The following is a 576716-nucleotide window of genomic DNA, read 5'->3' on the forward strand; positions in this document are numbered from 1 at the left end:
CAGTCACTATGGAAAACAGTATGGAGATTACTCAAAAAATTAAGAATAGAAGTACCATATGATCCAGCTATTCCATTTCTAGGTATTTATCCAAAGAACACAAAAACATGAATGCATAAAGATGTATGCACCCCTATGTTCATTGCAGCATTATTCACAATAACCAAGACTTGGAAACAACCTAGGTGCCCATCAAGGGACAAATGGATAAAGAAGATGTGGTATATATACACAATGGAATACTACTCAGTCATATAAAAAGATGAAATATTGCCATTTGTGACAACATGGATGGACCTTGAGAGCATTATGCTAAGTGAAATAAGTCAGAGACAGCCAAATGAATATATGATTTCACTCACACATGGAAGATAAAAAAACAACAACAAACACATAGATATAGAGAACAGACTGGTGGTTACCAGAGGGGAAGGGGGGAGGGCAAAAGGGGTAAAAGGACACATGTGTGTGGCGACCAATGATAATTAGACTTGGGTGGTGAACACGAAGTAGTCTACACAGAAATAAAAAATAAAATAAAATAAAATTTGTTAAGAGGGTTGATCACATATTAAGTGTTCTTACCACAATAAAAAAAAATTACATATGATAAAACATGTCACACAGAATAGACAAATAGTTAATCTCAAATATGCAAAAAAAGTTCTTAAGTATCAATAAGAATGAACAGTCAATAGAAAAATAGTCAAAGAACATGAAATAGAAGGCACACATACATGCTCCTCCACAAAGGACTAGTAAAGGGATGAAAGCCTAATCAACATTAAGCAGTAAGGACATGCTTTTTTACACTGTTGACAAAGGTACGAAAAAACTGTCATGCACTGTGAAGGGGAGAGTAACCAGTACAGACTTTCTGCAAAGCAGTTCAGCAACTGCCATGAAAATGTTTAGTCATGTTTTTACACAGCTATTCCACTTACAGGTTTTTATCCAAAGGAGAAATTAACCACATGCTGAACATATGCACCAGAGCATTCACCCCTGTTATTTATAATGTTAAAAACGTAGACACCAAATGTCAATAATGCAAAACTGGGTTATGTAAAATGATGGCACATACATTCTCTTGTGTGTGCAGCCATTAAAAATGATGTAGGGGCCAGCCCGGTGGCGTAGCAGTTAAGCGCACATGCTCTGCTTTGGTGACCCCGGGTTCGAAGGTTCAGATCCCAGGCACGCACCAATGCACCACTTGTCAAGGCACGCTGTGGCGGCGTCCCATATAAAGTAGAGGGAGATGGGCACGGATGTTAGCCCAGGGCCAATCTTCCTCAGAAAAAAAAAAAAAAGAGGAGGATTGGCATTGGATGTTAGTTCAGGGCTAATCTTCCTCATTAAAAAAATAAATAAATAATTTTAAAAAAATGATGTAGACCTACATTGAATGCCATGGAAAGAGGCCTACATGTTTACTGAAGAAAAGCATATTGTAGAACATTATATATAATTTGATCCTATTTATATAAAAGTATATTCATATATCTCTGCACATATGCTCATATGTAAAGACCAGAAGTATGTTTACCAAACTGCTAAACAGTAGTCATCTCTGGTGTTGCAGCTGATTTTTACTTGTCTTTGCACTTTCTGTATCGTTGGAGTTTTTTATTTGTTTTTACAATGAGTGTGTATCATTTTCACTAAAACAAATGTCTCTTTTTCTAAAATGATGCCAGTTCCATCCAACACATATATCAAAAACAGAATAAAAAGATGCCTTTCTGCTTTTAGAACTGATCATAGGAATGATCATGAATTATTCAAGGTTTGTCTCCGGTTTCTATCAGATGAAATGTCCATCCCATCACCCTGGAACTGTCACCCTGAACTGCCTGACTGCAAGGTCTCAACTGGTGGTCAGTTAACTCCTACCAAAGACACCAACGATGTTAGTGTTCAATTAGCAACAGACAACCCAGACATGAAGCTCAGGCCGCCCCGGCCCTTTCACTGCATCCCCCAACTTGCTAAATCGATTGATTTCTGTGTTAGCGCTGACAAGACTCTAGTGCACACAGCAGTCGTGTGGCTTTTTTTTAATTAACAGCAATTGCTCCACAAATTTACAAAGCTGTAAGTACCATAACGTGACTAGAAACTATTCATTGCTGAGTCTCTCAACCCTAGATGTTTGCTTACATCCTGCTTCCAATTTGTGTGTTTACATCTTCACAAATTGGATGTGATGGGGCTTTTCTCAGTCGTACCCAAAATGTGTTCTGTGGATGGACGCTGATCCACAGACAGTTCACAAACCTGCAACAGATAAGCAGATATTTAAGAGTAAGCATTGAGACACTTTTATAGCAGCGTGAAGGAGTTTTATGCTGTTGAATCAAAAAAATAAAAGAATTGAGGCTTATATTTTATATGCTTTTTAAAAATTTCACTTTCTAGTAATTGTTTTTATTGTATTTTATAAAGAATCACTACATTACAAAATTTTTTTTTCTTTTTTTTGTGAGGAAGATCAGCCGTGAGCTAACATCCATGTCAATCCTCCTCTTTTTGCTGAGGAAGACTGGCCCTGGGCTAACATCCATGCCCATCTTCCTCCACTTTATATGGGACGCCACCACAGCACGGCCTGACAAGCGGTGTGTCAGCACGCACCCGGGATCCAAACCTGGGCTGCCAGCAGCGGAGTGCGTGCACTTAACCGCTACACCACGGGGCCGGCCCTGACATGACAAATTTTTAAATTTCTAATTTTTAAAAAATAGCCCTTCACCTCAGTTTCAGAGGAGTGGCTTATATAACTAATATATAGCAATGTTAGTGTATTAAGTTTCCAATTGTTGCCATAACAAATTACCACCAATTTAGCAGCTTAAAGCAACACAAATTTATCACCCAGTTCTGTAGGTCAGAGGTCTGGGTGGGTTTGTCTGGCTTCTCTGCTCAGTCTCACAAAACCAAAATCAAGGTATCAGCCAGTTATGCTTTCATCAGGAGGCTCTGGGAAGAATCTGCTTTCAAATTCATTCCAATTGTTGGCAAAATCCAGTTCCTTTCACCTGCAGGACAGAGACCCCCATTTCTTTGCTGGCTGTCAGCTGAGGGCTGCCCTCAGCTAAAGGCTTCTCTTTGGTCCTTGCACGAGGACTCCTACATCTCAGAAGCAGTAATGGTATACTGAATTCCTCTCATGCTTGGAATTTCTCAACTTCCCCTTTGCCCACATCTCTCTCGCCTCCAGCTGGAGAATGTTCTCTGCTTTTAAGGGCTCATGTGAGTAGATTGCGCCTTGCTATAGACTGTTCCTCCAAAACGCATATGTTGAAACCTAATGCCCAACGTGATGGTATTAGGAGGTGGGGCCTTTGGGATATGCTTAGATCTTGAGGGTGCAGCCCTCGTGAATGGGACTAGTGCTTTTATAAGAGACCCCACAGAGTTCCCTACTCCCTTCCACCATGTGAGGACACAGCGAGAAGGCATCCTCTATGAACCAGAAAGTGGGTTCTCACCAGACACTGAACCTGCCGGTGCCTTGATCTTAGACGTCCCAGCCTCCAGAACTGTGAGAAATAAACTTCTGTTGTTTATAAACCACCTAGTTTATGGTAATTTGTTACAGAAGCCTAAAGGGCCTAAAACAGGCCTACAGGGATAATCCAAGATAATCTTCTTATTTTAAGGTCCGCAGCCTTAATCACATCTGCAAAGTCCCTTTCCCGTGTAATGTAACACATGCAGATTCCAGGGGTGAGGGTGTGGGTGGACATCTGTGAAGGGGCCATTATTCTGCCCACGACAGATAGGGTAAGGTGAAGTCCAGGAGTCCCCACACATTTCCTCCTTCCTGTAGGAAACCTAAAGGCTCAAGCCAAAGGAATGAAGGCTGTAATGATGGAATGACAGATGGTGGAGGTGACGTGGAGGACAAATCAACTCCCACAGAAAGCTGACTGATCCTGGTGAGGCCCTTCCAGTCTCAGTGTTCCAGGATGGGTGCTTGCTGAATAAAAGTTCGCTGCTGACTGCACCAGCAGTGAGAAAGTCAAGTGAAAGAAGGCAAGTGGGGGTGGCATGTATGGCAGGGCTCCCTCCCCATGAACCATGACAGGGAGGCCATATACAGGAAAACAGCAACATACACACAAGATTGAAAGAAATGAAAAATAGAAAGAAGCTGGTTACTTGTGAAGGAATAAAAAGTTGCCCATGGTCTTATCTCCTTGTGAGGCAAAGTCATGAATAACAAAGGCCCTTAAATTTCTTCAGAGGAAAAAGAAATGGACAGAGCTAGCTTTTTGAAAAAAAGAACCAAGACTGCCATAGCCTCAATTCCGAGAACATGCAGACAGGAGGCCACATCCTGGTGCTCAAGGACACGTGGCTTTACCAGCTCAAGTTTCTTCTGCACTATCACGGGCACTCCTTCATTTCCCAGGGTTCGCCTCCTCAGGATGTAACCTGGACACCAACTTCTAAATCATTATTATTTTATCCCTTCACTTTACCTTTTCATTTTAAATCAAACAAAAATTGATTTACCAACCTTTTATCTTCTCTCATTTTATATCACTAACCTCTAAATCTTGTTTTAGTTTTTTATCACCACACGATAAATTACATAAATCTGAAAATTGATTTCTCCACAGGACTTTTCTCACCCTTTTAGGTTTCAACAGGACCAAAGAGCATGATTCTAATTACAGCTCTGCACACCCGACCCATGGCCTACTAACTTTTACTCCCATGATTTTAAAATTTCTTTAAATAGAATTCTTTGCCAGACAGAAACAACTCACCAAAATATTAACAGCTTCAACGTCCCGCTGGGGTTGAGAGTATTGGCTTCTCTTTTTTGGTTTTTGCTTGTTTTCTCCCTTAACTAGTGTGGATTTTTAAAATCCCATCTGCTACGAAGTACCAGTATGTATCAGGCCTACTGACCTAGGCTCTGCAAAGTTGGTATAACAGTCAAAATTGGTTATATTCTACATAGAAACTAGAGTAGTTTATATGCATTTACCCAAGTGTAACTTAGAGAATTCAAATGCCAAAGCAGGCTTTTTTCACACGAAGCAGATAGGGCTGTAGGGAAGGAAGGAAGTATCAAGCCTGTATAGAGTATCCGTGGGTATATGTGTGCTTGGGGGATGAGGTAGGAGGATGTATAAGTAGCTACCAGCCAGTTGTTTCAACTGTCCATCTCCACAAAACTCTGACTTCCTCCCCCACCATTACTCTATAATCATTCTTACGAAAATTAGTTACATCCTGTTTCAATTACACTGGATACTTTTCGGTCCTCATGTTACTTCTCAGCTGTAATTGATACTGTTGATCACTCTATCCTCCAAATATTCTTACCTTGCCTTGCTAATACTACGTTCTTGTGGTTTTTCCCAGTCCACCACTTAAGCAGGGTTTGAACATCAGCAGCCAAGGCACTCTCCCTCTCAGACTCCCACGCATCAGAAATCTTCCAAGCTCCTAGATTCTCGCTGCCACCTCAGTCCTGGAAGTTACTAATCTCTGAGTTAACTCAGCATCTGCTGTTTGCTCTTTCAGCTTCCCAGCACGAGCTGTGATGGTTTTAAAATACATCAACAAACTCTTCGATACTTCTCCCTTCAAGAACGCAGCTGAATTCCTCTGTTCTTGTGGGCTGTACTTAGTGACTCACTTCTAATAAAGAGGACGGCAGAAGTGACAATGAGATGAGAACACAAATATCCGAGATTAGAATACAGAAGACATTGTGGCTTCCTCCTCGTTCCCTTGGATCACTTGCTCTGGGGGAAGCCAGCCGCCACATCACAAGGACACTCTAGTAGCCTGTAGATAGGCTCACAGGGGGAGAAACTGAGCCCTTTGGCCAGCAGCCATGTGAGTGAGCCATGTTAGAAGTAGGTCCTCCAGCCCCAGTCAAACCTTCAAATGACTGTAGCACCAGAACCAACATCCACCTAAATTGCTTCCAAATTTCTGACACACAGAAACTATGAGGTGATAAATGTTGTTTGAAATCACTAAGTTTTATGCAAGATTAGATAACTAAAACACTAGTATTAGCAATAGCCTATATTATGTTCTCTCCAAAACACCAATTGTTTTTAATTCCTGACTAGACCCGAACTATCTACAAATGCCAATCTTTTCTGAGCTAATTATTGGCTGGCATTCTTTGCAATGAATTTTTTTAAATTAAAAGCTAAAGGCTTTTAAATGGTTTAATGGCTCTGATTTAGTCTTTTAATGTATAGGCAGGAAAGACAGATTGATTGATAGATAGATAATGATAAATGTATAGTTGGTTTGAATATATATTTTTATATGTTCCCTGTACATCATTTCTCTCCCCCTCTCTCCATCTCTGTCTCCCTCTCCCTCTCCCCACTATATAATTCTAGTGAGGATGAGACAGGAGCTAAAGAAACTGAGGTACACTGAAACTTAGACACTTGCCCAAACTCATACAGCTAGTAAGTAGTGGAGCTAAGATTCAAACCAGATAGTCCACTTTCAAATTCTGTGTTCATAATCACTATGCTATGCTGCCTCTCAGAGTGTATATATCTGCTCATACTTAAAGAACATCAAAATAGGTAGAAATTCTCAAATTCACCAAAATGGGTATGTAGTCTACTGGTTGGCTGATATTTTCTTCCACGGTATTTACACTGTTAATATCACATGATATTAACACCATTAATAGTTAAATATCAACTGTTCTATGCAGTGAACAAAAGATCAATATATACATACATATATACACACACATAAATATAGGGACACAAAGGATGACATGGTTTCTTTAGAGAAGGCACCAGATAGCACACACATAAACTGAATTCAAGTGAAATATCTATAGGTAGCTTTACTATATGTAATGTCATGCCCCAGTACATGATCTACCAATTAGTTCCTTAGCGGTATTTAGTGCAATGATGAACACATCATCTTCTACTGTGTTTACTTAAAAAAGAAAAAAAAAAACATTAATCCAAATCACATTGGGAGATTTTTATTAACTTAAATTGACATTGTTAATTTTGCCTGCCAAATCCTTAGTAAATATACCTTTATTTGATACAAACCTACAGTTTCTTCTCAATACCACAGGATCATGAAGACTTGCAGTTAACAGTGTTTTGTAATAATTACAACAATGTTCAAATAATTAACAAGTTACTTCACTGAAATACTTAAAACAATATTCTGGGGAGTGTTTGAAAGTTCTGTTTATAAATAGTGACTGATATATTTAGTTAGGTATTTGGTATTGAAGATGAACACTTCTTATAAAACATTGTTTTAATACCTTGCTCTACTAATGCGGCTAGTTATTAGATATATTTCTAACACTAAAGAATAAAGCTTTATATTCATATTTATTTTATTTCATAAGACTCATCAAGGAATAATGTTGTATCTACAATAATAAACTGGCATAATGCAAGTGACATTCTGTAGAAGTGAAAAAGAAGGCTGCAACAAGAGAAACTAGGTAACTGCATTATACATTCTTTATACAAACAGCCCATTCTGAACAGTAGAATTAAACACAGACCAAATGCTTCTAAAAGTTTTTCTGCCTAGATGGTAATTACAATTCCACACACTAAAGAGAAAAGGAACAATAATAATACAGAACACAGTATTTTTAACGATTATAGCACATTTAACACCTTCAGCCATCCACTGGGTTCTCAGATCAGATTGGCAACTGAAATTTCACATCCACTTGGGCTTGCTTGGCTAAGGTCACTATCTCAGAGAGCTTTACAACCTGAAAGGAAAAAACAAAGCATCTTTGTCTCTATTTTCACAAAAACATAAAATCAGAACTATTGGTCAATGTGAAATTAATGCACATTCAATTTTTTTCATTCAAAACATTAGGGCTATTCTGACATTACTTTTAAATCACTCCACACTCTTAAAAGCTTTTGCCACTCTCAAAGGATAGTCAAATCTGACACTCTTCATAACCCACACTTCAAATGAATATCTTCTGATTTTATATATATAATATATAAGAATGATATATGTATATACCTCTTTTTTATTGCCTAAATTTTATCTACCTTAAAGACAGAAACAATGAATATCTTAGTTGGATGCTACACAATGCAAAGCACATGTAAATAAAAGTTTGTTTAAAAAAAAGTATACAATCTTAACTTACAATAGTTTGGGTCTAGGAGATAGTATTTCATTTTCTATCAGTAAATTAACAATTATCAATCCGAATTCCAATGTTCTCTCTATAATCTGTCTGAGAATATTCAGCTGGTACCACACAAAATATCATACAAATTAAACATGTCCAAAACCAAAAACAAATTCAGCTTCTCTCCTCCCCAGTAGAATAGTTAAGAGAAGGTTTTAAAGTTTTAGGCAGCTTGGGTTCAAATCCCACTCTGATGCTTATGACATGTGATCTTGAACAAGTTAATTTATTTACTCTGCTTCTTCATCTATAAAAATGGAGATTATATCACCAAACTTGTATAAGATGAAATAATACTTAAAGAAAAAAGCTTAGCACTGCACATACAATAAATGCTTAATAAATGGGAGCAGCTGCTAATATCATCATCATCACATTATTAATATTGTCATGACTTCTATCATCTCCTAGTCAGTAGAAAAACACTGCAGTCACAACATGAACCAACTGTTTATTTTCATCTTCATGGTCCATTTGATCAAGGTCACACTGATTCTTCTCCTTTCTTTCCACGTCCACAAAGCTGTTCTTAATTCACGCTCTCACTGCAAACACGCATATTTTCAGAGACGAGTTACAACCTATCCATTACTTTCATCTCACCTCACATCTAATTATTGCACTAGCCAGATTCCTACTATTCCTCACTCTCTTCCTTCAACAATTTATTCCATATCTCAAAGTCAGAACAGGCTTTCTGAAACACTTTCTCTCTACCATTCCCTTGCTCAAAATCTTAATTCAAACTCAGGACTGAATATAAGTTCTTCTGTCCCTAAACTGCAGTTGAATTTTATTTACTAGTAGGTACCTTCCCAAAGTATGTCCCAAAGAAGGACATAAGTCTTCTATAATTGTTAAGAAACGATATCGCATTAACTCAGCAAATCTCAAAAGCCTACTACTGATTAAACCAAACAGTATTTCACAAAATGTCTATAAACTTAGGTGGGAAAGAATCAAACTTCTCATTGAAAAACATCTCTATGTCTACTATGGACTGTGCTCCAAGATATACTATTAAGTAAAAGAATCAAGGTAAAATACACACTACCATCATATAATATGGGAAAGTGGAGAGATATACGCATATATACACACACACACACATATACACATATACATATATATATATACACATTATTTGCTTGTGTTTTAAAAAAAGTAGAAGGATGAACCAAGAACTTCTTAAAATAAAGAAACTGGTTACATATGGGGAAGGAAGAAACAGGAATAGGTATAAAAGCTAGATTCTCTGAATATACCTTGTTTTATAGTTTTGACTTTGGAACCATGTAAATATTTATATAATATGAAACAACAATAGTTTTAAAAAAACGCAATTCCTTAAAAAATAAATGAAACTGTATATCTAGCTCAGATAAAACACACAGATACCTATTTCACATGAATTTTAAAATCTAATCAGTTGTGGAAAATACTCCAAAGGACAGAAAGAGCTGCACATACAACTCTTAAACTGCTTTCAGTAATCATACTGTTAGTATTACCGTTGTAAAACTGTCATTTCTGTACTAAGGGAAAAGGCAAATGAATATTTATGCTAGTATGGCATGGGAGAAAGGAGAAACACATATCAGATAAGAAAAAACCTGTACTCCTGGATTTGCATTGGAAATATCAGTACGTACTTATGTTTTTGTCTCTAAAAAAATACATATTTTCCTAGATTTGCCACTTAAAAAGCCTAGAAACAATGAACAACCCAGTAGCCGTAAGTACCCTTAGAGTCCAAATTGCGGTCTCTAAATAACATTTGGCTGATTCCAGGTCTGGAGCAAGAAATGTAAAGATGAGCCTGAAACATCTCACCATACCAGAGAGCACATCACAGGGCATGTGAGAAGGACTCAGCAGTCAACTTGAAGAGGTTCCCACTGACCAAAGCTGGGACAATTTGAGCATCAACAAAAATAACTGAAATGGATTGAACCACATCAAATATGTTTAAATCCATGAGTTCAAAATAGTATTTGTATGCGTGCACATACACACACCTAAAGGAAATGAGCCCTGAGTCACCTTTGCAGGACAAAATGGAACAAACTTATTATTTTGAAAACTGATCAATAAAAGCAAAGAATCAAGTAATTATCCTGCTTTTCCTATGCACAATGTACTTCATGATAACACATAGTTGATACAAGAAAGTTCCACTTTTTATAAGTATTCTATCCAATAAATAAAAGAATGACATAATTAGAATATCACTACTTTGCATAAACAAAATATTGGATCTAAGCTATGATTGTCAGTGACTACTAATATCACAAAAAGAGAAATAATCTGACATTAATTATATCCTGGAATTATATAACACCAACTATAAAATATTCTTGCTCCCTACTCCCCAAAATCAAATCCAAATCTGATCAAGCCTACAGACTGAACTACCAGTTTACAGGAAATACAGGGGAGAGAGGAACATGGTAAATGAACCCCGGATACAATCATTAAAATCTAGACTATGGGAAACACCATAAGACCACCAATCTGGTTTTTTAAATGAATAAATTTCTGAAAAGAAAAAGAAAAAGCAAGGAAGAATCTATAGATTAGGAGAAACTTAATGACATATTAACCAACTGCAATGCAGAGGCTTATTTGCATCCAAATTCTAACAAAGAACCTACACAAAAAATATTTGAGAGGATCAGGGAAATTTCAATGCTGACTAGATTCTTTTTTCATAAGATATAAACATAATACCACCATCCCACCTGAAACAACTAACAATAATTCCTTTATATCATTATCAATATCTTTATCTTTTATAGATACATGATGATATGTATGAAATGATACACAGGTATACCTAGGAGACAGTGTGAGTTCGGTTCCACATCACTGCAATAAAGCCAGTCACATGAATTTTTTGGTTTCCCAGTGCATATAAAAGTTATGTTTACACTATAGTCTATTAAGTGTGTAACAGCATTATGTCTAAAAAAAAGAATGTACATACCTTAATTAAAAAATACTGTATTGCTAAAAAATGCTAACTATCATCTGAGCTGTCAGCAAGTAGAAATCTTTCTGCTGGTGGAAGATCTTGTAAAAAATGCAGTATCTGTGTAGCGCAATAAAATGAAGCACAGGAAAACAACGTATGCCTGTAATGTCTGAGGTTTGTTTCAAAATAATCGCAGGCTTAGAAGGAAGTAGGTAAGAATACAGATGAGACAGATAGGGCATGAGTTGATAATAGGAGTAATGAACCCCTTCAATACTCCTAGTATTTGGCTGAAACACTAATTATTAGCGATATTAGCTGGTTCATTTTAGAATCTAAGTGTTTATAAATCCTTTATACAATCTGCAAATTTGTCCTTAGATCAACACAGACTGTTTACCATTTTAGCAGCTTCATCCAAGTCATCACAAGCAAGGATTTTAAGTCCACTGTCCGTTATCAGTGCCTTAGCATCATCAACTCGTGTACCTGGAAATAATTTATGCAAATATAAAGATGTTTTAAATACCTACACAAAATCATTTAAAATATTTGTCACAATACGCTACAAGCATGAAATTTCAGCATTGGAGTACTGCCATCATTTAATATAAATGCTTCTAAACCAAAGAAAATACTGTAAAAGCCTGGAATTACCTCATGAATACTCTGCCTTATCATATCAATGGTAACTGAGGCAAGTCAGAATTCAAGACAAAGCACAACAAAAAAATAATGTATCAAATTATACCAAGCAAAACTATGAACAATTTTGCCCTAATGTTAGAAAATTTTTTAAACCCATGTTTTTTAAATTTCCTATTATATAATACTGTCATTTAAAAGATACAGCTATTTGAAAATTATATTTTAAATGAACTGAACTCCTTGGAATTACGAACTTTTAAACAATTTAGAGTTTACGGAACAATTACAAGATATCTTTTACACTCACCTTGTAACCGTACCACAATAGGTATTTTAATTTCCAAATCCTTTACTGCCATGACTATACCCTGTGCAATAACATCACACCGCATGATTCCTCCAAAAATGTTGACCAGAATAGCCTGTACCTGTGAATTAAACGTTTTTGGTAGATTAAAATTTTAAAAGAATGAGTAATTAGTCCTTCCTCCCCAAGAAAATACTAGTATCTATGCCTTATGATAAAAATTAATTCCATGGAAACATTTTCAGACCAAACCACCCTACCCTCTGTAGCTCTCATCACTGAAGTTTGTGCAGTCCACCACCCACCAGAACTTATTTTCCCCTCCCTGAGTAATTTCAACACTTGGCTCATATTCTCTTCTCTCCTATCCCATATGAGTAAGACCTCCTGATTCCATTTACTTGTTTCCTCTTAAACATAGCCATTCACCAACATGACTTATTCTAGATCAGGTTTATAACATGACAATGTCACATGCAAGATCTCCAGTTTAGTGTTCATTAACTATCATCTTTTCTTCATTTATCATCTTCAACTCAACCAACTTTTCACACAAACCAGGCCCTAGATATACCTACTCCTGGCTAGGCTTCACATCCAAACCTCTGGGCCTGTCTGGGTTACCATTCTTACATCATCACACTGATAGTCTGAATCACTGTTTTTCTATCCTTTACAAAAAAATCTATTTTATTTTTAAAAAAGAGGCTTAGTTTGTTTAGCTACACTAGAGCTTCTCAACCAGTGAGATTATAGACTGCAAACTACAAATGGTTTGCAGACACACCAAGATACTATTCCCCTCAATAAAGCAGCTAGGAAGGTTCTGGAACAGCTGGTGCCTCTGGGCCAGTGGCCTCTGACTACAAGCAACCTTCTCCATCTACCTCCTATGCTCCCTTCAAGAAATGAAGGTCTAGAATTTATAATAAACTAGAATTCATAGTGGACCTTAGCACCCTCTTATCTCCCTCCCTCTCACCTCATTCTAGATAGCTTCAATATGCACCACAAGACATCATTTAACACTCGAGCCTCAAAGTTACTGGATCTCTACCATGTCACTTTTACCTTCAGTCCACTTCAACTGATTACTACCAAGGACAAATCCTTGACTTGACCAGAATGAATGTTTCTAGAATACTAAATGTGTAAATCTCTCTCAGCTCGACCTCCTCTCCTTTTACCTTTAACACCTTTCATCTCTAACTCCATTAAACCCAATCTTTTCCTCTTAAAAGCCTCTAGTTCCTCAACCTTCTTCTAATCTCCCAGTCTATGAGCTCTCAAGAAATCTGACTTTCTTCACTATAGAGCCTGGAACCTACAGCTGAGCAATTCACTGATACTGTCACCTGCATGCTAATTCTCTCATACCCATTCCTCTCTCATACCCAGCCTACCTCTGCCATTCGATTCAAATAATGCATTCTTGGGTGATTCCAGCCAATTAGTTTATCCATTCCAACTTCAAGGAAAAGTAAGAAACAAGACAAAAACCAGAAACACTAGCATAACGTAAAGAGCAGTAAAATGATTCTTCATCAGCAATTCTTTCCTTAGCAGTCTGCCTCAAATCTTTCACTCTCGTCATAAGCCTCCCCTCCCACTTCAAGCCCTCTAATTTCAGCATATGATCTTCCTTTCTCTAACGACACCTCAAGGAAGTAGTAACTTCTCCAAAGCTAACTCTATCACCCAATTACTGTATTGTATCTCCTCCAGGTCTTCACTCCTTTAGCTATACTCACTCTCTACCTTCAAATCTCTTCTCTCCTTCCACCTAGAAATAGCTCATCTTCTTGGTCTTCTAGACAAACAAGCAAGCAAACATACACTGCACAGCTCACCTCAACCCTTCCTCCATTCAACTGCTAGCCCTATATCCTTTTGTGCCTTCATTAAAAAAACCCTGAAAGAGTAATCTCTCCTGGATGTCTCTACTCCCTCAATTCCCAATCATAACTCAATTTATTTCAAATTCTAAACCACAAGCCCTGTCCTTACCTTTTTATCTGAAGTGATAAGCTTAAATGCTTCTGTTACTTGATGGACTGTGGCACCACCACCAACATCAAGAAAGTTGGCTGGAGTTCCTCCATGAAGTTTTATTATATCCATTGTGGCCATAGCCAAACCAGCACCGTTTACTATCAAGAGAGGAAAATGATTTGTATAAGCAACAAACACAAAGAAAATAAATTAAGCTTAGCCAACCCAACTCTTAACATAAAAACACATGGTACCTAGACAGCCTATATTTCCATCTAGGCCAATATAGTTGAGATCTGCTTTAGCTGCATCTTTGTCCCTTTCATCTTCCTGGGTCCAGTCCTGTAAGTCAAAGATTTTCTTCTGACGATAAGCTGAATTAGAATCAAAATTGATCTTTGCATCCATGCACAGTACTTTGAAGGAAAAAAAGAAAGTGATCTTAATTTCAAGACAGACACAATAAAATATTCAATAACCAAATGTTCTTTAGTTTAGGGGAAAAATATTGTGTTACTTATTGAAAGTATTTCAATTTATGTTCACAATGAATTCAAACTGTTTATTGAAAAAGAATATTTGGGAATTAAAACTGCCCCAGCAAAGGTACTGGTTCTACATCTATCCTAAGCAATAGTAAAGAGAAAAAGCAATCAAAAGAAACCAAACCCAAGATGACCCAGATCTGGAATTACCAGAGGACTGTGAAACAGCTATTTTATTTTATTTAATTTATTTTTTGTGTGTGTGAGATCAGCTCTGTGCTAACATCTGCCAATCCTCTTTTTTTTTTTTTTTTTGCTGAGGAAGACTGGCCCTGGGCTAACATCCACGCCCATCTTCCTCTACTTTATATGGGAGGCCGCCACAGCATGGCTTGCCAAGTAGCACATCGGTGTGCGCTCAGGATCTAAACCGGCAAACCCTGGGCCGCTGCAGCGGAGCGCACACACTTAACCACTTGTGCCACCAGGCCGGCCCCCTGAAACAGCTATTTTAAATATGTTTAAGGATTTAAAGGAAAATATGGCCTTAATAAAGAACCAGATAGGTCACCTCAGCAGAAAATACAACTATAAAGAAGAACCAAATGGAAAATCTAGAACTAAAAAGTACAATATCTGAAACGAAAAATTCACCAGATGGGCTTAATTGTATATTGAAGATGGGTCAGTAAACCTAAAGACAAATAATAGAAGTGATCCAATCTGGAAAAAAACAAAAACTGTACCTCAGTGACCTGCTGGACAATATCATGTCACCTAATATACGTGATACTGGAAGGAGAAAGGGAGAATAACGAAGTAGGAAAAAATATTTGAAGTGACAAAAAAAAATTTATCAAGCCAGATTTCTATATCCAGTGAAAATATACTTCTAAACAGAATATAAAATAAAGATATTTTCAGACAAATGGAAGCAAAATTCATTACTAGCAGACCTACACCAAGAAGAAATACTAAAGGAAGTTCTTCAGGCTCAAGGAACATAACACATGGAAACTCGGATCTACAGCAGTGGTTCTCAACCAGGGGCAGTCTATCCCACAGGGCATATTTGGCAACATCTGGAGGCATTCTTAGCTGTCACAACTGGAGGTTGCTACTGGCATCTGAGTGCTATTGGGTAAACACTCTGTTAAACATCCTACAATGCACAGGACAGCCTCCTCAAAACAAAAATGATCTGGTCCCAAAATGTCAATAGTGCCAAGGTTGAGAAACTTTGATGCACAGAAAGGGAAAGAACATTAGAAATATATGAGTAAGTGAATAAATATATTGAGGATAATGAGAGCCAGGTTTCTAAATGTTGGCTAAAAGAACTAAAAATATGGAAAGGGGTAGAACTAAAATGAATTCTGTGGTACTGGAGTGGAATTAGAGGCATCAGTATAAATTCAGAGATTTTTAAAAACAGAGATAGATACAGATATAAAGATGTGTATTTTATGTATGTGTATTCTTTCTCTCTCTCTCTTTTTTCTAGGCTCTCCTTGCTGAAAAGGCTTAGATGCAATGACACATCAATAGCAACAAGCATAGGTAGCATGCACATCTTGGTTACAAAAGACCATTTTCCACAAAAGGAACCAGGGTCCCTCAGAGAAAAAGCTGATTCCAGAACTGCGAGAAAGAAAAGATAATTCTGGAACATTCTGTTGCACAAAAATTAAAGAAATGCTCAAAGAACACTTCTCTGACACATTGAAAGGGACATACGAAAAGACAAAGGGAGAACTTATGGTCACTGGAAACCTATATACAAATGGTCACAGCAGCTTTATTAGTAACAGCAAAATACTGGAAACAACCCAATGTCCTTCAAAGGATGAATGGTTGAACGAATTCTGGTACATCCAGACAACGGAATACTATTCAGCAATAAAAATGAATGAACCATTGGTACACGCAATAACCTGGATGGAGCTCACAAGCATTATGCCTAGTAAAAGTCTATATGATTCCACTTATACACATCTTCAAAATCACAGAATGATAGAGAACAGACCAGTGGTTTCCAGGGCAAAGGGACAGGGTAGGGGAGAACAGTGTGGAGGATGTGAATACAGAGAAGTACACGAGAGAGTTCTTTTGTGGTGATGGAACACTTCTGTATCCTGATTGTGGTGGTGGTTACACAAAGCTATATATGGGATAAACTTATACATACACATACATACACATGAATGCACAAATGACTGCAGGTTTTTTTGAAAAATGGTGAAAACTGAATAAGGTATTTAGTCTGATTAACAGTAATATACCAATTTCAGTTAACTGCTTGGATATATACAGCTATATAAGATGTCACCACTGGGTGAAGCTGGGTGAAGGGGAAATGAGACTCTTTGCATGATTTTTACAACTTCCTATGATCTATATTTATTTCAAGACTAAAAGTTTAAAAAAAAAAAAGAGGCCACAGGAGCCAGTTTGAAGGGGCCTCTACTGGCCAAATGTGGGACAATCTGAGTAACAAAATGATGATAAAAATGGATTATAACTCACTGAATAAAATAAGAATCCACAAGCCCATTCCGCTACACATAAATGAATAAACAAATGAGGAAGACAGGAAAGCTCTTCTTGACAATACAATGCCAACTAGTAAATACAGAAGGAATCGAGTTAGCAAATCATCAGTAGATGCCAGAACTAATGAGCAAAAGTTTGATGAGGAACATAGTCTCAAAATATTTTCCCACAAATTTCCTAATAATTACAAAGGAAAAAACAGTGATTCTATAATCAAGAAATCTGATGGACAGTCTCAAAATATTTTCCCACAAATTTCCTAATAATTACAAAGGAAAAAACAGTGATTCTATAATCAAGAAATCTGATGGACACTACCTTAACCAAGTGATCCAAGTTAATGTGATCAACATTGAAACAAATTGACATAATGTGCCTCTTGATATGATGCACTATGAAGGAAAAAACACCATGAGGAAACTCAGACAGAGAAACCCAAACTGAAGAACATTCTACAAAATAAATGACCCCGTATCTACAAAACCAAATGTGTGTGTGTGTGTGTGTGTGTGTGTGTGTGTGTGTCAAGGGCAAGAAACAAAGCAAAAGTGAGGAACTGTTTAAAGTCCAATAGACTTGATAACTAAATTTAACGTGTGATCCTAGAGCAGAATCTTAGACTGGAAGGGGAAGCGGGAAAAGGTATAAAGGACAAAACTGGGACACATAACATACATTTGAGTATGTATTATGCAAAATAATACTTTATCAATGTTAAATTTCATGGTTTTTTTTTTTTTTGGTGAGGAAGATCGGCCCTGACCTAACATCTGTTGCCGATCTTCCTCTTTTTTTTTTTTTTTTTTTTTGCTTGAGGAAGATTGGCACTGAGCTAACATCTGTGCCAATCTTCCTCTATTTTGTATGTGGGATGCCGCCACAGCATAGCTTGATGAGAGGTGCGTAGGTCCACGCCCAGGATCCGAACCAGCAAACCCTGGACTGTTGAAGTGGCGTGCACAAACATAACTACTATGCCACAGGGCTGGCCCCAATTTCATAGTTTTAATAAATGTATTGAGTTTATATAAGAGAATATTCATGTTTTTAGACATTAAAATATTTAGGAGTAAAAAAGAACAGTGTATCCAGCTTACTCTCAAATGGTTCCAAAAATACATATTTTTACACACACACAGCACAGAGAGAATGAGAATGTTAAAGTAAATAAGGCAAAATGTAAACAACTGATGATTCTGAATAAAGGATATATGGGAGTTCCTTGTACTATTTTATTTCTGTATCAAAATAAAAAGTTAGGGGAAAAAAGCCCACACCATACCATAGTCACAGTAAGCAGTGATTTAGTTCAGCAAAACATCACCCATCATATTAATGCTATTGAAAAGAAAAAAATGTATCGGAATTCTTATCCTTTTATTTTCCATATGAATTGTACAATAATCCATTTTTCATGTTCCAAATTCTTGGATAATTACATTTAAGTTACATATTAACTAAGAAACAACTGACCACTTTTGATAATTCTTCCTCCCGAGGAGCACTACATATCTTGCAGTTTGTTCAGTTCTAAATATTTTCTCATTTCCATTATGATTTCTTCATTAAGTCATGAATTATTTTAAAGTACTTTCTTTAAATTTTAAAAAACATGACACGATGAATAATGCTTTTGCTTTGTGCTTAAAGACTACGATCTATGTTATTAATTCTTAGATATTTGTTGAGACTTTTAATTTGTGGCTCAGTACTTCATTTTTTAATTGGTATTTGAAAAAAAAAGTTTTTCTAAATGTAGGGTGCAGGGTTGCATATATATCCATTAAATTAAAAAATTTAATGTGTTGTTCAAAAAAAAATGAGAAGCACACAGCAAAGGCACTAGTCCTCAGCAGGCCTGTGATGTAAAGACTCCAGAAGATCAAGACAGGTTCACTCAGGAACTAGCTGAGGGTGATTCTCCAATGGAAATATATTTGGGGTGAATCCCTAGGAAGCAGATTTCTTAGGCATGAGCTCGATAACAGTCAGTAGAAACATCCACTGACAACACCTGCTAACAAGTAAGGGTAGGTGTAATATCAGTAAACAGAGTCCATACTCAATTCATACTGGAATGCCAAAATCATGATGCTCAAAATGGAGGAAATTTTTAAGAGATTACACGTGGGTATTTTAGAGTATCTTAATACCATAATTTAAGCTCACTGAAGAACCTCTGATACTCCAGCAGACAACATGACTGGGCATAATCTGGTGTCAGAAACAGAAAAGAATGAACTTTCAGAATTGAGCATAACACTTTCTTAGAGCTGATATTAGCGTACTATTTTGACCCATTTTAGAAGCTGCTGGGGGCAAAAATCCAAACTACCCACAGGTGCTCTAGAATATCCAAAGGAACAATGGTTGGAATTGGGATGGCAGCCTCAAAGTCAGTACAGAACTACCCAGGGGCCAGCCAGGTGGTGTAGTGGTTAAGCTCGCACACACTGCTTCAGCGGCCTGTGGTTCGCAGGTTCACATCCCGGGCGCAGACCAGTGCATTGCTCATCAGGCCATGCTGTGGCGGCAGCCCACATATAAAAAATAGAGGAGGATGGGCATGGACGTTAGGTCAGGGCCAATCTTCCTCACCAAAAAAAAAAAAAAAAAAGAACAGAACTACCCAAACAGCTAATATCTCCTCCCTCAAGAGCTTCACGTCCACCCTGATAGATAATATGCTTAATGGTTAAGCTCAATGGGTCAAGAAAACACTGAGGGATGTTGGGGAGAGAAAATCTTCCCTACTTCTGATGTTTCTTTTAACATTCAAAGGATTCATTTAGTATAATATCTGGCCTCTCACTGCCTCTTTACTCACTTCTTCCCAGAGGAAGGGAAGCAAATTATCTGTCTGGTTAATATGGATACTATAAAACCAGGCACGCATAATTCAGCACAATCTTTCTTCTTGGGAGTGAGCTTCCTGCAGGGAGCAAGCATTTCCAACCACTATTTCCAGGGCATATTCTGTCCTGAAGGGACTGCCCTGTTACAGCTAGTATTTGAACATGTATATGAAGTCTGTCTAATTCTGCAATTTATTTGTCAGATCCATTTGATTAGAACTCTGGCGGGGAAGAGGGGTAATCAGAGGACCTCTTAGAAACCCCAATGATAGCAATGATATAATAAGCTATTTAGGCAATTCTATTCAAATATATTATTTTTGTATTACCCTATGTTTTCAGAGCATTACTAGGAAAATAAGTCTAGAGTCTATAAGCCTTCACCTTACAATTATTCAAACAATTAAACCAGTACAAATTAAGAGGTATTCTATGCAGCAGATATGCTCCAAAAAAAATTGTGCACAAAGAAAATAACTCCAAATTTAGTTGTTCAAAAGGTCCTAAACTACTATTTTAAGGAATAGTATGGTAATTTCCCCAAATTTATATTCTATCTTGTCATATGGCAACTTAGTACCAAAGGAGATGAATATCTATATTTTTTGAAACTCAGTATGTATCTTAAATATGAAACCTATCAATCTGCAGATGTTTATAACTACATGGTCTACATTGGTCCAAAGCCTCCATTCAAAATATATAAAGAATTTACTGTGAGAAATGTAGATTTGCTAACAGAGCCTGAGCTTAGACTCTTCTATAAAATAAAGTCCTCTCTTCTCCATTCCCACTGCCTTTGTTCTCTTTTGCTTGGACTACTGCTACAGCTTCCTAACCTAAAAGACTACCTACTGCTTATCTCTTCCAACTCTAATACTGCCTTTTTACTACTCTCTACCAAAAATATCCCTGTCATACAACTGTATCATATTTAAGAGCACAAATTCTGCAGCTGACTGTTTGGGTACAGCTCATCTCCACCACTAGCCCTGTGTCCCTGGGCAAGTCACCTAACCTCATGGTAACTCAGTCTCCTAACCTATAAAATAAGGACAGTAGCGGTACCTACCTCACAGGACTGTTATAAACATTAAATGAACTAAAGGGGTTCATATTTGTAAAGTGCTTGCAACAACGTCTGGCACACAGTATTTGTTATATTTTTATTAAACAGTCACAGAAAAAATATATACTTTTCAAAAAAATTTACTAAAGGAAACCAAAGCATACTCAGAATGTCTCTTTTGCATGGTCAAAATTCAAAACTACGTACTATGAAAGAAGAAATGAAAATAAACCAAAACATGGAAGACAAGCTAAAATGCAGTGGAGATATTTTCAAGACTAAGGAAAACAAATACAACAATAGAATTAAAATCTGCGAATGAAGAACAAAATCAATAGTCTGTATACTAGCAATAAACAGTACGAAAATATAATGGCAGAAAAGATCCCATTCAAAATAGCAACCCAAAATATATTTCTACAAATAAATCTAAGAAGAAATATAATACCTACTTGAAAAAAAAAGTCTTACTTAAAAAGACATAAATAAAGACTTACATAAATGGAAAAATAATGTATTTCCAGTTAGAAAAACTGACTACTAGGGAGATGTTAATTTTTCCCCAGCAATTTATAGGATTAATGCAAGTCCAGTAAAATTCAAGGATGATTTGTCTTGAAATCTGACAAAAGAATTCTAAAGGTTACCTAGCAATAGGAGTTAGTAATTTGATATCCAAGTACCAACACTAGGAGCAAAGACTTCAGGGAGTTTGCGAACCTCTCAACTGCGCGATGAATAGTGCATGTGCACATGCTCCCATGGGAACACCACTGCAGTGTCCTCGGGTGAGGGTTATAACTTGCTTTCATGCAATTTTCGCTGTTATTTCTCAAAATGCCCTTGACCCACAAAGGGTTAAGTAACACAAATCTAAAAGAATAAATACGTAGGGCCGGCCCTGTGGCTTGGTGGTTAAGTGCGCGTGCTCTGATGCTGGTGGCCCGGGGTTCGGATCCCGGGCGCACACGGAGGCACCACTTCTCTGTCTATCCTGAGGCCGAGTCCCACATACAGCAACTAGAAGGATGTGCAGCTATGACATACAACTATCTACGGGGGCTTTGGGGGGAAAAAATAAATAAATAAAATCTTTAAAAAAAAAAAAAAAAAAAAAGAATAAATACGTAAGAATTGCCTCCCTGAAAAAAGTATTTTTAAATAAGTAGATGAGGGAAGACTTACCTCATCCATTATTAAAACTTACAATTACTGATACAAAAAAGAACAATCAGATCCATGGAATCAGACACTTGAATATGATAATGAGAAATATCAAAAGCACTAGGGAAGGATGTTTTATTTAATGATTTTATGAAAACTGACTATTTGGAACAAAGAAGTAAAGCTCAAGTAAAATCTTGATTGATTAAAGATTTAAAAGTAAAAAGTGAAACAAAAAAAAAATTGTAGATGAATATTTACTGATCTTACATAATGGGAGAAAAGAGCTCATTCAAAATAGCACCCAAAAATTTATTTCTACAAATAAATCTAAGAAGAACTATAATACCTATGTAAAGAAAACAGTCTTATTTTTTCTTAGGGGGAAAAAACTTTTCAGCATGAAAGTAGTGCAAGCCAAAATGACATCTGACTACACGAAAACACATAAAGCTTGGGGACAGCCCAGTGGCGTAGTGGTTAAGTTCATATGCTCCGCTTTGGTGACCCGGGGTTTGCAGGTTCAGATCCCAGGCGCAGACCTACGCACCACTTATCAAGCCATGCTGTGGCAGGCATCCCACATATAAAATAGAGGAAGATGGGCACAGATGTTAGCTCAAGGCCAATCTTCCTCAGCAAAAAGAGGAGGATTGGCAACAGACGTTAGCTCAGGGCTAATCTTCCTCACAAAAAATAAAAAATAAAGCTTCAATGTGTCCAAAAATACCAAACAAAACTAAACGACAATGGACAAACTTGGAAAAATATTCCTATCAAATGTCAGACAAGAGATTAACATCCTTAATATATAGAGTCCATGCACATGGACAGACCAGCAGGATATATTATTAGGTGAATAAAACAAAATGAAAAATGTATATAGTATGCAATCTTTTCTGTAAGGGGGTAGTAAAGAACATATTTTCTTATTTGTTTTTATTTGCAAAAGAAACACCGGAAAAAAACACAAGAAACTAAAAAATGAGGAGAGAGGGAATGGAAGTAGATAAGGATGAAGAGAAAGCAAAATTTCAGGATAAAGGGAAGCGATTGGTGGAAATATACTTTGTTATATTGTTCTGATTTTTGAACCACGTAAATAAATTTTCAAAAAGTAAACAAAGACCTCATCAAATTAATAAGAAAAACTATCCACGTTTTTTGGGTACTCTAGTGGGCTGAATAATGGCCACCCCAAAGAAAATAGGTCCTAATACATAGAACCTATGAATGTTACCTTATATGCTAAAATTTTTACAGATGTGATTAAAATAAGGATCTTGAAAGGAGGAGATTATCCTGGATTATCTGAGTGGGCCCTAAATGACACCACTTTATAAGAGAAGTGTCTTTATAAGAGAAAGGTAGAGGGAGACTGGATACACAGAAGAGGAGAAGGCAATGTGACCACAGAGGCAAGACTGGAATGAGGTGGCCACAAATCCAGGAATGCCACAAGAAGCTAGAAAAGGCAAGGAATGGATTCTTCCCTAGAGCCTCTGGAGGGTGCAGAGCTGCGGACACCTTGAATTCATATGATACTGATTTTGGACTTCTGGCTTCCAAAATTGTGAGAAAATAAATTTCTGTTGTTTTAAGCCACCTGGTTTGTAGTAATTTGTTATAGCAACCATAGGAAACTAAACACAGGTACCAAAGGACGTCAACAGAAAATTCTCAGTCTACTAAGGAAAACATATGCCCAGGAAACATGAAAAATTCTCAACATTACTAGTAATCAAAGAATTAAAAACTAAAATAAGACACCATTTCCTGGCTATCAGTTTGACAGAGATTAAACCCAATTTAACACTCACTTCTGGCAGAAATAAGCAATGAAATGGACACTTCATATATTAGAACAACTTTTCCAGACAACAATCTGGCAAAATACATCTCTAAATGTTATTTTATTCTGACCCAATAATCAAAACAAATATTAAAAATCTTACTACACTTTGACCCCAAAATTCTACTTCTGAGAATGTACGAAAGATAATCAAGGCTGTGAAGATTTATATATAAATAAAATGCGAGCCTTTAAAAGTTATATCTTTGAAAAATATTTAACAAAAATTTGTATTATATAGTTTTAAGTTAAAAAAGGGAAAGATACAAATTGAATAGAGAGTATGATTCTAATTACAGAAAAGACTGAAATGACCAACATAAAATATTAAAAGGGTATTAGGTAATGAGGTTCTAGGAGTTCCTTTTTCCTATCTATCTATAGTTCTTGGCACTTTGCAAATTTTCTATAATAAATATACAAGCCCTCAATCAGGAAAAAAATTAAAAACTCCTGCGAAATATATATAAATGCATACAAAGAAAAACTGAATACAAAAAAAGAAAAAAATTAGTTATTAAAATAAGAGAATGAAGACATTCCCTTAGCAATAGAATAGAGCTATAGTATTGTATCGTAGTTGGAAAGAATTCAGGGGTCCTGCCTTCAATGTTATTAAGTTACATAATCAAAAAATAATACAAGAAATATCTGTTTTATATAGCTAATTCTCCTTCACCGAACATTTTCTTCTTTTTTTTTTTTTTTTTTTTGCTGAGGAAGATTGGTCCAGATCTAACGTCTGTTGCCCATCTTCCTCTTTTTTCCCTTGAGGAAGATTAACCCTGAGCTAACATCTGTGCCAGTCTTCCTCTACTTCATATGTGGGTTGCCGCCACAGTGTGCCTGACAAGCAGGGTAGGTCCACGCCCAGGATCTAAACCCGTGAACCCGGGACGCCAAACTTAACCACTACCCCACGGGACCAGCCCTGAACATTTCATTTTTAAAATGTGCATCAGCCCTCACTCTTCAAAAAATTTAATTATTTTTAGTTTTATAAACTACCTCTATTATCACAAGAGAATTTACTCATTCTTCTTTATATAATCATATAAATGACCAACCAAAAATTGATTTCTATAATAAAGAATATAACTAATTACAAGTGTAAAAGTGAAAGATGATCTACAAATGCTTAAGAAGATTAGAAATGTCCAAAGAGACTTCAAACAAAATCAAATAAATTAGAGCAATAGAAGTAGTTAATATAAAATATCAAGAAAAATTTAGGCTACAATAAAGCAACTTATACTTTTTTTAAAAAACTATACATGGAAGGCATGATCATTCAGAATCTGATTTACCTCTTAAGCATATGCAAAAGAAGAGCTGTCAAAGTGACAATCTTACTTCTCTAGTGGCTCTAGCATCAGAGTATACCCTTAGTACAATCAAGATTCACGATGTTTCTAAAGTCTGAAACTTGTGGAGACTAAGACCGCTAATTCCCCAAAATCACAGCCATTTATTCACTACCCACTGGATGCTGTAATCCAGCACTTCCCAACAGAACTTTCTGCAGTGATGGAAATGTTCTATATGTGTGCTGTCCAATACAGTAACCACATGTGGCTACTGAGCACTTGAAATGTGATTAGTGCAACTGAGGAACTGAATATTTTAATCTTATATCATTTTAATTATTTTTAATTGCCACATGTGGCTGGTGGCTACCATATTAGACAGTGAAGCTTTAACCCCTCTGTGTGTACCTAAATACATATTAAGGTGTTTGTTTTAATGGGTCTCTTTAATATTTGTTCACATACATTCCATTTATTATAAAATAAGCTTCTAATAGGAATAAGTTCACTTCCTCATGAGTTCAACTTCCTTAATGAAGCATACAATAGGTGGATAAATACATAATCAATGCTTGATAAAAGAAGATACTTTACCAGCTCCATCTGAATCCTCTACCATTGGATTTATTTCTACCATGGTTGCATCATATTTCAGAAAAAGGTTGTAAAGCTTGACCATGTTTTCTGCCGCAGAATCCACAATATTAGGTGGAAATCCCATCTTCTGTGCAAGCTGAAAGCAATTTGTTTCTTTATTATGAGTATGTTGTATACGTCCCATTAACACTGAATTATTGTAAATAAAAAACCTTGTAGTTTATCATTTAAATAATAAGCATGAATCATTTGTAGTCAATCAATCATTGAAGTAGCAGCTACTATTACTAAATGGTTAAATAAAACTTTTTATTCAAAATTCTCACAAGGCAGGTAGTATGCCCGTTTTACAAACAAGAAAGAGATTCAGAGAGGTCAGGAGACTTGCCATTCGCCTAGATTCCAGTTCTAGTACTTTTTCCCTAGCCTCCACACTGCCTCTAAACCTTATCGCCAATCTAAACTCAAAGAAGAGGCTTATATTTTAAAACTACATATAAAAGGTGGACTGACAATCCCATGGTCCAAACAATGGCAAAATATTAAACCACCCTATTTTACCTTTTAGGTAATTTATAAAGAGTGTCTAGCAAGCAGTGAGGACACATCAAGTTAACAAGTATTACCCTATTCATTCAAAAATCTACTGAGCACCTAATATATGCTAGGCACTGTGCTAGGCCCAAAAGATACAGGTATTTAAGCTTCTAATCTAGTAGAGGAGTTTACAGTCTTGAGCAGAGATTCCTAACTAGCTATACCTGTAGAGTTTTTTAAAATACATATACACCAAGGTCCCAATGCAGAAGTTCTGGTACACAAGTTCCATAGTGGACCAAGCAACCATAATTTTTAAAGTTCCATAAGCAATTCTGAACCACTGGTACAGAAATGACATGTCTATGTGTGTATTCTAACTGCTGCCACTGCTCTGGAGCACTACAGAGCAGTTATTTTCCTCTTTTTCAATTGCTATCTAAGGCTGTAATACATTTGACTTTCAATAACAAAAATCTTAAATTTTTTGAGGGTGAATGTGATTTTTGCAAAGTCAAATGCTGATAAATCAAGTGGATAATTAAGCTAAGAACTGTCCTTTTTCGTTAAGACTTATTTCAAACAAAGAATAATAAGAAATAAAGTACTATTTCATTAAGAAAGATTTTCATTAGGTCACAATCCACTGTTTTAGATTTAAACATTTGAGAATTGCAACATAATTCTGATCAACCCCATATGACATTAATTTGCCAAGCACTGTGCTAGGTACTATTTCTGTTCATGGCTCAAAGAGCTATAATCTTAGATTATTCCTACAAGTAAGTACTCTTGTAAATCAAGTATTTTCTTTCTCATCTAAATTTAACTCTCCAGTCATCACTCTCACATAAGTACCTAATGAATCAAGTCTCTGTCTCTTTTAAATATTTATACCATTCACTTGCCTAAATGACTTCCTTCACGCTTTATCAGGGAAATTTCTCTATCTCCTTTAGATCTTTGTGCCAGTCAAAATTCCTGCTCTACTGGACTTCAATACCATAAGCTTACTTTGACATGGTTTCCAACTAACAGAGGTTAATTCCATTTGAAGTTTAATATTCAAACTTTTCTTTTAAGATGGGTCACTTATTTTTTATATTCAAACTAAACAATTTGATTCAATAGCAGTATTACAAACATTACCAAGCAACTCTCACAGGCTTGGTGGGTTGTTTTTTGGAGGCAGAGGCAGGTAGAAATGAAAGGAGAGGAAGAAGCACACAAGAAGGACGGTACAGAAAACTAGGGAAATTGCAGGCAAAATTTACTCTGTATGTGCACACACTGAAAGTCCATAACTTTCACCAGATCCTTAAAAGCGTCCATAAACCCCCCCAAAAAACTAAAATTACTTATCTATTATAGGAATATATAAGACAGTGTCCCTACCATTCAATATAATTTACAGGAAATAAAGGGGAGATAGGAAGATGCTAAATAGCATCACCGGGATGGAAAATTCTGACTACGAAAAACACTAATCACCTCAGTTTCTTCAACAAATTAAAAGAAAAAGGATGGAGAGTGAGGGAAAGGAAACCTATAAATTAGAAAAAGAGCCATGAGACATATTAACCAATGGTAATGAAGGACCTTATATGGATCCCAACTCAAACAAACTGTAAAAGAAAAAAACTTGAGAACATTAGGGATTTTGAATGACTGGGTAAGTAATGACATTAAGGAATTATTGTTAATATTACCAGGTATGGCAATGGTATAGTGGCTATTTTAAAAGAATCCTTATCTTTTAAAGATACATACTGAAATATTTATGGAGGATATGAAGAAATATATTGTAGATACTTCTAAAGGTTTCCATTTCAAAGAGATATTAACATGCCTTGACACTCAAAAAAAATTTTTTTTAAGTTTTATCAATCACTTTTACAAAGTTAATTCTCTTTCTTTAAGTACTATAATTCTCCAATCAAAAGCTAGAAATTTTTCAGAATACAACATACCCGGACAGCTTGTTCCTTTTTGATGCCTTCTACAATATCAATAGGTTCTTTAACTATGGCCTCGGGAGTCTCAGCAGCAACATCTTCAATGTTGACACCACCTTGAGAACTTCCTATTAACACAGGACCCTAGCATATAGGGAAACAGCCAAAACATCTAGATTTTATTTTGGACCCATCAATAAAATTTTGAAACCTATTTGTGCACACTATTAGACTTATGCATCTAGTGCTCCCCGTTCCTATTTTAAAATTTCCTCGAGAATTTATTCTTGCATCTCCTGCACAGTGCTCCCTTAAAAATGTTGAGCTGAAATAACAGAAAAGAAGTGAAAAGGAAGAGGAAGACAATGGCCCATCTGTGAAGAAAAAAGATTTAAAATATACATAAAACTTATACCAAATAAGTTAACATAAGCATATATATATACACATATATGAAATATAACCTATGCATTTTTCATAAGAACTGAAGGGACATTAAAGGATTGTTTAAAGAACCTTAGAAAAATCATAAAAACAGATTACTCATATTTAAAAGGGAAAGTCTAATGAATAAAAGCAGATTTTATAAGTTCTCACTCTACAGCAAGTCAGTAAAAAAGAAAGCTACCTACCTTGAAAGAATAGCTCTGGCTATTATCGTGAACAATGTAAGAAGGTAAGATATAAACACTAAATAATTAAGTTATTAACTTTTAAGTCCCCTAAAATCAATCAAGAAAAAAACATTAAAGCAAATTATCTAATAGATCTGCTAATTTATGCACAAACCTGGAAACAATCGTAACATGCAAAAACAAAGAAATGGTAAGACCATATTACTAAAGATTATTGAATGACATAAGAAAGCGATCTCAGTAGTGTTATGTGGGAAAACAATGATACAAAACCCTAGATTCTATTCCAAATTGTTTGTTTTTTATAAAGGATGATTAAATGTGTACCCACCCACTATTCAAACAGAAAAAAGATGGGAAATAAAACATTAAATGATAAGACTTTTGTTATTTTATGTGTCACTATTTTCCAAAAAAAATTTCTTACAATGAACATATTATTCTTAATCCAAAAAAACAGTGTGACTTTCATGGAAAAAAAAAAAAACCCAAAAGACTAATTTCACTTTTCTATCCCAGCACCTAGTGTTTCAGTAACAAACTCATTTCAAGGTATAATGTAAAGGAGTAGTATTCACTCTGTTTGCAGAACAAAAATAGTCCTTCAAATCCTCAAAATAAAGCAAAAGCCAAAGGAAAAAAAATCTATTACTTTTTAAGAGAGTTAACTGTCATTTAGGCAAAAAATGACTTAAAAAAAAAAAGCACCAACCTCCAAGGAGAAAAATTGAGTGGCTGACAAACAGGGGTAGGTGGGAGATTTATATTTCCCTGTACACATTTGTACCTTTTAAATTTTGTACTATGTGATGAGATTTTAATATGCATGTGTAATAAAGACTTTGGCTGGCCTTTGTCCCCAATGTCTGGGAGGCAACCTCTAAATCCTCCACTGCATCTAAGAGTTCAGGCTAACGAGGTGACTCATGGCTAGATAGTTAATACAAAGAAGATGACTCAGGTGGATGCCGGCCAAGCCAAAAACACCAACAATGTGAATACACATTGGGTTGGAACTTCGAGCCACGTGATATCAGCCCACTCTCTGGGAGGGAAGGCAGCCTGGAGACTAAGTTCAATCAATCACACCTATTTTATTAAAAAAAAAAAAAAAATATGGACTTCAGGGTCAGCAAGATGATGGAATAGGAAACACCTCACTCTCCCACAGAAACACTGACTAAACAAAAATATATGGTCTAAACAGCCTTTATGAGAATGCCAGAAACCAGTGAGGAAGTTGTAGGACCCCAGGCAAGCTCAACTGCAATGAAATGGGTAAAAGCTCCGCCCACAACCTGACACAGCTGGAAATCAGGAGAAATAGCCCAATGCTGAGCTTCTCTTCTGGAAGGGAAAGAAAAGAGTGGAATGTGCATCCAACATTCCAGCTGTCCAGGGGGCTGTCCAAGGAACTGTTGCTGTCTTGCCTGACTTGGAGGGTTGACTGAGAACCTGCATGCTCTGGATGCCTCGGGGGCCACTGAGAAAAAAGAGAGCTCAGCAGCATGTGACAGCACCAGAGATCTTGTAATACTACAGACAGAAGCTGACACAGCTTGCCAAGTTGGGAAAAAGCATCTAGGCTCATGGCGCTTTTTTTTTTAACATGTCAAGGAACTAGAAAAAAGAAGAACAAACTAAACCCAAAGTTAGCAGGAGGGAAATAATAAACATTAGAGCAAAAATAGATGAAATACAAAATAGAAAAACAATAGAAAAGAATTAACAAAACTACAAGTTGGTTTGTTGAAAAGAACAACAAAATCAACAAATCTTTAGCTAAACTAAGAAAAAAAGAGAAAAGACTCAAATAACACATCAGAAATGAAAGAGACATTACAACTGATGCCACAGAAATAAAAAGGATCATAAGAAACTACTATGAATAATTACACACCAACAAACTGGATACCTCCAAGAAATGGATAAATTCTAGAAACAACCTACCAAGAGTGAATCATGAAGAAATTAAATCTGAACAGACCTATAACAAGTAAGGAGACTGAATTAGTAATCCAAAACCTCCCAACAAAGAAAAGCCCAGGACGAGATGGCTTCACTGAACAATTCCACCAAATATTTAAGTAAGAACTTACACTAATCCTTCTCAAATTTTCCAAAAAATTGAAGAGGAGGGAACACTTCTAAACTCATTCTAAGAGGCCAGCATTACCCTGATACCAAAATCAGACAAAGATATTACCAGAAAACTACTGACCAATATCCCTGATTACTGATACAAAAATTCTCAACAAAATATTAGCCAATCAAATTCAACAACACATTATAAGGATTATACAACATAATCAAAAGGGATTTATTCCTAGAATGCAAGGATGGTTCAACATATAAAAATCAATTTATACACCACATTAACAGAATCAAGGTAAAAAATTACATGATCTTCTCAACTGATGCAGAAAAAGCATTTGAAAAAATTCAAAACCCTTTCATAAAAACACTCAACAAACTAGGAATAGAAGGAAACTACCACAACATGATAAAAGCCATAGATGAAAGGCCTACAACCAACAATATACTCAATGGTGAACAACTTAAAGCTTGCCTTCTAAGATCAGGAAAAAGGCAAGGAGGCTCACTCTCATCACTTTATTCAACATAGTAATGGAAGTCCTAGCCAGAGCAAGCAGACAAGAAAAAGAAATAAAAGGTATCAAAATAGGAAATGAAGAAGTAAAATTATCCCAGTTCACAGATGACATGATCTTGTATATAGAAAACCCTGAAGAATCCACAAAAACCTGTAGGAACTACTAAACAAGTTCAGCAAACTTACAGGACACAAATCAACACACAAATATGTCCTGCATTTCTATACACTAACAATGAACAATCCAAAAAGGAAATTAAGAAAATGATCCCATTTACAATAGCATCAAAAAAAATAAAATACTTAGGAATGAATTTAACCAAGGAGATGAAACACTAGGATGCTGAATACTACAAAACACTGCTGAATGAAATTAAGAACAACACAAATAAGCAGAAAGACAGCTCATTTTCATGAATTGGAAGACTTAATATTGTGAAAATGTCCAATACTATCTAAAGCAATAGATAGATTCAATGCAATCCCTTTTAAAATCTCAATCGCATTTTTTCACAATAAAATCTCTTTTTTCCAATTGTCTATTTTTTGCTGAAATAGGAAAAAAATCCTAAAACTCATATGGAATCTCAAAGGACCCTGAATAGCCAAAATAATCTTGAGAAAGCAAAACAAAGCTGGAGGCCTCATACTTCCTGGTTTCAAAAAATATTACAAAGCTATAGTAATTAAAACAGTATTGTTATGGCATAAAAACAGACACATAGACCAATGGAACAGAATAGCAAACCGAGAAACAAACGCTCATGTATATGGTCAAACGGTCTTTGACAAAGATGCCAAGGTAAACAATAGGGAAAGGATAGTCTGTCTCTTCAATAAATGGTCTTGGAGAAACTGGATATCCACATGCAGAATAATGAAGTTGGACCTTACTTTACACCATATACAAAAATTAACTCAAAATGGATTAAAGACCTAACATAAAACCTGAAACTATAAATTGCCAAAAGAAAACATACAGGAAAAGCTTCAAAACATTGGATTTGGCAATAATTTCTTGGATAAACAACAAATCACATACAACAAAAGCAAAAATAGACAAATGGGACTGTATCAAACTTAAAAACTTCTACACAACAGAAGAAACAATCAACAAAGTGAAAAGGCCACCTACAAGAGTGGAAGAAAATATTTGCAAACCATATATCTGATAAGGGATTAATTCAAAATAATATATATACACACACATATATATACACATACATATATACATACACACACATATGTGCCACATAATGACGTTTCAGCTGACAACAGACTGCATATACGATGGTGGCCCCATAAGATTAGTACCATATAGCCCAGGTATGTAGTAGGCTATATCATCTAAGTTTATGTAAGTACTCTATGATGTTCGCGCAACAATAAAATCACCTAACGACACATTTCTCAGAATGCATCCCCATTGTTAAGCAACACATGACTGTATAAATTATATATATATATATATATATATATATATATATATATAAAAAAAACTACAACTCAACAACAACAAAAACTCCAATTTAAAAATGGGCAAAGGACTTAGACATTTCTCCAAAGAAGATCTATGTCTTAGTTTTCAATGCTGTAACAAAATCCATAGACTGGATGGCTTCAACAACAGACATTTATTTCTCACCGTTCATGGTTCGCACCCATACTAATCTCCTTATCAAATGGTTGTTTGGCCATAACCTTCATATTCTTTTCCAAATAGCTTTCTTATTTTTTGCAATAGAGGCAGGCTGAGAATTTTCCAAATCTTTTAAGTTTTGATGCCTTTTTTTTTTTAATTTTATTTATTTATTTTTTCCCCCAAAGCCCCAGTAGATAGTTGTATGTTATAGCTGCACATCCTTCTAGTTGGTGTACGTGGGACCTGGCCTCAGCATGGCCAGAGAAGCGGTGCATCGGTGCGCGCCCGGGATCCGAACCCGGGTCGCCAGTAGCGGAGCGCGCGCACTTAACCGCTAAGCCACGGGGCCGGCCCTCGATTCCTTTTTGCATAACAATTCCTTCTTCAATTCATTTCTCTTTTCCAATTTTACTATACGCATTCAGGAGGAACCAAGCTGTTCCCTCAATACTTTGCTTAGAAATCTCCTCAGCTAAATATTCAATATCATCACTCGCAAGTTCTACCTTCCACAACATACTAGAACATAAACACAGTTCAGTCAAGTTCTTTGCCACTTTATAACAAAGATCACCTTTTTTTCCATCGTCCAATAACATGTTCTTTGTTTCCAACTGAGACTTCCTCAGAATGGTCTTCACTATCCATATTTCTACCAACATTCTGATCATGATTATGTATTCTCTAAGAAGATGGAAGCTTTCTCTATAGCTCTCCTTTTTTCTGAGCCCTCACCAGAATCACCTTTAAAAGCCCCTTCACAGCAATCTTGGCTTTTCTAGCATGCATATCAAAACTCTTCTAGCCTCTACCCATTACCCAGTTCTAAAGCTACTTCCCATTATGGGGGTCCAAATATCATCACATTGGGGGTCAGAGCTTCAACATATGAATTTTGGCAGGAACATTCATTCCATAACAATTTGCATTCATTCCATAACAATACGCAAATGGCCAATAAGCATTTGAAAAGGTTCTCAATATCATCAATCATTAGGGAAATGCAAATCAAAACCACAAGATATTACCTCACACTCCTTACGACAGCGTCTATTAAAAAAAAAAAAAAACAGAAAATAAAAAGCACTGCTGAGGATGTGGACAAATTGGAACTCTTATGCTCTGTTGGTAGAAATGTAAAATAGTGGAGCCACTGAGAAAACAGTATAGAGGTTCCTCAAAAAATTAAACATAGAATTACCATATGATCCAGCAATCCTACTTCTGGATATATATCCAAAAGAATTGAAAATCAGATCTCAAATAGATATTTGCACACTCATGTTAACTGCAACATTATTCACAACAGCCAAAAGGCAGAAGAAATCTGAATGTCCATTAACAGATGAAAGATAAAGAAAATGTGGTATATAAACACAAAAGAATATTATTCAGCCTTTAAAAAGAAGGAAATCCTGGGCCGGCCTGGTGGTGTGGTGGTTAAGTTCATGAGCTACACTTCGGCGGCCCAGGGTTCGCAGGTTCAGATCCGGGGCACGGACCTATGCACCACTCAACAAGCCATGCTGTGGTGGCATCTCACATACAAAAATAGCGGACGATGGGCACAGATGTTAGCTCAGGGCTAATCCTCCTCACCAAAAAAAAAGGAAAGAAATCCTGACATATGCTACAACATGAATGTCCTTGAGGACATTATGCTAAGTAAAATAAGCCAGTCACAAAAAGACAAATACTGCATGATTCCATTTATTTGAGGTATCTCAAATAGTCAAACTCTTAAAAACAGAAAGTAGAATGGTGGCTGCTAGGAGAATGAGGTAAATGAGCTGGAGAAATGAGCTGGAGAGAATGAGCTGGAGAAAGAGGTAAAAGGCAAGTTGTTCAATGGATATAGAGTTTCAATTTTGCAAGATAAGTTCTAGAGATTTGCTGCACAACAATATGCATAAAGCTAACACTATTGTACTATATGCTTAAAAATGGTTAAGATAGCAAATTTTATGTTATGTGTTTTTGACTAATTTAAAAAAAAAAAAAAAACTCTAGACCAGAAAATTGATGAGCTTCTGTGGTTGGCAATATTCTGCATATTGTCACATATCAATATGCCAGAAGGATGACATCCCTGAGGACAATGGAAACTTTATGTTTGGGACACTCCCAGACCCTGCCCTATGCATCTCTCCCATTTGGCTGGTTCTGATTTGTATCCTTTGGCTATAACAAACTGTAATCATATGTATGGTGCTTTCCTAAGTTCTGTGAGTCATTCTAGCAAATTATGAAACCTGAGGGAGAACTAGCAACACCCAAATTTGTCTCGTGGTCAGAAGTGAGGGTGGTCAGAGGTAGGGGTGACCTGGGGACTCCAAACTTGAGGCCGGTGTCTGGAGTGAGGGCAGTCATACAGAGGACTGTGCTCTTAACCTGTGAGTTTGGCCCAGTTCTGAGTACTTGGTTGCAGAACTCACTGCAACACACATACAAATTTTTTGAATAAAAAGGAACTCATTGTGCCTTTTGAGACTAAAGAAGAGAACAGTAGCAAGCCTAAGTAAAGAGAAATGTTTGAAATTATAGTCTAATTTTTAGTTCTTCTATAAACTTCAAATGAAAAGGTATTCTTCATTTCCTCTCTAGCAAGGCAGTTCATAATTATAAGCTTTTACAAAGATTTAAAGAGAGGAGAAAAACTCAGATTTAAGAAGAGCCTCTGTCATTCTACTGAATTAGAATACAGATAAATTAATCTATAGATAACCCCAAATATAATTTTATTCAACATAAGAGGTAGAAACTAACAAACTTTTAAAGTATTTAAACTTTTTATTTTAGTTTTACTTTCCTTTTCTTTTTAGATCTTCTGATAAGAGAAATGAAGAGGCACATGAAGGCAGCACTACTGGAGGGAAAAAAGATAATATTAAATTATCACCGAAGTTATGATTAAGTCTTCAAAAGTTGGCTGTAAGTTAGAGAAAAGGTTAGAAAAAATACACACGAAATAATAATACATAAAAGAAAGTGAATAGCCTCTTTTTGCACTAATTTCCTGAACAATTAGAAAGGAACCCTAAAATCTATAGCTAGCAGGTAAGAAGAAAACTTACATGAGTAAACAGAGATCAGTTAAAACAATGACTACAGTTTTGCATTTGGTCTTGACTATTGTTTCTGTTTGGTTTTAACTTTTACATTTTAGTAATAAACTTTCAGAACAACTAAGTTCCAGCAAATAGCTGTAATTTCAAATAAACTAATAATGCTATTTTCACTTTCTAAACCCAAATTCCTCTTGTCTTGTTGGTCTTGCAAAAGGTTTTTGCCTTAAAATAGATTTGAATTTAAAATTATATGACAAAGCAGCCACTTAATAAAGACCTCTTTAAAAAAAAAAAAAAGTATGGAAAATAAAATCTGGAAGTCTTACAGCACATTTTATATCTATTCCAGGCAAAGTAAAAAATTGACAGCTAAATGTACCATTCATTTACAGCAGAATGTAATGTTTTACTAGAAAAATAAATTAAAGTAGCAAATGTGATTTGTTAAATTAGATTTATCTCAGCCCAAAAGTACCCAACAGGCACTGGGCAAATGTCAAGAAATCTGATTTTTAAAAAGTGCCAAAACAGAGAGTAATACTTGAATCAATTTTCTGGCACACCAACCCTATGGTAGATATCTGCCCAGGCTTCCTGATATGATACTTACTAAAGAAGACTAGTAGAGCCTATAATTTATCTCCTAAAAGCAAGCAACAAAAGCAATTTTTAATGATCACTTAACTCCTATGCATAGGACTTTAATTCAATCAAAAATGCTCTTTTCTTTTTAGTTTAAACAGCTGACTAAATTTTTTATTGTTTAATAGGGACGTTTCCACAGGGATTCCCAAAAAAGTTCGCTATACCCCAAAAAGTAACACAGACCAACTCCACACTGGTCTAATGTAATAACATCAAAGAACATTATAATGTCTTTGGCCAAATGGTTTTACTAGTACTATAGAATTTTTCGTGTGAATTATTACAACTATGTATTACTTTTGCAAACGAAATAAAAACATTTTTTCCTTAATGAGAATCAAATAGTTCTCTGAAAATTAGAGTTCTTAAAATGAACTCAAATTTGATCCTTTTCCCTAATGCTTTGACATATCTTTAATAAAATACATTCAGTGTGTTACAGTCATATCTTTAATAACACATATCCAGTTTGTAACATTTACTCCAATCAAGATGAGCTACTCTGAATGTGCAACATTATAGGACTCATATCTCAAATCGTCCAGGCATATAAACCTTGTTTCTGGCTATAATAAAAAGTAAAAACATAATAACTAACAAAATGATAGATGCTGATATATAATATCAACGAAAAGGAAGAGAAAATGTAGTGAAAATAAATGAATTTGTAAAATATAATTTTTGCAAACTGTCATGGGATTGCTAAAGTAACCTACTGAATTCTACCATACAGACAAACCTAAAGAGGTAAAAATATCACTTATGAATAAAACAATGCTTTTTTAAACTTATATCTTGAGTGGGTTTTTACTACCATCTAGTGTTATACCTTAAGAAATACTTTCTTATAAAAATTAAAAGTTACAAAACACACTTTTTATATTATCACTCAAATATTACTAGAAGATTTAATTAACTATAGGGGAAAACAAATCACAATACAGAAAGTAGCTAATTTTTAAAAAGCTGTTTTACATAAGAAAACTATTTTCACGACCCTTAAAATTTTTGTTATATTACTAATTGTGTAATTAGTAATATTCTACATCAAATCCTTACCAGGGCTTCAAAATATGTACCCAGTTTGCTTCAAAAGAAAATCTAGTTACCACACAGGTTCAGCTCGCAAAACTTAACCAATGCACTCAAAAAGCCAGATAATTATAGTATAAAATGATTATCAACGGTTTCTCCAAGCACCAGGTCTATGAAAGATTTTCTCTTTACCTGATGCCTTTAGTCCACTGCTAGCATTTTAGGTTCCACAGAGGAGAGCAGAGCTAGGGTTACGCTCCTTAGAATCATACTGTTCGCAACAGAACGTCACCCTTCGACTTACCAAGTACCAAATTATCTAGCAAAACAAACTCCAAACTATAGAAAATACCAAGAGGTTGAAAAAGAAAAAGATGAAGCCAGGGATACAAATTCTCTTAGTGGGTTCAGAGATTTACTCTGGTTAGAATATTTTATTCTGCTAGAAATTTTTTCTCAGTCTATAGAATCTAGAGATGAATCAGAGATGATTTAAGCTGCTCTTAGCAAATTAACTATTTGGAAATCCTGTGGATTTTACTTCAGCAGGATTTTGCAGACAGTTTTTTTTTATTACAATATTATATTTCAAATTTTACGGCATTACCATGCTGTTTTTTAAAATGAAACAAAAATAACTATTGTGTTCACGACATATACAAATAGATTATGGATCACACCTTATGGATCATACCTTTTTAATCTTTCTCATACAAACAGAAATAATAATCAACTTTTGAAACTGAATGTAATAAATTCACCCTAAATGTACCATGTCTACAATTACTCACTTGAAATGACCTTTCCATTGTTATTGCAAAGTAGTATTCTCTCCTGGGATATCTTCGCTCACAAACCAATACTTGATTGCATATTCTGCCCTTTTCTCCTGTTTGCTTGGTAAACAACTTTTTCCCAATCATTTGTGAGGAAACAGCTTTTGCTTCTTCTGGACTAAAATAAAAAAAAGAACTCAAAATTCTTTTCTCCTCCAACTAAAAAAAACAAAAGCACATGATAGACAAAATCTGATCTCATCTAATATTAGTCTCAGTATCTTCATCAATAAGGGGCATCTTTTACAATATGTTTTTTTCTTTAAAAAACATGACTTACGAGAAAACTATCTTCACCCCTCCTTTGAGGCCACTTTCAAATGTTCCTTTTCCTCTACCACCAGCTAAAACCTGTGCCTTTATCACAACATCTTTCGAACCTAGAAGAAAAACACTGCTATTAGATAAGAAGCACGGAGCAGAGCAAGAAGCAAGACACAATACTTTGTTATTAAGCATACATATTAAGCAGTGTTATTCAAGTTTCATTTATCCACAATGTTAAAAAATGAAGCATTGCACGTATATAGATTTTCTAGATTAGAACACTAATAAAACACTCACCATCTAAAGATCCACAACTCAAAAAAATTAGTCACTCATATTAAACTATTTCTTAAAGTATACTAAAAATACCCTTACCTTTCCTTGACACTTTATCTAGTACTTTGGAAGGTATTAAAAGTACAAAACTGAGAGTCAAATGTTTTTCTAACACTTTCCTTCCTTTCTATTGACATGTAAACTTCCTATTCTGTGAAAATTTGTCATAAATACTACTTTGAGCAGAAACATACCGTGACTTAAGAGGAAAGTGCCAATATTGATACCAATTTACAGTGCCCCACTGACAGAAAGCCCTGTTACCATACATTGTTGAGCTGTTGTGAGGAATACTATCAGGAGTTAAGGTATGTTTATCAAAAGATTCCAGAATGTTATGCTTATAAGTCTTAAAAATAATTTTTTAATAAGGAATCTGAAATTTTCTTCTTTAACAGGAAGACTGATCTCTCTCTTCCTCCTCTTTCTAATTTGCTCCAAAAAATCAGCAAACTAGCTGTTTAGCCTAGTTACTACTCATCGTTCATGATCCAGGGCAATACCTCTTAGAGGGGCATTCTCTGTCTCCCCAGACAGGCAGAATTTCAGAGCCTCCTCCTTTTGCTTCTCATGGCATTTTGCCCATACCAGCAGTGCAATGCCAATATTACATTATGGCAAAATAATTAACCTTTGAGGTCAGGGTTAAGGGCTTCATCTTATTCGTTGTACCCCTAGCACAAAGCAGTCCATGGGATATAACAACCACTCCACAAACATGTTTGAACGGGCTGAAGATGGGCGCTCTACTATTGGGGAACAGTCATCCCCTAATGCACATACCAAGCTGAATGAGAGGGGACTCCCACCTAACGAAGGAGGTAACAGATGTAGTTTGTGATCAAACAAATAAGAAATGACCTCAAGTTTACACTTAATTACAAAGAACGTTTATAAAATTAATGATGTAAATGAGTCTACATTGGAAATGTAGACCTCCACTTAAGTCAGAAAATGGCCTTATAAGTCAGTCAAGGTCATGTTAAAAAAAACCTCTTCCTGAGGCTGGCCCAGCGGCACAAGCGGTTAAGTGCGCAAGCTCCACTGCGGCAGCCCAGGGCTCGCTGGTTCGGATCGTGGGCGTGCACCGGCCACAGCTTGTCAAGCCATGCTGTGGCGGCGTCCCATATAAAGTACGGGCTGACATTCGTGCCCAGGGCCAATCTTCCTCAGCAAAAAGAGGAGAATTGGCATCGGATGTTAGCTCAGGGCTGATCTTTCTCACCAAAAAAAAAAAAAAAAAAAAAAACTCTTCCTCATACCCCACATTCATTCAATCAGGAAATCATACTAGTTCTATCTTCGAAATTAATGCAGAAGCTTGACCGTTCCTCATCACCCCCAGTTTGGACCCTGATCCCAGCCACCATTATATCTCACCTAGATTATCCTTGCCCCTGACAGAACATTCTCAAAGCAGCAGCCAAAGTGAGCACATCACTCCTCTACTTAAAACTTTGCACTGGATGCCCATTTCACTCAGAATAAAAGCCACAGTCCTTACAATGGCCGACAAGGCCCTATATAATCCCCCCAGCACCCTTACCCTTTGTGTCTCCTAAACCCTCCTCACCGCTCACTCCACTCCAGCTACACTAGTCTCTACTGTTCCTGGGCATGCTCCTGCCTTCAGGACTTGGCTCTAATCCTCCCTCTGCCTGGAATCCTCTTCATCCAGGTATTCATTTGGGAAAGGTCTTCATTCCCTTCAAGTCTTTCTCTAAATCTCACATTGCCCATGAGGCTTACTCTGATCACCCTATTTACTGCTACAACCTGCCCACCTGTGACCAATACCCCCTTAGCCTGCTCTTTTTTTCCCATAGAAGTCAACACCTTCAAACACAATATACAATTTCTCATGTTTATCATTTATTTTGTTCCCCCACCAGAATACAGTTCCAGGAGAGCAGAATCTTTGTTGTGTTCATTGATGTTTACAAGCTCCTGGGAGGGTTCCTAGCATATATTTTCTGAAAGCTGAATAAAAGAATATTTAAAAATGGAGAGAATTCTTATAAATCTAGATTTTCTGCTGCTCTTAAAAAAACTCAGAACTGGAAATATTGGGCCCTGCAACTAGAGCTGATTAGAAGTGCCTTGTTTCCACCAGACAGACCCTTTTCAATTTGCCATAGTCCCCACCATTCCCAAGTATAACAACATTAGATGAAAATTAGGGAAAACTCAGAAATTAGAAATTTCCTTAAAACTAACAATAATTTTCTTATTAAGAATAAAACAGGTGGCCTAAGGGACTGTGGCAAACTAGAGAGTTCGTGCCCAAACTAAAATGAGCAGCCACTAGTCATTGTACCCGTTTGTGGTTACCTGCCAAGTCATGACTTTCCAGTACTTCGGAAATATTCATTTACATCTAAAGAGGGTAACTGTAATGCACACAGTGTAAATGTAATGTAAAAATGGTCAATAGTTAAACTGGTGCTTTGCAGGGCTAAATTCCAACATTTGTACTCATTAAACTGGGAATTTAACATACTGACCTAGTGAGTAAGAATAATGAAGCTCTACTTCTTCAAAAACATTTTACAAGACAGAAGGCTATCCCCCCAAAGTATCAATTTCCTTTCTTTAGGAATATAAACTCCTTAAGGGCAGAGATGATTCTTCAAAAGTTCTTTCTCATAAAAAGCCCTTCACAACAAAAGAAAAACCAAAAAAAATTAATGACATACAGGCTCATCAACTATCAAGACAGGGAGAAAGATTAGAAGATAAGTCTGAGGACAATTGATTGAAATAAAGATTTTATTCAATTCCATTAATTCATTCAACAGTTACATCTGTACACCAGATACCATGCTGCAGCTGCAGATACAACAATGAGCAAAGGACACTGAACTTGCCCTCATAGAGCTTACAGTCTTATGAGATTTGGCCCTTTGGTCTGGTCAGACAACATCTTTTATGGATCCCAAGACTGTCTTTAAAATATATTCACCATCCCTCCTAGCTCTCGTAATTCACAAATGTTTTAAGTATTCTTCACATATAGTCATCTAATAAAATATTGGGAACAAGAAAAAAGAAGGCAAAGCCCCATTGTATACCATCAGAAATCTCCCTCCAGGCTGACATTCATCAATTGGCACCCTTTGCATGTTTATTCAACCAGATAGAAATTCCACCTTAATTATACTAGAATCCAAACTATATTCCTACAATCAATAGGGAAATTACAAGAACCCTGCCAAATGCCTTACTGAAAGTATATTTCGTTGAACTAGTAACTGTAAGAAAGAGATGGCAATCTGCTCCTAGAGCTGACCCTGAATTATAACTACTTCATTTCTCTGTGCTTAACAACCAACTCTTTGATAATCCATTCCAGAAATTTCTCTGTGATCGCCAAACTCACCAACCTTCATTTTATGGATTCATATAGTCTTTAAAAATTTTAGAATTAATTATATTTCTTTCCAACCTTTCTTCCATCTCTAATTTCAGCTATTTACAAGAGATAACACTTGCGTCCAGGACAGTACTTCCCAACTTTTTTCACATCAAGACACATATAGATAATGATAGAATCTGTAGGGAATACCGGGCAAGAGGCCAGGGCCATTTCAGGAGGTCACAAGCTGTAGGGCTCAGTGGCCCCGGACCCCATGCTAACCCAGCTTCTACTACCACCCACAGGACTGAGGGGAAGCAATAGTTTGGCACACCTGTAATGCATTTATGCCCTAGTATATTGGTTGGTAAGGTAAGAGTTTTTTATAAATGGGAATTAGGATTTTGTGAATTTTGTAGTAACTCAAGAAGCAAAAATCACCCTGAGGTAGCCAAAATTAGCACTGGGAATTGCTAGCTAAATAGATAAAACCAGGTGTATTTCTCAAGCACCTCATACCACACCTTGTGCAATTAGAGCCCATAATCAATATCTTCTGATATTAATGACTTGCTGCAAAAGATAAAATTGTCCCCGTCTTCATAGTAGTTACTAAATATATCTTTTAAAGAGTAGATTTCTGCTCCGCTAGATTTAAAGGTCCTCATTAATCACTAATCCTGCTCCCATACTATAATCATCATTTGCAGTGATGCAAAAAGTGATTGCACACTTTCTAGATGAACAAGATGCCTTCTGTTCCAGTGGGCTCAAAATCAGAGCTGCCTACTTGCTCCTTACTACTTATAAGTCCTGGTCCCAGAGAACTTGCCAGAAATACCCATAGTTATAGTATACCTTGCACATAACTATTCTTTCTTCCAAAGCTAAGAATCATTAAAGATTTTTACGAAGAGTAAAGAAATCAAGAAATTGGCATCCTGATAAATTCTACTCCTTTTATGAAAGTTTCTACACAAATTATTTTTTCTGACAAAACAATAAAATTTAACTAAATGAGAAAATATATGAAAAACTAAAGAAAACCAGTTATAATAATTTGGGAATAAAAAAGAAATTATACATAAACCAGGCCCTATTAACAGTGGTATGGGAAACATTTTATATCTTCAGCATTATGACGGAAAGAATTGGTAAACAAAAGAAAAGCATCACTCGAGAGATGAGAGTAACAAAAATAAAAGAACAAAGTCAAACAGATGTCAAACAGTCAGAAGTTCATCCTTAAGGAAAGAAAGGTAGAATAAGAAAAACTTATACTTTCTCAATTACATATCCAAGTCTTCCTTCCTACTTATAGCTGGGTCTTCTTTAGAAATTAACCTTTAGGTCATATATATAAGACTGAATTTCAAGGAGGTGTTTATTAAAAAGTAGCCTCTGCAAGAAATACTACAGAAATACAAAGCACAAACATGAGTTTTCTTTAAACCTTGACCCTTAAGAGCCTCTAATATATATGGTGTTTCAAAAGTAAAAATGATGTACCTCTTTTACCATGTACAAGTTCAAACTACAGGTCACCATTAATTAACAAAAATCTCACCGAAATTAGTATGAACACACAAAAGGCTTTTGCTGAATAAAAAGAAGTTTGCTTGTGATCTGAATAAAAAGAAATTTTTTCTGATTAATTAAAAAAACTGTAAATGAAAAATCATGCTCCAAGTCAAGGAAATCATGGCCATCTCGTTCAAAAACAGAGTATATGATAATATACGACAATTTTCTGAACTTGTCCACGCCCCTACTTTTGAAAGAAAAACCCATTCTAGAAACAAATATATATAAACCAAGATGAAACCTTAAAATTTTTAAATATTTTTAAAATGTTCCACATCTTACTTGAAAAATTAGTCTTCACCAAAGCACACGTGCATTAAAATAAATGCACATATTATTCAAATGTGCATACAACATTGTGCTAACCTACATAAAATTAGTGAGATTTAAATACTGCTAAAAAGAAAATGCAGTGTATAGCTAGTACATTACTCTTTTTTTTTTTTTTTTTTGGTGAGGAAGATTGGCCCTGAGCTAGCATCTGTTGCCAATCTTCCTCTTTTTGCTTGAGGAAGACTGTCCCTGAGCTAACATCTGTGCCAATCTTCCTCTATTTTGTACGTGGGACACCACCTCAGCTTGGCTTGATAAGCATTGTGTAGGTCCACACCTGGGAGCAGAACCCTCGAACCCCGGGCCCCTGAAGCAAAACGCATGAACCCTACCACTACACCCTGGGGCCAGCCCCCATATTACTCATTTTTTTATGTTCTCATATTAAATCCTTAAAAATGTAAATTGAAGCATATTTTCTAAAGACAAAATTTATTTTTTAATTAAGAGATTAATATAAATTCACATTAACAAAAGCTATTAAGGTTTCTGTTATCAATAAAAGAACCTACAGTAAACACGGGCAACTACTTAATTCACTTAATAAATATTAATATTTATTGATTACCTAAGTGTCTAGGTACTGTTCCACAGTGCAGGCACTCTTCTAAGAGTTTGGGATATACCAGCAAAACAAAAGAAGACAAAGAAACCCTGCTCACATGGAGCTTACAGTCTAGCACTCAATTCTTTTTTCCCCTTTTGGTTCCATATTTTTCATGTCAAAAAAAAAAAAAAAAAACGGAGATACTAGACCTCTCTTTACAACCACATAAACAGCTAAGATTTTCCTTCACCAGCTCCCTGAAGAATCATCACAGTCACCACCCTTTTAAGCTACAGAATAGTAAAACATAACTTCCTTCCTCATTATTATATTCCAACAAAATATAGGACTTCAGCTTCCTAATGCCAATAAGTGATTCTTAAGTTACTAGCACTATAATAATTTTAGAAAGTCAACAACAATAAAGTTCCACCTTCTCCTTTAAGTAAAATTTATTTTTTAAAAAATAAAATAAAATAGCTAAAAGTTGTTATTAACCCAAAAGTAAAGTTCACATCTCATCAGAGTTCCTGTGTCAAGGTGGCACAAGTTTTTTTTAATTTAGTACCTAATTTTTTGGCAATTGCATAAGCTTCATCTGGTGACTTAGCCACGTGTCCTTTGGGAATGGAGACGCCAGCTTCTTGCAACAATTCCATACTCATGTATTCATGTAGTGAAAGACTTCTTTGCTGTTGCTGCTGTGCTTGGAGTCCATGGTTGTTAAACAATCCAGAACTTCCCAGAACCTAGAGAAATTGGGGACATATTTATACAACAGCGATTTGGCAGTTATTCTTGTTAAAAACACCTTCTCAAAATACTTTGTTTATATAGAGTACTCGGGTCTTCATAACTATAATACGTGTTATATTAAATCATCAAATATAATATTCAGAGTACCTAAATTACAACATAAAACTAAAAGTTAATCTACCAGCTAAATATTAACTGTTACCCTTGTGGTTTTAACTATTTCCTCATCATCTCTAGTCTTATCTTTCATTTGAGCTTTACTACCATGTCTGTAATGACCTATAGAGCATTTCTACCTCAGTGCCAAATTCAGCAGATCTGAAATCAATCTCATCTTTTCCAACAGACCAAAAATCCTTCCCAGCTTCCTTCTCTCCACCTTTCCTCCAGCACCTAACAAATTGCCTGGCACTAGATATGTGATAATTGAATGAGGTGGTACCATTACTATTTCATACACTCCAGACTTGAAACCCTGCTTCATCTGTAGTGGATGCTGTGCTGTCCAGATCCTCCCTTCAGGACCAAGGCAGAAATAGGCGCAGCTGCTAGGAGTGTTGGCTGCGCACAGCTCTCAGCTGTGTCCTCTCATTGGGGCTCCTTCCCCAAAGTCACACCTCCTTCCCATTGTCAGCCTGCATCCAATCACTGGTCAATAGGGGTTAAGGGAGGAATATAAAGAGCTGGCACCTTACTCCAATTTGGGACAATTCAGAAAGACCATCCTAATTGCAGATCTCCCAAAGGAATGGCAGAGGTCCTACCACAACTGCACCACAGTTGTACTTCTCCCTCTACTCAATCCTCCTTCCTTCACTCTCCCACAGGTACTGATCCAGAGATCACTTTCCAGTAAACTTCCTCCATGAAACTCTCCATCTAATAGCCTGCAAATAACATCTCAGAGAACTGATTTGCAACACCATCTTTAACACATTCCTTCTAAAAGATTCCCTTAACTGGTACCTCCTTTACTAACCCAGTTCAGCCGTTTGTCCTTCATGACTGAACTGCAAAAGCTTCCAAGAAAGCGTTGCCAACTACAAACTCCTCCCTTTTTCAATCTATGTACAATATTCATTCATTCAATTAAATATTTATTGAGCACCAAGGCAATGGAAATAGACCAGTGAACCCAATAAAATCCTTACACCTAAAGCTTACATTCTAGGGTTTGTTTGTTTGGGGGAGTGGGTGGGGGAGAGGACATAGGCAATAAAGAAACGTAACATGCCAGACTGTGGTAAGAAGAGTAAGGAGACAGAAAATAAAGGATAAGAGGAAGTGCTACTTCACACAGTGGACTTTTCTCCACTAAAACGTCCCTCAGTAGGGCTGAGTAAGAAATATTCTTTCAAAAAGAAATAAAAAGGAAACAGAAATAAGATGTCCCTCTGCCAGTTTTGAAGTCATAGCTGAAACAGAAAGGAGTATGAGATCTGGCTTTTCAGCTTCCTGCGGCAGGGCCACAACAATGAGAAGTGTTGAAGGAAAGATGTACATCAGTAAGATATCCAGCATCTATTAGTCCCAAAGCTTCACTAAGTTAGAGCCTAGTCTTAACCCACAAAACACGGAGAAACACCTCCCTCCCTTTTCCCAAACTCCTCAAAATCCTATCAACTTTATATGGCAATATGTAGAACAAATTAAGTGCTATGAAAGCCTTGGAAGATTGCATTGGAATCACACATTTAGGTGTTATCCATACATTTCCATTATCTCCACACAGAATGCAGAATACTGAAACATGGTTCATATGAAACACACAGTATCATAAGAACTGAATTTAAAGGAGTCTTATGTAAACAGTCTGTTTCTTAAAGGGGGATCCTGAACCATTCGTATCAAAATTACCTGGGATGCTTCTAAAAACGCAGATGCCAGGACCCCATCTCATCTACAAAATCAGAATCTCTGGACTGGGCCTCAGGAAATCTGCAGCATTTGTGACAAGTCATTCAGTTGATTCTTCAGCACTCTACAGTTTGAGAACCACTAGTCTAACAAGTCAATCACACATAATAGCAACTTATTTCTGACTCATCTGGTAAACTAAAATCCTGGATAACATTTCACCTGGGTAGCTCAATTCCCTGACTTAGTGTCACTTTAATATTAAAAGCCAGCAATGTCTCAAACTTCAGTAATCATCTACCTTCTGAAACCCCAACAGAAACGAGTGCTTAGTCTAGAAAAGGCAAATATAAGAATGTTCATAACAGCCTTTTCATAATAGACAACAAATGGAAATGACCCAATTGCCCATCAACAGGAGAATGGATAAATTGTAGTATACTAATATAATAGGATACTACAGAGCAATAAAAAAAAAGAATTATTGCTCACACAACAATGGATTAATCTCATATACATAACTTTAAAGAAAGGAAGCCAGCACAAGCATACTTATATGATTTTTTTTTAATATAGTTCCAAACCAGTTAAAATTAACATATGGTGACAGAAGTCAGAATTAGTAGTTATCTTCTGTTGGGGAATACTGACAAGGAGAGAGAACATGGGTTTCAGCCTTCTGAGGGCTGAAAACATTGTATATCTTGATCTGACTGGTGGCTATCCAGATGTATACATACATAAAAATTAATCTAGCTACCCACTTAAGTTGTACATAAATTGTACATAAACTGTGCACTTTAATATACATAAATTATACCTCAAAATAATAACAAAAACAAGGGGAGGGAAGTACCTAGCATAAGCTTTGCAAAAATAGTCATACACTCAAACATTTTTCAATGCCTATATACCAGACACTGTGCTAGGGACAGTAAAAGAATAAGGCCGACTTAGTCCCAGCCACAGAGTTCACAGACAGGTACAAACAGCTCCAACACATATAAGAGCAATCAGAGAGTCACTAGGTGGCACCTAATAGCTGGGTAGACCAGAAAATACAACATAGAGGCCTGATCTCAGTCTAAAAAAAAAAATCTAACAGCTATAAAGCACACTTTGGGGACAACTGGGGAAATATGAATCTGAACTATATATTAGATATTAGTGTTATAGCAATGTCAAATTTCCTAAATGTGATAACTATATTGTGGTTATTTAGGGGAATATCCTTAGTCTCAAGAGGCGTATGCTGAAATATCTAGGGGTGAAGTGCCACGATACCTGCAACTTACTCTCAAATGGTTCAGCAAAAATAAACGAATGTAATTTTATACATACATATGTATATAAAGATACATGCATATAATTTTTTAAAGATAAAGCAAATGTTGCAAAAGGTTAAATTTAGCTAAAGGTAAAACAGGTGTTCATGTACTTGTTGGAACATTTCTATCAGTTTGAAATTCTTCCAAAAAGAGTTGAGGATAAACCCATGGTGGAAAATTCTAAGTATATTTTTATGATTTCTTTCATTAGTAGTACTCATAAGGTATTGCTGATAGCTTTATACTACTTTAAAGATTTTTTAATATTCAAAGTATTTTGATAATACTTTCCTTGCACCACTAGAAGTTGTAACTTGAAATATCATCAGTTTTGACTTATGTTGGTAATACAAATTCCTGCATAATCACAAAGATTCCCACATTTAAGTATTATCTTTCTTCACATTATCACTTAGAAGTTTCCTCCAGCCAAAAGATGTGGTAAATATACAGTCATGAGCTGCATAATGACATTTAGGTCAACCATGGACCACATATACAACGGTGGTCCCATAAGATTAGTACCATATAGCCTAGGTGTGTAGTAGGCTAGACTATCTAGGTTTGTGGAAGTACACTCTATGATGTTTGAACAATCACGAAATTGCCTAATGACAAATTTCTCATACTATATCCTGGTCCTTAAGCAACACACAACTGTATACAATGGAATATTAGCCATAAAAAAGAAGGAAATCTTGCCATTCGCCACAACATGGATGGACCTAGAGGGTATTATGCTAAGTGAAATAAGTCAGTCAGAGAAAGACAAATATCGTATGATTTCACTTATATGTGGAATCTAAAAAAAGCAAAACGAACAAACAAAACAAACCAGAAACAGACTCATAGATACAGAGAATAAACTGGTTGCTACCAGAGGGGAGGAGGGGTGGAGGTTGGGCAAATTAGGTGAAGGGGGTTAAGAGCACAAACTTCCAGTTATAAAATAAGTCATGAGAATGTAATATACAGCATAGGGAATACAGTCAATAATATTGTAATAACTTTGCATGGTCACAGATGGTGATTAGATTGATTGTGGTGATAAATGTATAAATCTGCTCCTAACCTAAACTATTTTTATCAAATATACACTGGACAAAAGATACAGAGAAACTAGACGAGGGTCAGAGAACTGAACAAAACGTTTAAGAAAATTTGCTAAACTCAATATGTGACCTCAAACAAGATTCTGAAGACCCTGCAACTCTGTGTCCCCATCTACAAAAGCAAGGCATTAGACTGAGGTCCTTCCAAGGGGTTAGACTGAGGTCTTCCACCTAGGTCTTCCACCTGAGGGTGGAAGAGAAAACAGAAGATGTTTAAGAAAATACTTTTATTTTTTTATTTTTTGTGAGGAAGATCAGCCCTGTGCTAACATCTGCCAATCCTCCTCTTTTTTTTGCTGAGGAAGACTGGCCCTGGGCTAACATCCGTGCCTATCTTCCTCCACTTTATATGGGACGCCGCCACAGCATGACTTGCCAAGTGGTGCGACGGTGTGCACCCGGGATCCACACCAGTGAACCCCGGGCCACCGCAGCGGAGCGCGCACACTTAACCGCTTGTGCCACCAGGCCAGCCCCTGAGACAGAGACTTTTAAAGGAATTTCCAAAAGGATAAAGTTATGATTAGGATGAAAACATATCTGTTCACCAAATTCTCATTTTCTAAAAACTAGACAGCACCCTTTAAGACCCATAAAGAAGTTGTTCAAGGCTTGTAAACTAAACCTCTTTAACCTCTCTCATACAAAACCAAAAAAAAAAAAAAAACCAATTTAAAAAATATAATAAAAAGAGGGGAAAAAGAAGAGAGAAAAAGAGAAAAAAATAAAAACAAACTTTCACGACATGACAATTTGCTCCTATAGAAAGCAAACTCACAGAATTCACTACCTCTAGATTGAAAGCATGAATATCTTTAAAAAGATAAAGCAAGATTTAAATCAATTCATTTATGGCATACCTGAGGTTACTTAAGAACATAATCTAAAACTCTGGAATTGATTTACGAAGCCAATCACGCCATTCCAAAAGTTTCTTGGTGTCATCGTTGGAAAGAATAGGCCAATTCTTATGTTCTGGAAAAAACTGTAGAGCAGATTCAACCACACAGGCTCTGGAGCCAGACAGTTCTGGACTTAAACCTCAGCTGTGACCTTACCTGCTTCCTGACCTAGCCCAAACTACTTGTTCTCTTAGCCACATCTTCTTCACCAGTGATGCGGCTTACAGACTCCTTTACAGTGTTGCTGAAAAGCCTAATAAAAGGCTACACGTAAAACGCTTAGCACAGTACCTGGCACACAGTAAACACTCAAACAACATACAAATAAAAACGGTGGTTATTACGCTATCCAGAAATGAAGTGACCCAGGAGATGATTTTCTTACTTCCTCAATTGGTAAGCTAGTAAGTAGCATCTTATTAAGACAATTAACAAACAGAACAGTACACAAAGGCTTCGGGGAGGTGGGAAACTTCCCTGCCTCGTCCCAGAAAAGGCCGGTAAGCAAGCACTGCTGGTCCTGTGAAGTCAGTCCCACCCATGACAGCTCCTAAGGCACACAAAACTACAGCTGAAGGGCATTTTCCCCCTCCTCAAAGACGGGCCGAGGCCGCGGCGGACGAGGACATGGCAGCAGAAACTGCCCAGGGCCCCTCTCCTCCACTGAGCTCACTCCGGCTCCCCGCCGCCCCCTCGGAAACCCGGTGAGCAGCCGCACCCGGGGCGCCGGAGCTTCTCGCGGACTGAGAGCCGGAGCAGAGCGGCGCGAAGATGGGCCCGCTCACAGTCCTGGCAGACAGCACTCCTGGGCAAGCCGCCCGCGGGCCCGGCGGGGCACCCCATGTCACCCAATGTCACCGACTCCAAGTGACCCCGAGCCGGGCCTCGGGTCCCCTCACACCTCGCCCACAGGAACCAGGTCTCCCAGCTCGCCCTTTCTCCTGCCGACCCTCGAAGCGAGGGCAGGCGGGGCCGCAATACCTGGGCGGCGGCCCGCAGCGCCGTCCGGGGCTGGTGGCTCCTAAGGGTGGCGGCGGCCAACAGCCGGCTGTAAAACATGGAGGCCGCCATTTCTGAGTCCGACCCCGTCCCCTGGGCGCCGTGCGCAGGCGCAGAAGCGCTAGCCGGTCGGGGAAGCTGCTGCTCCTGGCGCCCTCACGCTCCTGGCCCCACCCACTGGGGCGGGGCCTTCGTTTAACTCTGCTGTGGCCGGACTCCCGGCACCGGACAAGGCAGAAATTGCCTGACTAAGAAGCTGGGCCTGTTGGGCGTAGAGCAAACTGAGCTTTGGAACTGGACACCGCAGCCTCAATATCCGACTTAGGGCCAGAAAGCAACCTAAACATGACCTGGGGAAATATAGTGGAAAGACGACCAGCACCGGCACCTATGTGATCTTAACTTCTCTGAACCTCAGTTGCCTGATCTGTAAAATGGGGTTCATTCAAAAACTACGTACTGAATGTCTGCTTTGTGCCAAACACTGCATTGAGCCTTTGGGATACAGCAGAGAATAAAACAGAGCGATTCCGGCGCTCAAAGAGAAGATGGCCAGCCACTAGTTACCAATCCAGACGGCACACCAGAATCACCTGAGAAGTTTTTTTAAAAAAAAAATACCTTCGCCAGACCTCATCAGAGGAATGGAGTCAGGACAACTGTATTTCTTAGAGTTCTGTAGATGAATCAGATGCATGCATTGTGCATGAAAACCCTGAGATGATACGTGCCCCATCAAGGAACTGACCACTCGACAAATGACTGGTTACCTATTCTGCTCTGGACATTAAGCTTGAAAACATGTCCAAGTAATTTCAGTGGGCAAGATCTTAACGTAGGAATAGGTGGACATTGCTGACAAGGCTTAGCCAGGCTCTGGCACCTACTTCTGATGCCCAATGACCAGATCCACCAACTAGCACCATATAAAGAAAAAGTGAATCTAAAAAAAGCAGTCTATCGACTTAGGGAATGGAAAGGGGCTTTTTGCAGCCCCCAAAATCTCTTGAGTTCTTAAAGGCAGGACTTAAGGACTTTTTCTTTCCATTGGCACTCATGGGGGACTGACCTCAAGGCTCCTTTCATCACTAAGATGTTCTGTGCAGTTAGAAAAAGGGAGGGGGAAACAGACATTGGTAGTTCAGATGTCTTGTGCTCCACCCTTCTACTGCCCATCATAGCCAATCATAAAATCTGGAGACTCTGTCCAAAAAGCTGCGCTGAGACCTATCAGATATGAATACGGTGTACTTATCTTCAAGCCAGCTCTTTTTAACTGATAGTAAACACAGTAGTTGAGCTGCCACATGCAACCAACCATCTGAGTCCAAGGCCAGTTATTTAAAGGGCACATGGGTAAACCCAGAATAAGTCAATGTGCTAAAATAAGATGTAAGGCTATAACCCTGCTAGGAGCCTAACTGGGTTAACTTTGCTTCACACGCCAAGTCCGGGTCACAGGTGATCCATTAAAGGAAACAACTCCACTGCTATGTCCTCTGCAATCCTGGCTGAAAAGCAGGCACAGCAGCAGCAGAAATGTGGAATAAGAGCACGGAGTGAGCAAGAGAACATGCAGGTCTGTGGGGCCCAGCTTCTATGGAAGCCTAAGCAAGGGGGAAGGTACACTCCTCCCACGGCGCTTCTTGATTGTGTTCAGAGCTCTGTACCTCCTGATACCACATTAAAGAACTGAGTGAGGTAAAATGAAGATGGGCCTCCTACCTGCTTAAGTGTTTCATCATTACACAATCAGCCTTTAAAAATGAAATTGGGCCGGCCCAATGGTGTAGTGGTTAAGTTTGTGCGCTCTGCTTCCGCAGCCCAGGGTTCACAGGTTCAGATCCCAGGCACGGACCTATGCACAGCTTGTCAAGCCATGCTGTGGCAGGCATCCTACATATAAAGTAGAGGAAGATGGGCATGGATGTTAGCCCAGGGCCAATCTTCCTCAGCAAAAAGAGGAGGATTGGCAACAGATGTTAGCTCAGGGCTAATCTTCCTCACCAAAAAAAATAAATAAAATAAAAAAATAAAAATGAAATTGCTTTACCAAGAAACTACTTTTTTCACAAGAAAACTTTTGCAATCCTTTGCTACAAGGATCTTAGAAACTAGCAGTGGGCAGTAAAGGACCACAGAATATGGTAAATAGAATAGGTGCTGAGGTTTGGGGACTGGGGGTAGGAGGGAGGGTACTTGAGGAAGAAGGGAAAGAAAGAATTGTTCCTCAAGTACAATTGCATTCCTGTCCTTGACCGTTAGTCTCCCACTTTGTCCATCCCTGCCTTCTACTAGGAGATTAAAGGTAGGGTTGTATGCAGGAAAAAAGGGGAAAGAAATTTCCTGAGGGGCAGAACACTTTAATTTTTTTACAATCTGTTAAAATCATTAAAGTTTTTACACTGTCCACATTTTGATGCCCCACGCAAAGCCTTAGCTAAACTGTCCAATTGTTAACTATAGAATTAATAGAATTACAAAGTGCTATAGAAACAACTTTCAATATGTCTGCTTACCCGGAACTTCCGCTGAGGGCTGAGATGAATACCATTTACTAAGCACTTTGTTTTAGTGTCAGATTCTTACATACATTTTCTTTTTTTTTCCTATCCTTTATTTTGTCATGAGATATTTTCAGAATTCTCTGGTTTTCATCTTACTCCATTTTACCCATCCAACCTCTGCGAGAGAAAGAAACAGTTAACAGATATCCCCGACTTACGATAGTTAGACTTAGAATTTTTCAACTTTACCATGGTGTGAAAGTGATACGCATTCAGTAGAAACCATACTTCAATTTTGGATTTTGATCTTTTCCTGGGCAATATGTAGTATGATACTCTTTCGTGATGCTGGGCAGAGGCAGTGAGCCACAGCTCCCAGTCAGCCATGTGATCATGAGGGTGAACAACCGGATACACTTACAACCATTGTGTATCCATACAACCATTCAGTTTTTCACTTTCAGTACAGTATTCAATAAATTACATGAAATATTCAACACTTTATTATAAAATAAGCTTTGTGTTAGATGATTTTGCCCAACTGTAAGCTAATGTAAGTGTTCTGAGCACGTTTAAGGTAGGCTAGGCTAAGCTATGATGTTAGGTAGGCTAGGTGTTTTAAATACATTTTCAACTTACAGTATTTTCAACTTACAATGGGTTTATCAGGACGTTACCCCATCATAAATCAAAGAAGATCCATAGTCTCTTGAACTAAAGTTTAGGAGTGAAGGAAGATCAGTAAGACAACATGGGACAGCTAAATGTTTACACAAGATTTCTCTTAGTTTTCTTGAAGTCTCAGAAACGGTAGAAAGAGAAACACTCATCTAAACCACCACAGAATGGCAGTGGCAACAGAGAAAGAGAAACTCATACATTTTCTTATTAATCCTCACAATAATACCTCATTTTATAGAAGAGAAAACTGAGGCTCAGAAACAATAAGTAACTTGCCCAGCGTCACTGCTTTTACTTGGTTGCTCCAGCACAATATTTGAACCCAATTCTGGGTGGCAGGATGAGAATTTAGGATAATAAATTGAGACTCATATCTTCTTATCATTTTCTCAAACCCTTTACCTTTCACTCCATTTAGTTACTAGTATTCATCACTTAAAGGAAAGAATGATGGTGCAGACCAGCAGAGGACAGGTTTTGAGTTCCAAATACAAGGGCTTCCAAATGCAAGAGACTGAATTTTGAGTTTCAAAAGCCTAAGTCCAGAAGGACTCAAGGAAAGTTTATGCCTCAGAGATAGAATTAGAATTACTTTGTCCCTAGAGAAGATGGAAAGAGGAGAATGGAAGGGAAGCAGACACTGTCTGGTGGTTTCTTGAGGAGGGTCCCTGTGCTGTGTACTCTCCAAGGCCATTGTGTCCAGGGTGAAGCACAATTCCACCTCCAAAAAGAGTTGGGAATCTAAAACGAGGAGCATTGGAGGGAGATCCAAAATCCCTTGAGCACAGGGGTAGCACAGGAGTGGAAACCTCTGGCAGGCTGGTGCACCCCTGCAGAGGGAGCAGAATCATATTCCCAGCATTAGTACCCACGCCAGCAGAGCTGTGGAAGCCTGCAAGGATTTCCAGAAGGCTTGAGAGTTATGTAGACAAGCACGGAGCCAGCAGGTGGGAACAAGGAAGGATAGACTTGTAAGGAGCAATGACTCAGAGCATATGGGAAGAGGGCCGTATCAACAGATGCCAGCTTAGTTAGATGACAACACCAAGGAATAGGTGTTCCCTGCTAATCTGTCACTGCATATTTCTCCTAGATCTAAGGAGGAGGGAGAGAGATAGATCCTGATTTAACAGAGGTTAAGTTTCTGGCATTTGATGTAATAACAGTTAATAAGAGAATTCAAATTCAGATGTAGAAAAATAGTCATATTTCTCGTACACATGTATACATGGAATGAACTTGGTATCACTACACCACTGGTTCTCAACCTTGGCTGCACTCTAGAATCACCTAGAGAGCTTTTAAAAATATCTTTGCTTGGGCCCCACCCCTGAAGAGTCTAATTCAATTGTCTGGGATGGGACCTAGAAAGGTATTTTGTAAAAGTCCCCCAAGTGTTTCTAATAAGCACCTAAGGATGACAACCACCCCCGTCTTGCTCTTGCTGCTTCTGTCTTCTCTGTCTTCTCTGCAGGGGAGGGGCTCAGTAGCGGAGGAGGCAGCCACTATGGATGAGCATTGGATTTAAAGTCAATAGACCTAGATTTGAATTCCAGCTCCGCCACCTGCCAGCTGTATGGTCTTAAGCAAGTCGCTTGTACTATCTGAGTTTCAGGTTCCACGTTTGTAATAATGAGTGTATTCATTTCCAATAGCTGCTGTAACAAATTGTCACAAACTTGGTGGCTTTAAAACAACAGAAATTTATTCTCTCTTTCAGTTCTGGAGTCCACAAGTCCAAAATCGTTAGCACTGGGCCAAATTCAAGGTGTTAGCAAGGCCATGCTCCATCTGGAAGCTTTAGAGGAAAATCTGTTCCTTGCCGTTTCCAGCTTCTAGTTGCTACTGGAGATTCTTCGCCTGGGCTGCTTCATTCCAATCTCTGCCTCCTTCTCTTCTATCTGCGTCAAATCTCTGTCTGGGGCCCCGTGGCTTAGTGGTTAAGTGCGCGCGTTCCACTACTGGCAGCCTGCGTTCGGATCCCAGGCGCACACCAACGCACCGCTTCTCCAGCCATGCTGAGGCTGCGTCCCACATACAGCAACTAGAAGGATGTGCAACTATGACATACAACTATCTACTGGGGCTTTGGGGAAAAATAAAAAATAAAAAAAATAAAAAAATAAAGAAGATAAATACCTTTAAAAAAAAATCTCTTTTTTTTTTTTTATAAAGAAAAGTCTGCTTTTCTCTTATAAGGATGCATATACATTTAGGGTCCACCATTATCCAAGATAATCTCCTCATCTTAAAATCCTTAGTTTAATCACATCTTCAAAGTACTTTTTGCCATATAAAGTGACATTCACAGGCTCCGGGGATTAGGACCTGGATATCTTTAAGAGGACCATTAATGAGGTTACCACAATAGGCTAATAATTAATGTCCTGATCATCTGACAGGGTTAGAGTTAGGAATAAGTAAAATACATATGTGAAAGTACCTTAAAATGTTATGCAAATGCAAGCTATAATCATTATTGTCACTTTCCATGACTCAGCTTTTAAAACCCCAATGACATGTGCTGTGCCCCTGGCAGCCCTGGCAGCTTTCCATCTGCTCTCCCAGAACATCTCCCTTGAGGCAGACTCAGCACCACCCCAAGTCTATACAGCCCCTTATGAGAATTAGAAAGGGAAGTGACTCCAACCTCAAGACACTTACTTCTGTCTGTTGGGAAATTGACAAAACATATTCTACCATCTCTCAAAAAGTTGTTATAAGGGGAATTGAGCAAATAAATAAATATATTAAGAATAGTGGGAGCCAAGTTTCTATCAAAGAAGGGAGTTAAAATATGGAAAGAGAGAAAGTTAGAGTTTTCTCTCAATTGGAATTAAGTAATAGTGTAAACTCATGATTTTCAATATATAGAGATAGACATAGAAAAATTATAGATATTGTATTAGTTAGGGTTCTCTAGAGAAACAGAACCAATAGGATGTGTATATGTAGAGAGAGAGGTTCATTTTAAGGAATTAGCTCATGCAACTATGGAGGGTGGCAAATCCAAAATCTGCTGGGTGAACCATCGGACTGGAAACCCAGGGAAGAGCTGATATTGCAGTTCAAATCCAAAGGCCATCAGGTGGAGACACAGGAAGAGCTGATGTTTTATTCAAGTCCAAAGTCCAGAGAATTCCCTCTTTCTTAAGGGAGGTGAGTCTTTTGTTCTAGTCAGACCTTCAATTGACAGGGTGAGGCCCACCTACATTATGGAGGGCAATCTGCATTACTCAAAGTCCACTGATTTAAATGTAAATCTTACAAAAACACTCTCATAGAAACATCCAGAATAATGTTTGACCAAATATCTGGGCACTGTGGCCCAGCCAAGCTGACGCATAAAATTAACCATCACAGATATAAATATGTGTGTTTGTGTGCTCTGTCCACTGAGAAGTCCTGGCCTGGGAGCAGCAACCCCAATAATAAGCACATCTAGTACCCATATCTAATTTCCTTTCTCCACTAAAAGAAACTCGAGTTTCTTGGAGAAATGACTGATTACAGGATTGGACAGGGAAAGTACAAGATGAGCCTGGAATACTTTGTTAATCCAGAGTAAGGATGCTTAAAGAATGATGGTAATGTGTCAAAAGTATACAGAAGCCAATTTGAGGGGGCTCCCAGTGAGACAATTTGAGCAACAAAATAAATAATAGTGGGGAATATGGAGTAGATGTACTTTTTCCTATTCTTCCCACTTACTGCAACTAAAAACTCTAGGCATTATATATAAAAGAATCATAAGAAGATTCTGATAGGAAGAGAGAAGAAGACAAACTGGTTAGGGACTTCTGAAACCAAGGAACAGCATGGTGGTGAGTTTCCTGGGTTTTCTTTTTGCCTTATAAATCCCAAATTGGGTGCTAAAGAATAGCAAGCCAGAAATGCCATTGGGTCCAGACACACAAAAAAAAGCCCACCAAAAGTCTGCTCTCCATAGCTAAAAGACTAGGAAAGGTACAGCCTAACAAGACAGAAAAGTTTCAGACAATAACCACTCTACTCTGGCCAAACACAACAGATAAAACCATGGCTCCACTTCCACCCATGGCAGCAAAGTCTGAGTGGGGCCCAAGAATTCCACCCTCACAAGGCTGTAGCTAGGTACTCCAACACCCCACTAAGGGTGGTGTCAGAGAAGGACAGTGAGAATCTTATTCCCACTAATTGACAATGAGCACCCCCCTCCTCCCACAGTGTTAGTGGAGACCGCATGGGGAGCCTGGACTTCTGCCCCAACCCAGACGTAATGAGGCAGTTCTCTCCTTCCCCACTGAGGTGGTGTCGGAAGAGGTGTAATAGAGAGTCAATACTTTCACTATAGTAGAGTAGTAACAGAACCTCCCACACTGTGGTGTCAGTAGAAACTGAAACTCTCACCCTCGCCCACTGACCCCACCTTAGTGGTCAATGAAGGCCAAGAGGAGAACCTGGACTTCTATCTCTACCTGGCAGTACCCAGGCAGCTCTCCCCCTTTTCCCTGTTAGAGCAGTGTTTAAAAAAAAAAAAAAAGCCAGCTATAACAGAAGGTTTAAATAAGATTCAGAATCTCCAAACAATACAAAAATGCCCAGGTTTCAATAGAAAATCATTCATCGTACCAAGAACCAGAAAATCTCAAACTGAATGGAAAAAGACAATCAATGCATGTCGACACAGAGATGACACAGATGTTAGATTATCTGACAAAGATTTAAAATGCTTCAGTGAGCAATTATGCACACGCTTGAAACAGATGAAAAAATTGAAAACCTCAACAAAGACATAGAAGGTATGAAGAAGAACCAAATAAAAATTTTAGAACAGAAAAATACAATAACTGAAATAAGAAACAGCAGTGATGGGCTCAACAGCAGAATGGGAACAGAGCAGGGCCGGCACCCTGGCTTAGCGGTTAAGTGCTCACGCTCCGCTACTGGTGGCCCGGGTTCGGATCCCGGGCGCGCACCGACACATCACTTCTCCAGCCATGCTGAGGCTGCGTCCCACATACAGCAACTAGAAGGATGTGCAGCTATGACATACAACTATCTACTGGGGCTTTGGGGAAAAAAAGGAGGAGGATCGGCAATAGATGTTAGCTCAGAGCTAGTCTTCCTCAGCAAAAAGAGGAGGATTAGCATGGATGTTAGCTCAGGACTGATCTTCCTCACACACACACACACACACACACACACAAAAGAATGGGAACAGAGCAAAGAAACAGTGAACTGGAGGGTAGAAGAATAGGAATTACCCATCTGAACAACAGAAAGGAAATAAACTGAAAAAATAAAATAAAATAAACAGAGCCTCAGATACATGCAGGACTATAACAAAAGATTGAATATTCATGTCATCAGAATCCCAGAAGGAGAGAAGAAAGGGGCCAGGGCTGAAAAAATACTCGAAGAAATAATGGCTGAGCCCAAATTTGGCAAGAGACATAAACCCTCAGATTCAAGAAGCTGAGCAAACTCCAAACAGGAAAAACCCAAAGAAACCCACACAAGACACATCACAATTAAACTTCTGAAAACTAAGACAAACTAAAAATCTTGATAGCAGCCAGAGAAAAATGACAATTCAAATTGGGGAAAACAATAACGACAACAGATTTCCCATCAGTGATCTTTGAGGCCAGAAGAAAGTAGTGCAATATTTTTCAAGTGCTGAAAGAAAAGTATTTTCAACCCAGAATCCTATACCCAGTGAAAATATCCTTCAGGAATGAAGGGGAAATCAAGACATTTTCAAATGAAGGAAAATTAAGAGACTTTGTCACCAGACGACTCACTGTAAAAGAAAGTCTAAAGGAAGTTCTCTAAAAAGAGAGAAAAAGATCAAAGAAGAAACCTTGGAACACCAGTAAGGAAAAAAGAACATGGTAAGCAAAAATATAGGTAAAAAGAATAGGTGTTCTTTTTCCTCCTGAGTTTTCCAAATTATGTTTGATAGTTGAAGCAAAAATTATAAGAGTGTTAGATATGGATCTAAATGTACACAGAGAAAATATTTTTTAAAATTATATATTATAAACAGAAGAGAGTAAAGGGACATAAAGGGAGGTAAGTTTTCTATACTTCACACACCAAAAAAAACAACAGTATTCTGTGGTAAGTGGTGTATGTATAAGGTAATACCTAGAGCAACAACTTAAAGCTACTAAAAGAGATACACTCAAAAACATTATAAATAAATTAAAATTGAATTTTAAAAGATATTCAAGTAACCTTCAAGAAAGCAGGAAAAGGAAAACAGAGAAAAAAATAACACAGAGAACAAATAGAAAATAAAGAATAAAATGGCAGACTTAAGCCCTAACATATCAATAATTACATTAAATGTAAATGGTCTAAAGTCAACAATTAAAATTTAGAGATTGACAGGGCTATTTAAAACACATGACTGAACTATATGCTGTCTACAAGAAACTCACTTCAAATATAATGAATAGGCAAACTGAAAGTAAAAGTATAAAAAAAGATATGTCATGGAGATATTAATCAAAAGAAAGCAAGAGTGACTATTTTAATCTCAGATAAAGTACTTCAGAGCAAAGAAAATTATCAGAGACAGAGAGGGACATTATATAATGATAAAAGAATCAATCCACCAAGACATAGGAATCCTAAATGTGTAGGCACCAAACAACAGACTATAAAACAAGTGAAGCAAAAACTTATAGAAGTGAAAGGAGAAATAAACAAACAATTATAGTTGGAGACTTCAACACTCCTCCCCCTTAATAAGTGATAGAAAAACTAGACAGAAAACCAGCAAGGAAATGAAAAACTCAACAAATCATCAACCAACATGCTCTAATCAACATTCACACAGCACTCCACCCAACAACAGCAGAATATAAATTCATTTCAAGTGGAACATATACCAAGATAGATCATATCCTGGGCCATAAAACAAATGTCAGCAAATTGAAATCATACAGAGTATGTTCTCCAACAACAGTGAAATCAAACTAGAGATCAGTAACAAGAATAATAGAAGAATCTCCAAACACTTGGAACTAAACAAACACTTCTAAATAATCCTCGATCAAAGAGAAAGTCTCAAGGGAAATTAAAAAATTAAACATTGAACTAATGAAAGTGAAAATACAATGTATCAAAATTTGAGGGACACAGCTAAAGCAGAACTGAAAGGGAAACTTATAGCACAAATGCTTACCTTAGAAAAGAAGAAAATTCTCAAATCAGTAATCTAAGATGTCACCTCAAGAACCTAGAAAAAGAAAAGCAAAGTAAACCCAAAGCAAGCAGAAGGAAGAAAACAATAAAAATAAGAGCAGGAATAAATGAAATCAAAAACAGTAAAACAGTAGAGAAAAATCAATGAAACAAGGAGCTGGTTCTTTGAAAAGATCAATAAAATTAACAAACCTCTAGCAAGATTGATAAATTAAAAATGAGAGAAGACATAAATTACCAATGTGAGGAATGTAGCAGGGGCTATCATTACAGACCTTGCAGACATCAAAAGGATAAAAAGGAAATGCCACAAATAATACCACACACACACAAATTTGACAACTTTGATGAAACGGACCAAAGTCTCAAAAAGCACAAATTACCACAACTCACTCAATATAAAAATGATACAGACGATCCTCAACTTACAATGGTTTGACTTATGATTTTTCTACTTGATGGTTCAAAGGTGATACACATTCAGTAGAAACTGTACTGTAAGTTTTGAATTTTGATCTTTTCCCAGGCTACCGGTAATCTGTATGATACTGTCTCATGATGCTGGGCAGCGGCAGTGAGCCGCAGCTCCCAGTGAGCCATGCAATCATGGGGATAACCAACTGATACTCGTTGGAGTACAGGACCCATATGACCATTTTTTTTTCACTTTGAGTACAGTATTCAATAAATTACAAGAGCTATTCAACACTTTATTATAAAATAGGCTTTGTATTAGATGATTTTGCCCAACTGTAGGCTAATGTAAATGTTCTAAGCATGTTTAAGGTAGGCTAGGATAAACAACTATGTTAGGTAGGTTAGGTGTATTAAACGCATTTTTGACTTACAATATTTTTAACTTCTGATAGGTTTATAGGGACATAACCCCATCATAAGTCAAGGAAGATCTTTAATTTGAATAGATCCCACAACTGTTAAAGAAATTGTATTTGTACTTTTAAAACTAAAAAAAGAAATCTCCAAGCTCCGAGGATTTTATTGAAGAATTCTAACACGTTTAAATAAGATTTAACACCAATTCTATACAATCTCTTCCAGAAGATAGAAGGTGGAACACTTCCCAATTAATTTTATGAAGCTAGAATTACCCTGATACCAAAACCAGAAAAATACAAAACAACAACAACAAAAAAGAATACATCCAACAACATTTTTCACAGAAATAGAACAAAGAATCCTAAAATTTATATGGAACAACAAAAGACCCCAAATAGCTAAAGGAATCCTGAGAAAAAAGAACAAAGCTGGAGGTATCACACTCCCTGATTTCAAAATATACTACAAAGCTATAGTAACCAAAACAGCATGGTACTGGCACAAAAACAGACACACAGATCAATGGAATAGAATAGAAAGCCCAGAAATAAACCCACACATCTATGGACAGCTAATCTTTGACAAAGGAGCCAAGAACATACAATGGGGAAAAGAAAGTCTCTTCAACAAATGGTGTTGGGAAAACTGGATAGCCATATGCAAAAAAATGAAAGTAGACCCTTACCTTACACCATACACAAAAATTAACTCCAAATGGATTAAAGACTTGAATGTAAGACCTGAAACTGTGAAAGTTCTAGAAGAAAACATAGGCAGTACGCTCTTCAACATTGGTCTTAGCAACATCTTTTCAAACACCACGTCTGACCGGGCAAGAGAAACAATAGAAAAAATAAGCAAATGGGAGTACATCAAACTAAAAAGCTTCTGCACAGCAAAGGAAACCATCAACAAAACGAAAAGACAACCTAACAATTGGGAGAAGATATTTGGAAACCATACTTCTGATAAGGGCTTAATCTCCAAAATATATAAAGAACTCATGCATCTCAACAACAAAAAAACTACCAACCCAATTAAAAAATGGGCAAAAGACCTGAACAGACATTTCTCCAAAGAAGATATACAGATGGCCAACAGACACATGAAAAGATGTTCAAAATCACTAACTATCAGGGAAATGCAAATCAAAACTACAATGAGATATCACCTCACGCCCATCAGAATGGCTATAATTAACAAGACAGGAAACAACATGTGTTGGAAAGGATGTGGAGAGAAGGGAACTCTCATACACTGCTGGTGGGAGTGCAAACTGGTGCAGCCACTATGGAAAACAGTATGGAGATTCCTCAAAAAATCAAGGATAGAACTACCATATGATCCAGCTATTCCACTGCTGGGTATTTATCCAAAGAACTTGAAAACACCAATTTGTAAAGGTACATGCACCCCTGTCTTCATTGCAGCGTTATTCACAATAGCCAAGACTTGGAAGCAACCTAAGTGCCCATCAAGGGACGAATGGATAAAGAAGATGTGGTATATATACACAATGGAATACTACTCAGCCATAAGAAACGATGAAATCCAGGCATTTGTGACAACATGGCTGGACATTGAGGGTATAATGCAAAGTGAAATAAGTCAGAGGGAGAAGGTCAAATACCGTATGATTTCCTTCATTAAGTAGTAGATAATAACAACAATAAACAAACACATAGGGACAGAGATTGGATTGGTGGTTACCAGAGGGGAAGGGGGGAAGGAGGAGGGTGAAAGGGATAATTCGGCACATGTGTGTGGTGATGGGTTGTAATTAGTATTTTGGTGGTGAACATGATGTAATCTATGCAGAAATAGAAGTACAATGATGTACACCTGAAATTTTTACAATGTTATAAACCAATGTTACTGCAATAAACAAAAAATTAAAAAAAAAAGCTTAAACTGTACAAAATATTTGTTTTGTTGAATTATAAAAAAAGATGTACTTAAAATACTGTAAAACCTTAAAAAAAAATTTATGTGGCACCTTATCTTGGTATCCTAAAAATAAATTCCAGTTTGGTATTATGTTACACACAGAAAAAAAAAAAAAAGAATACAGACCAATATTTCTCATGAATATAGATGCAAAAATCTGTAACAAAATATTAGCAAAATACAATTAAGCAACATACACAGAGAATTATACACCATGACCAAGTGAGATTTATTCCAGGAATTCAAGGCTGTTTTAATATTTGAAAATATGTAATCCACCATATTAACAGGATAAAGAAGAAAAATCACTGATCATATCAATCAAAGCAGAAAAAGCATTTTATAAATTTCAAAAGTCACAATAAAAACTGAGATAAATAGAAATAGAACTTCCTCGACTTGATAAAGAGTATCTACAAAAATCTCATAACTAACATTATACTTAATGGTGAAAGACTGAGTGCTTTTCCCCTAAGATTGGGGACAAGGCAAGGATATTTGCTCTTCCCACTCTTATTCAACAAAGTACTGGAAGTTCTAGTCAGTGCAATAAGTGAGAAAAGTAACTAAAAGGCAGGTTCTAGGTACTTTCACCATAAGCATCTTTGTCATAGACATCTTTGCTGCAAACGTTTTTGCCACAAACATTGTCCCCACATAACTCATTGGCTGTAAGGCAATTTTGCCATAAAAGATAAAATAACTGGTTGACAGTTTAGTTTCAACTGGTTGACAGTTTGGTTTCATTTCTCCATTGATGCAGTACTCCCAGTTTTATATTATATAAATCTTAGCCCTTATGATGGTCTATACGGTGGTGCAGAGTTGAACCCACATTTCCCATGGAACCTTGGAACATCTATCAACGGACATGTGACAATATGCCAAAAACAAACAACAGTGTAGAAGGCTTTCACAATGCAATACAAAGCTCAGTTACAAATATACATCCTAGTATTTGGAAACTGATATCTCTCTTAATGAAGGAAGAAATGCTAGCAAAAAAGAAAAAGGGCAATGCCGAAGGAGAAGACAAATCAACAAGCAAAAAATAATGTATAACACTATGAATGAAAGACGTCAAAGACAAGCTCTTAAGTACAACCCACAAAATAAAATCAGTTATTTACACGGTGTTGCCATGAATCTACACACATTTTAAATGTACTCAAATATTTTGTATTTTGCAATAAAGTCTTTTTTTATTCATTTTTCTTATTTCGTTATGTCCCGTTTAATGTCCGTTTTTTTACTTTCCATTATGTTAATCTTTTACGGCAAAATTGCCTTATGGCCAATTAGTTATGTGGCAAAGTTATACAAAGAGTTCTTAGATTTGACACCAAAAGCACAATCTATAAAAGGAAAAATTGATAAATTGAACCTCATCAAAACTAAAAATCTTTGGCTCTGCAAAAGACTGTTAAGAGGATGAAAAGACAAGCTATACACCAAGAGAAAATATTTGCAAACCACATATCCGATAAAGAGCTAATATATAGAATATATAAAGTACTCTCAAGACGCAACAGTAAAAAAGCAAACAATCTAATTAGAAAAAAGGCAAAAGACATGAGCAGACATTTCACCAAAGAGGACATACAGATGGTAAATAAGCATGCAAAAAGATGTTCAACATCATTAGTCACTAGGGAAATACAATTAAAACGACAATGAGATATCACTACACACTTGTCAGATTGGCTAAAATAAAAAATAGTGCAATACAAATGCTGGTGAGGATGTGGAGAACATATATTGCTGATGGGAATGTAAAATGATACAACCACTCTGGGAAACAGTTTGGCAGTTTCTTTAAAAAACACTAAGCATGCAACTACCATACTACCCAGCAAATGCACTCCTGGGCATTTATCCCAGTAAAATGAAGACTTATGTTCACACAGAAACCTGTACATGAATGTTTATAGTAGTTTTATTCATAATAGCCCCAAACTGGAAACCACCCAGATGTCCTTCAGTGGGTGAATGGCTAAACAAACTGTGGTACATTCAAACTATGAAATACTACTCAGCAGTAAAAAGCAACAAAGCTTTGATACACTCAGAATTATGCTGAGTTCAAAAAACCAATTTCAAAAGGTTATGTATTGCATGATTCCATTTATATAACATTCTAGAAATGACAAAATTCTAGAAATGGAGAACAGATTAGTAGTTGCCAGGGGAGAGGGTGGGGTGGGAGAGAAATGGGTGTGGCTATAAAGGGGCAACATGAGGGATCTTTGTGGTGATGGAAATGTTCTATATCTTGATTGTATCAATAGTCTGTTTGTGATGTTTCTATTGTTGGAAACTGAATAAAGGGTATAAGGCTTCTCTCTGTATTATTTCTTACAACTACATGTAAACCTACATTTATCTCAAAAGTTTAATTTAAACAGTTAAAAAAAATAATAGTAGGGCCGGCCCTGTGGCGTAGCAGTTAAGTGCATGCGCTCTGCTGCTGGCTGCCAGGGTTCAGATCCAGGCGCTCACCGATGCACCACTTGTCAGGCCATGCTGTGGCAGCATCCCACATAAAGTGGAGGAAGATGGGCACCGATATTAGCTCAGGGCCAGTCTTCCTCAGCAAAAAAAAAAAGAAGAGGATTGGCATGGATGTTAGCTCAGGGCTGATCTTCCTCACAAAAAATAAAAAAAATAAATTAACTAAAAAAAAGATAATATTGAACTATAACCCATTAATAAAATAGAAATCCATAAGCCCATAATAATCTGTTAATACTTAAATAAACAAAAGGCGTAAGTCCTTCCTTACAGCAGGATGCCAACAAATAAATGTAGGAGAAGTGGTGGAATTTGGCAACCATCATAGAAATAATTAATCAGGACAGGAAACATCACCGGATACTGAAACTACTGGGTGGTTTGACAGGGAGTGGGATGTTTATCTGGTTCAATGTTATCTCCCCACAAACTACTCATTGAATGCAAGGGGAGGGGAGTGACTTCAGTGGAGTGTCCTAGTGGACACCAACTTAATTAAGTGATCGAGGTTAGCATGACCAGTATCAGGAGAAGTAAGCCTGTGCCACTTGATAGGATTCAATGGGAAGAGTGTGGCATCGTTTCTGTGATATTCCTGCCAAAGATTCATAGCCTGAATCTAGGCATGAGGAAACAGCAGACAGACCTAGATTGGGGATATTCTGCAAAACAACCAGCCTGTTATCTGCAAAAGAGTTGAAGTCAGGATAAGACAGGAAGTGTTCTGACTGCAGGAGACTGGAAAGACATGACAACTGAATCAGATACTTTTGCTATGAAGGACATGGTTAGGACAACTGGGGAAAGTTAAATGGATTCTGCAAATTGGATGGTGCAAATGTGTCAATGTTAATTTCCTAATTTTGATTGTTGTGCTGGTATATTTATTTACTAGGCTGCCATAACAAAATGCCACCAAGTGGCTTAAACAACAGAAATTTATTTTCTCATAGTTCTGGAGGCTGGAAGTACAAGACTGAGGTGCCGGCAGAGTTGGTTTCTTCTAGCACAATGGAAGGAGTCTGTTCCAGGCATCTTCTTGCTGCTTGTCTTCACTTGGTTGTCCCTCCATGAAGGTGCAGCCCTGGTGTCTCTTCCTTTGTAATAAGCATGCCAGTCATATTTGCTTAGGGCCCCATCCTAACAGCCTAATTTTAACTTACTCACTTCTTGAAATACCTTATCTCTAAATACCATTCTGAAGTTCTGGGGGTTGGGACTTCAAAATATGAACTGGGTGGGGATGGAAGGGAAACAATTCAGCCTGTAATAGCTGTGGCTGTGTGAGAGAATGTCCTCGATTGTGGAAATGTGCACTGAAGTATTTGGGGTGGTGGGGAATCATAACTATAGCTTTCTTTGCATGAGTGGTTCAGAATAAAAATGTATTTTGTACTATTCTGACAACTTTTCTGCAAATTTGAAATTATCTCAGAAGAAACAAATTAAGTTGACCAAATCTAAAAGTTTCATGGACCAAAATAATAATAGGAACCAGTCACATCCTGGTTTTTTAGTAGATGCACCTTTTATCAGTGCACTAGTCACACATACGTAATATAATGGAAGGACACAATTATGCATGTGGATGAGAGTGCAGGATCTAGAGCTAGATGGCCTGGACTCAAATCCTGGCTCTACCACTTACTTGCTATATGACTTTGGCAAAGTTTCTTAAACTTTTCATGCCTCAGTTTCTTTACCTCTAAAATTGTTGATGTTGGGCCGGCCCCGTGGCTTAGCGGTTAAGTGCGCATGCTCTGCTGCTGGCGGCCCGGGTTCGGATCCCGGGCGCGCACCGACGCACCGCTTCTCCGGCCATGCTGAGGCCGCGTCCCACATACAGCAACTAGAAGGATGGGCAACCATGACATACAACTATCTACTGGGGCTTTGGGGGAAAAATAAATAAATAAATAAAATCTTTAAAATTGTTGATGTTAGTGGCGTCAAGCTGATTCCACCTCCTAGTGACCCTGTGTCCAGCAGAGCGGAACCCTGTCTGGTCTCTTTACGCCATCCTCTCACCCTGCCGGAATTTGAAATCCCAGTAGCACAGCTTTCAGCATCACAGCAACACACAGCCACCACAGCATGACAACCGAGGGAGGAATCTTAACCACTAGACCACCAGGGCTGGTCATCTTTAAAATAAATGTACATCAATCACAGCCTCAAGTCGTTATGCAAATGAAATAAGTTAACACATGCAAAAGTACTTGAAACAGTGACTGGAGTAAGTGCTCAACAAATGCTAGCCTGAATTGTAAAGGAATGTGAAAAAAATAAGAAGTTAGTAGTTCCGGAATCCGGATCTATTTCTGTTAGGATGGTCTCCATTGAAAAATGGATTATATTTTAGTTTCTCCCCCGAAATAAGAGAAGACTGGGACTAGGCTATGACAAGATTAAATAATGTTATACTTCTCTATGTTTAGTCATTGAACAGAGCTGCTTGTTATAAATAACTCCACTCCCAGTCTTGACTGCTCTTTGCCCTTCTCCTAGGTGATATTAAGAGCAATGTAATTTGGGGATTCACACCAATGTAGTAGAGAAATCCAAGGAGCAAGATGACCAGTAAAATCAGAAATGTGAGTAAGTGGTGAAGAGCACACAATGCAAAAAATTCCCAAGATGAAGATAAAAAGAGAATATCCTTCCTCTACAACCCTTCTGCCCTTCCCCACACATTCAGTGTAAAGGGTAGAAGTCTCAGCATGAAGGGTACCTGTCTTTCCTCCATCCCTCACCCTGATATAATGAGGGCATGCCCTTAGGAGGCACTGAAGCTAGAACAGTGTTCAGTGATGTGTTAGGGGAAGAGGTTCCTTGTGAGCTGAATGTCTTTATCAAAAATGCACACTTTTGAAACCAGCTTAGCTCACCAGAATGGCTGGTGTGGTTCTTTGACTACAGGAAAATAAAATCTTCCAAGGGACTGCTATATTGATCTTTGTCTTCTGTTAATTTATCCCAGGGCTCCAAACAACAAAAAAGTAATTTTTAAGATGTAGGAGTTGGGAGGACTGGTAATAGCAACAATTTTTTCCACTACCTAGCAATGTAACCTGAGGGAGTCAAATAACCCCTTTATGCTTCAGATTCTTATCTGTAATATGAGAGAATGGACTCAAGATCCTCTGGGGCCCTTCCAGTGCTAAAGTGCTATCATTCTGTAAAGGCCCATAAATTATTCCTTATTCCCCCAACAACCCACATCAGACAAACTAAAGTTGTTTCCTCAAATTCAAGGTTTTCCAAATTCCTTCCAGCTCTCATTTGTCTCTTTAATAAATTAAGAAAAGCTACACCAAAGTATTACATGTTACAACTGATCTTTTTTTTTCCTGACCAGCCTGCCCTGTGATCTAGCAGAGAAAAGATGTCCCTTTCCTGAGAGACATTGCCCGGGGGAGAATGGCATATTTGAGTGGAGATAGGAGACAGTTTAAACAAATGGCATATTTAAGCGGAGTGGTTGCACATAGAAAATGTGTTCTCTTTGCTAGCAAACATGATGGTGCCAACTGAAAATAGAGCATACTGTCCATCCCCTGGCCATGATACTAATCTCTATGACACTGAGGCCCTTATTAGTTGAGTTATGCATTTGCAAGATTGCTGGCCAGGTTTTGGTATACAGTTCATGACTATGCACTTGGCTAAACTAGACACTCATTCATTAATTTATTCATTCAATGCCCACCAAAGCAGTGTAATGTAGTAGTAAAGAGCATGGGCTACAAAGCCAGATAACTTACAATCCAGGCACTACAATCTCAACTCTACCACTTAAAATCCATGTGACGTTAGGCAAATTACTTAACTTCTCTGTGCCTCAGAGTCTTCATTGACAAACTGAGGATGATTGCTAAATGACCTACTTCAGAGGGTTGTTGTGAGGATCAAATAAGTTCAGAAATATTTAGCATTTAGCACAGAGCCCAGAACATAGCTCTCAAAATATTGCTTATTGTTGTCATTATTCTTATTTGCTAGATACTAAGTGTGGAAATTAATAAAGAAACCTTAACTAAATCGGAATGGGGAAGGCCTGTAGTGGGAGCTCCCATGCCCTATCACACACCATCAAGTACACCAAACAGGAAGAGACATCTGCTTGCATCTTTGTCTAGAAGTAAAACTATTTTGCTACTGAAGGAAGATTTCTCTCCCCACTCGGCAACAGCCCAGCCAATGAGAAATGCCACAGCTCAGCCAATGAGAGGTGGCTGCCACCCTGAACTGTTACTTTCCCCCAATGGGCTTTCATTTTGAACAGCCCCTTCCTACTCCCTTTTTCTCTATAAAAGGAGCTCTCCTCCTTTGTTTTCTGAATTTGCCTATGCTTTGCCACAGCGTGCATGCCCTGAATTGCAATTCTTTTGGCTATTCCCAAATAAACATTTTGAGAATAAAATAACCGGCAAATTTGCCTTTTAAGTTGATGTAAGTCTCCAGATAAATAAGCTACTTAGGAATTACACAATTATGCTTAGAATATAGAACATAAGTAGGAGGATTTTGTCTTTTTCATCACCCCAGGACCTTTAACCATCAATTACATATTTTGGACACTCATTAAATGTTCACTGAATAATTCAATGAATTAATTAATGAAATTAATCTAGAGCTAGTCAACAAGTTAACCAGGCACATAGATAATTTTAGATTGTTGATTTGAATGTAAATATCGATTTTTCACGTAAAATTTTATCTTGAAACTAATTGATAAAGGAAATGTCATTTTTATTTCTTGTCTTTTTATTATCTGAGCAAGAGTTTTATAAAGCTTATTCTGATAAATATCAGAACATTTCATTATGGCATTACAAAACCTTGGGTGTACACATTATAACCAAAGTTTATTGTGTGATCCAAGCATTGTGAAAAATTTTCAGGAAATTATTTGCAGCCATCCTAAATATTGCTCAAGAATTGTTCATAGAATTTATGCATCAAATGAAACAGAAGTATCATTTCTATAACAAAGCTATAGAGGATAGTATATGCCTGAATTAACTGGGCAACTTCTGTGTTGTCTTTCTGAAGTTGTATCAGACTTGATAAATGAATTAATTCGTTACTTGAACAGTTATATGAGTAGGCATTTGAAAATAAATCCATTCAGACTTTAAATTTAATTTTACTTATTGTAGGGTGACCTGTAGAACTCCAACACATTTAAATAATAAACTATAAATGTGCTTTATGTTGTAATTATAAATATTATAGGTAATTAATGCACCAAAAGGAAAGAAAAAGATAACTCAATTAAAAATTGGACAAAATGAGGTTTATTTAACTCTCACTGGAGTGTGGGATATCAAAATTGTGCCTAAATCCTAATTCTAAATGAGCCTTTAAATTCTTCCTCTGTTTAGAAAAGCTTATCTACAATAGCTCCATAAGACAGTTCCAACTGGTTTTATGATTTGAAATCCATCTCATTAAAGTGGAGGATGGCCTCCCTTTGGCTACAGGCCATGATCACTGGCCATTGTACTCTTTAGCCCACAGCACCTTAAGTGAAGGATACAGAATTGAAGGAAAAGGCTCCAATCTCCACTCTATCTTCTATGAATAGTAACAGTGCCAGCTGGTGTGAGCTGTCACTCCTTGGCTTGGGTCCTGGTAAACATTAAGAATTCCAAAGGAGGTAAGGTTACAATCCTTATAAGTATCTAGGCTAGATATGCAAAGCAGACTAAGCCAGCAATTCTCAAACTTTTTGATCTCAGATTGCTTTTACACCCTTAAAGTTGTTGAGGATCCCAAAGAGCTTTTGTTTATGTGGTTATATTTATCAATATTTACCATCTTAATTGTAATTTAACTGAGAAAATCTAGACTTATTTACATTAAAAATAACTATCATAACCTATTACATATTAACATGCATAATATACTATAAATAATAATTATTTATGAAAAATAGTTATTTCCAAAACAAAAAAATGTTAGTGAGAAGAGTGGTATTGTTTTACATTTTTGCAAATCTCTTTAATATCTGGCTTAATAGAAGACAGCAAGATTCTCATATCTGCTTCTGCATTCAGTCTGTTGCAATATGTGTTTTGGTTGAAGTATATGAAGAAAAATATGTACAGATACGCAGTTGGGAAAGAAGGGAGTATTTTATTAGCCTTTTTAGATAATTATGGATATTTGTCTTTGATACTATACTAAAACTCAACCAGTGGTAGTTAAAGATTTGCTGCAGTGTGGAATCTGAAACCATATCAATGAACTTTTCATCCTGTTACTTTGAAATCCATTGGTCTACCATGAATGCTGAATGAATCTTCATCCATGCATGATTTTTTACCAGCATATATTGATCATTTGAATAAAGTATTGGTTCACTGAGTTATGTAGCAATTCCAAATGTTGACATATTCCTTGAAATAGTCTTTGGAGCAATTTGTTGAAGTATTTTTACAATGACATTTGTTAATATCACCACTTATTTCACCAAAAAAGCCTTCAAGTACTGGGAAGCTGTCCAGTTCAGGGTGGTAAATAACAAATTTTCAAAATTCTAATTTTCACTTGAAAGCTTGAATTGTACCATTTTAGCAAAAAATAGTGTCATTTATTTACCTTGAAGTGACAGGCTTACTTTGTTCATTTTTTTTTTTTTTGTGAGGAAGATCGGCCCTGAGCTAACATCTGCCAATCCTCCTCTTTTTGCTGAGGAAGAGTGGCCCTGGGCTAACATCCATGCCCATCTTCCTCCACTTTATATGGGACGCCACCACAGCATGGCTTGCCAAGTGTGCGTCCGTGTGCACCCGGGATCCGAACCAGCGAACCCCAGGCCGCCGCAGCAGAGCGCTCGCACTTAACCGCTTGTGCCACCGGCCTGGCCCCTGACTTTGTTCATTTTTGAGACAATGTCTACCAAATATCCACATCTGAAAACCACAGTTTGTCTATCAGTCCTTTTTCGAAGTAAAAATGGTGATCCATGAAAAAAAGCAGCTAGTTCAGCTCACGACTTAATCACACAATTGTTCTCAAGACAAGCATCATCCTTCTATTGCTGCAAAAAGCACTTCATGAACACATCCCATTTCATCACACAAAATACGAAGAAGACCTATACTCATGTGTTGCATTTTAACGAAATAATAATTTTGCTGCTTCACCAAGAACATTCTTAAGTAAAACTGGCTTGTGCTTTTTTTTTTAATAGCATGTGCATTGTGGTGAAGAATTCAACGGTTTGGTGCCATGGCCTTGATTCTTGCTAAGTTCTAGCATTTTTTACCCACCATTGCTTTTGATCATCAGTGCAGATATCAATACAAGGTAAAAACAAACAAATAAAAAATGTCTTTATATTTTTATGAAAATAATTTTGCCTCATGGATCCCCTGAAAGGGTCTTGCAACCCCCTTGGATCAAATTTGAGAACCGCTAAACACCGAGAAAGAAAGAAACTAGTAAAGCCATAAATGATAACAACTAAGAACATAAGAATTTGTTTTTACGTAGCAACTTACAACATAATTTCTCATGTATTACCTCATTTGACCCTCACAATGCCCTCTCCAGGTGGTAGGTAAAGCTGGTAGTAGGATTTTTCACATGCATAAGGAAATATCCTTTGAGCTGACTGAAATGACAAGCTCAGCATCTTAGCTACTAAGTGATGGAGTTAGCATTCAAAACAAGACTTTCTGATCCCAAGTGCAGAATTTTTCCTGCAATACCACATTTCCTCTCTGCCCAACATGGAACAGAGATCTGCTTCTCTTTTTTCTCCCTAATATGTCTATAGCCTGTCCGCTGTTGATCCCCACCACCAACCCTCACGTTGTGCTGAATTTAACAGGAACCTTCACATACAGAGAGGATAAGCAACTGCAGAAACTGGCCCGTGAATGGGGTTGAAATTTTTGGAGATTTTCTCCAAAGGGAAGGAAGTACATAACAAAAATTGCCACCATGAAGATAGCACGTGGTAAGCAGAGGACATCTCAGCAGACTGCTTGGTGCTATTCTATATAGGCCATGACGATGCCCCAGGAGGTGACAGAACAACTGCTTGTGAGCAACCTGTGTCCCTAGATGACCCCAGCATGAGAGCTAACCCCACCAACCAAATGTTTTACAACAGGACTGTTATGTGAGAAAGAAACAAACTTCTTTGTTCTTTAAGCCACTTCATTGTTACAATAGCTTAGTTTTGCCCTCATTTTTTCAAGATTTTAGCTCCTGGTTCACTGTTCCTCTCCCCAGTACTAATCCTGTGATAATTCTTCATGATTTTAATACTCACAAAAGGGATCCTTCAAACCCTTCAACATTTCATTGACAAAGATCACCTTTGACCTCCACATTGCTAAATCAAAGGGTCACTTCTCAGTACTCTTTTTACTGGACCTACCAGAAGTATTTGATCAGTCTCTTTGAAAGGCATTCTGTAGTTGCTTTCTGGAACACTACACTCTCCTGGTTTTCCTCCCATTTTTCTAGTATTTCCTTAGTTTCCTTTGTTGGTTTCTCCACATCTCCCCAAACTCAGGTTTTGTACCATTTCCTTTTTCTAAATGCACTCACGTCCTTGGTGATCTCATTCAGTCTCCTAGTTTTAAATACAATCAGTATGCTCATGATGCCCACATCTGTCTCTCCAACTCAGCTTTCTTGCCCCGGAACTGCAAACTCATATATTCAGCACCTGTTCACCACCCATTCAGCATCTCCACTTCCATGTATAGTAGATATTTCAAACTTACCACGTCCAAAACTTAACTCCTGAATTTCCTTCCCAAACCTGAAAGTAAATGTTAACTATATTTTTCCATTGCTCACATCCCATACTTTCTTGTACATCCAATCCATCCGCAAATTCTGTTGACTCTAACTTCAAAATATATCTAGAATCCAACCACTTCTCAATCCTTCCATTAATGCCACTGTTGTCCAAGCCACAATAAGCTCTCACCTGCATTATTGCAACAGCCTCCTAACTGGCCTCCCAGCTCCACTCTTGCTCTCAAAAGCCAGTGATCCTATGAAAACACGTTAGATCGTGTCAGGGTGGAGTAAGAAGCAAAGTTCTTCAAAATGGCCTGCATAGCCATAGGTTTAGACCTGATAACCAATAAGACTTCATCTCCTGTTACTCTTTCTTACTTTTTCCACCTCAAGCACACTGGCCTCTGTGCTCTTCCTGGAACACATCAGGCATGTTTTGCCTCAGGTTTTTTACAACTGTTACTTCTGCCTAGAATATTCTTCTCCCACATGCTTCCTGACTTACTCTCTCACCTTAAAGTGAAATGTAAGAAGACAGAAAAATGAGGAGTGGAAAGATAACATGGGGTCAGAAACAGCACTGAGAGTACGTTGGCAATAATCATCCATACTAACAATGGCCACAAACCAGGTCCTTAAGCCTTTTTATAGGCAAGTGGTTAGTTACATAATTTGATATTTAGATATATAAACAGGACATTGCTCAGGGCCTTTATTCTTGATATTAAGATCAGGCAAGAATTTCTTCCAGGGATCTTTACAAGGACACTGCATGAGATATTGAAAAGCATTTTTGACAATACCCTTAGAGTAAGTATAGTATTAATACTCCCATAGAGCTGCTTCTCGTACCTCTCAATTCAAAGGTCAATTCAGTTTACAAAACAAAAACAAAACAGAAAAATAAACAAAGGTGGGGGAGGTGGTGAGAATAATACACAAATAATCCAAGTACCCAGGCCAATGCAGGGATATAATTTGGAAACTGTATTAGCAGGTGAATTGAATGTACGTCTTTTAATCTGTTAACCTGGAACATCATTTATCTCTCATTTGAGATTTTAATAAATTTTAAAGACAGCAAGCTAAAGATTTAAGAGTCCGGCCTGGAGAGAAGCTATTCTAATGTTGCCAGTTAAGGATCAACCAGACTTGTAGACCCTAAGTAGACTCTGTGCCTAAAGAGGCCATCTCGTTCCTGTTCTGGAGATGCCTAGCTTTTCATTAGCACACTGTTTCAGTCTGCTCTATAAAAGAGAGAAACAGGAAGATCATGTCTTAGATAGACAAGTGAAGATGGGGTAAAAATTCCACAAAGGCTGTGTCTATAAGACTGCAGGGCAGTAACAAGAAGGGCAGTCATCCTAGATGGGCCCCTGGTCTGACCTCTCCTCCCTCAATTCTTGGGTATTGCTCCAAGGTTGCAAAAGAAACATTCAAGTGAAAGGGGAACGCAAAGGGTTGTCCCCAGAGGCTCCCACCACCCTTCAGCCCATCCTCCACAGTGTGACCAGAGTTACCAACGTAAATGCAGCACTACAAAAGTTTCAGAGGTGCAGTTGTGTTTCCAAATATAAAGACCTTCAGCGGTTCCTTGGCATACAAAACCTCTTCATCTCCCAGCTTGCTCCACATCCTTACATGCTCTGTAGACTCACTGAACTACTTGAAGTTAAAGGCATGTTGCAATTAAAGGTTGCGGCACCGAGCCAGTGCACATGCTGTTCCCTCTTTACCCATCACTCACTGAGAAACTGCCTCCTAGTTGGCTTTTAGGACTCAATGCAATGGGCAACTCTTCTTGGGACACTTTCCCAACTGCCTCTACCTGCCTTTCATCACTCCCCACTCCCACCCAGGCTGAGGCAGAAGCTGCTGTGCTTCGTATGCTTTTTCATAGCACATACCATATTATATTGAAATCACGGGAGTGTTTGATTTCTTTTCCTCACTGGTCTTGAGCTCCTTGAAGACAAGGGCTATACTCTTGATCTTGGGTGCTAACTCAGTGCCTGGCAGCTGGTAGGAAATTAAGTGTTGAATGGATGAAGGAATTCAACAAAAATATAACTATTGATTGAATGTCAACTCCGTTCTAGGACCTGTGGGTCTAGGCACCTGGGGATACAATGGAAAGCAAAAATCAACAGAGCATCACCTCTCAAGTGGCTTACACTCTACTGGGGGAGCAGACATGAGCCAACTACCCATACTAATGAATAAATAACTAAAACTAAAATGTGTGTTTTGCAGATGAGGAGCACAATTCAATGACATCAGTTAAAAAGGACCATAACCTAGACTGTTTATTCTTTTTATTTTCTGTTTGTGTTTGTTTATTTATTTGGTTTTAGATGTAAAAGATCTGAGTATTATTTAGACTTGATGGGAACAATTCTGGTGAGAAGGAGAGGTTAAATAATATACAGGAGAGAAAAATGATTACATAACAAAGCACACTTCTGGAGAGGATAGAGAGCATCCTACAACCCTTGTGGAGGGATTGGCCTTGGGTGAGAAAAGGACCACCTCCTCTGAGGCCACAAGGGGGAAAATGAAGAAAGTAGATGCAGAAGTAGGTAGGTGGCAGATTTTGTACCAGAAAATTGAATGAGGTCCTGTCTAAAAGCCTGGATTTTCTAGTTCTCTACTAGAAATAAGGCAGCAAGTGAGAGAGTCAGAGATTTGAAAAGATTGGAAAGGGTCTGAATTTTCATTATAGAGTACAGGAAACAAGTCAGCTGAGGAATGTAGCAGGATTGTTGAGAAGAACCCACCTGAGGTTGCTGATGGTGACTATATACTGACGGCAATCTGCCTCTTGTGTGATTTTCTCCAGCAGGCTTGGAGGCTCAGGGGCAACCACAGAGAAAGCACACAGTTGGTTTCATTCAGGGTTGGGGTTTTGCCAAATTGTGATGAGGACATGCCAGTGGGTCAAAGGAGTTTAGGGTAATTGGTAAGAGTGCTATTGAAATAAAGGATTAAGGTATCCAAGAGGAGAAGCCTGATGGATTGCACAAAAGAGAGAGGTGTCAGTGGACTAGAGTTCCCAAGGAGACTGAAAAAAAACTGTAGTGAGAGTGGTTCAACAGGAGGCTGGAAGGAAAGAAAGGAGCATGGCTGGAGGATAGGAGGATGGTGGAGCTACCTCTGAACACATTTTTCAAACATAGAATCTTTTCAACAATATTCAAGATATTAAAAGTATGACGAAATGATATTAGAGGAAGCAGCATGAAAGCAAGGCAGTGAGAGTCAAGAGATAGCGATAACGTGGTCAAAGGGTGGTGTGTTTTTAGTAGCGCTGTCGCTCTTCCATCAGTCATTAGCATACGCCCCACAGTCTCTCTGGAGACTCACTGAAATTCTTGCAGCTCAAGGTATGTTGCAATTAAAGGTTGTGGCACCATGCCAGCACACATTCTGTTCCCTCTCTTACCCATTACTCCCTGGGCAACTGCTCCTGGTTAGCATTTGGCAACCCACACCCTACCCACTCCCAGGTTTCATCTTCCCAGTGTTGGAACGTAGCTAGGCCTCTGAGGTGGGGAGGACACAGTTACAGATCAAAATGCTTAAATTCGTTATTTTGGAGATGAATGGTTTCAAATGATGACAAGATCTAGGGTGTGGCTGTGGGAGTAGGTGGCAGAAGTGAAGAGGCGGCCATTAGGGATGAGGAAGTCACAGAGTTTTTGAGGGTCATCCATGGAGGGTGATGGCACACTTCATAGAGAAGGCTGTGAGCCAAGCATCAAAGTCTTTATTGAATGACGGAGTATAACCACGAGGTGGGTAAATGACAGGGAAGTGGAGAGGGATAGGACAGCTGGTCAAAAGACATGACCCTTAGTAAAGGAGAATTTTTTGCAAGAGAGTGAGGGAGTAATGGTCTGGAAGAAGTGCAGTGGAAAGCAAGAAGGTCACAAAATCTAGTGCTGGTTCCTGAGGTAAGTGGATATAAGAGCATAAACAGCCAACAGTGAACCTAGAGAAAGGGACACATTAGAAGAATCATGCCTTAAGCTGTGCCCTAATGGACTGTATCAGCCACAAAGGTATGCCTTTCAAATTTGTCAAATGCACCCTTTGGGCTAGCTGCGAACTTGGCTGGGAAAGTGCTGACCTCAGAAAGAGTCCGATTTCACTTAAGATGAGGAGATGAAGGGAGGGCGGAGAAGGGCTGATTACGGGTTAGCCAAGGGTACCATAGAGTAAATGAATATTTATTAATTTAAGAGAAAACTGAGATTAGTGGCTCTCTAAGGCTGTGTTTTATCAATAGATTGAAAGCTGCATGAAGGCAGGGACTAGATGTCTGGTTGACCATTGTATCCCCAGGGCCCCAGCAGATAGCAAGTCCTTGAAATACATTTGTTAAGAGTGGGAATAAATTTCCTCTTGCTGGGGTTGTAGTATGGAAGGGAAATGGGTAAGAAAACCAGTGATAGACACTTTAAAGGTGGATAGAGAGCACAAAGTAGACTGAAAGTCTATGCCCTCAAGAGAAGCTTTGGAAAGTGCCCTTGTCCACTGACTTCCAAAGTCATTGTTCCAGAAATGGAGTGAGTTCTCAATTACTACAGTAGAGGCTGAACAGTAGCTGAAATAGAGGAAAGAAAGAGGGAGGGAGAGAGAATGAGGAAAGGAAAAATGGAGGGAGGGGAGAGAGACAGAGTTTCTGTTAGAAAGAGGTATAACTGGTATTCACCTGAATTCAAAGGTGGAAATTCAGGCCCCAGTTAATTTTATTCTATGCTTTACATGAAGGAAGAAGGAGTAGTAGATAGATAAGATGCTTATTAATTTTCTAGTGGTGTCTTAGGAGAAGGGTTGGAAAGAAATACAACATAATGTTAACAGTAATTATCTCTGGCTGGTAGACTTGTTTTTTCTTCTTCATACATTTCTTCATGTCTGCATTTTCTGTATTGAATATATGTGACTTTGAATTTTTTTAGAAAAATGTGCCTCTTCTAAATTCCTCACAAGCCAAGAATATGTATTTTTAGCAAAATTAGTTGCAAACTAAAAGGATTATAAGGCTTCAAAAGAAATTATCTCTAGAAATTTCAGCAGTGGTGCAGTAATTGTGAAGAATCAATACACAGTAAATTTAATAAAATGAAAGTTGTGAGGAAAGCAAACAACACGCACACCACCAGCTGTGTGACTTAATGTCAATACATATCACGAAACACCCTCTACAGTTCATTAAAGGAAAATTCAAGGCTGCAAGAAAGCTTGCCCGATAATAGGAGAGAGACGCACATTTTAGGAAATCAGCATGACAAGCTACTAAAGTGGAAATAACTAAATAGCTATTGTCAAATAGTCTCAGAAAGATACTAGTTTGAAACTAGATGGGAAATTTTAAAATTAAACAGAATATTCCCTTACCTGAAGTATCTACAAGCATGTATCCTTTATTTCAATACAACTGAGAACTTGAACTGTGTATTAGTCTGTTTTAGCTAGATTATGCTACAACAACAAACAGCCCCCAAAATTTCAGTGGATTACAATATAGTCATGCGTCGTTTAATGACAGGGATACATTCTGAGGAATGCATCATTAGGTGATTTTGTGGTTGTATCAACATCATAGGGTGTACTATAGATGGTATAGCCTACTACACTCCTAGGCTATATGGTATAGCCTATTGCTCCTAGGCTACAAACCTGTACAGCATGTTACTGGACTGAATACTGTAGGCAACTGTAACACATTGGTAAGTATACGTGTATCTAAAGATATCTAAACACAGAAAAGGTACAGTAAAAATATGGTATAAAAGAGAAAAACTGGCACACCTGTATAGGGCACTTACCATGAATGGAGCTTGCAGGATGGAAGCTGCTATGGGTGAGTCAGTGAGTGAGTGGTGAGTGAATGTGAAGGCCTAGGACATTACTATACACTACCGTGGTCTTTATAAACACTGTACACTTAGGTGACTCTAAATTTAGAAAAAAATATTTTTCTTTCTCCAATAATAAATTAACCTTAGCTTACTGTAACTTTTTTGTTTATAAACTTTTTACTTTTTTAAACTTTCTGACTCTTTTGTAATAACAGCTTAAAACACAAACATATTGTACAGATGTACAAAAATATTTTCTTTCTTTATATCCTTATTCTATAAGGTTTTTTTCTATTTTTAAAATTTTTTATTTCTTTTACTTTTTAAACTTGTTTTGTTAAAAACTGAGACACAAACACATATATTAGCCTAGGCCTACACAGGGTCGGAATCATCAATATCACTGTCTTCCACCTCCACATCTTGTCCCACTAAAAGGTCTTCAGGGGCAATAACATGCATGGAGTTGTCATCTCCTACAATAACAATGCCTTCTTCTGGAGTGCCTTCTGAAGGGCCTGCCTGAGAATCTTCTGGAGGAGGTGTCACTCTTTTCAGAAATACATCCATGATGGTTTGCTTGGTTTGTTTCTTTTTTTCATCATAGGTTTTCTTGTAAGCAGATAATGCACCATGAACATTCCTCTCTATGACTGAAAACCTTTCAGTATTGGGGTCCATGTTTTCAAACTTTTTAAGGAACTTGTAAGGTCTGTAAAAACTTCTGCTAAACCCTTCACTGTAAATTTTCTTGGAGGTTCTTCTTTTTCTTCTGCAATTTCCTTTTCTCTTGCCTCTTCTTTAGCTGTGTGTTCCTGTTCCAGTTCGAACAACTCCTCAATAGTCAATTCCTCAGGAACCACTTCTAGAAGCTCCTCAATGTCATCCTCATCCACACCCAGGTTAAAGTTGTTTGCCATCTCAGCCACAGCCTTGTTGATTTTTGCGACCTCCTCATCCTTGGCAAATCCTTTGAAGTCACGGATGAACCTCCTGAGTGTCTTCTTCCAGATGCCATTCATACACTCCTTGGTGACATCACCCCAAGCCCAAGCAAGGTTCTTGATGCAGTCACAGATGTTGTAATCCTTCCAGAATTGCATCAGTGTCTTCTCAGCGGCAGCAATAGCCTAGGTAAAGGTCCTCACCAAGCAGTAGGCCTTAAAAGCTGCTATAAGTCTGAATTGACATGAGTGAAGCCATGATGGCCACTCCATGACCCTCAAAAACCATCTGCACTGAAAAAATACAAAACAGTGGCTTGTTATGAGAACTGGCCCTTCTCCTGCAACACAAACTGCAATTGTTTACATCTCAAGACTCTAGGAACATCGGGAGCAGGCACAGACTGGCCATCTGTGTTGGCTCCGGGCAATCACTGGGAGTCATGGTGCACGTACACACTAGGTAACACCTAACATCTAAAGAAAAGAAACACCAGATGTTCCCATATGGGCCCTCAATGAAATCCTAAATAAAAACCCTTGCTTAGCATTGCCTGGGCGAGAGTCTCACCTGTGGAGGGAACGCCTTGCCCAAGATCTTTTCTCTCAACCGGCACTCCCCGCCTGGCCGTGCTGTTGGGACTCCCCCGGCTAAAAGGCGTGGATGTTGTGAGTACCTGGTTTGATGTCACTTTCATTTCGCATTCTTGTATTCTCGTATTTTACTGGTTTTCTTTCGCTGTAGCTGTTTCAGCCTAATTTTGTATACCTCTATTAATAAACGATCATTGCTTACTTATTAGATATTTGCTCTGAGTGGTCCTTTGGGCAGGAAAGATGCTATTCTTTGACCGATCTGACCCCTTTTCCCTGTTTAAAACATAATTAGCGCTGTGAGCAGAATTCGGTGAAGAAATGGCTTTCCTGTTCAAATGTGCCAATGTGACAACAATGCCTGTTGAGATACCCGGATGGGAAGAGCCCCCTCTTTGTGTTTTGGCTGCTGAATAGGCTCGTAGATCGGGTCTATGTGAGTCTTGGGATGTCCGGCTTCACCGGTATGAACCTTTGGATGTGGCTAAGGCACTACAATCAGTAGAAAGAAAAGGGAAAGACAATGTTTCTTTCCTGGCACGACGGGGATGGTGTCTGTTGACTGCCTACTGGCGAGCCATGGAGGACAGAGATAAGGTCCAGAGTTCAAATGATCCACTATATAGATGATATCTTATTGCAAGGATAAGCAGAAGAAAATATACAGGAACAATTAATCAAAATAATAGAGACATTAAAGCTTGATGGATGGGAAACTAATCCTTATAAAATACAAGGACCAGCAACTACAGTGATGTTTTTAGGTATATTATGGAAGGCAGGACAACATGAAATTTTACCTAAAGCCCACCAAAAAAATATTGGATTTTGCAGCCCCCTGTAATAAAAAAGAGGCACAAAAATTTATTGGATTGTTTGGATTTTGGAGAGCACACATTCCTCATCTGAGCCCTTTGCTAGCACCTCTATATAAAGTAACCAGGAAAAAATATGATTTTGAATGAGGTTTAATGCAACAAGAGGCCTTTGAAGCTGCCAAACAGGCCATACCAATGACATTAGATTCATGGCCTGTAAAAGAAGGGCCAATAAAAATACAAGTAGATGTTACCGACTCTTATGGAATTAGAAAAGGCCAGCTACAAAGTTAAACAACCAATGGGAAGCCTATTTTAATCTTTTGAGGCTCTAAACGAAATCAGGAATGCTGTACTGCCTCTTTAAAAGAAAATAATTAAGTAATTAAACATGCCAGCAGCAGAAGCCGAATCTGCTACTCCTCTCTCCTCTCTTGCTGAGCTTCCCCACTTCAACTCCCCCAAAACTCCTCATCTAAAGTTAAACAAGTAAAAATAAGTAACTTTTGAGATAATTTGGAATTGTAATGGCCATTCTGGGGAAGCTGTATTTCAGATGAGTTCACCTTAAGGGTCACCCTTAAAAGAGAGGATTCGAAACCTCTCATGATGGGATGCAATCTTTAATTAATATACAGAAACTTCTAAAAGACAAAGTTATTTCAAAAACAGCTGTAAAAAGGCTTACAGCAAAAAGGAAAGAATATTTAGTAAATATTTTTGGCCATCTGAGCAGATCTACCTGCTAGAAAAATGGTTTGGATCTAACTATTCCTGTGAGTTTTGTACCTGAGACCTGGCTAAAATTTTGAAGAACTCTGTTTGTGTTTATCTGTCTCTATATGTATTTGTCTGCCTCTGGATGGTACAATTTCTAAAGAAGCTCTGTTTAATTGGCTTGGAATAAACACTTTTATAAGTTATTTCTAAATGTAATAGAGCTAGCCCAGATGTCTTTCAAGTTAACATGATATAAAATGATCTTTGGTAAATAAAAGCTTATTTAAGTTTGTTGGTTTACTTAAAATAAATATGTTTTCAGAGTTATCAACATTAAATATGATGCAGACATACAGCCTGGGTTTACTGGTCAAATAAGCTTATGTTATCTCGCTTGCAAAATTTGTCAACAAAAGTAATAATAGAATAATAACTGTTTCTGTCTGATGTCTCATAAGGTTTTTGTAGGCAATCTAAATATAATTATTGGAAACAAACAAAATAGATATGAAAAGGATGAAAGTTTTTGGGGGCAACCTTTATGGGAGGATATATGGACTTGGAGTCAAACTACTGTAATAACTGTTTTCCACGTTGATGTTCATAGCCCCTTGATCTCAACAGAAAAAAAATGTAACGCTCAAGTGGATCAGCTGGTACAAATATGCTCCACAGCCACCAATCCAGGATTGGTGAGATGGGTCCACAAGAAAAGTGGACATTTGGGGGAACAAACGTCATACAGGTGGGCAATACAGAGGGGAATCCTTGTCACACATGATGATATCACTTCTGCCATAAAAATTGTACTATCTGTCAACAGCTTAACAGAAGAGAAATTCCACATCCATATCGCGGGCAAATCAAACGGGGAAACTTCCCTGCTCAAATTTGGCAAATAGATTATATTGGACCTCTTTCGAGATCACGAGGCTGTACATATATTTGTACTTCTGTTGATACCTTTTCTGGATATTTAATAGCCATCCCATTCATGCAGCTACTCAACAAAATACTATAAAACTCTTAAATTTGATTCGTCAATATTACAGTACCCCCCAACAAATACAAAGTGACAATGGTTCCCACTTTACAGGTAAGTTGGTAAAAACATATGCAAAAAAAAATTATATTGATTGGATATATCATACACCCTATTACCCTCAAGCTGCTGGTCTTATTGAATGAATGAACAGGCTCCTAAGACAACAACTACATAAATTGGGCAATGGGTCCCTCTGAGATTGGCATACTCATCTTATTACAGCCTTAAATAGATTAAATAATAGGCCTATAGGGCCAAATGACACTCCCCTGTTACGATTATTATCCTCCCCCCCACCCTACCCGCACAAATAAAAGCCAGATCACAAGGAGTTGTTACCTTAAAATATTGGCCCTTTTTGGATAGGGCCATAGCCCCACCCAGGGCCATGGCCAGGGCTGCAGGATTAGATTTAACAACTATTGCTATGATTCATATACCACCAGGGGGACAAAAACTTATCTCCACTGAAATAGGGATACAATTCTGGCCCAACACGTTTGGGCTATTGCAAGGAAGATTAAGGCTTGGCTATCAAGGGGATAGATGTTCTGGGAGGAGTAACAGATCCTAATTATCAAGGAGAATTAAAATTTATCTTGTTAAATACCAGCACTACTGATATTGTCCTAAATCAAGGGGACAGAATTGGACAATTACTAGTACTCCCTTTATTGAATCCAAAAATAGAAAAGGGGAATCCCCCTACAATATTAACAAAAAGAGGATTACAGGGATTTGGATCTACAGATGAATAGAAACCTGGAGCCAAAGTTTGGGTGACATATCCCCCGAATACGTCTCCCAAAGTTGCTGAAATAACGGCACAGGGACCTACTGCCACAGTAACAATAATGTTATTATTATAACATTGGTATCCACAAGATACCAAGTTATATCATGTTCCTGAACATGCTATCTCTTTACATGAATAGATGATGTTGCTGATGCACTGTCTAATCTCCACGATGCCTATAGTCACCTCCTGCTTCCCGAGGATGCAAGCTCCAACGAACGTCACCGTGGGGGACCCTCTACATCTGCAGTGTTGGACCAACTGTTCCACACCAATTGGACCAATAACCTGGACCCCGAATGGACAAACTATTTGGTCACATAAATGGATGTTTACTTCCCTTTATCGTAACATTTCAGATCAATCTCATCGTCTCAATACTAATTATTCTATCGTGTTGCCTACTGCTACTCTACGTAGTGGAGGTACATATGCCTGTATTAAATGGAAGAAAGGAAAGCCAGGTACCCCTTATTTGAATCAATCTCAATTTGTTAGCATGTTACCAAATGCCACAAGGGCCTTAGGAAATTCCAATATATGGATGCATTTGGCTAAAAATGTGCTAAATGTTACCTCCTTTTGCTTACCTAATAGTGACGATCCCAGTAGTTTGCTCCCAAGCCAATTTATTAGGAATAAGGCTTATCTGATGCTTAATTCTAATTTATCAACAGATAAAATATTTATCCTGTTTATTAACGCATGTGATGAATGATACTGTTAAAGCTCTATTTGCCATTTCAAAAGAATTACAAGAGATAAGAAAAGAAGCCCTAGGAACCGGCCCCGTGGCATTGTGTACGCGCTCCGCTGCTGGTGGCTGGGGTTCAGATCCCGGGTGTGCACTGACACACCACTTGTCGAGCTATGCTGTGGCAGCGTCCCACATAAAGTGGAGGAAGATGGGCATGGATGTTAGCTCAGGGCCAGTCTTCCTCAGCAAAAAAAGGAGGATCGGCATAGATGTTAGCTCAGGGCTGATCTTCCTCACAAAAAAATATATAAATAAATAAAAATTTGTAAAAAAACAAAGCAGCAGCCCTAATTCAATGGGCTGCTTTAGATTATCTGTTCCTATTGCACAAATTATCCTGTACCCAAATACCCGGGATGTGTTGTTTTAATGTTTCTGATGAAATCCCAGCTATAAAATGTGTGATTAAGGATCTACAAAATCAAATAGATAATATTTCTTATTCTAAGGGTTTATTTAACTGGTTACCCTAAAATGTAGGATCATTGTTTTGAGACGGTTTACTACTTGCAGTACTTCTGGGTATACTCTTTATGGGATTTATGCTCTTAATTGTGTACGAAGTTCACTGGCTGTGCGGCTGGTTTCCTATGGGTAATGGAGAGGCCACCGCCAAACATGAATTGACATGAGTGAAGCCATGATGGCCACTCTGTGACCCTCAGAAACCATCTGCACTAAAGAAATACAAAGCAGTTGCTTGTGATGGGAACTGGCCCTTCTCCCACAATACAAACTGCAATTGTTTATGTCTCAAGACTCTAGGAACATCGGGAGCAGGCACAGACTGGCCATCGGTGTCGGCTCCAGGCAATCACCAGGAGTCACGGTGCACGTACACACTAGGTAACACCTAACACCTAAAGAAAAGAAACACCAGATGTTCCCATATGGGCCCTCAATGAAATCCTAAATAAAAACTCTTGCTTAGCATTGCCTGGGCAAGAGTCTCACCTGTGGAGGGGATGCCTTGCCCAGGATCTTTTCTCTCAACCGGCACTCCCCGCCTGGCCATGCTGTTGGGACTCCCCCGGCTAAAAGGCGTGGATGTTGTGAGTACCCGGTTTGATGTCACTTTCATTTCCCATTCTTATATTCTCATATTTTACTGATTTTCTTTCGCTGTAGCTGTCTCAGCCTAATTTTGTATACCTCTATTAATAAACAATCATTGCTTATTTATTAGATATTTGCTCTGAGTGGTCCTTTGGGCAGGAAAGACGCTATTTCTTTGACCAATCTGACCCCTTTTTCCCCAGTTAAAACAACGTCCTTGAACCATTGGTTGGATCAAAGAGGTGGTGTTTGGAGGGAGAAACACCCCTTTGATATTGGTATGAAGATCACCAATAAAAGGAGGATGGCGGGGAGCATTAACAACAATAAGCAAAATCTTGAAAGGTATGTTATTCTCCAAACACTACTTCTCCCTTTGGCTCGCATACCAATGCAGGAGGGCATCTGGGAAGAGGCGCTCCATCATCCATGACTTTTTATAGCTCCTGTGGTACACTGGCAGTGTGTGCTTATTGATATGCTTGAAGGCCCTGGGGTTCTCACCGTGCCAGATCACAAAGTGTTTCAGTTCATAGCCTGTAACATTGCCCCCAAGCAAGACTGTTATCCTGTCCTTAAAAGCCTTGAAACTTAGCATTGATTTGGCCTCTTTATGGATGAAAGTCTTTTCAGGCATCTGTTTCCAGAATAGGGAGGTCTCATCTGTATTGAATATTTACTCTTGCAAGTAATTTTTCCCTACAATCAGCTTATTTAGAGTTTCCAAAAATTTTTCAGCTGCCTTCACATCAGCACTCACAGATTCACCACTCACTTTCACCTTATGTAATGAATAACAATTCTTGAATCATTTAAACCACCCAGAGCTACCAGGAAATTCAACATGGTAGTAGGATCCAGCCTTTTCTTTCAAGACTGCAAATAAACTTTTTGCTTTGGCTATGTTTGTCCTGGTGCTGAGAGGGATATACTTCTGGTCTGGTCTTCAATCCAGGTCATTAGAAGTTTCTCCACATCTGATAGAAGCCCTTTTCAAATTTTTGTTAGTCTTATTGCCCTCAATGAAGCAGATCCTTTAATGGCTTCTGTCATTTGTCCTTGTTCTTCAAGATTGTAGCTGTGGTGGAATGGGACATGCTTGACTGGAGCAATAACCATGACTGATTTTCCGCTTTCATAATTAATCACTTTTAATTTTGTTTCCAGGTCAATCACTTGACATGGCTTCTTAGTGGCAACATTAGCTGTGGATTTTGTGTGCTTAGGGGCCACAATGAACAAAACAACACAAGATTAAATCAAGCACAAGAGAAAGGATGCAACCAAGAGACCTGGTAAACACAAGATGAGGCTGCCACCAGCGTAACATGGCATACTGTTTTGCAGTAAACTTTCTTTTAGAAATAGAAAGAGTACACTCTAAAATAATGATAAAAAGTATAGTGTAGTAAATACATAACCAGTAACATAGTGGTTTATTATCATAATACTTATGAAGTATTATGTACTGTACGTAATGGTATGTCCTATACTTTTATATGACTGGCAGTGCAGTAGGTTTGTTTACACCAGCATCACCACAAACACGTGAGTAATGTTTTGCACTATGATGTTACAATGGGTACGAGGTCACCAGGTGATAGACATTTTTCAGCTCCATTATGATCTTACGAGACCACCATCATAGATGCGGTCTGTCATTGACTGAAACGTCGTTATACCGCACATGACTGAGTTTATTTCTATTCACGTTACACATTAGGGACTGCAGATTGGCTGCAGCTCTGCTCCATATTTCTTCTCATTCTAAGAACCAGGCTGAGGGCCCGGCCCCATGGCGTAGCGGTTAAGTGCAAACGCTCTGCTGCTGGCGGTCCGGGTTCGGATGCCGGGCACGTACCGAGGCACCGCTTGTCAGGCCATGCTGTGGCGGCGTCCCATATAAAGTGGAGGAAGATAGGCACAGATGTTAGCCCAGGGCCAGTCTTCCTCAGCAAAAAGAGGAGGATTGGCATGGATGTTAGCTCAGGGCTGATCTTCCTCACACACACAAAAAAGAACCAGCCTGAAGGAACAGTCTCTATCTGGACACAAAATTCTCATGGCAGAGGAAAATACTGAGTTAGCGAGAAACAGTAATGGCTTTTAAAGCTTCTGCTACGAACTGGCATACTGTAATCTCCGTCTCTCTCTCTCTCTCTTTTTTATCGTCAAAGGAAGTGACATGGCTAAGCCTAATGATAGGGCAGGGACTTATACTCCTACCAAGGGAAACACTACAAGTCACATGGCAATGGGCAGGCATATACAGTCATTTTATATGGAAGGGGTCCAGGAATATTTGGGAATAATTATACAATCTATCACAAAATGAATTCACTTGCTGAGCAATTACTATGGTGGTAAGCACTGGAAAAATGCAATGAAGATGAAAAACATTGTATCCTTAGGAGCTTAGTAGACAGGTGTCATAGAATGCCTGCTATGAGGCATTTACTACACGAGATCCTCTACTTATGGTGCTCCATTTAAGCCTTTCGATAACCCTATAAGGTATTACAGGTATTCATCATTCTCATTTTATTTAAAAGAAAACTGAGGTTGGCTAACTGGTCCAAGGTCTCTCTGGTAGATTGTAAAAATGGCCACAAATTCTTCCTCTCCCTGCAACCATACCCCGCAATGTAACATGGCAGATCTTCCCATAAGAAGTGGAGACTATTTCTCCACTCTTAAATCTGAGTTGTCCATGTGACTTGCTTTAGCTGATGAGACATTAACAAATATGATAAGCAGAGGCTTGAGAAGTGCACTGGGGCTTGCCCTTTTGCTGCTTTTGGAATCATGCTGCTCTGAGAACAAGTCCAGGGTACCTTTCTGGATGATGAACAATATGTGGTCCATTGTCCCTTTTGTCCCAACCACCAGCCTGCAACCACCAGCCTGCAACCACCAGACAAGTGAGGGAGGCCATTCTAAATCATCTAGTCACCACACAAATGACCATCTGAAAACACATACATGAGAGAACTCAGCAGAGACCAGCTGAGATGACCATCCTGCTGAGCCTAAAAACCATAAGCTAAATAAATAGATACTGTTTCAAGTTACCAAGTTGTGGGGTGATTTGTTATGCAGCAAAAACTAATACACAGAAAGAAAGGACAGGAAAGGAATCTGAATGCAAGCCTGTCTCCAAAGCCCTTTTTCTTTCTAGTAAGCTATACTTTCTCTCTAGGATGGAGAAGGACCTTGAAAAGTCACGTACTCCCTTCATTCATGCAACATGCATTTAACAAATATTTACTGAGTGACTAGCCTAGCATATCTCAGATACTATACTATGTTTAGGTTCACTGTTTTAACAAGAAGGAAATAGCCTCTATCATCTAGGAGTTTACAGTATCATGGCTACAGGGGAAGGAACAAGTAATAAATGAACAAAGAATATATTATTTTTAATTGTGATCAGAGATATAAAGAAAACCAATATAATTATGTAGTAGAAATTTGTAGGATGGGAGAAAAAGAGGGGACTAGGGCAAGAGGCTTAGTTTATGTAGACTTGTCAGGGGAGCACGGAAGGCCTCTCTAAGGAGGTTGTGCTGGTTAGGTTCCCCAGGGAACAGATAATGAGATGGAGTTAGGAGTGCAAAAGGTTTATTGGAGAGTAATACTTGTTAAGAAAAAGTAAAAGAGAAATATTGGGTAGGAGGACCATCAAACTATAACCTGACCACAGGCCACAGAGACTGCTAGCCCAATAGGGAGCTCTGGAGCAAAGATTGGCTGTTAGACGAATTCTACATCAGGCAAAAATGGCTTGTACTGCTGACTCTAACAATGACCACATTCATTGGTAGGGAACACCATGAAAAGAGTGTGAACTCAATCCAAACACTGAAGGGGCTAACAGCTGGACAATGTTGGCTAAACACACCCCTTAATGACTGGGCAGTGAATCCTTTCTTTCTTTCTTTAATGTGTTAAAAGTATATATATATAAAATTTAGCATTTTTAAGTGTACAGTTCAGTGGCATTAAGTACATTCACATTGTTGTTCAACTATCACCACCATCCATTTCTTGAATTTTTCATCTCCCCCAACTTAAATTCTGTACCTAGTAAATGCTAACTCCCCATTATCCCCTCCCCCAGCCTCTAAAAACTACCATTCTATTTTCTGTTTCTATGAATTTGACTACTCTAGGTTCCTCATATGAATGGAATCATATAGTATTTGTCTTTTGGTGACTGGCTTATTTCACTTAGCATAATGACCTCAAGGTCCATCCATGTTGTAGCTCATGTCAAAATTTTATTCCTTTTTAAGTCTTTTTAATTTTTTTTTTTTTTTTGCAAGGAAGATTTGCCCTGAGCTAACATCTGTTGCCAATCTTCCTCTATTTTGTATGTGGGTCACCACCACAGCATGGCCACCAACAAATGGCATAGGTCCACAGCAAAGAACCAAATCCAGGCAGCCAAAGCAGAGCATGCCGAACTAACCACTGGGCCAGGGGGCAGGCCCCTCAAAAGTTTTAATTTTAATGAAATCCAATTTATCTAATTTATTTTCTTTTGTTGCCTGTGCTTTTGCTGTCATATCCAAAGAATCATTACCAAATCCAATGTCAGGAAGCTTTTCACCTATGTTTCCTTCTAAGAGTTTAATGGTTTTAGCTCTTATGTTTAGGTCTTTGATCCATTTTGAGTTAATTTTTGTTTATGGTATAAGGTAAGGGTCTAATTTCATTCTTTTGCATGTGGATATCCAGTTTTCCCAACACTATTTGTTGAAAAGACTGTTCTTTCCCCATTGAAGGGCTTGCACCCTTGTTGAAAATCTTTTGACTCTACGTGCAAGGGTTTTTCTGGATTTTCTGTTATATTCCATTGGTCTATATGTCTGTTTTTATACCAATACCATACTGTTTTGATAACTGTGGCTTTGTAATAAGTTTTGACATCAGGAAATGTAGGATCTCCAACTTTTGTTCTTCTTTTTCAAGATTGTTTTGGCTATTTGGGGTCCCTTCAGTTTCCATATGAATTTTAGCATAGATTTTTTAATTTTTTGTTTCTGCAAAACACATCATTGGGATTTTTGATAGAGATTGCGTTGAATCTATAGATCACTTTGGATAATATTGACATCTTAACAATATTAAGTCTTCCTACCCATGAACATGGGGTATCCCTCCATTTACTTGTGTCTTCCTTAATTTCCTTCAGCAGGATTTTGTAGTTTTCAGTGTACAAGTCTTTTGCCTCCTTGGTTAAGTTTATTCCTAAGTATTTTATTCTTTTTTGATGCTAATGTAAATGAAATTGTTTTTTCAATTCTTTTTCAACCTGTTCATTTTTAGTGTATAGACACACAACTGATTTTTGCATGTTGATTTTGTATCTGCAACTTTTCTGAATTCCTTTATTTTTCTAATAGTTTTTTTTTTTTTTTTACAGAATCCTTAGGGTTTTCTACATATAAGGTCACATCATCTGTGAACAGAGGTAATTTTACTTCTCTCTTCTAATTTGAACGCCTTTTATTTCTTTTTTCTTGCCTTAATGCTCTGGCTGAGACTTCCAGTACTATGATGAATAGAAGTGGCAAAAGCAGGAATCCTTGTAATAAATCCTCTCTTGAAGAGGATTTCCATCTCTACCATAGTCTACCCCTTTGTTCTGTGTGGATCCATTTCTTAGCACAAGTATGGGAACAGCTCATCCAGAACTCTGGTGGGTCTCTCTTCCCGTGGGAAACATTAAAAGAAGATGGTTAGTATAGTGAGCTTCGACCTCCATTAATGTCATTGGTCTCAGGGCCACATCTGGTTCTCCTCCTCTCTCTTCCTCAGTATCCATTTTAAATTCCCTTTGCCTTCAGGTATCACCTCAAGTGCTCTTGGTGGCGTATCTGGTAGTGTGAGCCAAACCCTCAGTCTTCAGGGGTCTGAGTACCTGGTAACCATACCCTTCTAAAGTTGAGGTTGTTGCACTTGCCCATTCACATCATAATTGCACAGAGGAGTAACAAGACACACACAAGTGAGTCATCTGAGTTCCACACATATTCCTCCCTGGCTACATTTTCTAACAGCAGCCTCAACTCCTTCTGCTGGTCAGGGTCAATCACTCCTGACAAGATGCTGTCTCATTTTCTTGCCTATTGGTCCCTGGACACAAGGACACCAAAGGTGGTAGCTGTAGTTCACTGCAACCCTTTCTGTGTCCCTAGGTGAGAGTACACCCACTTTGGGATCAGGACCTCTAATCCTACAGACCCAGAGTTTTAGGGACAGAAAGAACAGAGTCCCCCAGTCCCCCACTGGGAGTGATAGTGAGAGGATCCCTTAGTTCCTGGACCCATATATTCTTCCTACTAAAGACACAGCATCACAAAAGGTCATTGATTGAATGAATATACTATGTCATGGAGGATGCTGCCTCCATCCTTGCAGGGGCTGTGAGTGTCTCTGCTCACAAGAAGCGTGAGAGATCCATGGACAATTGTCTCCCAACATACCTCAGATCTCCTTGTCTCCAACCTTCCCGTCTTTTTCCTTTTAGAATCCTGACCAGAGAGGTAGGCTATTTACCACCGCCCATAAGGTTTAAAATATATTCTAGTTGTATACTGTACCTTTAGGTCACTTCTCCACAAAATGGATGACTGGGTAAACCATCCCAAACACTCTGCCCATTGAGATTTCCCTCACCACTGTCTTTAAGTGCCACTCCTGAGTAAAGCTGTAATGCAGCCACCACCCATTTTTGGCTTGTACGATACCAACCTAAATCATTCATAACCCAAGACCGGGCTTTCTCCTCCTCCTCCATTTGATCATTCAAGACCCCCATATAGCCATAGATGTGAGCTGATGGAGGGATACTGCATCACTTGGAGGTCTGAGCTATTTGTTCAAGCAGTTTGCTTATACCTTCTGGACCTTTTGCTCTTCAAAAGACACTACTAAGAAAATGAAAAGTGAACCAAACACTGAGACAAAATATTTGCAAAATAAACATCTGATAAAGAACTTGTTTCCAGAATATATAAAGAACACCAAAATAAGAAAAGTTTGCAAAAATGGACAGAAGAATTGAAAAGGTACTTCACTGAAGAGGATAAATGAATGGCAAACAAGAACATCATCATCAGTCACCAGGGAAATGCAAGTTAAAATCACATTGAGCTGATTTTACACACCTGTTAGAATGACTAAAATTTAAAAAACTGGTGATACCAAGTGTTGACAAGGAAGTAGAGCAAACTGGAACTCTCATATATTGCTGATGGGAACTCAGAGTGATCCAGCCACTTTGGAAATGAGTATGGAAGTTTTATATAAACTTAAAACATACTCACCATATGACCCAGCAGTTCCACCCCTAGACACATTCAAAAAAAATGAAAACGTATGAGTACCCAAAGACCTGTATATGAATGTTCATAGTAGCTTTATTCCCACTGGAGACATCCCAAGTGTCCACCAGATGGTGAATGGATACACAAATTGCGGCAGATCCACAAAAGGGAACATATTTTGATCATGGTGTTGAGTGAGAGTAAGATCAGGAGGGCTTTGTAGGGTACGTGCACCAGAGCTGATTCTTGAGTGACACTCAAATAAGCTAAGGAAAGCATGTGATCTGAACAGAAAGTAGTAGAGTTCTTGGGCAAACATATTAATGTTCATTTCTCACCTGTTAGCCCAGGCTTCATACATCTCAGCCTGATTCTTTATTTTTATTTTTGTGAGGAAGATCGGCCCTGAGCTAACATCTGCCAATCCTCCTTTTTTTTGCTGAGGAAGACTGGCCATGGGCTAACATCCACGCCCATCTTCCTCCACTTTATATGGGACGCCACCACAGCACGGCTTGCCAAGCAGTGCGTCGGTGCACGCCCGGGATCCAAACTGGCGAACCCCAGGCCGCCAGAGTGGACCACGCGCACTTAACTGCTTGCGCGACCGGGCTGGCCCCTGCCTGATATTTTTTTAATAATGGCTTTCTTAAGATATAATTCACATATCATAAATTTATTTTTAACAGTGCAATTTAATAGTGTTTAGTATATTCAGAGTTGTGCAATGATCAATTTCAGAACATTTTCATGACCCCCAAAATCAGTAAGTACCCATTAGCAGTCACGCCCCATTCCCCTGCAACCTCTCCAAACCCTAAGTAACCAGTAGCCTGTTTTCGTTTTCTATGAATTTGCCTATCATGGACATTGCATATAAATGGAGTCATACAATACATGGCTTTTTGTGTCTAGCTTCTTTCACTTAGCATAATGTTTTCAAGGGTCATCCAATGTTGTAACACAGCCTAACATTTTAATGGTTGCTACAAACTGGTTTCATTTTTTTTTGACTGAGGAACGAGAATTTAATGTTGCGGAAAGGTGGATGCTTATGGTGTGACCTCTGGCAAGGGAAGACCCTGGCCTTGGTCTTGGGCCAGCAGATGCAGAAGCAGGGAGTGTAGGGCCCGACGGACAAGTGTGTAGCCCAAGTGGCTTGGATGCAGGTAACCGCACGTGTCATGATGGCTTATGGTGCCATCTAAGTGCACAAAGCCAGGGTCGGCATCTAGAAAGTCGGCACGCGGATGGCCAACCAATGCTGCCCGTACCAGCTCATTCACCAGTCAGTTTTTCTTATAAAGTGGATTAGGATGCTGGCCCCTTGGAAGCAGGCCCAGCACCACAACCCAGGCCTGGGGCTGCCACTGGTTCACCAAGTGCACGATGGCCTTAATGCCGCCAGTCACCTGCTCTGCTGTGTGCCCGTGGTTGTTGGTACTCACCCAGACCAACTGGTTTCACAATATTTTTTATTTCATTAATTAAATACATATAAAGGTTAACATTTTGGGACAGATATTATTCTGTAATGGAATTGTATCTAATATAATGTTATGTAACAAACCACACCAAATCTCAGTGGTGTAAAACCACAACTATTTTATTATGTTAAGTTTCGTGGATCAGGAATTTGGACAGGGCACAGCAAGGACAATTCATCTCAATTTAAAATGACTAGGGTGGCTCAAAAAACTGGAGATTACTAGGATAGCTTCAAACAGGCCATATATCTGGAGCAGGTCTGGCATCACAGGTGTGAGACCTATGTTGACTCAGTAATAAAAGGGCCCTGTGCTCAGAAGGTCTTCATGCCTGATTTAATTCTCTGTTGTCGCCATCTTGAAGTTCTGAACAATTTTGAACACGGGGCCCCACACTTCCATTTAGCACTGGGTCCCTCACATGATGTAGCCCATCCCTCGGTTCTGGTTGTCAGCTGGCTTCTGCAGTTCTTCTCTGTCTCGCGTCTGCTTGGGCTGAAATGTCAAAGATGGCTTCTTCACTCACATATTTGGTTGCCTGAGTTGGGATGGCTGGAAAAGCTGGGGATGGCCAAGCATCTCTCTCCCTCTAAGGGCCCTCTCTATGTGGCTAGCTTGGGCTTCCACACACCATGGCAGCTGAAGGGAAATCAGATTTTTCACATGGTGCCCAGCTTCCTACAGAGTGAGTAGTCTAAGAGCCTGGGGAGAAAAAAGCAAGGATTCTTAAGACCTAGCTGGGAAATCACAAAACATCATTTCTATTACATTCTATTGGCCTACAAAGTCACTAAGGCTAGTCCAGATTCAAAGAAGGGAAATTAAACTCCACTTCTCAATAGAGGGAGGAGCAAAGAATTTGGCTAATATTATCTTTAATATAGAACACGCTAATATCTGTCTAACACATTCATTTTGGGGAGACAAAATTAGCATTTGATATAGAAGGAATGCAAAGAGATAGACCAATGTAATATACAGTTCCTAACATTCAAAATAGGATTATGAAGTAGGGCAATATGCTTGCAAGTCAGACCTTTACGTCTTCCTGAAGAATATGAAGGACTGGGGCTAAACCATAAATTATAGATTTTAAAGAATGGAGGGTGGCAACCTTCCTCTTTCTGTCCCTTAGGGGCAGTTGTAAATAGAGAGGAAAGAGGTGAGTGAAATGTCCGTTTTTCTTCTCTGTGATCTTCAGCCTGGAGGAGGAAGCTTCATGAGATAAGTGAGGGCAATGTTGAAGGTCCAGGAGGATTCTTCGTCCCGCCCCACCCTTGTCACACTCCCCATTGGAGGCTCTGAGAGGAGGTTGCCTTGAAGAGTCCCCTGAACCAAAACACACTTGGTAACATGGTATGGTCAGGCAGAGGGGGGCTCTGAGCCACCCTTGATTTCTATGTGTTGACTCTTCAGATTTCTTGCCTGCCTGATCCCTGACCGCCATGTTGAGTTCACATGGATTCATGGAAATTGTCTTCCAATATGGAACAAGCCACACACATCCACCTCATACATCTGGACATCTTAAGTAAAAATAAGGAGGAAAAAGGTGACTAAGAGGCCAGTCATTTAAACAAAGACAGACTGAACATGATTTAAAGAAACTCATTAAATTATTAGACTGGACTGTTTTGAGTCAGACTAAACATTTAATGCATTCTGCACACCCATATCCTAACTAGTGACAAAGAATTTGTGTGGGGGTGGGGGAGGAAGGAAGGGAGGGAAGGAAGGGAAGAAAGTCATTGTTTTGGTATATCTGAGTTGTAGTGTGAGTTAAATTTGGGATTCGGCTACAATACATACCATACCACATAAAACCACAAGGTGGGTTCTTGAGTTATATACAGCTTCAAATATCAAACACAGGGACAGGCTGGGAGGAAAGAGGAAAAAGAAACCGAGTGAGTTCAAACCCGAAGTTTTGGTGTGAGATAAGAACCAAGCACATCCAACTGGCATGGGGCTGCCCAAGGCAGGGTGAGCAAAGGAATGGATTCAGCTATAATGGGCTCTCTCTTCTAAATCAGGCTCCTGAGAAGGAGTTATGAGTGAAGGAAAGAGGAATTGGACAGCATTACCTTAACTGTATCATTTCATCTTATAATCTAACTGTATTAGTTAGATAATTTTTAGGAAAATAAAGAGGAGCCTACTTCATAATTCATTCCTAGGAATATTCTCAGCCTTAGTGTAAATTGTGAAGTAAGATCAGATAACCTTCTGGTGAAAAGCTGACTCAATCATAATAAATAAATAAAAGAGGTATGGAAAATAAATTAAACCTGTCATTAAAATAAAGATGTATTGGGGCGGGCCCCGTGGCTTAGCGGTTAAGTGCACACGCTCCGCTACTGGCGGCCTGGGTTCGGATCCCAGGCGTGCACCGACGCACCGCTTGTCCGGCCATGCTGGACCGCGTCCCACATACAGCAACTAGAAGGCTGTGCAACTATGATGTACAACTATCTACTGGGGCTTTGGGGAAAAAAAAAAAGGAGGAGGACTGGCAACAGATGTTAGCTCAGAGCCGGTCTTCCTCAGCAAAAAGAGGAGGATTAGCAGGGATGTTAGCTCAGGGCTGATCTTCTTCATAAAAAAAATAAAATAAAGATGTATTGGAGCTGAACAAAATAGCCAGTTTGGGGGGAATTCCAACATCCTCCAGGCTGAGCGTGCAATATTTCTGTGTGGATGGGAGGGAGGAGAATGGTGGTCTCCTGGCAAAGTCCTGGGCAGAGGAGGGGCCCCTGTGCTTGGGCACTCTATCCTTCAGCTGGGAATCAATAAACTAGGAAGGAGATGTGGCAATGTGAAGCTCTTTCAGGTTCTGATGCTGCAATAACTACAGGTGTACCCTGTTCAACTAGTTGGGAACCCTACAGAAGAGAATTCTGACGTGAATTCTCTAGTTTGAGTAAGTGGGTTAATTTACATTCCTTTTGTAGGATTCATAAACATCGGCTTGGTGCCTTTTTCCTTTCACAATCATTTGTATTTCAAGTGATTTGTATTATCATGCCACCTTTTCACATACAGCATAAAGATTTGGGGAAAAATTGTTTCCTAGCTTGCTTAAATACATCGAAACTATTTTGTTACACTGACTCCAGGAGTTTTCCTTCAAGTATGCATTTATAGGGCACTTAAGTGTAAGGCACTGTTCTGAACACAGGGGACACCGAGATCAAAGACACCCTCCTTGACCTCCATGCTTCTCTGGGCCAATGCTCTTCTCTTTTTCCACCTTTATGAGAGCGTAGACCCAGGCCAATTCCAACTTTTCAAAGCAAGTTAAGACCAGGCTGTAACATATAATTAGAGTTTATTGAAGGCTTCAGGATAGTAAAATGGAATTACAATGCAATAAAGGAAAACTTTAAACTGGCTGGTAAATGTGACTCCTCCTGAATGTCATAGGCAGTCCTTACCCACCCACTCCTTTTGGTCCCCGACTTCCTACCACATTTTAGAAGCAGCTTACTCTGCTTAACAGGAATGCCCATGACCAAGAACAGCATCCCCCAGAGCTCAGGCTCCCCGAATCCTCCTAGGACCAGTGAGAAGAGGAACCTGCCTCCCCCTAGCTCCAGCCTAAGGCTACTTTCCCAGGAAATATCATAATCTACAGAGAAACAACTCCACCCACAAGGATGACCTTCTGACACTGCTAAGCAGAGCAGTTTAGCTCTGCATGGTATTGCACCTCTCCACTGCTGAATTGCATCTTGACTTTTCCTTTCTGCAAAGTCCACATTGCGTTTTTTTTTGGCTTTTTTTAAGTCAGATTTATTGAGGTTTTAAACACATATTGTAAAATTCACCCATTTTAGTGTACACTTCCATGAGTTTTCACAAACACAGTCATGTTACCACCACCACAATCAAGAGGTAGAGTAGTTTCTTCACCCAAAAAATCCCTCCTGTCCTGTCATAGTCAACCCCCTCACACACTCAGCCCCAGGCAAACACTGACCTGTTTTCTGTATCTATAGTTTTGCCTGTTCCAGAATGTCATTTAAATGGAATCATTCAGCAGGTAGCCTTTCTCTCACTTGGCATAATGCAAGTGAGATTCATCTATGTTGTTGAGTATATTAAAAGTTTGTCCCTTTATTATTGCTAAGTAGTTTTCCACTGTATGAATGTACTACAGTTGATTTATCCATTCACCAGTTGAAGAACATTTGAGTCATTTTCATTTTTCATGATTATGAACACAGCCACTATAACATTTGCATACAGGTCTCTGAATGAACATAAGTTTCCACTTATCTTGGGCAAATATCTAAGAACAGGACTGCTAGGTTGTATGATAAGTGAATGCTTAACATTATACACAACAGTAAACTGTTTTTCAGAGTGGCTGTACCATTTTGCATTCCTACCAACAATGTATGAGAGTTCTAACTGGTCTATATTGTCACCAACACTTGGTGTTGCCAATTTTTGTGGGTTTTTAAAAAATTCGTATTCATTCTAATAGACATGAAATACCCCAGTGTGGCTTAAATTTTCATTTTCCTAATGACTCATGATGTTGAGCATCTTTTCATGTGCTTATCTGCCATCAATATCTCTTTTTGGCGAATTGCCTATTCAATTCTTTTTGCCCATTTATTTATTGAGTTGTTTGCTTTATTATTGGGCTTTGAGGATTCTTTACATAGTCTAGATCCAAGTCCTTTATCAGAAATGTGTTTTGCAAATATGTTCTCCCAAGTGTGTAGTTTGTCTTTTCATTTTCTTAAATAGTTTCTGTCTTAGCCAGTTTGGGCTGCTGTAACAAAATACCATAGACAGAGTGGCTTAAACAACAGGACATTTATTTTTCCCAGTTCTGGAAGCCAAAAGTCCAAGATCAAGGTGCCAGCAGATTCAGTTCCTGATGAGAGCCTCTTCCTGGCATGCAGATGGCCACCTTCTCACTTATGTCCTCACATGTTGGAGAGAGAGAGATCATGCTCTCTGGTTTCTTCTAATAAAGGCACTAATCCCATCATGAGGATCCCACCTTCATGACCTCATCTAAATTTAATTACCTCTCAAAGGCCCACCTTCAAATACACCGGGGGTTAGGGCTTCAACATGTAAATTTTGGAGGGGATACCATTCATTCCGGAGGGGATACCATTCATTCCATAGCAGTATCTGTCAAAGAGAGTAAGTTCTTAATTTTGATGAAGTCCAAATTATCAATTTTTCTTTTATGGACCATGCCTTTGGTGTCATATCTAAGAAATATATGCCCAACTCAAGATCACAAAGATTTTCTCTTATGTTTTCTTCTAGACAATTTACACATTTAATGTTTTTATTTAGGTCTACAATCCATTTTGAGTTATTATATACGGTGCTAGATATAGATCAAGCCTCTTTTATATATATATATTTGTATGCCAAATTGTTGCAGCACCATTTGTTTAAAAAGACTATCTCCTCTCCATTGAATTGCCTTTGTAAAATTTTCAAAAATTAATTAATCACAAATACATAGGTCTATTTCTGGTTTCTCTATCCTGTTTCATTGACCTATGTGTTTATGCTCTTAACAATATCACACTGTCTTGATTACTGTGGCTTTATCCTAAGCCTTGAAATCAAGTGGTAAGAATCCTCCAAATTTCTTCTTTTTAAAAATTGTTTTGATTATTCTAGTCCTTTGCATTTCCATATAAATTTTAGAATCAGTCTGTCAATTTCTACTGAAAAAAAATGCTTCTGGTATTTTGATTGGGATTTCATTAAATCTATATAAATCAATTTGAAAAGAACTGACATCTTAACAATACAGCATCTTCTGATCCATGATCATGGTATTCACCACCTTTTATTTAAATTTTCTTTAACTTCCCTCAGTAAAATTTAATAGTTTTCAGTGTACAAGTCTTGCACATCTTTTGCTAAATTTATCCCTAAGTATTTTATATTTTCCATTTTTCATGGTATTGTTTTAAAATTCAATTTCTGATTGTTCAATACTAGTATATAACTGACTTTGTATATTGACCTTGAATCCTATGAACTTGCTAAACTCACTTATTTGTTCTAATAGCTTTTTTGTGGATTCCTTAGGATTATCTGTGAATAAAGACGGCTACTTCTTCCTTTCCAATTTAACTATCTTTTACTGATTTTTCTTGATTTTATTGGTTGCATTAGATAGAACCTCCAGCAATTTTATGACTAAAAGTGCTGAGAGTGGATATCCTTGCTTCTCTCAAATTTTAGTCTTTCAGCATGGTATTAGTTTGCTAGGGCTGCCATAACAAAGTGCCACAGACTAGGTGGCTTAAACAATAGAAATCTATTTTCTCACAATGCTGGAGTCTAGAAGTCTAACATCAAGGTGTCAGCGGGTTGGTTTTTTTCTCAGGCCTCCCTTCTTGGCTTGCAGATGCCTGCCTTCTCCCCATGTCTTCACATGATCTTCCCTCTGTGTCTGTGTCCTAATCTCCTCTTCTTTAAGGACACCAGTCATATTGGATTAGGACCCACTCTAATGAACTCATTTTAAGTTAATTACTTCTCTGTAGACCCTATCTACAAAAACAGTCACATTCTGAGGTATTAGCGGTTAGGACTTTAACACACGGATTTTTTGAGGAGGGCGGGGGGGAAACAATTCAGCCCACAACAATCAAATATGATGTTGTTAGCTGTATGTCTTTGTAGATACCCTATATAAGGTTGTTAAAATTCTCTTTTATTTCTAGTTTGCTTAAACTTTTTTAAAAATCATGGATGAGTATTAAATTTTGTCAAATTTTTTCTGCACTTATTAAGATGATTACGTGTTTCCTTTTCCATCTGCCAATATGGTGAATTACACTGACTGATTTTTCAAATTTTAAGCCAACCTTGTATTTCTGGGAATAACTCAGTCATGATACATTACCCTTTTTATATGCTGCCAATTTTTATTTGGGAAAATATTATAGAATACCTTTGTGGTGCACAATACACTGAACGAGGTGTGTGTGTGGATGGAAGGAGAGACGCCATCAAAAAGCTTAATCAATCTTCACTTACTATAACATGCAGAATAAGCATATTATTTCAAAATACGTAGACAAATAGAAATAACAGTTCAAAGAATTAAATGTGACTGGAAGCAGCACTAGAGGGTAAGGTTGTTCCTGTTGCAGTTTTTGTACCACTTGACTTTTTAAACTACGTGAACATTACTTCGGTATAAGTAAAGCTTAATTTAATTTTTAAAAAAAAGTAAACCCTCCCCATCCAGAAGCTAGTATTTGTTTTTAGCTTGTTTAAATTACAACTCTTTGATTCACCTGGGTGTTTTTGTTGTTGCACAGTGTGCAAACAACTGAAAGTGTCTGTTTTTCCTCCCGAATAGGTAACTACCTCGCACCACAATTTATTGGTTAGTCCTTTTTTCCCATGATTTGTGAACACTGTGTTATCTATACTAGAATGTTTCTACACTATCTGTCCTTGCCCTGGTACCACACTGATTTGAGTTACAGTGAAAATGAGTTTACCATGGTGGAGAAGCTCATTCAAAAAGAACAGGCTGTGCAAAGGCACAGAGGTTTACGAAAGCAGGTGGCTGGTAAATACACAGTTGGGAGGAATCTGAGCGACAAATAATGAATGCCGAAAGCGCAACAGTAAATGGCATTAGTTAAACCAAACCCCATGACTCGCAGCCCTTCGGAGGAAACACGACGCCTCACACGCTGAAACTCTAGGAAAAGTAGAGACACCAAGCACGAACCTTACGCCGGGGTATGCCGATAGACTCCGCTTTGATTTCGGGCGCCCGCGCCGGCTCAGGGACAGATTGGTTGTGGCGCAGGGCGCGGGGCGAACGTCACTTCCGGCTGCGGCTCCCCGCGTCCTTCCGCGCCATGACAGCCAGCGCGGCGCCGCGGGGCCGGCGGCCCGGAGTTGGCGTAGGAGTCGTGGTGACTAGCTGCAGGCATCCTCGTTGTGTCCTCCTGGGCAAGAGGAAAGGGTCGTTTGGAGCCGGCAGCTTCCAACTTCCTGGGGGTCATTTGGAGTTCGGGTGAGCAGCCTCCTGGCGACCTACGAAAAGCGGAACATGAACGGAAAGGAGGAGCTCGCGACGTGCGTGCGTCCGTGCGTGCGCGCCGACGCTGCGTCGTTTCTCGCGCGTCGCTCTTCCTCCCTTGCGGCCCCTACGCCGCGAGGGGGCGCTGAGCAGTGTAAGGTTGGAAGCGGGTGCTCGGTCGTGAGGGCTCTGCGCCCGCTTGGCCGAGGCTGCGAGTTGGTTTCTGAGATGTTTTTTCCCTTAGTATTTACACATAAGAGATGGAAAGTGGGTGTTATAACCCTCGAGCAGTCCAGTTTTGTCAGTGAAGACGTTTGCACGGTTTGTCTGTGATTTAAACGTAGACACATATTTACTGTTTCCTGCCCGCGTAGGTTTAGTTGCACTCCACCCAAACAAATGGGCTAATGAAACTCTCTGGGCCTCAGTTTCCCCATCTTTAAAACGGGGAAGTAGGACGAAGTGCTCTTTAAGGTCCCTCTGTGCTTTGGCATTCTGTGATTTGATGATGTATCAGACCCACAAAGACAGCTGGGCCGTTGAGAGCCAGTTCTACACAAGGGTGAAGAAAGCCTGGGATTGTGCTAGAAGGTGGGTTCTGAACTAAGAATAAGAGTAAAGTCAACAGCGGATAAACAGCATCTAAAGCGTTCAGACCCAGCTCTTTTTTTCCGTTTAGTATAGAAAGTTTCAAACTTACAGCAAGGTAGAGAAAACAGTCAGTGAATCCACATGTACCCATTACTCAGCTTGTTCTTGTTTCATCTTCACTGCTCCTCCGCCCGCGACAGGCGCGCGCCTGCGCACACACCCCTTGTTTTTCTAGACTAGAAGGAAAACTCGGACGTCCTTTTATACCTCCCCTAGATAGTTCAGTATGTATCTGTAATAGGCTGTTTAAAAAACGTTAACCACAATACCATTTTCACATCTTAACGAAATAATTCTTTAATAGCATCTGATACCCAGTTTGCACCATTTTCCCCATTTGTCTTGAAAATGTCTTTTTACTGTTTTTGTACCAATCAGGACTCAAAGGAAGGGCACATATTGCATGTGGTTGATAAATTTTTTAAGTCTCTCAATCCAACAGTAACGCCTTCCCCTTTGTCCCATGCCATGTTGAAGAATATGAGTCATTTGAAGAATTTCTCACATTCTGACTTTGTTCTTCTAATCCACCTATTTCTTATAAAGTGGTAGTTAGAAGTAGAGCCTTGATCCTAGTGCCTTTTAATCAGACTTTGTCCTTTATAAGATATGGAATTCTTATGATCTTTTTAACACATGGAATTTTTTAAATGGTCTTCAGAATTTTAAAAAGCGTGAATAAGTTTATCATTTTTAGATGATTAAGATAAGCCACCTGTTAATAAATAATAAAATTTCTAGATTAGGAATCAAATTGCCCAGACAGGCACACGGTCTTACACTTTGTCAGTTGTTGGTGGGCATTAGCCAAATTTGGATCACAAACTAAGCACTAGTTAGAATGTATCATTACTAGAGCCATAGCTAGAGATAGGTATCTTAACAATAACATAAGAAAGGATGGAGTCTTGACTCAGATATCAAATGATAATAAATTGAACTTTAATGAGTATTTTTTTTTGTGAGGAAGATCAGCCCTGAGCTAACATCTGTTGCCAATCCTCTTTTTGCTGAGGAAGACTGGCGCTGGGCTGACATCCACGCCCATCTTCCTCTACTTTATATGGGACGCCACTACAGCATGGCTTGACAAGCGGTGCGTCGGTGCACGCCTGGCACCTGAACCTGCGAACCCCAGGCCACGGAAGCGGAGCGCGCGTACTTAACCGCTGCGCCACCGGGCTGGCCCCTTTAATGAACTTTTTACTAAGTGCTGGATATTATACCAAGCTCTTCACATGTATGCTTTTACTTGTGGGCTATGCTGAGTGGGCTAAATTTGATGGAAAACATACAAAATGGCTTGTATAATCTCCTTCCATTGTCTTCAATCATGATTTGTCTTTCCGTTTTCTGCTGCTCCATGACATTTCCTGCAAATTCTATCGTTTCCCTGTCGATTATAAAAATAAGTCACATTGTGGTCATTAGGGTCCACTTCCAAGCGTTTCCCTCTCCCCTGTAGTGGGGAAAGGAGGTGTGGGCCATTGTTTTGCTCTTTCTCCACCTCCCCCTCTTCTCACTGTTTCTGGTTTCCTTCCTTCTCCAGTGTGTTGGGGAAGGAGTGATAGGGCACACCTTTTCTATGACTAGTGCTGCTGTGATCCATCCGTTGGTGCCCTCTGGTTGTGGGGTTCACACATGTGCTCTCTTTCTCAGGGTATGTTTGTTGGTTGTTTGGAAGTCCTACAAGCTTTTCTACACTGCACGGTTCTCTGACAAAGGTGACTGACTTACTGTGACACTGACCCTCCTCCCCTAGCTCTTGCGTTTAGCTCACCATCCTACATTTTTTTTTCTTTGGGGTCCCCAGCAATCTCTTGTTTAATAACAACTGCCCAAAGGAAATTCACAGTGGAAATAAAGCTTTCACTGCTGCCATTTTTCCTTGCTCAACCATCGTGGCTGCTCTAGCCAGTCTCCTGCCTTCCAAATTCCCAATGTGGGAATAAGCGTCATCCTCTGTATTCACATGCATACCTAAACACCAAGAGAATGTTTCAGACTTACCCAAGAGCTCTTACCCTCCTACCACTTCTGCTCTGATGCATAGGGTAGGCCTGTGTGTTTCCGCAGCTCAGTATGTCTTTAGCAGGGGAGAAACACACCAGTATCTCCTTCGTGGAAGTCACACCTCATCTCTATGACTAATTCTCTTGGAGCACTACTTTCCTGGTTTGGGGGCAGAGTTGGCCCCTCATCAGGAGGAAGGGAAACTTTCCTACTAGGCTGAAAACTCACAACTTTCCTCCCTCCCAAAGATCTCCTGTCTTTCTTCTGTAGACTGGGTAGATGAGGGTCAAAAGTCTACTCTGGCTTTTCTTAAGCAAACCCGTGAGTTTAGATGGCATCTGTTTGCTCTTTTGCTGTACTCTTTAGAATTTAGAGGTGCTTATTGCCTATTGTCCTCAATTTGGGGGCTCAAACTAAAATTCTGAGACTACAGGAAAAGACATCATCCATTTCTTGATGCACTTACAACAACCCCAACTTGGAACTCAAACCTAGATTGAGTTGACTCCCAAGCCTGTGCTCTTAACTGATATACTTGCCTCCTGGTCACATACTGCTCCCAGGCGTGTGAACTAGTGCTGAATTGGCCAAATGTTCATTTTTTAATTCAACATGAAGTCCTTTTGGTCTTCAGATAACTGGACACAGGATAAACAGAGTGTCAAAGACAGAGTTGTTCATTTATTGTTTTAAAACATGAACCAATTATAGTTCTTTTTACTTTATACCAGAAATTTCTAGCCAAGAATTTCATGGCAAAAAAAAATTTACATAAATGGAATTGAATATAATGGTGTGTTTCTGTTTTCCAGTGAAAGCTGGGAAGAATGTGCTCAAAGGGAAACCTGGGAAGAAGCAGCTCTTCACCTGAAAAATGTCCGCTTTGCCTCGGTTGTGAATTCTTTCGTTGAGAAAGAGAATTACCATTATGTCACTATATTAATGAAAGGAGAGGTGGATGTGACTCATGATTCAGAACCAAAGAATGTAGAGCCTGAGAAAAACGAAAGTAAGAGAATTATATATAATAATGCATTCTTTGAGGAGAGCATATTGTCTGAAAGAGTATGACATTATGTCACCATATGAAGAGAATTCGAATCTCTTCCTATAGAAATGTAAATGTACTTAAATCCTGGCGACACAAGGACATAGCAGAGAGAGAACTGGCTCTGGAGCCAGACTACGTGGTTCACGTCCTGGTGCTTCCACTTAGAGGTCTGTAACCTTTAGCAAGTTAGTTAATAACGCTGGGCCTCTTTTCTCATCTGTGGTAATAGTAACTACCTCAGATGGGTTGTTGTAAGGATAAAATGAGTTAATACATATGAAGAACCCATTGAACACAGTAAGTACTCAGTGTAAATGTTAGTTTTATTGTTAGCATTTAGTTTTGTTTCAAACTGTGATTTTTAAGGAAAACGTTTACTGAGCCTTCCTCAGTTTCCTCACCTGTGTAAGAGAGGTAATAACTTCCTTTTATAGAGTGCTTAACCTGACTAAACAGTGATCTGTTACCTTCTGTGTTGAACTGAGTGCTCTGAAAGCTTTAATGACAGTAACTGATATTATTTGCTGCATGCTAAGCATTGTTCTAAGGGCTTTGCATGTATCATCTCTCTTCAAATTTCATAAAACTCCATGAGAAAAGGAACTAAAGAGAAAAATATCAAACTTATTGAATATATTATTTGCCATATGAAACCTTATCCAGGTAGTCTCATGGATTGGGCCTCCCATCTCGAAATTTAATTTCTCCTCTAATATGGAAGAATCTTTTCATTCAGCAAATACTTATTCAGTACAGTGTGTCAGACAGTGTTCTAGGCATTAAAGAAACAGGTGTATGGAACAAAGTCCCTGCCCTCCTAGACTTTACATTTTTGGGGGGAGAAAGGCAACAAATTAGCAGATATTTTACAATAGCAATGATAAGGAATAAGAAGAAAAGTAAAGCTGGGTAAGGATAGTGGTGCGTGGGTGCTGTGCTCAGGGAGGGCCTCTGACAAGGGGACTTACATGCAGAGGCCTGGAGGAAGTGATATTTCTAGAATGAATAAATCACATCTAAGGTGTTTACAGATTGATTTGATTGAATGAATAGAAGGGCATGTTTCACCTGGAGGCCTGTTGAGTCGTAGAAGATTTTTTATAAAATAGGTGACTACTTGGAATCATCTAAAATGAACTAGCAAAGCCAGAGCTGTTTTTACACACAACACTTCTGACACCAAATGTGTGGGTTTTTTCTCACACCAAATAATTCTCCACCTCTCCAGACATCAGTGGTGCCTTACAATTCAATTCAATTCTTCCAGAGTTAGCGTCAGATCCCAAAAGTTAGAAAGCTCGGTCCCGCAAGACTGCCTCCATTTCAAACACCAATCGTAAGTCCTGGCCTCCTGTACTTCTGACCGCCAGGCTATCAGGGGTTCCCACAACCCCCTCCTCAGGTTCGATAATTTGCTAGAATGGCCCATAGAACTCAGGAAAACACTTTGCTTATGTTACCAGTTTATTATAAAGGATACTCAGGAATAGCCAAATGGAAAAGATGCAGAAGGCAAGGTATGTGGAGCTGTCACGCCTTCTCCAAGCACCCCACCCTCCCAGCACCTCAGTGTGTTCAACTCTGAAGCTCTCTGAACCCAGTTGTGTAGGGTTTTTATGGAGGTTCCGTTACGTAGGAACCTGTAATTGATTAAATCATTGTCCATTGGTGATTTACTCAAACTACAGCCCCTCTCCCCTCCCCTAAGGTGGGGTGTGGGTGTGTGGGTCAGGGTGGGGCCTGAAAGTTCCAACCCTGTAATTGTGCCTTGATCTTTCTGGTGACCAGCCCCCTGAAGCTATCCTGAAGCTATCCTGAGGCTATCAATGGGCCCCCAGCAACCAGTCATCTCATTAACATAAACTCAGGTATGGTTAAAAGGGGCTTACTATGGATAACAAAAGATGCTCCTCTCATCTCTATCATTCAGGAAATTACAAAGGTTTTAGGAACTCTGTGCCAGGAAACAGAGATAAAGACCAAATATGTATTTCTTTTTTTTTTTTTCAATTCTATTTTTTTTTCTGCTGAGAAAGAGTCACCTTGAGCTAACATCTGTTGCCAATCTTCCTCTATTTTGTATGTGGGTCGCCATCACCGCATGGCTACCGACGAGTGGTGTAGGTCCGCGCCTGGGATCTGAATCCACAAACCCAGCAGCCAAAGCAGAGCACGCCGAACTTAACTGTTAGGCAGTGGGGCCAGCCCAAATATGTATTTCTTACATCACAATACCACACAAAGAGATACCCAAAAAGTATCCAAAGGCCTTCAGTTGGCCTAGGGTGCAACTAAAATTATTCATGCCTTAAGAAGTGGAAGGCAGGAGAGGTAGGTAAGAACTGTGCCAGGTTCATTGGGAGAGTTCTCTACAAGTCTCTCCTATCTCTCACATCCCTAATTATCCCAGAAAAAGTGAGGAATAGGAGAGAGGAGAGCTCCAGACAATAACTGGAAACAAAAATAATAGTCTTGACATTCTGAAGCTGGGGGGAGGAGCAGTTGATCACTTGGCTTTGTAATATTAAATTGAAGTTTAAATATGCATATTTCTATTTTAATACTTTTTGTAGGATTCAATTTATTTTTTTTCTTTACAAAGCAAAATATATTACATATAACTGAATTTTTAAAATTTAGTTTTGAGGTGTAGTTTATTCAGGCAATAAGCACAGATTGTTGTTATTTTAAAATAGAGCCCTAAACTTGAAAGGAGTGAACATTTTCTTATTTTTATCTTCTCTCTGGGCAAAAAAACCTGAGACAAGATGAGACAAACATGAGGAAATAGTTAAGTTTTTTGTACTTAGTATCCTTCACAAGAAGCACATAGAGAAAGCATTCATTTGTAGAGAAAGTGCTGAGGAGAAAACAGCAAAGTCACAGACTGTACCAAAGCCTTGATCTAACAGTCTCATTCACCGAGCCGGTTCTTTCTGTTTCTTCAGAACTCCTCCCGCCCTGTCTGGCCTCTGGAGGGATTTGAGTTGGTGAACCTGGTGCACTTCATGACGTCTCATCTTGCTCTTCTGAGCTGCAGGCCTGTATTTCTAGTTATCTTCCCCCTACTGTTCAGAAGGCACCTCAGATTCAGCTCCACAATTCAGCTTCAAATCATACTTACTGTCTTTCCTTTACTGAGCTTTGAATACGTAAGGAGCAGATATTTTGGCTCATTCATCTTTGAGTCTTCCATGCCTGACACTGTGCCTGGCTCATAATCAGTACTCAAAAGATGTTGGAGGAAGGAACCAGGGAATGAATATACAAGCAACCCTCTTGCTGTGAGGTTCTCAAATGTGGTATCTAAATCACCCTACTTTTTAATAACTTCTAAAAGATTATTCTTCTTCTTAATGAAGTTCTATATTAGAGTTTTTGTTACCATATTATTGTATGTATTGTTCTTTTCCTCCTAGAATATAGTCGTTTTGAGTAATTTTTACATACTTTGTGATTTTTTTTATTCACTTATATAACTTTTTTTGTTTGTCCACCTTCATTTTGTTGACCCTCCGACATACTAGTAATCTCAAATAAAGCAGTGTGATTTTACAAACCCCGAGGTTAAAGCCCCAAATCAGATTCGATCAGAAGCACTTATCTCTCTCTATCCCTTAGTAACAGTATAGCAGGAATTATTTTCACTTTTTTCCCAGTTGAGAGGCCTTGCTAGTAACCAGCTACAGCCTGGCCAAAGTGCAATGGCTCGGTGGGTCTTTGTTTTACTAACAATATTGAGATGCAGTCTCTGTCCCATGTTCATCAGGTCCTGGATCTGTATAGCCGGCTTCAGTTTACTAGTTACTACATCGTTCCTCCCACCATCTGATTATAATGATGAGGATCATCACGATGCTTCATATTCTAGGAGACAGGGGATAAACTCGACAGACAGCTCTTGAGATTCAGTTAATGCAGCATCTTGCAGCACACCGTTGGACGCTCTCTCTCGCTCGCTCTCTCTTGCTCTCTTTCTCTCTCTCTCTCTTAATGCCTGGCCACAGTTACTGATCAGCCCTTCCTGAACTTGTTCCAATTTCATGGATTCTTTGTCCTCTGCCTTCCCGGAGTGAAACTACACACTTGTATTTCATAGGCATAGAAACACTTATAATGGAAGAAACAGTACTTACACATAGGTATATACATGTGATCATAAAGAAACTTGTTTAGAACGTGGAGTATACATCTTAATATAATATTTATATATTCACCTGTCATGAGCATCCGTGCTTTTGTGTTATATACATTTAAATTGTCAAAGAAAATACCATTCCCTAGAACATTTTTATAGGATTTCATGTATTTTACAACTAATAGACACTGTCAAATCTTTCCTGTTTCAATGGATTTTTTTAAAAATCAGCTCCCTCCGTATTTGTCTTTCTATCTAAAATATATCACAGCACAGAGAATATTTTTTATTCTCTGCACAGCTTCCATAACTATTATGAGAGATGGAGGATAGCTTAGAAATTTTGTAATCTACCTAATTTTATAGGTGAGAAAACTGGTTTATTTTAATGTAGTGTAACCTGTAGTATATAAAGTTCTGTGCATTTTGTTTAGCCAAATATTTAAATGAAAATTGAATGGTACTGTAGGGGAGGAAGACAATTCCTCTACTCTCTAGGTCCTTCTGGCTGGTCTACGAATTAAATTGACATGAGACAGAATAACAGGAGAAAATCAAACAAAGCTTTATAACGTGTATATGTGGGAGAAATCCAGGAAAGCTGAGTCACTTACAGAATGGCCAAAGCCACCACCTTAAATACATCTTCAGCTAAAGACAAAGGAGGATGTTGGTGGTCAAGGTTTGGGACTTCAAAGGGGAGGAAGGCAATTTGCACAGGAATGGAAATTAAATGTTTGTTAAACAAGTTTGCTGGGCCTCCATAGACAATGGGACCTGAAAGAAATCTTTTGATCAAGATGGGCTTAGCAAGGACCCTCACAGTCAGAGTTATCTATGGTGATGGCCTCTCCAGGGGACAGGCCTTCTATCTTAAATTCTTTTAGGCAATTGGGGGAAGGTCAAAGTTTGGTTTCAGAGTCTTTTGTTCTTAAAAATAATCAAGCCAAAGAGAGACATTTTGGGGTGGCCAGTTCTGATCCCCCACAGTACTAAGTCTGGGTTTTACCACAATGTGGCCCTTGGAAACTTGGCTTCTTGTTCAGATAATACCATGTTTTAAATGATCACCATTCTCTTCTTAAGATCTTCATTCTATAATTTTTTTTTTAATTTATTTTTTTTTTTTCCACCAAAGCCCCAGTAGATAGTTGTAAGTCATAGCTGCACATCCTTCTAGTTGCTGTATGTGGGACGTGGCCTCAGCATGGCCAGAGAAGCAGTGCGTCGGTGCACGCCCGGATCCGAACCTGGGCCGCCAGCAGCGGAGCGCACGCACTTAACCGCTAAGCCACGGGGCCGGCCCAAGATCTTCATTCTAAACACAAATTATGTTTGTGTAGCCAAGCTAATGCATAGCATCACTATTGCACTTTATTAGTAGCAAATCATTTTTACACGTAATTAATTTTTTCTAAGCATAGGTTAACTTGCCAAAATAAACATCCTTTGTTTCCTTTCAGCTAAATAAATTGATTTGGTATTTTTCTTTTCTAGGTTGGGAGTGGGTTCCTTGGGAAGAATTTCCTCCCCTGGACCAGCTTTTCTGGGCACTGCGTTGTTTAAAGGAACAAGGCTATGATCCATTTAAAGAAGATTTGGATCACCTGGTAGGATACAAAGGAAGTCATCTCTAGGTGAACAAGAAGATTCCCTGAATTTTTTTAAAAAGACAAAATAAGGTCCGGTTAGAGAATGAAAAATATTTACATTTCAGAACAACTCCGTTTTATCTAAAAAGTTCTGTATGATTGTCAGTTTATTTGCAGTCTCTTAATGTACCCACCACCTTTTCAGCCAGTACTTGTGAAGAATTTTCAGGATTATGTAATGAATTGTATTTCAGACTCAGAAAATGTGATAAATAGTAGTATTGTGGTAATTCTGCTTTCCATATTTCTCTATGATATTGACTGTGCAGTTCATCATTATCAGCTTACATGGAGCAGAGTGCAAGAGAATCTACCCTAGTGTTTCTGTTCCAATAGAGATCCTAATTCAAATGCTACCACAGTTTGCCTGTTGCAGAATTTATCGTTTGTTGGTTTTCCTCTTCTGTTTTATTTAAAAGAGGAATTTTTTGGTAATATATTGTGACAGTCCTTGCAACTAGAGCGAACAGGACAGGTCATTAGGGTATATTTCCTAGGTTTCTGATTGAGAACCTAAACCAAGAGAAGTGAGACACACCATCCAGGGTCTGTATCCCATCATTAACAGGCCGTGTACTTGTGGATTTCTTACCTAATCTCTGTGAGATCCAGCTTCCTTACATGTAAAATAAGATTAGACTTGGGCAGTGGTTTTCAAAGTGTGGTCTGGTATTTTTCGGTATGGATTTTTGTTATTTGTAAATGAATTAATAAAATAATTCTTAAAATTTCTCAGTTTTAATTTCTAGAGTCAGAAATAGAAACAGAGGAGTTGCCCTGGCTAAAGATGTATACCAAGTCCAAAACTAGGTAAGAAGCCAAAATCCAAATACCAGTTTACTAACGGTGTGGAATAACGAGGAGGACAGTTGTTGTGTTGGAGGGGAACTCGCTACATAACGTGTATGTGACATGTACCTTAAAATGCAATCTGTCTTTACAGAGATATATAATTATGTAGTTGCGCATAATTAAGAATACTTTTTTTTAGTTATATTACTTTTATTTATTTTTTTATTGAGGTACAATTGACATGTCACACTATATTAGTTTCAGATGTACAATGTAATGATTTGACATTTGTATATATTGCAAAATGATCACGGTAAATCTAGTTAACGTCCTTCACTTTTACAAGTATTCACAAAAGAATACTTAATTTTGAGTTATGTTTTGTTAGTAGGAATAAAGTGTATCAAATCAGTAGAATTAGAAAAACTCAACTCACATAGTAAGAAGTTTCAATCAACAAGACACTGTGATGCAGAGAAAGAGGCTGTTTAGATAAGATGTTCTTGCAACACCAAGAGAGGTAAGCCAGGAGCACAGCCAGAAGAGGGAGTCGTGGTCTGGCTAGGCCTGCCCTGGGGGAGTAGCTGGGTGGACTTCGGGAGGCACTTGTACAGAGGAAAATGATGAATATTATGAGGAAGGGCTTGAATTGTCCACAAAACAGGGATGCATTAAGGCTACTAGTTTGAGAACTGCTGGGCACACACCTGCCTTTTGTTTCTCCCTCTTCTGTGGTTGCCACCAATGAAAATAAACCAAGTGCTCTCGACCACATGTTGCTTCACATTGCTGCATGTGTCTGTCTTATCAGCGTTGCTACATAGAAGGAATCCTGGGCTGGAAGAGTTTTCCTTTTCTTAATGGCTTTTGAATAGGCTGTGATTATAAGTACCTATGGCAGCCCACTGCCTTCATTATGCTCCCTGCCCACGTCACCATCAAAGAGTTGAATTCAAATGGAAGCGAAAGAATAGGTGGTCAAGAGGCTCACTAACAAAAGATGCCACAGTGGGCGAGGGCCAAAGTGAGGGAGTAAAGAGGTGGGGGATGGTGTGAGGAGTTTGGAACCAAGGAAATGGGACTGGGTCAGTAGGTCAGGATAGCGGAGTGTCGTGAGGTCCTGAGTGGTCACCCTCACGCCCCAGCTACTACTGTGCGTGGATTTGCTTCCATGGGCCATCCCAGGCGAAGTGTGTGGGAGTCTGGCTGACTGACCCAAAGGGCTAGAAGTGTGGCAGCCAGGACCATAGTTTAAGAACCAGTGGTTAGAAGCATGGTGGAAACACCGCTAGCTCAGTAGCTAATTCTCCCCCTTAAGAGCTTGTCTTTTGTGGCATCTATCAAAACAGGCAAGCAATGGAGCCAATAAGTATTTATTAAGCAACCTGCTGTGCTAAATTAGAAGCTTTTTGAGTACCCTTAATGTCTAGCATAGTACCTGGCATATTAGTAGGGCTCCATTAATATTTGAATCAATTTGAAAGATAAAATTATGGAAACAAGATGATAGCCAACTAAAGTGATAGCATGTTTTTAAAATTAGATGTATAGTATTTATGTAGTATCTCAGTGAATTATTACAAAATGAGCACGCCTATGTAACCACCTAGATCAAGAAAGAACATTTCACAGCACCCCAAAAGTGCCCCCTCCCAAAGGTAACCACTATGACCACCATCTCATCATAGATTAGTTTGTTTTTGAATTTGCTAAGTAGAAGAATCATGCGGTATGCATTTTTGTGACTGGCATCTTTCAGTCAACATTGTTTTTGAGATATTTATCATGTTGTGTAGCTGTGGTTCATCACTTTTCATTGTGTGTAGTAGTCCATTGTTTAAATATACCAAAGTTTGTCTAATCTAATGCTGATGGTCATTGGGTTGTTTCTAGTTTGGGGCTGTTAGAAATAAAGCTGCTGTGAGCACGTGCACATGCTTTTTCTTCGGTGCACGTGTGTACTTGTTTCTGTTGGATATACACCTAGGAGTGAAGAGCCTGAGTCACAGAGTATACATATCTTTGCTAAAGAAATGTTAATGTGCTTAATTTATAAGGTGCCTCTTCAGACCTTACTGGGGGTATTATATAACATATGATATATAAATCTATTAACTTTCTAGAGTATTAAAAAAAAGTCCAAATCCTGAAATACATTTATACCCAAGAGTTTTGGATGAGGGGTTATAGACCTGTATATGTAAATGCAAAGTGAGCATGTTCACAGCAATTTGATTGCTTTGAGGTACATGTGAAATTCCTATTTGTGTTTCCAATTCATTGCCCCATGAGTGCCCATAGAGAAATCTATCTATCCCTTAGTCCTGTTTTTCTGTATGGCTTTATTTGTTGTTATATTCTCCCTCTATGTTGATTTATAAGTGAAAACACCCCCTTAGAGGGAAGAGGTGCTAAGATTCTTGGATAGTGAATGGCAGTGACTGGGAAGGATCCTTAAAGGCTTTATGGCCCTGGTGCTCAAACTTGGATGTGAAGGCCTCACACAGATTCCCATTCAGCAGGTACGGAGCAGGTTCTCGAATCTGCCTTCTAACAGCCACCCTGTTGATTTTGATACTCATGGTTTGTGGCCACACTTGGAGAAATGCTGCTTTCAAGATAGTTTGAAGTATAACCAATATGGCATTGTGCTTTGCACAAGTCTAACATTCTTAATATGGGTGTGTTTTTCCTAGAAGCAACTGTAAGTTACTAAAGCACATAATTTTAAACTTTGGACATTTTGAATGGAATCCTATTATAATAAATTTGACCAAATATCAACATTACTGTTTATACTTCCTCAAAATGAAGCCCTATTGTTACACAATAGAGAGAGACACAGTACTCTCTTTGTGTACAGAAAGCCTACCCAGGTTAGGAAAAAAATGAGCAGAGGGAATTTTGAAAAAGCTCATTCTTACAGTACTAAATAGTGATGCCTAAAGATGTTTTCCTACCAAACCTGCAGCTGTGTTTTCAATGACAGAGAAATGAGTAATGTTGGGTCGTTGACTTGATGGATAATTTTGTTGTGAGAAAATAAAGGCACTTTGTGAACCATAATATTGGACACATTTTCTGTTTTTCTTTCAGATAGACTTTCTGTTCTCAGATTTGCTGCACACAATAGCATCAAAGACTGGTTAGGCACATTCATTTTAATAAGTGCACAATGTAAATGAGTCTCAGGCTTTTCCTTTCAGTACTCCAGGATCAAAGAACAAACCTTTCAGTGTGGGAAAAACAGCAATCCAAAAGCGTGCCATTTCTTGTTTTGGTTTAAAAATTTATTTAAACTTTGGATTACACTTCATGAGAGATCCATGTGTTTGACTGTAACTTTTTTTGTCATAATATCTTTAATCATAATATCTTTAACCCTCATATATGTACTTATTTGTCTTTGAATACCCTTCTGGTCCCTACCACAACTCTTGGGAGGAATTTTTTACCTTTTTTTGAGAAGCAAGGGTCTGGCAATAAGTATTGAATTTGGAACTCTGTTCCTTATATTTTATTTCTTTATACTTACCACTGTCTGGATTTGTCTTATTCATATGGTTATGTGCCTGCCCCTCTGCCTCATAAAGTCTAGGAAGACAAGCTCTCGCTATCTTATTCATTGCTGTATCCTCAACACCTAGAAGGTGCTCAAACATATAAGGAAGGAAAGGAAAAGAAAGGACAGCGGAGGAGAAGGAAGGGGAGGGGAGATAGCTATGGGGGCAGTAGACCACATCGGGAACAGCAAATATTCTTTCTCTGACTCCAGATCAGCCTAGGAAGCTTTTTCAACACAGCGGCCAGCACTCATCAATGGGAGATGAGTCGTAATTGAAACCTATTCCGTATGATCTCTGATGCTAGTATTCCTTGATTCTATATATCAGAGGGAAGGTAGCTGAGACATTTAAAAGGGAGGTTTCAGCAAAAGATTTAGGGGATAGTATGCCTTATTTAAGGAAAGAATATAAGTACCCACTCTGTGTCAACAAAATTCCTTTAAATGGCTGTAAATTCATTTGCTACAAAGAAAATTATTTTCCCATACAAACATTATAATTAGGGAGACATATCATGACCAAAAATTTGGTCTCATAAAAATTGCTGAAAAAACTGTTAAAATGAAGATACAACAAAAATACTTGTTAATTGAAACATTGATTAACCAAGTTTAGTAAAATGGTCTTAAGTGTATTATATATATTGGTTATACAAGGGACCTTAATATGCAAATATATATACCAAATTAAATCTAAAATAAAAGCAAATATCTCACTAGGATAAACATTCATTAAACATGTAGTTAATAGAGTTTATACAGGTTCTTGGGTAATGTTATGGGCTGAATTGTGGCTCCCTGCAATATTGTGATTTATAAGAAATATATATTTAGTCATTCAGATGACCAAAATATATTTCTCATATATATTTTGGTCCTTGTCCACAGCTCCTGGCTCACAGCTCCCAAAACCCTTGGAATCTCCTAATTTTGAGAGTGATAAAGGTGTCTTTTGATATGTTAATAAGGTGATTTTGGGGAAAGCACCTATGGATGGGGGCTGGTTGCCAATGGAGCTAACCATGTGATTAGAGGGTTGGAACTTTCAGTCCCATCCTCTGACCTCTGGGGAGGGGAGAGGGGTTGGAGGTTGAATCAGTCACCAATAACCAGTGATATAATCAATCCTGCCTATGTACTGAAGCCTCCCTGAAAACCCAAAAGGACGGGGTTTGGAGAGCTTCCGTACTGGTAAACAAGTGGAGATTTGGGGAGAGGGGCAAGCCTGGAGAGGGCATGGAAGCTCCACACGCTTTTCTCATACCTTGCCCTATGCATCTCTTAACATCTGGATGTTCCTGAGTTGTATCTTTTTCTAATAAATCGGTAATCTAGTGAGTAAATGGGTTTCCTGAGTTCTGTGAGCCATTCTAGCAAATTAATTGAAACCATGGAGGGGGTCGTGGGAAGCTCTGATTTATAGCCAGTCAGTCAGAAGTACAGGTAACAACCTGGACTTGTGATGGACATCCTGAGTTGGAGGGGGTCATTGGAAACTCCAATCTGTAGCTGTTCAGTCAGAAGCACAGGTAACAGCCTGGTCTTGTGATTGGTGTCTGATGTGGAGGGCGGTCTTGTGGGACCAAGCCCTTCACCTGTGGAATCTGATTCTCTCTCTGAGTGGATAGTGTCAGAATTGAGTTGAGTTCTTGGACACCCTGCTGGTATCTTGAGAACCACTTGTTGGGCGGAACTACCCTCCACATTTGAATTGGAACTTGTTTACCCCGTATGTTGAAACCCTAAACCCCCAGTACATCCGAGTGTGACTATATTTGGAGATAAGTCCTTTAAAGGGATGATTCAAGTTAAAATGAGGCCGTTAAGGTGAGCCCTAATCCAATCTACCTGGTGTCTTTACGAGAAGAGGAAATTTGGACACACAGAGACACACCAGGGCTGCAGGTGCAAAGAGAAAAGGTCACGTGAGGACACAGGGAGAAGGCAAGCCAAGGAGAGACTTGCCAAACCTCCTGACACCTTGATCTTGGACATCTGGCCTCCAGAACTGTGTCAAAACAAACTTCTGTTGTTTGAGCCATGAGTCTATTACTTTGTTATGGCAGCCCTAGCAAGCTAAACTAACAAGTGGCCTAACTCGCACAGCTTAAAGAACTGTAATAGAATCAATAAACATTTGCTATCATAGGTTCCCACATACTCTTTCCATGCCTGCCATCTTTGAATTGGAGCTTTGGCAGCATCAAAGCCATCTTTAGTCCAAACGTTCCATTCCTTGGCATTTTAAAACAGGGTGTGAGGGGATACTTTAATGTTGAAAACAAAAGAATTTTTTTTAACATTAAAATTTTCAAACATACCAGAAGTAGAAAATAGTACAATGAACTTCCATATACCTACACCTAGATTCAATAAGTGCCAAGATTTTACCTTATTTGCTTCAGCTGTCTCCTTTCTAGCCCCTTTCTTTTCCTTGGCTGTCTTATCTACTTTTTTTCTTAATTAGCCATCCAATATTTTATTATATTGACTGTGTAATACACACTATAGAATGACTGTAATTTATGTATATCAGCATGCCATTAAGTTCACATTGAGTAATACAAAGGTAAAGAAATTGAAGTGTGAGATACAATATTTATACTTCTAGAATTCCAAACTAGGATAAACATTTCGTGCCATGTATTATTCAAGATACCAATTTAAACATAATTTTGTTCCTGGGAAATTGCAAAAGTTGGAAGACAAATGTTTTTCTACAGGGATCATGTCTCATTTAAATAATCAAAAAGTTGGAAAAATTGAAGTCTCAGTTCACTGGAGGGATATAGATTACTAACAATTAAAAAATACAGCAGTATCTCAGGAAATACATTTTTTTTTTTTTTAACGTATATATGTGGAGCTTTTTGGTGTGTGTGTGATTAGCTGTGAGCTAACATCCGTTCCAATCCTCCTCTTTTTGCTGAGGAAGATTGGCCCTGGGCTAACATCTGTGCCCATCTTCCTCTACTTTATATGGGACGCCGCCACAGCATGGCCTGACAAGCGGTGCGTCGGTCTGCGCCCGGATCCAAACCTGCGAACCCCAGGCTGCCGAAGCAGAGCACGCAAACTTAACTGCTGTGCCACTGGGCCAGCCGCTATATGTGGATTTTTAAAAAAGATAAATCTACACCAAAATGCTAACTGATATGATCTCTGGGTAGAATGCTAATAATTTTACTTTCTCCTTTGTGCTTTACTATATTTGCTAAATGTTCCACAGTGGATGTGGTATTACTTTTGCAATCAGAAAAAAAAAATGTAAAAGGTACAGCATTGTCTAATGTAGCTGTATAAGCATGTTATTTAAACACAGAGGTTAACCACCAGGAGTTAAAAGTGATTCCTTCTGGGAACTACAATAAGAGGGAAGGTGAAGGCAAGAGATGGTGTTTTCCATTCTAAAACCTTTCATACAATTTGCTATTTTTACGATCATACATTATTATGCTAAGTTTTTTCAATTAAAAAAACCTACTTCATTTGTGATTACTAGTCCAGATGTATGCATTACACCATGTTCATTCATACTCCAGAATTCTACTTAAGTACGTGTAAAATGCAACTGGATTTACAGAAATAATTTCCTACCTACACTGAAGGTATATTTAAATTAAAAAAAAAAAAGGCATGGAGAGTACAAACAAAAGTGACTTTATTTACAAAAATTACAATAATTACAAATAGTACAAATTGAGACCATTTCTTCTGTTCCTATGACAGAAGCTAACAGCCTTCACTTTCAAATGAGGGTTTTTGTTATTTTGAGATATGATGTACATTCAGTGATCTGCTGCCTTTTTTTAATGCTTTTCTAAATAATTCCAGGAGGCCTATTAGTGATATGTACATGGGTCATTTCCCTCCAATCTTATTTCCAGAACTATGTACAAGTCCAACAGACCTGGAAGAGAACAGGGTAAGATGGCACTGAACTGAATAATCTTTTTTTTCCAACAGTAAATTTTGATTATTCTCTAAATATTCACCTAGTGGTCTAGAACTGAAACCATGATTTTTGGCTTTAAAAAGAAAAGTCCACTGTGATTTTTAATGGGCTGCACAATTCCACTATAGCCAATATTACCTGGCTATTTTCACAGGTTTGCTATTGTTTAAGAAACAGAATTCTACACTACTCAATTCTGTATGCTTTTTATCTTTCATGTTTTTTTAATCAGAGTCACTACTACTGCTGGAGGAGTCTGTTGACATAACCTCTACATCATCTTCATTTTCTTTATTATGCCCTGGAGGTTCCAACAAAAAGTCATTGCTGTGATTTGGTGGTAACATATTCATTGACATATCATTGGACTGCCAGGGATACTGTGGAGCAAGCACATCTGGAGAAAAGAAAGAAGCACATATAAGAACATTTCTACTAGTAATTAATTTACTTCTTAATTACTCTTCCCTTCATGCAAATAATCTGAAGTAAACATTGTTTTAAGGCTAGAAATCAAAATACACATCTGGCTAAATTAAAGAAGATCAAATTCATCAAGGAAAAGCATGATGTTTTAGTAACTAAAACCTGTGTTTTGTTTTTTAAAAAGCATACTTTCCTGTAAGTAACTATTCATATTAGTCAGTTGACATAATATTTTCTTTTGCAAGACATACATAATTACAAATCAAATGTTTCCTCTCTCTATATTATATGCATATATTAGGTCATATATATTACTCTATGTATATTATAAATAGCTAATATATACTACACTAAGTATTACAAGTTTAAACTGCACTCTTCTTCTCCCTGGACCCTGAAAACATTCTCTTTGTCGGCAGCCATACTGTTAAGCTTTGTCAGCAGAGGGCACTGGAGGGACTCTATAGGAGGAACACGCTTCTCTTCCTGGATCCAGTGTCTTCCTTGGTACTCCTGTGGCGCCTGGTTGGTGTTAGGATATCAAGCAGTGCTCACCCCCTAGCAAATTTCAAGGGCAGCCCAGAGGGTGGTTTCCCAGTAAGTTGCACCATTACCCCAAAGGTGGCCTCCCAGCAAATCTCCCTGGAACCCTAGTGGATAATTTCCTGCTTGCCAGCTCTGGCCTGTGACACCTCATCTAACTCTTCTGCCTGCCACCCAGTGGGCCACAGCTACGTCCTCTCCACCGAGGGCGGCATGATATGAACATGAGCCTTGGGAAAGGGGAGGGGAGGATCCCCGTCTCAGGCAGTCCCTTCCTTGGGTACTCCGCCTTGGTTACAGATGCAGTAGCTGCTCCGCATATCTGTTACTACTGTATTTTTAAAAAAATAGTTCTCTTTAGTAGTGTCTTGTTACTAGTCAATAATTCTTTAAATTTTCCTTGTTCACATTGCTGGTGTGGTTTCTGCCTCCTGACTGGACCGTGACTGGCATATGACAGGGCACAAGCACAATGAGAAAAATGAGGAGACATCCAGGGAAACCAACACACAGTGAGTTCCCAGTTTGTACTTTAGACAGTTACAAAAATGACACTTACAAAGCATTTTTAATAACACAGGGACATCCTTACAATAAAATGTTAAGCAAAAAAAAGCATTCTCTAGAGCATGTTTTTAACAATGTAAAAAAATATAGCGAAAAAAATAAGTAAAATATTAAAAGAGATTGCTCAAAAAAGGGTAATGTTTTTCCTTTTTTATGCCTTTTTTACTGTTTAAATGTTCTACCAAATTAAAACAAGTCACCTACAAAAGATAAAAGATAGGGAACACAAAATAAATGTAAGAATAGCGCAAACCTACATGTAAAACTTGAGGAAGGCTGAAGCTCAAAATAAACTGAGTTTCACAAAAAGGCTATTTTATTTAGTTATTAAAAAGTCCATAAAGAGCTCTGTTATATATTTTGGTAACCTGGGGGTTTTCCAGGAGTGTGCACTTTGTATTTTTAAAAACTGAACATATGTATTTCTTATTGTTTATACAGTATGTTTCACAATTTTAAAAAAGTTATGTTTGGAGCTTAATAATAAAAGAGAGGCCTAATGCCTGAAAGTGGCATGTTAACAAATGAGAAAGAGAAAAGTCAGTTTATTCTAATTTCATAACCTCCATCTAACAGTCTTTAAACTAGAGTAAGTAGAGAGCAGGATAAAGTGGCAGAGAACCTGGCTATCAAAATTACTTGGGTCTGGACCCTCAAAATCGTTCAACAGCCAGATATTCCACCATCATGTCTGTGACACCTTGGTCTGTTGGAGAGGATTCTTCTTATGAACGTTACCTGGCAATCTCCCTGCTGCAAGAGCATCTCCTGGTAAATGACCGTTCACACCGTTAGTGGAAGGATTGTTCATTTGACCCAATAATCCACTTCTCATCTCTAAATCAGTTGGGTATGGTCTCCGTGGGTCCCCTAAAAAACAGAGACTGCTTTTAATTCAATCATATACAAAATGAACCTTAATATCTTCTCTGAAGTATTGATTTTCCTTGGTTCACTCTGAAAAACTCAAGCTACATTTTCAATTTGAGAATATGAAGGTCATCTTATCAATTATTATTCAAAGCATAATAAATTTAAAAACACAGGCATTTTTATTTCTTCTCTGAATCTTCACAATAATATACTATTCTCTATATGAAAAAAAATGAGAGAAGTCTTGTCATTTTAGCAAACATTCCAAATGACAAATTAAGAAAATTCTAATGATCTTGATTCTTCTAACTTACCTACATTTTCTAGTAAGAAAATAACAATGATACATACTCTGAGGGAGAAGAGATCATGGCACACTTTTTTTAAAAGACAGAAAAGACTAGGGGCCAGCCCGGTGGCACAAGCGGTTAAGTGTGCGTGCTCCGCTGCGGCGGCCCCGGTTCGCCAGTTCGGATCCAGGGTGCGCACTTACACACCGCTTGGCAGGCCATGCTGTGGTGGTGTCCCATACAAAGTGGAGGAAGATGGGTACGGATATTCGCCCAGGGCCAGTCTTCCTCAGCATAAGAAGGAGGAGGATTGGCAGATGTTAGCACAGGGCTGATCTTCCTCACAAAAAAAAAAAGACAGAAAAGACTAGAATGCTTATTGGAAGGATTGTCTAAATTAAAACCTTTTTCTAAGCAACCTCTTTGATCTTGTCAGTTAAAGACTAATTCCTATAACTTTTCAGTAGAGTATTAGGAGCCAATAATGTTCATTTCCAATCATGAAAGCATACTATTTACTTTTGGGTTGATGAAAACTTGGCCAGATTTGAACCAACTTTTTGGTAACATTTCTTACCAACACCAGGTTACGTACTCCCAAAACTGTTACCCTGAGATAACTATCCCCCACTCCTCCCAAAAGACTGCTGCTTTACCTCAGGTCTGTCTTATAAATGTTTTATCCACTATCAATATATGTTGCAGCTTGTTACTCTCTTTGCTGTTTCTAACTACTCCAGTTCTTTCCAGCCTTGTGTGTTTCCTGTTGGGTGCTCAGTGCTTCATCACCTAACAGTTGGGACTGTCTGTTTCCCAGGCTGGAACCCTTGTGGAAATCCTAATGGTGCTAAAAGTTGGCTTCTGGCAGCTGGGTTTATAGGCATATAAATCTATAGCTTTAGAATCATCACATATTATCTTGTACTTTAAAAATTATTTATTATTTTTTAAAAAGGAAAGAAACACAGTCCTTAGTGGCAACAGCTTTGTAGAAAACCAAACTGATAAAACCCATGGCCTATATTATTAATCATAAGACATTAAAGATGTGAAATACATAGCCGATGTTTCTAAGGATAAATACATTCTATATTTTAATCTTTTTTCCTATTTTTGTATACAGTCACCTGAGAATTTTCAAAACCACATATATCTAGTACAAAGAGAAGTATTTTTACCTGGAACCCAGGTCAGTGGGGCACACACAGCATTACTTGCACTAATCCTGTGAGCATACTTAATTATTTCTTCAGAGGAGATAGCACCTGAGAGTCAAGAGAGAGTGTAACATTTTAGTCTAGTAAACATTTAAGTTTATAAAGGCAGACATGATACTTAATTTTAAATTATAGGATAATTTATTGAATTAATTTCCTATAATTCCTATAGGAAAATAATCTGAGTTACCTGCCTTCCCTAATATACCCAATAATATGTATACTGTTAAACTTAAATCATATATATTTCCAAACTAAAGAACAAGACATTCAGAAAAATCAGCTTACATAATTAAAGCATCAAATCTGGGACACTAGCATGATAATGCTCAATAATCTCAACTATTAACTACCATTAAATACTCTTACTGAATGCAACAGTGAACACAAATAAAATAGAACAGTGTTTCTTCTCCCAGTGACATCCAAGCTACTGAATCAGAGGAGCAGTTCACACTATATCATTCAACCGTTCACTTAATGTGACCCTAAGGCTATATGTAGCCCTAAGTAGAAAGAGGTCCACAATATACTCATTGGGTGAAAAAAAGTAAGCTGCTAAATAATATGTATAGCATGACCTGGTTTTTGTTTTAGAATATATATACATATACGTATTTGTATTGTTCTTGTTATATATGTATTACAGATCTAAAAAATGTCTGGAAGGACACCCAGCAAACAAACACTAACAGTAGTTATCTGAAACAGGAAAAGAAGAGGAAAATTAGACAAGTCAGAGATGACTAAATGTAAACCGTATCTACAAATCATTAAAAGCAAGTAACCAAAGTTTCTGTTATAATTCTGAGTTTTAGTATGCAAACTAAAAGATCCAAAATGGACGCCTTCTGAAGAGAGAAGCAGGACGGGACAAGAAGGCGTGCTGGGCTCCTGCACCACTAACGGTGCACACATCCCCAAGCCACGTCTAGTTGACTTCACGTCCTAGTCCCTCTCCAGCTGTCCCATGGACGTTCTCTTTCATTCTCTGTCCTATCTTTCAAGATCCAACTCAAATCCCACTGGCTTCCAGCCTATAATTCTCTTCCCTTCTCCCAACAATTTTATAAACTCACTGTCTTTATTGCACATTCCAGTACAGAGCCATAACTTGCCTATATCATTGCTTCTTATAACCTGCATAAGGATATGATACCTCCCTAACAATACCGAGCACAGTGCTAGAACACAGCAGACACTTCACAATGAAAATTTAATGGAACCTTTTCAACATCAGCAAATGCTTACCAACAATACTCGCATCATTTTCTTGAAACCAAAACTTGAATTTTTCAGAAAGTCATTCATTCAGTATTCCCACAGTACTAACCTTTTCTTGCTTTTTCTATTGATTTGAGCTTTTCTTTTGCTTGGTAAACAGCCGTTGCCTAATTTAAACAACATTAAAAAAAAGAAACATGGTTTATTCTTAACTATATCAAGCAGTTTTTGGCTTAATTCACAAAATCATTTATCCCACAGGAGCAATACGCAAAATTTGGAAAGCCCCACAATTTATCTGTAATGTTCTGAAACACCACTTGGGTATCATTTACATCAGTTATAGTTAATAAAAGAAAGAAATATTATATTCATGAATCAGTCTCCATTCACAAATTAGTTAGAAACAAAGTATAAACTGGATTGTTTACTAATACTTTTTCTTTATGTCTTCTATCATAAACATGCAGAAGAGATCCAGACCACAACACACCACCCCCAAAGCATCCTATTTTTGTATCTAGTTCAAAGATGAAATACCAAAAATCTTTTTCTAGTTTATAAGATACATTCTGGGATTGACAGTCTTATTCATTTACACATTACCATTACCTCCATGCTCAGCGACTGCTATAATGAGAACACCCTCCCCCCAACCCCCACAAAGGTACACTAAAGGGTAAAATGAAGTTAACCTAGTATACACATCCTAAACTATAACACAGTGGTTACCAGTATGGAGCCAGAGAGATCTAGGTTTAAATTCTGTCTATCTACTTTTTACCCTCCTTGGACAAGGTAGTCATTCATTTAAAATCTTTGCTTCCTCATCTGTAAAATGGAATAATGGTACTGACCTCATATAATTGTTAAGAAGACTGAGATAATACACATAAAGTACAGAACACAGGGCCTGGTGCACAAGTGCTCAATAAATGTTAGTTGCTATTATCTAAATCATAAATTTCAGTCTTTTTATGGTCCTGTGTTCACCATTTTTAACTCAATGATTACATTTTTGGAAATCTAATCTAAAGAACATAATCCAAAATGCAGAAGGAAAAACAGCTTTTGTGCAAGGATATTCATCAAAACATTATTTATAACAGAAAGTTGGAAAACTAAACAAAGATGATATAATTATATGAAAAATGCTTAAGGTTTAATAAATAGTAATAGAAAGTCAGTTAGTATCCTGCTAATTACAACAAAGTAAAAAACGAATACATCTAAGCCTGAAAGGAAATACACCAAACTGTAAATAGTGACAATCTTTCAGCGGTGGGACTAAAGGCAATTTTTTCCTCTTCTTTCTACTTTTCTTTATTTTCCGAATATCTTTTGCTAAGCAAGTATTACTTTCCTGGTAGAAAACAGATTTTATTATAAATTTTTTAAAAAGTATTTACTTGGGGTCATTTCTTCAGTAGGAGTGGTTAATTTACCCTGAAACACTCAGGCTTCTAGTTATTGGAGCCCATTTGGACACATTTCTGAAGAGACTCATCAGGGATAAGGATGCCAGCAATGTCTGGTCCATATGACAATCAAACTCAGCTGTGTCTGCAATGCCACCATATAACAATTACACATTAGTTAGTATGTAGTGAAATAACTGGGCAAATAATAGCAAATAAATTGGCTCTTTGAAATAGCAGCCAAGAACAAGAAAGGAAAAACTAGAGTCCTTGACATATATTACAATCCCATCTAGTTTAGGGTGGAATGCTAAATAAATTAATGTAAATTTTAATCAGTTTATAAAACTGGTACATATCTGCACTGATTTAAAAAATATTTTTTAAATTGAAGTAAGGATTTAGACTATTAATAACTGAAAACATATCAGGACAGGATAAAAGTAAAACTTCCCATTTCTATTAATTCAACCCTGTGAAATCTTTAAATAATAAAAATATGGTTCAAAAGTAATGCAGACTATTTGAAAACTGTAAGTCAAAAAGGGAATGACAATAGCCTTTCATTTAACCAAACTGACAAGTTGTCACTTTTAGACTTGGAAAGTCAAGTTTTCTGCCACTTCAAAATACAGACAGTCCCCAACTTACGATGGTTCGATTTAACGATTTTCTGACTTTATGATGGTGTGAAAGCGATATACATTCAGTAGAAACTGAATTTCGAATTTTGAATTTTGATCTTTCCCCAGGCTAGCAATATGTGGTATGATACTCTTTCATGCTGCTGGGCAGTGGCAGTGAGCCACAGCTCCCAGCCAGCCCCGTGATCACAAGGATAAACAACTGATACACTTACAATCATTCTGTACCCATCCAACCATCCTGTTTTTTATTTTCAGTACAGTATTCAATAAATTACATGACACATTCAACACTTTATTATAGAATAGGCTTTGTGTTGATTTTGCCCAACTGTAGGCTAATGTAGGTGTTCTGAGCACGTTTAAGGTAGGCTAGGCTAACTATGATGTTTGGTAGCTTAGGTGTATTAAATGCATTTTTGATTTACAATATTTTCAACTTATGATGGGTTTATTAGGATGTAACTCCATTGTTTTTTTTCTGACTTATGATGGGTTTATCGGGAGGTAACCTCATCGTAAGTGGAGGAAGACCTGTACTGATAATAGATTTAATTTTCAGAAATAGATTAAACAATATTCTTTTTACCTTAAGAACCAGCCTGTTAACTTACCAGTATTTGTTCTGCTTCCTTTAGCTGTTTTTGTAGTTGCTGAATATCGCTGTCTCTCTTCTCTACTTCTTTTTCTAAAACTTGCATTTCATGATGGATTTTTCCCTGATTAAGTGCCAATTTCATTAGTTCTTGAAATTCCCCATCTCTGTGAATTAACAGCTCCAGGACCTGTCAGATAATAGTTGATTAAAGCAGATAATAACAGCATACTGAAAAGCTACATTCCAATGAAACAAAGAATCCACATGTGAATTGGCTAAGCTATAAAATTTTTAACACCTTTAAAGTATTATTTCTAATCACTGCTAAGAATAAAAATAGCCTACCTATGATTATTTTGAATAACATATTAATATCAAGATTTTCTTCTTTTTCTAATTATATGCTATTCTTTCATAAAAAACAAAACAAGTCTTTCAGAACTAGCAATATGCCAAAATGAGCAGGATCATTCATTTCCCAGGGAAGATAAAATTTTCAAGTTTATCCCTAAAAATATAATGTAATAGAGGTTCCCCCAAAATTTGGTATTTGAGGTAATTTTAGTTGGCACCAAGAACTTAAAAAAACTTTTACAAAAAATCCAACTTAAAAATGAGCAGAGGAAATAAATAGACATTTTTCCAAAGATATATAAATGGTCAAAGCTACATGAAAAGATGCTCAACATCACTAGTCATCGGGGAAATGCAAATCAAAACCACAAGTGGATATCACCTCACACCTGTTAGAATGGCTATCATCAAAAAGACAGGAGATAACAGAGGCCAGCCTGGTGGCGTAGCAGTTAAGTTCGCGCACTTCGCTTCAGTAGCCTGGGGTTCGCGGGTTTGGATCCTGGGTGTAGACTTATGCACCACTTATCAAGCCATGCTCTGGCAGCATCCCACATAAAGTAGAGGAAGATGGGCATGGATGTTAGCCCAGGGCCAGTCTTCCTCAGCAAAAAGAGGAGGATTGGCAGTGGATGTTAGATCAAGGCTAATCTTCCTCACACACACAAAATAAAAGACAAAGAGATAATGTTGGCGAGGATATGGAGAAAAAGGAACCCTGTGCATTGCTGTTGGGAATATACAGTGGCGCAACCACCTCTGGAAAATAATATGGAGGTTACTTAAGAAATTAAAAATAGAACTACCATATGATCCAGCAATTCCACTTCTGGGTATTTATCCGAAGGAAAGGAAACCACTATCTTGACAAAACATCTGCACCCCCATGTTCATTGCAGCATTATCTACAATACCCAAGACATGGAAGCAACCTAAGTGTCCATCGATAGATGAATAAAGAAAATATGTTTTACATATATATTATATATATGTACATATATATTATATATAAATATACATAAATATAATGGAATATTATTCAGTCATAAAAAAGAAGGAAATCTCGCCATTTGCAACAAGGTGGATGAACCCTGAGGGAATTATGCTAAGTGAAATAAGTCAGTCAGAGAAAGACAAATACCATATGATCTCACTTATATGTGAAATCTAAAAAAGCCAAACTCAGAAAAAGAGATCAGATGGGTGGTTGCCAGAGGCAGGGAGTGTGTGTGGGCGGGGGTAGAGTGGGGTGGGCAAAATGGGTGAAAGTGGTCAAAAGGCACGAACTTCTAGTTATAAGATAAATAAGTTCTGAGGATATAATGTACAGCATGGTAACTACAGTTAACCATGCTGTATCGCATATTTGAAAGATGCTAAGAGAGTAAATCCTGGCAACTTGAAAAAAGTCCTTAAAAAATGTACACAGGAACTGAATAGACATTTTCCAAAGACACACAAATTGCCGAAAGGTACATGAAAAGGTGCCACATCCCTTGCCGTTTTCTTAAAAGTTCTTTTTTTTTTTAAGACTAAGTTTTTTTTTTTTTTTTTTTTTTGAGGGATATCAGCCCTGAGCTAACATCCGTGCTAATCCTCCTCTTTTTGCTGAGGCAGACCGGCTCTGAGCTAACATCTATTGCCAATCCTCCTCCTTTTTTTTTTCCCCCAAAGCCCCAGTAGATAGTTATATGTCATAGTTGCACAGCCTTCTAGTTACTGTATGTGGGACGCAGCCTCAGCATGGCCGGAGAAGCAGTGCGTCGGTGCGCGCCCGGGATCCGAACCCCGGGCCGCCAGTAGCGGAGCACACGCACTTAAACCGCTAAACCACCAGGCCGGCCCTTAAAAGTTCTTATCACAAGAAGAAAAAAAAGTATTTGTAACTATGTGAGCTGATGGATGTTAACTAAACTCATTGTGGTAATCATTTCACAATGTATACATATATCAAATCATTATGTTGCACATCTTAAACTACTACAATGTTATATGTCAATTATATCTCAATTAAACCAGGAAAAAAAAAAAAAACAAACAAAACCCAAAGCACTAAATAGGATGCAAAGACATTTTACTATAACAAAATGCACAATTTTTTTTTAAAAGCCACAAAATTGTATATAACCAACTATGATAGCAAATAAATGAATAAAATAAAACTATAATGTAAGGAAACTTGACAAAATACAATTATAGTAAATACTTCATTATGCCTGTCTCAGAATTGAACTGATCTAAGAAATACTATCTTTTATGATAAATATTTATACAATGCTTAAAAAAACCTTTTACACATTTGTGCTAATATGTTTTAGAAAAAATATAACTCACATTAAACCTGTGATTTCATGCATAGTATTGCTTTAGGATGAAGATGGTTTAAAAAAGAGCAATCTCAAAAAATAGTAAATAAATACGTGGTATGCAGATGTGGCAAAAACTATGAAGGTTAAAAAGCATAAAATAGAAAGTCTGGGTTCAAATCTATAGTCCTTCATTTACTAGGGATATAACAGCACCTTATCACATAAGGCTGTTGTGAGGGTTTATGATATGATGCATGTTAGGTACACACAGGAAGAGCTCAACAAAGGCTAGCTATCGTCCCCATCCCACACAGAATTAGGATGTAATCTTACCTAACTATACTGTGCTAAGTAGGGAATAATATTTCAGAAAGAAAATGGTGTCAAAATTCGAATCAATTTTAAAACTATTAATAAAAATTGGTTCACAAGTAAAAAGCATACACATGCCTCTTGTTGATATGAAGTTCCTCTTTTTTACAGGACTTCTCCTGATCTAATAGACAAAAGACTGAGCTGCATCCTCTGTCCATGAACTAAGAGTATTTATTTTAAATAATAGAAAGCTTTTTCTATAAAAGTGTATTCTATTTAATGGACCTATAATTCCCATTCTTCTCAAGTCACAGGAGGAGAAAGCTACTTTTCCATTTCTATAAAAGCTATATTTAAAAAGTTATTAGCCAAAGTGCATAGTACATGTTAGTTCCATGACAACTTTTAAGAAGTTTACACAGTTTGACCTATTTTGTGTAGGACCAGAGAGTACTAGAGATTCTTTTCAGATTTTATTGTTGAGTGAAGTCTCGGTTCTAGGCCCACCCACCCAGTAACCTTTAGCTCCCTTATGCACCCTGGAGCCCAATCTCACAAGAGGTTACACTGAAGACCATAACGGTCCTTTCTAACTCTCAAGTTCTACGTATATGAAAATATGAATATTCGAATAAAATGGTGGCTAGAAAATTTTCAAATGGGCACATCCCACGAATATTTAACAGTTTCAATGAAAACTATACAGAAATTCACACAAAGTACAAGGTTTAATTCTGTAGTGGGGTGGTGACGATGATAACTAGCCTTTATAGGGCTCTTCCTGTGTGTACTTAACATGTGTTACCATAAATCCTCACAACAACCTGGTGTGATAAGATACTGTTATTTTTAAGGACAGAATTGCTAGTCCTTAGAAAGTATAAGAAAGGTTAGTGCTGATTATACAGGTCTTAGTTATGACCTACTGAATAACCTGTGTGCCTGGCTCACAGCAAGAGTTTAATAAGTGCCTAGGAAATAATGTCAAAACTTGCATTTCACTTTTTGTAATAAATTCCTATTTAATCTCACAGCTATTTATTAATAAAATATCTGAGATTGGGATTCTTCTATTAACACATTTCTCTGTAGGCTCTCTTTTTCTAAAAAAAAAATAAATAAACAAAAACAACCCTAATATCCCTAAAATTAGCAACCTGATTTTCAACTTGTAGCCTTATCTGATTTCCTCTCTCCTCCTGAGGGGATTAATCCCTGAAGAAAACAAGTTCCCTGTCACTTCTCTATTGAGAGTCCATCAAATTTCTCTGCCCTCAAAACACATCATTACCTAAAACTTAGCTAATGATGGGGCAGAGGTAGGGAAAAGAGGTCTATTAAGACTGTCTCCTCTTCTGTCTCACACCTTTAAAAAGGTTCATCCTTCCCATCTGTTTGCTCTTTAAAAAAATTTTTTTAATTGTGGTAAAAAAAAAAACAACATAAAATTTACTCTCTCAACCTCTTTAAAAAATTTTCAGAAAATAAAAACCTGTTCCCTGTAGAAAAATTAAAAAGCACAGAAAGGTATAAAGAAAATAAAAACAACTTGTAAACTCAAACCCACAAAACAACCTCTATTAAAGTTGTATGCCCTTTTATTTCCACTCATTTTTAAGCTGCATTAGGGGAACCAAGCCTACAGTAAAGGGCTGGTTTATGACAGCATTAACTTTTTTGATTCCAAATATTGTTCTAATCTCCATTTAACAAGGCTTTGTTGGTTAATTCAAAAGATAAAAATTAATAAATGTGTAACTAGAACTATAAGAGAAAATAATAAAATACTGCTAAAATAAAAATATTGTATTGTTATCTTATGTAAATGATGCAAAGAAAATATCAATTTAAAAGTTGCAATTAATAATTTAATAGGATCCGATCTTCCTGTTCTTACACAAAGTAAATATATATAGAAAAACTGCAGAGATGATGGGGGCTTTTTGTTTTTAATTCAGAAAGAAATCAGTTACCTGGTTTTCCTCTCCAGCCTGTAACAACTTTTGGTTTCTTGAAATTGCCAGCATTTCTATAAGTTCCCTAAAAAAGAAAAACAAAAAATAAAAAACTTTGCAAAGCAAATACAATTGGGGCTTTCTTAACTGACCTCTACCTGACTGGCTGGCTAGATTCAGGGTACCTACAGCACACTGAGGACTCACAGCACCCGCCCCACAGCCCACTATGACCGTGGACTTCAGCTCTCACCAGCTGCACTGCACTCTCTCCAAGCCTCAGCTGTGCTTGTTACCAGACCCATTTATGCAAGTTTACAATTTTACAATTATAGAAATTAATATCTTTACATAAATACCAATAAAATATGATTGTGCATAGAAAGAGTTGTTTCTATAAAACCAAGCTGAATGCTTGGAAAGACTCAATAGAGGTTTACAAAGGGCAACTGTAAAAAAACCAAGGGAAAGTCATAAAAACTCAGCAAGAGTCTGCCCTCACTGCTTGATGAGCGTCTAAGTTCTCATTTCACTTTAAAGAAACCAAATTGTAGATAATGCATTATGGGTAGTTTATGCAAGAAAAACTCCTACGTTTGGGGTCTGCAGGCCAAATAAAGCACATTTGTGGTTTCTGTAAATAAGGTTTTCTTGGAAAACAGCCTCATCCCTTCATTTACATACTGCCTACAGCTGCTTTCCCACCACACTGGCAGAGCTGAGTAGCTGCAGCAGAGAACTCAGGGCCCGCAAAAACTAAAAATATTTACCAACTGGCCCTTTACGGAAAAGGGTTCCTGACCCCCGTCTTATATGAAAAGATTAGTGAAAATATAAGTTTATATGTCTTAAAGTAAAATAAAACAATTAAGGAATGGATGAATCATTTTTGAAGGATTTTCTACTTTAATTGAATTTTTAAATTAACCAAACAGGTATCAGCTAAGAGGGATTCTTACACATAAAATTCTTTCTTTCTAGAATGCTCATTTACTAGATATGCCAACTTTCCTATATGAAAATTGGTATAAATATCAGGAAAAAATGTATATCAGGTAATAGATATATATTAGTTTCAAACTTGTTGATAGATGAGACTTTTCAGAAATTATGCAGGAAGGGTCAGCTTCACAATTAGCTCCCTGATACTACTAGTCAGCCCCAGTGGTTGTACCTTCTCACTGGCTGCCAGGCTATTTTTACCTTCATTTTTCCACCTTCCTTCCTGCTAGCTTCATAGTATTTTTCTGGATGGTGCCAAATGGACCCAACCTTCCTCACTACTACTTCCCCACACCATTATGTATGAATTAATTAGCTAATTAATGAAAAAAGTGGATATAGGAATGGAAAGTCTTCATTCACTCATTCATCAAATATTTCTTGAGTGCCTATTATGTGCCAGGCACTTTCTAGATGCTTGGGCTATAAAAGTGAACAATGGCACTTAAATTCTAATACGGGAGACAAGAATAATGAAGAAAATACATAAATAAAACCAGAGTGATAAGGGATAAAAAGAAAATAAAGCAGAGTGTTTTTTTTTAATTTTTTGTTTATTGCAGTAACATTGGTTTACAACATTGTATAAATTTCAGGTGTACATCATTATACTTCTATTTCTGCATAGATTACATCATGTTCACCACCCAAATACTAATTACAACCCATCACCACACACATGTGCCGAATTATCCCTTTCACCCTCCTCCCTCCCCCCTTCCCCTCTGGTAACCACCAATCCAATCTCTGTCTTTATGTGTTTGTTTATTGTTGTTATTATCTACTACTTAATGAAGGAAATCATACGGTATTTGACCTTCTCCATCTGACTTATTTCACTTTGCATAATACCCTCAATGTCCATCCATGTTGTCACAAATGCCTGGATTTCATCGTTTCTTATGGCTGAGTAGTATTCCATTGTGTATATATACCACAGCTTCTTTATCCATTCGTCCCTTGATGGGCACTTAGGTTGCTTCCAAGTCTTGGCTATTGTGAATAACACTGCAATGAACACAGGGGTGCATGTATCTTTATGCATTGGTGTTTTCAAGTTCTTTGGATAAATACCCAGCAGTGGAATAGCTGGATCATATAGTAGTTCTATCCTTGATTTTTTGAGGAATCTCCATACCGTTTTCCATAGTGGCTGCACCAGTTTGCACTCCCACCAGCAGTGTATGAGAGTTCCCTTCTCTCCACATCCTCTCCAACACATGTTGTTTCCTGTCTTGTTAATTATAGCCATTCTGATGGGCGTGAGGTGATACCTCATTGTAGTTTTGATTTGCATTTCCCTGATAGTTAATGATTTTGAACATCTTTTCATGTGCCTGTTGGCCATCTGTATATCTTCTTTGGAGAAATGTCTGTTCAGGTCTTTTGCCCATTTTTTGATTGGGTTGTTAGTTTTTTTGTTGTTGAGATGCATCAGTTCTTTGTATATTTTGGAGATTAAGCCCTTATCAGATGTATGGTTTGCAAATATCTTCTCCCAATTGTTAGGTTGTCTTTTCGTTTTGTTGATGGTTTCCTTTGCTGTGCAGAAGCTTCTTAGTTTGATGTAGTCCCATTTGTTTATTTTTTCTATTGTTTCTCTTGCCCGGTCAGACAAGGTGCTTGAAAATACGTTGCTAAGATTGATGTCGAAGAGCATACTGCCTATGTTTTCTTCTGGAAGTTTCATAGTTTCAGGTCTTACATTCAAGTCTTTAATCCATTTGGAATTAATTTTTGTGTATGGTGTAAGGTAAGGGTCTACTTTCATTTTTTTGCATGTGGCTGTCCAATTTTCCCAACACCATTTGTTGAAGAGACTTTCTTTTCTCCATTGTATGTTCTTGGCTCCTTTGTCAAAGATTAGCTGTCCATAGATGTGTGGGTTTATTTCTGGGCTTTCGATTCTATTCCATTGATCTGTGTGTCTGTTTTTGTGCCAGTACCATGCTGTTTTGGTTACTATAGCTTTGTAGTATATTTTGAAATCAGGGAGTGTGATACCTCCAGCTTTGTTCTTTTTTCTCAGGATTCCTTTACTTATTTGGGGTCTTTTGTTGTTCCAAATAAATAAAGCAGAGTGTTATATTAGAGAGTGTCGGTGCGGTGGTCTGGCTACTCACACTGGGCGGTCAGGGAAGGCTTCTCTAAGGGAATATCTTTGAGGTAAGACATGAATTAAACGAGAGAAGCCAGTCATGGGATCTGGGAGGGAGGAACACTCAGTAAAAGACACAGCTAGTTCAGGGGCCCAAAGATGGGTGTGAGGAAGTGTGACCAGAGAGCAGCAGGGACTGGGGAGCCAGACACAAAGTGAGGACAAGGGGAGGGAGGAAGGGGGTGGGGTGGGGGACAGATGGTGGCGTAGGGCCTTGTAGGTCATGATAAAAGATCACTGTTTCATTCTGAGTGCAATGACAAGCCATTGGATCATTTTAAGCAGGGAAATGACATGACCTGGTTTATGTTCTTAAATAACTGCTGAGTGATCCGGAGAGCAGATTGTGAGAGGGCTAAAATGAGAATCAAGTTAGGTGATTTCTGTAGTGTTCCAGGCAAAAGATGATGCTGGCTTTGACTAGCTCCTAGCCACTAGGATTTAGTAACAGAAATGGGAGAAACATGGACAGATTTAGGATGTATTTTAGAGGTAGAGCTGACACAACTTGCTGATGGATTGGACATTTTCTGAAAACAGCATGTTACATTAACCTCTTTCTGTACCCACAGATGAGATATAGACAGTTGAGAACCTCTGGTGTAAATAAAAGCTGGTTTCTGGGGGGAAGGGATGGTAGCAAGGGGTTTGGGGCTATGGCAGATGTGGAATGAGACTTTTTCTGCCTTTCTTGAAAATCTGGCACAGGATTTCCTGGCCTAAAGGCACAGGAAACCTTACAAGGGCTTGCCTTAGGCACTGGAGTACGGGGAGGGAGAAGTCTGTAAGACTCAGTGCTGTCCTGTAACAGTCTAGGACAAAGTGAAAACTCTGAGAGAACCCCTGTGCCCACTCTCTGGTTACAGGTGTGGGAGATAGAGCTCTGTCACACTACAGAGGAAGAAGCTGGATTCCTGGCATACCAAATTAGAATCCATCCACATTTCCCCATAGAAATACAATTTACATAGGGGTTAATCCTATATTATTAGTGGCACTACACTTCAGGTAAATTATAGGTAAACAGAATTAATAGGCTGGCATGGAAACCTCCAGACTCCTATCAACATGGTTTCTGTAGGACAATGAGTTCTGAGTTACCAACAGGTTAAGAAAAACTTTTAGACTACAATCTATCTATATGTTTCTATTTTTAAAATTTCTCCAAAGACTACCTCATTCTATCACACTTTACAAAGTAATAAATATACTGAAAGGCTATATAATCAGGTAACAGTAAAAAAATATATCCCAAATTTCAAACCCACTATTTTCTAAAGTCAAGGGGTTACACGAGTGAGGAGTTTTTCTTTTCATTTTTCATACCAAATGCAAACAAGAGAAAAATTTCATTCACAGGATAGGGACAAACTTCACAGATCATGGAATCAGTACATGCAGCTATGTCTGAGCACATAATGGGACTTTTCTGAAAGCCTATCACTGGAGCAGCCTCATTTTGTGACGTTTCAGTGAGTCTTAAGTGACAAACCAGAAAGTGACATCTCTTCCACTATCACCACCAACCACCTCCAGGATGGTAAAACAGATAAATTTTCACTTTCAAACTGTCACCCAGTCTTTCTTCAGAGATGAACAATTAAAATGACGTGGCAGATAAGTCATGAGAAAACCAGAGAAAAGAAAAACGAACTTCTAAGACCATGGTTGTTACCGCAGGCTGCAGAGTGCCTCAAGAAGGACGCATATAGGAAGGAAAGAATCAATAGATTTAGTGAGGAGGACTACAAATAATGAGAAATCAAAGTCGTTTTGGCATTCTTGGAGAAAGGGTAACAGAAGAACTACAGTTTCTTTCAGAGGAAGCAAAAGAGAACTCAGCACCTCAACTGATCGTGTACAGCTGGAAAGCTGAAGCAGTTTCAGAAATCTTGAGGCTCTTGAGGAAAATTTAAATGATTCACCATTACTTTATGGGTAAATACATTTCATCAAACAGAAAATGCTATACTCGGTAATCAAGGAAAGAATCAAATATGGACAAGGATAAACAGGGTCAATCTAGGTACAAGAGAATTTCAACTTAGTTTCAAATTTAACGTAACTCATAGATTACTTAATTATGCTATCTCAAGTGAAGAGTACATCAATAGCAAGTATATGGACTCCTACAGGTACCAACAGCATCAGGAAAACACACCTCAGACACAACCAGTAGCCAAACGATCCAGCGGCAAGATCTCAAGATGGACCACTGGGTTGTCCAATGTCAGAAGAAATTCTGCAAGACTGTTACCCTGGATGGGTAGGCTCAGAAAAACAATTCCTGAACTTGAATATGAAATATATACAAGGGTTACTCAGCAAAACAGACAAACAAATTATGTTACAGCAAGTAGACCTCAGAAAAGAATAGAATTTACTGGGCTCCAGAGTAGACAAGTGAGAAATAATAATTCATTGAATATACTAAGGCAAAGATTTGGAATTTTAAGACTAAGACCTACTTAGAACAAAAGGCAGCAGACACTACTTCCCAAAGGAAGTAGTGGACTTCTTCACAAAGTCCACATATTTACAGAAAAATTAATCACCAGCATCCACACCATATGGTTGGTCCAAATGAACAAATAATAAGGAACATTTTACTGGTTAGGTTGAATGCACTGAGTTTTTCAAATGAAAGTTGGTCCTATTTAGAATAGCAGTGAACTATTTACAAGAGGTTAATGTGGTGTTTAATAGCTAACAAAGAATAACAACTCAACCTGAACTAAACAAAGCTTCAATTAGCTGTCCCGAAGACAGTTGTGTCAACAAAGCAGAGATGTGAATAATTTAACTGCAAAATTCATACCACGAAAACTCTTGTCTTGCTAGCGTCTTTTTACTAAGAAATCATGCTGGTATTCACTAGATAGGATTAACTAAAGAGGATACTGACAAGTTGTCCACCACAAACTACAAAGCCAACAAAGACAAAGAAGGAAATGAAATAGCACCTCCATTAATCTGCGTAAACATTTACACAGCGGCAACACATTAAGACAGCTTGCCTGTGAGTTTCTTGTTCACTGCACTGACTGCTGGCTGGCTGAAAATTCCACGTGCCCTATTTGTCGTCAGGCAGTATTTGAGTCTAATACCATCCAAACAGTGGATTAAACACATAAACTATTTAAGTTCTGGTGTCTGTGTGTTTTAGGATTTAATTATGTCATTTAATATTGTGGTAACCTAGTAATCTGGTTAAGCAATGCTTGCTATAGCAAGGACTAAATTCACAGCCAAGATAAAATTTATCAGAAGGTCAGGTAATACCATATATAAGATTTATTCTAAAGCTGTCAAAAAATGTGGTACAGAATAGGTGACATTTGAGCCGGATACTGAAGGATGAATGATTCATCAAGTTGGAGGTGGAGTGAAATGGCATTGAAGACGAGGAAATATGGCTAGCTCTAGAATGGGGAGCATTCACCCAGGCTGGAGTGAAGGGTACAGGAGGCTGGAGGGGTGTGGCAGCAAATGAGGATAATAGGATGGATTAAGACAAGAGGGAGAATGGCCTCATTGTACACTAAGCTAAAGTTTGGACTTCATTTCATTGAGTAATGAGAATCTACCAAATATTTTAAAGCAGAAAAGTGACAAGAGATGCCTAGCTCTGCCCTTGGCAATATAGAAGGATAAAGTGCAGAAGGATTAAGGCAAGTAAAACTGTTGAGAGGCTGCATTAAGAAGTAGTCATGACCATGCAGATGGGAACGGGAGGCCAAATCTGAGCAACGTTTTAGGAGAAAGAACCAAAACAATTTTAACATCCAACTGAAGGTGAGGGAGTTAAGGAAAGGCTCCAACTCCACAGACTACCATGAAAGATGACAGAATAAGGAGAATGACATCCAACTTCATCTCCTACCTCTATCACACACGTTGCACTCCAGCCATCCCAAACTTGCAATTCCACCACCAAGTCGTGCGTGCTCATGTCCAAGCCTTTGCCCATGCTGTTCCAGCCACCTGCAGCCTAGTGAGTCTGGTGAACTCGTTCTTTCCATATGGTCCTTCCTCCAGGAAGCCTGCCCTGACTACAACCGGGACAGGCGCTTAGTCCCGGGGCTCCAGGAGCCCGCAGTGCACGTCTTGATAAAAACAGTCTCCGCGCCACAGTCACTGTTTACACGTCAGTCTCTTCCCCTGACACTGGCTCCTCCACGTCGCCATCTACCCCTCACTACCGTCTCCCAGCGCTCGGAAGCCGGGGGTGTTCCTTAAATGTTTGCTGAGTGTCGTGGACGAAAAGACTCACACGGGGCTCTCCCTCTAAGGTCCGCTGCGGTTCTGACAATCTTGGGGTTCCAGAGTCACTGTCATTATTAAAATGTCCTCTAAGGGGAACATGCCATCTCGGAGTCCCAGAGGGTTGCAGACACTCGTGCCCCGTCTTTGGAGTGAGCGCCACAGTCCCCCGAGCGCGGCCGTCCCCGCCGAGCCCCGGCAACCAGAGGCAACGCAGGGCCGGCGGTCCGGAGTCAGTCCGCCCGGCCCAGCCCCAGCCAGGCCCTCAGGCCGACGGCATTACCTCGACAAGACCTCCAGATCCTCCAGCGCAGACAGCAGCCGCTCTCGCGTGCTGTTACCGCCCGCCGCTCCCGAGCCGCCTGCCGGCCGCTCCTTCTCCTTCTCGCCGCTCGAAGACGCCGCCATTCTTCGCTCGGACCAGCAGCCGGCGCCTGCGCAGCTGCGCGCTGGCGACGACAGGCGGGCTGGGGAGGCGGAAGGAAGGGCCGCGAGGCGGGGGAAGAGAGGCCCGGCCGGAGCGCCCCCTGCGCGCCTAGAGGTGCATTGCGCGCGGGCGCCATCTGCTGGGCCAGCGAGGGCTTTCTCGGGTCCCACCCTGGAGCGAGAGCCAAGCCCACAACGTGGAGACGCACCTGCGGTCAGGTTTTCCAGCGACTTCGCGTCTTCAAGCAGGTATGGGAGGCTTCTGCTCGACGGATTTTAAACATTCGAGGGAATTACATAATGGCCCACCTCTTGTGTCAGTTCTTCGTGAAATGGGCCGAGGTCTTCTCAGTATTAACCTCTCTTTAGTCTGCATTCCCCTAACGCTATTCCCACCCTCCTGTTTGGCATCTCTTGAACGCAGTAAGCACCTTAGGACCAGAACCATGATCCATCTTTTTTTTTTTTTTTTTTGTGAGGAAGATCAGTCCTGAGCTAACATCCATGCTAATCCTCCTCTTTTTGCTGAGGAAGACCGGCTCTGAGCTAACATCTATTGCCAATCCTCCCTTTTTTTGTCCCCCAAAACCCCAGTAGATAGTTGTATGTCATAGTTGCACATCCTTCTAGTTGCTGTATGTGGGACGCGGCCTCAGCATGGCCGGAGAAGAGGTGCGTCAGTGCGCCCCGTGATCTGAACCCCAGGCCGCCAGTAGCAGAGCACGTGCGCTTAACCGCTAAGCCTGGGGCCACCCCATCCATCTTTTTTTATCTTCAGTTTTTCTTTATTGTGGTAAAGTACACATAACATAAAAATGTACCTTGTTAACCATGCTTAAGTGTATAGTTCAGTGACATTAAGTACATTCATATTGTTGTGCTACCATCACTATCTCCATAACTCTTTTCATCTTGCAAAATTGAAACTGTACCATTAAACAACCCCCCATTCCTGCCTCCCCCAGCCCCTGGTAACCACCATTCTGCTTTCTGTCTGTATGGTTTTGACTGCTCTAGGTACCTCATAAAAATGGAATCATACAGCACTTGTCTTTTTGTGACTGGCTTATTTCACTTAGCATAATGCCTTCAAGGCTCACCCATGTTTTACCATGTGTCAGAATTTCGTTCCTTTTTAAGGCTGAATAATATTCCTTTGTTTGTGTAGACCACATTTTGCTTATCCATTCATCTGTTGATGGGCACTTGGGTTGCCTCCTCATTTTCATAATCCATCTTTATAATCCCATAACTCCCAACAAAATGTGTTGCTCAATGCTCCACACGACTGTTGAATTGAAGGAATCAATTTACTATGTAAGTGGTAGTTAATTAAATTGTTGTAGCACATATTCCAAATCAGAACTGGATGTTAAAGCCAAAAATGTACCTTAGCCCACTTTTCCTGAGGAGAACAATGTAGTAGGGGACTTGCAGTCTACAGGAAAACCCAAAGTTACAACAGTATTGGAAATAGCGGGTTCTATGTTGGTCCAAGTTGGGCTATAAAAAATGAGTTGAAGAGTTGTCACCTACAGACAACAGCTGGGAAGGAGGCAGGCGTACTTGTGATCCCCTTATTCCAGCGTCCTGTCCTCTGGTCTGTCCTTCTGCTGGGCACGTAGAGTTGAAGATTCCCTCAGGGACTCATGCTAAATAAATTCATTCATAGCAACTGCTGTATAATCCAGAATGCTGTTTTATTCACTTACAATGAAAAGTAATAGTGCGAAGCACAATTTTACTCATAGACAAACCTACACAAGAAGCCAAATTGTCACTAGAATGTCGTGTGGTAAACTTGGATCAGAACAAATGAAGATAGACAAAAAATCAATTAATACAATCATCAGGATTTGCATCTCCATAGTGTAGGGACATTTGTGTTAAAGAGATTGGAATATTTGTGTTCATAGGTCAGGGTGCCTTCTCCTCTAGACAGTGCAAAGGCACCAGACACCTTTTATTTTCCAACCACCCCCCACTTCTGCTCCTGGCCAACCCCTTCTATTAATACAGTCAGTTCTCAGGCAGTGGAATAAATTAGATGTATGTTTTCTCAATTACAGTTGCATTCTAAGCATGCATCCCAGTAGCTCTAGTCTGTAATCTCTTATGTTAAGTTTCCAAGGGACTAAACTCTTACACTCTCTGTGGGTTTTGTTTACTCAACTCTCACAGGTTCATCTTGGGCCATAATTCTTGGGGGGGAAGGGGGAAGTTCAGTAACACTAACTATGTTAGTGTAGCTTCCACGTAAACATTCTGGGAGGATTCTAATCAATTTAAAATGACCAATTATCAGTCCTACTTTACAGACATTGAGAGTCAATGGATGGACAGTGTATGTGTGCTGTGAACTCCAGACCTCCTCAGATTTATTGCAAATTCATATGCATGTTGAACATTGTCTATAGACTGATAAGTAATAGCATTACCCACAGATATACTCTTTCGCAAATTGTGCAGATCCAGGTGTGATAAACAAAATATGAGTTATTTTATAATATATATATTAAAATTGAATATGAATATTTTATATATCTTATAGTTATTATAATAATTGAATTCATGGTAACTTTGAGTGTAAAGTATTTTCTCAATCTACAGACTCAAAAAGGGTAAGTGCTACTTTCCTATGAAATTTTATGTATTTAACCTGCCAGGTACTGTTCTTTAAAAAAATGAAAACTCCTTTAATTCTCATAAGAGTCCCAGAGGCATATACCGTTATTATCGCTATGTTACAGATAATGAAGTCAGGAGGCAGAGAAATTCAGAGACTTGCCCAAGGTCATACAGCTGGCGAGAGGCAAAGCTGAGATCTGAACCCAGAGTCTGACTCCAAGGTCTGTGCTCTTAGCTGCTGGTTGTCTTGCCTCCCTTTTTAAAGAAAGAGGCGCCTTCATGTACTGGAAAAGGGTTACTTAGGGCTAGTCTAAAATACAAGCTCTGTCGAACGCACAGTTTGGAACTCTGAGTAAAAAGCAGCTGCAAACCTTTCGTGTGGCCCTGTGAGCATGCAGCGAGAAACCCAGCCACGCCGGTCCCCAAGAGGCAGCAGAATAGGTGGCCGCATACACTATGTGTGGTTTTTTATTCTTATTTTTTATTTTTATCAAGCAATGTTTAAAAGTAAAATAGTGCTCAAAAGCTAACAAAAACAAAAAAAGTTCTGTCACTACCTCCCCAACCCCCACATCCTGTCACATTCTTCTCTCCCTAGCGGCAATCACTCTCAACATTTTTAACTGTTTCTTCTATGCGTTGCTTCCATATTTTTAAATAATATGCATATATTCTATGTCTCTATTAAACCCTTTGAGAAATTTATTGCTTTCCTATTATAATGGAGAATTTTCTCTCTCTTACATGTAGATAGAATCCAATTTTTTTTAAATCTATCATCAGTGCTTACATTACTACACTATTATTTACACGTAACTATGTAATTATTATTTGTTTGAGATGCCTTACAGATATCTCTGTAGAGATTTTTAAAAATTGGAATAGAGCAGAAAATTTCTAAAGCATCAAATTACGTTGCACTGCTTTGTGGAAACATTTTTCAGTTACATATTTATGTATGTGTGTACTGGGTCAAAGATTAAATATGTTTTTTACTGTGGATCGAAAAAGTTTGCAAGCGTTGGAAAGTAAGGAGTAGAAAAACATGTTCTACCTGAAGTGCCTTGAAGGGAGAGTCTGTATACCTTTTGCATTCAGGGGGCAGAAAATTAAAGCAAACGTGTACAAATAAAGTGGTGTGTTGCGATAATTATCTGGGATGCGTTGCACAGATAGAGGGTGTTATAGGCTAAATTGTACACCCTCAAAATTCGTATGTTGAGGACCTAACCCCCAGTACCTCAGAGTGTGACTCTACTTGGAGGTAGGGCCTTAAAATAGATGAGTAAGTTAAAACGAAGCCATTAGGGTGGGCCCTAATCCAATCTGACTGGTATTCTTATAAGAAGAGGAAATTTGAACACACTGAGAGATGAGGGATGCATGTGCACAGAGAAGAGACCATGTGAGGACACAGCAAGAAGGTGGCCATCTGTAAGCCAAGGAGACAAGCCTCAGGGGAAACCAAACTAACACTTTGATCTTGAACTCCAGAACTGTGAGAAAATAAATGTCTGCTGTTTAAGCCATCCAGTCTGTGGTATTCTGTTATGGCAGCCCTACCAAATTAATACAGAGAGGTTGCAAGCCAGTGGGCATCTGGAGATTTCTGAACATTGACCTACATATACCTTTGACTTCCTTGCCCGTGTCTTGACTTGTCGTACTCCCTTGGCAAGACCGCACACTGGGCTAAATGCAGCCGTGCCTACTGCATGCCTGTACTGATGCAGCTGAAATGGCTGGAGAAAAACACACAAGCTAGTCAACTGGTTGTACTTGAAATTCTTGGTGCCAAACCCTAAACTCCAGTGGGCCCTTGATGCTACTGGGCAATCAGACTGTGCATCCCTGTTCAGACTCTCTCTACTGTCCTCAACATAATTTCACACCGTTTCGTCTCTCTCCAAACCTCTAACACTTCCTTCTCCCCTTTCCCACTCTCTACTTAAGACGTTGCTTTCTAATTCACTGAGAAGAGGAGAAATCGGAAGAGAGGACTTCCAGGCACTGCTGGTACCACGTTTGCCCACCCATCAGCGTTGTACCCACAGTCCCACCAGCTACTGCACGTGAACTGCCTCTGCTCCTGGACAGAATACATTCTCCCATGAGCTCTATTCCTTTCAAGGGCACTGAAGCAACAGTTCACCCAGCTCCCACCTTGTCAGTCTTTCATCCTCTGCTCATCATTCTCATTATCACACCTGCTGCTATTTTTCTTATTTTAAAACCTTCTCTCAACCCCGCTTTCCTCACTAGCAACTGCTCCACTTCTTTGCTCCCCTATGCAGCAAAACACTTCCAAAGAGTCATCTAAATATTTTGTTTCCGATTCCATTCCTTCCTTATACCGATTTCATTTGATTTTTCACCCTCACTTCCCCACTAAAACGCAGCTTGGAAAGGTCATCAAAGACCTCCATGCTGCTAAACGCAGTGGTTAGCGCTCACTGTGTTTGATCTCTCGGCAGCCCTGGACACGTCAATCACCTCCTCTCCTGGATGACACTTTCTTCACTTGGTTTCTAGGATGCCAGACTCTCTTCCTTTTTCTCTTTCCTCACTGGTCTCTCCTCTCAATCTCTCTGGCTGATTTCTCCTCTCAACCCTGACCTCTGAACAGGAGAGTGTTTTAGGGCCACTTCTTAGTCCTCTATCTATAATCACTTTTGGTGATCTCATCAAGTTTAGGGGCTTTAAATACTATCTGTAAACTGACTCCCAAATTTATATGTCCTACCCAGACCTGTCATCTGAATTCAGACTTGTAAATCCAACTCCTACTAAATACTTCCACTTGAGCATCTAAAAGATATAAGCAAAACCAAATTCCTGATCTACACCCCCCGCTCACCCACACCACACTACCTGCAGCCTCCCTCAACTCAGTTGATGGCAACTTCTTCATTTCCATTGTTCAAGCAAAACATGTGGGGCTATCCTTGACTCCTCTCCTTGTTTCTCGTACACCACATCCAATCCATCAGGAAATCAAGATAGTTCTGCCTTCAAACAGGCTCAGAACTTGTCCACTTCTCACTTTTCCATATCTAATCGCAGGTTCACATCTCCATCGTCTCTCATCATCTCTCACTGCCCTCTAACTGTTCTCTCTGCCTCCTCCCTGACATCTGCAGAGTATTGCCAACACAGCAGTCAGAGTGATCCTCTTTAAAACTCAAGTTAGATATTGTTATTCCTCTGCTCAAAGCGCTGCAGAGAGTCCCCTTTCCAGTCGGAGTAAAATCCAAACATGAGCTGTGAGGCAGGACCTGGCATGACTTCTCTGACCTTTGGTTCTTTACTTCCCTCTGTCCCCACCATTCTGGTCCTCAGGCTCACCAGAACAGTTCTGTCCTAGGGCCCTCACACTGCCCATTCCCCCTGCCTTCATCCACTGGCCCCTGACAGTCACATGGCTAACCTCTCTCTTCCTGCACAATCTCCCTTTCTCAAGGAGGCCTGCCCTGGTCACCCTATTTATTACTGCAATCTGACCACCATATTCCATCACCTTTACCCTGCGCCACTTTTTTTCCATAGCACTTATCATTTTCTAACATTCTATATAATTTAGTTGATGTGTGTTTTGCTGATTGTCTCTTCTACTAGAATGTAAGCTCCATGAAGGCAGAATTTCTTGCCTCTTTTGCTCACTGATATGGCCTCATTGCCAGAACACTGTCTGACACGGGGTGGGCACCAGTAACCCTTATTGGATTTATTGTTGACTGAAGTGCTGAAATCACCAAACACACTGAAGACAAACTGTAGTTATCTGTAGTTTTGCCTCTAAATGGTAAAACCGTATTTTCAATATTTTCTGTCCATATTCTCCTTGAGGATTCTCAAAAGCAACTCCAAATATTTATAACATCCTCAACTAAAAACAGAATATTCTGCAGCATGGTGGTGTTTACTGTCCTGAGTACTTTGCAACTCAAGAAACACTAGTTCATCCAAGACTCTTCTATTCTGAAGCTCCTTTCCCCAGCCAGTTCCCAAAGTAAGTTTGAAGGCTCATGTTCAAAGTCAAACCCACCAAGGGTAGAGCAGAAAGTCAGACCCAGGCATTTCTCTCCCAGAAATTAGGCAGTGAGAAAAGGCAAACAGGCCTACTACATTCATTAACTCTCTTCTCCAAGAAGCAAAAAACCTTGAGACTATACCTCAAAGCATGGGCCTCAGAGATCCTAATCCCAGGTAAAAATAACACTCAATTCAGGATCGAGCTCTGATGTCAACAATCACCATTTATGGTTTCTGAAACCATGAATCACCTCTCAAAAAGCTACTTGGGGGAAGAGGTGGGTTCCCAGCAAGTTGCTGGCCTTTAAGGCAGCAACTTCAATTTTTAAATCAATTACGAAGCCTCAAAATGTGCCATTTTAACTGCTTTTGATAAGCCAAGTTATCTCTGGGAAATACAGCTGGCGCTGTTCTACAGCAAGAGAAGTTTCACCATCTGAACAAGGCCGCTTATCTCCTTCACCATCCTGTCCTAGTTACACTGTGATGCCTCCATCAGAAGAGCCCTATTCTCCTTGTTCAAAAAACACAACACGCAAGAAACTCCCACTGTCCAAAATCACTCAATGTTAATTAAAGTGGAAAGTGTGGCATTTGTCTTTAACTCCCTACATTCTTGTGCCTTGAGAATAAAAAACAGTGCAGATTAAATATCTCATTCTCTTTAAATTTTGTCCTGTGGTTTCAATGGAAAGGTTTTCTAGAATTAACAGACTTTCTGAAAATAAAGCCTCATGTTCTCCCTGAAATTCTCCAGGCATCATTAAAAACTTACCACTTCTCAGTAACTCAAAAGAAAGGTGGGCATTATCATTGGCTTCCTTTGATACATTCATTTACTCTTTCATTTTTTTTTTTTTTGGTTTAATCTACTCAACAGGTTTTTTTAATTTTTAAATTTTTAATTTTTTTTTAATTGCTTTCTTGAGATCATGTTGGTTTATAACATTGTGTAATTTCAGGTATTCATTATTATATATCAGTTTCTGTACAGACTGCATCTTGCTTACCCCCAATAGTCGAGTTTTTATCTGTCACCATACATACGTGCCCCTTTACCCCTTTCACTGCACTCGCCCCCATTCTCTTTCCCTCTGGTAAGCACTAATCTATTCTCCTTATCCGTGTGTTTATCTTCCACATATGAATGAAATCATATAGTGTTTGTCTTTTTCTGTCTAACTTATTTCACTTAATATAATACCCTCAAGGTCCATCCATGTTGTTGCAAATGGGGTTATTTTTTCTTTTTTATAGCTGAGTAGTATTCCATTGTGTATATATACCACATCTTCTTTATCCATTCATCCATTAATGGGCACTTGGGTTGCTTCCATGTCTCAGCTGTTGTGAATAATGCTGCAGTGAACATAGAGGTGCATAGATCTCTTTGTATTGTTGATTTCATGTTCTTCATATCAATACCCTGTATAGGGATAGCTGGATCATAGGGTATTTCTATTTTTAATTTTTGGAGAAATCTCCATACTGTTTTCCATAGTGGCTGCACCAGTTTGCATTCCCACCAGCAGTGTGTGAGGGTTCCCTTTTCTCTACATCCTCTCCAACATTTGTTATTTCTTGTCTTGTTAATTGTAGCCATTCTGACGGGTGTAAGGTGATATCTCATTGTAGTTTTCGTTTGCATTTCCCTAATAGTGATGTTGAACATCTTTTCATGTGCCTGTTGGCCATCTGTATATCTCCTTTGGAAGAATGTCTGTATCTTTTGCCCATTTTTTGATCAGCTTTGGTTTTGTTGTTGTTGAGTTGTATGAGTTCTTTATACATTTTGGAAATTAACCCCTTATCAGATATATGATTTCCAAATATTTTCTCCCAGTTGCTGGGTTGTCTTTTTGTTTTATTGATGGTTTCCTTTGCCTTGCAGAAGCTTTTTATTTGATGTAGATCCATTTGTTTATTTTTCCTTGTTTCCCTTGCCTGAGTAGACATGGTATTCAAAAAGATGCTGCTAAGACCAGTGTCAATGAGTGTACTGCCTATATTTTCTTCTAAGAGTTTTATGGTTTCAGGTCTTACATTCAAGTCTTTAATCCATTTTGAGTTAATTTTTGTGTATGGTGAAAGATAATGGTCTACTTTCATTCTTTTGCACATGACTCTCCAGTTTTCCCAACACCATTTATTGAAGAGATTTTCCTTGCTCTGTTGTTTGTTCTTGGCTCCTTTGTTGAAGATAAGCTGTACATAGATGTGTGGTTTTATTTCTGAGCTTTCAATTCTGTTCCATTGATCTGTGTGTCTGTTTTTATACCAGTACTATGCTGTTTTGATTAAAATAGCTTTGTAGTATATTTTGAAGTCAGAGATTTTGATGCCTCCAGCTTTGTTCTTTTTTCTCAGGATTGCTTTGGCTATTTGGGGTCTTTTGTTGTTCCATGTAAGTTTTAGGATTCTTTGTTCTATTTCTGTGAAGAATGTCATTGGGATTCTGATTGGGATTGCATTGACTCTGCAGATGGCTTTAGGTAATAAGGATAATTTAACTATGCTTATTCTTCCAATCCATGAGCATGGAATATCTTTCCATTTCTTTCTGTCTTCTTCAATTTCTTTCAATAACATCTTGTAGTTTTCAGTGTATAGGTCTTTCAACTCTTTGATTAAATTTATTCCTAGATATTTTATTCTTTTTGTTGTAATTGTAAATGGGATTGTATTCTTGAGTTCTCTTTCTGCTAGTTCATTATTAGTGTATAGAAATGCAACAGATTTTTGTAAGTTGATTTTATACCCTGCAACTGTGCTGTAGTTTTGATTATTTCTAATAGTTTTCTGGTGGATTCTTTTGGGTTTTCTGTATATGGAATCCTGTCATCCACAAACAGTGAGAGCCTTACTTCTTTCTTTCCAGTTTGGATGCCTTTTATTTCTTTTTCTTGCCTAATTTCTCTGGCCAAAACCTCCAGTACTATATTGAATAAGAGTGGCGAGAGTAGGCACTCTTGTCTTGTTCCTGTACTCAGAGGGATGACTTTCAGATTTTCACTGTTAAGGATGATGTTGATCATGGTATATGATCCTTTTAATGTATTGCTGTATTTGATTTGCTAATATTTTTTCAACAAATATTTATTAAGCTCTTTTTATGTACCAGAGACCACACTAAATGCTGGGCCTATGGGGTGAACAAGGCAACGGTAATCAGGGAAGACCTCCTAGAGGAGGCGAAAAGAGACACTCCTAAGAAGGTAGCAGTTGGCTGGGCTAAGTGTTGGAGATGGGGCAGGGAGATTGACAGGGATAGAGAAAGGAAGAACTAGAATAAGGAATCAATGTCTGAAAAAGAATAATTAAAATATCTCACCAACTATTGGTGGACCTCAAAAAAGATACGTCCACATCCTAGAACCTGTGAATGTGACCTTATTTGGAGAAAGGGCCTTTGGAGAATTAATTAAGGATCTCGAGATGAGATGATCCTGGATTATCCAGGTGGGCCCTAAATCCAATGACAAGTATCCTTATATGAGACACACAGAGAAGAGGAGACAGCCGTGTGAAGACAGAGACATAGATTGGAGTTATATAGCCACAAACCAAGAATGCCTACAGTCGCCAGAAGCTGGGACAGCCAAAGAAGAATTCTTCCCTAGGGCCTTCAAGGCAGCACAGCTCTGCTGACATCTTGATTTTGGGCTTCTGGCCTCCAGAATTGTGAGAGAATTAGTTGCTTTTAGCCACTCAGTTTATGCTAATTTATTACAGCAGCCCTAGGAAACTAATACAAGATGGAAGAAGTCTAGTTTGCATGAGTAACAATTCTAAATTTAATTCTAAGGAAATAACAGGTTCATTTCATCTCAGTACATAAATTACTAAGTGTTTCTTAGGTGCCTAAATAGATTAATAAACAAAATGCATTTATATTAGCATCAATTTGTACATGATAAGCTAAAGCAATTGCAAACACTTTGTGCTCATAAGTAGAAGCCAGGTTGTAGAATAAAAGTTGGAAGAGATTTCAGAGGTCATCTGGCCTAGCCTGACCCCAGCCTGTGATTAAACTCTTTCTGGTAGAGGGAAGTTGGCCTCCTCACGTGTCAGCCAGTTCCATTTATATTGAGCTCAAATGTGCCTGTAGATAATTTTCACACATTGGGCCTAAACTCTGTTTTCTGAGGTCATAAGCAAAACATTAAATCTGTTTTTCACAGAACAGACTATCAAGTTTTTCTTTCTTTATTTTTTGTGCTCAATGTAAATTGTATTTATAGAATTCACAAGGAAAAAAACAGTTATATTTTCAAACATACATATCAAATTCTCAGTCTTAGATTTCAAAATAAAACCTGAATAATTATTTTTTTAAAAAGGGGCTAAGTATTGTGCTGGATGTTTATATATAGCTATTATTTTTTCCAGTTTTATTGTGATATAATTGACATATAGCATTGTATAAGTCTAAGGTGTATACTGATTTGATACATGTATATCTTATGAAATGATTACCATAACAAGTTTAGTTAACATCCATAACTCAAATTTTACTTTTAACTATGATTTATTAAAGTGTTCTTTCTTATTATAAAAGTAATTATAAACACACACACACACACAAAAGAAATGTATATTCATCTTTAAAAATCTAAAGAAGAAAAGTAAATCACAAAAGACCCCAAATAGCCAAAGCAATCTTGAGAAAAAATAACAAAGCTGGAGGCATCACATTCCCTGATTTCAAACTATATTACAAAGCTATAGTAATCAAAACAGTATGGTGCTGGCATAAAAACAGACAAATAGATCAATGGAACAGAATAGAGAGCCCAGAAACAAACCCACACCTATATGGTCAATTAATTTATGACAAAGGAGCCAAAAATATACAGTGAGGAAAGGACAGTCTTTTCAATAAATGGTGTTGGGAAAACTGGACAACCACATGTGTAAGAATGAAACTCAACCACTATCTTACACCACACACAAAAATTCACTCAAGATAGATTAAAGGCTTGAATGTAAGACCTGAAACCATAAAACTCCTAGAAGAAAACATAGATGGTAAGCTTCCTGACATTGGTCTTGGCAATTAGTTTTTGGATCTGGCTCCAAAAGCAAAGGTGACAAAGTAAAAATAGGCAAGTGGGACTATATCAAACTAAAAAACTTCTACACAGCAGAGGAAATCATCAACAAAATGAAAAGGCAACCTACTGAATGGGAGAAAATATTTGCAAATCATATACCATCTGAGAAGGGGTCAATATTCAAAATATGTAAAAAAACTCATACAACTCAATAGCAAAAAAACCAAACAATCCAATTAAAAAATGGCAGAGGATCTGAATAGACATTTTTTCCAGAGAAGATATACAGATGGCCAACAGGTACATGAAAAGACTCTCAACATCATGAATCATCAGGGAAATGCAAGTCAAACTACAATGAGATCTCACCTCACACCTGTTAGAATGGCTATTATCAAAAAGACAAGAGATAACAAGTACTGGCAAAGATGTGGAGAAAAGGGAATCCTTGTGTACTACTGATGGGAATGTAAATTGGTGCAGCCACTGTGGAAAACAGTATGGAGTCCTCAAAAAATTAAAAATAGAACTACCTGGGGCCAGCCTGGTGGCATAGCTGTTAAGATCGTGCACTCCATTTTAGTGGCCCAGGGTTCACAGGTTCGAATCCCGGGTGCAGACTGACACACTGCTCATCAAGCCATGCTGTGGTGGCATGCCACATACAAAATAGAGGAAGATGGGCACAGATGTTAGCTCAGAGCTAATCTTCCTCAGCAAAAAAATAAAAGTTTATAAAAAAAATAAAAATAGGACTACCATATCATCCAGCAATTCCACTTCTGGGTATTTATCCAAAGAAAATGAAGACACCAATTTGAAAAGATATATGCCTCCCCATGTTCATTGCAGCATTATTTTCAATAGTCAAGATATAGAAACACCTTAAGTGTCCATCAACAGAAGAATGGATAAAGAAGATGTGGTATATATATATATATATGTATGTATGTATATGTATATACACACAATAGAATATTATTCAGCTATTAAAAAGAATGAAATCTTGCCATCTGCGACAACATGAATGGACTTTGGGGGCATTGTGCTAAATGAAATAGGTCAAACAGAGAAAGACAAATACCATATGATCTCACTTATATGTGGAATTAAAAAACAACAACAACAAGTCAAGCTCATAGATACAGAGAACAGATTAGTGTTTGCCAGAGCCAGGGGGTGGGAGAAATGGGTGAAGGTGGTCAAAAGGTACAAACTTCCAGCAATAAAATAATTAAGTTCAGGCTATAAAGTACAGCATGGTGACTATAGTTAATATTACTGTGTTGCATATTTGAAAGTTGCTAAGAGAGTAGATCTTAAAAGTCCTCATCAAAGAAAACAAAATTTTTTTTGTAACTATGTATGGTGACAGATGCTAACTAGACTTATAGTGGTGATCATCTTGCAATATATACAAACATTGAATCACTATGTTGCACACCTGAAATTAATATAATGTTATATGTCAATTATACCTTGTAACCAAAACCAAAAACAACAAAAAGGAAATATATGTTCATCTTGAAAAATCCAGAAAATAAAGAAGAAAAGAAAATCGTCTGTCATCCCACCATTAAGAGACACACATTGTTAACATTTTGCTGTATTTCCTTCACAACTTTTTTTGGTGAGGAAGATTCGCCCTGAGCTATTATCTGTGCCAATCTTCCTCTATTTTGTATGTGGGTCATCGCCACAGCATGGCCACTGACAAGTGCTGTAGGTCTGCGCCTGGGAACTGAACCTGGGCTGCCAGAGCGGAGCTCGCCAAACTTAACCACTAGGCCACAGGGCCAGCCCCTCCTTCCCAATTTTTTGTTTTTCATACCAACCATAGGTAGCCCCTAGTTCTTTTGTAGCCCCTCATTTAAAAGGTTTTCCAGATCTTTCACCACCCTGATCATCATCTATTTCACACATTCTAGTTGGTCTTTCATAAAATATGGCAATTCAAAGTGAAGATGATGTTCCAGATACAGTTTGTCTAGGGCTGAATACAAGGGAACTTTTCTTATGCTCTCGAGAATCACTATAGTAAAGTTAAAAGATCAGAGCCTCTGTACTATGATAGACCTAGGTTCAAGTCCTGATTCCATTGATTTATGGTCTCTGCATTTCAGGGTCTCCATCTACAAAACGGGGATAATCATACTCCTTTGAAAGTTTGTTGGAAGGTATAAAAGAATGTCTATAAAGTGCTTTCTATATTATATGTGAAAATATTGTAATAAATTATAATAATAGCTAATGTCTATCAAGCCAGGTACTGCTTAATGCTCTAGGTACACTTACTATTCCTGTTTACAAACAAGGACACTGAGACCCAGGAAGTTTAGGTAATCTAGCCCAGCTCACACATCTTGGGAGGCAGCAGCACCCAGGTAGCCTGAATTCGGAGCCTATGTTCTTCACCACTACACCATGTTGTACAGCAACTAACATTATAACTGCCCTACTGCTCTCAAGCCATGCAGTGACAAGGAAGAATTTTAAATGCATACTGCTAAGTGAAAAAAGCTAGTCTGAAAAGGCTAAATACTATGATTTCATTCATATTACATTCTGAAAAAGGCAAAACTATTGAGATTGTAAACAGATCAGTGGTTGCCAAGGGCTCAGGAAGACGGAAGGGTTAAAAAGATGAAGCACAGAGGATTTTTTAGGGTGGCGAAACTATTCTGTATGATATTGTAATGGTGGATACATGACACTATGCATTTGTAAAAACCTGTAGAAATTTACATTACAAACAGTGAACCTTAATGTATGCAAACTTAAAAAATAATTTAGGAAGTTGGGAGATGCCAGGATGAAATGCAGAATGTGGCAAAAGAACCTAACTATATCATAAAACAACCTCACTGAAGGGAGTGAGTGTAAAAGGTGCTGATCTAAGTAACTTTCATCGGTAAGGCAAAAAATAATGGTGTGTAAACACTGATCACGTTGTTTCTCAAGGGAGTACAGGTTAGCAATTCTGAAGCCACTCTACACATATACTGGAATTGAACAATAAAGTAAATAGATGGCAGATGTGGGAGCCGGGTTTCTCACTGTTGGACTAGGAGGTTACAGACAAGCAAGGGGAAAAGGCTACAATGATTTATGTGGTAACAGATTAGAATTGGATACATCAATATGAACCCATGTTTACTTAATAGAGATACAAATGGTTAAAATAGAAATATGTGTGTGTGTGTGTATACACTAGTTAGTCTACACACATATATTTCCTTGGTCTGTCAGCTCAGAGGGCCTAAAAGAGATAACTCCTGCCCCCTGGTAGCAACAAGCACACTAGGGTCTAGATCTTGCTTTTTGGTTTTTAATACCATTCTTCATTAAAAGAAACTAGGGCTCCTTGGACAAACGGCTGAGTCTAGCACTGGGACAGGAAATATATATACAAGATGAGCCTAGAGCCTCTCATAGTGCCAGAAAGCAAGGAAGTGCTAAAAAGAAAATAAAATAAAAAACCCACAACGGGGGGGGGGGGGGGGGGGTATGTCAGAGTCATGGGAGCCAACTGAAAGAGTCCCAGTGGTGAGAGCTGGAATAATCCGAGTAACAAAATAAGTAACATTATGGGGTTATAACCTAAAATATAAAATAAATATCCATGACTCCTTACTGGTATAAATAAATGATTGGATCAATGAACAAATTGGGGCGAATAGACAAATCTCTCACGCAGAATTCCAAGTAATTTATAGGTACCCCACTCTCAAGGATGTGGTGCATAACTCCCCACTCCTTAAGTGTATACTGCTCATGGAAATTTGTTTTCAAAGAGTACAGTATGGAAAGGGGTGGGGGGAATAACCTACAGGTCATCAAGGTCAACATCAACAGTGATGAGTCACGCACGTTGATAGCAAGTACCCTTGATAGAATGTGATGAGAATGGCACTTTCCCTCTGTGATCTTCCTACAAACCCAAAACCTCATCAGACAAATCCCAACTGAGGGACATTCTACAAAATAGCCGACTCCTCAAAAATGTCAAGATCATCAAAATCATGGAAAGTATGAGAAAATGTCACAGTTAAGAGGAGCCTGAGGAGACATGACAATTAAATATAAGGTGGTATCCTGGATGGATCTTGGAACAGAAAAAGAACATTAGGTAAAAACTAAGGAAATCTGAAGAAAGTATGGGCTTTAGTTAATAACAATGTATCAAAATTGGTTCATTAATTGTGACAAATGTGCCATACTGATATAAGATAATAATAGAGGAAACTGATGTGGAGCATATCAGAATTCTTTCAACTATCTTCACAATTTTTTCTGTAAACCTAAAACTATTCTAAAATAAAAGTTTATTTTAAAAATTCTTGATGTTTTTCAGATGAACTACTCTTAAACCATGTTTAAGTGCTCAACAACGTTTACAATGTTGTAACTTAGGTAATTGTTGCTCAGGGCAGAACCAAGTAGATATTATGATTATAATTCCCCTACACAGTTTTTAGTTTTGCCGATAGTTTCTATTTCTTCTTGCAAACATTTATGATAATTCTCCTTTTATTTTTCCAGAAGTTCCATCATATCAGGTAGTTTTTTGTACCCCTTGGCTTCCCGGAGCCCTCTGGGGCCAATGAAGGCCATTTTGTGAGAGACTAATTTGATGCAGTCCAGGAGCCACCAGAAGACCATATACCTGGACTTCTGGTGGTCTGACCTGATTTAAGGAGAGAATTTAAGGTAACTGTAAAAGTAAATGAATTACATTCACTCTGAATGTCCTTTCCTGCTTTTCTTAGCTAGTGTTTGCTGAATGAAGTTGATATAATTCTAATCCAAAGCAAAGATATGTGGTATTTCAGTTAGCCTCAATAGCCTTGATACCTTCAAGAACTTTCTGGGATGCAGCAGGCATCAATCAATAAATCAGTGCTGCTGGGGTATGGCCAATTAACCAAATACAAATCCACCTAACTATACCATCACCCAGTCCACACTCCTTCATTTGATGCACAAGGAATCCATGTTAGACTTTGCCAAATTAATAAACTTCAGATACGATACATTTTTTATTCTTCTCCATCTAACACCCCTAAACAACAATAACAAAAGTTTTGAGGACAAAGGAACATTTTTTTGCACAGTATAATGTTCATTTTGCACGGAATAATATATGTTTAAATTTGTTCTCATGCAAGTCAGCCACACCTTTTTAATTTAGTATAACCAGTACCGACCACATAGTAAATGTTCAGCCTCTTTATTGAAGCTGTTTGGCTTACCTAACATCTTAATGTGAAGGTCGGTTTTACATTTATTTTAACTTTTGTTTTCTCCCAGATCAAAATATTTGTTTTGGCTATATGGAGGGAGATTTCCCAGAAAAAGTTTCCTTTTTGGCTGTTAGTTAGTTCACTTCCTGTCTCTAAGTCTGCAGAGACAATTCAGAAAAGATTAACTATAATCTCCATGCTGCAGGTTTGTTTTTCCTTTCCTTGGATTTCAAATTCTGTTCATTTTTGTGTGTTAGCCTTTCACATGACAGGCAGATGCTTGATAAATGTTTACTGATGTGATTTAATTTAGAAAAACACTTTATGAGCTAAAAAATATAGTTCAATTGGCAAAATTGGCCTCAAATTGCCTTAACCTTGTCTCTGAATGTTTATCACAATCCAGAAAGTACTGCATGACCCTGTGTGCAAATGAGTCACTGTATCCCCCAAAGGCACAGAGATAAACATCAAAGTGCCAGGAAATGAAGAATTGAATCCACCTCAAAACCACCAAATTCCCAGCCCACTTAGCCTTCTTGATATAGCTACATCATCATTATTTCCCATTTTTTCCATTTACTTTTAAATACATCCAAACTCATGTTATCTGATTCTGATCCTGAACAGAAGATTTTTACCATTAAAGGCATAAGGATGAGTTCATTGCTACATGTTTGAGTAAAAGCAATGAGGTTAAAGGAGGTTTCTTGGCACTCGTCTGGGCGGAACAGTGACTTCTTTGTCTTTCCAGATTCTCTGGGGCTTGGCCCTTGCCTCTTCTTGGATAACTCGTTGCTCTTTGACATGCTGGGTGTCCGCCAGGTCGGGTCCTCAAACCTCCCCACAAGTTATTCCCTTGGGGCAGCCCCAAGCCAGCCATAAGCACAGTGACTCCCTGTCCTCAGCAGTCAGGCTTCCAGAAAGTTGCCTGCTCATTTTGTGAATCTAACACCTGATATAAAATTTCTCATTACAGACACCAAATTCTCTCTCCTAGGAGATCTGAAACTGCAAGCCACTCTTTGTTAAGACCTTTTATTTTTATTGGGAAGCCCTTGCCAAATGTTGGCCACATTTCAGTCCATCTGATCCATGTTTTTTATCTCTTCTCAACCAGACAAATGCATAATGCCTCATTTGTTGGATGACCAGGCAGTCCATTTCCAAGATTGACGTGTACACAATGCTCCTGCCTGGCCAGTGTGCTGTGCAAAGTACCCCAAAGGTATTTCTCAGGTTCTGGCAGGACTACTGCGACGTTCCTCAACAAAGGCCTCAAAGGGAATTTAGATCATTTGATCTTGGCAGCGTCAGTGGTTCTCTGAGTCTTTAGACACCAAGCGCACAGTGCATTTAATGCTGGATTTAGACGTGAAGTAGTGGAATTAAGGAACGCAAACATCACTTGGCAAGTGACCATTCTGGCAGATGCATATTTAAATCTCTTTGCAAAACTGTGCCTTTTTGGCTTGTTTGCATCCAAAGATATTGGTCAGTCAACTTTACGTCCCCAACACGAGTGAAGAGACTGGCCCAGGTCTGTGCATCAAGGACAGCGAGGTGGGGAGAAGTCCAGGGATTATAAAGCTCTAATTAGCTCTCTTCCTTGTATACATGCGGTTTCTGTTTGGAGTGCACCCCAGGGACCTGGGTAGGCTAAGGGTGGCCCCAGGCAACAGGGAAAAAGAAAGGCTGCTGAGGTCCAGACAGCCCTGGGCTGTCAGGATAAAGGGTCAAGGTCGGCTGGAAGCATGGAGGAGAGATGAGGGATCCCGGAGGAGCCTGCAGGGGAGAGCAGAGGCCCCTGTGAGGGACAGTTGGAGTACATTTGGCTAGACTGTCTTCATTCAATCAATAAATTGAGCAACTACGATCCTAAGTACTGTTCTAGATTCTGATGATATAGCAGAGGATGAGCCAAAAAAGTTCCCTGCCCTCCTAGAGCTTACCTTCTGATGGGAAGGCAGAGAGTTAACAGATAAACATATCAGATAATTTTAGTTTAGATGAACGTTATGAAGGAGTGGGAGCCATTTACGTAGGGTGGTCAGGGAAGGGCTCTCTGAGGAGGCTGATGTTTTAGCTAAGAACTAAAGGATGAAAAGGAGGACCTCGGTGTGCGATGATCTAGGGAAGAGAGTTCCAAGCAGAATAAACAGCAGTGCAAATGCCCTGAGATAGGAAACACTTGGGGTGTTTGAGGACCTGAGGAGGCTGGAGCACAATGAGTGAGACACAGTGGACGAGATGAGTTGAGAGTGTCCGACAGAGGCCCCATCGTGTGATATCTTGCAGGTCATGGCAAGAAGATGGTATTTTAGTGTTGTTACAATAGGAGTAGAGAGGACAGTCAGTAGGTTGCTTTGGGTTGAGCTTCACAGGATTCCTACAACCTGATGGTTATTTAATATTCAGGGTCACAAAAGGAGATCAGATTTTGGGTAACTGTGCTAAACATTTCAATCATATTGCCTATCAGGACAATAGCCCGTACTAAGGAAAACTTCTCTTCTCACAGACCTGCTTAAGATACATCAATTAGAATTAAGGTGCATCCGTATGCCATGAACTGCCCCTACCCCCAGTATCTAATAGCATCAATGACCTATGGTAGGGCCTTTACTCTTTTATCAAATACTTATTAAGTGACCGTTATGGACTAGGGATACAGTGGTGGGCAAGACAGACACATTCCTTGCTATCATGAAGCTTACACTCTACCTGACAATTAAATAGGCAAAACATACATTGTTTTGCTATGATAGGGAGAATGCGGAGCTATGGGAGCATAGAACAGCATAGTCAAGTAACCTGGTCAGGGAAGACTTCCTGGAGGAAGTGATGTTTAAGCCGAGAGCTGAAGATTAAGTAGGAGAAGGCCAATTGTAGAAGAGGAAGAGTTTTTCAGATGGAAGGAAAAGCATATAACCAGAGGTGTGAGAAAACATGATCTATTTTAAGCAACTTAATTTCAGTATGATGGGAGGCAGAGTACAAGATTGAGAAGTGAAAAATGAGGCTACAGATGTACCTAGGAACCAGGTCATGAGACTAGATCATGAAGTCTTATAAGGATGTTAAAGTATCTGTACTTTATCATGAAGGCAATGGGAAATCTTTGAAGGGTATGGAAAATGGATTGGGAATAGGGGGAAAAGGTGGTAGGAAAAGTCATTGTGCTAATTCAGGTGAGAGATGATAGCAATTTGACCAAAATAGTAGCCATGGAGATGGAGCAAATCAGTTGACTGATTATAGACACATCTTTCCACAGCCTAAAAAGATAACATGAAGCCAGCTTTCTCGCTAAGGAAATTAAGCCAAAAAATGCAGAGAAAATCTAAAGAGGCCATGGTAGGCTGTGTAAGCCAAATTTATAAAGACATAAATCCCAAGAATACATAGACACTATGAGGAAGAGGAAAGATATGCAAAGTGTAGGGAAAGAAAAGGGTATTAGGAAGAAAGAGATCATGTGGTCCATGGAAGACGGAGGGGAGCCACTGACAGTCCCTAAGGCAGGCCCAGTTCCTGGCAACTTTCTAGGTTCGGTTCCCATAAGGTTCAGCTTTATCATGTGTTCTATGCATGGATTCCCATGATCTCTGTCTCCCTTATTGCTCCACGTAAAGGAGCCCCTCCCTCTCCGTACACTAGCCAGCTTGACTGAGTTTCATTTCTTGCAACTTAAAGAATCTGGATAAAATAGTAATTATGTTATACAAACTAATTCTTCAAGAAACTAATTAAATAAAACAGAATGCAAATTGATGCAATTATAATGAGAAATACAACTTCTGAGTGATCATAGATGTCCATGTCCTTGAATCAACTAGTTTTCAATATGGTAAGCCCCACCATGAACAAAAAGTGGCTTGGAGAGCACAGATTCAGAATAAAAAGTACTGAATGGCCATAATGTTTGATGGATCCGTTTCTCTCCAACTCCTTCTCCAGGGGGTGGTGCTGAATCACAGAAAACCACTTCTGCAGCAAGAGAGCACAAACCCAGAGGCAGTTAGTCACAGAAACAAGAGGCAAAAGAACCAGGGAGAGAAGGTGACTCTTGGTTAAGAAGCACTCCAGTGCATTCTGGAGAAGTCAGGTCAAACAGCAAGGGGGGAGTGAAGGGTTGATAGAAATGCAGGGTGATCAACCATGTTGGACATCAGGAGGATAGGGTAGAATGGGATAAGGCTCAAAGAGAGGTGGCAGTTGGAAGTTCAGTTTGATTAGGTATAGTACAAGAAAATTAAGCAACCACCATGTTTCAGGCTTTGCTTGGGGGGAGAAAAGACAAAGATCTGGTCCCTGTTCTTAAGGATTTACAGTCCAGTGAGAAACACAAACATATACACGGATGACATAATGTGGTGAGAAGACAGGTAAGCACAGGTGCTATGAGTTTACAGAGAGCATTTACATCAGTCTGGGGCTTCAAGATATAACAGTTAAGCTGCGATGTAAAGGCTGAGTATTTGCAAGGCACTGAAGTACCAGAAGCAGGCTGTATTACTAGTCTGTAAAGTGAGAGGTAGGGAATGAGCCAAAGAAAAGGCTGGAGAATTAAAGGGACGCCATACCATGAAAGGCATTTTTGTTTCCAAAATAAAAATCTTGGATTTTTTAAAATAAATAATGGTGAAAGTCTTACTCAATGAAGAGTATACCCTAGTTGCAAAAATTTGTGCATCAAACATCGTATCTTTCAACTAAAAAAAAATTATAAGTATAAGGAAACTTTGACAAAACACATTATAATGTAACTCTTGATAAGTAGCTTTTTGAATTCCAAATATCAAATTAAAAAAATAACAAACAATATAGTCAACAAACTCAATTTAGTAGAAACATGTTAGGATATGGACACCATAAACAGTGAATATAGACTTTTCTCTTCGTAAACTAGAAAGAGAAAACATACATTCTTTCCTATTTTGATTGAGCATCAACTAATGTTGATCACGTGTTTAGCTACAAAGAAATCTTAACAAAATATCCTAAAGAGAGATTTTATAGGATATAGTTTCTGATTAGACTCAAGCTATAAAACAGCAATAACATTGGGCTTGGTTTTATAAGAAGTCACTGAAAGATTTTTTAGTAAAAGAGTGACACAACCATGCAGCAAATGGGTTGGAGGGGAGTCGAGAGAGACAGGAGGGAGGAAACGAGTTAAGGAGATATTGCTCCAGTCCAAGAAAACAATAATGTGGGTCTGAACCAAAACAGCAGTAGTGGGGAATGAAAGCAGTAGACAATTTAAGAAATATTTAGTAGATGAGATAACAAGAAGTGGCTCACTGATTGAATTTAGGAGAGGAGAGAGAGAAATAGAGATGAGGGGTGGTAGAGAAGAGTTAAATGATTAGATTAGATGGTGACTTGGTGGAGGCAGTGTCATTAGCTAAGGTGAAGAATACACTAGAAGTGACAGGTCTTGGGGGAAATGGGGAGTTCAACTTTGGGCTAATTGGGTTTGAGGAACACAGCCTGTAGTCCAATTTACAGAGAGAAATAAAACTGTGTAAATTGTCATTACTAGCAAGACTCCTTTTTTGTAGAAGAAATTCAGAACTAAGGCCATGAAAGGTGAGAGAGTGTCAGGGTTCCTCTTCTATCTGGTGCCTAGTAGGGAATGGGAGTGCCTTATCAAAAGTATCTAATAGGACTTTACACCTCCCACCTCTTACACCCAGGGTTCACCTGGGAACAATTAAGACACGTTTAGGAGAATGCTTAAGATGGGGCGATAAACATCCAGTCCAGCTGGGAAGACAAGACTGGGGACAATAAGTTCCACAAATGTCCACTACTGCAACAGTAAATCAGGAAAAGGGACAGGACTGTGGTGAACCCAGGAGAGCAGCCTTGCTTTTAATGTCATGGGAAGACACGGATGTCTTTTAGGTGCTGAGAGGGATCACAAACAATGGCCCACAGACAGGAATAAGCTCCTAGGGGTGGAAGGATCAGGACCCAGAGGGGCGTGTGGGGAGGAGGAGGGAGGGAGACGGTGCTGCAGCCTGAAAAGGAGTTAGTGCTCAACAGGAGAGACAAAGGGCCATGTGGCAAGGATGGTGTCAGTAAGCTACAGTCACTTCATGGGCTCTTACGTAAATTAAAGTCATTAAAATTAAATTTGCCTTGTGAATTTTCCTGAGAGTTTTTCTACACTTCTTTGGATAATTGATATCCAAGACCAATGAGATTCAGGAGAGGTTTTTATCCAACACAGACACAAAGATAAAGCCTTGCTTTTTGCTTTCACATTTGAGGATTAAAGGACTTGGATTACTTGAGGGGGCTTAGTAAGTGTTGATTACAGTGATTTAGAAAATCCTCACGGCGTCAAATGGTGATGCAGCGCAAGCTTTCTCGGAGAGCGTATTTCACGTGTACTGCTCTGAAGGCACGGCATACAGAGGGCGTGGAAGAGAAAGGCGGACCTGCCTGGCCTCTGAGGGGTCTCAAGCAAACAACATGACCTCTTTCATCTGCGGTTTTCCAGTCTGTAGAATGGGAACTGCAATTTCTTCGTTTATTCAACAAGTGTTTTATGTGCATCTACTGTGTGTCGGGCACTGTTCTACCTACCTTATAGAGTTATCTTGAGAATTAAATGAAATAATGTAAGTGAAAGTGCTTAGCATAGTGTCTAGAATCTATCAGGTGCTAATCGTATTTGTTTTTCTATTCAAGATGATTTTTTTTCCTGGAACAAGATGGGCATTTGAGCCATTATTGGAACAGGCCAACAATGGGCCAAGACACTCAGAGAGTTTATTACAAATATCAGGGTGTCTTGCACAGGGAAGGAATTGAACGAATCAGGGATCCAAGAATGAAAAGACCTTTAATTTAATGATACATTTTTGAAGCAATAGGATGAAGGGCAAAATGTTGCCCTTGGGAAGGGGAAGCAGGTCTCAGGCCAGGCTGTTCTGGGAGGTGTGCAGAGGATGCAAGGAAGCAGCAGGGGTGTTCCAAGTTCAGACCCATTGGAAATATGAATGTCCTACTGGGTCTAGAACATGAAGAAAGAACTACAAGGTAGTTTGCTTCATCAACTTCATCAACATGTTCAGAGTTAAGGTGCATGACAAAATAATTATTCTTCTGAGCCGTCTTTAACTGTAAACACTGCAATGCACCCACTGAAGCCTGGAGAGTAAATTTGCAATTCAGAAGAAATATTTTGTATTGACTGGATAAGGGTCCTGATAATTCAGACATTAGCTCCAAGACATTTCCAGTGCTCCAAGTAATTCATTTTAAAAAGAAAAGGAAGAAAAGCTGACTCAAGCTGGAAAACATGTTTTCTCTCAGTATTGCTTTCGCTTCTGAAGTGAGTTGGTTCATTATCAAAGGGTGTGGCATTTTTCACTTCCCTTTTTTAAGCTGAACTTTAGCCCAGACCCTGAAGAGTCTAATGAGATTGGTCAGAAGTCACAGTGGAATGGGATATGCCTGATACCCAAAGAACAAGGGGCCGATCAAGGCCATTTACACATGCCCCTCAGTGCTCAGAAAGGCAATGACACTACTTGTTACAGTGTGTGATAACTATAATCGCCTATCTATTTTTCAGTCTTTTCCAGTAGACTATAAGCTCCTCAAGGGCAGAGACTGTGTATTATTAATCATTGTAACCCCAACTGCTTGAAAAGCCCCTTACAGGAGAGGCTCAGTAAATGCTTTATGGTGAGTGGATCAATGAATAGAGGGATGGATGGATGGATGGATGGATAGATGGACGGATGGATCCTGGGTTCCTGGCCTTAAAGAAAAAATGCCATAACAATACAGAAAATGGTGTTCAAGTGAAGGGAGGACAAAATAAACTAATTGACTTGGACCCAAAAAAGTCACTAAGGAGAGATCTAATTTTAGAGCCTTTGGGAGGAAGAAAACTTGCATCGGTTTTTAACATAATTTCTCTTAATCCTTCCTCCTAGGAGTCCGCTCTGTACCTCCAGCAGAGAAAGCTGCTATTGGATAAACAAGGCTACCTTGTGGGGCCCAAGATCAAGTAAGAGCTCCAGAACTTTCTGAGAAGGACAGAAGGTCTGTCTACCTCATTCCTGTGCATGGAGTAGTAACCCTGAGAGGCAAGGGCTCCATCTGCCTGAAGTAGACTGGGTTATGGGTTTCTTGGGCCACTCAACAGTCATCATGATGACAGCCTCAAAATGGTCACTTCCCATCATGGATGGACTATGGGGGAGTGAAAGGCAGAGGAGTTTTGGAAGTGGAGTCAGTATGGACTTGTTTGCAGACGTCAGAGTGGGAGTGGTGAGCTCTGGGGGACTGTATTTGATAGCAAGAGATTTTGTCAGGTCAGCAGCCGTAGGGCACCCACAACATAAATCCTTCGCCCCCAGGGCATCTCAGACTCAGCCTGACAAGATGGAGTAATAAGAGAACAGCAATGCATCAACTCCTCCAAGAAATGGTGAAATGGCCCCTAGTGAAAGCCCCGGCAGAACTGTAAGCAGCCAGGAGAGAGCAGCCTCCAGGGGCAGCTCACTGGCCTGCAGAGCAGCCAGGAACTGAAAGAGCTGGGGGGATGGAGGAGACTGCAGTTCCCTTCCCTGAGCAATGCTGACCCAAGGGACTTTGAGAGGAGGTTGTGCCACAAGAATGGTCATCAGAGAACATCTTTGCTGTTCTACTGGAATGTGTAATTTGGGACTATAGATAGGCTCTCAACTAACCGCATAGAAAACAGCCCTGGGGTTCACTTGCATAAGGGTACCCCTGGTACATGATTTACATGGATGCCTGAAATTCCAAGCTTATAATTCATACATTTGCCAAGGTGAGTATATTGGAGGGGAGGGGCCAAACACACTGTACAAAAGGAAAGCTGGATTTTGTAGAAGATTATTCCACCACAGTTGCCCCTCTTAAGGAGGTAGCAGAGCATGGTATTTAAGAGTGTGGACTTAGGAGCTAGATGCCAGGGTTTCAATCCAGGCTTAGTTTCTTTCAACTCTGCTACCTTGAGCAAGTCTTTTCACCTCTTAAGTCTCTGCTTCTTTGTCTGTACAAGGGGCTAATAAGAGCCTAGGTCACAGAGTCGTTAAGAAGACTAATGTAAATAATCCAGGTAAATGCTGACACATAATAAGTACTCAATAAATATTAGCACACATATCAAATATGAATTGAATTATAAAATTTGAGTCATATCACGTTTGGCCAAACATAGGCAAGATTCGTACTTAATTGCCCATAGATAGTGGTTTGTTATGGAGTGGGGATTAGAGAGGGTGAACTGGGACACAAATTCCATTCATTATGATACATTCTTTTTTTCCTAAGCTACTTAAAAATCCCTGTTGAACCTCTGAAGTTTTTATGAACATAGTTCAGAAACCATTGCATTATTGGACTAAAAATAAAAGTTATATGTCCTAAACCGGTTATAGTGAGGCCAGGTACTTTACATCTGGCCCACTCTGCTAGAATAACCATAGGTAACTTTTAAAGTTGGTGCCATTGAGGACATTCCTTCTAACATTTGGTGCCTATGCCAACAGATATGATCCTGATCCTGTTTGAAGGGTATATGATTGACACTGTCAAGGAAAACAGTTAACAGGAGACACTAGGTTAGAGGAAACAAAAATCTGTTATTCAGCATTACTATGAATAGACACAAAAGCTTTTAAAACATATACAATAGAACGTTGGTGAGATACTGAGTAAAAAATTTAAGTGCCTGTGAATTTCACATAAAAAATACAAATAACCAGATTTTAACAAAGGACACAAAAAGATAAAGTAATGAGCAGGTTAGAAAACAAAGACTAAGAGATTAACAACCACGTCACATTTGCACAGAGCTGTAAGAAAAACTGGCAAGTGTTTCTATCAAGTCAAGTTACTTACATCATTTAAAACAACATGAACTGTAATCTCTATTTTTGTCAAAAAAAAAAAAAAGCCTTTGAAAGGTAGATTGTCATTCAATGATGTCTAGAGCTTAAATCTGAGAATCATTGATTTTTTTTTTTTTTTTTTGGTGAGGAAGATCAGCCCTGAGCTAACATCCATGCTAATCCTCCTCTTTTTGCTGAGGAAGACCGGCTCTGAGCTAACATCTATTGCCAATCCTCCTCCTTTTTTTCCCTAAAGCCCCAGCAGATAGTTGTACGTCATAGTTGCACATCCTTCTAGTTGCTGTATGTGGGACGCCACCTCAGCATGGCCGGAGAAGCGGTACGTCCGTGCGCGCCCGGGATCCGAACCCCAGGCCGCCAGTAGCGGAGCGCGTGCACTTGACCACTAAGCCACGGGGCCGGCCCAAGAGAATCACTGATTTTTAAGCCTTGTGTTTTTAAAATATGACCTCTGGGTGGTGAAGTTAAGGGAAAGGCCCTGGGGAAAAGTAATCTCGGGCCTTTGGGAGTTCTTCATCTCACATCTACCCTCCCCTTTGGTCCCTTCCCTTCTCCATTCCTTACCCTTTGTCTCCTCCATGTAGCAAAGGGTTGGGGACTGAGTTTCATGTATTTAATTACATGAAATAATTACACGAATTACGTGTTTTGCCTGGAAGCAAAAACATGACGGACAAGGCTATAATCAAGTGATAATGCCATGACAGCAACTATTTAAGAAAGCCTGGCATACAAGCACAGAGTTTTGCTATTTCCAAATAAAAACTAATAAAGTTAATATATTATATACTTAATAATACAGACTCTATATTATTATGCTGGTTGACAATTAGGCATAATTGATAAGCACTCATATATGTAGCCTGTGTCACTTTCAAATATGCAAATTATACTTTTACAGCTTAGATTGTCTCACTTTTGGTCCACACAACAGCATCATCATGGCAAAGCAGGGTTGGGGTAAGGAGAACCTAGGCCAGAAGTAGCTGACAGAGCAGAGGCCACATGAAAATAGGCCCTGCTTTCCTGGCATTTAGAGGTCTTGGTTTAGAGTGAAAGAAGATAAAAATAACTAGGGGTGAATAATGGGAAAATTGTTTGTGTTGAGACAGGAAGTAACAGGATGGGGATACAGAAGGGCTTAAAAAAGAAGGAGGGGGGTTCTGGTTGGGTAGGTAGACCTGTTCTTCAGCAGAAGAGGAACCTTGAAAACACTTAAGCAGGTTCCTTTGGATATTTTCAAGGGTAATTGAAATTTTTCATGTTCTCATCTCCCACCCTCTCCCACTCCCTCAAAACATTTCCAGTACCCAAAATTCCTTAAACAGGGGGTAAAGTTTTTATTCCACAATTAGAGACAAAGCTTGATAAGCAAACCAGCTGGCAGAAGTAATGTGAAACGCTTTCTCACTAAAATGTTAATGGCTGGTACTGTATCCTTTGCTGTTTTGATAGGAAGAGGAAGTAAGAGAATGGGAGGGTCTGGCATGAAAAATCTTCCCAAGGAAGGAAAGGAAGCATATTAAATGATAACAACAGAAACAACTAACATTTATTGAGTACCTATGTGCCAGGTTCTATTCCAAGTGCTTTACATGAATTAACTCATTCAATCCCCACAGCATCTTGTCTGAGGTAGGCACTATTACTAATCCCCATTTTACAGATGCAGAAACTGAGTCACAGAGAGGTTAGGTAACTTGTCCAGGGTCATAGTAGTGGGGCCGAGGTTTGAATTCTGGCATTTCTGGCCCTAGAGTCCATACTTTTGGCCATAGCTGAAAGAAAATTGGCTCAGAAAGAAGATGGCCCACAAAACTTCCCTGCATGGATGATGTTGCCTAAAGTCAGCCTGTGTACTCCTGAGTGCTCGGCATTAGAAGGAGTCCCATGCAGAGATATCTCATCTTGCTGCAGCATTGTGTGTCTGCTACTTAAAGTGCCATCAGTGCTGGAGAGGTTATTACATTCAGTCCTGTGGAACATTTTGATACCTTCTGGGTCTATGTGTGTACTGCTTTGCAGCCTGAACTAGCGATCCTGTTGCAGTAATTTAAGCTCTCTGTGCCTCTGAGTCTACATTTGGAAACTGGGTTATTGCCACTTGTCAGCTCCCTGATTCAGAAGAACTCAGAGGGCTAATGGGCTGATACATGCAAAGTGCTTGGAGGACTAACTGAACTTTTAGAGAACAGTATGACTTGGCAGTGGTATTTAAATTGACAGAGTGGTAGAATATTTTCCTGGTAGCTTCTTTACATGTTCATGGTTCAGCCACTATGGCTGCCTGATTTCTTCTCTAGACTCTTAAACTGTGTAGCTCTAATGGAGTATGACTGTCTGGTAGATCTGGGAGATGCCCATATAGTCTGGGATTGTTCAAATTAGGTAGAGATAAGAATTCCTAATTCTAAATAAGAATCTTCAAGCCAGGACTTTGAAAGCTATTGCTTATCAAAAAAGATAAACAGAACAGGACCCACTCCAAGGAAACTTTTAATCTGACAGCAAACACCATACCTTAGCATTCAATTCAAATGATAGTGATCTAATTGACACCACCAAGGGCAGAATCAATTGCAAAGTTTTTAAAAAAAATAATGATTTACAAAGAGATGTGGGTAAGAAGATGCCCAAGACAAAGAGAATGGGGAGAGAAGGAGTCTTGGCTATAGCTATGATTAAGGACCAACGTACACAAAAAGAACTATGAAGCCAAGTTTGTTTTTTTTTTAATGTGTTTGATTAATCCACACTGCCTAATGGAATTTTCCTCCCATTTTTTAAAGCATAGAAATATTAGTTACCAACCTATGTCTTCAAATAAAACAAATGAAAGCAGAAGGGTGATCACAATATTTTTAATAGACGCATTTATCAACTCAATGATTTAACCTTGTATTCAGGTCTTCTAAGGGACAGAGTCATGTTTTGGGGTGGTCATGCCTCTCCAGATCTGAGAAAGGAAGCAATCATTGTGAGCTAATAAATAAACACAACCAGTAGGAGCCAAGGTGGAAATTCGGAATCAGAAATAGGGCAGATTAAAATAGTTTACAAAAAGAGTTTGTGAGCGAGGGAAGGAAATCGAATGACATAAGGCAGGCGGTAGATGGTCACAACCATACGGTAGGAAGGAACTATAAATCCAAAACAAGGAAAACGAGAGACAGTTTTTCAGAGCACTGTTGTGATTCAAGCAATTTCAAATAAAAGCTATGACAAATTTCAGGAGAATTTAGATGTGAGAGATTTGGTTTTAAGATGCTAAGCCTCCTTTTTGGCAGCATTTTCTCATATCTGCAGATTCTTCTCTTTAAGCATTCAAGGCCCTATCTGTTCCTCACCAAAGGGAAAATGCTGATGTAGACTCCCTGGCGTGAAGGTAGGGAAGGCATAATCTTTCCAAATCTTAAAATACTGGGAAGATTTTAATCTGCAAATTTAACCTTTGCAGATTCAAGTTTCATCTTTACATGGGAAGGAATTTTCAGGTTGAAGGCTGGCGGAAGAAGTATGAGAACCTTCCTGTTGTCCCTTCTCCAAAATCTCACTGAAGGCACTTTCTGCATTTGCCTCTGTCTTCCTTGGTCCCATTTACAACGGTGGTTATCTATTTTACAAACACATCTTCACATTGTCTTTGCCCAGATTGAAAAAGATTCCTTTCACTAAAGAACAATGGGATTTGTGTGAGGAAAGGGTCATTTAGGTAAGATCATGCTGTGATATTTTGCTATGTCCAATCTATGATAAGGTCATTGAAGGCTCACTATGGAGCAGGAAATCCTAAGGGAGACTGGTAGTCATTTAATAGTCCCATTTCACATAGAAACGTTTATTGCATTTGCTGAGAACTGGGGCGTAGGGGCCGGTGCTCCAAGTCTCTGTGCCAAAGCTTGTTTCCATAGAAGTAAAGGATAGCTTCCTCGCCTACATTCTGCGGGCTACCCCACCCTGCACTGGACTCAATAGAAGGAAGGGTGGAGTAGGCACAGAGAGTTTTGACAATGTTCCAGTTCTTTGCACCCCAAATATTTACTGAGACAGTCAGGTAATTCTTCAGAGAGGCTAAGCCTAATCTACAAAAGCTGGCAGAGGGACAGGAGAAGAAAGTGCTCCTTCTGTTTGGTAAAGGTGTGCTCACTGCACCTGTAACACATGTAAAAGCAGCAATACAGAAATGCGGGACTGTCCTACACCCTCTTCAAACTGATCCCGCATTGGAGACTCCGCTTCAGGACAACTAGCCTGTGCCGCTTCCACCCAGGCCTTCGTGGGTCCACAGGCAGCTGTTAGCCGCTTGGAACAGTCTCTTCTCATCTAAAGTCTACCTTTCCTTCTTGGATTCCTCTCCAGCCCTCTCCACAACCCACTTCCTGTGTTAAGCCTCTCCCAGTTGTCCCAGCCCACAGTAATCACTTTGTTCTTTGGCCTCCTACACCACTCGCCCAGCACTTGGTAATTTCTCTGGCGTTTATCTGTTTATCCATTCAGCTCCCCACCTCCCCCACCAGACTTTGCACGTAACAGTCAACCGTCACTCCCTGCCTGTAAACGAGGATGTGTCATTACAGCAGAGTTGCTTAGGCATGGCTGCCTCACGTTCATGTTTGTGTAATTTTTAAACCCAAATGAAAAATTTTCAATGGTTAACGTTTTTGAAATGCAGTAAATCCTTACTGAGTAATTGTTTTCAGACATCACGGATTTTATTAGGAGGCATAAGGAACAGCACTGGGCAGATCTGGGGTGAAAGGAAGAACAATTAAGTGAAGAGACTTAGAGGAGTAAAGAATGGATTCGCACGGTCCTAAACCCATACTGGTGTGGCCACCTGGTCCCGTTTACCTGGGACTTCGCTGGTTTTTAACACTGAAAGTCCTGTGTCCTGGGCAATCCTTAGTCGCAGGCCAACCGGAATGAGCAGTTGCCTACCAGGTGGCCAGTGAGCATTTTCAAGAAAAAGCAAATGCAATTTTTAAATAATGGACTGAATCCTCTTTCTCCTCTCTCACCTCAAATCCTGGTGCCACAAGCCTCTCCAAGGACACTCCACTTTCCAACAACAAGCGGAGGAGCAGGTACTAATGCCCAGTTCCCAAGAAGAAACCCTGGGTTTATTTGACTCTCTCCACTGCAGAAGCAATCTCAGGCCTGAGAGGACAAACAGTCAAGGGAAAAAGCTTTAAACAGAGTTCTCACAAAACAGAAACTAAAAGGAATATTCAGAACAGGAAACAGTGACCTCGATGGCATTATTCCCAAAGGGAAAGTCAAAGGCAGAGCCAGAGGAAGGCACACATCCAGGGTCCACGGGAACTCCAGCCTACACTGAACATTCCGCGCCAGGCCTGCTCAGCGCATTGCCAGAGCATCTGTTTTGATATTGTTCCCATGTAATCAACCCAAATGTGACAATCTGAGTGGACAGATTAACAAGAAAACTGGAAACTATGACTCTGAACACATCTGACTGTTGTAGCACGTAGCAGAATGTAGCCATACATTCTGAGCACCAAAAATCTCCTGTACTACAGAATAGACACAATTTGAAAATCAAAATGGGCCTGAAATAAGCATGACAATACAATCATTAATAATGGCACACACTAAAATCAATTTGAGCTCTATAGTTTGTATAATGATGGGGATTTTTTTCCATAATAAAATGATAACAAAGTTAAGAATTTTAATCTGCATAAGGTATGACACAGTAACTCAGAAAATAAAAGCATAATTGGGAAACAAGAATATTACTGCCTGCTATCACTCAACATTAAGATGGAGTTGATTTCTTTAAGTAAAGATTTCTGTGACTAAAAATGCTCGTGCGTCCCCTGGTACAAGTGCAGGTAAGGCAACTCGGCCAGGAGCTGAAATTTAGGGTACATGGTGCAGGGATCTGATCTTACCACCAGAGGGTATTCTTTTCTCTTCCGGATTGCTGGCAAGTTTATGTAACCACAAACTAACCCAAACCAGCCCCAACTAAAAATGGGCCAGGCCAGATCACAGCAAAGTGGATTAATTTATAATACTCACACAAATTCCCTCTTGCCCTCCCATTTTAGAGAGTATTCAGTTTCCTTCAGTGGAGGGACTCATGCTGGCCGCAAGCCAACCTACACAAACTGTAGAAAACAAATTACGCCTCTCCTGCCAGTCAAAACGAGAATGGTCACTTAGGAAATTAGCCCAGGTGGCTATTTTCGATTATCCCCGGTGGAGCAGGAGTTTTAAGGAAGCGAGAACGCAGAGGCTAGAAAGAGAGAGCAGAAGGGATTTCAGGGGCAACAATGCCTCCTGCTTGAATTTTGATCTAAACTGATTTACAACTGAAAAAGGTCCATGTCTCATTAGAGACCAGAAAGCCTAGGAAAGTTACCAGAAGGATTTTGGACAACTTCCAAAGTCAGCCAGGGAATCTGTCCCAGCCCATTCGGATATCAAGTTTAGAAAGCACAGCCCTGGAAGGGTGCCCCAGGGAGATGCCCAAGGGAGTCAGTTTGAATCCGGCCAACTGCTTACTCTTGAAAAAGGAAGACTTTGTCCCCTCTGGCTCGCTCAGTGCCAGGAGCTCTGTCAGGGAGAAAGGCTGTGAAGTTGGGAAATATGGGATGTTAGGTCATCTGCCCGACTGAAGGCAAGTTCAACAAATTCGAACTTAAAGTCAATAAATAGTTTCCCTTTTTTTTTTAAATGACCAAAAATTATACTTGTTCATTGCTAGAACTTCAAACAACACAGAGGTTAAAGCAAAAAGTGAAGGACTTTCCTCTCACAGCCAGCCCACTCCTCTCAGCGCCACTGCCTAGAAATACTTACTGTTGATAATTTGCTCATATTTTTCAGGGCTTCCAATTTCCATGAATTATTTAAAAATTGACCAGTCTATCTTTCTAGCTCTCCATTTACTCATCCTATGCATCTCTCAATCGCCCATTTAGTTTGGTTTTGTTTTTGCAAAAAATGAGATCCTAAAATATAAATTCTTCTATTTGCCCTGTTCATTCGCTATATCATTGAATTTTTCCAAGTCTTCCTTGTTCTTTTTAACAGTGACACAGTGTTCCATTGTACAGATGTCCCATGACTTTAGTTAGCCCATGCTCTGTTGATGGACATTCATGTTGATTCCAATTTCTTTTTCTATTACAAAAATGCTATAATAAAATTCTTAATTAAAATAAATAGTTATTGAGCCAGCCCTGATGGCCTAGTGGTTAAAGTTCAGCCCTCTCACCACTTTGGTGGCCCGGGTTCATTTCCCAGCTGTGGAACCACACCACCCATCTGTCAGTTGCCATGCTGTGGCAGTGGCTCACATAGAAGAACTAGAAGGACTTACAACTAGGATATACAACCATGCACTGGGGCTTTGGGGAGGGAAAAAAAAAAAAAGAGGAAGATTAGCAACAGATGTTAGCTCAGAGTGAAAATTTCCCTGCAAAAAAAAAAAAACCAAGAAATAGTTATTAATGAGTATGCTGTGTCAAGGATCAGGCACTGTGCTAAGCCCTCTACAGGATATTAAGATGAATAAAATATATTTTTTGCCTTCTTGGAGTTTAGTTTCTAGTGGGGGAGAACTATAAACATTTAACTGACATAAGAAAAAATGATTTAATTACTAAGTAGTTGGACAAATAACATATTCAAACAACTAACATATTCCCTGGGCAGGGAGCAGAGAGAAAGGAGCTATCCAATTCTGACAGCAGAGATTAGGGAAGGTTTCATGAATTGAGTTCATCTGTGTAGAGATTTGCTTCAGTACATTTGATGTAGGGAAGGTGAGGTGGAAGCTTGTACTCTTAAAAGTCATCCAGTTCACCATGCACTGGGATAAGGGGCCCTATGATTTTTGCTCTCTGAATCTCCTTTAACGAATATAATTTCAGCAAGGTCTGGGAATGCTTTATCCTTCTTCTAAGCTTGTTTTGCTGGGTTTGGTCTACAACTTTGATAACTGGAAAACACACTACAAATATTCAACATGGTACTGCTTTTTGCTCTATCCAAAAGTTTTCTGGATAAAGGCATGCTCTCCAAATCAAGCAGGTCATAACTGTTGAATTATTCTTGTTCCATCTGGTGTGACCATCCAGAGAAAGACATTTTGTCAGTACACTAAATCCCACAGTGTGTTTTAAAAAGAGAACATACAAAATAACTCGCCTGTGATAACAAACCTCTTTAAGTCAGAACCTTCCCGGCAATCATGTAAAGGTGCTGAAAGGAGAGTGTTTATTTTTAAGCAATCTTAATTAGCAGGTCTTTTTCTTATTAACATCTTCAAAGCGCTTTGAGCTCCTCCCCAGATGAAAGGTGCTGTGTGAGTACAAATTATTATCATGCTCACAAAATACACACAGTCAATGCAGGAAACCTGCAAACGGTTTAACTCCACAGCCTGCAATGCCCTTGAGACACTTTGATCTGCCAATATAGCTACCAATTATTCTATATCCTTTACTCTCAAAATGCATGCATCAAAGTGTTCTCATGCACACCCTTGTAAATCCAGCTGTTTATTCCAAAATAGTTCCTCTTAATTAACCCTTGTTTCCTTTCTCCTTTGCTGGTAGCTGTTGATTCAGCTTTTCTTCTGCTGGGGAGAAGTTATATGCAACCATGGCTTTGGAATGGAAAATAACTCCATTTTTTCCCTACAAAGATGGCCATGACATAAAAGATGTCTACTGACAAAGATTCTTTGATGACCTTGGAAAATGTGTATGTTGTAATAAGTGAAAAAAGCATGACACAAAAATTATAGAGCATTATCTCAGCTGTGATACTAATAATTGCTAACATGTGTTGAATACAACCATGCCAGTCACTGACCTGAGTGCTTGACCTATGTCAATATACTTTAACCTTCACTATGTGGTGAATACTATCATCTCTCTTTTAAGGCTCAGGAAGGCTAACTGATGGGGTTCTGTCTGGCACTTTCTAGCTCCAAAGCTCGTTCCCTTAGAGATGGTCATGCTGTCTTTTAACAGTGATTGTCCCTAGGTAGAGAGATTTGGGATGATTTTTTTCTCCAACATTTCTATACTTACAGATTTTTTAAAAGAAACAAAACGAACATAGTAACTACATGAATTAATCATATGGAAATAAAGAGGGCTAAGTCACTCATTTATGGGCTTGATGACTTGAGATATATATAGGTAACTTGTCATTAAGCTCAGAATTCTCTGGATCTCTGCTTCCGTATTTTTAAAATGAGGGAGTTGAACCAAGAGATCTCAGAGTCACCTTTCAGTTCTAACATTACTTTAGTCCTTTTGTTTCTGATTATGCTTCAGAGATGGCACTTTTCTTCAACAAGTACGTTCTAGTTCCCTAAATTTCCTCAAAGAGCTCTGTTAAGTACCAAAGGAAGAACCATAGAACTGAGTGTTAAATGAACCCAGTTTGTGATTCACCTTTGAACACCAGAGAAGAATAAAGACTACTTTTGCTAATAATGAATATTGAATAAGTATTAATTAATGTAAAATTATTATATAATTATTAAATTATAATTGTGAATGAAGAGTGAGCATATTTTCCTGATCAAATTCCAAAGTGAAAGACAAGTTGCACTGGAAATCAGGACCAGGTCTTTTTCTGACCAGGGTTTAGTTTGGACATGTCTGGAATGCAGGAGTAAGAAACCCTTTGAAACAACATGGGGAGTGGGTGTTTCCAGCTGAGAGGAGCATTTGATCTTTTCTTGGAAAATAAGTACCTGCACTGCAAAGGAAGGTTGCTCATCCCCACAGAAGGACGAGTCCCTCCGCAGGAAACGTATCACACCAACCATGAAGAAAGGACAGAATCATCTGTAATGCTATAAATATTAAGACATCTGGAAAGCATGAAGAATTTTTATTTCTGGCCACTGAGCATTATATTTAGTCATTATTTCTGTTTCTGAGAGTAGACTAGTCATTATTTTGAACTCTTTCATATCCAGTGTTGCAGTTTTCAACAGAGGGAAATGTAATGATTCAACACAAAGTAGGTTTTCAGTAAATATTAGCTCAATGAAGAAAGCATATTAACAATTAAGCTTTAATTAGAATAGTTTTTCAAGGTAAGGCTTAGGATCAGCACCCTTTCCTTGATGAATGTGTAGAATTCCATTTTCCACAGATCCTAGAATCTTCATATGAGCCATCATTTTTTTAAAACTTTCCATACCACGTGGATCAAAGATTCAAATATAAAAAATAAAATCCTGATAAAGTTAACAATATAATAATTTAAAATTTCAGTCTGGTAACAAGAACAACAAAAACATACACACATAATAAGAAAAAACGGGTGAAGAGGGTCAAAAGGTACAAACTTCCATTTATAAAATAAATGTCATGGGGATGTAAAGTACAGCATGGTGACTATAGTTAACAATACTGTATTGCATATTTGAAAGTCTCTGGGAGAGTAGATCTTAAAAGTCCTCATCACAAGAAAAAAAAATTTTTGTAACTATATATGGTGACAGATGTTAACTAGACTTATTGTGGTGATCATTTCACAATGTATACAAATATTGAATCATTAAGTTGTACACTTGAAACTAATATAATACTATATGTGAATTGTACCTTAATAAAAAACAATAAAGAGCCTACGAGACTAATAAATAAATAAATAAAAGATTAACAAAAAACAGATAAAAAAGGTTTGCAATTCATAAAGAGATAAAAAGCTAATCTACCAATGTATATAAGAGGTCCTAGCAATCAATAAGAAAAGGACCAACAATCCAGTAGAAAAAAGAGCAAAGAAAATGAACTGAGAATTCACAGAAAAAGAAACACATATGGCTCTTAAACCTAAGAAAAGATGCTCAACTTAATTCATAATTCAAGAAACGCAAGATACAACTATTCTAAGTCGTTTCGCCCTACGTATCAGATTGGGAAAAATCTACAAATTTGATAGCACATTCTGCAGTCAAGACCTTGGGAAGGAAAGCCTTTGCATTAGAAGTAGAAGAGTAAATTGGTGCAAACTCTGTGGAGAGCCATTTGGCAATACTTACCAAAATTACAAATGCACATGGCCCAAGGCAGATTTACCCGGAGCTAATGAAGCATAAGCTTCAGGGCCCCTCACTTGCACAGGCCCCTTTTGAGGCCCTTGGAAGAGTCCCAACAATTTTTCAACACGTTATGTTGTTTTTGAAAATTTTGCAAAATAAGGTATTTTAATCACAATTGATTAAGACCACTGTTCTCTTTCCACTTAGACTTCCTCTCCATCACACATTCCCTTGTGAAGTATAGCATTGGAATGGCATCAGGAGCTTTTGGGATCAGGCTCAAAGGAAGTTGACTTGGAGATACATTTAGTGTGGATTTAGTAGGATATATTTATGTGGTGTGCAGTCACTTCCATTATAGGCAGGTTATTGCTGGGTGTCCTGGTGCAAGAATGGTTTCCACAAATACTCCTACCACCCACCTTGCCAACCACCTGCCCTTCTGATTAGAAGTTGCAGGGCCAGAAGTCATATTGAAATATGAACATGTCTTATGGTGCCTGATACCAGAATTGTGTAGGTAGTGGGAAAGAAACAAGGCTTGAAATATGTGGAGCCAGAACCCAATCCATGGAAAATTATTTTAATAATTAGATATGTAAAATTATAAGCAGAATGTTTAGTTTTTAACAGATATCTGGTCAAAATGGATATTCTCGTCTGTCAGAATATACTTGATAATGTAGCAATTATAGACGCACCATGTATTTATAATATTTTTTTAAATGGGAATTGTAAAATGGAATTTATCAGAATTTCTGGATTATAGGGCACAAACTTACAGCAGCACTACAAATAGCAAGCATGTTTGTGTGAGAGTGAATGCTTTATGCATTCCAACCATCAAAAAAAAAAAAAAAAAGAATTTCAATCAACCATGCTAAAGAGGAGCCTGAATTATCATTCTGCTTTCTCTTTTTAAAATGATATTACAAAATCTATTGTAACTTCCTTTCATATTCATATAAATATTCATTTTTGTACCTACTTTGAATTGGATAATTTTGTATTATTTTTCTTTTTTTTTTTTTTAAAGATTTTATTTATTTATTTTTTCCCCCCAAAGCCCCAGTAGATAGTTGCGTGTCACAGCTGCACATCCTTCTAGTTGCTGCACGTGGGACGCGGCCTCAGCATGGCCGGAGAAGCAGCGCGTCGGTGCGAGCCCGGGATCCGAACCCGGGTCGCCAGCAGTGGAGCGCGCTCACTCAACCACCAAGCCACGGGGCTGGCCCTGTATTATTTTTCTTAATGAAAGCCCACAAAATTACAGTATTCAGGCCCCACACAACCTGAATCAGTCTTTGTAATTGCCCAATGTCCCAGAAAATCTCAAATATGGGAATTTACCTTAGAGTTGTCCTTGCACATATGTGAAATGATGTGTGTACAAGGTTACTCAGTCCCAAATTGTAATAGAAAAAGATTGAACTCAGTAGGTTGAACAGATTATGGGTACAGTCACACAATGGAATAGTATACAGCTCTAAAAAATGAGGACACACTCTATATTCTAATACAGAAAGGGCTACAAAATATATTGTTCAGTGAATAAATCATGATGAAGAACAATATGTACAGTATACTATTTTTTATTGTAAAAATAAGCAGGAAGGATAGGAACATATATTAATATTTATGTTTGCATAAATGGGTTCTGAAAATGGATAAAAGTGATCGCAGGGAGGGAGCATTGAGTGGGACAGACACAGGCGGCAATGAGATTGTTCACTGTACACGTTTATATAAGAGATATACATTCACTATTCAAAAGTTAAATTTAAAATTAAATCAATCAGGGGCTGGCCTGGTGGCGCAAGCGGTTAAATGCACGCGCTCCACTGCGGCGGCCCAGGGTTTGCCAGTTTGTATCCCAGGCCGCACTGACGCACTGCTTGGCAAGCCATGCTGTGGTGGCATCCCATATAAAGTGGAGGAAGATGGGCACGGATGTTAGCCCAGGGCCAGTGTTCCTCAGCAAAAAAAGAGAGGAGGATTGGCAGATGTTAGCACAGGGCTGATCTTCCTCACACACACAAAAAAATTAAATCAATCAAAAGAACTTTGAAAATAACCTGAGTGAATTTAATGTAAGGGTACAAGAAAAATTGTGTAACACCAATGAAAATACTTAATTATATGAAAATTTTAAAATTTCTACTCTTCAAAAGAAATAAAGGCAAACAAACGGGATTTATTATCTTTAATATCCCATTCTTACAGGACAAAGGGAAACTCTTAAAACTACTCAATAAATAATAACGATGGATATGAATAAGGTAGCCAAAAAAGAAAAAAAACACATAAAAATATTAAACTTGGAAGTCATCATTAGCTTCACCCTCTGCCCTAACCCAAATCCAATATATTGTAAGGTGGTGTCAATTTTGCCTCCTCAGTATCTTTGCCATCGTCACTGTCATCATCCTAATCCAAGCACCTTTTTGTCTCGTTAAGACTTGCGCAATACTGGCTAAGTGGCCTCCCTACCCTACTCTTGCTCTACCTCATGGCATTCTCTACACAGAGAGATCACTTTTAGAAGACTAATCTAATTATATCTCAAATACACACACCCTTAAGACCCTTCACTGACATTCCATTGCTTATAAGATGAAGATCAAAATCCTTTAAGTCTCCTTCCCATTTCAGGGCCTTTAAACACCTGTGTCCTGTCCCCCCACCACCCTTACACCATCCTCACCCATCCCTCCACTCCTGTGACCTAGCCAACTACTACTCACCCTTCAGATCTCACCTGAAAGCTCACTTTCTCAGGGAGACCTCCCAGATGAGGCCAGGACCCCCATTACAAATTCGTGAAGCACCCATGCAGCTCCTTCGTGGCACTTATCACAGGTATCATTCTAATTCGCTGTGTGAAAAGTGGGAGTGGATAGGGACTGCCTCTCCCAGGGACTCCATCAGGACAGGGGCTGTCCTGTGTACCTCCATATCCCCAGCACCTAGCACTGACACTGGGATGACACTTAAAAATCTGGTGAACAAATGAATGAACATTGCTAATAATAAAAGATATAGATCTTAGAACAACTAGATACCAATTTAGCTTTTAAAATTGTAAAAAATTAAAAAGGAAGGCCAGGGTCCACCTGTCATTAGCAGGTGTGCAGCACCCTTCTACCTTTAAAAAAAAAATAGTGGTAAAAAGCACATAACATAAAATTTACCATCTTAAGTAACCATTTTAAGTATATAGTTCAGTAGTGTTAAGTATATTCACATAATTGTGCAACATATCTTGAAATTTTTCATCTTACAACACTGGAACTCTACACGCATTAAACAGCTCCTCATTTCTCCCTCCCCCCAGCCTCTAGCAACCACCATTCTATTTTCTGTTTCTGTGAATTTGTCTACTTTAGATACCTCATACAGGTGGAATCATATAGTATTTGTCTTTTTGTGGCTGATTTATTTCACTTAGTATAATGTCCTCAAGATTCATCCATGTTGTAGCATGTAACAGGATTTTCTTCCTTTTTAAGACTGAATAATATTCCTCTGTATGTATATACCACATTTTGTTTATCCATTCCTCCATCAATGAATATTTGGGTTACTTCCACCTCTTGGCTATTGTGAATAATACTGCTATGAACATGGGTGTGCAAATATCTTTTTGACACCCTGATTTCAATTCTTTTGGCTATATACCCAGAAGTGGGATTACTAGATATCTTTTTTTTTTTTCAGGTGAAATTCACATACTATCAAATTAACCATTTTAAAGTGAACAATTCAGTGGCATTTAGTATGTTCACAATGTCATGCAACCACCATCTCTATTTATTTGCAAAACATTTTCATCGCTCCAAAAAGAAAGGCCATACCCATTAAGCAGTTACTCCACATTCTCTCCTCCCCCAACCTCTAACAGCCAACAGTCTGCTGTCTGTCTCTGCTGCCTGTTCTAGATGTTTCATATAAATGGAGTCACACAATGTATGCTCTTTGGCATCTGGCTTCTTTCACTTAGCATAATATTTTCAAGGTTCACCTACATTGTATCAATACTTCAATTGAAACCAATAGTATCAATTTCAAGGTTCATCCCTCTTGTATCAATACTCCATTCCTTTTAATGGAAGAATACTATTCCACTATAAGGATATGCCATATTTTGATTAATTCATTCATCTGTTGTTTTCTTTGGGTTGTTTTCAGCTTTTGGCTATTGTGAATAGTGCTGCTATGATCTCCTGTCTTTTTGATGGGCATGTAAACTGCTTGGCATGTAAACTGGGCATGAACAGTCTGACCACCAAGCCTGCTGGGCCCTCATCCAGAGATGGTATCTGGCAGGGACACTCCACCATGGCACATTGGCTGGGACTGACTAGTTAGTGCCTCTGCCATTGGTGGTTAAACATTTTGAATAATTATGAGCAGATTTCCATAAGTTCAACACATGGGGGCCATGTTCTGCTCCCTGTAAACCCACAAAGGACTGAGACAGAGATGGGCACTTAACCAAGAGCAGCCAAATATAATCTGTCCAAGTGATCAGTGATGTAGCCTGAAGTAAAAATTCAATCTAAATAGGCATGATAACAATAAGCTGAGCCAATCAGATTGCTTCTGTGGGGATAATGAACTGAAAATATGAAAAGAAATTGAGGAGGTAATAGAAGCAGAAGAGGAAACAGACCAGCTGTTAACGATGGGTCTCTAGGGCACAGCTTCCTGGGCTATGACTGCTGGTGGATGACAAGGTGGCAGGCTGGTCCACAGAGCTCTCCTGCAGCCTGAATGACCTTCAGTTGCAGCCTGTGTGGCTCAGCCAGTTTTTGTTCATTCTGTGACATTACATGGGGCCTGGCTTCATGGCCTGGATTCCTACCCTAAATATTTCTGCACTTTCCATTCCTACAAACTTCCCAATGACTGAGATAACCTGAGTGATCCCTTGCATCCAAAGGAGTTTAAGGAAAACACCTCTGACAAGAAGTTAAGTTGTAGATATTAAGAGCTTTATAATCATTCATACATTTTGATTCAGTAATTTCTCTCTGGAACCCCAGTCTAAGACAATAATCCCAAAAGTTGGGAAAGCTATACACACAAAGAAGTTAATCTCAATTTTAGTTTAATGCAAGAAATTGGAAATATGTTGCCAAATACAGGAGAATGATAAAAAAAGAAAAAAAATGAAGTTACCTAATTTAAATACTTATTTATTCAGAATTATATATATGAAGAGTTTTGTACTAGCATGACATATTATTATATTATAATCTCAATTGGAAAAAAGCAAGAACTATATATTCATGTGAAAAATATTCATAGAAAGAAACATGGCAAAATATGAAAAGCGATTATCTTTGGGTGATTTTTTTCCCTATATTTAAAATTTTTTAACAAAGTGTGCATATGTTATTTTTATAATGGAAAAATGCTTTAAAAAATAAAAGTAGAATATAACATGGCTTGTAGACAGAAATTAATCATCCTAAAGTGATATTTACTCAGAAAAGAAGGAGGGACAAGGGCTTCTGTGTGAGTAGAAAACTAAAAGAAAAAGACGATGGAGGCTTGAAGGATTCAGGCTCCACCATATCCCTGGAGGAACCAGATAGGACTCTGCCTTTCCAGAAGGTACAGGATATTGTTTTGTGTGGCAAGGACAAAAAACGGTTCGGGTAGCTGAGAATACCACTGATCTGACAAGTCTAAGCTCTTAGCAGCCAAGAAAGGCCAAGACACAGCTTATTAGAAAAAGCTCCTGCAAGACGGCAGTTCCAAAGGGCCAGACTTGTAATTTTTCCACATGGCTCGGAAACAGCAGCCCGTGATGCAGCATTGCAGCAAGACTACAAGAAGGGCAGGCTGTGGAAACTATTTGAATGTTTATTTTACATGAATGTTATGTACTTTTCAAACATGCTACTAAACAGTGTCCCTCAGCCGCTGAGCAAGCGTTTGTAGCTTATACAATGGCAGAATGGGCCAAAAGCTTAGTGTTGTGACCTGTTTTAAAAATAAAGTATCTTGAAATAGTTTAAAAAGAAAAAAAAAACCAGCAACAACAAGGGTGGCAGAGAGAGTTGGAGTGGTTAATTAATTAATTACACACATACTTATTGAGTGTTTACTATGTCCAGGGGCCATTGTGAGCTTTTAGGGAAAAAATTCCTGCCCCTGTGGTGTACACATTCTATAGCGTGAGGTTGCAAGGTGGGGATAAGGGCATACAATAAATAAAAAGAATAAGTAAATTATAGAGCATGTTAGACAGCTCTGGAGAAAATAAAACAGTGGAAGAAGTTAAGGAGAGCCAGTTGCCAGGTTCTTAGAGTTTAAATAAGGTGATTAGGAAAGATGCACAAGGATATTTGAGCAAAGATGTGAAGAAGATGAGGAACAGAGCTTGAGAAAAGCATTTCAGGCAAAGGGAACAGCAGATGCAAAAGCCCTGGGGCAGGATGGTGTCTAGTCTGTTCCAGGAATGGCAAGGAGGTCAGTGTGGCTGGGAGCAGAGTGAGGGGAAAGCAGTGAGGGAGTGGAAGAAACGGGGGAGGACCAGGTCGCATATAGTCTTGAAGGCCATTATAAGGAACAAAGGGGACAAATGTGTCAGCAGACGCTGATTAGCTGTGGAAGCTGATAAAGACAGACGTGGCAAAGATCACTCCAAGATCTCTAATCTGTAGCCCAAGTGACTGGGAGTAGGCGGTGTCATTAGCAGAGACAGAGAACACAAAAGAAGGGACAGATTCGTGCCAGGGAGGGCATGAGAGGAGAGCAAGGGGAGAAATCATGAGTTTGTTTGGAAGGTAGTTCTTTTGAGGTGCCAGTGGGGCCCCAGAAGTTAGAGCTGGTACCTCAGGAAACAGGTTGGGATGGAGATGCAATTGGTGAATTACCGGCAGAGAGAGGAGAGCTCAGGTTATGGGAGTGAATGAGGGGATGACCAATAGTAAATGCAGATAAAGGGGTGTTGAGTCAACCTGGTGAAACTGCTCAGGGACGTGTTGGGTTGGTTAGGTTCTCATGCCATGCAAGGAACAGATAAGCGACCTCGGATATTGAGGTTTCTGAGAAGCTGCACAGGAAGCCAGAAGATATTCTTAAATAGCAGCAGGACTCATGGAGCCCGAAAGGTCATCAGGATACAGTGCAGTTCTTGTGACCAGGCTACGTGTTCATCAGCCCAGCACAGACGTCCTTGTAGTCATCGAGCCACCCTCCACCCCTGCTTCTACTGCTCCTGCTGTAGCATCTCTCTCTCGTGCTCCCTCTCTCCCTCTCACTCTCTGTCCACACTCCTTAGGAGAAACAATCTAGTTTATTTGGGTAGTTATCACCCATCATAGAGAACTTCTGGTTGGAGCCCTTGAACCCAGGTAGCTCCTAGGCCAGCCCATAGATACTGCCTTTGGATCAGGTGCCCATCCCTTGTCCAGGCAGTTGTGGCCAAGAAATACATGGTACCAGGCATGGAAAGAACGATTAGGGAATTGTCAGATAGGGGTTGTGCCATGGCAGGTGCTCTGAGGCATTCCAGGGCTAACACAACTAGAAGTATAGGCCATCAAGGAGGCCAGAAGATGAGAGAGACTTAAGGAGACAATGTTCACAATGATCAAACGCAGCAGAAAGATGTAATAATTAATAGCAGCTATCGTATTTTGAGTGCTTACTATGCATCAAATGCTATACTAAGTGCTTTACATAATTATCCCCCTTAATTTTTCCAATAGTCCTGTGACAGGTATTCTAAGGCCATCTTGAAGAAAGTGAGATCCAGATAAATTAAGTAACTCACCCATTATATCTGGTAAGTAGTGAAGCTGAAATTCAAAGCAAAGTCTGTCAATATCCAGAGATCAGTTTATTGATATATTCTCCAACATTATTTATTGATCGTATATTTTGCACCATGCATTGTCCTAGGCACTCTCAAGGAGCTTACATTCACGAGAGGAAGAGGTACCATAAATAGGCAAGCAAACAAACAATATAATTTAAAATAACAATAAAGGGCACATGAAATAGAACAAGATACTAGACTATGAATTGATTGAAGATGGATGGAGTCATCATTCTAGATAGGGTGGGCAGAGGAAGCCTCCCTGAGGAGGTGATATTTGAGGTCAGACTTGAGTGATGATGAGAAGGAACCAGCCATACAAAGATCTGGGGGAAGCACTCCAGGCAGACGGCCCAGCCAGTGCAAGAGCCAGGCAGGAATGACTCTGCTGTTCAAAGAAACAAAATAAGGCAGGAGCGAGAGAGAGAAGGAGAAGACCTTAGAAAACTAGGCAAGAGTCAGATCAAGTAGGTCTTAAAGAAGTCTGGGTTCTATTCTAATCACAAAAAAAATCACTGGAGGGTTTTAATCGAGGAGGTGATATAACATGGTTTAAGTTTTTAAAGGACCAGGTTGATACTGTGTGCAAAATAGACAGAGGAGAGAATCTAGAGCAGAAGTCTAGGTAATGATGGGGATGATAGTGGCTGGGATGGGGTAGCACTGGCGTGAGTAGTTGGAGAGCCCTCGTCACTTGCTGATTGATTAGCTGTGGAGGATGACGAAAAGAGAGGAGCCAAGAATTGTTCATTTTGATAAGTGTGATAACAGTATCATAAATAGATACTTTACTTTAAAATACTTCAGCATAAAAAATAGGTGAAAAAAGCATGGTAGATGATGGATCTAAGGGTGTTCATTAGACTTTTTGCTCTACTTTTCAGTATGTTTGAGTTTTCATAACAAAAGTTTTTTTTAAATGACTTTAGGTTTTTAGTCTGAGTAATGAGAGGAAGCCACTTACTGAAATAGAGAAGGTTGGGGAGGAGCAGGTTTGAGGGTGGGGAGAATCAAGAGGTTTGTCCAAGTTTAATTTGAAATGGCCATTATAAATCCAAATGGAGATATTATGGGCATTGAGATATGTAAGTCCACAGCTCAGGGGAAAGTTCACGGCTAGTGTGGCAGAGACTGTAGATCCCTACCTGATATCCACTCTCCTCTTCTTCCTTAGTAGCAGAACCCTGATACTTAGCTAGGTATATGCTATCTGAAATAAAGACTACATTTCCCAGCCTTCCTTGCAGCTAGGTGTGGCCTTATGACTAAGTTCTGGACAATGAGATGTAAGTGGAAGTTTTGTGAAGAAACCGGAAAGGTTTCTTAAAGGAAATTGACTCAGCTGGGAAGTGAACTCTTTTGTCCTCCCTCTTTTCTTATATCTGCAGTCTGGAATGTGGATGACATGGCTGGAGCTCCAGCAGCCATCTTGAAAAAATGAGGTGCCCTTGAGGATAGAAGCCAAGAACTAGAATAATAAAACAGATAAAGAGAAGTTCCCTGGGTCTCTGATGACTATCAAGGCACCATTCAAGTCCTAGTTTGCTTTTCTCAAATTTCTCATATATTGAATAAAAATAAACTTTTGTTTAAGTGACTATTATTTGGGGGTTTTCTGATATACACAGCCTAAACTAATCTTAATGACTAAAACTGGAGATATAGATTTGAGAGTCAATATCATATAGATGGTATTTAAAACAATGGGATCAATGAGATTACCAAGTAGAGACTGTAGAGAGGAGAAGGCCTGAGATGAAGCCCTGGAATCAATCAACATTTAGAAGTCAGACATAGAAGGTGGGACCAGCAAAGAAGACTGAAAAGGAAGAGTGAAATCAGAAAATCAGGAGAGTGTGAAGTGAACAAGGCCAAGAGTAGAAATTACTTCTGGAAGGAAGGAGGAGTGAACTATGTCAAATCCTACTGGGAAGTGAAGGTGAGGACAGAGAATTGATCATTAGATTTAGCAAAATTAAAGTCATTAATGACCTTGATAGGAGTCATTTCACTAGAGTGATGCAGACAAGCCATACTGGGGCAAATGGAAGAGCGCCGGAGGTGAAAAAGGAGAAGGCAGATATAGATATCTCTTGCGAGATATTTTACTATGAAGAGAAGCAGAGAGAAGGTAATGGGGTTAAGGAAGAGTTTAAGATGAGCAATATTAAGGCAAGTTTGCAGACTGATGGGAGCGATCCAGTAACAGGGAGAAGCTGATAATTTGGGAAACGGTGAATCACTGCGGAAGTCATGTCCTTGAGAAGGAAGGCGAGATAGAACCCCGAGCACACCAGGAGGGTTGCCTCTGACAGACATTGGCCTATGGGAGAGCAGTTCCCAGGAAAAATGATGGAGGCAAAACCCCATTGTGTGAGATTCAGGAGCGAATACAGAGCTGAAAATGACACAAGTAAAATGACATTAGTGGTTGCCTCTGGGTAATATAGGATTTGGGATGATTTTTTGTGTGTGTGCTTGTTCATGCATTTCTGCGACTCGCAAATTTTCTAGGAGTATTTACTACTATCATAATTAGAAAACACTTGAAAAAAGTGAAAGAAAAGTGAAGTCAGCAAGTGCGTTCATGTCCATCTGTCTTGGAACTAGGCCCACCCCTGGGAATAGAGGAAATACAACAAGAGCAGCTAGACACAGAAGTGACTCTGCAGGAAGGCCTCGTTCATGATGAAACCATTTCTTCTTTTTTAATCTCTAGTCCGCTCTCTGTTGGGAGCTACTAACCCACTGTGCTCCAGATAAAGGAGGAAGTCCGGTCTAGCAGGCAAAGCACAATGGCTACAGTCATTGTAGTTGTTCAGGATTGTGGCTGGCCCAGGCAGATTCCTGGGTGCTCACTAGGTGGGCAGAGGCTAGGAATGGGACATCGCAAGGAGGTGAATCTTCGAAGTCTAGGTAGAAAGGCAGTGAGCATTAGAAATGTCTACCTGCAGGCAGCTACCCAACTCAAGTTCCAGAGCTAAACTGGTGAAGGTCGGAGGTGGGCTTGGAAGATCAAAGCTAAGCCCCGGTAAGGCCCATCATGGCACTCCATTTAACAGAGGCTTGACATTCATGAAGGGGCTCCAAGCTGGTTATTGTCAAGTGAAGTTTCATATACATTACAGAGATGCACTAAGGGGATTGAAGGAAGACAGTTCTCATCAGACAGCTTGGAACAAGCCTCCCACCACCACATCATTCATCTGTCATGCATTATGAATTAAGATATTTGTAATCCCACAGTTACCTTACCAGCAGCACAATTACATTGCATTATATTTTTGTTTGTTTTTAAAACACCAAGTTTTTAAATGGAGATATTTAAAATATACACATTTAAAATGAACCCTGTTTTAGTATTTTTTTTTTTAAGTAATAGACTTTACTTTTTAGAACAGTTCTAGATTTACAGGAAAATTTAACAGATAGTGGAGTTCCTATATCCTCCTCTCCCCCACGCCTACACACAGTTTCTCCTATTTTGTGTTAGTGTGGTATATTTGCACAATTTTGTTACAAATGATGAATCAATATTGATACATGATTATTAACTAAAGTTCATAATTTAGATTATATTAACAAAGTCCATGTTGTACAGATCTGTGGGTTTTGACAAATGCGTTGGTCATACATCCACCATTACAGCATCATACAGACTAGTTTTGTTGCTCTAAAAATCCCCTGTGTTTTACCTATTCACCCCTCACCCCTCTCCCTGAACCCTTGGCAACCACTGATCTTTTTACTGTCTCCATAGTTTTGCGTTTCCCAGAATATCATACAGATGGAATCACACAGTGTGTAGCCTTTCCAAATTGGCTTCTTTCACTTAGTAATACACATTTAAGGTTCCTCCATGTCTTTTTGTGGCTCGATGGCTCATTTCTTTTTATCACTGAATAATATTCCCTTGTCTGGATGTACCACAGTTTATTTCACCATTCATCTAAAGGAAGGATACCTTGGTTGCTTCTCAGTTTTGGCAGTTATAAACAAAGCTGCTGCAAACATCCATGTGCAGGTTTTTGTGTGAACACAAGTTTTCAATTCATGTAGGTAAAATCAAGGAGTGTAAATGCTGGATCATATGCTAAGAGCATGTTTAGTTTTGTAAGAAACCACCAAACTGTCTTCCACAGTGGCTGTACCATTTTGCATCCCCACCAGCAATGAATGAGAGTTCCTGTTGCTCCACATCCTCACCAGCATTTGGTGTTGCCAGTGTTTTGGATTTTAGCCATTCTAATAGGTGCGTAGTAGTATATCTTGTTTTAATTTGGGATTTCCTAATGACATATGATGTTAAGCATCTTTTCAAATGAGTGTTTGCCATGTATATCTTCTTTGATGAAGTGTCTGTTCAAATCTTTTGCGTACTTTTTGAGTTGTTTGTTTTCTTATTTTGAGTTTTAGGATTTTTTTGTATATTTTGGACACAAGTCCTTTATCAGATAGAGTTTTGCAAATATTTTCTCTTGGTCTGTGTCTGTGTTTTTTCGTTCTTTTAACATTTATTTCATATACTAAGAGCCTCAAAAATCGCAAGTGGCTCAGCCCTTTCTTGACTTCTGATGAAGTAGAGATGAGGTCAGTTATCCAGATAAGGATTTCTGGACCTGTTTGGCTATGAGACGTGTGGGACTCTTAACCACTCAGACCAGTAGTCACTGGGGAGCAAGTAAGAAAAAAAAGATAGTAATATGACCCTACCATACACCAAGCACGAGGCATTTTACACACATTATTTCACAACTATCTTATGAAGTAGATTAGATCATTTAGATGTGAAGAAACCTATCGAACCTATCAAGGATCAAACAAGTTAAGCAAACCATCCAGGGTCTCACATCTATTACGTGGCGGAATTGGGACTCAAATAACCACACAACACCACAGGGCCAGACCTGTCTCAGGGCAGGTCTCACGAGGGATGGATGACAGAGAAGACCACTGCACCCAGAGGGCACACTAGGCTGAGGCTCACACTAGGCCAGTGTTGAGATCTAAGGGGCTCCCATCTCGGGGTGAGGCACTGCTCACATTAAGATGGATCCAGAGGGTCTGTTTGATTTGAAGGAGGATCTCAATGAGCAGCTGGGGATATAGGGAGCAGGGTCTGATCCTTGAGGGAGACGAAATGCAGAAATAAGCAGAGAGTTAAGGCTCCAGACAAGCAGGCGGGGGCCCAACACACGGCTGCAAACAGAGCTGGGGGACTGGAGCCCAAATGAAGAAATCTCTGGCACACAGCTAGGCGCGGTGGTGTCGCGGGCACTCTGGACAGCCTACAGTAAAGGGGATAAGGGTGGCCGGACCATCACAGGATCAAGGAACAAGGCCACTTCTGCACCACTGGTTAATGGGTCTGAGCCTGTCTCATCAGGGACAAGAGCACGGTGTGCATGTGGCTAAGGTTTCAAGTTAAACATCCTCAGAGCCTGCCTTTGAGGGAGCAGTAAGGAAGCTCCAAGGAAGACAGAAACCCCACGCGAAGCTCAAGCTGTAGGCTAGGACATCGGGGAGAAAGCTGAGAGCTCGATTATCAGAAGTGAGGACCGCAGGGCTGTCTGATGCTTGTTCTCAGTGCTGAGCTGGGGATCCTGAAACTCCTGTGACCTCAGAACTCATCCCAGGGCTGAGTGTAGTGCTGAGCCTAAAGGTGGGGCCACATGGGCTCCACCACAGAAACAAGGGTGTGGCCGAGAAAGCACACCTGTGCGAGGCTGGCAGCTGGGACACCAGGGAAGAAGACTTGGGCAACAGACTCTACAGACCAATCAAATTCTACAAACTCCTTCAGGATTCAGGTCCTGAAAGCAAAACATAAACTGAATTTTTGTAAATTGATACTTAAAGAGACCTAGGGGGATTTGTTGTTTAAAGGAAAAAATACAGTGAATTCTTTTTGTAATGTGAATTGTTACCCCCTAATTATTACTATTATTTTTGAAAATCTATATATTTGAAAATCTAGTTTCAATCCATTGGATTTTCTTAAATAGAGCATCCTTTTAATCTGATTTCCTTCTATCAGAGAGAAATTTATATATGTTTATATAACTGACATTTCCAAAAAAGCAATAGATGCTACTAGCACATCTTGATTTTAGCAAGGTTTAAATTTTAATCCTTGCAATATATTCGGTAGACTAAAAACTATGGTCTAAACCAGTAGTTCCCAAACCTGATTATACACAGAATTAAACCGGAAGTTTTAAAGAACACAGAATTCGGGACCCCACCTGTAGCGCTCCTGATTCAGTGGAAAACACACGAAGGCAGCAGGTGCTCCTCATGGGAGCTTATGGCTTAGAATCCTTTGTGCAGACATAGAGATTGGGAGCAGATCAAGGTTACCCCAGAATGATCTTATTGCTACTGTCCCAGGTCCTCCCTCCCCCAGTGCCAATGGGAAAGAGATTCCAGTTTACATTGAACACAGTGATCCCATGATGGGGGCTACTGGCCTAATGAGGTGGTCTCCAGAGCCAAGGGGTGTGCAACTGCGCTGCAGCTGGATGTGGGAGCAGACCCTGGTCACAGCAGGTCCTTTGGTTCCTGAGTAGACCTCTAGGTATGAGGCAGGGTGTGCCACTGTGCCCAACGGGCTGTGAACTTTATCTGGAATTCTAGCAGGAGAGTTTTATATCCACTCATATCATACCTAAAAATGATTAGGGGAAAATCGAATATGCTCCTGTGGTAAACAGAATAATGCCCTCCACCCCCAATGATGTCCACGTCCTGTTCCCTGACCGTGAATATGTTGCCTTACATAGCAAAAACAAATGGTTGCTAATCAGCTGACTTTGAGATGGGGAGATTATTCTGGATTACCTGGGCGAGCCCAATGTAATCACAAGGGCCCTTAAAAATAGAAGGAGGGAGGAGAGAAAGTCAGAGAGATAACAGAGTGAAAAGGACTCCACATTGCTGGAGAAATGAAGCCACAAGCCAGCAAATGTGAGTGGCCTCTGGAAGCTGGAAAAAGCAAGAAACAGAGCCAGAAAGGAACACAGCTCTGCTGACACCTTGATTTTAGCTCGGTGAGACCCGTGTCAGACTTCTGGCCTCCAGAACTGTGCGATAATAAATTTGTGTTGTTTTAAGCCACTAAATTTGTGGTAATTTTTTTAGAGCAGGAATAGGAAACTAATACAACACTCAGGACCAAGTTCTTAAATTTTTTTTTCCTTTAGAATGCAAGAAAAGAAAAACTAGAACTTAAAATCTGACATCCTGTCACTTCTCCTTTGTATTATTGCAAGGCTCTGCAAGCCATCTCTAATATTTTACTCTTCTTCTCTTTGAAGATTCTGTATCTAAGATACAGGTAACCAGGCTCATTTATTGGGCCAAGTTTTGAACATAGTGTGATAGGATTGTTGTAAGATCCAGGATCCATATTTTTAAAATCTCCCTTGGTGTCTCCAGGTTTGCAAACTACTGGTCTAAAATTTAAATTCTAAACCACATAATTACGAATGGCTGCATGCCTAGAGAATGAGTACAGAGGATTATTATCAATCTGGGAGGACATAACAAATGTCGTGTCCACAGAGATCAGGCCTGGTGATGTAACATTTCATCAGTGACCTGAATAATGGAATGGTGAGCACGCTCATTAACTCTGAATGTGGTACCAAAATGGAAAACAAGCAGAGGAGGGCATCTTAATTAATTATGAGGGTTGTTAGGATGGAGAGAATACTGATTCAAAGGACAGGTGACAGCACGGTGAGAAAGTGCCGGAGGAGTTGCTGGGAAGTGAAGGCAAATGCAGAATAACACACATTCTGTAGAAGGGAAGGAAATAGCACAATAATGGGCAGGGTGGGGGAAGACTGTAAAATTAGAGAAGGATCCTGAGCTAAGGCTGGTCACAGAGTTGGGCCGGCGCTTGGAGGGGTGCAGGAAGGCCACTTTCACATAGGCCCTGAGATTTAGAATTCTGACATATCTGCCATCTGGTAAATGTGGTCATTTGTTCGTGTAAACATATAAAGCCTACCACAGTTTTATAATCCCATTTTTGCAACTTTTACTTTTTTAATGTGTTGAGAGCCTCAAAAACTGAACCTGGCCTAGATGTCTCAGTTCAAGAGTCCTGACCAGAGATCATGGTGGACCACAAGATTCCATCAGTGCTGCAGTTTATGAAGCAAGCATTAGTGTGCAGCCACAGAGTATTTTTGGGAGGATTCACGAGGAGCAGCAAGGGTCTCTAGCAAGCAAGGCTGGGGGAATTAGAATCCAGGGAGGAAAGGAGATTTACTTTGTTTTTTCCTGAAGAAAGTATTAACAGGTACTTTGTTGTTTTTCTCCCCACCGCCACCACCACCCCACCCAGAGTTACACAAGCACATAATCTAAGATGTCAGATAGTTCTACAAGGCTTGCTATGAAAAACAGAAGTCCCCTAACCTCTCCTCACCATTTTCCACACTCTTACCTCTTTCAGATGGTTCTTTAGGTATTTACCCCCAGGTCTCTAAGTTAACATGCTTCAAATACTATTCCTTGTTTTTCAATGTTAGCCATTATCTGATTTGTCCCCACAACAGAAGACAAGGATTTGGTGTCCTTCCTCCTGCTGCCCCCACCATACTTTCTCATTCTTCCACATCCCCCTTTCTTCCAATACACTTATGTTGTAATCTTGGTTAGGAGACTATTCAGTGTTTGTGTTATTATGACTATAAAACACCATTCACAGCTGGACTATAGTAAATTATGATAACTCTTCCTTTCCTGCATCCCTTTTTGTTGTCTTTGGAGCTAATAAGCGTCTTGTTTTTCGTTGGCTTCATTTTCTATGTATTTATATTTGCCATGTGTCTATGTCTGCTATCAAGACATTCAGAATCTTCAGATATTCTAATAGTCTCACCAATCTCCCAAACAGTCTCTCCCAAGCCTTCTAATGCGCTGAGACCTGGACCTGAGACACGACTCTCCTCTTGGGCTCTCCCTTCACTGTCGTCCCAGCGATTCTCTCGCCTCCCTCCTGGGTGAACTCTGGTACCCTCTTTCTTGATTTGCTCCACATTTTGACACATGTTCTGGAGACTTCCTGAGGTGGGGGAATGGGATGTAAAGTTTGGAGATCTTGCATGTCTGAAAATGTTCTTCATCTACCCTGACACTTGAAATAATAGCAATAGTTTGGGCTAGGTGTGGAACTCTAAATTGGAAATAATTTTCCTTGAGAAATTTGGAGGCTGTTGCTGTCTGGCTTCCAGAGTTGCTGTGGAAAAGTCTGAAACCATTCTGATTCGTCATCCTTTATATAGGACCTAGTTTCCCCTCCTATTTGGAAGCTTGTGGTATCTTTTCTTTGTCCTCTTTGTTCTGAGATTTCACACTGATGTGCCTTGAGGGGTGGGGGAAGGTCTATTTTCAATCCTTGTGCCTACATTTGGTGGCCCTTTCATTCCAGAAACACATGCTCCTCTGTTGTGGAAAATATTTTTGAATTATGTCTTTAATGATTTCCTCTCTTCTGGTTTCTCTGTTCTCTCTCTTTGGAAATCCTATTTTCATATATTAGATCTCCTGTTCTGGGCTCCTCATTTTTCTTATCTTTCCTTTCATTTGTCCATTTTTCTCTAATTTCAGGGAGATTTACTCTTCTTTATTTTGTAACCCTTTTATTGAATTTTTACTTTTATTATCATATTTCTAATTTCCAAGAGTTCTGATTTGTTCCCTGAATGCTCATTTTTCTAATTTGATGGTTACATATCTTAGTTCTGAGGACCTTAATCAGGGGGTATTTGACATTTTCTTCAACCTGCATAGTCTCTCCTTCCTCCAAGTTGCTTTTTTCTGTTCATTTCGTTCTCTGTATTTCATGTGAGAGGCTCTCCTCAATGTCTGGTAAACCTTGATTGTCTGCTCCTATTTAAGAATGGGGGCTGAGGGGCCGGCCCCATGGCTTAGCGGTTAAGTGCGCCCTCTGCTGCTGGTAGCCCGGGTTCGGATCCCAACGCACCGCTTGTCCAGCCATGCTGAGGCGGTGTCCCACATACAGCAACTAGAAAGATGTGCAACTATGACATACAACTATCTACTGGGGCTTTGGGGAGAAAAACGGGGAAAAAAAAAGGAAGAGGATTGGCAAGAGATTTTAGCTCAGGGCCAGTCTTCCTCAGCAAAAAATAGGAGGATTGGCATGGATGTTAGCTCAGGGCTGATCTTCCTCACAAAAAAAAAAAAAAACAGGATAGGGGCTGAGAAGCTGAGTGGAAGGTCTGAATCTGTAGAGACTTGTGGACCAGAGACTCCACTATATGTTCTGGCTGGGCTGTTTGGTTGGAGGACCCCCAACGTCTTGGGGAGACCAAATTCTCCAGAGAGGACTCTTTCAGGCTTATGCTTGATGGATATAATTCTTGCTGCAGGCATTGTGGGAGCCCAGTGGGGAAAGAGCTGTGGGTCTCTATCTATTCTGTTAACCTTTCTGTTTTCGGTACATCAGCCCGTCCTCAACTCTGCATGGTGTCCTCCAATCCACAGACCTTCTGTTCTAGTCTCTCTACAGTGGGGAAAGGGATACTGGCCTGGCAGTGCAGAGATGGGAGAAGATCTGGGAGTCTAATTGCTTCCTAAATAGTCCTAAATAGACTTTGAACCACTCCTTCTGGTTTTAGCATGCCCCCACCTCATTTCCACAGGTATCTGGTGCTGCCGATTCCTGAGCCTTTAGGAGATTCTGGTCGGTTTCTCAAATTTCCCCAGTGCTGGCTTAGGATTCAGTTTTCCTGTGTCTGCTATTTCATTGGCCACATTTCTTACTTTCCAGCTTTTGAAATTTTGTTGCTATGGGGAGATAAAAAAAAACTTTTTGTTGCTATTATTTCTTCCCTTTAAAAAAATTAATTTACCATTATTTTAGTGAGGTTTCAGAAAAGAGAAAAAAAGAGATGTGTGCGTGCTCAATTCTCCATCTTTACATGGAAGATTTACTTCTTACCCTTTATCTTTTTCTATTGTTTCATTTTTTAATCGATATTTGTTTACTAATTATTATTCATTGTTTTCCTTTTCAAGTTAACAATCTAGTTGCTTTTTTCAAAGCAGCCATAAGAGGATAGCACGTAGGAACCATGAAATAATGATCAGCCTTTTAAAGACTCTGCGAGCTTCCCCAGTGCTAATCTCCGTAGCAGGGGCATGAACGTGCATGTGTATTTACCAAGGAGACAGCTGCAGCCTACCTGGGGGAGAGCATATACCCACAAAGGATGACACGAGACCAGTAAATAGCAATACACCTCTAAGAAGGTAACAAAGTAGGTCAAAGTGAGTCATTGTCAGGAGTGTGAAATTTATCCAGTCGTCATCTCAGCCTGGAGAAGAATTTCCAATTTGGTTGAACACTTGAGTTATCCCACCCATAATGAATTCTCTGAAGCAGTTATCTCCAAATTTTTGTATTGACTTCCTTATAAGGAAATGTCATTTTTAACACACCCTCAAATATGTGAATGTATTTATTTGCAAATTATATGTCTTACTATATCAATATTATCTACGATATTGATACACATACAAGTAGAGATTTTTAAAGGATGCAATAGAAAATAAATAAAATTAGAAGTTCTAATATTTTCCTACTGCTCCCCAGTGAATCATTTTGCACATCATGGAATGCTCAACCAGGATGAGTGTCAGAGCACCGGGGAAGGTTTTTCAAATGAGTCCTACCCAGGCATTCTGAATCAGAACTTCTGAGGGTGGGACCCTGGCAAGGATATTTTGATCAAGTTTCCCCACTGATTCCCATGTGCACCTCTGGTTAAGAAATCCAGCTCTAAAGATTTAAAAATTAGAGTCCTTAAAAAACTGTAAATAGTAGTCAAATGACTTCCCTGAGTACAAAGAGCAGGCAAGTAGTACTGGGAAATTTGTAGCTTGATTAAATATCTAGATTATCACATACCTCAAAAAACTTTGTCTCCTTCTTTCAACTCCATATTTTTCTTCCTCTGTATCTGTCCTTTCCCTTCTCTTTTTTGGATAACTTTAACTTTTCTATTATAACCAATAGGTATTCAATGCAGAAGATATAGATAAGCCAAAAGAAGAGAATAAAAAGTCGTCTGTAATCCTACCATTGATAACACTTAAAATTTTAATTTATAGCCTTGCAGATATTTATGCCAACATATGTTTAAAAAGGGGACCATTGTGTACATGCTGTTTTTAACCATTTTCACTCGGTAATTATTTTTTTTCCATGACAATAAGAATGAAGCTCTGACAGAGCAGTGGACAGAGGTGGGACAGCTGATCCGAGTACACAGAGCAGGTAGTTAGAAGACCCCTGAGTCCAGCTGAACGGCTGGGTCCTGCAACTAATATTGTCTCCTCTCCCTCTTCTGATCCTCTCTTATTTCTTGTCTCTTGTTCTATTTGCTTTCTACATGCCCTTTCTTTTTCTCTTTTCCTTTACTTCCTACCTCATCTCTCTTCACTAAAGAACTGAGCAACGCTTTCAGGACAAGGGTTAATATTTGACAGAATTAAACTTCCTGACAATTTGACAAGGGATGTATAACCAGGAAGCTGAAGAGACAGCTGTACCCTCCACTGCAAAGGGGATTTTCTGAGCAAGCCCAGGCAAGAGCCCTCTGTTCTTGATGACTATCTGTTATTTCCACTTGGGAGTCCAAATTAAAGTTGCCTATTTGTCTTAGAAGCAAGATGTGGCCAGAGGAAGCCCGGGGTGCCCAGGTTGTCAGAGAAGAGCCATTGCAGGGAAATTGCATTTCTGAAATGGAAACCAAGGGAGGTGGAACTACGGTTGACACAAGGCAAGGACTGAGAAGGAGGCAGGCATGACAATCCAGAACAAACCAGCTACAGCGCTTCTACCTGGAGGGTAATCAGTTTCCCCAGTGATGTTAAAAAACCAGTTGCAGAAAACCAGTTCCTCTTGCTTTAGGTGGCAAGAGTCTTCCAAGAGCTGTTTACCCTCTCACGGCTCCTCAATCTGCTACCAAAGAAATTTCCATCTGTAGTTATTAATCCACCAGTAGTGAGGAAAGTTCCTGAACTTTGAAAACTTCATTGGGCTGGTATGAAAGAAAGTAAGCACTTTCCACCACAATAGAGCCAAATTGTGTTTTCTAGAGGCTGTGGAAAATTGTTTTCATTAAATGCAAATCATTGCCCCCAAACCAACAATGTTCTTGGGGATGAAATTATCATTGGCTCCATTAACTATGAGAGGCTGCATTAGCCAGCTCTCTAATGGCACTCTGCTATGGAAGGTTCTAGAAAATGAGTAGAAAGTGAATCACTTTCCACTCCCACCCCCAATATCACCACCACTGCCCCCCAGCAGCAGCTTATCCGTTATCAGTTTGAGTGGGGTGGGGGTGGGGGATGTAGCATGCTTGTACTTATGCTATGAAGATGCTTGGGGGGACAGCAATTAAGTGCTTCAACAGGGGTGTTAGTCACAGTGGGTGGGACTCTCCCTGCCATCCTGCAGAAGCAGAGCCAGGGAAGCTGATGATAGCTGAAGAGAGAGAGGGCCCCCACACACAACCTCTCCCTTTTCCCAGCAGTGCTGCTAAATAAACAGCACTTAGCATAGGTACAAGTGATAAAAAAGGTGAGAAATAGGGAAAAAATATTTTGACGTAATATGTCCAGAAAGGATCTCTTATAGGAACATCTCTGGCCTATGGCAGAGTTGAAACTGAAAAACAAAAATTTTTTTTTCCTTGAAAAAGACTGGAAAATTCTTTGCTCCCTCCAAGGAAATAAATCTTTAGTTGTAGTGGCACCTGAAGTTCCACCATTGGTGACACATTCCTTTGTGTATTGCAGGCAACCCGGCATTTAAGAGACCTATATCGAAATGCAGATATATCATATGAGGCCAGCCAGTGATTCTCAGTGGAATCAGAATCCTTCAGATGACCTTTAAATGCAGATTCCTGGCATACTCACACATACTCCATCTCAACCCCTACTACAACTGTGACCTTTAGTCAATAGGTGGTTCTCCAGTTCTCTGGTGTCTTAGTCATCTCAGGCTGATATAAAATACCATAGACTGGGTGACTTAAACAACAGACATTTATTTCTACAGTTCTGAAGGGTAGAAGTCCAAGATCCAGGCGCCAGCAGATTCAGTTTCTGGTGAGAGCTCTTCCTGGCTTTTAAATGACCACCTCCTTTCTGTATTCTTATATGACCTTTCCTTGGTGCACGCATGTGGCAAGAGCAGGATCTCTCTGCCTTCTCTTCCTATAAAGACACTTTTCGCATCATGAGGTCCCACCATCACGACCTCATCTACACCTAATTATCTCCCAAAGCCCTCTCTCCTAATACCATCACATTGGGGGTTAGGGCTACAACATATGAATTTTCGGGGGACACAAACGTTCAGCCCATAACATCTGGCTTCTGACAGGACCTTGGGGTAGTTAACTTTAGTTCTTACTTTTGCAGGTTAGAAAATGATTTTCACTGTGGATGAAGATTTAATTGCCTCAATCAGAACTGACCCTCTATAGTTAAGGATAAAAGCAATGGAAAACTGGACATAGTTGTTTTTTAAAATTTTGACACTTCAAAGGGGAATATATACAAGAGTCAACACTGTCACTTTCCTCCACTGAATCCATGGCCCCCTCCTATATCTTATCTCTTTCTTTTCTCCCTACTTTCTCTACTAGTACATTCTCTTTCTTCTCCTCCTCTGCAAGAGGCAATGTGATTCCTAATCATATTAAGAATGTGATTTGTGTTTGTGTTATTCTTACTTAATCATTTTGTACTTTCTTTACATAACATGGGCTTAATATTTTACTTGGGGATGTAGTTATTTCAGTGTTTTGGCCTTCTTTACTTGATGGGTCAGTGGCTGTGACAGGGAATAAGCTCCTTACCACTGTCTCACGACCTTGAGACTGAAAGAATCATGCATCAGGTGCTGAGGGCCACAGGACCACTTAGAGAGTGTGAGAGGGGAGTGAGGGGTGAATTGGGGGTTTGAAAAAACGAGACGAAGGACAAGATTTCCCTACCTCCCAGTTTTACAAAGAATAAGGTTCTGTTATGCTAAAGTCAGTCCTAATCAACAATCTACTGTGGGGAATCAGCAGCCAAAGATCCCACAGGTTGCTCTCTACTTATACCCTACCTAAGATTTCTTTTGTGTGGGGATGTACATGGAGCCTAGAGTCATTCTATAGAGTTGGGACAACACAATGTGTCTCTCCTCTCTGTTGGCCTCCTTTTCCCCATCTCAATACATAGAGGTGAAATCAAATTGAAATTAACACCAAGGACCTTACAAAGGGTAAAGCAGCAACTATAAGGCCATGTAGGCAAAAGAAAGAGGAAGGCCGTGCCAGGTTCTCCCGGTGTTTAGGAGTACTTAGGATGATTAAGTTACTTTTCTTTTCAAGCCTCGGCTAGCCAAGGCTTCTTCCCTATGTGGGGATGCCCCTGAACTATCCAGTAGGTTGCCTGTCGCACCCGCCAGCTCCACTCAGCAGCTCAGCCCCCCATGCTGTGGAGAAGGTGCAATGAGAATGAGCAAACTGCCTGGCCGTTCACCTGCCCAGACCAACAGGGCTCTTGTGTGCTGGTCCTAGACCATTTCCGGAGGCCAGCATATGACAAAGCCGCAACCTCCGGTCCCTTTGTCAGCTATCTGCAGTTCCTCCTTTTTTTTTCTTTCTTCTCCTAACCTCATAAACAATGACCGTTGAAGGTCCCACTATCTACAGATTCTTTTTTTTTTTTTTAAAGATTTTTCTTTTCTTTTTTTTTTTTTATAATTTTATTTATTTATTTATTTTTCCCCCAAAGCCCCAGTAGATGGTTGTATGTCATAGTTGCACATCCTTCTAGTTGCTGTATGTGGGACGCAGCCTCAGCATGGCCGGAGAAGTGGTGCATCAGTGCGTGCCCGGGGTTCCGAACCCCGGGCCGCCAGCAGCAGAGTGCGTGCACTTAACCACTAAGCCACGGGGCCGGCCCTATCTACAGATTCTGAGCCAGGATTGGTTTTGGTTGAGAGGAAATTCTCCATTCTGTAAACCAATGGTCAAAGCATTTTATTTTATGAGTAGGAGCTTTACTTTCTCTGATATAGATTATTTAATATATTATTTACCATTCCTGCTTTTATTCTCTGTAATTATAGTTCATAGTAAAATTAATGTTACCCAAGAAATGGACAAGGAACTTCTCGACAAAGGAAGTAACCAAGTAGTTGAAACCAGAGACCCAAAATGTAGCTTAGTTCTACATTCAATTCCTTCTCTCATTTGTATGACCTTCCCCTCCAAAAAAAACAACAATAGAAAAAACAAAATCAACAAATTGTGTAACTCAGTTTCCCAACTTTCCCAAGGACATTTATGTTCCCTGTCCCACCCTTGTGACACACAGAATTCTTCATGGGAAACTTAAGCAAACATAGAAATCTGTTGTTACAAGCAGGTAGCTGTAGGCCTCTGCTGTCACTTCCCAAAGACAAGAAGAGCCCTCTTTTGTCTAAACAGCAGGTCCCAATCCTTCCTGTTTTCTTTTCTATAAGTTAACGTCTAAAGGTGGCATTTCGAAACAGTGGAGGAAAAGATGGATGATCCAATACCTAATATTGAGGCAACCATATAACCACATGGAAAAAAAATAGAGCAAAACCCATAGGAAGCAGAGATTTAAATGTAAAAATGAAAACATAAAAGTACTAGAAAAAAATGAGTTAAATTTTGTAATAGTTTTTTTATAGTTTTTGGAGTGGTGAAGTATTACATAAAACCAAGAAGCCATAAAAGATTCAACTACGTAAAACTGGTAGATTTATCCATATGAAAAATTTTTTTTAAATGCATGGGAAAAACCACCAGGAACAAAGCCAAAAGACAAATGACAAATGGGAAAAAGTGTTTGCACTCTTATCACAAAAGAATAATGTCCTTCAGATAAAAAGAACTCCTAAAATTTAATAACAAAAATACCAAAAACCCAATAGAAAAAATAGAAACAGGATACAAGCAGACAGTTTACAAAAAGGGATATAGACATGGCTCAAAGTCATGTAAAAAGATGCTCAACCTCTCTCATAATAAAAGGAAAGGAAATTTAAATCACACTGATATATCATTTTTTTCCTATTGGAAAGAACAAAAAGTTTGATAACATACTTTGTGGGTGAGGCTGTGAGGAAATACTACCCATTGCTATTGAGAGTGTCACTTCATACGTCTCAACAGAAGACAATTTAACATCATTCACCTTCCAGATATAGGTAACCTTTGACCAGCAATTCTACTTGTAGGAATTGGTCCTACAGATATATCCACATATATGCAAAAGGAAGTATGTTCAAAGTCATTCACAACAGCTGTTTATGTGTAAATGGATTACCATGAGGCTGTAAAAGAGAATAAGGAAGTTCTGTATGTACTGGTATGGAACCATCTCTAAGACATTTTGTTAAATGAAGAAAAGCAAGTTCAGAGCAGCGTGCACGTGTGTGTGTTTAAAAATATTCTAAGAATTTATTTCAGAATTTTCAGAAAGTATACCAAAAAATCCATTAACATTGGTTTTGGAAGGAAATTAGATAGCTGGGGGACAGAAGTGGGAGGGAAACTTTTTACTGGATATTTTTCTGTACCTTCTGAATTTTGAACCAGGTAAACGTGTTACTGACTGAAAATAAAATATTATAATGAAAATAAATAAAGAAGAGATAATCCATGAGCTTGAATGAACTTCAAAAAAGATGAATAGGATGGTGAATTTTATGTTATGTGAATTTCTTTTTTTTTTTTTAGAAGCTACTTTCTTTTTTTTTTTTCATAATTCTACTTATTTATTTTTCCCCCCAAAGCCCCAGTAGATAGTTGTATGTCATAGTTGCACATCCTTCCAGTTGCTGTATGTGGGACGCGGCCTCAGCATGGCCGGAGAAGCGGTGCGTCGGTGCGCACCCGGGATCTGAACCCGGGCCGCCAGCAGCGGAGCGCGCACACTTAACCGCTAAGCCACCGGGCTGGCCCTGTTATGTGAATTTCATCTCAACCAAAAAAAATGAGCGTGATCCCAACAGAGAAATAAAGACCAAGTCTGTTCTTCCCCCAGCGTGCCTCGGTCTTGAGGCATGGCATACTACCTCCATGTGCTGGTAAAGGTTTAACAACTAACTCCCCAGAAAAAAAACACTGATTTGTAGCATTTGCCAATTGCTGTGGTATAAATAGATCCACTACTGAATATAGGTCAAGTATGCTCTTGTGAGCCAGCACAATCCAGCTCCAGTACACCCCTGGCATCTACCCAATAGATGAAACCAGAACCTCAGGAAACATCCTTGGTTCCTAGACCTTTCCTGTCCCCTCACCTTACTACTCACTGTATCCTCAATAACCATTCCACTCCTCCCCATTGAGTAGAAGTCTCGTAGTTTGGGAATGGACTCTATCCCCAGGGGGTGGTACCTAATTGTCTAACCTGACAAACATGTTGCTACCCATTGATGTGCAGAGATATTTATCCCTTGGGACAGCCAGGTGGACTCTGGGTGGTCTGGAGCCCCAGGGTGCTTGCTTGAGCCGTTCCAGTCTGCCAGCCATACAAGCACTCTTTGTCAAAAAGTTTGGGAGGCCTTGGCCTAAGGCAATCATAGCCATCCATTCCCCTCACTACTGACTGACTCAAGACCTCAAAACTAAGGAAGCCTATTAGTGCACAGCATTCCTCAGTCACAAGGTTAGCCCAAATATGGACTCATGACCCTATTCAGGGCAACGAGATGTGACAGGAGGTTTGCTGGAGGTATCTAAAAAGTTTCCTACTCCTCAGAGAGAGTGACAGGAAGAGATGGTCTCTCTCTTCCTCATGCAGATGCGGCCTGGAACTGCTGCAGCCATCTTGTCAAGCAGCCTTCAAAGGAGGGGGAGGGCCACGCAGACAGCCTGAGCCAAAGCACCCCACCCTCTTTCTGGTTTTCCTGTGCTGTAAACAATAAATTTATTGTTTAAGACACTTTGATTTAGATTTTCTGTTTCTTCCATTGAATGCATCTTAAGAACATATTTTTAACCCTCTTGTGCTGGTTTATTTTGAGTGTCCACACATGAGTCTATAGTACCCAGTTAGTCAATCAAACACTAGTCTGATGTGGCTGTGAAGGTATATTGTAGACGTGATTAACATCTACTTAAACTGACTACTAGGAAAGGAGATTATCTTTGGTAATCTGGGTGGGTTTCATCGAATCAGTCTTAAAAGCAAAACTGAAGTTTCCCTGAGGGAGAAGAAATTCCACCTGCAAGCAGCAAATCAGCTCTTGCCCAAGAGTTTCCACCCTGCTCTTCCTGACGGCTTGGCCTACAGATTTCATACTTGCCTAGACAGCACCACAATAGCATTAGCCAAGCCCTTGTAATAAATACCTCTCCCTCTCTTCCATATATATATATATATATATAAAATCTCCTGGTTCTGTTTCTCTGGCAGAACCCTGAATGATACACCTGTTTTTCCTTTATAGTACTTATCTTAATTTGGTATCATATACTTTGCATTTATTTAAACATTTGTCAATAGTCCTAGTTACACTGTAGGCTGAATGCACATATATGAGTAATTCCTAAAGCAGAATAGCTGGTCAAAGGTTATGCACATTCAGAAGATGAAAAATATTGTAAAATTACCTTCTTTAGAGATTGTACAAATTTACACTCTTACTAGCCTATAGGCTTTGTGTCTTTGTATTACTACGTGTTTTCAGCACATAGTAGGTGCTCAGTAAAAATGAACAGATGGAATTCTAGGGGGAGAAACATGAATTAAGGCAGAAAGACATGAAGGTATGCTAGATCCGGGAGTTCCAATCATAACAGTATGCCCATCTGGCTGTCCAAACTTAATGCCATTCAACTTTTGAATCATATAAATGGCTCTTTTTGTTCTGTTTCCATGCTGACCAAAACGTTTCTCATAGTTTGGGTTCCTCTATGGCCTGTCTACAGGGAATTGTCTCTGGTCAGGCCTGCCTGGCCAGCCAGCTCTCCTAAAACCAGTGTCCCACTCAAACATCTGTGTTCTTTTTCACTCTGGGGGCTAGGCAAGACAGTCTGACCCAGATGGAGGAGGAAAGAGCAATCACATTTGTGTCTAATTTATAGCTCTAATTAAGGAGAGAAAAGAAAAGTAGAGCATAAGAAGAAGTTGTCCAAGAGCTGGAAAAGTGTTAAAGCATTCACATCTCTATGGGGATGATACTCTGTGAACTTTGCCTGCACAGCTAAGCTGATCTCACACCAGCTCCGTTAGAAGACAGTGCAAGCACTTGTCCTGCTTGTTCCTGAAAAGACTTAAGGCAGGCATTAATGACCATCCTCCTTGACTCATGATAAAACCAAAGTAGTGAAAGGAAGAGGTTGTCCAGGATCACACAAAATTTATATAGAAGCCCGGAGGGCCAGCCCCATGGCTTAGTGGTTACGTGCGCGCGCTCCGCTACTGGCGGCCCAGGTTCGGATCCCGGGTGCGCACCGATACACCGCTTCTCTGGCCATGCAGAGGCCGCGTCCCACATACAGCAACTAGAAGGATGTGCAACTATGACATTCAACTGTCTACTGGGGCTTTGAGGAATAAAAAAAGGAGGAGGATTGGCAATAGATGTTAGCTCAGAGCTGGTCGTCCTCAGCAAAAAGAGGAGGATTAGCATGGATGTTAGCTCAGGGCTGATCTTCCTCACAAAAAAAATAAAAAATAAAATAAAAATAAATAAATAGAAGCCCAGAGACCAAACCTTGGTTTTCTCAGTCCAAGTACAAAGCTCTTGCCAAAGAACCAAACTGAAGGTGAGACAGGAAGGGCATTTGATCCAGACAGAATGCCAAGTCCCAAAGACTTGAGGATGGTCTTGGATTAGACTGGAGTGCTGCGATCTGTAACTCAGTTTTTATGCTTTTGTAATTTCCTTATTTCAGTCTCTTGACTTCCTTTAGATTTTTTATTTACAATATAGAGTGTACCAAATTGTAAAAGAGGAAAACTTTATTTTTAAGGTGATATCTTCTATTTTCTTATTTTTTAATTGATATACAATTGACATATAACATTACATTAATTTCAGGTGTACAACAGAATGATTTGATGTTTATATAAAAAAATAGGAAAACTTTTGATTCCAGCCATAACGAAGTAGCTTATATTGAACCAACTGTCCCACTGAAAACAACTGTTAACAGCTGGACAAAATACACACCACAAGTATTTGAAGGCACTGGAGAGCAACCAGTGCAAATGATCCCTCAGCGAAGGTAGGCACATCAAGGTGAGCTCCATATTCACCCTGGCCCAATTCAAAGGGCAGAGAGTAGAGTAAGTGGCAGTTAATCCATTACTCTATTGGACTAAGGAGACGGATTGGAGTTCAAAGCTGCCAAGGTGGCTGGGACTTGGGTGGTAAAATCCTGGAGAGGAGGGAATTGCGGAGAAGCGAATCCAGAAGGCTACATGCAAACTCCCCTTGAGTGTCTGCCAACTCCTGAGCTGAACAAGCACAGCAGAGACTGCAAGAAAACTAACAGGAAGCAGCAGCTGGGAGGCTAAATTGCTGTGCAAAGGTTTTACAGAAGCATGGTACTGAAGAGGTTAGTGGTTGGAGTACAAGGCCCACCAAGGTGGAGCAACAACACCCAAACTTCTGATTGAGACCCCAGAAAAACCACAGCCTGGTAATGAAAGCAAAATCAAAATAGACCAACCTTAACAAAGCCTGAAATCAACCCTTGACAGGAGCAAGGTGATTTGCCTGAACTGTTTGCCTCCCTTTTAGAAGGAACGTAAAGTAATCCAGAGCCTCTAAAAACTAATAAGTAGTGAGCTAAAATAGGAGGAAAAAATGGAATAATAAAAAATACTTGATTCTTCCCCCCCAAAAAAGGAGAAATAAAGGAATAAAGAATAGAAATAAAAACAAATAACAACATAGTAGATAGAAACATAAACATTTTAATAATTACATTAAATGTTAATAGATTATTACTCCAATTAAAAGGCCAAATTTGCTTTTGGATGAAAAAACAAAATCCATATGCTGTTTATAAGAGACTCAACTTAAATATAAGGACATAAAATTTTAAAGAAAAAAGAATGGAAAAAATATATCATGTAAACGCTAACCAAAAGAAAGCTGATATAGCTATATTAATATCAGACACTATAGACTTTAGGGGAGAAACATTTCTAGAGATAAAAAGAGACATTTCATAATGATAAAATGGTCAATTAATAGTAAGATAAAATAGTCCTAAATTTGTATGCACCTAAGAATTTATAGTGTAAAAGTAATTTGTAAAAATGCAGCATAGTTTCAATATATATTAAGCAAAGTTGACAGAACTAAAAGGTTAAATAAATAAATCCACAATTGTTATTGGAGATTTTACCACCTCTTTCAATAGCTGGTAGAACAAGCAGAGAAAAAAAATCAGGAAGGATATAGAAGATTCAAACAACACAAGTAACCAGATTGACCTAACTGACATAGATAGATGATTACACATAATAACTGCAGCAATAATGTTGTTTTCAACAGCACCTGAACACTTATCAAAATGGACCATATGCTAGGCCATAAAGAAAGTGTCAAAAATTTTGAAGGACTGAAATCATACAAAGTGTGTTCTCTGACTACAATGGAATCAAACTAGAAATCAATAACAGAAAGATAACTAGAAAACCCCCAAAGGTTTGGAAATTAAGCAATATATTTTTAAATAGCTTGTAGGTCTAAGAAAAAATTGCAGTGAAATTAGAAGATATTTTAAATGAAATAATAATGAAAATATGACATATCAAAACATTTGGGATACAGATAAAGCAGAGCTTAAAGGGAAATTCATAACTTTAAATGTATATATTTGAGAAGAAGAAAGCAAAAATCCCCATGATCTAAGCTTCTATCTTAAGAAGCTAGAAAAAGAATAGCAAATTAAATGCAAAGGAATTAGAAGGAGGGCGATAATAAAGATAAGAGTAGAAATCTTTGAAATAGGAAACAAATATGCAATAAAGAAAGTCTATAAATTCTAAAAGGGACTTGAGGTGCCTACCTTTGTTTCTCAGTAAAGGTTTGTTTTAGTTCTTCCTTCTCAATCTGTTTACCTTTTATTTCCTTTTCTTGTCTTATTGCACTAGCTAGGACTTTCAGTATGTTGTTGAGTAGGAGTGGTGACAGAGGACATCTTTATCTTTTCCGAATCTTAATGGGAAAATATAGAGTTTCTCACAAGTAAGTAGAATGTTAGATATAGGTTTATCAAGTTGAAGAAATTCCTCTCTATTTCTAGTTTGCTGAGAGTTTTTATAATAAATAGGTGTTGGATTTTGTCAAATGCTTTTTCTGCATCAATTAATATGATAATATGATTTTTATTCTCTGGTCTGTTGATGTGGTGGATTACACTGACTGATTTTCAAATGTTGAACCAGCCTTGCATGTCTGGAATAAATTCAACTTGGTCACCGTGTATAATTCTTTTTATACATTGTTGGATTTGATTTGCTAATATTTTGTTGACGATTTTTGCATCTATGTTCATGAAAATATTGGTCTGTGGTTTTCTTTCCTGTAATGTCTTTATCTGGTTTTGGTATTAAGGTAATGCTGGCCTCATAGAACAAGTTAGGAAGTAAATGTTTTGTTTTTAAAAGTTCCCTTGAGAGATGAATGGTGGTGATGGTTGTACAACATTATGAATCTATTTAATACCACTGAACTGTACACTTAAAAATGGTTAAGATGGTAAGTTTTATGTTATGTATATTTTATGGCAATAAAAAAATGTTTTTTAAGTTTCCTTGAGCTTTGGCTATACTAAGTGGTGGTCTATGTGAGACCTAGAGGGCCTCAGTTGAAAATATCCAGGAATATCTGATAGAAATGGAGCTGAAAGCCAGGTTAGGACCCTGAAGCCAAGAATGTAGGGAGTGGCTATAGTTGTTTGCTCCCCTACTAGGTTAAAATCTACTTGGCAAGGCTATAGACACAGTTATGAATATTAAATTAACAATGCAAGGTAGTACATTGGCCAAAAAACACTTTAGAGACAGTATATGATGTAGGATTTGAGAAAGGGATGTCTGGAAGTCTTTTTCTTCTTTGAGACTAGGTGTACTCTTTCTTTAACTCTTCTCCCACCTACATGGCTAAGGATGGGGTGATGGGTATGTGAAACACTGCCACACTTACATGAAAAGATTCAGCATTTTACACTCAGGGAAAAGGTAAGCACACCACATTAAAATCCTATTAATTTAAGTTCCTATAATTCAAAGGCACATTATTCTATCCAAGGTTGACAAGGCATACCTCTGTAATGTGGGGACAGAGACTGCTAATCAAGTTAATGATGTAGACAAAATTGTGTTGGAGGTAGAAATGGAGGAAGGAATGATTTGGACTTTAAAAGAACGAACACTTCAAGGCTGCTCACAATTATGGTAAAGCCTCATTAAGTCGAACTTTACTAGTTTAGTGTTTGTGCCAAAATTCAGTGCTAGTGCTGAATTTTGCTTTCACTGCATATAATCTTTCTTCAAAATAAAAGGATATTTTAAAGGCTTTCCTTCTCTGATTTTTAAAAACACCGTTAAATACAAATTAGCTACATTTTTACAGAATATTCTTATTTTACAAAATATCATCTGTTTTCAGACACTATCAATTAGAGTTCACCATTAAAACACTATTTTTTTTTTTTTTGGTGAGGAAGATTAGCTCTGAGCTAACATCCATTGTCAATCCTCCTCCTTTTTTTGAGGAAGATTGGCCCTGAGCTAACATCTGTGCCCATCCTCCTCCACTTTATATGTGAGGTGCCTGCCACAGCATGGCTTGATGAGCAGTGAGCAGCTCCACACCCGGGATCCAAACACACGAACCCCAAGCTGCCGAAGCAGAGCACACAAACTTAACCACTATGCCACCGGGCCGGCCCCTTAAAACACTATTTTTAATATACAAACTGATTTTAAGGCCCATTCTAATTCTTAGAAATAGTAAACATGAAAAAATGTACTTCTTAGAATTAAAGCAATTCTGTAGCCCATTACTCCTTCCTGAGCTTCAGACCCTTATAATCCAACTGCCTACTGGACACAACCACCTCTATTTCAACACCCCTGAAATTCAGTCCATCATCCTATCAATCCCCTCACCCAAATCTGCTTCCATTCCTATTCTCTATTTCTCTTTCCATTATCAAAACCTTGCTCAAGTCAGAAACCTTGACTCCTTCTTCCCTCCCATCCCTCACACCCAGCCAATCACCAAGTTCTATTCATTGTACCTCCTAGACATGTTTGACCCCATCCACCTCTTTATATCCCCACCACCCCCATCCTTGGTCACACCGCCAGCCTCTCTCTCCCGGAAGAGTGCAACCTCCCAACTGATCTCACCTTCTCCTCCCTGCAGCTGAAGCAGTCTTTTGAAAACCCTGCCCTCCTTCAAATCTTTTCAGTGCTTGCCCAAGACCCTTACAACAAAATACCAAATCCTTATCGTGGCATCTGAGGCCCTTTGCCATGGCAACCTGTGTTTTGTTCTCCAGCATCACCTCACTCCACTTGCCTCCTTGTTCCACAAACTCCAGCCATACTGACTTCTTTGAGTTCCTCAAGCATTCATGGCAGGCTCTGCCCCACTGTTGATCTCCCCATCTTCCCTTTTGTCTAGCTTATATATACGTATACTTCAGGCTTCAGCTAAAATGGCCCTTCCTCCAGGAGGCCTTCCCTGACCCCCAGATTAGACTAGGTCCCTCTGCTCTGCGCTTCCACAGCTTAGTGTTCCTTCATTTTCATAACACACATCACACTCATAATCATTTGTCCAAATCCATCTTTCCCACTAGAGTGCAAGCTATGTTCCTGCACTGAGCTTGATGCCTGGCACACAGTAAGTTTTCCTTAGAATTTTGATAAATGTATTAAAGAATGATGTCATTAAAGAATAAATGTTATTAAAGAATAAACATTCACATATATGCTACCTAAGAGCATGGTGTCTGGAATCAGACTGCTGGGTTCATATCCCAACTTTCCCAGTTATCAGCAAGGGACAAGTTACTTAACCTTTTTGTGTCTCAGCTTTTACTTTACAAATGGGTACAACAAGGCTATTTACTTCTCATAACCTGGGGCAGCTATGAGGACTGAATAAATTAGTGTGTGTAGAGCACTTAGGATTCTGTCTGGCACATAGTAAACACTCAGCAAACATTAGTTGTTATTATTATCTCATTTATCTGTCCCAACAATCCTAGAAGGAATATGGTCAGTAAACTGAGGGGTATATATACTAAGAGTCTCCAGAATTTGAGGAAAAGTTCACTGTCTTCAGATGGAACTACCAAAAGTCAACATAGAAAAGCATAAAGTCAAGGGCCAGCTCCGTAGCGTAGTGGTTAAGTTCAGCACACTCTGCTTCAGTGGCCCAGGGTTTGCAGGTTTGGTTCCCAGGCACGGACCTATACCACTCGTCAGACATGCTGTGGCAGTGACCCACATACAAAGTAGAGGAAGATTAACACAGATGTCAGCTCAGGGCTAATCTTCCTCAAGCAACAAAAAAAAAAAAAAAAAAAGAGGAAGATTGGCAACAGATGTTAGCTCAGTGCAAATCTTCCTCACCAAAAAACAAACAAACAAAAAAAAGCGTAAAGTCAGCCCTCAACTGGAATAGTCCTTCCTTTAGCAAAGGATCAGATATAAGCTACTGCAGATGAAGCTTTGAGAACCATTCAAATGAATCAAGGTAGCAGGATGCATCTTTAGGCCCAGACTCCAAGATTAAATGAGATAATGCACATTAAGAGCACTTAGAAAATCATAAAGTATGATATAAATGTTTCTGGTTGTGATTGCTGTTATTAGTAGTGGAGTAATTCTATTACCCAATCAATGGTATTATAATCTGACTGTCTGAAGCAACACAATTGCCTGTAATCACAAGGACCTATTAGAAGGGCAGAGGAACTGAAGAAGTGAAAATGAAGAAATTGGTAATGTCTATCCAGCACAATCCAATCAAGAGGGATGCTCCTATGAGACAAGAGAGATTTTAAAATTCATGGAACAAAGTTTCTCCCAACACCTTGCAAATGCCTTGATTCTGATTGTCCATGCTTATCAGGCAACTACTTTTCCTTTGGTCAGTTTTGCAGGTTCCAGGAAAAGAAATACTTTGGATACTATTCACTAAAAAGTGAATAAATGGGTATTCTTTCAGTCAGTCATCAAATACTCATTGAGCCTCTAGTATTTGGCAGGCACCACACGGTGGTAAGTTAGTGGTAAGTAGTTCCCGCCTTCATGTTACAGTCAGGAAGGGAGACAGACAAACAAGTAATCACACAAATAAAAACATGCCTGCCTCTTGTGCTAAGTGCTCTATTAGACTAGAGGATGAAGAAAGGCTTTTCTGATACTTTAAGTGGAGCTAGGAGCTAACCAGACAATGGAATGAAGGGAAAGCTGTCAGGGAGGAGGTAGTAAAGAGGTTGGTGTGTTTGAGGATCTGAAAGGCGGATGCAGATTGGAAGGGATCAAGGGAGAGAAGGGCCACATGAAAGGAGCTTGGAGAGGTAGCGGGGACCAATTCAAAAGGGCCTTAGAGGCCACTTGGAGGCAGTTTGGATTTATTTTGAGTAGGAAATATAAAGATAAAAATAGACTTGATGAGGGCCAGCCCCGTGGCTTAGCGGTTAAGTGCGTGCGCTCCACTGCTGGCGGCCCGGGTTCGGATCCCGGGTGCGCACAGACGCACCGCTTCTCTGGCCACGCTGAGGCTGTGTCCCACATACAGCAACTAGAAGGTTGTGCAGCTATGACATACAACTATCTACTGGGGCTTTGGGGGGAAAAAATAAATAAATAAAATCTTTAAAAAAAAAAAAAAAAAAAAAATAGACTTGATGAGATTTGTGCTTTAAAATGATCATTCTGGTTGCTATGTAAAGAATGGATTCTAGGGGGCATTAAAGTGGAAATAGAGAGACCAGGTAGGAGAATTTTGCAGTAGTCCAGTCAAGGAATTATGGTAACCTAGACTAGAGTGGTGGCACTGGACAGAAGGAGACAGATTTGTGATGTGTTTAGGAGATAGGATTACTAAGACTTGGTGATAGATTGGCTGTAGGGGCAGAGCTTGAAGGAGCAGTGCCAGGATCTGGCTTGAGCAATTGGGTTGAAGAGTTGCCATCCATTCAGTAAAATGAGCCAGGATGAAGGAGGAATAGATCAGATGTGGCTCTGGGTGGGAAGGTAGATGTTATGGAGTGAACAAGAGTTCAGTTTGAATATGTTACGTCTGAGAAGCATGTGAGATCTCCCAGGGGAAATATCAAGTGGCCGTTTTGATATATGGCAGTGATGCTTAGTAGAGAGGTCTGGACTTTCCTGGATATTTGGGGTCACTGCTGTATATAAAGCATTTGAAGCCTCGGGATTAGAGAGGTCACCTAGGGAGAAAATGCAGAAAAGAAGCAAAGAGAACTATCAGTCTCATGAGTCAGATTCTTATAACCTATCAACTCTGGATGGGTTAATAAGATTGGGTTTCTGAACCGGAACAACTTGATAACCATTTCTTCATCCGAGGTGACTCCAGGAAGGTAACCAGCCAAAACAAGCAGCAGACCACTCCATCTGTGACAACTCCATTCTAAAGCACAACAGATATTATTATTCCCATTTTATGGAGGAAAAAGTGAGACTATGAAAGTTTAAATGATTTAGTTAAAATTGCAGCATCAGTGAGTGACAGACAGGACTGAGAACTAAATTCAGGGCCTGTAATTGCAGTTAAGAACTCTTTCCACCCTTCAAGAACAGATCCCTACAGTCATCACAAGCGTGTGGAGAAATACAGAAGTTTGTGATCCTGGCGGGAAGACCATACAGAAAAGAAAGCTATTAGGCAAAATTAAATTATAAACTTATGGGAAGAAGAGATCATCGTGAACTCAGGAAGTTAATAAAGCATCTATGGGTGTGTGGACTGTGAAGCACAAAAAGGAATTAGAGTAGGTGAGAACATGGGGGAACTCTCAGATCTAAGGACAATAATGAACCAAGATGCGGAGCACAGCAGAGCTAGGAAAGAGCTGATGGCAAATGGGCTTCATTTCACATGTCAACTCTAGTAGACTGGTGGTGGCTCAGCACAGAGGGATTAGCAGGACTTGTCAAGGGCAAGGGATGAGGAAGTGGGGGTGGAGCATTAAGGTTACCTTTTCCAGACCAGAGGATCTGTGTGGGTGACTAAGAAAAAACATATTTGGATAGCTAAACCGATTATTTCAGCCTGGAAAGCCAGGCCAAAACGTTGAATTCAGTTTAATAGTCCACAAAGAGCCCTTATAGATTACTGAAGAGGGAGGAAACATCATGAAATCTTCAGGAAAATTAATATGTTGTTGGTGGTGTGCTACATAAGATAAAGAGGGAAGGGACTGGAATCCTAGAGGAAAACTAGGAAGCTGTTAGCTTGATGCAAATCAGAGGCTTTTCATACTTTCCTTACCAGGGCATCCTTTCTAAAAATTAAATCTTATGTGAAATCCCAACATAAAAAGCAGAAAAAAAAAAGTAGTATTTTTATTAGAACAATTTATTTTATAGCTTTAAATGTAGAACATATGCGTATAATAATGTCAACCAAAAAATAAAAGTTGATTAAATAAATACAAAAGTTTTTCCTCTGGGATGATGAAGGAGAGTTACATCTTGCATTACCTGTAGCATCCAAATATCTAATTTATTTCGGTTTTGCAGCAGCAAGAAAATCTTCATAGCACATTGGTTCACATAGATAAGTACTTGTATATGGTAATTTTTGTTTGTTTTGTATTTTACAATTTGCCTGCAATCACAGGGTACACTTCAATTAAACTAATCCAAAAAGTAATGCTGTAGGAATTTTTTTTTCCTTAACAAAAACATGAATAGCAAGAAGCCTCCAAAGCAAATAAGTGTGTAGCCATCTATAGTGTGAGGTGATCATGATCTGCCACGGTATAGGCTCTTTGCTACTGTACAATCACCACGGTATAAGGAGAACAAGTGCATGAAAGAAGCTCTTGAGGGCCGGCCCCGTGGCTTAGCGGTTAAGTGCGTGCGCTCCGCTGCTGGCGGCCCGGGTTCAGATCCCAGGTGCGCACTGACGCACCGCTTCTCCGGCCATGCTGAGGCCGCGTCCCACATACAGCAACTAGAAGGATGTGCAGCTATGACATACAACTATCTACTGGGGCTTTGGGGGAAAAAAAATAAATAAATAAAATTAAGAAGCTCTTGAGTCAGGCCGGGCAGACTCAAGTGACTTTCAAGACTTTAATCAGGGGCTGGCCCTGCGGCGTAGTGGTTAAGTTCGTGCTCTCCGCTTCAGTGACCGAAGTTCACAGGTTCGGATCCTGGGTGTGGACCGACGCACTGCTTGTCAAGCGCAGCTATGGTGGTGTCCCATATAAAGTAGAGGAAGATGGGCACGGATGTTAGCCCAGGGCCAATCTTTTCAACAAAAAGAGGAGGATTGGCAATAGATTAGCTCAGGACCCATCTTCCTCACAAAAAGAAAACTTGAATCAAGTACAGTGTGCCTGCGCCATAGTAGTGGATAAGTTTGCAGTCGTATGTGAGCAGATGTGCACAGTCCAGAAGTGAAAAAAGAGCAATGTATAGTTTCAGCTTTCCCAATATCAAAGATATTAGGCTTTGAATTTGCGTTTGAATCTGCTGGCGTCACAATTCTTTATTTTACTTGGATTGCCCCCAAGAAGAGAAACTAGGTGGCAAGGAAGAAAGGGAGAGGTGCCAGATCTGAGATTTTTTTCTATCTATAGAAGAATTTTTTGTAATGGGCTTGGATTAACACAGATCATCTACAAACCAAGTGAGCAAATTCCATTTTGTAATACAAACATATTGCATGTTACATGCCTGATGATTGAAAGAACTTTGTATTTAACAGGGAATTTAAAAAGTGCTAGTAATTCCCTTCCTTAAATTAAAGGCTGTTGTAGATCATTTATATTCCAGAAATTTCAGGACCATAAGGAGCAAAGAGACTCTGGGGAAAAAGTTGTCATTTACATTTAAACATATTTGGGGCCTGTCTTTTGATATTATCAGAGGTTTACTTGTTTGTTTTTATGTCTTGGACAGCAAAGGAATCTTCAGGAGGAGAAAAAACTATTTATATGTACTGGGATATCAAATTGATATTCCATTTTTTAAAGCTGCAAAATTAAAAATCTAGTTTTCGGGCCGGCCCCATGGCTTAGCGGTTAAGTGCGTGCGCTCGGCTGCTGGCGGCCCGGGTTCGGATCCCGGGCTCGCACCGACGCACCACTTCTCTGGCCATGCTGAGGCCTCGTCCCACATACAGCAACTAGAAGGATGTGCAACTATGACATTCAACTGTCTGCTGGGGCTTTGGGGAATAAAAGGAGGAGGATTGGCAATAGATGTTAGCTCAGAGCCGGTCTTCCTCAGCAAAAAGAGAAAGATTAGCATGCATGTTAGCTCAGGGCTGATCTTCCTCACAAAAAAAAAAAAAATCTAGTTTTCCTTGAGTTTAAATTAGCAATCTTGTTATGCAAATTAATTATTCTCTCACTTTTCTTTGATTAATATTTGGCTAGCTCATGTTAGAGAAACTAAATTAAATTAAACAATGAGCACAAACTTGGATAATTAAATCCCCTTAAACATTTTAAACTGTATTTATAAATTTAATAGAGTTGATTTTTATTTTAAACATTTCAAATGCCTGCAGAGCAAATTTATAACCTAATGAGTACTTCCCCAAGTACTTAAATAATCTTATAAATCTAATGCATTAAATACATAAATATGGCAAATTAAATTCTCTTAAACATTCCAATTACTTGGAAAAGAGAAGAATGTTAATACTGAAAGAAATGGGGACACTGGAAAGAGCAGGTTGGGTGATGGAGACATACTGATATGAGGCCTTAAAGACGTGCCTTCAGAAATTGGTACTAAGAGGTCTGAAACCGCGCTTCTTTGAAATCAGGATCACAGGAGTCCTTCAACACACCCATGCCTAAACCCCACCCTAGTCCTACTTAATCTCATCTGCTAATAATATTTTGAAAAGGCTCCCTTGATTCCTGACATCGCCCAAGTTTCCCCAAACTTCCCACTCCCCACGCTGACCCCATATCTTATACCCTTAGCCTGCTTGTGAATCGCTGGCTGGAGTGCAGGGAAAAGCTGCTTCGAGAGATGTTGGTTTTGAAGTTATCGCCTTGATAGTGTCTTCCTTGTAAGCAACTCCATGGAGCAAATGTGCAGAGAGTAGAGCATCAAGGCTCGGGAGGACACCCCTCGTGAGGGGACAGAAAGAAGAGAAGCCTAGGAAAGAAATTACAGAATTCTATGTCTAATTATGTCTTGGACAAAATAATGAAGTCATAAAACTTACCTTTTGCACTTTGCACATACGAGAAACCAAGGTCTGGATTTCTACTTCCCTCCTCCCCCAAATATGTATATATATTTATTATCAAATGCTTTAGAATAGAAAGCTGGTGTTAAAAATCTACATTTGAATTCTCACAAGAATGTAGTGATGGTTTAACCAATAGCCTAATATATATATAGGTTCATTGTAGGGTTCCAGTAGAGACTTTTTCAAAGGGGTCTCTGCCCTGAATGACAAAAAATTCAATGAATCTTTTTTTTCTCTTTTTCTTTTTTTTTTTAACAAGAGCTGTTGTATGCCCAGCACTGAGTGGGGCTCTGTGGAGGTTAGAGAAGAAATTCAGGTGATATTCCTTTCCTCCAGACTGTACAGTCTAGCTGAGGAGATGAGAGTAACCCATATATAACAATAGGAACAATATGAGACCATGCGCAATCAAATGGTAGGTGGAGTGTAACAATCTGTAGATTGAGTAGGAGATGAGAAAAAGAAGGTTTCTGGAGATGGTTGGAGAAGGCAGGCTGGGCTCTACAGAGATGCAAAGATATCAGCTGACTCTCACAGAGTGAGTAGGACACATAGCCCAACCCAGACACAGAGGCCTCTAGGTACCTTGAAGGAAAGGCCCATTAGAGAAATACTGAAAATTATGGGTAAGCTGACCACATTTTCCATAAAAATATCAGGACACATGGTTTGACACATGGTCTAACAACAGGAAAGAATATTATTAATTGGGGCTGTCCCAGAAAATCTAGAACATATGGTCCCCCTATTTACAGGCCAGGAAAATCCTAACTACAAGAGAGAGCTGAACTGACCAACCCCAGGTAGATAAGACACAGCCACACCATCCGAGAAGCTGCTAAACTATAATTCCCCACAGTCGTCAGTTAATGTTCTTCGTTAAGGTTTCTGTTATTCTTTTCATAGAAAAGGTCAGTGCCTGAACAATAAAAGACAAGCTGGAGAATTTATACCCAGATTTCTTAAACTACATTCCTTAATATTCTCTCAATCGCCTCAAATAATTTTTGTAGTAGGCAGGGTACAAATAATGCGTGCAAAAATGTTTCTTCCACCTGGGGTAACAAAACAAATTCCATTTTAAAGTTTCCAAAGTTTCCTTCCCTATAAGAAAAGGGGAACATCCATACCCCATTAAGTTTCCAGGCATGTTTTCAGAGCCCTCATTCATAGTGAAAAATATCTTTTCAACTACCAAGATTGTTATATGTAATTTTGCCCTTTACTTCCGTGATGTCTTGCTGTTTTAATAGCTTGCTGTCTGAAATAAAATACATGCCAGAAGCTTCCTTATCCAGTTTTGCACTTTAATAATCTTATAAATTATTGGAAAAGAAACAGTTTTAAGGGCTGTAACTCAAATCTTGGCAGGTTAAAACATCTTCCATTTTACCTTTCAGCCCACCCCAGAGCGCAGAGATCACTTGCGAATTCATTCTCAATACTATCAAGGAAATGCACATTTTCTCCTGTTATGGCCAGTGACTACATTGACCAAGATGATGTGGTAAACACTGCTGAAGCACAACAAAGCCACACATTTGAGCAGCTCTTTTCCTTTGCTTTTAAAACAAAATCTTAAATGTATCTTAAATGTAGTATTAGTATTTCTGATAAAAGCAAAAAGACATGTTTTTATGAGATTTCCTGGATACTAGACTTATCTTTCCCCCCCGCCCCCCACAATCTTCCACTATTATTTCAGGCCTTGAAAAACTTGGGTACGTTTAAAGAGAGAGCCTGACTTTCATTAGCTAGAGTTGCTAAAAAAAGGAGAAACACCTAAACACACAACAATAGAAAGGGCACGATTTACAACCATTAACATCAAAAATTGTATTCAGCCTTGAAAAGGAATGAAATTCTAACACAAACTACAACGTGGATGAAGCTTGAAGACATTATTCCAAGTGAAATACACCAGACACGAAAGGACAAATACTATATGATTCCACTTATATAATGCGGGACCTAGTGCTGCCAATTTCATAGAGACAGGAAGTAGAATGGTGGTTGCCAGGCACTGGAGTGAGAAGGGAATGAGGAGTTATCCTTTAATGAGTACAGAGTTTCAGTTTTGGAAGATGAAAAGAGTTCTGGAGATGGATAGTGGTGATGGTTGCCTGACAATGTGAATGTATTTAATGCCACTGATCTGTACACTTAAAAATGGCTAAGAAGTCAATTTTAGGTTATGTATATTTTTCCAAAAATTTTTTTAAATGAAAATTTTAATTATGAATAAAATTCTAGATATTCATATCACCAGTTATCTATCTGGATAAAAACTCTCCCTCCCAATCCCCAAAAGTTGGTCCAAAGCTGACAGGTGAATTATCCATGGCCTTTGGAGAATTTAGTCAAATCCTAAGTACTTGATAAATGTAGATGGTGACAATGGTGTGACAGCTATTTTCCTTGTCCTCTTGTATAAGTAAATGTCAATACATTTTAACATAATAATAATAGCTAAATTTCTTGAGTGTTTACTATATACTGAGTACTGGTCTAAGTATTAAACTCCTAACGGCAATCCTATGAGATATATGAGGAAACTAGTTTCAGAGAGATCATTTATCCTCCATCACCAGCTACTAAGTGGTAGGTCTGGGGTATTAATCCCATCAGTCTGGCTCTAGAGCGCATGCTTTAAAGCATTAATCTAAAGCTAGGTTTTTGGAAAACAAAGGAGCCTAGCATAAGCACTACTATTTTCATAGGTGAATCTCTTTGCTCAATCTTTCATTTCTTCAATAAGCGTTTATTAAGCACTTAATGTGTTCCAGGTAATGTGCCAAGTGCCAGAGAGTAATCAACTAATAGGACATGGTCTTATAGTCCCAGAAAGAGAGAGAGAGAAGTGAAAGGTACATAAGAAAGTGTGATAAAGAATACTGTGGGGAAGGGCTCAACTCTACCTGGAGAGGGGCACTTCACCTACTTTTTCCCTTTATATATTCTGAGAAATATTTCAATTTTTTAATTTCACTGGTATGACCGGTAAATAGATTGAGCAACAGAGAAAAGTAAAACAAATATCAGAAGGTACTTGAGGATACAAGATACAAGAGGATAGAAAATACTCGAGATGGTATACGTTAACTGTAAGGAGACCAGCTAAAAGGCTATGTTACAAGGCGGAGAGGAGTAACTGGGATTAGGGGCAAAAGTAATAAAAGGACCAAAGTAAGCACTAAACAAAGCCAGCCCTGGTGGTCCAGTGGTTACAATTTGGCATTCTCACCACCAGCGGCCCAGGTTTGTCTCCCTGTCAGAGAACCAAACCACCCGTCTATTGGTCATGATACTGTGGCAATGGCTGCATGTTCTGTGATGCTGAAAGCTATACCACGAGTATTTCAAATACCATCAGGGTCGCCCATGGTGGACAGGTTTTAGCGGAGCTCCCAAACTAGGAAGAAGGACCTAGCCACCCACTTCTGAAAAAATTGGCTGTGAAAACCCTGGGAATAGCAGCAGAGCGTTGTCTGATAGAGCACTGTTACGAGAAGACAGGGCACTAACAACAACAAAAGCAATATTTAGAGTATATAGTAGGATAAACTACAAAAGAATTCAAGGATATATGCTTTATTGCTAAGGATTCTATAATCTAACAGGGAGACAAAAGGCACACATAAGAAACACATTTTTCAAACAATAATTCATAAAGGCAAATTAACATAATGTAAAAGATATGTAGGTATTAATCAGGGACCAAGCAGAGGAATAAAAACAATAAGATCCTAGAGGTTTGGGGTCCAATTTGGAAATAAAGGAGTGATAATGTTGGTGAAGAGGAGTGAGGGCATTGCAAACTGAGACAAACAACAACAAAGCCCCAGAGATTGGAACAAAGTAAACCCCTTAAGCCTCGCATAAGAACTTGAAGAGGAAGCGAGCAGTGAGGGCAACTGTCCTATAGGGGACTATTCATAGACGACTTGGAGGAATTCAGGGAAATGAGAAGTACTTACAAGTCCATGGAAGAACACCTAAAAATATACTTCCAAAGCTGTACGAATTTTAATTTTGCTCGTCATAGAAAGGGGAATCACGGCAATTGTATGGCTCCAGCAAAGCAAAGACTGAATTTCAAATAGGTCAAGTATTTACCTTACTAAAAAGTAATCAACAGAAAGCTCAAAGCTGTCATAGAGCACTAACTCTTGACTGAGCCAGAGCCTGGGTAACTGACTAGAGCTAAGTCTGGATGCAGTGTGGGAAAGGGGTAAGAGAGCAAGATCCCACCAAAACGGAAACTCTGCTCTGCAAAGTCTAATAATAGCAGATCTCACACATTGCACACGTCACTGTGCACCAGACACTATTCTAAGGGATCTCTGAGGGTTCACTAAATTCATCCTCATGATCCTTCTGGAGGAAAGCAGTGCTGCTGCCGTCAGAGCCCAAGTCCTTAACCACTAGGCTATGCCAACTTTCTACTGTTTTTCAAATGGTTATGTAAAATTCTATCTGTTCTTGGAAAGGAGGGGCAATGAGTTGTATATATGAATACAATACAACAAACATTTTCCAACTGTGATCTATCCGGCCTCAAGAATCTGTTCTATTTTTATTTATTTATTTTTTTTGCCAAGGAAGATTCACCCTGAGCTAACATCCATTGCCAATCTTCCTCTTTCTACTTGAGGAAGGTTCGCCCTGAGCTAACATCTGTGTCAGTATTCCTCTATTTTGTATGTGGGTTGCCGCCATAGCATGGCCGCAGACGAGTGGTGTAGGTTCACACCTGGGAACCGAACCCAAGCTGCCGAAGCCAAGCACGCAGAACTTAACCACCAGGCCACAGAGCCAGCTCCTGTTTTACTTTTAATGAATTTAAAAGGAATTTACTTATAGCCTGCTACATACCATGAAGGATTTGAGACTGAAAGAAATACAGGTTTATAGGAAGTGGATTGTGAATTAGGTAGATTCTATATATGAATGAAAAAGTGTTCTGAATTTTGAAAATTATTGAAAATGAGTCACAGAGAAGTTATTGGACTGGATAGAGTTTACTCCCCAGACCTGTGTTTGTTTACAGCTCTGGAGACTTAGAACCAGCCAAGTCCTTCTTGGGAATCATGACATATGCTCATCTGGGAACTCAGCAGGTATCAATTCACAACCCAATCTGTTCCCTGAAAGATAATGAATGACTTTGTAATATCAGGCATCAAAGAATAAATCTTCATTTTCTGACACTCTGAAGAGAAGATAAATTTAAAATGTCAGTTGCATTTCATCATAACTAGATGAAAATTTGTATCATGCCTATTAATCTGTTAAAGAAGCTACAAAACATACAAACACACTGAAAAGGAAGACTAAAAGCAGCAAGTTTTGCAGGACAGTAAACACAACATTGTTCCCCAGGGATGACAAGTAGTGCTTGGAGCGCAATGATAGTGTTTAGTTTTTGAGCTCAGCTTTTCCAGTCCTTCTTCCTGATGTAATTGCTTGTTTAATTGCTATCTGTTATGGGCTGAGTTGTGTCTCCCTCAAATTCATATGTTGAAGTTCTTACCCTGGTACATGTGACCCTTCAGAAGGTGACTGTATTTGGAGATATGGTCTTTGAAGAGGTAATTAAACTGAAATGAGGTCATTAGGGTGGGCCTTAATCCAAAATGACTCGTGTCCTCATAAGAGGAGGAAATCTGAACACACACACAGTTTGACCATGTGAGGACACAGGGAGAAGATGGCAATCTACAAGCCAAGGAGAGAGACCTCATAAGACACCAATCCTGCCAACATCTTGATCTTGGACTTCTAGCCTCCAGAATTGTGAGAAAATAAAATTCCGTTCTTTTAAGCCACTGTCTGTGGTACTTTGTTATGACAGCCCTAGCAAACTAATGCACTATACCTTCCACTAGACTGTAAGCTCAGCGAGGGCTGGCCTGTGTCTGGGTGTCTTCTCTTCCCTTGTATCCCCAGTACATATCATGGGCTTGGTACACAGTAGACACTTAATAAATACTATTGAATGAATAGCTGACTGCAGCTAGATGTCTTGGCCCAGTTTACTGGAGTACAGGGATGTAACAATCACCAAAAATGATCAAAAGGAACTTTCTCCCTTTATCAAAAAATAACTTTATATTCAGATTTTAAAAATGATGCCCGTTCATTGTGAAAAATAGAGAGCAGTGTAAAGGGGTGAAAAACAATCACTTAAAACCCTGCCACTTAGAGATAACTGCTTTAACTTTTGATACTTTCCAGTCTTTTTTTCTGTACCTATACATATTTTATCACAGTAGAATAATACTGTATCACTTACTATATGTCACATTTTCCCCACATCATTAAAAATTCTTCATAAACATTTTAAATGCTTATAAAATTTATAATATCCTGTGCATCTTTCATAATTGAAATCCTCATCATTAGACACTCAGGTGTTTCTAATTTTTTCTATCATAATTAGCACTGCAAAAGCTTTTATCCACTTTTCTGAATTCTTTAAAGCATGACATCCTACCACTACAATTATTGATTCAAAAAGTATGGCCAGGGCCGGCCCTGTGGCTTGGTGGTTAAGTGCGCGCGCTGCGATGCTGGTGGCCCGGGGTCGGATCCCCGCGGCGCATCGAGGCACCACTTCTCCGTTCATCCTGAGGCCGAGTCCCGCATGCAGCAACTAGAAGGATGTGCAGCTACGACACACAACTATCCACTGGGGCTCTGGGGGGAAAAAATAAAATAAATAAAATCTTAAAAAAAAAAAAAAAAAAAAACAAAAAGTATGGCCATTTGAATCAATTGTTAAGGCTTTTGATACACACTTTTCTATTGCTTTTTGAAAAAAATAAGCCAATTTATATTCTCACAAGCAGTCCATGAGATTTCCCATAACACTCTACCCTTAAGTATATGTACAAATCTTGTTAATAAATATGGTAAGATAAAAAGGCATCTGAGTGTTATTTAAATTTTCATCCTTTGAATATTAATGAAGTTTTCCATTTTCCTCCATGCATTAGCCATTTATAATTTTGCCTTTTGAATTGTCTGTGTGCCTTTTGAAAGGGGCTTGTCTGAATGCTTTTTAGAAAGTAGTTTTCTAACTAGGCCCCTACTGCAATATTGCCTGCCCTTCAACAGAGGCCTCCATTCTGAGTTAATTAGACTGCGTGTCCTAGGGCTGTCCCAGAATCTTATCACGGGCCACTACGCGGTAATGAAGTCTTCCCTGTTCTGAACAGACAGAGAAACTTGTTCCATTTACTCACCTCCTACTAACAAAATTTTGATACATCAAGTGCATGTGGATATATTTAATTTAGCTATCTAAGTCTGAAATCAGTTTTCTTTGTGGAATGAAAAGAAAGTTCTGTCTTCAAAAAAATATATACAATGGAACTTTTGTGAGGAAGGCGGATAGCTCGCTACTTCCAACATAATTTTGGCTTAATGTGCTTATTTCTCAGCTGCATTTATTAAATTCAGGACACAGAGGAAATTAAAAATACAAGTATTTTCCAAATGATTTATTCTAAAATTCACATCTACAGTAAAACAAAATGTTGTGCCTTAAATAAACCTTGGAGGTCTTCTAATCAAATAGCTATATGCTCAGATGAGGAAAACTTCAACAGAAATGTTTGTTAAAGGAGTGGTTAGTGGCAGAGCTCATTTTAGAAAGAGAAATAGATTAGGACTAAAATTAGAATTTGCAGGGATTTGGTGATATTGAACAGGTTAAGAGGAGCCAGTGGAGTATAATGAAATAAAGACCATGCAGCTCTGAATCCTTTAATCTGATCCCTTCCTCGTCCTCACTTAGCTAATCCTCACCCATCCTTGCTCTTTGTCTCACAGTCACAGCGGAAGAGGCGTACTAGGCCTTTCAAAGGATAATCCCGGCCCTCCCTTCTTCATCCTCTCCCCTCACACCTCCGATGTCATCTGTCTCTTCCCTCTCATGTTGTCACCCTTCCCTCTCCATCTGTTCCTCAAACTAAAAATACATTTGACTTTCCTTTTCCTAAAAAAGCTTCATTCTAGGCTTTCCTAGCTAACATTACCCCGTTTGTCCCCTTTTCAAACTCCTTGACATGTACACTTTGGGGTATTTTTCCCTCCAAGTTCCTTCCCACACACCTATATTAAGGTAGCTGCTGCTCTGACTCTACCCTTACCTCCTATTAGGTTTGCCTGTTCTTGAACTTCATAAATGGACTCATACAGTGTTGTATTCTTTTGCATATGACTTCCTTTATGAATTTCTTCTTTTTTTTTATTGTGGCAAAATATACAGAACATAAAATTTACCATTTTAACCATTTTAAGTATACAGGTCGGTGGCGCTAAGTACATTCACGTTGTTGTGCAGCCATCACCGCCAACTATCTCCAGAACCTTTTCATCTTCCCAAACTGAAACTCTACACCCGTTAAACAATAACTCCTTATTTTCTCCACCCCTCCAGTCCCTGGTAACCTCTATTCTACTTTCTGTCTACTTTCTGTCTCTATGAATTTGCCTATTCTCGGTACCTTACATAAGTGGAATCATACAGTATTTGCCCTTTTGTGTCTGGCTTATTTCATTTAGCATAATATTTTCAAGATTTATCCATGTCATAGCATGTATCAGAACCTCATTCCTTTTTAAGACTGAATAATATTCCATTGCATGTATATACCACACGTTGTTTATCCATTCATCCACTGATGGACTTTTAGGTTGTTTCCACCTTTTGGCTATTGTGAATAGTACTGTATGAACATTGACATACAAGTATCTGTGTAAGTCCCTGTTTTCAATTCTTTTGAATATATACCTAGGAGTGAAATTTCTGGATCATATGGTAATTCTATGTTTAACTTATTGAGGAATCGCCAAACTGTTTTCCACATAAGCTGCACCATTTTGCATTCCCACCAGCAATGCATTTCTCCACATCCTTGCTAAATTTTTTTTTTTTTTGGTAATAGCCATCCTAATAAGTGTGAAGTGGTATCTCATTGTGGTTTTGATTTATGCATTTATTCTTAAAATGTTCTCTGTCCTTGGTTACTGCGTTTATATTGCTTCTTTGTTTATTTTTCATTCTCCTTGGCTGACTCCTTCTCTCTCTGCCTCTTTAATGTGGGTTTCTCTGAGTTCCTCCCCAGCCTCTCCTGCTTTCTTTGCACATAGTCCTTGGAGATTTTATCCACTCCCATGATGGAAGTATCACACCCATGCTGGAAACTCATGAATCTGTATTTCTCTGGTAAGGACCTATCTCTGAGCATAGTATTTGCCTTTAAATCATCACCTTTGGAAAATAAAAGAGTGTGAAGTTTGAAAATTGGTTAAAAATACAGACACCATTAACGGTTTTTGTTGCTAGTGTATGGGGTTGGGGAGTGAGGAAGAAAGAAAAGACTTTCACATTTTTAAAAAACTGTGGTAAAAAAACACATAAAATTTACCATCATAACCATTTTTTAAAAATAGACTTTATTTTTTAGAGCAGTGTTAGGTTCACAGCAAAATGAGTAGAAGGTACAGAGATTTCCCACATACCCCACACATGCACAGCCTCCCCCATATCAAAATCCCCCACCAACTGGTACATTTGTTACAATCGATGAACCCGACATATCATTATCACCCAGAGTCCATAGTTTACATTAGGATTCACTAGTAGTGTTGTACATTCTATGGGTTTGGACAAATGTATAATGACATGTATCCATCTTTATAGTATTGTTACCAATTTCACCTCATTCCAGGGGGACTCTGACCCACACTCAGAGGAGCTCTGAGGAGAGGCGCATGGGTAGGCCTCATATCTACAATCAGTCCCTTCCTAGGAGAGTTCTTTCCTATTCAATGTTGCAGACTTGAAATGAAACTGAAGCTGAGTGTTAAACAGCACAAGCTTTATTCAGTGGCCGAAGAATGGAAAAGTGGGAACTAAGTTCACAAATCGACTTCTCAGCTCTTGGGGTGATCAAGCAGCTGTTATAAGGGGTCAACATAATGAAGGGGAGGACTATTTGGGGAAATGGGCAGGCTTTTCTGGGAAGCAAGGGTGCCACATCTTCTCTTTTCTTGTTTGGTTATATCCTGCTGTTGCCATGGCAGTTGTAAACAGTCATGGCATTGGTGGGTGTGTTCTATAATATGGTAATGTATAAGTGTATAATGAGCTGTGGGATCTATGTCAGGTCAAATTGGACTGCTATTTTGCCTTCAACCGGTTTAGGCTGGTCTCGACCACATGTCTCAGCCATCTGCTCCTTCCTCTCACTGTGGTTTTCTGTAAACTGAAGATAAGCTTGGCTTGTTCTGAGCAGAGTTGTGGTTAATGTCTTATAGGGTGGGTGGGCCAGGTAACAGTATCATACCAAGTAGTATCACTGCCCTAAAAGTCCTCTGTGCTCTGCATATTCATCCCTCTTTTCCTCCTTACCCCTGACAACCACCAGTCTTTTTACTGTCTCCATAGTTTTGCCTTTTCCAGAATGTTCTATAGTTGGAGTCATACAATACGTAAGCTTTTCAGATTGGTTTCTTTCACTTAGTAACATGCATTTAAGGTTCCTCCACATATTTCATGGCTTAATAGCTCATTTCTTTTTATCACTGAATAATATTCCATTATCTGGATGTACCACAGTTTATTTGTCCATTTACCTACTGAAGGACATCTTGGTTGCTTCCAGGTTTTGGCAATTATGAATAAAGCTGCTATAATCATCTGTGTGCAGGTTTTTGTGTGAAGATAAGTTTTCAATTCAGTTGGGTAAAATCAAGGAGAAAAATTGTTGGATCATATGGTAAGAGTATGGTTAGTCTTGCAAGAAACTAACTGTCTTCCAAAGTGGCTGTACCATTTTGCATCCCCACCGTCAATGAATGAGAGTTCCTATTGCTCCACATCCTCGCCAGCATTTGGTGTTGTTAGTGAAAGAAAGAATTGATAAGTTGGATTTCATTAAAATTAAAAAACTTCTGGTCTGCAAAAGACACTATCAAGAGAATGAGAAGACAAGCCACAGACTGGGAGAAAATATTTGCAAAAGATATATCTGATAAAGGAATGTTATCCAAAATATGCAAAGAACTCTTAAAACTCAACAATAAGAAAACAACAACCCAATTAAAAAAAGGGGCAAAAAACCTGAACAGACACTTCACCAAGGAAGATATGCGGATGGCAAATAAGTATAAGAAAAGATGCTCCACATCATATGTCATGAGGGTATTGCAAATTAAAACAACAAGATACCACTATACACTTATTAAGATGGCCAAAATCCATCCTAATCATTTTTAAGTGTATAGTTCAGTAGTGTTAAGTATATTCACATTGTTGTGCAACCACTCTCCAGAACTCTTTTCATCTTGCAAAACTGAAACTACATACTCATTAAACAATAACTCTGCATTCCTCCCTCCCCTTAGCACCTGGCAACCACCATCTTACTTTCTGTTTCTATGAATTTGACTACTTTAGTTACCTCATATAAGTAGAATCATACTGTATTCGTCTTTTTGTGTCTGGCTTATTTCACGTAGCATAATGCCTTCAAGTTTCATCTGTATTATAGCATGTGACAGGATTTCCCACTTCTTAAAATTTTACTGAAGTATTAATGTTTTCTATTAGGTAATATATGCTGTGCTGGTTGTTTGCCCCCCTCCCCCCAACCATCCATTCTCCACCCTTCTTTCCCTGCTCTGAGTTGCAGGAGGCTGACCTCTGCGGATCGCTTCACCCTTGCCCTCTGGTTTCTGGTTGGGTTTGGCCAATGGGAAGCACCATCAGCAGACTTGAGGGCACGAGGTATCTACTTATTCCCCCACACAGCACACCCTTCCTGCCTCAGCATTGTTGAGGCCATGGCTGTTCTTCATTCTCTTCCTCAGCACTGGCTCACTCTGGGCTCCCTTAACACCCTTCCTCCTCCCCACCCCCCTCCTCCGGCCTCTTCAGGCCTAGGGCTAGGAACAACTTCCTGCTGTTGTTAGTCCCTGTATGCTCCACCATCCCTTTTTTTTTGTTCCTTTAACCTCACCCATACCTTGGTAAACAGTCTCTTTATTAAAGTCTCTTCATTAAACCCTTTTGAGTATGCCATCTGTTCATATGATTCCTGCTGTGATCCTGAATCAGACACATGCAGCTATAAGAAAAATTAATGGAGTAGAAGGCTAAGAAGTGAAAAGTAAAAATATGTGTCCACCTCCATAGCCCTTTACTCCCTTCCATTCCATCTACAGTTGCCATTTTGTTTGTTGTTGTTTTGCGGGGAGGGAGGGTTGGATTGACTTGACCTCACCCCTTGGGTGAGCCCTAATTGGTCTCAGACAATCATATTAAATTCTTCTTCCTTGTCAGTAACTGCTTCAGAAATCCAGGCCTAAGCCATCTGTGCTGGGTATTTCCCTGTCCTGGGGATTGGGCTGAGAATGGGCTCATGTGTCACTGCTATGATCCAGCTCCCACCAATGAGATGCAAGGGAAAATTTGTCGGGGGTCGGGGTGGGGTTCCTCTTAAGAGAACCATGCTGGGAGGTAAGGCCCAAAACTAATAGAACCAGTTTGAGGAGTCAGCAGAGGAGACTGAGCCAGGAAAACTGGGAAACAGAGTTGGGCTGCTGGACTAAGCCAGCCCTAAACCCAACTAGCCTCTACACTTCCAATTATGGGATCTGATAAATTTCATGCTTTTCTGTTTACTTGAAACAAAAGCTTCCTAACCAATACTTGTATATACTGTAAAACACACACACGCAAATGGAATCATATCATAGACACTGTACTGCAAATTGCTTTTTTCACTAAATCATATATCCTGAACATCTTTACAGGTAAGCACATTTAGGTCTGCTTCATTATTTTAAATACTGGATAGTATTTTGTTTAAGGGAAACATCATAGTTTATTTATCCTTTCCCCTACTGAGGAACATTTAGGTTGTCTGCAGTTTTTCCCTACTACAAACAGTGACACAATGATGTATATTTTGGTGTGTCTATATTAATATGTACATAATACAAATTCCTACTAGAATTGCTTGATCAATAAGTCTGAGAATTTAAAATGTTCATAAATACTGCTATATTGCCTTCCAAAAGGTTACATCAATTTACACTTCTATTAAGAATATCTGAGCATATTTATTTCTTCACACCCTTGCCAACACTGCACATTATAAAAAGTTCAAACCTTTGATGATCAGATGAAAATTACATATCATTAGTGTATTAATACTTTTATTTATGAGTGAGGTCAAAGTGTCATGTTTTTTTTTCTTTTTCTGTAAACTATTCATGTCCTTTGCCCCCTTTTCTATTTAATTTTATTTTTCTTATTGATTTGGAGTAGCTCTTTATATATATTTTTAAATGGCTATTTATTATAGGTTTTATAAATTTTGTCACCCTACTTTTGTTAATCATTTTAGTTTGTTTACGGTAAATTTTTCATGAGAAAGTTTTATGCAATCTAATGTATTGATGTTTCCCTTCATCATTTCAGGATATTGTTTTATGCTTGGAGTTCTTTCCTCATTCCAAGATTATTATTCAAATCTAACGATGTTTTCTTCCAGTCATTTTATGGGCTCATGTTTACATTCAAATCTCTGATCCAAGTGAAAAGTTTTTGCTCTATACAAATCTATACTTTTCAACTTTTTTGTTACAGTGAGCATATACTAGTATTATAATTTTTTAAAAATATGGTCACTAGGGGGCCAGCCCGGTGGCGCAAGCAGTTAAGTGCACGCCCTCTGCTGTGGCGGCCCTGGGTTCACTGGTTCGGATCCTGGGCGCACACCGATGCACTGGTTGGCAAGCCATGCTGTGGCGGCATCCCATATAAAGTGGAGGAAGATGGGCACAGATGTTAGCCCAGGGCCAGTCTTCCTCAGCAAAAAGAGGAGGATTGGCAGATGTTAGCACAGGGCTGATTTCCTCACACACACACACAAAAATATGGTCACTAGCTAGTATAGTACAGATATATCTTTCTACGAAAATCTTGACAAAAACAAAACCAATAACAGATGTAATTTGAAAAACATCAGTATGGTAAAAGAAGGAAACTAGGCTTCCCGTATTTTGCTTTGAAATTTGAAAGACGACTGTATGTGAGCCTCTCTCTGCTATGTCTAAATGCCTGTCCCATGTGTACACAGTGTTCAGCACATGAGGACTGCTGGCTTGTTATTGGTGGCCACTCCTCCTCAGGTTTGACATCCATCCAAAGAATAAAAGGAAGACGTCAAGAGAAAAGAGTAATAGAGTAAGACATAAGTAAATAGTTGGAAGCAGAATCAGCATTTACTGCCAGGCAGCAACAACTCTTCTTGAAACGTCTGGACTGCCCAATAGTATGGTTCATTTCTCAACTCCCACCCCATAAAAATTCTCCAAAGCCCCCAGGCCCTCCAGTCCAGAGTCCCAAAGTGTCTCCACTGTGCACGACGTTAAAAGCATGGGCTCTAGAGCCAGACTGTCCTATTCACTCTGGACTCTGCCACTTACCAGCTGTGAGACCTTGGCACATTGCTGAAACATCTCTGGGCCTCAGTTTTCTCACCTGTAAAATGGGGATAATAGTAATACTCCCCTTGTGTAGATGCCTTGTGGATGGATTACATGAGTTAATATATGTAAAGCACTTAGCACACTGCCTGGACTATAATAGTGCTCAATAACTATTAGCTATTATCTTTATCAGAGTCTAATTAAGTCTGAGCCACAAGTCCATTGTAGAAGTCCTAGGGAATATTAGAGAGTTAGGAATTACAGGATATTTCAATTTCCCTGTTGTCTGACAGGCTTGCAAAGATCATACAACCTCTGCCTTTCTACTTTGCTAAGCTATAATATGTGGATAATTAGTTTCTTATTATAATTAACTACTAACCATAAAGTGCAGTATACATGCAGTTTGAGGGCTACTGTTATTAAAGTGGTTCTTATTCACCTGACTTAAGACATGCTGCTTTTTCTCCACCTGACTCAGTGTTCTACTCACTACTATTGTGCAATAAAATTAGAGAAAGTTATTGAATCATTTCAAACCTGCTTACTGATGCTAAGATCCCACTGTGAAATGGCAAAAAAAAAAAACCTTAGTCACAGAGTAAGGCAATGCACTGTAATAGAGAGGAAAGGAAAAGTGTCTTACTTGGTAAAGCGTGCAACTGGGGTTCATTTTGTAGTAATAATTCTCCCAACAACTCTACGAATTAGGCACTTTATAAAGTTGTCCTATGAGGTTCCCCTTTTATAGAAAAGCAAACTAAAATTTTGCAAGATTACATTACTGGCAGGGATCATCAGGGCTTATTTTAGAAAACTACCTCCCACATCTATATGAAAGGATGTTTTTTCTTTTTTGCAAAAAAATACATTAATGCAATTAAAATGCATTACTTTATTCCTTTCTTTGTGTAGTACATTTCAATTCTGTCTGGTGAGCTCTATTATGGCTGAGCTCTTTGGCTCATTTCTTACCATTCACTAATATTTACTTTGATATATTTATTTTGCTATTTGGATTATCTACTAGGACCTTTTTTTTTTTTTTTGCGGAGGATGTTTTGCCCTGAGCTAACATCTGTTGCCAATCTTCCTCTATTTTGTATGTGAGCTGCCACCACAGCATGGCCACTGACAGACGAGTGGTGTAGGTTCGTGCCTGGGAACCAAACCCAGGCTGCCAAAGCAGGGTGCACCGAACTTAACCACTAGGCCACCAGGGCTGGCCCTACCTTCTAAGACTCTTATTTCAATGATCATACTTTTTGTTTTTAAGATCAAAATTGATTTCTTAATTAAAAAAATTCCTTGCCACTATGACTGCAGTATCCTCTCATATCTCTGAGGTTATTGATTATGGTAAATTTAAAATCTTATTTGCTCTAGTAACTGTTTCCTTGCACACCCACGCTTATATTTATTGGGTTTGGTGCCTTTCTTTCATGGTGTTGGTTTTCCTTACAAGACTGGTGATTCTTGGTTTGCCGCTTGTCTTTGTGTTTGAGCATCTTCATTTGAGCATCCCTGTCTGTGGGGGCTGGTTCTGTTCCTGGAGCTTGTCTCTGGTCATTGTGGACGAACCAGGACAGAAGTGCTGAGAGGAGCTCTCCACTCCTCCCCCATTCCTCCCACAGTTCACTACTCTCTGGAGCAATATTTCTCAACCTTTTTTGCATTATTGTCCTCCTATGAAGCCTTTTTAGACATTTTTTTCCCTAATCGCTGCCTAAGGCCAGTGAAATTTTAGTACCACAGACATGCTGTATATCTGTTTATTTACTGTGGCCCTTTGCAGTGCCACAAACTGCTGCAATATCTAAGGTTTTTTGCTTCCTCTGCCCCCATCCTCCACCCAAAAAACAATTTTTGCTCCAGTGGGAGTGATTTGCCCACCCCCAGCCAAAAACGCACGCTCTGAAGAACGTCTCTGCCTTTCTGCACTGAGTATCCTGGAGGTAAATGCTCTTACTGCTTTCTGCTTAGAAAGCAGTTGCCCAAAGAACTCTCCTGCTCCTTCATTCAACGCCTCTGAGCTTAAAACATTCCAACACTTCCTGAACCGCTCCTACCTCTAAAGTCTCTGATGCACAAGGGTTTTGTTGTTGTTCTTTTTTTAATTAATAGACTTTATTTTTTAGAGCAGTTTCAGTTTCACAGCAAAACTGAGCAGGAAGTTCAGAGAGTTCCCACATACCCCCTCCGCGCCCCCCCGCCCCCACACGCCTCCCTCAGCGTCAACATCCGCAGCAGTGTGGTGCATTGGTTACAATCCGGGCTAGGTTTTAAACTGAGGTTTGCTCTGCTAATCTAATGATATAAGCTTTCAGTATTTCTGGAATTTTTCAGAAACTCAGATCTACTGATAGCATATTTTGTTATTTTCAAGCAATTGTGTGAATTCCTCTTTAATGTCTTTATATTTTTGTAATTTTGAGGAACTGGGGCAGGTGGGGAGGGAGGCCTTTCTTCACAGTCCTCCATCTCGACAGTTCTACTCTGATTTAGAAAAAGGGGAGTGGGGTGGGAATTAACTTCCGTAGTCTATTATTTTAAGTTGTACCAGCAATCCTCCAATTTATAGCTCAATAATTTTTCTAACTTCTAAAAGGCAAGCACATTACTCAACTAAATATTCAACATTTTTAATAAATAGTATATACTAGCCTATGTATGATAAAGTAGCGTGGCTCTGTTTTTATGAGTTTTCTTTAATGTACCGTATTTATGATTGTCAGAGCTTGTGATATATTTAAATTTATATGGTATATTAAAATTATTTATCAGTACTATCCATTTAAGCAAGTTTGTAGAAAAAAGACCACAAAGCCCATTAAATTCCATTTCTATTGCTCCATATTCACTTTTAATCTGTCAGTATATATGTATACATATTGCATAGTTCTAATATTTTATGTTTACCATTTTTGTGCTCAGTGTGTGTGTGTTTACTTATATTTACAAGTCTACAAAGTTGACATTTTTATTACCCATATAATTATTAAACAGGATGGAATCATCATATTTACTGACATCTTGTTAATATTAGGAATTAAGAATATTTTTATATTTTGTCAAAGAGTATGAATACTGTCAAGTGGCTTTCCAAAAACCTTAAACCAATTTACAATGCACCTTCAGCCCTGCCAAACACTGGGTTCAAAATTTTTATATCTTTTGGAAGTTTTCAAATTGGCTTTTTTTCTTTTTTTACATTTGTGACTGCATTTTCCCACTTAATGACTTCCTATCCGTTTTCTCGCACATATAAAAGTGTTTGTGGCAGCTTGTATTTTCCTAATTTGTCTGTAACAAGCAAACCATGCCACACCTTCTTCTCCGACACTGCCGCCATCGAGAGATGAGATCTATGCTCTTTCTCTTGGTTTTGGGTGGCCTTGTGACTCTGGCGGAAGGAACACTGGGACCTCGAAGGCTAGGTTATAATATGCAATACAGCTTCTGCTTCGGTTCAAAAGAAGTGTATCAACATGCACACTTGCTCTTTGAACTGAGCCGCCTTGCTGTGAGAAAGGCCAAGCAGCTGTGAAGAGGACCACATGCAGCAGTGTGAGGGCCTCAACGCACAGTGCTGGCTGAGCTCAGTGCACCAAATTGCTAGCCATGTGAGTGAGTCATCTCCACTCACCAGTGCCCAAACTAGCCACCCCTGCTAATGCTGTGGGCCGAAGAGATAAGGCATCCCTGATGAGCTCTGTCCAAATTAAAGATTCACGAGCAAAATAAATAATTGTCGTTTTAAACCACAACATTTTGGGCTGCTTTGTTACCCAACAATAGGTAACTGATACAGTGTGCATATCTCTTTTAGTCATTTATCAAGTGCAATTTGGAATGTTGATATCTATTTGTTTAACTCTTTATTTGGAAGAGCCACTTAAAAAAATCAGAGAGAAATATAGAGAAGTGAGAGGCAGTGTAGCGTAAGGTAAAAGAGCATTCTGGAATTAGACTGCCTGGGGTCAAATCCTGGCTCTGCCAATCACTAGCAAATTACCAACAGACACTTTGTCATCTGTTAAATGGGGATGATAATGGTAACCACCTTATTAGAAGTATTATGAGGGTTAAGTGAGTTAATGTATATAAAATACTTAGCCCAGTGCCCAGCCCGCAGTAAATCCTAAGTGTTAGCCATTCCTAGCAGTTACATATTTTCACATATTCTCTATTTTGTTGCTTTCTTTTCTTATTTTATTGCATTAAGACATAGACATTTTCTTTGTTTTTATACTTGGTATCAGCCAGGATTCTTTCCAGGACAATAACAGAAAACTCAATAAGAACTGGGTTAAGAAGGAACTAGCTTAACTAACTTAATAAGAGGTCTGGGTAGGGCAAGATCTGGCAGTTGGTCAGCATGTCATTTCAACAATGTCATCAAAGACTCAGGTTCTATCCAGCTCTTAGATTTGCTAATATTGGTAACAAAGTGGCTAAGTAATCCCAAGCATTACATCCAGATATGGCAAAGTCTAGAGGAAGAAGACAGGCCATCTCCTCTTTTGATTCTCTCATAGAAGCAAGAAAGTTTTTCTTCACAAACTTAAGTTCTTTGGCAAAACTTGGGTATGCACCCCATTCAGAACTAAATCCCTTGCAATACAATTGGAGTGGAATGGGTGTTGGACCATCAACCACAATGTTCATTGAACGCTTTCAAGTGTATACAACTTGTTTCTGGTAATATATCCTGTTTCATCAATAGTTCTGATTTCTTCTCTGACCCAGGTATTCCATGATTTCCAGGTGATTGGTTACTTTTAAATTCTACTTCTGTTATTGTATTGCAGACAAAATGACATGTAGAATTATGGTCTTTTGTGTTTATTATGCATCTTTGAATCTCATTCTACTTCTCAAGGAGAAAATCTATTCATTTCTCTCCATGTTTGTTAATTCTACTTTATTTCATTGTTCAGCTATATAATTAATTAATTGTTTAATTAATCTGCCCTTTTGACAGTGGGATTTTAATATCTTCAATTACAAATATATTTCTATTTGTTTCTTTCTGTATTTCTATATTAGCTTTTGTTTTAGGTCTTTGCTTTATTTCTTGGGACATTTATGTTTAACGTTGTTAATATTTTATGTGTTAATACAGTTTTTACCATCACATAGCAATTTTATTTCTCACTTGTACTGTTTCGGTTCCAAATCTCTTTTACCTAATACCATAATAGTAACTCTGATTCTGCTTCTCCCTCTCTGTTCACTCTCTCTCATTTATTTTTGTTTTGTTTTTGGTCAAACATGTTGAAACTCAGACCATCTCTTAATAGCCCTCTTATTTCTCACTTGGATAATAATGATGGCAATAATACCTTTTAGCCAGAAAAGCACAAAAATAGCTATTGCTTCTATTTTTTATTCCTATTTTAATTTCCCGGAACTTTGAGGGCCTATGAGCCCTTGAAATTTGCATTTTTAAATAAATTTGTCTTTTTTCCTTTATTTATTTATTTTTATCTTTTGCTGGGAAAGATTCACCCTGAGCTAACATCTGTTGCCAATCTCCCTCTCTCTTTTTTTTCTCCTATCCCTAAACCCCAATACATAGTTGTATATTCTAGTTGTTAAGTCCTTCTAGTTCTTCTTTGTGAGCCACCACCACAGCATGGCTACTGACAGATGAGTGGTGTGGTTCCGCACCTGGGAACTAAACCTGGGCCACTGAAGCAATGCACACCAAACTTTAACCACTAGGCCATCAGGGCAGGCTTGAAATTCATCTTTTATAAACCAATTCATACTTATTGTGGAGTATCATCAACATAGCTATGGTTAATATCAGATTTTCTAATAATGAAGGTGACCAGCTGGATATAAGGGTGCTGCTTCAAGCTTTTGCAAAAGTCAATAATGCACTAAGGTTATTTTTTATTACCCAATTTTCTATTCAATAGTATTTTGTATATATTACAAGTAATTTTATATGGAATTCCCGAAATAGTGAAAAACGTATGGATTACCTCTGAACAACTGTAAACTTTTAAATTGCTTTTAAATTCTTTTAAGGTAAAGATCTCCCTTCTTTAAAGCTTTATAGCATTTATAATCTATACCACTTGAATATCCTCTGTCTTGTAAAGTTTCTATTTGTTTCACTTTGCTTCAGTGGCCCAGGTTTAGTTCCCAGGTGCGGAACCACACCACTCATCTGTGTATTAGTCTTATCTTCCTAACCATATTTGTCTGTTAGTCCAAGGAAGGGATTTTGTTTCATACTTCTTTTTTTTCTGCTGCCACTTTGTGTAGAGTAGGTGCTCAGTAGTAAGTAGTTGTTAGTTAGAGTTCTCCAAGAGCCCAGAGATGACTCCTAGAATGGTGTGGATATTGTGTATTATCACGTGTAGAAGAGAGAATGGAGTGTATGCCGACAGTAGGCTGAATAATGATCCCATAGATATCAGGTCCTAATCACTAGAACCTATAAATATTAGCTTATTTGGAAAAATGGTCTTTGCAGATGTGATTAAGTTAACGGTCTTGAGACACAGAGATTATCCTGGATTATCTGTTGGGCCCTAAATACCATCACAAGTGTCCTTAGAAGAGAGAGACAGAGGGAGATTTCAGAGAGAGAGAGAGAGAAAGAAGAGGGAGGAGGAGGAGGAGGAGGAGGAGAAGAAGAAGAGAAGGAGCAGAGAAAGATTTAAAGATACTAGCCTTGAAGAGCTGAGTGATGAGGCCACAAGCCAAGGAATGTCAGCAGCCACCAGAAGCAGGAAGAGGCAATGGATGGATTCTACCCTACAGCCTCTAGAGGTAGTGTGGCCGTGCCAACACCTTGATTTTGGTCTGGTAATACTGGTTTAGGACTTCTGTCCTCCAGATCTGTGAGAGAATAAATTTCTGTTGTTTTAAGCCATCAAATTTGTGATAATTTGTTTGAGCAGCCATATGAAAGGAATACAATGCCAATCAATAATACGTTTTCAGTTACTGGGAGATTTAAGAATCGTACATCTGGGGGCTCCTGGAGCCCTGTTTATCTTTCAAGTCTGACCTAATGGCACCATTACAAGTCAATCATATTGTAAACATTGTAAAGGAAACCACTCTACAACACCCTTCAATGCATATGTTATCAGCCACATTGAGTAATTTCTCAAGGAAGCTCAATAACATGTAGACCGGCAGGCATTTCCACCCACTGCCCCCACCAGTTCCATATAGGCTGATCTCTAAGGACCTGTCCACCTCTCAAATTCTCTGATCTATCAAGAGACTATAGTCTTTAGTGGTGTCCTGTGTGATGACAGCAGGGCTCCTGGATCTAGTACTAAGAGCCACCTTCGGTATCTAAGGTGAAACCAAAGGATTGTATGGAAGTGACCCAGTGGTAAGGTAGGATGCTTTCACCCCCCATGAGAAAATTCTGCTAGCTTCCTAAATAAAATTGGCTTTAATTATCTAGTTAAGAAGAATATGGAAACACTCTAATTTCAATAAAACCCGAGTTGAACAAAATGTCCTGCCTATAAAATTCCAGTTGAATGAAATCTAAAAATGGAATGCAGCTATACAGGTAAGGCATGTCATTTCTCTGCCCACAGAGATTCCTCCTTGACAGAGGGTCTTTGTGTTTCAGTTACTTTAGAACCAGCTGGGGGCCCTGTGGGCACTGGAGATAGATGCAAAGCCTTCGCTGTTTTTCAATAATTTTTTTTTTCTTTTAGGTTTCTTTGCTTTGTTTTTAAAATCAGGAAAGCAGTCTGCATTTCCAAGGTTATTAGTTCCCTCTCAGGTCTCTTCTTTTCATGACCATATTGTTTTGTTTTGTTTTTCTTTAACCCAGGAAAAAATTCAGCCACAAATGCAATGTTTATCTTTCAAAATAGCAGCTGAAAAAAGCACAGGATGTGTGAGACTAAAAACACTCTTGGTTTCCTCTCCTTTTTTTTTTTTTGACTTTCCTCAGGTTCCTCCCAGAGGGAGCCTGCTATAAGTAATATTCTTCAGTTTGGCTTAGGGGGAAAAGTTCCCCAAATGAGAGCAGCATTACTTCAGGAATATAACCTTGTCTGTTCTGTGCATTTAGGCACAGGGTTAACTTTAGTTTAGCAAAGATTCTCCACTATCCTGTCTTCTTCATTTACGTCATGACTTCAAGTGTATTAGTCTTGCCTCTCTCCTCAGTTGTTTGAAAACACCATTTGATCATGGATATCAGAGCTTCTGAAATATTGGCTTTCCTTGGGAACTCTATAAGAAAAACTCTTAGAAATCTGTCTTCAACCAACTGAGCTGTTTATTTTCTTTTTAGGTGCATTCCATTAGACAACAGGATTTATTAGTTCAAATTCTTGCCTCACAGAACTACTTGTTCTTAATGACAGGTGTCCTTTCATCTACTTCTTATACTCCACACCCTATTTGCTCAATTCTCTCTTCCTTTATTTCTGTACTTTTGCACAGTCTTCTGCAACCACCCACCTACTTGCTATTAACAAGGGACCTTTCTCACCCCCATTATCTTGGATGTGACATTTATAAAGTGTATATGTACTGTGGCAAACAGTTTTTAAAAAATTCAATTGAATTGCTTTGATTAAATGCCATTAAGACTCTTTGTCTGCAGTATATGTATGCTTGTTTCTGTTATATGCACTCTAATTCTTCATAAAATTAACTCTGGGGTCTCAGAATGATGCTATTTCTTGGTAATGACCATAACACAATGTTTTGCCACCAAAGTATCACTTTTCTCTTTGCAAAATGTAACCAGTTCACTTTCAGAAAGAAATGAGTTTCAAAGTTTAAAAAGTGGCTAACTTAGGGGGCCGGCCCGGTGGTGTAGCGGTTAAGTTTGTGCGCCCCGCTTCGACAGCCCAGGGTTCGCAGGTTCGGATCCCGGGCATGAACCAATGCACCACCCGTCAAGCCATGCTGTGGCAGCATCCCATATAAAGCAGAGGAAGATGGGCATGGATGTTAGCCCAGAACCAATCTTCCTCAGCAAAAAGAGGAGGATTGGCAATGGATATCAGCTCAGGGCTAATCTTCCTCACAAAAAAAAAAAAATTGGCTAACTCAAAGAAAGGAAAAACTAGTTATGGCGTATCTGGAGCAGCATGCTCCATAGGTGGTTTGACCCACGGCACTGAAAGACGAGGCACTGAAAGAGTCAAGAACAAATGGTCCTCTTCCAAATAGTGCATAGCCACACCGATGTATCGCCCCCCTTTTAGTGACTTAAGGGGCTTTGACTGAGACGACTACTTTAGGAAAGATCCTAAGTGTATGGGCATTTCTTGGACTACTAGCAATTTTTGTTTCTTTTCTATTGACTAGAGGTTTATTTGCAGTTCTATGCAATTTTATTCTTTCAGGGAATGTCTTGTGTTTGTTCCTTCAGTTCTCCCATGCCTAAAAAAATGGACCTGAGAGAGCACTTAGAAAGGGGAAGAAGATACTATTTTTTATTTCTCTGCCGTTTTTCACTGATGAAATCAAAGGCAGACCACTTCCTCAGTGTATCTTGTAGCATCTTATCAGATTTTCTTTTATAATATTTTTTCCCTCTGTGTGGTCTCTTAAAGGAAACGGCAGTTAAACCTGCTGTTTCTGGCTCAGGTCAGGATGGATTTTATAGGCGTTTTATGCAGTGTGATCAACCAGCCCCAAGAAGATCCTAAGGAGAAACTTCCGTGTTTAGTATACTTAACGTGTCTGAATTTCCCTTGGCCTTCAAAAGGTATATCCTGGCTCTGCTCTTATTTTATCTGTCTGAAACATCCTTTAAGGGAAATTACAAGAATAAAAAAGAGATTTTTACATAAATATTTGGGTGTTGGTTCTCTGGAGTTTTAATAAATCAACCCCCCCACCCCCTTTTCTTAAAATAAGCCAGAGGAAAACTAGATGAAAGATTATACAGAAACAATCTTTTTAGATGCTGTCTGACTCTAAGTACAAACAATTTTTCTCTTGGGTATAAGTCCTCCCTGTTATGCAATGATTCCAATCAGAAGGAATTTGATTATACCAGATTCAAAGTAAAAATCCAAGTAGATTTCTCTTGTTTTGGTGGGCTGATTTGCATCTTCCGTATTCTTTTGCAAGTTGGTTAAAGCGGTCTGGGACCCAGGCAGATTTGTCCAGTATGGATTGGGGAACAAAATAACTCCTTTTGTATCTGAGTGCTTTACAGGGAGCAATCTGCAACAGGGAGGCTCTTAAACACTTTAAGACCTCTCTTGGTCCCTGGCATGGGTCACACAGTACAATTCATTTCTTATACTTTTACCTCACCTGGAGTGCCTTTGGTTATAACCTCCCAATTTGCTTTACAGCTATCACCTCACTAAAGAGATATATATTTTTAACAGTCTCCTCTTTGGCATCAAGACAATCTTAAAAAATTTGTAAATAGTGTATTGGAGCAGAAACCAGGAGAAGAAACTGGCTCATTTCACCAGCCCAAAGATCTTGCAATTATCACCAAATTTAAGAAGCATAGCTCTCAAGTACGTGCCCTACCTCTGCATGCCCTGGGAGTGTGGTAGTTCAGAGTCTGATCTGGGCAACATAGGTTAACTGCGCCAGTCTGTTCTAAGGGTTTATTTGTCAATAACTTATTGTGAGGCCTTTCCTAGGCCTTTGTGTCTACTAAGGGCTGGGATAAGGGGGACAGTTTTAGCTAGGGATAGGTTGTCATGGTGATCTAGGAAATGATCTCTGAGTCAATGGGAAATAGCTTTCTCATCAGTATCTATGGCTGGGTTTGGGTGGCACTACCACCTAGAAGCCATGAAGACTAAGTGTGAAACAAAGCCCTTACTGTTTCTATCCCATTAATTATGCTGCTTTATGAATGTTTTTCTTGCGTAATAACTATTGCCAGATGCAATGTATCTTGGGGTTCCAGATGGAAAGGTCACTCTAGTGACTTCTCACCACAGTTCCATTGACCACAGTTCTGCAGGAGACCAAAACAGTTCAAGTTTTTCTTTGTTTTTGAATATTTTTGATTAACGATCGTAAGAAAAGTAATTTTGTTGTGGCTTTAAAAAATAAGTCTGTCTAAATAAGCATGAGCTTCTCACTAGATTGAATTGCAATCTGTTCTTGGACTAGGCAGAAAAAGAATATCAGAAGACCTCTTGAAGTCTTTTTCCAGGACTTCGATTCTATTAGCTAGAACATTGTTTGAACACAAGGCAACCTCTTCTGGCTATTAAGTCTGAGAACATGAGACTTCATATTCATAGTTTCCAAAAATTCGAGCTTCCCAAGCCAGCCAAGTTTGTTTTTTGATTTCCTGCCCAGCACTTTTTTTTTCTATTTGACTTAGATTTAAATTCCATATTATGCCTTAGATGTAATTATCAAGTATATATGAAATATAAGATCTAATATACAAAAATATTTAGAGATGTGGTAGATCAAACCACGGTTAAACTGTCACAGTCATTCTCATAAAGGTCTAAACAAACTAATTTAAAAAGTTCTTGAGCAGTTAAGTTTATGAAAATATTTCCAGGAGATAATGTATGTTCCACTAGTGAATGCATCTACACTTTAAACAATATTTTTAGAGTTAGGTGATATTCTTTTCTGTATTTCATTAAAGTGTCAGAATGTTAAATAATTAACCAGAACTCACATAAAGTTAGCCTTGTTTTTGTCCCAGCTGTGGGGAAAAGGTTAAAAAAATAAAGAAGAAAAAAAATACTTAGGGATTACATGGAGACTTTTAATTGGATCCTGAGGTAATTAATAAATTTTTAAAAATCAGTGTTAGATGGAATCTGATTCAGGTGCTCTATATGTGGCCTACTATTTGTATCAGATTTATCTCATTTTAGAAAAGTGCAAAAAGAAGATGGTACTAACTCTGTCTGGAAATTTAGTCAAGCATCTAAGAAACTCACTAAAAGAAATGTCTTGGTACTAACTTCATATTCCGCTTTTGTTATAACAAAATTGGATTTGAAATGACAAACTATCTGCTTTCTTAGAGTAATGATGTTGATAAAGATATAAGCAGGGCAAATCCCTATACTGAGGGCTGGCCAGAATAGAGTGGAGAGAGAGCACACTGGGGACACAAGGTTTGCTCGGTGATAGACAGCCTTGAAAAGTTTAGATTATACACATACACCCTCACGTACATTTTGTGTCTGGGGGGGTGGGATTCATATATGCGGTCTTGAAAGAGAATTATTAGCATCTCCTCTCACAATCCATGTTGCCAAAATAATGGTTATGACAACAGCAACATTTCTATGCCGTTTGCCTAGAAGTCCTAAGCCTTCCTGGATGAAGCCCAGTACAGCACTTGGTAAGATTTAACTGGAGTAGGGCAGACTTTTTATGATATTCGGCCAGCCTTTGTGCGCATGGCTTTTACCTTATATGACTTGTAAACACATACTTGTCTGTATTCTACATTATTAGTAACGTTGGTTTATATGGTATCCTTTCTTCTAACATAAATAAAAGAGCATCAGTGGGGCCACCCCGTGGCTTAGCGGTTAAGTGCGCAGGCTCCGCTACTGGCGGCCCGGGTTCAGATCCCGGGTGCGCACCGATGCACCGCTTCTCCGGCCATGCTGAGGCCGCATCCCACAAACAGCAACTGGAAGGATGTGCAACTATGACATACAACTATCTACTGGGGCTTTAGGGGGAAAAGGGAAAAAAAAAAGGAGGAGGATTGGCAATAGATGTTAGCTCAGAGCCGGTCTTCCTCAGCAAAAAGAGGAGGATTGGCATGGATGTTAGCTCAGGGCTGACCTTCCTCACAAAAAAAAAAAAAAGAGCATTAGAAACTTATCTCGTTATCCTCATTAAAAAAAAGAGGGAAGCTGTTTCAACAGTCTTGAAACTTCTCTGTCTTTGGCGTTTTCTTCTTTCTCATTCACCTAGAATGCCAGATTAATCTTTATAGAGCAACTTTTTTTTTTTTTAAACAAGTTATTTGCAGAAACTTTCAGCAATCCCCTCAGGAAAAATTCCACACTACTTATTCTAACTCGACATGGAGATTTATGGCTCCATCCTCCCCATCCAGCTGTGATTCCCCACAATTACTCAGCATATACCCTCCGCCGGAGGCTGCTCGTCTCCTTGCTCAGTCCTCTCTCGGGATCTTGATGTTCTTCTTCACGCTGTTTCCTCCACTCAGGCTGTTCTTCCTCTTCCTCTCTCTTCATCCAAATCTCCGTTTGTCCAACTAAAATGCTGCCTCCTCTATGATACCTTACCAGCCTACTCCAGGTCATTCTAGTATCATATTCCAGTATCATACTATGAACAGTTGGTTTATTTGTTGAGTATTACCAATAAAATATGAGCCATGGTGAGGTTTAAGCAAAACTAGGGTTCAGGTCTTCTGAGTGGATTCTGTCCACTGAATTGTCTTATGCCTTTTCTTTGTGCCTTTCTGCCATTTCTCTCACTCTCTTTTTTTTTTTATTTGTTTTTTATCATCTTTTCTCTCTTTTTCTCTCCCTCTCTTTTAAATGTGAAGAGATATATCCTAAGCATGGATGCACTGCGAAAGCCATGCTTTGGACGAGGGAAACCAATGGATGGCAACTAGAAGACTAAAGCACCCAACGTGGAGCATATCCAGTCTTTCCACAATCAAAGCAAAACAAAACAGAAATCCCAAATGCCACAATTAATCAAATCAAAAGAACTGCATTTATTATTAGGACAATTCCCAAAGGGCTGGCATATTACAGCCCAAGATCCTGAGAGGAAAAAAAAAATAATACTACCCAAAAACTCATTTAGCCAGTTCACCAAGGATAATAATGACATGGTCTGAAATAAAATAATTGAAAAACATATATGGTATTGAGGTAGGGAGGGATAAGAAATATAAACTTGGCAGATAAGAAATTTAGAAACAATAAACGATATCTAAATTTACGAGGAAGAGAGAAAAATAGTGCTTGCTTAAGTCTGAAGAGAGGCAAGTGGAAGCCTTCACCTCTTGTCTAGAAGAAACACTTCTTTTATAAAAGCTGAGACAAAGCCACAAGATGTCCAGCTCCAGCCACACATTGGTTTAAGAGGGAAGGACTCAAGAGCACATTTCAAAGGGCATATTCAGTGATGTTATTTCACCAAGGATCCCATATTTGCAAAAATGTTTTTTTCCACCATCCTGCTAAACCTCAAGAAATTTCTCTGAAGGAGAGAGAATGAACAGAAGGAATGGAGATGTAAAGAACCTGAAAAAAAAAATTCCCTCTTCAAGCATATCTCACAAATCTAAAAGATCTAAGATTCTTGAATTTAGCTCCCTGACTCCATTTTTAGTTCCCTCCTGGTTAAGCAGAAAAATAAACATGGAAATCAAGGTGAAATGTAAAGCTTAGGATCACTTTAAAAATAGAGTTGTCTTCTTCTCTCAAAATCAATGTGAAAAAGCAAAACAAAGGTCTCCTAAGATTCCCTTTACATTCAGTAGTTAAGGGTAGCTTATGACTATGTTTTTAACTTTTGTTGAGTCATGACTCTCCTCCTCCCCCACTCCTTAGTTTCCAGGGTCATGGGGCAACTTTTTATAAATCACGAGACTGGATTTGTTATGTTTGGTCTTGATCCAGCTTCTTTATGATCTCTGCTGTTGTGCACTACACAGTTTTGTAGACACACCAGATAAAATGGAGAGACAAAACCAGGAGATTATTCCTGAACTGTTTGCCAGCTGATTTTAAACTGTTGCTTGCTGCTGGTACACAAAATAATGAAGGGTCTTTTAGAATAGAAATCCTGGGGGGCAGGGGGTGGTAATTTCTGGTTCTGTCAAACTCCTTTGTCCTTCCTTTGCCTCAGTTTCCTCATCTGTTTTATTTATTTTTTTTAGCTTTTATTTATTTATTTTTAATTTTTTGTTTATTGCAGTAACATTGGTTTATAACATTGTAAAAATTTCAGGTGTACATCATTGTACTTCTATTTCTGCATAGATTACATCATGTTCACCACCAAAATACTAATTACAACCCATCACCACACATGTACCGAATTATCCCTTTCACCCTCCTCCCTCCCCCCTTCCCCTCTGGTAACCACCAATCCAATCTCTGTCCCTATGTGTTTGTTTATTGTTGTTATTATCTACTACTTAATGAAGGAAATCATACGGTATTTGACCTTCTCCCTCTGACTTATTTCACTTTGCATTATACCCTCAATGTTCATCCACGTTGTCACAAATGGCTGGATTTCATCATTTCTTATGGTTGAGTAGTATTCCATTGTGTATATATACCACATCTTCTTTATCCATTCGTCCCTTGATGGGCACTTAGGTTGCTTCCAAGTCTTGGCTATTGTGAATAACACTGCAATGAACACAGGGGTGCATGTACCTTTACAAATTGGTGTTTTCAAGTTCTTTGGATAAATACACAACAGTGGAATAGCTGGATCATATGGTAGTTCTATCCTTGATTTTTTGAGGAATCTCCATACTGTTTTCCATAGTGGCTGCACCAGTTTGCACTCCCAGCCTCATCTGTTTTATAGTGTTGTTCAGGAAGAATTTTGTTTTCTTTTCTTCCCTAATTCTATCTGGTGCAAAATGCCTTGAGTATTTTTCCACCATTCCATCATAACAAAAAGAGAAGTAGGAAGGATAGATGTATAATCATTTATATCATCTTGCTTCCAGAACTCCTTAGTCTTCAATTGCAGTGTCTCAGGAAATCTATGAAACTATGCCAGTTCACGGGGTCAACCCCACAGAGTTGACCCCTGGATAAGCGAGGCCCAGGGAGTTTAAATAAGTTGCTGGCTAGCTACAAGTCATATGGCTAGCTAGGGTCAGAATTTACCAGAACTGGAACCCAACTCTTCCTATTCTCAACTGAACACAACTCATTTTCACTGTAATTTCAGAATGCCTTAGGAGACTCAAGGTCTGGACATGGTTTCCATCTCTGCCCAAGACCACCTTTGGAAATATATGATCTGAAAGATTCTGAGATCTTTGGCTGTTTCTCAGGGATTTGTGGTCTGATTCTACCGAGAGTATAAGAGACTTAACCCCCTCCTTGAGCAGAGCCAAATCCCCAGGGACCTCAGACTCAACCTACTTTCTTCAGGATTGACTCAGGGCTGAGCTGACACAGCTGGAACATTCTAGAATACACCCACATCTCTGGTTGAACTAGGGCAGAGTGGGGCGGGAGAAGGATACAAAATCAACCATTTGTCCAAAGGGCCATCTGTTGACATAGTCATTAACCCAACAACAGTGCGGTCCAGTGTCCTCTACCCCATTAGTTGTAAGTGACATCTCTTCAAAATATGAGAATTTTACTTTATCCTTAATTTTTTTTTTTTTTGCACAAAACTACTAAGGATTTATCATCGAGTACCTTGCCTTGAAATCACAAATCAGCCTGGTGTGCATGTGGGTTTTGTCTAAATCTGCACAAGAGTGGAACATTCTGTTTTAGGAATGTCAGATGTATGAAACACAAGTCTGCCAAGAGGCTTCCTCAGAATTGCCTTGGGACTAGGTAGGGCAATAACCTTCCAAGGAAGGGTATGAAGACAAGGCGAGTCTGAGTCAGGTAACGCCCTCGGTTGTGGTCCAGGGAAGATGAAGTCAGATCACAAGGATAGAGCACATTAAACATTTCTGTGCTCCACTAAGTTGGTTCCATAACGAAGTGAGAAAATGGAGGTGTGGACGCCCCCAAATTTCAAGGCCTTTAGACTCAGTGGGGGCAGCGGGCAGGGAAGGGCCGGCCTGGTGCTGCCAGAAGTTAATCCAACGTAAGCGGAGAACCCAGGAAAGTTCACCTGATTCTGCTACAAACCTGCAACATTGAGCCCGGAGGTAAAATTGTTGGAAGCGAATTCAGAACCGGAAAATCCAGGCGGTTCACGGGCGACTGGCCCTCACCCAAAAGCGCCCCTCCCTCCCCGGTGGGACCGGCGGCGGACCTGAGGGCGAGGGCAGGGTCTAGCGCCGGGCGAGGTCCCACCCCCGGGCCCCCCTCCCCTCCCAGCCCCGCCCTCCCGCCCGCCCGCCTCCGGCCCCGCCCCTCCGCCCGCTCAGCCCCGCCCCGCCCGGCCGGCTCCGGCCCCGCCCCCGGGGTGCTCGAGCCGTCTCCGCCCTCGCCCGGGAGCTGGAAGGCTGCGAGAGCGCTGCCGCAGTCGCTGCCTCAGCCGCTGCGGAGCTGCCGGGTCCTCCTCAACCGTCGCCGAGCCTCGCCCGGAGCCCGGTCGAGGAGGTTGCCGCCGCAGCCAGGAGCCCGCAGCCCCCGCCGCCAGCTCACCGCCGCCCTCCGAGGGCGCCCCAGGCCGCGCCATGGTGAAGGTTACGTTCAACTCGGCTCTGGCCCAAAAGGAAGCCAAGAAGGACGAGCCCAACAGCGGCGAGGAGGCGCTCATCATCCCCCCCGACGCCGTCGCGGTAGACTGCAAGGTCCGAGGGCCGGGGCGGTCGGGAGTGGGCGCTCGGCCCGGCCGGGGCGGCTGCGCGGGGCGGGGCGGCTCTGCGTGCCGAGGCGGCGCGGCCGCGGGTCCCCGAGTGAGCCGAGCTCTCCTTTTCCTCGGGCTGCTCCCCTTTCTTGTCCGGCCTCAGCTGCTGCTTTGTAAGGAAGTGCGTGTGCAGGAAGCGGTGCCAGCACGGAATCGGGGGGCTTGGGAGGCCTGGAGAGAGAAGGACTGAAGAATTGTGCCGAGTTCACGGTCACTGGTGCAGTCGAGGGAATGTGCACGGGACCGAGACTGGGTTCCCCCTGGGGACCTGCGGTAACGTGCAAAACACAAAAACAACCACAGAGCTTGGCACTTCCTTCCCACTATAAATAATGTGCCTAAAATGGCTGACATCATTACAAGACTGAACCTCTGTGCTTCGTACTTTCGTTTCTAGGCTGAACAGCACTTGGACTAAGTCCAGCTACTGTAAGCCTCTTAATTTTAAAAGCATTTTCTTCTTTACGGCCCTTCGGTTTCGGCAGGTGAACTTCATGGTGGGGTCTGGAGAGAGGGGACCAGGGAGCGGGTGAGTGGAGAAAGCAAGGTGACCGTCTGCTCAGAGTAGATTCTGGCTGTTGATTTTATAATTAAAACAAATATTCCCGGTAAAAGTCAGGAATTACTATGTGGATGTTAGTGTAAAACCGACAATTGGCTTTTAATTTATATCAGCATCTTTATGAGGCCCCCTTACGCCAAGTGTAACTAACCTTAAGAAACTTGTCCTACGTCTCTTATAAAATTCTTCCTTATTTTACAAAATTCCACTTTTAGACCTAGGTAAATATCAAGATTGGAACCGTAATTGTGCTAACTTTTAGTGGCTTGCAATAATAGTCATTGGCTCAGAAGTTCCTTGCCTCACAGCCTTTTTCTACCAGATCTTCTTTAGGCTGCAAAAATTCAGTACTGTAGAAATTAACTGTAGAAGTTATTTATGTTGCTTAACTTATTTTTTCATGAGCATTTTTCAAGACCTGTTATGTAGGGTAAACTTGGTTTTAACTTTAAAAAAACCCAATAATCTGTGTGCAGGTGTGAGTAATAAGCAGTATTTTTTATGTGGTCTAATGAAAGTTACTACTGAAAAATAGGCCACTAATGTACTATAAAAATGTTCGAGAATATAATGTTAATCTGGACGTGCCTGTACTTATTTTTTGGAAATGTCCGAGTTGCCTTGAGGACATTATGCTAATTGAAATAAGTGGGGTGGAGAAAGACAAATACCATATGATTTCACTCAGATGCAGAATTAAAAAACAAAAATAAAAACAAATGAACAAATAAAGCAAAAACAAACTCATAGACACAGAAAACAGATTGGTGGTTAGCAGAGGGGAAGGAGATTGGGGGGTGGGTGAAAGGGCTGAAGGGGGGTCAATTGTATGGTGATGGATGGTGACTAGACTTTTGGTGGTAATCACTTTGTAGTGTATACAGATGTTGAATTATAATGTTGTACCCCTGAAAATTATATAATGTTGTATACCAATCCTACCTCAATTAAAAAAAATGGGAAAAAACCCCCACAAACATCAAGAGTTGAGTTTTAAATGACTGCCTTGCCTTGAAATAGAAACAGTGAACTTATTCCCTAAAAGGATTAAGAGTTTTGGTATTGGTATTGTTTTCAGAAATCCATTGCAAACAGTCTTGGTCTTAAAAGAAAATGTTTGGAATGCAGAGATAATTCCAGTAGCAAATTATTATCTTAGTTCTATGTTTAGCTAACATTCATTGTACCTAAAGTTGATAGTCAAGTGCCTGGTCACAACAGTCTAAAATACATATATATACAGAGAGAGATTTAATCCTATTAAATATCTTTGTTAAATCTTGTGAACAAATACAACTCCCGTTAAAAAAAAAAAAGAGAGAGAGAGAAAGCATTGGATGATGTCACTTCAGACAGCTTTTCTGTGTTCCACTGTAGTGAAGATTTGAAACTCTGGACAAAAATCAGAATTAATTTGCTGGGCAACTTTAAATCTGACTTTCTCCGAAATGGTCACCTGGTTTTCAGATTCTCAGAATTTCTCATATTTTCACTGTATTCAGATTTTGTGATGATAACAGCAGTAAAAAAGTAACCATTCATAGCTCTGTGCTTTGTTTTCCATTGCTATTTTCTCAGATCCCCATATCCAAAGAAAAATACTGGAACTAAGCTGTGAGGGCCAAAGTCTTCCTTTGTAACCAAGCAGCAGTTATGGATGAATTGGCAGATACAAAATGACTAAATTCTTTTTCTAGCTATAAGCTCAAAGACTTCTTTCCTTCAGTGAGTGACAAAATATTGCTCTACGTTAAAAGTAGAATCCTTATAATCAGTCACTTAATGGTAAATGAAAACCTTAATGATCAGAGACAGTTGTAAAAGAACTTCTGAGCTCTTCATCTTAGAGCTCAGGCAGTGATTACATAATGTTCTCTGTCTCCTTGGGGTGACTGTATGGTAACCGCTGAGTTTGACTGCCTGGATTCTGCACAGAATCAGCCTTCGTGTGTTTGCCTGGGGCATTTCCTTGCCTGGTTGGTTGAGAGGATCAAGTAAAGCTAGTTAATAGACCAGAACTCCAGAACAAGAATTTTTAATACCTTTAACGCTCCTAGACCACAATATCCCAAAGACCAGTGTTTTTCAAAATGTACTCTTAAGGGTCACCTGCTGTGGTATCATCTGGGATTCTGGTTTAAATGCAGATCCTACTACCTTATGCCACAAGAATTCTGATCACTCTGGTCACCTGGCTTATGTAACACGCGTTCCAGTACTTTTACACTGCTCCTGTCTCGCTGTTTCTTTAGCTCTTTTCTCACTGCAGGGTAAGAACCCTCTGGAAGCAGTTCCATTGTCCCATGTTTCAGTCTTGTCTTTTCAGTAGCTATTCATCCCAACAGCGATGTCTATTGGTTATATTATCTCCACTGGCTTGCTATTTATTACTCTCTTCCTACATTTCTCCCTTAACTATTTTCACCTTCCTCCACCTGTCCCAACTGGCACAAAGCGCTTAGAGAGATAGAAACAGCAAAGAGTATGACCTATGTTTTGTGTAACAAATTTGAAATTATATGTGCATTTTATGTTATAGGCAGCAATTCATTCACTTATGTTTGTGTCTAGAGGTTTGAACTTTGGAAGATTGTTTTATATGTGCAAATGTCAAAGAAAATCAGAAGTCCCAGTTTTTCATTATATAACTGCTTGATCTTGGGCTTAAGTTTTTAGTTTTCCTTCTCTGTAAGATGAGAGGGTAGGACCAGATGGTTTGTAAGGACTCTTCCAGTTTTAAAATTCTGTGAAGATACTAGGATTACATAATTATATTTGGCAGGAATTAAACTGTTTTGATAGTGAAAAATAATAGCTACCTTCTCAACCTAACCAGTTCTTTCCCTTTCTTCCTCCCCGTGGTTAGCATGGTACATTCCCTCCTCATATTAAGTAGCAGTAGGTCAAAGAGAAAGGAGATGGATAGAGGTATTATGTAATAAACCAAATTTTCATTTTGGGTTACCTCACTGCAGAACAACAGTTGTCAACAACTGTTTTTGTTGTAATGCCTAATTATGAAACACCTTTCCCAATCTCAGACCTTGAAAAAGCTTGTTTGCTTCATAGGTATCCCTGCAAGCCATTTAGTGATACATGGCGTTGCCTCTTCTATCCTACATTGTAGGATAGAGGTTCTTAAAAGGGAGAGAAAAGTAAGTGCTTGTGTAGGGGAGAAGATGGGGCAGGATGAAAGCCTGAGAAAGAGAAGGACTCCTAACCCAGTTTAAGTTCTGAGTTACCCATCACACAATGGCTGTTTGGACCCTAGTTCTTTACACTTGCTGGCATTTCCTGTTTGCATAAACAGAACTGAAGGGTTTGATAATCTAGCTTTTCAGTGGTGGTGGTGGTGGTGTTTTTTTTGGGGGGGTAGAGGGAAGAAGGAACATAAAATATATGATGACATTTACTGAAATGTGTTGATCTTCAGAGAAAGGATTGAGAGCTTGGTTCTCTTTAACAAAAGTGCATATCATTACCTAGTTGTGTAATGTAGTGTTTGGGAACATTGGCCAATAAAAACTTGACAGTCATTACATTTTGGTTCTCCATGAGGGTATTGATATCTGAAATGAGGGTTTAGTACTGGGAGATAAATTAATTGTGCTTGTGCATACCAGGTGACTTGGCAGGACCTCTGTGTACACATGCCCCATGGGACACTGCTGCTGCTGCAGAGGGTGGACGAGGTTACATATGTGCAGTTGGATGATAAGTTACCTGCATGGGCTCTTCCCAGTGTCATCTTTTTTTTTTTTTTTTTTTAAATTATTTATTTATTTCCCCCAAAGCCCCAGTAGATAGTTGTATGTCACAGTTGCACAGCCTTCTAGTTGCTGTATGTGGGATGCGGCCCCAGCATGGCCTGAGAAGCGGTGCGTCAGTGCGCGCCCGGGATCCGAACCCGGGCCGCCAGCAGCGGAGCGCACACACCTAACCACTAAGCCACGGGGCCGGCCCCCAGTGTCATCTTAAACATATTTTTTTTAGACTAGTTGGAAGCAGGTGTATTATCTTTGGCAAAATCATAAGCCTGTAAGATGTTATGGAATTCGACTCTGCCATATAAGAGGTTTAAGTAAATAAAAGTATTTTTTTAACCGGAAATATCTCTTAGAACACATGGTGCAGGCCTATTTAAGTTGATTTAGAATTTAACTTATGAAGTTTTCATTATGTATTGCTAAAACTTGACTTGCTTTAAATGTTCGTTGAAAAATGTGCCAAGTAGTAATTTTGAGACATTGTATTTCTCTTATGTTCTATCATACAATAATTTAAATATCTAGAGTGTCTATTTAAAAGGCATTTTCTTTTTCCTAAAGGAAATACTTTCTGAATTCATATTATAACCAAAGCTTCTTGGACTGCTTTGTTTATTATAGTGTCAGTAGAGGAAGATCCAGAAAAAAATTATCTTTTCAAATACGACATTGATGAATTCATCCTCTTAAACTTTTTGGTAAACTTGGCACTTTTTATTAGAGCTTAGACTGAAGGAGTTAAGGACTTTGCCATCAAAGGACTTTTTCAGGCCATATCTGCTGCCTGTTAAAAGATTTGACAATTCTGAATTTCTGAGTGAGGTGGTTTTTGTCTAAATGATGTAGAAAATAGTAACACTGGAGCTGCGTTTTCAAGACACTTATGTGTAAAGAGTTATTTCCTGGCTCTCTTATTTTCTTTGCACCAAACTTAACAGTGTAGACAGATGAAAGTTGAAAATTAGAAATTTTATTGCAGTATGACCCTAAGAACATAATAAAAAATCATTTAATTGTGATTACCCCCTTTAATCAGTGTTTATGATACATATTCTTACTAGCTTTAAGGAAATCTTGAAATTTAAAGATTTTATGTGTTACTAACAATTGAAGGAACAACATTATTTTAAACAGTTGAAGATTTTTTTAAGCTTGTAATTGATTAGAGAAAAAAGGGACTTCCTGAAGTATTTCTATAAATCTTCCATTTGGGGAAAAATCAAGTAAGAATGAACATAGACTTTTTGTTCTTAAGCAGAAGAATTTCATTCTTGAGTTACAAAAATGAAAAAAGTTTCTCTTGGGTTTATGATAGAGGGGTATTCTCAATTTTCATTTAATGCTTTATGTTTTAATGCTGATAAGTTTCCAGCAGTAATTATATGACTTAGAGCTATGGTAAATGTGTCAGAAGAGAAATTAATGTTGAAATAAAATTTGCACAATTCAAAATACTAAACATTTTCAAGTTAAATATCTAGGGAATTTATTTGGGAAATTGACACTAAGTATGGTGTTAGATATTTAATACTTTGAGATTTTAAAAAATTTGCATAAACCTTTTTTGACATAGTTGAATTTCATACTTTAAAAAAGAATTTTTGATGGATTTTTGTATGTTTGAATGTTTAACTTTTAATGCCAAAATTATTTTTAAAAATTTGTCTGTTTTGCAGAACAAGAATAAAGCTTAAATCTTGAATTGTTTTCTCTGCTTTAAATATGATTATAATGTTTAAAATTATTTAATATAAAAACCAAAAAGTAAGTTGCGTTGTTAAGTAAATCACTTGAATTGCTGCAACATCCAACAGAAGACCCATCTTTATGCTGAAAAAAATGATTTTAAGAGTCAGTCTATGTAGGTCTTCATTTCTTAAAATTCATCTTTTCAGCCAACCTCTCTGGTATTCCTATTCTGCTGTATATACTACTCCTATCAGTTTTTATCTTTCATTTTATAGCTTTCTCCTTCAACTCATTTTTTCCTTGCTTTCCCGTTAGTGTTAGGAAAAAAATTTCCCAAGCCCATCTGTTTTAGCTAGGGCAGCACTAGGCATGTTAAGCAGAGATGCCAAACTCACTGCCTCCTGAGCCCAAGTAGATGAATTAGCGAAGCTGGGCTTTTTGCCTATTGAACAAGTTAGAATATTCTCCATTTTCATTTTAAGAAAATGATGTTTTCTTAAAATCAAGAAAATGTTGCTTGATCCTCTAATTTTTAAAGGCAAGCTAGAATCAGGGTTTTTATTTAAAACCTGATTTTTAAGTATTAACAACTAATTCATACAAGAATTTCAAGCAGAAACACTGAAGGCCTGACAGGGGCCACTGTTTTACAGCCTTCTGTACAGTGGAGAGCAGGGCTGCAAATTACGGCTCACGTGTCCGTCCAGATGTGGCCTGCTGCCTGTTTTTGTACGGCCCATGAACTAAGAATAATTTTTACATTTTTTAATGCTTAGGGGGAAAAGTCAATCAATTTCTTCCTTTTGCCCCAGTCTTCTCACTCAGTAGAGGAGTATAATTCAGGAAGCAATATTGTCTACTTATTTAGAATTCAGACTATGCAGTTATACTTTAGGGTGTAAATCCTGTCTCTGCCATTTACTGTGACACTTCAGGTAAGTTACTTCAACTCTCTGTGTCTCAGTTTCTCCATCAGCAAAATGGGGAATATGATGATCTGTAAAAAGTTGATCGCAGTGCCTGGAACAGATAAGAGTATGACTCAATAGATACTAGCTGCCATTATATTATTAGTACTACCACTACTATTACTGCGACCACAACTCTGTCACAGCATTTGGCATACGTCAGATTGTTAAACAGTTAGATGGTGTAAGACCAAATGGAGCATCATCTGGTTTTCCTTTTTGCTTTGATTCAGCTTTGCAGATGTCACCTGTTTTAAGTAAACTTACCTTAAAAATTTCTAGAAGTAGATGATTTCAAGATAGACGTAGAAAATTAATAAAGCAGAGCAGTTATTCATTTTTGTTTTGTTTTTTATGGACTCATGCTTCAAACCTAAAGCCATTTTCAGATAGTGTTTGATCATACTGGCAAAGGATAATAGTGTAACCTAGATCCGATAACTTGGCAAGTCAGGAAACCTCCCAAGCTTCAGTTTCCTCATTTGTAAAATAGTATGGTGGTACCAACCTTATAGTGTTGGTGTGGTGAAATTAATGTGCCTACTACATAGAAACTCATAAAATGTTAGTGCTTTTCCTCTATCCTCATCTGTGATAAACTTCCAAACCCTCATCATTCTTCTTTTGGAATCTTGCTTGTGTTGTTATTATTGCTTATCCCTACCACACATGTCGATTACATAATAGTATTGTTGATAAATCACCCCCCTCTAACTTTTCTGGTGACAGTTTGTTCCTGCAACATAAAAACTTGTGCTGTCAGTAGCTGTATCCATTTTCATATAAAAGTATATATTTCTCTAATACATAATAGATGTTGCTAGAATTTTGTAAATTTAATTTTGGGTTTTACCAAAGTAATACTTAGTCTTAAAATGCAAATAGTCCTGCCTTATCTCAGAGGAACTCACTTTTTAAAAATTCCAGTATAATTATATACAGTGAAATGCACAGATTTTGAGTGTACAGATAATTTTAAATGTGTGCACCTGAACTAACTACCCAATCAAGATAGGACATTGTCATCAACTCAGCAAGTTCTCATGTCCTTTTACAGTCTGTCCTCCTCTCCCCTTAGAGGCACCCACTTATTGTAATTTCTATCCCTGTAGATTAGTTTGAGGCAATCGCATTCACTCCCTAGCTTCTTCTGGTCCTTTATTACCAGGGTGGCCACTAGGCCATACGGTGCCTTTCTGCAAGTTGGGAAAAGGTATCCTCTGTGCGGTTTTGGTGAGCAGAGCAGAGACTGGATTCTAGCCCCACTGATCCCCTTGGCCTGGCATCCTTGTACTCAGAACAACCTGCCCAAGCACACATGGTGCTCCTAGCTCCATATTTCTTTAAATCAGTGGTTCTCAAACTTTTTGGTCGCAGGACGGACCCCTTTGCACTCTTAAAAACAGTTGAGGATCCCAAAGAGCTTTTGATTTATATAGGTTATCTCTATTGATATTTACTATATTAGAAACTCAACATTTATTAATTTAAAATAACAATAATAAACCTATAACATGTTAACATAAATAACATTTTTATGAATAATAAAATTTTCCAAATAGCCAAAAATTTTTAAGAAGAGTAAGAGTAACATTGTTTTACATTTTTACAATGCTCTTTACTAAATAGCTTGATAGAAGACAGCTGGATTCTCCTATCGGCTTCTGCAGTCAGCCTGTGGTACTATAACACATTTAGCTTCTGGAAGACTCCACTGTACACTAGTAAAAGCATGAGAATGAAAGACAAATATCTTAGTTTTATTATGAGAATAGTTTTGACCTCATGGTCCCCCTGAAAGGGTGTCCCTGGACTGCATTTGAAGAACTTCTACTCTAAATACTTGCTTATACTGCTGTTTTTGTTTTTTTGCAATTTTAGATAACCTACTGGCTTCCTAATATGTGAAGTGAATGTTTAGCCTTTTCTGTATATTTACATACTACACACATAGTCTATTCTCTTGGTATAGTTGTAGTAATTTCTGGTTAAGTTGATAATCCATGCTTTTTTTTTTTCTTTTTTTTGTGAGGAAGATCACCCCTGTGCTAACATCTGCCAATCCTCCTTTTTTTTTTTTTTTTTTTTTTGCTGAGGAAGACTGGCCCTGGGCTAATATCCGTGCCCATCTTTCTCTACTTTATATGGGACGCCACCACAGCATGGCTTGCCAAGCGGTGCGTCGGTGCGTACCCGGGATCCGAACTGGTGAACCCCACGCCGCTGCAGCGGAGCGCAAGCACTTAACTGCTTGCACCACCGGGCCGGCCCTGATAATCCATGCTTTTATTATAATTGACATAAACATTATTTACATCTGAGTAATGTAGTATAACTTTATTCTACTTCCTTTCTCATACAAAAACTTTTTTATTTTCCCTGGATTTGATAATTGCTTTGTGGTCCGAGAGGGAGAGTTGCTTAATTTTCTATGTATTTATTGCTAATTCATCGTCAGACTCTCTGACAGCAGTATAATTGCCTTTCTATATCTATAAACTTACCAGATAACTTATCGAGTTTCATATTTTTCTTGGCAATATCCCACTTGTCATTCTTCAGTCTTACCATCCAGACGGGTTGTACTCGAGCCATGCTGCTGTACAGATGTCCTGAGAGTAATTACCATCCTGGAATTGAATTGCCTTTGCCTCCATCCCATAGTGGATCTGCAGTTTTATAAATATACAAAAAAGTGTCTTGAGATCAATTTTTTTAAAACCTTGTGTGTCTGAGAATCTTTACTCTATCCTCACATGTAATTGATAATTTATCTGGGTATAAAATTCTAAGTTAGCAGTAATTTTCTTTCAGCATTTTGATTGCATTGCTCCATTATCTTCCAGTCTGATGCCGTTCTTATTCCTGGCTCTTTGTACCTGACTGGTTTGTTTCATTTTATTCTTGTAGAAGCTTGAGATTTTTTACTTATGCTTTTGCTTTCAAAATTTTTATTGACATAATTTATCTGCTTTCATTCATTTACATTCTCTGACTTAAGGTTTATTTATTTGTTATCCCTTTAATGTCACTCTGTTGCACTTTCAGGAGGAAGGAAAGGCAACCACTTAACTGGAAATCAATAATAGGACTTTCAACTCAGTTATCTTGATATCTTTTTTAAAATTTATTTGAATATTTCCTTTAACATTACAAATGGACTTGATTAATAATAGATAATAATGGAAACCAGCTCCATTATTATTAGCACTAGTTTAAGGTCAGACAGTAGGGCCTAAGAAAGATATATGAGGCATCTTCTGTTCTCCTTTAAAGTTCCAAAACTCTCTTTCATGAGTAATTTTAGAGACAGCTTACTACCAACTTTGTGATTTTGCTCTGTGGCTTTATTTCTCTAACTTTACTTAGGTTTCATTTTTGTAATTACTATCTTGCCTTTTTCATTTATTTTGAAATGCTTATTTGCTGGTGTGCCTGAGTTACTTGCCTTTATTGTTTTTGCTTCATGTGCGTATGGTTTTAATACTTTTTGTTACTGTCCTTTGTAAGTTGATGAACAATAGAGAAAAATCCTATTAATTTTGTCAACGTAATAATAACACTACTGTTGTAATAGTTAACGTGTAGTGCTTATTATGAGTGTGGCTCAATTTAAGTAAACCCACTCTGATGGCAGAATTCTATAGAAACTCAGGCTGTGTCATTTCTGGTTGGATATGAATGTTATCCAATTGTGACATGGTGTCACTTCACTTACTACCAGAATTAATTTGCCTAAGCTATTTAGTCAGATGGTTGATCTAATAGCTCCATGCTTTTCTTTCCCTAAGACGCACATGGAGTCTGATGATATTCAGGCCTTATTAGTTCTTTTTTTTTTAAAATACATTGGGTCTTTTTTTTTTTTGTGAGGAAGATCAGCCCTGAGCTAACATCCATGCTAATCCTCCTCTTTTTGCTGAGGAAGACCAGCTCTGAGCTCACATCTATTGCCAATCCTCCTCCTTTTTTTCCCCCCCAAAGCCCCAGTAGATAGTTGTACATCATAGTTGCACATCCTTCTAGTTGCTGTATGTGGGACGCGGCCTCAGCATGGCCGGAGAAGTGGTGCGTTGGTGTGTGCCCAGGATCCGAACCCGGGCCGCCAGTAGCAGAGCACGCACACTTAACCGATAAGCCACGGGGCCAGCCCAGGCCTTATTAGTTCTGTGATGCTACACGCGTAATTTTACTTAACTTCTCTGGGCCCCATTATATTTATCTGTAAAATGATGTATTGGACTAAGTGGCTTTTCATGGTCCTTCCATATGAATCTGTTCTTTCTGAGAACTATATTGATCACATGTTCAGAGGCACCTACTGCATGGCCAGACACTAGGAATTTTAAAATTACTAAGCACCCCAACCTTCAAGAAGCACATAGTATAGCTGAGTGAGACCAATTATGATGTAAACCAAATTAACCACAACTTACTTAAATGTCTGTATCTGCTTTCACAAGAAAACAACACCCCTGGATCCAAGAGCTGGGAGAGTGGTGGAATAAGGGAGCAAGATCAAATGACTACTGAGTATTTATTGTACATGCATTGGTGCTAGGCATAGGTTAAAAGCACTTTTTACATGTTCACTGTAGAGCGACAAATATCTCTGATTGCAAAAACTGGAATTATTTTTTTCTAGTAATCATTTTGTATAACTTTCAAAATTCTAGAGTCGGACAGAAAATTTAATTTTCTACATTTAAATTATTTGATGCTTTTAGAAAAATATACTTGAAATTTTCTTACCAAAGTTCTGCATTTTAAATGGAATTACTCATATTTGAATATGAATGTGTAATTGTCTTATTGAATGACATTAAAATCCAAGATTTATACAAAAATTAGTCCAGAACAGGTTTGCTTTTTTTCCCCTCTAATCTTGACACTTATTTTACAATGAATTATAGAGAGTAGGGTGTTCCTGTCATACTTAAAAGTTTTAGGAAGACAGTTGGTATTCTAATTAGGAATAATATGAACTTATGATTCAACTAGTGGCAGAAGAAATCTGTATTAACCAATGGATACGTCCTTGGTAAAGGCTATTATTAACAATAAATAAGATTTGTATATAATGCTGTTGTTTACAAACCTCTGCCAGTTAGTGCCATCTAGGCTTTTCTTTTGACTGCCTAGTGCCTTTAAATCTCACCAATATGAATTTGAAAATCTGAAATTGCACTTCATAAAATATTATCACTAGTACAGTTCTCTTCAGTGTACATTGAATAAACATTGTATGGAAATGATGGTCATCTTTAAAAATACATAGAATAGAAGATTTTTGAGGTGTTCCTATAGTAATATTCTGTTTTGCACCACACACTCTGCTTGTCCCTAATGTTATAAAAGTGATTAAGTTATGATCCAGCACTAAAAGCATTTATAGCCTGATTTTTTGTTTTTTAGTTTTGATCTATTTTTTTTAACCTAGGCCTGTGCTAATTTTATATATTGCCGGTAATTCGGTTCAGATTTCATAAATTTCTTGCAACAGTTAAATTGTTATGCGCTGGCTTTAAAATTTTAATTTTTTTGTTCCTTTATTGCTGCTTGTGTATTGTTGTAGAATTTGTTAACAAAAAGACGTTCAGAAGAAGTCTGTCTTGTAGACATTATAATTTTAGATTAATTTCTCATTTTTTAAATCTCTCCTTATTCCAAGTACAAAATAATGCAATAACTTCATAATCCATCTAGTGCTAATCACTTGGAAAACTGCTTCCTTTTTGTGTGTCAGACACAACATTTCTCATGTGGACTTTCTCACCATAGTTGAGATAGTGGTAGTCTTATTTGAAAAGTCAAATGAGAAAGCAAAATTCAGATACTGATTTAAATGAACAAGAGAAAATGGAAACAAGTGTCTTTATAGATTTTAACTTCTTAGCTATAGATTTTGTGTTTTACATATAGCAGAATATATTTGGTAATCAGTGCTATTAACAATGAACAGATGGCTGGATCATGCCTTTTTGATGCTTCCATACTGGGAAAGGAAAGCTAATGTAGAAGTCCGCTGAACAGAACATGCACCAATGGTGAATGAATAGCAGTGGTATTTACATAATAATAAACAGTTGGAGCAGCCACCTACATAACTTTTGTGGTTCTAAGAATATAGTTAGGAAAGCAGCATTTTGGAAATTTTTAAAGTAGATCTTAAATGATAACCAAGGTTTTGGTTTGTTATTTTAAAATTCTTATTGGAATAGGAAGTGATTTAATTTTCCTCTCCAGTCATGTCTTTTCCGTTTGGCCTTTTCAGTATTCTGCTGTAGATTGCTTTCTGTTGGCTTCAACCCCAGCACATACTTGTTCCAGCTTACCTTTCCCAGCTAAGTCAGATGGTGGTGGGGATAATAATAGCTGTCATTTATTAAGCACTTACTATTTACTATGTACCAAGCAATGATCTAAATGCTTCACATATATTTCTTGATTTAATCCCCACAACAGCCCTATGAGATAGGTGCTATTATTAATCCACATTTATGATGAGGTAATTGAGATGGAGAAGTTAAAATACCATTTGTCCAGCTGTTTCCCATCCTCCAAAATGTTGACGTTTCTTGTCTGCTATTCGTGTTTTCATCTTTGTCTTCTCTTTCTTACAGGTTTATATCTTTTTCAGCTTCTTTAGTGTCATTTGATGGGGTCTTAGAAAAAAATCTTGTCCTTGCTCCTCATAGGTTGAGAATGGAGAGGAATTCGAGTTTACTGGAGGAATATTTACATACTGAAAAATTCAGCGTTTTTCGATATACAGCTCTGTTAATTTTGACAAATGTATATAATTGTGTAATCACCACAATCAAGATATGGAATATTTTCCTCACCCCAAAACATTCCTTCATACCACTTTGTATTCAGTCCCATCTGTCACCTCCCTCCCTGTTTTCTGTTCCTATAGTTTGCCTTTTCCAGAAAGTCGTGTAGATGGTATCGTACCGTAAGTAGCCTGTCATTCTCATTGTTTGTATCTGTTCTGGGAACTGGGAGTTGTCTGGAACAGCTCTTTGATTCCTGTAGCTCTTGGACCTTGGTTTTCTCCGGGCTTGTCCAATCCTAGCTCCTCTCTGTCACCATTTTTGGTTTGCTAATGCCATCGTGTTTGGATTTGTTCTTTGTAGAGGAATGCCTGTTCCCTCATTTAAAGGATTAAGGTGCTTTATTCACCATATTAATCCAGTCTCTAAAGCCCAGAACTCAAAATCCTTTCTATATATCCAGTTTAGACTGGTTGTTTTATAAAATTAGGTTCTCAAGAGAAAACAAAGCATATCCAGTCATAGCTGGAAATGAAGATCAAGGTTCAAAACCAAGCGGCGTTGTAGAAAAGAACTTGGTATGTTTGATCTTCAACTGGGGAGAAAAATGATGAGAGAGGAGTTGAGAAAACTGGAACGTTGATAAGAAATCCATTTGTAAAGATTCAAATCATTAGAGTTTTTTAGATGTTGGCAGCTAATTCTGTATTTTGGAAAACGGCCAAAAGCACATCCATGGGCGGGTGAACTGTGCATCCCCATGTTTATCCCTATTACCAAGTGCATTTTAAAATGTACGTATTTCTACATAACTAAATCTCCTCCTGAAGGTTCAGCAGCTCATGCTACTCTGAGTTGAATAAATTATATTGGTTCTTTCTGCATTTCTGTCTTGTTTTTATACTCAGTGTTTTTATGTCATCGCTTTGTTCCTCCTTTTTTTTGTAATATAGTTTTTAACCCCCAGAGATATTTTCCTCTTTAGAATTCTGGTTCCTAAAGTGTTGCTGTTGCATTTGCTATAAGAATGCAAAATAGTATATCTGCGGGCTGTGAAAAAATGTCTCTTCATTCATCCTAAAGAAGGCTCAAATAGAAGTACCTGAGGATGTGAGGTGATTTGTTAATATGGGAACAGAATAAAAGTTATATGAAAATCCTTGCATTTTGTCTGAGTTGAGTTTGTAATTGAAACACATTTACTGAAGCCTCTTAGGGAACTGATTGAGGTGACCTAATTCTTAACTAATTGAAGTAGCATAACAGAATTTACCCTTCATTTTGCTTAAGATATAATTGGTTAAGGAATTTTACTTTATCATATGATGATGAGATTTATTTGAACCATAAATTAGTGCAGTGCAAGAGTAAGAAAGCTTTTGAAAGCCGTGGCTTTCTACACCTACTGTTGAGGAGTGATTATAAGGCCAGTGTGTCTCAGTATCTTCATTTATAAACTGGGGTAAAAACTTGAGGTTTTTGGAAGAGTAATGAGATTATAATTGTACAGCACCTGTGGGAGTTTTCTTACTTTATCAGCATAATTTAAGGTGCACCAGTTTTATTGCAGTACAAGGGAGGAAATGTCTCGGTGACTTATTTTAAATTAGGCCAGGTAAAGTTATATACCGCAGTGAAGAAGCTCTTGTTTATGAGTGATTTTCCTTTTTCTTATTCATTTTTGTTATAGTTGTTCTTTATGAAACAATCCAAGCATACAAAAACAAAGAGAATCTGTAGTACCATTTTATATGTTTTTGAAGTCTTAAATATTATATACTATATTATCCAACTTGCTTTTTTTGGTTGTTTCTGCGCATTATATTCAGCATTATGTTTCTGAGATTTATTTCAAAATCAACAGTGCTAATTGATTTCATTTAAACTATTATATGAGCCTGTAATACTTTATTCTCCACTTGATGGACATTTAGGTTATTTCCAATTTTTTTCTTAGTGACAATTCTGCGGTAATCATTATTGGACCTGTTTCTTTATGTACGTGTTGAAAAGTTTATCTAGGGTTATATGCCTAGAATGGAATTGCTGGGTCATAAGATATATATAGCTTTAATTTTATTAGATACTACCAAATTGTTCTCCAAAGCAATTGTGGCAACTCCTGTCAACTGTATGAAAGTTCCCAATTCCCATTGTCCCCCACTTTCCCCAGCACTTGATGTTGTTAGACTTTCTTTTATTGCCTGGTATATAGGAACTCAGTTGATTTTTCCCTCAGTCTGCATACTGAAATATAATTTACATGCAATAATATTCACCCATTTTATGTGCATAATTTGATGAATTTATGGTAATTATATAAAATCATATATGCACCACCACAGCCAAGATATGAAACATTTCCATCACCATCTCCTCGTGGCTCTTCGATCTCCCTTTTGCCATCCCTTAGCCATGGCAGCCAGTAAGCTGCTTTTTGTCATTACTGTTTTTGCCTTTTCTGGAATTTCGTAAAAATGGAATCATGCAGTAAGTAGTCTTTGTGTTGGGCTTCTTTCACTAGCATATTTTGGAGATTCAGTATGAATATACCACAATTTATTTTTTCATTCATCAGTTAGTAGATGTTTGTGGTGTTTCCAGTTTGGGGCTATTATGAATAATGATGCTATGACTGTTGATGTATAAATCTTTGACTCAGCTGATTTTTAATTACTTATCTTCAGCAATCTTGCTGAACTGTAATTACTTTGAATAATTTGACTGTCTCGGATTTTCTACATAGACATTATATCATTTACAAATAATGACAAGTTCGTATTCTTTTTTCTAATCTTTATATCTGTTCTTGTTCTTGTCATTTATATACTAGCTAGGATCTCTAGTACAGTGTTGAATGGAAACAAAGAATCAATTTTAGTGGGTATCCCTCATATTCCTGACTTGAAAGGGTATAGTATAGGTCTGAAGTTTCACCATTGTGAGGTTTGCTATAGGTTTTTGATGATTAGCCTTATTCGTGTTAAAGAATTTCACCTCTTCCTAGTTTGCAAAGAAATTTTATTATGAATGGGAGATGGAGTTTGTCAAATGCATTTTCTACATATTTTGAGATGGTCATGGGGTTTTTCTTCTTAAATCTTGTATATATGGCTTTTTCCTTTAAGCTTACTCTTTGAAGTGTTAAAATTTTATCACTTAAAATACATTTTTAATAAATCGCTTAGGTTAAAAACTTTTCGGGGCTGGCCCCATGGCGTAGTGGTTAAGTGCCCACGCTCCGCTGCTGGCAGCCCGGGTTTGGATCCCAGGCACGCACCGAGGCACCACTTGTCAGGCCATGCTGTGGAGCATCCCACGTAAAGTGGAGGAAGATAGGCACAGATGTTAGCCCAGGGCCAGTCTTCTTCAGCAAAAAGAGGAGGATTGGCATGGATGTTAGCTCAGGGCTGATCTCCCTCACAAAAAAAAAACAAACCTTTAAAAAAAAAAACTTTTCTATCTTGAATATACTTTAATCCTTTCTGCATGACTCATATTGTAATGTGAAACATCATTTGTCTGGCATAATGTTATTTTGACTGTAAATTGCTTAAGATATGAGCCATGTCTTAATCATATTTGAATTTCCCACGGGATCTAGCATAGTGTATTGCAAATAACAGGCCCTTAATAAATGTTGAACTGGGATAAGTATTTAGGACTGCTGTTCTTTGCTAAATAGCCTCAATCTGTTGTGCGTCATGAATTCTTATGTTGCCCCCACCCCTCATTATCATGCTGGCTGCTGTTGTAACTTTTGTGGGTCATTAAAAAAATAAATAACCAGGCTTTTTACAAATTTATCTAAATATCATTCACCCATGAAACATTAGTCGAGTGCCAACTAAATGACAAGCTTGTCCTGGAGCTACCAGTAATGCAAAATGAATATGAATGGATACTCACAAAAACCCTATAGCCTAGTAGGGAGAGAGATCATATGTGAATTATTCTAATGCAAGGTAGAAAGTGATCACTAGGAATTTAAAGAAGAAAAGAGATTAGATGGACTTTGAAGACATGATAGCTCTTTTATGAAGTGCGTGACTGTGGTGCATGACTTTGAGTCTGTAATTTGGCGATTCAAAGACTTTTATTTCCTGATTCTTAAGCTGTAGTTCACATCGTTAAGGTGCTGAACAAATGGCCTGTAGATAAGCGAAGTATTTTATAAGTTAAATTATTTGAGAAATTTTAATTTTTTTATTTTATTGTCATAGTCCTGAAATGTGATTTTTGAATGAACATGAGAGTTCAAATTCCATAGCATGGTATACAAAGGCCCTTGGTGATCTGCCCCAGTTACCTCTCCGTTCTCATCTCTTGTACCCCACCAACCATATGGGGTACTCCAGTCAAACCACTTGTGGCCCTTGGAGTTGTCATTTATTCTGGCTCCGTGATTTTATTCAGTTTTTTTTTTTTTTTTTTATGAGGAATATCAGCCCTGAGCTAACATCCATGCTAATCCTCCTCTTTTTGCTGAGGAAGACTGGCTCTGAGCTAACATCTATTGCCAATCCTCCTTCTTTTTTTCTCCCAAAGCCCCAGTGGATAGTTAGTTGTATGTCATAGTTGCACGTCCTTCTAGTTGCTGTATGTGGGACGCGGGCTCAGCATGGCCGCAGAAGTGGTGCGTCGGTGCGCGCCCGGATCCGAACCCAGGCTGCCAGCAGCGGAGCACGTGCACTTAACCGCTAAGCCACAGGGCCGGCCCCTCTGTTTTTGCCCTACGTATAATGCCCTTTCACTCTGTCTTGTGCGTGGGTAATTAGTATTTGTCCTTCAACATTCCACTCCAGTATTTTCTCCCCTGGGACGTCTTCGCCAAATGCTGTCATCCCTTCTGTGCTTTCACCATTCTCCTATTAGAGCCCATATCATATTTATGTTCTCTTTGTATATTTATTTTCCAGGCTGATCTGAATGAGCTCTTTCTTGGCAGAGGCTGTATACTCAGTGCCTAGCACAGCTCTTGGCACATGGTAGACATTTATAATTTATTCTCAAAATTTTTGCTTGTTGAACAGTTAAAAATGATAGATCAGAAGGCCTGGAAACTTGTCCTCAATTTGACAGTTGGGGCTGCATATTCTTTTACAAGGGTCTGCCCATGCTCTTTGGCTTTTCATTTATGTGCTACTAGGGAGGAGAGCCTGCCAAACAGAGTGGGTGTTGTATGCACATTTGACTGTCTCAGCAGCTGATACCAAATGTTTAGAAATGACTATTCCATCTGTCACTTTCATCCCCCCACCCTGCCTCCACCCTAAATAATTATGCTAAGAACTATTTCTTATCTCCTTAGATATTTATGTCAGACAAAGGCTCAAACAAAACACTATATGCTTTATCATTCAAGTTTTACAATACCTTATGTCTCCATGGAATGCTTGTAACTTTCTATTCACAGATGGGATATCTTATATGTCCTGATAAATTCCTCTAGGCTTATTGTCATTACATACTACTTCCTTGCGGTACACTCCTTGTCTTAAGTATACATACAGTACATTGACAAGTACTCCTGCTACAGCAAAGTGTAACGCTCCCATTTGAACCAGTCCTTAGATTGAAAGGCATTTGTTCTGCAGTGTTCAATTCTATGTTTAAAACCTCACCCAACCTAGGCATGCACTGTCTAGCCTTAAATTGTTCTTGGTTGACTGGGACATCTAGGATTGGGCTTTTTCTCGATAGTATCAAGTTAAAATTCGTCATCTTAGAATTGAAAATATAACCTTAGCTTTCGTTCTTTCCTTACTGAATTTTTACTTCAGCCATATCCAGTATCGTTCATACAATTTTTCTTCCTTTTTATTTATATCCTATTTGTCTGTGGAGGCATAGGTCAAGTCTACTTTCTCCCTTAATCCATCATCCCATATTGAATTTTCCAAGTAAAGGATAGAGTCCTGTACTTGAGAGGCTGTACATGCATACTGCTAACTAGAACATCTTTTATTATGTTGATTTCAAGTTAACTGGAACCTTTCTTTTGTTGTACTATTTCTTGAGCCACTAGTTATATAATACCAGCAGCCAATCTCGTTTGTCTGTCGGCTCTTTGCACGTGAACCTGGGTACAAATAAGAAATTAGCTGTAATTCTGAAGTGAGAGAGTAGAGGGACTGCATTAGAAGGGCAAAGGCAGTACCCAAGGACTATGAGAATCATGGCCCCAGATGACATCTAATGCTAAATTATTTCCTTGAGTGGATCAAAATTAAAATTCTAATAATTTTATGTTAGTTGTATGTCTCTTGACTTTATAAATAAGTTTTTCTTATTAAATCTTTCTTCATATTTTTCTACTGCTTCTCTCTTAAAAATGAAGAACTTTGTCAAGCTGGGATTCTTTAAGGTGGCACAGTGGAATTACAGGAGTATTTCTGGATAAGTTTGTCCTATTTTTTGAGATTCTAATTGTTTAAAAAACTTGTTTCATATTATTTGTTCTGTCCTTTATTTTCCTGTTAATTTTTTTGTGTATATTGTTAGAAATGGCTTTATACCTGGTATGAAATATTAACTACCTGCAGCAGGCTAACATATAATTTTATAGATAATCTAATATACCCTGAAGTTGTAGTGTACAAGGCTCAGCACCATAATGTTGCATGACTAAGTTGTGTTGTAGCCTTTTCTGAATTTTTAAATGTTAGAAGGTATTTTAATCACCAAAAATTGTGCACAGAAAATAGAGATTATGGAGTATGTTATTGCTCTGGAGATACAGGTAGCAGGTGGGGTGTTGAGAGTTAAAAGGCAGAACTGTCCCAAGGGACCGATGTCTTAGCTTAAGGGGCATTGTGGTGAGTCCTGGCACCACTACTTAATCATTCCTGAGTTGATTTTCATTAGAGACCTGACTCCTTTCGTCTTCATATCTTTGTTTGTAAAATGATTATCCTTAAGGTTTCTTTCAGTCCTGACCTTTCTGTGATTCTGACTGGAGAGAAGATACTGACCATCAGCCTTTCTCATAATCTAGGACCCAGATGAAGTGGTACCAGTTGGCCAAAGAAGAGCCTGGTGTTGGTGCATGTGCTTTGGACTAGCATTTATGCTTGCAGGTGTCATTCTAGGAGGAGCATACCTGTACAAATACTTTGCACTTCAAGTAAGTGGAAAAATGCTAAGGACTTTTTTGCCTTTCCTTCGTGTGTATTAGAAAATTGGCCCAAACTTGTTCTAAGCCTGCACTTTTTGTGTGTGGTCTTTAGCCAAAGTGGTAGTCCTGTTTTAAAGCTGTGTTTAAAAATCTTCTGAATATAAGTTTACTGAGCCTATTAGACAGTCACTAAAAGCAGAATAATGTAGTTTTGGAATGGTGCTTACTTAAGGGTTTAGATTGTTGGATGGTTTTTCAAATTTGACTAACCTTCATTTTCCTACCATAATTAATGGCTAAGCTATAGTATCATCAATTGCCAATAGAATAAATACATCAGCCACAAATGTTGTCATGTTGATAGACTATAGCTCGTTAGCCAGTTTGGGCTCCCCCACAATAGCCTTTTGCTCCTGGGCCCAGAGTACACTGGCACCACTTCTCTCTGCCTCTTTCCCAGTCACTGGGTTCTCTTAAGAGTTGTATGACTTTAGCAGTAATGTTAAAGTACCTTAGGATGAGAGTTGTTTATAACTTAGAGTGTTTAATAGTAATTTCAGTGGGTTAAGGCATAGATTTTTCTTCTGATTATAATTATGATTTATGATCTCTGTTTTGTGATGTATTTCTCTTGACAATAATTCAGTATTTTTTTTTAACATTTTGAAATTTGGAGAAACTGTTGATGAATAGATTTTATTAAAATAATGAAACACTCTGCCAGAGGATGTATAAATTTTGTGCTCATTTTCTATATTTTTTGAGATAATGACATGTTGATAGACATTACTGAAAAACTAGTCATCTTTTTTGGGGGGGGGGGGCGTGGTAAGGAAGACTAGCTCTGAGCTACCATCTTTTGCCAATCCTCCTCCTTTTGCTTGAGGAAGATTGGCCCTGAGCTAACATCTGTGCCAATCTTCCTCTATTTTGTATGTGGGTCACCGCTACAGCATGGCTTGATGAGTAATGTAGGTCTGTGCCCGGGATCTGAACCCGTGAACCCCTGGCCGCCAAAGCAGAGCACACCGAACTTAATCACTACACCACCAGGCCAGCCCCTAGTCATCTTTTTTAATACAATTTTTTACAAGAAATATATTTAATATAGAAAAAATCATTGGTAGTTCCACTGTACACTGTCCAATTCCACTGTTGCCTTAACATTTTGTTCTATACTCCTAGTCTTTATTACATATGTATACTTTTTAAAAATAATTTTTATAATGATTTGCTGTAATCTCATATTTTCCACTTGGTTGTGATATATTTTAAGGAAAAATCATAACTACCTCTGTGCCTGTGGAAATTTCAGGAAAGCTATCCCTCTTTTGGCTAATAAGAGAAAAATCATTTAATCAGTGAATCATATCAAAAGTTTTGAAAGTATGTTCTTTCAGAAAAATCATTATTTGTTTATGAACGTATTCTTTTATAAAAATAATACCTACAGGTAGAAATAGGCCTGTGTGTTTCTTCACATTTACTTGTCACCAGATGGATAATTGCTTTTATATTCTATTTTTGTCGACCACAAAAGTAAAGAGGAAATCAGCTGCTTTTCTCCTTCTGAAGCCGTTTTTTTACAGTACTTCAGAACCTGATCTTAAAGAATGTGTTAACTCTGTAATTAAACTGTCTGACTTGTCATCTAAAAGTAAGAGTTTGCAAGCAAAATGCTATTTAGACAGAGGTGGCAGCCTAAGTAATGCTTACATTTAAAAACCTGTCTCCCACGGAATTGCTGAAATGGTGTTTAAACTCTCTATAGCCAGATGACGTGTACTACTGTGGAATAAAGTACATCAAGGATGATGTCATCTTAAATGAGCCTTCTGCAGATGCCCCAGCTGCTCGGTACCAGACAATTGAGGAAAATATCAAGATCTTTGAGGAAGATGAGGTTGAATTCATCAGCGTGCCTGTCCCAGAGTTTGCAGATAGTGATCCTGCCAATATCGTTCATGATTTTAACAAAGTAAGCCAGGTGTCCCAAACTGTAAAAGGAATGCAAGTTCTTTAATTTATGCTTTTTGTAGTTTTAATTTCAATATTTGCTGATTTATTCTATTTATAGTTTACTTTTTGCTTAAAACGAAATGGACTTTGGTTTCTTCTGCCCTACAGAATAAACTGTCAACATTTGATGGGCTCTTTATCTGAAGCAGACCCTCAGTGAACCTGGCCTTCTCCCATCTTACCTTTGTTCCCCTTGCCTTGTCTGTCTTAAAGCTCACCTTGCGGCTGTTCCTCCTTTGTTGCTAAATTGCTATTATTTCCTCTGTGCCCCCCATTTTCTTAGATAAGAGATGCTTTGTGTTCTCATTTATGTAGCATTTTCAGAAATTAGTAATTTTCATTCTGTATCATTTTGTTAATCTGTTTTTAAGTTCTGATTCTACTTTTCCTTCCAGCTTTTGAAAATTGTTTGCAATGCAGAAAAGTTGAAGTAAAAATACAGTGAATACTCCAAATCTTCCACTTGGTTCTAAAATTTTACATTCTTCATTTCTTTTTCTCTCATTTGACACTTGACCCCTAGGTACTTAAGCTGTTATCTCTTTAAGAATGAAGACTTTGCCCACATAACCACATCATTATCACATCTAAGAAACATGATTATATAGTATTATTTAATATCTAGTTGAGATTTAAGTTCCCCCAATAATTTTTGTCCCAAGAATGTTTTGTTTCAAACCAGGATTCAGAGATTCAGAAGTTCACATATTACCTGTGATCTGGTATCACATATTACCAGATTTTACATCTGTATATAAGTTTGCCATTTTGAACATTCAGACATATCATTGAAGTTAGCTTTGTAAAAGTTTCATGCCTGATATACATCTGATGAATGTTTATAAACCGGTTTGACAAATTACTTACTTTAAGGTAATAAACCTATCCAAAGCAAATAGTAAATAATTAATCCTCAAAACTATCCTATGAGATAGCCTTTCTCAACCAGGATTTCTCATCTGAACCACAAGAACACAGAAAATCATTTAATTGGCTATTTCAATTCTCTAAGGATGGTAGTAACTAATACTATTCTAGATGAGTAGAAGAGAAGTTAATTTTTACATACAATGGATGGATGCCTTGGAGGGCATTAGGGCTTATAAGTGAGGGAACTAAATCTCTTACTCAGATGATAGGTTATTTGCAGTTAATTTTAATAGTTTATTGTTATCATTTATTTATTATAGAAACAATCCCTGATAAGAATTTAATTTACTAGAAGAATTTAATTTACTAGTAGCAGTAATTTTCCTCTCCCATTACTAGTTCCATTCCTGTCCCACCATATTCTTGATTTGTTGAAATGCAAGTGATTTACACATTCTAAAGCCAGCCCATTTTAATGGTACAGATAATTCTTAAAAATTCGGTTGATGCCTGCATTACAAATATCAGTCTAAAGAAAATGTATCTTTTTCTTCCCAGAAACTCACAGCCTATTTAGATCTTAACCTGGATAAGTGCTACGTGATTCCTCTGAACACTTCCATTGTTATGCCACCCAGAAACCTACTGGAGTTACTTATTAACATAAAGGTATAAAATTTTCGAATGTTTCTTATTAATGATGCTATTATAGCATCTTGGAATTCCCTGTTGAGAAATTAGCCATATAGGAGCCCATCTTAAACTATATTTAAATTTTCCTAAAGGGCCAGAGAATAAATAGTAGGCTTGCAAGAAATAAGATCTATGCTGCAACTCTTCAATTCTGATGCTGTAGCCAGTATGTAAACAAATGGCATGACTGTATTCCAATAAAACTTTATTTATAAAAACAGATGGTGGGCAGTAGTTTACCACCCTCTGTTCCATACTATAATCTCTAAGAATTTTGTCTCTTTTCCTCATCTGTTTAATGTGTGTTTTGAGATATTCAGGTCTATTCTTTCCAAATGTAGGCTGGAACCTATTTGCCTCAGTCATATCTAATTCACGAACACATGGTTATCACTGATCGCATTGAAAACGTTGATCACCTGGGCTTCTTTATTTATCGACTGTGCCATGACAAGGAAACTTACAAACTGCAACGCAGAGAAACCATTAAAGGTAATACTTTTTACTGTTAAAGTGTTGGCAGAAAAGTTTGTTGTTTCACTTCATTGTGTTAAACTAGATTTAGATGTAGGCTAGTCATTAAGCATATCATACCAATATGCTTGCCATGAATGAGAAAATAAAACTGTATAGTTTGACTATATAATATTTCTAGATTTCTGAACAATCATCTAAATTCTAAATCCACTCTTTTCAGATAGAGAGAATAGGTGAATGTGAAATGTCATTGCCTGGGGATGCTATTACCTCATTTTCCGTACAGTCACCCAGTCCAACTTTCCATCCTGCCTTGCAAAGGCTCTTCTTATCCAGAGGGTCTCTAGAGAAGCCCTTCAGGTGGATGCTCAGGGATCTGGATTCTAAGCGGAGAGGTTGCCTTTAGGATCATGTTGAAGATAGTCAGAGTCAGATTACTTAGAAAGGAGTTTGGCTGAAGAATTAAGAGCATTGACACAACTAATATAGCTTTGCCAAATCACTTAACCTTTGTTTTCTTACCTGAAAAATAAGGATGACAGTATGTCTTCATTTCCTTTCCAGATCACTGTAAAAAAAAAAAAAAAAATGAAAGTACATGTAACAGAGCTGTAGAAAGTAAGAGGTGCCATTCAAATCCACTATGGTGTGATTTCTTTGGAATTGTGGCACCCAATAAAAGTGCTTTCCTGGCTTTTTGTTAGCACTTTTGATAATCCTGTTCTCTCACCTTGGGCTGATGAGTCACGTGAAACCTACTGCTTGATTTCTTACATTTTAAAATTATCTTTATTGTTCATAATTTTTAAAAAATCAAACTTATACATATAATGAAATACATCCTTTTTAGTGTGCAGTTCTGAATTTCAACAAATCACTACCACAGTTAAGATATAGAGCTTTTCTAATACTTCAAGGTCATAAATTTATATGTATAGCATTATTATAGTTAATAATATTTGTTAAGATCCTTAGTTCAGAAAAGAGGGAAATTAGTTTCTCCAGTGTTAAAAAATCAAACTGTAGTTCATGGAATATAGAGTAAAATATTTCTATATGTTTAAATAATAACTATGAAGATTAATATGAATATTTATTGCTAAAGAACCAGAAATTAAGAAATGTTTCCCTCCAAAACAGGTATTCAGAAACGTGAAGTCGGCAATTGTGTTACGATTCGGCATTTTGAAAACAAATTTGCCGTGGAAACTTTAATTTGTTCTTGAACAATCAAGGAAAACATTATGGAGAAAAATTTAATACCACAGCATAACCCTGCCCTTTGTATTTTGTGCAGTGATTGTTTTTTAAAACTTCTTTCATGTAAGTAGCAAACAGGGCTTTACTATCTTTTCATCTCATAAAGTCAATTAAAACCATTACCTTTTAAAAATCTTTTCTTCTTTCTAAGTGTGGTGTCTTTTATCTTGAATTAGTAGGAAGTCATAAATAATAGTACACTTCACCATAGATCTTAGGTGTTAGGAAGAATTTAAATTTCTTTAAATCATTTAACCAAATTTTTATGTTTTAATTATACATTTTCAAGAGGAGGGGTTATCTAAAGAATAATCATATATATGCATACGTAAAAATGGACCACAGTGACTTATTTGTAGTTGTTATTGCCCTGCTACTTAGTTTGTTAGAGCATTTGAGCACACATTTTAATTTTCCTCTAATTAAAATGTGCAGTATTTTCAGTGTCATATTTAACTATTTAGAGTATGATTTCCACCTCAATGTTTTAATAACCTTGGCATCTGCTGTAATAATATTTTAGAAAATGTTTGGAATTTAAGAAATAACTTGTGTTACTAATTTGTATAACCCATATCTGTGCAATGGAATATAAATATCACAAAGTTGTTTGACTAAAGGACTGTGTGTTGTTTTTCCCATATAATAAAACCAAAGAGTAATTTGGTTCTTCATATCTTAAGATAATCCGTGTACAAGAAGAAACAATTCTTGCAGTCCAGTTCTTTCTATACAGTGGGTAAAGGCATAGATTTTTTAAAAATAAAAGTAAGCTCTTAAAATAACAAACTATATTCTTCATGAATACTATTAAAGTACTCAACTTTGAAAGTTACTGTTTAGTACATTTTAAAATAATGCTTTTGTGTTTAATGAAAGGGCTATTATTAAACCTAAAGTTTCTAAGGAGCGTAAAATATAGTGCTTTTCTGAGAATGTCTCCATTACAAATGGAAGATTTTGAGTTATAGTGGTGATTCTTATATTTCTAAGGTTGCTTTCTTTCTGAAATAATTCAGAATCCACCACCAAAGACAAAGAAATTTCAATTCTGAATTTAGGAAGTCAGAATTTTTAAAGTTTCACAAACGTGTAAAGGATTTGGTCTAGGAACCAATTCCAGTCCAAAAGTGTATCGGATTCCTGGTTCTTGGTTTCATTTCAGTAATATTTTAAGAGCTTTAGGCTAGCTAGTCAGATATTCAGAGACAGAGGATTTATTTTAGAAGAGAATATATTCTGATAAAATGAGAATTGCTTTTCCCTACCTTCTAGGTTCTAAAATTTCATGATTTTTCAGGGGGCTATGAACATTTACTAGCACATTATTTGTTCATTCAGCAAATACTTACTGATATTTACTGAGCATCCTTTATATGCCTGGCACATAGCATTAACCGTTGAAGATACATCTGTGAAGAAGAAAGACAACTGCTGCCTTAAAGGAGCCTCACAATCTAGTGAAAGAGACTGATGAATAACCTACTAATTACAATATAATTGTGATCAGTACTGTAAAGGGGAAGAACAGCTCCAAGAGCTTTGGGAGTAATTAGGAGGGACAGTGTGATTTTTGGAATGTGAAGTACATGGGACCAGGGCATGGAGGACCTTATATGCCATCCTGAAGACTTCATTCAGTAGATCATGGGCTGCCATTGAAGGTTGGTATTTTGGAAGGAGATTTTAGTTTCTGTTTTCCCAGTGATAATAGTAATGCTGTATTAGGATAGATAAACTGCTATAACAACCCCAACATCTCAGTGGCTTCAGACAGCAGGCGTTTGTCTGATTTTATCATGCTCCAGGGTGGCAGGAAGGCTTCAGGCTCCTAGGGACCCAGACTTCTCCATCTTGTAACAGTGCCATCCTTAAACTTGCCATGGAAGGAGAGGAGCTAGACTGGGAGATACCGCAGGGGTTTTATGGCCAGGCCTAACAGGCATATAGCACTTCTCCCCATTTCCATTGGTCAGAGCCCAGCCATATAACCCCAGGCCAATGGTAAGGGAGAGGGTGAAATGTATTCGTCATGTGTGTCTAGGAAGAGTATCAAAATGATTTGCTGAACACATAGCATTGTCTTTACTACAGATGGACAACCGAATGAATGAATGAATGAATGCATGAAAAAATCACTAGAAAATAAATATCATCCACAATTCTATCACCCAGAAATAATCATAAGATTTTGAGTGTGTGTTTAAAACTTGTGTGTTTAAATGTATGTGTTTAAAACAGCAGCATGCTCTCAGCAGATTTGGAAAATATATAAAAGCACAAGGAAAATAAAAGCTGTATATTCCCTATCAAGAGCTCACTGGCTTTTTTTGTTATTTTGGTGTATACACTTGAGTTCTTCTGTGTCTTTACTGTTTTACAGTCTTTTCCTCCCCTTAATATATCATAAACACTTTCCCATATCATTGAAAATTCTGCATTTTAAAGGCTGCAATATATTTATTGTTGGACATTTTGGTAAGTTATGGCATTTTTGCCATTAAAAATGCTAAGATGTGTTCCTTTTAATAAGCTTTTATGTACATATCCATGATTATTTCCATTTGTTCTTGCAATTATTTTTCCTTTTGCATTTCTCTTCAAAAAATTATCTAAGTAATAGAGGCAAATAGTTAGAAATCAAATAGTATCAAAGGGAAATTTTCTTTAAAAAAAAAAGGCAGTCTCCTTCCCTGTGCCCAGATCTGACTCTTTTAACTGTTAATTCTGATACTTATTTTGATATTTCTCCTGCTCATACTTACAATGCTATTTTTAATATCTCTTTATGTCTTTCTTCCTAATCTACCTTTTATTTCCTTTTCTTGCGTTACAGCATTAGCAAGGACTTCCAGTACAATGTTGAGAAGCAGTGCGAGGCAGCATTCCTTGCCTTATACCTGATGTTACTGGGAAAGCTTCGAGTTTCTCACCATTAAGTATGATGTTAGCTGTGGGTTTTTTGTAGATAGTCTTTATGAAATTGAGTACGTCCCCTTCTATTTCTAGTTTACCAAGTTTTTATAGTGTGGGTGTTGGGTTTTGTCATATGTTTTTTCTCCATCTGTTGATAGATCATGTGATTTTTCTTTTTTAGTCTGTTGATATGATGGATTACATTAGTTGATTTTCAAGTGTTGAAATAACCTTGAATACCTGTGATAAATCCCACTTGATTGTGGTATATGATTCTTTCTATACTTTTTTGGATTTGATTTACTAATATTTTGTTGGGGATTTTTGCATCTATGTTCATGGGAGCTATTGGTCTGGAGTTTCCTTTTAGTATTTTTGTCTTAGAGTAATGCTGGCCTCATAGAAGGAGGTAGAAAGTATTCCCTCTGCTTCTATCCTCTGAAAGAGATTGTATAGAGAGAATTGGTGTAGTTTCTTCCTTAAATGTTTGGTAGAATTCATCAGTGAACCCATCTGGGTCTGGTGCTTTGTGTTTTAGAAGTTTATTAATTGATTCCATTTCTTTAGGCCTCTACGGATCATCTCTTTCTTCTTGTGTAAGTTTTGGCAGATTGTGTCTTTCAAGGAATTGGTCCATTTCATCTATGTTATGAAATTTGTTGGCATAGAGTTGTTCATAGTATTCTTTTTTTTTTTTTTTAAGAATCTCTTTTATTTACTTTTTTTTACTTATTTTTTTTTTTGTGAGGAAGATCAGCCCTGAGCTAACATCCATGCTAATCCTCCTCTTTTTGCTGAGGAAGACCGGCTCTGAGCTAACATCTATTGCCAATCCTCCTCCTTTTTTTTCCCCAAAGCCCCAGTAGATAGTTGTATGTCATAGTTGCACATCTTTCTAGTTGCTGTATGTGGGACGCAGCCTCAGCATGGCCGGAGAAGTGGTGCGTCGGTGCGTACCCAGGATCCGAACCCTGGGCCGCCAGTAGCGGAGCGCACCCACTTAACCGCTAAGCCACGGGGCCGGCCCCATAGTATTCTTTTATTATCCTTTAAATTTCCATGTGATCTATAGTGATGCCCCGTCTTTCATTTCTGATATTAGTAATTTGTGTCCTCTCTTTTTTTCTTAGTTAGCCCAGCTAGGCACTTAATGATTTCATTCATCTTTTTAAAGAACTAGATTTTCGTTTTGTTTTTTCTCTATTGATTTCCTGTTTTAAATTTCATTGATTTCTGCTCTAATTCTTATTGTTTCTTCTGCTTACTTTAGATTTAATGTGCTCTTTTTCTAGTTTCCATTCTAGTTTCTAAGGTAGAAACTTAGATTATTGCTTTTAGATTTTTCTTCTTTTCTAGTGTATGCATTCAGTGTATACATTTTTCTCTAAGCACTGCTTTCACTGCATCACACAAATTTTGGCAAGTTGTTTTTCCATTTAGTGCAAACTATTTTTTAATTTGTCTTGAGAGTTCTTCTTTGATCCGTGTATTATTTAGAAGTGTGTTGTTTAGTCTCCACATATTTTGAGATTTTCCAGTTATCTTTCTGTCCTTGATTTCTAGTTTAATTCCTTTGTGGTCTGAGAGAAGACATTGATTTCTATTCCTTTAAATTTGTTAAGGTGTGTTTTGCAGCCCAGAATGTGGTGTATCTTGGTGAACGTTCCATGTGAGCTTGAGAAAAATATGTGTTCTGCTGTTGTTGGATGAAGTAGCCTATAGCTGTCCATTATATCCAGTTGATTGATGGTGTTGTTGAGTTTATGTCTTTACTGATTGTCTGCCTGCTAGATCTGTCCATTTTTGAGAGAGGGGTGTTGTGATAGTGGAGTAATCTATTTGCCCTTGCAGTTCTATCAGTTTTTGCCTCATGTAAGTTTGATGTTCTGTTAGGTGCATACATGTTAAGAAATGTGTCTTAGAAAAATCACCTTTTTCATCTTGTAATGCTCTTCTTTATCCATGATAACTTTCCTTATTTTAAGGTTGGCTGTCTGAAATTAATAGAGCTACTTCTGCTTTCCTTTGATGACCGTTAGCATGGTATATTTTTCTCCATCCATTGACTTTTATTCTATGTGTGTCTTTATATTACACTGGGTTTCTTGTAGACAACATATAGTTAAGGTCCTGTTTTTTGATCAGCTGTGACAATCTCTGTCTTTTAATTGGTACATTTAGACCATTGACATTCAAAGTGATTATTGATATAGCTGGATTAATATGTACCATTTTCATTACTGCTTTCTATTTGTTGCCCTTGTTCTTTGTTTCTATTTTTGTCTTGAACTCTTTTTCTCCCTTCTGTGGTTTTAATTGACCATTTCATATGATCCCATTTTCTCTCCTTAGCATATAAGTTATACTTTTTTTCCTACATTTTTTTTGTGTGTGTGTGGTTGCCCTAGAGTTTGCAATACACATTTACATTGACTCCAAGTCCACTTTCAAATAACACTATACCACTTCATGGGTAGTGTGAGTACCTTATAATAACCAAATAATCCTAATTCCTCCCTCCTGTCCCTTGTATCATTGCTGTCACTCATTTTACTTATATAAGCTTACATAAGCATATACATAGGATATATACATAAGCATACACAATTGAATACATTGTTGCTATTATTATTTTGAACAAACATCTCTTAGGTCAATTAAAAAAAATTTTATTTTACCTTTTCTTTTTCCTTCTTTGATCCTCTTCATTTCTTTAACTCAGATCTGAGTTTGCAACCTATATTCTTTTCCTTCTGTCTAAAGATCTTTTAACATTCCTTGCAGGCAGGTCTACTGACAACAAATTCCTTCAAGTTTTTTTTGTTTTGTTTTGTTTTTTTGGGTTTTTTTTGTGAGGAAGATCAGCCCTGAGCTAACATCCATGCTAATCCTCCTCTTTTTGCTGAGGAAGACAGGCTCTGAGCTAACATCTATTGCCAATCCTCCTCCTTTTTTTTTTTTTCCCCCAAAGCCCCAGTAGATAGCTGTATGTCATAGTTGCACAGCCTTCTAGTTGCTGTATGTGGGACACAGCCTCAGCATGGCCGGAGAAGCAGTGCGTCGGCGCGCGCCCGGGATGCGAACCCGGGCTGCCAGTAGCAGAGCTCGCGCACTTAACCGCTAAGCCACGGGGCCGGCCCTCCTTCAAGTTTTGTTTGGGAAAGTATTTCTTCACTTGAAGGGCAATTTTGCAGGGTACAGAATTCTAGCTTGATGGGTTTTTTTTCTCTCTTCACTTTAAATTTCACTCCACTCTCTTGTTTGCATGGTTTCTTCAGATTTTTTTGTGTGTGTGAGGAAGATCAGCCCTGAGCTAACATCTGTGCTAATCCTCCTCTTTTTGCTGAGGAAGACTGGCTCTGAGCTAACACCTATTGCCAATCCTCCTCTTTTTTTTCTCCAAAGCCCCAGTAGATAGTTGTATGTCTTAGTTGCACATCCTTCTAGTTGCTGTATGTGGGACGCGGCCTCAGCATGGCCGGAGAAGCAGTGAGTCAGTTCGCGCCCGGGATCTGAACCCGGGTCGCCAGTAGCGGAACTTGCGCTCTTAACTGCTAAGCCATAGGGCCAGCTTTTGCATGGTTTCTGAGAAGTGGAATCTAATTCTTATCATTGTTCCTCCATAGGTAAGGTGTTTTTTACCTCTGGCTTTTTTCAAGATTTTTCCTTTTATCTTTGATTTTTTTGTAATTTGAAAATGATATGTGAAGATGTAGTTTTGTGTGTATGTGTGTGTTTTATTTATCCTACTTGGTGTCTCTGAGATTTCTAGATTTGTGGTTTGCTGTCTGACATTAATTTGGGGGAAATTCTCAGTCATTATTATTATTTCAAATACTTCTTTTGTTCCTTTTACTTCAGCTATTCATTCCCATTATGAGTATGTTATACCTTTTATAAGTGCACGTATCCATAGTCCTTGGATATTCTGGTTTTTTTTTTTTTTTTTAGTGTTTGTTCTCTTTGCTTTTCAGTTTTCCAGGGTTCTATTGATATATCCTCTGGCTCAGAGACTTTTTTCCTCAACCATGTCCAGTCTACTAATAAGCCCCTCAAAGGCATTCTGCATTTCCCTCAACAGTGTTTTTTATCTCTAGCATTTCTTTTTGGTTTTTTTGTTAGGATTTCCATCTCTGCTTATGTTGCCCATCTGTTCTTGTATGCTGTCTACTTTATCCATTAGAGCCCTTAGCATATTAATCATAGTTTTTTTTAAATTCTCAGTCTGATAATTCCAACTTCCCTGCCATGTCTGGTTCTGATGCTCACTCTGTCTCTTCAAATTGTGTTTTTTGCCTTTTAGTATGCCTTGTAATTTTTTCTTCATAGCCAGCCATGATGTACATGTTAAAAGGGTAAATAAAAGGAACTGCTATAAATAGGATAGATGTGGTGGTGAGGTGTGGAGAGGGAAGTGTTCTATAGTCCTGTGATTAGGTCTCAGTCCTAGTGAGCCTGTGCCTCTGGTCTGTGAGCTTCACAGTGTTCCTCAGGCCTTTTCTCCCCCCTTATGTGGAATAGCATGGCTAGAATGAGCTGGAGTACTTCCCTTCTCCCACATGGAAGACTAGAGCTGAGTGGAGTTGGGTATTTCCCTTCCCCCAAGTCAGTTAGGCTTTGTTAATACCCTAGCAGGTTAGGTTAACTAGTTTCTCCTGAGGGCAGGCCTTGTTAGGAAGAGCAGAGTGCTCTGGCATATTTCAAAATGGTTCCTTTTCTGTTCCCCGTGCTGAAACTTGAGAGGATTTTTCTCTGATGTTTACTGGTAGCGCTCCTGGAGATAGAATTCACAGAATTGTGGAGCCTCACCCATGACTGAGTCCCCCAGGAGTTTTTAACTCTCAGAGTTGTGCACACTGAGCCTCCAGTAATTCATCAGAGTTCAGGTTTTCCCTCCCTGGCACTGGTTTCCTCGGTGGTTTCCTCTTGTGAGTCTGCTCCAGTCAGTGGTGACTCACTGTATTCACCTGTCTGGCTCTCTGATCTTGGGGCAGCAGTTTGCCCTGGGTCCTCCTTTCTCTTATGGAGCCAGGAAGAGTTGTTAATTTTTCAGTCTGTTCAGCTTTTTACTTGTTAGGACCGAGTGGTGACTTGCAAGCTCCTTATATTCGAAACCTTGATATATCTTTAGAAACATCATCGGACCAGCCCCAGTGGCCTAGTGGTTAGGTTCAGCGTGTCCTGCTTTGGCAGCCCCGTTCAGTTCCCGGGTGGGGACCTACACCACTCTCAGCAGCCATGCTGTGATGGCAGCCCACATACTAAAAAATAGAGGAAGATTGGCACAAATGTTAGCTCAGGGCAAACCTTCCTCACCAAAAATAATCATGATCTTCTATTACAAGGTTTTACTTATACATGTACTCCTCCTTACACACGTGTATATATATGTATTTATACACAGGCCTTCATCTTCTCATACTCCCAGTGTAGTTACAGGACAAATTTTAGTTCAATTAGTAATCAGAATTTATATTGCTGTGACTTAATATTTCAGCTCAAAGCTAGGAAGTGGTTACACTTCCTTTTTTTTTTTTTCTTTTAAGATTAATTGCCTTTTCCACTTTAATAATTTCTAATAAATCTGATCATAAGAATTTCAAGCTTCTCTATCAGATTGGCTACCCATTCAGCCCTAGTTTTTATTCTTTTTCAAAATACTGCAACATCAATTATTCCCCTATTTTGTAGCCCTCCCTCAGAGCTCTCAGCTTTGCTTCACTCTGAACTGAGGGCTTTTGTAGCTTGCTGTCCAGTGTGTCATTCTGCCACTTGAGCACTTCCCCATGTGTTTGTTTTTCATTCTCTGTTTACTAGATCCAATATTTTCTCCTCTGGTATACATTTTCAATTACCTTTGTAAGAAAGAGTGGATGAGAAACACATTGCTGATGTTATTCAGACTTGCTGAATAACATCACACTGAAACTTACATAACTTCTCTACGGAACCTATTTTTTCATTCTAGAATTTTGGGGGATCTTTATGCATTGTGTTTTGATCCTTCACAATGATGTTCTTCATAGGTCTTCATCTTTTAGTTTATGAATTGTTCTTAGTTCTTCAATAATTTCTTCCACTCTTCATTCGTTCTGGAATTTCTGTTAGTCTGTTGGACCTCCTAGATTGATTCTCTATGCTTTTTTGCCTGACTATTTTTATATCTACTGTTTTTTCTGGGAGATTTCATTCATTCCATTCCTCAGAGCTCTTTATCTTCTGTTGTGATCTTTGTCTCTGAATATTGTGTGTTTTGTTGTTGAAACCCCTATTAGTATCCACAGGTGTTTGTTTCTGGAGTCCTTAGATCACCGGAAACAAGTTTTTCACTCTGCCTTTTGCCACCTTCAGCTGGAATTTTATCCTCCTACCCCAACTACCTGCCCATGTAGATATAGGCTGTGCTCTGCCCATTACCTATCTGCCAGCCATTTGGATCACTTTTCTAACTACCTGGCCAGCATGGACATCTTTCCCCTGCACCCCTGAATTATTAGGCTTTAAGGTTTATCATTGTCAGTAATTGAATTAACTACTTAAATTGAAAAAGCTTATACTTTTCTATAGCATAATGGTTTAAATAAAATTTTTACAGGTTTTGTATAATCATCTCAATAAAACACTTGACACTTCAAAACATTTACGTTGACCAGATTGGTCCACCGTGTTACCCATGATTTTGCTCCATTTCTGTCACTACTAAGAGAATAGCCTTAATTTAGAGTCAACTGAATAGAGGTCCCCTGCTAACACAAGCTTGGTCAGTCAGATGTCTCCCAGAAATTTTGGAGCTCCAATTCTGGGTTGTACCCTCTGAATTCATGTGCCATGCCTGAGACTGCAGTTTTGATGTGGCCATGGGCTTGGAAAAACCAGAGGGCGAAGGATGTGAGTGAAAAGATGGCAGAGAGGACTGCCCAGTTTCCTGGTGGTTTGCAGGAGACTCAGCTATATTCCCTGTCCTTGAGTTCCATAAAGCACTCCATCTTGTGTATGTGTGCTTACCTAAGAGACCTCTAATCTGGCTCCTTTCCAGCAACATACTATCCCTGTTGCACTGGTTGAGAGAAGAGCACAGAAATCAGAAGATTAAAATCTTGGCAAGTTGTTAGGACTTTGATCAAGATCATTCATTCGTGACACAGCAGTGAGAATCTCTGTCTCAAAAGGCAACAGAAAGTGAAATAAAATGATGTGAAATTGCTTTGTACAGCTCTGTACAGTTGGCAATTAATGCTTTTTGTGAACCCTATCGCTGCTGTAAGCGAGTAAACACTGATATTATTTCTTTCTTTTTTTTTTTTTTGTGCGGAAGCTCAGCCCTGAGCTAACATCCATGCTAATCCTCCTCTTTTTGCTGAGGAAGACCGGCTCTGAGCTAACATCTATTGCCAATCCTCCTCCTTTTTTTCCCCCCAAAGCCCCAGTAGATAGTTGTATGTCTTAGTTGCACATCCTTCTAGTTGCTGTATGTGGGACGCGGCCTCAGCATGGCCGGAGAAGCGGTGCGTCGGCGCGCGCACCCGGGATCTGAACCCGGGCCGCCAGCAGCGGAGCGCGCGCACTTAACCGCTAAGCCATGGGGCCGGCCCTGATATTATTTCTTAATGCATACTTTTTCATTTCTGCTTTTCTGGTATCCCTTTTAGATTCTCCATACCTTTGTTAGTAAGTGGAATGCAATAATAATACACAGTGTTTTAAATGGTATTTATCTCAAAGAGCAGAAGTAGAGTGTAGAATGTAAAGAAACTCAAAGGCACTTTAATAGTGCAAATGAAAAGCAAATGGATTATTGGAATGAAAAAGTCCAGATTCTGTATTTGAATGTGGTTATGAGTTAATGCTTGCTGAATCTATAAGATTCTGCTAAGTGCACATTTAATAGTTTGCTAGCCTCCCCCTTCCCCCTAGCGAAGAGTTTGTTGCCCAGAATTATAAATTCTATTCTGAGTGTTGGACACCAACACTTGCATGTTTAATTCTTTGAGATTTAGTTTCCTAGATAAGAACTTCATGTGTATCTGTTTATAAAAAGTACAACCCTCCATCTCCACAAAACTACAGAACTATCAGTTTGTTGAATATCTCTTCCAAAGTCAATGCTAGCTTTCTTCTCTCTGGGTCTTGCTCATGCATGTATTACATGAGGAAGAAGCATGGTTTAGTCTCAGCTCTCTTACTATTGATCATTGTTAGGCTTTTATCTTATTGAGAAAATAATCACAATTTTAGATTCTTTTGAAATATTCACTATAGATCCCACACTCTTAATTCTTCCAGCCTTCTATTGCAAATTAGTCCTGAGAAGCAGAAGAGGTGGGAATGGGCTCTTGAGAGCTCAAAATCCATTACTAAGTGGCATAAAAAAAGATAGTCCTAGCTCTCACTTGCGTATATTTGTAAATAATTTAATGGGATTTTTATATTTATTTTTAAACTTATATTTGTATTCACATTTTCTTTTTTTAATAAATTTATTTATTTATTTATTTGTGTGTGTGTGTGTGTGGAAGACTAGCCCTGAGCTAACATCTGCCAATCCTCCTCCTTTTGCTGAGGAAGATTGGCCCTGGGCTAACATCCATGCCCATCTTCTTATATTTTATATGGGACGCTGCCACAGCACGGCTTAACAAGCAGTGCATTGGTGCATGCCCGGGATCCGAACCTGCGAACCCTGGGCCACCAAAGTGGAGCGCATGCACTTGACCACTTGCGCCACCAGGCCAGCCCCTGTATTCACATTTTCATTGTAAACATCACATAATATAGAAATGTTGACAGTAAAAAGTGAATGCTCTCCTCTTTCTACCATCCTCCTCTCTGGTCCCATTCTCCGTGGGAAACCGTTGTTAACAGTTTAATGTATAATGTCATTTTTAGATGACCTGGTTCTTGCCCTAGTAAGAAGATGAACACGCCTTCCTCTGATCAGATGATGTAGTCTTACCTATCATGAACTGGGAGTGTGTTTAAGAAGCCCAAGCCAGAAACCCTGTATACTCTCCACAGTCCCAACATCTTCCTGGTCCTCTGCAATCAAGGCTTAACCCATTTCACCACATCCACTTCTGCACCCCTACAATCCAATCCATTCTACACACTGCAGCCACAATGATCTTTTTAAAACACGAATTTGATATTTTCTTATCACACTCCCTGTGTAAAACACTTTCAGGGCTTCCCCTGGCTCTTAGGATAAAGACCAAAATACTTAATGCTGCACGGTCCAGTCCCAACCCACCTCACCAGCCTCATCTTAATCACACTCCCCTTTGCTCTTTGCATCCTGCCACACTGGCTACCTTACAGTTACATGGTAAATGCTATTCCCCCTCCCTTAAAAATTATTCCCATCCATTTCCCACCATGCCCTTTAGTTAGCTTCTAGTTAACCTTCAGAATGCAGTTCAGAGTCCCTTCCTAAAGGGAAACCTTTCCTGAAGCATCAGGAAAGGTTCTCCTGTTTCACGATTTCATAGCATCATATATTCTCCTTTGTGGCATTGAATACGATTAAAATTTTATATTTTGTCATTGTTGCTTGTTTGATTAATGTATTTCCCTTGCTAGATTCCTCAGTGTCTTAATAGGGTGGCTGGCACATAGTTGGAGCTCTTAATTATTTATCAAGTGAATGAATCATCCCTCTCTGTACCACCCTTGTCACTCTATTCTGGATAATATCACATTTTGCAACCAGTTGTCTAGATGTCTCTTCCAAAACCTATGCTGGCTTTCTTCTCAAATCTATTCACTCTGGATCTGAGTGAGTTGCCTTAAATATAAATCTGATCATGTCTTTCTTTTATAAAATTCTGTAATGGCGTTCTGCTGCACTTAGGAAAAAAGACAAACTCTTTCCAAGCCCTAAAATTCTGCTGTCACTAGACTTCTCTCACCACCTTCCTGTTTTTATCGTAACCTCTTCTGTTCTGGCCTTCATACAAGCTGGTGGCCCTGCCTGAAACAATTTTCTCTCTCCCTAGCCCCCCCAACCTCCATCCCCTCAAACTAAACATTTAGTTAACTCCTACTAATTCTTCAAATCTTAGATTAAAAGTTTCCTCAGACAGGCCCGGCCCCGTGGCCAAGTGGTTAAGGTTCGACGGGCTTCGCTTTGGCGGCCAGGGTTTGCCGGTTTGGACCCCGGGTGCGGACTGACTTACTCCACCCACCAGCCATGCTGTAGCAGCATCCCACATACAAAATAGAGGAAGATGGGCACAGATGTTAGCTCAGGGCTAATCTTCCTCAAGCACAAAAAGAGGAAGATTGGCAACGGATGTTAGCTTAGGGTGAATCTTCCTTAGGAAAAAAAAAAGTTTCCTCAGAGAGGCCACCATAGCTCTCTATATTTCTTTTAGCTTCCATGTTACTTTATTATCTGTCTCCCTGAAACCTTCTGCTAGACTATCAACAAAGCTTATTCACCACTCTGTGCCCTCTACTTGGCACATAATACGTCTTAACATTTAATGAAGGAATAAACTAACTTCTTGATCAACTGTAGCTAGGAAAAAAGAGTTCAATATCAACTTAATTAAATCAAAGTATTTTTTGGCAGACAATCTTCAGCATTTGAATGGACAATTCAATTAATGTTTGTTAAATGAATGAACTGCATTTTGTGAATCAACTCATTCAGCTGGTGAGGGTTTTACTTGGAGGCTGTTTTATCCTGAGAGGCTCTTCCACATTCAGAAGGATACCAACATTCTCCTAAGGCCCAGTGATCATCACAGGGGGTGGTAGGAAGTTTTAAAATGTAGGAGGAATACATGGTTGTCACAAGAACTGGCGATGCTATTTGTATTTAGTGGGTAGGGCCAAGGATCCTAAATGTCTTAAAAGTACGGATTCCTGCACAACCAAGTATTGCCCTGCCTAATTTGTCAGTTATACTCCTGCTGAGAAGCACGGACAGAGACTCAGAAGTTGAGTTTCCTGAATGCCAGGGAAAGGTATCCATTAAACCCCCCAACTAAGTAGGGCCAGGCACAGGCATGGGTTTTCCCTTTGGGCATGAATATGGCAGTTTCTTAGAACATTTCTTATAACAAAATACATAATTAGCCAAATACAAGTTTAGTATTAATCTAGTTTTAATCAATTAGATGTCTAATTTTAATCAATTCCAGAGGACACTTTACATAACACCTAATTATCTGATATCCAACTCCTGTCACAAACCCAGCTGAGGCGTCCAAGGAAGATGAGCCTGCAAAATCTGGAGTGAGTCCCTAGATTCTATCCCCATAGCTAGTTGGCACTCTAGAAAACTCCTCCACCTTGAATGACTTCCTTTAGCTCCCCATAGATATGCCTTCATGGAACCATGACTTAATATTAATCTCTTGACTTCTGTTGAGGATTGATGGAAATAAAAATGAGCCTTCAACTTTTAGAAAAGAGCTAGTTTAAATGTTACATAATATCTACTGTTTCTTATCTAAATATTCTCAGATTTAGTGTTAGGAAAATTTTTTTCTCTTCTGATACATGCTGATAGTAGATAATAGGGCAAAATAACTTTTTGTTTCCCTTTTGCCTTGGTTGCCGGGAAATTTGGAGTTAAACTTTGTGCTCAGTTAGATTAATTATTTTTAGCCTAGATTTTTCTGTATATAACACTTTCAGTAGTTGGCTCATGTTTTGTTGTGTATTTTAGATGGAATTTACATGCAATAAAATGCACATGTTCAATTCAATGAATTTTGACAATTTTATACGTCCGTGTTAACAATCATCAGAATATTTTAATCACTCCAGAAAGTTCCCTTGTGCCCCTTTCCAGTCAACACCCCCTCCCTCTGCTACAACTACTTTCTGGTTTCTATGACCATAGATTAGTTTTTGGCTGTTCCTGAACTTTATTTGAATGGAATCATACAGTATGTAATCTTTTGGTCTGACTTTTTTCTCTCTACATGACATTTTTGACATTCTTCCATGTTGTTGCGTGAATCAGTAGTTCTTTCTTTTTAATTGCTGAGTAGTATTTCACTTCTTTAATATACCACAATTTGTTTATAATTTTTGCTGCATACGGATATTTTGGTTGTTTTCAATATTTGGCTATCATGAATAAAGTTGCTAAGAACATTCGTGTACAATTCTTTGTGGACAGCTCCTTTTTTACAATCTTTGTTTAATGATTTCATTGTGAAAGCATCTTTATTGTAAACCTCATATCTTTATGAGTTGGGAGTGAGTAAAGTATAAATAATAAACACACAAAAATATAGCAATCCCAGTGTAATTAGATATATAGTCATAACTTAAACACTAAAAACAACTTATAAATTTTAGTTTCCCATTGTTTTAGAGTTGAAGGTCAAGCCAAATATCTAACTTATCCTTTCAAATAAACTTCTGCTATTTGGCTACCTTCTCATTTAAGTTTCCCCTAAGGTATAGGTTGCTATCTTTTCAAATCCCCATTTTCCTTGTCCAATAGGCATATCAGACAATATATTCAAAGCCAAACTTGATTTTCCTCCCCAAATCTAGCCCTTGCATGGTTTCCTTATCTCAACTCTTTTTTTCCAGTTGCTCAGGCTGAAAATAATGAGTCCCCCTTGATTCCTCTTTTTTTCATAAACCTCACATCTAATCCATCAGCAAATGCGGTACGCTCTACCTTCAAAACACAGATTATCAGGAATTCAGCCACTTCTCACTCTACTGCTAACATACTAGTCAAAGCCGCTGTCATCTCTTGCTTGGATTAGTGCAATAGCCACCTAACTGGTCTTCCTGCTTCTGCCTTTGGCCCCTAGAGCCTATTCTAAACAGAGCAGCTAGAGTGACCATTTCTAAATCTCAGTCATGTCATTGTCACTCCTCTGCTCAAATCTCAACATTTTCATTCAAAATAAAAGCCAAAGTTCTTACGATGGTCTACAAGGCCATATATAATCTGGCCTCCCAGAATGTCTCCTTACATCATCTCCTACCACTCTCCCCGTTTCCCACTCCTCTCCAGTTACATGGCTGCCTCACTTTCCTTTCAACATACCAATGGCTATCCTGCCTCAGAGCCTTTGCACTGGCTGTTTCTGGGCCACAATTTCCACTCCCCTCCCTCCAGCCCCCACATATATCCCAAGGCTCACTGCCTTACTTTATTCATGTCTCTCCTCATTGTCAGTGCATTAGATAGGTCTTGCCTGATCCCCTTTTCTAAAGTGAGTCCCACCTGCACCCCCAATGCTGGCATTGTCTATTTGTGTTGTATTCTTACTTAGCCTGACCCAGGCCAGACCATGAAGGCTGCTTCAAGTTCAAGGATGGCAAAAATGATGACTAGAATTTGGCTCAAGATTCCTGAAATAGCTAATAAGCAATGCAAAGAATAAACAGATGAGAAAGGAATTGGGGACATTTTCCCACAGCCTCCCTTGTTTTGGCTGGAGGCTTCTCTGGGATTTGGTGGTCTCCACAGCCCACTTGGACTGAGATGTCCACCAGGGTAGAGGAGCATAAAACTGAGGGTTCTGCCTCACCCCCTCCACTCCACAGCCATTCAACAACTAGGAACAACCTGTACTATTTTATCATTCTGCTGTGCAGTGAGACGGATCAACAAGGCCTTGTGCCTGGGTGTCCCTGTGGCTTTTACAATCTCGCCTTATCTATCCCTGCACTCCAGTAGGGTCTAAGAGTTTTCCAGTCTGCCCCCTTAGGGGCCTTCCTGGCCATGACCAACCACAATGCCTTATTTTCTCCATGGTTCTTATCGTCACTCAACCTATTATGTATTTATTTTTGACTTGTTTATTGTCTATCTCCCCAAGTAAAATGTAAGTTCCCTGAAAACAGAGACTTTACTCTTTTTGTTCATGCTGTATCCCCAGTACCTAGAATAGCACCTAGCACATAGTAAATACTCAATAAATATTTACGGAATTGTTCAATGTATTTAACATGGTTCTATGTAGTCTCCTTCTAAAAAATTGGCATCATTGTGTAGACTTCAATGGCTACTAATGTCAAATCAAACCAAACCTCCTTTTTTGCTTTTTTCTTTCCTTTTAGTTTCAGAATTTTATTTAGGGGTTAGAATGGCCATAGGAATGCAAGTTGCATACACTCCAGATTTGGTACTAGTTTTGTTGCCATGTTAACAAAATCAGCTGGGCATTGTGTCTTCAGTAGCCAGAGTATAAGAAAATCCATTTTCTTATTTTAACATCTAAAGTTTGAATTACCACTAATATAGGAATTCCCTTGAATTTGATAATGCTGAATCACATTGGAGAATAAAAGATGGCAAAGAGTGTATTGAAATTCAGACTGCTTCACAAGTAAAAGGCCTCTTGGAAACATTTTTTTTTTTTGCTGAGAAAGATTTGCCCTCAGCTAACATCTATTGCCGATATTCCTCTTTTTGTATGTGAGCCACTGCCACAGCACGGCCACTGACAGATGAGTGGTATAGGTCTGCACTCAGGAACCAAACCTGGGCCACCGAAGCAGACCATGCCAAATTTAACCACTGATCCACCAGGGCTGGCCCAGAAACAACATTTTGAGAAAGATCCTGATTGTTCAAAAATCTGCATGTTTTGAGGTCTGGATGGGTGTGAATGATACAGAGACTCAAAATAGAAATTGTAGCTTCTCATTGATTCATTCCAACAAATAATTTTATCAAGTGTCTAGCATACCAGATACTCACTTCAAATATGTAATCCTAATTGTGATCTATTTTTTTAAAAAGTCAAATTGTCTCTATAGTAAATATTTTCTACTAGATGACCCAGAACGTCCGGCTCCCTGATGGTCAATAAGTAACATTTGGTGAGCACCCATGTGTGCCAAGTAGAGCAGTAAACTCTGCCCTAAAGGAGTTTGTAATTCTATCTGCCTGGGGCATTGGTTGAAAGGAGAATAATAAGCTTGACTCTCTTTCTTTATAAGTCTCACTGCTTTCTAGAAGAAAATATGTTGACTAATAAAACTGTTTTATAGATCATCCCTTTTTGTAATATGGAAACAACTAAAATTTTGTTTTTTGCAGATTTTGATAGGATATTTGATATTGACATAATATCAGTTCAATATTATGTCAGCTAAGCTTGGAGCCACGGGTGGGACTCACACCTGGGAGGGTTGTGAATCTTGTATATCTGACTCATCCTCTCCAAATACTCAAAGACATGGTCAGGAAGATGGTTACTATGGCTCTTGGAAGAACAAGGGCATTCCGCTCACCAAATTCTGGTCAGATTTAATAAATATGGAAAATAGTAATCAGCTTTTTAAGAAGCCATGTATACATAAAAACTGAATCTGCAAAGTCAAAAAGTCATGTGGCTCCTGTGAAGGACTTTGGTAAATTAAACAAATCTGGTACAGATCAACTCAAGGCAGGGGGGTTTGGCTGAAGATGAGGAGGGCCAGCTCTGTTTGATCACAGAGCCACACATACAAGGCATTGTAGGTAAGGAGAATTTAAACCAGAGCAGAAAAGTCACAGATAACAAGAGTTCAGACCAAAAAAAATCCCTGAAGTACAAAACAAAACACACGACCAAAAAAAACTCCACAAGAAACCCAAGGTAATTGGTAGAAACTTCCTTATTTCAGAGTTGATGACTCTGTCAATATAGTTCACTTAAAACAATGAGCTTAAGACAAGGCTCGACCTGTTGATCTGTTATCTCACAAAGAATCAATCTTAGCTAGAAAATGGAAGGTCCCTTCTCCTGTGAGTCATACCTTACCCAGAAGCTGTGGGCTTCCTGGAATGACTGTTAAAAATCCCAGATCTTCTGGCAATGACTTGAAACATGATTTTCAATATTATTGACCCACACATGGTGTGTGACCCAGAACAGAGGACCAGGCAGAGAGCATAGCAAGAAGAGAGCAGGAACAGAAGAGACACTTTTGCCATTGACCACTACCTTTTTGTTTTTTAAAGATCACACACATCTTTGACTTTTTATTTTAGAACATAGACATGAAAGTAGAAATAATAGTGTAATAAATTCTCATGAGGCCATGAGTCAGCTTTACATGTTAGCAATATTTTGTCTTTCTCATTTCATCTATCCCTTGCTTATTTTATCTTATTTTTCTTTCTGCTGGAGTATTTTAAAGCAATTCTCAAACATTATATCATTTCACCCATAAATACTGCAGTACATATTTCTTTTCTTTTTTAAACAAAATCACAATACTGTTATCGCATCCTCAACAAAGCTAATATTAATTCCTTTTTTCATCTACTACACATCTAAATCTGTGTTCAGATTTCCTCAGTTGGCTCAAAAACGGCTTTTTATAGTTGGTTTGTGTGAACTGGGATTCAAGCAAGGTCTACCCTTTGCATTTGGTTGCTATATCCCTTAAGCCTGTTTTAATCTATGAGCTCATCTCCCCTTCTCCACCCTCCTTCGATTTATTGATGGAAAAGTTGGGTCATGTGTCCTGTCGAATTTCCCAAATTTTGTAGATTTATGATTGAGTTTCCATGGTGTCATTTAAAATTTTCCTTTATCTCCTGAGCCAGCCCTGATGGCCTAGTGGTTAAAGGTTGGTGCTCTCACTGCTTCAGCAGCCTAGGTTCATTTCCCCGTCGCAGAACCACACTCTCTCTCAGTTGCCATGCTGTGGTGGTGGCTCACATAGAACTAGAAGGACTTACAACTAGGATATACAAGCATGCACATGCTTTGGGAGGAAAAAAAAAAGAGGAAGATTGGCAACAGATGTTAGCTCAGGGCGAATCCTTCCCTGCAAAAACAAACAAAAACTAAATTAAAAAAAATTTTTTCCCCGTATTGCCTGTATTTTTTGTGAATGTACAGATTGTACATTTGTAAACCGAAGCATAATAAACTGATAATTAGATCTAGAGGAGGGGTTCGATTCAGATTATTTTTTTATGTTGGCAAGAATTCTTCATCGGCTGTGCTGTAATCTTCCTGTTGCATCACATCAATAGGAAGTGATGTTCAGCTTGATTAATGGGTTCAGGTAGGTTTATATAATTTTATCGAAAATTCTTAATTGTAAATATAATACATTCATTGTGGAAAAATTAGAAACTGTAGATAGCAATAAAGAAGAAATTAAAAGCAAATGTATTCCCACCATCCAAAAAGATTACTGTTTACATTTGGTATATGCCTTTCCAGGTACTATTTTGGTTAATTAATCTTGAAACTTTCTCTTTCTCTCCCTTATTGGACTTATGCTGCCCCTTTAAATATCATCCAGTAAGTCCTTTGGTTAAGGAATATTTTAGGGTGCCTATTATTTTTTGTGATACTAGAAAGGAAGGAAGGGAGAGCAGGTGCAATTTGAGACCTGCTATGTAGCAGTTGCTTTTACATTATCTTTTACTTATCTTCACGATGACTTTGTCAGAGAGGTATTATATTCCCATCTTATAAAAGAGGAAATTGAAACTCAGACCTCTTGAAGTCTTTAACTCTAAGTCCAAAGAGTTTTGAAGTCTTCTGATTCCAAACCCAAAATCCTAACATTCATTTCCTTCCTGAATTTTGTGGTACTGATATCAAACAGGACCATTCTATCTGGTCAGCTAAGAATGTACTTCATGGGCATGAAAAAACTTAATAGTTGCTTAAAATGCTTGAAAGACTTTATTTGATATTTAGTAAGGTAAATTCATTTAGACATATAAAAATAAAGTACAAAAAAGTTTTTCAGAGATTAAAAAAAAGTTTTGCATGTTTTCCATGTTCTATTTCATTTTTACTGTTTATCTTTTCTTGTGGTACTGGCAGTTAGTCTTTGACTTAAGGTAGATAAAAGAAGGGAAAAGTGGACAAAAATCTGTGACGGAGGAGATTGGGTTTTGGCTATCTATAAATCCTGTGCTATACCAATTCTTAATTGCATGAGTTAATTCAAAGAAGCACAGAATTTTAGAGCTGGAAGGTGTCTTAAAGGTCATCTTCTGGAACATATAATGAAGAGTCCAAAGCCCCAATGGGTTCAGTGATTTTTCTCAGGTCACTCAACTACTTTGATGTCAAGGCATGACTTGAACTCAACATCTTTGACCTTTAGTTGTATATCGCCATTATGTGAGTTAAACCCATTTTGAGAATTTTTTCCTCTCTGAACAGAAAGAAATGCTTAAACAATCTTTTCATTACACTTAGGGTGTGTACTAGTTTTACCAGATTCAGAAGCATGCCCTAAAGTTGTAAAACATGTGCCAAGAATCGTTTCCTACTATTGTGAAAGCTGAGGGCCAGGATACAAAAAGGGACTTCAGATGTGGAGAGAAAATACAATTTAATAAGGCTATGATTAAATTTTTTCTAGAGTTTCTTTAATCCTCTGCAGGAAAAGTTTAAATAAATGTGCCTTTTAGAACCATTCAATATTTTAATTCCAAAAGAAAGGTAGAAACACAATAAGCTTGTTTGTAATATTACTGATCACATATTTCTAAATAGAAATACTTGAATATAGAAAAATACAAATATATAAAAGTCATTGAGGAAAATTGAAGCAAAAATCCTTCATCATGCTTGCTTTAAAATGCAAACATAAAAATTAGAAATAATGACAGGAAACAGCGAATTGTTCATTTAGTAACAAGCTCTTGGGACAATGGTTTGAAGCAGCTAGATGATATGTTTAGTATCCAGCTTCCTACCATTTTGTATAAACATTGCCTCTCTGCTTCCTTTGTGGATAAATTTAACCTAAAAATCAGTCTCAGTGTCTCCACTGCTGTCCTGTTGTAGGGCAATAATCAGTCCACAGGTTTTTGACACTTTGTGGCTTACGGGATATCCTTAGCAGACAGACATGTGCATTAGTTATCCATTTTCTAATGATATTTCTGGACTGTGTACAGGGACTGATGGTGCCATGTGGCATATGGCTATTTATTCTGACTTCTAAGCAATTGGAATGCGGGGAACTATTTAGTTCTATGGTACTTGACAGAAGGGAACAGATTTGCTAGGCGAAGTTGAAAACAAGCATGTCACTGTGGGCTGAAAATAAATTGGTATAAATGTAGTATCCTTCCTATATTCATATCCAGTAGTAAAGAATAATATCAGATACCATCCATGTTCAAACCAAAGAGGTATTTTTAAAAATACATAATGGGAGAAAAGGAATTCTAATGTACTCATCAACTAACTTCAACAATTAACTTCAAGTAATTTTAACAATTAACAATTATCAACCATAGCCAATCTAGTTGCCCACATCTACTCCCCGACTCTGACTATATTAAAGCAAATTCCAGACATCAAATTCTTTTATCCAGAAATGTTTTAGTATTTATCTCTGAAAGACAACGACTCTTTTTAAAAAAGACAACCACAATACCATATCACACCTAAAAAAAGGACAATAATAACTTAATTATTAAACATGTGGTTATTACTGAAATTTTCTGAACTGTCTCATAAATATTTTTGTGTTTTTTTATTTTTAATTTTGTACATTCGAATCCATATCCAGATAAGATCCATACATTGCAATTGGCTGTTTCTTAAATCTTTTTTTTAATTAAAATTTTTAAAAATTGTAGTAGAATATACATAACTTAAGATTTACCATCTTAACCATTTTTAAGTGTACAGTTCAGTAGTGTTAAGTACATTCACACTGTTGTGCAACCATCACCACTATCCATTTCCAGAACTCTTTTCATCTTGCAAAACTGGAAACCTATATCCATTAAACAAGAACACCTCATTCCCCAATTCCCCTAGTGCCTTGGCAACCACCATTCTACTTTCTGTCTTTAAGAATTTGACTACTCTAGGTGCATCATACAAGTGCAATCATATAGTATTTGTCTTTTTGTAACTGGCTTATTGCACTTAGCATAATGACCTCAAGGTTCATCCATCTTGTAGTATGTGTCAGAATTTCACTCCTTTTTAAGGCTGAATAATATTCTATTGTATGTATATACCAAATTTTGTTTATCTATCCATCTGTTGATGGACACTTGGGTTGCTTCCACCTCTTGGCTATCGTGAATAATGTCTCTATTTGAACACGGATGTACAAATATCTTTTTGAGACTCTGCTTTCAATTCTTTTGGATATATACCCAGAAGTGGAATTAACAAATCAGATGGTAATTTCTTTTTTCTTTTTAAGGAACTACTGTACCATTTTCCTTAGAGTCTGCAACACTTTACATTCCCACCAACAGTTCACAAGTATTCCAACTTCTCCACATCTTTGCCAACATTTGTTATTTTCTGTGTTTTATGTTTTTTTGTTTTTTAATAGCAGCCACCTAATGGGTGTAAGGTGGTATCTCATTGTGGTTTTGATTTGCATTTCCCTAATGATGATGACTAATGATGAGCATCTTTTCATGTGCTTGTTGGCCATTTGTATATCTTTGGAGAAATTTCTATTCAAGTTCTTTGCCCATTTTTTAATCAGGTTGTTTGTTTTTCGTTGTTAAGTTATAGGAGTTCTTTATATATTCTGAATATTAATGCCTTAGCAGATACGTGATTTGCAAATATTTTCTCCCATTCCATGGGTTACCTTTTCACTCTGTTAATTGTGTCTTTTGATGCACAGAAATTTTAATTTTTACTTTTGTTGCCTGTGCTTTTAAAAGGTATCATATTCAAGAAATCGTCGCCAAATCCAATGTAATGAAGCTTTTCCCTATGTTTTCTTCTAAGAGTTTTATAGTTTTAGCTGTTATGTTTAGGTCTTTGATCCATTTTTAGTTAATTTTTGTAAGTGGTGTAAAGTAAGAGTCTAAAATCTCTTTTAATCTATAGGTCTCTCCCTCTCTTCTTTTTCTCTCTTCCTCCCTCTCATTTTTTCCTTGCTATTTATTTGTGGAAGAAACTGAGTTGTTTGTTCTGCAGATTGGGTTTTGTTGATTGCATCCTTCTGGTTTCATTTATTTATTTTTTTGTGTGTGAGGAAGATCAGCCCTGAGCTAACATCCATGCCAATCCTCCTCTTTTTGCTGAGGAAGATTGGCCCTGGGCTAACATCTGTGCCCATCTTCCTCCACTTTATATGGGACGCCGCCACAGCACGGCCTGACAAGCGGTGCCTCGGTGGGCGCCGGGGATCCAACCCTGGGCCCCCAACAGCGGAGTGCATGCACTTAACTGCTACGCCACAGGGCCGGCCCCCACCGGCACCCCCCACCCCCTTCTGGTTTCATTTAACAGGTTCCCTTGTTTCTCTTTCCTGCATTTCCTGTAAACTGGTAGCTGGCTCTAAAGGCACGATTGATTAGATTCTGGCTCAATTTTTTTTTGGCAAGAATTTATAGGTGATATAGACACATCAGAAGGCACATAATATCTGGTTGTCTTTTTTGTTGTGATGTTAACCACCACTGAACAAAAATTACCTGGATCTATTAATTCATAATGATTACAAAAAAAGTGATATTCTAATTCTCTCATTCCCTTTTTGCTTATTTATTGGAAAAATTCTGTATAAAAAAACTTTCCATCATCAATTAATTAATTACCTTAATTTAGGTTTCAGATAAGAAAAATAGGATAAATATTTGATCCTTTCCTTATTTAACAATTTTCAAAATAATGTATCTTTCAATAGTGACAAATGCATTTTCTTTTTGTAGTTTTATTACAAATACATCATGAACTCATTATGAAAAAATGTTTGAGCTATTTCAATTCATTTTAATTATTAATCTTATTTGTGCTTAAGTTGTGCCATCTTTTTCAGTGGGAGCCTCTTCCATTTGACTCTTGACTCCTTTTGAAATAATCATATCGACCTTTGATAGCTTTCTTGCTTTCTGGAATGACAAGCTGTTCCAGGCTTGTTTTTAATATCTTTTTCTCCAGATCAGGAATCGGGCAGTTTCTGAGGAGCCCTGATTCTTTTTACTGAGAAATGATATTTAGAGATGACAACTTGGGGTAGAAGAGGTGCTCATTGCTACTGCGTTGGCCACTATTTCTAAACTTTTTCAGTGGACTGATCATATATATGTAATATAAAAGACAAAACATTATTAATTCATCTTGATATTTCCAATACAGGAATTTTACTTAACTCAATTAATCTTAACATCTGTAGTCCTTTTTCCCATACTTTATTTTATCCTCACAATGCACACACAAGCCTCAACATAAAAATAGCAACACTACCATCAACAGTATGATTATTGAAAACAATTCACAAAATATTTTCTTAGTTCCCTGGTCCTTAAAGTATATCTCGCTAGGAATGTACAGTTAAAGTGCTACGCTTATCTAACTTTTAAATAACAGCTTTGGAGGGTGACGTCACCAACATGGCGACATAGGTCGTTCCTGACTTCGCTCCCGATCACAAGAAGAACAACTAACAACTATTCAAGAACAAGACACCACTGAGAGAATCCTAGAACACCGGAGTGAGGCTGAGGCACCCCCTGCACGACACCGACCAAGACAGGCTGCGCTAGAAAGGTAAGAGAAGCGACTACACTTTGACTGCATTGCCCCTCCCCCCAAGCCAGCATTGCACCACACGCAGAGGAGCCTCTGGCTCCTCCAGCGGGAAAAGAGAACCAGGGGGGACAACCAGCACCCCCCCAGCATTGTGCGTTGCTTTGTAGGAGCCACTCCTCTGATGTTTCCCCCACGGGGATTGCAGGGGAATCTGTGGGGCTCAACCACCGGGAACTGGACTGCAATGGAGAAGGGGGGAAGGGCTTGCAAGGACTAAGGACTAGCACATGGATATTGGCAGAGTGAGTTCATTCCTGCAGTGCCCAAGTAATAATCCCAACCAGCGGCCTTGCTCATCGGCAGAACTAAGTTAGTGGCCCCACTCTCACTAGGGGACTCAACAGGATGCAGATCTGCTTTATTCAGATCCTCAAATGAGCAATTTTGCTAGCCCTAGGGCCTGGTTTGCACACACCCAGGTAAGGAGCTGAGTCACAGTCCCACCTGCTGTGGAGAATGTCTCTGAGCCACATCTGACCAGGCAGCTGGCAGGAACACCTGGAGGCTGTGCACCCCAGCAATGCTCCAGCCAAGAGGTGGGCTGGCAGAGCAGATTGCCTCCAGAGCAAAGCCAGTATTGGAGTGAGGGATTTCCCTGCTATGCACAGGCAGGGGGATTAATTCAAAGCCAAGGCTGAGGGTAGCTTCTGGCCCCTCCCAACTGGAGAGCCTGTTTGGGAAATTGAGAGTGTCCTGGAGCGACCTCTCCCCTTCCTGCCCAGGCAAAGGAGCTGAAACATAGTTCCAGCCACCCACTGTGGCTTCCAGCCCCATTCCACCAGAGGGCTAATGAGAACACCTGGAAGCTGTGTGGCCCAGCAGCTCTCCAGCCCAGAGAAGGGGAGGCAAAGCTGATAGTTTGCTGAACAAAGCCGGTGGACCCCTTCAGCCAAGGAACTTGGGGCATGGGTCAGCTTGAGTTAAGACAACAAAGAGCTTCACTGACCTTAGAGCTGCTTCTCCTACTGCACCCAGGCAAGGAAACTAATTCATAGCCCCACGCATTACTGAAGACAGCCTCCAGCCTGCCCAACCAAGGAACCTAACCAGAGACATGGGAAGCTGTGTAGTCCATCATTCAACAGCCCTGCGTACCATGGCACTTAAACAGAGAGCACAGCCTGTGGCTTTCCCCATCTACAAAGTAAAACTGGGAGCATCCCCAGACCAGGGAATTCAGTGCACTCTCTTGCCTGATTCGAGTCCCCAGACCATTAATGAACTGTTCAGGACCTGGGTCCTGTTCTGCTTCCCTGCCCAGGCAGGGAAACTAATTTATAGCCCCATCTTTAACTAAATGTAGTATCCAGTCCCAACCATCTATTAAGCCTGACCAGAGAATCCAGGCAACTGTGGAGCCCATCCTTTAGCCTCACTTGGGTAGGGAACCAAGCTAGCAGTCCTATTCAACTGTTCTCAGCCAGTGGCATAGCACCCCCATCCCCAACCTCAGACCTTGAACAGTTGCCTCACCCAAAAATAGACCATAATAGCAGGTTCACCTTCCCAAGGACATTACCAGCAGACATGCCCAAAACCCAAACTGAGCTGACTGGTGAAGATCCATCTCTGCCAAAGCAAATCTCTAAAGTGTGGAAAAGGAGCCCAATGACTCAGATGAGCAGATATCAAAGTAAGGAATCAAGGATCATGAAAAAACAGGTAAATATGACACCACCAAAAGAAACCAATAAAACTTTAATAACTGATCTTAAAGAAATGAAGATCTATAAACTGTCAGAAAAAAATTCAGAATAATTCTCTTGAAGTTTAATGAACTACAAAAACACACAGACAACTAAACAAAACTAGCAAAACAGTGCATGAACAAAATGAGAAGATCAACAAAGCAATAGAAATCATAAAAAAAAAAACCCAGAAATCATAGAGGTGAAAAATACAATAACGGAACTGAAGAATTCGATAGAGTTTCAAAAGCAGACTCGACCATGCAGAAGAAAGAATCAGTGACCTAGAAGATAGAACATTAGAAATTATCCAGTCAGAGGAGCAAAAAGAAAAAAAGAACGAAAAAGAGTGAAGAAAGCCTACGTGTGTGAGACACAACGAAAAGAAACAATATTCACATTTTGGGAATTCCAGAAGGAGAAGAGAAAGAGAAAGGGACAGAAAGTATATGTAAAGCAATAATGGCTGAATAATTCCCAAACCTGGGGAGAGAAATAGACATCCAGATCCATGAGGCCTGAAGGACTCCAAATAGTTTGAACCCAAATAGGGCTACACCAGGACACATTTATAATTAAATTGCCAAAATTCAAAGTCAAGGAAAGAATTTTAAAAGCAGCCAGAAAAAAGAGAGAAGTTGCATATAAGGGACCCCCCCCCCAGACTATTGGCAGATTTCTCAACAGAAACATTTCACCCAGGAGAGAATAAGATGACATATTCAAAATATTGAAAGAAAAAAACCATCAACCAAGAATTCTATACTTGGCAAAGCTGTCCTTCAGAAATGAGGGAGGGATAAAGACTTTCCCAAAGAAACAAATGCTAAGGGAGTTCATTACCACTAGACTTGCCTTACAAGAAATGCAAAAGGGAGTTCTGTGAGGGGAAGTAAAAAGATGCTAATTAACATCATAAAAACCTAAAAAGGTAGTGTAAAACTCACTGGTAATGGTAAATATATAGTCAAAGTTAGATTCTGTAATTTGGTAATGGTGGTGCATAATTCACTTAGTTTAAAAGTTAAAAAACTTTAGTTTAACAGGTAAAAAGAAATGAATGTAGTAAAAATAACCATAAGTACAATAACCTGTTATTAGTTACACAATATAAAAAAAATATGTAAATTGTAACAGCAATAACCTAAAATGTGAGGAGGAGGAGAAGCAAAAGTGTAAAGTTTTGGAATTCTATTGAAGTTAAGTTATCACCTTAAAATAGGGGGTTATAGTTTTAAGATTTTTTATGTAAGCCTCATAGTAACCTACAAGGGAAAAACCTGCAGCAATTACACACACACACAAAAACATGATAAAGTAGTCAAAGCATATTGATACCAAAAGACATCAAAATATGAAAAAAGAGAGCAGGATAAGAAACAAAGAAAAATGGATCTATAAAACAACCAGAAAACAATTAACAAAATGACACTAGCCTGTCCTTACCTATCAATAATTACTTTAAATGTAAACAGATTAAATTCTCCAATCAAAAGACATATAGACTGGCTGAATGAATAAAAAAGCAAGACCCAACAATATGCTTTCTACAAGAAACTCACTTTATCCTTAAAGACCACATATACTGAGAGTGAAGGGAAGGAAAAAGTCATTTCAAGCAAATGGTAACCACAACAACAAAAAAAACGGGGATAGCAATACTTACACAAGTAACAGCTTTGTTGAGATACAATTCATATATCATACAATTCACACATTTCAAGTGTAGAATTCAGTGGGTTTTAGCGTATTCACCGAGTTGTGCAACCATTGCCACAATCAATTTTAGAACATTTTCATTACCCCAAAAAGAAACCCTGTACACATTAGCAGTAGTCTCTATTTTCCCCCAACTGCCTTCCCAGCCTTAGGCAAACACTAATCTACTTTCTGTCCTTGTGTATTTGCCTAATCTAGATATTTTACATAAGTGGAACTATATAATATGTGATGTTTTGTGTCTGGCTTCTTTCACATAATGTTTTCAAAGTTCATCCATATTGAAGCATGTATTAATTCTTCATTTCTTTTGATTACCAAATAATATTCCATTGTATGGTTATACCAGACTTTATTTATCCATTCATCAGTTGATGGACATTTAGATTGTTTCCACTTTGCCTATTATGAATAATGCTTCTATGAACATTTGTGTACAAGTTTTTGCATGAACATATGTTTTCATTTCCCTTGGGTCTATACCTGAAAGTTGAATTGCTGGGCCATAGGGTAATCTGTTTAACTTTTGAGGAACTACCGAACTGTTTTCTAAAGTGACTGGACCATCTTACATTTCCACCAGCATTGTATGAGAGTTCCAATTTCTTCCTCCCCAACACTTGTTATTATCTGGCTTTTTGATTACAGCCATCCTAGTCATATCTCATTGTGGTTTTGATTTGTATTTCCCTCATGGCTAATGCTTGCTTTAGGTTTAGTTTGCTCTCTTTTTCCAATGTCTTTTTTTTTTTTTTGAGGAAGATTGGCCCTGAGCTAACATCTGTTGCCAGTCCTCCTCTATTTTGTATGTTGGTTGCCACCACAGCATGGCTTGATGAGTGGTGTAGGTCCACGCCCAAGATCAGAAACCACAAACCCCAGGCCACCGAAGTGGAGCACGTGAAGTTAACCACTACACAACTGGGCTGGTCCCATCTTTTTCTGATGTCTTGAGGTGGAAATTTAGATTTTGATTTGAGATCTTTTTTCTCTTTTAATGTAGGCATTTATAGCTACAAATTTCCCTCTAATCACAGCTTTTGCTGCACCCCATAAATTTTGGTATGTTGTGTTTTCATATTCACTCATTTCAAAGTATTTTCTAATTTTTCTTGTGATTTCTTCTTTGATTGGTTATAGGAGTGTGTTGTTTAATTTTCACATATTTTTTAATATCCCAAATTTCTTTCTGTATAGATTTCTATTTTCATTCCATTGTGGTTGGAGAATATACCTTGTGTGATTTCAATCATTGAGTTTGTATTATGGCCTAGTGTATGGTCTGTCCTGGAGAAGAGTCTATGTGTACTTGAGAAGAATGTGCATTCTGTTGTTGTTGGGTGGAGTGTTCTATAGATGTTTGTTAGGACTAGTTGGTTTATAGAGTTCTTCAAGTCTTCTATTTTCATGCTGTTCTATCCATATTAAAAGTGGGGTATTGAAGTCTCCAATTATTATTGTTGAATTGACTATTTCTCCCTTCAATTCTGTAAGTTTTTGCTTCATGCATTTTGGGGCTCAGTTGTTAGAAGCGTACATGTTTATAATTATTATATCTTCCTGATAGATTGACTCTTTTATCAAAAACAATAGAGCATATGCTATTATTTCAATTCTGTCTACTAAGATTTATTTTAAATAACAAATGTGTGATCTAAAAATCAAACATAGAAATATAGAATTGATAGATGTTTCCTACTATGGTACATGTACTTGTTTATGCTATTTGTCAAACCATCATTGCAATCAGGAGGCATATAGCTGCAAATCAACTATGGTCTTTGTGGAATAGAAAATTTAAAGGTCCTTTATCTCCCTCTAGCCTCTAATTAAAATTTTGCAGGCTGGACATTTGCAGAAAAAAAGCAATTAGAGAGATTCTTAAAATTTAGTATTGACTCACTGGGTAGAAAGCTGAATGAAGGGACATTTAAATACATAAATATAAAAGATGATTCAAATGTGGTGCATATTAGGGGATACTCAAGAACCCTGAAGCAGCCCAGAGAAGGAGATAGGAAAGAGGGGTTCACTGTCTCATCTATTCCATGCCCTCTTCTTAGTTTTAAATCTGATTGAGCCCCCAGTAAGAAGAAGGTTGTTGGAAAGATGTTGATCTCTTTTCTAGATGTTGTGTTTTGTCTAAATACCCACTAAATAGATCTCTCTTTTTTTTTTTTTTTTAAAGATTTTATTTATTTATTTATTTTTTCCCCCCAAAGCCCCAGTAGATAGTTGTATGTCATAGCTGCACATCCTTCTAGTTGCTGTATGTGGGACTCGGCCTCAGGATGGACAGAGAAGTGGTGCCTCGGTGCGCGCCCGGGATCCAAACCCGGGCCACCAGCATCGGAGCGCGCTCACCCAACCACCAAGCCACGGGGCCGGCCTAAATAGATCTCTTTTATTTTTCAAAATGCTTGGTGTTAAAGTGCTTGATTTGGTTGAACCTAGTGGGTGGGCTATGGAAAATTTGAATAGTTTTGTGTGAATGATTTGCTATTGTGTCAGTCTTTGCTCAGAGCATTCTGTAGTACCTGTCTCTTCTGCTTCTTGAACAACAGACTAAACTTGCCACTTGTTTCTGTCTACGATACCTGCCTTCCACGCTGCAGCTCCTGCTTCTTGCCAAGACTTATGCCATTTGCCAACTCCTAGGTTTCTCCTGGGTAAAATTGTGGAGAATCTAATCACATATCTAGCTACCCTGCATTCAGGAAAAGTTCTATGTTGGCACAAAGCAAAAATTTGTCCACAGGCCCCAGAGTTTTGACACAAGGCTTCCTGGCTGACCTGCCAAGAGCCACGCCTGAGTACTGAGCAGTTTGATACTCCCAGATTCCTTTATTTAGCCAACAAGTGGCCCTGTGTCCCACAGCTGTGGCCAAAGTCTCAAATAGAATCAATCTTTCTGTTGGAGTGAGAGGAAGATTGCTGGCTTCCTATGAATATAACTAGAGCCCCTGATGGAGCCCTTTACATAGGTTTTTGCAGGAGTTCAGTGATCCATCAGAACTGATAAACGGTCCATAGTTCCATTCACCAGCATTCTATAACCTTCATCTCCTGAAACCAAACAGAAGTTGGCACAACTTTACTATGTGACTAACTTCAGGAGTAATCCATGGATCCCATCCACAGCAGTGGCAGCAGCTCCCCCAACTTAACTAGGCAAGAAGCCACCTGTAGTGAAAGTTTGACATCAGTTCAAGTTTACTTTATCCAGGGACTTCAAGTACTCAAGACAGACATCTCTACCCCTCCATCTCCAAGGATTCCGTCCTCCAAACCTGACACCCGAGAGTGAGTCAGTGAAGCCTAGCACCCATCGCCCACAGGAGGCCCAGCTCTATCTCTGTCAAATGGCCTCAGCTCCGCCAGCAGGGGTCCCTGTCTCTCTTCCTTCTAGCAATCTGGTCTTAGGCACTGTATTTCCTGCAATCCATATGCAGGACTCTCACATCCCACGTAGTTCATCAGAGATTTGGGTGCACCAGGGGACTTCATCGTCCTGAAAGACTGACTGCCAACGAGCATAAGACTTACTGGTGACAGAGGGATCTCCTGAAGGGCTTCTTCCCTGGTGAGGCCCATCATGCAGACCTTGGGCTTGGAGGTCCAGATGAGAGAACATGAGGATGTTTTTATTGTATCAGGCAGTAATGCAATGGCCTCCTAAATGGTCTCCTCAGGTCCATTCATTTCCTCTTTTCAATTCTCCACACAGTAGTCAGGAAATCTGATTGTGTCCTTCCTTTATTTAAAACTCTTTCCTGCTTCCCACACTGTGGCCTGCAAGGCTCTTGCCCTTGCCAACCTCTCCAGTCCCATCTCATGCCACCTTCCTCCTGTGCTGTGCTCCAGTTTTCTTTTAGTTCCTCAAATGCCGTGCTCTCTCCTGCCTGGAGGCCTTTCCACATGCTGTTCACTTTGACTCTTCAACTTATTAATTCCCACTCATCTTTCAGAGCTCAGTTCAAATGTCACTTCTCCAGGGAAGCTGCCTGTGAGTCCCCAGAGCAGATGCACTCCCCCATTAGACACTTTCATAGCTCTACATCCCATCCCTTCCTAGTTTGTAATTATGAATCTGAGTCATTTTTTTTTTTTTTCAGTGAGGGAGATTGGCCCTGAGCTAACAGCTGTCGCCAATCTTCCTCTTTTTGCTTAAGGAAGATTGGTCCTGAACTAACATCTGTGCCAGTCTTTCCTCTATTTTGTATGTGGGTCATCTCCTCAGCGTGGCTGATGAGTGGTATAGGTCCGCACCCAGGATCTGAACCCATGAACCCGGGCCACCGAAGTGGAGCATGCTGAACTTAACTACTACGCCACTGGGCTGGCCCCAAATCTGAGTAATTTTTAATGTCTACCTCCCCACTTAGCTTGTAAGCTTCATGAAGGCTGAATCTATGTCTATAAAGGTTTCCCCTGGATCCTAAGTACCCCCATGGTAGGAGCTTGATAAATATTTACTAGATGAATAAATTAACAAAAATAAATATGGAAAAGTTACTAGTGTAGGCTTCACCAGCTGGTGAGTACAGATGTAGTTCTATAACTTCATGCACCTTCAATGTGCTATCACATTTGTGACAGCTATGAATTTTTTCCTTCTATGTGATATGCAGATATTAGACAGCTGTGGGAGTGGGTGGCTGGCTTCTCCTCTAGTTCCTTCTCCTCAGTCTCTCTCTTCCCTGCTCCAGCCCAACATACTCACAAAGGCAAGTGTGGACACACATACACATGCGTGCACGCGCATGCGTGCACGCACACACACACACGCATATCTTTTACTCAGCATATAAATGGCAAAGGTAGGTTTAGAACTCTGGCTTCTTGAATTCTACAGAAATGTTTTTTCTACCTTATTTCTTTATTTAGTGAGATCTGTTAATTGGCCTCATTCTGTTAAAAAAAATAGTATCAATTGGAAAATAACATAACACTTCTTTAAGATTCACAGATTTCTCAAAAGTCTAGTTTCCTAGAGATCTTTTTTTTTTTTTTTTGGTGAGGAAGATTAGCCCTAAGCTAACATCTGTTGCCAATCCTCTTTTTGCTGAGGCAGATTGACCCTGGGCTAACATCCATGCCCATCTTCCTCTACCTTATATATGGGACGCCTGCCACAGCATGGCTTGATAAGCGCACACCCGGGAACCAAACCTGCGAACTCCAGGTGCTGAAGTGGAGTGCGTGAACTTAGCCACTATGCCACCAGGCCAGCCCCCCTAGAGATCTTAATAAAAACTTCAGACCACTAGGAATAATTTTCTACAGCACATTTTTTACTCACACCTTTATCTTGCCATTTAACTTCTCACTTATGTCTAGATTTTGTTTTCTAAAAAGATCACAAGCTGCTTGAGGAGAGAGTTTATGGGTCTTCTGCTTTATATTCTCCCCATATCTGTGCATAAAAAGTGCTTAACAAATTTTTCCCAATTGTTTTCAGAAAGAGAAATTAAATTAAAAAGGAAAAGTAGATGAACTAATGCTTAGAAGAAGTTATTACAAAATTGTACATTCTGTACTTATATTTCAGATGCTCTGACAGGAAAATGAAGGCTGTAGATGAGTAGGTAAACCTGTTCTCTAGCTAGTTGAAATAAAAAACATGTTAATTTTAAAATAAAAATTACCATTCATAACCAGAAAGATGACAGATTCAGAAATTATCTTTTTAGTGGAAAATTTTTCTCACAAACTGATCTAGATTAAAAAGTCCTTATGACTTAAAAATTCTATTATTGCCAACTTTAACTTATAAAAAAGTGACTAACACTTTTTATATTATCTCATTGACTCTTCATAAACCCTGCGAGGAGGACTCAGAGCATAAGCAATCATGTAGAAGAATGTAATATTAATCAGAGAAAAGCTTCCTGACTTCGAACTAAAGATTCTCCTGGTTGAGAGAAAAGGGAGAGGTCCAGATGGCAAATGGAAAGAGAGGAGAACAACCTTGGTGGCTCACTGAAGAGGGGACTGATGTTGCCCCAGTGGGGAGGAGTGAAATGACAGAAATACCAGGTAAGTGTGTGGGAAGCGAGAGGAGAGGCGATCTAGATATGTTCTTAGATAGAGGCCAAAGGAAACCCAAGATCTCAGGGACTAAAGGGCTGTGTGGCAGGTATGAGTCTGGGACAGCTTAGAGAGTCCCATGTGTCATAGTGTGGCCTGGAAGCAGATGGATGGTTCTGTGGCCTGAGAGTGCCATAGGAGTCAATGGGGTTTTAGGTAGCACCCTACAGTTTCCATGACTCAGCCTGGCAGTGGGATGAATTTTCGTGTACCCTAGAGTCTGTATAGAAGTTGACAGGATAATTGTTAAACCTGCAGGGGCCTTTGTAATGGGATCATGGGGTGATGCAGCAATCACCTGCACATCCAGTAAACAAATATGAAACTGAATGGATGACTACATGGAAGCCAAGGTGGTTACAGACAGTCAAGGACCAGCTGCCCCATCTCCCAATGCTTTGACACTCCACAAGCACCCTGGGAGATTTATCCCTTGGGTACATATTGACTAAATTTGAACTTTTACCACTTAGAGAGTAGGGGGTCTAAATGGAAAATAAAAGTTGCTGTTTTTACACAGCTAGGGTTGTGAAACCATCACACAAACCTTTCTTTAAAAATGCTAGTGTCCCTCACTCATATATTATTATGTGAACAAAGTATTTCTTTTATTAATAGTATCCCTTAAACTAGTTTTGCTGTTGAGAAGACCTCTGAGTGGGATGTGGGTCCCTCCTAAAGTGGCAGGAGAATAGGGGATGTTTTAGGGGAAGAAGGAAGGAGGTAGGAGAGGGGCTGAGAAAAGATCCTCTTTCTAATGGGACAAGAAAGAAGAGAAAGTTAAGAGAAAAAGGAGGAAAAGAAGATAGACAAATGAATGTACAGTATCTCTTTTGTTTTCGTTATGATATTCATGCTGACTTCATGGGATTTCCCGTTTTTCTAGCACATTCACAAAGGATATTTTAACCTAGATCATTGAAATGGGAATTTTATCTGAGGTGTAGAAAAAAGAATGCTAGGTTTAAAATCGCAATCGAAGTTGAATTTCTGGCTTTGCCATTTAATAGATGTGTGACCTTGGATAATCTTTTAACCTCTTTGAACCTCAGTTTCTTCAACTATGAAAAGGGTTTAATAAAATACATCCTATTGAATTATTGACAGAATTGAGTCAATATACATGAAAAAGCTTTCTAAATAGTAAAAAAAACTGCATCATGTGGGGTAGCACTTTGTGGTGGAAAAGACCATGGAGAAAGAGAATATAGGTGTAGGAGGCACATGGGGGTGAAGGGTGTCATTCTGGGGTCTTTCTACAGACCGTTCGACACAAGGACATTAGGCTTACTGGAAAAAAGTGATCCAGAAGAGGAGAAAAAGGAGGAAAGGAGTATATGGGCCTCAGGGGGAAATCCAGATATCCTGACTTGAAGTCTAGTAATTACAACATCAAGCTCTGTTTGCTTATGCTTAGCGGTCAGAGTCTCTTGCTCACTTACCTTGGAGATCTACTTACAATTAGTATAAGGTACATTGCTCTGTACTTAAATTTCCAGAATAACATAATCACTTCCCATGCCTTTAATATAAGAAATTAACAGTAATCTTTCAACTACTTAACTTCTTAGTTACAGTCCTTACCATGAAAGCCCTTGACTATTAGTTCAACTAGTCATTCTCCCTTTGTGACATCTCTGGAAGTTTTCTGTGAGAAAATCTTTGTCAGCACTCTGAAAGCTGGTAATTAGGACGTAGGCTTCAAATCGAGCTTCAATGACATGCAGAAAAGTTAGAAATAGCAGCAGTCTTTCTAATTTAGTACAGTGTTGGAGTCCTCTAGTTGTGAAATAAGATGAAAATTCCATTCCTCAGAATTCTTGTGAAGTACTGTTTGATAGGAATATTTCGTTATGCTACCTGGGGTAGGGGTGATATCTCAAAAACACATGTTTGGCATCGTGGTCACTAGACTCTCCTTGGGAGGGTAGGCCTTATTAACTAGACCCCCCTAGGCTTTACTGAAAATTTTCATGGGTTTAGGATTGTGAGTTTTGGAGTAGAAGCCACACAGAGGTAAATGCTTTGTCCAATAGAAAGGAAACATATTTGAAGTGGGACAGAGAAAGAAATCTTGTGGAAAACAAAGCCATCAAAGCTGGGCAGTATTAGGTGGGGAAGGAGTATTAAAGAGACATCCCTGGTAGTGAGGAGTCAAGTGTGGATTTTGAAGAACATATATATGAAGGAAGATTCCCACAAATGTTTTATTTTGAAAAATACCAAACCTTTAGAAAAGTTGCAAGAATAGTACAGTAAACACTGGTATACCTCTTACATATACGTATACATGTATAGAGACAGAGAGTAGATTTTTATTAAATATGTGTGCATTCACATTTTGTATATAGTTGGGCAGATAAAAAAGTAGGTACAGAGAGAAATGTGTATATGTATATTATTTTCTGAACCATTTGAAAGTTGTTTTTAGATATCATGAAGCTTCATCCTGAATACTTCAGCATGTGTCTCCTAAGAACAAGGCCATTCCCCTATATGACCACAATACAATTACACCACTTAGGAACTTAAACTTGAGACAATACAATATCTAATATTCAGTACCTATTCAAATTTCCCTGTTGTCCCAATCATATCCTTATAAATTTAAATTTATAAATAAATCCAATTTAAAGGGGATTTTGAAATTGTTTGCTGTGTTCAACATAAATGCCTTCTCCATTTTCCCCATTTTCCCTACAAAGTCATCAAAATCAACTACATTTCTCATTAATATTTTTATGCCAGTAATTTCTTTGGGGGAACTTGTAGATGTTACGTGTCCAGACTGGCAGGGGGTGAAAATAGAAACCATAGTGGCTGCCAGAGGAGAGGTTGGTCGACACTAATTACATTTGAAGCAGCGATTTGGAGGCAAGGAGCTTTGTAGAGACAGTAACAGAGACTGATTTCAAACCACCTATTCTGTTCCTGGGGTGCTGTCCCTTTTCTTTCAACAGCATATTTTGAACCTGTCCTTCTCTGTCTTTTGTATGTGATAAGGGTCTCACAGTTCTTGTTTCCCAGATCCTACCACGATATAAACAGCTTGCTCTCATGGGTTTTTTTAAGAATAGATTTTATTTTTAGAGCAGTTTTATATTTACAGGAAATTTAAGAAAATATTACAGAGAGTTCCTATATACCCCTCACCCCCAGCACACAGTTTCCCCTATTATTCACATCTTACATTTGTTACAATGAACCATATTGACAAATTAACTAAAGTCCATACTTTATTCAGATTTCTTTAGTTTTTAACCTAAAATCTTTTTTCTCTTCCAAGATCCCATCCAGGATACCAAATTACATTTAGTTGTTATTTCTCCTTAGGCTCCTTGGACTGTGACAGTTTCTCAGACTTCTTATTTTTGATGTCCTTGACAGTTTTGTGTTCATAGGTCTTTTGATAATTTAATATCTGTACTTTGCTTGGCTGAGCACCACAACAAATATTATTTTGAATTATGTAATGTATTTGATAATTGGTGAAAATAAAATCTTGTTTAAGTAACTGCATGATAAGGTTGATAAAGTTACTTTAGCAGCTTTGGTTATATAAAGGTCTTATTATGACTACTTCTTGATTAAATATGGGATATAGAGTTCATAGCATTTGTTGGGTAAGATGATCTTATTTGGGTAGATGGAGTCAATGAAGCTCCAGGCACACAGATCAACTGAGAGAGCAGAACCAATCAGAAGGTGCCTTTTCTTCTGGAACCTTGTGATCTTACAGACTCCACATGGCAGCAGATGTTCTATGCTTTTCTCTTTCTCTTTGCAAGCGTCTTGGGCTTGAGACATATGCTACTATCCTTTACCAAACAGATATTTCCCTTGTCCTTTGTTTTTTATTTTTTAAAATTGAAGTATAATTTACATATAGTGATAAACACAGTGCACAGTTACATCTTATGTATACAGTTGAAAGTGTTTTGACAAATACATACACCTGTCTAATCCACACCTCATCAAGATAGAGAATATGTCCATCACTGCAGAAAGTTATCTCATGCCCTTTCCAAGTCAATGCCTGCCCTCAATCCCCAGAGGCAACCACTGCTGCAATTTCTTTCACCATAGATTAGGTATACCTGTACTAGGACTTCATATAAATGGAATCATACTCTTTTGTGTCTGGCTTCTTTAGCTTAATGTTTAAACATTTAGCATAATGTTTTTGAGGTTCATTCACGTGTTGTATGTATCAAAAATTTATCACATTTTCTTGCTAACTAGTATCCAGTGTATTGTATTAATTTACCACAACTTCTTTATATACTCTTATATTGATAGAAATTTGTTTTTCTGATTTTTGGATCTATGAATGAAGTTGTTATGAATATTCTTGTATATGTCTTTTTTGTGGATCTATGTTTCTCTTAAATGTGGAATTTCGGGGTCATATGGTTCATGTATATTTAATGTTATAAGAAAATGTCAAACCATTTCCCAGAGTGGTTGTACTATTTTATAGTCTGTATTAGTTATCTATTGCTGCATAACAACATTACCACAAACTTAACAGCTTAAAGCATCAGACATTTATTATCTCCCAGTTTTTGTGGGTCAGGTGTCTGAGCACAGCTTAGCTGATCCTTTGCAAGACTACAACCAAGACTAGGTTCTCATATGGAGGCTCAACTGGGGAAGAATCCACTTCCAAACTCATGTGGTCATTGTCAGAATTCATGTCCTTGTGGTTGTACAACCGAAGGCTTCAATTTCTTGCTGGCTGTCAGCTGGAGGTTACCCTCAGCTTCTAGAGGCTGCCTGCAGTTCCTTACCATATGACATCCCTTAACATGGCCAGTTGATTCCTTAAAGCCAGCAAAGGAGCAAGAGACTCCAGCAACATAAGTGCTACAGTCTTATAAAACATAATCATGTAATCATATACATGCAATTATATACATCCTATCACCTTTGCCACATTCTATTGTCATATTCTATTTCAAGGCCCACTCAAATTCAAAGGGAGGGGATCACATTGGGCATGAATACTAGGAGGCAGGGATCATAGGAGGTCACCTTAAAAGTATGTCTAGCACATACTCCCACCGTAAATAAATGAGAGTTCTGGTTGCTTCCCATCCTTGCTAACATTTGGTGTTGCCATCTTTTTCATTTTAGCCATTCTAGTTGTTGTATAATATGCCATCTCATTTCAATTTGCACTTTCCTAATGTCTAATGATACTGAACATTTCTTCAAGTGCTTACTGGTCATTCATGTATTTTCCTTTGGGAAATGTCTGTACAGTTTTTGCCCATTTAAAGAACTGAGTTGTTCGTCTTTTTATTATTGAGTTGGAGGGATAATTTATATATTCTGGATAAAAGTCCTTTGATAGTTATATGTATTACAAATATTTTCTCTCCTTCTAGTGCTTGCCTATGTTTTTTCTTAGCAGTGTCCTTTGTTTTTTTGTGAGGAAGATCAGCCCTGAGCTAACATCCACGCCAATCCTCCTCTTTTTGCTGAGGAAGACTGGCCCTGGGTTAACATCTGTGCCCATCTTCCTCCATTTTATATGGGACCCTGCCACAGCATGGCCTGACAAGCGGTGCATCGGTGTGTGCTGGGGTTCCGAACCCGGGCCGCCAGCAACGGAGCACACACGCTTAACCACTATGCCACGGGGCTAGCCCCTAAAGTTTTTTTTTTTTTTTGGTGAGGAAGATTGGCCCTGAGCTAACACCTGTTGCCAATCTTCCTCTATTTTTTGTATGTGGGATGCCGCCGCAGCATGGCTTGAAGAGCAGTGTAGGTCCACACCCAGGATCTGAACCTGAGAATCCCAGGCTGCAGAAGCAGAGTGCATGAACTTAACCACTATGCCACTGGGTTGGCCCCAGCAGTGGCCTTTGATGAGCAGATATATATATTTTATATATATATATTTTTCATAATAGTTTATAACATTGTGAAATTTCAGTTGTACATTATTCTTTGTCAGTCACTATATATATGTGCCCCTTTACCCCTTATGCCCACCTCCAAACCCCCTTCCCCTCTGGTAACCACTAATCTCTTCTTTTCATTCATGTATTTGTTTATCTTCCACATATGAGTGAAATCATACAGTGTTTGTCTTTCTCTGTCTGGCTTATTTCACTTAACATAATACCCTCAAGGTCCACCCATGTTGTTGCAAATGGGACGATTTTATCTTTTTTATGGCTGAGTAGCATTCCATTGTGTATATATACTACATCTTCTTTATCCAATCATCAGTCGATGGGCACTTGGGTTGCTTCCACGTCTTGGCTATTGTAAATAATGCTGCAAAGAACACAGAGGTACATAAGTGTCTTTGAACTGTTGATTTCAAGTTCTTTGGATAAATACCCAGCAGTGAGATAGCGGGATTGCACAGTATTTCTATTTTTAATTTTTTGAGAAATCTCCATACTGTTTTCCGTGGTAGCTGCACCAGTTTGCACTCCCACCAGCAGTGTATGAGGGTTCCCTTTTCTCCACACCCTCTCCGATATTTGTTATTTCTTGTCTTGGTAATTATAGCCATTCTGACAGGTGTAAGGTGATATCTCATTGTAGTTTTGATTTGCATTTCTCTAATAATTAGTGATGTTGAACACCTTTGCACGTGCCTATTGGCCATCTGTATATCTTCCTTGGAAAAAATCCCTGTTCACATCCTCTGCCCATTTGGTGATCGGGTTGTCGTTTTGTTGTTAAGTTGTATGAGTCCTTTATATATTTTGGAAATTAACCCCTTGTTGGATATATGATTTGCAAATATTTTCTCCCAGTTGGTAGGTTGTCTTTTTATTTTGTTCGTGGTTTCCTTTGCCTTGCAGAAGCTTTTTAGTCTGATGTAGTCCCATTTGTTTATTTTTTCTTTTGTTTCCCTTGCCTGAGTAGATATGGCATTCGAAAAGATGCTGCTAAGACCAATGTCAGAGTGTACTGCCTATATTTTCTTCTAGGAGTTTTATGGTTTTAGGTCTTACATGCAAGTCTTTAATAACCCATTTTGAGTTAATTTTTGTGTATGGTGTAAGATAATGGTCTACTTTGAAAGTCTCAATAATTTTTGAACAAAGAGCCTTGCATTATCATTTTGCACTGGGCTTTGCAAATTATGGCATCTGGTCCCGCTAATGTAAATTATGGTTTACTGGGGAATCAGTCATATTCTCTCTCCTGAAGAGTGTGAATTGGTGGCATGGAGAGAAGGCCAGTATGGCAGGAGAACAGTATAAAGAGAAGAAGACACAACATTCACGGCGGGGGGAAGGAGGGAGCCTGTTGTTGGAGGGATGACAGGATACATGAGTGCAGCAGCAGGGACTCTTTTTTTCATCCTCTTCACTTTTTTCCCTCTAAACTAATCATTACTTCTGAATAATTCAGGTAAACTGAGCAACTCTTTATTTCTTGAAACCTGAAAGAATCTAAGAACACACACATATGGGAGGGGATTTAAATCATGGGAATGAAAAAGAGCAAGAAGAGAGGAGAGGTGAAGATCTTCTAGGCCAGTGCTATCTCACACTATCTGTGAAGGAACTTTCTTTTCTTTTTAATTTCCAATATTTCATGAATTGATATGTTTGAAAATATTTTGAAAATAACATTTTAAAAATTACTAGGAAAATGAAAGCAAAGGGATGCAAAATACAGGCTCACATTTTTTAGTATTTTAAATAGTCATAAAATTACATTTCAAAAAATTAGAATTAAAAAAACATAGGATAAAAGAAAAAAACTACAAAAACTACACTTCGTTCACTGAAAGTGTACATGTAGGTGATTAACAGAAAATTGCTAATACACCCCTAATTTTTTGTCATTCCACAGTCATAACAACTAAATAAAAAGTTGGTAGTGAAGTAGCGATTTCCTATATTAAATGCTATAATAAACAATATTTAATATTTTAAGTTTTTCATTATTTAAAGTTTTTAACATTGACAAATGAGTGTGGTTCTTGTTAAATTATCTCATCTAGGTTGGATTGGTGACAATGTCACTAGCAGGATATAATGTATATCCAAACTGTTTCTATGTTTTATTTTAATAACATTCATATCGAGAAATCAGTCTCCAAAGGTATGTGTAAGGGGATGGAAGAAGAGATTTTAAAGCAATTTCAACAAGCTCAGGATATTCATTTTTAAATTCTACCCAAAATGAAGCAAGAGATGTTTTATTTTCAAAATTCATCTTCAATTCTTCATCAGTAGCCAGTTCCAAAAATTAGTCCTATAAAGTTAGAGTTACATTTAAATTATCTTTCAATGAAAGAAATGGATTCTGGATCCATGAATTCCCTATGTGTGGAGTTTATTTTCAATTCAAAATGTTTTATCAAATTCATAATTAGTTTATGTTTTATATGTAAATGCCACTGAAGTTTGATGGCTTTATTGCTTCATTAGTCAGTACCTGGTTTTAGCACTTCACTGTGAGTTATGGCTATGAACTCAGTAGATGGGGGATTATACTCCTGAGTAAAATCAGTACAAACTCTTAGATCTTGAATTCTTTGGAATCACTTCTCTGATGATTTGTTTACTACTTTATTATTACTAACACACTACTGACGTGTCTTTTCTTGACAAAACAGGACAGTGAGGTTTGTTTTGCCATCTATAATTTAAGGTTAAGAACAAATGACAAATTTTTCTTCCCTAATTTAGCTACAAATTCCAAAAAACAGGCTTGATTAAAAATTAAAATGACTGTAAAAATAGCAAGTTATAAAAGTAAATAAATGTTTACATTTTCAGATTTTTATTCACTTTTGGGTTACAGTTGACTAACCTTAGAATTTCACTCCTTATAATGTGGTCCTACTGCACATGACAAAGACACAGCCATGCCACCTGCAACTCACCACACAAGTTGGAGAACACTTGAACTGTTCTATATTTTGTTAATGAGAGGTGTCCTATAATCATGTGCTTGGATATTGATGAAATGTCAAATTGCTATAAATGCTGCTAAGCACTTTTAATTCCTGTAGTTATCTCCTCATGGACTACACACAAGCAGTTTGGAGGCTGGTACTGGTCCAAGGACCACATCTTGAGTAGTGCTGTCCTAGGGAACCTGCATTGAAGAGACTGGGAGAAGAAGAAGAAGTAGTGGAGGAGTTTATGAAGTAACAGAAGGGAGGAGGAAAACAAGACCATAGATTTGTGGAAGACTAGGGCAGTTTTAAGAAAGAGGAAGGGGTTATTAACTGTGTTAACTGCAAGAAAGGTCAAGTAGATTGAGGACCAAAAAGAAGCTACTGAACTGACAATTAGGACATTGGTGACCTTTGAAAGAGTGATTTCAGTGGAGTGTTTGTGGTAGTAGTAGAAGAGAGCCAGGCATTAGTAGGCTGAGGGTTTGAGGAAGTAGATGGAACAAATAGGGCTACCCTTTCAAGAAGCTAGATGGTAAAGAAATGGAAACTGTGTGGTAGTTTAGGAGTGCAAAACAAGACTTTTTAGACTAGGGGAGACTCAAAAAAAAATTCTGATATCACTGAAGGAGCCTCAAGCTGAAGAGAGTTCTATCTCCAGATAAAAAATCTAAGAAAGATTTTTCTTTTTTGGTCTCACAGCCATCTTCTTAAATCTACTATGGAGGTGGGGGAGGATCAGGGGAAATTTCTATTAAGAATCTGCAGAATTTCTAATACTTTAGTAGTACAACAGAAAGCTGTGAGGGGATGTAAGGATTTTGATTGACTCTATTGCTCCTGTAAGGATTTTAAATGTAGCAGGGGACACAGTTAAATTAATCCTTGGTAAAGATACACATCCTTTTGTAAATTGAGAAATTTCTTTGATTTATCTTAATTGTGGTAAATCCAAATGTTGATAAACTGAGTTTAAATAAAGCAGGTCATATCTACATATGAAGAGAGTTTACTTAGGTTCTCAGAACTTTCCTCCACTCTCCTGGCCTCCCCACCTTTAGCGAACAAGCATTTACCGTGTGCCCAACCCTTTGCTAGCTACTAAGGCCAAAACCATGCCTAAGATTTGGTCTCAGTCTTGAAAGGGCTCATAGGAGAAATACTATCAGTCATGATGCTTTCTAGTGCAAACAACTGAAAACCTGCTCAGCTGAGGTCAGCTCTAGGGTTGGTGAAGTTAGAGGTTCAGTTATGTTACCGAGGACCCAGAATTTTTTGATATTCCTACTGTACCATCTTTAGCATTTCTGCCTTATCCTCAGGTCAGCTTGCCTTAAGTCACAATGGCTGCGGCAACTGCAAGCGTCACATCCTCATGATAATAGCTAAGGGGTAGAAAAACTATGTCATCCTTGTATCTCATTTTAGCAGGCCTTCAGCAGACTATTTTTGATCTTGCCAAGACCAAAATTGCATCCTGAGCTCCTGCCTACACTAATCCCAGGCAAAGCGAATAGGAACTTGGATGGTATTTGCTCTCTCTAGCTGGGGCTGGGCATGGACCCTACCTTCTGACAAACTTCTGGCCCTCAAAAGAGGGTTTCTGAACTTAGGCAGCACTAGCTGTGGAGTAGGCCAACGACTGCTAACCCTTTTTACATCCTGCTATATGTCATGGTATACATAGAGAATGATAATCAATTGTATGGTGTTTTCTTTAACGACATAATATAATGGATAACAACCTCGGTTCAAATCCTCTGCCACCCATCAGCTCTGTAATATTGGGCAAATTAATTACCTCCTCTGAGCCTGTTTCCCCATCTGGAAAGTGGAATACTACTACTACTCATGTTAAAGGGTTGTTGCTGGGATTAAGGGAGATAATCATGTAAAACAGCCAGCACAATCCCTGGTACATAGTAAGCCCTCCTGAAATGTTAAGTCTGCCAGGCAAACTTCCATTCAACTGTCGCTGCTCTTTTGAGGTCTCAGACAATTCGATGGTGCCTCCTGTTTTTGCATCACTGTTAAAATATTTATCACACTATAATCTGTTCTTTACCCACAGCCCCTACTCCTCCCTTCCCTAACTAGTGATCTCTAAAAGGTCAGTAATTGTCCTACACTTTGTAGCTCCTAGTGATTGGCAAAGTTCAGCTCCTTTTACGCGTTCCACAAATGTTTGTTTTTGTTTTGGCCGACTGCTTAACGGATTGGGCGGGAGAGTGTGGTGGGGAGGGCGGGCGCCGCCCACGGGGGAGAGGGGCGTGCCCGCCGAGGGTGTAGCCGCCTGATATTCCCGGCAGGGCCTGAGCGGGAGCCGCTGCTCAACCCACAAACAGAGGGGGCCAGGCTCACCCACCAGACTGTGTAACGCTCCGTGACCGGCACCCAGGCCCGGAAGGGAGTCTTTCGGGTAGAGACAGGTTCAGGCGGCGGCGGCGGCCTTGAGGAAGGCGGCTCGGCCCAGGCCGGGGCTCTGCGCCCAGCCCTCCCGAACCCGCACCCCCGCCCCGCGCACCGCCCGGCGCCCCGGTTCCCTCCCGACGCCGGCGGGCCCGGGAGCCTCGCGGACGTGACGCCGCGGGCGGAAGTGACGTTTTCCCGCGGTTGGACGCGGCGCTCGGTTGCCGGGCGGGGGAGGGCTCGTCCGGTTTTTCTCAGGGGACGTTCAAATTTTTGTAACGGGAGTCGGAGAGGACGGGGCGTGCCCGACGTGCGCGCGGCCTCCCTCCCGGGCCCTCCTCCACCGCTCGCCGGCTCCTGCCCGGGCAGGGCGTCATGCCGCCCAAAACCCCCCGGAGAGCAGCCGCCGCCGCGGCCGCCGCCGAACCCCCGGCGCCGCCGCCGCCCCCCCCGGAGGAGGACCCCGAGCAGGACAGCGGCTCCGAGGACCTGCCTCTGGCCAGGTGAGCGAGCATCGCCGCGGCGGCTGCCGGCGCGCGGGATGGGCGCTCCGAGGGTGCGTCGAGGCGGGCGCCACGGCGTCTCGGCGGGGGCGCGTCTTCGCCGGGTCCGGGTACCGGCGGGAGGAGGGTGCCCGCTTGTCCCCCGCCGCTGTGGAGCGCCTGGAGGAGGATGACAGGCGTCTGGGTGCGGGAGCGAGGGGAGGGCAGCCGGGAGGGGTCTCGGCTCCAGCTTGACAGGTGTCGGGCGGGTGGGGCTCGGGTCTCTGAGCGAAGTGACAGGTGCCGCCTTTCCTCAGCGAGTCGGGAGGCTCGCAGGCGGCGGGTAGTTTCGAGGCCCCATCAAACGCAAAGAGAAAAACAAAACAAACGAACTGGTGTCTGGCGGACAGTTTTTCTCCGGTTGAGATTTGTAGTTCGCCGGTGGTCGTTGGACTTTCTGTTTTGGTCTCCTGCGATGCGGCAGTGGGAAGTGTTTTCCTCCGGGCGCGCACTGCATCTGAAGCCCGGTCCTGGGAGAGGCCAACCAGGAAAGCCTGCGACGCTGCTGCAGAGACGCCTTGGGATGTGAAGTGTAGGGTGCTGGGTGTCACTTGCCCCCAGGGTACTCGACTGAGGTGCTTTGTAGGATTTCCTTATAACAGTGCTTTGAGGCCTTGGGCTTCAGAGCCATCGATAGTGCCTGGTGGAACATAATTCTTTAGAGGAGCTCGTGTATGGGCAAAAGTTTTTTGAAACGTTAGTGTAAGTGCTTAAAAGTTTCTAAACTTTTTCTTTTTTCCCTGTTATATAAAATTCTTGCATGTTAATCTGCTGCAGCATGTCTCATTATTTCTTCCACTTTGCCTTTAGGCTTTGAGCCAGCAAGGATCCTGGTGTCCCCTCTTTTGTTCGTTTGTTTGGGTACAAAATTAGTGGTGTTCGTGTGCTCACATGGAACTTTTTTTTCCTAAGTGGAATCTAAATTTAAGCAAGTCCGTGATAATGCAGTAGAACATGACAGGGAGCCATTTATTGTATTGCAACATCTTATTTTTCTTGATTGTGATTCTTTATGGTTAAGAAGCTTAGATTGAGAGAGTGTAATTGTCATTATTGTTGTCAGCACTGGTCCTACTTTGAGACTACGCGTCCATTGCAGGGAATGAGCCTCCTTTCTGTCCCTCACCACTCCCTCCTCCCTTCTAGTCCATCACCAAGTCCTATTTCTTTCAACTCCCCAGACACTAACAGAGGTCAGGGGAATTGTAAAAGGTTGGAATGGGCTTTTGGAATTGGCCTGTGAAAGGCTATTAAAAATTCATATATTTAAATGAACTGTCTTATTGGTCAATTAAAAATCATGCTCACTAGTAAAAAAAAAAGTCTGAGGATGTTCTGGGAGAAGACATTACTTTAGTTTCTCATTAAACTGATGTATCCAATACTTGCAAGTTTCCCTTTGGAAAGAGCACTAATGTCTACTTTAAAGAATTCCATGTTATCCACATAGCTTTGGAAGCATTCTCCATTATTGTAGGGTAACTAGAAGTTCTTGAAGTTCTGGCCAAGATCTGGGACTAGAAGAACTTTGTTTCTTTTATTTTTTCCCAACATATTATTTTGTATGCCTTTAAATGATGGAACTGTCAAAAATTCTCCTGTAAGTTAAATCCATACAAGATACAGTCTGCTGTTGATTATCCAGACCCACAAAAGGTTTCATTAGCATGGGCAATCGAACTCTATAGATTAACTACTTAACAAGGGTAGAACCCCGGTCTGGTAATCTGAAACTGAGATTAGGGATGGATTCAGGGCCCAATTTAACTGTACTTCCAGTAACAGTTCATTTCTACCTTGCGAGTTGAGATCGTACTTCTGTTGCATTATCTCTGGCCTAAGTGATGTAGTTGGAAGGGAAACCATCACTAGAAACAGCACCCCACCTTCATTGTTGAGATAATCAAAAGTTAATTATATTTTGAGGGAGAGTTGGCAGTCTGGAATAGTTGTCAAGGGCGTGGATTATGGAGTTAGACTGTTGGGTTTATATCAAGGTTTTCCACCTACTAGCCATGACCTCAGGTGAGTGCTTAAACTTCTATGATTTGGTACTTATCTATAAAACAGGTTAATAAGAGTACTTACCTAGTAGGACTGATGTGAAGGTTCAGTGAAACCATGCTTCTAAGGTGCTTGGTAACGGGGTCATAGTAAGTACTCAAAAATTATTAGCTTTTTCTCTTATTATGATTATTCTTAGAAGTCAACTAGATATTAAATGAATGAAAAGGAATTAGCCTACAAGTATTTATTAATTGCCTATCTTAGTTAAGGAAGGTCGAGGAGAAAAGGCTGAAATAAGTGTAGCAATAATTTATGTCAAGTTGATCATCATGTGAGAAATGCTAGTAGGTAGAGAGTTTATATGAAACATTGATAAGTGTAGACTGCATTTTAGCAAAGTCACTGATGCTGAATTGATTCTGTAATATTATGTATGGGCTCTCCTATTTTTGCTGTTATTATTGTCCCAATTTTCCCAAACAGCTTTAGCTACTGTACTTATTTCCTTTGCCAAGCTGTTTTGCTGCTCTGAAGTATATGTGATTCACCAGACCAGCAAACATCTTTCACTCTGTGGTATCCTTATTTTGGAAAGACTATGAAAAAGAAAAACATATGTTTAAATTCTAAGTATAATTTTTTTCAGGGATAAATAAGATGTTAAAGTATTTAGTGATGATGTCTTTCAGAATAGTGTTATTCTGAAAACCATTGAAACAAATGTTTACTGAATTAGTTTGATTTGTAAGTATGTGCCTATTATATGTATATTTTCATTTAGTAGGCTTGAGTTTGAAGAAACCGAAGAACCTGATTTTACTGCATTATGCCAGAAATTAAAAATACCGGATCATGTCAGAGAAAGAGCTTGGTTAACTTGGGAGAAAATTTCATCTGTGGATGGAGTACTGGTAAGGATTTTCTTAAAATTTTTTGAAAACATTTTTCTCATTTTAAAAATAATTTTGAATCACTGTAGAAAATTTGAAAATAGAATTACTACTGGCTTTTCTTTTGTTTATATTTTTCTATTACCCGAGGTAATTTACTTCTGATAATAAATATTTAAAAAAAAAGATCTTCCCACATAACCCCCCCACCAAAGTATTCTACAGCAAATCTTAGATATCATATTTTATTTATGAATACTTTACCATGATTTTTTAGAAAACAAAGCCATACCTTATAAAATAACTTTTAAGTATAATATGTAGTCAGTGTTCAAACTTCCTGATTGTTTCAGAATTAGTTTTGTTACACTTCAGGATCTTTGATAATATTTTGATATATTTTTTCTATTTCTTTTCTTTGCGTGTGCATATGTGTATATATATAAAAATAATAATAGATAATTTCTAGTGCTTTATATATACTGGGGGAATATTATAAGCACTTTGCAAATAACTCATTTAATGATCCAATGAGATGTGAAATACAGAATTTTAATTTTACATGTAAAATGTAAAATCTTCATTTTACAGATAAAGATATTGAAGTTAGGTTAAGTAACTTGACTGAGGTCCCTGGCTAATTAAGATCTAAAACAAAGATTTGGGATCATTCATAGTTATATAGAGTTACATGTAGTAACATATAGTTTTGTATCTTCCTTTTAAAACATTTTCTTAACAAATCATAAAATTTTCTTATGTTATTAAATATTTTTTGATATTTGATAATGTAGTTTCCAGTGGTAGTATAATATTTTATCTATTAGATGTATTTTAATTTGTTAACTGTTACTGTTATTGGACATTTATTTTTTTCCCAACTTGTTGGCGCTATAAAATAGTTCGATAAATAGTCTTATTTATAAGAATAATGCCTGACACAAAATAAATCCTCGATAATTTGTTAAATAAATTAGTGAACGATCTCTGATTATTAGGATAAATTCTAAGTTGAATTACTGAGTCAAAAGCTGTGAACATTTATAAAACTCTTGGTGATTATTGCTAAATTGCACTCCAGACACTTTTTTTTTTTGAGGAAGATCAGCCCTGTGCTAACATCTACCAATCCTCCTCTTTTTTTGCTGAGGAAGACTGGCCCTGGGCTAACATCCGTGCCCATCTTCCTCCACTTTATATGGGACACTGCCACAGCATGGCCTGACAAGCAGTGCGTTGGTATGCGCCCGGGATCCAAACTGGCGAACTCCGGGCCGATGCAGCGGAGTGCGCGCACTTAACCGCTTGTGCCACCGGGCTGGCCCCACACTCCAGACACTTTTAATGAATTTACTTTCTCATCAGTGTTGTATTAGAATACATGTCTGTCTGTTTTGTCATATTTTGTCACGGCAAAATATGTTTATGTACATCCCATAAAAATAACTAAAACCATTTAAAAAATCTCTGGTGTCTTAGTATGTTCAGGCTACTATAACAAAATACCATAGACTGGGTAGCTTATAAACAACAGAAATTTATTTCTCACAGTTCTGGAGTCTGGGAAGTCCAATATCATGGTACTGGCAGATTCTCTGTCTGGTGAGGGCCCACTTCCTGATTCATAGACAGCACCTTGTCGCTATCCTCACCGGGGGACCAGGCAAGAGCTTTCTTAGGCCTCGTTTATAAGGGCACTAATCCCATTCATGAGGATTCTACCCTCGTGACCTGATCACCTCCCAAAGGCCCCACCTCCCAATATCACATTGGGCATAGGTTTTCAGCATATGATTTTTGGAGGGACGTAAGCATTCAGTCCATAGCATCTGGTAATAAAAACGAGAAAATGAATGCCACAATTCCAAAGATCTGAACATATTCTAGAACTCCTCACTAAAAGGGAGGAATACTGAAGTATCTTGGATGAATGATTTTGGTTTTATCATCCCAAAGCCTCTAATGTATATTTCCATTGATTTGGGTACTTTGTGTTCAAAGCTGTTTTTGTGCATATGGAGTTAAAGATTTATAATTTATAAGTGGATTGTGTTCCAAATCTCTTCACAAGTACATTGTGGTAGTTAGGTTTTCAGGCTGGTTCACACAAAACTTCTTTTGTACTGAACTATAGCAGTAACAGTTTTAATTGTAGAAGCTCTTTTGGGCTTCATACTTGAAGACATATTTGAATAAATGTTACTACTTTCTTATCCTACCCTTTTCTCCTCCTGGCTTTGTCCCTACCTTCTATGGGAGCTAACACAGTTTACTTCTCATTTCCTAATGGAGCTCATGATGGAGAGTAGGAAATGTGAAATCATTCCTGGTTGTGTGCTGGAGGAAGACAAGAAAGGAATTCCATATTACCTTTGGAATTTTGGGGGATATAACAGAGGGTGATGTTGTATTGTCCTGATATAATCACCAGACTTTCCTAGAAATATTATTTTAAGTGATAGTTAAGTTTTTGAGGGTTGGCCTGAGAATTTAACCTCTGTTTATACAATAATTTCTAAGGGAGAATGTAACGGAGTATGTGCTGAGAAGCAAACGTAATGACAAAATGAACCTGTTTCTGATGCAGCTATTCTAGTTGTAGTTGGCTATCTTCTTTGAAACAAGAAGAGGAATACGGTAACTCGGGAAGCTCTTTTTGGCGACTGAAAGTGGATGATGTTTATTGGTCTAGAGGATGAGTTAAGAGCAAGGATTTGTCGTCAGACTGGACTGACTCAAGTCCCTTATTTACCGTTTACTAGCTCCATGATCTTGAACAAGTTACCTGAAATCTCCAAGCCTCAGTTTTCTTATCTGTAAAAGGGACTAACAGTAATTTCTGGATCTTGGGATTATTTTGTGGATTAAATAAATTCGTGCATATAAAGCACTTATTAGTGTAAATGAGTGCCTAATTTGGGTCATGCAAGCAGAATAATTTGACTTAAGAACTATCCCAGAAAATTTTATTTTAATATAATTTTTTTAGGAGGACTTAAGTATAAATTAAAATAGTTGAATTTTAAATGCATATGTACTGATTTTGATGTGGTATTTTTGCTAAAATTCGTATTTTTACGTTCTTGAGAGTCAGAAAAGCTGTTTATGCATATGTGAAAGCATATATTAATCCTTTTATGAAAAGTTTTGTGGTCTTTTGTCTAGAAAAGTGTTTTCTTTCGTATAAACATTTGATAAGTATATAAGATGTGATTGTTGTCATAAGATTAGATATTGTTCATGCTGCTTATAGCATATGAATAAAGGCCTTTCCGTTAAGAAATTGGCCAGGAATGCTGTTCATATTTTGACTTATGGTGAATCAGTTGTTAGAATTTTGATTTTCTTTCTGCGTCTTCAGTGGCAGCGTGGTGCAATGGAAAAGGCCTCGGACTTCAAGGCAGAAAACTTTGATTGTCGTTGTATTTTAGCTATGTGATTTTAGACAAATTGGTTAATTCTCTAAGTCTCAGTTTGCTCACCTGTAAAGCAGAAATAATATCTCAATGTCAGCCTCTTAGAGTTTTGTATGTATATAGGTGTATATATCTATGTTTTTTTATTTCAAAGAGCTTTGAAATATATTGCCCTGATAGAGCCATTTATTTTTGTGATATGGTCATTATATTTAGAAAGATAATTGAAAAGAATAGTTTGGAATTGGAATAATGCTGGATATTCCATTTAAGTTATGCCATAGAAATATGCAGAGGTTTCTTAATAACTTTTTTTTTTTTTTTTTTTTTAAAGATTTATTTATTTATTTTCACCCCAAAGCCCCAGTAGATAGTTGTATGTCATAGTTGCACATCCTTCTAGTTGCTGTATGTGGGACACGGCCTCAGCGTGGCCGGAGAAGCGGTGCGTCGGTGTGCGCCCGGGATCCGAACCCGGGCCGCCAGCATCAGAGAGCACGCACTTAACCGCTAAGCCACAGGGCCGGCCCTCTTAATAACTTTTAAAAAGCAGAATACCTGTTTTTAAATTATGTATAATGAAAGGTCTCTATCTGTTGTTTTCCAGTCCGTAGTAATGTATGTAACCTTTCTGTTTGAAGATGGTGCTGGTATTCTGATTACATGTGGGTGTTACCGAGAAAAATTCATTTAAGAACACATACATGAATGTTGTATTTTGTCTTATAGATGTAGACTATTTATAGCTTCTTTTTTTTGATTCCACTTCTAAGATTAATTTTTTAAAACATTTTATTATGGAGAATTTCAGACATTTATAAAAGTAGGTAGAGAAAGTAGTATGAACTTTCATATACCTTTTAACCAACTTCCCAGCAGTTATCAGCCATGGCTAAACTGTATTTTTCTCTGACCCCGGATTATTTTAAAGTAAATCCCAGATAGGATGTTTCATCCGTAAATATTTCACTTTGTATGTGGAAAAGGTAAGAACTCTAAAAAAATGACCGCAGTTCATCACACCTAACAAAATTAATGAAAATTCCTTAATATCAAATATACAGTGTTCAAAATTTCTTGATTGTTTCATAAAGTCTTTTTTTTTCACTATGTTCTAATCAGGATTCAAATAAGGTCCATACTTTGTGATTGGTTGATTTGTGTCTTAAATCTCTTTTAATCTGTAGGTTTCACCTCCTCCTTCTTTCCCCTTTTCCCCTCTTTTCTTATAATTTATTTGTTGAAGAAACTGGATTGTTTATCCTATAGAGTTTCCTATAGTGTGTGTTTTACATCTCCTTGATTGTTTAATACGTTTGTCTAATTCTATATTTCCTGGAAATGGAACTAAAAGCTTGATCTGATCCTGGTTTGATATGTTCTGGAAGAAATACTTAGAAATGTTGTTGTGTATGCCTGTCAGGAGGTACATAATGTCATGTTATCTTTCTCTTTTGATGTAAGCAATCATTGATAACCATTGACTGGATCCGTTAGGGGTTGCTAAATGGTGATCTGCTAAGTTGATCATTCCTTTTTCAATTATTAGTTCTTCTGTAAAGAGAAACTTTCCTCCATCAACTGTACTTATTCTGAAGTATAGTTCATTCAGAAAGGTAGGATAAGTGCTTTGTTATTTGCTTTTTTTCTTTTCTTTTCTTTTTTTGCTGAGGGAGATTCGCCCCGAACTAACATTTGTTGCCAATCTTCCTCTTTTTGTTTGAGGAAGATTGTCCCTGAGCTAACATCTGTGCCAGTCTTCCTCTACTTTATATATCGGATGCTGCCACAGCATGGCTTGATGAGCAGTGTATAAGTCCACACCCGGGATCCTAATCCACGAACCCTGGGCCGCCGAAACAGGGCTTGTGAACTTAACCACTATGCCACCGGGCTGGCCCCCCTATTTTTTGCTTATATTGGCTAGTTTTCAAACTAATGAGTTTTTTCTGTAACATCCTCCAAAGGTGACCGGTGATTATAATCATCTTTGCAAGCTTTATTTTGACAGTACCAATAGACCAGTTTGGCTATACATAGACATTTAATAAGATCTTTACTCAGTGATAATGTGACATATTTTGTAATTTCAAGAATGCTATATAAATGGCATCATACAGTATTTGACCTTGTGGGATTGGCTTTTTTCATGCAGCATAATTCTCTGAGGAGCGATTGAAGTTGTATATCAATAGTATATGAGTTTGCTAGAGCTGCCATAACAAAATACTACAGACTGGATGGCTTAAGCAACAGAAATTTATTTTCTTACAATTCTGGAAGCTGGAAGTCTAAAATAAGGTGTTGGCAGGTTTGGTTTCTTCTGAGGCCTCCCTTCTTGGCTTGCAGATGGCTGCCTTCTCCTCGTGTTCTTGAATAGTTTTCCTGTGTGCACATCCCCGTTGTCTTTTTGTTTGTCCAAATTTCGTATTCTTATATGGACAGTAGTCAGATTAGATTAGGACCCACCCTACTGTCCTCCTTTTAATCCAGTCACCTCTTTGAGGCCCTGTGTCCAAATAGTCACTTCTCAGGTACTTGGTTAGGGCTTCAACATATGAATTGGTGGGGGGAACAATTCAGCCCATTACAAATAGTTTGTTCCTTTTTTTTTTTTTTGCTGAGTAGTGTTCCATAGTATGGCTGGACCACAGTTTGTTTAACCATTCACCCATTGAAAGATATCTGGGTTGCTTATAGGTTTTAGCTATTATGAATAAAGCTGCTGTGAACATTCATGTATAGGTTTTTGTGTGGACATCAGTTTTCATTCTTCTGGGGAATAAATGACCATGAGTACAATTGCTGGTTATATGGTATAGTCATATGTTTAATTGTATAAGAAACTGCCAAACTTTTCCAGTGTGGCTGTACCATTTTGTATTCCTACCGTCAGTGTATGGGTGATCGAATTTCTTTGTATCTTTGCCAACGTTTGGTATTGTTACTATTTTTTATTTTAGCCATTTTTATAGGTGTGTAGTGATATCTTGTGGTTTTAATTTACATTTTTCTGATGGTATAATATTGATATTAAGCATTTTTAATAGACTTTTTTTGAAACAGCTTTAGGTTCACAACAAAATTGAGCAGAAAGTACAGAGATTACCCATAAATCCCCTGCCCCCACACATGCATAGCCTTTCCCATTATCAACATCTCCCATGACAATGCTACATTTGTTACAATTGAGGAACCCACATTAACACATCATTATCACCCAAAGTACATAGTTGTGAAGGTCTTCTAAATCTGCTTATTTGCCATTTGTTTGTCATCATCAGTGAAATGTCTCCTTATGTCTTTCGTCCATTTTGAGTTTCCATAGGGTTTTCTACATACACAATTATGTCATCTGTGAATAATGACAGTTTTATTTCTTCCTTTCTAATCTTTGTGCTTTTTTTCCTGCCTGTTACACTGGCTAAGACTTCAATACAGTGTTGGATAGAAGTGGTGAGAATTCCTGCTCTTAGGGAGGAATCATTGTGTCTTTCACCATTAAATGTAATGTTAGAAGTAGATTTTTCTTAGATATCCTTTATCAGATTAAAGCATTGTCTTTCTGTAGTCATGCACTGCGTAACCACGTTTTGGTCAACGACAGACCACGTGTACGATGGTGGTCCTGTGAAATTAGTACCATGTAGCCTAGGTGTGTACTAGGCTATACCATCTAGGTTTGTGTATGTACACTCTGTGGTGTTCACACAATGACGAAATCACCTGATGATGCATTTCTCAGAATGTGTCCCCATTGTTAAGCCAAGCATGACTGTATTCCTAGTTTGCAGAGATTTTTTTTTAATTGTATTGGAAATAAATGATGGGTTTTGTCAAATACTTTGTATACACCTATTAAGATGATCACATACTTTTCCTTTTTTAGACTTAATATGATGCATAATGTTGACTGATTTTTCAAATGATAAAGCAACCTTACATTCCTGGGATACACTCCAGTTGATTATGATATATTATCCCTTTCATATATTGTTAAATTTGATTTGCTAAATCTTTGTTAAGAGTTTTTAACAAAAATTCTTATATAGCATTTATTATTCTTGGCTTACATATTCATGAGGTATATTAGTCTGTAGTTTTCTTTTTTCAGCTTTGTGCCAGAATAATGCTGGCCTCATAGAATGAATTGGGATATATTTTGTTCTCTTCAATTTTTTGGTAGAGTTTGTGTAAAATTGGTATTATTTCTTCCTTAAATATTTGGTGAAGCCATATGGGCCTGGAGTTTTCTTTGTGGGAAAGTTTTTAACTGCAAATTCAGTTTCTTTAATAGATACAGGCAGTTCGGGTTTATCTACTTTTCTTTTTTAGGGAACTTTGACAGTTTGTGTTTGTCAAGGGATTTGTCCATTTCATCTAACTTGTTGACATAAAATTGTTTATAGGGCTGGCCCCGTGGCTTAGTGGTTAAGTGCGCGCGCTCCGCTGCTGGCGGCCCGGGTTCGGATCCCGGGCGAGCACCGGTGCGCCGCTTCTCTGGCCATGCTGAGGCCGTGTCCCACATGCAGTAACTAGAAGGATGTGCAGCTATGACATACAACTATCTACTGGGGCTTTGGGGGGAAAAAATAAATAAATAAATCTTTAAAAAAAAATTGTTTATAATGTTCCTTTGTTATTATATCTTATACCTTAATATTATCTTAATATGCTTTGTTATTAACATATGTTGTATCATACATTATTAATGTAATAAAGAAAGAAATGGTCCTCTTTATCCCTCATAATGTTCTTTGCTCTGAAATCTACTTTTTCTAATATTAATATAGACACGTCAACATTCTTTTGATAAGTATTAGTATACTCTCTTAAAAATCCTTCTACTTTTAACCTATTTGTGTCTTTATATTTGAAAATGGTTTCTTGTAGACAACATATAATTGGGTCAGTCCTTGCCTTTTAATTGGGGTTTTTAGACTATTGACAGTTAATGTGATTATTGAAATGACTGGGTTTAAATCTACCGTCTTGCTATTTGTTTCTGTTTGTCTCATCCTTTCTTTGTTCCTTTTCCCTCTTTTTCTGCGTTTGTTTGGATTGACCATTTTTTATGAGTTTTTTTTTCTCATTTGTTGGCTTATTAGCTATAAGTCTTTATTTTGTTATTTTAGTCATTGTTTCAGGGTTTATGCTATACATTTTAAACTTCTCACAGTTGACCTTCAAATGCCCACTTCGTGTATAGTGTAAAAACCTTACATAAGTATACTTGCATTTCTTCCCTCTTGGCCTTTGTTCTATTGTCATACATTTTACTTCTGCATGTGATATAAACCTCATAATACATTGTTATTATTTTTGCTTTAAACAGTCAATTATTTTTAAAAGACATTAAATAATAAGAAAAAAAGTCTTTACATTTAGCTGTGTAGCTACCATTTCCAGTGCTCTTCATTCTTTTGTGTAGCTCCATATATCTTTTTTTTTTTTGAGGAAGATTGGCCTTGAGCTAACATCTGTTGCCAATCTTCCTCTTTTTTTCTTTTTTCTCTCCAAAGCCCCAGTACATAGTTGTATATCCTAGTTATAGGTCCTTCTAGTTCTTCTGTGTGGGACACCACCTCAGCATGGCTTGATGAGCAGTGAGTAGGTCTGCACCCAGGATCTGAACCAGCAAACCCTGGGCCGCTGAAGCGGAATGAGCCAACTTAACCTCTGTGCCACCAGGCCGGCCCCTAGATCCATATTTCTATCTGGATCCTTTTCATTCTGTGTAAAGGATTTTCCTTAACATTTTTAATAATGCAGGTCTGATAATGATTTCTGTCAGCATTTGTATGTCTGAAAAAGTCTTAATTTTGCCTTAGTTTTTGAAAGATATTTTCACTGGTTAAAACATTCCAGCTTAACTTTTTTTCCCCAGTACTTTAAGATGTTGTTCTGCCGTGATGTAGCTTGCATTATTTCCAAAGAGAAATTTACTGCAATCTTTATCTTTGTTCCTCTGTATGTAATATGTCATATTTTATGATCTTCTCTTTCTTACTAGTGAGTTTAATCAATTTGATCATGATGTTTCTTGGTGCAATTTTTAAGATTTTCATGCTTGAGGTTCATTGCACTTCTTGAATCTGTGGCTTTACAGGTTTCATCAAATTTGGAAAAATTTTGGCCATTATATCTTCAAAAAAAAGTTTTTTTGGTCCCTTTCCTTTCTGTCCTCTCCTTCAGGGTCTCCAGTGATACATATATTTAACTACTTGAGTTTTCCCACAGTTCATTGCTCCTCTGTTCAGTTTTTTTGCCCCCAGTTTTCTTTGCTGTGCATTTCATTTTGGATAATTCCTTTGGGTTTGTCTTTAAATTCACCTGTCTTTTCTTCTGCAATAATCTAAAACAATCCAATTAAAAACTGGGCAGAGGAACTGAATAGACATTTTTCCAAAGAAGACATGCAGATGGTCAACAGGTATATAAAAAGGTGCACTAATCATCAGGGAAATGTAAATCAAAACCACAATGAGATATCACCTCCCACTTGTTAAAATGGCTGTTACCAAAAAGATAAGAAATAACAAGTGTTGGTGAGGATGTGGAGAAAAGGGAGCCCTTGTGCACTGTTGGTGGGAATGAAAATTGGTACAGTCACTATGGAAAACAATATGGAGATTCCTCAAAAAATTAAAAATAGAACTACCATATGATCCAACAATTCCACTTCTGGGTATTTATGTGAAGGAAATGCAAACACTAACTCGAAAAAATATGTGCACCTCCACGTTCATTGCTGCATTATTTACAATAGCCAAGACCTGGAAACAACCTTAGTGTCCATTGATGGATGAATGGATAAAGAACGTGTGGTGTATATATATATATATGCACACACAGTATATACGATTGTTCATTTATCGTTTTGCATTTTACAGTTAGGTCTATGATCTATTTTGAGTTAATTTTTGTGAAGGGTGTCTAGATTCATTTTTTTTTTTTTTTGTATGTGGATATCCAGTTCTAGTACTATTTATTGAAAATACATCTTTTGGGGCCGGCCCACTGGCATAGCGGTTAAGTGCACGTGCTCCGCTGCTGTCCTGGGTTCGGATCCTGGGCACGCACCGATGCACTGCTTGTCAGGCTATGCTGTGGTGGCGTCCCATATAAAGTGGAGGAAGATGGGCACAGATGTTAGCCCAGGGCCAGTCTTCCCCAGCAAAAAGAGGAGGATTGGCATGGGTGTTAGCTCAGGGCTGATCTTCCTCACCAAAAAAAAAAAAAAAAAAAAGAAAACACATCTTTTTTTCCTTGTATTACCTTTGCTCTTTTGTCAAAGATCAGTTGGCTATATTTGTGTAGGTCTTTTTCTGGACTCTTTATGTGTTCCATTGATCTGTTTGTCTATGCTTTCACTAACACCACACTGTCTTGATTACTGTAGCTTTATTGTAAATCTTGAAGTTGGGTAGTGTCATTCCTCTGATTTTGCCCTTCTTGGGGTTATTTGGGATCTTTTGCTTCTCCATATAAACTTTAAAATCAACGTGTTGATATTCAGAGAATAACTTGCTGGGATTTTGACTGAAATTATGTTAAATCTGTAGATCAAGTTGGGAGGAACTGGCATCTTGGCAATATTGAGTTGTCTTCTCCATGAACGTGGAATGTCTCTCCATTTATTTAGTTCTTTGATTTCATTCATCAGAATTTTGTAGTTTTGCTCATATTGATCTTTTATCTGTTTTGTTAGATTTATATCTATCTCATTTTTTTGGGCGCTAATTTGAATAGCATTGTATTTTTTAATTTCAAATTCTTGTTCACTGCTGGTATATAGGAAAGCGATTGACTTATGTATACTAACCTTGTATCCTGCAACCTTACTATAATCACTTATGAGTTCCAGGAGTTTTTTATCAGTTCTTTCAGATTTTCTAAGTTAGACAGTCATATCATTTGCAAAGACTTACTTCTTCCTTCCCAATCTCTGTACTTTTTATTTTTTTTATTATTGCATTGTCTAGGACTTCCAGTATGATGTTGAAAAGGAGTGGTGAGAGGCAACATCCTCGACTTATTCCTCACCTTTAACAGAAAAGCTTCTGGTTTCTCACCATTAAGTATGATGTTAGCTGTAAGTTGTTTGTAGATATTCTTTATCAAATTGAGGAATTTCCCCTCTATTCATAGTTTACTAAGAGTTTTTGTGGTGAATGGTGTTGGATTTTGTCAAATGCTTTTTCTGCAACTATTGATATGATCATATCATTTTTCTTTAGCCTATTGATGTGATGGATTACGTTAATTGGTTTTTGAATGTTGCGTACATGGGATAAATCGCACTTGGTCCTGGTATATAATATTTTTTATTTTTTTTTATATGTTGCATTCAATTTGCTAATATTTTGTTAAGAATTTTTGTAACTATGTTTAGGATAGATATTGGTTTGTAATTTTTTTTTTTTTTCTTATAATGTCTTTGCCTGGGTTTGGTATCATGGTAATGCTTGCCTAGTAGAATCAGTTAGGAAGTATTTCTTTTGCTTCTGTATCATGGGAGAGATTAGAGAATTGGTATACTTTCTTAAATGTTTCTTAGAATTCACAGTGAACCCATGTGTGCCTGGTACTTTCTATTTTGGAAGGTTATTAATTATTGATTCAATTCTTTAATAGATTATAGGTCTATTCAGATCGTCTATTTCTTGTGTGAGTTTTGGCAGATTATATCTTTCAAGGAATTGGTGCATTTCATCTAGGTTTTCAAATTTGTGGGCATAGAATTGTTGGTAATATTTTTTTATTATCCTCTTAATTTCCGTGAGGTCTGTCGTGACGTCCTCTCTTTCATTTCTTTTTCTTCTTCTTCTTTTTTTTTTTTGTGAGGAAGGTCAGCCCTGAGCTAACATCCATGCTAATCCTCCTCTTTTTGCTGAGCAAGACCGGCTCTGAGCTAACATCTATTGCCAATCCTCCTCCTTTTTTTTTTTTTCCCCTAAAGCCCCAGTAGATAGTTGTACGTCATAGCTGCACATCCTTCTAGTTGCTGTATGTGGGATGCGGCCTCAGCATGGCCGGAGAAGCGGTGCGTCGGTGCGTGCCTGGGATCCGAACCCAGGCCGCCAGTAACAGAGTTCACGCACTTAACCGTTAAGCCATGGGGCCGGCCCACTCTTTCATTTCTAATATGAGTAATTTGTATCTTTTTCTTTTTTTGTTAGTCTGACTAGACACTTATTGATTTTATTGATCTTTTTGAAGAATAAGCTTTTGGTTTCATTGATTTTTTTCTGTTGATTTTCTGTTTTCAATAATTCTTTTGTGTTTAGTTGGCTTTTTGTAGTGAAATGTTTAAATTCCTTTTTCATTTCCTTTTGTGTATATTCTTGAGCTGTTTTCTTTGTAGTTACCCTGCAGACTACATTTAACATCCTAAAGTTACAATACTCTAATTTGAATTTATTCCAGCTTAACTTCAATAAGGTGAAAACTCATGCTCCTTCAGTAGCTCCATCTCCACCCCTTTCAGTTGTTAATTTTACAAAATTACATTTTTATACATTGTGAGTTCAAAAATATAAACTAATATAATTTTTTTAATGCATTAGTCTCTTAAATTATATAGGAAACAAAAAGTGGGGTTACATACCCTGAACAATCATAGTAACCTTATAATTGCCCATGTATTTACCTTTACTGAGATCTTTATTTCTTCATGTGGCTTTGAGTTGCTGACTTTTGTCTTTTCATTTCAACCTGCAGGACTCCTTTTAGCATTGCTTACAGGGCATGTCTAGTGGTAATGAACGCCCTCAGCTTTTGTTTATTTGGGAGTGTCTTAATTTTTCCCTTACTTTTGAAGGACAGTTTTCCTAGATATAGCAGTCTTGGCTGACAGTTTTTTTATTTTAGTACTTTGAATTATCAGCCTACTGCCTTCTGGCCTTCAGAGTTTCTCATGAAAAATCTGCTGATAATTTTATTGAAGATCCCTTGGATGTGATGAGTAGCTTCTTTCTTGCTGCTTTCAAAATTCTCTCTTTGTCTTTGGCCTTTGACAGCTTGATTATAATGTGTCTTGGTATGGGTGTCTTTGAGCTCATCCTATTGTTGAGCTTCTTGGATGTTTATATTTATGTCTTTCATTACAGTTTGGAAATTTTTGGCCATGATTTATTAAAAATATTCTCTCTGCCCTTTTATCTCTCTCTTCTCCTTCTGGAACTCCCATAATGCATATGTTGGTCCACTTGATGATGTTCTACGGGTCCCTTATTCTCTGTTCCCTTTTCTTCAATTTTTTTCTTTCTGTTTTTTAGACTCTATACTTTCCATTGTCCTGTTATCAAGTTTGCTGTTTCTTTCTTCTGCCTTCTCAAATCTGCCTTTGAATCTCTGTAGTGAATTTTTCATTTTTGTTATTATATTTTTCAGCTCCAGAATTTCTTTTGGTTTCTTTTTAGGTTTTCTCTTTATTGATATTTCCATTTTGTTTGTACATCATTTTCTTGATTTTCTCCATGTCTTCCTTCAGTTCTTTGAGCATCTGTAAAAAGTTGTTTTAAAGTCTTGATTTAGTACATCGGCCATCACTTCTTTTTCAGGGACAGTTTCTTTTGGTCTATTTTTTTCCTTTGAATGAGCCATACTTTCCTCTTTCTTTGTATGCTTCATAGTTTTTTTGTTGAAAACTGGACATTTGAGTCTGATAATGTGATAGGTCTGGAAATCAAACTCTCCCCCTTCCCTAGGGTTTGCTGGTTTTTCTTTTTTTTCCTTTGGTGAGGAAGATTGGCCCTGAGCTAACATCTTTTGCCAGTGTTCCTCTTTTTGCTGAGGAAGATTAGCTCCGAGCTGACATCTGTGCCCGTCTTCCTCCACTCTGCCTGCGGGACACCGCCACAGCATGGCTTGATGAGTGGTGTGTAGGTCTGGGCCCAGGATTTGAACCTACGAACCCCAGGCCACTGAAGCGGAGCGCATGAACCCAACCACCATGCCACTGGGCCAGCCCGTTTTTTTTTTTTTTTTTTAATTTATATGTGTGTGTGTTTTGGTTGTTGTAGGCCATGTCTGTGTTGGGGATCAGCCTGAGGTATAAACTTGAAGGTATTCTCAGATCTTTTCTGAGCCTGTGCCTTCCCCTGGGCATGCGCTGTGACTTTCTAATTTCCTTCATATATGTGGTTGCTTTTGAATGTTCTAGTCATCAGTATCTGGCTCCCAAAAGGGGAAAAAGAAAAAAATGAAGAGTGGAGGAAAAGGTGCAGACTCTTTAAATCTCTTGCAAGTCACTTGAGCCAGAGGGCGTGGGGCTTGCAACAATGGGGGAGGTGCAGCAATAATAGCCGCCACCTCTTTGTTTGTACTTCTGCCATTGGAAGCAGCAGTCAGAGCACAGATCTCTGAAATTTGGAGGACAGGGTCCTTTTTCTCAACCTGGCTCCTGCAGACTGTGCCAGCTGTTCCAGGAACATGTGCACAGCTGCCTGCCACATGGCTGAGGGTTGGCGTGCATACTGCTACTGTGTTAAGAGCTGAAATTAATGAAAATTAACCATAATTTACTCACTGTGCCTTCCCCTGAAAGTTGCAAGCCTTTAATGGACTCCATAGTTCCAGAATAGTTACATCAGACAGATGCTGCCAGTGCAATTGTTGTCTAGGTGGGAAGACAGATTTCTGGTGCTTTTCCACCATCTTCCCAGAATCCTCTCTCCATATGAAATTTAGGATGAATTTGTCAATTTCTGTTAGAAAGGCAGTTGGGATTTCAATAGGGATTATGTTGACTCTGTAGATTAATTTGGCGAGTATTGCCATCTTAGCAATATTAAGTCTTCCGATGCATGAGCATGATGAGATGTCTTTCTTGTATTTAGATCTTCTTTAATTTCTTTTAATAATATTTTTAGTTTTACAAGTCTTAACACTTAAAAAGAAATTCTTCCTAAGTATCTTATTCTTGTTGATGCTATTATAAATGGAATTTTCTTAATTTCATTGTTGGTTTATTCACTGCCGGTGTATAGAAATTCAATTGACTTTTGTATGTTGATTTTGTACCCTGCAACCTTGCTGAATTTATTTATTCGTTCAAATAGTTTTTTAGTGTATTCCTTATGATTTTCTATATACAGATCATGTTGTCTGCAAAGAGATAGTTTTCCTTCTTCTTTTATAATCTTGATGCCTTTTATTTATTTATTTTTCCCTACTGCCCTGGCTAGAACCTCCAATACCATTGGTGAATAGAATAGCAAGAGGGGACATTGTTGTCTTTTTCTTGATTTTAGGGGGAGGACATTCTGTCTTTTAGCATTAGATGTGATGTTAAGTGTGGATTCTTTGTAGATGCCTTTCATGAGGTTGAGGAAGTGCCCTTTTATTCCTGTTTTGTTTTGTGTTTTGTTAAATGGTTTTGTATTTTGTCGAATGTTTTTTCAGCTTCTATTGATATAATCATGTTTTTTTCCCTTATTGATGTTGCGTATTACATTAATTGATTTTCAGATCTTAAACCAACATTGCATTTCTAGGGTAAGTCCCACTTGATCATGGGGTATAATCCTTTTTATATGTGCATAGATTTGATTTGCTGGTACTTTGTTCAAGATTTTTGTGCATAAAGTTATAAGAGATTTTAGTTCTAGTTTTCTTTCCTTGTAATGTCTGTCTGATTTTAGTATCAGGGTAATACTCGCTTTTCACAGAATTGGTTGGGAAATGTTCCCTACTCTTCGATTTTTATGGAGCAATATTGTGAATTGATATTAATTCTTTTTCTTTTTTTTCTTTTTTGAGGAAGATCGGCCCTATGCTAACATCTGTTGCCAGTCTCCCTCTTTTTGTTTTTTTCTCCCCAAAGCCCCAGTACACAGCTGTATATCACAGTTGTAGATTTATAGCTCTTCTATGTGGGATGCCGCCTCAGCATGGCTTGAAGAGTGCTCAGTAGGTCCACGCCCAGGATCCGAACTGGGGAACCCTGGGCTGCTGAAGCAGAACGCGTGAACTTAACTGCTGCGCCACTGGGCTGGCCCCTAATTCTTTTTTATTTTTTTGTGAGGAAGATTAGCCCTGAGCTAACATCCATGCCAGTCCTCCTCTTTTTGCTGAGGAAGACTGGCCCTGAGCTAACATCTGTGCCCATCTTCCTCCACTTTATGTGGGATGCCGCCACAGCATGGCCTGATAAGCGGTGCGTCGGTGTGCGCGCAGGATCTGAACCCGGGCCGCCAGCAGCGGAGCGCGCGCACTTAACCGCTACGCCACAGGATCGACCCCTGCAATTCTTTTTTAAAATTTTGGTGGGATTCACCAGTGAAGCCGTTTGAGCCTGGTCTTTTCTCTGTTGGAAGTTTTAAAGTTACTAATTCAGGGGAAGTTCTTCAGGGAGGGCGCCTCAGGTACTCATCTCTTGGGCAGAGGGCCAGGTAAATCTGAAGTGAATATGCCAGGTACATATTTTTCTGACAGTAGAGTCAACTGTCTCCCCTAAAGGCATTGTGTAACTGAATGGCTGATTCAGCTGGTGTTTGCCCATGCAAGTTGTCTCAAAAATGTGATTGAGTACAAGTAAGGTTAGCTTTTGCATTCCACTTCTTGGCTGTGCCACTCTTGCCTTTTACTTCTTCTGAGCACATCAGAGAATGTCCTTACCACTAACTGCTGTCAGCTAATATACAAGTGAGAGGGGGGATTTTCTGGCATATTAGCATGTTATCCCTTTTGTTCCTACGTATAAATAACCTTGGTGAGGAGGTAATCCAAGAGTATAGATAAAGAAGATAAAGGCAGCTCTTATCCCCTCTATTTCTGTAGTACATTTAACTTGCAACCTTATTGCTGATCCGTCATTAGTCTCATGAATCAAGTGTAAGGATGTGTATCCTTTTCACCCTGAGATATAGAGTATATTTTTTATGGCTTATTTTCATGTTGTTTGTGGCTGATATTTAAAAAAATGAAGATTAGCGATGATAGAATTTTTAACTTTTAAAATCGTAATTTAAATTTATGTTAGTTATGATAGCATGAATAGTAAGATAACCTAATTTTCTGATGTTTCCAAGATGATTTATGTCACCAGTTGGTGGAGCTCTTTTATAAGTTAGTGCATTGTAAAAAAGCAAGGACAAGTCATTGCTAATTAGGGGTTATCATTAGGGTGGTTCAAGTGAGCTAAAGTAAATGATAGCTTAATTGGTAGCCTTTTCAAGTTTTGATTGTAGATTTTGATTTAACTGTAATTCATGTAATTAAAGTTTTAATATTTTAAAGATTTTTCTCAAGAGTATTCCTAATTTTTCTCTCTCCTGCTTTACATACATTTAGTACTTTTTTATTGACTTACTTTTCCCCCCTATTTTATAATTGTAGGTAATTTAGAAAATATATCTAGGGTTAATGAAGAAAATGAAAACCATTTGTAATCCTACCACCTAGAGATAATAATTAATATTTTTATATATTTTTGTCTTCCCTTCCTTTTTGCCTTTGGTGAGGAAGATTGGCCTTGAGCTAACATCTGTTGCCAGTCTTCCTCTTTTTGCCTGAGGGAGATTGTCACTGAGCTAACGTCTGTGCCAGTTCTCCTCCATTTTTTGTATGTGGGATGTCGCCACAGCATGGCTCGATGAGCAGTGTGTAGGTCTGCGAGGGATCCAAACCTGCGAACCCTGGTCTGCCGATGCAGAGTGTGGGAACTCAACCACTATGCCATGGGGCCAGCAGTCCTTCCTTTTTAAAAATTTTTCCCAAAATTAGAATCAAAGTGTACCCAGAATTTTGTATTCTGGTGTTTTTTCTCTTAACATATCTTTGTTATTTTCCCATGTCCTTGTAATCTTTGAAATGTTTTAAGTGTTTTATATTATTCCATGATATACCTCTATCAAAATTTATTTAACCATGCTATTTTAAGATATTTAGGCTTTTCCCACTGTTTTTGCTATTATAAACAATTCTTTGACATGTATTTCACTAAATCTTCTCAGCTCTGCAGTTATTTTTATTGGATAAATTCTTAGATATAAAACCAAACTCTTGAGGATCTTGATGTGTATTAATAAAATGTCCTTCAACTGACACTATTCTGAGATTCAGTATTTTCAAAATATGTTTGTTGGAATGTACTACTTTTTCTATTGCAAAATACTTATTCTTGTCCTTTGCCTATTTTTTTTTTCCTCATGTTTTATTATGTCTTTTTTGGTGATTCTTTGGCTGGGTAAGAAGAATTACTTTTCCTCCGTATTAACAATTTTTAAGGGTCTGTTCTGTGCCCTTTTCATAAGACTTGTCTAAATTTTCAAGAAAACACATAAGTTACAGATTTTAGGTTGTAAATCGCCATTGGAAAATAAGGCCTGAATCTTGAGGGAGCAGTCTGGGCTGGAAAGCAGGATGAGCTACATGAATTTTCTGAATGAAGGTGATGGGGGTGTTATGGAAGTGGATGAGATTGCTAAGTGAAAGAGGAGGTAGTGGAAAAAGTCTTTGGCGTTAGGAAAAAATGAAAAAGTGAGAGAGAAAGAAAACAGTGAGGATATTAGAGCATTTTAAAAGCTAAGGAAAAAAGTTTCATTGCAACTGTGTCAGATGCTGCATAGAGGTCTTTGTGAATGAAAGCGAAAAAAGGCCATTCAATTTAGAAAGAGTGGGATCTTTGAATAGCCTCAGTAGAATAGTGCTGGTATAGTGAGCGTATGTGTTTAGTGGATGCAGTATGTATGTAATGTGAGAGTGTGTATGGTGGGTGTGTGTGTGAATAGTGTGAGAATAGTGAGAGGTTTGTATGTGTAGTGAGGATAGTAGTTTGATAAGGTCCAGGGATAGAGGGATACGTTATTTTTTTTTTTAAGGTCATGCAAGCTTATTTGTAAGCAAAGGGAAAGGAGCTTTTAGAAAGAAAACTGTTAGAGAAGTTATAAAAGACAGAGGGAGGAATTAATAAACTAGGTCTTGAAGGAGCTGAGAGGCAATGTGATCCAAAGTGGGAGGAAGGGGACAGATTAGAGTTGTTAATTTGAGAGTGGAGGAAAATGTCCATTTGTCAAATTGAGAAGAGAAGAGCAACTTGTAAATGAAGATGTAGAGACATTTTGAGGAAGACTGGAAGATATGATAACTAGAAATTATTTGATGCGGAGAAGAATGTTGAGGCTTTAGGTATTGTGATTCTTTAACCTTCTCAATATTATAGAAATCAAGAGTATAGAATAGTAAAATAGTTAAGAGTACAGAACTTTTGATGGAGTGATGAGATTAAGGATTTCAGTAGTGAAAATGTTAGGAACATCAATGCAAAAACGTAATAAGGAAATATTCTTAAAGAAATGGAACAATACTAAATTGAGTGTTAGGAAACATGGGTTTTAGGTCTGTGCCATTGATTGATTGTATTGAACAAGTCTCAACTCCCTAGTCTTTAATTTCTTTTTTTTTTTTTATAATTTTATTTATTTATTTATTTTTTCCCCCAAAGCCCCAGTAGATAGTTGTATGTCATAGCTGCACGTCCTTCTAGTTGCTGTATGTGGGACGCGGCCTCAGCATGGCCGGAGAAGCAGTGCGTCGCTGCGTGTCCGGGATCCGAACCCGGGCCGCCAGCAGCGGAGTGCGCTCACTTAACGGCTAAGCCATGGGGCCGGCCCTCTAGTCTTTAATTTCTTAATCTGCACAGTGAGAGGTGAATCAGATGACCTTTTCAGATAGAAAAATCTTGAATCAAACTGAACTAAAAAAGAATTAAAACATAAAACTACAGTAGTCAAGACATTGTAGTATTGGTGAAAAGAAAGACAGGTAGGTCAGTGGAACAGAACAGAGAATCCAGAAATAGAATCCACACAAATATAGTTAGTCTTTGCATGCAGACTTTTGCATGCAAAAGTTATTCAATGGAGGAAGGGTGTTCCTCTCAATAATATGATGTTGGAGCAATTGGATATTCATATACAAAAAATAAACTTCAGTCCTTATCTCGCACCATTTATGAAAGTTAACTCAAATGAATCATGGACCTAAACTTGTAGAAAATGATATAGGAGAAAATCTTTGTGATCTTGGGTTGGGCAAAGATTTCACAGATAATGCTGTTGAAATCATGATCCATAAAAGAAAAAAATTAATAAATTAAGTTTCATCAAAATTAAAAACTTATGCTCTTTGAAATATACTATTCAAGAAAATGATAAGACAAACCCCAGACTGGGTGAAAATTTTTGCAAAACACGTTTTCTGTTAAAAGATTTGAATCCACAATGTATAAATAACCTACTGCTCAATAAGACAAACAACTGAATAGCCAGCCATTTGTGACAACGTGGATGGACATTGAGGGTATAATGCAAAGTGAAATAAGTCAGAGGGAGAAGGTCAAATACCATATGATTTCCTTCATTAAGTAGTAGATAATAACAACAATAAACAAACACATAGGGACAGAGATTGGATTGGTGGTTACCAGAGGGGAAGGGGGGAGGGAGGAGGGTGAAAGGGATAATTCGGTACATGTGTGTGGTGATGGGTTGTAATTAGTATTTTGGTGGTGAACATGATGTAATCTATGCAGAAATAGAAGTACAATGATGTACACCTGAAATTTTTACAATGTTATAAACCAATGTTACTGCAATAAACAAAAAAACATGTGAACCAAAAAAAAAAGTTGGCAAAAGATTTGAAAAGACCCTTCACCAAATAAGAAATATGGATGTTAAGTAAGATTTGAAAAATACTCAATGTCATTAGTCCTTGGGAAAATGCCCAATCACATACCTCTAGAATGGCTAAAAAAACAAACAACAAAGAAACAAAAACTAAGTGCTGGTGAGGGTGTGAAGCAAGTGGAACTCTCATTCATTGCTGGTAGGAATGCAAAATGGTACAGCTACATTGGAAAACAGTTCGTTAGTTTCTTATAAACTTAAACTTACATTTAACATACAACTTAGCCATTCCTCAGCTTGATATTGGCCCAAGAGAAGTGAAAACTTACATCCACTTAGAGACCTGTAGTTGGATATTTAGGGCTAGGGTTAGTAGGCTTATTCATAACAGTGTATTCAACTGTTGGAATGGATAAACAAATTGTAGCATATTCATACAATGAGATGCTACTCAGCAATTAAAAGGAATAAATACTAATAGTTATAACAATATGGATGAGCCCTCAGAAGCATTATGCTAAGTGCAAGGAGCCAGACAAAAAAGGCTATAGATGTGTAATTTCATTTGTATGACATTCTGGAAAAAGAATTGAAATCACATCAATTTCCCAGGGGCTAGGGGTCAGTAAGCCCTATTTCTGAAAAAAAAGACGACACAAAATTCCATTATTCCCAAGGATGGCTATTTATGGTATGGAGAAGGTCAGATGGTGGATAGTGTTGAGACAGATACAGTGTAGTGGAATGAGTGCTACCTTCACTGATAATAGTAATGCTCCTGCTGATAGTTAACTCTGATTCAGTGAGTACAATGCCAGGCACCATGCTGATTACTTAAGAGCATCCTCACTGTTAGTTTTCGTGGTGACTCTATGATTGACACTATTGTGACTCTGTTGTCATCCCTATTTTAGTAGAAACTGAGTTTAATTAGACTTAAGCAAGTTGCCCACAGTTAAACAACTAGAGTATATATTCAAACTCTTGAATGTTGGACACCAAAATCCATGTTCTTAACATAAATAATAAGAGTGTAAGTCCCAGGAAGACAGAGAATTTGTTTTTGTTTCTGTTTTTACTGCCGTATCCCTAAAGTCATAACCATGGCAGTTGCATAATGAATATTTCTTGAAAAATTATTAGAGATCTCAAATTTTGGAAGATATTAAAAAAAATTGGAAGATACAAAGAAACCTATATGAAAGTAAAGATACAGTTTTTAAATGATATTAAATTTGTTGGTTAGACTGATGTTTTCATTTAAAAATAGGCATTTATCATATCAAATGACTTTTATGTCGAATTGTCTGTGTCCTAATAAAATCTGCTGTTTTAAAAAATGAACAAAATGCTTGTAGAGTAGAATTTTGTAGTTGATTCTAACTTTCATGACTTTGTAAATTTTTTCCCTCTAGCAAATCTTGGGGGCATCCAGGTATAAGATCAGACCAAATGGATGTTATTGGTTAACAACTAAAATGCAAGCCCTTTCCATGTCGTATAAGAATTTATATATATATATAAGGTTTTATAGATATAAATATAAAATCTTAAATACTTTAGTCTAAAAATTATACTTCTAGGACTCTCCTAATTGGAAACTGATCGTTTCCTTTGCATAGATACACAAAAATATTTGCATGTGAATGAATCGTCCGGTTTTGTAAAATTGGTCTCATTTGTAATGTAGTTTCCTCTAAAGAACAAAATCAAATATACATAATTAAAATATTCAATATTTAATAGTCAAGTTTAGAAGAAACATTTTTCTTCCATAGATAAATGTGTAGGAAGAAGAAAAAACACTTTAAATATAGAGTTAATTGGAATACAGCTAGAACAGCAACAATAACAACAGGCTTTATAAATCATCTAAAATAAAGGTCACATATTTTGCTCATAGGAAATTTCCTCAGGTCCTTAAAAAATCAGAAACTATTTGTACAACATTTCACTTAAGCATCTTTATTGTTTCAAATGAACTTGTGTTGAATTTTGTTGGCTATGTCCTAATAAAATTTGCTGTTTTAAGAAAATAAACAACATACTCAGTTTTAACAACTTCAGTCACTTCATTTCCCAACCTTTAAAAGTAAAAAAAAAAAAAAGACTGGCATTGCTGAAAGCAGACACATTGAGAGCAATTAGGTTCAACAGGTGATAGCATGAGAGCAAAGAAGCAAACCAAAAACATGATAAGAAGTAAGCATAAAAATTCAAAAAGCATGGTAATTGGGGGTTATTTATTATAGAGGCAAACCACCTTTTTTTACATCTTAGTAGTTCCTGAGAAATTGACCGTATTAATATAAACACATATGCAAAAGTTGATGTTTATTTTATTAAAATAGAATGTACTTAATACATGGTCGTTATAACAATCAAGCCAGGTATACTTTGTATGTTCAGTTTCAGAAATAGTAAGGATGTAGTATAGTTTCAAAATCAAATTTATTGAGGTGTAATCACATACACTAAAATCAACCAGTTTTAACTGAACAGTGCAATGAGTTTTGACAAATGTATTTAACCAATTACCACCGAGATATAGAAATTTTTGATTACTCTGGAAAGTTCTCTCATTCTCCTTTGTAGTCATTCCCCAACACTTCTACTTCTGTCCCCAGGCAGCCACTGACTTTCTGACATTGAAGATTAGTTTTGCCTTTTCTAGAATTTCATATGAAAGGAATCATACAATATGTACCTTTTTGTGTCTGGCATCTTAGTGTAATAGTTTTGAGATTTATCTATGTGTTTATTTGTACTTTTCCTTTTTATTGTTGAATAACATCCTGTTGTATGGATATACCACAATTTATCTAGTCATCTGTTTTTAGATATTGGTTTGTTTCTAGTTTTTGGTTTTTATGAATGAAGCTGCTATTAACATTTGTATACAAAGTTTCCATTTCTCTTGGATGTAAATATCTGGGAGTGGAATTGCTAAGTGTTATGGAAGGTATGTATTTAAATTTATAAGAACTTGCCAAACTGTTTTCCAAAATGGTTGTACCATTTTACATTTTCACCAGCAGTGTTTGAGTGTTTCATTGCTTTACATCCTCATCAACCCTTGATATTGTCAGTCTTTTTAATTTTAACCATTTTAGTGAGTGTCTAGCTGTAATGTAAGTTTTAAAATATTTATTTCCCAAGTAGCTAAAATTAAGGAAATGTGTAGAGTTGGATAAGCTTTTTATTATCTATAAAATTTGATAATCTGGAACAATTCTTTTCCAAAAGCTTTTATATAATTGAGATTTTAAAACAGTATAAAATTGCATCACATACTTTTTAGCTCATTGTAATCTCCAATTAAGAGTAAGCAAGTAGTTCCAATTGTTTAACAGAACATCACATAGTTTGGTATTTCTTTTGCTTTCAATTTAATATAATCCAGATTTTATGTACAAAATTTATATGTTTAGACAGTGATATATATTTTTAGGGGAAATAAGTATGCTAATGATAATGAAAAAATATTCTAATGATAATGAAAGCTATCACTCATTGAGTACTAATTATATGCCAGGCATTGTGCTAAGGCCTTTCTATATATAATCTCATTTAATTCTTACAAAGTGAGGTAAGTATTGTTATTTCCATTTTACAAAGAAGGCAGATATGACACTGAGAGATATGAATTTCACAAGGTTAAAAAATACTTGAATCGATGGACTGATAAAAGAATGAGTGAATTAGAGCAAAAGGAGGACAAATTTAAAAAGTAGGCTTTTTTTAAAAAACAATTTATGTAATGGACTCTAAAATCTTTTAACTTGACTTTGATGACGTTGGATTATTAAAAAATGCAAATATTTACTTCAAAGAACTGACCCCTAAGTTTTCCGCAGTAAGTTGTAATTTAACTTTTTGATCTTCCTAGTAATTTTTTTTGCCTTAAAATATAAAATTTAAGTGTTTATTAGTGTAGAATTAAATGCTCTCAAGTATATGCCATCCTAAGGATTTAAAAACAAATGTATTTTGTTATGCTGAATAAGAAAAAAAACGCATATAATACAATTTTAACACAGTATCCAGTGTGTGAATGATTTAATGAAATATTTGAACCATTTTTTTTTTTGTTCCCAGGAAGGTTATATTCAAAAGAAAAAGGAACTATGGGGAATCTGTATTTTTATTGCAGCAGTTGACCTAGATGAGATGCCATTCACTTTTACTGAGCTACAGAAAAACATAGAAACCAGGTAAAATTTCTTACATCTATATAGACCTCTGCCATTAAAGAAAACTACTTGTAAACTTTCCTCTTAATAGACTTTAGGGAATTAGTGAGAAATGCTAAAATTAAATAAAACATGAAGGACTTAGGTCAACTACTGAACTGTGATTCTCTCGTGGAGACCTTAATCAAAGTGTATTTATGTATTATGTGTACTTTCTTTAAAATGTAGCAGTTTGTGTCCTGGGAAAATTTCCATAGTCTCTCTCACTATCTGTAAACTTTCTTAATTGTAGCTGTTGATAAAGTGCACAAAAAAAGCAAAGATTTATAAAGTAGGCTTATTATATATTAAAACCTTTATAAAAGTAGTGTGAGTCTATCTTGAAGGAATTTAGTTAAGATTTATTAAAGATTGTTAGTATAATAGATATGATAATTATAAAATACTTTTTGAGACTGATACTCAACTATATTCAGTTAAGTATCCATTACAATACTTGCCCCAATAATTAATTAATGTTTGGTTTTGAGCTCATAAGCCTTGTAAGAAGAGTTGAGTAATTTGTTTCCAATGACTCATGAACTTTATCTTGAGAAGCCTTCTGGGACTTCCGGTCATTTCATTTGCAGCATATTTATGAAATGTAACAGTAAATAATTTTACCAAAAAGATAGTAGTATATGTTTATTCTTGGATAAAGCCACCTGGAATTGAACATAATTGGTGTTTTATATAAATTAAATTGTTGCATTTTTTGGTAATGCTTTTTCTTACTACCTCTAAATAAAATGTGGAAACAGAGGCCTTGCATATTCATATTTAACCTGTTGAATTAGAATTGTTTTACCTCTCAGAGATTTCACAGTTTAACTTTATTAAATAAAATCACTAAATCAAAACAGTTTCTATACAGCTGAAAAGTAATAGAAATATATAAGTAAATTTCTACATTAATTTATTCATTCATTCAGCAAATGTCTTAGTGGCCTCAGAGGATTGGGAAGAATATGGATGTTTGGGTTAAGATAGACTATGTTTAAATCTGGGCTCTGTTGTTTTACAAGCTATAGGATTTGGAGCAGATAGTGGAGCCTTGTTAAGTCTCAGGTTCCTCGTCTATGAAATGAAAATATTAGCTACTTCATAGAATTATGAGAATTAAATAACTTATGATGAATAGGGAAGTATGTAGTTCGTAGAGTCAAGGCTTGTAACACCGTAGGCACTGATGAGGTCTTGATCTCTTTCCTTCTGTAGCCCAATGGCCCATATTCCCCCCCCCACAAAAAAAGGAAGGAAAGAAAACTTAAACAACTGTTAGGCACCACGATACTGTGCTAGGTTCTAATGACATAGAGGTGAGAAATAGTCTCTGACCTCAAGAAACTCAATTCAGAGGGGGAGATAAAATTAAACAGATGACTGCAATATGGTGTTATACAGCTCTTCATGGACTACTAAATAAATGTGACAAAGAAAGGCTATTATGTCTTTTATCTGTAAGATGAAAGAATTTTCCTGGCAAAGCTTTTCCTAAACTTTTTTCCTGAGTATTTATAGAGCAACACTGATTTATAAATTGGGCATGTCATAAATAATCTCCCTACAATAAATATAGTAATGTGTTTGGTAAAACTTTTTCTTAGGGCATCTATCAGTGTTCTCATAACTATCCAGGAATGTTATCTAGACTACTGCTTCTTAAACATGCTCTGGTGAAGGACTGGTTTCTTTTATTTCCAATATGTCGTGGAGTGGTATTTTTAAAAAATATAATATAAATTAATTAATAGGGAAATGAAACAAAAATTCAGACTAAACACAAGACCAAATTTTTTATTATTTTCAGCAGGCATAAAATTAGTGTCAAATTGCCATAAAACTTTTTAAATGCTTTCTCTCAATTTCTGTACTTAATTGTGGACTGGTAACAAACAGTTCACAGGTCGGTATCAATCCATGGAGCACTGCTCTAGAATATGTAGTTATCTACAGATCTCTGTGTCTTAATTATGGCTTTTTATGCCTGTCTGCCTGCCTCCCTGCCTTTCCTCCCTCCTCTTCTTCTCACCTCCCTTCCCTCTCTTTTTTCCTTCAGAGGAGGGCTAGAAAAGGGATAGAGACTCACTTAAGTTACCTCTAGAGAAAGAAGGCTTTGTAGTAACAATTCACAGTTTTCATGATGCTCCATGGATAGGTATTGCCATATAGCTCGTAAAAACTGGAACTGCGAGTAGTTGTTGAATAAATGCTATTGTAAGGTTGATTCTTTTTCTCTGGATGTATCTGCACGTTTGCTCCATTCTCTTTTCTAAAATCAGCATCCTGATCATCTGCTCCATATCATTTCTACTCCTTCTTTATTTTACTTTATTGTTATCCATATCATATCAACTCTTCTTTTCCACATAGCTTGTCATGGCTGCCCCGATCCCTTCTATATCACCGGAACTTTTAATAACCTTCTTTTGAGTTCTGTGCCCTCTACTGATTAACTGAAGCTTTTATTTTTCCAGTTCTTAAGATAAATGTCTGAGTGGGTCAGCCCATTTTTTGGAATGAAGCTTATATGCTAGACAGCCTCTGTATGGGTCCAGTGACTACCCTTTAGTTCACTTAGCTCCTTTGGTATAATTGTTTAGATGAACTTGTTTACAAATGAGTGTGTAAGGTGCAGTTGAAGATTGCTATCCTTAGTCTCCTATTTTTCAGTAGTGAAAAATGTATGTTTTGATATTTCAAATAGGTTAATTTTTATAGAAAACAATAAAGAATGATGTAGTCATTATTTAAACAACTTAAAGTTTTTAATCAGTTTTTCTTTTCCCTTCCCCTGCAATTCAATGCTAAAGCCATTGGTGGGGTGAAATAGGTGTGTGCGTCTGTGGTGGGGGAGAGCCACGAGCCCAGAGAGGGATGTTAGAGCCAAAGTGGAGTGCGTAGGGCATCCACCTGGGGGTGGGGTAGAGGTGGGGGGTTCCTGACATGGGCTGCTTGGTATGCAGTGTGAGAGACCAAGCAGGGTGTGCAGGTAGCCGGTGTAGGGAGTTATGGCACATGTGAGGTGAGGGCAGTCCGGGGTGGGAAGTCAGAGCCCTATTGTGGGGGGAGGTGTCCATGTGGAAGGGTGAGGGCAGTCTAGGATGGGGAGTCAGTCTAAGCAGGAGAGGAGAGTGTCCATATGGGGGAGTGAGTAGCTTTGTAGATGGAAGGTGGTTACATACAGGGAGGTTGATTAAATAAGCAAATAAATTAAAGATAAATGGATCCCAGGTTTGTCACTGTCAAAGAAGAGTTATAAATATGGAAAGGGAAACACTGGAATGAACCATGTGGTTTTGTGTTAGAATGGGATAAATGGATACAAACTTATGGTTATAAAAACATATAGATAGATATAGAAATAAATATATATATGTATGTGTCTGTCATAACCCTTCTTTTTTTCCATATTCTTGACAATAAATAGATGTGGGCGTAGGCATATAGATATAGGGGTGTAGGTTGAAGACTAGTTGATTTTTTCCTCTTTAAATTCTGGTATAATGTGAAAAGTAATTTCTTCTGAAGGACGTAATAGTGATTTGGTGTAGAGCTAATAATCTTTTGAATTAAAATGTCTATGCTTTCAAAATGAAATAAAATGAATTTTTTAAGTTACTGATTCACTTTTTTCTATTCTTTCCTTTGTAGTGTCTATAAATTCTTTGACTTACTAAAAGAAATTGATACCAGTACCAAAGTTGATAATGCTATGTCAAGACTGTTGAAGAAATATAATGTATTGTGTGCGCTTTACAGCAAATTAGAAAGGTAAAGTAAAAATTTTATTAGGATTACACCCTGGTTTTTCATGTCGTTGTTCATGATTAGATTACATCTGGGAACAGTGACATATTTAGTAAAGTTATTAAGTATTACCCCTTAGATTTATCCCTTTTGCTATTAGTTTCTTATTAGTTCTTAGCTTTCTTATTTACCTAATCATGTGCATTCTGACTTTTTCCTCCAAAATTAATAGTTTTACTATCCTTTCACGTTTCTCATTTGTTTTAACAAACTTTAAGCTTAGTTTTCACTTTAGTCTTCTCTGCCAGAAGACTTCTAGTTTATTTTTATTTTTATTTTTTAATTTTATTTATTTATTTTTCCCCCAAAGCCCCAGTAGATAGCTGTATGTCATAGTTGCACATCCTTCTAGTTGCTGTATGTGGGACACCGTCTCAGCATGGCCGGAGAAGCTGTGCGTCGGTGCGCGCCCAGGATCCGAACCCGGGCCGCCAGCAGCAGAGCGCACGCACCCAACCACTAAGCCACGGGGCCGGCCAAGACTTCTAGTTTAAATGGAAGAGTGACCGACCTAAATTTAAACTTCTTCCTGTTATTTAGTTTGGAAAGAGAAAACATACTGGCAGATGGAAGGTGTATATGACGTATACTACCAAGCCATGATTTGTATTCCCAGTGGTGATTTAGAAGACTTTTCATTACTGTTCAACTAGGAGAATGATAAAATTCAGATAAACTTGAGTTAGCTTGTTAATATACTTTTTATCCAGTCCCCACTCCCAGTAGTACAGTCCTTAATTTGGTATGTGCCTGTTACTATGTTCATTTTGGGGCTTGTTTCACTTAGGTAAGAGAATATGAAAGTTAATGTTTTAGCTAAATAAGCAGTTGAAAAGGGAGAAGGGAAAAAGAGGCATGTCTTTAAACATTCTGGGAAGAATGAGTATGCCATTAGAGCTGGAAAGAAGCATCTTCTCAGAAGGATGCTTCTATTTTTCCTTTCCTTCTTTTTGGTTCATATGTCACTAAAACTTCAGAGGTATGATGAAGAATGAGAAAAGTGGAGAGGAAACTCAAAGATTGGCTTAGGGCTTTTGAAGGCATTTTTCTTGCTCCTGGTTTTTAGTTGTAATATGGTAGCATTCACCGTGATTGTTTTCTTTTGTCCTTTCTTGAGTAGAGTGGAAGCTCTTTGCACAGGAAAAAAGGGAATTATTTTATTATAAAAAAAATAAGTAATTTTTGTAAGGAATGTGAACGAACTGTAGAATACCTGGAAAAAAGTACAGAAGGGCATAAATAAGAAAATATGCATCACCCAAAATTTTAACACTGGAAATAATCAATTTTCACATTTTAGAATGTTTCTTTCCTTTGGATATGGTATTGCATAGAGTAGATCATCTTGTGTATAGAATTTTTTGTCTTGCTTTTTTTTGTTTAAATCTAACAGGGACCTTCTAATGCTTTTTGTCCCTTAAATTTGTTTACAACCTTTTAACTCATATCTTGGAGCTTATCCTAAAAATACTATCCTAAATACAAGAGAGCTTTAGAGATTTTTGTCGCACTATTATTAAGATCACTGAAAAATTAGAAACAACCTATTTATGCATGACTGGAGTAAACAATAAAATATAAATATAATCTAAATATTAAATATTATAAATATAAAATAAAATTTGATTAGGAATAATAACATGGTAAAAATGCTTCTAATGTTAAATAAATATAGCAAGATATACTGTGATTATAACTGCAGAAGAAACCCAGACCCTACTGCATTGAATGAAATGACTGGAAAGAAGAATACCAAAATGTTAACTGAGGTTTTATATGAGTAACTTCTCTTTCTAAAGAGGATGTATTACGTGTATAATAAACTAAGGAAAAACTTTTCTAAGCCAACATTTAAGAAAAATCTATTCTGTGAAATCGAGTCCCTCAAACTCTATAGTCATCAGTTTTTTCTAGATATAGAATTTTAGTGAGAATGGTTTGGAGTACAGTCTTGATTTTTTTTCCTACAGTAATAATTTTAACTGGATACTTCTAGGTTTTTTGCTCTGCTATTTGAGACCAGAAATCTACTTGAATATTTGTTTCTGTTTTACCTCTTTTCTTTACCCATCACACCTTCTAATGATGCATTGTATTTATCATTCTCCTGGGGACTAAAGGAGAGTTAGAAAAGAAAGAAAGTGGAGTATTGTGTGGACAGTTCTGAAGTGCTTAAGTTCTTCCTACCTCCCATTCCCTATGTTTTTCCCTTTAGGCCAGTGTAACCCTGGTTATTTCAGGTTAGTAAATAGGACACAAGATTAGAGTTCACAAAGAATTTTCTTCAAAACAGTAGTCTGGTATGATGCCCTATCAAAAAAGGGAGGCTCTTGTAGAGTTTAATTTGAAGATAATGGAATCTTTTGAGTCAGACACGTTTGGATTCTAGTCTGGGCTCCACCATGTGCTGTGTGATCTTGGACAAGTGAGTTACCTAACTTTAGTGTTTAGTTTTTTTATGTGTAAATTGAGTTGATAATAATGCCTACACTGTTAGATTTTTTAATGTATTAAATGAAATAATGCATAGACAGTGCTGAGTCCAGTGCCTGGCATGAATGTTGTAAACTTTCCATGCATGTTAGTTTTTAAAACAAAAAAATTTCCGGCTAAATTTGTGAAAACCTACATACCGTCTCTTCCCCTTAAAGAGTCACAATGTACATTGGCAACCCAAGGCTCTTAGAAGTCCTGTATAATAAAATCTGTTGAATCTGTTGAGTTCAGCATTTCCTAAATTTATTAGACTACTAATATATGTTTATATGTATTTAACATCAATTAAAATCTTCTGGAAGTAGTGTTTTGTGAAATATACTTTAAGGAACTTTAGGCTATCAGCTGTTTTATTGCAAATAAATTAAGAAACTACAGCAAGCATTAAATAAGGGACTTAGTACCTGGCTACATGTTAGATTCTGGGGATACAAAATCATAAGACACTATGATCATCAAGAAGCTTATAGTAAATAAACAAACTATTTTTAAATAAAAATAAGTGCAATAATGCATGTGATACTCTATTGTAGAGGATTATATGTAAGAAGTAGAAATTATATAGTAGGCAAAATATTATGTATGTTTAAGGGTGAGAAGGGTAATTATGGAATGCTTTTCATCAGGAAAAAACTATTGAAGGAGGCAATGTCTGAATAGAGTTTAAGGGATAAATAGAAACTCACCAAGCAAAATGTGTGGGAACTGGGGCTGAGCATTCTAGGCAGAGTGATTAGCCTGTGTACAAAGCCAAAGCAGTAGCATGAGGTACTTTGCTATTGCTAATGGCTGAGAGGTAGGAAGGGATCAGATTGATAGTGAGCTTGGACTTTGCCCTGCAGGTGATGGACAGTCATTGAATGATTTTAAGCTGGGGAGTGACATAGTCGGATTTGGCCTTAAAAGGTCACTCAGGCCTTTGTAAAAGGGATTTAGAATTTTTATTGACTGGTTATATGAGATAGTTTAGTGTTTACTGGCCTTGAAGTGGATCCACAGGATTTTTTCTATCTTATTTGTACATTTTTCTGAAGAGCAACTGGGAAGGTTAACTGTGGTGCCAAAGCCTGTTATTTCAGGGTAAACTATATGTATATATATGGCAACGTGCTTTCGTGATTATGATAACTTTAGAAAAGCTAAACAGATCTAGGTATGAATATTAATTTTGTCATTTATTGACTGCGTGAGCTAGGGAAAGATACTTAACTTCTCTAAACCTCAATTTCTATCTGTAAAATATAGCTAATAATACTTTCCTTGGAGGATAATTATAAGAATTAAGTAAGATTATGTTACTGGTTAGCTTGCGTCCTGGCACATACTAAGTGCTTAATAAATGGTAGCTTTTAAAACTATTATTAGCTGCTGTATTAGTGCTGTCCCATGGAAATATAATAACGCAAGCCATGTATTTTAAATATTCTAGTAGCTACATGACAAAAAGTAAAAAGAAATAAGTGAAATTAATTTTAACATTTTATTTAACCCATATATCTCAAAATACCTCATTTTAACATGTATCATTCACACAAAAATTTTTACAGAAATGTTCATAGCAGCATTATTCGTAAAAGCCAAGAGTGGAAACAACCCAAATGTCCATCAACTAATGAATGGATAAACAAAATGTGGTATATCCACATGATGAAATATTGTTCAGCCATAAAAGGTGATATAGATGTAGTACATGCTACAACATGGATGAACTTTGAAAACATTAAGCTAAGTAAAAGAAGCCAGACACAAAAGGCCACATATTCCATCATATGAAGTATCCAGAATAGGCATATCCATAGAGACAGAAAATAAATTAGTGATTGCCAGGGAATGGGAAGTGAAGAGAATGGGAAGTAATTGCCGATAGGTATGGAGTTTCTTTTTGGGGTGCTAGAAATATTCCAGAATTAGATTGTGGTGATGGTTGCATAACCAAGTGAATATACTAAAAACTACTGAATTTACACACTTCAAAATGGTGAATTTTGTATTATGTGAATTATATTTCAGTAAGAAAACACGAGACCAACATGAATGTTATTAATGAGATATTTTATTCTTTTTTTCATACTAAGAGTTTTGGAGTATTTCGGTGTGTACTTTGCATTTACAGCACAACTTCATTTGGACTAGCCACATTTCAGTTGTTCAGTAGCCATAGATGCTTGTGGCGAACATAAAAGACAACACATTTATATTGAATAATTGTCTTTACTGTATGAAAGCATTCTATTCTGAGTTACATTAAATTACAAAATGATATAAAGCAATGCATCTAACATTAAACAGCTCTTCTATAATTGTAAAAATTGCTTCTTGATTGCTGTTGATACCAAACCTCTTAATTTCAAGTTCATGTGCCCAATGTGCAATAAGCCAATCACTGAGACATCAGTACTTGGAGATGGAGAAAGGTTTATTCAAATTGGCCAAAATGAGAAGGCGATAGGACAGGTGCTCTCAAATCTGCCTTAAGGAAAGAAGAAAGCAGGGGGTCTTCATAGAGCTAAGGGCTTAGAAGGAGGAGTTTCAGAGAAACAAAGGGGGAAATCCGTGTTTCTTTCGCTCCAGATAAGCCCTTAAGGGAGCAATCAGACTTCTAGGTGTCAGTGGCAGCTGGGAGCTAGTTATCTGGTGATCATAACTTCCTTAAAGGCATTTTCTTTCTTCTGCAAAACAAGCTTGTAAATCCTTGTGACCCTTGAGTCACCCCTCAGGTTAAAGAAGAAAACAGCAAATTAACAAGGTTAGCTTCTTTTCTTCTGTGTCTGGGTTGGGAACCAGGTTGAAGAGTAATCATGTTCTTATTGAATATTTATAGTAACCCTCAAGTATCCAGCCTCCCTATCTGCTTTTTACTATAAGGTAGTAGTTTTCTCTATATAAATTTTTGATTTACGTATTTTTTATGACTGGCTTCTTTCACTTAGAATGTTTTCATGGTCATCATTAATGTTTATTATGGAATAATACTTTATTGTATAGCTATACCTCATTTTATTTATCCATGCACCAGTTTATAGACACTTGGGTTGTATGTCTTTTAAAGCAGTTCAGAGTATAAAGGAGAGCAAGTGTATGTTTATAGAGTTTGTTATATTAACTTTCTTATTTACCATTTCTTGTTCTCTTCATTTGTTCCCGCAGATTTGATTTACCGTCTAGTGTTTGTTTACTCCAAGACAGCTTTGATCCCACCCACATCCTTCATGCTGCTGTTGTCAAAAACGTTACATTTCTACGTGTTATAGGCCCAGCAATACAATTACATACATATTGTGTTATACAATTGCTTTTTACATCAATTAGGAGAAGAAAGTTGTAGAAATATGCAAATATACCATCTTTTATAATAACGATAATCATCATCATCATCATCATCTTTTGCAGTGCACTTTGTTTTTTCACGTGGATGTGAATTACTGTCTTGAGTCACTTGTTTTTAGCCTGAAGAACTTCTTTTAATATTTCTCGTAGAGTGAGTCTACTATCAACAAATTCTCTGTTTTTGTTTGGGAATGTTTTTATTTCACCTTCACTTTTGAAAGATAGTTTTGCTAGATACATGATTCTTGGTTGACATTTTTTTTCTTTCAGCACTTTGAATATGTAATCCCACTGCCTTCTGATCTTCATTGTTTGTAATGAGAAGTCAGCTGTTAATGTTATTGGGTTCTTTTGTATGTGATGGATCTTTTTTCTCTTGCTTTTTCTCTTTCAAGATTTTCTCTCTTTCAGCATTTTTACTGTGATGTGTCTGGGTATGGATCTCTTTACATTCATCTTACTTGGAGTTTGTTGTGTTTCTTAGATGTGTAGATTAATGTTTTTCATCAGATTTGGGAAGTTTTCAGCCATTATTTCTTTTAATATATTTTTCCGCTCTTTTTTCTCCCTCCCTTCATCCCTCTCTTTCTGGTACTCCCATCACACATATATTGGTCTATTTTTTTGGTGTCCTACACTTTTGTGAGCCTCTTCATTTTTCTTCTTTCTTTTTCTCTTTGTTCTTCAGATTGTTTGTACATAATCTCTTTTGATCTATCTTCAAGTTAGTTATTCTTTTTTCTGCTAGCTCAGATCTACTGTTGAGCCCCTCTAGTGAATTTTTTATTTTGATTATTGTACTTTTCAACTCAAATTTCTATTTGGTTCTTTTTATTGATATTCTCTATTGGATGAGACATGGTCAGCATACCTTTCTTTCTTCTTTAGGTGTGGTTTTCTTTAGTTCTTTGAACATATTTCTAAATAGCTGCTTTGAAGTCTTTAAGTCTGAAAACTGGCCTCTCTTAAATGCAATTTCTGTTGCTTGCTTTTTTTCCCCTATGTAGGGATCACGCTTTCCTGCTTCTTTGTATATTTCATATTTATTTTTGAAAACTGGACATTTTTGATAACATTGTAGTAACTCTAGGTACTGATTCTCCTCCCTCCTGGGGTTCGCTGCTGTTGTTCTTTTCTTGTTTGTTTGTTTAGTAGCCTAGCTGTACTCTTTCAGTGAAGTCTATTTCTTCCACAGTGTGTAACCTCTGGTATTGCTCCTCAGTGTAGCCTTGGGCATGTGCACAGTCACTCTGAGGTGACAGTGGGTTTAGCAGGGTTCTCTTTGACTTTTTTTTTTCCCTACATCTCTCTTGTTAAGCTGTCTGTTGATATCATACATACCTGTTACCTTCCACTAATTGCTGACTGATTGCTTTTTTGTTTTTGATAATACCCTGAGTCACAAATTGCTCCACATTATGATCCAATTAAATTTGGCTCTCTGTGCAGCAGTAGTCTTTGAGGCCAGCCTTGAGGTTTGTTCTGACTCCAGGAAAGCTCTGTCTAGCTGTTTCTTTCTCTAGTTCTCTCCTAGATGGTCTAGAATTTAGCTCGTTGCTCTTATTGAGCTACCAGCCTCCTCGTACTTGCTTACCACCAAAATCTTTTGGTTGTCAACAGTGCTCTTAGCCTTGAACGTCCTCACACTCTATTCAAAATGAACTTAATTCCCTTGGGGAGAGCTTTAGAGTTCTCTGTTCTTAAGGCCTGCCTCTCCCCTGGGCAAGACCACTGTACCACTGCTCAGGAGGTCAGGGTGGGGACATGTCCTCCTTCTCTTGGAATGACAGCTCTGAGAGTGGGGCACTGAGAAGAGGCAATAGCCCCTGGTCTTCTCAGATTGCCTTTCTTACTAACTGTGGCAAGGGAAGTCAGGACCCCAGTATTCTTGATCTACTGTCCCTAGAGTAGAACTTTTGCCTTACGAGTGGGGGCTAAGTGCAGGAAGGCAGCCCCAGCCCTCTCAGCTCCTCTTGCCTGGGATAGACCTTCTGCAACACAGAGGTGGGGGTGATGAGAAGTGCTCATAGCCTGCCCTTCCAAGAGAGATAGTCCTAGGCTGGGAGCTGGGGAGACAGGGAGCCTGTGTCTGAGCCTCCCTGGGGTAGAGCTCAGGTATGCTGAGCCAGAGAGAAGAAGTGAGTTTTGCTTTGAATTCCACAGACTGTTATTGTTCTTATCAAGCTTTAATAGATTTTCTTGAAGAAATGTTTTCTTTTTTGCTGTGTGCCCTTAAGAAAATTTCCAGAGAGTTTAAATGGTTTTTTAAAAATAATTTTCACCAATTATAGTTATTATACTGGGGAGTAGGTCTGTGGAGATCCTTACTCCACCATTCCAGAACTCACTGTCCTAAACAGAGGTTTTATAGTACTTTTCAATTGTATTATTTTAGTGAAAGTATTAGTTAAATAGGCTTTTGTGACTTGATCTTGGATTCTAAGGAGATCAAAATTCAGTTACAAAATGTCTTCTGAGTTACAAATGCACATATGGAATATAATCCTTTTGTAATTAGATATTACAATGATGTGTGAAATGTCATAAATTGGAAAAATCTTTAACATTGTTTTATAATGCTATACTTTTTTTGTTTTTAAAATGTATACATCTCAAAATAAGATGAATAAAGCATGATAAAATTATTTTCTAAATTATGAAAAAAAATAAAAAGTAACTTTAAAAAAAGTCATAATGTTAATATAATTATTTCTTTCTTTCAGGACATGTGAACTTATATATTTGACACAACCCAGCAGTTCGTAAGTAGTTTAGAGCATGTTATTTTTCACTTTTTGTTTTTTCAAAAGGTTTTTTCTGGAGTAGTCCTAAACATGTTGATAATGTCAGGGTTAGTTTGATTGATTATACATGCTACTTCATACATTAAGTTCATAGATTTAAGCTCCATTCAGATTATTTATCTTCTCACAAAATATGTGCCTTTTACTATAAGGGAGAACTAATAAGTTAGATGTTGATTCAGTGTAATATATCACTGTCTCTGGGAAAAATGCAAATTCATTGGCTAAGTCTTTATTGAGGGTCTATTATAGGCACTTTATTAACTAAGACTCAGAGCATAATTTTTGTGTTAATTCCAACAAGTGAATGTCTATGGAAAAATTATCAAGGCATAGTATTAGATTGGTAAACTAGAATCACCCAAACCTCTATTTTTCTGCTTACAGTGTTGATTTTAATTAGAAAACAAAGAACAGAAAAGTATTGAGTAATTGGAAACCAGGTACATTGTATATCACTTCCTGTGCATATTTTTAGATTAGAATTGAGATATTCAGTATTTTCTTTACAAAATGTGTACTACTGTATGGGCTAAATATAAATATCTTGGTAAAAACACCAACTGAATTGACACAAATTGAGTTCATGTGTAAAGTGAGCGTTTAAAATGGACTATATTCTATTGTGCAATCAACTCAAGTCTGTAATTTTAAAAAGGGGAAAAAAGGTATATTTGGAAAACTATCAGTGTAAAATTTTTTTTTCTGCTTTCTATTTGTTTGCTAGGATATCTACTGAAATAAATTCTCTGCTGGTGCTAAAAGTTTCTTGGATCACATTTTTACTAGCTAAAGGTAAAGTCATTATGTTTTTTACATGCTAATATTTCACATGTAATAATTGATAATTCTTTTGGACTAAGCTCAAAATTTTTTTATTCAATTTAATATTAACTCCTCCCTCCCGCCACTCAATTCTCTGTGTGGCTTGTTAATTGTTAGCAAGTTCTTGTAATTCTGGTACTGGAAGCAACCTTGGAAATGTCTCATTTCATTTCTGTTTCTAATATTCTTTCATCCTTTCTTCCTTCCTTTCTTTTTTTTTAGGAATAATGTTACTGTTTTTATAAAAATGATATATACTCATGATAAAGAATTTAAATAATATAGCAAAATGCAAAGAAATATGTAGAAAAATTACTCAAAACTCACCCAGAAATAATCATGATTAAAATTATGTGATTGTCATTCCAGATTTATTGTTGTGCATATGTTCTGATAAAAAAGGTGGATGGATGAGTGCATTTGCAAATAGATATAATTTTCAAAAAATAAGATCATATTATAGTGCTGTGATTAAAATATAAAAATTGATTTTACTCGAATTTTATAGAAGAAAATAAATGAGAAATGGAAAGTGTTGCTTAAATTTAGATGTATTTTTTCACTTAAGCAGTATTATTTCCTAAAATATTTCTCTTAAGATTATGAAAAAGCATTATGAAAAAATTAAGATGTTAGAATCTTTATTTTATTTAACTTTGTGTTTTCATTTAAAGCAATATATATTAATCTACTTTGAAGCAAAAGAATGTTAGTATTCTCTCTCTTCTGTCATCTCCTCATTTCCCACTTTCAGATTTGCTTATTTTATTATTATATTATCAAAGATTATAACATTACCTTCTCTTCTGTAATTAATAATTATCACACTTGTTTAGTCTCACTTCTGTATTAAAATGGATTCTAAGCTTATCATCTCTCTTGTTTCATAGCTTCTCCATTTGTGAGTTCTTTATTTTGATTTATCCTTAGCTGGCTGGATTTTACCACAAAGGAGTTTTTCAAAAAAAGGCTTTGCCATATTTCCTATGTTTGGCATGTTTATGAATCAAATAATCCGTAGTCTTTATACTTGAAGGACATCTTGGCTGTATATTGTTGTGTGAGTTTTCCTCAGTACACTGTTTTCTGGCATTGAACATTGCTGTTGAGAAATCTGAGGCTAGCTTAATTTTCTCCCCTTGTATACTTCCTGAATACTAGAAGAATTCTCTTTTTTTTTTTTTTCAATTTGAAGTTCAGCACCTTAACCAGGATATCTCTTGATTTTTATTATTCTGTATTAGTTTTTCTTGGAACGCTATATCCCTTTTTAAACTAAAGGTTCTGCTCTTTATTTCAGAAAAAACTTAACATACTGCATTTTTTTTGTGTGTGTGTGAGGAAGATCAGCCCGGAGCTAACATCTGCCAATCCTCCTCTTTTTGCTGAGGAAGACTGGCCCTGGGCTAACATCCATGCCCATCTTCCTCACTTTCTATGGGACGCCGCCACAGCATAGCTTGACAAGCAGTTCATCAGTGCACACCTGGGATCTGAACCGGTGAACCCCGGGCCGCCGCAGCGGAGCGTGTGCACTTAACTACTTGCGCCACTGGGCCAGCCCCAACATACTGCATTTTTGAATATCATTCTATTCAATTAGATACTATTCTATTCTGATGTGTTTCAGGAATATTAACTATCTTATGTTGGATTGTTTTTGTCCTCCATATTTACTATCTTCTCCATATTATTCTAATCTTTGGTCATTTTCCTATGTATTGACTGTTTTTATCTCAAGCCTTTCTTCTATTTTTGAGCTAAACTATGTTTGTAATGGTGTTATTTGGTCATTAGTGTCTTCTTAGCTTGTCTAGCTCCTTGTTTTCATATAATTTGTGTTTTTTAAGTTCTGAGTGCAGGCACTCATACAGCATTTTCTCCTGATAGATTATCTTCCAGATTGGGTTTTCTATCTGATTTTTTTCCCTTCTTACGTTGTGGTTTGATTTTTATCTTTTCTTTTTTCTTTTCTGTAATATGTTTGCATAATCACTGTGCTTTTCCCCCTATGTTGCTAGGACTTTATATGGGCAACTGATCTGATGTTCTGTTTTCTCTGATGTGGGGTGTGATGTTCTGTTTTCTCTTATGTAGTGTGAGTAAATCTCCCTTCAGTCACTTTCCACTTTATCTGTGACTTAACTGCGTTCCCCAAAGAGCTGTAATATGAGAGCAGACTTTTTTTGTGTGTGTGTGAGGAAGATCAGCCCTGAGCTAACATCTGATGCCCATCCTCCTCTTTTTTGCTGAGGAAGATTGGCCCTGGGCTAACATCCGTGCCCATCTTCCTCTACTTTATATGGGACGCCGCCACGGCATGGCTTGACAAGCGGTGCATTGGTGCGTGCCCGGGATCCGAACCTGCAAACCCCAGGCTGCTGAAGCAGAGCGCACGCACTTAACTGCTGAGCCACCGGGCCGGCCCCCGAGAGCAGACTTTTTTGTTATACTTAGTCAGAGGGTGAGGGAGAAAGTGGAGAATTCGTCTGGAATGATATGAGTCTTGGTTGTTCTGAGATTTCTGTTAGAATGAACTCTAAAACAGGATACTTCTAGTGGCAGTTATACTCTGTTTCAATAATGGGATTGTGTTGGGATTTAGATTGTTCCCCAATTGAGCACAGTATACTGGGGTGTCTGTGTTTGTCAGAAAGTTAGCTGTAGTTGTTTACTTCCTCCATTTTATCCTTCTCTAATCAGCAATTTCTATTCCCTCCAAGTAAGCAGAGGAAAAAGATGAAGATACTCTCTGAGTCAATCTCTCTCAGATTTGGTATTGGTACTAGCACTTAACCAGTGCATTTTTTCCTTTCATTTTATTAGGTGTTGGAGGAGAGAGATTCTTTGATCTGACTTCACTGTACTGCTTTTTTTAACTAGAAGTCCTTGGTATCATTCTTTACCTCTATGGTATTTCCTGATAACTTCTAGGTGTATTACAAACATATTTTTGCACCATACCTGTATATCTAGAAAACCTACCTGATGCAGGGTTGCCTGTTTCCTCACATGGTTTCCACACTTTCAGTATTTGTTGGGATATTAGTGGTTTAGCGGTCAGATACCAAGAAGATAGAAAGTGAGTCAGATTGAACTTCTTTTTTAAAAATAATGCACAACATAGAGCCATAAGCAAATATGTCATAGTTATATTTGATCATTATTTGTATATTTTGTGTAGCTACACTATTTTTTCCCTCAGATATTTATTAGATGCATTTATTTCCTGATAGCTCACTAGTTGTATATTTATTGTATTAACTTTTAGGATTTTGTGCTAAATAATTACTTTATAGATAACTTTACAGACTTATACTAATTTTGTTATTTCTTAGTGGCTTTGGTTATTGTAATATTTTGGAGGGAGGTAAAAATTGAAAATATATGAGGTTGCATAAATATATATAATTAAAGATTAACATATATCATAGTTCAAAATTATTTTCAGAAGTATTAAATTCTATAGCTCTTACCAAAACTGGAAGTAGTTTTAAAAAAGCAAAAACAAAATGAATTTAGACATAGGACTGAATTATAATACCTTAATGTAAAATTCTCATGGTAGACTTATACTTCATTTATAATTTTATAACTTTATGTATTTTTATTTATCTATATTTTTATATATTTCAAATCTGAGTTTTTACAGGAAAAAAAAAATCTTTAACATGCCTCTAGTGATTGTTGAGTAAATGAGTGTACAGAAACACTCATACCTACAATTTTCCGTGACTTAAAGATCTCAGTCTCTAACTTTACTTTAAATGTGAACCTTTTTTATTGTCAGGGGAAGTATTACAAATGGAAGATGATCTAGTGATCTCATTTCAGTTAATGCTGTGTGTCCTTGACTATTTTATCAAACTCTCACCTCCTGCGTTGCTCAAAGAACCATATAGTAAGTATTTTAAATAATTTATGCCTCTCCTACTTCATCATTATTGAATGTCTACTAGGTCCAAAATATGGCTCTAGAGCCAAGGGGATGATAAAAAATAAATCAGGAATGGACTCTGCCCTCAAGTAGTGTAAAATATAGAAGGAGAGATGAGACAAGTAAGTAAGTAATGAGAGTGTATGGTAGAAAGTGGTCTGGGCCAAAATACAGCAAATGCTATGGGAGTTCAGGAGAGGAGAAAGTTTTCCCAGCTAGCAAGACGAAGAAAGACCGTAGAAAACAGATGGCATTTGAATTGAGTGTTGAAGAGTAGTTAGGATTTGAGTGTTGTGGGAAGTTGGGGGAGGGCATTCCCAGTAAAGAGAAAATCAAGAGACAGGGCATAGATATGAATGAAGTTGCTTGGGAAAGAGTGGCCCATTCTACAGGAACAGATTAACTAAATTTTTATCATTGGATGCTATAATGGTTATGTGACTACTTTTTCTTTGCATATGAACTGTAATTGATCTACTTCAGTGGGTGATGAGATGGGAAATGTGTTTAAATAAAAATAACTATTGCTAAAATAAGTAGATAGCATTAAGCAAAGATGAGGTATATTCCTCTTAGAATGGAATTGCTTCCTTAGATGGCATCAAGAGTAGTATTTCAAAATCACTTATTATACTACAGAAAAATGTAAATTTAAGTAAGGCTGAACTGATTTCCTGCTCTAAAATGATGAAAGTATTAATAATACTAAAAATAATAGAGGACAGATCAAAACATGCAAGTCTCAAAGTGTTGAAGTGGCTGAAAAGCTGAAGCCTAATTAATTTTTGTGAACAATAACTTCATGGAAAAATGAAGTCTGAAGCAGAATTTTGAAAATAGGTCGAACATGGTTTGACAAAAAAGGCAGGTCATTTAGCAGAAACCACATATAAAACAGAGGGAGAAAAAAATAGAAAACAACATATTTCAAAATTTTCTGAATTTTTAAAAATTTCCTTTATATGCTTTTTACTCACTTTTTTTTCAACGTTATTACTTTAATAAGTTGACGTAGGATGTTACTTTAGGTTGACAGGCTTTGTTCTTTTGGATAATTCAAATGTATGTTTAATTCTCTAACTGCTATGTTAAAGAGAAGCCAGGATGAGGTGTGGTATTGACTGAGTATGGTAACCTTTTAATTAACTTTTTATTATGGAGAATTTCAAATGAATATAAAATTAGATAGTAGTATAATAAGCCTCCATGTGCTTATCACCTACCTTCAACATATAACTTATGGTCAACCTGTAGCCCCATCTAGTGCCCAGTTCCACCAGCTATATTATTTTGAAGCACATCTTTGCACCCCATTTCATCCTTATAAATTTCAGTGTTTATCTCTAAAAGATAAAGTCTTTTTAAAAACCATAATGATAGTACCATTATCACACCTAAAAATCAATTAATAGTGATTCCTTAATACCACCAAATATCTAGTAAGTGTTCAGATTTTTGATTGTCTTATAAAAGCAATTTTAAAAATTTTTACACGTTGACTAAATCAGAATCTAAATAAGATCTGCACTTTGTGATTGGTTGATATGCTTTTAAAAAGACTTTTTAAAAATTTCCTCCTCCATCTATCTTTTTCTCTCTTTTTTTCCTTGTGATTTATTTATTAAATAATCAGATGATTTGTCCTATTGAGTTTCCCATGGTTTAATTTTTGCTGATTGTATCCTGTGGTATAGTTTAACATGTTCCTCTTTCCTCTCAATTTCTTGTAAGTTGTTGGTCGGGCCTAGAGGCAGTTAATACCTTTTATGCTTAGCCATCTGTAATCTCTTTAATAGCTCAATCCACGTTCGGTTTGAATTGGGAATGCTCAAAATAATCCAGGTGATTTTTTTTTTTAAATTACAGTTTATTATCATGTTGTTATATTTGTATACTTATCTTGTAAAAGCATCATAATTTACTATGATATTTGCTAAAACTTTTAAAATTTATTTATTTTTACTGTATCTAGACATTGAATCCATAAATACTTATTATTCTTAAGATTCTTTAAGATAGAAGACATTTTTTTCCCTTTGCAGACTAAGCAGGATACACTTAGAATTAGTTTATAAGTTGGCTATTTCCCTTGCCTTCTTCATATTTGTCTATGGGACTTTAAATATTTTAGTTTGTTTTTGGGCTAGTTGGGGGCAGAAGAGAATAGGGATGGCAAGAACTATTATCAGTACATAACTTACAATAGATATTTAATAAATAGATGAAACTGTTAACCCTTTAATGACGCCTAATAAATAAAAGTAGCAGAATGTTACCAAGATTATTTCTGACCTTCTGAATTATAATCAGAATACTTCATTGTTTTATACAGTGGAATGTGCAATTTTCTTATCTAATTTACCATTTTTACAGAAACAGCTGTAATACCTATTAATGGTTCACCTCGAACACCAAGGCGAGGTCAGAACAGGAGTGCACGGATAGCAAAACAACTAGAAAATGATACAAGAATTATTGAAGTTCTCTGTAAAGAACATGAATGTAATATAGATGAGGTAATTTAACTTCATGATTTCTTTAAAATAGTGAAGTAAATTTAGATGTAAGTTCTTCCTAACAGTATATACATTTTTTGTGATGAGCTTGCTTTTGTAATTAGTGCCAACTCTTTTATAGTAGCGAAATATTTAGAAAAAATTTAATTTTCATGTTCAGTTACTTTGATTTTAAAGAGAGTAGCTCCCTCACTTTGGAATCACTGAAATGTACATCATTAAGGCAGTAGTTTTCAAATGTATTTGTTCTTTGATTCCTCTGTAGTTATGATACCCCTAATGTTTTAAAATATCCTTCTAAGAAAACCCTAGTGTTTTGGTTTAGTAATAAGTGATACCAAGATTAAATTTCTATTCAGCCTTCTTTAATTACTCTCTTTCTAAATATTACACCAGATGCTAAGGGCTGGTAGAGAAAACACATGAACTACACAGGAATTGCTTATCTTGTCCATAAAATCTGGAGTGTTGGAATTGGAAGGAAGCTTACAAATAATGTACTCAGTTTCCTTTTAGTAATGAGTAAACAAGCTTCTAGAGACTGATCGCTAATTACTAACAGAGTCTAGACTTTGGGACATCTGCTGTCAGTGCTCCTTTCACTGTACCATGATGTTTCTCTCATAGATTGTTATATTGTCCATAATTCACTACCATCAGATAGCTGTATGAAATGTTACATCTTTGAAATTTCTCTGTCAGCTTTGGGAAGGAATGGGGGTATGGATCTCAAAATCTAGTTTAAGAAGTGTTGGAATGATTTATCAAGATATCTGGGTTTTGGCACTGTGGCTTTTGTTAATTTCAACTATATAGATATGGACATATAGATATATTAACTTTATACCTATATATTTACTTTTTTACTTTTCTAGAGTCACAAATTATCTTTGATAATAAGCTGACAAATGTAGTTGAAATACTTTTTTTACTCCAGTCTGTTGCTTAGTCTCTCAAGATAATGAATGAAAATAAATGCAGTTTTCTAATTCCTGGTTGTTAATTCTCTGGATTTCAGAACTACTTGTAAAATTTCATTTGTAAAATCAAAATAAATCATTTTTTTTACTTGTCTTTTAAATAACTCTTTTTTTTATAATTTAGGATTTTTGTAGTAATGATTTTTAAAGTGTAGGTGATTAAAAGTTTTGGTAGTAATTGACAATTAATTGACACGATTATTTACATATAGCATTTATAGTTATATAACTGTTAGTTATATGTGTGGTTATGTAATTATTGGTTAGTCATACTAATTGGTTTATTAGAACTACCTACCTTATAAATATTCTAGTTAAGTGGGAGTTAATTAGAAAACAAAACTAATAAGTATTACAGAGGCTTAATTCTTACAACCTATTTGTGAAGTTTTAAGATAGGAACTGATATTAAATTATTTCTACCTTGATAAATATAGACTCCAAATTTGGAAAAGGAAGTTAAATGAAGAAAAGTAGGTTGTTTAAAATTTCATAACAGAGTGCATGTGTAGAATAGCCAGGAATATAATTTGAGGTTTTCCGAGTACGGTCTTTATCATCCATGTTAAATGTAGGGTGCTCTTGCATGAAACTGCATAATTCCACAGAACATTTTCATTTGGTTTTGATTTGAATTATTGGGTATAATTTTTGTGCTTGGAATTATTTTCTTATAAAACCAGTTTATTTTCCTAAATTTATGCTAAAATAATTGACGTGATATTCTCTAGGCTAGGTGTCAGAAGACATGTGTAAAGTGTCCCAAAAATATGTTTTGGGGACAAATCAGAGACAGTGTAGAGAAGTGAAAAGAGTCTTGGCTTTGATGATAGACAGATTGGGTTTTAATTCTGCTCTGCCACTTCCTAGCTGTGTAAATTTGGTCAAGTTGCTTAATTTTCTTGAGCCTTCCATCTTTTCGTCATTTGTTAAATGTGGACTATTAAAGTTGGTTTCAATGAATTTTCTTCTTATAAATCCCGTTTCTTTAAGAATTCCCTGCTCCACCTCTATTTTAGGACCTGAAATCTGCCTCACATAAATTAAAAAGTAATTAATTAATTATAAGTAAGTATCACAGTAGGTTGAATGTAACTCATTGATCAAAACGTCAGTTAACACTTTATTCTAGTGTTAATAGTGACAGAGATTATTATTTTTTTAATTGTAATGGTCATGTTATAACTTTATCTTTTTCAGGTGAAAAATGTTTATTTCAAAAATTTTATACCTTTTATGAATTCTCTTGGAATTGTAGCTTCTAATGGACTTCCAGAGGTAATCTGAAAGAAAACTTAATAAAAAGTTAATGTGTTTTGGGACTTTTGGGAGAGAGGAATAGTTGTCTAAATTTCTTAAAATCACTTTATTGTATTTTAGGTATTTTTTGCCCAAGGAAAGGAATCTAAGTACAATTGTGGTGAACCAACTTTATATAGTAGCAAAAAAACCTTTTGACTATATATACTCAAATGTATAAATAAGCAGCATTTTGTAATTTGCACTAGAAATTGATTTGCACTGAAATTTTTCAAAAATCAAAGTATAGGCTTTTGAATTTCTAATTGCCATTAAATATTTAAATGTAACTAAACATGCACAATCAGATTTGATTTAGTTTGCTATGCATCCTTAAGCATAAGATCCATGATTAATGCCATCAACATTATTGGCATTAGTGTATTGTGGAGCATCTCTTTTGAGTATTTTTTTTATGTGTGTGAGGAGGACTAGCCCTGAGCTAACATCCGATGCCAATCCTTCCCCTTTTTCTTGAGGTAGAGTGGCCCTGAGCTAACATCCATGCCCATCTTCCTCTACTTTATATGGGGCGCTGCCACAGCATGGCTTAACAAGCAGTGCGTTGGTATGTTCCCGGGATCCGAACCTGTGAACCCCAGGCCACCGAAGTGGAGCGTGCACACTTAACTGCTTGTGCCACTGGGCTGGCCCCTCTTCTGAGTATTTTTAAACACTATTTAATTGAGGGGCTGGCCTGGTGGCATAGCGGTTAAGTTTGTGCGCTCCGCTTTGGCAGTCTGGGGTTCGCAGGTTTGGCTCCCAGGTGCGGACTGACGCACTGCTTGTCAAGCCATGTTGTGGCGGGGTCCTGTATAAAGTAGAGGAAGATGGGCATGGATGTTAGCCCAGGGCCAGTCTTCCTCAGCAAAAAGAGGAGGATTGGCAATGGATGTTAGCTCAGGGCTGATCTTCCTTGCCAAAAAAGAAAAAAAAAAACTATTTAATTGAAAATAAATTCAGTTGAAATGACTGTGATTATATTGCAGAAATGTTTCACCTTAATGGTGTGCCATCCATCTATCTGTTTCATTTCACATTTTGCCTCAAATATCTTGCTCTTAAATGAGAACAGAACAACTGAGAACTTTATGTGGTAAGGTGAAATATTTGGAGAAAAGGATGCTTAGATAAGTGAAGAACAAGTACTCAGTGATAAATCAATGTTTTAGAAGCACCTGGTATTAGTCAACAAGACCAAAAGACGTGAAGTGAGATAGCTAGAGTGCTAATTCTGTGACCTGAATTGGTAGCTAATCCTTGAATTAATTAACTTACCCATTCAGCAGTTATTTATTGAGTGCTTACTATGTGCCAGGCATTGCACTAGATGTCATCAATACAGAAATTTAACTCACAGGCACCGTCATTAAGGTGCTAGTGGGAGAGACAGACAAAGAAATAGAACATTACAGGAGTCTACAAGAGTCTGATAGAAGTACGCACAGGGTGTTGTGATATCTCAGAAGATGGTCGCCTAATCCAAACTGGAGTAGACAGGTTTTGTGGAAAATTATTTGGAGGTGTTGTGATTTCTGAGCTAAGTAGGCTTTATGAGAAATGGCATTTACAGGACTTGGAAATTATAGATTCAAAGGCCCAGTGACATGTGATAGTGTGGTCTGTTCAGTGAACTGCAACTAATTCTTTAAGATTGGGATGTAGGGTGGAAAGTGATGCGATATGGTAGTATATGGGCAAAAAGGGGCGAAATGTTGTCTTCCTGAGTCTTGTTACCAACTTATGTACCAAAAAATATACTGTTCACAGTATATTTAAGTATATATAATATAAGATTCTAAAGAATCTTAGACACTCACAGTAATTTTTCTTCCCTTAGAAAGGATTATAGTTTTGATAGAAATCTTAAGGTAAACTTTATATTTTCCCCAGTATTTTGCAGATAGCGCTAATAGCAGCCAATCCATGACTGACTGATAATTAGTGCCTCACTAAGACAAGGCAGGAACAATGATTAAGCTTAATCAAACATGAGAGACTGTTCTGCCTAAGAAATTTATGCAAACAAACAAAAAAGTTTACATTTAACTGGATTCCTTCCTACCACTCCTTTTAGAATGCAGTTTTAGTTCTCTCAGGTTGGAAACACTGCACCTTTAAAAGTCACAGTAGAAGGCATGCCAAATAGTTGTCTATTGGGTCAATTGGTTTGTAAATTATGATTAGAAAATTGTGAATCAGAACCGATAAAAGAATTGCAGATTCTAGCAATTAAAAAGGATCTGAGATTGGGAATAAATCATGCAAGTGTGTTAATTGGGATAATTAATTGAGCTAATACTCTTGCCCAAGATAATTAACTGAAGGGAGTTGGAGTGAACCAAAGGATTTAGAAAAGATAGGCAGAATATATAATCAAGAAGATTTGTTACAATGTTTGAAAAATACTTTATTTTATATTAAGTGTAGTAAAAGATTAAAAGTGAAGGGGGGCCCGGCCCCGTGGCTTAGCGGTTAAGTGCGCGCGCACCGCTGCTGGCGGCCCGGGTTCGGATCCTGGGCGCGCACCGACACACCGCTTCTCTGGCCATGCTGAGGCCGTGTCCCACATACAGCAACTAGAAGGATGTGCAACTATGACATAACAGCTATCTACTGGGTCTTTGGGGGAAAAATAAATAAATAAAATTATTAAAAAATAAATAAATAAATAAAAGTGATGGGGTATTTGGAGGATCTTGGCAATTAAGTGGTTATGATACCTATTTTTATCTATAGTTCCATCTCAGTACTGTTTTGGGGCATTGATGATCCTTATCTAAATAAAATTCTAATGAATGGGGTGCATGCATAAAATAGAGTTGACAAAATTTGCAAATTTTCTTTACTTCACTTTTAGATACACCGTATTTATATTGCCTGTGAACTCAAGTATATTGTAATATTAAGAGTATATTGTACAAAAGTTCTTTAATTAAATCCGTACTTCTGTGTACTGAGAGATGTAATGACATGAAAAGGATAATCATCAGTATTTTTATCTTTTGAGGTGGAAAGTCTCTCTAAACAATATGAAGAAATTTACCTTAAAAACAAAGATCTAGATGCAAGGTTATTTCTGGATCATGATAAAACTCTTCAGGCTGATCCTACAGACAGGTATTGTACATGGTATATTTTTATTTCTTAATATACTTTTGCTATAGGTCGATTTTGATATAGGTAGCTTTAAATAGGTTTTTATTTAGCTTAATGACCTTTGAATATCATTTATAATAAATTACTTCAAATGCCTTTATATAAAGTTAATAATAAGATAAACAAAATTCTAAGCACATAATTTAACAGAGGTTTTTTTTTTTTTTAATGAGCTACAGTGCCTCTACATAGATTGTAAATCTATTCTACTTTTTATTAAAACTAGTGAAAAAATATCCTTTGTATCTTCTACCTGAACAGTACTTTGGCTCCTAGTATGCACAGGCTTGTGTTGATTTTTAATATTTTTATTTCAGTAATTTCTCTCTAGCCAAGTCAAAGCAGAGAATAAATCTTTTATTTCTTTCATGTTTTTGGAATGTAGTTGAATTTTCACTTTGTCTCACGGAGTCTTAGTTTCCTCATCTGTAAAATACAAGCGTTTACTCTGAGTCACGTGTATACTTAGTATACTTTATACTATAAACACATGTGTATAGATGAAAGTACTTTGTAAACAGAGTGATAGAAAAATGCTAGCTACTTTGTTCTTAATTCAGTTTATGAGTTTGAATATTTTTTCATAAATGAGGATAGGATAAGTTTCTACATGTAAGAAAGCATTCCTACCTAAGTCAGAAAAATGGAAAGTGAAGATGTTCAACAGCCATTTGAATGTATTTTTTTTTTTAGCTGAAACAAAACAAAACAGTTTACTCCTTTCTCCCACCCCCTCTCCCCCACCTGTGACAACCACCAGTCTGTTCTCTGTATCTATGAGTAGTTTAGTGTTGTTGTTGGTTGTTTTTTTTAGATTCTATATATAAGAGAGATCATAAGAGAGGTCTTTCTCTGTCTGACTTATTTCACTTAATATAATGCCCTTGAGGTCCATCCATGTTGTAGCAAATGGCAAGATTTCATTGTTTTTTTTAATGGCTGAATAAGATTCTGTTATATACATACCATAGTTTCTTTATCCATTTATCCATCAATGGACACTTAGGTTGTTTTCATATCTTGGCTATTGTAAATAATGCTGCAGTGACCATGGGGGTGCAAATATCTTTTCAAGTTAGTATTTTCATTTCCTTCCAATAAATACCCAGAAGTGAATTTGCTGGATCATATGGTAGCTCTGTTTTTAATTTTCTGAGTAACTGCCATACTGTTTTCCATAGCGACTCCACCAATTTACATTCCCACAGGTGCGCAAGGATTCCGTTTTCTCCATGTCTCCACCAATACTTGTTATTTCTTGTCTTTTTGATAATAGCCATTCTATTGTGATACAGTGTTGTGAGGTGATATTTCATTGTGGTTTTGATGTGCATTTCCCTAATGATTAGTGAAGTTGAGCATCTTTTCATGTACCTGTTGGCCATCTGTATATCTTCTTTGGAAAAATGTCTGTTCAATTCCTCAGTCCATTTTTAATCAGATTATTTGGTTTTTCACTTTGAGTTGTATGAATTCGTTATGCATTTTGGATATTAGCCCCTTATCAGAAACTAGATTTGCAAATATTTTCAGTAGGTTGCCTTTTTGTTTTGTTGATGATTTTCTTGTCATGCTTTTTAGTTTGGTGTATTCTCACTTGTTTATTTTTGCTTTTGTTGCCTTTGCTTTTGGAATCAGATTCAAAAAATCATCTCCAAGACCGATGTCTTGGAGCTTACCACCTGTGTTTTCTTCTAGGAGTTTTATGGTTTTAGGTCTTACATTCAAGTCTTTCGTCCATTGTGAGTTGATTTTTTTTTTTTTCGCTGGGAAAGATTTGCCCTGAGCTAACATCTGTTGGCAGTCGTCCTCTCTTTTTTTTTTCCTTCCCCAAAGCCCCAGTACATAGTTGTATATTATAGTTGTAAATCCTTCTAATTCTTCTGTGTGAGCTGCCACCACCACATGGCTACTGGCTACTGACAGACAAGTGGTGTGGTTCTGCGTCCGGGCTGCTGAAGCAGAGTGTGCCGAACTTTAACCACTAAGCCATCAATCAGGGCTGGCTCTTGAGTTGATTTTTGTGTATCGTGTAAGATGGTGGTCCAGTTTCATTCTTTTAAATGTGGCTTTCCGGTTTTCCCACCCCCATTTATTAAAGAGATAAATTCCCTATTGTATATTCTTGGCTCCTTTGTCATAAATTAGACCATGTACATGTGGGTTTATTTCTGGAGTCTCTGTTCTGTTCCACTGAGCTATGTGTCTGTTTTTATGCCAGTACCGTACTGTTTTGATTCCTGTAGCTTTGTAATATAGTTTGAAATCAGGGAGCATGATGACTCTAGCTTTTTTCTTCTTTCTCAGATTGCTTTAGCTCTTCGGGGTCTTTGATTCCACAAAAATTTTAGGATTGTTTGTTCTATTTCTGTGAAAAATGCCATTGGAGTTTTGATAGAGATTGCATTGAATCTGTAGGATGCTTTGGGTAGTATGGACTTTTTCTTTTTTTGGTGAGGAACATTGGCCCTTAGTTACATCTGTGCCAATCTTCCTGTATTTTGCATGTGGGGCGCCTCCACAGCATGGCTTAATGAGTGGTGTGTAGGTTCACACCTGGGATCTGAACCCACGAACCCAAGGCCATGTGAGCGGAGCTCGTGAACCCAGCCACTATGACACAGGGCCATCCCCCAGTATGGACGTTTTTTGTGTGTGTGTGTGAGGAAGATCAGCCCTGAGCTAACATCTGGTGCCAATCCTCCTCTTTTTTTTTCTGAGGAAGACTGGCCCTGAGCTAACATCCATGCCGATCTTCCTCTGCTTTATATGGGACGCCACCACAACATGGCTCGACAAGCACTGCGTCGGTGCGCACCCGGGATGCGAACTGGCGAGCCCCGGGCCGCCACAGTGGAGTGCGCGCACTTAACCACTTGCGCCACTGGGCCGGCCCCTGGATGTTTAACAATATTAATTATTCCAATCTATGAGCACATACTATCTTTCCATATATTTGTGTCTTCTTCAGTTTCTTTCATCAATGTCTTATAGTTTTCAATATACAGGTCTTTCACCTCCTTGGTTAGATTTATTCCTAGGTATTTTATTTTTTTTGATGCAGTTGTAAATGGGATTGTTTTCTTAATTTCTCTTTCTGATAGTTCGTTATTAGCGTATAGAAACGTAACTCATTTTTGTATATTGATTTTGTATCCTGCAGTTTTACTGAATTTGTTTATTAGTTCTAAAAGTTTTTTGATGAAATCTTTAGAGTTTTCTATATATATGTGATAACATATCATCTGCAAGTGGTGACAGTTTTACTTCTTCCTCTCCAATATGGATGCCTTTTATTTCTTTTTTTTGCCTAATTGTTCTGGCTAGGACTTCCAATACTGTGTTGAATAAAAGGAGCTAGAGTGGGCATCCTTGTCTTGTTCCTATCTTAGAGGAAAACCTTTCAGCTTTTTACCATTGAGTATGATGTTAGCTGTGGGATTGTCATATATGGCCTTTATTATGTTGAGATATGTTCCCTCTGTACCCGCTTTGTTGAGAGTTTTGATTATAAATGGTTGATGAGTTGTCAAATGCTTTTTCTGTATCTATTGAGATGATCATATGATTTTTATTCTTCATTTTGTTAATGTGGTGTATCACATTGACTGATTTGCTGCTGTTTTACCATCCTTGCATCCCTGGAAAAAGTCACACATGATCATAGTATATGATCCTTTTAATGTATTATTGAATTCAGTTTGCTGATATTTTGTTGAGGATTTTTGCATCTATGTTCATCAGGCATATTGACCTTCAATTTTTTTTTTCTTGTAGCATTCTTTTCTCATTTTGGTATCAGAGTAATGCTGGCCTCATAAAATGAGTTTGGAAGAATTCCCTCCTCTTCTATTTTTTCAAAGAGTTTGAGAAGGATTGGTAATAATTCTTTGAATGTTTGGTAGAATTCACCAGTGAAACTATCTGGTCCTGGACTTTTGTTTGTTGGGAGGTTTTTGATTACTGATTCAATCTCCTTACTAGTAATCGGTCTGTTCAGATTTTCTATTTCATCATGATACAATCTTGGTAGGTTATATGTTTCCAGAAATTTATCAATTTCTTATAGATTGTCCAATTTGTTGGTGTATAATTGTTCATTATAGTCTCTCATGATCCTTTGTCTTTCATTGGTATCAGTTGTAACATCTCCTCTTTCATTTCTAATTTTATTTATTTGAGTACTCTCTTTTTCTTGGTGAGTCTAGCTAACGGTTTGTCAGTTTTTATCTTTTCAAAGAACCAGCTCTTAGTTTCATTGATAGTTTCTGTTGTCTTTTCAGTCTCTATTTCATTTATTTCTGCTTTAATTTTTGTTATTTCCTTCATTCTGCTAACTTTGGGCTTCATTTGTTCTTCTTTTTCTAGTTCCTTGAGGTGTAATGTTAGGTTGTTTGTTTGAAACATTTCTTGTCTCTTGAGGTAGGCATTTATCACTATGAACTTCTCTCTTAAAACTGCTTTTGCTGCATCCCATAAATTTTGGTATGTTACATTTCCATTTTCATTTGTCTCAAGGTATCTTTTGATTTTACTTTTGATTTCTTCTTCGACCCATTGGTTGTACAGTAGCATGTTGTTTAATTTCTATATATTTCTGAATTTCCCAGTTTTCTTTGTGTAATTAATTTCTGGTTTTATACCATTGTGGTTGGAAAAGATGCTTGATATGATTTCAATCCTCTTAAATTTACTAAGACTTGTTTTGTGGCCTAACATACAATCTGTCTTGGAAAATGTGCCTTGTGCACTTGAAAAGAATGTGTATTCTGTTTCTTTTGGATGAAATGTTCTGTAAATATCTGTTAAGTCCATGTGGTCTAACGTGTCATTTAAGGCCAATATTTCTGTATTGATTTTCTGTCTAGATGATCTATCTATTGATGTAAGTGCAGTATTAAAGTCCCCTACTGTTATTGTATTGCTGTCTATTTCTCCCTTTAGGTCTGTTAATATTTGCTTTATATGTTTAGGTGCTCCTGTGTTGGGTCCATAAATATTTACAAATGTTATATCTTCTTTTTGGATTGACCTCTTTATCACACGTAATGTCCTTCTTTGTCTCTTAAATAGAGATTTAATATGAATTGTTCTCTGTAGCAACTATTTTTTTCTCATTTAGCTGAATATAATTTTTAAAATATGCACCAAAAGGAAATTGTTGAAGTAATTAGTTTACTCAAGTAGTGGTCTCTTTTTTCTACCCTTTCACCTGTTATTACTTGCCTTGTTCATTTTTTTTTTAAGTTAATACAAAAGTATATTGTTTTGAATTGTCATGTTGAATCCTAAAGTAGGAATGGTTGAGAGTAATAAAAAAAATGTTTGAATGATCATAAGTATGGTTAATTTTCTCTTTAGCATGAAATCTTTTAATATGTAACAAAATATATATAATTTGGAAATTATGTATATTATATATATAATATTTATATATAGTTAAATTATATATATTTATATTATATATATAATATTTATATATAGTTAAATTATATATATTTATATTATATATATAATATTTATATATAGTTATATATATTTATATTATATATATTTATTATATATATATATTTGGAAAATATATATAATTTACACAAGTAAAATGTTTCTAATTTTATTAAGTTTAGATAAAGTTTTTGGAAAGCATAGTGATCGAAAAACTTGAGCTCTGATATTTTTTAATACTGAACAACTTGGTTAGTAATCCCGTCTACCACCTAACTTTCTAGAGAAAAATCTAACTTTCAAAAAAATTCTTAATGATTAGTGCACCTGTTTGTCATAAACCTAGTGGACAGAAACCCAACTTAAAAAGAATGGTGAAAAAAACAAAATTTTATTTTATTTATTTATTTTTTGTGAGTAAGATCAGCCCTGAGCTAACATCCATGCCAGTCCTCCTCTTTTTGCTGAGGAAGACTGGCACTGAGCTAACATCTGTGCTGATCTTCCTCCACTTTATGTGGGACGCCGCCACAGCATGGCCTGACAAGCGGTGCATTGGCGCGCGCCTGGGATCCGAACCCAGGCCACCAGCAGTGGAGCACGTGCACTTAACCGCTACACCACGGCGCTGGCCTCTCAAATTTTATTTAAGCAGCTTTTGGATCATCTATTTCATATTACTTCTATTATTGACTTACCATTTTGTATGATGTTGTGAGGCATCATACAAAGGTATTATACTGCGTTTTTGACTCATAAAGCACAAATTATGAATTTTCAGTCTGAATGACTTTGCTTATCATTATTTAGTTTTGAAATGCAGAGAACACCACGAAAAAGTACCCCCGATGAGGAGCTGAATGTGATTCTTCCACAGACTCCAGTTAGGTATGAAATTTTTTACTTTTGATTTTCATTATAATTGTTTATTCAGTGCTTTACAATGCTTAAAGTTTGTTCATTTGTTTCATTATATATTTGTATATACATTCAACAAATATATATTGAGTACTCTCTGCCAGGTATTTTGCTAGTTGATGAGGATATGATTATTAGACCTAGTTCTGTCTATCCTTAAGGAATATAACCTAGAGTAGGAATGTGTTCCATCTCAGTAAATAAGAAAGGGAAAAAAAAGGATCACCATTTGCTCTGCATATAACCTAGAAGGATTAAAACCATTTTTTATGTCCTTTTACTCACTTACTTTCCACATCTAATCTGTTATCAAGTCTTGTTGAATCTGCCTCCAAAATATTTGTGAAGTCCATCTACTCTTCTCCATTTTTACTCTCACCACCCTTGTTCAAAATACCTTTCTCTTTCTCGGATTTTTTTCAGTAGCCTACTGACTGATATTGCTGCTGCTGCTCTCATCACTGTTCCTCTCTCCCCACCACCAAATCTATTCTCCAGAGAGCCCCCAGAATAATATTCTAGAAATGTAAATCAGATCATGTTCACCTACTGTTAAACCTTCTGATTGCTTCCTGTTGCAATTGAAATACAATGCAAATTCCTTAACAGTGCCTACAAGACTTTATATGATCCAGCTTCTGTTGTCTCTCCAACCTCATCTTGTTTTCCTGCTCATTATGTATTAGCCGGCTTCCTGAACCTTCCAAGATCTCTTTTTGTATTTGAGGACCTTCACACTTGTTTTTCCCTCTTCTTGAAACTCTTCCGTCTTTTCTTTCTGTGAATTACCAACTGCTACTCTTCCTTTAGGTTCAGCACAGATATTACTTTTTTAAAGATTTATTTCTCTCTGAAGTATTTTTCTTTATTCTTCTTTCTCGTGGCATCTTGTTCTATTCTTTCATAGTGTGTATCACAATTTTTGTAATTATAAATTTATTTGTCTGTTTGCTTGTTTTTGGCAATACCCACAGTAGTCTTTAAGTTCCTAACCACATGGACCATGACTTTTTTGTTCACCATTTAATAAATTAGGACCTAGGATAACCCTTGGTACATAGTAGGCAATCAGGAATATTTTTCAAATGACTATGTAGACATATAAAAAATACATTTTCCTATAAGTATAGTAATAAACTTATGATAAGTTAATGAGATGGCACTGAAGAGACTTTATGAAGTGATGTTTGAACTGAATTTTGAAATATGTAAGGGTCTGTGTCACAGGAGACTGGCATTTTAGGGAGTAGGAACAGCATGTGCAAAGGCATGAAAGTATGAAACAACACAATGTGTCTCAGGAACTATTAGCAGCTCTGTATTGATTGACTGTAAAAGGGAAAATGAAATGGCAGGAGAGGAGGGTGGGTACTAGATCATGAAGGGCCTTATATGCAATATTCATGAGTTTGGACTTCAGCTTGGTAGTCTGTTTCTATAAATGGGTGTTAAGCAGGGGTAAGGATAAAATCAGACTTGATTTTTGAAAGTTTACATGGTAACAGTTTCTGAGGGGATGGACTGAGAAGGAATGGTGAGAAATAGAGAGACCTATGAATCTGTGATAGTGATTCTTAACCAGGTTTGCCAATTAGAATAACTTGAGGAATTTTTTTCAAAGTACACATGCCTAGACCCTACTACCATAAACGTAGTGAGTCAAAAATCTCTGGCCTGCTCTATTGCAGTAATTCAGTTGAGAGATGCTGAAGGTCTTAACCAAGAGATAGGCACTAGGAATGAAGGAAGAAGAACAGGTTTGACAAATATTTGATGAATTCATATTTAGAGTATTATTCTTGAGGCATTTATGGGATGTGAAGAAAATATGTAGTAAATAATAGGATATAAGGATATTATAGATTTGGGAATCATCAGGGAGAGTTAAAAACCATAAAAATAGATGAGATTGTCTGAAGTGAGGGAGTATAGTGGCAAGAAAGGATGGCTAAGGACTAAACACTAAAGAATACTAGCATTTAAGGACAAGATAGAAGTTAGATTAAAAAGAATGAATGGTGTAGTTGGGGAGCCCAGAAAGTTAAGCCAGAAAAGCCAAGGGAGGGAGGGAGTTTCAGGAAAGAACAGTGTTTAAGAGTGTCAGATGCTTCAAAGAAGTCAAGTATAAGAACAAATGAGAAAGATCTTTGGTTTTAGCAATTGGTCATTTGTGGCTTTAGTCATTGCGGCTTAAGTACGTTAGTGGTGTACAAGTCATAGAAGCAATATATATTTAGAAGGTGAGGAAGTGGAGATATCGGTTTAGAGAGGCTTGACCGAGAACACTGAACATGTTTTACTAAATAATATTTAAGGACCCTTTGAGCCATAAATATTCTACAGTTCTTTGCATCATTAAATAGTGCCTACAATAGCAATATACTGCTATTCCAAAATTGAAACATTAATATTTACTATATACCACACACACAGACACACAAAATTATAGAATTAAAGAAATCTTAAGAGATTGGCCTGATTTTATGCTAAAGCATAAAGTTAAAACAAGAGTGACTTCTAAAATTATGTATGCTTTCTTCTTAAAGATCTTGGTAAAGGAGTCACTTGGTTCTTTACTTGAGTTACTAAATAGCTTACTGTCTTTATTTGAAAAATGTTAAAATTTAATTGTGGTAAAGTTTTCTTAAAAGATTACTATTTTGATATCAGTTTATATGTTTTCTCCTTAAAATACTGTCATTAGTTTGACCAGTTGTTTTATCGAAATATAGTTTTATTAGTAAATAAGCATATCAGCTCTTTAATGATAAACTTACTGATTATAAACACATCCTTTATTAAGGATTTAAGTAAAATGTAATTCCTTGTAAACAGTGGTACACTAGGGGTTTTGTGAAATTTTATTTCAGAGAACTTCTTAAAGATAAACAAGAGACAGTGAGTTTGAAGATATGTTTAACTTGTGAGATAGATACGTTTCATTTTTTGGTTTTTTGCCTTTATTGCTTAATACTTCTTCCTTTTTTTATCTCTAGGACTGTTATGAATACAATCCAACAATTAATGATGATCTTAAATTCAGCAAGTGATCAACCATCAGAAAATCTGATTTCCTATTTTAATGTAAGTCATATATGAAACATTATTTAATGTGATGTCTTGGCACGGAAATTTGAAACTAGAGGTCAAAATACTAAGTATTTTTTTAACACCCATGTCCTAACCAACATGTAGTTGTCTATTATCTTGTTTCTTGCTTTTTTAAACCCTCCAAATTAGCTATTATTAGTAGTATTGTTTTATTTAGACAGTGTTAATTTTAGATCTTCTCATGTTTACTGTTTGCCTTGCTCACCGTTCTTTCTTGCAACTTAGACCTCACTTCTGAGATCATTTTTTTTCTTTTTCAGATACATCTTTTGGTAATTCCTTTAGTGAGGGTTAGTTTGGGATGAATTTAGAAGATTTTTCTTTTGTTTTTTTGTCTTAAAATAGCTTTCTTCTTATTTTTTGTGAGATGGTCTAGCTAGATCTTCAATTCTAGGTTGACAATTTTCTCTTAGAAGTTTGGAGATATTACTTTTGCTATTAAGAAGTCTTCTGACTGTCAATCTAACTGTTGTTCCTTTATAGTTAATCTATTTTTTGTCTCTGGCAGCTTTTAAGATCTTTTCTTTGAATGTGATATTAGACAGAATTTAACATTTACAGTCTCTTTTATCCTATATTCAGCCCATTTTCATTTACGTTTTTTGCCTGGTCCTGTGTGCCTTGCAGCTTGCAACTCCTGATAGACCCTGAATTTGATATCAAAAGGGCCCCTGCTATTCTCCCTCCTTACAAAAAAAGGAGAGAGGGAGAGAGAATGAAAACTAACATCTATATTACTTGCTTGCTCCTTCACTCGTTATTTAAATTCAAATGACAGTTAGGACCCACTGAAATGCTCATCTGTGGAAATTGGATAAGGCCAGGAGACACTAAAATTTGGCTTATTGCAGAAACTATGTGCTTTGTATAGTTAACATTTCATTTAATATCATAACCTGCATGTGGTTTTGTCATATTCTGTCACCTTCTTGATTTTATTCCCCTCAGGAATTTGCAAAGTAATTTCTATCATCATATTCATAATTGTGTTGTCTCAAAACTGATTCTGTTAGTTCAACTTGCATAAAATTGCTTTTATTTATGGGCTGTCTGTAGCACAGGAATATTTCCTAGGCGTAGCTACCAAGTTACTTAGAACTTTTAGAAAGGATAATGATAGAAGTTAAAAGAATGATAATCTCTCTCTTTTCAAATATCGTTTTGAGTATTTTCTCCAACATTTGAAGTATGTGGGAGCTTTTTTTTATTTTGAACTACTTTAGTTGGGCAGAAAATTCTGCCTCCGAGGCATTCTCTGGAGCTCAGTTTAAAGCTTAACGTTAAATGAAGTTTACCAGCTTAACTTTAGAGTTTTATGTAGACTACAAATTGCCTATCTCACAGTGGGCATATCTTGAAGATTATTTTTTCTTTGATTTTGCTTATTTATTAGTTCAGGTTTCTTCATTTTTAAATGCCATTTTCAATGCCATTTTTCCTTCTATGTATAAGTAAACCCTTAGAAGCTATAGATATTTTTAATGGATGTTTTGGGCAACAGTGATTTTATGACAGAAAATTCATCTTTGTTAAGTATGTTTCTGACACTTATGTGCTATTTTCTTTCAGGAAGATGGAACCTCTGATTTTATAGAATATGAAATTTTTGAATGACAGTATTCACGTTTCAAAGAAAATTATAGTTAATATTAATTTTGGAAATTTTATTTTCTTTCTTTCTTTCTTTTTTTTTTTTTTTTGTGAGGAAGATCAGCCCTGAGCTAACGTCCATGCCAATCCTTCTCTTCTTTTTTGCTGAGGAAGACCGGCTCTGAGCTAACATCTATTGCCAATCCTCCTCCTTTTTTTTCCCAAAGCCCCAGTAGACAGTTGTATGTCATAGTTGCACATCCTTCTAGTTGCTGTATGTGGGACGCGGCCTCAGCATGGCCGGAGAAACGGTGTGTCGGTGCGCGCCTGGGATCCGAACCCAGGCCACCAGTAGCGGAGCGCAGGCAGTTAACCGCTAAGCCACAGGGCTGGCCCAAGGAAATTTTATTTTCTAAAGTATAATATTTTGAGTGTATTTGATCTATAAAGATTATAAAATAAAGTCAGTCTGATTGTTGCTGAAGAGAATCAGGTTTGTGATACAATAGATTACAATATGAATTACAGATTATTTTAATACATCATAATATGCATTTTAATAAACATCTTGTGATGTATTTTAATTATTAAAGTTGAGATAGCCCCACCCCATGTGATACATGTATTAGAACTTTTTTTGTAACCATTTCTCTATCTTGTGTTCCTGAAAACATAGCTAAATGATTTAGCTAATTCTTAACTCTTTGAAAGTACAGTTTAAGTTAGGAAATGATACCAAGCTCAAATCTTAGTTACACTTTTTTTTTTTTGTGAGGAAGATCAGCCCTGAGCTAACATCTGATGCCAATCCTCCCCTTGGTTTTTTTTTTGTTGAGGAAGATTGGCCCTGAGCTAACATCCGTGCCCATCTTCCTCTACTTTATATGGGACGCCGCCACAGCATGGTTTGATAAGCGGTACGTCAGTGCACGCCTGGGATCCGAACCTGTGAACCCCGGGCCACTGCAGCAGAGCACGCGCACTTAACCACTTGCACCACTGGGCCGGCCCCTGTAGTTACCCTTTTATCTTTTGCTTTTTTGGAGTAACATACATCTCAATATAACTTGTAATTGAAGATATTTTTATGAGAATATATGAGCCGCTGTTTTCTTTTTTTGGTAATAGTTTCATTTTTAGTTTTTTGATTGAGATATAGCCAACATATGACATTTTATTAGTTTCAGGTATACAACATAATGATTCAATATTTGTATATATTGTGAAATGATCACCACAGTAAGTCAAGTTAACATCTGTCACCATACATAGTTACAAATTGTTTTTTCTTGTGATGAGGACTTTTAAGATCTACTCTCTTAGCAACTTTCAAATATACAATAAAGTATTGTTAACTATAGTCACTATGCTATACATTACCTCCCCATGACTTATTTATTTTATAACTGGAAGTTTGTAGTTTTGCCTTTATCACCTATTTCGCTCACCCCCCACCTCCTGCCTCTGGCCACCGACTGTCTCTTTCCTGTATCTAAGAGCTCAGGATTTGTATGTTTGTTTTAGATTCCACACATAAATGAGAACGTACAGTATGTGTCTTTCTGTGTCTGACTTATTTCACTTAGCATAATGCCTTCAAGGTCAGTCTACGTTGCCACAAATGCCAAGATTTCCTTTTTTTTTTAATGGCTGAATAATATTCCATTGTGTGTATATATATATATATATATATATATACAATTTCCTTATCGATTTATCCTTCAGTGGACACTTACGTTGTTTCCATATCTTGGCTATTGTAAATAATGCTGCAGTGAACATGGGAGTGCACATGTCTTTTCAAGTTAGTATTTTCATTTCCTTCTAATGAATACCCAGAAGTGAATTTGCTGGATCATACGGTAGCTGTATTTTTAATTTTCTGAGTAACTGCCATACTGTTTTCCATAGTGGCTCCACAATTTACATTCCCACCAACAAGTGCACGAGGATTCCCTTTTCTCCATGTCCCTCCCAATACTTGTTATTTCTTGTCTTTTTGATAATAGCCATTTTGACAGTTGTGAGATGATAGCTCATTCTGGTTTTGATTTGCATTTCCCTAATGATTAGTGAAGTTGAGCATCTTTTCATGTACTTGTTGGCCATCTGTATATCTTCTTTGGAAAAATGTCTATTCAGTTCCTCAGTCCATTTTCAGTCAAATTGTTGGGTTTTTTGCCATTGAGTCATATGAGTTTTTTATATATTTTGAATATTAGCCCTTTATCAGATATTAGATTTGCAAATATTTTCTCCCATTCAGTAGGTTGCCTTTTTGTTTTGTTGATGGTTTCCTTTGCTGTGTAGAAGCTTTTTAGTTTGATGGAGTCCCACTTGTTTAGTTTTGCTTGTGTTGCCTTTGCTTTTGGAATCAGATTCAAAAAATCATCGCCGAGACCAATGTCAAGGAGATTACCACCTATGTTTTATTTCAGGAGTTTTATGGTTTCAGGTCTTACATTCAAGTCTTTAATCCATTTTAAGTTAATTTTTGTGTATGGTGTAAGATAGTGGTCCAGTTTCATTCTTGGGCCGGCCCCGTGGCTTAGCGGTTAAGTGCGTGCCCTCCGCTGCTGGCGGCCTGGGTTTGGATCCTGGGCGCGCACTGATGCACCGCTTCTCCGGCCATGCTGAGGCCGCATCCCAGATACAGCAAGTAGAAGGATGTGCAGCTATGACATACAACTATCTACTGGGGCTTTGGGGTAAAAAAAAAAAAAAAAGATAGTGGTCCAGTTTCATTCTTTTACATGTAGCTGTCCAGTTTCCCCAGCACCATTTATTGAAGAGACTGTGCTTTCCTCATTGTATAATCTTGGCTCCTTTGTCATAAATTAATTAACTGTATATGCATGGGTTTGTTTCTGGGGTCTCTATTCTGTTGCATCGAGCTATGTGTCTGTTTTTAATGCCAGTACCAACTGTTTTGATTACCATAGCTTTGTAATATCGTTTGAAATCAGGGAATGTTGATGCCTCCAGCTTTGTTCTTCTTGCTCAAGATTGCTTTGGCTATTCGGGGTCTTTTGTGATTCCATACAAATTTTAGGATTGTTTGTTCTATTTCTGTGAAAAATGCCGTTGGAATTTTGATAGAGATTGCACTGAATCTGTAGATTGCTTTGGGTGGTATGGACATTTTTTTTTTTTTTTTGTGAGGAGATCAGCCCTGTGCTAACATCTGCCAATCCTCTTCTTTTTTTTTTTTTACTGAGGAAGACTGGCCCTGGGGTAACATCCGTGCCTATCTTCCTCCACTTTATATGGGACACCGCCACAGCATGGTTTGCCAAGCAGTGCGTTGGTGCGCGCCACGGATCCGAACCGGTGAACCCCGGGCCGCTGCAGCGGAGTGCACGCACTTAACCGCTTGCGCCACTGGGCCGGCCCCTGGACATTTTAACAATATTAATTATTCCGGTCTGTGAGCACGCAGTGTCTTTCCATTTATTTGTGTCTTCTTCAATTTCTTTCATCAGTGTCTTATAATTTTCAATATACAGGTCTTTCACATCCTTGGTTGATTAGATTTATTCCTAGGTATTTTTTTTTTGATGCCGTCGTAAATGGGATTATTTTCTTAATTTCTCTTTCTCATAGTTTGTTAGTGTATAGAAACATAACTCATTTTTGTATGTTAATTTTGTATCCTACAACTTTACTGAATTTGTTTATTCTAACGGCTTTTTGATGGAGTCTTTAGGGTTTTTTATATATATATATACATATATATATACACACACATATATATCATAACATGTCATCTGCAAATATGACAGTTTTACTTCTTCCTTTCCAATATGGATGCCTTTTATTTATTTAATTTTTTGCCTAACTGTTTTGGCTAGGACTTCCGATACTATGTTGAATAAAAGTAGCTAGAGTGGGCATCCTTGTGTTGTTCCCAATCCTGGAGGAAAACCTTGCAGCTTTTTACCGTTGAGTATGATGTTATCTTTGGGCTTATCATATATGGCCTTTATTATGTTGAGGTATGTTCTCGCTATACCCACTTTGTTGAGAGCTTTTATCGTAGGTGGATGTTGAGTTTTATCAAATGCTTTTTCTGCATTTATCGAGATGATCATGTGATTTTTCTCTCATTTTGTTAATGTAGTGTGTCACATTGACTGATTTGCTGCTGTTTTACCATCCTTGCATCCCTGGAAAAAATCCCACTTGATCATGGTGTATGATCCTTTTACTGTATTGGTGAATTGGTTTGCTAATATTTTGTCGAGGATTTTTGCATTTATGTTCATCAGAGATATTGGCCTGTAATTTTCTTTTCTTGTGGTGTCCTTGTCTGGTTTTGTTATCACGGTAATGTTGGCCTTGTAAAATGAGTTTGGAAGTATGCTCTCCTCTTCTAGTTTTTGGAAGAGTTTGAGAAGGATTGGTATTAATTTTTCTTTGAATGTTTGGTGAAATTGACCAGCTAAGCCGTCTGGTCCTGAACTTTTGTTGGTTGAGAGGTTTTTGATTATTGATTCAATCTCCTTACTAGTAATCCATCCATTCAGATTTTCTATTTCTTCATGATTCAATCTTGGAAGGTTGTATGTTTCTAGGAATTTATCCATTTCTTTTAGGTTGTCCAATTTTTTGGCATGTAATTGCTCATAGTAGTCTTTTATGATCCTTTGTCTTTCTGTAGTATAAATTGTAATGTCTGTGAGGCTTTTTTTGATGGCTGGAAGGCCTAACAAATCTGTTTTTCCCTAACCTAGCAGCAGAAAATTTAGATAATAGGGTTTTTTAGTTGTACTCTAGTATTTTTTAGTCACTAACATCTCAAAATTGAATTCTTTATGTTCCTCTTCTTTTCAGTAGTTGTGTTTACCTAGTTACTGTGGACATTTTTCCACAGTATAAACAATTGAAAGTGAAAAGTCAGATATTATAGAATAGAAAATGTTAATTTTTGCTGAACAGTATCCTCAACATTGATTACTGTTTTACTTCTTAAAGAACTGCACAGTGAATCCAAAGGAAAGTATCCTGAAAAGAGTGAAAGATATTGGATACATCTTTAAAGAAAAATTTGCTAAAGCTGTGGGACAGGGATGTATGGAAATTGGATCACAGGTAACTTGAGTTCATTTTGATTAGTGCCACTATACAGTAAATAATTTCAAATGCAAAATCTGTCCAAATTGTATAAATACTTTAATGGTATTTGTCTAATAGTATAAAATATTGGCAGATACTATAGCCCGGCTGCCTGTGTATGCTGCTACTTATGGAAAATTTTATGGGAAAATCTCCCTCACCCCATTACAAAAACCAAAAATAAATGTGTAGAAAATTTTACAAAAATTGTAGACATTTTAGAAAAAACAAGTAAAAAAATTTAAATCTTCGATGCTATTAAATTTTTGGTATATATGCTTTAATTTCTACAGGTATGAATGTTCATGTTCGCATATACTTATATAAATGGGATCGTATTAAACATGCCATTTATCAGTGATATTATTGAGTGATATTATTTTTACTTTTACTGTTATTATTTCAGAAAATCTAAAACCAATATTTTGGGTAAGAGTATGGGCTCTGGATCAAAGCCCTGGGTTTATATCTGGTTCTCCCATTTATGAGCTGTCATTGAACTTCTCTGAGATTCAGGTTTCCATATTTGCTCTGCTTTATTGTGTGACAATAATGAGGTAATACATAAAAATATGTTTGAAAACTATAATCTGTAAACATTTATTTCAGTATGGTGAGGTTATATTTTGATGCCATTAGTGTTTTAAACAATTATATTTAAAAGTTCTTTTTGGTTATGTATGAAAATTGTGCTCATAATTTGGAATGAAGGAATATGGTTTGTGTGTATCTAAAGTTTCGTGATTCTCTGAACTAATGGGAACTAGTTTTTTGGTAAAATCTTTTTGCTGATAAGGTCAGTTAGGTCTGATTTTTGCCTTTGCAAGCTTTATGGACAGAGATTATTCTCTTGATCCTGGACAGCTATCTTGAAAATACATGTCCTAGATCACAAAAAGTATTACATTAGGATGTAAAATCGTTAAAATAGTACCAGGTACGTAATATGTCCTTAGTGTGTATATATGTCTGTTGAATGATAGAGACTGAAGTGGAATGAAGGAAAACCAAGTACTGGACCTCCCCTCTTGATAATTAATTGGGAATGTTAACCATCATTTTACACTTAAGTCTTGAGTTTTAGATGAGCTAGCTTTTGTCATCTCTTGGTAGCTATATTCCTAAGAAGGGTCAGAAATGTGTTTCAAGAGAAAACTTTTTAAAAATTAGTAATTGTTATGATTTTCTAAAATAGTGAGATCTAATTTTTTTTCTTTGTAGCGATACAAACTTGGAGTCCGATTGTATTATCGAGTAATGGAATCCATGCTTAAATCAGTAAGTTAAAAAGAATGTAATAGAGTATTCAAAGCTGACACAAAGAAGGTTTCAATTAAACAATTTTTTAATCTGTTTTAGGAAGAAGAACGATTATCCATTCAAAATTTTAGGTAAATTTTTTAGTTTTATTAAAACAATTTCTGCTTTTTATAAAAGTAAATGTTTCAAAATCATTCTTTTTTTTTTTTTTCTTTAGCAAACTCCTGAATGACAACATCTTTCATATGTCTTTGTTGGCATGTGCTCTTGAGGTTGTAATGGCTACATATAGCAGTAAGTTAAATTTTAGTAAATAAACATTTTAGTTCAATTTGAAGTTAAAAAAACACTTACCTAAGGTGTGGTGTGTTTTTTGGGGGGGGGGAGGTGGAGTTAAGGAAAAGAAATGCACACTTTAGATCATTTTATACTGAAGAATGTAATTGGTCACCATAGGCCATTTAAGTGGCTTATTATCTGAATTATTTCACATCATCTTGGGAATAGTATTTCACTAACCTCCTATTCTGGGCTGTACTGAATCTAGGAAATGTACCTATTGAAATGCCTTCAAAGACCCCTGAGATTGTAAAATGCCAGGAGTACTAATAAGCAGTATCTACTGATATGGAAACACTGCTATAGAACCTATGGTCATGTGACCAAGGGTTGGAGCTAGAATCCACCAGATAAACAGAACAGAGGCCACTGATAATGTTTTTTTTAAAAATAATTTTAAACATGTAGTATTTGGCAAATAATGTTGCAAATGTTAAAAAAAGTTTTGTTTGCAAAAACAAAAGAAAATTTATTTAAGGATACAAATATACAATAAGCGAGAAACTTAAATTAGTAAACAGATATGGAAAACTGTGAATCCTCATTAATAACCAAGAAATGCACATTTAAAAGAGATACCATTTTCTAACCAAAGTAGCAAAATCTTAAAGAATCCTTCCCCAGCCAAGGATTAATGAGACAGTTAAAATGGATATGCTAATGCATTGCTGGTTGGATATTAAACCTGTTCCTTATATAAGTTTAGGGTATTTAAACCTTTGAAAATTTGATAAAAGCTTTGAGCCTCTATCTAGGAAAAACATATGTGCACATACACTCAAAATCTGGAAGTCTATTTCCTAGGAGTCTGTGGACTCCGGAATAAAAAATTCTGCTCTAAATAAAAATTTTTATTTAGGCTTTCTGTTATGTTTTAAAATTTTTTGTTTGATAAAACCTTCCAACCTAAAAATACATAGTTCAAGGCTTAACATTTCATACCTAAGTTACATTTTTTCTTTCATTTTTAGGAAGTACATCTCAGAATCTTGATACTGGAACAGATTTGTCCTTCCCATGGATTCTGAATGTACTTAATTTAAAAGCCTTTGATTTTTACAAAGTGATTGAAAGTTTTATCAAAGCAGAAGCCAACTTGACCAGAGAAATGATAAAACATTTAGAAAGATGTGAACATCGAATCATGGAATCCCTTGCATGGCTTTCAGTAAGTAACTAGCTAAAGTAATTAAAGATATTCATATGCATATGGCTAACAATGATACGTTAGTGAGAGGTATTTGGTAAAATTTACCTCCAGAGCAAATATGCAACGTAATGAGTAATGTGATTTCAGTGTATAGCCCAAGAATCAAGTGTAATATTAGAATGGAATTTTCTTTGAGCTCCCCAGACCATCTGATATAGTGATTTATTTAGGAATAGCTTTTCTAAAGCATGGCGCTTTAAAACAAAGCAGAATTCTTTAAAGTATTTGAGTAATTTATTTAAAATAGAGGTGTCATATTTGAAAATTTAAATATCTGCTCTTAAATTTTAGCAAATTGAGAAAAAAATTGAGATTATGCTACTTAGATGATTTAAAAGTACAGCTTTTTAGTTCAATTTAGTCGGATTTTTTTGTCCCATTGTTAAAGATAGTCCAAAAATCTACACTACTGTTCAATTATAGTTATTGTTTATAGCATTATAGTATCACAAATCATATTCTCTAGGTATTCTATTTATGGCATATAAGCTATTGATAAGGCTTTTGTTTTAGTAAAGGTGGCATTTCCTATGTAGTAATAGTAAAATATTTATTTAAAGTTATTATGCTTTCTGAATCTGCATAGTTGGGTAATACTTTGTGAATCATCAGATTTGTAGATTAATGTAGAGTTGACTTCTTTTGAAACTGTTTTGCATACTAAGCATATATCTTTTCATTTATACCAGTATGTAGAAATGATGACAAAAAAATTAAGACTTCAGTTACATTAGAATCCTAATCTGTACATGTAACCTTAGTTTTAATTTGTAGATGTTTTAAAAACTTAATGGCTAAGAGATAACTTATTTCTTATGTTTTCTTATATTGCTGTATAGACAGGGTAGATAGAAAAGTAGAGAAGTAGGGAAGTTGATAGAAAGACGTCACATTGCTATTATTAAATTTTGTAACTCTTTTATACAGGAGCTTCCACTTTATAAACAAGGAGTGATTAAGAGAAAACTCTCAGAATCTGGGGGATTAAATGCAAGTAGCAAAAATAAATAAATAAAATAAGTAGAGAGTGCTTTTCAGAGGCTGATGCACCCTCTCCTCCTAGAAATTGAAATCAAGACATTACTGTGTCATCTGAAAGTGACTGATTCTCGTTTCTTTTAGAGAATTAATTTTATTTCCATCAGCACACATCTGCTTTTTGCCTTGCTTTGGGGTAGACATTGTGAAGATACAGAAAAGATATGGGCTCTGAAAATTGTGGAGGAAATAATAGAAATTTGCTGTTTAAAAATTGCTTGTGCCCAAGCCTATTTAGTTGAATTACTGGTGTTCTAGGAGTCTAAACAATATTCTTTTACTTTTGAGAATTTTTGGAGGAAAAATGACATGCCCCAAGTCTGGAAAAGGGTACAATTTATTAATACTAGGATGACGTGGAAGTCATAAGCCTCTGAGTTTAAAGTCTAGGTGTGGTATCTCTAGGGGATGAAATTATAGAGGATTTTTATTTAGTCATATATATATATGTATATATATATATATGTATTTTTTTGTGTGTGTGAGGAAGATCAGCCCTGTGCTAACATCTGCCAATCCTCCTCTTTTTTTGCTGAGGAAGACTGGCCCGGGGCTAACATCCATGCCCATCTTCCTCTACTTTATGTGGGACGCCACCACAGTATGGCTTGCCAAGCAGTGCGTTGGTGCACGCCCGGGAACCGAACTGGCAAACCCCGGGCCGTCGCAGCAGAGCGCACGCACTTAACCGCTTGCACCACTGGGCCGGCCCCTTAGTCATATGTTTTTAATGTTTGAACTTAAGAAAAATCAACATGTATTACTTTTTTAATCATAAAAAGAATAGAGCCGTAGTGGGTAACTGTGAAGATAAATCGTGTCACACATAGAATACTGTGAATTTTTCCTATGGGAATAATTGACATTTTAGAGAAGGGACATGCCATAGATAGATTTGAGCCTTCGCAGACTTTAAGTTTTTTTGTTTTTGTTTTTTGGGGTTTTTTGGTGAGGAAGGTTGGCCCTGAGCTAACATCTGTGCCAGTCTTCCTCTATTTTATATACGGGACGCTGCCACAGCATGGCTTGATGAGCGGTGTGTAGGTTCGCACCAGGGATCAGAACCCGCAATCCCTGGGCCGCCAAAGCGGAGCACGTGAACTTAACTCCTATGCCACTGGGCCAGCCCCAAGTTGTTTTTTTTTTTTTTAATCGAAGTATAACATGTACAGAAAATTATATATCACAAGTGAGAGTTCAATGAATTTTTTATAAATTGAACATGCCCATGTTACCAACACCCATGTCAAGAATCAGAGCAAATTTTAAGTCTTTTGATTCTGTGTCACAGTAAGAATTTCTCATTAAACTGTAGATTGATAAGAACATAGTCAAACAGTTACCTAGGGAAACATCAAGTGAGGCACTACTTACTCACCCCCTTCCCCCCCAATAATTGAATGAAAGAAAGAACATCATTGTATTTTTAATGGTTGCCTGGGGAAAGGGTTCAGCTTTGCTTAAAAATCTTGAGAAATAATAAATCAAGGACAGAATAACTTAAAGAAGGAATAAGCACACCTCTGTTTCTTTTGACTCCAGAGAGATTAACAGGCAGTATATGAGTGTAAAATGCTAAACAATCTATTGAGAATCCTAGTAAAATCTTGTTCTCTGGAAATTTGGAGGATAGAGGTGATTTAGAATGAATCATACCTAAGGGTTAGATTAAATGATGTTTATGCCTCTTAAATCTGTTAAGCAGTTTATATTGCCGGCAGATGGTGAGATGAGATTTGGGATATCTTAGTTTCAGTATATTCAAAATTTATCAGATTTTTTCAATAAAATCTTTATAAACCAAGGTACACCAGGTACTGTATTCTCTGTATGGTCTCTCTTTCCTGGGCTGTTGTGGACTCTTCCTATTGATCTCCCCACACCTCTAGCTACTTTAAGACTATTTCTCTCACAGCAGCCAGAAAAATCTTTTTATAATGCAAATCATCATGAATTCCTGGGATTAAAACCTTTTGTGGGGGACCTATACATCTGGTAATGATGGAGGAAGACCCTACCATATGACTCCCTGAGAAAAAGACAGCTATAAAACCTGTACATAATGCAGAAGGCAACTGCCTGAAATCACTGGACAGGAAGAGTAGACAGATTCTAGTTAAGGAGAGGAAGGGAGCTGTGAGCCTGGGGCTAAGTGCAGTAGGCGGGGAAGTATAGTAGAATGGGGAGGGGTGTGCCAGTGGGAAGACTGTGGGCTTTATGACCAAGAAAACTAGAAAACAAGCTGGGGGAAACCTTGGCCACTGAAGAGAGTAGAAGAATCCTGCAAAGGAAAGAGTGCCTAAATTCGGTCTATCCACATCTCTGACTGAAACCTGAATCATTGCCACGTTAACAGACTCAAAGCAGCTTAGTGAAAGACAAAGGTCTGAGCTGCGATAGGAAAGGCTGCCCAATAAACAGTTTACAGTGCACGTTCAGCGAAGATAATCGCCTGCTTAACAGAACAAAGCAGGGGCTGGCCTGGTGGCGCAAGTGGTTAAGTGCGCTCTCTGCTTGGGCGGCATGGGGTTCGCGGGCCAGGATCCTGGGCGTGCACCGACGTACCTCTTGTCAAACCATGCTGTGGTGGCATCCCATATAAAGTAGAGGAAAGATGGGTACTGATGTTAGCTCAGGGCCAGTCTTCCTCAGCAAAAAAAAAGGAGGATTGGCATTGGATGTTAGCTCAGGGCTGATCTTCCTCACACACACAAAAAACAAAAACAGAACAAAACAATGCTTGTTTGAGAAAAATAACAGAATCCAGAATCTTTACAACTTAACATTCATGAGGATACAATTGCAAAATTACCCAGGATACAAAGAGGGTCAAAGGAACCAGGTGCATATTTTTAGAATGGGAGTTTTAAGTCTACTGGCTCTCTTTTAGAGGCTTTGTCTTCTCCTTTTTCTTATGTCAGCAGTTCAGAATGTAGTCTATAATTCCCTAGTGATCCCTGAAAATATTTTAGGGAATCTGCAAGGTAAAAACTATTTTTGTATTGCTATTCAGATGTTATTTATCTTTTTCACTCTGTTGACATTTATGCCAATGATGTAAAACTGTTGGTACCTGTGCACGTATCAAAGCAGTAGCACCAAACTGGCTAGCAGTCATTGTATTCTTTACCACTATGACCTCTCTATTAAAAAAAAAATGGAACATGTCAGTTTCATTTAAGAATGTCATTGATGAACCAGTAAAAAGTATTAATTTTATTAAATCTCCATTCTCAAGTACACGTTGTTGAAAACAACTGACAATAAATGTTGCCAGTGATAAGTTTTGAGTTTTCAAGTGAAAATTAGAATTTTGTTAGGCTTTTATCCACGATAAGCATGACAGCTTCTCAATACTTCAAAGACTTTTCTGATGAAATTAGTGTGATACTAATGAATGTGATTTTTTGATAGTGTATAAAGAGATTCACCAACATTTGTAAGATCTACATAATTCACTGAACCAATATTTCCAAATGACCAATGCGCCATATTATAAAATCGTGCATGAGTAGGAAATTTATTCTGAGTTCACACAACCATTTTTGTTTCTGCCTGTCCCTGAGTCTTTGTTCACTTCATAGGCCACACTTGAAGTGCTTTTCCCTGTACTACTTACTAGTGATTTATAAACTTTATGTCTTACTACATGTGCATGTCTCATGTTAAATGAATTAATGTATGTAAAGCACTTAGAACAGTATCTTGCGTTGTATTATAATATGTGGCAATTAATTACATAAGTGGGAGTGAAGGACAGAGAGGGGTCAGCTAATGATGACATCCAGGTAGTGTCATTCATTAAAATAAGATACCAGGATTAGATGAGGTTTGCTTGGGAAGATCAATTCCGTTTAATTATGTTGAGTTTGAAGTGATTGTAGATCATTCAAGTAGAGGTGTCAAGTAGCAGTTGGATATGTGTGTCTGGAGCTTAGAAAATAAATCTAGGCTGGGAATACAAACCTGAGAGCTGCCAGCACATATATAATAAGAAAAATACAACTCTATTGACAGTTTATCTTGTGCCAGGCACTGTGGTGAGTAGTTCTTATAATATCATTTACTTTTCATAATAATCCACAAGGTAATATTATTCTAGATGAGGAAATTAATGCTTAGGGAAGCTTAATAACTTGCCCTAGACCATACAAACTAAATGGCAGAGCTATGGTTTGAACCCAGGTCTCTCTGGCTCCAAAGCTGTTAATCCCTGTGTTTTCCCAAGTAACTAAAGTTCAGGGAATGGATAAGATCACCTAAGGGGAGAATGTAGTATAAGAAGAGAAGGTGGCTAAAGATAGAATTCTGAGGAGCTCCAACACATGAGGGATAGACAGAAAAGAGAAGCCTGCAAAAAAGATTGGAAATAGAATAGACAGAGAGGTAGGAAGAAAATCAGAAGTGGTGTCATAAAGAGGGAGAGAGAGCATTACAAGGTCTGAGTGAGTGCTTGCTGTTTCAGATACTGTAGGAGCAGTCAGTAAGAACCGAAAAGTGTTCATTAGTTTCAGCAACTGGGAAGCTACTGGTGACAGTAGCAAGGCCTGTTAAAAGAAGTACTGGGGGCAGGAGTAAATTGCAGTGGGATTTGGGTGAGATGTGAATCAGAGATAAAGAAGTGGAGACAGTAATTGTAGATGGCTTTTACCAGGGTCTTATCTGTGAAGGGAAGTAAATATATAGCTGGAGGTGCATGAGTAGAGGGAAGATTATTTTTTAAGGTGGAAAAGGTAGGATTACGCGGCATTATTCACTATAGCCAAGACATGGAAGCAACCCAAGTATTCCTCGACTGATGATTGGATAAAGAAGATATGGTATATACATACCATGGAATACTACTTGGCCATAAAAAAAGACAAAATCGTCGCATTTACAACAACATGGATGGAGCTGGAGGGTATTATGTTAAGTGAAATAATCCAGAAAGAGAAAGACAAACAGTGCATGATTTCACTCATATGTGGAAGATAAACCAACACACGGACAGATAGAACTGTTTGGTGGTTACCAGGGGCTAGGGGGGTGGGGGCTGGGCAGAAGGAGTGGAGAGATGCACTTATATGGTGACTGATAAACAATAATGTACAACACAAGTTTCAGAATAAAAAAAAAGGTAGGATTAAACGTTGGTGGAAAAGTGGCATTAGGAGTGTTCTCTATTGCTGGATGACACATTAGTAGCTTAAAACAACCATTTTATTTTGCTCATGCTTCTGTGGGTCAGGGATTTGGGAAGAGCTTGACTGGGCAGTTCTTCTCTGACCATGTGGTGACCATGTGGTGTCAGCAAGTGTCTGGGGCGAGATCCGCTTCCAAGATGCTTCTTAACTCACAAGTCTGGCACCTTGCGGCTCCTTGGTACATGCTCACCTCTCCCTTAGTCCCCACCCTGCTTCCTTTTTTCCTTCTCTGTGTGGCATCTCATCCTCCTGGCCTACTCATATGAGAACCTATACCTCTCACAGCACTTTGGTTTTAGGGTACTCACACTTCTTACATAGCGACTGGCTTCCAAAAGGCTTGTAAAAGGAGCGCAGCTAGAATCTGTATTCTGTTGGTCAAAGCGGTCACAGGGCCTTCCCAGCTCAAGGGCTCCCCTTGAATAGATGCGTTTCTTGTTTGAGGGAGAGGCAAAGTAAGATGGGAAATAGTGCATGGCAAAATGGAAAGAATGGAAGCAGTTGCAAGCAAGATTGTATGTGGGTGCCATGGCAGGAAATTAAGGAAGTTTCCATTTAATGGCTTTTATTTTATTTTTTTATAACATAGAGCTGAGGTACTTTGTTGAGGGTGGGTAGATGAGGGTAGAGTGGGAAGTGCAAAGTGAAACAGTCAGAAGTTTGAGGAGAATGGATGCAATTTGAAATTGTTGGTGAGGAGAATAATAGAGAAAGCTGACTGGTGAAAGACAAAAGGCTTGCCTGGCAACATTGAAGGCAATTTTGAGGGTAGAAACCCTAAATTTGTAGTGCCACTTCAGCTCTGTGTGGTGGTATTTTTTCCAGCATCACCTTGCAGCCAGGTGTAGAATGAGAAAAGGTGAACAGCTAGGTTGAACCAGCATATTGCGGTTTGGCAAAGCAGATGCAATAGAATGGTAATGGGGCAAGTATGGTGAGGAAGTTGGTCAGAGAGTGATTCAAGTGTCAAGGTTTGGAGTTTCAGCTGCATAGAGGAGATAGGAGGATACTCATGGATAAAGTGGAGATTTTAAGAGATAGGAGCTCTTAATGAAATTTAATAGGTGTAGCGGGAGTGACAGTGAGGGTGAAAGGAAGAGTTTGTAGTCAAAGAGTGAAATGTTTCAACTTATTCCAGAGATAGAAAATTTCTGGGATTGGTCTGGCCCCGTGGCGTAGCGGTTAAGTGCGTGCGCTTGGCTGCTGGCGGCCTGGGTTCGGATCCCGGGTGCGCACCAACGCACCGCTTGTCAGACCACGCTGTGGCAGCGTCCTATATAAAGTGGAGGAAGATGGGCATGGGTGTTATCTCAGGGCCAGTCTTCCTCAGCAAAAAGAGAGGAGGATTGGCATGGATGTTAGCTCAGGGCTGATCTTCCTCTCTCTCTCTCTCACACACACACACAATAAATAAATAAATGTTAAAAAAAAAAATTTCTGGGTAATTTATATATTCTAAGAAATAACCTTGGGAGTGCATGACTGAATTGGAATGGAGATGAACACCATTGGAAATGAGGAGGTCAAGGAACCGAGAGACTGAGTGAGTGACGAAGTCACCCAGAACATGTGCCAGAGAGGAGCAATGTGGACTAGGGACCAAAGTCTTCAGTGCATGAGGGAAGTGACCAGGAGGTAAGAGGGACTAAAAGAGGTAGAAGGTTACAGAAGTCCTAAAAAGCAAAACTCTTACTGTTTTTTAAAGTCTTACTTTTTTTTGCGAGGAAGATCAGCCCTGAGCTAACATCCATGCCAATCCTCCTCTCTTTTGCTGAGGAAGACTGGCCCTGGGCTAACATCCGTGCCCATCTTCCTCTACTTCATATGGGACGCCGCCACAGCATGGCTTGACAACCAGTGCATAAGTGTGTACCCAGGATTTGAACCTGCGAACCCCGGGCCACCAAAGCAGAGTGAACGCATTTATCTGCTGTGCCAGCAGGCTGGCCCCTCTTCTCTTACTTTTTAAAAAATCTCTCTCAGCATATCTAGTTCAGTGTCTTACAAATAGAATTTAGGTGCGTAAACAATTAGAATTGTAATGTCCTCTTGATGAATTTACTCCTTAATCGTTATGAAATGACCCTCTTTAATCCTGGTAGTATTGTTTGCTCTGCAAACTGCTTTGTCTGATATTAGTAAAACTATTCCAGCTTTCTTTTCATTAGTATTAGCATGGCATATCTTTTCCCATTCTTTTACTTTTAACCTATTTGTGTCTTTGTGCTTAAAGTATGTTTCTTATAGGTACCGTATAGTTGGGTCTTGCCTTGTTAATCCTGATAGTCTCTACCTTTTAATTGGGATGCTCAGAACATTTCAATTTGATGTGATTATTATATGGTTGGGTTTAAATTCTCCATCTTACTATTTGTTTTCTATTTGTTCCATGCCTTCTTTGTTTCCCCTTTGTTTTTTCTACCTTTTGGATTGAATATTATTTTATTCCATTTTATCTTCTTTGTAGGCTTTCTATCTATACTTTGTTCTGTTTTATTTTGTCATTGGTTGCTTCATGATTTATAATATACATCTTTAACTTCTCATAGTCTACCTTTGAATTAGTGTTATACCACTTCACATATAGCATAAGAACCTTAAAACAGTGGACTTCCATTTCCCCTTTCCCAACCTTTATGCTATTGTTGACATACATTTTACTTCTACATAAGTTATAAACCCAATTATCTCTTTTTGTGTGTGTGAGAAAGATAGCCCTGAGCTAACATCTGATACCAATCCTCCTCTTTTTGCCGAGGAAGATTGGCCCTGGGCTAACATCCGTGCCCATCTTCCTCTACTTTATGTGCGATGCCGCCACAGCATGGCTTGGCAAGTGGCGCATCGGTGTGCGCCCAGTATCTGAACCTGCGAACCCTCAGGCCGCCGAAGTGTAGCACATGCACTTAACTGCTATGCCACCGGGCCGGCCCCCCAATTATCTTTTAAAAAGCGTTAAAAAAAAAAGTATTTTTATTTAAACCACATATTTACTTTTCCAGTGCTCTTCATTTGTTGTGTAGATCCAGATTTCCATCTGGTATGTATTGTTTTGCAGGTCTACTGTGATAAATTCTTTCAGCTTTTTAATGTCTGAAAAAAATCTTTATTTCACCTTTGTTTTTGAAAGATATTTTGCTGGATATAGAATTTTAGGTTGACAGTTTTTTTCTTTCAGTACTGAAAAAACGTTGCTCTACTGTTTTCTGGCTTATATGGTTTCTGAAGAAGTCTGCCTTTTATTTGTTTTGTCGACAAAAATATCTGGAATACAAGAATTTAGTTAGGAAAGCTTTATTGCTCATACGGTTTGCAAACTAGAGAGAGACAGTCTCCAGAACAAATCAAAAGTACACTCTGGGAGGATTTAGAGGGGCTGAGCTTATAAAGGCAAAAACCATAGACCACAGGGGTTCTTTTGAAAGCCCTCTGATTCGTTGGTTCCCTTATAGATACCGCTGTTCTAAAATCAGCTATATTAGGCTTCTGGCCATCCATCAGGAAGGAGTGCTCAGTTGGAGGTACAAGTTGTGGTTTTTCTGAGAATAGAATACGTGACTGCGCCTCGGTTCTGGCATGGCTGCTTGACTCTGTTTTGTTTTAGGTCCCGGTTAGTGACACAGAGTCCATTTTGTCTTTCTCTTTTAGGGGTCCTGTATCTTTTGTTTTAATTCCACAGTTTCTCTGCATGTGATGGGACATTTTTTCTGGTTGCTTTTAAAATTTTCTCTTTATCACATCACTGGTTTAAAGCAATTTGATTATGATGTACCTTGGTTTAGTTTTCTTCGTTTCTTTTGCTTGGAGTTCTGCTTGGATATGTGGGCTTATAGGTTTCATCAGATTTGGAAATTTTTAGCCATTATTTTCTTAAAATATTTTTGTTGACTCCCCCACCACTCCCTTCAGAGATTCCAGTCACACATGTATAAGGTCACTTGAAGTTGTCCCACAGCTCACTGATACTTTGTTGTTTTTTTTTCTCTCGATGTTTTTCTTTCTGTTTCATTTTGGATAGTTTCTATAGCTATGTCTTCATTAATTTTTTCTTCTCAAATGTCTAATCTGCTATTAATCCCATCTACTATGTTTTTAATCCTAAACAGTATATTTTTCATCTCTAGAAGTTTGAATTGTTTTTTATTTCTTCCATATCTCTCTTTAAGAATGTTTATGCTTTCTTTTACATTCTTGAACATATGGGATATGGTTATAATAACTGTTTTAAAGTCCTTTCTACTAATTCTAACATCTATATTGTTTTAGGTCTGTTTCTATTGAGTAGTATTTCTCCTTTTTTTTTCTTCCCTCCCCAAAGCCCCAGTACATAGTTGTATATTCTGGTTGTAAGTCCTTCTAGTGCTTCTTTGTGAGCCACCGCCACAGCACGGCTACCAACAGATGGTGTGGTTCTGCGCCCAGGAACCGAACCTCGGCTGCTGAAGCAGAGTGCACTGAACTTGAGCCACTAGGCCATCAGGGCTGGCTCTGATATTTCTCCTTTTTAAGAGTCTTATTTTTTCTGCTTTTTTGCCTCCTTGGTCATTTTTTATTGGTTGCCAGGCATTGTGAATTTTGCCTTACTGAGTCCTGGATATTTTCATATTCCTTTCCCTATTCTTGAGCTGTGTTTTGCAACACAATTTAGCTACTTGGGAACAGTTTGATTCTTTCAAGGCTTTTGTTGTTTTTAGACAAAGCCAGAACAATCTTTAATCTGTGACTAATTTTTCCCCACTATTGAGGCAATGCCCTTCTGAGTGCTCTACCTGATGTCCCATACATTGCAAGGTTTTTCCACTTTGGCTGGTGAAAATCAGAACTCTTCATGGCCTTGTGTCAGCTCCTAGAATGATTCTGCTGCTTCTAATGATTCTTTCCCTAGCTTTGGGTAGTTCCCTCACTTGCACGCACTGATTGGTACTCAGCTGAAGAGTTGAGAGTAACCCTCCACAGACCCTGGACGTCTCTGTGTGCAGCTCTCCTTTCTGTGTAGCTCCCTCCTCTTGGGTATCCTGTCCAGCTTATTTTAGCTGCCTTGGCTTCCCTGAATTCTCAACTCTGTTTCTTCAAGGGGAGACCACTGGGCTCTATTTCAGTTTCTCCTCCCTGTGTTGTAGCCTGGGAACTCTCTCTAGGCAGTAAGCTGAGGCAATGGTGGGGCTTACCATTTGTTTTCTTTCTCTCAGGGATTACTGTCCTATGCTGCCTGTTGTTCACTGTCTGAAAACTATTGTTTGATTTGTGTTGTTCAATTTTGTACTTGTTTAAGACAAATTCGGTCTCTGTTCCTTCGTCATGGCTGCAAGAGTTATGCATAATATTTAGTGATTGGTACAGTATTTATTAGTATATATACTTAAAGAATATTTAGGGTTTTATTTCTTTTTTCCTGAATAATATTGTTTCAGAGGGATAATTACTAGATGGAGAGCATAGAAGTACTAGTTATTAACTATTTCCGTGTATTATATTTTAATAAATCACAAGAAACTTGGCTCTCCTTTAAGTGTTGTCAAATATAGCTGACTCATTAAGTTGGCTTCTGTCATACTATTCTTCTGTACTCACCAAATAGTATCAAGTTTCTTCATTCACTTATACAAATGTTTGGCCAAACCACTTTTACATAAGAAAAGATTAAATATATTTCTTTTTTATTATTTTTCCAAATTGTAAATGAAGACCTATTTTATACATCAGTGCAGTTGTAATGAATAGCTTATGTTTTTAGAGTCCTGATGTTATGACAAACTTATAAACAAATTTTTAAGCTTCTTTGGTGTTCTTTTGAAATGCCAAACTTGACAGGAAGTGAACACAAAAGGGAGAAAAGCCTGTGGCTCTGAAAAAGCCAAAAAGGAGATCTGTTGTATATTTGTATGGTGGATCATTAACCTCTGGCGCACTTTGCACAGAGGTGTTAGTATTTACCATTAGATATTGTTTTTTAAAAAATTAAATTTTACTAAGTGCTATGTCTCAGAAAGGTAAGTGAATTGTAAGATAATGATTAAGCTGTATTTAACACTTTTAAAAAATATGGGTAAGTACAATGAAGTAATACGGTGCCGTATATTATATTTACACGACAGCCATGCTATTATAATGAAAAATGTTTTATGTTGGGTTTTTAAAAGCTCATCATGAGTTATTTAAAGCAACCATAGATTTACTGTTTTGCCAGCAAGAGGAAACATTTTATTTCAAATTTTAAAAATCTGATTCTTTCTGAAAATATAGCTCTAAGGCTTTAATGTTTCTCACTCTGACCAATGTGTTCCTAATTTCTTGCCCTTAACTCCCACCACTAATTAGTAGCTTCTCAAGTGATTTGGGAGACTTGATTTCACCATTCAAAACTGAAATTATTTTATTTTGTTCTAAATACAACTTTGCTTCCCTATATTTATATTTTTACATTGCGCTTCAAGTCATCTGGGCTTGAATACTGAGCATTTTTTTCTCTATAGTTAGATACAGAGTCTTATAATTTAAACAAGACTTTACCCTGTCTCTTAGATTTACTTCATTATTATTTTAAAAATCTATTTGCATTTACATTTCCCTAGATCAAGTCATCACCTTCTTACATTTAACCTACCATTATATGCTCCTGTTTGGTCTCCCAGCTTTGGCACTACCCTCCATTTTATGCCAAATTAATCTTCCTAAATGCTTATTCATGCCATGCTCCTGTTCAAGAACCTACAATAGCTCCCCATTGACATTCAGAAAAATTCAGCCTCTGTACTCTGGTTGTGATAATCTGGCCCTGCCTTACCTTTCCAGTCTTACTTCCACTATTCCTCAAATACTATAGCCAGGGAGTTCTTTCATCTTTGAGCAAACCACGTTTATCCAGTAAGGAATAGCATGGCCTAAGGTGGGACATGGAATCAGAAGATCTGGCTGTAGGTCTTAGATCTTCCATGTACAAGCTGATGTCTTTGTGCCTTAGTTTCTTCTTTTGTAAATTGAGACAGACCAAAAGATTTGGGTCCTTTTAGCTCAAATATTTTATCTTTCTACAAAACTATTTTAATGTTAAGAATTATTTGCCACTACTGAGTGTAGATCTATATTCCGTTGAATTGCTTCATGATTTATAAAATATTGAGGAGAAATTCTTTCAAAAAAGGTAACACAGAGATTTTATTTCCCTATTCTTCTTTAGCTCAGTTCTTCCCGTTCTCCTTGGGCCATACCTGATATTCTGTACATCAGATATTTTAAAGGAATTGTGCTTGCCCCTGTGAGGTATATAATGATGTGGGAAATAGTCCCTAGCCTTAAAATAGCTTGGAACCTAGTAGAAAAGTAAATCAGTGTAATACACTATGAAATAAGAGAAGCCATGAGGGTCAAAGGAGAGAGTGATCATATGTGTATGGGAAAAGACTTGCAAATGTGGAAAGGCACAGAATTAGGAAAGCCTGGAATGAGGCATGTTGGGGGAAAATTATGGCCCAGCATTGGCAATGGTAGATATGTACTAATTTAAGACTAATTTAGTCTTAAAAGTTATAGAGTTTTTAAGCTTGTTAAAAATGGAAAGCTAGCTCTGTTGGTAAATAAGATATTGTACAAAAGGGAATGTACCAGATGATTTTATGCACTAATTTAAAAAAAAAAAAGTGTTTTCTTGAGGGAAATCTTCTTGAAATAGAATACATGCTTTCTTCTTCAACAGAGCATATTTACTTTTACTTTTTCTTTTTGAGCTAGAGACATCATTATAAACATTATTATGTATATTATTTGTGGGCTGAACTCCCCATTTGCCTCTGCAGAATATTGTCTTCTTTACATAGTGTTTTAGTTTTTTCTGCCTCTCCTCTCTCGCTGTCAGTTATTATTTCTCACTGCTTCAAGTTCTGCCAGTCCACAACAGCTGTTCCTCTAACTTGCTCTCCTAAGCTAATTAAATTAATATGCACTATTATAAATGCCCTTTGTCCTTTTGGGTTTTTGGCACAGCAATATTGACAAAGTTTTTTTCTTAATTCCTGGTTGAGGGTTATATTTTTAGTAGTGCTTTTTTTTTTTTTTTTTTTAAAGATTTTATTTATTTATTTTTCCCCCCAAAGCCCCAGTAGATAGTTTTATGTCATAGCTGCACATCGTTCTAGTTGCTGTATGTGGGACGTGGCCTCAGCATGGCCGGAGAAGCGGTGCGTCGGTGCCTGCCTGGGATCCGAACCCGGGCCGCCAGCAGCAGAGCGCGCGCACTTAACCACTAAGCCACGGGGCTGGCCCTAGTAGTGCTTTTTAAACTTTATTGTCTGTAGGAAATCACCTGGAGATCTTGTTAAAATACAGATTCTTATCAAGTAGGTCTAGGGCTTGAGATTTCAGCATCTCCATCAAGCTCCCAGATGGTTCTGATGTTGCTAGCCTGAGGGCCACTCATTGGAGTAGCCGGATTCTAGATGACTGATTCTATTTTTTTTTTTTTTTTTAAATTTTTTGTTTATTGCAGTAACATTGGTTTATAACATTGTAAAAATTTCAGGTGTACATCATTGTACTTCTATTTCTGCATAGATTACATCATGTTAGATGACTGATTCTAGATGACCTTACTTTTTAGGGCTTTCATATGAAGTACTCTGTTGGTTCTTTACACTAACTCCGCAAAGTAGGAGGTGTAGGCCTGACTCTAGTTTTGCATATGAGGAAGGAGAAACAGAATATTTGTGTCCCACCTAGGAGCTAATTAGTAATGAATGGAAGGGGAAACTTAACATGCAGTGACCATTTGCAACGTGCTGTACACCAAAATTATTTGTCTAATTTGATTCTCATAATAATCCTGTGAAGTTGTTAGTACTATTTTTATTTTACAAAAGTGGAAACAGGCTCAGGAAGGTTAAGTAATTTATCTAAGGTCACCCAGTTGGCATTTGAACCCATATTGGTTTGATTCGAAATTCCATGGTGATCTGGTAAAGTGCTCCTTTCATTGTACCACATGATTTCTATCAAACACTATAACGTGCAGTCAAGCATATGGGATGGTATAAAAGGCAGCAATATAAATAGTAAGTTAATTTTATTCTAAGTGAAAAAAATAATATATATATTTTCTTATCTTGAGTAACAAGGTAAGTGTTTTGCCTCTGAGCTAATTAGTAATAGGAAGGGGAGAAGATAGCATTTGTTGACCAGCTTCTTTGTGCAGTACACTGTCTCTGTTTGTTTAATATATTCCTCAGGAAGAAAAGATTAAAAACAGACTTTATAAAAAAGAGCAAACTGTATTTTAAAAGGAAGTACTAATGTGCATATATGTTTCATTCATGCAACTCTCAAAAATGAAATTTTAATATAATAAGTGTTTTTAGAATCCATAATAATTTAGGGTTGATGAAATTAGACGTTTGGATCATCCTTCAAGGAGATTGGAGGGGAGGGATGAGAATGAGGTGAAATAGAAAGCTAGGTCTGTTTTCATGTTTTCTGAAATGTTAGAACTGAGTTTTCTCTCAATTTTTAATGAAAGGTTCCAGGTGTGTTTAAAGTCTTCTATAAGAATGAAAAAATGTAAAGCCAGAGAAGGGAAAATAAAGGAAGGCAATATCTTATAAATAAAATTTTTGAGTGACCATGTTTTCTACTAGTGAACTAACCTAGAGAGAATTTAAAAATACGGGTATGCAGACGAAGTATGAACAATTAAAATAAGGATAGTAACTCAGTGCATATGAATAATTATCCACTGAAATCTGAATAGATGAGTGCTTTAAACAGATCTAAGAATGTAAGCTCAATTTAGTAACTATATTTCTTCTCATAATTGTTCAGGATCAGTGAAGCATTAAGTGGTTTTCTATGTGGTTCCTCATATGTTAAAAAACAACAAACAGAAAACCCCAAGACATTGAGATAACTTAAAAATTAATGCAAGTCTTCTTTTGTACTAAAATGCTTACATGAGGCTGAGTTCTGGATCCAGATCTGTTTATGGTTTTAAACATAAAATCTTTTCCACGTCTAAACCTTTGCTCAAGTGCCTTCTCATCTTAAACCCCATGTTTGACCCCTCAGTCTGTTCTTTTCTCTGTGCATTTGCTTCCTTCTTTAATCCTTAGAACACTGATGCACATGAGAAATCACTGGAGTACACTGTGGAGGAGAAGTATTCATGACTTGTCTATTCATGTCTCCCTTCCCCCTCCCCTATTGTCCATGCTATACATTCTCCTTGTTCATGAATTGGCACAGAGACTAAAGAAATTCAGACAGGGATGTTAAAAAAAAAACTAACCATTCAGAAATGTCCCTTAGCTCATAGAAACTTGCTTTAGAAATCAGTGCTTGTAAAAAGTTCAACACTAGCTTACTTCTTTGAAATCTTTCCAGATGATCATACAGACCTGCATCAAAATGACCCTCATTTATGCATATGACATTTCAGTGTAGAAATCATAATAGATAATATTTTTGTATGTGTGCTGTTACCCGCACTGTTAAAAGTGCTGAAATGTTAACTCATTTACTTCACACAGCTCTGTGAATTGTTATCACCATTTCACAGATTAAGAAGCTGAGGCACCGAGAAATTGAAAAAGTTTCCCTTGTCCACAAAGCTACATTGATGGCAGAGCCAGAATTTTAACTCAGGATATCAAGTTACGGAGAGTGCACTCTTAACCTCTGTGCTGCCTCTCCGTGTTTATTAGTTTACTGTTGGGTATATGCACTGTTGTGATTAGTTTCTTTATTCATGTTTTATCTATGTTTGTGTCTTTCTCTCTGTGAGTGTCGCTGTGCTGTAGCAGAAGGAGCCTGGGCTTTGGAGTCACCAAATCTCATTTAATCTTCACAGAAGGTAAACATTGCTATTCCTGTTTTACAGATGAGGAAAGCTGAGGTTCAGAGATGTCATGTAATTTGTTTTGGTGTGATTCTGAGCAAGTTATGTCTCTATCTCAGGTTTTCCTTGTCTGTAAAATTGGGATAATAATACTTACCTTTTAGAGATATTGTGAGGAATAAGTGAACAATATGAGAATGGTATATTTTAGAAACATCACAATTAATTATTAGTTCCCTTCACTTCACCCCCTTTCCTCTACTATACAATGATTTCTTAAGAACAGAGAACTGAGAACACAGTTAAACAGTAGTGGATCTGTTTATCCTGTCTTACTATAAGTATGTGGAAGTTTTCTCTTCTCCCGAGGTCCCCCTCTCCCCCATTGCCTTCTCAAAATGGAAGAAGTTCAGGGAAAAACTGAACTCCAGCATTGTTAAATGTGGGCACTGTTCGCTGTTACACTGCAGTTGGAATTTGTTATATTACTTTCGTTATGAATCATATCAGTAATTACCCTGAAGGCAATATTAGTTCGTTATTCAAGTACAAACAAGAAGGGAGATAGCAATTGTAGAAGAATAGCTCGGAAATATCCTTTGTACTTAACCTGTGGGAATTGAAGCACTTGTATTCTTGTTTAGAGGGTCTTCTACAAGGTTATGATGTGCGAAAATTACTTGAATATAGTCTTAGAATTTTCAGTCTCTAAACTTGTAGTCATATCCTGGCTGTAATAATGAGGAAGGGCTCTGGAAGCTGGATATGCAAGAAACAGAGTAGAAGTATCTTATGAGGTAGCTATTCTAATTAATGTAGTTTTCTGAATTTCTCCAGCAAAATAAGAGGCTTTTATGAATTAGTGAGTTTAGTAAAATTTTAGAACCACTCTAGGGCAATGGTTCTTAAATCATTGAAGTTCAATTACCTTTAATTATAAAATAGAACCAGCTTTTTGACCTTTATCTTTTCCAAATATTTATGGCATGTTTTTAAAACTCTGAACTGTCACAACCTAGTTTGTTTCAAAACATGTTAGTAGCCCTTACATGTGTGGTTGTATTAATTTACTTATTGGTTCTTAATATTTTCCACTACTGTCAGAAATAGCCAAATGTCAAAAGCATTCTTGGTGTCTTCCTGTAAATGCTAGATTTAGAACATGATAAGGAAATACAGAATAGGAAACAGCTGGATTTGTTTCTCTTTCAAAAAAAGTTTTTATTATACTTGCTAAGTTTCAGTGTTTCTTGCTACCATTAAAATATAACGGATAATTTCTCTTTAAGATTTTGATTATACTCTTTAAGAATTCTTCAAAGACTAACAAATCGGTCTTGCTATCTTTTGTTTAAGTTCATTTCCTTTTTGGAGTTTAATTTCTGGTCATTTTTGTCTTTCTTAATAAATTAATAAAAAATTATTATCTTTATTAATATCTGGTCATTATACTTACCCTTTCCATGTTTTAAGATAATTTGTCTAAAAGTTTTTTCATTTATATGTTAAATAATGCTGGTTTTTGTAACTTAAGTTTTGTCATTTCAGTTTTTTTCTTTTGAACATTAAAATGAGAAAGGTGGAGAAGTAAAATGACTTATCTTTTACTAATACATGAGTCATAAACAAAAATGAACATGGGATTCATTAATCCAATACTGAACTCTTGAAAATGTGAACTTTTGCATTATCTTTGTAATAGGCATATTAGACACTTGTAATATTATGTACTTTTAGACCAGGATCTAGCTCGCGTATTTAAACAGGGTCTTCTGAAAATAAACTTTTCCACAGTTCAGTTTCAAATGAGGAATAAATGGCCTGGGTGAATGGAGATGGGTAAAAATTGCCATGATAATACAAAAATGATACCCCTGACCTTTGTAATTATTTCTCTAGGAACAACTCTATAATCTCTTGTAGACCAACTATTTACGTCCTTTTCTGTTTTTTAATACATGTCCATATTTTTTTCATTCTAAGTAGCTAAGATTATATTGAATTACATGTGTTTTGGTCTAAAGAAATCTTATGAGACCACAACACAAAGTATAGCAATTTTTGCCCAACAGTTTTGAAACCAGTTATTTTAGCCATCAGCAAAAATTACATATGTGACATATAAGCCAAAAGGTGTAATTTTTTAGTGTTATGTTTAAGTAATATTCATTTTTATTTAAATAAACTACTACTTCTGTTCATCAAGTACTATACATAAAATCCTTTTCCCTGAAAAGCCTAAATTTTAGTCCAATGTATTTTACACTCATGTAATTGAAGTTCTTTATTTTAAAATAAAGAAATGTAGGGCCGGCCCAGTGGTGCAAGAGGTTAAGTGCGCGTGCTCCGCTGTGGTGGCCCCGGGGTTCGCCAGTTCGGATCCCGGGCGCGCACCAACGCACCGCTTGGCAGGCCATGCTGTGGTGGCGTCCCATATAGAGTGGAGGAAGATGGCATGGATGTTAGCCTAGGGCCAGTCTTCCTCGGCAAAAAAGAGGAGGATTGGCAGATGTTAGCTCAGGGCCCATCTTCCTCACGAAAAAAAAAAAAATAAAATAAAATAATGTAATAAAGTTATTCATCGGTTTTATATGTCCTTTTAAAACATGAGCTAACAATAATTGATTAAATAGTTGGAAAATTATCATTTTTTAAAGAAAATTAAATTGAAGATTACCTTGTTCATACTATAAGGATTTGCTTTGTTTTGATGAAAAAGCCTTTGCATGTTATTTTTTTAGCAGAAGTAAAAGAGTTTAAGTAGTATAACTTTTCTTGTGTAGCTTAGACCGTTGCTTGTGTAACTTAGACAGTTGCTTTTAAAAATTAGAATATTTTCTAGTTCAAAATAGCAAACTGACCACATACCTGTATCTCCTTTCTCCCCCCAAATCCAAGAGAAGTGACAGAAAAGACAAAAAAAAAAAACAGCACATGGGGGTGAAATTCAGCAGTACTGAGACTATAAAGTAGAAAAACTATGGAGGGAAGTTGAGAAGTTGATTCAGTTTTGAGGATAAAAAGTAAATGAGGCATGTATTGGTGGATACAACAAAACAGAGAAAACCACAGCTCTGAATACATACAAGAAAGGGCTCTGGTGGAGGTGGGAGGCTCAGTCTCCAAGCCTGTAGTAGCAGCGGCAGTTATCAGGAGAATTCTCTCAAGTGCTGTCTGCCAGTGGTTCTCAAACTTGAGCATACATCAAAATCTCCTGGAGGGCTTGTTAAGCCACAGGTTACAGATTGTTGGGCCCAACCGTAAAGTTTCTGGAGTAGGTCCGAGAATTTGTATTTCTGACATGTTCCCAGGTGATGCTGATGCTGCTAGTCTGGCCCCTACATTTTGACAACCACATTTTGAGAACTACTGGTCCATGAAACACCTGGACCAGTACTCCACCTAAGCCTTTGCCAGCCTGTGAGAATCAAGAAAACGTATGTTCCTCTGTACTAATGAATTAGAAAAAGACGCCCCTCTGGACAGCCGCCCTACGCTTGGTATGCAGAGTTTAGACTGAAGCTCTGTGCTTTTGTGCAGTGCACAAGCTATATGAATGCATGCCTGGCCCCACCCCAACTTTTGTGTACATGTACACACACAGGGCTACAGCTTCCTGCTGATTTCTACAGGAGAAAAGAGTAGAAACTGAGGTAAATCCAGACTTCTATAACAGACTTGAAGGGAAAAAAAAGAAATAGGAAAGATAATTCTGCCCTAAAAGGAAAATACAACACACTACTGTGCTGCTAGGTTTATTGCCCTTATTTTGGTATTTTTGGGCATTTCAGTTCAGTATCTATCTATCCATCCCCAAAAGAAAGACCAGAGAAAATGGAGGACAGAAAATAATAGTTAAAAACAAGTAAGAAATATTTCCAAAGCTAATGAAAGCCAGGAGGCTACAGATGGAAAGGACCCATAGTACCACGCAGGATGGTTGAATGTGGATATATCTTGGTGAAAATTCAGAATTCCAGAGGTAATCAGAAAATTATAAAAGCTTCCAGAGAGAAGTAAGTTATTTACAGGGGAATAGGATACAGATCAGCATCGTAGTTCTTATCAAGAATTGTGGATGTTTGATAACCTAGAATTCTATATCTGACCTACACTGTCAAACATGAGGGTGAAGTGAAACATTTTTCAGACATGTAAGGACTCAGAAAGTTTATCTCTTGGCTATCCTTTTTGAAATAAAATTACTGGAGAATCTGCTTTAGCAAAATGAAAAAGAAATCCAAGAAAGGAGAAATCAGGGGATCTAAGAAAGAGTGAAACTGTCAAAGGAGTCTACAGAGCAGAAAATGGGAAAAATCCTAGGATGCGGTAGGCCTAGAAAATAGTTGTTCCAAGAGAGAAGTCAGATAGTTCAATAAGGAATGTCTTCAAGAACAAAGTGGTTTCTTATAACAACTGTATAACGTCATCTAAAGTATGAGGATTCAACAGGTGTAGTTTAAGGTTGATAAGTAATAAACGTTATGGTGATAACTGCAAGAGGTGAATTCTTGTACCAAGTAGTATCGATAAAGGAAAATTTGCATTTTTTCCTTGGGCTTTTGAAGAATTAAATGAACCATAGGTTTGGTGAAACAAAAGGCAATCATTAGTCTCTTTACATTTTTGTGTACAAGTATAGGACATTTATTAGAACTATATTGATAAATACCCAGAGTAGATACTGTTTAAGTAAATAGTGGTTGTTAAAAATGAATCTTCAGTCTGGCAAGCAAATAATATCTAATTTGTTCTTAACTCTAGGCCCCTTCCTTCCAATCTCTACTCCCTCTATTTCAATCCTATGTTAGGCGCTATAGAGAATAAAAAGAAGTACAAAATGTAATCTCTTTCCTCAAGAAGCTTGAGGTATCTAGTTAGGAAAGTAAGACATAGCTCATGTAAAAAGATAACTAACAAAAGCAGTAAATAAATACCAATTAAGTGATACAGGCAATAAGCATTATCAAAGAAGATTTTGTTTAGGGGTTGAACTGGGCCTTGTAGGATGAAAAGGATTTTATCAGAGAAGAGGGGCAGAGTGAGCTTTATTGACTGGGGTGCGGAGGGGGGCAAATAGTGTGTCGTGTGCCTAAATGTCTAGAGTCAAGAAAGTAAGAGTTATGAACACAGGACCAAGTAATAGACCAACCTGAAGTGGAGGTATCTTGTTTGGGAGACAGAAGAGAAACCAAAATATTGAGTGTGTCAGGGCCATATTTTGAAGAACTTGAAACTGGACTTTTCCTTTCAGGAAATGGAGAATCTGACGGCTTTTAAAACTGGACATTAAGTGACCAGTGTAAAGTGGCGATTTAATAAGTGAATCTGGTTGAGCTGTCTTGGATGGGTTGAAGGGAAGAAAGTAGAAAGCAGGCTGAATGAGGGAGTAATTGCCGTAGTCCCAATGTAACATGGTAACAGTGGTGACAGTGGTTACTAAAAGGAAAAAATGGATCAGTCATAACTGACAAGAAGGAGAAACATAGGATATTACGCATGGCATGGACCTTACACATTATTTAGTCTAAAACCCTTAGTTAAAGATGAAGAGGTCAACAGAGAAAGGTTAAATGACTTAACTAAAGTTATACTAGTTTGTAGCAAAACCCTGACTAGAGTTTGTCTATCTATCTTTTAATAGAACTTTAAGATTCATTCATTCAACAGATAATTATTGAGACCTATTATGTGCCAGGCATTAATATAGATGTAGTTCTAGGGTCTTTTTTTTTTTCTTTCCCATCCTTGTTGGCTTTAGTTTTTTGACTGTGTAGGACAGAAGGTGGCACATACAGCCCACAGGCCAACCACCTGATTTTACAAATAAAGTTTTTTTAGAACACAGCCACACTCATTCATTTATCTATTATCTATGGCTGCTTTTGTACTGTAGTGCAGAGTTGAAAAGTTGTAATAAGACAATATAGCCTACATGCCTAAAATATTTACTATCTAACCTTTGAAGAAAAGATTTTCTGATTCCTGATGTACAATGTTAACATGCTTCCCAAAGTGTTACACTCAGTTAAGTGTTATAACCTTTGATATCCCTTCCATGCCATTCCCCATCCCTGTTCCATGTTTTTTGGTTTATCATTCCTGTGTTTCTTTTTGTAAAAATAAGCAGATATACGTGTTTTCTTATTTCACCTTTTTCTTACACAAAAAGGAGCATACTATGTGCTCTTTTATATTTTGCTTTTTTCATTTGAGAATACTTTCTGGAAATCACTTCATCTCAGTTCATAGAGATCTTTCTCATTCTTTATTATAGCTACATAGTACTACATCGTGTATATGTACTAAAGTTTATTCAACCAGTCTTCTATGCTTGCACATCTAGGTTGTTTCCAATATTTTGCGATTTCAGATAATCCTGCACCTTGTACATATGTGTTTTTATATTATTGAAGTGTGTCCTCAGGGTAAATATCTGGAAGTGAGAATGCTGGGTCAAAGCATAAATTGTGTGTGTGTGTGTGTTAGATATTGCCAAATTCCCATCCGGAAGGATTATATCATTTTACATTCCCACCAGCAGTGTATGAACGTACCCATTTTTCCACAGGGGCTGCTAACTTAATATGCCAAGTAACGACATTAAACTATTCTTCCCGTCTATCATCACCATCATTTCTAAAAAGAAAGGCCATTAAAGAGAGAAGGGACATAATCAAAATAAGGGATAAGAACAGCTCTTTAAATTTAAATTGAATAAATATAGCTCTGTTGTGATTCTTTTTCTCTTTTTGCTGAAGACAAATGCATCTCTACCCTGTTATTAGAGGAATCTTTTTGAATGCAAATCTGATCATGTCTCTCCTTCTACTTGAAATCAATCCTTCAGGGCTTTCCACATGTCCTTAGATCTTGACATGGCTTTATCATAGCCTATAAGTACATGAAAGATCTCAGCACTGCACCTCCAGCCACTTTGGTTTTGTTTTAATCCTTTCAGTATACCAACTTCTCTCCCACAGGGCCTTTGCATGTGCTACTCCCCTTGCTACCATTGAAGAAATAGACATGTCAAAAAAACCAAGTTCTTAGTCCTGGCTCTACCTTAACTTGTTACATGACCCTCTGCAACTTTCTTAGCCTTGTAGTTCTTCAGTTTCCTCAACCTGAGGTAAAGTAGTTTTGTCAGATGATCTCTAGGCTCTTTCAGCTCTAAATTGTGAATTTACCAGAAGCCGTTTTGATAGGAAGGTAATGGAACTCAGCACATTCACACTATGGCTATTAACTATAACTATAACATTTGTTTCTCATTCTTAATATTTAATTAAACTTTAATTATTTTTAAAAATTAGTTGATTGAGGGCCAGGCCCTTGGCATAGTGGTTAAGTTTGTGTGCTCTGCTTCAGCTGCCTGGGGTTCACAGGGTTGGATCCTGGGCGCGGACCTGCACCCTGCTCATCAAGTCATGCTATGGTGGCATCCCACATACAAAATAGAGGAAGATTGGCACAGATGTTAGCTCAGGGACGATCTTCCTCACCAAAAAAAAAAAAAAAAAAAAAAATTGATTGAACCTATATGAGTAAAGCAATTTTTGAGTTTGAAAACTAATTATTAAATTCATGACTTATCTCTACTTCTGGGGTCCTTCTCTTGGATTCTGTTTTTGCCAATGCTTTTCAGCACTTTCATAAAGTGATGAAAGAGATAATTTTGTACCCTTTTAAGAAGTTACTGGAGTAAATCTTTTTGAGAGAGGGAGGAAAGGGAAAGACTTGGTAGAGAAGTTTGCCTGGAGTTAATTTTTTTTCTTTTATTATCTTGATGTATTGCCCTGATTAATTATATTCTTTGTACTTTCATAAAGTGGACTGTCAGAAAATGGGTAGCAGACATCGGATAAAAAAGGTGAAGAAAGAGACAAAATAGAAATTTGAGAATTAGTAATTTTTAGGATTATGTATATGTTGATCTCTGGAAAATTTTGCTAATTAAATAATATTGTTGCTCATTAAATACTTTGGTCGATTTAAATATGTTCTGTGTCCTTAAGTTTGTACATTAGTCCTTTTTAATTAGAAATTTATTTCTTAGAAATCATGTTTTAAATGGATTAATTTGGTTTCTCGGCCAGCCCAAAGAAGCTTTTTAAAAACATTTACCTTAGGATTACCTTAAGATTCATCCACTAGTAAGCACTGTTTATAAAATTTTCTATATAAAAATTCATTCACAACTAAGAGCACTAGGTCACATCTTTCCTCATTTGTGACATCTGGAGTTGGATTGGCATGCAGGCACTAAAATAGTTTGGGTAGTAAAATAGTTGGGAGGTAGAAAGATTCTGCTAGGTAATAGTAACTTAATATATTGACAAAAGACCAGATACCTGGTTCATCAGGGGTCCAAAATTGCAGGACCAAAAAGCAATCGCTTCTGACTCTTGCTAGCTATGTACCATTCATAAATTAAATGTTTTTCAGTTGGGATATGAAGTTTGCTGATGTTTCATTTTCTATTTTATAATCTTCAGTTGACTAATTTCTTTAAATACCAATATCTATAATTAAGATTTATACCTCAGATTTATTTTTAGTGTTTTGCATGTAGAATATAAAGTCAAAACTCCTTGATAAAGGAGTGCCTTCAGTTTCTTTAAAATTTCTATGGATATATTATGTACAATACATATATTTTCATACATTCTTTTGGTAAATTAGTTACTTGGTTGATATTTTCTTAGAAAAGATCATTTCTAAGTTCAGAACCACTCATTACGATGCTGGAAAGCTGTTTTCCACACCCCAAAAATTTTCTCATCTTCTGTTCCTTTGAAGGGAGTTAAGGTGGAAAGGAAGATTAGTTAAATCGTCTACTCTTTTATAAAGATGTTAAAAACAGTGGGCACAGTTTTTTGGGAGAAAAGGTTAGCTATTGTCATTTTAAGTTAACAAAGTAAAATCCTCAGAGTTCTGTTAATATAGATTTTCCGGGGAAAGGGGAAAGAGAAAACCCTCAGAATATATGATTTACCTTGAAGTGTAATGCTAACAAAGGAAAATGACTTCAGTACTTTCTCTGTCATGAAGGTAAGATTTACCCAGGATTTGAAGTTTTAAAGAGGAGAAAACTGAAATTTAACTGTTATGTATACTTCGTGAAGAATCTTACAAACTTTTGATTCATCTTCCTGTTGACAAGAGGGCAACAAAAATTTCTCCAATAAGCACAGTAATAACAACTGTCTGATGACTCGTTTGCTTGTATTTTAAATTAATATCCATGCTTTGAGATCTTGCTCATTGATATTTAAGCCAAGGAAAGTTCTGAGAAGTCTGTTATAAACTCCCCACCCCTTTCCTCCACATCAGTAAGTTGTTACTTGCTTTTCAGCTCAAAAATGTATGTTTAGAGTGCTAAATGTATTTGTTTTCTGAAGAGTGATATATAAGGTACTTCCCAGTCAATTGAAGAAAACATGTCTACAGCATATATACTTCTCTTGGGATATAAAGGACCATGCTTAATTTCTTTACTAGTTTTGTTTTTTTTCTTAAGGATTTATTTTGCTTTAGGTTATTTAAGGGAGCCACGGCTCCCTAAAGAAAATCCCATTGTTATTTTATTGAAAATGGGTTCACTTATGTAGATGACTATGACTTGTCTGAAATCGTTGCAGCCCACACCCAGAGAACAGCAAAAATCAAATTTAAATCTTAAGAGTATTTGTCCAAAGTTGTATTGAGGACTTGAACAATTAAGACGTAAAAATCAGATAGGTTGAATGTTGAATTTTATTATATGTCTTTTTTGTCAAATAAAAAACATTGTTTTTTAGTTAACTTTGGAGAACTGCTTGAATGTAAAAAAAAGGTATGTTGGAAAATGAAAACATTTTAGTGTAGTTGATACTTCATATCTAAATACAGCTCAAAGCGATACCTTTTGTATGTTTAGTGAAATGAAAATGTAGTTGTACTTAGTCATTTGGCCCTGTGGTTTTGCTGTTTTTTGTGTAAGGAACTGTGTTCTTACTTCATAAATTATTTTGACATACAGTAACATTTTGCCTACTTGAAATAATATTTTCAGCTATTCAGTATTTGGCTTTAGATGGTCAAAAGAGGGAAGAGAAGTAGTATATATATTGATTACTTTCTAAGTGCCAAGTACTGTATTTCACTATCTCACTATCTATGGTGTTTCTCTGACCTACAATAGAAGTTATTTATTCTGACATAAAAATACTTTTAAAATGTACCTTTAGTAGGATTTTATTTTTTAAAAGTTTACTTAGCAGAGTAACATTTTGTTAGTTTCCTCCGTCTCAATTTTTGTAGCATTTATCATCTTGAAAGTGGGTAGTTATATCCAGAAAATGGATCAAAATAGTGATTTTAAAGCCTACTATACTCTATAGTTAGATAGCATCTGCTTTTTATGAATTGCATACAAAGACAAAATCCTAAATATTATCAGTAAGTGTAACTGCTCAAGATCCTCAAATTGTGTTAGTATGTCATTATTCTACAGAACACTATGTTTTCAGCTATTTTTTGGAAAAGTACTACAAAAATTCTTATTATTTCAAATTACTCTTTCTCATTTATGTTATTATAGTTTAAGAAACATGATTAGTAGTTTCAATTCACATTGAACTAGAAATTAGATATATGTTGAATACAAATATTAAACACTTAAAACTTTTAATGTTTGTAAATCATTAGTATAAAATTGCTAAGAAATTCAAAGACAGTACAGGTGGTCACCGCATGATTTAAATCATAGTCACTTTTAGACTTTGGACAACTTTTTAAGGGAGTTTTTAATGAAGAGTAAAGTACAAATCAAAATGGCTTAGAAAAATAAAATGGAGTGTATACAAGAATAGAGTACATTTTAATGCTAACACATTGAATACAATTTTTTTATACTAAAAAACTTTAGAATTTCCATGTGTTTATTTTCTTTCAGACGTGGAGAAATAGTTGTCCAAAAAAACACTTTTCACAGTTGAAGGAACTTGGAAGTTCTGTCCCAGTGGAGTCCCAGTGGTTTTATTTCAGGCAGCTTATATTGTAGATTCATTGTCAAATATCTTATTTTTTAAGGTCTGTAAGTTATGTTGAATAAAGTTCTCTGTGCCTTGAACTTCAGAGAATCTGGAGTCGCTTCTCCTAGCAGACCAGTTTTTCATTTTTATTGAATTCTGAATTGTGTCCGACGTGAAGTAGTAAACGATAGGGTCAAAGCAACAGTTTGAAACAGCAATGCAGAGAGTGATTGGGTACATGGTCCTTACTGCTGTCACTGCTGAGCAATTAACAAATATCTGTGTTCTCATAAGAGAATATAAAATAAGGTTGATATTGTAAGGCACGAAACAGAAACAGAATATGACCAAATGTACAAAAACCATTTTTAAAACTTTAGTTTTGTTTATTTTGCTTCTACTTAATGTAACAGGTTTATTTAAAGTTCTTAGCACCAAACTAGAACAAGTTACATTTAAAATTAGAGGAATAAAAAATCCCACTATTTCAATGAAAATTACAATCCTTGAGAGATATGTTTTCCATGTGGCTTCTGGAAAATTTTCGAAGCAGGCCTCTGAGGTATTGTTACCCTGAGAGTGGGTAGACTGAAAAAAAACTGCTGGTGCGCTTCCTCCCATCACAGTTAACCATACAGCAGTGCAAACGATTTTTGCATTTCGTTTGGTTCTTAGAGTCTTTGACTTAAATGGGTAGAGAATTGCCAGAAATCGATCTACACTAATACAGGTTAAGAACAGAATGCTTCCATACATGTTGGTATAAAACAACATCACCGAAATTTTACAAAGTAAATCTCCAAATGGCCAATTCCGTGTTGCAAAGTAAAAAATCCTGAAGGGTAAAGTAAAAACGAAAAGCAAGTCTGACATTGCCAAGTTAATCATGTACGTTGTAGTTTCATTTCGCACTTTGAGGGTGCAGATGAAAATATATATGGCAACACAGTTGGATATCAACCCAAGCACAAACACCATACTAAACATGCAGCCGTACAAAGTGTACTTAAAGGAGTCATCATAGTCACAGCTGGAGCTGTTACTGCTTACCATTATAAAGGCACGTCCAGTTTACAGTGTGGAAGTCCTTTGGTCAGCTGCAATCTCCTTTGGTATTCAGATTGTGACCACTTTATAACCTCCAACGTATTTGCAAATTCTTTGGATCTTTGGGAAGTTTTATAAATATTTCCTTTTTCCCTGAAATCTCCAAAAGAAACATGAAATTTGTTGCTGTAAAGTTTCCACTTGCTTCTTCAAAAGCAAAATATTCTCGTTTTCTAGTCTACAGAAAATCCGTGAATCCAGGGTTTAGTTAACTGACGAGCAACCTTTAAGAAGTGCAGTCACTGAAGCCAACGCATTGGATTGTAATTTTTAAAGTAACGCTGTGTTCCAAGACAGAATAAAACTTCTCGTCTGGTGAACTTGTATTTCAGTAGTCAAGATGGATATTCCAAAATTAAAGTTTCTTTATGCTCCAGAATGTTTAAGCCACAGTTAACAATCTTATTCTGCTCTTAATGCAGTTTCACAGACTTAAACATTCCCAATTTGGTTTCATTTACTTCTTGCTCCTTTTAAATGCAGTTTTCCTTTTTGGTATTTCTGCAGTGGATCCCAGATGGTGTTAAGCAGAAGAGTCTTTCAAAGGTTCCAAAATAAATTCCTACTAGTGTTAGCTCTTGCTGAATCGAGGCCTTTTCCTCCGAGGCCTTTTCCTCCGTTGCCAGCTGTATTGTGAGATGGGCTTTCTCTGAAGTAAAAAAGAAAGGCTTGCTACGTTTATAATATGACATCACAGGAAGAAGAGGCTGGGCTTGGACAAAGAAAGGTTTCAGCCCAGTCTGTTTTCAGTTCTTTAATCTGATAATGTGTCTGCTGGGAGTATACTTAGGAGGCTTGCAAATGGTCACTGACTGTTCAGCAGAGCCGTCAGCCCATTAACTCTTTATGCTGAAAAGCCTTCTAGGATGCTGGCCACCCCTTAGGGAGTTTTGTTTCTTTTCTTTTTTTTTTTCCTTCCTTCCTTTCTTTTTTTCTTTCTTTGTGGTAGTAATAATTGAGAGGGAAACAAATCAGTATTAAGCCTGTTTCTCTCTTGTTTGATTGCTTTTGTATTTGGGATATGCCTTTTTTTTTGGAACAAAAATGTATATGTGTATATTTATAAATTAAAATTGTTACTGATATCTTAATATATTTTTATATTTAAAAAAACTATTTAATAACTTTGAAAGAGAGGACTTTAACCTTTAGGTATTAAAAGGATTTGACTGAGAGACAAATGGTAGTTTTGCCATTCTTGGCTTCTGTTTTCCATAATTGCTCCTCCAGATTTAATTTAATTGGTATGATTGTGAGTGGCTCCAAATCCTAGATCTCTTGTTTTTGATAAATAATTTTCTGACATTCTTTCCTGTTTCCTGTAAAATTGAATTGATATTTTAGAGCACTTTTGTTTTTTAAATTACTAGTTTCACCAAAGAATAAATTTAAGAATGTTTATGTTTGGTGTGGTATTAATCTTCCGCACAGAATGAAATTGCATCTTTTTAAACCAGTTTTTTTTCCCTAAATTGATTGAAATAAATTTTGGAGAATAAAAGTTATACTACTTGGCTAAATTTTAGGTTCATAATTTTATTTTTATTTCCCCCAGCCCTCCCCTTATCCCTCTGAATATGACATTAACTATATATTGGAATATAGTTCAGATTTGTCTTCATTTTAAAAGCTATGAGTGGTTTTGCTATATGTTTATATTTAATGTTTACTCATTTTTTAAAGCCCAAAGAAATTGAAAGAAGAAAGTATGTGTGGGATGGGGGTAGTTGAATGTAGATGTTGTGTCTCAAAGACTGAAGATATCACAGCCTCTGGATACATAAATTTTTTTTAATTTTAAATTACCATTTTTCAGAAAAGGCTAGATCCAGTTGTATTTTACTGTTGTTATTTTCTAATTTGTTTCGATTTGGGCTGAAACTTTTGGGTATTAATATAGGGAATTTAAGAGCCATGTATTTTTCTTTCATAAATTACTCAGATAATTTAAAAGTAATGTGTTGTAGTAACGTTTTATGCTGATTTTGCACCTTTTTAATTTGAGCTATACTCCTCAGCAGCTTTTGTTGTTTGTTGATGAGTCACCCCAAATTGTGATCTATTTTTATTGTTTTGACTAGGAAATTTATAATCACGTGACACCAAAAAGTATGAGTATTACTTATAATCAATGAACTTAAAACTTATAAAGGGCTGAATTTCTTTGTATTGCATTGATATGGAAAAGAGGTAGTATATGTGTTCGTAGTAGAAGACAGGCAGAAACTTTGAATAGTAAAGAAAAAAGGAGTAGTTAATAAGCTTGTATTCTCATGGGAGAAAAATTTTCTGTTATAGTTTCTTGCTAATCTACTTTCAAATTGATAATCTCCTCTTTAGTCAGTAAATAATGAAATATAAGCGGTTATATGCTCTGACCTTGTTTACTTCTACTTTCATTTTGAAGAAGGCATTTTTCTCAAAGAATTAAAATATATTAATTCTACATTGGAATGTTCTTCCACATATTGATATTGTTATTCACTTGACTTGTTATTCACTTTACTGTTTATTTTTAGTTTTTTCATATTTGAGTTATTATTGCTTAAAAATTGATAGATCACTATTTGTTGAATTAAGCTTTTGTTATTATCAATATGTTAGTATATATTTGTATTTCTAATTCTTACACAATACTTTGAGCCTTAGCAGATGCTCACATGTTTGCTGATGAATGAATCATATCAGTAGACTTGAAATTTGTTGAAAGTTGTTTCTACTGAGGAAGAGCAATAGCAGAGGGGCTGTGTGTTTTGACAGGAAAGAAGATCATTGAATGCTGGACTTTCTGAGATATTTAATTTGACTTCTAATTAAGGAACCAACATGAAATTAAATACCTTGAAAACTCCTTAGGTTAAGATTTGAAAAATATAGAGTAACTACTTACAAAGGGATGGGCCAGCCCCGTGGCTTAGGGGTTAAGTGCATGCACTCCGCTGCTGGTGGCCCGGGTTCGGATCCCGGGCGCGCACCGACGCACGGCTTCTCCGGCCATGCTGAGGCCGCGTCCCATATACAGCAACTAGAAGGGTGTGCACCTATGACATACAACTGTCTACTGGGGCTTTGGGGGAAAAAATAAATAAATAATTTTAAAAAATTATTAAAAAAAAAACAAAGGGAGTTAAATGAATTCGGGACATGGAGTATATTTAATAGGTGCTTTTGTATTTGATAGACTCAGACCAAACTGTTATTTTAATGTGATATTTGTACACTTCTGAGAGTTAAGTCTGTAAATCAACTTGTTTCTTGTAGGGATTTTTTAGGGGGTGAAATACCATGTACAACCAATTTGAAATTTAGTGACTCTCATTATGTAACTCATCACTTTTCAAATTTTAATTACATCAAGAAGCCAGATAAATAATCAGCTAGCCTATAAAGTAGATGTTTTATTCATCACTACAGTAATGGTATTATAAATCATGTAGTTGTGTAACTAATTTTTATCAGTTTGAGAAAGAGTATCCTGTTGAGTGTAAGGATTTGGATAACTTCTGAGTTCTTAACTACATTTCTGCTACAGCTGTGGCTTTGAGGAAGCAAGATATCTGACTTTTTCATGCCTGATTCAAAATAGGCTCATAATAATATTTGTTGAATGAATAAATAAACCTTTATTGAACATTCATTATAAACAAATAGTGGGTAAGGTGGGCTCCTCAGTCATTCTTCCTTTCTCTTCTTTTTTGTACTGGTTATTTCTAGCCTTGATAAGAATCTCGGTTTTATCTTGTCGCCCTTTATTCTCACTGCCACCATTTTGGATTAATCCTGTCACTCTTATCTGTATGGTTGTTATAATGTCTTATCTTGTCTTCTTATTTCTAGTCTTGCCCTCTTCCAGTTTCCCCCTGTCACGGATGAACTCATGAGAGAATCAACTAATTATTTATTCATTTGTACCCTTCTTGCTTCCAAAAAAAATTTAAAGCAAATTATAATTTTTAAAGTGTCAAACTGATGGAACTGAACATTTAAGATTTTTGGCATTTTATTATATGTAAATTATACCTAAAGTTTAAAATTTTTAAATGAAAGTCAGTATAGAACAGTTAAAAATTTAAAATGTGAGAGAAATTATTCTGAACGTTAGTCATATTCATTATTCTAAGAATTATTCATTTTGAAAGTAATAAATATTTGTGAAGGCAAAAAAAAATCTTAAAATACAAATTCATAACACATTAGTAAAAGAATAAAAGCAAAGTGCTAGTGGGGAGAGAAGGGCAGTGTGAAATAATGATGTTAGGAAAATCTGGGCTAAGGGAACCTGCTGCACTTGACACAAAGCAATAAAAAGAAAACATAGGGGATTATGTAGTTTTCATTTAATGAATGAAGACATTACAGAGGCCGGCCTGGTGGCATAGATGTTAAGTTCGTGCGCTGCGCTTCAGCAGTGTGGGGTTCTTGGGTTGGGATCGTGGGTGCAGACCTATGCACCGCTCATCAGGCCATGCTGTGGTGGCATCCCATATGCAAAATAGAGGAAGATTGGCACAGATGTTAGCTCAAGGCCAATCTTCCTCACCAAAAAATAAGAAAAAAGACGTTATAGATTGTCAAGGGAAAAACTTTCTTTGCTTTATCTCAGAAATATATTGTGAATCTTTACACATGAACCATTAAATGACCACAGCAGGTTGTTTTCTAATGGTAGAACATATGCTATTTCTTGTTGGCCCTGAATTTGAGAAAAGCATCCAACATCAAATTGTGGTTCTGGGAAAACATATTATTTGTTGGTAGATAAATATAGTCCAATTATATGTGGTAATTTGGTTTAATGCTGGGGCAAGTTTGAAAGTCTAGTGCAAAGGCTTTCCACCTAAGGACCTTGAAATCTCTGAAACCTCTGTTGTATACATTCCCTTGAGGACTGGGTCCGTAGCTTTGATGAGATTCTCAAACAAGACTCTGACTAAAATCAGGTAAGAAACCACAGATCTAAAGAAATGAAGGATTAGCGGGGGCTGGCCCCATGGTGTAGTGGTTAAGTGCGCGTGCTCTGCTGCTGGCGGCTGGAGTTCAGATCCCGGGCATGCACCACTCGTCAGGCCATGCTGTGGCGGCGTCCCATATAAAGTAGAGGAAGATAGGCACAGATGTTAGCCCAGGGCCAGTCTTCCTCAGCAAAAAGAGGAGGATTGGCATGGATGTTAGCTCAGGGCTGATCTTCCTCACAAAAAAAAAAAAAAAGGAAAGAAGTGAAGGATTAGCAAGTCCTGCAGGCTGTCTCTCTGAAATATCTGGAAATCTCTGAAATATTTTGAAGGTTTTTCTCTATGAATAGACTAGAAGGAATCTAGACTATTAGTTGTGTTAGTGCAGATTGTTTAAGAGTGAAGTAAAGAACTGTGTATGTAGGCAATAAAATGTAAATCTATAATTTTTAATTTTAAATGAGGAAGTGTAAGTGTTCTGTAAAGAGCACAGGCAGAGAATCAGAGAAGCTTGATATGCAATCACTTGACCTTTCTAAGATTCTGGCTCCAATGAGGGAGTTGGACTGCTCAAGGTCCCTTCCGGCTTCTCTGTCTGATTCTGATTCTTTGCATACTTTGAATACTTAAGCTACTAGATTGGGTTTTTTTCGCTCTTAGGCATAACAAATCGAGTTACTGTTCATTCTTTATGTTTAAGGATTTTTAATTTTGAAACCAGGTTGTACAAGAAATATGTACAAGAAATGTTCTTTGCTTAAGCTGAGAGTATCATAACAAGAGTTTTGTTAATATTTTGTTATGCTGTAAAGATTAAACATTTAAAAAAAGCCTTTCCTTTATATTTTTATAGCAGTCTTCTTTAAAAGACCTTTCCTTTCCAAAACACAAATAAGATGCCATGTTCTATGTTCTTTTAGTATAAAATTGATCAAAGAGGAATTGATGTAAACTTTATTCTCTCATTAAAAGTTTTGATGACCATTATTAGAGTTGTTCCTAAAATAACATTGAGAATATGAGATATGCAAAAAAATTGGATAAGAGAGTATGTGAAACTTAAACTGAAATAAATTTGTTCAAGTTTGAAAGAAAGTGTGAAACAGTAAAATTTTAAAATGTAAGAAAAATATTCTAAACTTATTTTATTCATTTCAAATGCAGGAAATATTTGCCATGATAAGATGTGACCTTTTCAAGGTTCTTTTCCATGTCAAATTTACGCTTATGAATAAGGCCAGTTTTTTCTTTTTTGCTTCTTCTAAAGCCTATTATGATAAATTTTCTATTTAGGTTTAGCAATGAACAAAACTTTTTCAGTTTAAGAAACGAACATTTGTAATTTATGTTGATAGAATATATTTATTTCATATAAAAAGATCTTTTAGGGGCCGCTCAGTGGCGCAAGCGGTTAAGGCCCGGGGTTCGCCAGTTTGGATCCCGGGCGCGCACCGATGCACCGCTTGGCAAGCCATGCTGTAGTGGCGTCCCATATAGAGTGGAGGAAGATAGGCACAGATGTTAGCCCAGGGCCAGTCTTCCTCAGCAAAAAAAGAGGAGGATTGGCAGCTGTTAGCACAGGGCTCGTCTTCCTCACAAAAATCAAAAAAGATCTTTTAGCCTAACAGGAAAATTTATTAAATTCTAGACAATTTTAGTATTACTACAAATACATTGATGTCATTTGAAAGTTATTTACCTTTCTGTCATTATTGCAGACATTTAACACTTTTTGTCACTCTTTACCAGAACATGAGTCATATACCCAAGTTCACAGAGTTGAACCAGCTTGTAGGGTTGGGTGGAGTGGAAGAAGAAAGATTTAAAGGGTGATGAATGGTGATTTATAGTAAAGTGAAAGTGGATGGGAATGATGGTTAAAGCAGGTTCAAGCAAAGAGGGTAAAGGAAATTAAGAGGAGCAGGAATGTTTTTGTGGTGTATGACTTAAAACTTGAGTAAACATATTTATCACTGCCAACACTTGAGTTGTTCCTTCCTTCCTTTGTGTCTCTGCCTGCTCTCCTTCCTTCATCTCTGCCTCTTATAATCCTATCACATTTTTCTATGGAGACTTCTCAGTCTCATCAATTCCTTTTCTGTACTTCCATAGTACTTAGTTTGTCTTCCTTTTAAGACCTCTTCATTCAGTTCAATTAAGAAATAATTGCAATACAGAGTATGACAATAGATGTTTGCATAGAATGGAGATGAGAGTCAACCAAGTCAGTTAAAGGGCCTCCGGAGGAGATGATGTCTAAAGAAGGCTAGCCTTTAAAGTTGAATAAAAGTTTCAAATTTCAGGTCTTGAAGACTAGAGCTATGCCTGGTAATAATGTCTTAGCATAGTACCATTAGTATAGTCACGTAGTCTTTCTCCACCCAAAACACAGAAAATGATTTGAACGACTATTTTCTCAGTTCTCTCAAGGATGCTACTTAACTAGTTCCACTCTAAATTCCTAGAAGAGAAGTTAATTCATCACATACAATGTATGCTTTGGGGCATAAGGACTTAATTTGGTTATAAAATCCAGTTGAGAATGCTAGCTGGATTGTAGTTTTCAAAAATCTTTCACCTACTTGAGAAGCAGCAAGATGTAGTGAAAAAAACAATCTGACTAGGTGTTAAGTGACCTAGATTCTAATCCCAGCTGAACTACTAAAAATTAATGTGACCTTGAGCAAATAATTTAACTTCTCTATTATATATTTGTAAAAAAAGTATTGAACTAGATCTCTAGAATCCTTTTCAGACCTTACATTTCTAATTTAATCTTCACGCTAATTTTGAATGACGGAAGGAGCATATATTGTTGTCTCCATTTTACAGATCAAGAGACTGAAATTCAGAGAAATTGTGACTTGCCTAGCATTACAGTGATTAAATGGAGAATGTTGAAGCCAAGACTAGAAACCAAGTCCTCACTATAAAGTACCCACCCTAATTCCTTGTAGATATTTGTCAAATTAAAGGATACAACTCAATGAGTGCATGAAGAGCTGGAACTAGAATCCTAGTTTCTTGACATCTAGTTGAGTTTTCCTATTATAGGAGGTAGCTTCCAACCTTTTTTTCCTTATTGACATAAAATGGGAACTTTGGTTTATAGATTAGGTGAGTGTTAAGCAAAGAATAATTTTGTGTTTATATGTGTAAGCTGTATAGCATTTTTTTGAAATGCTAAGTTCTAAAATTATGACATAAACTTAACTCAGTCTCTTAGAAGTTTCCATTCTTTTATAGATTAAAATTGTACTGCAACCATGCTTCATTTTTAGCTTCATCTTTATTGATTAAAAAAAGATGGTTGCAATTGGAAAAAGTATTGTGCCAAGTTTAATACAGAGGAAGAAAATATTTCTACTTCTTTCAAATAATTAGAACAAGGGTTTTCTGTGAATAGTAAATTTAACATTTTCCAGCAGTCTTTATTATCAGAAATCCCGGTACTCTTCAGTTTATTTCAATAAGCATTTATTGACTTGCTTTCACTCATTACTGAGGGGTGGAGATAGGGAAGGATTGCTCTTTCAGGATGCTCCTGGAAAGCTAAACGCTTGTGGCTAGAAAGCTACTCTTTGATACACCTGAATTCCCAATAATGAAATTGTATGCCTATTAAAAGTTAAGCGTGTTTGTTCCCATATTTATGTTTGCTAGTTGTACATGTTAATGTAATGTTATGAAATACAAGGGCAAAACATTTGTTTTTAGGGAAACCAAGTTCATTGCTTTGGGATGACTTAGAGGCAAGTTGCTGAAAATATGTCATTGAGTTAGATGTGTACATACTTCTGTAAAAGATGCATGGAGTATGCCATAAGAAACTAGAAGGATCGATCCTCTAGTTCTCAGAATGCTTTGCAAGTGTCTTTATGTCCTCGCTCTACACATAGTGAAAATCATAGACACATTATTGGTGTGGTTTATAGAAGAAAAACATCTTGGAACTCTGCTCAAAAAAGAACCTTGGCCCTATATGAAGAGATTTTTAATGAATATACATTTTATATTTTTAAAAATTCAGGGTTGGCCCGGTGGCTTAACAGGTAAGGGCACGCACTCCGCTACTAGCAGCCCGGGGTTCGGATCCCCGGCGTGCACCGACGCACCGCTTCTTCGGCCACGCTGAGGCCACGTCCCACATACAGCAACTAGAAGGATGTGGAACTATGACATACAACTATCTACTGGGGCTTTGGGGAGAAAAAAGGAGGAGGATTGGCAATAGATGTTAGCTCAGAGCCAGTCTTCCTCAGCAAAAAAAAAAGAGGAGGATTGGCAATAGATGTTAGCTCAGAGCCGGTCTTCCTCAGCAAAAAAAAAAAGAGGAGGATTGGCATGGATGTTAGCTCAGGGCTGATCTTCCTCACACACACACAAAAAATTCAAGTAAAATATAAGACAATTTCTGTCATCAGCAGTAATCAACTGGGAAATGTAATGGAAAAAAGAATTGATTTAGAAAAACAGCAAATACTATAAAATACCTTACAAATAAACATAATAGGAAAAGTGCAGGCAGGATCTAGGTGAAAACAAAAGCCTTAAAACTTTCACGAAGGCTATAAAAGAACACTTGAATAGGTGAAATGCAGTTTTCCTGGGACAAATCTATAAATTTAATGCTATTCCAGTAAAGATCCCAATAGATTTTCAGTGAATATCTTTATAACTTTGTTCACCTAGAGGAATATATGTATGTTGTATAACCTAGCAATTTTATTTCTAAGAAAATTGGTCTTCCCCTCCTATTTGTATTCCTATCAATAGTACCTATTTCCCCACACGGTTACCTAAACCAGATTAGTTTCAGACTTTTAAATCTTTCTTAAATTAGTAGGTCAAAAGTGGCATCTTATTTAATTTGCATTTCTTTAGTTGAGTGAAGTTGAGCTGAGAAATATACCCCAAACCTAGGGGAGTATAGTACACGATAATGTTAACACTTCAAATCAGTGGAGAAGAATATGGATCATTAAATAAATGCTAATGGGTCATCAGGATAGCAATTTGGGGGGAAAAAAGTGGACTTAACTTACTCTTTTTTTTTTTTTTGGTGAGGAAGATTAGCCCTGAGCTAACATCCATTGCCAATCATCCTCTTTTTGCTGAGGAAGATTGGCCCTGAGCTAACATCCATGCCCATCTTCCTCTACTTTTCATGTGGGACACCTGCCGCAGCATGGCTTGATAAGCAGTGCCTAGGTCTGTGCCCAGGATCTGAACCTGCAAACCCCAGGCCATCGAAGCAGAGCACTCAAACTTAACCACTACACCACCAGGCCAGCCCCTAACTTACTCTTTACACCAAAATAAATTCCAGCTAGATCAAGAATTTAAATGTAAAAAATGACTCCATTAAAAAAAAAAAAAAAGACTCCGTAAAATTTCTGGGAAAAAAATTGAGTGTACTTAAAAATAATAGAGTACTAAAGGTTTCCTAAGTATTATATGAAGTCTGCAGTTTTGAAGAAAAAGGTACATTTGACTAAATAATTTAGTTTTGTTGCAAGAAACACTGTAAACAAAGTAAGAGGAAAATGTCAGTCTATTATATATTACTTTATTATAATAGTTAAATGGCAAATTTCTTTACAGAAATCTATTAGAATAAAACTAACGAAAATTAACAACCCATTCAAAAAAATGTGAAAAAGATCTGAACAAGCATATTATTATTATTATTATTATTTTTTTTTTTTTGTGAGGAAGATCAGCCCTGAGCTAACATCCGTGCTAATCCTCCTCTTTTTGCTGAGGAAGACCGGCTCTGAGCTAACATCTATTGCCAATCCTCCTCCTTTTTTCTCCCCAAAGCCCCAGCAGATAGTTGCATGTCATAGTTGCACATCCTTCTAGTTGCTGTATGTGGGACGTGGCCTCAGCATGGCCGGAGAAGCGGTGCGTCGGTGCACGCCGGGGATCCGGACCCGGGCCGCCAGTAGCGGAGCGCGCACTTAACTGATAAGCCATGGGGCCGGCCCCAAGCATATTATTTTTTTACTTAACTTAAAAGTGGTTCTCAGTCAGTTTTAAATACCCAAATTAATGTTTTCATTTTTTAAAGTTTTGGCCTTCAAAATAAAAATGAGTACACGTTTGATTAGATTTCTTTTTTTCCCCCCTTTTTACAAATGACAGATTGAAGATCTAGTTCTGTGAACACTATTGCAAATATACTGAAAAGCAGAAACATATCTGACTTAAAGCTTTTATGCACCATGTTTTACTCTTAACCCAACTAGTATTCAAAGAAAGATACTGGCTCTTTAACAGATAGTGATACTCAAAGGAATATTAATTAATCAGTAAGATTCTAAGCCACTAGTAATCCGTTCCCAGAACAAAATTTCCATGGTCATTCTTTTTATTGGCTTGCTAATGCAATCATTTTAATCAACTGATATCACATTCTTGGAAAATTTGAGAATTTCCTATCAATACCAGATGTTACCAGTACTGCCTCAGTAAGGTTAGAAACAAAAGACCGGAAGGACTGACTCTACAAAAGGCTCCTTTTAAAGCCCAGCCTTTTGTCATTGTTGTTGTTTTTAGTTAAATAAAAGTGGACTGTTTCAGCCTGACCGAAAAAAAAAGGTTGCTGGATTGTTGTCCTGCTTATATAGGTAGGGAAATAGGATAGGCATATTTAAATTTTTTTTCCTGCTTATGTTATCTTTATTTTTGGGAATGCTGATATTTATTTGTTTATTCAATAGCAAATATTGACTGAGTGCCTACTGTGTGCCAAGTGCTCTTCTAGGTGCTAGGAATACAACAGCGAATAAAACAAAATCCCTGAGTTTATATTTTATTTGGGGGGAAACGTAATCAATAAATAAACAGTTATACAGTTGGTCATATGGTGATAAGTTCTTTGAAGAAAAATACATTTAGAAGAAAAAGGTGTTCTCTATAGGGAGTTCTAGGAAGGGCTTGCTGATAAAGGGACATTTCAACAGAGACTTGAAAGAAATGAAGGAATGAATTATGTGGCTATCTCAGGAAATTAACCTTTAACTGGTAAACAGTCTTAATTTAAAAAGGCCCTCCCCAATCTGTATTTCCAGCCTCATCTTCCATAACTTAGCTTACCAGGTTCATGTCCCCAAGATTTTTATGGCAATTGGAAATTTGTAAGGAGCATTTCAATTGATAAAATTCTACATCTTCTTCTGATTTTTGTTTTGTGTGACGCCTCGTAAACTGGGGATGTTTGCTTTGTTTTTGGCTACTTGACAGTGTTCTTCAAGCTAAATATTTCTAGGAGTGTACTGTACCTGTCTTTCATTAAAAGGAGCCCTGGGTTGGTAGTTCCATTTCAAGTCATTTCAAGATCCTACCCCAACTTCTGTCTCCCTGTGCAGTTATTAGGTTTGTGTTTTAATCTTTGATGCTTTGGCTACCAGCCTATTACCTCAAGGAACTGAATTTTCTTCTCCTGAGTTCAGTTTCCCTTGATAACAGTGACATCTGACAGCTTATATCAACTGACTTCCTTGACTTCTCTTAGTTATCTGTCTTCCATATGCTTGTATGAGCACCTAGGATCTTAAAGGTACTTACACCCCCCTTGTCTTTTCTCCATGATCACATGGCATCCTAATTTTGGATCTACTGTCAGATTCTTGTCACTGTGTCCTTCAAAGAGCCAACTCTTGGTCTTACTCTCATGTTTTGCCATATGACCTTACCCAGCCCGGCTGGTACCTGGAGCTGTGACTTTACTTTTCTCTGACCCAACTCTGCTACTTTCTAAGCACATATGACATCATTCCATGAGGTTTGTTTTTAAAAAATTTTTCCTATGGTTACATTTTTTATTTATAATGTAGGAGAGATATTATTAAGGCTCTTAAAAAGCAATAATAAGAAAAGTAGAAAAAAATTAGAAGGATAAAAGATAACATAACTCTATTACTCTAATAAATCAGCTGTTTATAATTTTCCAGGTTTTTAAAATATCTTTTATTGAGATGTGATTGACATATAACATTATATTAGTTTCAAGTGTACAATATAATGATTCAATATTTGTATGTATTGCAAAATGATTACCAGAAGAGGTCTAGTTAACATGCTTCACCATACATAGTTACAAAATTTTTTTTCTTCTGATGAGAACTTTAAAGATTTACTTAGCAACTTTCAAATATACAATATAGTATTATTATTAACTGTAGTCACCATACTGTACATTACATCCCCATGACTTATTTATTTTATAACTGGAAGTTTGTACCTTTTGATCCCCTTCACCCATTTGGCCCACTCCCTGCCTCTGGCAACCACCAATCTGTTCTCTGTATCCATGAGCTTTTTCTTTTTTTCATTCCACATATAAGTGAGATCATATAGTATTTGTCTTTCTCTGTCTGACTTATTTTACTTAGCATAATGCCCTCAAAGTCCATCCATGTTGTCACAAATGGCAAGATTTCCTTTTTTAGGGGCCGGTCAAGTAGCGCAGCGGTTAAGTGCACGTGCTCCACTTTGGTGGCCCGGGGTTCGCAGGTCCGGATCCCGGGTGCACACCAACACACCACTTGTCAAGCCATGCTGTGGTGGCATCCCATATAAAGTAGAAGAAGATGGGCACGGATGGTAGCCCAGGGGCAATCTGCCTCAGTGAAAAGAGGAGGGTTGGCATCAGGTGTTAGCTCAGGCCTGATCTTCCTCACACACACAAAAAGATTTCCTTTTTTATGACTGAGTCATATTCCAGTGTATGTGTATGTGTATGTGTATATATCTATATATCTATATAGACACACCATGTTTTCTTTTTCTGTTTTCATCAGTGGACACTTAAGTTTCAGGTTTAATTTAAATCTTTGCTGTTACACTTATATAGTTGAAATCAGAGAATAATATCTTTAAGATTTGGAAGGGAACACTGCTTTTTCTTTTTATGTGCTCTTAGATGAGCACGCTTTCTACTATACCTTTTAACTATGTCTTACTATAAATTTCTCAAAGTGGTTTTAATCACCATCAATTCTAAACAATATGAAAAATAAGTTAATTTCTGACATGAATATACAGGTAAACTACTGAAGCCTCAGTACCTTCTATTATGACATATCTAAAATATAACTTGTTAAGAATAGATAACTTTTTAGACTTTAATCTTTTCTGAAAAAATGCATATTTTTTTCCTAGTACACTGAGGTTAATTAGAAAATAGGAAAATGTACTTTGTTGTTTTAAAACATCAAAAAAGTAGTTTTATCGACTATTCTTTTTGTGTGTATGTGTGTGAGAAAGATCAGCCCTGGGCTAACATCTGATACCAGTCCTCCTCTTTTTTTGCTGAGGAAGATTGGCCCTGGGCTAACATCCGTGCCCATCTTCCTCTACTTTATATGGGACGCCGCCACAGCATGGCTTGACAAGCAGTGCGTCGGTGTGAGCCCGGGATCCAAACCTGCGAACCTTGGGCCGCCGAAGCAGAGTGCGCGTACTTAACTGCTGCGCCACCGGGCCAGCCCCATATCTACTATTCTGTAAATTTAAAAACACTCTTTGGTCAGAAGCAGTAAAATTCTTATCTAAGATTTATACTATCTGAAGGAGAGAGTTGAAATTCTGCTGCCTTGCTTTGTAATGTAGAGAAGGCTTTTTCAGGGGCTTCCTCAAAGTAGTATACCTGCTGGAGATGAATCTGGAAAAAAGTTTTGTTCACAGAATTTCTGAGACTAAATGAGCGTTAAATAAGTATGCTACAGAAGATAGATTTTGTTTAAACAAAACCATTTAAAATTACTAGTCAGAAACACTATCAAATCATATGACAAGAGCCTAATTCTTATTTGTTAAAACATTTGTTAATGAAAATGCAGTTTTTCCCTTTAATGGATATGCTCAGCATTATAAAACTGATATCTTTTGGAAAATTTTCAGCTGAAGTAGAGAAGTGGATAGTTTGATTTATTCAGATTTGTTCCACTCATTGTTTTTGAATTAGTTTCTTCTTGAGGAGGAGTATATCTTAAAATGTTTGTTTTTATTACTTCAGTATTTTTTTAAAGGTTACATGAAAATATGTTCTTAAAATATTGATAATTAGAAGAAATAATCTCTTCAATAATGCTTTGCATTTGATCATATAAATTGAAACTTTAAAAGTTTAGAACTCTGCTTTAGTGAATCTGTTCTGGGATTCAGTCTTGATAATGATAGTCAGAATCTCTTTTAGGAACACCTTGACTTGATAGCTTTTAAGTCCTTTACTCTCTGGAGAGGTTCATGCTTGCTTTAGAAATGTTTGTTAATTATGAAAGATTATGTAGAGTAGACTTATAGCTTCTACTTTTTCTATCCATATACTTATTCAGTGAGATTTATACTAATTTTGCTGACAGAGAGAGTCTGGTTTCCTTCACAAGATTACGTGGCAAAACAGAGTGAAGTGTTGTCCAAAGAGTGATTATGTTGACGATTAATTTAAGTACATAAGTAATGACATGAGACAGCTTGCCTGAGTCCAAGGGAAAACTGTCGTCTGAGTCCTAGGGGGAAACAATGCTACAGATATAAATATATAAATTTTCAAAAGTTAAATATTCCGTTAAATCTCTTCTTTACGGTTTTTTTAAAAATCAGTTACTGTATTAGTTATCTATTACTGTGTAAGAAATTAGCCCAAAACTTAGCAACTTAAAACAACTAATATTTATTACCTCACACAGTTGTTGAAGGTCAGGAATCTGGGAGTGGCTTAGCTGTTCGGTTTTGGCTCCGATTCTCTCAGGAGAGATCCTCAAGTTGTCCACCAAGACTGCAGTTAGTTTAAAGCTTTACTGGAGTTGGAGAATCTGCTTCAAGTTCACTCACATGGTTGTTGGCAGCCTTCACTTATTCACTGGCTGTTGGCCAGAGGTTTCATTTGTTTGCCACGTGGACCTCTCCGTAGGGCTGCTCACTACCTGGCAGTAGCTCTCCCCCAGAGGAAGAGATCCTAGAAAGTGAAAGTGCCGAAGATGGTAACTGCAGGTTTTTAATAAGCTAATCTCAGAAGTGACATGCCATCACTTCTGCCGTATGCCACTGACCACACAGACTAACCCTGGTACAATATAGGAGGCGTCTGCACAGGAGTGTAGATACCCAGTGGCAGGGATTGTTGGGGTGATCTTAGAGGCCAGCTGCTACAGTTGGTATTTTGTGTCAATTAGAAAGCAAATCATATCATCAATTTTCTTCTTTGTGCTTTGCTGTATTTAACTCATGGTATGGCTGTGTCATATAACATTCTAGAAATATTTACTGAGTGTTAATTATATGCTAGGCACTGGGATTTTATTTTAAGAACTCTAAAAGTCTCATCTGGACCCTGTTAGTCACCTGCTTAAAATCCTTGAAGAGTTTATCTCTTGCTATTTCCTTGCTATGCAATCTTATCTTTTAGCCTTATGGAACTAATCATTTCTGTCCTAAGAGTTTATGTCCCAGGTACCATTCTGAGCACTTCACACTTATCTCATTTAATTGTCAGAACGACTCTATGAGGAAGTATTATTTTTCTCATTTTATAAGTATTATTTTCTCATTCTCATTTCTCATTATTCTTAGCTAAGTGAAATTTCTCTAAGGCCATAATTTCTCTTCTCTTGCTTCTGAGCCACCTAGTCTGCTTTTTGCTTAAAATAACTTCTTTCTTTAGGACTCAACTCAGGCATAACCTCTTCCAGGAAGTTTTCCCTAATCTGGATTAGGGAAAAGAGAGTCGCGCTCTTACTTCCATGGCACCCTTTGCATCCTTGTATTATGGAATTTATCTTTATTGCTATTTTTAATTTACTAATCTGTTTGCTTCGTTAGACTAGAAACTGGAGCATAAGGGTTAAAAACAAGTGCTCTGGAGTCAAAAGGCTTGGGGCCAAATCCTGGATCCACCCTTTACTAACTGTCACTTTGAGCAATTTACTTTTAGCCTACCTTTTTTCACTTGTAACATGACATAAAAAATAGTATCTTCCTCCTAGAGTTTGTTGTGAGAATGAAAAAATATAAATAAAGTGCTTGGTGCTATGGCTGGCGTTCAATAAATGTTATCAATAAATTCTTCAAGGGCAGAATTATTGAATGCTTATTATGTGCCATGTAATGTACCAAACCTTTGTGAAGATTATTTTATTTAATTCTCACAACAACCCTATGTGGTAGGTACTATCATTAATGTTATATTCTTAGCGTCTCTAGTGCCTGTCACAGACTGTGAGTATTTGTTGAAGGAATGAGAGAGTAAATGATAGATGGAATTGTGGGGAGTGGAACTAATTGTAGGGAAAGACAACAACGTGTAAACATGGTTAAAAGCGTGACATTAGGCAAAAAGAATGAAGGAGAAAATGAGAAAAGAGAAATCATCGTAGTGTCGTAGCTACAACACATGTTCTAGAAACAGGTAGACTTGGGTTTGAATCCCTGCTCCACCATTTATTAGCCATATCACATGGGGCAAATTTCTTAACTTCTGTGCTTTCAGCTCTTTATCTGTAAAATGGGGATAATAGTATCTATTTTATAGCCTTATTATGAGGATTAAATGAGACAATCATGTAAAATATTTAGTATAGAACCTGGCATACAGTAGATACTCCATAAGCATTAACTAGTACTGTTAGTAAATGGAGAGAATCAAGACAGAATTTTGGTAGTGAAGAAAATAAAATAGGATTATGAAGTATGTGGTATTGACTTTGAATCATTAATCATAGTTATCAAAATTAGGCATGATAGGAGGAAAGATCACAGTTGTTATTCTTCCTTATAGTGCAGTACCCTCACCAAATTTTTGCTGTGGGTCTGACGTAAAGTTAAAAATTAGTTCTCATAAACTAAAGTTAACGAAATGTTCCTGATATTCTGTCTTCTTATCCTATCATCACTTTAATACCAAATGCTGGGAAAATGAGAACCGAAAGTCTTCTGCCAATGATTGACTGTCATGATTTAGGGAATTTCTGAGTGTCACAATAGAGACGGTACTTTTTACATCTGACTGACCTCAAATTTGCCTGGGTTAGTAGTATTCTAGAAAATAGAATTTGGGGACTGGTTGAAAGGATGCCTTTTGAAACCTAATAAGGCAGGACATGGAGTTGTTACAACAATATTGCTCTTTCAGAAAGGATAGTGAGTCATCTTTAGAAATTTATATCAGAATTAGAAAATACATTTGGCAATTCTTAAGGTGATGGCAGAAGAGGAGAGAGATGTATAGGGAGAGGTGGCAGGGCCTCGAGTGGGAGGAAGCTAGAATGGGATTGCATTAGAATCTTCAGAGGAGCTTTTCTAAAATGTAGATGGTTTCCCTTCTTGGGCATATCAGAATCTTGGGGGTTGAGGAGAAACCTGGCATGTGTGTATATTAAAGCTTCGTTGGGAACTCTGATATATGCTGCCCTCCAGCTAAATTAGAGGCTATGTCGTCAGAAAGTAGGACTTTACCTTATAAAATATCATTGAAAACTAAAGTCAGATATTCTAGAAAATATTAACTTTTTTTTTTTTTTGGAGTCCTAGGGCAGGAGTTGTTAGAATTTGGAGACAACTGAGCTGTGTTCTGTTAGGCAAAGAGGAGGGAAGCTGAAGATGATGAATATGTCTTTTATGTACAATTTTGCCTCAGTTGGGCTCTGTTAATATTCACTTACTTATGGACAAATAGCTAATGCATATTTCTTTTTAACTTTTACTCTAATGTTTGTTATTCATATGACTAGCTTAATTGGGAGCATGACCCAAAGTTTAATTTTTTGGTTAAAATTTACTATTTTGGCTTCATATATATAAAGACTGGATTAAGGTAATCTGCTTTGCCTTTCTTCCAGTGCTTCAGAGAATTCATGATCAAAGGCCAGACTCAATATTAATTCTATGATTTGTTTTAACTAACAAGAACTATCATTTAAAAGTGTAATTGCACTCCTAGGTCGAGGTTTCTTTTTAAGGGGGAAAAAAGAGGCATTTCTCAGATTTGCTTAACTTTTCACTTTTAAAAAATTTAATGTATTCATAAAAAAAAGAAAAAGGAGCTTAAAAAGCAAGCTCAAGGGCTGGCCGGGTGGCATAATGGTTAAGTTCACGAGCTCTGCTTTGGCGGCCTGGTGTTCGTGGCTGCAGATCCCAGGCGTGAACCTACACACCGCTCATCAAGCCATGCTGTGGCAGGTGTCCCACATAGAAAATAGAGAAAGACTGGCACAGATGTTAGCTCAGGAACAATCTTCCTCAAGCAAAAAGAGGAAGATTGGCAACAGATGTTAGCTCAGGGACAATCTTCCTCACCAAAGGAAAACAAAAAAAAAAAAGCAAGCTCCACAGATCAGAGAAAGCAATTGCAAACTTATGATTTTAAACTGTCATCTTCATTTGTAAGAAAGGAATGCTCTATATTGTAATACTCAAGGTTTACTTATAATTAAGAAATGGAGAATATGGGCTGGCCCCGTGGTTTAGCGGTTAAGTGCGCACGCTGCACTGCTGGCGGCCCGGGTTCGGATCCCAGGCGCGCACCGACGCACCACTTCTCCGGCCATGCTGAGGCTGCGTCCCACATACAGCAACTAGAAGGATGTGCAACTATGACATACAACTATCTACTGGGGCTTTGGGGGAAAAATAAATAAATAAAATTATAAAAAAAAAAGAAAGAAATGGAGAATAAAAAAAGAATCCTATAGGCACCCTAAGCATGGCCTAGGCCATTGACGGTCTAGGCTTGAAATTAATCATGAAAGTTTCTGAACTCCTGTTACACTTAAAGACATACCACACAGTTAACAATGCTTGTTTGAATGCACATATTTTAGTATAACAGTTTAACAGTCAATTTTATTTTTTTATAGTTACTTTGTAGGTTTTTGTTTCATTGAAATTAAGTATAAAAATTACCTTGTCATGGGGGCCAGCCCAGTGACGCAAGCAGTTGAGTGCGTGCGCTCCACTTCGGCGGCCCAGGGTTCACAGGTTCGGATCCCGGGCGCGCACTGACGCACTGCTGGTCATGCCATGCTGTGGCAGCATCCCATATAAAAGTAGAGGAAGATGGGCACAGATGTTAGCTCAGGGCCAATCTTCCTCGGAAAAAAAAAAAAAGAGGAAGATCGGAATCCAATGTTAGCTCAGTGCTGATCTTCCTCACCAAAAAAAAAAAAAACCAAAAAACAACTTGTCATGGGTATACTGATGTACTGAAACTAAATTGTGTCTGGAGAAACTTATGTTACCTTAATATATCAAGTCACTCTTGTACCCATATCTGGCCAACCTTGATTTTAAGGTTCCAGGGCAAGAATGACCAAGGGGTTTCCAAAGCCAGAGCAGGTGTAGAAATAGTAATGAGCATATCAATAAAAATCAGTTGCTAGGAACCTAGGCCCAGCCAATAAGCCTACTCCTACTGACTCAGATCTAGTTCAGTTTCAGAATTGGAAACTTTAAGGATTATAAAATTATGAGAACTCAGAGTAGTTCCACCTAGAAGTAAAAGCAACAAAGACCAGTGAAATCCTTCAATAATGTTGGCTTAAGTTTCTGAGTTTGTTTTCTTTTCTTGAAAATGATATAATGTTTACTCATTAAACAATTTTGGACACAAAACTTCGGCATCATGAGTATGCCATAATATTTGCTGTTATGGAATAATAGATATGAGTAAAGAGTACTAGTTAGATTCCCATAGACAAAAATCTGGTGATTTTGATTCTCTGCTATAGAGGCCTTGGTTAAGAGGCAAGAATTATTTGAGGAAAATGACTTTAATTGTGATCATTTAATCATAGGATATGTTTTTGTTTTTTACTTCTTTACAAATCCTAGTCATCAGCATTATTAATAGATAACTTGATGATTCCTCTCTTCAGCAAGGCAAGGATGTTTATTCCTCACCTTTGAACTCCAGTCTACATTTCTCTTGCCTTCTGTTCGGTCATAACCCTCTCTTCCTTCAAAATTTGGCAAAACATCTTTGCCTTTCATCATATTCAGATATGCTAGCTTCCTTTGACAAACTTTCATACCCTATTCCTCTTTTAATGTCTGCTTCTCATACTGTGTTAGTTCCCTTTATAGTATTAATTCCTCCTACTGTTTGAATTTTTATGCATTTTGCAAATATTCGTTATAGGTATTCTTGTCCTCTTCCTTTCGGTTAGAATAAGATCTTTTCTTTGGATTAGGAACTAACTTTCCCACAGTACTTAGGGTAAGTTCTACAAATAATGACTCTTCAACGCGGTTTTATCATGACTGCTAGAAAGGAGGAAGCCCTCACTAGATGTACTTGCTGTGGCCATTGAAGATGGTACTGATGGGAGTGGACTTTTGACTCCTGTAGTACTTCACTCAGAAAAGTGGCTGTGTTAGTTTAACTGCATGAATTTTGTCATGTCCCTTGGAGCTGCCTACCCAGAGCAAGTATGTCAAACATCCTCAAGTAAATGCTGACCCAGTTTTAGGAATCTTGGCTAATTTTGAATTAGAATTCTTTCTTTAAACAATATTTTAAAATTAACACAACAAACACATAATATACTATGTGAGTTATATCTTTAAAAAAATACTTAGAAAAAAACCCTGATACTACCAAGTAACTTCATTTGAAATAAAGAAAATAGGATCTACCTAAATTGGTATACCTCTCATTCTTTGAAAATTTTGACAAATATATCAATTTAGAAAATACTTTTGTTTATTTATTTTTTTGGGTGAGGAAGATTGGCCCTGAGCTAACATCCATTGCCAATCTTCTTCTTTTTGCTCAGGAAGATTAGCTCTGAGCTAACATATGTGCCTATCTTCCTCTATTTTTTGTATGTGGGATGCCACCACAGCATGTCTTGATGAGCAGTGCATAGGTCCGCACCTGGGATCTGAACTTGCAAATCCCAGGCCACCGAAGCAGAGCACGCAAACTTGACACTACACCACTAGGCCGGCCTCTAGAAAATACTTATTTTGTGAGGAAGATCAGCCCTGAGCTAACATCCGGTGCCAACTTTCCTCTTTTTTTTGCTGAGGAAGATTGGCCCTGGGCTAACGTCTGTGCCCATCTTCCTCTACTTTATATGGGACGCCACCACAGCATGGCTTGACAAGCGGTGTGTCAGTCCACACCTGGGATCCGAACCTGCAAACCCTGGGGTGCCGAAGTGGAGCACTCGAACTTAACCACTATGCCACGGGGCCAGCCCTTAGAAAATAATTTTTAAAATACATTTTAAAGTACGAAGTTGTTTGAAATGTTTATGTGTTTAAAATTGTATATAATTGCCAAAATAACATTACTACTCCTTTACAGTGTTCAAGTTCTTAAAAATATCTGCTTTTAGTCTATAATTTAACAAAAGGATCACTGTGTTGAGAGGCTTTTATTTTTTTATTTTTTTGATAATTTAAATATACTTTATTTATTTATTTATTTATTTATTTTTGTAGTAACATTGGTTTATAACATTGTAAAAATTTCAGGTATACATCATTATACTTCTATTTCTGCATAGATTACATCATGTTCACCACCAAAATACTAATTACAACCCATCACCACACACATGTACTGAATTATCCCTTTCACCCTCCTCCCTCCCCCCTTCCCCTCTGGTAACCACCAATCCTATCTCTGTCCCTATGTGTTTGTTTATTGTTGTTATTATCTACTACTTAATGAAGGAAATCATACGGTATTTGACCTTCTCCCTCTGACTTATTTCACTTTGCATAATACCCTCAATGTCCATCCATGTTGTCACAAATGCCTGGATTTCATCGTTTCTTATGGCTGAGTAGTATTCCATTGTGTATATATACCACATCTTCTTTATCCATTCGTCCCTTGATGGGCACTTAGGTTGCTTCCAAGTCTTGGCTGTTGTGAATAACGCTGCAATGAAGACAGGGGTGCATGTACCTTTACAAATTGGTGTTTTCAAGTTCTTTGGATAAATACCCAACAGTGGAATAGCTGGATCATATGGTAGTTCTATCCTTGATTTTTTGAGGAATCTCCATACTGTTTTCCATAGTGGCTGCACCAGTTTGCAATGCCACGAGCAGTGTATGAGAGTTCCCTTCTCTCCACATCCTCTCCAACACATGTTGTTTCCTGTCTTGTTAATTATAGCCATTCTGATGGGCGTGAGGTGATATCTCATTGTAGTTTTGATTTGCATTTCCCTGATAGATAGTGATTTTGAACATCTTTTCATGTGTCTGTTGGCCATCTGTATATCTTCTTTGGAGAAATGTCTGTTCAGGTCTTTTGCCCATTTTTTAATTGGGTTGGTAGTTTTTTTGTTGTTGAGATGCATGAGTTCTTTATATATTTTGGAGATTAAGCCCTTATCAGATGTATGGTTTGCAAATATCTTCTCCTAATCGTTAGGTTGTCTTTTCGTTTTGTTGATGGTTTCCTTTGCTGTACAGAAGCTTTTTAGTTTGATGTAGTCCCATTTGTTTATTTTTTCTATTGTTTCTCTTGCCCAGTCAGACATGGTGCTTGAAAAGATGTTGCTAAGACTGATGTCGAAGAGCGTACTGCCTATGTTTTCTTCTAGAAGTTTCATAGTTTCAGGTCTTACATTCAAGTCTTTAATCCATTTGGAGTTAATTTTTGTGTATGGTGTAAAGTAAGGGTCTACTTTCATTTTTTTTGCATGTGGCTATCCAGTTTTCCCAACACCATTTGTTGAAGAGACTTTCTTTTCCTCATTGTAGTTCTTGGCTCCTTTGTCAAAGATTAGCTGTCCATAGATGTGTGGGTTTATTTCTGGGCTTTCTATTCTATTCCATTGATCTGTGTGTCTGTTTTTGTGCCAGTACCATGCTGTTTTGGTTACTATAGCTTTGTAGTATATTTTGAAATCAGGGAGTGTGATACCTCCAGCTTTGTTCTTTTTTCTCAGGATTCCTTTAGCTATTTGGGGTCTTTTGTTGTTGCATATAAATTTTAGGATTCTTTGTTCTATTTCTGTGAAAAATGTTGTTGGAACTTTGATAGGGATTGCATTGAATCTATAGATTGCTTTAGGAAGTATGGACATCTTAACTATGTTAATTCTTCCAATCCAAGAGCATGGGATATCTTTTCATTTCTTTGTGTCTTCTTCAGTTTCTTTCAGAAATGTTTTATAGTTTTTGGTGTACAGATCTTTCACCTCTTTGGTTAAGTTTATTCCTAGGTATTTTATTCTTTTTGTTGCAATTGTAAATGGGATTGTATTCTTAATTTCTCTTTCTGCTACTTCGTTGTTAGTGTACAGAAATACAACTGATTTTTGTATGTTGATTTTGTATCCTGCAACTTTACCATATTCGTTTATTACTTCTAAAAGTTTTCTGGTGGATTCTTTAGAGTTTTCTATATATAAAATCATGTCATCTGCAAATAGTGACAGTTTCACTTCTTCCTTTCCAATTTGGATCCCTTTTATTTCTTTCTCTTGCCTGATTGCTCTGGCTAGGACTTCCAGTACTATGTTAAATAGGAGTGGTGACAGTGGGCATCCTTGTCTGGTTCCTGTTCTTAGAGGGATAGCTTTCAGTTTTTCACCATTGAGGATGATATTAGCTGTGGGTTTGTCATATATAGTCTTTATTATGTTGAAGTACTTTCCTTCTATACCCATTTTATTCAGAGTTTAGTCCATTACTTTGTGTATAGTACAAAAATTAGCAATCAGTATTTTCAAAGTGGAGAAAAGGATCTCATTCTGACTTCTAAATTGCTACTGTCAATTGTGACTAAATTCATAGTGCTCACCATGTTAGACAATATGATTTTGATATGTGCATGGAAAAATCACACTTACCACTTTTGTTTTAATGTCATCTTGTTTCATATAGGATTCACCTTTATTTGATCTTATTAAACAAGCAAAGGACCGAGAAGGACCAGCTGATCACCTTGAATCTTGTACTCTCAACCTTCCTCTCCAGAATAATCATACTGCAGCAGATATGTAAGTAGAGTGTATGTTATGTTATCCATTCAGCCTGCAAATAGATTTTGAGCATGGTGTAATGCGAGATACTATATAGAAGCTGTAGGGAATAGAAATTTGAATAAGACATTGTTCCTGCTTCCAAGAAGCAGGAAAATAAGACATATGACCCAAATAAAGGTCATATAAAGTAGTACAAAGTGCTACTGAAATCACTGAGGTTTGGTGTAATGAGAGCAGTTTTCATGGCAGAGATGGCAATTTAGATAGGCCTTAAAGGTGGAATAGGATTTCAGCATGGAAACTGGAGAGCAGGGAGGAGACAAAAGTGTTCCAAGAGTCACAGATGGCATGAACCCAAAGCATAACAGCTAGGAAAGCAGGAAACACTTTTCATGGAGTGCAGATCAGTGCATTTGGCGTGAAGCATAGCATAGGCATAGGGAGTAGTGTGGGTTATGAGACCAGAACGGTTGATTAATGAATGATGATGATGGAAGAAGCAAGCAATAGCTAACATATATTGGGGTTCACTGTGTGCTGGAAAGTTGCCTAAGTACTTCAGATTTTTTTTTCATTTAATCTTCATAACAGCCCTGTAAGGTAGTACATACTGCTGTCAGCCTCAGTTATCTATAAAATAGGAATTACAGAAATAAGGTAACTTGCTGAAAGTCGACAGAAATCAAACCCAAGCAATCTGACCCCAAAGCCCATGCTCTTAAACATTCTAGCTATACTGCCTGTCTTGGCAGTGTGCCTAATGTTATGTTTCTGTTTAGTTCTGTGTAGGAATTGACATTACAGTGTTCTGTGATTAATGCAGGGACTGTTTTCCAGAGATGTCATTTCCATGCTAACTTTTACCCAAAGTATTTCTAGCATATGGAGCCTCAGCATTCACAAATAAATTTGTTTGCTAGGTAATACTGTAATATAAATAAGTTAAGCCTTATCTTTTTCTTTAATTCAATAAACAGTTGTCTGTTAAGTGCCAGGAAGTGTTCTAGGCACTGGGACTACAAAGGTGAGTAGGATGGACTAGGTCCTTCCCCTCATAGAGCCTAACATTCTAGAGGAAGGAAATAGACAGTGAGCAAATAAACTAATGCATAAGGTGATTTTAATGCATAATAATTTCTGTAATGGAAGTAAACAGAGTGCTGTGAAAGAGAGTAACTGAGAGAGTGATAGAATGTTTAGGGAAGCTTTCTTTGATGAAGTGATATTTGACCTGAGACCTCAAGCACAAGTGGATGCTGGCCAGGCAAAAGTGCTTGATGTGCATTCAGGAAGAGCAGATGGCAAGCGCAGTGGCCCTAGAGCAGACTTACCTGATCTGAGGAACAGAAAGAAGTCCCATTGTGGCTGGGGAAAAATGAGCAAGAGGAGAATGGTACAAGATGAAGTTGGAGAGCAAACTGGGGCTAGACCTTGTAGGTTCCCATAGGACATAGAAAAGAGTTTGGATTTTAGAAGGGCAATGGGAGAGCATTAAGGGTTTAAGCAGGGATGCAGCTTGCTGTAATTTGTATTTTTAAAGATCTGCTTTCTGGCTGCTATTTGAAGTACAAGTGGAATTGGAGGAGAGAAAGGAAGAGGGCAAGGAAGAAAGTAGGAAGATTTCTTTGGAGATGATTTCAGTAGTCCGAGTGAGAAATATAGGTGACTTGGTCTAAGATATGTCAGTAGAGATAGAAAGAAATGGAAAGAGGGGCCGGCTGGGTGGTGCAAGCGGTTAAGTGCGCACGCTCCGCTGTGGCGGCCCAGGGTTTGCCAGTTCGGATCCCGGGCATGCACCGACGCACTGCTTGGCAAGCCGTGCTGTGGCAGCGTCCCATATCAAGTGGAGGAAGATGGGCACAGATGTTAGCCCAGGGCCAGTCTTCCTCAGCAAAAAAAGAGGAAGATTGGCAGATGTTAGCACAGGGCTGATCTCCTCACAAAAAAAAAAGAAAGAAATGGAAAGATCTGGGATATATTTTAGAGGAAGATTTAATAGGACTTGTTTTTGCATTGGGTTTGAGGAATTTGGTAAAAGGGAGGAATTAAAAGTAACTCCTTAGGTTTTTGACTTAAGAAACTGGATGTAATGTGGAACCATTTATTGAGATGGGAAGAATGGGGGAAAAATCAAGAGCTCTGCTTTGGCCTTCTTAAGTTTAAGATTCAAGTAGTGAATTGAATATTTGCACCTAGAACTCAAGAAAGACTAACTTCTACCCAAGTTAAGTCAGTCTACCATATTGTCAGTTAGTGAATTGAAGAGAAATCCAAGGTTGATGGTAGACTAGGCCCTGGAACTTATAAAATCATTATGATAGCGATTCCCTTTTCCTCATGTACTAGTTAATATACTACATGTAGTAGAAACGTCCCTATAAGGTACAAATCCTACTTCCTGCTCAAAATTATTTCTCAGCCACTAAAACAAAATTAGAAAGTAGACCTCAATTTTCTTGTAATATAAAGTGCGGTACAGAGCGGTAGAACGTCAGAAATTGAGAGAAAATATTTACTAATATGTCTGCCTTGATTTATGCCTGACTGATTTAGTATACAGGTATAAATCTGCCTTGATAATGTTATCCGAAGTATTAATTCATAGAATTCTGTACTGTATAATTTAGATTGGTGTATGTGTGTTTAACTTAAGTCTTATCATATATATGAACTATAGTTATCAATAAAACATTTTTAAGAGAAATGTAACTACACTGTTTTGGTATCAGTAACTTGCTCTTTTAAGCTGGAATTATTTTATGATCTCAGTCCCACTATAAAATTATTAAAATGAAACATATATACATATACAGCTTGTTTTTATCAACAAGACAGTAATTCCCATTTAATTATTAAAATGGAGTTAGAAATGATAATGACAAGTTTAGTTTTCCTGTTAAGCTATCTTTTCCAGCTTGTATTTAAATAGCCTGCTCAAGGAATTTGGTATAGAATAACAGATTAAATAGACAAGCTGTGTTTGGATGCATGTGTACAGCCGTGTGTGTGCATGTGTGTGTGTGTGTGTGTGCATGTGTGTGAGAGAGAGAGAGAGAGAGATTCTTAGCAAACTTCAAATGAAGACTTTTCCTTTGAATATATCTAGGTATCTTTCTCCTGTAAGATCCCCAAAGAAAAAAGGGTCAACTACACGTGTAAATTCTACTGCAAATGCAGAGGCACAAGCAACCTCAGCCTTCCAGACTCAGAAGCCATTGAAATCTACCTCCCTTTCACTCTTTTACAAAAAAGGTTAGTAGATGATTACTTTGAAGAGCATGGACTCTGAAACCAGGCTGACTGGGTTCGAATCATGGCGCTTCTGCGTACTAGGTGTGACTTTGGGCAAGTCACTTAATATCTCTATGCCTCAGTTTCATCATCTGTCAAATGGAAATGATAATAATAATAACCTACTTTATAATAATAATAACCTACCTTATAGGGTTTTGGAGACAATTAAATGAATTAATACATAAAATGCTTCCAACAGTGCCTAGCACATAGTAAGCACTCAGAAAGTGTTAGATGTTGTTATTGTTGCTGCTGCTCCTGTTGTTATGCTTTCAAATTAATGTTTGGTAATATTTGCTTCTGACATTACTTTTGCTGTTCAGGTATGTATGTAGAGTTGAGATTATACAGTGTGCTGTGGCCTAGTGCAGGCATCTTTCCTGGCAACCAGGTTGTGTAGCATTCTCTGATTGTGTGTGTATGTGGTTGGGCAGGGAGGTCAGTTTGTGTGTCTGTGCATGTGTATGTAACTACAAATGCACTCCCATTTGGAGCTCTTTCAAGGAAAGTAGAAAGGCCAGATTCCTCTGCGATAAATCTTTTTTCTGATTTTATTCAATTCAGAAATATACTAAGCTATATAGGCATATTCTAACACAGACCTTAAGTGAGAGCAGTGGTTCCAAAGTGTGGTCCCCAACCAGCAGAATCCGCCTCACTTTAAAAATTGGAGAAAGGAGAATTTTTGCTTGGCCCCCACCCTAGAAGTACTCAATCAGAAATTCTAGGATGAGGCACAAAAATCCTTGTTTCAACAAGCCCTCCAGGCAAGTCTGATGCATGCTCAAGTTTGAGAACCACGGGGATAAAGTAACTAAAAAATTCTGATTGTCTTATGCAAGTCTTTGAAAGGTACGTTTAAACCAAGGGTCATTATATTTAAAGTAGATGGAGGAAAATTTAATTTTGTGGATTCCTTTTTTCCAAATCTGTATTCCAGTAGTGTTTTTTTAATAGACTTTCCAAGTAAATTTCATATAACAATCATGTTACCACTTAGGTAATCTACAAGTGTACCATTTTTCAATAGAGGATGCTCCATTGGTATTTTATAAACAAATACACTATTTGTTTTTTGTTTTTCAGATTGGAAAAATTAGTAGACACTGGCAATTCCATTGTGTTTAAAAATAATTATCCCTCTTGAATATTGATAATGAGAATTTCCAACATCTGTAATGAGTGATTACCAATGGAACTGAAACAAACCCTTTTTGGTTTGTGTAATTTCACAGTATCTTATGATCTTCCTTCCTCTACCTTCCATCCTTGCCTGAATTTCATGCTGTAATAGTTAATTCAGCAAGAATTATTTTGCCTTCTATGTACATAGCACTATGCTAAGACTAGGAATCATTTATTCATAAGGAAAATAGTGGTAGAGGTGAGGTTACCGTTAAAAGGCTATTTGATAGTATTATGGTTATAGCAATTTAATCTTTTGAAAAAATCCACTTGTAATTCAAAATGAACAGTAAACACGACTAATTCACCTTCTCTCTCCAGTATATCGACTAGCATATCTTCGGCTAAATACCTTGTGTGCACGCCTTCTGTCTGACCACTCAGAACTAGAACCCATCATCTGGACCCTTTTCCAGCACACCCTGCAAAATGAGTATGAACTCATGAGAGACAGACATTTGGACCAAGTAAGAAAACAGTGCACTTCACCTACTTCTTTGTTAACCATGGACTGATTGCTTAAGAAAAGATTAGCTTCAAATGAGAAGCTAGACCAATTTAGTAGACTTAATATATATTCACTTGTTGGCTTCTTTTTATGTTTTTGCTGTAATTCTTACAAATTAGAGCTTGAGAGTATTTCAGTAACTTGTATAATGACATGAAAGATCTTATTTGCAAAAATCACTGAAGAAACTGTTTATCATAGGCTTTTGCTGTGTTGTGGTAAGCTAGATTTCATTTTAGAGTGGGAAAAAACAGGAGACTTAAGAACCAGTTTATGTAACCAGTGCCGAATGAATGAATGAACTAACTAAACAACGAGTTAATTAATTAGTTAATTTACAGAGAATGATCTCTCATATCTTCCTTTTTCTTCTCTGTAAACAGGATAATAAGAATATTTTTTTTTGTAACAGCTTTATTGAGATGTAATTCACATACCGTACAAATTACCCATTTAAATTGTACAGTTCAGTGGCTTTTAGTATATTCACAGAGTTGTGCAACCATCACCAAAATCAATTTTAAAACATTTTTATCATGCCAAAAAGAAACCCCATACCCTTTAGCACTCACCCTCCTATTCCCCCCCCCCCCCCCAAATCTATAGATTTGCCTATTCTGGACATTTCATATAAATGGAATCGTATAATATGTTATCTTTTTGTGTCTGGCTTCTTTCACTTAGTATAATGTTTTCATTGTTCATCTGTGTTATAGCTTGTATCAGTACTTCATTCCTTTTTAATGCCAAATAATATTCCATTGTATGGATATACCACATCATGTTTATTCATCAGATGATGTACATTTGAATTGTTTGAACTTTTTAGCTACTATGAATAATGTTACTAATGAACATTCATATACAAGTTTTTGTGTAGACATGTTTTCATTTCTCTTGGGTATTCACCTAAGAGTGGAATTGCTGGGTCATATTGTAACTCTATGTTTAACCTTTTGAGAAATGGCTAGATCATTTTCCAACACAGCTACAGCATTTTACATTCTTACCAGCAGTGTATGAGGTTCCCATTTCTCCACATCCTCACCAACTTATTTGCCTTTTTGATTATAACCATACTAGTGGGTATGAGGTGGTATCTCTTGGTGGTTTTTTTTTTCTTTGCTGTGGAAGATTCACCCTGAGCTAACATCCACTGCCAATCTTCCTCTTTTTGTATGTGAGCTGCGACCACAGCGTGGTCCCTGACAGATGAGTGGTGTAGGTCTGTGCCCGGGAATCGAACTTGGGCTGCTGAAGCAGAGCGTGCCAAATGTAACCAGTTGGGCTGGCCTCTTTGTGATTTTGATTTGCATTTTCCTGATGGCTAATGATGTTGATTGAGCATCTTTTCATGTGCTTATTGGCCATTTTTATATCTTCTTTGGAGAAATATCTATTCAGATCCTTTGCCTATTTTTTAATTGGGTTGTCTTTTTAGTACTGAGTTATAAGGGTTCTTTATGTATTCTACATACAAGTCTCTTATCAGATATGTGATTTGCAAATATTTTTTCCGATTCTGTGAGTTGGCTTTTCACTTTCTTGATGCTGTCCTTTTAAGCACAGAAGTTTTTAATTTTGATGATGTTCAATTTATTTTTTTGTTGTTCTTGTTACTGGTGCTTTTGGTGTCATATCTAAGAAACCATTGCCAAATCAGAGGTGGTAAAATTTATCCCTGTTTTCCTACAAGAGTTTTATAGTTTTAGCTCTCACATTTAGATTTTGATCCATTTTGAGTTCATTTTTGTATGCAGTATGAGGTAGGGGTGCAACTTCTTTCTTTTGTATGTCAATACTAGTTGTTCCAGCACCGTTTCTTGAAAAGTCTTTTCATTCCCCATTTTGATGGTTGTTGAAAATCAAGTAACTATAAATATGTAAATATTTCTGATCTCTTAATTCTATTCCGTTGATCTGTGTGTCTCTGCTTATACCAGTACCATACTGTCTTGATTACTGTAGCTTTGTAGTAAGTTTTGAAATAGGAAAGCATGAGTGCTCCAATTTTGCTCTTCTTTTTCAAGATTGCTCTAACTATTCTGAAACTTGAATTTCCATACTAATTTTAGGATTGGCTTGTCAATTTCTGCAAAGAAGCCAACTGGGATTTTGATAGAGATTGCATTGAATCATAGATCAATCTGAGTACTGTCATCTTAACAACATTAAGTCTTCCAATCCATGAACATATGAGGTCTTTCCATTTATTTAGATCTTCTTTAATTACTTTCAATGATGTTTTGTAGTTTTCAGAGTACAAGTTTTGCACTTGTTTTGTTAAATTTATTCCCAAGTATTTTATTCTTTTTAACACTCTTGTAAATAGAATTGTTTCCTTAATTCCTTTTTCAGAGTGTTCATTATGAATGTATAGAAATATGGTTGATTTTTGTATATTGATCTTGTATCCTACAACGTTGCTGAAGATGTTTATCAGTTCTAATAGTTTTTTAGTGGATTCCTTAAGATTTGCGATATATAAGATCATGTCATCTGTGAATAGAGATAGTTTTACTTCTTTTTTTACAATCTAGATGACTTTTATTTCACTTACTTGCCTAATTGCCCTGGCTTAACCTCCAATACAATGTTGAATGGAAGTGGTGACAGGGGACTTCCTTGTCTTGTTCCTGATCTTGTTGCTGAACCAAAAGTAGGTTCGCCTCCTGGCGAGTTAAAATCAGAGTCTCGACCAGAAGTAGTTGTCACACAAAGTAGAGCTTATTTGCAGCAAATAGGAGGCCACGGGGAATCATTTCCAAAGTCATGGCTGTCCCCAAGTGCAGGACAGCAGGGGCCGGCCTTTTATTTCTGATAGGGTATGAATATTCAAAAGGGAGGGTGGGTATTCACTTGCACAGGCTGAGTTGGGAAACATGCTTCCACGTGCACTGCAGGTTATGGTAATAAGGCCTAAGATCCTCCGGAGAGAAGATCTTAGCATTAAAAATGAGGCAAAGGTCATAGGCTTTGCTCTCATGGTGGGCTTGGTCTGGTTCAGGGTAGTTGGTGATTGCATCTCCCTAACATAACAAAAAGAAAAAAACAATTTGGAGGAGAAATAGTTAAAAGCTTCTGAAACCTCTCTTGAGTTTCTCGGGGCAATTAGTCGGTGATAGTCTTAGGGGAAAGGATTCAGTCTTTCCTACAGGAAATTAAATTTCCATTTTTTGAAGCTAAAAGAAAGATAGAGAGCTTTTTAGAATACAACGATGTAGCAAAATTCTGACTATTTTTACATCGCATTTATTTACTAGATTATGATGTGTTCCATGTATGGCATATGCAAAGTGAAGAATATAGACCTTAAATTCAAAATTATTGTAACAGCGTACAAGGATCTCCCTCATGCTGTTCAGGAGGTAGGCAATCTTCCATGGTAAGATTTTTTTGTATATATCCACATCTATAATATGGATAACTTCATATATTCTGACCTTATTATACAAATTCACGTATCAATTTTTTACTTTTATATTATTGATTAACTACTTGTAACTAAAATGAAATTGGAAAGTTATCACTTTAATATCCAAATTCATATTATAAAGTTAATATGGAATACTATATCCCTGCAATAAAGAGGATATTTGTGATAAACTTTTACATGTATATATAAAGTAGACATATATATAGTCTGACATTTTACTTCTGGTAGAGCATCTGTAATCCAAGTCTAAGAAGGCTTTTTCAGATTATCTTTTACTATATAACATGTGCTTCTTACTGTTAAAAGTTTTATAAACTAAAAAAAGAAAGTATAAAGAGAGAAATTCCTGAATTCATTTAACAAGTATTTTTACTCTTCCTCAGACATTCAAACGTGTTTTGATCAGAGAAGAGGAATATGATTCCATTATAGTATTCTATAACTCAGTCTTCATGCAGAGACTGAAAACAAATATTTTGCAGTACGCTTCCACCAGGGTATGTTGAAAATATCCTTTGATTGGGAAAATCTAATTGTAAAGCAGTGAATCTCACTAAAACATTAAATAAATAATATACTTTTTTGTTTTTGCTCTAGCCCCCTACCTTGTCACCAATACCTCACATTCCTCGAAGCCCTTACAAGTTTTCTAGTTCACCTTTACGGATTCCTGGGGGGAACATCTATATATCACCCCTGAAGAATCCGTATAAAATTTCAGAAGGTCTGCCAACTCCAACAAAAATGACTCCAAGATCAAGGTTTGTGTTCTCTCTTTAGGGAAGTGGTAAAAAATAAGAGGGGATTATTTTGATCTAAGCATAAAAATATCAAGCTTTCTTCATTTAAAATAAGCTAGACTCTCGAGTCCCTGACTTGATTATTTATATTAAGTGACATGATAAGAATTTGGGAGGGAAGAAAGGTAATCTGTTTACTTTAGATGGGTTTGCAAAAAATGTCATCAACTTTTCTGACTGGGGTCTGTTCTTTTGTAAACAGTCTGAGAACCAGTTTGATAACAGATTTCAATTCACTTTCATATTTTTGTAAGTTGCCATTCTGCTAAACGAAGTAGGTTACTTTTGGTTAAGAATTTTTATTCTGTAGTTTATTGAATGTCCTGTAAACTCTTTCTGTGGACCTGTTCATCTTGCTGTTATAAAAATCTAGATGACTGCTTAAATGTTGATGACTATAAATTAAGTCCTTAGAAGTCCATCCCTAATTCTGCCTGTGGCTTCCCTATATTACTTTGGGCAGGTCTCTATGTCTACTTCAGAACAGTGCGTGGATCAGGGAAATGATGAGTGTGAAGCTGTTTTAAATTCTCAGATGAAAGGTTCTGTGCAACTACAAATCATTATATTATCTCCCACATCCAACCTTAAGTGCTCTCTGGCTTTGAAGTGCTTCAATTATTATATGTTGTCATGGGCTATTTGAAACTGACTTTATTTGTACAAAGTGGGAGGCAGATTAGCTAATATAGTTAATGTAGTCTCATCTCAGAAATTGTCAGCCCATAGCTTTGTACTTAATGGGCAAGAAAAACAAACAAGAAGGGGATATATTAACCCCTTAGAAAACGTTTGCGTGGTGCTTTATATAAGTAATATACGCTCATGATAAAAATTTCAAATTCTACAAGAAAAGATAAAGTAGAAAATAATTGGCAGATGATATGAATGCTCTTGTGTGCCTCTGTACCGTACTTTATTTGGTGTTCTTATAGTTGAGTATCTACACTGGTATCTACGACTTATGTTATAAGCTGCTAAGATGACACACCATGTCTCTTTAATTTACACAGTCCCATACCACCACATGAAAATGTGTACTTAAGGTAATTTTTTAATGATGATAGTTAATCCATATTATGCTGATAATGATGGCTGTTTGCTGATCTTAGTGAAATCACTTCCGGGTTGGGGTTCTTTAGCAAAACATCATATTCTAAAAATCCTGGTAAATCACTGATCAGGCATTAAGTGAGCATCTTAACACTCTACTTATCCAGCGTATTTAGGTATTTTGGTTAGTCAAATATATATAAGATGATGGCCTCTTATCAAGGAAGTGGAGGGCAATCAAATCTATATATCTACTAGTTCCGTGTACATCTGATCAAATCTTTGTTATATCAGGCTAATGCTGTTCTTTAGCTTTATTAGCATGTACATAAATTACGTGGTTCAAACAAGGACAAACAGACCAATAAAGATTTCTGATTCTAGGATATATGATAAATAGCCTTTACTATATATCCATATAGATCCTAATTAGAATTCTGATTATTACTTAATACAGTAAGTTTTGCCAAATGTAACTTGAATTTTTAATGAGAAAATGTGAAAGAAATTTTAATTGATAACTTACTTGTTGATTTATGAAGAAGTAAGTAGGGGTAAACTTAAAATTTTCTTTTATCTTCTTTATTTTTATTTTATTTTGTGTGTGTGTGTGAGGAAGATCAGCCCTGAGCTACAGCTGATGCCAATCCTCCTCTTTTTTTTGCTGAGGAAGACTGGCCCTGGGCTAACATCCGTGCCCATCTTCCTCTGCTTTATATGGGACGCCACCACAGCATGGCTTGGCAAGCGGTGTGTTGGTGCACGACCAGGATCCGAACTTGCGAACCCCGGGCCACCAAAGTGGAGTGCGCACACTTAACTGCTGCGCCACCGGGCCGACCCCTCTTTTATCCTCTTGAAATGTGGGCAGTGGCAGAATATGTTCTTGCAAATATGTAGTTCTTGCTTTAAAAATCTAGGAGACCAGCTCAGTGTATGATTAGACTAGCACTGTTAGAATAAGCCCCTAATGAGTATAATTTATCAGTGATTCTAGAGGTAGAGGAAACCTTTGATTTGCTATTTCTGATAGTTTAAAATGATTTGTGCATGTTTATCTCTGCACAGTTGTATTTGATTTTTGTTACTAATTTGTATTTTATCTTCACTTGACAGAATCTTAGTATCAATTGGGGAATCATTTGGGGTGAGTATTTTCTCTCTATGAAATACAATGGCATGCACTATAACTATAAAAGAAATTGAATATTTCTATAATTCGAATTTATAAATGCCTTTATTCAAATACCTCATCCAGAAACATTGCATAGAATTTAGGAGATATATATGTATATTAAGATTTATTTTAAAATCACATTCAATTTCAAATCATACTCATAATTGGTGAATTTCAAAGCTATTTTCTAAGCGTTCTTTTGAGATTATATAATACAGTCACGTGTGGCTTAACGACAGGGATACGTTCTGAGAAATGCATACGGACCGCATATACAATGGTGGTCCTGTAAGATTAGTACCATATAGTCTAGGCGTGGGGTAGGCTATACCAGTTAGGTTTGTATAAGTGTACTCTATGTTGTTTGCACAATGACAAAATCACCTAATGATGCATTTCTCAGAACGTATCCCTGTCATAAAGCCACACTTGGCTGTACATGTATATGTGTATATATATACATTCATGTACATACATACAAATATATGTATGTATATAGTCTCAAAGGAATATTTAGAAAACAGCTTTGAAATTCACTAATTACGAGTGTGATTTGAAATAAGATACTCCAAAATGTAACCACCATATCCACATGTCAACAGCCAGTCCCTACCTGCTGGTCTTCTCCTATTATATATATATCTACTTTTGCTTGTCCTTCCTCTCAGACTTCTCAGACTTCTAGGATATTCTTTCTCTGGTAAATTGATTAGGAATTGGTTACATGAGACTCTGCCCCAGTGTAAGTGGCAGGACATGTGGAAGTCTTTGTTCCAGAGGGATCCAAAGGAAAGCTTAGCTTTGAAACAGTTATTTTAGACTGGGAACCTACTACTCTAGTTGGCCTTCCATTAACATAACTAATTCAACAGTCCTATATTCAGTGTGCATTGCTATTAATATGTTATACCACCTCTACCTCTCCTGTCTATGTTAGTTGCTGCATAACATTTATTTATTTATTGCTGCATAACAGATCACCCCCAAACTTAGTAACTTAAAACATTTTTTAATCTCAGTGTCTGTGGGTCACTAATCGAGGCACAACTTAGCTGGGTCCAGGGCCTCCCCTCACAAGGCTGCAATCAACGTGTCAGCCTGGGCTGCAGTTATCTCAAGGCTCAGCTGGAGGAGGATCTCTTGCAAACTCATTTGTACGGCTGTTGGCTGATCCTTGATGGCTAGCGGCCCAAGTCTTCAGTTCCTTGCCACTTGGGCCTCTCCATCTGACTACTCAATACTCAACATAGCAGCTTGCTTCCCCTAGAATGAGGACTCCGAGAGGGAAGGAGAGACAGAGGGAGATAATGAGCAAGATGTAAGTCACGGTCTTCTTGTAACTAATATTAGAAGTGATGTTCCGTCACTTTTGCCATACCATTTTTGTCAGAAATAAGATAGCACTAGGTCCAACCCACACTCAAGGAGAGGGGGATTACACAAGGGTGTAAATACTAGGAGGTGGGGATTAGTGAGAACCACTCTAGAGTTTGCCTTGCACTTCCCCAAATGGAATAGCTAGAGAAAGATAATAGTTTTTATGCTAAAAGACCAAGTGTTAAAATGTATGTCACAAATAGTAAATGCTGTGACATGTAGCCCAAGATAGGCTGCAGCTGTCAGGCGTCACAGTGGAGATGTGGGACCACATAAGTAGGGTTAGATCAGGATAGGTATAGAGTAGTGGTCTTTAAACTTTTCTGCGTGCCATACCTTTAAAAGAATTGACAAAATGTTACATGTACTTCCATGTTTTAAAGCTGCTAACTAAAAATCTTATCATAAATTAAATAAGTGCTCAGGATTTAGTTTCTCTCATATTATATATGTGCTCTAAATATATTTCCCATCAAATCTGTTTTGCATTTTATTTTTAGAAAATTCGCTCATTTAATTTTTGGAAAATAAAGCATAATTAGCAAAGCTAATCCTGTCATATCAGTCAAATCAGACTTATTTCTATCAGAAAGTCTGACTTTATTTTTTAGTTCAAATAAACATGTTCATACACATCCCTAAGATGATCATCTCAGTCTGGTTCTAAAATAGACAAGAAATAGAATTTTTCCATGTGTTTGTCCCTTGGGTAAAATAAGGTGGTGTGCCCTCTTTGGTATTTCTTACCAAAGCTTCTTTTACTTTGCTATGACGGGATTCTCCCTCAGGAGATATATATTTCAAATCATCTCCAATAATACTGGATGGATTCAAATTCTTAATTCTTTTCAATATTTGATTTTTTATTTAAAAAACTATGAATTAGCAGCATTTCAACAAATACTATATCAATGATGGTTTAAAATATATAAACTATATGATTTGTCAACATAATACCCATAAAGTGAGTCCAAAATCATTATTCAGTGGACTTTTCACCTCTTAATAAATTCTTGTGACATTCTCTCTGGTTATGTCATGCCCTCAAAAAAAAAAAAAATCTGTCAAAAACAAGGTTCCAGAAAGCTGTTCCAACTTTACATGCTTCTGAGAAGTAGCCCTGGTTTTGTGTGTGGGTGAGTTCCAAAAATGAGGAACCAGGACTTGCAGAGTAGTAGTCAGAGTTGATGGAGGAAGAGGAAGAGCCTCATGGGAAGAGACAAGTGGATTTAACAGGAGTGAGTATTTAATTGAGGCAGAGTTATTCAGAGGACAGTTACTCTGATTTTGAGATTTTTCATATCTCCTATTTGGTCCAATAAAGCAGAAAATTAAAATGCAGATATTACCTCTGCCTGATTTTTGACACACCCCAAACTACAATTAAGGGATGCTAACTACAAAATGCTGGCATGTAATGATTTAAAATAAAGAATTCTGTAATTCGTAGACTTCTGAGAAATTCCAGAAAATAAATCAGATGGTGTGTAACAGCGACCGTGTGCTTAAAAGAAGTGCTGAAGGAAGCAACCCTCCTAAACCACTGAAAAAACTACGCTTTGATATTGAAGGATCAGACGAAGCAGATGGAAGGTAGGAACAGTTTTAGAATGTTTTTCAGTAGCTGAGCTGGTCGTCTGGAGAACCCTGGGTGCCAGCTCTGCTCCTGACTTCCACCAATCCCTTTCATGCCAATTTTATTTGGAAATTGTGAGGACTGCTCAAAATAATAGGTAGGAATACATCCCAAAGTTAAAAGCACCGTATACATCATATACTATCTACTGAAAATCATTGAAAATCTGATCATATTTTACAAAGCTCTTGACAAAATGTTGTTAGTTTTGATTAACATTAGATTTTAAAATGCGTACTCTTGAAAAATATTAACTACTATGTTTTATAAGAACCACTGAAAAAATACACAGGATCATAAATTTGTGACCTATTTTAGATGGTTTGTTTATAAACCTTTGAAATTAAAAGCTACTCACTAAAATAAGAGCATAAAATAAGTCATTGACAGCACCATAGTTACTGGTAATTTGAGTTTTCCACTTATACATATACATATGAAGTATTTTGCATTTTTTAATCTGCAGTAAACATCTCCCAGGGGAGTCCAAATTTCAACAGAAACTGGCAGAAATGAGTAAGTACTTACCACTTCATCTTTATGTAAATGAAACAGTTGTTTACATTGCAGAAAGCCTTTTCATGTTATCAAAGAATGAATACATATAATTCCTTCGATTAGTGGACCTGCTTATGCATTTAAAATATAGTTCAATCAAGAATGTATTATTTAGTGGCTGGTCCGGTGGCGTAGTGGTTAAGTTCACATGCTCCGCTTTGACGGCCCAGGGTTCACAGGTTTGGATCCCAGGCGCGGACATACACACTGCTCATCAAGACATGCTGTGGTGGCGTCCTGCATACAAAGTAGAGGAAGATTGGCACAGATGTTAGCTCAGGGACAATTTTCCTCAAGCAAAAAGAGGAAGATTGGCAACAGATGTTAGCTCAGGGACAATCTTCCTCACCAAAAAAAAAAAAAAAAATGTATTATTTACCTATAAACATTTGTGGTTTAAATGTATGATGCAAAGTGAAGATCATCTTTAACCTTTCTAAAATCTTTTGCACAGGAAAACTAAGAAGTGAAACCACATCTCCAACAGGAATGACTGTGGTTAGAAAATATTTTAGGATAGCAGAACTATAATGAGGAACTCTTAAAGAGTGTTGGATATAGAGAAGGGTTTTATAGGCTTAGCATATATAAACATCATCACCCTTGTTTAAAGAGTAATCTATTCTGCTATTATGGAACTTTCCTAATTTGTAAGTTTTCAAACTTAATTTCAAACAAAAGTTTTCTTTTGAAATCAGAATTTTGAAGAAGAACACCAGGTCATTTTCCAAGTTATACAGAGTGACATAAATTTGGAAAGTTAAAGCAAATGGAATTCTATCGTAAGCTACCCTGAGACTATAAAAGATTAACCCATGTATGGTAGATGAAAAGCACATTAAGAAAAAGATAAATGTGTACTAACTGCTACTGGATTGTCTTAGAGGGGGAACTATGACAGTGAGGGTGACATTTCCTGATAATCTGGTGCCAGATCCATTAATAAGAAAAAGAGCTGGTACTTGGAAAGAAGAAAAATAGTTGGGATAATTTATGGATTAAAACTGTCATTCCTGGGTCATAGGACATATCAGTAAAAACAATACCAATTATAATGTGACTTTCTAAAAGGGGTTTTCTCTCAACACATCTCTATAGATACTAACTTTGAAATATAGACTATTTAAAAGAATGCTTTTGATTTTTTTAAATCATTTTTTTCTATGTGTATTATTTTGAAGAGTACAATTAAAACTAAATATACCAAAAGTTTAAATTTTGGGGTTATAAACGAATCTCTTTTTGGATTTTACATCACCTAATACTCCTATTTTAACTTGCAATAGTTGTGGCTTTTCCTCCCAGTACATGAAAATAGACATGAAGCTTATAACGAAAATCAGGCCTTGAAAACACGTGGAAGCATTTGGGAGCCCACAAATGTGCATTTTAAAAGGAGCAGCACGCTGTAAAAACATGTATATTTTCTTAGAGAAGAATTCAGTTGTTGTAGTCGGTACATTTACCAGTACACACTTAGCTGTGACAGTGAATTCCCTTTGCCAGACTGGAGTTCAGGGCCTTTGTGCAGCTGGAAAATTGGAGAGAAGCAGCAGGATTTTTAACCTGTAAGGCTAAGGAATTTCCCAGGCTGCTCTTTAGCTTTCTTCAAAGAATCGCAATCAAAAAAGATCACCACACAGTGCTAGATTGCTCAGATTGAAGGTCCAGAGGGGGAGACTTAGAATTACTCTTTTCTTTCTTTTCCAAGTCATTATTTCTTTGTACCTCTTTATGAAGAGTCCCTGCCCTCCACTAAAATCAAGTTAAGAATTTTTAAATAATTAAAAGAAGCGTTGTTTTTTGTCTGTGTTGTAATTAATAATGTACTTTTAGAATGTCCAGGTCCAAATTAAATGAGCTGTGAGCTGATGTCTTTGCAGTACCTGCAGGGCATCTCCAAACGCAAAGGAATTCCTGGCTTTCTGTAGAGTACCACTCACTTCAGCAGATCATTCTGAGCCAGCGCAGGATTCTGCTCTGCTCAAGTGCCAAATTCAACTTCATCTTTAGGACAGTGATCTACAAAGTTGGGTATACCTGGGAGTGTGTAAAACCATTTTTTGGGTTACATGAAGAAAATACTGGAATTTCTATTTATTTTTATCTCATCTATTTTTAATGTTTATTTGGGGTATGTATGTTTTATAATTTATACACACATATACATATGTACATGTTTGGGTGGTACATGCCTGGAAAAAAATATACTGATAGGGATATATCATAAAGAATTTGGAAACTACTGCTTTTGCAAGGCCCTGAGCACCATCAGTTTGGCAGGAGTATAACATACATGGCAGCCCTTTGCCAACTTACCTAGCACCATCCGTGCCATTAACAGTCCTTCATCCTTCTTCCAGCATCTACCCGAACACGAATGCAAAAGCAGAAAATGAATGATAGCATGGATACCTCAAACAAGGAAGAAAAGTGAGGAGCTCATGACCTTGGTGGGCACCATGTTCACTTCTGGCCTCACTGTCTCCCACGGATGTGACTCTAGAACTCGTCCAGCTTCTGTTTATGGCACATTGAATACATATCTTCAGCCCTATGTTGTGGATATAAAGTGTGCAGCACAGCGAGTATTTATGCAGGCAATTCCTAAGCCATTTACAATGTTGTAGTCAATAGAACATACATTGTTATTGTACAAGATTGAAAATCTTGTATAAATCCTGCCGTTTAAAAAGTTCTAGCAGATGTTTCCATTTTCAAAGTATAATTGCTCTGTTTTACAAATAGTGAGGACGCCCCGGGAGTGGGGTCCTAACAACCCATGCCTGTCTGAATACTTTGTCTTCTCTTGTGGCATATGTGTGATGTTTGCTATTATTTTTATTAATTTATATTTATATATTTTTAATTTAACATGAACACCCTTAGAAAATGTCTTGTCTTCCAAATGCAATTTGGCTGACTATCCCCCATTTACCCAAATGACCCTGAACTCTTCTGCTAAAACAGATGTTAGAAACTAGAAAAAAGTGACTAATTTTTAACATTAGATTTTAGTTTACTAATGGAATCTGATGTATTGTGTGCTTGTTTTATAAACTTCAGCTTTTAAATAACAAGCAGAAAGCAAAGTCTAAACATGATATTGTCATACTACTGATACAGATTTCATACCTCAGGACTTGTAAGAATTTATTGATTCTTTTCTTTATCCAACTCATGCTTTAAAAGGAGGTTATTAATAGTACTCTTGGTTTTTATACCATTTAAATCACTGAATTCATAAAGTACCCATCTAGTACTTGGAAAAAAAAGTGTTCAGCTGGAGCTTTGCTGTAGAGGACCCTAATACAGTATATCCCAAGTGCACTTTCTAATGTTTCTGGGTCCTGAAGAATCAAGATATAAAATAATTTTACTCCATAAACAGACTGTTAACTATAGGAGCCTTAATTTTTTCTTTAGTGATTTGTCTAATTGCATCTCAGCAATTATTCTGCCCTCCTAAATTTGGGAAGGTGTGTTTTCTCTGGAATGGTACATGTCTTCCATGTATCTTTTGAACTGGCAATTGTCTATTTATCTTTTATTTTTTTTAAGTCAGTATGGTCTAACACTGGCACATGCAAAGCCACATTATTTCTAGTCCAAAATTGCAAGTAATCAAAGGTCTTTGGGTTGGGTATTAATGTTTCTATCTGATTTTGTGCAGAAGCTTCAAATTTAGAAGAGCTACGTTAGAAAGAGGCACTTCCCCCCTGGCACCTAAAGGTGTATTTAAACTCTCTTGTGTGATTAACTTATTTAGAGATGGTATAATTTAAAATAGGTGGTATTTAAGGTAGCAGCAGCCAGCTTTTAGGAAAATCACTTTGTCTAAACTCAGAGTTCTTTTTAAAAAGAAATCTGATCTTATTTGTTAGAAAACAAAAGTTTATTTTGTGCTCAATTAAGTTTCAGACTTTTTTGTTTTGACAGTTATCTTGATAAAGAAGGCACTAGAAGTCTTTACCCCATTTCCTCATTAATTTTTGCATGAATATCATACAGATCAGTTAGCTTTTAGGTCAAGGGCTTACCGTATTTCTGGGTCTTTTGCTAACAAGTTCACATGAGAACTAGTGCTGGAATTTTAGGCATTCAGAGATCGCGTATTGAGATTCCTTACATAAGGCTTCAGGTGGTGCTTCAGTGCTTCTTTGTATTGGTTAAAACTGTACATTTAAAATGGCTATCTTACTATTTTTTACAATTAATAATTTGTCTATTTTAAAATAAATTAGTTGTTAAGAGTCTTACTGGTCTGATGTGGTCTTTGTAGTAAGTGCACTAATGTTCCCTTTTGTATCTAAATTCTTTCCTAGTATTGCATCCATTCTGAGCCTTTAGTGGGCTTTACATGCTGATGATTCCCAAATTTGTTTCTCCAGCCCTGACCTCTTCATGGAGGCCAAAGCTCTCATAGCCAATAAAACTGTTGATTCCTACTCCTCCCTACCTGAGGCTTTAATATTTGCTGTTCCTGCTGCCTAGATTGCTCTTCCCCCAGAATTTTGCATAACTGCTTCCTTCATATCTTTCAGGGCTCAGCTCAGAGGCCTTCCTTGACCACCCGGGCTACAATCCTTACTCTGTACTGTGTCACTCTCCTTCAGGAGTTAACAGCATTTATCACCAGCTAAAATGGCCTTATTTCACTTGTCTGTTGCCTGTCTACCCACCCTTGCATCAGCCTGGCTGTCTTTACTACTGTAGCTCTAGCACCTAGAAGAAGCCCATACGTACCAAAAAAAAAAAGAAGTGTATTTTCCCTATATTTCCAAGTATGCAGAAACAGATAATATTCTCTTCCTCTTTTTTTTTTTTTTAAAGATTTTATTTATTCATTTTTTTCCCCCCAAAGCCGCAGTAGATAGTTGCATGTCATAGGTTCACATCCTTCTAGTTGCTGTACGTGGGACTCGGCCTCACGTTGGACGGAGAAGTGGTGCCTCGGGGCGCGCCCGGGATCCGAACCCGGGCCGCCAGCATCAGAGCGCGCGCACTTAACCGCTAAGCCACGGAGCCGGCCCTCTCTTCCTCTTTTAAAATGCCATGTACTGAGTACCTACTATGTTCCAGGCAGAGTTCTAAATGCGAGCGATACATCAATGAAAAAATTACGATCCCCATCTCCGTGGAACTTACATTCTACTTCTAGTTTCGGGGAAAGAGAGCAAGCGAATAAATAAATGAGGCCTCTATAGGATGTCCGACTGTTATGAAGTACGGTGGAGAAAAACAGAGCAGGGAGGAGGACAGAGCGCTGGTAGGGAGAGGAGTTGTAAAACTTAACACAGGTGGGCAGGGACAGAGTTGCTGAGGTGATGTGTGAGCAAAGCCCTGAAGGAGGTGAGGGGTGAGCCATGACACTGGCAGGGGTAAAATAGTCCACCGAGAGGAAAAGCAGTGTCGGAGGTGGGATATGTCTGGTGTGTTTGAGGAACAATAGGGAGTCATAGTAACATGGAGAGCTGTACGAGGAGGAGCGGGGAGCAAGTCTCTCTCTTCATCTAATACAAAGTTTATATTAAAGGCCTCTCTTCCCAGCATCCTTTATTGTAAGTCCACAACCCTTTATCTGCAGTTCTGAAATCCAAAAAGCTTTAAAAACCAAGTGGTTGTGTGTGTTTGGTGCCAAAAGTCATAAGGCATCAAAAGCATATCTGAACTGGCATAGAGCTCTTTAGAGCCTTTATCCCACTTAGTGGGAATATTCTGGTTTCACTACAAAAATATTAATACATTGATTTTGGGGATCTAACCTAGCCCTGCTTGGGTATTATGTATTATGTGGTATATGTACCATATTATCATACTAAACTCCAAAAAAAATTGAGACACATCTGGTACCAGGGGTTTCAGATAGGGATTATCTTGAGTTTAAGTAATATGATTTCTCAAAACAGCTAAATTCTCTCCTTGTGGAACAGCAGCATGTTTGTTCCTGAAGGAAGAAAGGCAAATAAAGAGGTCAGAACAGGAGAAGCAGCAGGCGCATCTCAGTGGACTGTGTTCGTCTCAGGGGCGGGATCTTACATGAAATGCAGCCTCTTAGGTCAAGGCAAAAGCAAGCAGCTTTCATGACACTAGAAATTTTTATTTGGATGGTAGAAAATTGATCACTTACAGAGATTAATTTAGTATTCCAGTAATTAAAGTTCTTTATAGTAAAACGGACAAGTTCAACTTCATATTTTTATTTACTTTTCATTATAGTTTTCTGGTGCAAATGGCAGGCGGGGGTGGGGGGCGGGAACCTACATACTAGTTCTGGTACCATCTGGATGATTTCATAGAAACTTGCCTGTAGAAGCATATTTTTGTTCTCATTTTTGGGCCAGGTAGTGTACACAGCATTGGTAAGGATTCATTCAGTAGAATTTTCCTTTAGACTAAATAGATATTTTACAGGACAACATAAAACCTGGCCTCTAGAAATAAATAGTAAATTTATACCACATAAAATATAGCTTCTTAAATGGAAATATATTATGGTAACTCGGTATAATGTCTGGGATTAAAACAAGTTCTTTTAATATGAAACTGGGCTAGTCATCTCTTTTCATAAATCCTTTTTTGTGTCCATTATTTTGGGACTATACTTATTTATTAATATTGACATATATGATAATGACAATTTAATATGAAAGTTAAATTTATTCCACAGCCAATAGCAGTTACTTTCTGAATAGAAAATGTTATGATTTTAACTGAATTTAGTGAGAGAAAATCAATGTGGTTTATGTTTTTATGCTTTGGCAAAGACTGAATTCAAAATAACAGTAAGGTATGATTCTTCGTTTTTCTTTACAATTCTCCCAACTTGTTTGTTGTAATAATCACATGAGGGAGGGCTAATAAGATAGATGCGAGTATGTAGTTTGTAGTTGCTTCCTTTTTGTTATCACTGGTCAAGAATTCTGCCTCTAAATAAAATTCACCACGTTATGGTCCAGAATGACTGGCAATTTCTTCAGGTCTCAGCCAAAGAACATTAACCTTTATTTTTTAAAAAGCATTAAATGGTATCTTCACAAACCTCTATCAGCAGATGAGGACACTACTATACTCCTGTAAAATCTTACACTTTCTCTTGTAAGTGAGGGTGAAATTATACTGGAAGCACTAAAACATTGCAGTTCTGTGTGTGAGCAGAGAGGAAACAAAACTTAAGGAGAGAAAATCTGAGATAAACTTATGTAAAAGAAAGAAAGGATCCATTAATTTCTGATGTAGTGTCATTATGAAAATCTACCTTTTCTCTCACACGTCCCTAACTGTAACAGCAGGGTTTCTGAGGCTCTACAAACACTCATCTATTAGAAAGAAAGAAAGGAAACAGTGTTGCTATCGTTTACACAGGAGTGCTGATGGCAAGCCTGTCCTCAAAGACCAGAGAGAGAGCATGTTTTTTCAGAGATGTTTCCACGGGACTCGTCTGTTGTCGCTCAACCTGGTCCAAAATCAGCCCTTCCTTATTGTTTGGAGTCCCAGGTTTTAAGGGTTAATAAATCAGTGATTCTTATCCTCGGCTAAACATCAAAATTACTTGTGGAGCTTAGAATCTTAGAATCTATAGTTTGTAAAAGTTTCATAGATGATGATTCTGTTGTAGCCAGAGATAAGAAGCATTGAGCTACACAGCAGTGCAAACCTACACGGAGCAAAGCTTAGAGAGGAAATCTGGATAAAAATCCATCCAGTCCAGCTTCATAACTTGAACTTGGGCAGTATGGCTCTTGACTCCGTGTGGCGTTTGGGAAAGGGTTGTCCATTTTTCATCCCTAAATAAACTTATCTGTTCCCTTTGAATGTTCCAATTTTTACATGAAATGAGTTCATAAAAGAAAAAAGCATCGAGGAGCTTCAGAAGACCCTGTCACAAATAGGCAAGAAAGAGGAAGAGGTGGTTCTGGAAGACATTGTGAAGACGTAAAGGCTTTGGTCAGTTACAGCCAGCATGGGAGTGCGACGAGGAAAAGTCAGAAATGAAAACTGGTTGTCCAACTTCGAGAACTGATGGCTATAGATAATACCCAGGTCTGACTGTTCCTTTGACGGATAAAATAGCAAATCTACCAAAAAAATGAAAACAAAGGGTATAAGGCTAACTTTTAAAACAACAACTGAATAAGACTATAGTTCCAAAAATAGGATTCTGACTCAGAACTAGAGGCATCCAGACTACTTTGCCTCGACCAGATGAGGTCTGCAAAAACAGATAAACAAAAACTAAGGATTCAAAAGTGACCTCACCAATAAAGCAATAATATGAACAGTAATTAAGTTGTTTATAAACCATTTATGTTTTAGGTGGGCTTTGCTTTGATACCTTATCTGAGTAACTGCTTTAAAAAAGAAACTTATAGCTAATGGATTTAGGTATATCTATGAGACATAAGGTTGATATATTTTTACTGCTTCTTAGGGATTAAAAAAACACACATTTGTTCTATTATCTGCAAATAAGCACTTTATTATCAAACAGTTCAGCATCAGGACAAGGTTTCTAATTCCAAAAGAGTTTTCTTTACATAATATCATATTGTGAAATACACAGAAGAATCTGACTCTACATCCCACATCCCGTTCCAGTTTCTCCTTCGCAGTTGGGTAACTTGTTTTGATCTAAAAAGTATAAATTTATCTCACTCTTGTTAATGCCGTCCATGAAATGTAAGTATTAACTCCTTTTCAGCTAGTATTTTATAATTTTACTGTGCCACGTTAAGAGACCTATTTTCTAGTGACATAAAAGTCAACTATAAGAAAAACACATAATCATTTTTACCTATGGAGGCAAAATCTCTCAACACAAAAGCAAAGGACATTATGCAATTCTGTAAGGCAGAGGAGCCCAGAAATAACATTCATTCAAAGATAGTACTTCATATTCATATCATATCATCTTCATATTCAATAATCCCATAGGAGAAATTAATGACTCAGAGTAAATAGAAAATTAAAATTAGCCCTTGGGCCTTTGACAATTTAATTGCCAAGGCCTTTTGTGAATTCTAATTAATGCTCTAAATTAGCCACTATTTCTCTGAATGATGTACCAGAGGAATACGAACCTTAAGAGGTACAGGCTGTTTTAAATTTGTTTTTGTGCAAGTTATTCCTTCATCCAGTATCCCGCAAATAAAGCTGTTCTCGGGCTGTACTTAGGATTCATAATCACTTAACCGAGTGCCTACCATATGCAAGGCACGGTGCCCGATACTGCCGATGCGGTAGCGACAGCGTTCCTTGTCAGGCTGTCCACATGGTATCAGCCTGCTGAAGAATGGAACACTTGGCCCGCATAGCATATACTTAGACCAATGTACCAAAAGTGTCCAGCTTAAGTGACTCGAAAGAGGAAATGGTAAATATAATAAGACACTTTAATTCTTCTCCTTTGAGTTTAGTCCCATCTGATGAGAGCACTTAATGCCTTGTATGTAAACCCCGGATTTCGGCAGATGGGGAAGGCTAACCACCATCCTTCTTTTGACAGAACGGAAGAATTCAGCCAAATGAAGCTCATCATAAATACTATTAATTAAAGAGAAGTTATTCTCTGACTTTTGCAGGGAAAATGAAAAGGTTAAAAGTTCTTTCCAGGGCCGGCCCCGTGGCTTGGTGGTTAAGTGAGCGCGCTCCACTGCTGGCGACCCGGGTTCGGATCCCGGGCTCGCACCGACGCGCTGCTTCTCCGGCCATGCTGAGGCCGCGTCCCACATACAGCAACTAGAAGGATGTGCAGCTGTGACACACAACTATCTACTGGGGCTTTGGGGGGAAAAAATAAATAAATAAAATCTTTAAAAAAAAAAAAAAAAAAAAAAAGTTCTTTCCTGCAGGTGAGGATCAATTTTTAAAGGCTCCAACTCTGCTTGCTTTGCTGATAAAGTTCTTCAGGAGATCGTGGTCCATTTCTGCAAAGCCTGCAGTCTGTGTTACCATAGTTAAATGATTTATGCAAAACCTGAAGCAGAAATCTTCTAAATCCTAGGAACAACAACAAAAATGTTTTAACAAATTTGTATATCCCAATGCAAGGCAACATAGCATCAAAGTCCTAAAACACACAGGCAAGGAAAAAGGATTTGATAGCCAAGAGGAAGAAATGTTGGTACAGCGATACCTAAAAAATAGGTATAAGACTATACAGCTAATATGAATTTATGCTTGTAAAAATTTAAATAACACAGAAAAACATCCCAGTTCCTCCACACCAGCCAATGCAAATAATCTGACTTTTTCTTCCCAGCGATAGGCACCTATGTGTATGAATTCTGTATCTTTTTCTAGTGACAGTATTTGTACTGTTTGTTCCACTTTCAATATGTTAAAAGTACTATATAAAAGCACATATCTTTTATATGCCCCTGGAGGCTTAAATATTTCTACCTGTACAGAGTTTGCGAGTAAAGCTTCAGCCATAAACAACAGTCATGCTGGGAAACTGCTCCTCTGGGTCATTAAGAGGCCACTGTTCTCTCTCCTTGATGAGAGGACAGAGGATGGGATGGTTGGATGTCATCAGCACACGCGTACCTTCAGGAATCTTAACCGGGAACATGCTGTGAAGAAATCATGCCTGTCTCTCTGCTAAGAGAAACTGCACAGGCTCGTGTTTTCTGGCTTACTCTGGGCCAAAGAGGAATCCTGTGGTGATTCTCTTGATGAGATCTGTAAATCTGAGAATCAGAGTGAAGGTGGCCGGATGCTTCTTTGGCCCTGGGGAAATGGGAGCTCAAGTGATGCGAGCCTGGGGAGACTCCGCTGTGCCTCAGACCCTGGGCTACACTGCCGTCCTGAGCCAGGACAAGGTGCTGCCCGGGGGGGTGTTATCAAGCTCCCTCTCTATGTCACTGAAGCTAATTTATAAAAAATGAAGATGAAAATAATCTCCAATTATATATGCACATTGCCCACCATAATCTTTTCTTCTTTAGACAGTTATAAATTATAGCAAATGCTGAAGATGAAAAAACAGACAGAAAAATTAGCAATCCTGATAGCCATGCCGACATATGCACAAATTCACAGTACGTTTTAAGTAAAGAAACAAACTACATGAGGAAAACCTATTTATTTCAACCCTGAACACAGCTGGGCAGGCTGCTGGGGCAGTATGAATCTCAGTCCCAGGTAAGGCCTACGTGACAGAACAGGCAAAATTCCACACCCCCACTTGATATCGTCACATGTGATGTATGTAAAAATGTGCTTCACTACTAACACATGCTGAATATACCAGTATCTATTTAAAATTATGGACTCTTGCTTAAATTTTTAGAAATGAATCTTTTGGCTACAGCACATTGAAGTGAAACAAGACAGAGATATAGCCTCTCCAGCTGAATTCTCCAGAGAGGAATGGAGAAATTCACACCTACACCACACACGTGAAGTATAAATGTCTGCAGTTAGGCTGTTGGGCAGTATGAAGCCTTACAGACCTGGGCAGCCTCAGTAACACTGCTCATTAGCAGGAGAACCAAAGGACCATCAGGACCTGGAGGGTATTATGTTACATGAAATAAGCCAGACAAAGACAAACACTGCATGATTTCACTCAAATGTGGAAGATAAACTAACTCATGGATAAAGAACAGATTAGTGGTTACTAGAGGGGAAGGGGGTTGGGGGCTGGGCAAAAGGGGTACAGGGGCACATTTATATGGTGACTGATAAATAATAATGTACACCTGAAATTTCACAATGTTACAAACCATCATGACCTCAATAAAATAAAAAATAAAGGACCATCAGAAGTTATCAATTGGCTCCACCCTCCTTTACTTTTCTAGAATGGGAACTCCCATAATTATTAAAGAAGTCCAAGAACTAGAAAGAGTTTCTGTGATTCTAAGAAATCAATAAATCAGGGCATAGAGTGATATTTGCTTATAATGGAATTCTCTCCATATAAAACAAGGCCTCCATTATTTTTCAGAGAAGAGTTGTACTTCTACTTTAAATGCTACTACTCCGTAGAGCGTCATGTTTAAAATTGGGCCCTTAGTTCTGTCCTGCAATCCAACCACATACCCCTAGTTCATTCCTCCTCCCATTCTCCCACATGACTCTCATACCTTCTCCCATTAAACTCCAACACCTCCTCCCTCATCCTCACACTATGCTAAGCTTACTTCCCACTTCACTGAGAAAAGAGCACTCAGAAGAGAGCCCACAAGCTCTTACACCATAGCTCCTACCTACCCACATACATGCTGTAGACTCCATCTTCTTTCCTGTAGCTCGGGATGAGCGGGCCAGGTCCCTATCTAAGGCTAGCCACCCGCTTTTTCACTAGATCCCAGTGGCTCCCACCTCCTCAAGGACACCACTCTAGCAGCTGTCCCTGCATCGGCAGCTGATTCCCCTTCACTGGATCATCCGCCTCACTCTACAAGCATGCTTCAAGTTCCTTCATCTTAAAAAAATAAAAAATACATTTTACCTCATACCCCCCTCCAGTCATCACCAGTTCTGTTTCTCTTTATATCTTTATAATAAAATTACCAGAAGTTGTCATCTATATTCCCCATGTCCAATTCCTCTACTTCCATTCTCCAATCAGGCTTTTACCCCCATCACTCTGTTGACACTGCTGCCAAGGTCACCCCTGGCGTCCCCGCTGCCAAATCCCATGGTCAGTTCTCAGGTCGACAGTGACCGAGCAGCAGCCTCTGTCATGGTAATGACTTCCTCCTGCCCACACACTCTCTTTACGAGCTTCTAGGACACAGTTTCCTGGCTTTTCTCCCACCTCCCTGCTGGCTCCTTTGCTGGTGTCTCCTTATCTCCTTGACCTCTCAACATCAAGTGTGCAGGACTTAATCCTCACGTCTGCCTGTCTCCTGTCAGTCTCACAGCTCTAAATACACTTCTCATCTACACTGATGACCTTCCCCTGAACTCCAGGCTTGTTTATCCAACTTGCTTATTAAGCATTTTCATTTGGATGTTTCATAGACGTCACAAACTTAACATATTCAAAATCAAATTTCTGATATTTCCCAAAAACTGCTGCTCCTCCCTGTCTTCCCTATGTCAATACGTGATAATTTCATCCTTTCAGTTGCTCAAGCCAAAAACTGTGGAGTCGTCCTAGGTTGTCATCTTTTCTTTTCCTTACCCCACACACAACCCATTAGCAAATCCTGTTGGTTCTACCTTCAAAATAGATTCAAAATCCAACCACTTTTAACCATCCCCACAGCTAAGAACCTGGACCAATCCACCGTCATCACTTAGTGGATGATACAGCCTCCTAACCACCTACCCACCTCGCCTTCACACTGTTCTCAACACAGCAGCTAGGTTATTTCCAAATGTCGGTCAGATCATGTCTGCTCCTTCCCACACCCTCCAGTGACCCACTCATCTTAGAACTCAGATCCTTAAACCTGCCTGTTGGGCTGGCAGGCCCTGCCTCCCTCCACACACACCCGTGCTCATGCACCATCTCCGACGTCACCTACTGCTCCCCTCCCCTCCCCGCTCTACTCCACCACACCCATCTTGCTGTCCCACGACAGCACGTTCACCTTGTTCCTCCCTTTAGTTGCAGGGTTCTCCCCAACATGGCTTCAGAGCTCCTTCCAGGCCCCTCCGAGTCTTTTTGCTCGTCACCTTCTCTGTGCTACCTTCCTTCCCTGACCAACCTTCCTTCCCTGACCACTGTTTAAAACGTCAACTTTTAAATGTCAACTCCCTCTCTCCCGTCCCTACCTTTTTTCGAAATCACTCTTTACCACCCAATATGCTATATACCATAGTCATGTATTTATTGCCCATCTCCCCTCACCAGAAAGTTCCACGAGGGCAGATTCTGGTCTGTTTTGTTCACATGTTGTACCCTCAGTGCCTAGAACATTGCCAGGCATGTAATAGACCCTCAGTGAATATTTGCTGAATCGAGGAATAAACATTGCCGATTTTAAAATATGGGGGAGGGGCAATAGAGAATTGTAGTCAAATGTGTGGTTTTGAAATCTGTCCAATCTTTGATTGCATTCCAGCTTTACCATTTACTAGCTTACTCAGAAATTACTTAGTCTCTCCAAGCTTCAGTTTCCTCATTTGTACATTGGGACTAATAATAATAATGATGCCTATATCTTATAAGGTTCTTTTAAGGATTAAATGAGATATGAACTGTGCTTCGAATAATCCCTGGTTCACTAAGTGGTAGCCTAGCATGAGGAATAGTAATTTGCTGAAAAAGCCTATTTCTTGCTTTTTATTAGACTCAGCAAGTAAAAACACTAGCCAAATCAAATACACTGCCCTTTATTTATAAAAACTTTTATATGAAGTATACATATGGTCTATTTTACTTGTAGTCTATTATACTAATTTCGAGTACAACAATTCGTTGGATAGGCTGTAGGAGCATACAGTGCCTCTACAGGCAAAGTCACACGTTCATTACACAAATATTTTGTGAGCACCCACTGTGTGTCAGCACCATTCTGGGCACTGGGGACATGGTTGTGAACAAAACCAAGTCCCTCCCATTCCTCAAGGACCTTCCTTTCTAGAAAACAGAGGGCTGGAAGGTAACCATACAAATAATTCACATAATAAGGAATATGAAAGTCTTAGAAATTAAGCCCAGCTCAGATGGAAACACCATGTGCCCACTATCTCATCATCTGAGGGAACCCACTAGAGTCCAGTATTATCACCATGACTTTAACAAACTCGGGGAAAAGCGCATAGATTTTGCTTGGCCATGAAGCATTTTGCATGTTGTTTAAGTGCCCAATATATTATTACCTTGATGAAAGACATTCACTATGCTTTTAAATGTCAATGTTTCAAGCTGGGTAAGATTTTTTAAAATAGTAAGTGAAAAAAATCTAGTATTTAGAGATATATACATAATGTAACCTCAGAAAAAATCAAAAGGAACAGTTTCTCTGAGGAGTCATTTCCTTCCTCATACTTTTTGTATTTTCCAAATTCTCTTTAATAAGCATATTATTATTTATATAAGCAGAAAAGAAGTTATAACCCCTTTTCCGCCCACCACCAAAATGTCCGTGTTGTTTGACCCAAGGAGAGGATATCCTTATACCAAAAGGAAATCGACTCCAAGAAGTATGGCCTGTTTCCTAAAGATTTAGCTCTGAGTCGGGTTTTCTTTCCTTTCTTTATTATCAAAACAATACATGGTCACTGCAGAAAGTTCAGAAAAAACAAGCAAAGATAAGGAAATAAAAATCATCTATAATCAAAGGTGACCATTGACTATATTTTTTAGTCTTCTTCTATGTAGATAATGAATTTCAGTCTTTTTTAATTCAACTATTTATACGTTTTAAAAAAATAAAAATAAGCCCATAGTTTTTCAATTAATGATATATCTTGAATAGCTGCATAATTTCACAGTATTAACATTTTGTAGTTGAAACAATCCTCTACTGTTCACGTTGACTTTTTCTAATTTTTCAAAATTATAACAATGCTGCAGTAAACTTTTGAAGCTAAATCTTTGTCCAAATCTATGATTACTTCCTTGAGATCAATTCCTAGAAGTGAACTCCTTCAAGAATTACACTTTTAAAGCTTTCTATACATATTATACCAAATGGCCCCCCAGAATGATTGTACCATTTTGCACTCTCATCAGCAATTTAGAAGAACATCCATTATTCTGAGCCTGCCTTATTTCTAAAAATATATTCCTCAGTTTGACAGGTGAAAAATTATATCTTGTTTTCATTTGTTCATAAATCCGTTTGTTCTTTGGTCCACTTTTTTCAATCAAACTGCTCATGTTTTCTTTTTGTTTTTTAATAGCGATACATTAACTATGGTAAACTTGCTTCAGTATATGTTGCAAATAGTTTTCCCAGTGTATCATTTACTTTCTAATTTTGTCTGTGGTATTTTTTGATGGATAAACGTTTCTTATCTTTTTGAAATTTGATGTATCAATCCTTTCCTTTATGGTTTCTGCCTTTGAGGTCCACCCTAACATTATATAAATATTCACTTATATTTTTTCTGGAGCTTTAGTTACTTTGTTTACATTACATCTTTAATCTCTCTGGAGTTTATTTTAGTTTAAAATACGCAGCAGACACTTCACTGGAATTTTTGCAGAAGGCCAGCGAGTTGAAAGAACGCTTTTCTTACCTGAGCGTCATATTTCACAGCAGCCGAAAGCAGAGCAATGGCGTTCTCCTCACAGATTCCTTGCTTGATAGTTTGTTGGCAGAGCTTTTTCAAACGACTTTCTCTATAGAATGTAGCCAAATCTAGCAGTCCTGGCAGAAAGAGGTGTTTATTAGGCGGAGTGACTTCAAGCATCCTGATTTAAAATTCAAGCCTTCAGAGATGATCTCTGACATTATTTTGATGTAATCCCTGGTGAAGGGCTGGGGACATGAAGACTTACACTGCTTACGCTCTGAGTGTGTGGCTCTACCTGAGGAGGTAGCTGAACTGAGCAGATGCAATACACAAACAAGCAGCCGTGGAAAAACAGGAGCACAGTGAAAATGGCTTTAATATTTTTCCTAGAAATGCTCCTCGAATTATCCCTCTCCTTGCATTATCAATATCTTCTGAGTCATTTCCATCCGCATATGCACACACTGTAACAGTGCCCATCTTTTTAAAAAAGAAAAAACAGAAAACCTTCCATGGACACATGTCTGCCTCCCCTTACCCCATCTCTCTGCTCCTCTCTAGAGCAAACCTCCTGGGGAGAGGCGTCTCTATTTGCTGCCTCTATTTTCTCAGCTCCCATTCTCACCTCCTAAGCCAGTCTGAGCAGAATCCCATCCCTCCACTCCCTGACATCACACCTGTGATTGTCACTAATGGCTTCCACGGCACCAAATCCAAGGGGCTGTTCTCCAGTTCCATCTAACTCGACTTTACATGGAATCTGATGTGGTTGATGATGCTCTCATTGTGAAACGCTTTGTACTTGCTTATGTTTTCTTCTCATAATTAGTTATTCTTTGTTCTCTTGGCTGGACCATTTTTCCTGATTTCCCAATGTCTGAGTGCCCCAGGGTTCGATCCTCAGATTCTAATTTCACTTATTTCCCTCAGTGATCTCTGGCCCCACGGTTTTAAATACCATCCCTAAATACTGATGATTCCTGTTATATTATCTGTCATCTACTGTCAAATAATTCCACATAGAGTGATATAAATGTGTAAGTTAATTTTAATCTACCCTGAGGAACACTATGAAGTTCACTAATCAAGAAGGGTCAGTTAGCATTTGAAAGACCCTGGTCAGGGGCTTCAGATATGGCTATCTAAATCTTCATTAGAGGATTTTCTAATTAGCATAAAGAATGCTAGAAATACTCTGTCACTGTGAAATGAGTGGTGTTCAGGACACACGGCTTGGCTAGAAACACCATGAGGGTCCTCCTGTCCTTGCATGAATGGGTTCTAGCACTGTGACCTCAGCAGTCCTACACCACACAGCTGGAGTGGTACATTCGCCAGGACTACATTCAGTCCTGGGGTGCCACCTGATCAAAAGGTTATCTGGATCCTGCTACTAGAAAACTGTCACATCTACTTCAGGCTAACCTTTCGTGCAAGGTACTTCACAGAGGGCCTAAAGAACAGAGCCGGATTTCATCAATCTTACATTAACTGTTTCTGCATCTATCTGCTAATAAGTTTTGTATATGTGGTAGAATTTGGTTGGAAACTTGCTTTCACTGTATCATGACAAATATCAAAGTTATAGAAGAAACGCCTATGGCCCACTGGAAGATACTGAAATCTTCTGAAATCTTGAGAGTTGTGAATGGTTCGATTGTTTCTGGTCAGTTCTCAACACTCCCAAATTCATATCAACAGCCCCACACACTGCCAAGCTTCAGAATCACATATCCAGTCCTCACCTGCACTGCCCTAAGAGAGACCCCTACCCTGAGCCCCTGCTCAAGAGGGCCCAGCTCTGCATCTCCTCCAGGCACACCCCTCAGCACAGGGCGGCCAAGGAGTCATGCGCCCACTCCTAGACACACTTTAGGTAGCTGGGACACTGCGATTCCCTGCCTTATTGGCCATGAGGCCACATACGTGGGTATTTCATTCCCTTCACACCATGCCACCAACGTGCAGACACCCCCTCCAAGGGGTGGCCATGGTTAGGGGTGGATGGAGCTAGGACATGCAGGCTGGGATGCCCACACACCCCTTGTGATGCAAGATGTAGCTGGTGGTGGGTAAAGAAAGATGGCGGGTCGAAAGCTGGAGGCCACGGGCCTGTCCTTCCTGTGCCACTGTGTTCCAGCACAGATCTCCAACAAGTCCCACAAATCTAAATTCCAACTAAAACTCAAATCTGGCCTTTCAGTTGTCAATAAATGTATATTTTTCAAGGTATGAGGATTGAACATATTTTATGTGAAGTTTGTTAACTTGACATATACAGTGGTCTCCCCTTATCTGCAGTTTCAGTTACCCAAGGTCAACCTCATCCTAAAAATAACGCTACTTCACAAGGCCTATGTCATTTATCTCATTTCATCTCATCACTAGGTATTTTATCCTCTCACATCATCACATGAAGAAGGGTGAGTACAGTACAATAAGATATTTTGAGAGAGAGACCACATTCACATAACTTTTATTACAGTATATCATTATAATTGTTCTATTTTATTATTCGTTATTGTTGTTACTATTTACTGTGCCTAGTTTATAAATTAAGCTTTATCAGAGGTATGGATATATAGGAAAAAACATAGTATATATAGGGTTCGATACTACCCGCGATTTCAGGCATCCACTGGGGGGTCTTGGAACACATCCTCGCAGATAAGCGGGGGAGGGAGCACTGTAACTTTAAATTTTTAGACATCTGGTACGTAGGCCTCCGTTTAGACTCTTGCCCAGGGCCCTGCGAATATGTGGGGTGGCCTATAAAAAACTGCCACACAGATGTCTAATAAGCAGGTCAAACGCCTCTGACTTTTCAAACTCAAGAGCAAAACCTGTTGCTCTCCATCCTCCTCATCTCAGTGAAAGATGCTTCCATTAACCCAGCTTCTCAGACCAAACACCTCAAAGCAGTCGTCCTTCTCTCTTTCTCTCACACCTCACATCCCATCCATGGACAAATCCCAGCAGTTCCATCTTTAAAATATATCCAGAACCTGATCTCTTTTCAACACCTCCACTGCTACACCACCCTAACCCAGGGTACCATCACCTTACACCTGAACCACTTTAATCACTGATCTTTTAAAAACAAATCACATCACTCCTGTAGTAGAAGCTGCCAATTGCCTCCTCGCCTCTCCCATGTACACAAAAGTCCATTCTCCCTTCCTTCCAAAATCACAGAATATTTGGTTGAGCCATGGCCCTCTGGAAATGACCACACTTTCCCCAGTCTACTATGAAGTTGTGTCAAGGCCTTGGTCAGCTCTGATCCATGGTTTGAAATAAATGGAACTTCCAGGACCTTTCCTTAAGAGACACTGGGATTTGCCCTTTGTCCCTTTGTCATTGTCCCCTCCTCCATCCTGCTGCCTGTAATGCAAATCCGGTCCTGGACCATCAGCGCAGGGGCCACACGCAGGAATGCCCTGCACTGTATCCCTGTGTGAGAGAGAAAGAAACTCTCTTATTTAAGCCACTATTTTTTTTTTCCTTTCACTATTAGAGTTAAAGCAAATCCTAAATAACACAACTCTCACTCTCAAACCCTTCCAAGGCTTTCCATCACACCAAGAATAAAACTCATGGGGCCAGCCCAGTGGCGTAGTGGTTAAGTTCGTGGGCTCTGCTTCAGTGGCCCAGGGTTCGCCGGTTCGGATCCTGGGCACGGACCTACACACCACTCATCAAGCCATGCTGAGGGGGGTCCCCACATAGAGCAACTAGAAGGATGTACAACTATGACATACAACTATCTACTGGGGCTTTAGGGAGAAAAAGGAAAAAAAGGGAGGAAGATTGGCAACAGATATTAGCTCAGGGCCAATCTTCCTCAAAAAAAAAAAAAAAGTATAAAACTCAAGCTCTTCCCCACGGCCCCAAGGTTATGCATGATCTTGCCCAGCTCCAACTGTCTGACCTCAATTCCTACCACTATCAGTCTCGCCCAGTCTGCTCCACCCTGGCCTTCTTCCTCTTCCTCCACATGCTAAATTTGTCTCTGTCTCAGACCTTTGCACTTACTGTTTCCCATCTGAGAACGCTCTTCCCTTGGCTGTCTGCGTAGTTGCTCCCTCATGCCTCCCCCAGGTCTCTGCTCAGTGCAGAGGCCCCCTGACCCTCCCGACTGACCGCTGTATTCATTACTTGAGAGCTGTTCTCCCTCATCTGAACACCAGCTCCACAGGAGCAGGGCCTCGGTCTGTCTCATTCACGGACACTGAGAGCAGCTGCAGCACATAGTGGGCATAGGCACTAAAACGTGTGTGGAAGGAAGGAAGGAAAACTACAAAACTTCAGAAATCAATTTTTTGTTTACCTGACGAAAATTAAATGCTGATCTGGTAAAAAGTATTACTGGATTTGTACATGTAAAATAAATGTTTAATTTAAAAATTTGGGGGTTGAACTCTTTCTTTAGTTCCTTATGGCAGTAATTCTTTAATTCTTCTGCACCATTGGCCAACAATATTGCTGACAGCTGTGAAATGAAATTTATATATTTTTTACTCTGTGCCCGTTGGACGCCCTGTGTTGCTTTTCTGCTGTCAGTAAGCCTGAAGGTGCAGGGAACACCCCTCACTACCTTCAGGACAGAATGCACCAGACCACAGTGGTCTGTCCAAAGCCATCTGGGAGGGAAATGCACAGTTATGGAGGCCAGCAGGGCTTATTATTATGTGCATTTTATCTTTTTTATAAAGCAAACATCTTAAGGGCAGCTGGTATGGCAGCTAAAAAGTCATGAACAATAGCTACATATAGTAACTAAGGAAGAATGGCACCCGCCCGCCCCCCCCCCCCACAGTGGGATGGTTTGCTAATTCATCCACTGGATTTTATCTGTCCAGTCAACCTCTGAAGTAATTATAAGGAAAAAGGTTTGGGCTCAACACACAAAAAGAGAACTACTTCTGTGATCACTCTCATAGTGTCCTCCTTTCAGGCTCTACAGAAACCACTCTGCCAGTTAACCAGCATTTGCTGGTCTCTTGGTAAAGTCTGGCAGCCATTACCTACTGCCTCCTCGGGGGAAAGGCTGATGCTGTCCGTGTACAGGTATTCCAGGAAGGCCCGGTAGACGGGATAGGAAAATTCACTCATTTCTACAATATCATCCTCATTGTCTTCCAATGAAGAACGAAAATGCTCACACCTGAAGGAAAAAAGAAGCACGTCAGGTCCCAGCTTCTGGGCAAGAGCAGACGACTTTCCTGAGGAGCACGTCCTCATGGGGCTTAAAGGGGAAGAAACCAACAAGGAGAAAGAAAAAACCCAGCTCTATACATGATTCTCTCCAAGCTGCACACCTTCATGCCCTTGCCCTGGCCCTTAGCTTCCTCTGCTGGCCGAATGTTTTCAAACAACCATTTATCCAACAAGGCTACAAATGCAAACCTGCCGTGGTGGAGCTACCTCTGCGCCATGCCGTGTGCAGACAGTGCCAGACTCTCAGGCCTCGCTCCCACACCAGTCCGCCGAGCAGCATTTATAGAAATCAGGTGGGTTTACTGTTATAAATTCTGAGTAATTTTGTTTCTTCACCTCCTGTTACGGGTTGAATTGTGTCCCCCAAAATTCATATGTTGACACCCTAACCTCAGAATATAACAGTATTTGGAGAAAGGGTCTTCACAGAGGTAACCAAGTTAAAATGAAGTCATCAGGGTGGGCCCTAACCCAGTATGACTGGGGTCCTTAAAAAAAGGGGAATTTGGAGATAGACTCACACACAGAATGCCACGTGAAGATCAGAGTTATGCTGCCACAAGCCAAGGAACGCCCGAGACTGCCAGCAAACCACTAGGAGCTGAGAGAGAGGCAGGGAACAGATTCTTCTTCACAGCCCTCAGAAGGAACCCACCCTGCCCACACCTTGATCTTGGACTTCTGGCTTCCAGAACTGAGAGAGAATCAATTTCTGTTGTTGAAGCCACCCAGTTTGTAGTACTTTGTTACAGCAGCCCCAGCAAATTAAACCTCCCCCCTCTTTTATGAAGGTTTATGGGCTATAGGAGGAGTGAACAAATGTTGCATAGCCTGTCCTTACCAAGAGGTCAGCTTGAGACTAAAATGCCATATTGAGTTTGTGGTTCATTGCAGTAGGTTTTAAACATCTGTTACACAACAACGTAATGACTTTCAAAATCATTATGCTAAGAGAAAGAAGTGAGGCACAAAAGATGTGCATACTGCATAATGCCATTTACACAAACTTCTAAAAAATGCTAACTAATCTATAGTGACAGAAAGAAGATCAGTGGTTGCCCCAGAGCTGAGGCACAAGGGATCTTGGAGGGGTGATGGAAACATTCTATATCTTGATTTGGGCAGTGGTTACACAGGCATATACATATGTCAAAGCTCTCAAACTGCACACTTTTTTTTTTTTTTTTTTTTGGTGAGGAAGATTGTCGCTGAGCTAACATCTGTGTCCATCTTCCTCTATTTTGTATATGGGACGCCGCCTCCGCATGGCTTGATGAGCGGTGTGTAGGTCTGTGCTGCCCGCCCCCACCCCCACGAACTCCGGGCTGCCGAAGCAGAACACGCAAACTTCACTACTACGCCACCGGGCCGGCCCCTAAACTGCACACTTTAAATGGATGCAGCTCATTGCTCAAAAATTATACATCAATAAATTTGATTTTTAAAATCTTTGTGTTAACTTCACCCCAGACCTTGCTGCTCTGGAAGAGCCTTATGTTCTCTTTTTCAAGCATCTAAACGTTCTGTATCCCACACCTGGTTAAAGAGAGTGACTATCTTGGGCTGAGCTCAGTCCCTGGGTAGGGAGTTCACTTATGTGAAGCACTCCACATGGTGCTCAGAGCACAGAGCACGCTGTGTTAGCTGGCTGCTCTCTTACACCAAGCGACGCACCATTTGTGACGGCGCTAAGGAAGCCTGCAGCACTTACTCCCTGAACCCCATTGCATCAGCCTCAGTGACTTCTTGTTTCACGTGTAATTCATTGCCCCCGCTGCACAGGACACTCATGAGTGCAATAACAGCCTTACATTTTTTAATAATTACTGAAGTGCCTAGCATAGTTCCTTGGACACTTGGAAAATAGCAAATGTATTTATTTCAATTCTCAAAATAAATGATTCCTTACCTAATTTTGAGAAGGACTTTATGTGCATAAATGTACTTTCCATCCACCAGAAATTTCAGGTCTGCGGTGTTGGGGTTGTCAAATTCCCTCTTCAGTGACTCAGCCACTGTGAGGTGGTCGTCGGGCTCTAAGAGAGTAACAGCCATGTTTCTAGGGTTAACTACAGACATAATGAAAAGGCAGGCCGGAATACAGCATTGCTCTGTTGACACTCGTGAAAATACCAATTCCTGAAATAACTGACCAACTGAGCAATGCTTATTTCCCCTAAATATAGATTCACATCTCCGTAATCACCAAGGATAAGAATCTCACACACATCTGCTCGTAACTCCAGCAAAACAACTAAAAAGTCCCAAACCACCTCGCTAAATGAAATTTTTAAATGTGTGAGTGAATATACTAGCTAAAAATAAAAGATATAGTTTCCCAGTCAATTTACAAAGCAGTCAAATAAAATTACTTTTAATTTAGTACGTTGTGTTGGTTTCTGATACTTTTAAGAAAAATTAATCAATCAAACTAGTTCCCTCTCACAGGAGCCCATTAGAGGGAAATAAATTACATGATACTGCACTTAGCAATGTCCTTACTATCAAAATAAAAGCACCAGAGTTTTCTTCCTAGTTTTCAGTCCATCACCCAAATCGACAGTGGTCAGCTCACCCACGGTGAGGAGGCGCCACGAGACGGCGGGCGTGGCAAAGCAGGCAAACACGTCGTCGGTGCAGGAGAAGTGGGTGAGGTGCGGCAGGATCACCGACTGGCCCCGGCACTGGCCCCACATGTACACGTGTCCTCCCTGGGTCTTGGCAGCAGACGTGTGGGCAGAGTGGCAAGCTGCGATCTCTATAATTCTAAGTTCACAAACAAATACCAAGTAAACACGGTAAACAAGAGAAGAAATAAGTTGATTTTTCCCTCCCTTAGGTTTAACTGATTTAAAATACAAGACTTATACACCTAATCAAATTTTCAGGCACCTAACAGATATTTACATTTAAGCTATACTTCAATGGCACGTATAATTCACGAAGATCTTCTCGTTACCACTTCTAGCCAGCAGGCCTACAAACATATATACCATCCCATTTTGAAATTCAAGTACAAGAGAGTAAAGACCGAAAACAAAAAACAATTGAATTCTTTTCTTAAAACATTACTTACTGGAGGAAATAATAAAAACTTGGGCCATCTTAACCCAGGGTCAATAAATACTTTCATCAAAACTTCACCAATTTTAGGGTTAAAAGAGCATGCTGTGGGCCACCCCAAGTTATACTGCAAACAGTAAATTCAGTAGCTCTAACGCACTGGACTGTAGCACCTGGAGCCCTAGAGATCAGCTTTCTGAGATCAACATATGTTAGACCCCAGTGCATTAAGTTCAGAGAGGTAGTTCTCAGAACACTTCCTAATGGAAAACATTGTCTTTGTTGATTTGGAAATAATTACTTTGCTCTAATAATAAGCCAATGAGCTACCATATAGATTCAAACAAGAAAGCAAATTATTTTACCCCAAGTGATTTTGCACAGCAAGCAATGGTACCAGCATCCTCGGTGACTTAGGCTCAGAACTTCAGAGTCATCTTTGACTTCTTCTCTCTCCTCACTTACCACTTTCTTCAGAATATCCAGTTGACAAATAACATAGATTCTTTGCAATTTATCTCACCTGCCACAACCCTAGGTCAGGCACACCCCATATGTGGACCAATGTAACAGCCTCCTAGGTCTCTCTGCCTTAGACGTTCTCTCTCCTCTGACCAAAATCGAACAATGCTGGCAGGTTAATAATCCTCTAGAAACAGCATTCTCATCAGTACTTTCAAAACTTCAGTGACTTCCCACAAGATAAAATCTAGACATGTGACATTAAGGCCTTCCATAACATGGCTTCCACCTATGTCCAGCCTTCTTTCAAATCACCTTTGCCCACACATCCTCAGTTCCAACAAACAGATGTACTCACTGCCCCTCAATGTCTTTATTCACAGTTAAAGTCCTTGTTTGGGAGTGTTCTTTCCTTTCTCTCTGCCTTAGAAATCCTACCCATCTTTGAAGGCCCAATTCAAACAGCCCTCACGGAAGAGGTCTCTTGCTGACCCGAGCTCTTGCAGCACTTCCAGTCCACACCACTCCAGCCTCGCCCTCTTTTCTTTTCAGGTGTAATATGTCTTACCTATTCAGCTAGATTACAAGTTCCTGACAGGCCAAATCACTGGCTTATTTCTCTCTCCCTAGGCACCCAATTCGGTGTCTTACTAAATACAATTTGTAGATCATTTTATGACTAATTGGGAAAGACAACTAAGGGTTGGGTAAGACCCCACCGACCAAGGCTAGCAATTGAAGGATACAGATATTCCTCCACTGCCATATTAAGCAGATGTTTCCCAATCAAGGCAGGAGGATGGTCATCATACAACCTGGAGATCGGTGTGGCGGTTTGCCTGAGACATGTTTTCATGTGCAGTCCAAGTAATTTCCCTGATTTATTAGAGGATAGCTCTCAGCTCTTACAACCCAAGAGAACTAAAGGAAGAAAGGCTACGATGTTTCCTAGTGGAGAGCCTGGATGTTGAAGCAGGTTCAAATCTACACGCCAGGCTGTGTGACTGTGGCAACGTCCTCGAGCCTCTAGGAGTCTCGGTTTCATCACACTGCAAGGCTTGCACACGGGAATCAAATGATAAAATGCAAAGCACCAAACACAAGCTCTGGTGTACAAATGGTGACTTAACAATAGAGGTTTCCTCCCCCCCGCCTTTCCCCCAAAGCCCCAGCAGATAGCTGTGTGTCACAGCTGCACATCCTTCTAGTTGCTGTATGTGGGACGCCGCCTCAGGATGAACGGAGAAGCGGTGCGTCAGTGCGCGCCCGGGATCCGAACCCGGGCCGCCAGTAGTGGAGCACAGGCACTTAACCACTAAGCCACGGGGCCGGCCCTTTCTTATTATTATTCTTACTACTCAGCATTTTCAGTGACAAAGCCTCTCAGATGTAGAGACTATATTTCTAATGATCAATTCAGGTTAGTAAGACCTGTCCTAGTTGCACGATTTAAGTCAGTCAAATTGGCTCAAACCTCTAATAGGGGGCTTGACAAAAGAACCTTGCCCACATGCAGAAATGATAATACTATTTGGCTGCTCAACAAGCATATTCTTTTCAACAAATAGAGAAAAAGGGGGAAGGAAATAGAATAAATATATTCATTCAAAGAAAAGTGCATCTACTGTTACCGTCTACCCTCACATGTTACACCAAATGTGAAGGCAGCAACACAATTCAGTTCAGATGGTTGGTGCAGCGGGCAGGACATGGGCTGGGAGTCAGACAGCAGCCTGTAGAGGCCAAGTTACCAAAACTCTAATAACCCACTTTAGCATCTTAAAAAAAAAAAAAGAGAGAGAAAAGGTGGAGGGAGCAGAATACAAGGTAGCAATCATCTCACAGGCTTGCGGTGAAGAGTAAATGAAATAAGCTACCCAGCACAGTGCACATTCAAAATCAGTTTCTTCCCGTGACTAAAAGTAGTCAACAGCTGCTGCAAGAACTGTGGGGCCTGCCCCGAGGAGCTCATGATTTAGCTGAAGAGAGAAGTCACTTACCTATGAAACTGCAAACAATTCCCAAATAACTCACAGTGTGGCCCTGACTGCAAGCACTCTGTGAGTAAGGGAAAATACCAGGACTCCCCAGGGAGGATTTAAAGTAAAGGAAGTTTAGCTGGGCCACATAGGCTTTGGATGTGTCAAAGAAATGGCATATGAGCATATGAAGCAGAGAGAAATACAGGTGCAAATGTGTAGGCATAGGGTGGAAACAGCAAGACTGGAGAGGGTACAGTATTAAGAGGACCTAACTGGAACAGACGGGCAACTTTGGGGAGCAGAGAGCAATGAGGTTTTCTAGAAACAGTGGTCTTGGTCTTAAATCCAAGACTACAGTGTCTAGATTTGATCTGATGTGACAGACAAATAGGAAAACACCAGCCTGGCCGTGCAGAGGGAGCAGGATGCAGTGCTGGTCTGATGGCAGGATGGGGGCTCAACATACAGATATCTAAGCAGTTAAATGGAAAAGGCTTTCTGCATTTTAACCACTTTAGTTATAAAGCAATCTGGTATTCTCTGGGGGGAGAGGAGGTCAGAACAGCTCAACACTGTTTAGATAAACATTAATTAACTGCTCTTTTTCTCATCATATTTAATCACTTTCACAATGACCTACTAGGCAAAGACTTTTAGATTTTTTGAATAACTTCTGTGCACTTTGGGAAACCACTTAAAATGATAGCCTTCCTTTTCCCTGATAATGTTCCATGAAAAATGTAACTGACTGGAACACAACAGTGTCCTTCTATGCTAACCTACCCACCAACAGAAAATCAAAATAATTTAATTCCTACATTCACTTCTGAAATGTTCATTATTAGCCTCCATGAAAAGGGAGCAGCCTTTGCCATCACAGGAGGCAGGAACATTACTTCCTGGAGAATGACTGGAACAGACATGGCAAAGGGGTTAGGATGCAAAGGCTGTGGAACGCTGGCCTTCCCTAAGCACAGCCTCGTGACGTTTACCTGGAACACCTAGCGCCACACGGGAAGTCAGGGGTGGCGCACGGGCTGGGCTGACGGCAGCAGCTGCTACAGGAAGGAGAGTGGAGAAAGTTTAGAGGGAACCATCAGGTCTGGGCTTGGGACTCGAGCAACTGCCAAGGCACCCTGCCTTTGCCTAAGGTCATCTGTTCTTAAATCCGATTCCTACAAAGAAGCAAAGTTTGAAGCTCAGATTTTCCAGTCTTACATGTAACAGATGATGACTTTAAACTGAGACAACCTTTCCTGTCAGGATGTCTGGCATATTTCACTTCATTTTGTAGCCATTCTTAACGGAAAAAAATTACTACACGTTCATATAAATGTCTTCTATCACCTCAACAGAATGATCCGCAATAACCACATAGCTGAATGGCTGTGAAGCACTAGAAATGAAAAAGCAGAAAGTGAGAAAGAATGTAAAAGAGAAAACAATGAGGAGAGGAAAAAGGAAATTTGTGAGAAGAATAATGGAGAAGAAATAGTGATAATAAAGAGATCCAGAGCAGTGATTCCCAACCCTGGTTTTGTAAGAGGCCAACATATTACCAGTTACCTCGAAAAGTCACAAAATTCACAAAAAGTCAAGGCAAAGTTAGTTTTAAATCAATTTAGTTTAAAATATGCTTTCATGGAACTCAAAGAACAAAGACACAAATGCTGGTAAATCAAAGTATTGAAACTTCAGAAAGATTGGGAATGACTGGGTTAAAAAGAAGAGAATCATTTTAACTATTAAAATTACTTTTATGTAAACATAAACTGCTGACAAATGTTAACATTCTTCATCATAAATAGGCCCCTGTGGGAAAAATCTTAAAAGGTTTTCCTTGGTGTGTCGTTTGAGCAAAGAATCCAGTGTAGACAGATTTTTACTTTCCACTTCTGTGAACAGGTAACTAAGACCTGATGAGCCGCTCCACCCCAAATTCAATCCTGTTGTTTCTAATTAGTCAAGCTTCCCCAGCACGGGCCCCAAAAGAGTCAGCAACAAGTTCCTGACAGATAAGTCATAACATATCTGCAAAGCTTCAGTCTCTGAAAAGGGTGGGTACGTACAGAACAAGTCCCAGCAGACTTATAAATTCCACCCTTGCAATGTTTGTGTGATCAAGAGCCTGCAAGCTCAGAACTTGCCACGTGAAACTCAAGCATGGAGAACTGAGACAAGCAGGAATCTCTCATTCAAAACATCCACCCGTGATATCTGTGGCCAAAATAATGTTTACGTGGACAACAGCAAGTGTGCAAAAATGTGGCTATTTCCACTTTGTTTACATGTATAATTCAAAAATTTAAGAAAGTTCAGAAGTTTTTTAAAAAAACAAAGTTTTAAAACTTTTAAAAAAAATTAAGTGTTTTAAAAAGATGGAAAAGCAATAGATAACTCTCCAGGACCAGGTAAGGAACTTGGCACTCACAGAACTTCCAGGCCCTGCTTCTCTGCCTCTTTTTCTTTCTCTCAACCAGCTGGCCTACAGTCCGTCTGCCCCAGTGTGACTCGAGTCAGAGGACCCAGGCGCTCATTCTGGGACCCTCAGGGACTAGCAGCACAATGCGGTCCCTCGTGGGCCACGAGTCACGGCTAGGCAGATGGCAGCAGATTCTGAGTCCAGGAACAGATGAGTTAAAGTTTACATTAAGTGTGGCAGCACCATAAAAATGGTAAAGTACCATACAAATATGTTGTTTTTATTTCCACATTACCTTTATTTGATCCTTTAACACTTTGTTGTTTTGTCTAAATACTAAATGTCCCTACTGACTGGATTTGCTAACCTGAGGCACTTCTGTGATTATCCAAGGCATCAAGACTGTCCCTTCTCTTTGCACTGAGTAGTTCTGAACCACCTCTAAATGTAAATGACATGGCTGCCAGCCTCTAGCGCCCACCCATTCTTGACCTCCATTCTCTCTCCTCTTCTTAAGGGGTCCAGGGTCATGGTCTAAGATTTTGGGAAAAAACCAAAAACAGTTTGTTTAACCTATTTAACATAGGTTCATAAAATCAGCCAGATTTACAATATCCAAATGAAAATAAAGGGAGTTGAAAATGACAATTTGGTTCTTCATTTTCATTGTTAAACATTTCAACAGAAAAAATATAAAAGAATTGAGCACAAATGCAAGATAACCTATTTATCCATGTATTTATTTTTAAATCAGATAAAAAAATAATATGCAAAATAAAAAAGAAAGCAGTATTAATTTCTACAATGATTACAACCCTGGTTTAAAAGAAAAGATAATGAAATGTTTTTGTTCCATACTACCGTGTCAAGAAACGAAGAGTGAAAAGGCAATGATATGGCCGTGTTTGAGAAATTCAAAAGGCCTTCCAAAACAGTAGGATAATTTGGGGAAAAATTCTGGATATGCTAATTACTTAACATAACCTTGCAAACAAGTGCACAAAACTAAGTCTTAATTTTCTAACCATTTTACTCTTCCTCACAGTGATAGCTTGGGAGTTGAAGTAATGAAACAGTCCTATCCTTTTCAACTGGCAAATTTCGTTAAGTAGTCGAGTGAATGGCTTTATACCTCATTTGAAGTACTTTCGTTTTCCTAAGCCACAGAAGACAGACCTCAGATGTTACCAACTTCCCCTTGAAAACGTAAAGCAGAAAAGAACAGGGGAAAAAAAGGTAATTTGCGAGGGAGACGAATAATGTAGAGTAGCTGCTGGCGGTTTAGTCGTTGTAGTTTGTGTAGAGTAACCGTTGGAGGTACAGACGAAATAGGGGTAAGTGAAAATAGAATATTTAACATCCCGTCAACCTCCCCAACAACTCGAAAGCCAGTTAGAAAGGAATGAATGCTGTCGTTAAGGAATATTCTAATACCACCAGTAAATTCCCCACAATTCTGTGTCATGTCTAAGTTTTGTTCAATCACTAGAGAACACTGAAGTTATTTTGAAAATACACATATTACCTGTCCTTTTCCACAATGATAGGAGTAGGATAGGACTGGTTACTTTTATTGCCAGTGCCCAACTGGCCATAAGAATTTGCACCCCAGGCATACACTTGGCCTTCGTCTGTTAATACTAATGTGTGTGCATAGCCACAGGCAGCCTGGAAAGAAAAAAACAAAATCCACTCAGGCCTGCAAATAAACGGAAATATGCTTTCACAAGATAAGTTAAGAATCAAAAAAGAAAAAAATGAAGAGCCAACCTGCCCAAAGAGGCAAGCATGAAGTTAACCAATATCCCTCCAGAGCTAGCTTAGGCCCCAGGTGTGGCCAAAACTACAGGCAGATCAATATGAGTCCTTTAGTGACATGAGTCCAGTTTATTCAGCTTTAATATGGCACTCACTATGCTTATAAAGACCAAGGGGTGTAAAGTGAATAAGAAATAGACACATTTTTAATAATTACTTTCTTTTTTTATTATAAAAGTAAAGCATGTTCAATGTAAAACAAACATACAGAAAAGTATAAATATGAAAGTAATCTCAAGATCGGGGTTTTCTTTCCATTTATATATAAATATAGAGATATGCACTGATAGCTTTCTTTTAATGATCATGTTTATAAGCAGTTCTGTATCTTTCTTTGTACGTAACATTTCATATAGCACTATTCCCCATGTCATTAAAACTCCTTACTACACATCATTTTCATTCATACAGATTTAGTATAATTTATTTGACCATTAACTTATTGTTTGATTAGATAAATTATGCTACATCTATTTTTTACTAAAGTCATCTTTTCTTTTCTTTTTTTTTGCTACATCTTCTCCACCAATTCTGTAGGTGACTTTCTCTTTGGTTCCTTAGGATAATTCCCTGGGAGTAGAATTACAGATCAGAGTGTATGAAATTTTTAAGGCTCTTGAAACACACTGCCAAAGTTTCCTTGGGAAAGATTGTAACAATTACATTCCAACAGCTGTATATGAGAGGGCCCTACAAATAGAAATTTTCTGATGCACATCTACAATCAATCCAGGGAAACGGAGCTGTCACCTTTACTTCAATGAAGACACTCAAGCAGCCCAACTTTTCATCCTGCTAAGAACACTGTGTTTTTCATATATTGGTATCTTTGCCACTGAAGACTTAAAAACAGGCACACATAAACCAATAGTGGACGTACCCGCTGGACACGAATGCCTTGCAAAGCTGCTACTCTACAGGGGGTTGGCTGGTTGCCACTACCGCCAAGTCCGAGCTGCCCATTTCCACTGTAACCCCAGACGTAGACCTGAGAGAAAATAAGAGACAATGCCCTCAAAGGATAAGAGCAATCAAGTTCTCTGTTATGAGAAACATGCCATGGTATGACACTGATAAGGCAAACAGGTTTTTTAAAACAACTTAAGAAATAACTTTCTTACCTCCCCAGTGTCCACTACTGCTATTGAGCACATCTGCCCACATGCTATGTTCACGACTACTTTATTCTGTAAGCAGCCAGTCACTCTTCGAGGGATCGGCTGATTAGCTGTTGATCCAGATCCTACCTGCCCAGAGTTATTATAACCCCAGGCAAATACCTTTTTGAAAGAAGAGATCAATAAATGAAACACATTAATTTATACAGTGTCTCAACTGGACACTAATGTGTACTTATGGTACCTCCTCTTTGCTCTCAAAGTGCTTGATATCCATAAATTCTCACAACACAGGCAGAGAAGTTTTCATAAAATTCATTCTTACAAAATGTATTAATATATAAAATTAGGTTATTGGTATTATCTACACAAACAGCAATAATTATTATCAAATATCATATAATACTTATAAAAATATCTACTTTGCCTCAGCCATATTTGCCACCATTTTGGGATTTTTCTTTTTGCAAATAACTCCCTTCAGTATAGCAATTTAGAAGAAACAATAAATCCTTTTAAATTGTGCAGTTATAGAAATCCTTACTACATAAAGGTACACTCATAACATAAACTCCATGACTATGAGTTGCTAACAAGGATAAGACTGAATTTGAGGGAGGTGGTTATTTTAATCAAATGATCATATTTCCAAGACTGCTATAGGAATCTACATCATCTTACTGAAAAAATCAGTGAGATTTATGCTGACTGTTCTCACCTCTCCATCAGATGTTAGCACCAAAGAATGGTAAGACCCACAGGCAACTTCAATGACTTGTTTGTTTGACAAATTAGTAGAGATATGACAGGGCACTAAACCATGATTAGTTGTCCCATTGCCCAGCTGGCTATAAGCATTATGACCCCAGGTAAAGACTTCTCCTTCTGAAAATAAAAAGAAACATAACCAGCTTTCAAAACATTCACTTCATTATATAAAAATATATATTGCACACTTCCACAAATGAGAACTAAAAATTCACATGCAAAAGCCAATCAACTTCCCTATTCCACCAAACTCATTCTACAAATGAATACATTTGAAAAGTATAAACTACATTCTACCTCAAAGCATCAAGATGAAATTTCAGTGGATGCAATTAGAATAGCTGGAAGATAGGTTTTTAATATACAGTAGAGAAAAGGCTGCTGAGAGTAATAGAAAAAAACATTAGATTGAAGCCAAAAAAAGACTGTAAGGTCATTTAATTTCTCTGGGCCTTAATTTCCTAATCTATAAAATGATTACCAAGTTAATTTTTTATTTTTGTTTTGTTTTGTTTTTTTGTGAGGAAGATCAGCCCTGAGCTAACATCTGATGCCAATCCTCCTCTTTTTGCTGAGGAAGATTGGCCCTGGGCTAACATCCATGCCCATCTTCCTCTACTTTATATGGGATGCCGGCACAGCATGGCTTGACAAGTGGTGCGTCGGTGCGCACCCAGGATCTGAACCTGCGAACCCCGGGCCACTGAAGCGGAGCGCGTGCACTTAACCGCTGCGCCACTGGGCCAGCCCCCCAAGTTAATTTTTTAAATCTTTGTTATTATATTATTTATTGTGCAGTATAATACACATTCATAAAATTTCATAAAATATATATGCACAGTTTTATAAATAATTATAAAGCACACACTCATGTACTACTACCACTCAGCTCAAGAAATATAACCTTATGATCACCCAAAAGCCCCCCGCATTTACATCCTGAATAACAGAATTTAGTTTTTCCTTTTTTTGAACTTTAAATAAATGGAATCATACAGTATATACTCATTTCATCTGTATTTTCTACCATCTTGTCTCTTTGTGCTACATTCCAGATAGTTTCTTCTGATCTGTCTTCTAGTTTATCGATTTTCTCTTTGGCTTTATCTGAACTGCTGAAAAATCTGTTCACTGAGTTTTTCATTTTGAGAATTATATTGTTTATCTGGTTCTTTTTCAAATCTTCTATGACCTCTGCAGGTATCTTCAAGCTCACCTTTTTTTTTCAAACTCAATAAATACAGCCATCTTATAATTGGTGTCTAATAATTCTAATATCTGATATTAAGTAGTCAGTTTTTGCTAGCACCTTGTTTCCTTGTGTACCTGGTTATCTTTGACTCTGTACTGCTAACTGCCTTTGGAAAATTATTTTTCAAGGGTATTATACTCCCTCAGGCCTAGGATGAACGTGACTCCCTCTAGAAAGGATTTCCATTAACTTCTGTCACGTCCTTAAGGCACTAAAAGGTACCTCTTTAATAAATCCAAGGCTTGAGATTCTTGGACCACACAGTCTGATATGGATTGGAAAACAAATCTATTGTTATAACCTCATAGGGAGAGATTTCTTTTCTTTCTTTTTTTCCTCCCTGCTTTGCTCAGAGCCAAGGAATTCTTCTTTTCAGCCCCTTAGGGATGGAAGAACTGGCTCATCCTTGTCCTGAGAGTGTAGCCCTTTGTGATCCTAGCCTAACGTGTGAAGTCTTTGACTTATGACTCCTTCACCTCATGAGTACATCAAACCGCAACTCTGTTTAAGTGGATACACAGGTGGCTTTAAGGCAAAATTAGTTTCAAGTTCCTTTCTAACCTCTTAGTCCACACTTTCTCTTAAATATGGTCTGATAATTCCTTTCTGCTTTGTCAGTGCTTTGATGCCTTCATGAAAAAATTTTTAAATATTTTATCTAGAATTTTTAGTTGTTTTCAGTGAAGAAGTGGTCTCAATAATCTAGCCTGCTATTACTGGCAACCAAAAATCCCTAAAACTTATTTTTCAAATGTGAAATAAATATACAAGAGTATTTATAAAATTTATTTTCAGTTTAAAGAATACTAATGAAATGACTACCCAGCTAAAGAAAGACTCTGAGGTATGTTTTAATTACAATGTCTTATTAGTCAAATTCACGACTAGCCATGAGAATATTTAATTCCTTATATTACTAATACCAACTACAGCCATTAGTGGCTGTTTAACACAAGAATCACAGAATGCTGAGTTAGAAGGGATCTTGGAATCTGGCTGTAGTCCCTCAGTTCATAGATCAGCAATCTCAAACTCAAAAAGTCCCGAGTGAGTTCAGCATCCTAATGCAAAACAGTGACACTTATAAAGTATAAACAAAAGGGGTTTACTGGGCTTACAGCGCTGTCATTCTTCCACCTAACGTATCAATAATTGCTAGACTCCATATGCTACATTATCTTACCCTGATATTCAGATATGTTCATATTTCATGTTGTCCAAAGCATAGTCAAGTTCTGGGCAGAGCCAGAAGCTCTTGCCCAATCAAAAAGGATGTTCTCGATTTAAGGGGTGGTCCTGGTCTCATTTCTCCACAGACAAAGCCATGGCTAAAATTCTACACTGTGTTCCTAGGTTACCTGATGTTGCGAGGACAACGTGTGGACCACTCCCGTAGCTGAGGCAGGCTACTTTTTTGCCGGTTAAAGAATCCAGTCTCCGAGGTTCAATGGTGCTCTGGACGTCACCCAGTCCCAAACAGCCACAGCAGTTTGTGCCAAGCACAAAAATCTGCGGGAAAAACCATTGTTAGTTCAAGAAGTTCTATTTCTGACAAACCCGTAATTACATTCAGTCAGAGTCCTCCTAAAGCAAAACCGCTACATTATATAATAAGTAAGAATCTACTCTCCATGCTTTTTTTACCTTAATTCCTTAGTTCCCCCAAAATCTTCAATTTAGCAAATCCATTACTGAAAATACGAGTGGCTGAATTTTTCATTCAAAATTACCTCATCATTTACTGTAGTGTATAAAACTTCATTGCCAGCACTGCCAAAGACACAAGCCTGACGTATTAACTGCAGCTCTTCCTCAGAACAAAGGGAGAAAATTGGCCACTTTCCCACATCCAACATCTTCAAAGATGACAGAGTAGCCTGTACTGGCTGAAAAGGAAAAAATAAATACATATTGAGACTACTAATTAAAAAATTAAATTTTCTTTGCCCCTTTCACTTCTGAAGGAGAGTTAGCACCGGCTGAAGGAGGAAGAAGCTCTATCTAATTCTGGAGGCCTCTCACAGCTGCGGGAATTGCCTTTACACGCTCTACTGCGTCAGCACTGCTCTTAAGGCAACCAAGAGCCAGAGGCCCTGGGTGGAATCAGATCTCACCTATTAATTCTCCTCAAGGACACAGGAATCATTCAAGGCTGAACTTTGGGGAGCTGAATGTCTAGAAAGCACTTTAAGTGTTGGCTATGTTAAATGTAGCTCTGGGAACTAGGCAGGTTGTGAAGGCAGGGAAAAACAAGAGAGAGCACTCCTATTTCATCTGCTGCCTACGTCTTAACAAAAGTCTTTGGAAAAGAAAAATGATGAAGGTGACACCAAGGAAATGGTCCAGAAGTTTCTGTTCACTGGTCAGTTCTGACCTTCAGTTTGAGCAGCTGATGGGTTCCCTCATCCTCCCTCTCAGGTTTGGGGTTTGGTAGGAAGAAACACCCAGAAGTATGTGTATTCATTTGTTAGGGCTGCAATAACAAAGTACCACAAACTGAGTGGCTTAAACAACAGAAATTTATTTTTTCACAGTTCTGGAGGCTAGAAGTTCACAATCAAGGTATCAGCTATTTGACTCCTTCTGAGGGTTGTGACAGAAAGATCTGTTTCAGGCCTTTCCCCTTAGCTTGTAGATGGCTGTCTTCTCCCTGTGTGTTCATATCATCTTCCCTCTATGCATGTCTGTCTCTGTGTCCAGATTTCTCCTTTTTTTTTTTTATAATTTTATTTATTTATTTTTTTCCCCCAAAGCCCCAGTAGATTGTTGTATGTCATAGCTGCACGTCCTTCTATTTGCTGTATGTGGGACGCGGCCTCAGCATGGCCGGAGAAGAAGTGCGTCGGTGCGCACCCAGGATCCGAACCTGGGCCGCCAGCAGCGGAGCGCGCTCACTTAACCGCTAAGCCATGGGGCCAGCCCCAGATTTCTCCTTTTCATAAGGACACTAGTTATAGTAAATTAGGGCTCACCCTAATGACGTCATCTTAGCTAAACTAATTACATCTGCAATGACCCCACTTTCAAATAACGTCACCTGAAGTCAGGGAGTCTTAGTTCTTTCGGGCTGCTATAATAAAATACCATAGACTGGGGGGCTTATAAACAACAAAAATTTATTTCTCACAGTTCTGGAGGCTGGGAAGTCCAAGATCAAGGTGCCAGAATGGTCATGTTCTGATGAGACAACCTTCCCGGTTTATAGCCAGTGCCTTCTCACTGTGTCTTCAAGTGGTGGAAGGGGCTAGGGATCTGCCTGAAGCCCCTTTTATAAAGCACTAATCCCATTCATGAGGGCTCCCCTCATGACTTAGGCACCTCCCAAAGGCCCCACCTTCTGATACCATCACCTTTGGGGGTTAGGATTTCAACATACGAATTTTGGGGGGACTCAATTAAACCCATAACAGCATACATTAAGATCATGAGCATTCGCACTCCCATAAGAGCATGCAATATGGAAATTATAAAGCTGTTTTAAAGAGAGCTTTTATTTATTTGCTATAACGGAATCATTTTTTCTTATGTACTCTTCAACTTTCAAAAATTTTGAAGATTACAATAAGATGCATAAACAGCCAATATGCCTACCAAATGGCATGTTTGGTCATTTCCCTCAATAATCACCACACTTCACCATACTCTTGCTTAATCTAAAGAAGCAAAGGATTTTCTAAGGCCTGTCTTTCCCATCAGCTATTAAGTCAACCTTACCAGGAATGAGTTCTGGTAGAGAGCTGATTGGACTAGCTACTTGTTTTCTACAGACCTGAAAGGGTATTTGTCCCTTCTACCTTAGGAGTCAAGGTGAGGATCTATATATTTATTATGAGGAACTGGCTCACAAGATTATGGAGGCTCAGAAGTCCCATGATCCACAATCTGCATCTGTATTCAATCCCAGTCTAAAGGCCTGGGAACGAGGGAGACAATGATGTAAACCCTAGTCCAAGGGCAGGAGAAGATGAGAGGAGATGCCCCAGATCAATCAGTGAGGCAGCAAAAAAGGGATGAATTCCTCCTTCCTCCCCTTTTGTTCTATTCGGGCCCTCAATGCACTGGATGATGCCCACCCACACTGGGGAGGGCAAACCATTTACTCAGTCCACCAACTCAAATGCTGTTCTCATCTGGAAACACCCTCACAGACACACCCAAAAACAGTGTTTAATCTGGGCATCAGTGGCCCACTCAAGTTGACATGTAAAATTAACTATCACACCACGTGAAGACACACAGTGAAAAAGGCCACGTGATAATGGAAGCAGAGATTGGAGTGATCCAGCTCCAAGTCCAGGAACACCAAGGATTGCCAAGAGCCACCAGAAGCCGAGAAGAGGGAAGGCAGGCTTCTTCCCTAGAGCCTTCAGAGAGCATGGCCCTGCTGACACCTTGATTTCAGACTTCCGGCCTCCAGAACTGTAAGAGAACAAATTTCTGTTGTTTTAAGCCACAAAGTTTGTGGTACTTTGTTAGGGCAGCCCTAGGAAAGGAATACAGAGGGTAAGCAGCTTGTCACTGCTAACAGCATCGCCTTCAGCTAGTGGCAGAGCCTGAACCAGGGCAGCTTCCTTGATGTCACTCGAACTCTAAGACCCCATCCCAACAATGACATCATCTACTATCTTTTGGGCAGCACCCAAAGCCACTATAGAGCAAAGGACAGAATCTCATTATGTTAGCTTTTAGTCTAAGCTTCTACTTTAAATTACTCACCTCCTTATATCATAAAGGAGCCTTATTTTTTATGAGGTCTTCATTTTAATTCTTTTTCCTATTTAAGTCTATAAATTTCAAAAAGAACAATGTTTGGGATATGGCATCAAATATTTAATGTAGATGTGCTAATGTGCTAGTTAACATTTGAGTTCTTATATATTATTTCTAATCTTCACAATTGTAGGACATAGATTTTGCTATCCTCATTTTACATATGAGGAAACTGAGGCACAGAGAGACGAAGTAATCCTCCAAGATCACTAGCTTCTAAGGGAGTGAGCCCAGATTTCTTTCCACACATCATCCGTTGCTGAGTAAAAAGTTCACATAAAAAGTTATACTATTGGTAGACCCATGTTTGCTTGCATTTGCAGAGCTTGGCTTTTGTTCTCATAAAGTCCTTAATGAACAGGGCAGTAATACCCACTGTGGGTTGTCTTCCACGAACAGCACAGATGGCAATATACAATGAGAAAATAAGCAGCAATACAATGATTGATCGCTACCTCATTTTTTCCTTTCAAGCAGATTTCTGGATTTCAACCTGCCCTGCTACAATATCAAGTGGTTTCTTACATGCCTAGAATCACGTAGTAAATCCAACCAGCTCCTAAATACCTGTCTACAAATGGCTAGTTCTGAACATTCTTCCTGGCACACCTGTACAAAACCTACAGTACCTAGCCTGTGACTCCACTGACCACTGGGATTCCACTGTGTGTGTTTGTAAGGTCACCTGCAGTTGCACGTCTGTTAAAGGATGCTACTGGTTAAGACAATGTTGGGTATCATCGAACATTTACTGTCAGACAGTATTCATCACAGTGTCATAGAGTATCACTGAACATTCATTGAGTGTCAGATACTAAAGATATAAAAATGAGACACAATCACTCCCTTCAAGGAACTCACAATTTAATAGAAAACAAGTAATTACAATACAACCAAAGTACAATGGCAGTGTGAATATGTTGCTTTTTAAAATCTCTGTCAGAAGGCTGGCTGCTGGAGGTTAGTCACCAAAATTCACTTTTTCTAAGTCTGTGGGCGAACTATTTCACAGGGACTTAATTTATGAAATGCATATGTTTACACTTTTTTGAAGTAAATATTTAATATCAGTCTCAAGGAATTGAAGCATCTTTGTTCACAGAAGAAAAATACATTCTTCTGTCCAGCACAATCATGAGTGTATATAGTTGTATGCGTTGTATATATTACACAATATATAAATATCTAGTATAGATGTATACCTTGTATATATACATTGTGTATATGATAAGAGTGTATATAGTATAAGGATTTACCCACAGCACCTGGTAGGAGCCTAAATCACACCGCAGCAGTGGTCTCTGCAGCAGGCACCCAGCTACCTCTGTGCCCAACTGTTAAGTAAGGGATTAGGTGAGCAAGAGCCAAGAGTGGGCAATAGAAAAATCTGTATGGAGAAGAAAGCACTACGAGGGAATGAGAGCTTGCCAATATACATCATCAAGATTCCCTTCTTAGAATTCACAGTCCTAGTTTGGCCCAGGTAACCCTCCTTCCCGCACATAACACTACCAGAGGTGAGAATTAATCCCAGGCCAGTTTTCCTTCACTACTTTGCTCACACCCAGTCCACTTCCCCCATCTTTCGCTGGCATCTGTTTTGGAAATGCAAAGTAGCGAAATTTTAATATTAGCTCAAGGAAAACATAGTTAAGGAAATATAGCTCCACAAAGTTAGAAACCAAAATACATTTTTATTATTCCCTTGAGTGTGTGCTACCTGGGTAACTCTGCTTCTCCATCAATATGAAGAACCAAGTAGATATGATACTTCACTTAACTACAGATAATTATTAAGTTGTCACAGTTCAATTTAAAATACAGCATATGGAAATAGAATTAAAATTACACGTTGGGCATGCCTAGCAAAAAAATTTCTTAAAAAGAAATCCACCAACAGCTCACCCTTTGAGGATTTCCTGGCAGTTTAAACTGTATACTTTAAAGTTTACAGTTTAAAGTAAACTTTAAAGTTAAAGTAAACTTTAACTTTACTGTATAAAGTAAAGTTACTTTATACAACACTTTGGATGTAATAAAGTAATTTCATTGCTAATTCTGTGAGTCTGTGTTTTTATTTTACAGAATTTGTTCCCCCCAAAATTAGGCATTTTTCTATTAACATTTTATAGATTCTCAAGTTCTATACATTACTTTTCTAAGCTACTTTTGGACTTTCTGACAAGGGCTCACAAACGAGCACTTCAAGTCAGCACATGGTAATTCTGTGGTTCAGTTTCAGAAGCTTTGTACACCATGCTGGCTCTGCATAATTATTTACATCTTTTACTGCATTATGACTATATTTTATTAAAAAAACAATGGAAAACAGAAAAGTGAAAGTTAATAGTCGCAGTTAATATTAAGCTGTTAATAATGAAGAGCAGATATTTTGTAAATTCATATAATTAACACAAGATGGAAATCAATGTGCATGCTAAAAGATATGAAACTTTTAACATCACTTGGACACTGACTGGACTGAAGCTGGTTGACTGTAATGTTCAGATGTGATGAAAAAGAAATAAATTGAAGAATACCTATGAGAAATTAAAAACATGTCATTTAAGATTAGGCATCTTATAATCTTTTTAACTCTCTAGGAATAGAGTAAACACTGCTCAACTCAGACCCTTGTGCAGGACAGCGTTATCTGTGAAAGTAAGGGATGGCCTGCAGTCCTCATGCAGCTCAAACGTCACCAGCTCTGGGAACCCTTTCTCTACCCCTCAGACAACATCCATAGTTCCCTGCTGGCCCCTTTACCCTTAGCATTCTATACACCCACAATAATTATCTGTCGGCATCTTAGTCACTACACTGTGAGCCCCCAATGACAGAAACTAGCTCATTGATCTTCCTGTCAGATGACCAACAGATGTTTGATCAAGTACGTTTCATGCGACAGAAAATACATGCTCCAAGGGCATGATTTTTTCTAACCTTGCCACTTTCTCCATAGAAAAGGGGAAGTTCTTCTTCCATATGGACTCAGTCCTGTGCAGTCCCTGAGGAGAAAGTATGTGGTAAAATCAGGGTCCCATATGTTGAATGAAACTAGGCAGGTTAAAATTACTTCTAATTAACAGAGAAAATAAGCTAAGCTCAAACATGGCGAAGGGAAGATAAGGGAATTAAGTTTTAAGCATGGGAGTTAACAGCTATAAAACCCAAAACGTGTTTTAACTGTTCTGGAACTACCACGTGGCCTCTTATGGGAATCCTCCTGCTCAGGTCTGGAAAAGTAATCCCAGAATAAATGTAGATTCTTAAATCCATAAGGAAATAAGGAGAAATTTTTCATTTCAGAGTTGACTTCCTATAGATAAGGAAAAGTATATTTTAGACCTTGGTCAAATCTTCCCTGCGATTGGAAAGTTCCAAATCACTGTGAAGAGCAGACTTATCAATTCTCAGCTCCACTGAAGAGCATATGATTTGCTAAGCTGGAAAAAAAGAAAGAGGAGGAATGAATGAAAAGGATGAAAGGATGAATGAATGAATGTGGCTTTGTTACCCTAGGCTTTAACAACAAAAAATCTAAAACAACAGCCACCAAGTATGTGGCAACAGCACTGACCGTTCTTACTTTAATTAACCATCTCCACATGACTACCTTCTACCACTAGAAGTAACAGCAGAAACAGCCCTATCGGAAGATATGCAGCATGCCTGGACTGCGGTTCAGTTGTTACATGCTTAACTATCTCACCACTAAAAATAAATATAAATAAGTATTCTCTCTCCCCCAAAAAGAAATTTAATGAAATTATATTTAATATGTTGATTTTTCTGATTTATTAGGTTGGGTTCTATTCTCTCAAATATAATCCATATTTCAAGTACCATCATCAGAACATTTTATCTGAGATTATCTACAAGCAGTTAGAACCTTATAATAGACAGATAAAAAAAGAATAATCAAAATAAGGTCAAGGTTTAACAATGTTCCTTATCAATGTTTTATATGCCCTTGAGGATAGTGGTAAAATATTGTTTTCCTCAGCTATAAAAAGGTCTCTCCGAATATAAGGCATAATAGTATATTCAGAATAATTATAACTCAAATGATGGCAATTAATACAAATCATTATTTCTAATGTTTGGAAAAGGTATGTTTGTTTTTAAAAGGATCATTTAGAATTCTCTCACCTATAAATTCATCAAACTTGATCTAGTTGCCAATATGGAAAGATAATTTCATGTGACAGTCATTCCTATACGATCTGTCTTCTCCATTAATTTGCAAGCTCTTTAAGAGAGGGGACCATGACTCATTCAGTGTTATAAATGCCACAGCCCACGGCTCAGAGTAGAACACAATATATTCGTTGCAAGCATCCCCTGAATACAGCTCTTTGTAGACTGGAAACTGCCTATATTGGGGATTCTTTTCTTTTTGCCTCATCCTAACTGGAAATACCTTTTCCATATCTGCCCCAAGTTTACTAAAATAAAAAATAAAAAGAGAGAGGAAAGAGAAGAAGGAGGAAGAGAAGAGAAGAAAGAGGAAGAGAATAGAAAGGAGAAGAGTAGAGGAAGGGAATTCAAAGGCAAAACAAGGAAATGAACAAGAGAAGGAAAAGGGAACAAAGCAGAGATGTAACTGCCCCTCACAGTCCCTGAGGCCACCTCTGTTCCTCGCAGAAGGGAAATCTCAGCTAATATGCTAAGATCATTGAACAGTAATCCTGGGTTTTGTTTTGGTTTTTTTCCCACCTCATCCCTCTTTTGCAGGTAACCAATTTCACTGGTTTCTGGTTTATTCTTCCTCTGTTTCTTTTTGCAAAAATATGCAGATACATGTATGTGTTTTTATTTCCCAACTCCTTCGTACACAAAAAATAGCATACTTTACCATTTTGCAATTTGCTTTTTTTTTCACTCAAAAATATATCCTGGAAATCACTCCATATCAGTCAACAGAGATTTTTTTTTAACACCACATATCCTGGGTTTTTAAGGAGGGAAATAAATAGCTCTTTTCTATGTCTTTTGATCAGTTTCAAATATAATAACTCTTTAAAAATTAGAATGGTGAAAAATAGGCCATTCTGTTTATTTGACTAATCAGGTTAAGACATAACTGCACGCATGGTATATGAAAATTACTATAATCAAAGAAATAACATTCAGTAAGATTCAATTAACACTAAATATAAGATTAACATAAATTCATTTTTGTTGATCAGAATGGCCTTGAAGATTTAAAAATGATTCAAGATTAATTACTGTTGTACAGTACTATGAAAAAAATGTTGAATTCTCTAGCATTGTGGAAAACGGTTGCCTTTTTTTTTTTTTTTAAACATTATTCCAATGTGATACAAACATAATAGAGAAAACTAGCTTCCCCGATCTGCACTACTTGAAGAATATAGTTTGTGGAATATATGGGAGGATTATACTTATCTTATTCTGTAATCTACATGATCTCACCAGGCTATTATTAACATCAATGTTATAGTAGTATATAAATATATACTTCTTAAAAGTTCACAATATACATACAGAATACCACATCATGATGTGATAAACATGAATTCTAAATAACAGCAACAACAACAACAGTTAAACAGTTACCCTGTGGCAGGCACTCAGTCCCTTACATTATCTCATTTAATCTTTACAATAAATAGCCAAAAGAAACAGGTATAATCAATGCCTCCGTTTACAGATGTTTCAGTAACTTGACCAACAGTCACCAGCCAGTCAGGGTCAGAGCCAGTACTTGAACCCAGGATTAATTCCAAAGCCCTTGCTCTTGGACTCCACCCTGTACTGCAAGGGTATTTTAAGTTTTCCTGTGTACATTCCAAACAGGAATGAATGTGGCTTTGTTATCCTAGGCCTAGGTTTATTTATTTATTTATTTATTTATTTATTTATTTATTTGTATCAATGTCATAATAGTTTATAACATTGTGAAATTTCAGTTGTACATTACTGTCAGTCACCATATAAATGTGTCCCTTCACTCCTTGTGCCCACCCCCCAACCCCCTTTCCTCTGGTAACCACCAAACTGTTCTCTGTCCCAAACAGTTTTATTTTGTACTGTCTGGTTGGGAACGCTCCCCCAAAAACGTTTGTACCTGATTGTTTTAAATTTCTGGAGCCCAGTATTCTGTCATCTTTAATCCTGTTCCTTCTAGATCCTTGTCAAGTTGTCTTCTAGGGTAAGGCTAATGTGCCTGAAAATATAAATACACAAATAAATTCTATTAGAGAAAAACACAGAAGGAAAAGAATACATCATCTTGCAACTCTAACCATTATTTATCTGCAAAAAACACAGTTTAAAAATTGTCTCAGCTCTATTTATTATTAAAAAGTCAGCAGTAGAGGTGCTCAATTATAAAAAAAATATTAATATTGTGGAATATAACTTTCAGATATTATTGGGAGAGGGGTTCAACAATTTGGACACCAAAACATGAGAAAACACTAAAGAAAGTTTAATCTATAGAATCTGAACATAAAAAAATACAAGAGAAACCATCTGGAATGTGAACAAAGCAAAACTTTCAAACTTTTGGAAGAAAGTACAGAAAATACCTTTATGACCTCAGGGCAAGGAAAGGTTTCTTAAATAAGACACAAACATAAACCACAAAGAAAAGACTGGTAAATTTTACTACATTAAACCTTAAAACTTTGGCATAATAAAAGACAAAATGAACAGAGGGAAATATGCACAGCACGGGAGAAGATATTTTCAACACCTATAACTGTAGCTGACAAAGGATTAGTATCCAGAATATATAAAGAATACCTAAAAATTAGTAAGAAAAAGACAAACAATAAAATTTAGAAATGGGCAAAGGATACAGGCAATTCACAGAAGAAAGAATTAACAAACATATTAAAAGGTGCTCAAATTCATCATGGAATTTATCACAGAAATGCAATCACAATGAGACAGATCTCATCCATCAGATCTATAAAACTAAAGGGGGACAATACCAGGTGTTGGCGAGGATGCAGATCGAAAGGCACACTCATATTGCTAGAGGGAATGTAAACTGGTACAATCACTTTAGAGAGCAACTCAACAATATTTAGGCCAGAGCAATGTCTTTCAATCTTTTTTGATACATATATGTACTTGAAACAAAAGTTTCACAAAGTAATTTTTACTCTTACTACATGAGATGCTTAAGGATATCTTTTCTATTTTTTCTATTTTACTCTATTCTATTCTACCCTACCCTATCCTATGTATCCTTTTCTATTTTATTTTAAAAAGAAAATGCTGGTCTCAGTCCACTAAAATAATTTCAAGATCACTTATAAGTTACGCCTTGTAGCATGGAAAACACTGGCCTAGATGAACCCTAGAGTATATACACAATTGTTTGCAATAGCAAGAAACTAGAAATAGCAGACAGAATTAATCAACAGGTTACATCAATGGAATTTATAATCTGTGGCATGTGCATACCACACAGCAATTAAAATAAATTATCTAGAATCAACACAGATAAATCTCCAAAACAACTTTGACTAAAAATCACTAAGTCACAGAATGATACACACGGTACACTATTTGATCAAGTTTTAAAACACGCAGAAAACAACACTATTTTAATGTGTTAGGATACTAATATATGCATGGCTGAACTCTAATATGAATTTTTTCATAGGAAAGTTTTGATGGAGGTAATGCGAAAGATAAAATTTACCATGTAATTCTATCCATGAATTGGTATGATTTGGCTCTTTCATCTGAAAAGACACTTTTCAAGATTTTAAGCTTAAATTAATCATCTAAATATGGAAGGTAAGGTTACTCAATGTTAAGGAAAACAAAATTTTAGAATCAGAATACCACCATTCTAATATTGCCTTTAACATGGATATAGGAATTCAATAAAGGTTTGATAATGACAACTCATGAATCACAATTTCTTTCACCATCAGTAAAATAAAATTTTATTAATACCATAGGAAAATAATAACTAAATAACACCAAGTATTGTATCTTAAATGCCATGAAAACAAAACTGGATATAGAAAAAAGTTTACTATTAGCATATCAGAATGGCAAAAATGTGTTTTCTACTTCTGGTCTAAATCTGCTTACAAATTTCCTTCTTTTCTGCACAGGAAGGCAATGTTTCTTGTAGACCCAGGGCAGAGGCTGGCCTTTGTATTGGGATGATCTTCTTCATAGTGATAGTGTCACAGCATAAGATCCTCCCATATGATACTTACTATATGTTACTTCATTGCTTTTTTCCTTACATGTTTTTTGGGATATATGCCTTGGCTCGTGCATATAGTTAATTATTCATATTAAAAAATGCTTTGTGCTTTGGGGCCAGCCCGGTGGCATAGTGGTTAAGTTCACGCATTCTGCTTCATCAGCCCAGAGTTCACAGGTTTGGATCTCAGGCACGAACCTATGCACCACTCATCGAGCCATGCTGTGTCAGCATCCCACAGACAAAATGGAGGATGGGCACAAATGTTAGCTTAGGGACAATCTGCCTTAGCAAAAAGAGGAAAGACAGACAGCAGACATTAGCTCAGGGCCAATCTTCCTCACCAAAAAAAAAAAAAAAAAAAAAGCCTTGTGCTTTGCAAAATATTTTCTTATGCATTTTCTCACTTTTTTTAAATGTAACTTAAAAAACTATGTTATTATAGAATCTTAGCGATATTTGCCTTCTTATATAAAAAGAAAATGGGAGAGTAAGTACCTTCTCCAAACAGAAGCTCCTGCCATTGATCTCTACATTTAGAGGGTCCAAACTGGACACTCAAGGGCAAATGTTGACAGTTTTTGCAAGAGTATTTTTCAAAACCAAATACAGATCAACAAAGGTAATCTTTAGCATGACATTTCCTACTTTGGCTGTTTTCCTAAACTTGTATACGGTCACATGTCGCTTAACGATGGGGATACCTTATGAGAAATGCATCGTTAGGCACAATCAGTCATTGTGCGAACATCACAGAGTGTACTTACACAAACCTAAATGGTATAGCATACTACACACCCAGGCTATATGGTACTAATCTTATGGGACCACCATCGTATATGCGGTCTGCCGTTGACTGAAATTTTGTTATGCAATGCATGACTGTAGTTCAATAATTTATTTTCAAATTATCCCTGTTTGGGACAGATAATTCTTTATTCTTATATATTATATTCAGAGAGTTTTCCCTACTCTTAATAACTACACAGTTGCAGACTAGTAGACAAGAAGACAGTCTTTTGATAACTGAACGTGATAGACATATCCATTCCTAACCCTCTCAAAGAACAGGACAAATAATTCATTGCTCAATAGAAAGCATATAACAGGCAATCACTACATATTATTGTTGGTAAAGTAATCAGTATTAATTAGTGTGTCTGCTAATATGGCAATGTGTCATATTACTTGGTAATACCTCTGACCTAAATGATTTAAACTGATAATAGGACATACATTCATTTGCCTAATTCATTCAACAAACATTGATTTGGTGCTTATAGTAGGCACTAAGCTGAAAGCAAATACATAAAAGAAAAAACAAAACAGTGTGGAGCAAAATGATATCCAGCTTGTAGGTGCTTGTTATCAACATTACCCCAACCCAATGGTATTTGTGGGCTTTATGAACTAATAAACTAGACACACTGTATTTATTACAGCAAGGCATTTTCCACAGATATTGATATTTTGCAGTTAAACAGGAGCTTCTAAATGCTGATCACTGTTCTCTAGAAGTGATCCCAGAAGAAAAAGTGAAAAAAACAGGAATTTCTGCAGAGGAAGCCTAATGCTAAGGGCTATTTTTTTTTTTATTCAACTTAATAACATGAGGTCAACTCTAAAGCTATGCTTGAGAAAACATAATATATAAAAAAAGTTTTCTTGCAATATAGAACTCGATGCTTTTAACAAATTCTCCCATCTGGGCAACACAGTCGACGATGCTTTTATAATCAATGAAACTGGACATTAAAGAAAACCAATGTCTTGTAGGACACCAGCATGCAGTTTACAGCATCAGTGTGTTAATGAGCTCCAGACAAGTAAACGTCAATGGGGTGATGAAGGTTCCCACTATATGCTTAGCTGAGTCATTAAATGGTTTGTCATCTGCAGGTTAAGTTAGAAATAATATAAATATAATATAAAATAATTAAACATGATCCAAATTGTCACTTGCAAAAAAGGATGATAGCTATAATTTAGCTCCACTTGAATGAGATGAGATAAGTCAATGACCACACTAAGATCGCTACTCAGCTGCTAACTAAGGTGGAAGAACTATAAATAGAATGGACAAAACTAAAAAACTAAAACTAAAGCACAACCTCAAAGGAAATGGTACTGTTAGGGGTGGCCCCACCGTGTCGCAGTTAAGACCAGCGCGTTCTGCTTTGGTGGCTGGGAGTTTGTGGGTTCGAATCTCAGGCGTGAACTTACACCACTCCTCAAGCCATGCTGTGGCAGCAACCCACATACAAAATAGAGGAAGACTGGCACAGATGTTAGCTCAGGGCTAATCGTCCTGAAGCCAAAAAAGAGAAGATTGGCCACAGATGTTAGCTCAGGGCAAATCTTCCTCGTCGGAAAAAAAAAAAAAAAAGAAATGGTATTGCCATATTTTTATGATAAACAGCAAACTGACTTGTAGAAGACAGAAACAGTTGCTATTTTAATTATTTCTTTGAAAAAGGTTTCCAAATTTCACCAAGTGATGAAGCAGATCTTCAGTCCAAAGCAAAGTTGCACTTAGTTTGAAGAAATTACTGAGCTCATCAACACTGGTCTTTTCAACCACATACAGCAAAAGCGTCCCTTTCAAACGTGAAAAATAATCAACATAAACTATACAAATATTTTTAGATTGTTATACTAGCTAAAATGAATTGATATTTGAGACGCTTGTAAATCCATTCGAAATTTGGGTCCTTACAGATCTAATACAATAAAAAAAAAATTCTAACATGCCTATTAAATAGAATCCTCACTGTTAAAGATCTTTGCCCCACAACGTAAATATTCCTTCAACATGATAGGCCCTCTTGGCTTTGGCTCATTTCCATTTGGGATTCATTTTGTTCAGCATCAAATACATTCAGCATAATACAGGACATATTATAATGTGGTCAAAATTTATGATTTACTCACATACTGTCATCCTCCAGTACCTGTCAAAACGTCCTCCATGGGGAGATATACATAACAGATATTAGCTCAGGTTAGATTAGCAAGGCTGAAGACATAAAAGACACACACTCCAATGCCATATTAATGCTGAAAAAAACTGTCTTAAATTTCCTGGAAACTTTCACGTTGTTAAGATGGGATCACCATGTGAACTAGACACATTCTTTCTGGATAATGAAAGAAAGAAGGATCATATCAGCCTTCCACTCGAGGACACTATGAATATCTGTTTCAGGGAGGCACCTGAAGTAAAGGTGCCTCCTTTGAAGTAAAGATCCCCATCTATTTTCAGCCTTGAACAGGAGTCCTTGATGTCACTCTGCGACCCCAATAATTCCATTCCTGGTCTCCTATCTCTCTTGCCTGGTCAATTTTGATTTATAGCAATTCAACTCCAGTAAACCTCAAAAATAGCAGTATCTTAGGGGCATTTTAATTTCACTTTAGCCAAGTGATAAAACCGACATTAAATATGACAAACTCCTAAAGGCATAAGCAAATCCCATGAGTACCCTACATTTATAGGTCTAGATGAATAGTTTGTCATATTTAAACACAGTGTTTGTAATCAACTTAAGTAAAGGACCCAAAGGGAAACATACTCTACTTTCTGAAATCGTTTCTCTCTATCAGCCTCTCTCTCTAACCATCCTTTAATTATGGACTGAAATTTCGTTAAGCTTTTCCGGTTCATTCAGAAATCTCTAAGAGCAATAATTTAATACCTTAAAGCATGACATCATACCAGGTGAATCTTCAACACAGTTTCAAATATAGAAAAGCAATGACCACTCTTGGAAACAACTTCGCTAGTCATCCATAGTCAGAGGGACATTAAGAAGCAATTGCAAAGTGCAGTAAAATGTGAAGAAGATATATTATTTTTCTCAACACATCTGTAGTATTCGTTTGTCTAGTCTCTTCCATTTAAGAGCCCAGTCTCTTCATTTGATGTGCTGAGTTAAATTGTAAAATCCCGAATAGTTTGAACTCAATTTGGAAAAAAATTTTTTTCACCTATATACTATAAAGGATGGTTACATTTGTCACAATGGTCATGCTGTGGGCCCCCATGAAAAACATAGTAGAGAATGGTAAGGAACATTTTCTCTGAACACTAGTTCTCCATCTTGAACATCGCCTTCGGTTTATCATTCAGACCCACCATAACCATGCTGTTTAAAATCGCACCCACCCCAAACCTACACTCTCAGCCCCCTTCTCTGCTCTGCTTTTTTATTTTTCATTGCACTTATAATTTTCTCTCATAAATAAATATGTTTATTGTTAATCATTCTTTGCTAGAACGTAAGCTTCAGAGGGAAAGGATCTTTGCCTATTTTGTTCACTAACATACTCTAAACATCTAGACAGGCCCTGATACAAAGTAGTCACTCAATAAATGTTTGTTGAAAGAAGGAATGAATGCACCTTGAAAGTTAAGTGCATAATATTTCTGGAGTCAGATCTCAATTTCATTTATACAGTCAAACATCTACTGAGCTCTGATTATGAGGGAGACAGATCATACACATAAAAATACATATCAGACCGCGATAAATGCTACAAAGCCAAATACAGCAGGGTAAGAGAGAGAGCAGTGGCTATTTTAGATGAGGTAGTCACCTCTCTGAAGCGATAGCAATTGTTTTCAGACTTGAACGAAGTTGGGTGCCATGCAGATTTGGATGGAGGAGGAAAGTGAGCTTTGAACGTGGAGGAAACAGCAAATGCATAGGCCGTAGAGTGGAGGCCAACCTGGTAAGCCCAGCAACAGCAGTAAGGCCTGCGTGGTGGGGGTGGGGTATGCAAAAATGTATCATTCCAATTGCCTTTACTTAATAACATGTATATACTGCCTAGTGCCATGATAAAGATTACATTTCACCTACAGTCTCAGATTCTCTGATAGTAAATGCTTCTTCTATTCCAGCCCCCAAATGTCTGTAGCAGCACATCATACAAGATTACAAGGCACACAATAATGACATTGTTAAAAACCGTTCTAAGTAGCCCCAGGAGCCACGAAACGGACTTAACTAAGTACCACTGCCCAGGAAGGTGTAAAGCCAAGCAGGAACTTAGTACTAGAAGGGTGCAAAGCCAGGAGGCTCAATAAACATTTAAAGTGACTGTCAGTTCTGAGTCTGGGGGAAAGAGCGTCCTTCCAAAGCACCGTTTGTGAACTCTACCACTTTTATTCAGCTCTGACAAGGATTAAGGCAGCTCTACGACATGCATTTTGTTAACAGTCCTGGACTCGAACTGTTCTGAAATTTTCTGCAATTTCCCAAAGAACAAAAGCAAAATGTTCACTCTGAACTCGCCTTCCAACTCAAGCAGGAAGTTCTTTCTCGGCTAAGGCGGAGCACTTGGAAAGTTTTCAGCGTCTGGAAATCTCTATTTCCGGGGCTGAGCAGAGCAGTTATCTTCTGGTTTAAAATAAAGACTTATGGCGATTTCTCCCCGTCCCTCCACAGCAGTTCCCAGATAGCTCCGCCTAGCTTGGTCAAACTTTCTTTGCTATCCCTCGACCTCAGGACTAAATGTCGAAGGCATAATACTGAGTTAGCGAGCCGGTTCGGGTCCCGGGAGCTAGGTGAATAGATTTACGGGACGACAGCCGGAGGTCGTGGCGACAGAAATGACAACAGCAGCAGCCTACGCGAAGCGGAGAGTTGGGAGGGAAGGTGAAACTCCGAGGCAGGTGCCTCCCCCAGGATCCGGGACGACCCCCAGCCGTGCTGGCCCAACACGGGGAAGCCTCCAGCAGACAGACAGCTCTGAGGCGAAGCCAAAGCCGACCTTCTCCAGGGCACGCCAGCTCCGCCCGCGGACTTGCGCATGCGCTGCGCCGCCTCGGCCCGCGGCCTGGGTCGGGGTACAATCCCGGAGCCGGCTCCCACCACGCCAGAAGGTTTGCGCACGCGCGGAGACGCCTCGGCCCTTGGCCTGGGCAGGGGGGCCGCGCCAGAGCCCCACGCTCGGGCCCCCGCCTGCGGACTTGCGCACGCGCGGAGACGCCTAGGCCCACTGCACGCCCCAGGGGCTGCCCCTCAGCGGTCGCCTCGCCCTGGGGCTCGGGTAGGGGTGGCGAGGAGATGTGGCCCGCCGGAAGGGGATCTGAGAGCAGCCCCCGCGTCAAACCCCGCGCCCCCTCTTGACCCCCCAGGCCAAACCCTGTGCCATTACCTCAGCGCAGGCCCGAGCCGCTTCCGCTCCGCCTCCTGGGTCGCTGTTACTGCTCGGTCGGGGGCCCGGCGCAGCGACTAGTTGGCGCCTCCCCCTGAAGTGGCTCGGCCTCGGCGGGCTGCGCTCGCGTGCCCAGCCGGGGAGGGGAGGCTGGGGGGGAGCTCACACGAGGGGAGGGGGCCGCCTCCTCTCCTCTCCGGCTGCCCACTGCCGCCCCCGCCCCTTTCTCGCTGACTCCTCTCGGAGCGGACCCCTAGGACTGGACAACGCCTCCCCCGCTGGGTTCATCTCCACCCTCTTCCTGGAGATTTTCCTGTGGGACGCCCTCACCTTCTCCAGGATTCTGGTCCCCAAAGTCTTGGGAATTTGGAGCTGCCTGTCTCGGGAGTATAAGGCGCGCATGTGATGCTGTGGGCAACCTTTTCTACATTCCCTCTCCCACAGTCTGTCCCAGCTTTTCTAGTGGTGGTCCCTCCATCAGGGAGCCCACATCACTTAATCACACGGTTTCGCCCTGCTTTCACCTCACTGCTGTGGTTCCGAAGTCCTGTAATAATGAGTGATGTGTGCTGAGGGGGTGACTGGAGGTACCTTGAGACCAAGGTCTTCTGGAACAACCACTATCGCTTTAGTAATTTGCATTAATGTCTTGTCTTATGCTGCACTTGTGTTGGCCTTGCATAGATTTTAGTAGAATGAACCATAACTTGATAATGTGCAATAATTTCTTCCAGCTTACTACGCTTACATTGACCTGAGTGGGTTTTGGTAAAATGCTGCGCAACTAACGTTATTAGTTGTTCCTATGAAGTAAGCTGATTGCTTTTATACTGGCTTTTAATTGAGGACACAGGTTCAACATTTAAATGATTTGCCAAAAGTATCAGCCAGATAGAATAACTGAGATTTCAACCCAGGGTGACCATGTCAGTCTTTTGTTTGGTCCGGCTTTTGACATTTCATTGGAAAAGCATCATTCCGGAATGTCTAGCTGCCTTCATTGCAGCTGCTATAGTTGGCAGACGTTTACGTCTGTGACAATTAATACATGGAAACCTCATTTAAAATGGAGTGGGAAGGCCAGAAGAGAGAACTCTCATGCATGTGCCTCTTAACACACATTACTGACCCCAAAAAGAAGAGACCAGTACCTTGCATCTACCACAGGAAGTGATACGACCTGACCCCAACAGAAGGAAGGAAGAAATTCTTCCTTGCCCAGCAACAGCTCAGCCAATGAGAGACTGCCATAACTCAGCCCATGAAAAGCCACACACTTCCAACTCCCAGTCTCCTTCAATGGACTCTGCATTTACAAGGACCCCTTCCAACTTCCTAGAAGAATAGTTTCTCTCCTTTGTTTCTCCAGACTTGCTTGTGGTTTGCCATAGACCACATGTCCCGAATTGCAATTCTTTGTTGTTCCAGAATAAACCTATTCTGCTGGTAACATAACTGGCTGTTTATTTGTTTTAGGTTAACATTCTTTGGTGGCCCATATGGGGATCCAGAGACCACCTCCCAACAACTCCAAGGCTGGTGGGCAAACAGAGCCCATGGAGTTCACTGCTTTCTCACTGACCCTGGAGTTTAAGGATAAATTTTCTCCTGGATCTCAAATGCCTCTCGTTTTGCATTTTGAAGCTCTGCAGGCTTTATTCAGGATCTGTCCTCTCTGTTAAAGGCATTTTTTTTTGCCCTTTCTGTGAGTACTTGTTTGGCTTTTGGTCTGATTCCTTTTAGAACTGGGCTGTTCATTTGGAACTGTGCTGTTCAGCCTTTGGGCTGACTTCTTTAGAATCAGTCTGTTCTATTGGAACTGTGCTGCAGGCTGCAGGCTGTTTAGGATTTTTTTTTTTCCCCTGGAGAAAAACCTCTAAGAAATGAGATTTCAGTCATCTAATTGTCTTAAGGGTGCCCCCCTCCCTACCAACTTCAAAGATCCTGGCCAGTGTTTTTGTTTAAAAACTGCAGTCCCTCCTCATGTGCATTTCTAACTAAATGGGCCAACTTAACCAAAAGTACTTTAGAACACCAATGACCATTTTGGAGAACTTTTGATCTCCACAAACTTAATTTTCTTGAAACCAAATTGGATAGTCGTAGTTCTGAAATTACCAAAACTGAATGGAATGCCTATTTTAATTGGTATTTTGAGGCTTCTAAATGTTACAGGAATCCAAAATTGCCTCTCTGCAAAATAAAATTTTAAGATTAACCGAGGCAAACAAACAATTAAAGAAAGACAAAATGGCTTCCAAAGTCTCTCTTTCCCCTCCCCTATCTCTTTTGTGTCCAGATGCATGGGGCCTTGTGGTCAGGCCCCACCTCTGGTGCCATCTTCCTCCTTCCTTTCTATACCGCCTGCACCTTCTCTATACCCTCAGTTTCCCCATTCTAATTCTTTGACCAAGCTTCCCTTTTTCCCTAAGCCTCTACCTGCTCCCTCCTCCTCTGAATCTATCAGAACCTGTCCCTTTAAATTTAAGTCTTCTGAGGATCCAAACAAGCCTCAAATCTCTTATCTTTTCTGGACTAAGGCTGAATTATGAGCCATAGTTAAAAAGCTTTGTAAAGTAACTGAGGACCCCTATGGGTTTGCTGAAGAATTTAACATAGCTATCCGAACTTATCAACCTGGTTTTTCAGACCCATACCAGTTAGTCCACATGCTTATTGGTGAGAGGCAAGCAAAACATTGGGTAAAACTTGCCTGATGGGAAAATCTTGAAAAGGATTTTGAAAAACAAACCCCTAACTTTTGGCAAGAGGCTAGAACATTTGCTGTGAAACTCCACCTCGCAATTATGGTAGCCTCTCCTAAGCCTATTGATTGGAGTGAAATTCAGGATTGCACAGAAAAACCTGATGAACCTATTATAATCAACTTGAGATTGTTTTCAAAGAAAATTTTGATCTTCTTTCAGATGTTATATGCACTTGAGTATCTTTTAACTCTGTTTTTATTAACATGCTGAACCAGGACTTTTCCCTTTTAGTTAATAGGACCAGGATGGAATGGGCAACTATGTCCACTCCAGATTTAGTTAATTTGGCAAATCAGCTTGCTCACACCCTAGACGAGTCACCTAAAAGAAAGACCACCAAAAATCATCATCTTCAACTCCAGCCAATGAAGATCCCTACACAAAACCAAAAACCTAGTTTATTATTGCAAAGAGCCAGGATATTGGACAAGAGATTGTTACAAACTTAAGCACTTCAGGTGCCTCCAGCCTCCTAACCAGCCTTTCTAATGTCCTCCTAATTCCTGATGGGGCTCTGAAGAACTACAGGGGCTCTTCCCAATCCTCCCTCTTAATCAGCTCAGAGAAACACCTCTCCAGATTGGGAATGAATCTCTCTTTGTCATTATTGACACTGGAACCACCCTCTCGGTGCTCAGCCCCCGCCTCAGGGCTAAAACAGTTCAAATAGTGGGGTCTTTAATAAACCCCAATAGGTTCCTGTCTCTGAACCTATTCCCTTTTGTTTAGGCTCTTCCAGAGACACACACCCTTTTCTCCTTAGCTCCTCTGCTCCTATTCATTTATTAGATGGAGACTTCTTAGAAAAATATGATGGTGTCTATTTCTCCCAAAATGGGGAAATAATTTTAGAATTTGACAGTAACAATCAAAATAGCCAATCAAGTGAATTAAATGACCCTTCCACATCTTTTATTTGCTCCGTCTCTGATGTACTAGAGCTGATTCTGGAGACACTGGTCATTTCTCCCTACTGAATCAGCTACCACCCTCCTTGTGGGTGAACTCTCCAACTGATACTGGCAAAATTCACAGTTCACCTCCTATCAAGATTCAAATAGATCCCTCAAAACCTGTCCCCAGTATTAATCAATACCACGTAAGTAAAGAAGCTCTTCAAGGTATAAAGCCCGTAATAGAAGATTACAAGGCTCAGGACCTCATTATCCATTGCACTAGTCCCTGTAATACTTCTATTTTACCTGTGAGAAACTGGAGGGCTGAGGGTAGAGGTTTGTCCAGGACCTCCGAGCAATAAACAACATTGTTATTCCTCGACACCCTGTTGTTCCTAACCCTCATACACTACTAACATCCATCCCAACTGAAAACAAATTCTTTACTGTAATTGACTTATGCAGCGCATTCTCTAGTATTCCAGTTGATGAAGCTAGCCAATACTTTTTTGCCTTCACTTGGACAGTGAAGTCCATTTGCATTCACCTGGACAGTGACGCCTCAGGGTTTTACTGAGAGTCCTTGTTATTTCTCACAAATCCTAAAGGCTGATCTGGATGATACAAAGTTCCCTAGGGGCTCTACTTTGTTGCAATTTGTGGACGACCTGCTGCTTTGTTCTCCCTCTCAAGCCTCTTCACAGAAAGACAGCATCCACTTGCTAAAGCTTTTAGCCTTAAAGGGACACAAGACTGCCAAGGAGAAACTGCAGTTTGTCCAAACCCAGTTTCAATATTTAGGGCGTCTGATATCAGAACAAGGGCTACACCTAAGTCCAGATAGGCTTCATGGTGTGCTAAGTTTCCCAAAACCCAAACTAAGCATCAACTGTGAGGTTTTCTCACATAAATTACTGTCAAAACTGGATTCCAAGTTGTTCTCTTATGGCAAAACTTCTGTATATTTTACTGAAGAACAGCAACCCTGAACCAATTTTATGGGACGAACAGGAGGACATAGACTTTAAAGCTTTAAAGGAGAGTTTAAAGAACCCACATGTCCTTGGGCATCCCAATTATCAGCTTCCCTTTTTCCTTTTTGTATATGAAAAGAAAGGGAATGCTCACCCCAAAACACAGGGACCACTATTGACCCATACAGTATTATAGCGAGCTCCTGGACCCAATGGCATGAGGATATCCCCCTTACCTTACAGCCATTACTGCAACTGCCCCTTTGGTTAAGGGCACTGAGGAAATAGTTGTGGGATCCTCTTTAGCCATTTTTGTCCCTCATGCAGTAGAAGCCCTCCTGAATTCTCATCACACTCAACATGTTTCAGTCAGCCACCTCACCTCCTATGAAATCCTTCTGCTAACTGCTCCTCACATAACTCCTTCACATTGTGATAACCTTAACCCTGCTACTTTTCTCCCCTCCTTTACTGATTCAAGTCCCTCATGACTGCTTAACACTGAAGGATCACCTCCTGACCCCTCATGATGATTTGCAGGAAACTCCTTTGAGTAATGTTGACTTCTCATGGTTTAGTGATGGCTCTTATTTAAAAGGTGACGATGGTAAATATTGTGCTGGATATGCAATATTAACACTCTGTCATGTAATTTAAACAGCACCTTTGCCTTTGGCTACCACAGTGCAATAAGCCATATTATACTCACTCACATGAGCCTGGACCCTAGCCAAAGGCAAAACTGCCATCATTTCTACTGATAGTAGATACACTTTTGGAGTGGCTCATGACTTTGGAATGTTGTGGAAGCAACGTGGTTTCCTACTTCCAATGGAAATAAAATTAAAAATAGCCCTTACGTTCAGGAATTATTGGATGCTATACTTTTACCTGCTGCTTTCGCTATTGTTAAGATCCTGGGACATTCTAAACTTGAATCTCTGGCAGCTTAAAGAGAATCACCTTGCTGACACTTCCATAAGGAAGGCTGCTCTTAAAGGAACCAACAGCAGCCAAACCTCTGTCATGGTCCAAAGGGCTATTTCCCCAAATGATAAGTTAGAAAAACTGGGTAGAGAAGCCCAAGAATTGACCTCAGAAAAAGAAAAACAAGGTTGGAAATTCAACAGTTGTTGGCTTGATAAAAAGAGAAAAATCTGGTTCGGGTCAAATAACAACCCAATCCTATTGGAGACCCTAAATTTCCCACTCCTAACCACTTCCATGCGTTAAACCATTGGTCCACTGACAAAATAATACCATTCATGAATCAATATTGATGGGGAAATATTAATAAAGCTGCGAAAAACACCTACTTCACTTCTTACACCTGTCTAAAATACAATCCAGGGAAGCCTGTTCCACTGCTTCTGAACATTTTAAATTGCCTAATGGGCCATTAGAAGTTGGCAAATGGATTTCATACAGTTGATACCATCTCATGGATATTAATATGTTTTAGTCATGGTCTGTATGTTCTCTTGGTGGACTGAAGCCTTCCCTTGTAGACAGGCTACTGCCTCTTCTTTGGCTAAAGTCCCTTTGGAAAGGATTATCCCTACCTGGGGAACGCCTCTTGAACTTCATGGAGAAGGGGCCCATTTTACCGGTCAGGTGCTCTGACAAGTCTGTGCTGTTTGGTTGGTTTTACAACACTTTCATTGCGCTTACTACCCTCAGTCCTCTGGTTTACCTGAAGGCACTAATGGCATCGTTAAGACTCAACTGGCAAAATTTGTAGAGACCCTCCAAATACCTTGGCCAAAAGTACTGCTGTTGGTCCTTCTAAATCTCAGATCCCGCCCCTTTCGAACTCAGAAACTCTCACCCTTCAAGATAGTCACTGGACGCCCAATGCACCTGGCCCCTGCCTCTTTTGATCTGCAGCTGATAAGAGGAGATGCACTTTAATATTGTAAAGGCCTAATTGCTTCCATCAAAAACAACCATGTTCTGGTAGAGCAATCTTTTCACAGTGTTCTCCAGGGAGACGAAGACCTTAAGCATCACACCTTACAACCTGGAGATTTTGTCTATTGGAAAACACACCTCCAGAAAGACTCTCTTTAACCTCACTGGAAAGGCCCCATCAGGTACTGCTACTAAACCTTGTGCCACCAAACTCCAAGGAATAGACTTTTGGATTCACATGACACATCTAAAGAAAGCACCAAATCCTGACTGGCCCTGCACACCATCTGTCAATCCAAAGGTAAAGATTTCCTGGAATTGAAGTAGATGACATCTGATGAAACAGTTTTCCCGAGATGTCTGGACCAGGCCTATTAGAAGGATACAGAGTTAGATGGGAAATGACTGAGAGATCTCCCTCCTACTCCTCCTTGTTATTCGAATGTGACCTCAATAAGTTTCCAATCTGTTCACTTTCCCTCCAAGATGGGACATGACATCCAGGGAAGATCTTTCCAGGTCAATGGACAAAAGGCCACTGAATCTGGAAAAACCAGACCCTTGATCAGTGATGCTTTCGGAGAAAGATCCTGATCAAAAGGGGAAAATGTGAAAATTAATAAATGGAAACCTCAGTTAAAATAGATTTGGGAGGCCAAAAGAGAGAAGAGAACTCTCATGAACATGCCACTCAACGCACACTACAGACCCCAGCAGGAACAAGGGTATCTTGCATCTCCCGCAGGGAGCGATACCACTTAACCCCAGCAGAAGTAAGGAAGAAATTCCTCCTTGCTCAGCAACAGCTCAGCCAATGAGAGACTGCCATAACTCAGCCAATGAAAAGCTACCACACTTCCAACTCCCAGTCTCCTCCAATGGACTCTTCATTTACAACAGCCCCTCCCAACTTCATAAAAGAACATTTCTCTCCTTTGTTTCTCCAGACTTGCATGTGGTTCACCATAGACCACATGTCCCAAAATGCAATTCTTTGTTGTTCCCAAATAAACCTATTCTGCTGGTAAAATAACTGGCTGTTTATTTTTTTTATGTCAACATGTCTATTATCAGAATATAGTCCATTGAGCCCCAGAAGGAGGCTTGCATTTACTTTTTAGGATATGAGCAGAGCAGAATTCTTACATACATGTCATTGCCTAATTCTTCTGAAACAATCAGTTACTCTTTGTCCTTTTAATAGAAACCGTGACATAACTGTAACTGAAGGACAGCTTGAAGTTTCGATTTGAAAAGGATAATCAGAAGGAACTCCTTCAATAGTATATACCTAAGGGAGAGGTGGCCAGATTAAGGAAAGTAGTCAGATGAGGTAGGGTTATCACCAAACATACATTCCTTATATGTGATGTTTATAACTTACTAGATCGTGAAACTCTTCAGGGCATAGATCATGCCTCACTAATTTTTTACCACAAAATGATTAATAAATGTTCATAGAATCAAATTACATTGATTACATGCCTTTAGTTCTTCAAATATGCTTCCATACTGCACTAAGAGACCTACATAAACATGAATCCATGTTCTACTCTCATTTTGGATGATTTGTGCCAAATCAGGCCTGACTGCCTGGATAAACCAACCTCTTAAGAGTGGTTGATATCTGATCCAAAAAGGCTTTAAGTCACCTTTTCTTATACCCTGAGCAGCTTTCTCCTTCCTCCTTTCCTTGCGGCAAAGTAGCATAACACTGAATCTGCATAAAAAATCCACTGACATATTTTCCTGTTCAGGAAAAGGCTTTTCCTCTGATCATCACCAAGGCTAAATTTCATCATTAAATAAGTTTAGAGCTGATTCATTAAACAGGAATTATTTCTTTTTTTTTTTTTTTTTAATATGATTTTATTTTATTTTTTTTTCCCCCAAAGCCCCAGTAGATAGTTGTATGTCGTAGCTGCACTTCCTTCTAGTTGCTGTATGTGGGATGCAGCCTCAGCATGGCTGGAGAAGCAGTGCATCGGTGCACGCCCAGGATCCGAACCTGGGCCGCCAGTAGCGGAGCGCGCGCTCTTAACCGCTAAGCCACGGGGCCTGCCCTAAACAGGAATTATTTCTAATTCAGACACTCTACATCTCCTGCCACTTTTTCCCTTTATTCAGATTACTCTGTATTTAAGGAATTTTAAAGGATGTGAGTCACAATTTAGAGAGCAAAATTATAGAAAACCACTTTCATACAGAATGTAATGCACAATTTACAAATCAACCTATAAAATAATTCTTTCCATGCATGAATGATACTCCTTTACAAATTAGTATTAATTTGTTTAAGATTAAGATATTTTAAAAACAAAATAGACACTTTTTAAAGGTTCTGAAGTTCTTAGTCCTGAGATTACTCCTAAATGATGAAAAATGATAAGACATTTTATAGCATAGACTTTCTCTGATTTCTACCCCTGAAACTTATGGCTAGTGGGGAACTTAATGTTAAGATGTAATTACAGCAAGAGTGATCAGAATAGAGGATTCAACTGGTGTAGTCTGAGAATATAGAATGGGAAACTTTCGGTAACAAGTCTGACATCTAGAACAGTTGGAATATGGGAAGAAACTATTAGAATATCTCTATTTTTATCTAAATTAAGAAATAAAGGGCTGGCCCCATGGCTTGGTGGTTAAGCGCGTGCGCTGTGATGCTGGCGGCCCGGGTTCGGATCCCAGGCGCGCACCGACGCACTGCTTCTCTGGCCATGCTGAGGCTGCGTCCCACATACAGCAACTAGAAGAGTGTGCAACTATGACATACAGCTATCTACTGGAGCTTTGGGGGGAAAATAAATAAATAAATAAAATTATAAAAAAAAAGAAATAAAACTATACTAATATTTAACATGTAGATTGACAATAGCGCATATTTTTTGTGATCAGAGTACATGATCAAAAATGTTTAGAGACCACTTCCCTAGAGTACCATCAGCTCTGCAGGTGGGCCTCTGGTTTCACCACGTGTTTTGAATCTATGTAATATTTTAAATACAATAATTTGGATTTATATAACATTTTAAGTATAATAATCTTGAAATGTATATAATAGTTAAAATTTTATTTTTGTTATACTATGCAGTAGGTAAATGTTTATTCTTCAATGACTTTTAACATGAAATATTTATTTAGTAAATCTTGGTAATTTATATAATGTTTCTTTCATTAACTGTTGCTTTGTACCATCAGATTTAGAAAATCATAGAGCTGAGAGAGATTAAATGTAAATCCTCATTTTATAAACACCCAGATTGTGAAGTAATTTCTCTCAAGTCTTTGTACTCATAGTTTCAATGCTTTTTCCAATGCATCATCCCACTCATAGGACAAGTAGTAGGATTTCATTATCCACTAAATGAATGATAACAATGCCATTGCACAAGATGGGAAGGTATAGGTATTTCTCCTAGTACTCTAAGTGCAAGAAATTCATTTTTGGTGAGGAAGATTAGCCCTGAGCTAACATCCATTACCAATCCTCCTCTTTTTATCAAGGAAGATTGGCCCTGGGCTACCATCCGTGCCCATCTTCCTCTACTTTACATGTGGGACGCCTGCCACAGCATGGCTTGATAAGTGGTGCATAGGTCCGTGCCCAGGAAACACATCCACAAGTCCCAGGCCACCCAAGCAGAATGTGCAAACTTAACCACTACACCACCTGGTCGGCTCCAAGAAATTCTTTTTAACTTTTTACTTTAAAATAATTATAGATTCCCATGAAGTTGCAAAGATAGTACAGAGAGGTCCCATGTCAGTTTCCCCCACTAGTTTTATTTTATAATTGGAAGAAATTTATCAGTTAACATGCTTGCTCTCAGAAAAAGCTCAAACTGAGAGATTTAATAATAATAGCTGCCATTTTTTGAGCACCTATTGTATACCAGGAGCTTTAACTATATTATTGTATCTGGAGCTCACAGCAATCCTGTAGGCAGGGCTTATCCTCAGTTTACAGCTAAGGCAACTCAGGTTCCAAGAGATTAAGTCACTTCCATCAGCTCCTGAGGCCAGATCTGTCTACCCTGCACATTTCATCTTTTCCACATTATGGACAGTTGAATTTCATACATTCTTTACACTATGTTTCAGCTGAATCCTAACAATTCTCTAACAATAAAAACATTTTATTTATTATTAGCATTGTTTCAAAAATTGTGAATACTTTCTCAAGTTAAAACTATTTCTTTAAAAAAATCTACATGTAAAAGAATGTTTCATTAATTTTTTTTTTTTTGCTGAGAAAGATTTGCCCTAAGCTAACATCTGTTGCCAATCTTCCTCTATTTTGTGTGTGAGCCGCTGCCAGAGCATAACCACTGAGAGACAAGTGGTGTTGGTCCATGCCCAGGAACTGAACCCAGGCTGCCAAAGCAGAGGGCGCCAAACTTAACCACTAGGCCACCAGGGCTGGCCCTTGTTAAATATTTTTATTTCATTTGGGACCCACAGTTTTTCCCAGGGAGTTCAAAATTAAAAGCAGGAAGGAAAGATGACTAGATCACTTATAAGGTCCCTTCAAAAGTTTTTGGATAATTTAGTCTACTGACTTCCCACTATTTCTAAATTCATTAGACTAAAAAGCTCTACTCTGAGATAGTATAGGTCAGTATTTTAGAGGTTAAAATTCCCGTCACCACATCTGTCAAGTTCACCTACTGTCTTAGTAAGTTCTGGCTGCTTTAACAAAGTACCATAGACTGGGTGGCTTATAAGCAATGAAAATTTATTTCTCACGGTTCTGGAGGCTGAAAGTCTGAGATCAGGGTGTCAGAATGGTTGGGTTCTGGTGAGGTCCTTCTTCCAGGTTGCAGACTGTCATCTTCTTACTGTATCTTCACATAGTGGAAAGAAGGCAAGAGAGCTCTCTGGGATCCCTTTAATAAGGGCACTAATCCATCCATGAGGGCTCCACTTTCATGACCTAATTACCTTGCAAAGGCCCCAGCCCCTAATACCATCACATTGGGGGCTAGGATTTCAACGTATGAATTTCGAGGAGACAGAAACATTCAGTCTATTATACCTACGTCTGCACCTGTGGATGCTGTAGTCCTTCTGTTACTGAGAATGCACTGTTTGTGCTCCTATCTAACTCCACTTTTCCACTTTTGTACTAGATCTGTCTTCTCTTACATCCTCAAGGTTGTTACTCTAGCAGTTGTCACCTCTCAATCCTACATTAATTGTTATCTCTATGCTGGATCATTCCTATAAGCATATTAACATTGTGCACCATTTTCTCATCTTCTAAAAAACTTCCTGGCAACACATCCCCTCAAGCTACCACCCTATTTCTCTACTCTCTTGCAAAACTCCTTGAAAGAGTCATTTATACTCACTATATCCTCATCCCCTCCATCTATGCATTCTTGAATCCACTCCAGTCAGGCTTTTGCCCCCACCCCTCCACTGGAATTGCTCTTGGCGAAGTCGCCAATGACCCCTGCATTGCTAAATCAGTGGTTAATTCTCAGTTATCTTACTTGAACTATCAGCAGCATTTGAAGGAGTTGCTCACCCATGCCATCTTGAAGCTTCCACTTTCTTCACTTGGCCTTCAGGGGGCCCCTCTCTCTTGGTTCTTCCACCTCATTGGCAGCTCCGTTGGCTGACTACCTCTCATCCCCCACGTCTCCAGTCGTTGGCATGCCTAGAGTTCAGTCCTCTGACTGCTCTATTTTCTCACTCTCTTGGTGATTTCATCCATTCTCAAGATACAATTTTCAGTATTCACCTCCTCTAGCCACTCCTGTGGCCATTTCCCCACAATGTTCTACCACTACTCTGGTCCTAACAGGTTCATGACTCTACTCCAGTGAAACTTGGAGCCCTCGTCCTTTTTCCAGTCCATAGTGGGGACCCAGCTGTATGGGACAGTCTTCTTGTTTTAAACTCCCAAAGCAGAGAGAATTCATTCTGCCTTTTTCTTTCCAGACAACCAGACACCAAGGCCCCAATTACCACCCCACACCCCCACAAAAAAAGTTCTTTTGATTTTTTTCTTGGGAATTCAGAAAAATCTAATTATCCTCCAGGGAGGGGGAAAATTTTCTTTCTTTCCTCCTTGTTGAGTCTCCAGCAGCAAAAATTAAGCACAAATAAGTTTCTCCATAGGTCACCTTATTATAGACTGAATGAATGAATGAATGAATGAGGTCTGCCCTTTGACGCCGTGTACCATTGATTGAGTAAATGATCTTGGGAAGCAGATTAGTTTCTAGAACTTAAATTCCTCAAGGCTTTGTGAAATTGGTGATTTGTATCCCATTTCTAAGTTTCCTCTCCTATGTATAAGATAATAATATACTGCCAATGCTGAGATAAAGCAAAGACTTAGATTGAATCAGCTGACCAAACTCTGGGAAATCTGGCTGGCCAGAAGCTGAACGTTGAAAAAGCCTGGTTTGGGACAAGGAGTCTGACTGAGGGGGGCAGTTCCAGGGAAGAGGAAGGGGGAAAGGAGGAGGAGGAGGAGGAAGACCACTAAACACAACACATTCCTTGGACAGAAGAGAAGTGATATCCTCTATATCAGATAAGCATTTTTCTTTTATGCTTCTATTTTTTGTCTATTATTTCATCATTTATAATTTCAAATATTATTTCAGATAATGTCTTTGCTATTGTAACCTATATTTCTGCAGGTCATAGTTTGGAAATACAGCTAGGTCACTATAAAAGAGAACAACTTTCTGACTCAGCATCTAAGGACAACCTTGTGGGAATATTAGCCCTCCTTAACTCCCATGGGGGCTGGGAGGATGGGGTGTTCTAGTATAATTCTGCAGACACCGTGTAGCATCCTCCTCTTTTAGGGCTCCTGTGTAAGTACAGGCGACTCTCCTGGGGTCCTGGCTACTCTCAGATGAGTGAGAGAGAATAAGTGCCCAGGTTGCTGTGACATGGAAGGCACAAAAGCAGTACTGCCCAGCTCTCTGTGTTTTAGAGAGATGTCAGTCATACTGCGCTTTACTGACACTTGCTCTTTATCATGCTATATATATAGCATTGCGTATCCCAGCATGGAGTTAGAATACGAAGTGATGAAGATGATAACAGATACGTGTACATGGTACTGTGACAACACTGAGAGAACAGCAAACTACCAGGAGGAGGTCAAAGAAGTCTTCCCAAAAGGAGAGAACTGTAGCGTTAAGTTCTAAGGATGTGTGTGAGTTAGCTAAGAGAACAAACGTTAGGTCTGTTAGTGAAGGAAAGCATTCTAAGTAGAACAAGAAAAAGCATGATGTGTTTGAGAATTGCAAGTTGCTCAGCAAGGCTGGAGGGAATAGGGCATGGTAGAAGATTAAACTGGCAGTGCTTTCTGGGGCTGGGCTTCTTATAGTACGTTATCTCAATTAATCCTTACAATAACCTACAACTTAAATAACTTTGGCCCTGTTTTACAGATGAGACAATGGAGTCTTAAGCAACTTGCCTACGGTCACATAACTAGTAAAAGGCAGGGTTAGGACCCCATCTCTGATTCCAATCTGAAGTTCTTTCCACTCGACCATGTGGCCTCTTTCCAAATGAGTTGGATAGGGCCAAATAATAAAAGCTTTTGGCAATGTAACAGCAAGACATATCACAGGATCCAACAACGGATTTTAAGCAGAAGAACAACATAACACCTTTTATGTTGAAGAGGCCCACTATTGTGCTGTGGGGATGATGGTGAGCCTGGAGCCAGGGGGACCATGTTAAGGATCTATTGCATCAGCCCAGGTAGGACACCAGGTGTCCTTGAACTCAGTGTGACAGTGGGGTGAGCTTAAAAAGAGAGGAGAAGATGGATTTGAGAAGATTTTGATTAATTTTGAGAAAATATTGACTAATATATTGCTCCATAAAAATAGGTCAAAGGAATGAGAATGTTTTGATTGATGCTGAGAACATGCTTGATAAAATTCAATAGTCAATAATCATTTTCCATGAAAGATATCTTTAGTAAATGGCTACATCCACACAGTAAAAGCTAGCAATGGTTAAATTCTAAGAGCATATCCATTAAATATAGAAATAAAACAATGGTGCTACTTATCTCTAATTACTTAATGCTCTAATGTTATTCTAGAAGTACCAGCTAATGCAATTAGGTAAGAAAATAAAGAATATGAAGACTGAAGAGTATGCAGAATATATGTTATTTATAGATGATGCAATTAGATTTGTTGGCTAAGGGATGCACACAGCTCATTTTCCCTACCCCCTTGCTCCATTCCAATTTTGGATTAGTTAAGTTCAAAGGCATTTTATGGGTGCCTGCTCCAGGAAATGGAGCTGTTACTGTGCTGTGGTAGCACACTATCTGATGGGAGGCACTTGGAGTGACTCTTATGACTCCTTTTTTATAAGGCTTGCGGAAAAAAATGTCAGAGCCCCCTCCTGGGAGACAGTGACATATTAACTTCATTTGTGGCTCTTCATTCCTTGTGTCTAAAAGGCAAGACAAGCCCACTGATTGTCCAGCTGCCCCAGGCATTGGAGCAAATGCTCTTTTGCTCTAGGACAGGCTTCTCCTGGCCAAGTGGTCTGCTCTGGATCGCCCTTTCCCTGCAATGCAGGGGCAAGAGCCAAGACTGAGGATGGAATCCCAGAGTAAATATAAGCAGGGTGGGTTTCACACCTGCTTTACTTCTAAATCACATAGGCATACATAGTGTAACAGCATAGCCTAATTTGCTCGAGTTCAATGTTAGAGCCCAGAGCAAATTATCCGATAGCAATAGTGATCATTTGCCTTGCTTTGTTTGTTTGCTTGTTTGTTTTTGTGGACGTACTTTCCTCGGGGATCTTAGAGAAAAGCAGGTCAAGGGCAGGATTGGGGTTTTCCTGGATCTTCTTGTCAAATGTCACCTTAGTTGCTCTCACTATTGGCATGACCGAAATATACTTTGAAAACCCAAGACAATAAACTGAAAAACTTTTAGAAATAATAGAATTTAGTGATGTGGCCAGTTACAAAATCAATATAAAAAATCAATATGAAGACAACTATAAAACTACTGAGACAAAGAAAGACAAATGTAGAAGCAAAATGTTTTTAGATTTTGACTCAAAAATGTAAGGATGTCAGTTTTCCTAAAATTAATTTATTAGTCTAACATTATCCTAACAAAAATCTCAATTATCTTATTTAAATAATTCTAAAATCCATTTCAAAGTGTAGTTTGGTAGAGCCCTTTGGAAGGCTGTTTGACTTAAAATTTGTCCTTTGACTCAATAATTCCACCTTTAGGAAGTTACTAGTATGTGAAAACACATATGTGGAAGGATGTATCACGCAGCATTTTTATAAATGGGAAAAATGGAAAACAACCTATATATTCTATGCTAAACTAGTTAGAAAAAATATGGCAAATATCGTTGGTTGTCTACCTAAAAGCCACCCTCTTTCTCTCTCTTTTTTTTTGTACTTTTTTTTAGGGAAAATTTCAAACATACCCAAAAATAGACAGAATGATTAATAAGCCCCCATGTACTCATCACTCAGCTTCATCAATTAGCAATTCACAGCCAACCTTGTTTTATCAATACTTCTCTCCAACATCGTATTATTTTGAAGCATCTTATCAGTTCATCTGTAAATATTTCAACAGATATTTCCAAAAGATAAGGACTCTTTTTTAAAAAACATAACCAAAATACTATTATCGTACTTTCAAAAACTAACACAAATTCCTTGATCAAGCGACATCCTTTCAGAGTTCAAACTTTTAATTACCTTGTAAGTACCACATCTATATTTTTTAACAGTTTGAGTGACTTGGGATTCAAATAAAGTTTACACATTGCAATTGGTTGATATGTCTTTTAAGTCTCTTTTAATCCATAGATTCCTTCTCCAGCTCCTTTTGTTTCTTTGCAATTTATTTGTCAAAGAAATAAGATTATTTGTTCTCTAGATTTTCCAAAATCTGGATTTTCCTGAGTGCACTCTCCATATTTCTTGTAAATTGGTAATCTAGAGACTTGATTAGATTCAAGTTCTATTATTATTATTATTTTTTGCAAGATGACTCCTTAGTTGGTGGTGTGTCCTTCCATCAGGAAGCATATAATGTTAGATTGTTTCTTTCTGTGATGTTAGTAGCTGTTGATGCTCAATGCCTATCTCCACACTATACTGAATACAGTCTACTGACTTAGATACTAATCTAATTTAATTCAGAAGATAATTATAAGTGGTGGTATCCTAACTCCATCATTTCTTCTTCATTTATTAGCTGGAATACTTCTATAAAGAGAAACTACCTTCCTCAGTGATTTGGTTTCCCAGTGATATAGGAAGATCAGAATAAGCATTTGATCCTTCTCTTCATTTACCAGTTTTCAAAGTAATAAGTTGTTTCACTAGTGTTCTTCAGTGGTGACCAATTGACTTTTTTGGTTGGTATCATTGTGAATTCACGGATTTAAATTTACTTCATGTGTCTCATCCCCTATTTCTTGCTCACAGAAATCTGATTTTGTTTAGGTAGTAATGCAATCAGTCACAGAGAAGAAATCCTGGCTTGTCAGAGCCTGTCATATCAATCCGTTCTCATTTGGCAGTGTCTGGGGGGCACGTGATGGTCCTGGCTGTAGACAAGTATGAGAAGTCTACTTCTAAAACAGACCCCTCCACTCACTCAGCTGCACCCTTTTTCCCTTCCCACTTTTTTCACATTGTCACATGAGGACTTGATGTTTAGAGAGCTGCTGCTGAAGCTTGGAACATCCAATGGATACATGTGATACGTATGCACAATTATGACCACTAATACTGCAGATCTGGATTTATTGACAGGGAAAGACATCTATGATATGGTGCTGATATAATATATGTCTCTAAAACCATTTACATAAAATTGAACACAAGACCTGCCTGGAATTATGTTCAGTTAAATATTAAGAGCGGTTATCTCTGAGTGGTAAGTTATTGGTGAATTTCTACTTTATTCTTTGTATTTTTCTATATTTTAAATCTTTATGTGAATAATTAACTTTTTTAAAATGTATGATTCTGGGCAATTCCCATTTGTCTCATGTTACTTATAATGGATTTTTTCCAAATAAATATATCCCATCATGAAAACTCTTTTTATGAGCCCCCATAACTGGCAGCACATGATTTTTCTCTATGGTATAATCATCAGGCAGGAAATGTTTTGATTCTGAAATAACATTTCCTGGTAAACAATTTTCAGAACCATTTAAGCATTTCCTGATCTGAAAATTTTTGTGATTTTTTTCTTTGTGTATCTTATTGTTATAACTAACAATACTCTCTATCCCAGTGGGATGTAATCATCCTGTTGGAGAAAAAACTTTCAGAAAAACATGAGTTTTATTGGAGAGATATTTTCCAGTCACTGATAAAATAAAATTGGCATAATTTTCACTTAGCAGTAAAAATAAGAAGTAGTCTCCCTTTAGCCTACTTTTAAGAAATTTTCATTTCTTTGGTATATTTAATTCTGCTAAGAAACTGCATATTCTTAAAACCAAAAAGATATTAAAAAAAATTTTAGCCCCTCAGAGTAAAATTGAAAAAGGGCCTTTCTTCCTTTTGTTAATTACTCTTTGGTTGGCTGGTTCTGCCAGGCCATCAGCACAGGAAGTGAGGACTAGGCCGACTATGACAGAGGACAAAAGAAATAGAATCAACAAATAATTATGGCACATGCGCTGTATGCCCTGCATTACTATAGCTGCTGTGGCAAATTCAATGAAGGAGATAACCTTGCTCTCTTGGACCTCCTAATCTAAAGTGGGGAAATGCTGTGAAGACATGCAGGGAGACGAGGCTGAAGATGAGTCTAGAAAAGCAATTCCTTGAGGGTGTTGATGCATTTTAAACAGTGATCAGACATAGTCTGGAGGACGGCATGAAGGGGACAGAGGGATGTAGGGAAACACGTTGAGAAGTGGCTGCAGGAGTCCAGACGAAAGAAAATGTAAGCTTGAATTGGGCAGTGGTTTTGGGATGGAGGGGAGAAAGGAGGGATTAAATAAATGCTTACTTTGTATAATCTCTGTGGTCATTTCTCTCTTGTTCTCTCTTAACTTCAAGGGAGTCTTCAGCAGGATTTAACTTATCTCAGCTGGAGTAAGGGAAACTGAGAGCAAGGTTTTTAACATCCACCATTGGGTCAGAGCTCCAAAGGAGGAACAGCTTGCTCCTGGCAGCCAGCATGGAAGTGGTGAGACTCTGAGCCAGGTCATCTGCGGGTTTGTTTTTGGTCCGACAGATCTACCTCTTCACCTGATGACTGTCAGTAGGACTCACCTCCCCATACAGATAGGGTTGTGGCCCTGACCCCAGTACAAATACAGTAGGCCATCAAACCAAGGGCTACCATAGCCTTGATATCTTCTCTCTGTTCTGCCTTCAGAGTCTTCAGTGAGGTGGTGTTCCTCGAACTCTCACCTGGGAGAGTTCTTACAACTTCTGGAGTGGGCCTGGTCATTTGCAGCCTTACTACACACTTGTCTCTTCACTCAAATTGCCTTTTAGGGGACAGACAGTCCTGAAGCCTAGTCAGAAGTCAGACAAGGCCTCCCTAAAGCTTTTCTGCAACAGCAGGAACTTAAAACTGACGTTGCCACTCCAGCCTGGGCCAGTGTGTGTCTGGAGAAGATACTGTGGCAAATCTGTGACCTGGAGGAAAGGCTGGGTCTGTCTCCCTGCCAAGCCGTTCAAGATTCAGGATCTCAGGGCTGCTTTGGGTCAGGAATGCCATCCCAACTGGTGAAAATACAAGGCATGGGTCAGTGAGGAAGTTTAAGAGCCCCACCCAGAAGAAACTTTGAGACTTTATTATTTAGTACTGGTGTCTATTTAATCCTCTCCCCTTCTGAGATTCCTATCTGGTGTGCTAGTTCCTCCTACCTAAGGTTTGGTGCCTCAGATCCAAATCACTAGAGAAAACTTGGAAACCAACTCATCGTCTCATTTTGCAAGGCCTGGTGTAATGTTTCTAAAGCTCAATAGTCTGAACTGATGATCTCGTATATATCACAGTGAAATGAGGAACAAAATGAAATTTCTCTTTTTGTACATTGAAATAATTGCCCATGTAATGGGTTGAGGTAAGGCCAGCTTTAGAGCTTGCAAAATTAAAATTAGGAGAAAAGTCTGTAGAAAAGTTTTGGCTCCATTCTCTGGAACTACCTAGCCTGGGGTATGGACTATGTACTGAACTCTTGTCCCAACGTCACCACCCAAATGGCTATCTATCCTATTCCCAGAGGACATCCCAAGCAGCATATAGAAGGAGAAATGAAGAGTAAAACGTTAGGCAAGTTAGAAATCGATTATCAGTCAATGGTTTACAACAAGGCTGCAAAATAGGCAGGACATACATCATCAAGAAACCAGGAAGATGTGATGAAACGCTGCCTGACTGTGGCTGCACTCCATGCTCTCTTATACTCACTTCTCACCTCAATTCACTTCTAATTCCAATCTTTTTCCACAGGATTCGACAGGGCTTTCTTTTGGATTTCTCTATGATTAGGGTTTGGCAGAAGCTCTTCTCTGGCTCAGCTCTGGGCTTCAAAGTCCTTGTCGTCTCTCCACAAACTCTTGTTTCTGACAGCAGTTCTACTTCTCATGTCTCCATCTGTGACCCAGCACTTCCACCTACTTAATTCATTGTAACATCCAGACCCTAGTTTAACCAGTCTGCCTGGTTCCCGTGGCCTCAAATCCTCCCTCCCTTTCCTTTCCCCAGCGGGGCCACTCAAACTAGCTCATGGCTCAGATATGTCTCCCACATCTCCCTAAAAGCTCAGAGAAATCCCTGCCCCAAGTAGACAATCCTTAGAAAGCCCACTGGTTCCCTATTTTGTTTTTAGTGCTTGGGGCTTGAAAATGATTATTCTGATGCCAGGGATACACCTTCCAGCCCTCATCAGAGGGCACGGGCCTGTGGGTCCCTCATTGTGTACATCCCGGAATGGAGAATTGTGTTTTGGTGGTAAGAAAGCTCTTGTCAGAAAGCTGACACCACTGGGTTGTGCAGTTCTGTTCTGTTCACACACAGAACATGTCATCTCACGTCAAAACTATTTTTAGACACAACGTTGATCTTTTCAGCATTGTACCCCCAAACTACTGTCTCAGTGCATCTCCTTTACCCTGAGCTGATTTGACTTTAGAATACAAATTAGTGATAAGACATGAACATGGAAAATGATTTGATGTGTAGAACCACGGCAACAAGGAGAAAAGGAACCAATATTTATTGAGTACCTACAATGTATCAGGTACCAGGCACAATTAGTCATAATGATAATATTTACTGTATGCATGTTATGGGTAAGGCACTGTGCTAAGCCCTTACGTATGACCCAATTTAATCCTCACAACAACCCCAGGAGATAAGCACTGTATTATTGTCCTCATTTTATGAATGAGAAACTTAAGCTTAAAGAGGTTAAGTAACTTGCTCAAGACGAACTGGATTTCAAGTCAAAATCTGTCTGAATCCAACATCTAACAAGTTTTCTCTCTCTCTGTCTTTCAATTTTTTTTTTAATCAGACTTCTCATAGATTTGTTTGTTTTATTGCTCTTTTCAAAGAGTCAGCTTTTGGTATTGTTGATCAATTCTACTTTTCTCACTATTTTATTATTTTCTGCTTTTATTTTTATTGATCTGTTCCTTCAACTTTCCTTGAATTTATGTTGCTGTTCTTTTTCTAGCTTCTTGGATCAATGGCTTAGATCATTTATGTTCTATTGTGCCTGTTCTAATACATGCATTTAAGGATGTGAGTTCTCTTCTGAGTGTTATTTGACTGCATCTCATAGGATGTTCTCATTTTGCCATTTTCATTTATGTTGCTCTTCACCGTGGGAGAAAAACCATAAAGAAAAATATTTGGTGGTCCATCTCTGTATTATTTATATAATTGTTTACTTTTTGGTGGGGGAGGGTTAATGTCTTCCTGCTAGAAGGAAATATATATATACAGCTTTACTTAGGTATAATTGACAAAAAATAACCTGCACGTATTTAAAGTGTACAATTAGATAAGTTTTGACATATGTACACACCCTTGAAACTATCACCATAATCAAGATAATGAACATATGCGTTGCTCCCAAAAGTTTCCTCGTGTCTATTTGCAATCTCACCCTCCCACTCCTCACTGTTCCCTCTCCAAAAAACTACTGATCCACTTTCTGTTCATTCGTATTTTCTAGATTTTTATATAATTGATATTATACAGTATGTACTCTTTTTTTGTCTGGCTTCTTTCCTTCAGCATAACGATTTTGAGATTCATCCACGTTGTTGTGTGTATCAACAGTTCATTCCTTTTTATTGCTGAGTAGTATTTTGTTGTGTGGATACACCACAATATATTTATCTGTTTACCTATTAATGGATGTTTGAGTTGTTTCCAGTTTTGGGCTCTTACAAATAAAGCTGCTATGAACATTTGTGTATAAGTTTTTGTATAAGTCTAACCTTTTCCCTGCATATGGTAACATATAGTTCCCACATCATTGATTGAATAGTTGTCTTGTCTATAATGAGTGGTAATGCCACTTCTGTTATAAAACAAATTTCCACACTTGCAAGCTCTTTTTCTGGACATTTTTTTCCTGGTTAATTCGTCTATTGGTTAATTGGTTTCTGTCCCTTTGCTAATGAAACATTGTTTACTCTCTATAGTTTTATACTAAGTATTGATATCTGGAAAGCTGATATCTTTTTATATAGTTTTTCTCCTTTCTTATCTTTTTCCTTCAAAGTTTTCTTAGCTATTCTTGGCCCTTTACTATTTGCTTGAAGTTTAGGCTCAGCTTGTCAAAGCTCAAGATAAAGCCTCCTGAAAATTTGTTTGGATCTGTGTTGAATTCGTAGATTAATTTGGGGTAAGAACTGACATCTTTATGGTACTGAGTCTTTCCAACCGCGAGAATAGTCTATCTCCCCATTTATTTAGGTCTTCTTTTATGTTATTAAGTAATACATCATAATGTTTTCAATAAACGTCTTTCTTGTCTTTCACATTAGTTGTGTTCCTAGGTTGCTTTTGTAAGTGGAATAATTTTTAAAAATTACATTCTAATTGGTTGTTGCTAGTGTACTGGAATGCCACTGTATTTTTAACACTGCTCTAGTAACACACCACTTTGCTGAACTCTCTTATTAGCTTGAATAGTTTGTAGATTCTCTTGGATGCTCTGTGTAGACAATCCAATTCTCTGGAAATGATATTTTCCCTTCCATTTCATTTATTTTCTAATGTCTGTCTCTGGCTAAGACCTCTAGAACTAAGTTGAATGGAAACAGTAATGGTGACATCTTTGTTGCATTCCTGACTTTAAACAGAATGCTTCTAATGTTTCACCATCAAGTAGGATATTTGTGGTAAATTTTTGATAAATACCCTTTAACGGTTGAAGAAAGTTCCCTTCTGTTCCTAATTTCTAAAGTGTTTTTTTGTTTATTTAAAAATCATGACTAAATATTGAATTTTATTGAATTTGGGGGGACATATATTAAGATTATCATATATATTTTTTAAATTTATTAATGTGGCATATTACATTAATAGGATTTCACGTCTTAAACCATCCTTATATTCTTAGAATAAACCCTAGTTAGTCATGATAATTTTTTATACACATTGCTGAATTCAGCTGGCCAATATTTTATTTGTGATATTTGCATCCATGTTCATGCCTAAGCTTACATACAAATTTTCCTTTTTATACGTTCTTGTCTAATTCTGATTTGGGAAGTGATTCTTCTTTTTCTATTATCTATTACTATTCTCTTTCTATTTCTATTTGTATGAGAAAAGAGTTATCTGCTCCTTAAAATTTTGGTAAAACTTGTTTGTAAAATCTTCTGGACATGGTAATTTCTTGGTGGATAGATTTTTGACCTCTGATTTAATTTATTTAACAGATATGGATGGGATTGATAGTTGTTTAGTACTCGTGGTAAGCCTATACCAGTCATTTTCAGTAATTATCTATTTGAACTTGTTAGTTGTTTTATCATTGCCTGTCCTACATCAGCTGTTGAATATTTTAAAATATTACTCCTGGATATAGATATATTCACATTTTTTATTTCTTCTTGAGTCAATTTAGATGACTTACATTTAAACAAAAAACATCTATTTGATCTAAATTTTGAAATGCATTATTACGAAGTTTTTCAAAGCATTTAGTTAAATTTTAAAAATCTTGACAGTAAATTTTTTCATTTCTAATATGGTTTATTTGTGCCTTCTTTTTTTCTTGATCAATCTTGCCAGTGGTTTACTTAGATTTTATTAATCTTTACATAGTTCTAATTTGGAGAGGTTTACTGTGTTATTTTTTTCCCTAACTTTTGATTGAACTCCAAGCTCATTTATTTTCAATTTTTTTAAGAAAGGTAGACATTTAAGACTATAAATTTTCCTTAACTATCACCAGCTATATTTCACAGGTTTTAAAATGCAATATTCATATAACATCATTCAGCTCTAAACACATCTTAAATTTAATTATTATTTTTTCTTTTTAGGCTACTTTTAAATTTCGTTTTCTAATTTTATTGCATTGTGGTCAATGTGTTTTATATGCTATTAAATGTTTGTATTTTTTAAGACTTCCTTTGTGGCCTAGCTGAGTGTCCAGTTTTTGTAAATTCTCTGTGTGTTTTCAGAACTTAAACGTTGGGGACAGTTTCTCATATATCCTTATGTTAAGACTTTTAACATTATTGTTTAAATTTTCCAATATTTTTTCTGTCTTTTATCTTTTCTCTGTCTTCATTTTCATCCATTCTGCAAATTTTCCTTTTTTAAAGATGGGTATTTAAGCCTATGTTGTTCATTGTATACAGAGTTAAGATTGCTATTTCTTTCTGGTGAATTGTTTCTTTCTATCGTTAAGTACCAATCCTCTTTATCACTAAAACTAAAGTTTGCCTTAAAGTCTCTTTTGTCTGATGCTGCTATAACTACCTCACCTTTGTTTTGCTTAGTATTTGCCTGTTATGTCTTTCTTTTCTTCCTTTTACTTTCAGCCTTTCTGTGTCATTATGATTTGAGTGTGTTTCTTATAAAAAGCATTTTAAACATTTTCTCAGGGAGTCTTTGGTTTTTAATAAGCTAATTTAACCCATTTGTATGTATTGGTTTTATTTCTGCCAACTTATTTTGTGTTTTGTGTTTACCAAGCTTTGTTTTTGTTTTCCCATGTTACTATCACTTCCATCTATTGTGTTGGATTCATTGAGTTTTCTTGGCCCATCAACATTTTATTTTAATTCTTTTCCTGGTTACCTTAAATTTTTAGCACACATAATTGACATAAAGTTAATTGTGACAATCTGTTACACTGAGCTATGCCTCTTGGTATTTATGCCCTTGTGCAGTCCCCATCCCTTGCAACTGGTCTTGTCTTTAACCAACAGGACATGGCAGAAGTGATGTTATGTCAGATCTTGACTAAGACTTTATAAGACCTGGTGGCTTCTGCTTTTATACTCTTGGGAGCCCTGAGCTTGTGTGTGATAAGTCTGGCCACCTTGTTGGAAAGCCACATGGATAGGGAGAAGCCTTGAGACTATGTGGAAGAGAATGAGGAACGGAGCTGACAATGAGAACTGAGCTCCCAGCATATGACCTTTGAGGGTTTCAGCCAGCACCAGGTGTTTGAGTCATACTCAGACAGCTACTGGACAAGTGAGTGAAAAAAACATTTATCCACAGAATTGTGAGCAAATAAAATGATTGTTTTAAGCTTCTGATACTTGGGGTATATTGCTACATGACAATAGATAACTGAAATGTTGATGAAATCTTAATCCTTTTACTGAATTACATACTATTCTTGGGCTTTAATTCCAATTTTCTCCATGCTTGCCAATCTTCCACGTTGTGATCTTTTTATGGTTCTCTATTCCCTTTAAACATCTCAAAATTAGTCATTTTAATCATTTTTATAGTTAATAATTCATTGGATATACCAGCATGTTATCTAGTTTCTTTGCTTCTTGCATCCTCACATTCATTTTGGGTCCAATTTCCTTCTGACTTAATTACATACCTTAGTTGATCAGTCAGCAAAAACTTGTGAGTGGTATGCTCAGTTTTCATTACTTTCAAAAGTTCTTCATTGTGTTGTTACCTTTAAATGATATTTCAGCTTGATACAAAATTGTAGGTTTATTTTTCTCTTAGTAGTTTGACGATAATACACTATTGCCATCTGGTCTCTATAGTTGCTATTGAGTCATGTGCTATGAGTTTAAATTTCATTTTTTCATAATAATATGTGTTTCCTTTCTGGATGCTTTAAAATTTTTTCCCATTACTATTCTTATTATGCAAATTCACTATGATGTATCTATGGGGAGTTTACTTTTTTGTTCTTCCTTAGAACTCATACTTTTACAAGCTGAGGCCTTTCGTCAACTCAGTTCCTTTTAATTCTAAAGTGATACTCTTCACCTAACCAGGTTTTTAATATATAGTACCCACACTTTATGAGAGGCACACAACTGTGAAGATTTTGCATTATTCAAAATTCACATAAGTCAAGGCTAATCCTTGCCACAACATAGAAAGATCTTAGAAATAGTGGAAAATAACAATGTGGATTCTTTTAAAAGTGAATTCATGTAAGGAGAAATGTTTGATTGTCAGATGTGAAACTATTACATATTTAGCAAAATATGAATGATCTCTTTAAGATTTAATGAAGAAAGAAGTCTTTTTTAGGTTGCAAGATAGCTTCTAGGGTTTGATTCATTCCATTCACTTTTAGATTTCTTTAAAATTGAAAAAAAAAGTGGAGACTATTTTAGTAATTGTTAATGCTTATTTCTCATAAAATACTAAATATTTTTCTCAAAGTTCTTTGCTTATTGAATTCATGAACTAATATGTGAACAAATTAACCACTAGCCTAGGTTTTCTGATTCAAAATGATCTACCCCCTCTTAGGAACCAATAGAACTACTAGACTGAAATCAGCAAGGATATAGAAGATGTGAATAACTCAATCAAACAACAGGATCTAATTGGCATATATAGAACATTCCACCAAACAACAGCAGAATACACATTTTTTTTCAGGCAACATGGAACATTCCCAAGATAGACCATATCCTAGGCAATAATAATAATAATAATAATAATAATAATAATAATAATAATATTAATAATAGTGGACCAACAAATTTAGAAGAACTGAAATCATACAGACTATATTCTCTACCCATAATGGAATCAAACTAAAATTCGGTAACAGAAAAACAACAGGAAAATCCCAAAACACATGGAAATTAAATAATACACTTCTAAATAATCCATAGGTCAAAGAGAAATTCTCAAAGGAAAACAAATACATAGAACTGAGTGAAATGAAAATATAACACATCAGTACATGTGGGATGCAGTTAAAGCAGTCCAAAGAAAGAAATTTATGGCACTAAATGCTTACATTAGAAATGAGGGAAGGTCTCAAACCAATAATTTAAGTTCCTACCTCAAGAAACTAGAAAAAGAAGATGAAAATAAATCCAAAGCAAGCAGAAGGAAGGAAATAATTAAAATAAAAGCAGAAGTCAATGGAATAGGAAAATAATAGAGAAAATCAACGAAACCAAAAGTTGATTCTTGGGAAAAAAATTAATAAAATTGATAAACCTCTAGCAAGCTGACCAAAATAAGAGAAGAGACAAATTACCAAAATCAGAAATAAAATGAGATACCGCTACAGATCTTATAGCTATTAAAAAATTAATAAAAGGGTACTACGAATAACTTTATGCTTATAAATTGACAAATTAAAGAAATAGATCAATTTCTTGAAAAACACAAACTACCAAATCTTAACCAAGATGAAATAGATAATCTGAAGAGCTATAACCATTAGAGAAATTGAATTCATAATTTAAAAGCTCCCAAAAAATAAATCTCCAGGCTCAGATATTTTCATAGGAGAATTCTAACAAACATCTAAAGAAGCATTAACACCAATTTTATATAATCTCTTCCAGAAAATAGAAGAAATGGAAATATTTCCCAATTCATTTTATAAGACCAGTATTACTCTGACATTAAAATCTGACAAAGATAGTCATTTTTTAAAAAAAGGAAAGAAAAAAAGAAATCTTCAGGACAATATCTCTCATAAATTTAGACATAAAAATCCTTAATAAAATATAAGCAAACTGAATCCAATCGCATATAAAAGAATTATACACTATGACCAATTGGGACTGATTCCAGGAATGGAAGTTTGTTTCAATATTCAAAATCAATCAATGGTGTGTCAACAGGCTAAAGAAAACAATGTGATCATATAAATTTACACAAAAAAATCACTTAACAAAATCCAACACCTATTAACACACACAGAAAAAAAACCCCAAAAAACAAAACCTCTCAGCAAGTTAGGATTAAAGAGAATAACCCCAAATTGTTAAAGAGCTTCTATTAAAAATGGCAGCTCACATCATACTGAAGGCGAAGGACTGAATGTTTTTCCTCAAAGATTGGGAACAAGGCAGGAATGTCTGTTCTCTCAAACTTTATTCAACATTGTACTAGTAGTTCTACCACTGCAGTAAAGCAAGAAAATAAATAAAAGAAAGTAAGAAATAAAAACAGACCCCGTTTGCAGATGACATAATTGTCTTCATAAAACATCATAAGTTATCTACCAGGAAAAATCCTAGAGCTAATAAATGAGTTCAGCATAGTCTCAAGATATAGATAAACCCAAAAAAATTAATTATATTTCTTTATACTGACAGTGAACATGCAGAAACTGAGATTAAAAACACAATATCATTTATAATCACCTGAAAGAAAATGAAATACTGTAGGTACATACTTAACAAAACATATACAGGATCTGTATGCTGAAAATTACAAGATATTGATGAAAGAAACCAAAGAAGATCTAAGTAAGTGGAGAAACATAACATGTTTGTGGATTAGAAGACTCAGTATAGTAAAGATGACAATTCACCCTAAAAAGAGCTATAAGTTTAATGCAATTCCTAGCAAAAACCCAGCAAGGTTGTTTGTAAACATCAATAAATGTATTCTAAAATTTACATGGAAAGATATAGGGCCTAGAATAAGTAAAACAATCATGACAAAGAAGAATAAAGTGGGAGGAATCACTCTACTCAAAGTTAAGCCTTACTATATAGCTATAGTAATCAAACTGTGTCTATTGTCAGAGGGATAGGGACATAGATCAATGGAACAGAAATGAGAACACAGAGTTAGACATAAGTGCAACCTACTTGTCAATAAAAATATCTGGAATACAAGAATTTAGTTAGGAAAGCTTTATTGCTCATACAATTTGCAAACCAGAGAGATGCAGTCTCCAGAACAAATCGAAAGTAGACTCTGGGAGGGTGTAGGAGGGCAGAGCTTATAAAGGCAAAAACCATAGACCACAGGGGTTGTTTTGAAAGCCGTCTGATTCATTGGTTCTCCTATAGATACTAGTGTTCTGAAATCAGCTATATTAGGCTTCTGGCCATCCCTCAGAAAGGAGTGCTCAGTTTGAGGTACAAGTTGTGGTTTTTCTGAGAACAGAGTATGTGACTGCAGCTCAGGCCTGGCATGGCCGCTTAACTCTGTTTTCTTTTAGATCCCAGTTAGCCTCACTGAGTCCATTTTGTCTTTCTCTTTTCAGGGTCCTCTATAATTTCATATACTGATGTTTTTGTTGTTGTTGAGGAAGATTCGTCCTGAGCTAACATCTGTGCCAATATTCCTCTATTTTTTTATGTGGGACACTGCCACAGCATGGCTGGTGAGTGGAGTATGTCCACGTCAGGGATCCGAACCCGCGAACCCAGGCCACCAATGTGGAGCATGCAGAACTTAAACCACTCGGCCACGGAGCCAGGCCCCATATACTGATTTTTGACAAAGTATAAAGCAACTGAATGGAGGAAGCTTGGCCTTTTCGACAAATGGTGCTGGAGCAATTGAATACTCACAGACAAAAACAAAACACAAAACAAACTCAACCTCAGTCTCACACATAATACAAAAATAAACTCAAAATTGACTTAAATGTAAAACATAACACTATAAAACTTAAAAAAAAAAAAAAGGAAAAAAAACAGGAAGAAATCTTCGGGACCTGGGGCCAGGCAAAACTTTCTTAGACTTGATATCAAAAGCACTACCCATAAAAGGAAAATTGATAAACTGGGCCTCATCAAAATTAAAAACTTTTGCTCTGCAAAAGCCTACGTGAAGAGGATGAAAAGACTAAGAGAAAATATTTTCAAACAACAAATTCAACAAGGGATTGGTTTCTAGAAAATACAAAGAATTCCCCAAACTCAACATTGCAAAACAAATAAACAAAAATGGACAAAATCATGAAGAAACATTTCACTGAAGAGGTCAAATAAGTTGAAGAGTTGGCAAATAAGTATATGAGAAGATGCTCATCATCACTTGCCACTCAGGAAATCCAAATTAAGACCATGATGAGATATCACTGTACACCCATCAGAATGGCTAAAAAATAAAAAATAACGATGACACCAGGTGCTGGCAAGGATGCAGAGAAACTGGATCATTTCTACATTGTTGGTGGGAATGTAAAATGGTACAGCCACTAGGAAAACAGTGTGGCATTTCCTTATAAGGCTAAATATGCAATTACCATACGCTCTAGCAATTGCACTCTTAGGCAAATGAAATGAAAACCTGTACATGAATATTCATAGCAGCATTCTGTAATACTTAAAAACTAGATACAGCTCAGATGTCCTTCAACAGGTGAAATGATTAAACAAACTGTAGTGCATATATATCGTGGAATACTACTCAGCAGTGGAAAGGAATGAACTATTGACACATGTAATAATTTGGATGAATCTCTAGGAATTATGCAGAGTGAAAAGAGCCAATCTCAAAAGGTTACATATGGTATGATTCTTTTATGCAACATTTTTGAAATGACAAAATTTTAGAAATGGAGAACAGATTAGTGGTTGCCAGGAGTTAAGGGCGGGGACAGGGGAGAGCTGGATGTTGTTATAAGAGGGCAATAAGAAGGATCCTTGCGGTGATGGAATGTTCTATATGTTGACTGCAGCGATAGATGTATGAACCTACATATCTGATAAAATTGTATAGAACTAAATACACACAAATATGTACATATTAAGCTGGGTATATACAAATAAGATAGGTGGATTGTATCAGTGTCAATATCCTGGTTGTGATATTATACTACAGCTTTACAAAGTATTACTATTGGGAGAAACTGGGTAGAAGGTACTCTCTGTATTATTTGTAACAACCGCATGTGAATCTACAATTATTTCAATAAAAAGTTAATTAAAAAAATGCTTTACTAAATAATCTAAATGTCTTTAATTTTTCTACTAAAGTTCCATTCTTTATCCTTTACCTGATTTATTGCACACAATTACAAGGTAAACTTACATTGTGGATTACTTCTTAAAGAGGAAAGAAAATAGTAGGATGGATAAACGTGCTCCCAACTAACAAACAGTAAACAGACCATTTTTGATTCTAGTATTTTTTCAACTGAGTCAGTCATATTAGGAACCACATTCTTTAATTAAAGGAGTAGAGCTGTAAAGAAAACACTTGCCTTGGATGTGGTCAGGCGGCACTTTCTTTGATAATGAAGCAGTTAAGAACTTTTGTTCTTAGAATTCATGTAGTGAGCAGCATCATAAAATTGAAGGGGCATATCTCTTCAAGTCTATCTGTTCTATCTTCCTGCCGCTGCAGAATTGTTCTCTACACTGCACTCATAATAAATGGTGATTACTATTATTAATACTAATGGCCCCGACAACATTATGCAGTATAATGTCTCCAGTGATTATACCGAGAAGTTGATAGGAATTATTCTCCTGAGCTCACCCTAAAATTTCTTCTTGCTCAATGTTATCTTGTTATTTCTATTTATTTCTCCCTTAAAATACCCTACCCATTACTTCCCCTTTAATTATATGCTCACCGGGGTGAGGTTCTTTCATTTTGGTTTCCTCTTCACTGCCTGGAGCATTGTGAACACTCAGTAAATCTTGTTTCACTTTTGATGTTGACATCTTCAAATGGAGACAGGTAGCTTCACAAGTTGGAACAGTCATTGCATCAACCAGGATTAATTTGATAATTTGCTTTAAGTTCATTGTAATATTGGCTCTTCTCCAAGCACCTTGATTTTTGAAAGATTAGTGCTGATTACCCAGGCTTATTCATTCCCTTAAGACTTTGAAAATCCAACCCAAAATACGCAGGAGTTTTTTATGTTTCCATTGTTTACAGTGGTATTTAATTTTAAAAATATATAAGGTCATAATAAGGTCGACATTTGTCAATTAAATGTTGATAAATATTGATATTACTGTTTTTAGGTTTATTTCTTATTATGTAGCACAAATCCATAACAGATTAGCTTCTGAACGGGTAAATTTACCAACTTTTAAGCAGGAAAATAAAATGCATTAAAAAGTTAACTAAGCAGTGATTGTACCACCTATTGCTTTGATGTTTCCAAAAAAGGAAGCAAGTGACTGAGAGACACAAAATACCCAAGTAACTTACAGGAAATACCTCTGAATTACAATAACATGACAGGTTAAGTAACCAAATGCTGTTGCCTAAAAAGACCATATTTTCTACAGTGCCTGTCAGAACAGTAAACTCAATGGAAGTGTTTAGCAAGTGTTTTATGAAGTGGGTTTACAGACCGAAAGTACACCCAAATCTGCTGCTGAAAGCAAATCTATAATGATGATGCTGGGGATGCTGACAAGTCAGAAGACAAATCTAATGCAAATAGAGTTTATGTTGACCAGTGTCTTCTTTGCTGAATGTTACCTGCAAAGAAAAAGTGATATACTCTGACTTGAGATACTGAGTACTTTATCTGCAGGAAGCACCACCGACCTCAAAGGAAGAGAAAGAGAAAACATGCACAAGAGAGATTTGGTAAAAGGCAGTGAGAACTGGGTCTGAACCATAAAGGTAGTTACTTGCAAGGAGTGTGGTTTCACATTTGGACAACCTAGGAGATTCCAGGCACGGGCTTCTGTTCTGCCATGTAGTCAACCTCATGGCCCCAAATTGCAAACCCAAACTTGATACGATTTCTACAAACAAACTAAATAATTGATACCAAACTTAAAAGCATGATACACAAATTAAGGGTTTACCATATGCTCAAACTTGGACAAAGTATGAAAGAACACCAAAACATTTCAAAATGATTTCTTACCTGGAGTAATGGGGGAAGGAACCTACTGATAGTGGTGCCAAGCGGGGTGAAGGTTAATCTAACACAGTGGGTGTTGGGAAATGGGAAACTGGGAAATGGAGGGTGCAGAATGAGGGCTCCTGACCACCCTATTTCTGCCCTCCAAAGTAACTTAGATATTAGGAAATGCCAATTTCCATCTCTATCTAGAATGATAGGCCTCTTAACCATGATGATCTCTTGGCCTTGAATTCTTCCCATAGATCTTTTCAGTAGGATCTCTACTCAAGATTGCTGAAACCAAGAGCAACTGGCAGAAAACATTTTATTCCCAGCAGTACTTGACTGCTTCCTCTGTTGGCCAAAATGGTTTCTAAGGCAATCTATTCTTCAACGAAATCAGAAAATGCTGAACCTGGGGCCAGCCCGGTGGCACGGTGGTTAAGTTCATGCGTTCCGCTTCGGCAGCCAGGGGTTCACCGGTTTGGATCCTAGGCGCGGACCCACTCACCGCTCATCAAACCATGCTGAGGAGGCGTCCCACATAGAGCACCTACAAGGATGTGCAAGTATGACATACAACCACCTACTGGGGCTTTGGGGAGAAAAAAGGAAAAAAAGGGAGGAAGACTGGCAACAGATGTTAGCTCAGGGCCAATCTTCCTCACAAAACAAAAACAAAAACAAAAAAATCCTCCCTGCTTCCCTCGGGATAAAGGTCAAACACTTAAAAAAAAAAAAAAAAGCCAAACCTGATTTTCTTCTGAGTCCCTCAGAAATAACTTAAATGTACCTGATAGCTAAATGTTCCCAGAAATCAGTGTTTAAGGCCTAGAGGCGTATTCTCTTTATCCATATCTCTGTACCGCAAAACTCTTTCTAGGTGATACATATAATATCTAGCACTACAACTATAAAAAGGATGCAATTTAACTAACAAATATATTTCTTTATTGTCCAAATGTCCAAAAATAATATAAATCAGTGATCTAACGGAAATACACTGGGCCAAGTCTGTTTTTCCCCTCAGCTAACTGCTGGACTTAGATGAGTCACCAGACCTTCCTGGCTCCCAGCTTCCTCGACCATAAAATAAAGAAATTGGGCTAGATAGCCCCCAAAGTCCCTCCTTGCTCTGACACTCCCCAGTTTTACAGAGTACTGAGAGGGTAATCTTTTCCCTAGTTATTTTATAAAATTTCCATGATCAATCCCATTCTTCTGGTTGCTTTGTATCCAAACCTGAATTGCTTGAATTGTTTGAGGGTGATTATCACATTTAAATATAAGTGTTTGAATATCACTTATATCACATTTAAATATAAGTGACTGTGGCCAAAGGAACTTTAACATAAGGTCATTCGAGCTTTCATTTAATTAAAAAAACTTCCTGTCTCTGTTTTATCAACTATTAAGTCATCCAAGCTTGCACTGGCCTTGATATGCTTTTAATAAACTGTGTGACTCACCAGGAAGACAAAAGCAATAGATTCTGTTAGGGTTTTGAACTGTTTGCTGATAAAAGTGTCCAAGGGAAGACACGATACACAGTTGCCAAACAGCATCTTGGAAAGAGATGGAAAATGATGTTGAGACCAGAAAGGCAGATATCCTCAAATTTTTTTAATGTAGAAATAAAGAATGATAAATATATGCTTTCCCTCCTCTGGGGTAATTGGTTACAATTACTCAGGAAAAAATATTCATGCTATTACAGCAAAGAAAAAATGATGATAATAAGAGGTGATGGCAAATAAAAAATGATGTTTACTCGCATTTAAAAAGATCATCTTTCCTTTTCTGTGTTTTACTTCCTCTTTGGGCTGCTAACCTATTCCACTATGACAGTAATAAGAGGCACTTGCAGAGGTTTTACAAATACTGATTCTGCATAAGTTTGCAGATATCAGTAAACTTGGCCCCATGCCCTTATTGGGCAAAAGAAAATTAAAAGAAATTGCACAATGCAGAGTTTATTTAGAAGTAAGTATTATGGGTAGGAAAAAGGGTAACGTATATGTGTGTATATGAGTGTGAGCGTGTGCATGTGCCCCAGAGGAGGGATGTTGGTGGGGAAATTCTTCCTCAGAGGACCGTAAGATTTAGCCCAGGGACAGCATGAGGCATCAGATTTTAATTTCTGTAGACTTCAGATGATATTTCATCTCTTACCACTATATTTTGCAGGCATTCTTAAAACTAGGAACATGAGGACGGGTTCTTAAGATTTATGTGGCTCATTTGACTTTGTCGCATTAAATCAAAATGTCCTCTTTCTCAGAGGCACTACAGGTGGGTTTCTCAGATTTCTGAGTAGGTGCTGGGAGAGTGATGGCCTTTCATGCCCCAGGGTCTGTGACACATAGGTCCCTTAGGTGTGGTGAGGCTTTAAGTCTTTTGCAGTGGTGGGGAGTGCACGACGGAGAGAAAAACTTGATGAATTTAATTCAATTGGACTTCATATTAAACTTCTTTCGGTATGTTTACAACACAGTATGAAACTTAAGGTGATGTCTGAATCAAATAGTCTATTAAACAAACTGCAATATGTATTGGAACTTTGTTATATTCTTTCCACCAAAGGGATTACCTACGTGCATTTATAAACTCCGCACATCAAGCATCTTGCAGTGTTCAGTTCTTCCTATGTATTCTATAATATATAATATGTAATTATAGTGTGTGTTCTTTCCTTTTAGAAAATCCAATACGTCAAAATCTGAAGTTGGAAAACAAATGATCCTGAAAGTGATTTTTTGTATTATAAAAGAATTCTTTTCTTTCCAGGATAGTTTCACCACCCTAAAAAAATCCCCTGTGCTTCACCTAGTCAATCCTCTCCCCCATCCCAAATGCCTGGCAACCACTGTTTTGTTTACCATCTCCATAGTTTTGCCTTTTCCAGGATGTCATATAAAGGGAATCGTACAGTGTGCAGCCTTTTCAGACTGACTGCTTTCACTTAGCAATATGCATTTAAGACTCACATATCTCTTTGCATGGTCTTTTGTATGTATGCCTGTAAGTCTTTGAATGTTTTCCTACTCTATAGTACAAGCACAGGCTCATCTTGCACTTTCCCTCCCCAGCCCTGAAACTGTTCCTTTTCTCAAGGAGCCCAGTGGAATGGTGTTTAGAAACCAATATCTGGGCACAAGATGTGTTTCTTGCTACTGAGGCGTTGTTGCTTCTAGACCCCTTCAGTAGAGAGAGTTAGAATATATATTTATTTAAATCATAGCTGAATGACACTGAGTCCTCTGTTTCTAATCCAAAACCACAGGGCTCCTCCTTTAGCGGAAAGGGATTCTACATTCATAAACTCAAATCAGAGCCCCCTAGTCAGGAGTGTTTCTTGTTTTGTATTCAAGTTTGGAACCATTTATTTCTTATTCTGCTCCCTCAGGGACTCAGGAGATTAGCTTTTATGGTGACCACTTTTCCCAAGCAGCATATGCATTTCCATTCCTTTTGCCTGGCTCTTAAGGTGCAATTTGATATTTCTTTCTGTACCAATCTTTAAAAAACACTTCCCCAAATCCTAACTACTTCACATGTCTTTAAGGTTCTGAGGACAACCCAAATCGTACAGCTTTCTCCAAGGAGAACAGAGGACAGAGAACAGAAAAGACAGGAATGAGGGTCTCATGATCTTTACAGCCTACATTTGTATTTAATATTTGGAGTCTTGAGACTAGTCGAGTTGTAGTTCTGTTACTAGATACAGCACCTTAATTATCCTTCTATCCCCTTGCAGGTCAAGGGTGTGCTGTGTAGAGTGTTCCTGAACTTCATATCCCCATTAGCTCCCAAAGGCTGCCCTATTTCATAAAAAGAAAATTATCTTTCATAACAAAGCTGGCTTAATTTTCAAGTGGCATTGCATAATTAAAGTGACTGTGACAATGACAGAAATGCGGGTTTCCTGCTTCTTTCCTTTTTATGAAGTCAAAGGGGGAACCAACATGAAATACAGATGGAAGCTTTTTTTGTCTTCCTTCTGCTGAGCTTTGTCTGAGGTTCCAAATTCAACATGCTGCTAACCCCAGGAGGGCGCGGCGCGTTTTCCAGCAGCTGCAGCCAGGATTAACTGTACTGTCTTGTCCTTTTGCCAAATCCATTCCTGAAACAAAAAGAAACAGGCCCTGAACCTTCATCATCTCTGGAAGTGAGGCCGAACACACGGTGCAGAGAGAGCTGTGCTCGGGAAAATCTGGGCTTGTGGCCCGTTTTGCAGCTTTAGGTCTCGTGGCCTTGGGCGAGGCGCTGGCCCTCTCTAAGCCAGTTTCCTTCTCTGCAAAATGAGAATAAAAGTCACCACCTTGCTTACCTCATCAGGGCGTTTGAGGCTCAAATTAAATGCGATAACGTCAAAGAGCTTTGTGAACTCTAAAGAACTATAAACATAAGGTGTTGTTAGAAGTGGTTGAAAGTAAACGATGAGATAGTTTAAGTAATTTCAAATGCCTCAGGGTTAAGTAGAGCTGTGTGCGAGTGTCAGATATTTTTATTGCCCTATGGTGAGGGGAGAGAGCGCAGGGCTGCTATGGGGGAGGTGGCGCTGTCTCCTCTGCCCCACGTAAACGGCGGGCAGAGTTGAAGCACTTTCTGGACAAGGCAAGAAATATCACAGGGGTTTTGAGAATGCAACTATGATGATGAACCAGGATTTACCTAACAGGAGACCAAGTGTGATCCAGAAATACCAGAAGTGGACTAAAAGATGTGGCCCAGAAGTGGGAAAAAAAATAGAGGAAGTTGAGACGGATAAAAGACAGAGGAGAGGCAGCTGCTACGGCATGCACTGGTGACTGCACAACTGCTGGCGAGGAGGGAAGGGGTTTCCAGGCTTAGGACCAAAGACCCAGCAGCCCCAGTTGCCAAACCTGAAGAATCAGCTGGATATCTTAGACCAGTGGTTTTCAGACACTTAGAGATTGACTTATTTACGAGTGTCTACTGTGCGCCAGGTACAAAAAAAGGGATCTTGTTTAAACAGAATCTTACATAGAACCCCAATATGTAGAACAGAAAAAATTGAAGCTGCTATGTTGAAGCAAGGCTTGGAGGACCCAGGGACACTCAGCTTCCCTCTGAATCCTGTTGGCAGCTCTCAAGGCACCTCTGCAGGGAGCTAGGGCTCTACCAAGAGATAGAGATGGGATGACTCGTCCTTGTTGTATCTCTAGCGCCTAACACATGGCAGGTGCTCAGTATTTCCTGAATGAATGAGTGCATGAATGAAAGTGTGAATGAGATAGAGGGTAGGTGGTCTGCAGAAGAGAATTCAGATAAATGGATTCAGTGGATTCTGTAACTATATTGCAAGGGTGTAACTTACCATCTGTGCATAATTTGTACATAAAGATTTCTCAAGCTTTAGACTTGGGATGGTGGTCGGGTCACTGTGGCTGACTTGCCAGGGGTTGGGGAGCTCCCTAGTCAAGGGTGTGTGTCCAGCCACAGGAGTCAAAGTCGTAGAGGGTAAGACAAGCCAGAACCAGAGGACGATTCTATGGAAAATGTCTTGATCATTTCATCACAGAAACACAACCAGCCCACTGCTCTTCTCTTGCACAGTGGGGCAGGCTGTCTTCAGAATCACAGATTACAACAAAAACAGCTAACATTTATTGGGTGCTGACTACTTGCCAGGCACAGTAATAACCTCTTTATGCCATGTAGTGGGCAGAATAATGGTCCCCAAAGACATCTATGTCCCAGTCCCTGGAGCCTGTGACTATGCGATGTTAGATGGCAATGGAGGAATTAAGGTTGCAGAATTAAGGTTACTAACCAGCTGACTGAGATGGGGAGATTATCCTGGACTATCTGGTGGGCCCAGTGTAATCACAGGAGTCCTTACAAGTGAAAGCAAGAGGCAAGACTCAGTGTCAGAGAAAAAGATGTGACAACAGAAGTAGAGGTTGGAGCGATGTGCTGTGAGGGCTCGACTGGCAATTGCCAATTTTGAAGACTGAAGAGAGCCATGAGCCAACGAATGTGGGCAGCCTCTAGAAGCTGGAAAAGCACAGAAACAGACTCTCCCTAGAGTCTCCTGGCCTTGTTGACACGCTGACTTTAGCCCAGTGACACCCATTGCAGAATTCTGACCTTCAGAACTGTAACATAAAAAGTGGGTGTTGTTTTAAGCTTTGGGGTAATTTGTTACAGCAGCAGTAGGAAACTGATATGGATTTTCTCAGCAGCCCTATCAGATGGGTACTTAATATTGCTATTTTGTAGATGAGTAGACTGAGGCTGGGAGAGGTTGACTCACTTGACCCAGAGGCGAGCAGATGGCCTGACTTGAGCCGGCTGTCTCAATCACACTGCGACCTGGAGATGGCTTTACTTCTTCATTTCACAATTGAGAAAACTGAGGCCCAGAGATGTGTCCTGGTCTGCCCCAGGGCACACACAAGTTGGTGACAAAGCTTAACTTTACCCCTCAAGAATGGTATAGAGCAGCACTTCACAAACATGCATGTACCCACAAGTCAGCAAGAGTCTTGTTAGGATACAGGCTCTGATTCAGCAGGTCTGGGCTGGGATCCAGGATCCCGCGTTTCTAACCAGCTCCTGGGTGAGGCCAATGCTGCTGGACCTGGAAGGCTGTAGATGGTCCTGCGCCCTGCTTTGGGGGTTCTGAGCAATCCAGAGTCATCAGAGAGCTTTGGGCATCTGGTGGCATGAGGGGGCACTTGGGAGGGAGAGAGGATGCTTAAAAAGGGGGAGACACAGGAGCAGACGCCTCACAGTTCTGTGGAAAATGAGATTTAGGGTCTCAGAGGGAAAAATCAGAGTTAAAGATAAGACTATAACTCTCTGAGCTCCCCTTGAGAAAGATGTTATCCAAACGTGATGATTATTGTTGTCATTTGAAAAGTCATTCGAAACTTGCAGGCATGTGTCTGGCATTATGATCACTGTTACTCTTTTATGGGACAACACACACAGGTCGAGGACATTCTTTCTGCCACAGACACTAAAATATCTATACACGATTGTGAGAGAAAAAGCAGTAGACTCCGTTCCTTGACATATGTTTTATGTAATTTTTTTTAGAGAAAAAGAGATAGTCTGCTTATTCTTCAAGAAACATCTCTAATGCTTTGACAGAATCAAAGGGCTCATGTCCCTGGCCCCTTCCTCTCCTCAGCCCCAACACTGCTCACCCAATGGACTGCAAACTCAGGACCGGGAGGGTAGTTCCTTCTACATCTGTAGTTGTGGTTTTCTCAGTCTTCATTTTGTGCTTCGTTAAAAAAAAAAAAATGTGCACCCTCCCATGTTTGTGTGGGAGCTGCTGGGAGAGTCTCCCTAACCTACTTTACTGTGATTGCAGAATTTCCAGCTGTCTGTGGTTACCCGAGCTGCCTGATGGTGAGGAATGTTCTGGTTTCATTTTGAAATAACAGCCAGGCACGCAAGCAAGAAATATCAGCTTCTGTTTCAGACACACGAACTCAAGAGAGGAAGCAAATGTTTGGCTGACTGTTTCCTGGGGGTATAGAGTAAAAAACATGCCTCTATATGGTTACAATGGCTTAAAAATGAAAGACTTTTATTTTTACTCATCCGACTCAGCATTGTTAACCTTCCATGCTCCCTAAAGTACAGTTTGAAAAACGAATTTTAAAGTATTTCTAAAATAAGTTTTCTACAAACTTTCTTAGCTCTAGGGTTTGCCTCTAAAGGTAGTGGTAATTCTTCTGGAAAATAATAAAACATGTGGGTTAGTTGTCTGCATCACTCAGCAAGCACTGGGGAGCCCCATAAAGTGACAAGGAAGGTATCACACTAGGGTCTTTGCCATCGTCAGGGTCCAGGTGCTCAAAGTGTGCCAGATCTGGACACCAAGCCCTTTGGTGGGGAGACTCTGGCCAGCCCGGGAACTTGATGTTCTGGGCAGTTCGCAGTTATCAGTCTGGGGTAGTGAGAAAACACGACTTGGGAGTCAGGCAACCTTCGTTAGTGTGTCGTCTTGGACACGCTAACTTCTCCCCACTTTACTTCTTCACTATAGGCTTGTGTCCTTGTCTGCAAAATATGAATAATAACACCTCCTATCAGGATTACCGTGAGGATTGAAGGAGATAAAGTGAGTGGCACAAAGCAGACCCCTAAAAATGTTCCTTCCTCCAAGAGCCAGAAGTAGACAGACTTTCAGGAATAATTTCTGTTTGGCTATGGAGTGTATTATTCTTCTGCCTTAAATCATCTTCCTCATTATATTTTGCTTGGTTTACCAGTAATATCAATTTTTATTTCTTTTGCACATACAACTAGTGATGGGAGAGACAGATCCAAAGTACAGTTTGTGGCAACCTGTTGTGGTTATTATCCATAGAATGCATAAATGCCTGCAAACAAAGGAGAGATGGCTGTTTTTAGAAAAAAGGGTAAGAAATCAATTAATTGATTACCCTGGTGATGTGAAACAAAGATTCAATGCCAGAAGAGACCTTCTTTGGTGCCTACTAATAACTGTTGGGGACCAGAAGACTTGTACTGGTTTTCCTTCTTTCCTGCCTACCTTCAACAGACCCACCCACACACGACCACTCCTCCCTTGCCAGCTGGCAGAGAAAGCACTTCCAGGGTGATACTGATGGGAACTCTCCTTCTCTTCTCTCTGCTCACATCCCTTAACCACATAGCTAAGGTCAGCTCAGAGGAGCCAGGCACCAGCCTGACCACTTCACCCTGCCTAAGCCTGTCCCCCACCCCATCCTCAGGGCAGAGGTTATGGCTTCACATGAGGGCAGAAGGACCGGAACGCTGGCCTGTTCCCTGCCCGAGCGCCAGTCAGAGGGAATGAAGCTTAAGGTGCAGGGCGCCTCCCTTGCACTGGTGCTTCCTTCTAAGGCCCTAGAAACGGGTTCTCACATTCATATGGTTTTAATAAAATTTTCAAGAGATACTTTAACCAAAATCAGTGGAGACTCTGTTTCTTCTACTCTGATTTCCCTTCGCTCTTTCTTCCCCATCTGTCAATGGCACTGTGTGTGTCCATGAGCATTTGGGGAAAGTTGAGTTGGAGATACGTCCAGTTTGGGTTTAGTGGGATCTATTTACGTGTGCTGCGGTCTCTTCCATGTAGTTAAACTATTGCTGGGATTATTCCTATTGCCCACTGTGCCAACTCCCTGGGAGTCGTGACAGGAAAACGCAGGGGACAGATGTCATTTCCTGACATGGACATGTCTTGTGGCATCTGCCGCTGGAAGATGAGGAGAGTGGAGGAGAAACAAGGTTTGAAATGTTTGGAATCAGAAGACAGTCTATGGGACATTCTTCCAATTATCAGTAAATGGACGATTCAGTTCTCAAAGAAGCCTAGTCAAAATGTAGGTTCTTTCCTGTCAGAAATACACTCGAAAAAGCAGCATAGACAATGGTAATACACTATATGCATTTTTTTTCTTTCCTGCATTGATGAGAATTATGTGCAACAACATTTGTCAGAATTCCTGAGTTGGCAGGCAACAAATCTGAAGCAGTATTACAAAAGCGAAGTGTCTGCAGCAGTTCATAGATAAAAAGAACAAAAATAGAGGAGTTTCAAAATCAGGACACCTATCTTAAAAGTGTACATGACTTTACCAGTAATGAGTTGGAAATTAGACAGAAACTTTTCTAAGCAACTGATTGTAGAAAATAGATTTCAATTGATCCTGCTAGAAGACTGAATTATCTTTCTATTCTGTCCATAGACAATATGGCAAAATTTTGTCATGGAAAGGTGATCAAAGATTACATATTCAAAACAGTACAGGAAAAAAATATTATACAGATATGTCAGGTAGTTAATTAGTAAAACATTATGTCACTTTTTTTGATTTTGTAGGTTTTTGGTATTTAACAGCTTTTAAAATTTTGTACTTTATTATGATCTATTTTCTCATTCTAAATAAATATTCACTTTCAAACCTAATTTTGGATATATTCTTTTTCTTAGAGATGGTCCCCAAATTGTATAAGTTTTAGGTCCTATAAAAATCTGGATCTGCCCCTGGTGCTAATGTATGATTTAAAGCATTTTCCAAACTTGCAAAGGATTCAAAGTCAGAGATCTGGAGAGCACAGAAATGGAGACCAAAAATGATGTTCCTGATGCACCAAAATGACCCTCCTAAGCCACCACGGACACAGCCTGTGCTCGGGAAAATGAGGGATTTGGGATGGGCCGCCTGCACACTCTCTCTCCATCCGCAGTATGACCAGCAGGCAGCCGGAAGGACCCTGCTTGAGTTGAGTTGCCATCACGACCTCTCTTCATCCTCCTTCTTCCTCCTTTTTTGTTGTTAAATTGAATTTGTATTTTTACAATATAATATGTGTCAGAGCTTCAAAAGTCAAGCAGCACAAAGAAACAGCTTTCTGTCCCCTTCCCCATCCTGAGGACTTCTCCCTACAGAAACTGATGATTTTTCCCCCCAAGTATTTATCTACATGCTTTAACCAAATATGCTATACTACAGCTTATTGATTTTTCAGTTGTAAGCTTTATATGTTGACTTTTTACTGTGAAACGAGAGACTAGACTTTAGTTCTCTTCCACTTCCCCCTCCACTCTCCACCTCCCCATATGGACATTTCTCAAATTGAGGTTAAATCAATATTTGTTGTTTACATGATCATGAATATGTACACATTCACATATTCACATTCATGTATGAATATGTACATCTTCACTTTCTTTTTCTTTTCTTTTTTTTTCTTTTTACAGAGACCTCTCTGTCCTCCTGCTCCAATCTGGACTGATTGCTCACTGTTCTGCTGCTCAGCTGTGATTCCAGACTTCCCTCCACCACCCTGGGAATTCCCTTTGCCCACACTCAATGTGGGAGCCTCTGTTTCCTAGAAGCTGTGTCTTCTTCTTTCATGGTCTAACCCCTTACATTGGCAGAACACATCCTTCAGGAACTTCCTGAGAAAGAGTTGGTAGAAGGAAACTTTAAAGACTTTGCTTGCCTGAAAGTGATTTTATTTTACCTTCATATTTGATTGATAGTTTAGCAAGGCATAGAATTCCAGGTGGGAAAAAATTTCCCTCAAAATTTTGAAGACATTTCTCCATTTTCTTCTAGCTTTTGGTGTTGTTGAGAAATCCAATGCTGTTCTTTCTTAGTCCTCTCTGTGAACTTTTAGGATCTTTTACTTATTGCTGGTGTTCTGAATCGCCACAGTGACACATCTTGTTGGGCCTTTTCTCTTTCATCTTTCTATATCTGGAGATACATCCTTCAGTTCTTGAAAATGTTCTTGTATCATTTCCTTGATGAACCGGTCCTTTTCATTTTCTCTGCCTTTTATTTCTGGAACACCTAGTACTATGTCTTATATATTATAGAGCCCTACTTTATGCCTAAAACAGTTCTAGGCACTTGGGACATATCAGTGGTATATCAAAAACCCCGGCCCTCCTGGAACTCGTATCCTTACAGTGATGGTCAGATGTTGGACTTCCTGAATTGATCCTCTAACTTTCTTATCTTGTCTTTCGTATTTCCTCTCTTTGTCTTTTTAAAAAATTAATCGAATTCATTTTTTAAACAATTTTAGTTACAGAAAAATTGAGCAGATAGTCTAAAGGGCTCTCATAAGCCCCCTTTTTCTGTCCATCCCCTGCCTCAGTTTCCCCTGTTATTAACAGCTCTAATTTGTGTGGTACGTTTGTTACAACTGATGAACCAATATTGATACATTGTTATTTACTAGAGTCCATAGTTTCCATTAGGGTTCACTCTTCTTATTGTACAGGCCTGTCTTGGGAGTTTTGCCAAATACATAATGTCATGTACCCACCATTACGGTATCATATGGAATAATTTCACAGCTCTGAAAATCCCCTGTTCTCCACTTATTCATCTCTCTCTCCCTCCAACAAGCCATTGGCAACCACTGCTTTTATTTTTCATTATCTCTATAGTTTTGCCTTTTCCAGAATGGTGTATAGTTAGAATCGTATAGTATGTAGCCTTTTCAGACCGGTTTCTTTCACTTAGTAAAAGTGAATGCATTTAATGTTCCTCCATGTCCTTTCATAGCTTGAAATCTCATTTCTTGTATTGCTGAATAATATTCCATTGTCTGGTTGCACCACAGTTTGTTAATCCATTCACCAATTGAAGGACATCTTGGTTGCTTCTAGTTTTTGGCGATTATCAATAAAGCTGTTATCAACATTCATGTGCAGGTTTTTGTCTAGATATAATTTTTCAACTCATTTAGGTAAACTCATTTAGGTAACCTAGTAGCACGATTACTGGATAGTATGGTACGACTGTGTTTAGCTTTTTAAGAAACTACCAAACTGTCTTCCAAACTGGCTGTGCCATTCCGTGTTCCTACCAGCAATGAATGAGGGTTTCTGCTGTTCTGCATTTCGTATTGTGAGTTTTTTTTTTTTAACCACTCTAATATGTATGTAGTGGTATCTCATAGTTGTTTTAGTTTGCAATTCTCTAACGACATATGATGTGGAGTATTTTTTCATGTTTATTTGCCATCTGTAGATCTATCTTTGGTGAGGTGTCTGGTCAGATCTTTTGCTTATTTTAAATTGGGTTGTTTGTTTTCTTATTGTTGAGTTTTAAGAGTTCTTTGTATATTTAGAAGTCCAAATATTTGCAAATATTTTTCTTCCAACCCGTGGTTTGTCTTTTTCTCTTAACAGTGTCTTTTGTAGAGTAGAAGTCTAAATATTTGCAAATATTTTCTTCCAATCTGTGGCTTGTCTTCTCTTTCTCTTAACAGTGCTTTGGCAGAGCAGAGGTTTTTGATTTTAATGAAGCCCAAACTTATCAATTTGGATTGTGCCTTTGGTGTTCTATTTAAAAAGTTATGCCAAACCCAAGACCACCTAGATTTTCTCCTGTTATCTTCTAGGAGTTTTATAGCTTTGCATTTATATGTAGGTCTGTGGTCCATTTTGAGTTAATTTTTGTGAGACGTGTAAAGGCTATGCTTATCTTAATTTTTTTTTTTGCATGTGGATGTCAGGTGTTCCAGCACCATATGTTGAAAAGAGATCTTTGTCTATTTGTTTTACTTTCTGAGTGATTTTCTTATCACCAACATAAATCTCTTTAAGTTATCCATCTTGGGTGAGAGCAGTTAAAAAAAAAACAAAACACCACTCTCTTGGCCATGGGAGGACAGGACCCACGCCTCAGCACCCTCCTTTAGTCTCCCAGCATCAGCATATTTCTGTCTGCACCTCAAGGTCATTGGGTGGCTTCCATCCTACTGGCCTCCACCCTCTTTCCTCCTTTGTGCTTGATTACATTTGCAGGTCTTTTCTAGGGATACAAATTCCAATGCGTGAAGAAAATAGTTAATTTAAATACAGTCCAGGAATAAGGACTGACTCCCTGACACAGAGAATTGCTAAACAACACAGAAAAGGGCACTCACAGAGTCTCAGAGGGTTTAGTACTTCCAAGCATAGACAGCCTGGGTTCAAATCTCGGCTCTGCCTCTGACTGGCCATGAGACCTTGGATAAGACGTTTAAACACTTCCTGCCTCAGATTCCTTATCTCTAAAGTAGAAGTCATAATAGAAGTTGCTTCCTAGAGTCCTTTGGGGACTAAATGACTTATTTCATACAAAAGGAACAGAACAACGCCTAGCACACAGGAAGAGCTGTAACATGTCTGCTATTATCATTATTGCCTGACTAAGTATGTGGGTCATGGAAAACTCAGAATCAAACTTCAATCCCCTTGTGTAACTGTCATTGTTCACTCGAAGACAAGCTGGGGCTGGAACCACAGGCTTGGCTGAGTCAGTCCTGCTTTTCCAATCCTGACCTGCTTTCACACTTCAACACTCATTTAAAATGAAGAGGCACCTGCATGAATGATACGTGAAGAGGCTCACACTGGCCAGCAAACTAGTCCATTTTAATGGGGTCCCAGAAGTACCAAGACTCCAATTAAACTAGTCCCAGGGACCAGGACTGCTGAGTAATATCACCATCTGATTTTACCATCCTCGGTACTGGATCAGGAACACTAAATCTATGTGCCAGGGAAACTTCAGGCTTCTGTGATAAACCGACCCTACTTGCTTGGCTCTGTTCCTATTACTTCACAATCCATGTTACCTCTGGTCCCAACTCCCACTTTTAAAAGCAGAATATCACCCAAAGCCTTGCCAATCTCCCCAAGAAAAGACTCCAGTTTTCTCATCAGAATTTGAACTTTTACTGAGTTCAGAGACTGACAACCTCCCAAGGATGTGAGATCCAGAGTACTAAATTAAAAAGAAATAGTACTCCTCTTTATAATGTCATCTGGTAAGCAGAAAAGATAAATTCATTTAGTGAGACGTTCTGAGAAAAAATAAAATAATTCTTTGAGGAGTTCTGATATATTTTTTAAAAGTTTCTCTAGAAGTTTTCCCTTCCCTCTGCTTCTGAGATATCTCTTTTATATTCTGGATTTGGAGCGTAGTTGAAACGTCTGGGCTTGACTGCTGGGAGAAAGGCACCATCAAGTTGGCGTGTGTGAAACATGGGGGTCTCAGAAATTATAGGTAGCCCTCACTTTCTCAGTCTTTGAGAGCAAGGTAACAAAGAAGGGGAAAGTAGGTTAGTCCTTTAAAAAAACATAGAGGAGGAGGTTGAAAAGCTTAGAAAGGTCGTCTCTTGGAAGCTGTTTGTGGGAATTCCATCACTTTATCTTCAGCACACAAGGTAATGATGGTGATGATGACGAGGACCACGATGATGATGATGCACTGTGCTTGCACAAAAGCCTTTCATCTGTAGACTCAGAGTGCAGCGCAACCACTAATTAATTCTGAAGGCAAGGTAGGCAAATAACATTATCCCCAATTTACAGGCTAGGAATCCACGCAGGAGGAAATTAAGCCCTTTACCCAAAGCCATCTCAGAATGAATACCAGAAATGAAGACTCCCTGCCGCCTTACTTTCTACTGGTCCCTGTAAAGGTAGCTACAGGGGGCTTTCCTTTACCACACAGATGGAGCTGCATCTGACCCTTCCCTTTACAGAGTTCAGTGAGGGCAGGGAAGAGACCTAGTAGAATGACGTCTCTATCACAGAATGATTCTGAGGGCTGCCACATCTCTCCCTGACCATGGAAGCAGAAGTGTGGAAGGTGTACATGAAAGGCTATAATCAACTGGAAGTCAAAAACTATAACTCACACTTTGTACCACTTACAATACCCAGCACTGTGTTCAGCCATAGATCTTCACAATTTTGGTTATTTCTTGATTGATAGTCTTTTTCTTTGGCAAGGAGAAGAGATATTTCCTCTTTATCTAATGTCTATTGAGTTAATTTGATTTTCCTTTTCCAGGAAGGAATTTAGGGAGTGTGGCAGAGTCAATAGCTGACCACCAAGGATTGTGTTCCCCTCCCATGTAGAGCTGTTCTGGAGCTGTTCTGGAGTGGCCACCTAATTGGGAACAATATTTCCCAGCAGCTTTGCACCTGGGTGACTATTTCTGGCCAATGAAACGTAAGAGGAAATGGTATATGTCATTTCCAGGCTGAAGGAGTAAAGTATCTGATGTGCTTTCTACCTTTCTCCCTCTTGTAGCCAGTGGAGGGCTACATGTTGAAGATGGCAGAGCTAAAAAACATGAGTTCCTGTGTCCCCCACCTGGAGGGGAATCACCAAGTGATATCCACATTAGACTTAGAGTAAGTGAGAAGTCAACTTTATTGTACTGAGATTTTGTCATTTGTGACTGCAGTTCGCCTACTCTGATAGAGGGAACCTTTAGAATACATCCAATGTGATAAACAATAACTTAGAGATGAAGCAATTAGGGCAAAAGGAAAGTAAGGGTAGGAAAATAAGATGAACATGAGTGCAAAGTACATACAGAAATGCATGCTATAAGGAGCTGTACAAGTTGTTGGAAGTGGGCAACATATTTAGCTTTGAGTTTCCTAGTAACTGAAGCAAACAGGGAAATTCTATGAGTCGCAAGATTTATAATGCCCAGAAGAGAAAAACACGCTGACACCCAGAAGACATACACATTTTTCTGGTTCTTCAAGCTGAGAGACGTTTCTCCTAAGAGGCCTGAAAAAGGAAATCAATGGTGTCAGCTGCATTGGGCCACATTCTCAATAGCCTCAGTGGCTATCACAGAAACATTCATAAAGCTGATATAACGTCCCTTGATGCCAAAAAAGTGGCAGTATTATGAAAATGTAGTTCAGAAATAGAACTTTCATGGGAAGACAAGAAAATGTAGTGCACAAAGGCAGCTCGCGGAAGGTCTGGCTTAATCTAAAGACCCCAAAGGGTGGTTTCCTTGCTCTAGCACAGGCTCTGGGGTTATCGCTCAAGAATCAAAACCATCTGCTTCTGGATGAGCCATGAAATATCAGCCCAACGACACCATGCTGCAGGAACACAGCCTGATCCCCTGGATGGACGACCTTGTCCTTTGACCAGATGTGCCAGGAGGTGGCCCTACACCTGACGCTGAGCATAAAGTGAGGAAATTCCCCTCCCTGACCTGCTTGTTGGAATAGACGGTCCTGTGTGGATGTTCACTCACTTGCCACGTCTCAAGGGCGGTGGTGGGAAGGAAATGTAGGCGTCGCCTACTGAGGTCACCCTTGGTTCCCTAAGGTCCACAGGTGCGGATGAGAAGCATCTGGCCAGGAAACCAGCCTGTCAGAATCCCCGGAGTGAGGGCACTGAGCCACAGTCAGGAAAGAGGAAATCTCCTCAGTGTTATTCTGGCCAGCATTCAAATCCTCGGGGTTTGCGGAGCAATGAATTGCTTCGTACAGCGGCCCTGCCAAGGGTCTTCAGAAGGAGGCAGATTACATCTCCGAATTCTTAATCCTTCCTGAAGCCAGGTGCTTAACCGCGCCGGCAGGGATAGCACAGCTCCCCCTGAAAGAGGTAATTGTTCCTGGGGGAGAGATGTGCCGTCGAGAATGGCTCGACTTTTCTCCCAGAAAGCGTCTTCTCCATTTGCCTCGTGGGAAAGAGAGGTGGACATGTGTCAAAGATCTCAAAGGGGTTTTAGCTCCTGTACTTTCTTCTCCCTTTTCCTTCTCCCTTCCTTCTTCCCTTGAAGACACAGATGAAAACAACACATTAGCTATAACTATGGATATTGTGTTCACCAGTGATGTTTATTTACAAAGGCTGATACCAACAGGTTGCAATATTCTTTTCTTCTTTTAGAAGCTTTTCATGGGATCATTTTTTCTTTTTTCTTTTCACTCAACAAACATTTATTGAGCAAGTCCAGGGAGCCGGGTGGCAGAGTCAGTTAAGAACATGGGTTTCTGACTCAACAGATTTAGATATGATCTCATCTAATCTGGTTGGCTGAGGTAACTTTGGCAAACCCATATCCTCTCTAACCCTTGGGTTCCTCACATGACTGTCTGAAGGTTTAGGGGAGATGACGATGCAAAATGCCCAGTAAGAGTAACTGGGGGCGCTGCTCGTTAGCATCCTTTCTCTCCAGGTCCTATACATATATACTATATGCTATATATAATATATATATAAATACGTGATTCCTGGTTTTTGGTGAATTCAATGACTTTAATATTGTTTTTTGTGTAAGAAAGACCCTTCCCTGTCTTCTTCTGAAAATGTTGTGAGACATACATTGATTTTTCTAAATATGATAGAATTAAATTGGTTTCATGTTAAGAATTTGGGTGAATTTCAGACTCCCTTTGAGACTATAAGGGAAACCAAGGATATCTGAAAAAAGCAAAGTGAGAATCAAAATGCTAAGCTAAAGCTCTGTGTCTTCTCATCTCCTTGATACTTGTATCTTTAGAGCCCTCCTAAGGCCTTCAGTTCCCCTGAGGGAGGGTGTATGGGGGTGACATCTTTCCTTTTCAACCAATTTCTCATCCCCACAGCTTCAAAACCATTATCCTACCCCAGGGTCCCCAAATCTCCCTGGGTCTCACCCACAGAAAAAGTGAGGAGGGGTGAGCTCCTGGACTCCCAGGCTCCTGGGCAAGTGATGCCCCTTCCTGGAGGCATATATTATCCTGGGCAGGCCCTGGCTTTGCTGCTTTTGAGGCTTAGGATGTGGGTTTTCACCTTGAAAGTTCCCTCCTGAGAGCCTTACTTGCCATCTCTCAGGCATTTCTGGGGCTAATCATCTAGAAGACTTTGCTTATCAGGCAGGGGTGAAGAGAGGCAAGTAAGAATCTCATTGAACACGGCTGATAGTCCCTTCCCCTCCCTCCTTCCTCTCACCCTCCTTACGGAACACTCAGGCAGCACCTCCATTTTAAGGTGGGCTAGGGCTGAGTTATCCAGTTAACAGCGAACTGGAAGCAACTTTTCAGTAAACTCCAGTTCACTGTTTTCCTTGTCACTTTTTTCAGTACAGGATGACAGCATTGGTTTCTGGGACCCTGAAGCCTGTGTATATTAAATACTGCCTTTACCTTGTGTCTTAGTCCCTTTGGGCAGCTATAACAAAAATGCCATTAGACTGCATGGCTTAAGTGACAAAAATGTATTTCTCACAGTTCTGGAGGCTGGGAACTCCCAGATCAAGGCTCAGACAGATTTGGTGTCTGGTGAGAGCCTGCGTCCTGTTTCATAGATGGCTGTCTTCTTGCTGTGTCCTCACATAGGAGAAGGGGCAAGGGAGCTCTCTGGGGTCTCTTTTATAAGGGCACTAATCCCATTCACGAGGCTCCACCCTCACGACCTCGTCACCTCCCAAAGGCTGCACCTCTTTATACCATTAAATGGAGGTTTAGAATTTCAACATATGAATTTGGGAGAGGGACATAAATATTCAGTTCGTTGCACCTTGGTACCAGGGTCTTGGTGTTATCATCTAGAAATAGGTAGCCAGTGGTTTAGTCTGGAATAAGCCAGTGCCTGAATAAGCCGGCTTGCCAGTGGGTCAGTATCATAATTAGTCTACATCCTTGAGAAAGTGAAGAAATAGGGCACAGCTAAGGCATGAGGTCGTGGAGTGTGGACACTTGTCTCCTGTAGATTCAATCACAGAATGTGTCTTTATTAATTTAGTCAACTGTCTGGCCCTTGCTGTTCATTTCTCAGTCTGCCTTTCCCTCTATAGCAGGGCCCGCACTAGTGTCTCCTACACATGGTAAATTCAGTGCGAGCTGCTGGCTGTTTTGTTTGCTCAGGGAAGTGTCGTGTGAATATGGGCGCTTAATCAATAACTCTTTGCCTTTGGTAGTGGTGATGATAGATTCTTTCCTGGCAGGTTATACAGTTCCTGACATACTAAGTGTTATATTTTTGCAGTTAATTGTATGCTTAAATATATGTATTTATACATATATTTATATGTACATACAATATACTGTACATAGTATATTATATATACACACACATACATAACCCATGCACACATGTAAGTACTTTGAGATGCTTCCAGTTTTAGAAAAAACAAGAGAAAGTAATCAGTGGTTTTTATAATTGTATATCATATTTGTAACTTTCAATCTCTTGAAAGTACCACGTCTCTTGTAAATGACACTCTGTTTTGACGATGACCTGGTGATGAAGGGAAGCTGGGAGAAGGGCTGAGTGGAGGCCATGGTGCTCCTTTTACACCTGCCCAGAGGGCTCAGCAACAGCTGCAGAGCCCACCATCTGGAAAAGCCATCTCTCTCACCTGTCCCTGATGCTGGAATTCCTTCTACAGACAGCATAACCTTGTATTTCAATTCCAGTTAAGCAAGTGTTCAAATGCCCTTGTGGAGGCAACAAGCATCCACATGTTAAAACTCACCTGAAGGCAGTTTTGACATCCAGAAAGAGAAATGTGTAGCCACTTAGCTGGGGATGGGAGGGGGGATACCACAAGGAGTGGATATATTTTTGGAAATAGGAATTAAGAGCCTCAGAGTCAAAACTCATTACTTCATGCTTTTTCTTTGAGCCTGATCTTCCGTCCCTGTCTCAGCTTTGGAAGAAGCTTTCAATTCCTGACACAGTGGTGTTCAATGTGAACCATGGATTATTTGTCTATGTGCTTTACCTGGGATTTACATTTTGAAAAATTTTCAGCCATTTATTCAAGGCCTGGTAATAATTAACTCACTGTAAGGAAATCACATGATTTTCTTAGTGAAATGGCATCAGAAAATAATTTCTGTCACGTAGTCACTGAAAACTGTAAACAGCTATAGTCATATTCAGGCCAGTTTGTATCAGCCAGTGCCAAAGTCCTTTGTTTGTTAGTTTGTTTTTGTGAGGAAGATTAGCTCTGAGCTAACATCTGTGCCCATCTTCCTCTATTTTGTGTATGGGACACTGCCACAGCATGGCTTGATGAGTGGTGTGTCAGTCCACTCCCAGGATTCGAACCTGTGAACCCCAGGCACCAAAGTGGAGTGTGTGAACTTAACCACTAGCCTACCGGGCTGGCCTCCCAAAGTCCTTTTTAATTGTAGATGGTGCTTGCCCTTTCTGAGGACTGCTGGACTCAAGCAATCTGAGTGAGGCGGGGTCAGGTGAGCCTTGCCTCTGAGTCTTGTAGACACTCAGTTGACTTGCGTGTTTAACCAAAAGCTTCCCCGGGGCCAGAAATAGTGTAACTTCATCCATCAAACACTTTTTGAGCACCCACTTGGTGCTGGGCACGGTTAGACTCTTGGAAATAAAAAAATTGGTAAAAAACAAAAAGCAAAATATTGTGTTTCAACCCTGGAAAAATGTGCCTGACACAGAAGCCCTTAGTATTTCGGTTCTGGTCGAACAGCTACTCTCGCCTCAAGACCACAAACGCTGAAGCTCATTCTTATTGTGATTAAAATTGCCTGAAGGCAAAAGAGGAAAGCTAGCCCTAGAAAGAATTTTTAGAAAAAAAAATTCTTTAACTTCTTACCAATGCTGCCCTCTGCAGAGCAAAACTAGAATCTCAACTCAGCAGTTTGCATAAACTTCCCAACATTGGTTAGTTTGGAGAGAACGGGAAGGTCCAGCGGTCTTCAGATTTTGCTCATAAACCCCCTAAAATAATTGCAAACAATCATGTACCCCCTTGCATGCTTTTAAGTTGACATCTAAGATTTTTGTTTTATTGAGGTATAATCACATATTATATTAGTGTCAGGTGTACAAGATAATGATTCGAGATTTGTATATATTGCAAAATGATCACCACAATAAGGATGTCTTAGTTTGTATCGTCAATTTAATAGTTGTAAAGGATGAAATTTTCCACATAT

The 576716-nt window shown here is 38.2% G+C and overlaps 7 protein-coding genes and 1 long non-coding RNA gene across 20 annotated transcripts; 3 read left to right on the forward strand and 5 right to left on the reverse strand.

Annotated features, from left to right (window-relative positions):
• Positions 1–6987: 6987 nt before the first annotated feature.
• SUCLA2 (succinate-CoA ligase ADP-forming subunit beta) lies at positions 6988–52470 on the reverse strand. Its single transcript, XM_004433654.3, has 11 exons — positions 52341–52470; positions 45973–46153; positions 39263–39362; positions 38938–39100; positions 28523–28651; positions 26013–26151; positions 14388–14549; positions 14149–14291; positions 12142–12262; positions 11587–11675; positions 6988–7768 (listed from the first exon to the last, which is right to left on the reverse strand). The coding sequence occupies exons 1-11, from the start codon at positions 52428–52430 to the stop codon at positions 7694–7696; spliced, it is 1392 nt and encodes a 463-aa protein (XP_004433711.1). The 5' UTR covers positions 52431–52470; the 3' UTR covers positions 6988–7693.
• Positions 52471–98331: 45861 nt separating this feature from the next.
• On the reverse strand, positions 98332–107056 carry LOC147916129 (uncharacterized). Of its 2 annotated transcripts, XR_015553420.1 has the most exons (4): positions 106970–107056; positions 105973–106283; positions 100038–103382; positions 98332–98930 (listed from the first exon to the last, which is right to left on the reverse strand). It is a non-coding gene; the product is annotated as an uncharacterized LOC147916129 (long non-coding RNA). The 2 variants fall into 2 exon arrangements; XR_015553419.1 differs by having other exon boundaries at positions 100038–106283.
• Positions 106081–119632, forward strand: NUDT15 (nudix hydrolase 15). Its single transcript, XM_004433699.3, has 3 exons — positions 106081–106263; positions 109746–109942; positions 115620–119632. The coding sequence occupies exons 1-3, from the start codon at positions 106106–106108 to the stop codon at positions 115757–115759; spliced, it is 495 nt and encodes a 164-aa protein (XP_004433756.2). The 5' UTR covers positions 106081–106105; the 3' UTR covers positions 115760–119632.
• A 4143-nt stretch (positions 119633–123775) lies between these two features.
• Positions 123776–144671, reverse strand: MED4 (mediator complex subunit 4). The gene is made up of 7 exons (XM_004433655.3): positions 144526–144671; positions 136838–136904; positions 131903–132073; positions 129336–129393; positions 127964–128050; positions 126361–126492; positions 123776–124483 (listed from the first exon to the last, which is right to left on the reverse strand). Exons 1-7 carry the CDS (start codon positions 144648–144650, stop codon positions 124311–124313), a joined length of 813 nt encoding a protein of 270 aa, XP_004433712.1. The 5' UTR covers positions 144651–144671; the 3' UTR covers positions 123776–124310.
• Positions 144672–254596: 109925 nt separating this feature from the next.
• On the forward strand, positions 254597–281293 carry ITM2B (integral membrane protein 2B). The gene is made up of 6 exons (XM_004433656.3): positions 254597–254904; positions 275720–275848; positions 277611–277817; positions 279287–279397; positions 279763–279913; positions 281039–281293. The coding sequence occupies exons 1-6, from the start codon at positions 254788–254790 to the stop codon at positions 281122–281124; spliced, it is 801 nt and encodes a 266-aa protein (XP_004433713.1). The 5' UTR covers positions 254597–254787; the 3' UTR covers positions 281125–281293.
• Positions 281294–306340: 25047 nt separating this feature from the next.
• On the forward strand, positions 306341–473567 carry RB1 (RB transcriptional corepressor 1). Of its 7 annotated transcripts, none has more exons than XM_087436058.1 (28): positions 306341–306513; positions 315797–316001; positions 330676–330805; positions 355935–356050; positions 359723–359842; positions 368425–368463; positions 369233–369300; positions 373121–373231; positions 375641–375783; positions 377964–378041; positions 381073–381182; positions 387477–387554; positions 390581–390668; positions 397260–397376; positions 398622–398678; positions 398760–398791; positions 398878–398954; positions 399971–400167; positions 454187–454302; positions 457394–457539; positions 459088–459233; positions 462538–462642; positions 463094–463207; positions 463308–463471; positions 465680–465710; positions 468568–468710; positions 469220–469269; positions 471675–473567. In XM_087436058.1, the coding sequence occupies exons 4-28, from the start codon at positions 356007–356009 to the stop codon at positions 471746–471748; spliced, it is 2448 nt and encodes an 815-aa protein (XP_087292184.1). In that variant the 5' UTR covers positions 306341–306513; positions 315797–316001; positions 330676–330805; positions 355935–356006; the 3' UTR covers positions 471749–473567. The 7 variants fall into 7 exon arrangements, with proteins under 7 accessions (XP_087292184.1, XP_087292186.1, XP_087292185.1 ...); XM_087436060.1 differs by having other exon boundaries at positions 330679–330805; XM_087436059.1 differs by having other exon boundaries at positions 306458–306513; positions 315794–316001.
• LPAR6 (lysophosphatidic acid receptor 6) lies at positions 427995–430044 on the reverse strand. Its single transcript, XM_004433659.3, has one exon. The coding sequence runs from the start codon at positions 429321–429323 to the stop codon at positions 428289–428291; it is 1035 nt and encodes a 344-aa protein (XP_004433716.1). The 5' UTR covers positions 429324–430044; the 3' UTR covers positions 427995–428288.
• A 5569-nt stretch (positions 473568–479136) lies between the features above and the next one.
• RCBTB2 (RCC1 and BTB domain containing protein 2) lies at positions 479137–522954 on the reverse strand. Of its 6 annotated transcripts, none has more exons than XM_087436063.1 (15): positions 522701–522954; positions 514427–514525; positions 511276–511340; positions 505293–505448; positions 504921–505071; positions 502261–502427; positions 501546–501704; positions 501305–501412; positions 500132–500274; positions 497177–497242; positions 493253–493443; positions 492587–492713; positions 490485–490624; positions 485461–485591; positions 479137–479310 (listed from the first exon to the last, which is right to left on the reverse strand). In XM_087436063.1, exons 3-15 carry the CDS (start codon positions 511315–511317, stop codon positions 479170–479172), a joined length of 1722 nt encoding a protein of 573 aa, XP_087292189.1. In that variant the 5' UTR covers positions 511318–511340; positions 514427–514525; positions 522701–522954; the 3' UTR covers positions 479137–479169. The 6 variants fall into 6 exon arrangements, with proteins under 6 accessions (XP_087292189.1, XP_087292190.1, XP_087292192.1 ...); XM_087436064.1 differs by lacking the exon at positions 522701–522954 and adding an exon at positions 521836–522412; XM_087436066.1 differs by lacking the exon at positions 511276–511340 and having other exon boundaries at positions 522701–522926.
• Positions 522955–576716: the final 53762 nt, after the last annotated feature.

Source organism: Ceratotherium simum, chromosome 10 (assembly GCF_057802395.1).
Source record: "Ceratotherium simum simum isolate JZ-2026a chromosome 10, ASM5780239v1, whole genome shotgun sequence".
In the NCBI taxonomy this organism is placed as follows: Eukaryota; Metazoa; Chordata; class Mammalia; order Perissodactyla; family Rhinocerotidae; genus Ceratotherium; species Ceratotherium simum.

What these genes read in the sequence shown, in the direction of transcription:
- SUCLA2 (XM_004433654.3), bottom strand. Translation starts at nt 52,430, where the DNA reads ATGGCGGCCTCCATGTTTTACAGCCGGCTGTTGGCCGCCGCCACCCTT. An exon ending in CAATGGAAAGGTCATTTCAA is followed by an intron (nt 28,652 to 38,937) that starts GTGAGTAATTGT and finishes CCTATATGCTAG; the next exon opens with GGTCCTGTGTTAATAGGAAG. An exon ending in TGGATGAAGCTGCTAAAATG is followed by an intron (nt 7,769 to 11,586) that starts GTAAACAGTCTG and finishes TTTTCCTTTCAG; the next exon opens with GTTGTAAAGCTCTCTGAGAT.
- NUDT15 (XM_004433699.3), top strand. Translation starts at nt 106,106, where the DNA reads ATGACAGCCAGCGCGGCGCCGCGGGGCCGGCGGCCCGGAGTTGGCGTA. An exon ending in GGGGGTCATTTGGAGTTCGG is followed by an intron (nt 106,264 to 109,745) that starts GTGAGCAGCCTC and finishes TCTGTTTTCCAG; the next exon opens with TGAAAGCTGGGAAGAATGTG. An exon ending in AGAGCCTGAGAAAAACGAAA is followed by an intron (nt 109,943 to 115,619) that starts GTAAGAGAATTA and finishes TTTCTTTTCTAG; the next exon opens with GTTGGGAGTGGGTTCCTTGG.
- MED4 (XM_004433655.3), bottom strand. Translation starts at nt 144,650, where the DNA reads ATGGCGGCGTCTTCGAGCGGCGAGAAGGAGAAGGAGCGGCCGGCAGGC. An exon ending in AGGAAGCAGAACAAATACTG is followed by an intron (nt 129,394 to 131,902) that starts GTAAGTTAACAG and finishes TGTTTAAATTAG; the next exon opens with GCAACGGCTGTTTACCAAGC. An exon ending in AATAGAAAAAGCAAGAAAAG is followed by an intron (nt 128,051 to 129,335) that starts GTTAGTACTGTG and finishes CTTGACTCTCAG; the next exon opens with GTGCTATCTCCTCTGAAGAA.
- ITM2B (XM_004433656.3), top strand. Translation starts at nt 254,788, where the DNA reads ATGGTGAAGGTTACGTTCAACTCGGCTCTGGCCCAAAAGGAAGCCAAG. An exon ending in CCGTCGCGGTAGACTGCAAG is followed by an intron (nt 254,905 to 275,719) that starts GTCCGAGGGCCG and finishes CTCATAATCTAG; the next exon opens with GACCCAGATGAAGTGGTACC. An exon ending in ACGCAGAGAAACCATTAAAG is followed by an intron (nt 279,914 to 281,038) that starts GTAATACTTTTT and finishes CCTCCAAAACAG; the next exon opens with GTATTCAGAAACGTGAAGTC.
- RB1 (XM_014789994.2), top strand. Translation starts at nt 327,721, where the DNA reads ATGCCGCCCAAAACCCCCCGGAGAGCAGCCGCCGCCGCGGCCGCCGCC. An exon ending in TGGAATCCATGCTTAAATCA is followed by an intron (nt 398,679 to 398,759) that starts GTAAGTTAAAAA and finishes AATCTGTTTTAG; the next exon opens with GAAGAAGAACGATTATCCAT. An exon ending in AAAATGACTCCAAGATCAAG is followed by an intron (nt 463,472 to 465,679) that starts GTTTGTGTTCTC and finishes TTCACTTGACAG; the next exon opens with AATCTTAGTATCAATTGGGG.
- LPAR6 (XM_004433659.3), bottom strand. Translation starts at nt 429,323, where the DNA reads ATGGTAAGCAGTAACAGCTCCAGCTGTGACTATGATGACTCCTTTAAG.
- RCBTB2 (XM_087436063.1), bottom strand. Translation starts at nt 511,317, where the DNA reads ATGGAAGAAGAACTTCCCCTTTTCTATGGAGAAAGTGGCAAG. An exon ending in CGTTGTCCTCGCAACATCAG is followed by an intron (nt 502,428 to 504,920) that starts GTAACCTAGGAA and finishes TTTTATTTTCAG; the next exon opens with AAGGAGAAGTCTTTACCTGG. An exon ending in ATCATTGTGGAAAAGGACAG is followed by an intron (nt 497,243 to 500,131) that starts GTAATATGTGTA and finishes TCCTTCCTGTAG; the next exon opens with CAGCTGCTGCCGTCAGCCCA.